Consider the following 576716-nt stretch of genomic DNA (forward strand, 5'->3'; position numbering starts at 1 on the left):
TACTACTCAGCCATAAAAAAGAATGAAATACTGTCTTTTGAAGCAACTTGGATGGAGCTGGAGGCCACTATTCTAAGTGAAGCAAATAAGGAATGGAAAACCAAATATTGTATGTTCTCACTTGTAAGTGGCAGCTAAGCTATGGGTACACAAAGGCACGCAGAGTAATATAATGGACTTTGGAGACACAGAAAGAGGATAGGTGGGGGGGTGAGGGATTAAAAAAACTACATATTGAGTACAGTGTACACTACTTGGGTGATAGTGCACTAAATTTTAGACTCTGACACTATATAATTTATCTATGTAACCAAAAACCACTTGTACCCCAAAAGCTATTTAAATTCAAAAATATGTTATAAAATAAAGGTTAGGGGAAAATTTAAAAAGGTATGAATTTAAAAGAATATGATAACAACTTATAAAAATGATAATATGGTATTTTCTTTCATATGCAAAACAAAAGTGTTGCTCTCTTTCTTTCTTTCTTTTCTTTCTTTCTTTCTTTTTTTTTTTTTTTTTTTTATAGAGGTGAAGTCTTGCTCTGTCGCCCAGGCTGGAGTGCAGCGGCGTGTTCTCAGCTCACTGCAACCTCCCCCTCCCGAGTTCAAGCAATTCTCCTGCCTCAGCCTCCCAAGTAGCTGGGACTACAGGCGCATGCCGCCACACCCAGCTAATTTATTTTGTATTTTAGAAGAGACGGGGTTTCACTATGTTGCTCAGGCTGGTCTCGAACTCCTGAGCTCAGGCAATCTGCCTGCCTTGGGCTCCCAAAGTGCTAGGATTACAGGCGTGAGGGTGGCTACTTTCAAGACACACTTGAACTCCTCTCACTCCCCAAAAACCAAAGTAACAAGTATATATCTAGGTGCAAACAAACTAGTCTAGGAACAGCCTAGACAAGATGCAGGCCAGTTACTGTGCTCTTTTCTAAGAGGCTTCAGCATGATGTCAGAGCCACAGCCCCCTGTTGGAGGCTTATTGTACATAAGTGACCATATATTGCAGCTTGTGGCCCTACTACCCTAGCCACAACTGACAAGGCCAGAGAAATAAGCCTGGTCTAAAAGTCTGCCAATGTCTCCTAGCCTATAGATGCTGGCTTAGTAGAGTTTTGTTGAGCCACCAGAACCGCTGTATGAAATAACTTCCTGTTTTCTATGATGTATGGCTCTACAGCTGCAATGATATCTGTCTGTTACTCCTCTGTGTATCCTTTTTAATAAACTCCATTACCCAGTGACCCAAATATAACTCTGTTCTTTGAAAACTCAAAGGGCCTAAGAAACCCACACTATCAGAAGTAGAAATAACACCCCAATCATATGCATGTACAATGTTTTAGATGTTTAGATTATATATTAAGTAGGTCCGTTCAGCTCCTTTTAATTTCGTTTTTATTATTAAAATTATAATGTGTTTTCTATGTTATAACTTCTAGCTAATGCAAATTCCATTCTTTATTGTGTCACTAATTTAATAACCAACAAAATCCCTTCTAATTCCTTAGTAAATGAATTTGTTCTGTGTAATTATTAAGTGGAATACATTTCTTCAGTATAAAATTTATTGTAACTAAATTTAAAATTAAACATTTGAGATATCAACAATTTACAACAATAACAAGTAGAGGGATTTTCTTAAATGTATAATTCTGAAGCTCAACATATTAAGTTCTCTTGTTAAGCCAGAGAGAGTCCCTATTTCAAATTTTCTGTTTTCTTGACACTTATAGGTTGAAATCTTTGTTTTATAGGCTTCTGCTTGGAACTTCACTGACTCATTTTATGGTCGACCACATAAGAACATAACTTAATAAATTCTCTTAAAAATAAAGTGCAGATACTGATTCTGTGATTGCTTGGATTAAATTTTTAAAAATACGAACACAAATCTATGGGCATAGGTGATGGTATTGCATCTGAAGCACCGTAATTGTAGTTAAACTGCATTGAAAGAAAACATTTGCTGAAGTAACCTATTTATTCATCTACTTCTATAAAGCTCTCAGGAAACAGCGGACTGTTTAGTTATACATCAGGAAGGCACACAAATTAACGACACTAAAACTAAATAAAACAATTCCCTTTCCATCAGGGGAGGTGTTTGCTAACAATTACTTTACCTAAAAAAAATTCTATCTGAATTTCTTAACACATCATAAAAAATCGCTTCATTGCTTCAAAGATACTTTCAGGAAGTACATGATCTAGAATAGATAATCTAGGGGATATGCTAAATTGAACAGTAGAAGAGTTTTTGTTTTTCAAGAACAGATTTGCATTAATTTAATGCAGACGACCTCATTTTCAGAGCAACTAGCAAATAAAACCATACATGTTAATGGTTTCCATAACATAGGAGCATACTATTCCAATAATTATGCTTAAGAATATACAATCAGTAATGGCAATTCTGCCTCATTGAGGATGTGAAAAGACTGTCTTAAATGTTAAATAAGTACCCTTAGCCTTACTCATGAAGGAAATGCAAATTAACACTACCAGTTTGTACCTTATTTGTTGGCAAAAAGCCAAGAGTTTGTTAACACACTCAGTTGGTAAGCCCTCAGAAATGGGCTTCTCACACATTGTGGGAATGCAATTGGTACAACCCCTTACTGAGAACAACTTATCTATTGAAATTACAAATGGACATACCTATACCAAATTTTCCTAATGGTAATTCCAATCAACACACTTGCACTTGGGCAAAATTCCTTCTGCATAAATTTATTCATTGCAGCCTTATTTGTAGTAGCACAAGACCAGTAAAAGCCTAAACATCCACTAGTAGGTGATTGGTTGAATTAATTATGGTGCATCCTCTGGGATACTATGCAGCCATAAAAAGGAACGAAAAGTGCTCTATGCGCTGATAGAGAAAGATCTTGAAGATAAATATTTAGAAAAAAATTCAAGATGGGGAAAAGTATGTATAGCATGGAAAAAATGAGAAAATAAGAAAATAGCTTCACATGTGTTTGCATTTCCACAGAGAATGTTGAAAGGATACAATATAAAATAATGAAAATGATTACCTATATGGATGAGGAGAGGGAAGGATTTGGCTGTCAGGAGACAGACCGTGAATGTATTACCTCTGTATAGAGTTAAATAAAAACTAATAAGAAATAATAAAATCAGTTCTCAAACACAGGCTGAAGAACCTTAGCTTCCAAGTTTGCATCACTTCAAGGATAAGGAATGCTCTAGTTCAGGGTTTGGCAAAGTACAATCTTTGGGCCGAATCTGGTTTGCTGCCTGTTCTGGGAAATAAAGTTTTATTGGAACACAACTATCGCATTTGTTTATGTATTGTCTATGGCTGCTTTTGCACTACAATGGCAAAGTTGAGTGGTTGAACCATATGACCCATAAAACCTAAAATATTTACTGTTTGGATCTTTATAGAAAAACTTTGGTAGCCTCTGCTCTATATTGATATCAGGTCTGAATCAAGTCACAAGTGAATAAGGAAAGGTGTCTACCCCCTTCCTCACTTAAAATACTTCTTCTATACATTCTTCAATTTTTATTTTATTTTTTTCTGTGTTCTAGAGTATGTGCCTTTTTTAAAATTACATATTGACAAATTATAGTTCCATATATATTCTTCAGATTTTATATTCTTTGGTGCTAATTCTATCTAGTATGCACACTAGATTGTAAATAACTATACTCAGGTTGCTTTCCTCTTGGTCGAAATTCTACATCCTAAATATAGTGGAGAATTATCTTTTCCTTTCTACATCCAGACTTGCTTCCTTTCTGTAACAGTGCCTCAGATTTCTTACAAGTTAGGTTTGACCCAACTTCATTCAACTCCAGGATGCTTAAGCCAATTAGGGTTTCTTATTCTCTTCTTAAAGGCACTTGGTCAGGAATCAGTATATAGGCTGGGTGTGGTGGCTCACGCCTGTAATCCCAGCACTTTGGGAGGCCAAGGTGGGCAGATCACCTGAGGTCAGGAGTTCGAGACCAGCCTGGCCAACATGGTAAAACCCTTCTCTACTAAAAATACAAAAATTAGCCCAGCGTGGTTGTGGGCGCCTGTAATCCCAGCTACTTGGGAGGCTGAGGCAGGAGAATTGCTTGACCCTAGGAAGTGGAGGTTGCAGTGAGCTGAAATCGTGCCATTGCACTCCAGCCTGGGCGACAGACTGAGACTCCGTCCCAAAGAAAAAAAAGGAATTGGCACATGATCTAAGACAGACTAATTAGAGCCACTGGAACCTAATTTCAGGACTTTTGTTTGTGCTCTCAGGAAAACCAGGCATGCCTAAAGAAATGAAGCTGCAAACTTACAGCAATATAAAGTCAATATGGTCATGGGAGGTGGTGGTGCCAATATGACCTAAGAGAAAGTCTGCTAAAATAATTTCTGGGAAAATGTTTTTCTTAAAAAAGGAAGACATATGTGATTGGCATCTTCCCGTCTCCTAACCTTCTGCCTCAAATGCTGATGTGATGTCTGGGGCTGCAGCAGCTGTCTTACAATAGTGAGGCAATAATCAAGAGAATGAAAACCAATATGCTAAGTGAATTGAAAGTGTATTACTTGGTTCAATCAGGAAAACAGAGATACTCTAGGTACTTCAGGAATAAAAGGTTTAATCAAGAATTATTATTTACACTAATGTTGAAAGACCATAGGGAATAAAGATAAGAAAGGTGTTGCCTGAAGGTCAAGGTCAAGGAAGGAGACTTTGAAAACTTTAGCCTGAAGGACTGAAGCAGGGAGCTCTCAGAAGTTCTCTAGGAAACTGCTCCAATTCTCAATAATCTCCAAAAAGCTCCCCAAAATTGTCTTAGTCAATGACAATTATGTAAGTGGTTCTCACACCAGCCAAAAAGATGTGTAAATCTTACATTTGCCCATTCTTCCTTTTCTATCTGAAATCCTCTCTGTCTTTTTTGTCGACTGAGCTCCCCTCACTGACAAAATATCATGGAGTCATACAAGAAAAGAATCTGGGAAAAGTACTTCTCAGCTTCTGCTATGCAATGCAAAGGACAGCATAAAAGGGGGTGAAAATGACATCCGAGAATCCAGCAAAGAGTATAAAGACAGAAAAAGTTGAAAGCTTTGTTGAGCAACTGACTTCATACCAGCAACCACCTTTCTCTGTTCACTTTATGAGAGAAAATAAACTTCTATTTGTTTAAGCCATTATCCTTTGGCCCTTTTTGAAATCAAATGTGTGCCTCACTGTTACAATGTCCTTCTATGAAAACCATGAGATAGTGGGCATAGAAATGTGAATTTTCAAAAGTACTAAAATAGAAAATTAATTTCCTATATATGATCTGGAATTTTAAGACTAGAGTGTTGTGTCGTTTCAATGGTAGCAAATAAAGATAAAATGTGACACTGCATCTCAGCTCTGGATTACTGGCTCATTCCTAAGTGTCCCCTGCTTGGCTTTGTTTTTCTTTTTCCTCTGCTTTTTTTTTTTTTTTTTTTTTTTTTTTTTTTTTTTTTTTTTTGAGACGGCGTCTCGCTCTGTCGCCCAGGCTGGAGTCCATTGGCGCGATCTCGGCTCACTCAAGCTCCGCCTCCCGGGTTCACGCCATTCTTCTGCCTCAGCCTCCCGAGCAGCTGGGACTACAGGCGCCGGCCACCGCGCCGGGCTAATTTTTTTGTATTTTTAGTAGAGACAGGGTTTCACCGTGGTCTCGATCTCCTGACCTCGTGATCCGCCCGCCTCGGCCTCCCAAAGTGCTGGGATTACAGGCGTGAGCTACCGCCCCCGGCCTTCCTCTGCTTCTAATGCATCCTTCCCACACTCCAAATCTCACTTGTCAACATCCTACCTATTCTTTTTTTTTTTTTTTTTCTTTCTGTCACCCAGGCTGGAGTGCAGTGGTGTGATCTCGGCTCACTGCAACCTCTGCCTCCCAGGTTCAAGCGATTCTCCTGCCTCAGCCTCCTGAGTAGCTGGGATTACAGGTGTGCACCACCATGCCCGGCTCATTTTTGTATTTTTAGTAGAGATGGGGGTTTCACCATATTGGCCAGGCTGGTCTCAAACTCCTGACCTTGTGATCTACCTGCCTTGGCCTCCCAAAGTGCTGGGATTACAGGCGTGAGCCACAGCTTCCGGCCAACATCCTACCTATTCTTTAAGGCCAATCACTTCATGAACATGTCCTTGATGACTGCCCAGACACAAGCTCTCACTCTTCACAGTGATCATGATAGAAAACATTCTCTGCCTCATACTGGATTTTGAGCTAGATTAGATCACAGCAATCCCCTTATCATCTACCGCAAGGGCCAACAAACTCTGGTCTGCAGGTGTGGTTGTGTTTACTGAAGAACAGCCATGCCTGTTCTCTTACATATTGTCCATTGCTACTTTCACACTACAACAACAGGGTTGAGTAGTAGCCTGAGACAGCATGGCCCACAAAGATGAAAATATTTACTGTGTTGCCTTTTACAAAAAAAGTTGCAGACCCCAGTTCTATTGGATTATAAATTGGAGGTTATTATTCATTATCAGCAGCTAGGTATTGCCTAACTTTGTAAGGTGTTTTATTTGAAGCAGGCATTTTCTGGCTTAGAGAAATAAAGAAGCATTCGTATGGGCTCGGGTCATGGAGAATTATTTTAAGGCTATCCACGGGAGTAAGTCTCATAGCCCATCTGTCATGGTTCTGAATATAGCAGTAGTACCAGTGATATTGTTAATAACCAACATATATTGAATGTTTCCTTTGCGCCAGGCACTGTCCTAAGTTATTTTCATGTATTGATTCATTTATTTCTTCTTATAACCCTAAGAGAAAGGTTCAGTGCTTATCTACGCTGTAAAGATGAGGATACCAAGGAGCAGAGATGGGAAGTAGCTTGCCAAAAGCCATGTGACTCAGAAGAACTAAAGTGAAGATTTGGTACCCAGCAGTGTCTGCAGAGCCTGTGCTCTAAACCACCACACAGTTACCACTTGGCAGCACACCTAGCTCAAATCTTTTTTCTCCCTCTCTGCTTCTCTCTCCTCTACTGGGGCTATGGGCTACCAGGGAGGTTCTTTGACAGGTGCTTGTCAGAAAGGGACAATATAAGCATTGGGAATTCCCTCAGTTACCAGATATTTGCAAATGTCAATTATATTGCAGAGCGTAGCAGCCCCCTAGTGTGGTGTGTCTAGTACAAGCGTACATGTCTTGTTGTTTGTGTTTCTCTAGGAAGAATGAAACCCACTCTCCGACCTGTGTCATTCCTGGGACACATCACAGGCACTTAAATCTTTTCTTGATCACTGTGGGAAATGCTAGGGACTGCGGATCGTAATTTAGTTTTTTCTTGGTCTGATTTGGTCCTGTCTGTGCTTTTGAACCCAGACTTTTAGAAAGGGTGGTATACATTCCCTGCCTCCACATCCCTTGCCACTGATCCCTTCTCACCTGCTGCCATCTGGTTTCTGCCCCTATGACTCCACTAAAATTGACCTTGCTAAAGTAATTGGTGAACTCCTGGTTGCCAAAAGAAAGGTACACTTTTCAGCTGTGTCACACTCCATTTCTCTGTACCTTGTGCTGCTTCTGACTTCACTTTATTTCCCTTTCTTCACTGCTGGGACATTGCTCTATCTTGGGCTCCCTGTAGGCACATCTAAATTTGGAAAGTCCTTAGGGCTCTATCCTCAACCCTTGTCTCCTTGTCTATAGCCTTGATTCCAGCAAAATTTCACCCGTAGCCATGGAGTCCCAAGCCTTTATCCCAGAAAACCCTTCCTCCTGAACATCACACCTCTTTAAGTGTCTGTTCTCCAGCTCCTCTTGGATGTCCTACAGGGACTTAAAACATCACATCTCCAAAGCTGATTGGATCATCTCCCCTCCAAATCTGCTGCTTGTCCTTTGCTCCCTATTTCTGAGACATCACTTTCCATCCAAATAACTAAACCAGAAACTCCAGATTTGTCCTAAACCCTACTTTTATTTTACCCCAATCACCAATTTCTGGACTCTACTCTCTTGATACCTCTCCTATCAGTCCTTTCCTCTCTGAGCCCTACTGTCCCAGTTTTGGTACCTAATTCTCTTGCCTACATTTCTGTAAATGCTTCCTTATTGGTTTCTCTGCTTCCACTCTCACCCTTTCCAGTACATCTTTCATACTACCTGTCAATTTTTTTTCTTCCATCAACCAAGTCTGATCATGTTATTGTTGTTCAAAATGTTTCAATGAATCCCAGCTGCTTACAGAATAATAAACTCCTTTACCAGGCAGACAAGTCCTTAATAATCTGGTTCTTATCTCTCTTTCAGTCTCATCTCCCAATGCACCTTCATTAATATTAAACTTTGTGTATTAATTTGAAGGACTTCCTTGTTCCTTCTTGGAATCCCCCATCCCTCTTCCTAGTGTGTCTTGTGAACTTCTGCTCACCCCTCAAGTTTCAACTCAAATACTCCCTTCCCCTGGAAGCTGGGCCTCTGATGTCACACCATTCTGCTCATGATGTTGTACCCATAGTGTTTGACTGACTCCTGAGAGATTTGAACTCAGGAGGATGTTACAAGCACCTAGCAGGATTAGAACCTCAAGTGCAAAGGGGCAAACACATTCAAGCTTCATCACAAACTGTAAACCATTTTTCCATGTTGATAGGCTAGAAATTGTGAATTCACAATGCTGCAATTTATTTTTATGGGTTCTCTAGTGGTTCCACAATAGCATATTCCTCACAAAAGTAATCTCTGAATTCTCAGGTAGAGCTTTTACTGGTCTCCTCTCCAAAATGCTTTTCACATTGCAGCCTTGGTAATCTTTTCAAAACACACATCTGATCAACTCTCTCCCTCTATCTCAAATACACCACATGCTGCTTAAAACCCTTTATGGCTTCTCAATATTCTGAAGTTAACATGAAGCAAAAAACACCTCTTAAAAGGACCTACACTACCCGGCCATTCCTTTGACTCCTACTGCACCTTGTCCCACTGTCTGCATTGCAGCCACTTTTCTGGGATACTCGTATGCCTCCCCTGCCCCACTGCAGTGCCTTTGCACGTGCTTCTCTGTCTATATAACGCGTTCCATTCTCCTTCTCCTCGTCCGTTCATCATCACTTTCAGTGCTGCTTCCTCAGGGTAATGTTTCTCATCCTTCTGGTGTAGATCAAATTCCCCATGTGCCTGTCCTCCACAGTGTTTGTCACCCTGCATTTTGGTCCTGAACCATCTGATGATGTGGTTAATACCTCCCTTCCTAGGGCTGGCTGGTGAACTCTGTGAGAGTAGGAGCTATGTCTTTCCTGTTCCTAGCTGAATCCCCATGCATCCCAGTTCACTCACAGTGGTCGGCATAAAGGAGTTCAATATATACTTGCTGAATGAATGAGTGAATAAATGAAGGTCAAAAATCAAGGGGTTTTCGTAGGGCTTTTCACCTTTACCACTACCCTGTATTTGCACGTTCCTTAACAATTTCCTAAAATGCTTTCAGATAAGCTTTTTTAATATTAACAACTGACTTTAAGAGCAGAAAGGGCAACCCATGCAGGTGACTTGTCCAATGCTACATGACTAGTGAGCAACAATTTGGGACTATTTCACTTTGTCACTTTTCAGACCAGGCCTATGGCCATTAAACAGCCAAAACAGGAAGCAAAAGAAGATAACGTAGAACTTACTAGGGAATAGATACACAAAGACAATAAAATAGAAATATCCAAACAAATTAAAATAAAAACACAAATTTTATTTTAGACTGATAAAACTTTGGTTCAGGGAACACAGACAAAAATCCTCTGCTGTCATTTCAGCATGTACCGTTTGGGCTACGAGGAAAAGCATTTCATCTTTCTCTGTATAACAGAGGCAGTTAATATTTTATCCTAATTCTCATTAAAATGTGTACGTTCAATAAATGTCGGCTATTAAACTGTTGGTGAGAAAGTCTATTTCTGGAAACCTTTTCATTATTTCCTTAATAAGACTATTTATGGTTTTTTTAAGGAAACAGGACAAAACGTAACCACTTAGCAGGTTAAAAGGGTAGCTGGAGTTGCCTTACTTTCAAAGAGCTACCTCAAAATAACTAGGGTTCATTTATCTAATATTTTAAGACTTCTATTAATATTGAAACACAATTTGTAGTTAAAGAGAAAAATTTAAATCACCTAAGAAAATAATTCAGGGCCTTTATAGTTTTACATTAATATGCCCTTTAATATCCAGATGTTACTTACCTAATAAAATGTACAATTAGCTGTGAATTGACATGAACAAGTATTTACTGAGCACCGATTACGCCGAAAGCTCCGTACTTTCTATGGGGTTTATATCAGAGCAATTCGAGACTCCCCACTACCTCACTTAGTTTAAGCTCATTTTGCCCTGAGTTTATCTGGTAGCACTTTATTTTAGCGGACAAGGAGGGAAGTGGGGAAAGGAAAGGAATTATAAAAATACAAGGTAGACGTGCACAAGAACCTTCGTTCTATTATTATTTAGTAAAGTGAGAACTGGAAACAGCTTAACGTCCAGGGTAAGTTAGTTTCACTCACTCGACGGAATGTATGCAGCCGTTAATGTATTTCTGCATTTTCCCATATTTCCAGTGAACAGACAGTACTTTCGCAATTCGGAGTACAAACGAAAAAGGGCGAGAGAAGGTCGCATTTTGCCTGCCGGAGCTAGGGGCGCGCTTGCCGGTTCCAACGAGTTTTCGGTGTCGGAAAACTTGTCTTTGCTCACATTCTCGGCGGGACGTGAAGCGCAATGAGCAAGGTAGGCTGTGTCACTGCCGCCACGGGCTCATTCGCAGCGCCAGTCGAGGAGCGCCACGGGCGGCTGAACCCCTCGGCCCGACCCACGCGCCGAGGGCTAGGATAATGCGCCTGCGCGGCCGTCACGTGGTGAGGGCTCCGCGCAAAGCGGGTTAAAAGTCACGACCGCGGAGAGCCCGCGAGCGTCCTGCTGGTCGGTGCGGCGCTTTCCGCGTCCTTTAAGACGAGTTTGACCGAGGCCGCTCCGCAGTTCCCGCCCCTCGGCCCAGCTCAGCTCCATGAACCTAGCGGAGCCGCCTAGTGCCCTTTCTCGCCGACCGCACAGGCGCGCGAAACCGCGTCTTTCAACTGACAATGAAGCCGTAGCCGCGCAGCTCGGCCACTCCGGGCGAATCGGCGCGAGGCCGGGATGGGGCGGGGGAGGGGGAGACGGTTGGGTCAAGCTCCGCCCCAGCTCGCGCCCCTATTGGTGGGCGCAGCGGTTCTGGGCCCGCCCCCTAACGGACCTGTCGCTTTGTGACAGGCGGAGGGGCCAGTTCCTGTCGGGCCGGGGGCGGAGTCAGAGGATGCTTGAGCTCCGCCCGGACTCCAGGGGGCTCCTCCCCCTGCTCCTCTCGGCTGGGCGGGCGGCGGGCTAGAGAGGGAATGTCATTGCTTCTCAGAGCCGTGGTGCCGCCTCCGTCTGCTGCTTCTTCTCTGGCGCCCTCGTCCCGTCGGCTTTCGCCGCCGCCGCCGCAGCTGCACTGGGGATACGGATGGCTAGTGGGGCGCCGGGGCCATCTGGGTTGAGAGAGCGGCGATCGCGGCCGCTGCTGAGGCGGAGACTCCCCGCCGCCGCTTCCTCCACCCCCAGTCCGCCGGCCTCGCGGCGCTGAGGGCGGGAGCGCGCAGAGCTCTTCCCTCCTCCTCCTTTTTCTTCCTCCTCCTCCTCCTCCTCCTCCTCCGGGTCCCCGCCCAGCACCCCTCGCACCAGGCGGCGGCGGCGGAGGAGGAGAGCTAGACCCGCCGCCGGGGCACAACATGGCGGAGCCCTCGGCCCCGGAGAGCAAGCACAAGTCGTCCCTCAACTCGTCCCCGTGGAGTGGCCTCATGGCCCTGGGAAACAGCCGGCACGGCCACCACGGGCCCGGGGCCCAGTGCGCGCACAAGGCGGCGGGCGGCGCGGCGCCGCCGAAGCCGGCCCCGGCGGGGCTGTCCGGGGGGCTGTCGCAGCCGGCTGGGTGGCAGTCGCTTCTCTCCTTCACCATCCTCTTCCTGGCCTGGCTTGCCGGCTTCAGCTCGCGCCTCTTCGCCGTCATCCGCTTCGAAAGCATCATCCACGAGTTCGACCCGTGGTAAGTGCCTCGCCGCCCCTCCCCCGCCCGTGGCCCGCGGGGAACCGGGACCCGCTCCTCTGCCCGCCGCAGCTCTCCTCGACTTGGCCCCGCGCCGCCGCGGAGCCCCGCTCGCGTCCTGGCTGAGGCCGGCGCGGATCCCGGAGCTCCGGGCGCGCCCCCTGCCCGTGGGCGAAGTTTGCCCCGTGCAGCCTGAGGCGGGGCGTCGGGGTCCGGGAGCGAAACCTTGACTCTCGGCCGGGCTAGTGTGAAGACTGCCAGGAGTGTGGGTGCAGCCGCCAGGAGTGTGGGTGCAGCCGCCGGGAGTGTGGGTGCAGTCCCTCGCAGCCCGCTTTGGTCGCTGAGTCCGGACCCGCCACGCCAGGAGCCGGCAGGTAGCTCCTCCGCGGACTGTCGGCCGATTCCCCGCCCTCCTCGCCCGCTGCTTTCGCGTTCTTTCATTTTTGCGGGCGCGTTTTTGCTAGTTCAGACGGAGTCGGCCAGGGGGGCTGCCCTGTTGTCGCTGGAGGTGGGTCCAGATGTGCCGGAACCCCGGCTGCTCACCCTTGCAGTTTTACGCTTTTACTGTTTCTTTTTATGCTCTCATGATACGAGAAGGGAAAAGGAGAGTCAGTGGGGTGTTGGAGGGAAGGAAATAATACCCCTGAAAGTGATCTGAAAGCTAGCTACTCTTATTTATTTATCATTTGGTATTTTAAAGAGTGGCTTTTTTTCAGAGCTCTTAAGTGCACTCAGCACCTTACTGTTTCACTATCGTCTTGGGTTGCTTTTTAGAACAAGATCCTTACCCTGTTAGCCACTGTCACCCTTAGTGTGTTATGCACAGTACCTGAAAGCATTGCATTAGTTCCTTTATTGGTCTGCAGGAAGGTTTGTGGATAAGAGCAAACAGTACCACGGTGATGGGAGTCCTAGATTGTAATACCGAAGTTGCACATGGTGTAAGGGACAGACCTGAATGTTTTAGGAAATTACCCCACTCTTAACAACACTAGCTAACTTAGACACTACATTGGTCTGTGAATTATCTAGATGGGAAGATTGCTTTAACTTTTTTTCGCAACTTGCCCAACCCGAGTTAGGATTTTTCCCCCTGAGTTAGGATTTTCCCCTCTGAGAGTATGCCTTTTAAACTAGTGTAATCTTATTGACCTGTCAACCTTGAGTTAATCTTACTTCCTCACAGTTAGACCTAACTAAATTTCAGGATATTTGTTTTATCATTTGAGAATGAAAGAGAGAGAGTCTTTTTTGAGAGTTACTAACTATATAGATAATAAGTGTTCGGGGGGAGGGGGGCAGTAACTTACCTGTATAGTAATATACCAGATTTAAGTTCTGCATTATGGAGAGAAAAATTGGTACTGCAACATCTATTGAACACCAGAGGGGCCCACTCATGGACAATTCAATTTAGATCAGTTAATTACTGTGACAGTCTTCCATGAAATGTTTTCATTCCATTTTAGAAGTTTTGATTTTGTTTTCTAACACTAGTTTTTTTAAAAAATAACCTTTTTGTTAACGTGCAATCACAGAAGAAAATATGTTAGTGTAGACTATTTATGAGCCTAAGAATACCTGTGAAGGCTTATTGACACAATATTATTAGGTGGTCTTGTTTTGAAACACTTAAGCAAGTTAGATAAAAATGAAATTGGAACCAGAAAATGAAAACTAGTATTTACTGGACAATATGAAAAGAGAAAGTTCTCTTTTCAGATTAAAATAGCAGAAATGCATGGTTGACCAAACATTTCAGGTAACAAAATTGTGAATATTTCCATAGTAACATTTTTACAAATGGAAGGCTAACTACTGTTTAATAGTAACTCTGGGGCTGAAATTAAAGATTGCAGAAAAATTCACTACTGAATGATGAGATTTTGGTCATTTTTCCTTAAGATTAGAAATCTGCATCAAGTCAGCCAAAGATCCCCACTAAAATTGAGTAATGCAATAATGAAAAGGCTCAACAGATAAAGTGGCTAATTTTTTTATTTTTTATTTTTATTATTATTATTTTTTAGTGTAGCTAAGTATTAAAAGTTTCCTTTTCCAGCTTCAGTAGTGTGGTTGGAGGGCATAATTCTTTTTCATGCACATGAAAATATGTTTTGGTCGGGCGCGGTGGCTCACGCCTGTAATCCCAGCATTTCGGGAAGCCGAGGCAGGTGGATCACCTGAGGTCAGGAGTTCGAGACCAGCCTGGCCAACATGGTGAAACCCCCTCTCTACTAAAAATACAAAAATTAGCCGGGAGTGGTGTCGGGCGCCTGTAATCCAGCTACTTGGGAGGCTGAGGCAGGAGAATCTCTCGAACCCGGGAGGCGGAGGTTGCAGTGAGCCGAGATCGCGCCACTGCACTCCAGCCTGGGCAACAAAGAGCGAAACTCCGACTCAAAAAAGAAAATATGTTTTGCTTCATTTTTTATATATATGAAAACGCATTTCTGACACATTATCATTTAGCTAAATTTGTACCATTTGAAAGTATACATCTCTGTTTTAAAGAGCTACTTAATTTAGGTATTCTGCGTATAGTTTTAATGTTGACATTTCTTAATTAAATGTTTATATTCATAATGTTAGATAATCTTGCTTAGTAGTAAGGAGATTTGTATAATAATGGACTGTCCCTGTGCCTTACCGTGAATGGAGATTTGTCAGTATGAATCTAATATAATGTCTAATTCAGGTGACTTAATGAGAGAATCAGGTTTCAGACAAAAAAAAAATACCTTGTTCTTGTTTTTTTTTTCATGTCTTTTGAAGATCTCACGTAGTTAGGCATCTCATTCATTCTTATCTGATTCTTACAGTCATTCTTTTTGAAAAGGTTAAAAGGAGGGGGATGTGTAGATTGCCTGCCATTATTACTTTGGGCTTTTAAAGCTTTTTGGGGCTTTTAAATCTAGTTTTCTTCTATAGCTACTAATAGTCCCAACACTTTAACCGGTCTGTAGCTGAACACTCTAGTGTTTCTAGTTTGGGAGTTGCTCAGATCACCGTCATATCATATAGCAATGGCACAGACCTTTAATAATATTTAAATGTTACTCTCAGGCTGTGCTTCCACAAACCGATTTATTCTGGCCTGCTCATACCTTCCCTGACCTCTTTTTCCATATCTCTATCAATGGTTTCATTTCTGCAAGTCGTTTTAGTGAAGAGTTTACTTTCTCTGTGAGCTATTTCTTTAAATTTTACAGTAGTTCTTAAATTGTGTAAAAGACTCAAGTTAGCTGCTGAAAGTGACTTCTTGTCACAGAGTTATACTTGTTTTTTAAATTTGTCACCCAAGTTATTTTATTTATCTTACCAGTTGTCATAAGGGGTGGTGTGTGATTTATTTATTGAAGTACACTGCACTTTTTTAGCATTTAGCAACATTTTTGGTAACAATTTGACTTCACTTTAGTAATTCCTCCCTTAACAGCTGAGTTGAACAGATAGGAGGAAACAGTTTGAAAATATATTGTCTGTACTTGCCAAACGTTTGGTTAATCAACCACTTTAACAGCACTTAACTATACCTTTTTATCTGGAGCAAAATGCGTTTTCTACGTATTTTTATTGTAAGTGATAATACTTTTACTTTATATTAGCCAGATACCTTTTCCATATCCATTATCTTATTCAATTGTGGTCGCCTTTCCCATAGAAGCAATGAAGTTCCCTATGTGAGAGCTCTTTTTTCCCTGCCTTAGCAGGTTATAAAGTGGGTTCTCCCTAGAGAGAATTCTCTGAGCCTTAGGTTTTGGCTGTAGTTAGCAAAAATGCAGCAGATGCCTTTTTGCTGGGCAGAAAGTTGCAATTTAGAGTTGGAACTTAGAATGCAATTTTTCCAAAGAAACTATGGTATAAATTGGTTAATTAGTACAGATGTGTTTTCAAAGGAATGATAAACCTTTGGAATATAAGCTGTTAGAAGTTGGGGACTACTTCCTGTACTTTGAGGTCTCCATGTTTTCCTTCACTTTGCAGATGACAAAAAGAGGCTGTTGACCTCAGTTCTGAAGAAGACAAATTGGTAGCCAAACCAGTTTTAGAACACAAACGTCCCCAAATCTTAAAAAGTCACTTTGTGGGATCATTAGCATCAGCAGTCCAGCTGCACTTCAGACCAGGTATCACTGTTACTGATTACTGATTTCATTGACAATTAAATTGTATGAATTTATGATAAGATTGGTGCTACTCCCATTTCGGTTGAGTGTGATGGCTTCCATAAGTAGTAATCATAGATTTCATGATGTATAGGCCCTAGGGTAGTTAGGGTCTGTCATGAATGCCCTTGGGACTTTTCCTTCCCCCTTTATGGTTTTCATATCGTAAAGGTTAACTTGGGTAGGACTGCATGCCCCTTACTGCCATGAGTAGTTTGCATAAAGACAACATTGGTTATAAACATTAGAAACTCAATATAAGGATTTACATCATAATCTCTGACCCAGTTAATGAATATGGGCTAACTTAACTAGCCCTTCTGTACCTAATCAATTTTTATACTCTCTATAAGTTTTGAGTGTTTGAGAAAATGTTAACATTTATCTTTATTGTTATATCTTAGTATTCGTCTGTGCACACGTGCTCTCCGAAATGAAGGATGGAAAGGTTAATATTATTCTCAAGTGACCAAATCATGTTTTTCCCCTCAATTTGTTTACTTTTAAAACTTAATGATCTTAGGGAGTGAAAATACTGCAGTTAACTTGAAGTATAAAGACCCCACAATTCAACAGACCTATTGCTAAACTATTATAAAAATTTTCAAATGCACAAGAAAGTTGAATTTTATAGTGAACACTCATATACTCTAACCACCTAGATTCTACAATTAATATTTTGCTTTAGCATATCTTCCTATCCATTACTACTTTTAAATCCTGCTTGTAGACAGACATTGTTACTATGATATGAAGAATGCCATCTTTGTTCCCCAACACCATGATAAACAGGATTTATTTCTACATAGTGTTTGTTTTCTATATTATTTGAACATATGTATATACGTGCTGTTTCAGTATCCTCAGAGTGAAGTTAGGATCAGATTCCATCATTCCAGGTTTTGGTTAGCAACTTACCTGAGTGCATTGTAAATCAGTGCATTAGCCCCACATCTGTTAAATGACTTGAGTTTGCTGAATCTGGTGTCTCAGAAGAAACTCTAAAGTGGTTAGATGGATATTGATGTTGATGTTGGTTTTATTAGGTGTAATTTATGTGAAACTCCTAAATTCCTTGAATTATTAGAAGGCTTTTATAGGTCAGCCTGTTGTCTCTGCCATCTTTCATCCAGAGGTAATGGTTTAGCTTTAGTGTGATTGCATAAGTGACTTCTGTAAATCCCTGCAATAAATAGGAAAAAAGAAAAACATTTCCAAATAGTATAGGACCCACTGATATACTATATGGGCCAAATTAATACTATTGAAAGGGGAAAACCTGTAAATGGTTAACCTGCTACTCTGTCTTCAACCGTCTGTCTACCTGATTCTGGTGGATGCTTTTTGTATTTAAACCAGTAACTCTTCTGAGAAGGCTTCTCTTGTCCTCTTCTTACCTACTTCTGACCATGAGTAATTTCTGGGAATTTAGAAATTGATAGAAAGTGGTAATACTGTAGGGTTTTTTGTTTGTTTTTAAAGTGGAATATATTAGGAGGTGAGGATTAGCGTTGGGGGAGATAGGATCAGTTGCCCAGAGGCTCCCATATTTAGGTAAATGTATGTTAATCTGCATTTGTAGGCTTGCCAGGAAATCTAACCATTATTTAGAATTTTGTGTCTTTGGAAAAATACTTCCATAGTTTCAGATGAAAAACATCTAAACATGTTTTGGAATATAATGTGTACATAAATTAGTGAATGCCTCTTTATGTTGTTCAAGGTTGTACTATTTGTAGACAAACAAATCTCTAAAAAATTGTGACTGTTGGCACTAATTGACCACTCTCAACTGTGTCTATTTCTTTTCTTTCTGTGGAATTTAATGTTGCAAGATAACTTTAATATATGTTCTAAATGATAGTAGTTGCTTAGTTTTTACAGTGTTTTACAATCCAGTGACATCTTAGAATTGAGGAGATGAGGTAACATCTTTTATTTCCATAGACAAAAGATAATTCAATTCAGTATTTCCCACAAGAATTGAAGGATACGGATCTGCCTGATTCCAAAGTCTGTTCCTCTTACCACACCCTCTGCCTCCAGGGCCAGCTTAAATAAAAGTGTCCTCTGTTTAATTTATGTTTTTTATTCAGGTGCCCCAACTTAAGTCTTAAAATACTGGTCTATCAGAATACCTCTTCACAATCCGGGCTGTAGCTAACTAAGCTTACTAGTTGGATAATAGCTGATTACTTTGATTGTTTTGATGGAGCCAAGAGATGAGTTGATGGTTAAGACTTTTAACCTTCAATTACTATGGGATTTTCAGAAACTCTGAAGAGAGTAGCTGAATGAGAGGAAAAGATGATCAAATCCAACTGAATATTGTTCTTATTTAGATTTATTTTGTCTATAAAAAGTTCATGATAATGAGATTGGAAGTCTTAAGCCATGCCAGTTAAGGGAATTGGGAGATGGAGAGCTGAACTTTCAGAGTAGACTCAGAATTCTATAACCCACAGGATTTTTAGTGTATGTGTTGGCCCCCTGTTTCTATTTTCTAAGAAGCTAAGGACCAGAAGGATAATACTTTTTCTAAGGTGATACAATTATAGCTTGGCTAGATTCTTTTCCATTTTCTTTGCACCTGTGTTTGCTGTAGAAGGGAATATTTTGAGAAGTCGTTTGAAATTGTTACTTCAGAAGATGAGGGGAAGTTACTTTCTACCACTTAGTTTAAATTTACAGTATCGTAAATGTTGACAATTCAGGCTTAGATATGGAAACAAATAGAGCTTTTGTGTGAAGCTTGACTCATTTGGAATTGATTATTTAAAAAATTGTGTGTACTGGTTGTCTGTAATCTCCATAAATTAGCAGTATAAGTTTTAAAACTTTATTCTTTTTTACCTTGTTTGCTCATTCCTATTAAAAAGGAAATGTTACTGCATAAAGACATTTAAAGGAGTTTTGTTTATATTAGTAAAGTGTTAAAGTATTAATGATTAGTTGATAACCAAGTTGATAATATTTTCTTTTGGGGTTTTCTTTTTTCGTTTCATGCCTTACAGATTTATTAGCTGTTCTCAAGTAAAGACTTTTCTCCCCAGTATGGTATTCTTTTCTTTGGTGATATCTAGCTATCCCTCCAACCTATAAAATCCTTCAAATGCATTGTTTTAAACTTTAAATATTGGTGCTTTGTTTCACTTTCTGTCCCCTGCCTCCCCGCCCCACAATAGATAGATGATGTTGTAGCGTATAAGATATACATATATATGCAAATACTAATGTTGAAGGTAAAATTTTATGTTGTTGCCCACACTGTTAAAAAAATTAAAATGTAGTGTGATTTTTTCAAAATTCTAGTATATCCACAGCTTAAATTATTGTTTGTTGCTGACCAAATTTATCTTAAGGAGAACACAGGCCATAAGGAGTTGGAGAAAAGGATCATAACTGGAAACTCACTTGTGACCACCATGCCTACCACACGTTTATTATTTGATGCCTATTCTTAAAATACCAGTAACACCTGTAGACTATACCCAGTTTAAGAAGGTTTATTATTAAAGTAAATTATTATACATCTTATTTATGTAACCCACATCAGAAATGGAGTACAGAACTATGGGAGGCAGCACTCTTGTACAGTTATATTCTTTGAAAATAAGTCTTAAATGTTTCTATAAACAAGAGCAAAGAAATGAGTTCTGCAAAGGATTTCATTAGAGGAGAAAAGATAATTCAGTTTCAGTTTTTAAAACAATTTTCTTTTATGATGAAGTATGACACGTCCTGAAAAATATAAATCTAAAGTATAGTGAACACCCATGTGACTATTACCCAGATCAAGATCATTGCCACTACCTTAGACGACCTGGTGTGTTTCTCAATCCCTTCCACCCCCTGACTTTATAGTAATGACATCCTTCCTTTTTCTCATAGGTGGTAAACTCTGTGTGCATTGCTAAACAATACAATTTAGTTTTGCCTATTTTTAAACTTCAGATAAATGGAATTGTGGCTTTTGTGTCTTTTATTTTCTTTTTTTTTTTTTATTTGGCTGAGCATTTTCTTTAAGATTCATCCTTGTTGGTCAAAGGATTGTTGACAATATGTACGTAAGTAATAAAGTTCAGCAATAATTTTTTTGTTTGTTTGTTTGTTTGTTTTAGATGGAGTTTCTCTCTGTTGCCCGGGCTGGATTGCAGTGGCGCGATCTCAGCTCACTGCAAGCTCCACCTCTTGGGTTCATGTCATTCTCCTGCCTCAGCCTTCCGAGTAGCTGGGACTACAGGCGCCCGCGACCATGCCCGGATAATTTTTTGTGTTTTTAGTAGAGACGGGGTTTCACCGTGTTAGCCAGGATGGTCTCGAACTCCTGACCTCGTGATGCACCCTCCTCGGCCTCCCAAAGTGCTGGGATTACAGGCGTGAGCCACCACGCCCGGCATTTCAGCAATAATTTGGCTAACCAGGTGTCTTATTCACCTGACGGGGTTGCCTGTTCTTTTATAGCAGGAGGTGCCTCTAGGAAAGAGAAGGGGAAGGTATTCTTTTCACTTGAGATTTAAAAAAATTATCTCAAGGCTGAACCCTTGAGGTGGAGTCATCCTTGACTAGAGTAACTTTGACAACTTTGTTTTAAGGTACTAATTGTCCAGAGATTTAATTTTTCTTCAGAAACCAAGAATACAAGAAAGTGGGTGGGAGAGAAGAGAGAGACATCATTGTCTTTAAGGAGACAAATGATAATCAGATAAATGCAAAATGACTGGTTTTTAAACTATGGCTTTTTGTCAACTATTATTTTAAAGTATTGTATATTAAAATTGGCATAAAGAAGGCATTGGTTGCTTGATACTTCTTGAAAGCAGGAAAGAGAATACTGGAAGTGGAGGTCTGAGCTGAGGAATTTAGGAAAACCCTGGGCATGGACTGTTTGCTGTATTGATATGTTTGTAGAGATTGTCAATCCTGGTTTTTAGGTATTTTGTTGTTTATTTGTGTAGATGTAGCCATTTTGCATATATTGCATTTCTGTCATAGTTAATTCTTTGTTGAAGAAAAATTTAAATCTAGGACTGTCTTTCTTCAAACTCTTGTTTAGTCAGCCAGTATTTCTACAGAATTCAAACTTAATATTTAAACCAAGTGTCTTAGGGTGGGTATACATACTGTATCCCATCTTCACAAAATCCCATGTGTACCTGCCAGAGAATAATATAAATGGCTCAAATTAGGCTCTATTTGGATGATGGTCCAACTGAGTGATTTAAGCTATTTTTAACGCCTCTAGTGTATTTCTTGTAGAATTCCTCAAATGGAGATTCTTTTCTGAGATATATTGACTGTTAAGAAAAATTCCAGGCTGGCTGGGTGTGGTGGCTCACGCCTGTAACCCCAGCACTTTGGGTTACACGAGGGTGGATCATGAGGTCAGGAGTTCAAGACTAGCCTGGCCAACATGGTGAAACCCTGTCTCTACTAAAACTACAAAAATTAGCTGGGCATGGTGGTAGGCACCAGCTGCTCGAGAGGCTGGGGCAGGAGAATTGTCTGAGCCCGGGTGGCAGAGGTTGCAGTGAGCCGAGATTGCGCCACTGCACTCCAGACTGGGCAACAGAGTGAGACTCCATCTCAAAAAAAAAAGAGAAATAAATTCCAGGCCTACTTCTCTCAGAAATCACAATTGATCATCTGTGTCTTACGTGAGAGGTCTAGGTACAGGTTTTATTAATACAAAACAAACTAAATTTTACTTAGGACTGTTTATTTGGCTAACTAGGCCAGAGCCATTTTGAAGGTTTTAACACCTGTGTATGTAAAAACACTCAAGGAGACTTAAGTTATTGGTTCTTTGCCAAAGTTGGTAAGGTAATGTTACGATGATTTAAATTTTGGTGCTCATTTTTCCTCTAATGAATATAATAATAACTTATTACTATTATTGTAGGGAGACAAAAGATTCTTTAAGGCAAGAACATTTTTCTAATCTTTCTAGAATATCCTACACAGTATTAGGAACATAGTGAGTGCGCAGTGAATATTAAGACAGATCCTTTATCTTTAATGGTAACCACATTTTATGTTTTGGTCATAATAGTAATAGTACAGTAAGTCTCTGTTGTGCAATACTTCGAAATTTTGGATTTGACTGTGATGTCAGTAAGATCACATGTGCAGTGAACATCATAATCCCAGTTTCAATACACATGTCATATTATTCTTTATAGAAGAAGGGAAGAGTTGATGATGAAGAAAGGAGATAATGCTTATGGAAGAAATGGTATATGTGAGCATCATGACAGCCATCAACAATTGGGAGATGAATGGCTGGATGGATAACTTAGGAAGAACTTTGAGGAAGATTTTAGTTTCTTGAGTATTTCTTCCAAGTACAAGTAACTCTTAGAGAGGTCTGTCTTCAGTGTTAACTCACTAGTTAGGGAACATTGAATAAGAGAAGACAGACTAGTTAATATACAAAAACCATATGAGTTATGAAAGTTTTATTATTTTTCAAATGAGAAATGAAAAAAGACAGATGTCAGCAATAGAAGTAAAATTCACAAGATGCCATTTTAATTGAACTTGAGAAATATGTTCTGATGTGAAGGAATAGTAAGAATTGAAATTATCATTGCATACATAGGCATTAGTTAGAATATACTAAATTCATGCACATGATGAATTTGGGTGGGGTTGGATTAATGATTCATTTGGTTTCATGGCTCTTGATTTAACTTTATGATTATAGTTAATTAATATGCAAATTAAGCAACACTTTAGGAAACCATCACAGCTCTGACTGATCTCATTTAAACTTTCCCATAAGAGGTTAAAGGATACTAAATAAAAATACTCATTAGGGATCAAATAAATTGCTTGTCTTCATTAAAATGTCTTTGCAATGGAAATAGCTTTGTTTTTGTCTAATTACTGGAGAAGATCATTGAATATTGTAGATATTGTGGGTTAAATAAACCAGATAAAGTCTTTATTTTCTTTTATTATGCATTGAATCCTGACAAAATGGTCAGCTCTTTAGTTACAGAATCATTCCATGTAATAATGGCAGTATTCCTGTGAATCCTAAAACAGTATGCTGTAATGATCTCACAAGATGTTTTTGCTTTTAAAAATGTGTGCTGTTTTAAAAACAAATCTTTGTCCATCAGTGTGCCTTTTAAAAAATCTATTACAGTGAGCAGGGTTTGTTGAAGACATTGACACTTAAAGCATTTCCACGGGGCGCGGTGGCTTATGCCTGTAATCCCAGCACTTTGGGAGGCCGAGATAGGCGGATCATGAGGTCAAGAGTTCCAGACTAGCCAGTTTGAGACCAGCCTGGCCAACATGATGAAACCCCATCTCTACTAAAAATACAAAAATTAGACGGGCTGAGGCAGGAGAATTGCTTAAACCCAGGAGGCAGAGGTTGCAGTGAGCCGAGATTGCACCACCACACTCCAGCCTGGGTGACAGGGCAAGACTCTGTCTCAGGGAGCGGGGGGGAGCATTGCATATGCTCTTAATTTTTAAAATTTAATAACCTTGTTCCATATAAGTTTAATTGCAATCCCAAGATTATTTTTACTCTAGACCGTCGCTAAAGAAGGCTTTTATTTTAATATACTAAGCAGCTTTATGGCATTTGAAGGAACAGGATAATGAAACTGTGAAGTAGATGAAATAAATCTAATCTTAAAACTGTAAAGGCCAGTCATAAGTCATGAGTTTGAGGAGCAACTAAAATCTTTTCAAATAAGGATTTTTTTCTAAAGTTGTTAAAATGAATCAGTCACTTCATTAGAAAGGAAGATCATTTCACCTGTTTAAATACTTTATTTTGGTTGTTAAAATAATTTACTGCATTTAAATGAAGTGTCAAATATAAACAGCTGTTATATGAAAGGTTTTCCTTTTGAAATAATCATTCTGGACATTTGAAAAGAGTATATAACATTAAGTGATGTTATAACTGTGTAAGAATCACAACATAATATACAGTTATAAATAAATTTTAAATAAATTGAAGTATATTTAACATACAACTTGCATATATAATGGGCTGTCATATTCTATATATAATTGTAAAACTTAATGATAAATACTTGTGAACCTCCTAGCCAACTACAAAACCAGAACATTACCAATTTTACGTCTGGCTGTGTTTCTTCTCTAGCCTGTCCCCTTAGTTTCCCCCTTAGCACTAGGCAACATTATGCTGAATTTTGTTTAACGTTTCCATTGCCATCTTTTAATAAAACTCTCATATGTATATATCTGTAAACCAAGCTTGTCCACCCTGCAGCCCAGAGCGGCTTTGAATGTGGCTCAACACAAATTTGTAAACTTTCTTAAAACATTATGAGTGGTTTTTTTTTTTTTTTTTAGCTCATCAGCTATCGTTAGTGTATTTTATGTGTGACCTAAGGCAATTCTTCTTCCACTGTGGCCCAGGGAAGCCAAAAGATTGGACACCCCTGCTGTGAAAACAATATATTGCTATTTTTTGCTTTGTTTGGAGCTTAAAAAATGGTATTAGCTTATTTATCCTCCTCTTTGACTTTCATTTATACATCTGTTAGTTGACAGACATTTGAATATCCAGTTTTTTTTTCTATTGTGAAACATGCTACTATGAACATTAAAACTGTTTTCTGATGCATATGTGTAGATGTTTGCTGGGGTATATACCTGGGAGTGGGATTTTGTCAAAATATGCTTCAGTTATTTATGAAAGTATACCACTCCAAAACTTAGTGACAAAACAGCATTTTATTATTTCACAATTTTGTGGGTTGGGTGGGGAAGTCCTTCAGCTTCATGTGTCAGCTGAGGTGCTGAGATGATTGTAGTCACCTGGAGGCTCAATAGGCTGTAGTCAGCTGGGACTAGAATGTTTGGGATGCCTGGACAGCTGAGAGTCATCTGGAATCTTGTTCCATTGGGACCTCAGCTGGGGCTTTTGGCTCCTCCATGTGACTGCTTAGTCTGCCTCAGCATTGCAGCGGGGTTCTGAGAAAGAACATTTCAAAGGGGGAGAAAGCTGCCAGGTCAACTAAGGGTTAAGCTTGGAATACACACAAGTAACTTCAACTATATTTTGTTGTTCTCAAAATACACACAGACCTAGCTCAATGTTGAGAGGAGATGCATATACAGGTAGGGGCAGAATTGTTTAAGGTCATCTTTGGAAACACTTACCACAATGTGTTTATCATTTTTATCTCCCGTAAAATATCTGTTCATGTCTCTCCCAAAGTTTTAAACTGGGTTGTTTAGACTCACTAATTTAGTAGGAGGTTATATGTATATGTATTTTGCATCCTAAGTCTGGGTTAAATTAGTTGCAGGTATCTTATTCCAGTTTGTGCCTAACTGGTCCTTAAAGCAATCCTATTAGATATTTTATTGCCCCAGTTTTACAGATGAGAGAGTACTGCTTAGTATGTTAAAAGGCCTTGAAGTCAGCCTCCAGGGTGACATTTTTGTTACAAAGAATAGCATTTGCAAAGGTGTACAATTATGAATCAGCATGATGCTTTGCTCAACCTACCTGTTGTACCCCTTCCCCTCCAAATAATTGAGGCTTGGAAGAATTTACAAGTATTTTTATTTACTTGTAAATTTTAATGTAACTGTGACTTTTGCTATGAGTGGACTGAGGACGTTTGATGTGAGAGGACTTGCCTGGAGTGACAGAGTAGGCAGTAAGTTCAGCCCCAAGTTCTTTCTAGTCTTATCTGCCCTCCTTATTCCTCAATTTTTTTTCCCTAAATTATTCATTTGGATCAACCAGGTTCTGCCAGCATATTCAAAATCCATCTTAAATGTAGTGGTGAAATATTTTTCAAAATTATAATAGAAGCCAGAGATTTATAATTAATATTCAAATGTTTGCATTATATACTTTAAAAAGAACATTGTAGGTTGGGTGCGGTGGCTCACACCTGTCATTTCCACACTTTGGGAGGATCACTTGAGGTTAGGAGTTCGAGACCAGTCTGGCCAATATGGTGAAACCCCGTCTCTACTAAAAATAAAAAAATTAGCCGGGCATGGTGGTGCTTGCCTGTAATCCCAGCTACTCGAGAGGCTGAGTCACAATAATTGCATGAACCCTGGAGGCAGAGGTTGCAGTGAGCTGAGATCGTGCCACTGCACTCCAACCTGCACGACAGAACGAGAGTCCATCTCAGAAGAACGCTGTAGGCACGCATCAAGTACAACTCAGTTGGTTTAAACTGAAATGCCACAGAACAATTCTGAATTCCAAAATGCAAAGCTTTGGATAAAACAGCCTGAACAAGTACAAAAAGACAATAAATTTGTAGACACTTCTTCCCAACCTTCAAATTAGGAAGATTTGTTCTGTGTAAAAGTATAGTTTCTGATCCTTAAAATTCTATGTGTTGAAGGCACCTCAGCATATCTCTGCAGTGTAAAAGCAGTGCTTCAGGCAGCATGACTTATTTTCATGTCACCTCAGATTTCTTGGATCTAATATTCAAAGACAGAGTGGAAATAATAATACTTAGTGGAAGGATTCTTGGACATGCAATGAAATGCAGAGCATCTTGAGACTTTTGACCAAGTAATGTTTGGTCATTTAACCTTCCTGTTTGGTTGGAACAGGAGTGGTGATTCCAGCCATTGCATGATTGAGCCTCATTCGTTTTTATTCTTTCCTGCCCCGAATTCTTCCATTTTAAGTGTCTTAAAGAGGTAGTTATCCTTGCCTAAGAAGTAAACTAAAGTATAACATGTTTGCTATAATAATGCTGATATAATGTTACTGTGATAAAGTATAAGTGTCAAGTAGTTTCGCAAAAAGATTTCACCAGGTTGAGCATAGTAACACAGGGAAAATGAGCCATTTTAAAACAGGGAAAAAAATGTTTCTGTGAAACCGGGGAGAAAAAAACAGCCATTTTTTTCCCTGTTTTACAAATGACTCATTTGTAAAATAGGGAACAAAATGAGCCCATTTAAAATTTAATAAATGTATTTTTAACATTTGTATTCTCAAAATAAATTTTAAAATAGAGTATACCAAACATGCTATTCTCTGAGGAGTTTAATGCATGTTATTATTTTACAGAAATTTAAGTTATTTTAAATATGTTAAGGATGGTAAAGCTTCCCTATAGTTCAGTATTGACCACCTCTCCTCAACCTGTCTCTAAAGGTAGGAGAAAACTGATTTATTCTCCTTGTATTCTCTTCTTTCTCTGCTCCCTCATTAGTTTGCTGATATTTTCTGTTCGGAAAGGGGGTGAAGAACCTTCCCCCCTTTGAGGGAGATAAGTTTTGGTTTCCCTGTAATATGGAACAAACTTCATACCTGGCGAGCACAAAGAAATTATTATTTTGCCAAAGTATGTTCTGCAGACCACGTATTCCAGAAATTACACTTCTAAGCAAAATAATCTTTGATACTTTGAATTTGGGAAAAAAACTGCTTACTACATTCTTTGATACTGATATGCAATACACATTACCATGTTACAGTCTTAAGAAGTTGTTCAGTTAACTGTTAATTGTATTTAATCTGGTATTTACCATATTTAATTTATGAATCACTGTAAGATTTTAATTTTTTTTAAATTAGTGTTCCATGCAATTCATGGAAAAGACTGATGTAGATGTTTTATTTGATAGATGAGGAGACTGAGGCCTAAGGCTAAGTAACTTTACCAAAGTCGTAGAGATAATAAAACTAGGACTGACTTTCTTCAATGTTTTAAATCTTTTTATTTGTTTATTTGAATTACTGCATTAGGAACAAGTATATCCACATTAGGAACATACTTTTTTTTTTTCAAATGGGACAGTTGAGTATCTGCTCATTGATAACATCCCCCCTGATTCTCCTGATTTGTCTTGGTGACGAAGTTGAGTATTATACCACTAACTTCTATGATAGTTAAGTTCTCAGGCCTGTATACATTGCTTATTTTGAGTGATTGTTTTATTTTAGTTTACCTTTTGCTGTTGCTTTCCACCGAGACTGTCCTCAGAAAGTTGGTCATTTTGCTTTTGAGTTTATTAGTTGTCCAACTACTTTGGCTCTTTCATCACACCAACTTGTGGGCCGTGGGATATTATTACTATGGATAATGCTTGTTAGTTATAAATTTTATATTTATAGTATATGACTATGGGTCTGACTTAAACGTGTATTATGTATTTCTATATCTAATAATTGTTAGAAATCCTCTCTATATAGTATAATGCATAATCATATGTCTAACTTAGATAATATCTAGTAACAATAAAGAAATGTAAATATAACATGTTTACATATAATATTTATTGGAGATTTGTTTCTATAATATATGAATAGTTATGCCGGACTTAAATATATGTTATACACGTTGTGCGTGCGTTATATAAAGAGAAAGAACACTTGTGCCCATCCCTTCTGCCTACGTTATTTAGATTTCCATCTCTATTGGGCTTAGCTGAGCAAAGTGTCACTAGATAGTTTTAATTGATCAAATATACTATTTTGTATGTGATCTTAGATTTTTTTTCAGATTTTTTTAGTGCCATTAAAATGCTCTAACAGCCTCTTATTTTGTTGTAATTTTTTTTGTTGTCAGTTGCTTTTTCTTTTTTCCAATTAGTTTAGTAAATGTCCTTTATAAATCAGAATACACCCTCCTTTTTCAAATGGATACTGATAAAAATTGACAGCTGTCACTGCCAGTTAAGGCAGAAATTAAGAGATGGTACTAAAATAGGAATCCTGTTTTCAGTTAATGTGTGTTCAAAAGTTTTGCTCTGTGTGTTCTTTTTTGATTTGCACATGCATCTGACTTTAAATTGGAAGATGCAGAGTAGCTCTAAGGAGTCTTCAAGACATTTTTGCAGCCTTTAAACAACCTTTGGTTTTCTCTGTGTTGCTCAAAGTAGAGAGACAGGTACTTTGTTATCTGAAGCTTATGACATGCTCTCTGCTTCAATCAAAATGACCACCCATCAGTTGCAAGAGCAGAGAGAGAGGTTTGTGAGAGTAGTCTGAGATCCAGTTGCAACTGTACAGTGTCACATTTATGGTGGTATGACATTTGTGAGTCTTTCCCTTCAGAGTTAACCTAGTAAAAGTAACCTAGTAAAAAAAGTTATTCTCATATATCATTAGTAATCCTTAAGAATTTCTATCATTGTTTTCCTGCTGTTACTTAAACACTGATAGGAATTTATGTAATCATATTAGGCTTGAGCATAACTCTCTCATGAGTTTCCATATTTTAAGTTATAAAACTGGCTATGTTTAATGTGATTATCTAGACAGTGCTCGTGTGTATCACTTGCTGAGATTGAATTTAGGCTGTTTTTTTCGTTCTATTGAAGGGGGATTTTTTTTTCCATGTGTTACTTTTAATAGAGTTCATCAGTCTGGCATCCTTTTGTTTTTGATCCTGCCACTAGATGGCAGGAGCAATAAAAGGTAGATTGAAATGCCAACTTTAGTTGGCCTTAGCTGCTTTGTACTTTACCTTGGTTGTTCTCTGTCCCTATTAGTGCTGAATTTTGGGTATATATGAAGTGTTGCAAATAGTGGTACTTAGTCCTGTAAGAAAGATCTGGTACCTTATATAGCCTGAGAGGGCCTACTAATAGGGTAAAGGAGAAAGAATAGAATAATCCTTGAGGTGTTCTAACACTTTGTCTTTTGCCTTTTACTTTTCTATTTTTCTTCTCCCTTTGTTGAATTGTACTCCTTTCCTTTATTTCCTGATTGTGGTTTTTGGGTGTTTTTTGTTTGTTTGTTTGTTTGTTTTTTGATAGGGTCTTGTTCTGTCGCCCATGGTGGAGTGCAGTGGTGTCATCTCAGCTCACTACAACCTCCGCCTCCCAGGCTCAAATGATCCTCCCACCTTAGCCTCCCAAGTAGCTGGCACTACATGCGCATGCCACCACGCCTGGCTAATTTTGAAAAATTTCTGGTAGAGACAGGTTTTGCCATGTTGCCCAGGCTGGTCTTGAACTCCTGGGCTCAAGTGATCCACCCACCTTGGCCTCTCAGAGTGCTGGGATTACCTGCATGAGCCACTGTGCCTGGCCTCTTTCCTGATTCTTTTATGCTTACGTTAGCATCCATAATTGGTCATTTCTGTTGGTGGTACTAGTTGCTTTCTCATTTACCGTTCCCACGAATACATGTTAACTTGGCCAGTTTTGGTAGTCGTATGTGTAACAACAAACTGTTATAGGTGGCTTTGTAAATCTTTACAGAAAGGGTTATTTTCAAGAGAGCCTGTTTATTGATAGTCTTTGAAGAACAGAGTGATAAACAGAGTCTAGGGTGATGGGATGTTGCTTCCGTGATTATGTGACGTTGTGTAAAACTTTGTCTTACCAGTAGACTTGCACCAGAGACTCCTTGCTGGCATTATAAGATAAGCAGCCCTGTTAGGGAAGCCTACGTGGCAAGGAACTACTAACAGCCTCTATGATGTTTCCACCAACAGCCAGGAAGAAACTAGAGCCCCTCAGTCCTATAACCTCAAGGAAATGAATTCTGCTGGAAGCCTGAGTGAGCTTGGAAGCAGATTATTTCCCTAATTTAGCCTCCACATAAGAACCCAACCCTGGTGACATCCTGATGGCAACCTTGTGCGACCCTAAACAGAAGATCCAGCTAAACTGTGCCTAGATTCCTGACCCATGAAGCTATGATATAATTAGTATATGTTGGTTTAAGCCACTGAGTTTGTTTAAAATTGCTGTATAAGCAATAGGAAACTAATACAAATACCCTTCGTAAACCTTTCTTTCCATCTCTGAATGTTACTACCGAACTTCTCTCTGATCTCATGTAATCAAAAAATATTGATTGAATACCTCTTACTTGCCAGGGACTGTGGTTACAGTAGTGTGAACCCAAATAGACATGATTCTAGTTTAGTGAGGGAGTTAGACTTGAACCAGTAAGAATGACCAATGCTGTCAAGGAACATGATCCAATGAGAGCTTATAATAGGGAGATAAACTAAACACATTGTCTTTTTAGGAATCCTTATTTGACTTTTAAAAACTTATACTTACTACATTGCTTTCTTGCCTTTTTTTTTAAAGCATATTTCTGCCATCACAAAACTTGTTCTATCTTTATTTTCTGTTAGCATTATGAAAACTACCTATGTGTATTTTTTAACCCTTACGAGTGTTCTTTCCTCTCTCAAGAACACTTCTCCTCTTTTCCTGCCTTTTTGCTCAATAATTCATCCAGGTTTAAGTTAGATGTCAGTTGTAGAAGCCATCCACGAGTCCTTTGGACAGTAAGCTTTGTGAGGACAGGTCCGTCCTGTTTGCTAGTATCTTTAGCACCCAGTGTGATACATAAGATAGGCTCTTAAAACCAAATAAAACTTGATATGGAGGAACTGGAACTCCTGTACATTGCTGATGGGAGTGTAAACAGTAACTATTTTGGAGAACTGTTTAGTATTTCTTAAATACATGTCTACTATATAACTTTGGAGTGGAATTGCTAAGTATTCACCCAAAGAAGTGAAAACCTGTGTCCTTAAAAAAGGCTTTTACAAGAATGCTTGTTCATATTTTATAAGAATGAATGTACAGCCTTATTATTTCCTCCCCCGGAAACAACCCAAATGCCCTTCAGAAGGGGAATGGATTGTAGTATGCATTGAATGGAATACTACTCAGCAGTAAAAAAGAATAAACTGTTGGTATATGAATATATCTCAAAAACATATTAAATGAAAGAAGCCTGACTCACCTTTTTAAAAAGTAGAATTACGATTATTCCATTTATCTGAAATCCGAGAACAAACATAATGAATGTATGGTGAAAGAAGTCAAAGTATGCTTGGAAAGAAGTGCCTAAAGGTGCATGTGGGAACTTTCATCATGAGGGTGATGTTATGCATACAGTTGTCAAACCTCATCTAATGAAACATGTCAGTTGGTGTATTTTAAAGCATCTAAATTATACTTTAGATTTTAAAAATGAAAAAAAATGAGCGAAGAAGGTATCCTTTAGTACCCCCTGGGTTCTCTGCTTAATTATATTTTCTCGTTGCCTCTTCCTCCTGTGAGATTATCAGCTCTGTGAGGTCAGGGACCAAGTTTGCCTGTGGTTCTTAGAATTGTGTACTTGTATGCAGAATGCCCAAGTTTATTGGCCCTGAAGTGAATAGTTATTTGAGATCTATAATCTATTCATAGATTATATCCATATTTTATGGCTGCATTTTTAAGAAAAATATTTGCATTACTACAGAATCTTACATTCAGTGTTTTTCTTTATGTAGCTTCTAGCTTTTTCTGTTCTAGGATTCACAAAAGACATCTGTTTAAGTGTTGGTAGAGTAATCTTGCTCCAACTACAATTTTGCCAACCACAGTTTGAGATAGCACAGTGCTATATTTGTAAACCAAAGTTTAAAAATCAGATTTTAAGAAACAAATTGTGGTTTATTTTATTTTCCTTAAAAAAAAGAAAACTCAATATTAATCTTGTTTTCTTCTGAATCCCTTCCTGCCACTTCTTTTTGAGCCAATGGAAAAAATGAGCCTTGGTCATTTAATCTTTTTGATCAAAAGCTCTTAAACACCAGAGTAATTTGAAAAAGAACCAGGTGGTTACATAGCTTTTTGTCTAACTAGTACTATGTCTCATTGTTGTTGTTTGTTTTTGTTTTGCTGTTTTGTTTTCCCTGATGAAAATAATACTAAATTTTAAATGGTTTAATGGCCGTGTCAAAAACTTGAAAGATAAGTGTAGATAGTCTGAATTTCCCAAAACCGCGTCAGCAGCTCCAAGGTGTAGTTTCTCTGAAACTATTTAAGAAGGTAACTCAGAGCAGATTTTTCAGTGCTGGTGAGTTTTAATTTATTCATCAAGTAGATGGCTTTTTATTGTGATTTATGTTGGAGGTCTTCTAAAAAATAATTTTGAAATTCTGCAAAACTTTTATGCACACTTTTCTGGTAAGAGAATCCGTATTTTCATCAGATTCTTACAGACCCTCACCCAGAAAGATTAAAAACCCTGCCTTTACCTCTATTTTCTCTAAGATTTTTATTTTGCCAGCTGCTGGTTTTGCCAACTTTAAGAAACATAACAACCCTAAAGTCAACAAGAATTTATTCCATAGTGATTGTTTACCTATATTGACTATCAGTATGTATTTGATATGTTTGTTGGGTCTGTTTTCTTCATGATTGTTTTTACTCTCTTTTTGACCTTCTTGGGTGCAGAACTGGATCATAATTACTGGATTCCACTGACTGGCCTCTCTGCTTCTGTGTTCCAAACCATTCCAGACATATAAGAATGATGAAAAAGAAATATTCCCATCAGCATACCTGGTTTTTGTTTTGCAATCTCTGGTTAGAATATACTTGTTCTCAATTATAGTACCAATTTTGTGGGGAATATATATCCTTCTTGGCAAGATGTTTAGGAATGCCAAAATCTAAAACTGTGTGGCTGCATGCATATCCTGTCACCTGCTCTCTTACTCTGTGCTGCCTCTATTTCAAATCCTCTTGTTATTCTTGAGGTGGTTCCTAGCTATAAAAACCTATGAAAAGATAAAAATAACATGATTCTTGCAAAAAATTGTTAGGATAAGCTTTATATTTAAAGAAAATTCATGAGTCTGCATTTTGATATCTGTATTCTATTTTAAGAACACTGTTAGATGTTGATACACTTAATCAAAACTTAATGTGATTAAGGAAATAGCGTTTCTTTCTTTTTCTCCTTGATAGTTCTGTTACTCCTGCTTCTCTGTTTTGGCCCTGATTGCTGGGAAACTAAGTCACATTACACAATTGAATCATAGGCCCTTATTACTTAAATATTTGTGTGTTTTATCCAATCTCAACTTATTTATACTTGTCTTGTTCTTTAGTCTTTTTACATTATCTTTGTTTTATTATGTATTTTTGTGGAACCAGAAAAGTGATAAATTAGGATACCCTTAAAGGTCTCAGAATCTTAAACATTAGTTAACATCACTTTATTTTATTGATATATAATATTTTACATATTTAATGGTGTACATATCATATTTTGTAGCATACATAGAATGTGTAATGACCCAGTCAAGTTATTTAGGGGTATCCATCTTGAGTATTTATTATTTCTACGTGTTGGGAACATTTCAAGTTCTCTCTTTTAGCTACTTTGAAATACATAGTAAATTGTTGCTGGCTATGGTCACCCTACTCTGCTATACAACATTAGAATTTATGCCTTGTATCTAACAGTATTTTTGTATCCATTGACCAACCTCTCTTCATCTCTGCTTCTCTCCTATCCACCATACTTTGCCTAGCCTCTGGTATCTGTCTACCTCACTGAGATCAACTTTTTTTTTTTTTTTTTTTCCCCGTTCCCACGAATGAGTGAGAACTGTGAAATTTGTCTTTCAGTGTCTGGCTTATTTTACTTAACATAATGACTCCAGTTCCATCCATGTTGCTGCAGATGACATACTTTTATTCTTTTTATGGCCAAATAATATTCCATTGTGCTTATATACCACACTTCCTTTATTCATTTGTCTGTTGATGGACTCCTAGGTTGATTCTGCATCTTCGCTGTTGTGAATAGTGCTGTAGTAAACGTGTGAACGCACATGTTCCTTTGATGTACTAATTTCTTCTCCTTTGGATAAATACCCAGTAGTGGGGTTGCTGGATTATATGGTAGTTCTATTTTTAGTTTTTGGAGAAACCTCCACACTCTTTTCCAAGTGGCTATATATGTTCCCAAAGCAATGTATAAGAGTTCTGTTTTCTCTGCACCCTTGTCAGCATTTGTTATTGTCTTTTTCAATAATAGCCATTCTAACTTGGGTAAGATGATACCTAATTGTGATTTTTATTTGCATTTCTCTGATGATTAGTGACGTTGAGCATTTTTTCATATGCTTCTTGGCCATTTGTATGTCTTCTTTTGAGAAATATCTGTTCATGTCCTTTGCTTATTAATGTGATGATGATGATGATTTACTGTTGTGTGAGTTCTTTCTAGGTTCTGCATATTAGTCCCTTGTTGAATGAATAGTTTACAGTATATTCTGTCTTTCAGTAGGTTGTGCCTTCACTCTGTTGATTATTTCCTTTGCTGTGCAGAGTTTTTTGGTTTAATACAGTGCCATTTGTCTCTTTTTGTTTTTGTTTTCTGTGCATTTAAGGTCTTAGCATAAAATCTTTGCCTTGACCATTATCCTAAAGTGGTTTTTTGTTGTTTTCTTCTACTTTTATAGTTTGGGATCTTATGTTTAAGCCTTTAATCCATCTTGAGTTAATTTTGCATAAAGGGAGAGATAGAGGTCCAGTTTCATTTTTCTACATATCGATATCCAATTTTCCCAGCACCATGTATTGAAGACTATGTCCTTTCCCCAGTGTTCGTTCTTGAAGCCTTCGTTGAAAATCAGTTGGCTGTAAATATGTGGATTTACTTTTGGATTCTCTGTTCTGTGCCATTGGTCTATGTGTCTTTTTATACTAAAACCATGCTGTTTGGGTTACTGTAGTCTTATAAAATCAGGCAGTTTGGCCTCCAGCTTTGTTCTTTTTGCTCATGGTTGCTTCGGCTATTCTCACTCTTCCTTGGTTCTTTATTAATTTCAGGACTGTTTTTTCTATTTCTGTAGCAAATGACATTGGTATTTTGATAGGGCTTGTGTTCAATCTGTATGTATACTGCTTTGGGCAGTATGCTCATTTTAACAATACTAATATTTCCGATCCATGGGCATGGGATGTCTTTCCATTTGTTTGTGTCCCTTTAATTCTTTTATCATTGTTGCGTAGTTTTCCTTATAGAGATCTTTCACTTCCTTTGTTAAATTTATTTCTAGGTATATATATTTTTTATTTTTATTTATTTATTTATTTTTTTGAGACGGAGTCTTGCTCTGTTGCCCAGGCTGGAGTGCAGTGGCGCAGTCTCGGCTCACTGCAAGCTCCGCCTCCCGGGTTCACACCATTGTCCTGCCTCGGCCTCCCGAGTAGCTGGGACCACAGGCGCCCGCCACCATGCCTGGCTAATTTTTCGCATTTTTAGTAGAGACAGGGTTTCACTGTTAGCTAGGATGGTCTTGATCTCCTGACCTCGTGATCCACCCGCCTCAGCCTCCCAAAGTGTTGGGATTACAGGCGTGAGCCACTATATTTTTTATATCTATTGTAAATGGGATTGCTTTCCTGATTTCTTTCTCAGCTAGTTGGTCATTGACATATAAAAATGAATCAATACATGATTTTTATGTCGATTTCGTATCCTGCAACTTTACTGAATTTGCTTATTAGCTCTAAGAGTTTTTTGGCAGAGTCTTTTGGTTTTTCCAAATATAAGATCAGGTGATATGCAAAGTGGGACAGTTTAGCTTTCTCTTTTTCAATTTGAATGCCTTTTACTTTTGTCCTCTTACCTGATTGCTCTGGGTAGGATATCCAGTACTATGTTGAATAGGAATGGTGAAAGTAGATATCCTTGTTTTCTAGTTCTTTGTGGAAAGGCTTTCAACTTTTCTTAATTCAGCATGATGTTAGCTCTGGGTTTGTCATATATGGCGTTTATTATTTTGAGGTGTGTTTTTTGCATAGTTGAGAGCTTTTATCATGAAGGGATCTTGCAAATTCAAGATTAAGTTCAAAATTAAAAAATCAAATGTTTTCTCCTTATTGAGATGATCATAGGGTTTTTGTCTTCATTTTCTTGAAGTGATGTATCATATTTATTGATTTGTGTCTGTCGAATCATCCTTGCTTCCCTGGTATAAACCCATTTCATCATGGTGTATTATCTTTTTGATGTACTGTTGGATTTTGTTGAGAAATTTTGCATCTGTGTTCATCAAGGATATTGGCTTTTAGCCAGTTGTAGTATCCTTGTCTAGTTTTGGTATCTGGGTAATGCCTCATAGAAAAAGTTAAGGAGAATTCCCTCTCCTTCAGTTGTTTGGAATAGTTTGAGGAGAATAGATGTGTGTTTTTCCTTGAAAGTTTGGTAAAATTTGACAGTGAAGCCATCAATTCCTGGACATTTTTTGTTGGGAGAACTTCTGTTACTAATTCTGTATCATTACTCATTTATTGGTCTGTTCAGGTTTTTTTTTTAATTTATTCTTGATTCAATCTTGATAGGTTATGCTTATCCAGAAATTTATCAGTTTCCTGTAGGTTCTCTAGTATAGTTGTTCATAGTAGTCTCTGATGATCTTTTGTATTTCTGTGGTACTAATTTGTAGTGTCTTTGTTTTCATTTCTGATTATAGTTGGGTCTTTCTCTTTTTTCTTGGTTAGTCTAGGAAGTGCCTTATTGGTTTTTTTTTTTTTTAATCTTTTCAAAAGAACCAACTTTTTGTTTTTGTTTCATTGATTCTTGGGGGGTGTGTGTGTGTGTGTGTTGTCTCTTTCATTTAGTTCTGCTCTGATTTTCATGATTTCTTTGCTTCTGATTTGGGGTTTGGTTTGTTCTTTTCTAGCTCCTTGAGGTGCATTATTAGATTGCTTATTTGGAGTCTTTGTATTTTTTTTTTTTGATGTAGGTGTTGTTTATTGCTATAAACTTATCTCTTAGCATGGTTTTTGCTGTTTTTTATAGGTTTGGGTATGTCATGTTTAGATTTTTGTTTGCTCCAAGAAATTGTTTTTATTTTCTCCTTTAAAATTTTTTCCTTCACCCAGTGGCTATTTGGGAGCATGTTGTTTAAGTTCCATGTATTTGTACAGTTTTCAAGGTTCCTCTTGTTATTGATTTCTCATTTTATTTTGTTGTGGTCTGAGAAGATACTTGATATTGTTTCTTTTTTAATTCGTTAAGACTTGTTTTGTGTTCTGTTGTATGGTCTATCCTGGAGAATGTTTCTTGTGCTAACCAGAATAATGTGTATTCTGTAGCTGTTGAATGAAATGTTCATGTCAAGTACATTTTGTCTAATGTGCAGTTTAAATCCAATGTTTCTTTGGTAACTTTGTCTACATGATCTATCTAATGGTGAGAGTGGATTGTTAAAAGTCCCCAACTATTATCGTATTGGAATATATCTCTTCCATTAAATCTAGTAATATTTGCTTTATATATCTGGGTGTTCCAGTGTTGGGTGCGTATATGTTTAGAATTGTTATTTCTTCTAGTTGAATCCACTTATCATTATATAATTACCTTCTTTGTCTCTTTTTACTGTTTTTTGACTTAAAGCCTGCTTTATCTAAGTGTAGGTACTCGTGCTCACTTTTGGTTTCCATTTGCATTGAATATCTGAATTTATTTCCCTTTACTTTCAGTCTATATGTGTCTTCACAGGTGAGATAAGTTTCTTGTAGGCAGCATATAGTTGGGTCTTTTATTTTTTAATTCATTCAGCCAGTGTATATCTTTTAAGTGGAAAGTTTAATCCATTTACATTCAGGATTATTATTAATATGTGGGGGGTTATTCCTGTCATTTTATTAATTGATTTCTGGTTATTTTGTTCTGTTCTTTCTCTCATAATTTATCTTTGTGGTTTGGTGGTTTTCTGTAGTAGTGGTAACATTTGAGTCTTTTCTTTGTGTGTTGCTTTGCCAGTGGTTTTTATATTTTTGTGTGTTTTCATGGTAGTAGATATTGTCCTTTCACTTCCAGATTAAGTACTCCCTTGAGCATTTCTTGTAGGCTAGTGTAGTGATTATGAATTTCCTTAGCTTTTGCTTGTCTGGAAAATATTTTATTTCTCCTTCATTTATGAAGGATAATTTGCTGGATATAGTATCATTAGCAATTTTTTTTTCTTTCAGCACTTTCAATACATTATCCCTTTCTTTCCTGGCCTATAAGTTTCTGCTAAGAAATCTTTTATTAGTCTTATGGGGGTTTCTTTATAAGTGACTAGACTCTTTTCTCTTGCTGTTTGTGGAATTCTCTCCTTATGTTTGACTTTTGACAGTTTGACTGTAATGTATTGTGGATAGAATATTTTGCATTGTATCTGTTTGCAGATTTCTGAGCCTTGTGTCTCTGGATGTCCAAATCTCTTGCTAGACTTGGGAAGTTTTCATCTGTTATTTTGTTACATAGGCTTTTAAAATCTTTTGTTTTCTCTTCACCTCCTAGGACACTGAAAATTTTAATATTTGTTCACTTTATGTTGTCTTTTATGAAGACTTTGTTCATGTTTTTAAAATTTATTTCTTTATTTTTGTCTGACTAGGTTATTTCAAGAGACTTGTCTAAGTTCTGAGAGTCGTCTTCTGCCCCATCTAGTCTGTCGTTGAAGGTTTCATATATATTTTTTATTTCATTCAATGAATTCTTATGTTCTAGAATTTCTGTTTGGTTCTTTTTTATGATATCTACCTCTTGAGTAAATTTCTCATTCATATCCTGAATTGTTTTTCTTATTTCTTTATATTGTTTTTCAGAATTCTCTTGTATCCTACTGAGTTTTTTTAGAATAAATAATTTGAGTTCTTTTTCTGGGATTTTGTGAATTTCTTTTTTTTTCAAAATTTTTTATTTTTTAAAAAAATTTTATGGGTACATGATAAGTATGTATATTTATGGGATACGTGAGATATTTTGATATAGACTTGCAATGTGAAATAAGCACATCATGGAGAATGGGGTATCTGTCCCCTCAAGCATTAATCATTTAAGTTACAAACAATCCAATTACATTCTTTAAGTTATTTTAAAATATACAATTAGGTTATTATTGACCATAGTCACCCTATTGTGCTATCAAATAGGTCTTATTCATTCGTGCTGGAATTTTTTTGTGTGTGCCCATTTAACCATCCCCACCTCCCCACCAAACCCCCGACTACTCTTCCCAGCCCCTGTTAACCATCTTTCTACTCCCTGTGTCCATGAGTTTGTTGTGAATTTATTTTTTTGATTGGGATCTGTTGCTGGATAATTATTGTGTTCTTTTGGAGGTGTATCATATTTTCTTTTTTATGTTTCCTGTGTTTTTACTTTGGTATCTGCACATCTGGTGTAATGGAATTTTTTGACATTGCTTTTGTTGGAGAGAATTTTTTCCTGAAGATATATGTATGGTGTTGGTTGGATATGGCACTTTGGTTTTGATTCTGTGTGTGTGTGGTAGTGTGTGGTCTCCGTATGATTTTCTTTTTTTCTGTAAACAGCATTAGTGTGTCTGTGATTTCCCCAGGGGCTTAAGATGTGGTTGTTAGTGGAGGCTGTGGTGAAGTTTTGATGGGATACCAGGTGTAACAGCCTTTTGGACCCAGTGGTGGCAGCAGTGAACTGAGCATCCCCTCAGTGTTTTGGCCCAAGGGCAGCTTATGCCAGTGACAGTGTTCGTGCATCCAGGCTGATTTTAGGCCTCCAGGTGGCCTGCTTAGGTGCTGGGATTCCAGTGGTGGGTCATGCAAGAGGGCAGCTTCTCGAGCCCCTGGGCAGCAGGTGTAGCATGGGTGATTGCAGTAGCAGCGGTGGACAACTCCCTGGAACCTAAGTGTCTTTGTTGGTATTGTGGTGGCTGCAATGAGTTGTGTGGGCTGGTCCCCAGACCTGCAGGTGATGCATGAGTATAGGTCCTAGCTCTGCTGGTAGTGGCAGGTTAAGTGGGCCTGACCTCAGACCCTGAGAGTAGTGTTCAGGTGTCACTGGTGGTGGACTTAGTGAGGTGATCTCCAGAGATCATCCACACCTTGGATTGTGTGTTTGGGTACTTGCTTTGGTGGGGGTATGGAGCTAGCTGGGTGGACCGGCTGGCAGTGGTAGGCAAGGGAGGGGTGATCCCCAGTTTGTGGGTGGAATGCTCAGGAGGGGCCAGCAGCAACTGCATTGCAACCCTGCTCTACTAGGGAAGGTGGGGTTGCTTTCCTTCAGAGTAGCTGTAGGGTGGCAACTTGGGGGCGGGGCATGGGTTTCCTGCCTTGGCTCTCCAGCAGCCTGCAGCCCTCAAGTGGCTGTAAGCAATGGAATTTGTCCTTAGCGCAGGTAAAAATTCACAGTCGCCCTCTGCTGGGGTGGGCAGTATCGCTGCCTTGTAGTGGCCCTGGCAGCAGGGCAGGATGCAGTTTAGTGGGGCCTGTGTTCTCAAAATGGCACCATGTTGTAGCTGCTTAGGTTCGAGTGATTCGTGGGATCCAGCATGAGCTGTCTCTCTGGAGCAGTGCCTTCGCGTGGACTTCAGGCAGCTCCCTGTAGTCTTGGGACCTGAGAAGGTCAAGGAGCTCTCCTGTGGCTAGGATTTTAGGAGTCCTAGTGGTTCCAGTGGGAATGTAGACCTCTGGGGGTCTCTCGCCCTTTGTCTGCATTATAAGCCACTCCAGCCTCCTACCTGATCCCAGCCGAACAGGCTCTTTTCCCTCTTTTTCCTTGCTTTTGATGCTTTCCCATCACTACTCTCTTGAATTTCATTGTTCTCTCTCAGGTGATCTTTTTTACTCGCTATTGTGGTTCCTCTCCATAGATGAGACAAGTACCAGATACATCTAGTCAGCCATCTTCAGCATTGATTTTTATTGGTTTTGATTGCTTATCTAAACTAGTAGAGCAAATTATTTTAGTATGCATGGTGAGTTCCTTTAACATTCAGTCATTTAACAAATATTTATTGTGTGATAACTATGTGCCAGACACAGTACTAAGCATTTGGGATATATACAAGGATCTTTGTTGTGATGGAGCTTATTTTTCAGATAGGCAAGCAAACAAGTAAATAAAAAGATCAAGATAATTTTAGTTAGTGATAAAGGCTATTAAAAAAGTAATATGCTAACTAGTGTTTGATGTGTTTGTAGACCATGGCTATGGGGCCACTACTGTAGACTGAGAAGTGAAAGAAGGCCTTTCTGAGATAATATTTGAACTAAAATCAGAATGACAAGGAATTAGGGCCCTGCAAAGATCTGGGTTAAGAGCATTCCTCTTAGCAGAAAAAAAGTTGATATGTTGAAGGAACAGATATAATGCCCCTGTGGCCAGGATAGAGTTAGAAAAGTGGTGTGAATAGTGTTAGAATAGAGCCAGAACAAGTGCTGAAATTGGTAATTGTGGAAATTTAGACCCTTATTCAGACGTTTTTTTTGAGATGGAGTCTTGCTCTGTCACCCAGGCTGGAGTGTAGTGGGCGCGATTTTGGCTCACTGCAACCTCCGCCTCCCGGGTTCAAGCAATTCTTCTGCCTCAGCCTCCCGAGTAGCTGACTGCAGCAGGTGTTTTCCGTTTCTGTATACAATACTAAATGGTTCTGTGAGTGATTGTTGATGAAAGACTTCAGAGGCCAGAACATGAACCGGGACCCAAACAGCATTGAATATCAAGTATACGGGAGTATTCCCTGAATGAAAATTTAATTAAACCAGTTACACTATTTTAGTGCCCTCTATCTGAATAGTATATTTCTATATAAAAAAATAGTTTACCTTAGTAAAGTGGGAATGTTTAAACATTTCACATCATTTATAACCTCACGCCAGCACTAAATCACTTTGCTCGGGCGACAGTTGTGTAAAAATGCTTTAAAATTGGGTCATATATAAAATAGTTCGGAGGAGCTTTAACACATATTTTATTAACTTTACTGTATATACCAGGCACCGTCCTTGGTGCTAGGAGTTGGAAGATTGATTCCTTCATATTTGCCCAGAGGCAAGATGATGTGAAATAGACCCCTGGCTTTGCTGCTTTGACTTGTCTAACCTTGAGTAAGAGCAGGTTACTTAACCTCTTTGTGCTTCCATCTTCTCATCTGTAAATAGGGAATGACAATAATATACATCTCAATAAGTTGTCATAAAGATCAAATTATTAATAACAAAGGTATTTAAGGCATAATAACCACTCATAAAATGTTAACGATTTATTGATTTTGTTGTTTTCATTATTCTCTTAGGCTGGGGGTTTCTTTTCTCAAGGACCTTCCAATCCAGTGGAGGAGACAAATCTGTAAATCAATGCTATTTCGTATATTAGATTGGAAAAGGTAGAATGCAAGGTGCAGAGTTCATCAGGGTTATGTATAAAGAAAGGAAGGATTGCCAATAAAAAGTAAAATGTGATTTTTTAATTTCAGTGAAAGAAGAGAAACAATCATACTTTAAATTCCTGGGGGATTAGAAAGTACCTGATGACAAGAAAGAGGAAGAGATTCCGAACCAATTGTTAAACTTTAAATCCCATAAATAATTTATTCAAATCAAAATACTAATATATAATAATTATGGTGATAATAATGGAAGTTCTGTATCTCTTGGAAGATGTTGCAAATAATGGACAATAGAAACAATAGGCTTAACCTTTTAACATGCCTGCCTGTCTTCTTTCCTTCCTTGCATTCTCTCATTCTTTCTTTTTCATGAGAAATTGGTACTTTGCTTTCTCTCAGATTAGTTGTTGATCCATGTAACGTGTATTACAAAGATGAACTCGCCTTTTTAGACCAAATAGAAATTCCTGTTTCTTGTTTTTATATCTCATAGAGTTGTAAAAGCAGGAAGGAAAAATTATGTGAGAACAAATGCTTTTCCATTTCTTCATTCTTTTTGTTACACTTAGTATTCAAATGATAGCAGGCAGACATTATATTTCTCATTGGACAATCTCCCAAATAGTTGTGTAACATTATGTGACAAACTTGGCTGTGATCAGAGGAGGGATTGAGATAAAATAAGCATTTGTTGGTTGAAAGAGGAAGGAGGTGTTGTACATTTTTTTGATAATGAAGTGTACACGTACTTACTCATAACCTTGTAAGAACTAAACTTCGGAGAAGTAAAGATGACAAATTATAGCTTACTGAGAAGAGTTCAGTTATCTGAAGATTGACAGTGGTTGAATTGGTTAATATAAGAAGTATGAGAAAGGTGCCAAAAAGGAGAGAAATGTGAGCTAGAGATAGGGACTACTTGGCTTTGTTTCTTTGTGATAGTCACACTTATTGGAGGATTTGTTTGGTAAAACCAACAATTATGTATGACCCTTGTAAGGTGGTGAGTGAGGATGGTTGTTACTGGTCAAGCAGTACTTAACAAAGGTTTCTGGCCATGATTTTTTAAGACATACCTATACCAAAGAATTGAAATCTGAAATGGTACAGTCAGACATATATTAGACTTCTCTGTCCTTTTATTTCCAAAGTAACTTTAGAAAGGGCATAAGCTTTAAGGTTCAAAGTTGCATCTTAACAGATCTTAAGAGAACTACACCAGTGGTTTTTGTTTTAGATATTTTAAACATATATAGATATAGATCTATAGATACGCATGCCATTGTTTTCAAATACTTGTTTAGCATTTGAATCCTTTCTTCAAATGAGTTTGTACAAAAGCCCCATATATAAATAGACAAATAGGTAAGGTTATATAAGATGGTACCATATGTCATTCAAAACTGTGTGTCCATTCTGGTACCCCACTCTTGTCTGGAATCCCTGAGATACTGGGAACAGTTTGAAATCTTTTAAGGTTCGCAGTGCCCAGAAGGTGATACAAATGATTTACCTGCATTAATTGCCCTGTTGCTGTTTGGAATCACCTTGTGATCATGCTTAAGAATGTGGGCACCAGAGTCAAAGCTACCTTGATCAAATCCCATCTTGACCACTTCATGGCTGTATGACTTTGGACAACTTATGTTACCTATTGTGCCTTAGTCTAATCATCTGTGTAGTGTCCTGCCGCAAAGGAGTGTGTATGTGTGTGATGATTAAATGAAAAATAGGATCATAGTGTCTGACATGTTTTTTTAAAACAATAATTGTGCAGAAGTAGTGTACACAACATAAATTACCACTCCCCCTCTTGAACATCTTTTTCTTCCTTCACACCATTTCTCCACCTCAAGGCCTTTGCACTTGATAGTTTCTTTGCCTGGGACAGCTCTTTAACTCTTTGAATTGCTGGTTACCCCCATCCTTAAAGACTTCACAGATGTTTTAAGATAGAACCTCATTTATACCCTGCTTACAGCAATCTCTACCCCTTCCTCCTTCCCTTCCTCCCATTTTACTCTTTTATTTATCTGAATCTTTTCTCCTGTACTCCACCCAGCTCTTGTTTCAATCTGTAATTACCTGGTTTGTGTTTATTGTATTTAAGTTCCAAAAGAGCAGAATTTGCCTGTCTTTCCAGTGCTCTATTTCCAGTGCCTAACAGAAACCTGGTACACTGTGGTTGCTCAAGGAGTTTTTTGAAAACATGATTATTACCTTGTAAAAATGAAAACAAATCAATGTCAGATATAGAATAACCACCTTTAGAGGCACATTTTTCTAATATCTTGTCATACAAGACTTCCTGGGATTCTCTTAAAGCTGTGCTGTCAAACTGTCATTATGCTCTCTCTATCCATGGGAGACAGCCCTGAGCCCTCACTTGGAGTCTATGTGTGGTTATTTTGATAGATAGAAACTTTAGTTAACCTGTTTCTCAACTCAGAGCAAATTAGGACCCTGGCTTTGCCTGGCCTTAAGGGGGCACTGTGTTGAAATGTAATACTTGGTACAGTGCTCCACCTCGCTGCCTTTTGCTGCACCTCTTTACCCTCCTTTACTACTAATATTTGCTGTTCTTTTATCACCATCATTGATCAAAGCTTCTTTCCTCCCTTTTCTTATTTTCTTTCTGTTCCTGACTGATTCTTTCCTGTTTGTTGGATTTAATTTGCAAAGGTTAAACTAAACCAGATTTGTGTTGTCTTGTTAAAATTACATTTGTGAACTGAACATTTTTGGAATGTGGGACATGTTTGTCGCTCATTGTGGCCACAGCATTATGGCTAACAATATATTGTTCTTCCACTTAATTTATTCTTAGGCATTTCCAATTATTAATATTTCTTTCTGATACGGTGTCACTTTTAATGAGGACTGAAAATGTTAATTAAACATACGAAACCCTTTGCCACCTCAAAATTTGTTTTGAAGATATAAAAGCCTTAGGTTAATTTTAAGGCTGAGATATAATTTTTAATTTTTTATAATTATGGGTACATAATAGATTTATCTATTTATGGGTTATATGTGATGTTTTGATACAGGCATACAATGTGTAGAAGTCAAATCCAGGTAATTGGCATAGTCATCACCTCACGCATTTATCATTTCTTTGTTTTAGAAACATTTCAATTCCAATCTTTTAGTTATTTTAAAATATGTGCTAAATTATTTGTTGTGCTATCAAATACTAGATCTTTTTTCTTAAATACTAGATCTTATTCATCCTAAGTATATTTTTGTATCCGTTACCCCTCCCCACATTTTGCCCCCCTCTCTACCACCCTTCCCAGCCTCTGGTAATCATCATTCTGCTCTCTATCTCCATGAGTTCAATTGTTTTAATTTTTAGCTCTCACATATGAGATATAACATGTAAAATTCGTCCTTCCATGCCTGGCTTATTTTACTTAACATAATGACCTCTCCAGTTCCATCCATGTTGTTGTAAATGACTGAGTCTCATTCTTTTCTTTATGGCTAAATAGTACTTTATTGAATACAAGTACCACATTTTCTTTATTCATTCACCTGATGATAGACACTTAGGTTGCTTCCAAATCTTGGCTATTATGAATAATGCTGCAATAAACATGAGTGCAGGTGTCTCCTTGGTACACTGATTTTCTTTCTTTGGATATGTACCAAGCAGTGGGATTGCTGGGTTATATGGTAGTTATATTTGTTTTCTTGAGGAACCTCCATACTGTTCTTCGTAGTGGCTGTGCTAATTTACATTTCCACCAACAGTATAGGACTGTTCCCCCTTCCCCACATCTTAACCAGCATTTGTTACTGCCTGTCTTTTGGATACAAACCATTTTAACTGAGGTGAGATGTTATCTGATTATAGTTTTGATTTGCATTTTTCTGATGACTAATGATGTTGAACATCTTTTCATATACCTGTTGGCCATTTATAGAGATATAATTTTTTTTAACCTAAGATTAAAAGTATATTGTGGTATTTTGCTTCAGGACATAATCATGAGATTTCTTTGTTGTTGTTTTGAGTGTAAATTAGTTGTTTCAATATAAGATGAAATAAATCTGAAACCAAAATGTATCAAATGATTGGATCTCTGACAAGATCTATGGAAGGAAAATGCAAAGGCAGCTCCTTGTGACTTCCCCTTTTTATTTGTAAAAGCCCTGGTTTACAAATAGGTTGATATTCCTAGTGTTTGTTTATGTAAGGAAATAATGCAGTATTTACTGGATACACCTACCAGCTCATAAAGTTCTATTTAAGCTGAGTTTTCTTTTCTTTTCTTTCTTTCTTTTTTTTTTTTTTTTTAAATGGGATCTTGCTCTGTAACCCAGGCTGGAGAACAGTGGTGCGATTATAGCTCACTGCAGCCTCAAACTCCTGGGCTCAAGTGATCCTCCTGCCTTAGCCTCCTGAGTTGTTGGACTACAGGCATGTGCCACCGTGCCTGGCTAATTAAAAAATTTTTTTTTCTTTCCCCAAGCTGTTCTCGAACTCCTGGGCTCAAGCAATCCTCCTGCCTCAGGCTCCCAAGTAGCTGAGTTTACAGACCTAAGCCACTACATCGGCCATATGCTTTAATGTTTTTGAATACTGTATTGTACTGACTGTGCTAGAACCCAAAAAACATAACCATTTTTTTCCATAAATTGAATTCCAAAATTTAATATCTTCTTGCTACCTTTTTCCCTAAATGCCCCTTGCAGAAAAAGTTCATTAGCTCTAAAAATCAGGTTAAGAGAAGTTGGAGGAGGCATGTTTTTGTTTTTGTAGTTAACTTTTATGAAAATTTCAAATAAAAGTAAAAGACCATAATGAATTAAACTACCACCAAATATACTTAGCAATTTTTTGTCACACTTGCTTCAAAACAGATTCTTTTATTATAGTTAAAATACTAAAACTTGCATTGACAGTATTAAAAGAAGGAGGATATATGTGAGATTGGACATCGTTTTTTACTCCTTGATTTCTCTTTTATTTTTATTTTGGTGACTGCTAATTTTTAAAACATTATTTCTAAGCCAGTTCACCTAGCTTTATTGGGGGAAAACTATAATTGTGTGTGAGAGTATGTGTGAGTGTGTGAAATTTTCCATAATAGAGTTTGCATATATATGTATTATATTACTCATATGTGTCATTATGTATGTAAATCATATAAATTTTATAAGTACATATTTATAAATATATGTATAGATAATAAGCTATATCTACGTATATATACCCTTCATTATGGAAAATTTCAAACATACAGCAAAGTAGAGCTAATACTGTAATGAACCTCCATGAATACATCACTCAGCTTCAACAGTTTTCAGTTTATGATTCATCTATAACACTCTCCTTTCAGCTATTTAAATATTTAAAAAAATATCTAAGTAGGGCATGCCAAAATTGAAGACTACCTTTGTACACACAGGTGTTTGAGTTTAATGAAGAAGGGAATAGAAGACAAAAATTAAAGTAAGTGTTGATACTAGTATGCTAAAAAGGAGTAATTAGCTAAGCAAGCATTAATTGAACCTCATGAGTGAACTGCCAGGAACTATGAGATAACTCCAAGATACAAAAATTACTAAGAAAAGGTAGTTCATTGTGAGGTGAACTTCAGTAGAGGTTTCAACATGTTTTAAGAGCAGAAATTAAGGTAGACTGGGAGGAGGAGGATGAAACATTAGAGAAGACTTATAAAATGATTAGGAACTTCAGGTCTGAGATGATCGTATGAAGAAGTGAGAATAAAGTACTTGGCTATGGCACGTTTCTATGTAGACAGAGCCAAGGGCTGAGGAAAAGACCATGCTGAAACATCTCAAAAAGCAGGTGTAATAAATACATTCAGTTTTTAGTTATTCTAAAAATGGAATGGAAAAGAGTAGTTATAGGATCAATATGATCAATCCAAGTACCTTTTTTTAAAAAATGATAAAAACAGATTTTATTCAGGAACTAATGCAATAGGGAAGAGACACCTAAGTATGGAACTGGGCTCAATTCTGAATACAACGAAAATGGAAGATTTGTAGTCAAGGAGCAGGGATAGGGTCAGTGGGTGGAAAACACGGATGTAAGGAAAGGAGTAGGGGGATTCTGGCTAAACTAGCTTTACAGGGATTCTTGCTGAAGGCAGACCAGGGTGACCAGATACTCTGGGGGATCCTGGGGATAAGGAATTTGATCATATTGAGGTGATCAGAAATGGAGGGTAGGGATTCTTTCTGAACTGACTTAACAGGATTCTTGCTGTAACTGGGCAGTCCAGGCCCAACAGGAACAGACACTGAAGCCCAAGGTCAAAGCCTAGTTGACAAGAGGGTTTAGAGAAACCTAATGTTTGGTCAAGAGGAGAGTATTTGTCAACTAGGAAGAAAAAAATTACATAGGTATTGCTATGTCTTCTGACATGAACAGGCAGCTCTAATCCTGTGTAGACTGCACTGTCCAGAGATAATCACACTATAGGTTTTATTAAGTGGATTTTAAGGGTAGTCTTAAGGGGGGAAAAGGGAGAAAAAGTGTAACTGGAAAGCCTCATGCATTTTTTTTTTTTTTTTTTGGAGGAGGAGGTGTAAAAAAGAGAAGCAAATAAGCCAGTTATGCCTTCAATACTTTGATGAAGCACTAAGTATCCAAGTATTTTCAGCATCACTAAGGGCTTTATTTTATTCTAGGAAAATGAATTATAGTGCCTACTACATTCACAACCCTTGCACAATTCTCATGCCCATCATCTTCTACTCACAGCACATGCAAAGAAGCCAAAACAGCCGTGTTTTATATCATATGACCCTGCTCTTTTGGCTACAGGTATTGGATTACAAGCATGGGATCTCATGGCAGCCAACACATAGATTGTCTGTTACCTGTGATGTGTGACTTTGTACGAAATGATTTGAGCCAATCATATTCTTACTCATATTTACATGAACAGAGGAAAAGAAAATCAGGCAGCTAAAGCTGGAGGAAACAGAGAAGTCCTTGAGATAGATTTGGAGCCATGTATTAGGCTCAGATGCCTTACATTTGCTTTGGATTGAACTGCTAATGTTCCAACTGAGGTATCCTGGGAATTTGCATGAATGAAAATAATCAGACTATGCTTTGTTTAGTAACAACTCAATCTGTAACATAAGTTGATGATATGTTATAAATTTAGGTTAGGTGCTTGCTTTTTGAGATTATATATCTCATATATATTAATTATATATAATATTAAATATATATTAAAATATTAAATATATCGATATTAAATATATTAATATATAATTATATTAAACATATTAATTTATATTATATATTAATATGTTTAATATATTAATTTACAATGTAAATTAATATATTAAACATATTAATATGTAAGTATTAAAATATTATATTATATTATATAACATATATAACTAATTATATATGAGATATATAATATATAATTAATTATATATATTATATTATATATATATAATGAGGAATGCAAGCAGTTATTATATGTAATTATTCAACCTTGAACCAGAATTTTCTCTTAGGCCCCAAACAAACTTCTGTATTATTTAATTGTAGAATTTAACAGTAAGGAAAACTTTTTTTTAAAAATTTGCTCTTTGACACTTATCTCTGTGAGTCAAAATTTTTGCAATTTTGTGAACCAAAACAAAATACAGAAGTAGATTCATGACATGGTTGGCATCATTGCAGCTATGATCTCTAACCTCAAGTTTAAGATTTTTGTGTTCATTGAAACAATGTAATTGTTCTTACTATTGACTAAGTGTTGTAAGTTTGAACTTACATTTATATTTTTAAAAATATTCTTGGCCTGGTGCAATGGCTCACGCCGGTAATCCCAACACTTTGAGAGGCTGAAGTGAGAGGATTGCTTGAGCCCAAGAGTTGGAGACCAGTCTGGGCAACAAAGCAAGACCTCATCTCTAGAAAGCATAAAACATTAGCTGAGTGTGATGGCACACACCTGTAATCCTAGCTACTTGGGAGGCTGTGGTCAGAGAATCACTTGAGACTTGGAGGCTGAAGCTGCAGCTGTGATCGCACCACTGCTGCAGAAGCATGGGCAACCGAAACAAAATTCTCATATGTCCTTTGAGTTTGTGAAGTACCAGATGCTGTGCTTGGTGTTGGAGACACAGTGATGTCTTCTGAGGAGTATTTATCTATTTGAATAGATATTAAGGAAACAGATGTGAAATTTTATCTATGTCAAGATGGAAAAATGACAGAATCTCTTAGAAATGTGTTGAAGTTTGCAGGATGAGTTAACTGGGATAGGGAGGGAGACATCAGTGATACAGGCAGAGGGGATTAGCAGTCTTAACGATCCTGTAACAGGAAGGAATGAGGTGAGCTTGGAGGACTGAAAGATGGAAAGAAGAGAGGTAATACGGTGTGAGATGAGACTAGAGTTATGTATGAGGTAGACTGTGTGGTTTTGACCATTATGTTAAGAAGTGGAGGTTTTTCTGCTTTAATTTTAAAGTGATGAAGTCTTTGAATAATTCAGAGAGTTGCAATATGATCACATTTACATTTTGAAAAGAACTTCCTTCTTGTGGCGGAGTGCACAGATTGGGGAACTAGAAGGTGGGCAGAATGGATGTAAAGAGACCAGTTAGAGGCTATTTCAGTAGTCTAGTTAAAAGATGATAGCTTGGATTACAGTGCTAGTAGCAGAATAAGAAAATAGTGTACAGATTTCAGAGATATTTAGGAAGTGACAACCTTGTTATGATTTTTGTATAGGATGTGAGAGAGAAGGAACTTTCAAAAATGACACCTAGATTTCTTCAACTTAGGTGGCGGTAAGAGAATACTGAAAGCAGATATAGTGCATATGTTTGTTTTGGGAGTGGATGGTAGGTGTCTGATCAGGAGTTTAGTTGAATGTGGAGTCTGAGATGCATTTGTGACATTCAAGAACAACATACCACATGGGTAGTCACATAACACTGGTTTGGACATGAGAAGAAAGATCTAGTTAGGGAGATGATATTAGTGAATTGTGGGCATACTGGTAATAATTGAAGACTTGGGTGAATGACATCCTTTCGGCAGAGATTTTAGAGTGAATTAATAAGAGTATCTTAGGTAGAGGAGGCTACCTATACAGAAAACAGAGAAGATTAGAGAGGTGGGGGTAAAAAAATCAAGAGACTGTTGTAGTCATTAAAGCCAAAGGAAGAATGATTTGATAAAGAGGGAGAGGCCAAGAATTATATAAAATGGAAAGTGAAAAAATACTTGTCAGGAAAACTTTATGAGGTTGGACTCTCATGGTTCCTGGTTTTTAAAACGTGTTATTAATAGTCCCTTGAAGTCAATTTTTTAAAATGAAAAATTAGGTTGAAAATTTAAAACCTTGGTATTCTTGCTAAAATACTAGGCCTCTTCCATTAAAATATTTTCAGAAGTTTCGGGGGGGTGTTACTCTTTCTGGTGTATACTCAACTTTGTGTGGTGAATCTCTTAGTTTAACTGTTGTTTATGAGCTTATCTGGGTAGAGCTATTTTTTAGTTTTTGCTTCTATTGCTAATCCAGGTGTTTGGGTCTTGTTTTCAATGTTAATTTCTTGTCTTGGGGATTCTTTGTAAATTTAGACCCTTAATGCTTAGCGCAGTGTTTAATTTAGCTTTTTTTATTGGAGCCTTTTAAGCCTTTAGATAGAGAAGAACTTTGTCACTTCCATGGTGGTGGTTAGATTGTTTTCCATCTTTTACTAGACAGCCTTTCCATAATCCTGGCTTTGTAAATACAATCACTACTTTGTTTCTGGCATTTGAAGATATCCCTTTTTAAATTCTGATCTGGTAAATACTTCTTGGAGGAGGAAGGGAGCAGGGTAGCATTTCTAGCATTAGCTTAGCTTTCCATGTTGTTGGCACACAAAATTATTACTTAAAATTCCCCTCAGAAATTTGGATATATTACTCCTTTGCCTTATTAGCAATCCAGTGGTTCCACTGAGAAGGTATTAATCTAATTTTGTCATTCCTTTGTAGAAAACCTTTCTCTCTGAATTAATGATTTTAAGTTGTACTTTAGTATTTTGAAATGTATTGGGATGTGTATGCTCTGTGGAAAAAAAATTTTTGTTTTATATCAGTGTAAGAACTAGACTGCTTAAATTTGTTTATACTTTTTATCTTGTTCTAATTTGCTCTTCATTTTTGTCCTTTACGCTATTTAGCCTATCTTTTATTTTATCTTGGCAATTATAATTTTGCCATTCAAAATCTTAAATGGATCCTTTATCATAAGTCTGTTTCATTACAGTAACTATAGACTTTAAGTGCTTCAGAGATGCTATATTGTTTGCTTATAGCTACACTAGTACTATCATAGGTACTGTTGTTAATCCCTGTTTTACAAATGAAGAAACTAGAATGCAGAGAACATAAGTAACTTGCCCAACCAAGGTCACATAGCTGGTCAGTGTGGAGCTAACATTCAAACCTATGCAGTATGATGCTAGAACCTGACCTCTCAACCTCTAGGTTATACTTCCTTTCAGGTCTGAAAGTTTAATATTAATAACTCTTTCAGAGTTAATATAACTCTGGGTTATATTAACCATCTGAATATATTCTCGCTTCTGTTTCTACAGTATTAATTTTTCTATTTGTTGATTTTGATATTTAGCTGTCATGGTGATTGCTTTTGTCAAATGTTTGATTTTTTTGGGGGGGGATATGTTGCTTATTTTAGTATTGGAAAATACTGTAAAAATGCTACAAAGCTTGCATCTAGTGATTGTTGGAGTTGAGATCATAACTTGCTGCTGGAAAGGATGTATCAAACTGATCTGGGGTATAAGGATTTCCTGTTCATCTTGTATCCAGCATCATTCTGCTTCTTGACTCACTTGTCTATGTGTAGTGCTTCTACCTCAGGCAGACACCTCTGATGCCCACTTCCCTGCTTCGAAATAGTAGGGGGAAGGGGATTGACCTGACTGAGTATACCTAATGGCATTACCCTGAGGATTGCTCCAGGCTTTTCCCCTGCCCATGACAGCTGCTTTATACTAAACATGGAATATCCCTGCAGTTGCCCTCTATGGTTTGTGGTTTTCTTCTGCCTTTCATTTTGGGCCCTGGTTTCTTCAATTTCATTTTTTCTCATTTGTCTCTTTCAGAAATTACAATTTCTTTTTCTATAAGGCCATATTCTTGTTTTATAGTGCTGCTATGGTTTATTCTTTTTATATTTTTAGTGCTATTATAGTTTAAAGCCAATGTTTTTAGGGTTGCAGGATTTTGGGCAATTCTGGTGAGTGTACCGTTTCTTCCATTTTGATGTTATCTTCTGTCAGCAGTTCTTAATCTTTTGAGATTTACGAACTTCTTTATAGCCCTCTACCACCTGGACCCCAAGCAATGGCTAAATGTTATTTTGAACATTACTAGTTTTGTAGGTGTGGGTTTGAAGTTGGGGGCGTTTTTATTTATATAGAGGTATAAGCATGTTCTTTTGATATCTTCAGATTATGTTATACAAGTTTGATGAAAACGCTCTGAAAGATACATTTATGTAGCCACAGAGTTTAATATAAAGAAGGAGCTATTTCTATTAAGCAGTTTTATAACATTTCTTTTTATCTCTTTTCTCTAGGTTTAACTATAGATCAACACATCATCTTGCATCTCATGGGTTCTATGAATTTTTAAATTGGTTTGATGAAAGAGCATGGTATCCACTAGGAAGAATAGTAGGTGGTACTGTAAGTATATTAGCAGTTCTTTATGTTAATTATAACATTTATTGTTACTTGAGTAAATCATTAATTGCCAAGGTGGTAGGGATTCTTGAAAGCTTTGTATAGTTAACAAATTTTTCTGTGGCTTATTATCCAGTATTCAGTTTACTTAGGCTCTTTTCTTGATACCTCCTCCCCTTAATCCCCAACCTGTTTTTGGGTTGTCTCACACTAGCCACTCTTTTTGACAAGTGGTGGAGGCTGGGTGGGGATCTGCTGTCACAGTGTATCTGAATGAAGTTCAGTTTATTTGTGTATTTGCTCTTATAGCAATTTGGTTGAAAAAGCAATTTGGAAGGAGATAGAAACGTAGAATAATCATGATAATTATATATCTAGAATAATCAGATAATTAGGATTTTTCAGGCCCTGAATGTGGAGACATTCCAAATTATTCCAGGTAATTGACTAAAGATTATAGTTCATGCAGACTTCTGATATCCAGAAAGATGACACAAAGGCAAATATTTTTAGGATTTGGGACATAAGGAGAAATGAAGGTGAAGGACAAAGCAACATTGTCTTGTATCGGAGAAATATATGTTTGATTTTTTTAAATCAATTTTGCCAGGCTTATTCATTTTATTAGGGTTTTTCTTAACCCAAAGAAACTTCTGACTCTGTTGATTACTTCTAGTATAGGTTTGTTTTGCATTTTTTAAATTTTAATTTATTTTCTTCTTCTTTTGTGAGTTTATTTTCATGTTCTTTTTCTGACTTCTTGAGATGGTTTCTCAGTAATTTTCAACTTTTCTTCATTATTAAGAGATGCATTTTAAGCCTAGAAACTACACACTAGCCACTGTACTAGCTGCATTTCATAAGTTCTGATGTGTAGTATTTTCATTATCATTTAAAACAAAATGTATCTTTATTTTCATTATAATTTCCCTGACTCATGGATTATTTAGAATTGTATTTAATTTCAAACATAAGGGGATTACCCAGTTATGTTTTTTTGCTTTGTACTTCAAATATATTGTGGTTAGAGAACACCTTCTATGTAATTTCAATCCTCTAAAATTTATTGAGACTTGATTTGTGGCTTAGGATATATCCAAATTTTTATAAATGTTCCCTTTGTGTTTAGAAAGAACATCTTCTCCATGATAGTAAGGTGTTGTGTTTCTAGTCTGGGGCATCTTCTTATCCTTGATGTAAATAGAGAGAAAGACATAAAGAGATGAAGGCACAATAGTCGTTATCATGTTCTGCATTGTGAATTGGAGAAGTATTAAATGGGTAGTACATAAGGCAGATAGCTATTACCTGCAGTTCTTGTGGTGCTAATCTTATCATATACCTAAATTTTATTACATTTGATAACTATAGTTTTTCTTGTGCAGTTTATAACTTTATCTTAAATTAATCCTCAGTGGAAGCCTGTTTTCTCTAAGAGTCCTGATGTCCTGAGATTTGGGATCATCCCTGTAATAATCTTTCTTATTTGCCTTCGCTGGAGAATTTTAGGGGTTTCACTGGTTTTAGGACAGTTTTACTTAGTTTGAGGTTTCTTATACTTAAGGTTATTATAAATGTAGAACCCACATTCACACATTTGAATGAGTTTCATATTCTCCTTTAGGACTTTGTTTCTGCTCTGAGCATTGGAAGGCTTGATGGATGAATAGAATTTGTCTAGTTTCATAAGCAGGTCCTGACTTTTTGCTGGTAATTAGGTCTTCACTCTGATCCCTGTGTTGGGTGAAACCCCCTCATTTTCATTCCTTAAGGCCTGTATCAGACCTGGTTATGTTTGGCTTTTTTCTTCTCTCCTGTGGGCTCCCATGACATTAGCACCTACTTTGAATTTCCTCTTCATTTTTGGCATCTGGAGAATACCCTATCTTGAGCTTGATTATGCTTTTTTTGTTGTTGGGGTTTTATTTGTTGGTTTATTTTTGGTTCTTTCATTTAGTACTTCTATGAATCTTGGCTGTTTTTGTGTGTGTCAGTTCAGTCTACCGTATTATATGGATATATTGACTTATCTTGAAAAATATTTTAAATTCACTTTCTTCCCCCCCCCCCAATATTGCTGACAAAATTACACACTGGTACCTAGTATTGAATCTGAAGTAGAACAAAATTTTTATGTGTTGAGAATGTGGATGAATTCTCATGCTTTTTTTTCCTCCCCCTCCCCCTTTCTCCTTCCATGCATGCAGTAGGTATTGAGCATCCACTTTGTGCCAGTTATTTTTCTGGATGCTGGGGAAAAATTTCCTGCTATTCTGGAGCTTATATTCTTGTGAGCGTAGGCAGTTAATAAATAGAAAGTAAATAAGTAAAATAAATAGTACGTCAAATGATGATAAGTGTTATGGAGAAAAAGCAAGAGAGTTAAAGACGGGAGTGTGGGGGAGAGAGGTTGCAGTTGCAAATTGTATAGCCAGGAAAGGAAATGTATAACCTTTGTAGTTTCTGTCATGGAGTAAAAAAAGAGTCTTTTAGGACTTACCTAAGGAAGCAGATGTAAATGCATGTTTTAGTCACTGAATAATAACTCAGGAAGAATGTCCTGTTCACTGTTCTTGAATCCTTTTAATATTTGATGTTCCTCTTTTAGAGTGAGGGTACGTATAACTGTTAACTGGCCTCTTCTAGTTTATTATTTCCCTTTTATCCCTAAGTACTTTATGTGGTATAAAAAAATTTAATTTTTCAGGTGTCCCAAAACATTATCTCTGGATTCACCAACTGACTGTTCCCTCTTTTCCTAGCTAGACTGTTCCCTCTTTTCCTTGCTTACTTTCCAAATCTAGGGCTTGAAAGGAGGGAAAAATTTTTTATAAATATGACTTAAATAATTTTGTGTGTAATTTTTCTTTATCTTCCTTTTCTCATTTTCTTATGTGCACACAAGTATGGGCAAAATTGGAGTATGTTAGAACTCCAAACTCAAGGATAAGCTAGACTAAGACCCTGTTTTGATTAAAAAAAAAAAAAAAGTTAGTGGGATCAGTAAGAAAGTTACCTACAGTTAACATTGTTAAACATTTTGAATTTTAATCATTCTTGTTTCATATTCTCTCTGATCTTTTTATGTATTCCTCCAGATATGAGCTAGTTCTTTGTATGCAACACAAAAAGGTGTGGGGTTTTTTTTGTAGTTTATAAAGAAGGCAAATTGTTTTGAGATGTTGCTTTCAAACTTATGTAAGGTAAACAAAATGTAATGATAAAGAAGAGTACATACATTAATATTTTTGTGTCTCATTTTATATGTAATTAAATTTTCCATTTTTTTCTTCCTAGGTTTACCCAGGGTTGATGATAACCGCTGGCCTTATTCATTGGATTTTAAATACATTGAACATAACAGTTCACATAAGAGACGTATGTGTGTTCCTTGCACCAACTTTTAGCGGCCTTACATCTATATCTACTTTCCTGCTTACAAGAGAACTTTGGAACCAAGGAGCAGGACTTTTAGCTGCTTGTTTTATTGCTATTGTACCAGGCTACATATCTCGGTCAGTAGCTGGATCCTTTGATAATGAAGGCATTGCTATTTTTGCACTTCAGTTCACATACTATTTATGGGTAAGTAACATTTAATGTTTTGCTGCCATTATTACTCGTGACCTTTCTCCTGAAACACTTTAGGCTGTACGCAAATTTGTCTTTTACAAATTATGTAGTTGCGTACAGAGATCTGTATTACTGTTCATAATCAATTTAATAATGGATAACATTTTAAAATATGTTAGGCATCTCTCAAGTTATGTGTAAATATCCTTTTTAAATAAGTCAGAACTCCAAAAGAAGAGCTATCATAAAACAATCTGTTGATATTTTTGTTTCTTTGTTTTGGGGAAATAGGTAAGAAATAGTTACCCAGGAAAGTTGAAGCATGGTTTGATGGCTTAGAATTTTAAATTGTTTCTGAAACTAGCATTATTTATTTTGCTGCTGCCAGGCTATTTAAACTTAATGATTTTTTCCCCTGTGTATGAAATATGATGCTACTTGGGTTCACTTTAGAGCTTGCATTTATTTATGTATTTATTATTTTAGCTTTAGCTTATAATTTTCCAGTGATAGAAATTACCAAAATTTGTGTGTGTCAATATGTTTTTGTATATTTTATTAAGTATATTTTTAGGTAGCTAGGTGAATGGCAGCATAAATTTTCTCTTTAATAATTATTTTATATTGTTCAAAACTACTTGGCTAATGAGTATTTTTGCTCTAGCATGGAATTCCGGAGGAGAATGTTGCAATGTGATCAGTATAGACAGTGTCTTAATCTTGAGTTTAAAAGAGAAGAAAGAAAAATACCCATACAAGTGAAGATGATACCAAGCAGTAGGATGTTGCCAGTGCTGCTGTACTTATCAAAAAGTGTTTTTAAAAACTCTTTGTTTATTGTGTGCAGCTGAGGAAAAAAAAAAAAAAAAAAACCTTAAAATCTAGAACCTCTGTTGAATGCCTTTTAATAAACTATATAATATTTTAAATCATAAAAATAATACATGCGTATGTGGCTAGATCCTGATAATATAATGCTTAGTGGAAAAATAAGTTGTGATAAAATATGTGCAGTATGAGAAATCCTTGATGTAAGTTTTTAAGCAGTACAAATCATACTATGTCTGTTAATAGCAGTTTATAAAGAAAGTATAAAAATGTGATAGATAAGCTGCATGTACGCCAGCTTTGTGATAATGGGTTTTCCTGAGGATGGGTGGGTGATACTGAGGTGGGCAATATTAAGGGAGCTTCACCTAGCTCAGCTAAAAAAATTTTAAATCAAATGTTCTGAAGCAAATGTATAATTTTTGAATTTGAAAGTCTGAATAGCTAGGTTCATAACTATTTTAATATTCTCTACACTTGTGTATGTTTCAAATACTTTATAATAAATTTAAAAAATAAAATATTCTATTTTGTGGACATTTAGACAACAGAAAAATATAAAGAAAAAAATCACCCACAGTGAACTACCATTTGCATTTTTTAATTTTGAGCACATTACATTCGTGAATAAGTCCCAGTTGGTCATGGTATATAATCTTTTTCATATGCTGCTGAATTTGGTTTGCTAGTATTTTCCTAAGGATTTATGCATCTGTGTTCATAAGGTGATATTGGTTTATAATATTCTTTAGTTGCAGTGTCTGTCTGTCTTAGGATTAGGGTAATGCTGGCATCATAGAATGAGTTAGAAGGTGTTCCCTTCTCTTCAGTTTTTGGAAAAGATTGAGGAGGATTAGTGTTGGTTCAGTTCTTTAAACGTTTTAGTAGAATTCACCAGTGAAGCCATCAGGACCAGGACTTCTCTTTTTTGGGAGATTTCTGATTGCTGATTCAGTCTCCTTGCAAGTTGTCTCTGCAGATTCTCTATTTCATCATGACTTAGTCTTGGTAGGTTTTTGTGTTTCTATTAATAGGAATTTGTTGATGTAAGCTATTCAATTTGTTGGCATACAAGACTTGATAATACTCTCTTAAAATTCTTCTTGTTCCCTATGGAATCAGTAGTAATGTCCCGCTTTCTGATTTTAGTGATTTGAGTCTTCTCTCTTTTTTACTTAATCTAGCCAAAGATTTGTCAATCGTGTTGCTCTTTTTAAAGAACCAACTTTTGGTTTCATTGATTTTTTTTCTTTGTTCTTTTTCTTTTCTCTCTTTTAGTGTATATGCTGCTGAAGCGAGCACTCTATTTTATCTCTGTTATAGTCTTTATTATTTATTCAATTTTGTCTTTCTGGAAGTTTTGGGTTTAGTTTATTCTTTTTCTTTCCTTCTTTTTTTTTTTTTTTTGGAGACGGAGTCTTGCTCTGTTGCCCAGGCTGGAGTGCAGTGGTGCAATCGGCTCGCTGCAACCTCTGCCCCCCAGGTTCAAGCGATTCTCTGCCTCAGCCTCCCGAGTAGCTGGGACTACAGGCGTCTGCCACTACGTGTGGCTAATTTTTGTATTTTTAGTAGAGATGGATTTTCACCATGTTGGTCAGGCTGGTCTTGAACTCCTGAACTCGTGATCCACCCCCCTCGGCCTCCCAAAGTGCTAGGTTTACAGGCATGAGCCACCGCGCCCAGCCCTAGTTTGTTCTTTTTCTAGTTCACTACGTAGTTTGTGAAGTCAGGTTTTTGACTTGAGATTTTTTTTTTGTTTTTGAATGTAGGCATTTATAGCTATAAAGTTTTCCCTTAGTACTACTTTGACGGTGTCTCATAAGTTCTGATACATTGTGGTTTTGTTTTCATTCATCTCTGAGTATTTTCTCATTTTTATTTTTTGATCTGTTGGTAAGTATCTTGTTTAATTTCCACAAATTTATTTCCCAGTTTTCCTTCTGTTATTGATTTCTGACTGCATCCTGTTGTAGTTGGAGAAGATACTTTGTATGGTGTCTGTCTTTTTAAATCTATTGAAATTAATATTTGGCTTTAATCTGCGGCCCAACATATTGTCTGTCCTGGAAAATGTCCCATGTGTACTTGAGAAGAATTGTGTATGCTGTCGTTGTTCAATAATGTGTTTTGTGCATGTCTTTTAGACCTAGTTGGTTTGTTGTGTTAAGTTCTATATCATCTCGTGTCTGGTTGTTCTATCCATTATTGAGAATAGAGTATTGATGTCACGAGCTATTATTGTAGAACTGTTTATTTCTTCAATTCTGTCAAGTTTTTTCTTCCTATATTTTGATGGTCTGTTATCAGGTACATAAATGTTTGCAATTGCTATACCTTCTTGCTGTATTGAACTGTTTTATTGCTGTGTATATTGGGTTCTTTCTCTTTTGTAACCTTTTTTTTTTTAAAAAAAATTCAAAGTCTGTTTTTTCTTTTTTAATTTTGTAGAGATGAGGTTTCACCATGTTGCCCAGGCTGGTCTCGAACTCCTGGGCTCAAGCAATCCTCCCTCCTCACTTCCCAAAGTGTTGGAGTTACAGGTTTGAACCACCACACCCTGCCTTTTTTTGTTTCATTCTGTGTTGTTTTGAATTTTATGGAGTTAAAGTCTGTCTTTTCTCATATTAGTATAGCCATCCCTGCTCTCTTTTGGTTACTATTTGCATGGAATAACTTTCTGTCCTTTCAGTCTCTTTGTCTTTGGATTTAAAATGCATCTCTTACATAACTGCATGTAGTTGGATCATGTGTTTATTCTTTCTGCCAATCTCTGTTTTTGGAGAGTTTAATACACATTGGAAGTAATTACTCGTAAAGAGGTACTGATTTCTGTGGTTGTGCTGTTTTCTACATGCCTTATAGCTTTTTTTTTGTCCCTCATTTCTCCATTAGTGTTCTTTTGTGTTTAGTGGATTCTTTTGGTAGTGAAACATTTGAATCCCTTTATTTTTGAGCATATTTGTGGATTGCCTTTTCACTCTGGATAGTGTCCTTTGCATGAATTTTAAATTTTTATGAAGTCTAATTAATTTTTGTTGTTGTTGTTGCTTGTGCTTTTAGTGTCATATTTAAGGAAACTGTTGGCCTAATTGAAGCTCATGAAGACTTACACCTCTGTTTCCTTCTAAAGATTTTATGTGTCAAGTTCCTCCACTTAGGTCTTTGAGCCATTTCGAGTTAATTTTTGTATATGGTGTGAGAGAGGAGTTCCAACTTCATTCTTTTGCATGTGGATATCCACTTATCTTAGCACTGTTAAAGAAAAATACTCTTTTTTGTTGAATGGTTTTAGCACTTTTGTCAAAAATCAATTGATTATAAATGTATGGGTTTATTTCTGGACTCTTAATTCTGTTCCATTCCCTTGCCATCTGTATGTTGTGTCTTTATGCCACTACCACACAGTTTTGGTTACTGTGGCTTTGTAATGAGTTTTGAAATCCAAAAGCAAAAGTCCTTCAACTTTGTTGTTCTTTTTCAAGATTGCTTTGGCTATATGGGGTCCCTTGCATTTTCATAAGTTTTAAGATTAGCTTGTTCATTACATCTTTTTTTTTTAAGTGGCATGATATTGTTTTGTTAATTCAACAGAAATTTTTGTAGAATACAATATGGAGCAGGTGCTGTTTTATGTGTTGATTACACAAGGTTATATGAAGTTGATAATCTAGTAGAAGAAATTATAGATATCATTGCTTTGAAGGATCATATTAACAGAAGGATGGAATGGTAAAACATTCTCACCCAGAAACTGGGAGGTTATCTAGTGAGTTTTTCCTTTGTTTTCTTTTTAAAAACAATATATTTAAATAAATTAGGTTTACGGTGGAAATAGCTTCAGTATTTGAAAATTGGAACACTTGTGTTTGAGTTCTGGCATAAAATACTCTCTGACTCTTGACAAATTGACACTTTTGAATCTCATTCAGTTTTCTCTTAAGATACAGAAAACGTTTTGCCTACAGAATTATAATAGATGATGACATTCATTTAAAATTTCATTATTACTAATTGAAAGTGGAAATAATTACAGTTCTAACTACTATGAAAAGTTGTTTGTAGCCCAAGTGAAGTTATAAAAAGGTGAAAACATTTTTTGTAATCTCTAATATATAAATGTTGTCTAATTCCTCACCCAGTGTTTTTATTTTTAAACCAACTCTTTTAAAAGGTACATGTTTTTAAAATTTAAAAGATAAGTACTTTGTCATAGCATTATTATTTGTTGATGCCCTATTACTGTTACAAGCTGGTGTTGATAGACATTTTTGGATACACTTTTGGATTTGTGTTCTACAGAGATTAAAACATTTTCATCATGATTGAGTGATTGAGAGTAAAGTCTATAGCATAATTGCCAGGGTTTGGTTTTCTCTTGGTTTGATTTCCAGCTCTGTCACTGGAGGTTGTTTAAATCCCCACCCTGTGCCTGTTCCATCAACTATAATATGAAAGTAATAATTGTACCTTCCTTATATAACTTAAAAATTAATACATGTAAAGGTATAGAATATTGTGAGAACATAGTAAGAAATGAGTACATGTTTGTTATTATTTACGAGCACCAGAGTATATGATTCAGAAAAGTAATTAACACAGATAAAGTAGTACAAGGAGCAGTGTTTATCATATTGCCTCTTACAGGTTTTGTTTTGTTTTGTTTTTTGTTTTGTTTTGTTTTGTTTTGTTTCTTTAAGGTTCCCTCCTGTACCTTTGTAATCAGTCTTCTCCCTACCCCATTTCTGGCAACCACTGGTCTGATTTCTGTTTCTCTGTCTATATAGCTTTGGGAGTTTCTTTTTTAGAATGCCATATAAATACAGACAGTAGGCGTGACCCTGTATATCCGTCTTCCTTCACTTAGCATAATATTTTTGAGAATGTCATCCATGTTGTTGATGTTTTAGTAGTTTGTTACTTTTTATTGCTGAATAGTACTCCATTATATGGATGTACTACAATTTCTTTTCCAGTTTTTGGCAATGATGAATTAAGTGGCTATAAAATGTTTGCTTGTGGGTCTTTGTTTGGACATATATTATTATTTCACTTAGGTAAATGCATAAGCACAGATTGGTGGTTTGTGTGATAAGTATAGGTTTAACTTTATAAAAAGCTGCCAAGCAGTTTGCCAAAGTTGCTGTATTCATTTTGCATTCCCTCCACAAATACATGACAGTAATATTTACTCTACTTCTCCATCAGATGGCATGGTCACATTTTTAAATTTTACCCATTCTTGTAGGTAGGTAGTAGTATCTTATGGCTTTTGTTTGCTTTTCCCCATTGACTGATGAGCATCTTTTCACGTGTTTATTTGCCATCCCTGTTCTTTGATGAAATGTCTGTTCATATCTTGCCCATGTTTTGATTGAGTTGTTTTCTTACTCTTGAGGTGTGAGAGTTCTTTATATATTTTGGAAATAAATACTTTATCAGATGTGTGCTCTACAAACATTTTCTCTAGTCTCTTCCTAAGAGCAGAAAATTTTGATTTTTATGGAATGTATCAGTTTTTTTTTCAATAGATCTTGCTCTTGGTATCTTATCTAAGAGATCTTTGCCTACCCTAAATCACAAAGATTGTCTCATGTATTTACTTCTAGAAATTAAATAGTTTTAGGTTTAACACTCAGGTCTGTCATCTATTTCAAGTTGATTATGGTCTGGTGCAATATAAGGGTTGTTGGATTTGAATGTTACGTTTTTCCAACATCATGTGTTGAAAAGATTGTTCTTTCTCCACTGAATTATCTGCTTTGGTAACCTTGTCAAAATCAGTTGAATATATACATATGGGTCTGTTTTGGGACTCTTCTGTTTATCTGTGTCTGTCTATATAACAATACCTTATGTTGTTTTCATTAGTTTCTAGAAACTCTTGAAATCAGGTAGCATGAGTAATCTAATGTTATTTCTCTTTTTCAGAGTTAATTTGGCTTTTCTTAGCTGTTTGCATCATGTAAATTTTAGAATCACATTATTAACTTCTTTAACGGAAAAGCCTTCTGGGATGTTGATTGGAAGTGCATTGAATGTTTAGGTCAGTTTGGAATAGAATTGTTATCTTAATATGTAGTCTTCTGATCTGTGAATATGGTATTTCTTTCCATTTATTTAGATCTTCTTCATTTTTGCTTTAATCAGGTTAGTGACTTGATCTATTTTAAGCACCAAAAGCTATAATTTTTCCTCTGAGTACTTTAGCTGTACCCCATAAATTTTTTTATTGAAAAATAATTTGCATATTATAAAATGTATCCTCTTAGGGAATGGAATTCAGTGGCTTTTAGTATATTAACCAAGTTGTACCATTACCACTATCCAGTTACAGAACATTTTAACACTCCAAAAAGAAAGCCCCACCCATGATCAGTGACTTTCCATTTTCACATCCCCCCAGCCCTTAGCAACCGGTATTGCTTTCTGCCTTTCTGATTTGCCTATTCTGGAATTCCATATAAAAGGAATTATATAATATGTTGCCTTTTGTATCTTTTTTTAAATTTTCAAATTAGATGGGTTCTCATTATATTGCTCAGGCTGGTCTTAAACTCCTGACTCCTCTTAAACTCTTAAACTCCTTAAACTCAAGCTACCCTCCCACCTCAGCCTCCCAAAGTGTGAGCGACCTTACCTGTTTTACATCTGGCTTCTTTCACTTACAATAGTATTTTCAAGGTTTGTCTATGTTGAAGTATTTATAAATACTTTATTTTTTTATTGCTGAATAATATTCCAGTGTATGGTTATCACATTGTATTTCTCCATTTTTTCAGTTGATTAAACATTTGGGTTCTTTCTAATTTCTGTCTATGATGGATAACGCTTCTGTGAACATCTGTGTGCATTTTTATTACATTTTAAACATTTATAAACATCTGTGTACAAATTACTATAAGAATTGCACAGAGTTTTTATGCTCTATTTTAATTTTCTAGCTCAGATATTTTCTAATTTCCCATGTGACTGACAGTGTCACCAAGGATGCTGAGCTTCTATCCTACTCCAAATCTTTTTCATGACTACTTGGTAGGGCTTATGAAAAGAGCTTGTGAATGTAAATTCCTCTTATGTCTGGTTTCCTTAGCTGTTTTAACACTTGCTTATTTGCCTTGTGACTTTAGCTCTCTGATAAGTCTAAGAAAACTTACTATTTTGTAGATCATCTAGAATTTTTCCCTTATTGTTGAGGTGAAAATAACATTCTCTTGCAGCTTTCCACATCCCAAGCACAAGTGGAATTCAGTGCATCTCCTAATACTGTGAACCAAAACACAAGATGGCCCATGTTTGTAGGCCTAGAACAATACTACTTTCCAATAGAACTTTCGACTCTGTTTAATAAGATAGTCACTGGCCGCATGTATATGGACTTTTTTTTTGTGCAGGTACTAGGTGCTTCACTATTGAGTTTTACCCTTAAAATATTTGTCTCAAATATTTATTTCTTTTAAATCAATTAGGAAATGTTAACTTATTCTAGAAACAGAGGACCTCATAATTTGTGAGAATTATGTAAAGTTAATTCCCTAAGCCTAATCCATTAAAAAAATCCTTTTACAAAAATGTCTCTTTAGTCATCTGGATGCACTAAATTTCTGCTAGATTTGCTCAGTATAGAGGAAGAAAGCCATTTGTAAATTCTATTGGAATACAGTTTTCATGCCATGTTTGGGCTACCACTAGGTTTTTGCCTTTTATTCCAATGTAGATTTTTCCAGTGTTGTTTTCTAGAAAGTGTTGCACTTTACATTCATGTCTGTGATTCATTTTGAGTTATTTTCATGAAAAGTATAAGATCTGTGTCTAGATTGATTTTTTTTGTATGTGGTTGTCCAGCTGTTACAGCATTATTTGTTAAAAAAATTATTCTTTTTCTATGTATTGCCTTTTGTCAAAGGTCAGTTTATATTTATGGGGCTCTATTTTTGTGCTCTGTTCTGTTCTGCTGATCTGTTTGTTCTTTTCCCACACTGTCTTGATTACTGTAGTTGTATGATAAGTCTTGAAGTCAGGTGTAGTATCAGTCTTGTTTCAATATCATGTTAGCTAGTCTCAGTCTTTTGCCTTTCCATATAAACATTCAAATTGATTTGTTGATGTCCACAAAGTCACTTGCTGAGATAAGGTTTGTTATCTTAACAACATTGTCTTCCTATCATAAACATGGAATATCTCTCTGTTTATTTACATCTTTGATTTCTTTCATCACAGTTTGGCAGTTTCCCATATAGGGATTCCACACATATTCTGTTGGTTTTATACTTAAGTAATTCATTTTGTGTGTGTGCTAATATGTACTGGGTGCTAAATGGTATTATGTTTTTAATTTTAAATTTCAGTTCATTACTGGTATATAGGAACAAGTTTAACTTTCATGTATTAACCTTGTATCCTCCAGTGTTGTCTGTAATCATTTATTGATTCCAGTAATTTTCTTTCGGATTCTTTGGGGTCTTTTACATGGACAATCATGTCATGCACGAAAAAAAGTCAGCTTCATTTCTTCCTTCTCAGTCTGTGTACTTCTTTGCTTGTCTTATTGCATTTGCTAGGACTTCCATTACAATGCAAATAGGAGTGATGAGAGAGGACAGCTGTATCTTGTCCTGATCTCAGGGGGAAAACATGATTATGAATTTATTTCTGGATTCTGTTCTGTTCCATTGATCTAGATGTCTATGCCTACCTCATAAACATAGATCTAGTTGTCTGTACTGACCCAATTACTATAACTTCATTGTACATTTTAAAATTGGGAAGTATTGTAGATTTTTATGTATTGATCATATATTCTGTGACCTTGCTAAACTTGCATGTTAAAATTTACTTTTTAGATTCCTTAGGATTTTCTACATATAAGATCATGTTATCTTCAGAGACAGAGGGTCTTTGCTACTTTTTTCCCGAACTGTATACCTTTAATTTTTTTTCCTTGCGTGGTTGTACTGACTGGAACCTCTAACATCACATTGGACAGGGTAGTTTTTCCTGCCCTATTTCCTGAAATAATTCTCGTAGGATTGGTATTACTTCTTCTTTAACTGTTTGTTTGGCAGTATTTACCATTGAAGCCATGTGGACCAGGGAAGATTTTTAATATGAATTCAGCTTTTTAATGACATCGTATTATTCAGATTTTCTATTTTTTCATGAGTAATTTGGTAATATGTATCTTTTTTAAAGTTTTTTTATTTTATCTAAATGACCTAATTTGTAGGCAGAAATTGTTCATAATATTTCTTTATAAGTCTTTGGATTTCTGTACAATCTGTAGTGATGTCACCTTCCTTATTCCTGGTACTGATAATTTGTATCTTCTCTCCTTTCTTCATTAGTCTAGATAAAGCTTATCCAACTTTGGGTTTCACTGATTTTTTTTCCTTTATATTTTCAATTGCATTGATTTCTTCGTCTTCATTATTTCCTTCTAATTCGCACTTGGTTTACTCTTTTCTAGCTTCTTAAAGTTGAAGCTTAAGTTATTTTCTCCATTTCTACTTTTCTAGTATAACTATTTATACTAGAATATACTGTATTTACTTCTTTAGCTGTAGTCTCTGTGTTTTAATATGTGGTGTTTTCATTGTCATGTGGTTGAATATTCTTCGAATTCATAGTTTCTTTGACTCATGGGTTTTTTCTAAGCATGGTGTTTAATTTCCAAATATTTGGGGTTTTCTTAGCATACTTTTTTTTGTTGATTTCTAATTCTGTTGTTGAAGACCATACTTTGTATAATTTGTCTTTTTAAGTATATGGAGACTTGTTTTATGGTCTAGCACAGAAGTCTGTGAAGTATGGCCCATATGTAGGTTACCTGCTTTAGTAAATAAAATTTTACTGGAACACAGCCCTGGCCATTCATAAACATATACTGTCTTTGGCTTCTTTTACAGCAGAATGACAGAGTTGCATAGTTTTGACAGATCTGGCTCCTAAGTGTAAATATTTACTATCTTGACTGTTCAAAACAAGATTGCTGGATCCTGGTCAAGCATGCTCTCCATCCTGGACAGTGATCCACATATGCTTGAAAAGAACATGTATTCTGCTGTTTGGAGGTTGCATATTGTAAATTAATGGTCAGGTCAAGTTGGTTGATATTGTCCAAATCTTCTATATGCTCATCGTTTTTCTTTTCAAGTTCTATCTTCAACAACATGGTTGGAGATTTCAATAACTGCCTCTCAGAAACTGTTTCTTCTTTTAGTTCTGTTAGTTCCTGCTTTATGTATTTTAAGGATTTGTTTTAGGTCCCTGTATACTTAAAATTTTTACATTTTCCTGGTATATTGACCCTTTTATTATAGTGAAGTAGTTCTCTTTATCTCTAGGAATGTTGTCTTAAAATCTGCTTTGTTTGATTGATTTCATATGATTCCTGTTTCCCTGGCTTATCTTTTTCTGTCCTTAAAATCAAACTATTTGTATCTCTGGATTTTAAAAGTTTCATTGACTGCGTATGGTTGGATCTTGCTTTTTTATCCAGACTGACCATCTCTGCCTTTTTATTGGAGTTTTAAGTATTGTTTGATTTGCACCTGCCATTTACTGTCCTCTTTTGTGTTGAAATGCATTTTTAAGTATACCATTTTAATTCCCCTGATTGTTTAGCCTGTTATTGCTATTTATTTATAGCGCTTGATGCAGAGAACGAATTATGCATCTTAATATTACAATCTACTTCTACTTAACATAATTCTGGTAAAATATAGCAGCTTTGCTCCAACACAGCCTTATTTTTTCTCTCCTCTCCTCTGTGCTGTTATTGTCGTATGTATTATATCTATGTATGTTATCTACCTAACAATACAGATTATATTTATATTCATATAACTTACACTTATTAAATTAAGAAAACAATCAAGAGAGTCTTCTATATACTCCATATTTACCATTTCCATATTCTGTCCCATGATCTGAGTTTCCATTTTTTATAATTTCCTTTTAGCCTGAAGGACTTTCTTTAATATTTTTTCTAGAGCAAATCTGCTGTAATGGAATTCTTCAATTTTGCCTTCATTTTCCCCCCAATTTTTTTAAACTAAGGTAAAATTGACATAACACAAAATTTATGTTTTAATCATTAAGTATATACTTTATTGGCATTAAGTACATTGATTATGCAACCACCATCACCACCATCCATCTCCAGAGCTCTTTATTTTGCAAAACTGAAACTATACCCATTAAACAATATCTCCCCTTTCCACCTTCCCCTCAGCCCCTGGCACCACCATTCAAATCTTTGTCTCTATGATTTTGACTAAATACTTCACATAGGTGGAATCATATAGTAGTTGTCTTTTTGTGACTGGCTTCTTTCACTTAGCATAATGTCTTCAAGGTTTATCCATGTTGTAGCATGTCAGGATTTTCTTCCTTTTTAAGGTGGAATAATATTCCATTGTATGTACATGCCATATTTTGCTTATTGATTCATCTGCAGCTGGACACTTTTATGGTTTAGCTACTTTGAAAGTGGTTATACAAATCTCTCTCCAAGACCTTGCTTTCAATTATTGTGAGTATATACCTTGAAGTGGAATTGTTGGGTCATATGTCAATTCTATTTTTAAATTTTGGGGAAATGCCAAACTGTTTTCCACAACAGCAGTATCATTTTACATTCCCACCAACACTGCACAAAGGTTTAAGTTTTTCCCTGTCCTTGCCAACACGTTATTTTCTGGTTCTTTTGATAGTAGTCATCCTAATGGGTGTGAGGTGGCATCTTGGAGTTTTATTTGTAGTTCCCTAATGAGTACTAATGTTGAGCATATTTTCATGTGCTTATTGCCCATTTGTAAAGGCCTACACCTTCTCCAGGATATTCACGGTGACTTTCTAATTTCCCGTCATATATTTCTTTGTATATGTGGTTGATTTTGAATGTCATAGTCTTTAGTATTTGGTTTCCAAAGTGGGGAAAAGCAGAAAAATGGAGGGGAAAAAAGTGCCAGCCCTTTAAATCCCCTGTCAGTCACTTCAGCCAGAGGAGGAGGGACTTGCAACATTGGGGCCAAAGTGCAAAGGTGATCACTTCTGTCTGCTCTTCTATGACAAAAAGCAGCAATCAGTGATCAGAGTGCAGAACCTCAATACTTGGAGGACAAGCTTCCTCACATCAGATTGATTCTGCCCGTGCAATTATTGTCTAGGTGGGGAGCTGATTTCTGTTGCTTCTTCTTTCAGTATCTTCCCAGAATCCTCACCTGCCTTCCTTTTTGAAGGATAGTTATGTAAGAATATATTAGGTTGGTGCAAAAGTAATTGCGGTTATTCCCATTACTTTTAATGATACTTTGCTCTTTCATTTAACACTTGATAATTTTCTCTTTCATTTAACGCTGTGAGTATGTCATTCCACTGCCTTCTGTCAAAATTTTTTTTTCTGATGCAAAGTCAATCATATCGTTACTTCCTTGTGGGTTTTTTTTTTCTTTCTCTTTTCAACTTTTCCTCTTTGTCTTTATCTGCCAGTACTTTGACTACAGTTTGTCTAGGTGTAGTTCTCTGTATTTATTATATTTGGTGGCTTCTTGGGTTTCATGGATCTGTAAATTAGTGCTTACCTTAGAATTTGGGAAGTTGTAATTGTTTCTTTAAATGTTTTTATCTGTCTGTCTTTGTAGCCTCTCCTTTTTTGAACTTTGTTTTTCTCTGTTCTTTGGGTTGGATACTTCCTGTTGACCTATCTTCATGCTCACTGATTCTTCTGCCATCTCAAATTTGCCGTTAAGCCTACTTAGTGAATTTTTTATTCCATTTATTATGCTTTTCAGCTCTAAAATTTCTAGTTCATTCTTATTTCTCACATGTATAGGAGAATATATATATTCTGTTTCTTTATGGAAATTTTGTGTTATATCATTATATTTTTCTTTAATTTTCTTAATATAGTATTCTTTAATTCCTTGAACATATAACAGCTGTTTTAGAGTCTTTGTCCTCTAACTCCAACATCTGGGCCCACTGAGAAGTAGTTTTTATCAACCATGTCCCCTTCCCCAGCCTATACCTGTCCAAATTTGGGTCACACTTTCTTGTTTCTTTGCATGTCTTGTAGTTTTGGATTGAAGCTTACCCTTGTTATTTTTAAAAATAGCTTATCCGAACATGCGATTTTCTTATTTCAAAGCCTCTGCTACTGGACTCCTTAATATGTGTAAATGAAGACCAAATGGTGAGCATGACTTATTGTCTGGGAAAAAACTCAATCCATATTTTTTCTCTGCTTTCACACCAAAACAATAATCATCAATACAGAAGACTTATGTGACCTCAAAATATTTGGCGATTTCTCCCCACTGCCAAGCAGTTAATTCTGCTGTGGACACCAGCTGGTGTCCTCCCTATCATTTCTGACACTGTCTGTCTGGAGATAGCATGAGATCCCACAGGTTGAGGGCCTGTCCCCAAGACACTGTCCCAGCTTATGCCCCCAGACACCAGTTGAAAGTCTGGGCCTCTAGAACTTCTGATAGCCCAGCTTAAATTAGGGATTCCCATCACCCCCTCAAGGTTTTTTTTTTTTTTTTTTTTTTTTTGGATAGAGTCTCGCTCTGTCCACAGGCTGGAATGCAGTGGCGTGACCTCAGGTCACTGCAACCTCCACCTCCCGGGTTCAAGTGATTCTCCTGCCTCAGCCTCCTGAGTAGCTGGGATTATAGTCGTGCGCCTCCACGCTCAGCTAATTTTTGTATTTTTAGTAGAGACGGGGTTTCATCATGTTGTCCAGGATGGTCTCGACCTCGTGATCCACCTGACTCGGCCTCCCAAAGTGCTGGAATTACAGGCATGAGCCACTGGGCCCAGCCCCTCTTCACAGGTTTGATTAATGTGCTAGATCGGCTAACAGAACTCAAGGAAACACTTAGTTCAATTCGTTGGCTTATTATGAAAGATACCCTAAATTATACAGATAAACAGCCAGATGAAGAGATACGTAGGACAAGATCTGGAAGAGTCCCAAGTGCAGGAGCTTCTGTTGCCATGGAGTTGGGGTGCACCACCATCCTGGTACATGGATGAGTTCTTGATCACCTTCCTGTCAGCCTCCTTGTATTCAACTGTCCAGAAGTTCACCAGACCCTGTCCTTGGGCCTTTTATGAGACTTTATTGGTTGTCCATGATTGAAGCATGGACAACCTTGTCAAAATGTGACTGAACAAAAAGAGTGTGACCTAAACCTAGCAAAGTCTATCTGTTCAGATTCTTCTTGGCCTCTCTGTGCAGCATTCCTTCCTCCAGGTATGGGGCAGAACCCTCTCTGAAATGAGGGTCTTATGACCCAAAATCAAATTAGAGCCCTGCCAAGTGGAGAAGTGAAAAGTGAGTAGGAGAAGTTCAGAGAGCGAGATTCTGTAACAAGGGGAGTTAAGAGCCACGAACTGTGGATGAAAGTCCATATATCATAATACCATACTTACAAAGTCCTAACTTTTCTCCTAAAGTCTTTTCGGTTCCTTCTGAGTAGCTCAGCTGTTTTCTGTTTTGGCAAGTGTTGTTGTTTTCCCCTTTTCGTTATTGATCCCTCTCTCTTTGTTTATAATTCTTCAGTGCCTGCTTTGACATTTTGACCATTCTTTTACATAGATTTTGTTACTCTCATTTCTGTTTTCATAGCAGTTAGTTTCTGATACCTACCTCTATTATAGCACTTTGTATATAGTACCTTTCATCAATCCTAAAATGTATACTTTCTCCCCAGATTTTGACATCTCTGAAGTTAGGATGTATGTTATGAGTGATGGTCATAGTTTCTATGAAATATGGTATATTGGTTACTTGCTTTTCCGTTTACTTCCTCCTCTAGATTGTGAGCTTTTTGTGGGCTTAAAAATTTTAAATTCCACACCTATACTTCTTCCATCTGTGCCTGCTACTGAATCCACTGTGGGTGATTGATTGGATGCCTTGCATCTTTCCTGCCTCATTGCCCTCAAAGTTCTGCCCAAAACCACCACCTCAGTAAAGCTTCTGGTAATTTTATCCCAGCCAGAACTGCTTTCCTGCCTTTGGCATTCAGGCTCTATAAGGACCTTTTGGTACTCAGTGTTTATACTCACCGTAGAGTCTCTTTTATATTGTGTTTGACTCAAGTTCTTGCCTTTGTATCTTATCTCCCCAGTACAGGACTGAGTTATAGTTTGTGTCCAACATAGCCTAGCAAAGTTTTCTGTGTATTAGTAAATACTGAAAAATATGTTTCATTTACTTTTCTCTTTCAGCCAATTGGATTGAGTCTGGGGAAGTTTCAAGATATGAACTGTATTTAGTGGTTGTAAAATATACCTTGGTTTTATTGTAATAGATTATAGCAGTCTGGGTTCAGTTAGGAGAGAGAAAGAAGTATTAATTATGATAAAAGAGTAACTAAAATAGAAGGAAACTCTATATGGTATCCTGAGGCTGAGGGAGAGTACCCAGGAAAGGGCAAACTTGGAAGGTTTTCACACCTCATTGCGTAGGGTGTGGTTCAGCCCATTGAACTGGTTTGGCACTGCTGAACAAGCAAAAGACCTCTCTGGAGTGTAGACACCTAAGGAGAACGGGTAGGAGGTGGCCATGGTGACCTGTGGCATGGTGTGTGGATATCAGTGAGGGCAAGAGACTTTGCAGAAAATGAGAAAAATGTAATTTGTTATTTAAAAGATGATTCTTTTTACTGAAAACTACATAACAGAGAATGAGAGCTATTCTTAAAATGTCTCAGTGTGCTGCTCAGTGTTATAAATGCATATATGAAGTATGTCTGCATATCTGAATAACCACAGTATTTTTTAAAATAACCTTGACTTTTTGTAGCCTGTGGTTACCATTTAACTTTTAAAAATTCCGCAAGAGCATTTGTAAACATTTTTATTATATCAGTTGCTTTTATTTTTTAGGTAAAATCTGTAAAAACTGGGTCAGTTTTTTGGACAATGTGCTGCTGCTTATCCTATTTCTATATGGTAAGATTTCATATTTGAGACTACATGAAGTCTAGTAGGTCTCTGGAGGTTAAAACAGTTCTTTTCTCCTGAAGTCTGTAGGAGTTTTATTTTGTTTAATGTAATCTTTCATTACTACCATCCTCTTTCCTTCTCCTACTCACAGGTCCTGTATACACCTGCTTTGGTGGAGAGGGCTAATATTTAACCCCTCAAATATTTGCAGCAAGTGAAACAAAATGTTTTCAAGTGTACCACTTCAAAATACTTAAATGTTTTATTAAGAATTTTTTTTAATTTTTTAAGATTATATTCATTATTTATTTATTTATTTTGAGACAGAGTTTTGTCCTGTTGCCCAGGTTGGAGTGCAGTGGCACGATCTCAGCTCACTGCAGCTTCTGCCTCCTGGGTTCAAGCAATTCTCCTGCCTCAGCCTTCTGAGTAGCTGGGATTGCAGGCGCCCGCCACCATGCCTGGCTAATTTTTGTATTTTTAGTAGAGACGGGGTTTCACCATGTTGGCCAGGCTGGTCTTGAACACCTGACCTCACGATCTGCTGGCCTCAGCCTCCCAAAGTGCTGGGATTACAGGCATGAGCCACCATGCCTGGCCTGTCATTTCTTTTTTCAGAGATAGTGTCTTTCTCTGTTAGCCAGTCTGGAGTGCAGTGGTGCAATCATAGCTCACTATAACCTTGAATTCCTGGGCTTAAGTGATTCTCCCACTTCAGCTTCCCGAGCAGCCAGGACTACAAGCATGTGCCACCACGCCTGGCTAATTTTAAAAAATATTTTGTAGAGACAGATCCTCACTCTGTTGCCCAGACTGGTCTTAAGCTCCTGGCCTCAAGCAGTCCTCCTACGTTAGCCTCCCAAAGCACTGGGATTATAGGCAAGAGCTGCCGTGCCTGTTTTTTAACTTTTTAATGACTTAAATTTAAATATTATTTTTCTATTCTTCCTAGCTTTATTCATTTTATTTCTTTTTTTTTTTTTTTTTTTTTTTTTTTTTTGAGACCGAGTCTGGCTCTGTTGCCTAGGCTGGAGTGCAGTGGTACGATCTCGGCTCACTGCAACCTCAGCCTCCTGGGTTCAAGCTATTCTCGCGCCTCAGCCTCCCAAGTGGCTGAGATTACAGATGTGTGCCACTATGCCCGGCTAATTTTTGTATTTTTAGTAGAGACAGGGTTTTACCATGTTGATCAGACTGGTCTCAAACTCCTGACCTCAAGTGATCTGCCTGTCTCAGCCTCCCAAAGTGCTGGGATTACAGGTGTGAGCCATGGCACCTGGCCCCTAGCTTTATTTTTTAAATAGCTCTGACAAGTAAAATATTTTCCAAGTTAGATTGCATACTCAAAAAGAACAGGAAATTTTGCCTGTCATATATCAAGCATGGAACCATGTTTAGATGAAATAAGTTTTTACTTAACACTCAATTTTAAATATGGTATTAAAAATTAGTTTTTCGTATTGGAGTTGACTAGATAACTGCTTAATGTTAAAATCTGAGTTTTTAAACGTCATTATCTAAACAGTTTAGTGAAGTGAACTTAGAACAGAGAAATAAGAGTACTTGGAAGTTTTGGTGAAAAAGATAACCCAAGTAAAGAGTTAACTAAAAAGAGAGACGGATTGAGAAAAAGTTGTAGAAAGACTGTTCTTCTGGCCCATTTGCTTTCATTTCACTCCTTAAAGTAAATGAAGGAAAACTCTTAAAATGAATTTATGTGGGTCCGAGAAGAAATAAATCCCTGTAGTTAAAGATCATGCATAAGATCAGCAAGTACTTTTCAGAACATCAGATTCACTTTCAGATTGGTTTCAGCTTTTCTTTGTTCTTAAGTGAAGAGAGTAGATAAGGTAGCATATTGATATTATGCTCAATTTTCAACCTTAATGTAGTAGATACCTAGAGTCATTACCGAAATAATGGTCATATCCTCTAGGTTAATCTGTAAATTTACTTACTTTTTTTTTTTTTTTGAGATGGAGTTTCGCTCTTGTTGCCCAGGCTGGAGTGCAATGGCATGATCTCAGCTCGCTGCAGTCTCTGCCTCCTGGGTTCAAGCGATTCTCCTGCCTCAGCCTCCCGAGTAGCTGGGATTACAGGCATGTGCCACCATGCCTGGCTGATTTTTGTATTTTTAGTAGAGACAGGATTTCTCCATGTGGTCAGACTGGTCTCGAACTCCTGATCTCAGGTGATCCGCCTGCCTCGACCTCCCAAAGTGCTGGGATTACAGGCGTGAGCCAATGTGCCCGGCCACCTACATATTTTTTTAAACAGGTTTCTTAGATTGGGGTTCAGTATTAACTTTTTATTCTTCTTTCTCTTTTTTTCTACACCATAGCCTGTATAGTAGTCTTGTTCTGAAAATTAATGACAATTTAAGCTAATCTTTTTTTTCTTTTTAAACAAATGTCATGGAATATGTGCATCCAAGTTATCCGAGTTAAAGTGGTTAGAGCCTGGGTCACATTCTGGGTAGTTGTACTTAGCAATATCAAACTTGTTCTCTTTCAAATTTAGACGTACATTTTTAAAGTAATCAGAAGTCTTTCAGATAGGACTGGCGCTCCATTAGAATAACATTGTTTTTTGTGAAAAATGGCATGTGACCAAGGCAGAAAACTGATGTATGTATTGAAAACTGATGGCAGTTCTCCACAAGGGGTTCTGAAATATTTTAGGTAAGAGAAGCATTATTGGAATAGATATGCTAGCATATAGTCTGCTAACATGACTGTTGATACAAATGAGCCTTTCAAGCTCTGATTATTAGAGGACATCTAAGAACTTTGATATTGACAGGAGCTTATTACCTATTATTTAGTGTACCAAAAAATTAATTAATTCTATTGGTTGAGAATGGAGATTCTCTTTAGAATATTCATTAATGTAGACCAAGAACATCCTCAGTTATTCTGGCTAAATAGTGTATATTGTATAAGCCAAAGATTAAAATGGGATCTTGCCTTGTAATCCATTTTTAAGAAAAAAATTCATGCCCAACTAGCACTTTTAGTTTTGAGAATCTCAAAGCGTATTCATGTCATCTGAATTTTTTTTAGTTGTCAATGAGTCCTTTCATTGCTCTTACTCTCAGTGACCTTTCTTACAACAAATTTGTCATAAAAAGTGGGTGAGGTAAAACCCGTTTTTTTTATTTTCAAAATTTATGATCTATATCCTAAAACTCCATGTCTCTATGACAGTCTGTTTACTGACAATTCACAAATTATAATACTCTCAGCTTTTCTATTAAATCTAATTTAATTTGAACATTTCTCCAGTGTGTTGGGAAAAGCATATTGGATTTGTGGGATCGTGTTATTTTAATGATCAATAAAAATGAGGAATATGTTCTTCATAGGTTAGTAAGTTCTTATTTAAGCATTTCTCAAAATTGCTAAAATCTTAATGTTTATATTTGCTCATTGTATGTTTAGATTCCTAAATATACTTATTTTAAAAAGTAAAAATATATATTTAACTTAGCACTTCTTTTCCTATAGGTCTCTGCTTGGGGTGGTTATGTATTTATCATCAATCTTATTCCACTGCATGTATTTGTGTTGTTACTGATGCAGAGATACAGCAAAAGAGTCTACATAGGTAAGTAATTTGATTTTTGACATCTGTCAACTAAGAGATGTTTTGTATTCATTTTATTGAAGAGATATTTCTATTTGGTCAATATTATGCATGAAAAGGTAAAAATAATTTTGTGTTCATTTTGCTGTTTATATTGATAAGAAGGTCAGGCATTTTTAGATAAGTGCTTTGTCATCAACTTTTCCTTGACAAGTTTTTTTTTCGTTTTTGTAGAAATTAGTCTGGGTTTAATATTTGTCTAGACTTTTTCCTCCTCTTAATTTTGGGGAATGGGAATTTTTATCATGAAAATCATTCACATTTTTTATATCGAATTCAACTTACTGTAAGAGATTGACATCCTCAAAGTAAGCAGCTTAATAAGCTTTCAAAAGCTCTTTTTTGGATAATGTACTAATAGATTGAGTCTCTGTTGTCTCTAGAAAAATGTTCATTTTTCTCTACAGGTTTTAAAACAATATTTTCACTGTGATGCTTAGCGGTAGATGATGTTTCACCTTAGATCTCATTTTCCATGATAGAGTTAGAACTTTTATGGGTTGAAGGAACTAGAGAGCAATTGTGAACTGAAACCAGTGTCTTAGTAAAATAATACAATTCTATTATAATAATGTTTTTGGAAAACAATAACACAAAGATAAATCTTAATTAAGTTCATTTTCAAAAGCATAGTAGCTTGGCAATTTCTCAGAAGTTAACCATAGATTCGTCATATGACCAAGCAGTTCCACTCCTAGGTATTTACCCAAGAGAACCGAAAACATATATTCATACAAAAGCTTCTATGTGAATGTTTATAGCAGCATTTATTGTGCATAATGGCCAAAAATGAAGGCAACCCAAATGTCTATCAGCTTTATGAAACCATAAAATATGGTATATTCATACAATGGTGTATTATTAAGCCATGAAAAGGAATAAAATACTGATACATGCTACAACATGAACCTTGAAAACTTTATGCCGTTATGTAAAAAAGCCAGACATAAAAGGCCACATAGTATATGATTCTTTTAGTGTGAAATGTCCAGAATAGGCAAATCCATAGAAACAGAAAGTAGAGTTTGTGGGAAATGTCCAGAATGGGTAAATCCATAGCAACAGAAAGTAGATTAGTGGTTGCCTGGGGATTTAGGAGGAGGAGAATAGTGGAGAGGAGAGGAGAGGTGTGACTGTTAAATGGATATGGGGTCTCTTTCAAGGATGAGGAAATATTTTAGAATTATATAGTAGTGATGGTCACACAACCTTGTGAATACACCAAAAACCATTACGTGATAGGTTATTAAAAGATAAATTTTATAGTATATTAATTGTATCTCAACAAAATAAAAAAGCATAGTATATTACATTTATAGCCATTTCAGCATACTTTTTCATTTGATACTGTGAGGGTAGGTACTATTCTCATTTTACAGGTGAGGAAACAAGAGGAGACATAATAATTTGCTAAAGATCATGTAGCTAATAACGGGGCCGAGGCTTGAACTCAGATTTTGGCTTTAAAGCCTGTAATGAGCCAGCTGTAGTAGCTCACACCTCTTATCCCAGCTACTCGAGAGGCTGAGGCTGGAGTTCCACTTGAGTCCAGGAGTTCAAGACTGCAGTGTGCTATGATCGTGCCACTGCATTCCAGCCTGGGTGACAGAAGGAGACCTGTCTCTGATTGCATGAATGACTGAATGAATGGCCCATGATGCTAAAAACCACCAAATCTGTGTGCCTCTCGTTTAAACAAATAATCGTACTGTTGAAATACATAAACCTATGTATTTCTCTACCCCAAAAACACTATAAACAGTAGTTGGGATCCAGAAAGGAGAATAATAAATAATAGATTAAACTTTTTTTTTTTTAAGTTAAATGGTTACAGTGAAGGAACTAAGAGGGTGTTTTGTTGTTGCTGTTGTTGTTGTTTTGTGTAAGTTTAAAAATTGGGGATCTTGGAAATTTAATGGTCAGAGGAATACAAGAGAGAGAAGATTGAGAAATACACTTTATGAAATGCCATGATTCAGGAAGAAGAGCCAAAGGAGATGTCAGAAGTAGTCAAATAAGTATATTGTTAAAATGGTCAGATGGAAGTATATTCTACATAAAAGTTGAAAATTCAAGCAGTGTCCAGCTCCCCTTTAACCTTAGCACCAAGATTTCAAAGGATTAGAATTTGAGAAAGGCCTTTGTATTTGGTAGCTGGGATTTTTTTTTTTTTTTTGGTCACTCTAGAAAAATGTGAAATTCATACTACTTTGGTTGATTCTTGAGAGTATTTTGAGAAGAAAGAAAAATAAAATGGGTTAGGGATGTATGTGTGTATAAAGCTAATGTTCATAATGTTCAAATTCTCCACTCTACCCAACTTGTTTCTTTTACTTATAATTATCCAGGAGTATTTTGATGATTTCTAGTCTGCTTTCATAGGGTTTACTTCTAAATGGATGGAAAGTAGTATGATAGAGCAAGTGTTGCTCTTCCTTCATCCAGAGTGTGTCAGGATTTAAGTTCAATTTCTCTTAACTTAATGGTCCTAAAAACTATGGAAGCATTGTAAAGTGTTTGTATATAAAGTTCTTTGATTTTGGCACGTAACATCCTTTGTCTTTTGTTCTCTCTCCCCTTGAGCAGAAATGTTTAGGTAAAAAAAAAATAAGGATTGATAAATGTCAGACTCATAATTATATTAACTAAAAGTTTAGTTGTGTTGTTCTAAGTGTTGAATTAAATGACTTGAATTATTTTAAATAATTATGAAAAAGTTGTGTCCTCTTTGAGTAGATTTTTTCATGTGTCCTTAAAATCAATTGTAGCACAACCACAGAAAACTGTCAAAGTTTATTCACATGTGGAAAAGGAGGCACATGGGAGGTAATGTGGATGTATAGTGGTAGAAGAGTGGCATGGGAATTGAGCAAGGGAGGTGTAAGAAAAGCTGAGATGGGAGGCCGTCTCTACTTGAAATTTTGGGAGGAAAAATTTAATTTTCTGTTAAGAGATATTTTTGACTTGGTGAATTTCACTATATTGGGAAGTAAATGTTTAAAAATTATGTTATGCATAGGATTCTACTGTTTTAAAAGGAACACCCAAACCTTATGTTGCATTTGTAGAAAGAATGGCTTGCAGGAAATCACAGTAAAACTGATGGGATGTGAAGTGATTTAAGCTTTCTAATTTGATTAAAGCTTATCATACTTTGTGTTCATGTCATAAGGAAATTATTAAAGATATGAAGTCAAATTTAGGGATATTTACTGTGGTATAACTTGTAATTGTGAAAATATGGAACTAACTTAAATGACCAATAGGGGAATGATCTTTTAATTGCAGTGTTGCCATATGGAATATTATGCAGCCTTTAAATTTAATCTTTTTGAGTATTTGATGACACAGGAAAATGTTAATTAAAAGCAGACAGTAAGGATTACCAGTGATTTTTTTTCATACTTATTTCTGCTTTCCAGATTTTCTGCTTTCCAAATACATAAAATGAGTATGTGTTAAGTTTATAATGAATAAGACTTGGTTTTTAGTTTATAGAAATAGGAATTGTACCTCAAGGGCTGCATTAACTAGATTAGGTTAGTAATTTAAGCACAGAAAAGAAATCAATTTCTAATATTGATGAATGCTTTTGAAATGTCACTAGAACAGCTTGTTTATGGCATTGTCTATGTTTTCTGCAGTGAGTTGAGTAAGGAGAGTAACAGTTGTTTTTCATATTATATCTAAAATGTATTTTTTTGGATGATATTTGCTGGGAACCATCATTAAAGTTTTATGAACATACTACCTACTTTAGTTCTGTACAGATTATTACGGGCATTATATATTTTGTGAATAAAGAAAAGATAATCCAATTATTGAGTACATTAAAAGTAAAGCCAAATTATTAGGAGTCACATTTATACTTGGCAGCTGTAAACAGAACACAGCTAATGCTAGTTTAACTTAGAAAAAACAAACTTAAAAAGATTGCATGTAAAAAATCCAGCATTAAAAAAAGAAAAATTCCCGGATACAAGGGCTGGAAGCTCTGGAGTTTATTTTGTCTAATTCTACCATACTACTGAGGAAATTAAAGCAAATTTCACTCACCATACATTTATTAAGTGTTGAAAAAATAAATACTGTTTTGTGCTAGCCATTATGATACAAAGATGAATAAAAACCTTCCTGTAAGGAGTGTATATTATACAGTGTAATCAATTTAATAGCATATGATCAAAATGGAAATAGGGAAAAATTTGTGAAAATCAGTTTGGACTTTAACCATGTTCTTTTAAAAGTTTTGGAGATAAGTCTTGATCTTGAGAAGAAAGAATAGTACAGAAGCAGACTTAGAATTTGTGGTAATGTAACCATAAATAAAAGGTGCCATGACATTGAGGGTAAGAGTACATACTCCAGAGCCAATCTACCAGGGTTCAATTCTTGCTCCCTTACTACCGTGTAACTTTGGACAAATTAATGTCCTTTGATGTCCTTAGGCCTTAATGTCCTCATGGGTCAAATAAAGATAATAATAGTTACCTTACAGATTGTTAAGGATTAATGAGTTACAGGTTAATATATGAAAGGTGCTTAATAATAGATGAACACAAAAAAATACTATTTAAGTGTTTGCTTTTGTTGTTGATGTTAAAGTTATGAAGGAATAGCCAGATAGACAAAAGAGTTCAAGAGGCTAAGAGAGGTGATTACTGTATTAAGACTGAAAGGATAAAACCCCAGTGTGAATCTAAGGAGTGTTCCTTCTTTTTTTTTTTTAAGTGAAAATAAACTTTCACTCAGCTATTTTTGGTTGTGAGAAACATAATGGAGAAATAACACTTGTGTGTTATAAAGTACAAAATAGCAATTAAAATATAACCTGTAATAGGTGTTTTTTTTATAATTTTAAAATTTGATAATAAATGTTGATATGGTTTGGCTGTGTCCCCACCCAAATTTCATCTTGAATTGTAGCTCCCATAATTCCCATGTGTTGTGGGAGGAACCCAGTGGGAGATAATTGAATCATGGGGGTGGTTTATCTCATACTGTTCTCATGGTGGTGAGTAAGTCTCACAAGATCTGATGGTTTTATAAGGGGAAATCCTTTTCTCTTGGTTTTCATTTCTCTCTTGCCTGCTGCCATGTAAGATGTGCCTTTCACCTTCTGCCAAGATTGTGAGGCCTCCCAGCCACGTGGAACTGTGAATCCATTAAACCTCTTTTTCTTTATAAATTACCCAGTTTCAGGTATGTCTTTATCAGCAGCATGAGAACAGACTAATACAGTAAATTGGTACTGGTAGAGTGGAAGGCTGCTGAAAAGATACCCGAAAATGTGGAAGCACCTTTGGAACTGGGTAACAGACAGATAGATATTGGAACAGTTAAAGGGCTCAGGAGAAGGCAGGAAAATGTGGGAAAGTTTGGAACTTCCTAGAGACTTTTTGAGTGGCTTTGACCAAAATGCTCATAATGATATGGACAATGAAATCTAGGCTGAGATGGTCTCAAATGGAGATGAGGAACTTTTTGGGAAATGGAGTAAAGGTGACTCTTGGTATGTTTTAACAAAGAGATGGGTGGCATTTTGCCCCTGCCCTAGAGATTTGTGGAACTTTGAAATCGAGGTAGATGATTTAGGCTATCTGGTGGAAGAAATTTTTAAGCAGCAAAGCATTCAAAAGGTGACTTGGGTACTGTTAAAAAGCATTCCGTTTTTAAAAGGGAAACAGAGCATAGAAGTTTGGGAAGTTTGCAGCCTGACAATGCAATAGAAAAGCAAAACCCATTCTCTGAGGAGAAATTGAAGCAGGCTGCAGACATATGTGTAAGTAACAAAGAGCCAACTGTTAATGCCAAGACAGTGGAGGAAATGTCTCCAGGGCATGTCAGAGACCTTTGCGGCAGCCCCTCCCATCATAGGTCCAGAGGCCTAAAGGAAAACATGGTTTCATGGGCCAGGTCCAGGACCCTCCCTGCTGAGTTTTGCCTAGGGACTTGGTGCCCTGTGTCCCACCTGCTCTAGCCATGGCTAAAAGGGGTTAAGGTACAGTTCAGACAATGGCTTCAGAGGTTGCAACCCCTAAGTCTCAGCAGCCTCCACATGGTGTTGAGCTTGCAGGTGCACAGAAGTCAAGAATTGAGGTTTGGGAGCCTCCACCTAGATTTCAAAGAACGTATGGAAATGCCTGGATGTCCAGGCAGAAGTTTGCTGGAGAGGTGGGGCCCTCAAAGAGAACCTTTGCTAGGGCAGTGTGGAAGGGAAATGTGGGCTTGAAGCCCCCAGACAAAGTCCCCACTGGGGCACTGCCAAGTGGAGCTGTGAGAAGAGAGCTACCGTCTTCCAGACCTCAGAATGGTAGATTCACTGACAGCTTGCACCATGCGCCTAGAAAAGCTGCAGACACTGAATGCTAGCCCATGAAAGCAACCAGGAGGGAGGCCGTACCCTGTAAAGCCACAGGGGCAGAGCTGCCCAAGACCATGGAAACCCACCTCTTGTATCAGCGTGACCTGGATGTGAGACATGGAGTCAAGGGAGATCATTTTGGAGCTTTAAGATTTGACTGCCCTGCTGGATTTTGGACTTGCCTGGGACCTTCAGCGCCTTTATTTTGGCCCATTTCTCCCATTTGGGCTGGGTGTATTTATCAAGTGCCTGTACCCCCATTGTATCTAGGAAGTAACTAACTTGCTTTTGATTTTACAGGCTCATAGGCAGAAGGGACTTGCCTTGTCTTGGATGAGACTTTGGACTGTGGGTTTTTGTGTTAATGCTGGAATGAGTTAAGACTTGGGACTATTGGGAGACTATTGGGAAGGCATGATTGGTTTTGAAATGTGAGGACATGAGATTTGGGAGGTGCCGGGGCAGAATGTATGGTTTGGCTGTGTCCCCACCCAAATCTCATCTTGAATTGTAGTTCTCATAATTTCCACATGTTGTGGGAGAGACCCGGTGGGAAATGATGCATGGGAGTGGTTTTCCCCATACTGTTCTCCTGGTGGTGCATAATAACTCTCACAAGATCTGATGGTTTTGTAAGGGGAAACTCCTTTCGCTTGGTTTTCATTTCTCTCTTGCATGCCACCTTGATTGTGAGGCCTCCTCAGCCACATGGAACTGTGAGCATTAAACCTCTTTTTCTTTATAAATTGCCTAGTCTCAGGTATGTCTTTATCAGCAGTGTGAGAACAGACTGATCCAAGTGTTATATAATTGAATAAATGTATATAGTTGAAAAAGTCAAATACTACAGGGTTTATAGCAAATAAAATGTTGATTTCCTGTTTTTTGTTGTTTTTTGGGGGTTGTTGTTGTTGTTTGTAGAAATGGTAGGGGGATCTCATTAAGTTGCCCAGGGTGGTCTTGAACTCCTGGGCTCAAGTGGTCCTCCCACCTCCGCCTTCCAAAGTGTTGGGATTACAGGCGTGAATCACTGTGCCCAGCAGCATTTTATTTAATATAGCTACATTTTGTTGCCACAAAATATTTGGGATTACACCCCAGTATTTACAGTGGTATTCAATATGTAATTAAACAAGTAGTTTTGATGGTTTTGATCCTAAGGTATTGAAAACAATAAGAGGCTGTACAGTTTTATGTTTGTGGCAGATAAAGTTTTATCAAGACAAGATTCCATCTTCTACAGATGGAATATTATTGTTTGCATTAATTGTTTTGCCTTTACTGTTTATTGTACCTTCAAGGTAAGTGAGCCAAGAGCAGACAGGCAAACAGGGGACTACAATAACTACACTCCTCCGCCCCCATTTTTTCCATAGGTTTTCATTTAAAATTAGAAGTTTCAGTGTTGATTACATAAAGTGAGTTTTCAAGATGAGTGTTGTAACAGGCACTGAAGCTAGTTATTGGGGGAAAGAGATGGGATTTTCCTTAGATCAGTTTACAATATTTATGGATCTTCTTTGCAGCTTTGCCAGTGGATATTTTAGAGGTTATTGGGGTTGGGGGAAACTGAAAGTTCAAACACAAAGGGAAGATGGTATTGCTTGCACCACCTATGCTGCTAATATGACTCATTGTGTAGTTCACAAGGATTAGTCCTCCAGTATCTCCTTATATTAAAACTCAGGATATTTAGAGCAAGGATCTCACCTGTGTTGTAGCAGTTATCATTGGCCTGATCAAAAAGGCTTTCAGTGAATAGCAACAGTCTTCATGTTCTACAGGCCAACCATTATCTAGAAGAATAGACCTGAGTGAGATTTCCTTTAAAGGTCTATTCTTCTCATTGAGAAATGTGTGTTTCATAGTCCAGAAGAATTAACTCCTGCATAGAAGTAGTTATGGATTCTTCATGGTATCAGTTAAATGAATTTAGGAGCCTACTACAGTAGTAGTCGATAATAAAGAAAAGGATGTGTTGGCCAGGTGCAGTGGCTCACGCCTGTAATCCCAGCACTTTGGGAGGCTGAGTTGGGTGGATCACGAGGTCAAGAGATCGAGACTATCCTGGCCAACATGGTGAAACCCCATCTCTACTAAAAATACAAAAATTAGCTGGGCTTGGTGGCACGCACCTGTAGTCCCAGCTACTCAGGAGGCCGAGGCAGGAGAGTTGCTTGAACCTGGGAGGCGGAGGTCGCAGTGAGCCGAGATCATGCCACTGCACTCCAGCCTGGCGACAGAAAAAGACTCTGTCTCAAGAAAAGAAAGAAAAGGATGTGTTAAGAAGAACCAAAACGTTTTTAGTGGTAACATGACTTGTGGTAACAGGATTTGTGATTTCCTGTAGTTTAAATCTTTTTTTATTTTGTGTTTGTTTTACTCTCTTCTTTATGAGTGAATTAAATTTGCTGGTATTCGTCTTTTACCGCTTCTTGATATGTTAGGTATAGTCACTACTTAGCTCTAGAAGCTACTGAGGATCATTACCTAACACCTCTTAAGTTACATAAAAATTATATATTCCATGAGTTTTTCATAGTCTCCAAACACACCACACATACAGTACCTTTGTAATTTCACTATATTTTAATATTATTTCATTAAACATTGCCAGAATTAAATGAATTGTTCCCACGGGGTAGAACTTAAACCAAGATGTACTTTGTTTAGATTTGTTTTTTCATTTTAGTTATCAGTACAAGATACACTTGCTGAGTTTGTTTTTTTGTTTTTTTGTTTTGTTTTGTTTTGAGACAGAATCTCACTCTGTCACTCAGGCTGGAGTGCAGTGGTGCCATCTCGGTTCACTGCAACCTCTGCCTCCTGGGTTCAAGCAATTCTCCTGCCTCAGCCTCCTGAGTGGCTGGGACTACAGGCATGTGCCACCACACCTGGCTAATTTTTGTATTTTTAGTGGAGATGGGGTTTCACCGTGTTGGGCAGGCTGGTCTTTAACTCCCAAAGTTCTGGGATTACAGGCGTGAACCACCACAGCCGGCCACACTTGCTGTTTTAAAAATGTCGTGATTAAGTATCTCTACTGAAGTGTTTTGAACAAGTAAGTAATTTCTTGCTGCTTTTACAAGTCTGGAGTTTGTAAAATATAAGTTTCAGTGATTCATTCTCAACATAGTTTATAATGAGCATTGTCCTTGGAAAAGAGAAATGATTTTTATCATTATGTATGCCTGTTAAGTTAATCATATATTTCTCTGCAGGTCAAGAAGAATCAGTGTTTTGTGTTTTTTTGTTGTTTTATTCTTTAATCCATGTTTCTTACTATTCTTTACCCTGCATATCTACCAGGGTTCACAGTAACCAAAAGTGATTACAAAGAAATAAAATATCTTTAGTATTCAAAGCCTTCATAAGCCTTTAATCATATTTGTTTATAATAAAGCAAAATTGGTTGGATTTTAAAGTATCTACCCATTGTGTGTGTTTTGGCTAATACTATTTTGGTTGAGAGAGAGCAAAGCAATTCAAAAATGCTAATGTGATTTAACATGGGTTAAAGTTAATGGGAATGTAGTATTTGCATAACCTTTTCTAACTTTATTTACATAAAAATAAGTATAATGATAACTTAAAAGTGTAAAGAGCACTGTCAATGTAAGCTGCAATGCCTTATCAGAGAGAAGGTACTTAAAGATTGCTTTGGGGAACAGCAAACTTCTTCAATACTTAAAATTTCATTTGAATTTGAGTCAGACTTTTCAGTGCCTTTTCTTTTCTGGAATAATTCACTTGAGCACATTAAGTCAAGGACTATGGTATATTTCTTCTCTATATCTGTCTCGTCCCACCCTTGGATATAAAATACTTCCAAGAATGTAGACATCTTTAGGTTCTGTTGAGATTATTACTTATCTGTCCCAGATGAGAGATTTTCTTTGGTTAAGAATAAACAGAATAATAATATATGTGTGTGTATATGTATATACATATCTTTCTAATGGTAATTTTTTGTGGAATTTTTCTCACACATTGGAATTATGATCTCCAGTAATGAATGCCAGTAACTGTGCATCCACAGGATGGCAGTGTGGTAACATTTTCATGATGTAATAAATGATTTACAACACTGTTGGTATCATGTATTTCCTTAGAGCTCACCACTTTGATGGAATGCTTTATTCTTCTAACTTAAAGGGTAAGAAAAGTAGGTTTACATGGATGGATAGAAAATTGTAATAGATGGGTATAGTAGTTTAGTCAGGGTTCTTAAAGAGTTCATTGGAAGGAGAATTGGTAGAGAATGATGGCTATGGGTTTGTCTTGTTGAGGTCTTCTGAAAACACTAGAGAGCAGTACCAGACATTAATTACCTCTTCGATGTCCATGTCAAGAAAAGAAGAGATCTTAAGTTTTATAGAGCCTTTCCCCCACCAAATGTCACATGACCTTTCTTCCTAATATTATGGTTATTTGTTTACATCTCTGATTTTTACCAATTTATCTGACTCTTAGAGGGTAGGATTGATCTTAATGGGATTTTCTGTTTTTAGAATATATTGACCATACTCAAGTTAATGTTTAAATGCATAAATTGAAGAGGTAATTTCTAAACATATATTAGATGCTGTAGTACAAAGTCTGGCAAAAAGCGTATGTTTTCATTTTGCAGTGGAGATTGTGTTTATTTATTTATTTTGAGATGGAGTTTCGCTTTTGTTGCTCAGGCTGGAGTGCAGTGCGATTTCAGCTCACTGCAACCTCCGCCTCCCCAGTTCAAACGATTCTCCTGCCTCAGCCTCCCAAGTAGCTGGGATTACAGGCACGCGCCACCACACCCAGCTAATTTTTGTATTTTCAGTAGAGACGGGGTTTCTCCATGTTGGTCAGGCTGGTCTCGAATTCCCAACCTCAAGTGATCCACCCGCTTCAGCCTCCTAAAGTGCTAGGATTACAGGTGTGAGCCATCATGCCTGGCCTAGATTGTGTTTATTTTTAAGAATTGAGTTACTTCACCATTTCTTTTACTCAGATGTATCTAGTTTCTTATTTTCTATGTCTTAAAATGTAGATTTGTAAATGAGATTTAAATTGAGGTATAGCAATATATGTGTAATTTTACAAATTCAAGCAGAGCAGTCAGTATTAAGCAAGGTATTTGTTGTATTTGACATATTATCTGGCAAGCAATCTTCAACTTTATTTAATGGAAGTACAAGTTGAGTACTCCTAATTTGAAAATCCAAAACTTTCTGAGCACCAATATGATTCTCAAAGGAAATATTCACTGGAGCGTTTCCGGTTTTGCGTTACCAGTTTGGGTATGCTCAACTGTTAAGTATAATGCAAATATTCCAAAAATCCAAAAAACTTCTAGTCCCAAGCATTTTAGATACGGGATATTCAAATTGTGTCTATCCGTGCACTGAAGAGTGTTATGATGTAAAACACATACCTCCAATATGTAAACATCTCAGGATCAGTGATCCAAAAAATGTGAAAAATAGGGACTTGGGTCCAGTTCTCTTAAAAGTAAATGCTTATGTTTGGATTGTTGTAGATACCACGTTTATCAGATTTGTACCATTGGTGCTGGTAAGTGGGTATGAATGAGACTAATTAGGATAGAGGAAGTTTCAAGGTAAAATACTGTTGAAAACTTGTCTGTTTCTATTAGTTTATCTTTAGCATTAACCTATGTTTACCAAATAATACAAATTAAAGTCCCACCTGGGCTTTTTCATTTCCTGCTATTTTCTTTTTCTTGAACTCTCCATCACTCTTATTATTAACTTAAACTCTAGTGCATCTGCTTCTGTATAAAATGTTTTCTACTTTACTAATGATAGTAAATATCTCTGAGAAGTTGCAGGGAAGTGCTGAATTGAGAGTATTATCAGGTCTCCTCTTTTCAAATACACCTGGAAATGAATTTGAGCAAATGTCTAAGAGGAAACTTCATCTATAGTTACCAAACATGATTGCTAAAATTTTTACATTGTCAAGCAAAGTGTGGCTCCATTTGAAGAGAAAGTATGAATATGACTATGAATATGTATTTGTGTACCCATATACCTGCTAGTGATTATTTCTGGAGAATGTGACTTAGAGGGAAATAAATAGGGTGGAAACTTTTTCACTTTTTACTTTAAGACAAAAACAACACCTATTACCTTTGCAATTGAACCAATTATCCATACAGACAGATGCAGATTTGTGGTTACCATGGGCTGGAAATAGGACAGAATGTGGAGTAGTAAGAGCTTAGTGAGTGTAGGGTTTTGTTTTGGGGTAATGAAAATTCTTTAGGACTATAGAGGGGTAGTGGTTGCACAACCTTATGCGTGTACTCAATATCCCTGAATTTGTTCTCTTTTAAATGGTTATGTCATGTGACTTTCACCTCAATTTTTTTAAGAAGGCTTTTTCATTCAGTTTGTATCATTTCTTATATTAAATCTAAATTCTGTGATAGTGTTACAGCATTCAGTGTTTATTTGTACTTAGAAGAAAGAAATCCAGCTTCAGAAGTGATTGTGGTGTTTCAACATAAGTGGACTTAGCTATAATAAAAACATAAATGACATAAGGTTTTCTCAGGCCTAGTCAGTTTCTAGTTGTGCCTTTGTGTGTTCAGTGTTTGTCTAGGATTTGACTTCTCAGCTCTGGATATCTGAAAGGCCTGTTGATCATAGAATCTTAGTTTATAATTGTTGGGAGGGATCTACAAATCTTGTCCAACCCACATTCTATAGTGAGGAAACTGAAGCTTTTGCTGTTAAGTAGTTGTAAGATTACATAGTGATCTTGTTCTCAGTTTTTAATTTTCTTTATACTTTAGTATGCATGGTTCTTTTTTTTTTTCTCTCTCTCTCTTTCCTGCCTCTGTGACTCTCCTTTATCAGGGCTTCAACAGGCTGATTTGTTTAAAAAAATAATTTGTAGACATTTCGGGTCATGTGACGGGGAAATTTTTGTTTAACTTTGATTACATTTGGGTTTGGGTACGTCATAGAGGGTGATTCCATTCCAACATTAATGTGTTTGGAAAGAATGTTATCTGATGGATTATGTCTGTTGTCTTCTAGACATCTGGTCCTCCATTAGCTTGAGGTCAATGGAAACTTTACTTACTTTGGTCCTTCCTATTAAATTTATGAGCTTCTTACTGTCTTCCTAACACTGTGGTCATCTGTTATCATATAGATTGTGAGGCAACTTAATATTTGAACCAGTAGCCCCTAACTTCCTTCTCTAGATGGGTTTCTTTTAAAAGCAAATCAATATTCTTTCTCATCTAAGTTGGGTGAGGAGGAAAGTGTGTAGTACACTATGCTACACAGTATATAGGATACACAAATACGTGTATTCCTAAATATACCCCAATCTTTGTTTTTGATAGAGTAGTTTATTTGCCAAAAACTATTAAATGATGTATAATCTGTATAAATGGGGTAGTTTTTACGTTAACTTATTTCAGATGGGCTTTATTTCTACTGAATTTTTAGTTTCAGTGACTTCAAATACTTTCTCTCTAATCAATTGCGTAACAGTGGTCTGTGAATATAAAGCAAGTATTTGACACAAATTGTAAATCCCTCCCCAGTTTCCTTGTCCATTTAGATTGACAAACTTAATTTAGATTGACGAGAACACTATAACATACTTAGTGTGAAAAGAAGTGAGTTTCTTTTATTAGATGCTAAATTCAGTAGCTGGTGTGTATAATGGCTTGACTTCTGTGTACTTAGTTCTTTAATTACAGAAAACTTGGTGGAAATATGAATTTATTTAACTCATAGTACTATACAAAGGTATTATGGGATAATAAAAAGGTATGAACTACTTCAGAGCTTTTGAGACAGTAGCAGGTATTCACACATGCTGGCAGTGGTGATGAGTATTAAGTCATGTGTATTTTGGATTAATGCCAATAGGACTGGTATTTACTTAATTTTATGTATATATTACTTAGCTTCTTGAGTCATATGAATGATTACTAATGGTAGATCAAAACAAACTTGATTCCATTTCTGGGAAAGGAATGCAACACAAGTCTCACAAACTGTTGTAATGATCTGCAAAATATAGTACTTAGTATTTTTTAAAAATGGATAGAATATTCAGAATCTGTAACATACGGTTAACAAATGTACATCTAATAAAAGTCATTTCAAGATTCTGTTCTTAAATTCAGTTAATACTTTGCTAAAAACAGGATTTACATATACATTTATGTTTTAGGTACTTAATGGTAGTAGTAAATTATCCTTGTTTCCTATTTTGTCTTTATAGCATATAGCACTTTCTACATTGTGGGTTTAATATTATCAATGCAGATACCTTTTGTGGGATTCCAGCCAATCAGAACAAGTGAACACATGGCAGCTGCAGGTATGAAAAATATATATTTTCCTTCTTCTAAAGAATATGTGGACGTGTGATTGGCAGTCTTCCAAGAGATGACAGTTTTTGATCATTTTGGTTGTTGCAATGACAACCAAAGTAATCTGACTCACAATTATGGGAAATCTGTGATTTTATCAGAGATTCTCATTGCAAGGTTCATGACCCATTGGAAGTCTGTGGGTAGTTATTTTATTTGTAACATCTGTACACTGATACTATATAGATAGCAATATATAACTTTCAGAGGTGGTGTTTCTATAGAGTTTATTATCAGATTCTCAGTGGAGTCTGAATTAATCTCCATCTTCCCAGAATAGTTAAGAATCACTATCTTACTGTTATATAGCACTTTAAAATTTATGAAATGCTTTTACTTAGATTTCTGAATGGATGTTGTCACTTTACCAAGTAGTAATTTGAGACGCAGAGAGATGTATATTTAGTGTTGTGTACACAATAATGAATAGAATGTCTATGTAGATACGCAGTCACCTGTCTTTACACGTATGCGTTACAACATTTCCTAAACTCTAAATCTTTGATAATACTTACTTAACCATTGTAAAATGGACTTTTAAAAACAACCCTTAAAATTGAATTTATTTTTAAAAATTAATGTTCTAGATGCTTGAGGATTCTTACATCCTCTTTGTTTAAAGTTTTATGTTTAATGTTTTTGTATCATGTTTTGTACTTTTTGAGAATCCGTTTTTGCAACTACTCCTTTAGTTTTGTATATCTTAGCACTCACCTTTATATTTACTAATGTAGGGGAGAAAAGATTGTTCTCTCTAACAAAAGACAGATTAACAAGAGAAAAGCATAAATTTTACATGACACAAGAGTCTTCAGAAGTGAAAATTTTAAAAAGGCAGGGAAACTGTATTTTTATGCTTAGGTTTGATGAAGAGTGGACAGTCATGTAGAAATAAGATTGGACAAAGAGAAGTACGATCTAATGGCAACAGACTGGGAAGAACTTAAGGCCTATTTGTTCATATTCTTCTTGGTGTCTCTGTGTCTTCATCTTTTCCTCTGGGTATTAGAAGGACCCCTCTGGAATGAGGATCTTATAACCTACTTACAGGAAGGTCAGAGAATTATTTTATGACCTGCCTCAGGGGAGAACAAACAGAAAAGATGAGAGAGACTTCCCAGTTTTTGCTGGTTTCTCAAATGCCAAGATGCCATAATTTGGCATGAGCCCTGATACAAATTTAGAATCTTGTCTAAATGTGTAATTAAGGTCACATCTTATTAGTTATAAATAGTAACTGTATATCAAGATTATCCTGATCCTAAGTCTTTGTATCCTTCAGCAAAACAAATCGGAGAATTGTTTTTCAGTGATTTTGAAAAATTACTTCCCTCCACCCCAGAAAACCCCCCTAAAATATAGAGGAAAGAGAGGAACTTAATGTGTTAAATAGGCTTGTTATTCAAATGGGATTTTTTTTCCCCTTTGGTCTGGTACATGTGTGAGGAGTCTGATCATTTAGGGAAAAAAAAAAAGTCACAGAATTTTTTGGATGTATTAATTAGGCAACTGTCATTTGACAAAGGAAATGTTGGCTAGATTAAATAACTAGTCTTTGATATGAATGGTGCAGGACATTCTAAGAAGCTCTTTCAAATGAAAGTTTTTAAATGACCTTGGAAAACTGCTTTGTTGATTATATGACCCTTTTCTTTAATTAGGTGTCTTTGCATTGCTGCAAGCTTATGCTTTCTTGCAGTATCTGAGAGACCGATTAACAAAACAAGAGTTCCAGACCCTTTTCTTTTTGGGTGTATCACTAGCTGCAGGTGCTGTGTTCCTTAGTGTCATCTATTTGACTTATACAGGTACGTGTTATCACCTGTAGGATGTGAATATTGTCTCTACAAACAATATAAGAAAAATAGCCAAAGTTTCTAAAATCTGAATAACAGCATGACTACAAAGTGATTTTTTCCTTTCTTTTTTTTTTGAATAGTATATTTTAATTTTGTGGCATCAAGCTGTGATAAATCTACTTTTAAGCATCCTTCTCTTGCTGGATGAATAGGCCCAAACTATAAAAAGAAAAAAAAAAATCAGAGCTTCTGTTATTTACCTGTTATATGCTCACCTTCTCTTGCATGCACACACACTCCCTCTTTCTCCCCTACTTTTCAGCAGTTTACTAACAGAATCAGTTTCAGTCTGCTTCTGGATTCTAAGTTACCCTCTAACCTTTATTTACCAGTCCTTAGAAACAAATTGAATTCTTTCTAAATTTATTCTGTCAAATTAATGTAAAAGCCGTGAGTGTTTAAAATCATCTTTGAATTTATCTGGTGGGATATGGCATACTGGACTAGATCATTTAGAAACTCCCTTTCCCCTGCCCCCCCTTTATTTTATTTTTTTTAAATGATCTGGTCTTGTTTAATGCCTTAGCCTTATTAGTCAACTAAAAGCTTAAGAGAATTGGAAAACTTTCTACAACTTTATCTCAAATGTGTTTCTCTGGAAGTGGGTTCTCCATGGATATTGTTTTTATTTGATCACTACCTTATTTTTTCTCACTGCCAACTGTCTGAAATAGGTTGACACCTATAAATGAAAACTGAAATTCTTTGAACATTAGTTTGTCTGTCTATAATTAGCAATAAACATAAAGGCAATAAAAGATTTACAGAATAATAAAAAGGCAGATTAATTTCATCCGTGTTTTTCCTTCCAAGGTTACATTGCACCATGGAGTGGCAGGTTTTACTCATTGTGGGATACTGGGTAAGTGCAGTTACATTATTTGGCATCATATTTATTGAAATACTGCTTTTCCTTTGTTTTTATCTGTTTTGTCAGTGTTTCACTCAGTTCTTGGGCAACACTTCTAAGTACCAAAGATGCTAGTTTAGTAAATGTTAAATTCCTTGTACTTTATCTTGTTATGATACCTGTTCTGAATGCATCTTTAGTATGAAATGTACGTTGTGTATTACTGTTCTGCATGGGCAACTCCTTGTTTCCGTTTTGTTTGTAAGAATATTTAGGTTACCTTTGTGCAATTTAAAGATTGATTTGTCTTTTACCTAACATATAACATTTTCATCTTCAGTAATAATTTTTTATTCTTAAGAATTCTTAAGGATACTATGTTATAATTTAATTGCCATAGATAGGAAGAAAATTTAATTTTTTCTAATACCATCTGATCTAAGTTTTTTTGTTTTTTTAAATCTGTGAAACACAAGAGAATATATATCTGTTGTGGTTTTTTTTTTAGAGTGCTGTTATAAAATGAGTTAATACATTTGGTTTTGAATTAGACTAGTTCAATAAAACTTTTTTTCTCTAAAATGTTTTCCTGGAGATTAGAAAATATCTATTGATTATAATTTATGCCCCTCCTCTGTTCCTGCTGTTCTGTCTTGTTACTCCCCAGGTGGCTCAATAAAAAACAATTTATTGAACAGACATGCTTTCTGATGTGATACCAGAAGGACTTGTGTCCAGGTCTAATTAAAGGACATGAGCAAATTATGCATGAATGACTGGAACTAACAATTAGACACATACTTCAAGAGTCAGCCTGTGGATCACTAACGAATTTGAAGGATAACCCAAGTTGTAGACTGTTATTCTGCTTAGGTTAAATTACTAGGTTAACTTGTGCAGTTATATTATAAAGTAATAATATAACTGTAAAATAAATTATACAGTTATATATAACTGTAAAATAAATTATGCAGTTATATATAACTGTAAAGTAAAATTGTAATATTATAATATAACTTGTGCAGTTATATTATAAAGTAGTCAATTAATTGACTACGTTAGAATCTCAGGGTGTTTCAGTAATAATTTTTTCAGTCCTTTACATTTCCTTCACCTGTCTCCATGCCAGCTTCATGTCAAGCAAGGCATTATCATTGTGTAAGGTGTAATTATTGGGTAAAGTATTTCTGCTACAGGTTGAGTATTCAAAATCTGAAACGCTCTAAAATCATGAACTTGTTGAGCACCAACATGATGCTAAAAGGAAATGCTTATTGAAGCATTTCAGAATTTCAGATTAGAGATGCTGAACTGGTAAGTATAATGCAAATATTCTAAAATCTGAAACACTGCTGGTTCTAAGCATTTCAGATAAAGGATATTCAGTCTGTAGTAATAATTCCAAAAGGTAATGAGACTCGTTGATGCAAACATGAAAAATGCTGACTTAAACTACGGAACAAATTGCCAGTTGAACAGAGATTTCTGTATTGGAATTCAGAGCCAACATTCTCATGTCTGGATCTAGATAATTCTCTGAATTTTACAGAGGGCATACTAGTTTTAGTTTTACCAGTGTAGACCAAACAGAAACTATCCAGTTTAACTGGTTACCTTGGAAGGTATATTTAAATAAGAAGGGGTAGGGAGTAGGTACCATTTCTACAAACAAACAAGATTTCTTCATCTAAAAGGAACTCCTGTTTTATCACTTAATTGTAAACAATATTAACTTTTTTAATACCAGGTATGCAAAAATACACATTCCAATTATTGCATCAGTGTCTGAGCATCAACCTACGACTTGGGTGTCTTTCTTCTTTGATCTACATATTCTTGTATGTACCTTCCCAGCAGGCCTTTGGTTCTGCATCAAAAATATCAACGATGAAAGAGTATTTGGTAAGAGAGGTTTTTAATGAATACTTTGATATGGAATAGTTATTTTTCTTTTTGAGATTATTTACTTTAAATTTTTGTTTTTCTATGTTTGACTCTATATATTCAAGATAAATTTTCTCCCTTATTTTGCATAGGTGCTTAACCAAGAAAAATTCACTGAGAGGCTGGGCATGGTGGCACACGCCTGTAATCCCAGCACTTTGGGAGGCCGAGGCGGGCGGATCACCTGAGGTCAGGAGTTCGAGACCAGCCTGGCCAACATGGTGAAACCTTGTCTCTACTAAAAATACAAAAATTAGCCGAACATGATGGTGCATGCCTGTAATCCCAGCTACTCAGGAGGCTGAGGCAGGAGAATTGCTTGAACCTGGGAGGCGGAGGTTGCAGTGAGTCAAGATCAAGCCACTGCACTCCACCCTGGGAATCAGAGTGAGACTCTGTCTCAAAAAAAAAAAAAGAAAGAAAAAAATTCATTGAATTTGTATTAAGTATTTTGATTGTTTTAATTTAGGACTAGTATATTGTGGTTTCTGAGAGGTTAATGTTATAGTTTGTGTTTGAGAATTGAAAATTTTAACTTTGTTGACAATAGCCTTGACTTTGTTTTCTGAGTAAAATTTTATTTAAGTAGGAAGAAGTTTTTAGGGACATTCATCTTCCAGATTTCAGAGCAAAGACCATTTTATAGTGGAATAAGGATCACCTTTCACTAAACATCCTCTTCGTTGATAGATTTGTATATTTCCAACTAATAAGACTTGAAATACAAAATATTTAAATGCCAAGTATTTAGGGTTCTATATTTCTAATATAAGTGGACAAAATAAGCAGATATCATAGGCTTCTACATGATTTAATCACACATGAAATATGCTGTGGTTGTTTTGTATGAGATAAAAACTGAAACTGAGAAAAACTTTATCACGTGCACAGGATCACACCAGTTGGTAAGTAATTTGTAGTGCTAGAAACTTGTACAATTATAGGATCTGGACCATGAGTGACACATGAATCAGGAAAGAAAGAACAGCACCTGTAGGGGTTCAGTTTAAAGGATTGCACACTCATTCTTCTCTAGGTTAGTGGATCCTGGATGAGGCCCTGTTAATACTGCATCATTCAAGAAGATTTAACTTAAACCTCATGACTCAGTAATCCCATTCCTATGTATATATCTAAGAGAAGTGAGTGCATATGTCTACCAGAAGACATGTTTAAGAATGCATTAGTAATTTTATCTACAGTAACCCGTAATAGTAAATATTCCAAAGTCATCAGCAGTAGCGTGAATAAATTTTTGTATATCTGTAGTGGAATACAACACAACAATCATTAAAGAACAGGATGGGGAAATAAGAGAAGCCAATACAAAAGAGAACATTTTTATGTGGTTACATTCCTGTAAAGTTCAACAATAAGGAATACTAATTCTTTAGAAGTCTAAATAGTGGTTACCTTTTTTGATAGGGGAGGGGGTTGTTATGGACTGAGAAGAGGCATGAGGACATATAAAAATGTTCTATATCATTATGGGTTGTAGTTACACAGGTGTGTATATATACAAATTCATTGAGATACACACTTAAGAATATGATGCGATGTATTTTTTAGTCAGGAAGAAAAATTTAATAAGGTAGGAGCTCACATGACTCACTGAATTTGTAAAGTTATACATAGCCTTCAGCCAGAAATAGTTAGAGTCTTTTCCTGTGGTTAGCACATTATCCAGAAAGCTCTGGCTATTGGAAATTTGTTTCAAAAATTTTTTCTAAGTTTCTTGGCAGTAACTTTGCAGGTTCCTCCTTTGATTAATAACTTACGTTCTTCTCATCCCGTTTTTGTTTTAAAGCAGGTTTTATGCCAGATATTGGCACTGGCTTTTTATAGATTTTAAATCTATAAATTTATTTTGCCTGGAGATGTCATGCACAAATATGTTTTTATCTGCCAGCTATGGGTTTTTTATGATGTTATTGACAAATAGTGAATTAAGTCTAATTCTTCATAACTAATTAAATTTGAATCATATACATTTTTCTAAACTATGGATGTGTAGGTTTTATTTAGTGAACACTAGTTATAATTTCTAAATGTGGCTAATTAATCAGTTGTTCAGTAGTATCAATTTAGAAACAATTAGATCGTTTGTGAGACATTTATATAATTCCAGGTTGGTTTTATAGTGTGGTTTTAAGTATCTAGTTCAGTTTCCTGGGAACTTTTTCCCTCCAACATATTGTAAGAGAATTTGTCTTTGCAGTTGCTCTATATGCAATCAGTGCTGTCTACTTTGCTGGAGTGATGGTGCGACTGATGTTGACTTTGACTCCAGTCGTGTGTATGCTGTCTGCAATTGCCTTTTCAAATGTTTTTGAGCACTATTTGGGGGATGACATGAAAAGGGAAAATCCACCTGTGGAGGACAGCAGTGATGAGGATGACAAAAGAAACCAAGGAAATTTGTATGATAAGGTGGGGAATCTAAAGTAAGGCCTTTAAATTGTCTATGTCCTTTCTTAATTTTTCCACCACAGTAAGAACTATACATATCAAGAAATGTTATTAAATGATGATTTGGACAAACTGTGACTTTTCTAGTTGGTCTCCACTGTTTGCCTCAAACTATGAATCCTGGTCAGTCCTTTAGCTCAGAGTTAGAAAATAGAATGTAATCAGAGAAGGAATTCTTCTTTTTGGTAATTTGTTATCTAAATACTTAAGATATATACTCTTGTTAATATACCCTTCCATTTTTGAGAGCAAAAACTTGATGCTGTACTAAATTACATAACATTTGGCACTGTAAACCCCTCTGAAACCATGTGGACAGACAGGTGCTTATCCTTGAGGTCCATACTCAGTGCATACTTTCAAAATATTTTGGAAGTGATATTTGGTTGGTTGAACAGTAAAATGAAGGGAGCAAGATGCCTTTTTTAAAACCCTCCAGTTCGTTAGCAATAGGTAACTGGCCAATACAAGGTAATTTATTTTTAATCTATAGTTTCTCAGTTGGTGCAAGTGTGAAAAGGACTTGTAAGAATTAGATCACTTGTCTTGGATGACTTATTAAACTTTGCTATTTGAATATTGCCTGGATTTTAAAACACTAATAAATTAAACTTCCCAGTATCGGTAATAACTTTGAAATTCTTTCCTTCTGTACGATGAATGTAATTCGTAAAGATGTGTGTTAATAAACCCACATTCCTGATTTTTTTGTTTGTTGTTATTGTTGGGGTTTTTTTGTTGCTTTGTGGTTTCTTAACCAGCCTTGAAATTTAGAAGTTGTGACTTTTTCTATTCTCTCTTCCCTTTTTTGTTGGGGAAGGTGATTTTTTAAGGTAATCGTAGTTTTAACAAGTCTGTTGGTTTTAGGGTTTCAAACTCGGAAGACTGATTCTGTTAATGCAGTTTTTTCCTATACTAAAGTGGTACATGGTCAAAATTATAGCTGAGCATTGCCATTTTCAGGATGTGGAATTCAGATTTTATAAGAATTTACATATTAAGATTTCACCAGAATGGGGTCATTTGGTTAATCTCCTTTGTATTTAATTAAAGTATAAGGACAACTGGGTTTGAAAGCAGCTTCTTACTGGAGATAATTATTTTGCTCTGTGACCAGTTTCTGGATTGGTGTATTCCCGGGAAACCTTATTCACATTTGACTTAGAAAACACTCCATCACCCACATAAGAATATCTGATGGTTATACATTTTCTGAGTCATAGAATTAAATTGATAGATAAACAGTCTCTCAGCTTTTTCCATTGAGTATCTTAATGAAGCAAGTCAAATAATGAATTTGTCTAACCAATTTTTTTAATATCTTTAGGCAGGTAAAGTGAGGAAACATGCAACTGAACAGGAAAAAACTGAAGAGGGATTAGGCCCTAATATAAAAAGCATTGTCACCATGTTGATGCTGATGCTATTGATGATGTTTGCTGTCCACTGTACCTGGGTCACAAGCAATGCCTACTCTAGTCCAAGTGTAGTCCTGGCCTCATACAATCATGATGGGTAAGAAAACTCGGATACAAAAACATTTTATACTTACACTTCTTTTTCATTGTCTCAAAGGATATAATTTAAAAATAGAATGTTGTTTGTGAGATTCTGCATTTGCTTGTTTTTAATTTTTAATTTTAATTTTTGTAGGTACACAGTAAATACATAATTTTATGGGGTACATTCTATTTATGTCTTTTGATACAGGCATGTGTAATAATCACGTGTAAAATGGGGTTTCCATCCCCTCAACTATTTATCCTTTCAGTTACAAACGATCAAGTTACACTCTTAGTTATTTTTAAATGTATAATTAAATTATTTTTGACTGTAATCACGCTGTCGTGTTCGTACCCGTTAACCATCCCCGTGCACTCTCCCCCGCCCCTGCCAGCCTCTGCCTTGTGCTCCCGTGAAGCTCTGTATTTGAATCTACCTTTCTTTGTCCTCTCCTCCACCTTGGTGCCATGGGTAGTAATCATTGTATTTCATGCTCTTTTCCAGAATATTTCTGCATGCATAATCATATACATTAGTTTTTCTCAAATGTGTGGTCTTTGTACACACAGCATCATCATTACCATGAAACTTGTTAGAAATGCAAATTCTTGACCTCACCCTAATGTTACAGAATTAGAAACCTGGGGCTGGGGCCTAGCAGTCTGTGGTTTAATAGACCCAGGTGATTCAGATGCAGCTAAAATGTAAGAACAGCTGATTTATGTATTGCCATGGCTTTCAACTACTCTTTCACTTGGGAGCTTATTAGGCTTGTACACTATTAGGCCCTACCCCAGAACTACTGAATCAGAATCGGCTTTTTTTTTTTTTTTTTAAATACAAGATATGCAGGTGGTTTGTGCGCACACACACTAGTTTGAATAACACCAGTCTAGCTCTTCATTGTTTCACTTTTTTTTTTCTCATCGGTAGAGGCTTTTACTTAATAACTACCATCCTTAAAATCTGAAAGTATACAGTGGTTTAATACCTCAAGATTTTAAGTTAGCCTCTTCACATTTGTGACATCTCATTTAAAAGAGTATTGTGATTCTTTTCAGCACCAGGAATATCTTAGATGATTTTAGAGAAGCTTACTTTTGGCTAAGGCAAAATACAGATGAACATGCACGAGTAATGTCTTGGTGGGATTATGGCTATCAGATAGCTGGAATGGCTAATAGAACTACGTTGGTGGATAATAACACCTGGAATAACAGCCACATAGCACTGGTAAGGATTTACTAAATACAAGGTTAAAAAATCTTTATTCACTCCTTAGCAATCAGGCTTCACTTGTGACTAAATAGGAAAAATGTGGGTGAAAAGTACTCTGCTGAATTCTCAAAATACTTTTTTACACATATATTCAATAAAGTGAGTTCAAGGTGTGCTTATTTTGTTTTTAAGAATGATACTAAGTATCATTCAGAATTGCAGGCTGATTTCTGGTAGATTTTATGATAAATTTAGCTTACTGAAGAATTAGACAAAATCTGAAACTTAAAATGTTTGGCTTGTATTTTTCGTGTTATAAACTAAAAATTATTTGCCAATATGTAAAGTAAATGCACTGTATTTTATGGATAGGCAAACTGTTCCTCTAGCTATTAAACAACTAATCTGCATAGATTAATGTAATCCCCTCTTTGTACTTCAAAGATTTTTAAATACAAAGAGTAGTCTTAACCAAATGAATTCTATTTGTATTACTGTTGTAGCTAATTATCAGATGCATGCTAGACTGGGGAGAAGAAATGTATGTGCTAGCAAGATCACTGGCCAGCCCTGGCCTGCGGTTGTGAGAAGTTGTTTTTTCTAAGCTTGCCTGCTTTCATCATAAAATGTTAATGTCATAGAACTTAATTATTAGCAAAATATTAGAACATGTATTCTGATTTTTGACTGTAAATTAGTTATAGTAGTTGAGAGGTTCGTAAATTCCAATGCATTTGTTGAATTCATAGGAAATCATTTCTGCAAAAAAATTCCATGTAAAACAAACTCTTGATGAATTCCATGTTGTAGTAAAAATATACATTGATTTTTATGAATGTGGGAATAATCAAAAACATTCTCATTTTTTTTTAAATTCTGCAGGTGGGAAAAGCTATGTCTTCTAATGAAACAGCAGCCTATAAAATCATGAGGACTCTAGATGTAGATTATGTTTTGGTTATTTTTGGAGGGGTTATTGGCTATTCTGGTGATGATATCAACAAATTTCTCTGGATGGTTAGGATAGCTGAAGGAGAACATCCCAAAGACATTCGGGTAAGAAACTAGATAATTCCAGGTATGTGAAAGATAGCTCACTGTGTCCACGTAATTCTCTGATCTTGCTAATTGCATTGTATTTGTTTCATCATCCTATCCCTCAGATTAGTTCCTTACCCTGGCTTTACTATTTATTAAAGATAGTAGAGGCATTTCCTATATTAAAACTTTTTGAAGTCGAAATGGAACTAATATACCATTCTTCCCTATGAAGCAGTCCCTTGCCAAGACTTCTTACTTTTACGTCTCTCACAGCCTCTCATGTCATCCCTTTCTTTCCATTTCCATTGCTTCCACTCTAGTACTTACCCTTATGCTTGTAAACCTGAAATAGGATAGTAACCTTGAAATTGCTATCTTTGCCTTGTTTCCTCCCTCCCAGTGTAAGATGAAATTGATCATGTTACTTTTAGGTTCAAAAGACTTCAATAGATTAAGGGAAAGGGTCTTAAAACCATATAGACATGAGTTAAAACTAAAACTGTCAACTTGGGCAAGTTATTTTAGCAAGTCAACATAATATGCTTTGAGCACTAGGTCTAGTTCTAGGATCTGGAATTAAAATGGTGACCAAGGCCGACTAGGTTATCTTTTGCCAAAAATAACTAATTTATAGTGCCGTTTAATGAGAATTTATAGTAAAGTAGTTGAAGCCCCAGTCTAGGGACTGGTACAAAATAGATAACCTCTGATAAAACATTAGTATAAAGTGTAAACTCTTTAGCTTGGAATGTAAGCCTCTTCATGTTTTGCCTTCCTTTGCTGGTGTCTTGTTCTTCTGCCACCTTTGTCTACTCTGCCAGTATGTTCTAGCCCCTGAAACTTGCTTGTGGTTTCTTTCCTTGACTCACCTGACACGTGTGTTTTTACTGTTCTCTTTCCTGGAATACCTTCCCTACCACAGACTTGTCCCCTCTCCAAAAGCCCTTTTCTGGTATACTCACATCTGTACTCATCACCAAATTACTTATACCTGTTTTGCAGGAGTCCCCAGACCCCAGGCAGCGGACCAGCACTGGTCCGTGGCCTGTTAGGAACCAGGCCACATAGCAGGAGGTAAGGGGCAGGTGAGCGAGCATTGCCGCCTGAGCTCCGCCTCCTATCAGACCAGCGGCAGCATTAGATTTTCATAGGCGCACAAACCCTATTGTGAACTGCGCATGCAGGGGATCTAGGTTGCATGTTCCTTATGAGAATCTAACTAATGCCTGTTGATCTGAGGGGGAACAGTTTCATCTAGAAACCACCAGCCCTCCGCCATCCGTGGAAAAATTGTCTTCCACGAAACTGGTCTCTGGTGCCAAAAAGGTTGGGAACCACTGCTTTTTTGTATTAGATTCTGTCTTACCTCTTTCACTAAGTTGTGAGCTTTTAGAAGATGGACATCCAGCATTGTGCTTTTACATGATGAAGGCACAAAAGATAAGAGTAATTGCCACTGATCCAGAATAAAGGAATCTTTTGGGAAAAATGTATGCAGGTGTCGTGTGATGGGGATGAAGTAAAGCCTCAGATTTCCTGGTCAAATGTCAATGCTGTAATGTTTCCCTTAACTGTGATTAGTAAACATTTTTTTTGTGTGTTAATCTTCTGAAATTTAATTCTCCCAGTATGGTTTTTATTTGCAGATTTGCTTTAGCAGTCAGTGTTAAAACTGTGACATGTGATAGATCACTGTTTCTAAATGTATGCTTTGAACATTAATATTACAGAAGTCCTAAATTTCTGTGCATCTTAAATTATTTTTAAACTTTGTGAATAGATAATACACTCATATGGTTCAAAAGTAAAGTATAAGAGGATATACAATAAATGTCTACCCCCTTCACGTGATTCAAAAATAAAGTATAAGAGGATATACAAAAAAGTCTACCCCCCAAAAAAAAAAACAAGTTCCTCTATAGTTAATAACAATGTATTGTGTACTTGTAAGTTGCTAAGAGAGTAGATATTTCAATGTTCTCACTACAACAAAATAAGTATGATTGATGCATATGTTAATTAGATCGATGTAGCCATTTCACAGTGCATATTTCAAAACATGGTGTACACCATAAATATACACAAATTTATGTGTCAGTTAAAAATGGGGGGGCGGGCGGGCGGTGGAGTCCCTGGTAATCACTGGTTATTTTCTTGTGATTCTTAAATTCTAGCAAGTTATATACCCTGTTCACTTCATAATATGTCTTGGTGATTTTTTCATGTTAGAATATGGAGAGCTTCTTTATTCCTTTGTTTACATTTGCACAGTATGTTGCATTTTTTTTGTGTGTGCATGATTTATTTAACCTGTCCCCATTGATGGAATTTAGATTGTTTCCAATATTTTAGTTTTATAAACAATGGCATAATAACTTTCTGCATTCATTATTTTGGCCATATACAAGTATCTCTGTAGCGTTAATTCCTGGAAAAGGAATTTCTGACTTAGAAATTACATTTTTTACCTAGAGTGCCAAAATTGTTCCTCATAGAGGTTAATTTATAAGTTAACCCCATAAAAATTACCACAGGAGTCTTTTTAACATTGTCCTCCCCAAATAAAGCCGATTTTAAAGTTCATGTGGAAAAATTTAGCTAGAACACTTAAGAAAACTCTGAAAAGGAGTAACGGAGATGAGGTTGGGTAATTGAGAGAGCCAGCCTTACCTGGTATTAAGCCATGGTGTTGGTACCAGTCTCTTTAAATTATGAAAGTGGCTATGTGCAGTGGCTCATGTCTGTAATCCTAGCATTTCGGGAGGCCAATCACTTCAGCCCAGTAGTTCAAGACCAGCCTGGACAACATGGTGAAACCCTGTCTCTACAAAAAAATGCAAAAATTATTTGGGCGTGGTGCCGTGGGCCTGTAGTCCCAGCTACTTGAGAGGCTGAAATGGGAGGATTGCTTGAGCCCAGGAGGTTGAGGCTGCAGTGAGCCACAGTCATGCCACTGCACTCCGGCCTCAAGGACAGAACGAGACATTGTCTCAAAAATAATAATTATTAAGGCCTTATAACACGGTTTGAAGTCTGGTGGGATTAATTTTTTTGAGGTGTAACTGAATATGGCTTTATAAAGATACCTCAAAAGCTTATTCTTACGGGGAAATGAAAAGAGGAAACTGTAGCTTTGAATATGTTAACTTGAACTAACATAGAACTTCTGGTTTCTTTCTTGTAGGAAAGTGACTATTTTACCCCACAGGGAGAATTCCGTGTAGACAAAGCAGGATCCCCTACTTTGTTGAATTGCCTTATGTATAAAATGTCATACTACAGATTTGGAGAAATGCAGGTTAGTTAAATCCATTTTTCTCTAATTTTCATTCAAAATAATGTTTAAAACAAGTCTTATTTGCCTCTAGAAAACAGGATAATGATATTTTGATTGTGCTGAAGAGAAATGTGCTTATCTAAATAGTCTTTTTTTCATTAAATTTAGATTTCTGAAACTAATATGTGAGAAATTAGAAAATAAAATTTTAGATCGAGGACTTCTTTCTAACATATTTATTAACAGTAGCCTCAAATCCAATCTTTGCTTGCCATCTCACCGTTAGACCTCATGCTTTTGGAAAGTATTGTTCTCCAAGAAGAGTTCTCCTAGCTAGGAAACAGTGTGGTGTCTTAGGTCACTTTGCTGCTTGGTGGAGAAAAGCTTAAAATTAAAGATTCGAAGTAAATAGTCACTTCAGATGTTCACTCTCTCCCCGTTCTCCGTTACCACAAATAGCTAGAGCTGTCCTGGGTCAGAGTTTTCTAGTAAATTAGAATGATGTGGTACAAAAGCTTAAGGGTCTACAAAATGAGTGAATGTGCAAAGAGGCATTGTGGCAGAAAGAAGAAACAGTGGACTTGATGTCATAACACCTGTGTTTTCCATCAGGTTCTGTCAAGTCATGTAACTCTCAGACAATTTGTATCTGCCTTGGATTCCACTTGGTTCTTTTCTTGTTTGTAAATAATGGGGCTTGGATTGATGACTTGATTTTTAAGGAAACCAGAATATGTCACCCCAAAATATGCCTCTTTGACATGAAAGTTAATTTTGAGCTGAAGGCAATTTAGAAGCAGCAAACAGAGAGAAAGTTCTATCTAACCTCTTTTCTGCCTAAAGGCAGAATATAAATTCTCCTTTACTGGAGACAACTCTAAGACTCTTATGAGCCCAGAGAAAGCACCAGAGGAATCTGCAAACAAAATTTACTCCATTAGTTTCTCCCATATATGTACCCTTCTACTAGTTTCTCCCATATATGTACTCTTCTACTTTCCCATCTTGAAGGCCTAAGACCACTTTCCTTTGTCCTTTCTCCACAAATGTATTGTTCTTTGTTAAGCATGCTATATAAGCCAGAGTTCTAAACCACTGCTTTGAGTTCCTTTTCATTGAGGTTTCTCCTGCATAATGTGCGCCGAACGTCTTAATAAATTTGTTTTGCTCTTGTTAATCTGTCCTTTGTTATAAGTGTCTGTCCCAAATTATTATCTTCATACTATTAGTTTCACTGAAAACTGCTTATTGTCAGTTACTAATCTCAAGAAAATATTTCCCTGAAGGGGGTGGTAAAGGAGCTAGCCATGCAAAAGAGCTGAATGAAGAACATGCCAGGCAGAGAGGATAGATAGTGCAAGGCCCTGAAACAGAAAAGAAGCCCCTTGAGTGTGTTCTGTCTGTATACCTATAAAAAGGGCTTTGATAGATTTCATTTCTATGTTTTGGTGGGTTGTTTTTTTTTTTAATACCTTTAGAATGCTCATCTACTCTAAGGATTTTGTGAAATTCTTACTCTGATGTACTTAGTTTCTCTCTTCCTGATTTTTTCCTATCTAGTTAGCAATACATGAGAACTATTAAGATAGATAGATTACTTCATTGTTTTCCTAGTTTAAAGGGAGAAGGTATTACTGTAATGATAACACTTACTGTCTTATAACACTGAATGTTTTCCAATATGGTTAACACCCAATAATAATGTCACTTTTGCAGCTGGATTTTCGTACACCCCCAGGTTTTGACCGAACACGTAATGCTGAGATTGGAAATAAGGACATTAAATTCAAACATTTGGAAGAAGCCTTTACATCAGAACACTGGCTTGTTAGGATATATAAAGTAAAAGCACCTGATAACAGGGAGACATTAGATCACAAACCTCGAGTCACCAACATTTTCCCAAAACAGAAGTATTTGTCAAAGAAGGTGGGTGCCAAGTGAAGGCATTAAAGGGTAACTTAAGGTGTGTTGGTTTGTATGAAAAAGAATTTCTGGAAATTGCAATAAATTTCCATCTGCCAGATTTATAAAGACTATGGCTTCTATATTAATACGAAGTAAATATCAGGCTAGCCTGCTAGGAGCATTCCTTTCCTTTCAAACTGAGCACTTCAGATATCCCAAGCTGAGATTTTTCCAGAGGCCTTCTGGCTTTGGTTTGTGCTATTCCCACTAGTAAGACTTACTTGTAAAGTAAGATGTAGCTGTGGCCATCGCTTTCCAAACCTGTATGAAAGTGAAAATGCTAAATTCTCATCTTTTGAGCAGAGCAAATTTATATTGCATCTTCATGTTCCATTCTTAGTGTGATGGTACTCTATTATTCATTGAATAAAGAATAGGTTTGAGTTGGGTGAGTCCTTCTGAAGCCCAAAAAAATCATTTATCTTAAGATAATTATTTTTTAATGTAATTGTGACAAAGCTTATAGGCAGGAATTATGAGACTACTGCAATTCTTTTCTAATAAATATATAAGATATGAAGTATTTCATTGGGGGTCATTATTGCTCACTTAAGCCAAATAGAGTATAATCTTTGCTATAAAAGATGACTAAAAATTAGTATTTATATAGGTTGTCCAGCAGTAGGAAATGGGAAGTAATGAACAGTCAGATAAAATGTTAAGGTTCATTATAAGGTACTATCCTTATAATACTGATTATTATTAGACTGACTTTGAATCTCATTTTTTAAGGATGCTTAGGTTTACATAGCTCAGATCAGCTATCTTATATCATTGAAACAACTGTCTTAACTCTTTGTTACTTAAAATATACATCAAATATATTCAAAATACAGATGATTTTAATTTGTACTATAAAAGTGCTGAATATTAACGGTGTGATATGTAAATGGAAGCTTTTTATATGAATATGTACCAGATGTAAATTACCATATCTAGACTAATGTATTTAAAAATGTCACATAGAGCTGACATTCATTGTGTTAGTCATATCAAACTCATTATCTTTAGGTAAAATAACATTAAAAAATCAGATGATTGTCACAGACATGAGGTAGGAGAAACTGGTGAGCAGCAAATGCTGCTATTCTCAAAGCAGTTACTCCTAAGATATCCAAGTATAACTAAGGTGTACTTTTTCTGCAAAAAGAGGGCTGTTGAACTTGTTGTCTGATGATATAGACCCCAAAGGCAGTGAATTTTCTTCATTTGACCCCTTTTCTCTTCCCATCATTTTCCCCAAATAAACGTGAATGGATAAATAAAACATAATCTGTCTTGTGTGCCCAAAACATATATTGTGGTGGCCAATAACATATTTTGACATTCTGGTTTCCATGGCTTTAGATGTTTTGCACTAACACTATGAAGGAATGCTTTTTATACTTCCCTTTCTCTATCCTGGTTTTGACTTTGGAGGAGGAGGGTATACATAACAGCATCCATTCTGAGAGTTTACCAGCCATCGCAAAGCCGGCATGACTAAGGCGCTAGAAATTGTAGTCCAGGCTGCAGAAAAGGCTTTTTGGCACATGGTTCACTGCCAGTAGGAGAAAAGCACCCTGAGGGCTATTACACACTTGGATATTCCTGGGGCATATTATAAGATCTCATAGAAAAAGTATCCTGTTAGAATCTGGATGTAATTATAATAAAGAAACTACTAGATCTGGTTTGAATTTTTAAAAATTGTACCCTCTGAAGTTTCTTACTTTGTGCCTTAATAACATCAGTTTAACAATAAGGTAACATAATGGGGTTAACAAGTTAGCAGTAGCTAATTTTTAGTACCTTAAGAAGGATTGCATTTTGCCTTGTGTTCTCATCCCTGTTAGAAACTACTATAAATTATCTTGAATTGAACATCATGAATAAAGGAACATGATGCAGGATTTACCCAGTTTCTGAAACCTCTGAGAGTTGTATTTAAATGTGAAAATTGAATTGAGTGGTCAGTCTCTTGAGTCTTCTAACTCTGTTAACCCAGAGCTTTGATGGTGCATTAAATTACTTACTTTCAAAAAATATTTGCTGTCTTCAGTATCTAGGGCTGTCTGTCAGATTGAAAGACATATGTGCCTATAATTTATCCTGTAGGGTTCTAACATAAATATTTTAGCAGTAATTTGTACCACTGCATTTCCGGTAATTTGTTTCTAATACTAGGAAACGTCTATTGAAAGTATTTTAGTGGGATACTGAATTGTTAAGAAAAATATTTTATTTTTAAAAGATGTATGAAACTGAAGGAATGTTGTTTTGCTTTACATTTTCAATTGCTTATTTTCCTACCTAAAGGATTATTTTTAGAGAATGTGCCAAGTGATTATATTTCTCATTTTTGTAGATGGTTACAGTCATCCTCATTTTACAGAAAACAGGGACTCTAAGAGTTACTAAGTTAATGTGTTTTTCTGGCACACACCTAATTTCCTGGAGGCTAAATCAGGAGCAGCATTACCATTTCTGATTCCTTAGTCTAGTGTTACATATTCTGTCTTGCCTGGAAATTTTAATAATTACAGCTCAGCACTTTGTGGTTGAGAAGAGGGCTGAAGATTCATTCACTTGATGGTGAGGATGTCTAGGAACCTAGTACTTTCACTTTGGATGTGTTAGTGTACTCAGGTAAGAAACACCACTAACAGTTTAGTGGTGTTCACTGAACTATTCAAGGAATCCAGTCACAAGAAGAGCAAAGAGCTTACTAAGTCATCATAGTGCAGTAAACCATGTGTGTGTTTATAGATTTTTTAATCAGTAAGAAACCTGCATTAATACTATGTGTTTTGTTTTTTTATAGACTACCAAAAGGAAGCGTGGCTACATTAAAAATAAGCTGGTTTTTAAGAAAGGCAAGAAAATATCTAAGAAGACTGTTTAAATGCACTGTTCTGGTTCCTAACTTGAAGCAGTTGTCCTTGTGAGAACCGGTCTTTGCCTTTAGCTCATGTCGTGTTTCACAGCAAAGAGGGTACAGAACCATCACTGGTCCAGGTTAATGTACAAAATTTTCTGGCAATGCCTGATTAAAAAAATAAAATTGGCTTGTTGAGAACAGCTGTTTTCGATTTCTAATGTGAAGCAAGACAGAGCACTGCTGTAAATGTCTAGCAGCAGATTTTTTTTTTATTGGTACATATTATCCTTCAAATCTGAGAATTTGGACTAACTGCACCAAAGAACCCTCTAATTTGGTCCCTGGCACATGCATACTTGTCAATGTTTTTATTCTTTTACAAGACCTGCATTTTATTTGAATTACCCGAATAGCAATATGTAAAATACAAGTGACAAAATGTGATGAGAGCTTCTTGAACCGGTAAACTAGTACAGGTCTGAGAAAGACATATTAGAAAAATCATTATACTTCCTTGAATTATATTTATTTTCATGTTTCTCTTATGCAAAGAATGTTTCATCAAATGTATATTTTCTATTGCTTACTGTTTGCTCTGAGAAGAAGCTGCTGTTTCAAAGATGGACCTCTGAGTAGCTAATTGATTCAAGTAGTTTTTTTATGTTGACACATTATTACTGCTGTTAGCAGTCGTTTTCACCAGGTACTTACAGAGCAGATTTCATACATCATTCATTCAAGGGCTAAATTTATATTTTTTGGAAATCATGGCAACTACACAGGATGTTGCTTACCAGGACGGAGTTTTGGTATCTTAGTACTGAAGTTAGCACTATGTTTACATGCAAAAGATTAAGGAAAAAACCCTTAAAGTGGACAGGTATCCAAAGTTCATTTGCTGTGACTCATCAAAGTGACAAAAGACTTCTAACAACTTTGCCTGGACTTTTTTCATTTTACAACAGTTCATCCATTCACAATGATTTTGTTCTCTGCTCCATATTTTTTAATCCCTTAAGCATTTGATGAAACACTCTTTAGTGCTATATGCATTTTCTTACTTTTGTTAAAAATGTGACAATTGTCAAAAAATGCACTAAAATGTAAATGGAGATTGAACAAGTTCACTTTCCAGCTTATAGGCAACTTTATACAGACTTGAACATTTTCTCCAGTTGTTTAGTAAAAGTGAAAGAGAAAGGGTTTTTCCTGCCACAGGATATAACTTTTTTTTATATAACAAGCATAACACACCACTGCTTTTGGTGGAAAAGTGCAGAATAGTATGTACCTTTTATGAAGAAAAATGTAATTTACAATGTTCAGTGAGAATGTTACTGCTGATTTTCTTTTCCAAGGTGTAGAATATTCTTTGATTTATAGAATTCATTTTTGACCCAGATGATGGTTCCTTTACAGAACAATAAAATGGCTGAACATTTTCACAAATAGAGTGTAACGAAGTCTGGATTTCTGATACCTTGTCATTCGGGGGATTTTATTTTACTTTGTTGCTTTAAAATTCAGTGCAGAGAAGTTGTTGACTGTAGGGGAAATAAAGTTAATTCAAATTTTGTGTTAAGTGTTGTTTTTTACAAATCTTCTGGTTTTGAAAGGAATTGGTACTGAACACATACCTCCTTCTTCCTTGTTGACTTTCACAAAGGTTTTAAAGAAAATGTGTGGAAAAAAATACGTTAGATTATTTCATCTTAGACCAAGCTATTTTATTTGGCCTTCTTTTACCCTGGAATGAAAATCTCGGTTTTTTGTTTTTGTTTTTGTTTTTTGTTTTTTGTTTTGTTTTTGGAAGGGATTTGGGGAGGGGGAACACCTACCCAACTAGGAATTTTATCTCTGTTTAAATAAGGATAGGAACCTAACAAAACCATCCATGAAGTTCTGGTAATGAAATGTCAAGTCTCAGTATAGAATTTTCTCATTAGAAAAATCCCAAAGGAAAGACCCCTCACCTTTCTCAGGAAACAACATTTCGGTTCAGTGTATCTTGTCAGTAAAATACCATATTGTAACTGCTTAAGCACTTGTAGCACAAAAGTGAAATAGTTTGAATACATTGGAATATAGGATAACTGACTTAAAATATTCTTTAGATCTCTTAATTCATTTCATATGTGATCACTAACATTGTACACCAAAGGAACTTAAAGATCGTGGCCTTGAAGTTTTAGACTATAAAACAGCTTTTAGGCTGTAGTGCTCTGTAGTATAAATAAGGCAGTGAGGCAGCAACTCCAAAGACAAAATTCCCTTTCAAGACTTACATTGTAACCTACTTGAGTTTATAGTTGTGGAGTTTTAATTCGTTTGCATTCTAGGCCATGACCAAGTGACCAGAGGACTAAAATAGTATAAAAGCATCCTGTAGTGAGTTTCCATAGCCAAGGGGGTGTAAGATCATGAAATTTGGAGCTGTTTCTCGTTTTTAAAAAATTAGTTGTAAAATACATATTAAATAAAATTTACCAACTTAACCATTTTGAAGTATACAGTTCAATAGTGAAGTACATTTACATTGTTGTGCTACCAGTCTCCAGAACTCTTTTCATCTTGCTGTAGCTGCTGCTGCTTAATGCTGGTTTTGCCATGTTGCCCATAGTCCTTAATCGAGATAGGTGGAGTAATGTTGAGCTCAACAGCTGTCTGCCATGGAAATAGTAGGAAATTGAGACAGACCAAAAACAGTAATGAAATGTCATGTCTTATTTTTATTGTGAAATGTAACACAGAGAACACAAAAATGTACCGTTGACCCTTGAACAACATGAGTTGCACACATGGATTTTTTTCAATAAATGTATTGAAAAATTTTGGCTGGGCATGGTGGCTCACGCCTGTAATCCCAGCACTTTGGGAGGCCGAGGTGGGCAGATCATTTGAGGTCAGGAGTTCGAGACCAGCCTGGCCAACATGGTATAACCCCATCTCTACTAAAATTAGAAAAATTAGCTGGGCGTGGTGGCAGGCTCCTGTAGTCCAGCTACTCTGGAGGCTGAGGCTGGAGAATAGCTTGAACCTGGGAGGCGGAGGTTGCAGTGAGCCGAGATCGTGCCACTGCACTGCAGCCTGGGCAACGGAGTGAGATGCTGTCTCAAAAAACCTATATAATTAATGTATTGAAACATTTTTGGAGATTTACAACAATTTGAAAAAAGCTTGCAAATGAACCGCATAGCCTAGAAATATTTTAAAAGTTAAGAAAAAGCTATGTGATTAATGCACAAAGTACATAGATAACTACTTTTTTGCTGTTGATTTGAGACAGTCTTGCTCCATCACTCAGGCTGGAGTGCAGTGACGTGATCTTGGCTCACTGCAACCTCCACCTCCTGGGTTCAAGCGATTCTCGTGCCTCAGCCTCCCAAGCAGCTGGGACTACAGGTGCCCACCACCATCCCTGGCTAATTTTTGTATATTTAGTAGAGATGGGGTTTCATCACGTTGTCCATGCTCATCTCGAACTCCTGGCTTCAAGTGATCCACTTGTCACGACCTCCCAAAGTGCTGGGATTACAGGTGAGCCACTGCACCTGGCCTAGGTACTACTCTTTTATTATTTACTACCATAAAATATATACAAGTCTATCATATGTTAAAATTTATGAAAACTTAAGCTCACTACATGGCGCCATTCACAGCTGAGAAATGTAAACCAATGTAAAGCCATATTAAATCATAACTGCATAAAATACTGTACTATAATATAGCCATCTGTTGCTACTATGAGCTCAAGTGTTGCTAGTATCCACTTAAAACACCATGTGTGACACTTATCACTGTTTTATAGCCTATTACTGGTTATGTTTTGGGGGACTCAAAAGTTTTATGTGAATTTTTGATTGGCAGTCATTGTTCAGGGGTCACCTTAGTGAATTAACTGCAAAGTGAGCAATTTTGTATCCGTGACACAGGTCAAGAGAACAGAACAGTGCCAGTACTCCAGAAGCTTCCTCATGACCCCTTGTGGTCACTATCCTGTCCCACTTCCCGCTCCAAAAGGTAATCATTATATTGGTATTGGTCTTTATTGGTGCTTTGATTTATGGTTTTACCAATTCAGTATTTCTCTCTAAACATGTTGAGGTGCATCTATTTGAACTATAGAAATGGAATAATAGAGTATGTATTATTTTTATCTGTCTTCTTTTGCCCAGTATTTGTGAAATGCATTGAGGTTGTTGCTTGCAGCTACACGTTTTTTTGTTGCATTGCTATATATAGTATTCCTTGTGTGTGTCTGTAGCTGGCTCTCACACATATCCATTCTGTTGCTAAAGGGTATTTACATTGTTTCCAGTTTGAGGATATTACCAACAATGTTAGAGGAATACTCTTTTACATCTCCCTTGGTGCTTATATGCATGTATTTCTGTAGGTATTTACCTAAAAGTGGAATTGATGGGTTACTTCCATATCCCAGTCAACCCTTGTCATTCTTTTTAATTTTGCCTCTCTGGTGGGTGAATAATGATTTGTCATCATGTTTAGTTTGATATTTCTAGGTTAATAAGCCTGGCCATTTAGAAATCTCCCTTTTATAAGGTGTTGGTTCTAATACATTTCTCCTGGTTTTTTTAGAATTTATTATGTTAATAGGAATTCTTTGTCTTGTATATAAGGCCTTCATTTGTGTTGCAAATTGCCTAGGAATTAATAATTTTAATATAGTCTATTTCCATCTCTTGTATACCTATACAAAATCTTTTCCTCACTTGAAGCCATGATGATAGTCTGCTGTGTTTTCCAGAAAATGTATTGTTCTACTTTTTATACTTAGCTTTGCAGTCCACCTATAATTCATTTGTTGAGCACAATGTGAATTGTTTTTGTTTTAAGGGGTTTTATTGGCATATGTATATCTAAGTGACCCAGCACCATTTATTGAAAAGACAGTTCATTTCCTACAGCTCTTCAGTATCCCTTTTGTAGTAAATCATATGTCCATATATGCATCTATTTCTAGGCCCTCTGTTATATTCCATAGAGCTCTGTGTGTGTTGACTTAATATATAGCTTTAAGATAATTCAGAAAATATGGTAGAGTAAGTCCATCTGTCCCTCCATTGTTCCTTAATTTGCCTTGCTTTTTCATACAAATTGTAGAATCAGGTTAAGTTTCACCAAAAAAAAAAAAAAAAAAAAAACCCTGTTGAGCTTTTGATTTGGCAGTGAATATATAGATCATTTGGGGAAAATGAACACCATTGAAATATTGAGTCTTGTGTCCATGAGTGTGGCATATCCTTCCATTTATGCAGGCCTTTAGTTTCTGTTTTATTGCTTTTGAAGACCTTGCGCATTTTCATAACTTTGATTCCAAGGTATATGTTATTTTTAATACTATCATAAAATTAGATTTTCTATTTCTCAGCATATAAACATAGTTGATTTTTATATGTTGAAATTACTAAACTTATTCTAACAATTCCAATTTTTTTGTTGTGAACATCATAACTTGGGAATAATGACAATTTTACTTCTCCCTTTCTAATCATTATATATTTATATTTCTTGCTTTGCTGCACTGGCTAGGACACACACCCAGTATAGTACTGCAAAGAAAAGGCAACATCTTGCTTTCTTCTCTCACAGCGGAAGCTTTTGACATTTCACCCTTTAAGTTTGCTGTATATTTTCTATAGATATCTCTGATCAGATTGAGGACATTACTGTTTGCTGTGAGTTTTTTAATCATGAATAGGTTTTGTTTCTCAAGTAGTTTTTTCCTTCATTCATTGAGATGATGCTGATTTTTCTCCTTTAATCTGGTACACGAATTACAGAAACTTTGTTCACAATGTTAAATTAAATGAAACTTGTATTCCTGGAATAGTGATTTATGCTTGGTGAAATTTACTGGTGAAACCATTTGGGCCTGGAGTTCTTTTGCAAATGCTTTTAATTACAGATTACGTTTTACAGATACAGGATTATTTCAGTTTTTTACTCCTTGTTTCCATTTTGGTGAGTTGTTTTCAAGGAATTCATCTAAATTTTCAATTCGGTTAAAGTAAAATTGTTGAAAATATCACTTAATTGTTTTAATGTCTGCAGTTTCTATTGGTGTTCCTTTTTAATTATGAATATTTCATTTTTCCCCCTTGAATTCATACTTCTTTCCCCCCACCTCTGCCATACACTTTTTTCCCCTGATTTTCCTTGGCAGGTTTTGTTTTTTGTTTTTTTTTCTTTACATCAATTTTGTTAGCTGTTTTTTTTTTTCTTTCAAAGACCAGCTCCTCACTTTAGTGCTTTCTACAGTGTTAGTTCATTATTTTGTGCCATTTCCTTGGGGTGGGCGGAGGGTAATATTCTTTTAAACTTGGTGTGGTGATTTTTTCTTTCCTAATATATTGTTACAGATTTACTCCGAGCATAATTTAGCCTCCATTCTCACAGGTTTTGAGGTGACTAAATGTCATTAAGTTAAATGTATATTTAATTTCCATTGTACTTCTTTTTTAAAACCATGAGTTATTTACATGTACTTTCTAAAAATTTCCAAATATGGTGGTTTTCTAATAACCTTTTATTATCAACTTCTACCTTTGTTGAATTGTAGTCAGATACTCTATAATTTTAATCCTTTGCAATTGGTTGAGGCTTGCTCTGTGACTCAACTTATGGCCAGTTTATAAACATATAGATTATTATTATATTTTGCCAATGAAACATAGTGTCAAATGAGCACACGGTGCTTTCAGAGACATAAGTAAATGTTTTTTGAATTTTTGGTTTTTGGTTTTTTTTTTTTTTTGAGATGACATTTTGCTCTTGTTGCCCAGGCTGGAGTGCAATGGTGTGATCTCAGCTCACTGCAACCTCTGCCTACTGGGTTCAAGCAATTCTCCTGCCTCAGCCTCCTGAGTAGCTGGGATTACAGGCACCCTCCACCATGCCTGGCTAATTTTTTGTATTTTTAGTAGAGATGGGGTTTCGCCATGTTGGCCAGGCTGGTCTCAAACTCCTGACCTTCAGATGATCCACCCGCCTCGGCCTCCTAAAGTGTTAGAATTACAAGTGTGAGCCACTGTGCCCGGCTGAATATAAATATTTTCCATACATATAATTTTTCTCCTTATGTCCCTGAAAACAATGTCTGTTCTTTTGGCAATTCTTGGGCATACTGTTTGAATCTTTTGTGGCTATTTTGTTATTTACTGAGAAGAATGTACTGAAATCACACACGATTATAATAGATTGTGTATTTCTCCTTGAATTATGAATTTATTTCTTTATATGTTTTGATTCCATATTAATAAGTTTATACACATTTGGAGCCTGTATCTTATTGGTAAATTGAGCCTTCAGCTTTTTAGAAATGTCAATCTTTAATAAGACTTTTTGTTAAAAGCCTATTTTTTTCTGATGAATAATAGCATTATGTCAACATTGTTATGGTGTTCACATAATATATGTTTTTTATTCTTCTAATACATCCCACTTTGGATTTGTTGAGCTTTTAACTTTGTGACTTGTTGGTTTTCATCAGGTTTTTTTGAAGTTCTCATTATCTCTTTAAATGTTCCTTCTTCCCCTATTCTTAGTACTTTCCTTCTGAGAGTCCAGTTAAACATAATTAGACCTTCTTACTCCTAATTTCTCTGTCCTCTCCCTTCTCTCTTCTTTTGCCTCTCCATTCACTCCTTAAGTCAGCCATGTCTTTTTATACTTTACACCTGATCCACTGAAATTCCCAATCTTATCACTGTTTAACATAGCATAGTTTTCAATGCTATGTTAAATGCTATGTATTGTATCTGATAAATCCATTATCTAGAGCTCTTGTGGGTCTTGTTTCTATGGCATAGTGGGTCTTTTTTTCTGCTGCTTGTTGTTCCTGTGGTCTTCTGATGGGCATGGGTTTGTGTTTTAGACATTATATTTAAGAAATTGTATGAGTCAGTTTAGGCCTAAGGTGGTGGTTTACTTCACAGGAATTTTTATTTATTTATTTATTTATTTATTTATTTATTTATTTATTTATTTATTTTGAGTCAGGGTCTGTCACTCAGGCTGGAATGCAGTGGTATGACACTGTAGCCTCAAACTCCTACATTTCAATGATCCTTCCATCTCAGCCTCCTGAGTAGCTTGGATTACAGGTATGAGCCACCATGTTCAGCCCATGCTTTACAGATTTTCTTTTGTTTTTGCCGGGTACCTAGGGGAACTAATAAACCAGAAACACCTTAATTCAATTTATGAAGGGATTAATATTATATAGAAGGCTAGCCTGCCATCCCCATAAGGGCTAGTTCATTATTTTCAGGCTGAAATTCTCTGAGGATTTCACCCAAGCAGATAGGAATATTTGTCCCCATAGTCCTACAAAGTCATTAAAAATGGTATTCAACTCTGTCAATTTCCCAAGGGAAAATGGCCCCAAATGCCAAGCTTACCTCAGAACTTGTCTTCTTGATTCTGGCCTGCTAATACTGTTTTGGTTCTGTTAAGTCTTGAAGCGGGTATTGTTCAGCTTTTCTAATTGTTGTTAGCTGGGTAGTTGGTTAAAACTCCCTATTATTAGAAATCCCTATTATTAAAAATGGAATTTAGCAATAAAATAATCTGTGATCCTTTGAATCACAGAACATATCTAATATTTAATGTTTCTTACATCTTCCCCACTATCTGTATAGTAACTAGACATTGCCAGTTCTAACTGCCACCCAGAGATAGTCACAATCTCAATTTTACTTAGAAAAAACTCTCCAATAAAATGCTATATTTTCAATTTCTAAATCTTTTTGGGTTTTTTTTTTTTTTTGACAGAGTGTCGCTGTTGCCAGGCTGGAGTGCTGTGGTGTGATCTCCGCTCACTCCAACCTCCGCCTCCCAGGTTCAAGCAATTCTCCTGCCTCAGTGTCCCAAGTAGCTGGAACTACATGTGCGTGCCACCACGCCCAGCTAATTTTTGTATTTTTAGTAGAGACGGGGTTTCACCATGTTGGCCAGGATGGTCTCGATCTGTTTTTTTTTTTTTGAGACAGAGTCTCGCTCTGTCGCCCAGGCTGGAGTGCAGTGGTGCGATCTCAGCTCACTGCAACCTCCGCCTCCTGGATTCAAGCTATTCTCCTGCCTGAGCCTCCCAAGTAGCTGGGATTACAGGCACGTGCCACCAGCCACCACGCCTGGCTAATTTGTTTTGTATTTTTAGTAGAGAGGGGGTTTCACCATGTTGGTCAGGCTGGTCTGGAACTCCTGACCTGGTGATCCACCCGCCTCGGCCTCCCAAAGTGCTGGGATTACAGTCACGAGCTACTGCGGCCAGCCTCTATTTCTAAATCTTAAAAATAGCCTTAGCCAGGCATGGTGGCATGTGCCTGTAATCCTAGCTACTCGGGAGGCTAAGCTGGCAAGATTGCTTGAGCCCAGGACTTCAAGGTTGCAGTGAGCTATGATCACGCTACTGCACTCCAGCTTGGGGACACTGATTAAAATATCAAGTGTCTCCTATGAAACTGGCTTCAGTGAAAAGTGGAGCTAGTAAGACGAAAACTAAAGAAAGATCAAATGGCAGCCAGAGTGACTAATAACAGTATATTCTCATAATCTCAGCATACTTACTTGTTGAAACAAGCTAGATAGATGATATATCATGTGTTCTTCCTTCCATAGACTAAGATTTACATGGACCAGAGCCCAGTCTGTATCCTGCTGAAGGAAATTTTTAAAAATGCTTTGATGGACTTAACTATTAATGAGAAAACTTCACTAACAAACATTGCAGAACGTGGGGACTAGTGTAGCTGTTACCTCCCTTTCCCCAAGGGAATATAAAAAGTAAAATAGAGACCTGTCAGTGGGCAAACCTAGTTCATATCTCCTTTTTATAATATCAAGTTATCTCACATTTAGATCTATACTGTATTGTGAGTTGTTTTTGTATATGACTTTGAGGTGTTAGGGTTTTTTAATTCATTTGATCCAATGCCATTTGTTGAAAAGAGTGTTTTCCTCATTTAATTGGCACCTTTTTAGAAATCTGTTTAAAATGTTGGTTTATTTCTGGATTCTCTATTCTGTTCTATTGATATGTACGTGTCTTCTTACACCAATAGTGTACCATCTTGATTACTGTAGGTTTACCATAAGTTTGAAGTCTGGTAATGCAAGTTCTGTGCCTTTGTTCAATGGCCCTTTAATTACCCTGGGACCACAGGCATGTACTGGATATCTTGGGCAAATGAAGATATATTGTCACCCAACCTGTAACTGACAAAGGACTAATATCCAGAATATATAAAGAACTCTTAGGAAAACAAAATATTTTTATTAGCCCTTGACAGAAGAAAAACCCAAATGGCAAATAAATACATGAAAATGAACATACTGTCCACCAGATTGGCTAATTGGGGGAGGTATGCATAAATGAGCTCCCATATATTGCTGGTAAAAATCACTATGGAAAACTTTGGCATTAGTTAGTGCAACTGACAATATGCATATTCCTATATCCAGCCATTCTAAATCTTAAAAATAGACAAGTTGACAGCAGTATATTCATAAAAAGAAATACAAGGAGAAAAGATACCTTTATATGGAAAAAACATTGGTAAAAACATTAAAGAATCAGACAAAAGGATATGTAACATATGTTTCTGTTTATAGTTCCAAAACAGGCAAGATTATTATATTTTGCTTAGGGATGTATACATACTGTTAAAGTATAAAGCAAAGCAAAGACATGATTGCCCACAAAGTTAAAATAATGGTCAGCTTTGGGAAGGGAGGGCGAGGGATATCAGTGATTTGGTAAGCAGGGAACTTACTAAGTTTCACAAATGTTCTATTTTTTGAGTTGCATTATGATTACATGTGTCTGTTTTAAAATAACTTGTTATGCTGTACATTTTATTTTTGCACTGTGCTTGGACTATACAGCAGCAAGAAGAATAGGCAGCTCCAGGTCTTCATTCGGTCTTCATTCCCCATGGAAAGATTACAAGTAGAGACTGACTAAAGAAAACTTTATGGGAACTCTGGAAGGCAAAGGTCTACAAGAACCAAACTAATGCCCAATCAAGGAAAAGTCACATTCAAAATGGTAAGAAATTTTGTGGTAGTTTTACTCAGGCTTGCCCCACCCTCTCCACAGTGTGGTAGTGTTGGGAGGAAGCAGCAGCCCAGGTACCAGTGACCTCCCTCAAATAGGAGGGAGCAGGGCAGATCTTATTTGCAACATTTTGGGGGCTGCTGAAGAACTGGTCTCTGTTTTGCCTAACTTGGAGCTTGGATGAGGAAAAGTGGTATACTTAGAGCGCAGCCTTGGAAAAGCCATAGAAAGTGGTGGGTAACTGTGAAAGCTGCAGGACTGCAGACCTGTGGACTAGAACAAGGTACAGGAAGACTCTTTGGAAAAGTAAAAAATTTAAAAGCGTGGTGTAACAGAATAAAAACAAATACACACAGGGCCTCAGGCAAGACCCTTACCAAGCAAAGTCCTGGAGGGTCTTTGGGGCTTCATCGTGGGATGATTCTAAAGGTCAGAACACATCTTACTAGTTAGTGGAGGTCCCTTCTGGCATGGAGCCAGTCTGCAAAGACTGGGAAACTTGGCTGTTTTTCACATGTCCAGTTTTCAACAAAAGATCACAAGGCATACAAAGAACAAAACATGGTCTATTCATAGGAAAAAATGTGCAGAAACTGTCCCTTAAACTAAAGCATCAGATGTACTAAAGACTTTAAAATACACTCAAAGAACTAAAGGAGAACACAGAAAAACCAAACAAAATTGGAAATCAACTAAGAAATTATTTTAAGCACCAAATTCCAACAGGCACTTCAGGACAGCTGACTAGAAGCATTTAGTAGTTGCCGCCTCCACCAAGAAGAACCACAGTGGTGAGTAGATAATCACACTTCAAATAGATCATCCAAGAGAGAATACTGGAAGTCAACAGCAAGGGGAGAGGAAATACTTAAGAAAGAAGGAAGTGGGAACGCCTGCCTGTCCAGGAATGTCTAGCAGTCAAAAGAGACTCCCCAGTACAGGGAAAAGGTAAGTGACAGACCATCAGCAGTCCACATTTCTACCATGGACTCCTGCAACCCTACCATGGGAGAGCCCCTTGATCGTCACAGGCCCTGAAATTAACATAGGGAGCTGCCAGGAGATTATACTATGGCACTGCTTCAGGGAGGAAGCTCACACTGGGTTTCACACACACCTTAAGACGTAAGCAGCTAAAGCAAGGCACTGTCTTAGAGCCTCCCAACAGTAGACCATGTATGTTCTGGAACCCAGCAATGCCAGGGCTTGAGGCACAAGAGAAGTATGGCTGCTGCTTCTGGGGTTTAGGCATGAGCAACCTTGGGCAATCATACCAGGTCTGAGGCATGGGTGAGGCACAGGCTACCCCAGCATAAGCTATTGCATGAGTGATACATGTGTTCCCCATCTGCTGGCCTAGGCTGCCCACCACTGAAGGCTGCTGCCACCTACCACCAAAGCATTCCACAGGTGGCTGGCAAGCATACTCCTGCCTACCATGGTTGGCACCTGAACTCACCACCAGGCAGCCTGAAGACAAGCCCACCTGGCCTGGCTTCACCTCCCCCTGACCGTGTGCCACAGCGTCACAGTACACAATCCAAGGACCAAAGGATTGCTTAGTACACTCCACCCCCATTGGCACCTGAACACTCCTGCAAGGGGCCTGAGGTTGGGCCTACCCACCAGGCCACTACCAGCACAGCTGGCAGCCACCTCCATATGTGGGCATGGAGACTGGCCCTCTCAGCCCATTACAGACGCCACCAGCACCGATGCACACCACTTGGACCCAGACTGTTGTCCTACCACTATTCCTGTCATTGCCCATGCCATGCCAGCCACCCAGGGGACCAAGAACCTGCCTGACTCATTGCTGCCACTATTGGCACTTGAGTAAGCCACCTGGAGGCCCAAGAATTAGCCTGCATGGACCCACTAACACCAGTGCCAGCTTCCCTTGCCCTGAGCCAAGTGCAGACACAGCCCACTGTTGCCAGTAATGGAGCCAAAAGACTAACCAACATGGCATACCAGGCCCCAGCAAAACATCACCAAAGCCTCCACTAATAACCTCACTCTAAGCCACCAAGGAAATCACAGATACCATTGACTCCATTTACTACTGAATAAATGATACAGTATGCTACTGCATACACCCAGAATCAAAGGGAAAGTGTCCTACCCAACCAGCGTCATAAACACACCTTCAGGAAAAAGTCCTCCTCTACAAAAGCAAAGTCAAAAATTTGGAAGAAGCAACTGTTATACCAATGTATAGATATCAACATAGGAACAAAGAAAACATGAAAAATCAAGGAAATTTGACAGCTCTAAAGGAACACTAATTCTGCAATAACAGATTCCAATCAAAAATTCATAAAATCCAGGGGAAAAACTGATTCTAAAGCAGCTCAGTGAGATACACAAAAACTCTTAAAAAAAAAAAAAAAAAGACCAAAAATGTAAAGATATGAATGAGAAATTTACCACACAGATCGATGATATCATAAAAAAGAAAAAAGCCAATTCTGGAATAGAAGAATTCATTGGATGAAATACAAAATACATCCAAAATCTTAAACAACCAATTAGGTCAAGCAGAAGAAATAATCTCAGAACTTGAAGACAAGTCTTTTGAAATAACTCAGGCAAAAATAGAAAATAAAAAGTAATGAGCAAAAACTTCATGACATATGGGACAACACAAAGCAATGAAATACTTGAATTATCAGGGTCCCAGAAGGCAAAGAGGGGAGAACTTTTCTAGTCTAGCAAGAGATTTAGATATCCAGATACAGGAGATTCAGAGATCCCTAAACAGATAGCAGTGCAAAAAGGTCTTCTCCATAGCACATTATAGTCAAACTCAGAAGTCAAAGACAAGGAGAGAATTCTGAAAACAAGGGAAAAGTGTCTAGTACCTATAAAGGAACTCCCATCAGAATAACAGCAGACTTCTCAGCAGAAATGTTACATGCCAAGAGAGAATAGGATGATGATATATTCAAAATGCTGACAGAAAAAAAAAAAAAGCCCTGACAGCCAAAGATACTATATCCAGAAAAATTATCCTTGCTAAATAAAGGAAAAATAAAATATTTCCTAGACAAGCAAAAGCTGAGAGAATCACCACTACACCAGCCTTACAGAAAGGCTCAAGAGAATCTTAAACCTGGAAGGGAACAGATGCCATTTACCATCATGAAAACAGGAAAGTAAAAAACTCACTGGAAAAGCAAATGCACAAGTGAAAAGAACAAACTCACATGGTACCACTACAGAAAACCACCAAACCACAATTACAATAAGAGAAAAAGAAAGAACAGGCCAGGCACAGTGGCTCATGCCTGTAATCCCAGTACTTTGGGAGGCTGAGGGGGGGATCACAAGGTCAGGAGATCGAGCCCATCCTGGCTAACATGGTGACACCCCGTTTCTACTAAAAATGCAATAAATTAGCCAGGCATGGTGGTGGGCACCCGTAGCCCCAGCTACTTGGAAGGCTGAGGCAGGAGTATGGCAAGAACCTGGGAGGCAGAGCTTGCAGTGAGCCAAGATCGCACCACTGCACTCCAGCCTGGGTGACAGAGCAAGACTGTCTCAAAAAACAAAAACAAACAAAAAACAAAAAAAGAATATACAAAACAACCTAAAAACAACAGTATGACAGAAACAAAACCTGACATACTAGTAATAACCTTAAATGTAAATCAGTTAAATATTGCATTTAAAAGATATAGACTGCCTGATGGGTAAAAAAACATAACCCAACTATATGCTAACTACAAGAAATGCACTTTACCTATAGAATTACAACAAAGAGAAGGGAAAACATATTCCATGCAAAGAGACAGACTCCAATACAATAATAGTGGGGTGCTTCAACACCCTACTCTTAAGCATTAGATCATCTAGACAAAAAGAACAGCCAACCAAGAAACATTGGATTTAAACTGACCTTTGGATCAAATGGGCCTAACATTAACACAGAACATTTTATCAAACATTTGCAGAATACACATTCTTCTTTTCAGCACACAGAACATTCTCCAAGATAGACCATATTTTAGGCCAGAAAAAGAAGCCTCAACAAATTTAAAGTATCTTCTCAGACCACAATGGGACAATACTAGAACATAATGCTAAGAGGAATTTTGAAAACTATACACACATATAGAAATTAAATAACATGGTCCTGAACAACCTAATTAGGTCAATGAAGAAGAAATAAAAACATTTATTGAAACAAATGAAAGTGGAAATACAACATCTTCAAACCTGTGGGATACAGGAAAAGCAGTACTAAAAGGGAAATTTATAGCAATAAATGCCTGCTGCAAAAAAGATTTCAACTAAAAACTCTAATGATGCACTTCAAGGAACTAGAAAAACAAAAACAAACCTAATTGAAAATTAGCAGAAATAGGCCGGGAATGATGGCTCACGCCTGTAATCCCAGCACTTTGGGAGGCCAAGGCAGGTGGATCACGAGGTCAGGAGTTTGAGACCAGCCTAGCCAAGATGGTGAAACCCAGTCTCTACTAAAAATACAAAATTTAGCCGGGTCTGGTGGCAGCTGCCTGTAATCCCAGCTACTCAGGAGGCTGAGGCAGGAGAACTGCTTGAACCCAGGAGGCAGAGGTTGCAGTGAGCTGAGATCGCACCACTGCACTCCAGCCTGGGTGACAGACCAAGAGTCAGTCTCAGAAAAAAAAAATTACCAGAAATAAAGATCAGAGCAGAAGTAAATGAAATAGAAAGTTAGAAAATAACAAAGAATCAATGAAATGAAGTTGGTTCTTCAAAAAAAAAACAAAACTGATAAACTTAGGTAGAGTAAGAGAGAAGACCCAAATAAAATTAGAAATGACAAAAGAGATATTACAACTAATACCACAGAAATACAAAACTTCCCAGAGACTTATATGAACAATATGCTAACAAACTGGAAAAATCTAGAGGAAATGGATAAATTCCTGGACACATACAACCTAACAAGATTGAAACAGGACGAAATCAAAAACCGGAAGAGACCAATAACAGGTAATGAGATGGAAGCAGTAATAAAGTCTTCTGACAAAGCCCAGCACTGGATGGATTCACTGCCGAATTCTACGAAACATAAAAAAGAACTAATACCATAGCTGCATGTGCTGGCATGCTTGTAATCACAGCTACTCTGGAGGCAATCCCAACTACTCAGGAGATTGAAGTAGGAGGACTGCTTGAGCCCATGAGTTTGAGACTAGCATGGGCAACACAGTGAAACCCCATCTCAAAAAACAAAAACAAAAGTAATACCAGTCTTTCTCAAACTATTCCAAAAGATTAAAGAATCAGGGATTCTTCCTAACTCATTCTATAAGGCCAGCATTACCCTGATTTCAAAAAGAGATAAGGACATAACAGCAACAACAACAACAAAAATTGACAGGCCAGTGTCCCTGATGACTCTAGATGCAAAACTGAACAAAATACTAGCAAAGTGAATTCAAGAACACATCAAAAAGATAACACACCATAATCAAGTGGGATTTACCTCAGGGATGCAAGGATGGTTCAACATACACAAATCAATAAAAGTGATACATCACATCAACAGAATGAAGGACCAAAAGCATAGGATCATCTCAATAGACACAGAAAAAGCATGTGATAAATTTCAAGATCTCTTCATGACTAAAGACTCAACAAACTAGGTATAGAAGGAACACGTCAAAATCAGAAAGGCCATATATGAAAAACCCATAGCTAACATCATACTAATGGAAAAGTGTTAAAGGCCTTTCCTCTAAGAAATGGAACAAGACAAAGATACCCATTTTCACTACTCCTATTCAACATAGTACTGGATGTACTAGCCAGAGCAATCAGGTAAGAGAAGAAAATAAAAGACATCCAAATTGGAAAAGAGGAAGCCAAACTGTCCCACTTTGCATATGACACAATCTTATATTTAGAAAATGAAAAGAATCAACCAGAAAACTATTACAGCTGATAAGCAAATTGAGTAAAGTTGCAGGATAAAAAAGCAACATACAAAAAGTCAGTGCCATTTGCCTACACTGATAATGAAATAGCCAAAAAGGAAATCAAGAAAGCAATTACAATAGCTACAAAAATAATAAAATACATAGGAATATATTTAACAAAGGAGGTGAAAAATCTCTACAAAACACTGATGAATGAAGTTGAGGAGGACAAAACAAATGGGAAGACATTTCATGCTCATGGATCAGAAGAAGAATGTTAAAGTGACCATGCTTCCCAAAGCAATATACAGATTAAATGCAATCCCTATCAAAATACCATTTTTTACAGAAATAGAAAAAAAAAATCCTAAGATTCATATAGAACCAATAAAGAGCTAGAATAGCCAAAGCAATCCTGACCAAAAAGAACAAAGGTGGAGACATCACACTACCTAACTTCAAATTATATTACAAGGGTATAGTATCCAAAACATCATGGTATTGGCATGAAAATAGACACATAAACCAACGGAATAGAACAGAAAACACAGAATAAATCCATGTATTTACAACCAGCTGAAATCCTAGCACACTGGGAGGCCAAGGTGGGCTGACTGCTTGAGTCCAGGAGTCTGAGACCAGCCTGGGAAACATGGCAAAACCATGTCTTTACAAAAAATAGAAATCAGCTGAGCATGGTGGTGCATGCCTGTCATCCCAGCTACTGAGGAGACTGAGAGGTAGGAGGAGCACTTGAGGCTGGGAGGTCAAGCCTGCAGTGAGCTGTCATCACACCACTGCACTCTAGCCTGGGTGAAAGTTTTTTTTGCCTTAGTCTAGGAAAGACTTTATGTCTAAAACCTCCAGTGCACAGACAACAAAAACAAATGGACATACCTGGTTATTCCTTCCAGTAACATAAAAAATAGACAAATGGGACTCTATTAAACTGAAATCTGCACTGTAAAAGAAACAGAGTGAAGACACAAACCTGTTGAATAGGAGAATATATTTGCAAACATCCTCTGACAAAGGACTAACAAACAGGCTACATAAGGAACACAACAATTTGTGAAAACACCATTAAAAAGTGGGCAAAGAACTGAATAGATAGTTCTCAAAAGAAGACATACAAATGGCCAATAAGTACATTAAAAAGGCTCAACATCATCAGTCATCAGGGAAATGCAAACCAAAATCACAGTGAGATATCTTATCACAGAATGGCTAATCATTAAAAGACAGATGCTGGCAAGAAGGCAGAGAAGAGGCAACTCTTACCCACTCTTGGTGGGAATGTAAATTAGTATAGTCACTATGGAAAACAGTATGGAGATCTCTCAAAAAACTAAAATTAGAACTACCACACTATCCAGCAAACCCATTACTGGATATCTATCCAAAAGGAAGGAAATCAGTCTACCAAAAGGATACCCTCATTTACATGTATATTGCAGCACTATTCACAATAGCAAAGATATGGAATCAACCCAAGTGTCCATTGATACATGAATGGATAAAGAAAATGTGGTATATATACACAATGGAATACTATTTGGCCATTAATAATGAAATCATGTCATTGGCAACAACATGGATGGAACTGGAGGTCATGTTAAGTAAAATAACAGGCACAGAAAGACAAATACAACATGTTCTCAGTTGTGTAGGACCTAAAAACTTGATATCATGGAGATAGAGAATAGAATACCAGAGGTGGGGAGTGTGTGAGTGGGAAATGAAGAGGCTGGTGAATGGGTACAGACTTAGATAGAATACATCCTAATGTTCACTATTAGAGTAGGATGATTATAGTTAGCAACAATATATTGTATATTTCAAAATAACTAGAAGTGAGGATTTGAAATATTCCCAACACATAGAAATGAAAAATAACCTGACAGATACTCATATTACACGTGTAATATGTGTAATACTCATGAGTATTACTCATATTACATATTCTATGTATGTGCTCCATAAATATGTAAAACATTCTGTGTCAATAAGAAAAATAAACCAGATTTCATCACTGAAAAAAATCACAATTGAAAAATTGACAAGAGACATTTAACAGACTCAGAATCATAAACCTAGTCACTGGAAATTGATTCTGAGAAGCAAAAAAGAGAAAAGGATAAAGAAATGTGAACAGAACCTAAGGGACACCATCAAGCAAACCAACATATGCATTAAAGGAGTTCCAGAAGGAACAAAGACAGGCAGCATGATGGAGGAGACAAGGGCAGAAAACATCAAATTTGAGGAAAGACAAGAATCTACAAATCCAAGAATTTCATTAAATTCCAAGTAGGATAAACTGAAAGGGACCTGCACTAACACATTATAATCAAACTGTTAAAGCCAAAGAGAATCTTGAAAGCAGCAAGAGATATGACTTGTCACATATAAGCAATCCTTAATAAAATTATCATCAGATTTCTCAGCAGATACCTGGGTAGCCAGGAGGCTGTGCCATGATATATTTAAAGTGCTGAAAGAAAAGTCTCAGCAAAGAGTTCCATATCTGACAAAACAGTCCTTCAAAAATGACCAAAATTAAGACATTCTCCCAAATGTCTTAATTATTTTGGGAGACATGTCTCCCGAAATTAAGACATTCTCAGAGAAAGCAGCAGCTGGGGGCGAGTTCATTACTACTAGACCTGCCCTTCAAGAAATTCTGAAGGGAATCCTAAAATTTAAAATGGGATGCTTCAGATAGTAACTGTAAGCCATACAAAAATATGGAGCTCTATAGTAAAAGTAAATACATGGACAAATGGGCCGGGCGCGGTGGCTCACGCCTGTAATCCCAGCACTTTGGGAGGCCGAGGCGGGCGGATCACGAGGTCAGGAGATCGAGACCATCCCGGCTAAAACGGTGAAACCCCGTCTCTACTAAAAATACAAAAAATTAGCCGGGCGTAGTGGCGGGCGCCTGTAGTCCCAGCTACTTGGGAGGCTGAGGCCGGAGAATGGCGTCAACCCGGGAGGCGGAGCTTGCAGTGAGCCGAGATCCCGCCACTGTACTCCAGCCTGGGAGACGAGCGAGACTCCGTCTCAAAAAAAAAAAAAAAAAAAAAAAAAAAAAAAAAAAAAAAAAAAATACATGGACAAATTGGTTGGTATAAATATAACAGACTATTGCAACTTTAGGCTGCTAATGTAATCTCTGTGTTAACCACAGAGAAAACAGTGCTAGAATACAGATCAAGGAAATGAGAATTAAATTTGTTACAAGAAAAAAAAATGGCTCAACACAAAAGGCAGTAATGGAGGAAATGAGGGGCATGACACATACAGAAAACAACGAAATTACAAAGTCGGTCCTTCCCTACCAGTAATTTCTTTTTTTATGTTTTTTTTATTTTTTGAGATAGAGTCTTGCTCTGTCACCCAGGCTGGAGTGCAGTGGTGCAATCTCAGCTCACTATACCCTTTCGCCTCCCAGGTTCAGGCGATTCTCTGCCTCAGCCTCCCAACTAGCTGGAATTACAGGCGTGCACCACCACACCCAGCTAATCTATGTATTTTAGTAGAGATGACATTTCGCCATGTTGGCCAGGCTGGTCTTGAACTCCTGGCCTCAAGTGATCTGCCTGCCTCAGCCTCCCAAAATGCTGGGATTACGAGTGTTAGCCATTGCACCCCGCCCAGTAATTTCTTGAAATGTAAATGAATGGAACTCCAATTGATAGACACATTTACAGAATGGATTTTTTAAAAAGATTACAACTATGTGCTGTCTACAAGAGACTCATATTTAGATGGAAGGAGATGCATACGTTCAATGTTAAAGGATGGAAAAAATAGTAATCACAGAGAAGTGGCTATGCTAGTATTAGATAAAATAAGTCAAGCACTGTTTCAAGAGAAAAGGACATTATATATTGATAAAAGGATTAACTTACCAAGAAGATAGAACAATTATAAGCATCATGCATCAAACATCAGGGCTTCAATATATATAAAGCAAGCATTGACAGACTTGAAGGGAGAAACACTGTTCTACAATAACAGTAAGAGAGTTTCATACGCCACTTGTAATGATGGTTAAAACAACCTGACAGGATCAATAAGGAAACAGAGGATTTGAACAATGTGATAGGCCAAATGGACCTAACGTACAGATCACCCAACAACCAGAGAATGTATACTTTTCTCAAGTGTACATGGATTATTCACCAGAATAGATCATATGTTAGGCCACAAAGCAACTCTTAATACATTTTAAAGGGCAGAAATGATAAAGTATCTTCTTTAATCACAATGCAATGCAATTAGAAGGAAAACTGGGAAATCCAAATGAACATACTTTTAAGCAACCAATGTGTCAAATAAGAAATCACAAGGCAAACTATAGAATATCTTGTGACAAATGATAGTAAAATCACAATATGACAAAACTTACAGGATGCCATGAAAGCACTGCTGAAAAAGAAATACATATTAATAGCTGTAAACACATTTAAGAAGATCTCACATCAACAACCTAATTTTACAACGTAAAGAACTAAAACTAAACCCAAGGCTAGCTGAAGGAAGGAAATAAAAATTAGAGCAGAAATAAAGAACAGAAACATACAGAAAAAAAATCAACAAAACCAAGAGTTAATTTTTCAAAAAGATCAACAAAATTGACAAACCTTTAGCTAGATTGACAAAGAAAAAAAATAACTAAAATTAGAGATGAAAGTGAAGACATTACTACCAATTCTACAAAAATAAAAAGGATCCTAAGAATACCATGAACAATTGTATGCCAACAAATTGAATAACCTAGATGAAAGGGACAAACTCCTAGAAACACACAACCTACCAGGATTGAATAATAGAGAAACAGAAAATCTAATTCATCTTATGAGGCCAGCATGCTCCGGTACCAAAGCCAGAAAAGACACAAGACAACTACAGATCAACAACCATTATGAATGAATATTGATTCAAACATCTTCAGTGTAATACTAGCAAAGCAAATTCAACAGCATATTTAAAGGATTATTCACCATGAGAACATGGAGTTTATTCTTAGAATGCAAGGTGGTTCAACATATGAAAGTCAGTGCAATGCACCACACGTTAACAGAATAGAGGGGGGGAACCACTTGATCAACTCATGCAGAAAAAGCATTCTGACAAGATACAACACCCTTTTATAACAAAAACACTCAGCAAAATAGAAGTAGAAGGAAAGTACCTCAACATAATGAAGTCCATATATGAAAAACCCACAACCAATCTCATAATGGTGAATGGCTGAAACCTTTTCCAGTAAGATCAAGAACGAACAAGGATTTTTTTTTTTTTTTTTTTTTTTTGCCTCCTTCATTCAACACAGTATTTGAAGTTCTAGGTACAGCAATTAGGCAAGAACAAGAAATAAAAGACATCCAAATTTGGAAGAAGTAAAATCTGTTAGCAAATGACATGATTGTATCTAGAAAATCCTAGATCCCACACCCCCCCCAAAAAACTGTTAGAATAAACAAATTCAGCAAAGGGTACAAAACCAATGCACAAAAATCAGTATTATGTGTTTTTTACGAAATGAGGTCTTGTTATGTTGCCCAGGCTGGAGTGCAGTGGCTATTCACAGGAGCAATCATAGCATGCTGAAATCTCAAACTCCTGGGCCCAAGCAATCCTCCTGTCTCAGCCTCCTGAGTAGCTGGAACTATAGGCATGTGACACTGTGCCTGGCACTTACACTTTTATATGCCAACAACATTGAACAATCCAAAAAGGAAACTGAGAAAGATCTACTTACAGTAGTACCAAAAAGAGTGAAATACTTAAGAATTAAACTTAACCGAGGAAGACTTGCCCAGTGAAAACTACAAAACATGCTGAAAGAAATTAAGACAGATAAATAAATGGAAAGATATTCTGGTTAACAGGTTGGAAGACTTACTGTTAAGACAATGCTACTCAAAGGGATCTACAGATTCAATGCAATCCCTATCAAAATCCCAGAGTTTTTTGCAAAAATAGAAAATTTCATCCTAAAATTCACATGGAATCTTAAATGACCCTGTACAGACGAAACAATATTGAAAAAAGAAGAAAAAAGTTGGAGGTCTCATACTTCCTAATCTTGTAACTTGCTACAAAGCTACAGTAACTAAAAGAGTGTGGTACTGGCATAAAGACTGACATCGACCATTGGAAAAGAATAGGCCATAAATAAACATTTGTGTATATAGCCAGTGATTTTCAACAAGGTACCAAGATCACTCAATGGGGAATGCAGAGTCTTTTCAACAAATGGTGTTGGGGAAACTGGATATCCACATGCAAAAGAATGAAGTTGGACCCTTATCTCACACCATATATAAAAACCAACTCAAAATGGATCGAAGTACCCCCTGCCCCCCAGTAAGACCTAAAACTATAAAACTCTTAGAAGAAATCATAGGACAAAAACTTCACAGCATTGTATTTGTCAATGATTTCTTGGATATGACATCAAAAGCACAAGTACAAAGAAAAATAAATTAGACATTATCAAAATTAAATACTTTTGTACATCAGAGGACACCATTAACAGTGAAGAGGCAACCAAAGAGTCAGAAGAAAATATTTGCACATCATATCTGATAAAGGATTAATATCCAGAAAGGATTAATACCCATAAAGGACTCCTAAAACTCAACAAAAAGAACCTAATTTTAAAATGGGCAAAAGGATTTGAATAAACATTTCTCCAAAGATTTACAAATGGCCAAAACCACAAAAACACATGCTCAACATCACTAATCATTAGGGAAATATAAATCAAAACCACATTGAGATGGCACTTCACAGCCATTAGGATGGGGTTAAAAAAACAACAAAAGTAAAAACAAAATAATAGGTATTGGTGAGGATGTGGAGAAATTGGATCCCTTGTGCATTGCTAGTGGGATTGCAAAATGTGGCAGCCAGCTCTTGTGAGAAACTGTGTGGCAATTCCTTAAAACTTAAACCAGAATTTTCATATGATATAGCAATTCCACTTCTGGGTATATTTTTAAAATGCAGGGCTGGGCACGGTGGCTCACACCTGTAATCCCAGCACTTTGGGAGGCTCAGGTGGGTGAATCACCTGAGGTCAGGAGTTTGAGACCAGCCTGGCCAACATGGTGAAACCCCATCTCTACTAAAAATACAAAAATTAGCTGGGCATGGTGGCACGCGCCTGTAATCCCAGCTACTCGGGAGGCTGAGGCAGGAGAATCGCTTGAACCCGGAAGGCAGAGGTTGCAGTGAGCAGAGACTGCGCGCCATTGCACTCCAGCCTGGGTGACAGAGTGAGACTCCATCTGGGAAAAAAAAAAAAAAATAGTTAAAATGGTAGATTTTGTTACATATATTTTACCACAATAAAACATAATATGAACTCAGCAAGAAAATGAACAAATAGAGCAACAAGGATTGAACTAGAAAGAAAATATTGGCTCAAATAGGCAAACTATGGTATGATTCAATTTTTACAAAAATGGGTAAAACCAATCACGCTGTTTAGAAATACACACATAGTGTGTATAGTCTAAAACAACAAAAAAAACCCATAAGGGGATGGTTATTCCAGGAAGGCATGGAGAGGGATACAATTGTATAGGGGCACAATAGTGGCTTTTAAGGTACTGGTAAACAGGTTTCTTTGCTTAAGCAGTGGCTACAAGGGTATTTATAATTATTCCTGGAGTACATATGTTTTATGTAAATCTCCTGACACATAACATTTCACAATTTTAAATGTACCCCTGGCCTCAAAAGAAAAGTGAGCCCTCTCCATGTTTTACTTCCCAGATGGTTTATGCTTTGTAGTCAGACTGGAAAATCCAACAACACAGTGATTGATTACTTTTCAGTCTCATTGAGTTTTCTTCTTTTTCTCAAAATAGCATTTGTTCCACTTTCTCTGTCAGAAATAAGATGGTTCCAGATACTTGATTCACCCAGATGCTTTAAAGACTGTGGACCTAAGTAGGCTTCCATTGTGACTTCTGGCAGTGACTCTTCTCGTGAAACAACATTCACTGGGTAGGAGTTAAATGTTCTTATGGACTTACCAGAAAATATTCATAAATGTTTATCTGGTACATTTTTAAATGTGTTAAATACTTTTTCCATATAGATATGATTGCTCTTCATATCATCAATAACTAGAAATATTTAACCAGGAAAAGTTGAGCTCACTTAGAGCCACCAATTTAATAGAACTGTTGAATCCCTGAAAATAAAACACAGACACAGATATGTATTCAATCGAAATATATTTGTCTAATATCTACAAAGTGTGAACAACTGGTCTTAAGAAAGCAGACAAAAGGCACAAAATTAGTATTACTACAGAGAAGCATTCATGCTATTTGGATTTTATAAATATTGGAGTGGCACAGTAAAAAATAAATTAAGCATTCAGCAAAAACCGGTTATTTCATTTTTTCCTTGCTTTGTATTTTCGTCACTCCTTTGACCTCATGTGTAAAGGCTAAAGACTGAAATTTAACTGAAACCATGGAATATTTATGCAGGCGTTATGTATGTTTTAGTCACAGTGCTTTCTTGCAGAGTTTGGGTTAACCAGAGAGGCGCACTTGAGGAAAAAATAATCCACAGGAAATTCTCTTCTCTTTCCCCAAACTAAATACAAGATTGAGGCTGTGGTTGTGCATTTTTTCATGTGCATGCATGTATTTAACTTCTAAAGCCCTTTTTCATCACAAAAGAAGTCTCCATATGATTGACTGGTTTTCTGATGTAAAAGAAGCAACTTCTCAATAATGAATGACTAGCGCTGTGACCATGAGAGACGGGTGGAAAACTCCTTGGTGGGCCTTGGCTCTTAGTTTTCCCAGAGGTGCTCCATCCTGCAAGGCTCTGGCATAAATCTTTAACAGCTTCCTGCCAACCCCCATCCAGCAGGAAATAGTTGCTTATCTTTCTTGGGCGCGGACAGACAAAACACTGAGGTGGGGAGGGAGGTGAGAATCACAATAATTTTGAAATGATAGCCACCCATACTTCTACCAGGAATGAGCCACTTTCTCCCTTATGGACAGTGATCGGGTCATGCCAGTTCACCTTCATTTTGACAGGAGTTGACTAAGTGAGAATATCTTTGTGAGTGTAAAACATTTTTGGCAAAGTGAAAAATAGAAAAACTTCAAACTTCATTGATAAAAAGGAGCTTATGATTACCCACTGTAACCTTGGTGAGTGCAGTATTTAAATGTGTAATCATACTCAGATGTTTACATAGTGCATGTGTGTGAACGTATACAGTGTGTACACACACGTGCCCCGAATGGCTCTTGAATAAATTCATTCCTCTAGCAGAGTGTGGGGGTGCACTTTTCATAGTATATAATTTCTCTCTCTCTTATCATTTCTTGGATGCTAATACAAGGTCTCAGTGAATGCCAACAAAACCCTGATACTCTACTACTTTAATATTCCTACAAAAACAGGGCTATACTGGAAAGCTCTGCACCTCCACCCCATCAGTGTGCTTTCCAGAGGGGATTGAAGTATACCCAGCCATCGCCCTGCAAGAGAAGAAAGGAGGCATTATTACGTGGAGACCTCTCAACAGGGAAAAGGGGAAGCAAGGATAACCGCAGCCACTCTATGTGTCTGCCGTGTCTTAATACCTCACGCGCAGGCCGGGCTGCTGGCCTCAGTACCCCTCCTCAGCCCAGCTGCTCTTTGGAGATCTAGATGACCTTGACCTTCCTACCCTGGCATGGCAGGAGGAAACCCCAAGAAATGAGCAAAATAAAAGGGGAGCTTGGTTGGCTTCCATCGAGACTGATTACTTGGCCAAAAAAGAAAGAAGCACTTTGACAGTGGGACAAGAGAAAAGGAGAGTAGCTAGATGAATGGCCAGGGGAAAGAAAAGGCAAGGGTGTGCATACCAGTGACTTCCAGCCCACAGGGGAACACCCAACAAAGGCTCTCTCCAGCAGGCAGTAGTCACAAACAAATCAGCACACACAAGAAACACCATCAATCAAATATCAAGTGAGAAAAAGGCAAGAATTAAAATGGTATTAATACCATCTAGTTATGACTAGAAGGCACTATACTGAATAACTGTGCTGGTGTTCAGATGACTCTTATTCCTTACATGTTCCCAGCCCTTCTGTTATGGGCATACTGGCTTTTCTTAAACTCAGGAAGAACTGTGAATGTTTTTTGTTGTTGTTGCTGTTTAATGCACAGCCTTCCACAGAAGCCAGACAAACTAGCTCTCTCAAGCTACTAGCTCTCTCAAGAGAAAAGGGATCCACCTCACAGAAGGATCTTTCAAGGTTTTACCTCACCTGGGCAGGGCTCCCACACAGGGTCCCCACTCAGTGACCCATAAAGGCAAAGTCTTCTCCATGCAGCTTTCCTGTCTGAACCAGAATCCAACCTTGAAATCTCCTTCAGTCCACAGCCTGACTCTGGGGAGAACAGTGGTGGCTTCCTGCTCTTCCTGCTCTTAACCATGAATCCACCCCAGTTACCTACTATGTTGCCCTAACTCACTTCTCAGCCTTGTATATAGACAGAATAATCCCTCTTTGTAGCAGAAGTCAGGGGTTACCAGCACCTGGGCTAAAGAAAGCCCACAGATGCATTTTGATTGGCTACTGGTATTTAAATTTTTTTAAATCTTTGACCATGCAAATATGAGATTTCTCATAAAAATTTAGATTTCTGGCTCCTCATGAACAACTAGACAATCTATTATCACTGGGAGATGAGTGGCATCTGCCCCAGCCCTCACCAGCCTGCTCTTCATTGATGTTGCTGGGTTCCTGTGGGCCTGCTTTAAGACGTGTGTCTCCTACATTTTCATAATTTCCAATTCTGTTCTCAGAGTGCTTCCCAATCCCTCCACAACTTCAAGAGCATAAGGGCTTCAGCTGGGCACACAGTGCCCTGCCCACTTGCCCAGATATTATTTCTAGCTTCTAGTGTCACATTTGCAGGTGACAGCAACAGCTTTTAGGCACAGGACTCAGGCTGGCCTTCCCCTGCATGACTAGCCCTTGTGGCCCACAGGAGGCAAAGCTCTGAAAGGCAATTCATCAGTGAGGGCTCCAGCCCACCCAGGTGTTGAGATGGCCTGTGAGGCACTCGTCAACTAATTTGTTACTAAAGATGATCTAACAGGGGCCATGATGATTTTCTTTTTAAAAATAGAACAGTATCCAGTCTGCAGTCCCATCACGATCCCTCACAGGCAGGCTGACATGCTTTTCTGACATAGGGATACTGGAGGGGAAGTGTCAGTTGCTCAGTTCTGCCCTCCAGAAGGTTTCATGAATATTGTGGCAGAAAACCTGTCCTGAAGCCTGGTCCAAAGCTGGAGTCAGAACCGAGCTGCCCTAGTCCATCCCTTCCCTTGCCTGGTATTTATCCAGTCTTGGGGGCTCAGCAAGAAAAACCCATCTACCCTCTCAAGACAAGTTCTCTCCCGGGCAAGGGACCAATGACAGGCAGCAGAGTTACCTCCTGGATAAAATATTTGGGCTTCCATGGTGTGCGGAGGTTCTCGCGCTTCCGTTCCTCCACCCGTTGCTTCTCCTCCAGGTGCCGCTTCTGCTCGGTGGCTGCGTCAATGTCCCCCAGCCGCAGGTATCGGGTCACCTCCCGCCAGAGGTTCCTGGGGATGCGTGGAGGAGAGGAAACAATCAGCCAGGCCAGCTGGCTGCAAGCTAACGGAACTCTGCCAGGAGCAGCCAGAGCAGCGAGGGGCAGCCAGGCAAGCCCCCTCTAGGGTAGCTCATCCCAGATACCTCAAAGACCCCGAGAGCCTGGATTTGAACCCAGGGCTACCCAGCTCCACCTCTGTGCTGTTTCTACTCTCCGCTTGTACCAGGCAGCATGCCTTTCTCAGGGCCCGGAGATTCTGGGAATCAAATCTAATAGTAGTAGTAGGCATTCTACTACTACAAACAACGGTAGCAGGCACATATGGCATTTGCCATATTTCTAAGCATTTTACATACATAAACCTCTTTAATCCTCACAGCAACCCAATGATATATTATAGATGGTAGATTCTTATCTCCATTTTACAGAGGAGAAAATTTAAGGTCCACATAAGGTTAGGTGACTTGCCCAAGGACACCACACTGGTAAATCAGAACAAGACCTGCTTTCCCACAAGGGAACCTGGAATTAGGGGTTAGAGGCTGATGCATGTGTGGTGTGTGGGTATTTGTGTGTGCATGCTTATAGTGCGGGATCTTTCATCTCCCCCCATGTCTACACAAAGCCATTTCTCTGCTTCATGCATTCATTGTAGAACGCAGCCTAAAGGTAGTGAGGCCAGGCTGCTCGGCTCACTACCCCTCTTCAGCCCAGCTGCTCTTTGGACACTCAGATGACCTTGACCTTCCTACCCTGGCATGGCAGGAGGAAACCCCATGAAATGAGCAAAATAAAAGGGGAGCTTGGTTGGTTTACGTCAATCAAGGCTGACTACTTGGAAAAAAAAGCACTTTGACAGTGGGACAAGAGAAAAGGAAAGAAGCTACTGTTTAACACTAGTTTGTATTTGGCTTATGTTTAACACACAGCTTTCCTCCTCAGGATGTCCTTGGGACCAGCCTGTATTCAGACACACTCTGTTCTAGAGAGAAAGGAAAGGACCCATGATAAATCAGGACACCACCACCCAAGTACTTCCTCACTTAAATGCATCAGAAGGTCGGATTTCACAGACAAGGAACTGTCAGAATGCCAGGTGGTGGAGATTCCCTCCCTGGCTTCTAGAAAATGAGGCCCCTTCACCCAGGGGCAAGTGAATGCCTATCTTTAGGTCCTGGGCCGGGGAGCATATCTACAGTGGGTGTCCTTAACCCTTTCCCCAGCAAGGGCTCAAAGCAGCAGGAAGCCTTGAGTGCTGGCATGGTCAGGCGGAGGACAGACGGATGGGGCTGCCAGTGAACTAGGGACAGCCAGCAGCACCTCCTGGGGGTACAGATGCCAACAGAAGAAACCCCAGCTGCACACACACAAGAAAACTGCTGGCACTGAGAGATAAGCCAGATCCGACTGGTCTCTCAGTCCCTGCTCTTTCCACTGTACCCTCATAACTGATTTAAGAGGAAAGACTTGCCCAAACAGTAAGGCTGGGTGAGGGAAGAAAATGAGGGGTGGGTGTTGGGTGAAATCACAGTAATTCTCATCACACAGCCTGAACACACACCTTACGCTGAGGGTGGGGCTGGGCACCAGGACAGCTGGGGTCAGGGGGTCCTCTGAAGGGCAGAACCTCCCATGGTAAGTCCCATCTTAAGACAGTGGCCCCAAGAGTAGAGGGCAGAGAGCCCAAAACCAGAGACAGGGTGATGGGACCAGAACCACAGACAAAGATCTCTGCCCAACATGAATAGGGACCCAACCAGGAGAGTCACTTGAGAGCAGGGAGGAGAATGGGGTGGAGGAGGCTCTGAACACCATGCTAAAAGAAAAAGGAGTCTCCAGGGTGGGGAGAGATGGCAGCAATTCAGTAAGAAAAGCCAAAGGAAGCTGAGGTGAGCTTGCTCTGAGGAGGGGAGGGCATCATGGCAGAGGTCGAGCAAGTGGCTGAGGCAGGGCAGGACTGGCGTCCCTGGGTGCTGGCTCTGCCTTAAGTCATTGGGCCCCTGAGGGCTCTGGCCAAGGCAGAGTTTCTGCTCAGACCAAGCTCTGGGCCTTGTGAGCAGACTTACAGGTATGGGAAGACCAAAGACCACAGAATTATCTTCATTCTACCACTAATGGGACTGGAGTTCCCTTCCAGGAATTCCAGTTGGGGACTGGAGGCCTCACCAAGGGCTGGCACCACTGTGAGAGCTAAGACAACTGTTCTAACTGCTGGTCCACCTAGCCATGCTGATGGTCCCTCCTTTGCCTCTGCAGGGAAGGCCTAGCACACCTGGCTGGGAGAGTGAACACAGGTGCTCTGAGCAGCCAAGGAGACTTGAACCAGCCACTCCACTCCTCAAGGCTGTTTCCTCTGCAGAGAACAAGGATGGGTGGGCTCAGTATCCCTATACAGCAGTCCCCCTTTACCTATGGAGGATACATTTGGAGACCCCCCAGCAGATGCCCAAAGCCACAGATAGTACCAAACCTATATATACTATGTTTCTTCCTATACATACATACCTATGATGTCATTTAATTTATAATTAGGCATAGTAAGAGATTAATAAAATAGAACAATTATAACAATATACCATAATAAAAGTTATGTGAATGTATTCTCTCTCTGAAAATACTGTAATATTTTCAGGTGGTGGCTGACTGCAGGTAACAGAAACTAAAGAAAGCAAAATCACAGATAAAGGGGGCTACTGTAGCTTGTTCCCTATTTCAGTAAAATCCACATAAACAGACAAAAAGAGGTAGCACCTTCTCTCTTACTCTGGCACCAGACTCCATCCCTGCTCTAAGCTGAATTCTGAGTTCCCATAGGCTAACAAGCAACAAAGAGTCTTAATAAGGAGTAGCTAAACTACTCTGATATCCTTGGAAGAAAAGTAGCAGGTGATCATAGTTTTGTTCTCAGTAGCTGGATCAGAAACAACAGTCTTGTCATGATATGAACCACAGGTTTCCCCATTCTGGGAATGCTTCATCGGAGGCAGTGTGAGCAAGGGGATGGGTTTCCTTCCTTATCGCAGTCTTTCCCTTGTCCTGCTACTGCTGCCCAACAGGATGGACTGAAAAAGACAACTGGTAAGAGTCCAAGCTCTCCAGTTAGACACAGAGAAAGGTTATGTTCACTGTCCTCAAATAAACTGATTAATAAGCAAGAGTGTACTAATTCTACACCAAAGCAAAGGTTCCAGGGATACTGAAGCTCTGTTTCCATTAAACCCAGTTATTAATATAATGTATTATTTATACATACTGTGGTATCCCTGCTTTGTTTCCACTTACAAGAACTGTTTCTATTTGGTTACAAACTCTTGTAGTAATAGTAAAGCTTTCATAAAATCATTTGTAATTTCATTTTAACCCTGCATCGTATTTCTAAAGAGTGTATGCTCTTAGAGTAGAGCAGCAGTTGGCAAAAATTTTCTGTAAAGGGCCAGAAAGTAAACATTTTAGGCTTTGCAGGCCATATGGTCTTGGTTGCAACTACCTAACTCAGCCATTGTAGCAGGAAGGCAGCCATAAGCCATATGTAAATGAATGATCATGGCTGTGTTCCAATAAAACTTTATTTACAAAATCAGCCTCAGGTTGGATTTGGCCCACAGGCCATAGTTTGCTGATGCCCTACATTAAAAAATAAAACTGGCATATTCCAAGGAGATTCTGCTTCTGTGCCTGCATAAACATCACATTAAGTGGCTGCATTATATTCATACCATAGTCACAGAATAGATATACAAACTGAATGGATACTTTGTAATTTACTTAACCATTTTCCAAATATTAGACAGGTGATTTCTTTCTTTTGTTGCTTAGTTTTCTTTAAAAAAAAGAATAAACCATTTTATGTTGTTTAAATTTTTTCTGAATTTAAAGAGTTTGCCCTGAGAACAGATTCTTAGAAGTAGAATGCAAGATTAAAATGGATTCATGAATTGAAAGCTACTGATCCATGCAGCTAAACTGCACGCACTCCTACTAGAAGGACAGGGTATAGAGTGTCAATTTTACTACACCTTTCCCAGCATTTAATTTTTTTAATAACATCGCTAATCTGGCAAGAAAAAAATAGTATCTTATTGACTCACTGTGCAGTTCTTTGATTACTATCAACTCTCTGTATTTACCTTTGCAATTAAGCAACAGATCAGATGAGTTGACAAACTTTTGCAAGACAAGCAGTGAAGTCTGTCCTCACACCCCACACCATGACTACAGAATGACGTAACTGAAAGCTGAAAGGTTCTGCTCCTAAGTGACACACAGTAGAAAATTAAAATATCTAAAGAAGCCAGTAGAACATGATTCCTGGCCTGTTTCCAGTCGCTAAGTTTCAAAGTCTTCTTTCTTCTCTGTCCCTTGAGTCAAGTGCCCAGCATGACTAAGCTGGAGAGGAAGACACAGCCCGGTTCTCACCTGGACTCCATGGGTCCCTGCTTCTCAAGAGGTCTGATCTTCTTGGGATACACTGGCAGTGTGGTTGTGTCGATGACTTTGGTTTCTCCATTGTTGTAGGTGAACTCTAAAGTACCATTCCATTCCCCATGGGCTTTACAAACAATGGTGTTGGTTGGGTTGTGCTTCACTTCTGCGGTAACCCTGAATTAATGAGTCAAATGAGCACACTTTGCAAAATGATAAAAACAAGAGACTTCAAAGGTACACCCATCTCTAGAGATTTTTTTTTTTAATCAGAAATGGGAAGGAGGGATTGTTTTTGCAGCTTTGCTCAAAGACTAGCTCTTAAAAGATGATCTAATATCCTTGAACAGCAAAAGAAAGCATCACTGGAAATAATAGTGAAATCTGAATAAAGTCTATAGATTAGTTCATAATAATACAGCAATGTTAATTTCTTAATTGTGATAAACACAGATATCACTGGGATGAAAATCAGGCAATTCAAGAAAAACAAAATAAGTGGGAAGGGGACGAGAAATAAAAGACTACAAATATGGTGCAGTATCTACAGCTCGGGTGATGGGTGCACCAAAATCTCACAAATCACCACTAAAGAACTTACTCATGTAACCAAATACCACCTGTACCCCAATAACTTATGCAAAAAATTAATTTAAAAAAATAGCATATTCTCTCTCTTCTCCAAAATAGCATCTAATAATGCTACATTTTAACCCTAAAAAGTGTGTAAGAGTGTAGGGTGAGCTTTTCAATCCTTAAATCAGGTCTATTTTGTATGGGGTCAAACATGGTTGCCCACAATCCCAACAGAGCTTATGTTGGAAAAGGAGGGAAACATCCACTCCAGCATCCACACATCCCCTGAATGAAGGCTGAGCAAAACCTAGAGTCTCAGTCTCAATCAATAGCTTCCTACTCACAGTAGTGGCTCTGAGGAATGACTTCAACCTCTCTTTTAAAGGGCCTTTGTGGAGATTTGCGACCTCTCTTTCACCTGCTTTGCCTGTGGGAATTCCAAGTGAAAGCAGACTCCCAGCTCCCTCTCCACCACTGAGCTTTCTGCACAGTTGAAGGAACACCACAGGAACGGGGATGCCTGCCCCAAAGCAGCCATGTGTAGGATCTAAACTCCCCTTTTCCTTAAGGCCCAGCTCAGGCTGAATTTAGAGTTTTCAAACAGACTGGGAGGCTTTCTCCTTGAGCCTAAAAACAGTCACAGTTCTTAGGTAGCAATGCAGAGGCTCACAGGCAGGTATGAGGCATCCTCTGGATTGCACACAGTGGAAAGATATTAGTGGCATTCTGGTAAATATTTAACAACTGGATCTCCAAAAGGGAAGACACCTGATCTGTACCATGTGCCAATTTCTGTGGTGCCCATCATGGCTGATTTCAACTACCAACATGATAGCACTGAACGTGAAGTACACACAAATCAGTTCTTAGGAGCTGGTGTGTGCTGGCTCCAGGTGCCCCCAAGGGTGTCCACGTGCCCCTGTGACACTCTGATACACTCACACTAATGCCATGCAGAATAATGCTTTCCAAGAAAAAGGACAAAGATGGAAGTTTGTTTGTACAGTATATCTTGCTTACACAGTAGAGCTGTGCTAAAAGAGGAATATTTTTTATAGCTGCAGCAATAAAAACAATTTTGTGCTTCCTCAAAGAGCAGACCTCTCCTTCAATTACTTAGGCTTGGGCTTCCCCAGTTTTTCAAAAGAAGGAAATGATCCTGACCTCATGGATGCATGACACAGAATTGAGGATAGTGTAGCCAGCTAATGTGAAATGGGGAACTGTCTGGCTATGTCTGGGTTCATAGATTCAATCACTTTAGAGCAAAGCAACAAACTGTGGCTTCAGAAGGGAGAGTTTATTCCAACAAACAGAAGTGCTTTTATTTTCTGGCGTGTGCTCTGCAAATGCATCACCGAAGATTTAACCTTAAGTTTAGAGTGGGGAGGACTCCAAAAAACTGCCATGTAAGGTAGGGAAAAGGCATCTCTTTTGGAAAAGACCTTAACAATTTTATCTTGATTTTCAACTCATCCCATTACTGAAACTCAGTCTTCTAATGGTGAAAGGAAACTCAGGGCATCTTGTTAAGACAAAGCCAGAGTCTCTCCGGCCAGCTCCTACCTGTGGACTTTCCCTCCATAGAAAGGCTTCGTGTGGAATATCACTGTCGCTGAGTACCCAGTCTTGGCACAGTTGATGCTGACTTTTCCTCCGAGCTCCACCCATGGGATGGTGAGAATGGACCGGGCGTAGGCACTAGGCAGGGTGAATACGTACTCCTCCCCGTGTTCCAGGAGCCTCAACACACCTCCAGGGAGAGAGGAGGGAGAGTTAGGCATGCAAACACGCGAAGGGGGCACTGGGGATCAGAAGAAATGAAGATGGGAAACCAAAGAGCCTCCTGCACAGATGTCACATCTCCCACCTCTGCAGAGGTGAGCTGCCCGTTCACTGTGGGCTCTACTGTGTGCAAGGCACTGAGAATACAGCAGTGAACAAGACAGACCCACTTTCTGCCCTCAGAGAGCAGAAAGGAAAGGTGGTCATTAGTCACCAAATGAACACAAAATTGTAACAGTGATAAAGGTAGGAGGGCAAGGTGGCCAGCACAATGGAGGCCTCCAACAGGAGAGACTGACCTGGTAAGGGAAGGTTTCCTTAAGAAAATGAAAAGGGGAAGGAAGAGTGTTCTGGGCAGGGGGAAGAGCATGTGCAAAGGCCCTGGGGTAGGAAGGAGCCTGGTAAGTGTGAAGAGGCTGGGAAGAGGGCCCACATGCAGAAGAGAGATGATATATATAGGTGTGGAGGATGACCAAGTCAGCAGGGTCAGACCTTGTCTTTTAAACTTCTAGGAAGAGTTCTGCCTTTATCCTGAGAGCTACAGAGACAACCTCAATGGTTCTCATGAAAATAGAGAAATCAGGCTGTACAGCTGCTGTCAGCAACCTTGGGAAAGACACCTGCCAAGAGTGGGACTCTATAACACTTACTGCCCACGCACTTCCAGAGAAAGGGTTCTCCAACCTACAACCCAAAGTGGGAAAGGCCTTATTCCTCTCAAAGCAATGCAGAATTTTGTTCATTTTTCTAGGGAACAGGGCCACAGTTTTCATCAAGTCCTCAAGACTACCCCCAAAATACAGAAGCTCCCAGGACTGCCGTAGAGTTGTATACAGAGGCCCTATACAGACTGGCAGAGGCCCTGAGACCCAGCACTACAGCTCTCTTAAGATCACATCTTCACAAGGCACCTCTCAGTCTCCCATCCAATACTTTGGCACTTGGCTCCCTAGAGATGCCTATTCTCGGCTCCACTCCAGCTCACCCCAGGCCTCGCTCTAGGGTTGCTCTGAGCTCATCAAGAATGCTCTGAGCCTTAGGAGGGTAGAAGACCAGAGGTGGTTAGCAACGGCACCTTCCTGGGCTTCCAGTCCTCCAATGGAAAGAGTGAAGAGTGGGGTCAACGGCTCCCACATGAGAGCACTTTCCAGCTGCCAGACATTCCTGGGAGCTCCACATGAACTATCTTCTTCAGCTCACAACAGCCCTATTTGGCAATGATTATCGTTTTAATAAGAATGAGGAAACAAACTTCTAAGAGAGGTTAAGTAATTCAGCTGTTTAATACTTCCCTCTTAGGCTACATAAGCATCTAAATCACTTAGAGCTAGAATTTGCCGGGGGGAGGGGGGAGGGGGGAGGGGGGGAGGGAGAGGGAGGGAGGGAGGGAGGGAAGGAGGGAGGGAGGGAGGGAAGGAGGGAGAGAGAGAGAGACAGAGAGAGAGAGAACACACCAGGAGGATAGGGAGAGAGAGAAGGAAGGGGGGGTGGGAGTGGGGAGGGAGGGGAAGTTTCTTTTAGTATAGATGAGCTTGCCAGGGGAGTCTGAGGAGAGATGGGGTTAATTTGTACAAAGGAGTCATGGTTGCTCTTAGTTTCTAAAGTCAATACTAAGATGTGTTCAACTATAGTTCAATTTACCGTGGAGAATTCCTCTAATTGCCCATGCACTATGGTATTTAGGACACACTAGGCTTGTCCGAACCAGCAACATCACTCTCAGCTCTCAGTTAAGTCCATTAAAGTCAGTTTTCCCAACCCATGAAATACTTGGCTGATTCTGAAAACCCAAGTTGACATGCTAGTATGTGTTTAGGGGCCTCAATCCCTCCCAGTGTGGAGGGATCCTCAGACACATGGACACATGGACACATGAAGGCACTGAGACACCCAGGAGAAGCAGATCATGTGGGCTGGACTGGAGGGCAGGTATCACAGCTGCATTTACATCCTATCTTTCTCTGGCTGGGAACATAATTGAGTACATTTAATGCAAATCCACAAATAGCATAAGTCCACTACACCAAATACACTGCGTATCAGAAGAGATGGGCCTTCTCCCCTCTTCTCCACTCCAACTTGCTGGAGCTTTCTTGACTAAACTCATCTTGCTAAAAGTAAAGCCCCAGGCCACCTCTTGCTCTCATTCTGTCATTCATTCTTCCTTCTGCATTTTAGAAAGAAGAGCATCCCAGATGACCCTGGCGGCCCTGTCCTATCCAAGCAGTTAAGGGAGGAATGTTGTGTTCTGAGGAGAATTAGACATTGGTGTTTCAATCCTGATAGTTTCTGATCAGGACCCTTGGAGAAGAATGGCCAAGTCTGACACTGTTTTTTGTACAAAGCCTACCTTTATATCTGACTTCTTTGAATTGGGTTGAGAAGACAGCCTAAAGCAGGTAGAAAATTGCAGCCAATGTCAAACACAGATCAATACTTGGTTCTTCTTGATCAACAGCCAGGGAAAGTGGAAGAGAGAGAGGTCACCTCAAATATCCCTCTCTACTCAAGTTTTATCTCCCAAGACCCCGGTTCCTTGGGTGCCAGCTGTATCCTCACAGACTTGGAGACTGTGGCAGCTGAGAGAGGCCCCTGGACCCTGTAGAGAAGGCTAGCATTTACCATGCCTTCAAGGCCCCAGAGGAGATGGTCCACTGCCACCCTCCCCACAGCACTAATGGGCTACAGATAGCCCCCGACTTACTGTGGTTCAACTTACAATGTTTTGACCTTACAATGGTGCCAAAGCAGTAAGTGTTCAATAGAAACTGTGCTTTGAATTTTGGTCTTTTCTGAATCTAGTGATATATGGGATGACACTCTCGTGTAATGCCAGGCAGCGAGGCTCTTTTTCTCTTTTGGAGACAGGGTCCCACTCAGTCACTCAGGCTGAAGTGCAGTGGCGCCATCATGGCTCACTGCAGCCTTTACCTCCTGGACTCAAGCAATCCTCCTGAGTAGCTGGGACTACAAGCATGCACCACCATACCCAACTAATTGAAAAAAAAATTATTTATAGAGACAAGGTCTCCCTCTGTTGCCCAAGCTGGTCTTAAACTCTTGGGCTCAAGTGATCCTCCTGCCTCTGCCTCCCAAAGTGACTGTAAACAAACTCCTATATAGGTTGGATATTTGACCCCCTCCAAAACTCATGTTGAAATTTGATCTCCAATGTTGGAGGTGGGGCATAGTGAGAGGCGTTTATGTCATGGGGAGGGATCTCTCATTAATGACTTATGGCCATCCTAGCAGTAATGAGTGAGTGCTCGCATTAGTAGTTCTTGCAAGAGCTCCCCTGAGAGCTAGTTGTCAAAAAGAGGCTAGGCCTGTGCAGTGGCTCACTCCTGTAATCCCAGCACTTTGGGAGGTGGAAGTGGGAGGATGGCTTGAGCCCAGGAGTTTGAGACCAGCCTGGGCAACATGACGAAGCCTCATTTCTATAAAAAAATTTAAAAAAAAAATTAGCTGTGCATGGTGGTGAGCACCTGTAGTCCCAGCTACTTGGGAGGTTAAGATAGGAGGATCACTTGAGCCTGGGAGGTCGAGGCTGCAGTGAGCCATGGTCACGTCACTGCACTCCAGCCTGGACAACAGAGTGAGACCCTGTCTCAAATAGATAGACAGATAGATAGATTAGATAGATAGATAGATAGATGATAGATAGATAGATAGATAGATAGATAGATAGATAGATAGATAGATGGAAAAGAGTCCGACACCACCCCCACCTTGCTTCTGCTCTTGCCATGTGACCCCCACACAGGGGTTCCCCTTCCTCTTCCACCACGAGTGGATGTAGCCTGAGGCCCTCGTCAGAAGCAGATGCTAGTGCCATGCTTTTTGTACAGCCTGCTGAACTGTGAGTCAAATAAACCTCTTTTCTCTCAGGTATTCCTTTATAGCAACGCAAATGGACTAGGACACAACCCATCCTCTCGAGTGTACTGTGCTACCGGATGACTCTGCCCAACGGCAGGCTCATGTAAGGGTTCTGAGCATGTTTCAGATAGGCTGGGCTAAGCGAGGATGTTGCTAGGCTAGGTATATTAAATGTAGTTTCGTCTTAGGATATTTTCACCTTTAGATGGGCTTATTGGGACATAACCCCATCATAAGCCAAGGAGCATCTCTACTTGGTAGTAAAATCCTTCCAGGCGAGCAATATGTCTCCCTGGCACCATAACCTTGCCCCTGATGTCTACTGCATTCCTATTTTGTGGTTCACCCTTCATGTCCTTAATTGGGATACCTTGGGAACTCCCACCGCTTGCATGTCTAGCAGGAAACCTCTACAGACTGGAAACACACAACAGCCACAAACTTGGCTGGCTGGTATTCCTAGTCTCGTTTATAAATATAAACTTTGTAGTAAGGTAGGATTGTACAGCTGAGATTTTCTTCACCATGTTTTTTCATGGAGAATATGCCACGACTTTTTTTAAGACCTGGATGAAATCTTAGAGGATCATTCCAAGTCCTCCGTCACTCACCAGCCTGGCAATCTTAACTTCTCTGTGCCTCAGTTTCCTCATCTGTGATGCAAAGATAATGGTATCTGTATCTCCCATGCTGTCATAAAGATGGAGAAAGCGATTCTAAACTCAGCTAACAGCACTGCAGCATGGCACAATGCCAAAATCCTGAAGGTTTTATGTCTTAATTACTCCTCATTCTTTAAAGCAGCCCTCTCGATGGGTATCACCACCTGGCAATAAAGAGGAAACTGCAGGGCCAGGCGCGGTGGCTCACGCCTGTAATCCCAGCACTTTGGGAGGCTGAGGTGGGTGGATCACGAGGTCAGGAGATCAAGACCATCCTGGCTAACATGGTAAAACCCCATCTCTAGTAAAAATACCAAAAATTAGCCGGGCATGGTGGCGGGCACCTGTAGTCCCAACTACTCGGGAGGCTGAGGCAGGAGAATGGCGTGAACCTGGGAGGCGGAGCTTGCAGTGAGCCGAGATTGCGCCACTGCACTCCAGCCTGGGCGACAGAGCGAGACTCCGTCTCAAAAAAAAAAAAAAAAAAAAAAGAGGAAACTACAACGTCTTCCAATAGGCTATACCTGTGAGGGATGGAAGAGACACAGGGCAGACTTTCTCTAATGTAATACTGCATAAGAGATAGCATCCTCCTCCCATTTTTCTTCAGAAAAATCTCTTCCAAATCAGGGTAAAATTTCCCCCAAGTCCTGGGGGAGGTCAGTGAGCCTCAGAGCTAAACTGATTTGAAGGCACTGGCAAGACCACATGCCTTTGGCTTGTTTCTGAAAATCCATAAATGTGTGTTCATTCATCAAATCACCTGCAATTATGCCTTCTTAGTACATACTCTTTTTTTTCAGGGTTGCATTTAAAAAAAAATCTCCTTAATATGAATAAAAGACATATTAAAATTAGACTTACAAATGGGATCACAAATATATAAGTTACTTCTTCATTTGGCCTAACAGCTAAGAGAAGCTAAAAAAAAAAAAACATCAAATAATCAATCCTTCCATGCACGGTTAGTCCTCAGGCTGGGAGATCTTCATTTGAAATTCCACAAATTGATTTGCCAGTAAAGGCAAAGCATTAAGATTTTCAAACTGATAAACTTAAAATAATTTTGTGTCCAATCTCAATCTGAGGAACCAAAATATTCAGCTGGGACATTCATCCTGGAAAGCAGAGTCACAGAAGGAACTCTGGGAAGTGTGTTTGCAGACCCGGCAGCATTGGCACTCACAAGCCCAGTGGCAATCATGTCGCTTCCTCTCATTAGAACTAACTGTTTTTCCCCACAGACTCAATTAAGACCCTGCACCATTTACCAGGCATTGATTCAGGCATTTTGAGGGAAGTGGGCTGCAAAGAGCAGCTGAACGCCCCTCAGCTCCACAGCGGTGAGAGGTTGGGAGGGGTGAGCAGCCCACACTTTCCCGTGGACAGAGGTCTTCGGTTGACTGAACAGTGTCGGCTCTCACTGTTAGAGCAATAGAAACGAGAGGGTGGGAGAAAGGGGTGCAGTCTCTGGGGTCAACGTGAGTGAATTCAGGGCATAATGAAGCACTTCATAATAGCATTTCATTACAGTCAAATATGCCACAGCCTAAAGGCCATGATTTAGGAGATGAACCCACGTATTTACGTTCACAATTCCAAGTGGACCCATGCAAGACCTCATTTTTATAATGAGGAGATGGAAAAGCATTATTTACACCCAATCAACAAATTCATAGAATATGCAGGAAATATGCGAGGGAAGGGAAATTATCCAACCTCCTGCCTTCCCCCAATCAAAGGAGCTCTGAGTGTGGGAGCCAGAACCTTCTGCTTCGAAGTTTGGAGATTCTTAGAAATAGTTTGTGTGAAAAATCAGATCCTGCGTTACAGCGGACACATTTTAATTAATACAAAAGATAAGGGGACGCAGCTACTGAAAGGACTTAGGCAAACTCAAGGCCTCACAAGAACGAGCCAAGGGTCCCCTGGCCATGCCCAGGCCCACCCACAGCAGGAAAACATCAGGTGAGTGGCCAGGAAGGGCCATGTCCAGGAGAGACCTTTCACAGTCTCTCTCCAGAATCTTCTTTCTGAACTCAGCATGCTATTGAGAAGTTCTGAGTGCAATTTTCAAGCAGTTAGAAAAAGTGAGAGCAACAAATTCTAATTCTGCTTCATCTGCAGGCTGCATCTGCGGGCCTCAGGAGAGGGTGTTCCACGGCTTCTCACCCACGACACCGTGGTCCTGGGCTGGGTAAAGTGAATCAAGGGCTCCAGCCTCTGCCTGCTGCCTACGAGAAACAGAGGAGCTATGATCCTGAGACCTCACAGGCCCACCCTGTGGAGACACGGACACTCAACAACGGCCAACATAAGACAGAGCAAAGATGTTGGTTCGTTCAGGGGACAGAGGGCTAAAAGGACCTCATCACTCTCTCAAGTTCAGCTGCAGAGGCAATGACAGGAGGCCATGTGCTGCGCTGGGCTGAGGGGTGCCCCGTTGACGGTGTGGCTTAAGTGAAACGGCTAGAGACACCAGAGGGAGACGGGAAGGACAAGGGTGCAGGGAAGCAGAGGGAAGAAGATGATGATGAACATGCTGTGTAGAGGGAAGAAGGGAAAGATGAACACATTGTGTGGGGAAGAGAGAATAACCAGCTTTAAAACACAATCACACACGTGACACCACTGCACACCCACCTCCTTGTCGGAGCCCACCGCTGGTGGTCGGGGACAGGGGAAAAGTGACTGCTATTTGGTAGAGAAGGAAGGATCCTGAAGGGAGAGATTGCGTTTCTGTGAAGAATTCCCTAAATCACCAAAAATGGATTTGCAAATCTACCTTTTCGAACATTTCCACATATTTGTCTAATGGCAAGAATTAGGGGCTCACAGACTGGGAGGTATTGACCCTCTACTCCAATTTAAGAATCTGGCTTTCTCAGGCCTTGACAAGCGGCAACAAGCACTTCTGCTGAGTGCAGGGAAATCCCCAGACAAAAGGCATTCTATTCACCAAGCACTTACTCTAATCACAGATTCAAACTCTGTGTGTGTGTGTGTGTGTGTGTGTGTGTGTGTGTGTGTGTGTGTGTGTGTGTGTGTGTATGTGTAGGAGGGAAGAAGAGAAATAAGAAACAACTTGCCTCTCTGCTTCTATCTTTGCACTGGGCCCTCTCCACTTCTGCCTTCAGTCTATTCTTCACTCAGCCAACACAGGGATGCTGCTAAAATCATGTCCACCCTCAGCGACTCCCATCTCAGAGCAAACGGCAAAGACGTTCCAGAGCCCCAAAATCAGATCCCAAAATGTGGCCTCTCCTCTCTGGCTTTATCTCCTCTCTTCCCAGCCACCCACTCACTCTGCTGCAGACACAGTGGCCCCTGGCTGTCCTCAAAACACCCCAGCCACTAGCTCCCAACTTGGGGCCTTACCACTTGCTGTTCTTTTTTGCATAGAAGACCCCTTCTTAAACCTGCTTCAGGCCTTTCCTCAGCTGCTCTATCTTGCTGAGGTCCACATTATTGAAAATTGCAACCTCCCTGCCCCAGCTTCACTCTCTTTCCTCCTTCCTACTTTGTCTCTTAGTGTCAGTCATCATCCATCACACTGAGGACTTCACGCACATGTCTTGTCTTCTCTCTGACCCTCCTGTTGGAGCATGAGCTCCCAGGGGCAGGGAATCTGTGTGCTGTGGCCTCTGCTGCATCTCTGGCATCAAGGATGGTGCCAATCACTTCACAAATAAATGGATGAATGGATAAGTGAATGGGTAAATGACAGATTTATTCGAGCCACCACTGTTACCGATAAGGAGGTAAACATGATTAAAATACTAACTGTAGAAAATGTGTAAGGAATTATCTCGCATATGGGGCATAAATACAAAGTGTGAACTGCCTTCTCTACCTTCTCTAGCAAACAAACATATTTCATCTTCAAAATATTTATTATGTGGGAAATTTAGAATAAGGAATAAAATTAAATAGAATGAGATGAGTCTCCTGAATACCAATTTTTGTTTTTAAGAAAAGGAAAAGATTTTTTACCAATATAAACCTCATAGCACGAGCCAAGCCCAAAGCAACCTATGAAAACACAGAGCCCCAGATAAGTCAAAATCAAGATTAATGTTGCTCCCATTTCTTATTACAAACTCAAGTATAAAAATCAATGTGAACATAAACCTCCCACAGGGGAGTCCTTGGCAATCTTCTCCCTGCTTTCAATAGGAAGAGCTACCCGAGTATTCTAACCGGAGCTCTTAGTTCATGCAACTTCAAGAGTCCCCAGTAGTCTGGGCTGAAACACCTTTTTGAAACCTGCCAGGGGGCTTTAACCCAAACAGTGCTGCACGGTGGTAGCTCCCTGTCGCTTCATCCAAGGAGAAGGCAGAGTTCAGGAGAACAAGCAGTCACTGGGGTCAGAAAAGAGGCCGGTGAGGAAATACCTCTCGTTCCTCTAGCCCTGCCCCCACAGAAGCACACTTGAATCAAGTTTGTTTTCTCAGTGTCAGAGAGAGGCCTCAACAGCCCTGGCTGTGTCCATATAAGGCTCTAATCCCCCTTGACCTGGTCCCCCTTCCCCGGCCCACCACCTGCTGCTCAACCCTGCTCCTCTGCTCTTCCTGGGCTTGTGAACTCAGGGGGCTGCCTGAACCTCCTCAGATTCTGGTATCTCATCCACAGGTCAGAGATGAGCTGAGAAATGGCCCCTGACTCAAGGAGACCCCAGCATCTGCCCTGCATCCCCCTTCAATGGCTTGTGCTGAGGGCAGGATGGATATTGTGAATTATGCATGGGTTCCTAGGCAAGCTGCCTCTCTCGGGCTCCTCATCTGTGAAATGAGGATAGCTGGACTCATCCGGGGTCTGCTGAGCATTCTGAAGAAACAGAACCCTTTTGGAAATAAACTTGTATAGGGAAGTCCCTCTGGTAAATAGGTAAGGATGGATGGAGATACTCGGGCTGGAGTGGACTTGGAAGAACACCAACCTTGCCACTCACTTCCTGTGCCCCTCTAAGGAGCCTGGGATTCTCTACAGCACAGCTGGAAACCCTGGAGCATATGGTGGACAAATGCCCTTTCAGCTACAAGATTTCATGGTCCAGTCATCACTGGTAACAACTCCTCTTTAAGAAGAGAGACCACTTCAGGCATCCATCTCCCCTTGTCAACAGCAGGAAAAGCCAGACAACCCAGTCATGAATTGGGATTTTTCTAATTGGAAAATAGTTGTAATACTGCACTCTCACAGAAGATAACCTAAGAGGAGGATAATACTCATTATTGATGAGGTTTATCTAAAGATAGATGTATTTTTACATCTTTCCCCCACAGATACAACCCACCTCCATCTGAATTGTGGAAAAGGCCTAAACTGGGTGGCCCAAGATCATCCTGGTGACAGGTGTGTCCCTAGCTTCCTACACAAATTAATGAATGTCTGATTGGTGAACCTCTTGATCCTAATTGATCCTTGAGAGGAAGGTGTGACAAGTGCAGCAGGAGCTGATTACTAGACCTGTATGCAAGGAAGACCCCAGTGAAGGCCCAACACGAATGCTGAGTACACCTGTGGGCACTCTGGAGTTGCCATCTTACCTATGCAAGAAGGGGAGCAGCACTTTGGGGTGTAAACCTAACAGAGAAGTGGAACCCAAGAGTGGCTATTTTCCTAAACAGTACCATTGCATGCAAACCCTAAATAAGGAAGAACTGTCCATATTTACAGTCCCCAATTCCTCTCCTTCCTTCTCTCTTGACTTTATTCTAGTCAGATTTTCACTAGTGCTACTCCACTGACAACTGCTGTCAAGGTCACGAATGACCTCCATGATCCAAAATCCATGATCCCTTCTCAGTTCTCATCTTACTGGAGTAACCAGCATCATGTGATGCAGTTGATCACTCTCGCACTTTGAAGCCCTTCTTCACTTGCCTCGCAAGGAGCACCTTCTCCCATTCCATTCAGTCTACTTCTCTGGCCACCCCTCATCAGTCTCCTCGGCTGGCTGTTCATCTTGCAGACCTCTTAATGCTGCTTAATGCTTCAGAAATCAGTGCTCACTCAGCAGTCTCATTAGTCTCAAGGCCTTAAATATTTTATCTCAGCCAGGACCCTCCCTATGAAACTCCAGCTTGCATACACAATTGCCTACTTTAGCACTCCTTTCAATGACTAAACCCTAACAACCGCCCTGAGCTCCCACACTCTTCCTTCAAAGTAGCCCAATACCCAGCCCTCAGTCTCCCCATCTCAGTTTTAACAGCTAGTCCATCCTTCTAGATGCTCAGGCCAAAACCTTGGCAACACTTTCTCTCACACTCCACATCCCATCCAGAGGCAAATCCTCTTGGCTCTAACTTTAGAACCTATCCAGATCCTTACTACTCCACTACTTTTACTTCCTCCACTATTTTCCACCTGGTCCAAGCCACCATCATCACCTGCTTAGTTCTTCTCACAAGCTCCTCCCTAGTCTCCTTGTTTCCACCATTACCCCCACCAGGGTCTGTTTTCAACAAATGGCTGGAGCAGTCTTGCTGAACTATGAGATTGAGCCTGGTACTCTCCAGCTCAAAAGCACCAGTGGCTTCAGGACTCCCTCACTGTAAGAGCCAGTGTCCCTAGCAATAGCCCATGAGGTCCTATGTGATCTGGCCACCATCACCTCCCTGACCTCCACCTGCCCCTGTTCACCCTGCTCCAGCCACATGGGCTTCCTGTCTCCTTCCCCGTGCCAGGGACATTTTACCTCTAGGCCTCTGCCTCATTCTTTCTGCACACAAACTCTTTCCCAGTGATCTATAAGGCTTGCCTTACCCCTCTTTGCCCACTTTGGGTCTTTGCTCAGATATCACCTTAGTGAGGCCTTCCCACTGGCCAGCTCATCTGAAAGCTCAACTGCCCTCTCCCTGGTCTTCCCCAGACCCCCACCTGCTTTGTTTCTCTACAACACTTATCATTCTTCAACTTACCACACAATCAATTTTATTTACTTATTTATTTCATTTCCCCGTGAGAAAGAAGGAGAACAGAATCAACATCAGAACAGATCTTCTTGGTCTGTTTTGTTTACTCAAGTAGCCACAGCTCCTAAGGCAATGCCAAGCATCTAGTAGGTGCTCAATAAAAATGTGCTAAGTGAATGAAAGGTGCTCTTATCTCATGGGGTTTTGGAAGGGTTTCTAAGGAGCCATGTACTCCCTGAAACTCAAAGACAAATTTGGAGTTAGATTCCTTTTTTCTAGGAAGAGAATCACAGCCTTAGAGCTTTGAAGAGATTTGTGACTCAAAAAAAAGTTGAAGAACCAGTAACACAGATGCTTGAATTTAACAAGGATTATTATAGGTTTCTTCAAACAATGAATAAACTTCATTCACAGCTATTTGCTAAAATAAGAATGTGTGATCCACCAGTGGCGTGATTATACTATGTTCTTGCTTCAGAATTTCTAGCATAGAGTCAAAAGATTTGTTTTGGGAATTTTTATGAGCAGATTTTGAATAGGCAGCATGATTATCCTCATTGTCTGTGAGCCAGAACACCGGTGAGAATGAATAAAAATGTGTTTTCACAGATTTGGAGGCCAACTCTTATATTCATGCAAAGCTGAAAGAAAAAAGTACCTGTAAGGTGCGCACACACGCACGTGCACAGCATGGGAAGGTCCAGGTGGGAAGGTCCAGGTGGGCGGCTGTCAGGCAGATAGTCCGTTACCTTGGCCCCACTGGGAAATTACCAGACCTTGTTCCCAAACAACAAAACCCATCCCTTTTACCACCCACACTCTAATTCCAAAACCAGTTAAAAACAACAACAAAAAAAACTCCACACACAAAATTATCAATCATCTACCAGGTATAGAAACGTCACTGTGTTAAGAGCCAAACTCCAACATATGACATAGCTTACCTTCCCCTATCATAGAGACCCCCACGGACATGCCCATGAACTTGCTTTTGGTCCATACATGAGTGTTGACGCACAGTCTCTTCTCCTTGCACTCACAGTAGAAGCAGGAGATGGGTGGGTGATGGGACACTTGCTCAGCCACAAACCTTAGTTTGTAGCTTTTGGAAGGGTCTTCGGCCATTGGGTGTTCGTGACAGCTGGCAGGAGAGCGGGAAGCAGTCCTCTTAGGCTTGACCCTGTCCTTGGGAACTTCCCAGGAGCAGTGAAATGTCTCGCCTATGATGGGGTTGTAGGGCTTCTTGGCTAAAGCGCCCTTGCGGCCCTCGTGAAAGGCTGTGAGATAATACTCAACGAAGCAAATGACTCTCTCCTCTGGTGTGGCCCCAGCGGTGATGGCCAGCAGTAGGTCTGGGTGCGCCATAAAATCTGCATACATCTCCAGCAAAGATCGCTTCTCCAGGATAAAGGTGGGAAGCACCACCTGCATTTGGAAGGACACAAAGTCAGACAATCCCTGGGATTACATGGAAAAGCTGAAAAGAAAAGTAAAGGCTGCAACCACTGTCAAGCAAATTCATAACATCTCCAGCCAGGTAGCAGTCTGTTTTGACTTGTGCACAAATGACAAACCAAGGGAAACAATATCAAAGAAATGAGAAGTGGCAGTGGAATCAACGGGAGCCCAGCTTTGTGGACAAGACTGTTCTGAGTGATTTTCTTCCTTGTTTACCTGGGCTAACACAATAGTCTCTGTCTCGGTCTCCACTGCCATTTCTCCCCTAACTCTCCATTATTTAGAGATGTGAAGAAAACAGCCTGGAAGGGCTTTTCTGTATTCCCCCTGCCATCAGGCAAGACCAAGTGGGCCGGGGCAGGGGAAGGGAGGGGTCGGCAATCAGTGTGTTCTCACAAACATGGATACTGGGGTTTGTTGGTGCCACTTCATAGGGGGTCCAGGCAGACCAGGACCCACCACCAATGACAGTGTGCACTGGGAGGCCTCGGTAGAAGAATGGTGTACAAGCCCCACCATGACTGAGGAAGGGTAGGACTGTGGAAAGGGCCCAGCTCCAGGACGGGGCAGGCCCATCAGCAGGCAAATATCCACAGAGCTGCCGCAGACAAGAGGGGCCATGGTGATTCCATCTGTGGAGGTCAGTCCTCAAGGCTGGTCCAGGAAAAACCAGTGGAAGTTACAAAGCAGGCTGGCTCTTAACGTACAGAACCTGCTGCTAAAGGACTGGCAGAGTGGCTACCCCTAGGTTTGTTATTGGCACATGATTGAAGACAGAGACCTTGTAGAGGCCCGGATAACTCTGGTAGAGATAAGACAAAGACTCCTCATTGATCCAAAGTGGATCCAGGTGGTCACTCAGGGGGCTCTACAACCCCAAATGCCTGTAACCCAATGATTACTTAATCATCTACTGTAAGTCACTTAAAGCAACTGAAGGGTACTCTGAAACTGGGAAGCCCATAACTCATTACTGTTACTGCTTTTTAAAGAAGAGAAAGTCCATTTTTCACTGTCCTAGAGTGATCTTAACTTAAAACAAATATCGGGTATTTTTTGTTTGTTTTGAGACAGAGTCACCTTCTGTCACCCAGGCTGGAGTGCAGTGGCACAATCTCAGCTCACTGCAACCTCCACCTCTTGGGTTCAAGTGATTCTCCTGCCTCAGTCTCCTGAGTAGCTGGGACTACAGGCACATGCCACCATACCCAGCTAATTTTTTTTATTTTAGTAAAGACAAGGTCTCACCATGTTGCCCAGGCTCATTACAAACTCCTGAGCTCAAGCAATCCACCCGTCTTGGCCTCCCAAACAGTTATCGGGTATTAATAATCCATCCACTTAGCTGCAACAGCCAGCCAGCCTTAACCCAGAGCATCTCATTCTGTTCCTCCTAACGTGGACTCACAGGATTTTGAAACTGGAAAGCTAGCCCAGACCTGCTGGGCCACGCAGGGAACACACCGGGTTCCAGCGAGTTGACCAATACCATGGGGCTGGTTTACAATCTCTCTTTACATAACTAATTCTGTCCTTCCTTTCTGCAGTCCCTCACTGCCATGAAAACATTTGGGAGGGTGTATGATCATGGACCACAAATATCACACAGGCTCACAGATCTGTAACCCCGACTCTACTTCAGGATTCCAACACCCTTCCCTGCAAATGACTTGGATGTGATGGAAGGGAGAAGAGATGCTGCTGTGGTCTGAGTTTGTCCTCTCCCAAATGTGTGTTGCAATTTGATCCCCGATGTGGCAGTGTTAGGAAGTGGGGACTAGTAGAAGGTGTGTAGGTAATGGGAGCAGATCCCTTATGAAGAGATTAATGCCTTCCTTCAGGAGTGAGTTCTCTCTCTCCCAGGACTGAATTAGGGACCGCAAGAGCATGCTGTTCTAGAAGCGACTTTGGCTTCCTAGACCCTTGTGCTTCCCACATGATCTCTGCACACACTCGCCCCTTTTCTGCCACGTTTTGACCCGGCACATGGCCCTCACCAGAAGCCAGCCAGATGTGACACTATGCTCTTAAACTTCCCAGCCTGCAGAATTGTGAGCTCAATAAATGTACTTTTCTGAAAAACGACTCAGTCTCATTCTGTCACAGCAACACTAAAGGGACTAATACAGATGTCCAGAGAGAGATAGGCAGACATGAGAACAGCAAAGGACAGAAATTTCAGAGGAAACTAGAAAAAGCCCCATCTGCTAGAGAGGTAAAGCTTGGTACATCTCCTTTAATGCTTTTCTATCTTTCATTTGAAAAGTATGTCAGGAGAAAATGTGCCTGTCCTAAATAAAAAAGCAGCCAGATGTAAAACTGAACATGTAATACAATCCAAGAATCATAAAAACACTCAAAATCTTAACATATCTGTCCAGGTGACAGAACTGAGTGATTTTAACACTTTTTTTTCTGAGTATCTTTCTGCTTTGTTTTTATAATACACACAAGGAAGAAACATTATTTAAAAACACAACTATGCAAATCAATGGAGGTTTCCTAATTTTCTTTAATCCACGACTTGAAAAAATTGAGAATCTGGCTGTCCTAGGATCTCATCTGGCCAAGAAAAGCATTTAGCTTGAAATAACCTTCAGATGCCACCTCTGTTACTTCCTATGCCTTTTTCGTGGGGACAGGTCATCATTCAGCAACCATCACTGTGCTCTCTGGGGGCTGCTCTTCCAATGAGGCTTCACTGGGGTCAGGCTGCTGTGTTCTCCCACCACTTAGCTGTCCAATAGCAGAGTAAATAACCCCCAAATACTCACCACACTTCCCTCTTCTGCCCCAGAATCACCCAAGGGCTCCCCTGTGAACTCCACCCAGACAGGGTGGACAAGCTGGGGAGTGTGAATTTAAGCAGCTTGGAAATCCCTTAATGAAGCCAAATCAATGACAAAGGACAGGCTGCCACAAATGTCTGCATCTGCATCCCTTCCCCAAGTGACTCCGTCTCCTGCTCTCTCCCTTCCCAGGTCCAAGGGGCCTTGTGATCAGAAGGCAAGCCAGGGGAGGGGAAGGACAGAAATATACACTGAGGCCATCAGCCCTGACGGGTATAACTTCAAACAAAGATAATTGCGTAACCTTGGCTCGTGTCTTTTTCCCCACTCTATGGCAATGGGGCTTCTGTGGCAATAATTCCACCTCTAGACAAGAATCCTCAAGTTTGTACCCAAGATTAAAGTTAACAAGGAAAATTGATACAATATTTACTCTCTAGTTATGTACTTTTGAAAAGGAGAAGAATTTAAGATATTTCCCCTAATTTAGTCAGCATTTCTGAATTCAAAAGCTGAAGGATTTAATAAAATAAATAAGTAAATAAACAAGAAAAAGAACTCCACTTGGAACCCTGAGTCACAGAATGTCAGAACTAAAAAGCAAGATGATTTAGTGCACTGCCCTGGTCCCACAGGTGAGGGCGCTATGCCTGGGCCACCCAGTGGCTGAGCCAGCAGGGAACCTCAGGTTCCCAGGTGCCACCTCCAAGTCTCTGCCATTACCCCATGACACATCAGGATTATCTGCTTCTGGTTAACAAGAACATCTTCTCTCAGTGGACAAGGGAGACAGCTAGGATGTCTGGGCCACCCCAGATGCTGTCACGGATTAAGAAGAGGGGGAAGGGCCAGGTATGGTGCCTCGTGCCTGTAATCCCAACAGTGGGAGGCTGAGGCAGGAAGAGTTTAAGACTAGCCTGGGCAACATAGTGAGAACCCATCACTACAAATAATAATAATAATAATTTTTTTAAAAGAAGTGGGCAAAGGAGATCAAATGGGCAAGAGAATGGGACATGAGCCCCACCTTCTAGGGCCATTTCACTCTTCCCAACATAGCAAGAAAATCCACCATTCCAAACAGTATCATTAATATCATAAATGGGAGGGAGATCGTTGCAATGAAGGAAGGGCGTAGGAGGTGTGGCTCCTGAACTGGAGGCCCAGCATCCTGACATACCTCCAACTCTCCTCCACACAACAGCCGGAGTCATCTTTCTAAAATCTCTGTAAGAGATAACGCCCCCACCTCCCTCTGGTCTCACACGATGTCCTGACTGACTGCCCCCATCCCTCCCTGCACAAATCTCCCCTCTCTCTCTCTCTCTCTCACACACACACACACACACACACACACACTCCCTTTTTCTGCCCTTTCTCCTGCCCTGTCTCTATGACAAAAAGCTCATCAGCTCAAGTAGCTCCCTGCTCTGTGAAGCTTTTTTTGACAGTTCCTGCTTTCAAGGCTAAAGCAACAACCCCTCTCTCCTATCCTCTGCACCTCACACATATCTCCACTTGTAAGGCTCTTTTGTTCTTATTAATGCACACGTTTCAAAACTGTAAGCTCTTAGTGGATAGACACCTGACTCCTTAATACCTAGCAAAAAACAAGACAAACAGATGAACTGCATGAGAGACACCTTTGTTTCCTTTGACGTGTTTAAGTTACCCATATTTTTAAATGCAGATTCTCATTCACTATGCTTTGAATTCTTCTGAGTATATCCAGCCAAGTTTTCAGTTGCTGCTTCTCTCGAGCAACATGAGAATATTCACATACATACCAACTTCTAGGCTGAAGCCAGCTTACACAGAATCTAGCTTATTTCAGGAACATGTTTTGGGTGGTAAGGAACCAGAGCCTGATGTATCAGAAGTGCACTCTAAATGTCTAATGAATGAGTAGACTCAAACCCGGTCTGCCCCACACTCTTCTGGATCTCCTAAGACACCTTTGGGGCCAAAAAGAATGTGGCTGGATGACCTCCAGGATGGGCCTTCAAAGGCTCCAAAGGAGCCAGAAGGAATGAAATTGCCTAGTCTGAAGGCATCTTCCTCTTCTCTTTACCAAAAGGAAAAACAAAGGCTCTGCTCAGCAACTTCTGCCAATTATTACTGCCCAAATTGTTTAGTCTGGCTCTTAACTATGAGGAAAAAAAAAAAAATCAAATCCAAACTGAGGAACAGTTTGGAAAACAAAAATGAAAGCAAAGAAAACCTGACTTGAACTCTTCAGTATCACTGCCATGAAAGGGAAAAAGGCGGGAAATTTTCCTGACTAAAGGAGACTAGAGACATCATAATGACCAAATGCAACATAATCTGGGTTGGATTCCGGAGTTTTAAAAAATGGCCATAAAGGACATGATTGGGACAAGTTGGGAAAATTTACCATGGGCTGAATATGAAATAATATTGCCTCAATGTTACATTTCCCAATGTGACACATGTATACTATAATGTCCTTATTCTTAGAAGACACTCACCAAAGGGGTAGGAAAGAACTGTCATGATGTCTGCAACATACTCTAAAATGGTTAATCAAAAAATAAACATACATGTATGATATGGTTTGGCTGTGTCCCCACCCAAATTTCGTCTTGAATTGTAACTCCCACAATTCCCACGTGTCGTGGGAGGGACCCAGTGGGAGGTAATTGAATCATGGGGGTGGGTCTTTCTTGTGCTGTTCTCATTAACAGTAAGTCTCATGAGAGCTGATGGTTTTATAAAGAGGATTTTCCCAAACAAGCTCTCTCTCTTTGCCTGCTGCCATCCATGTAAAACATGACTTGCTCCTCCTTGCCTTCTGCCATGATTGTGAGGCCTCCCCAGCCATTTGGAACTATAAGTCTGTTAAACCTCTTTTTCTTCCCACTCTCAGGTATGTCTTTTATTAGCAGCATGAAAATGGACTAACCCAATGTGTAACACACACATATACATGTATGTGTACGGAAAAAGTTCTGGAGGGAGACAGCTTGAGAACTAGAGAGAAAAATGGAAGGAGGAAGGAGGGAGGAGGGGAGGAGAGAGGTTGGCAGAGAGGGAAGAAGGGAGAAGAAATGCAAAGTACAAAATGTTAGTAATTGGCCAAAAAAGGTGAAGAATATATGGGAGTTGATATGGTTTGGATTTGTGTCCCCACCCAAGTCTCATGTCAAATTGTAATCCCCAGTGTTGGAGACGGGGCCTGATGGGAGGTGATTGGATCATGGGGGCACACTTCCCCTTGCTGTTCTCATGATAGTGAGTTCTCATGAGATCTTGTTGTTTAAAAGTATATAACACCTCCCCCTTTGCTCTCTTTCTCCTGCTCTGGCCATGTAAGATGTTGAGAGCTTCCCCTTCGCCTTCTGCCATGATTGTAAGTTTCCGGAGGCCTCCCCAGAACTTGTACAGCCTGCAAAACTGGTCAATTAAACCTCTTTTCTTTATAAATTACTCAGTTTCAGGTAGTTCTTGATAGCAATGCAAGAACTAATACAAGAGTCCGTTGTGCTATTCTTGCAACTTTACTGTAGATTGGAAAATGTTCAAAATAAAAAAGTTGGAGGAAAAAGAAAAAAGGTTCTACTGGGAATGCAATACCTGAGAATAATTTTCAAAGACAACCTTCCCAAAATTGTGGACTGAGGGAATATGGGCTCACAGCCAACATCAAGTCCAACCTACTAGGTATGTATTCTGTACTTTAAAATGATGTGGCTTTGTCAGAGCAGGAAAAAAATAGAATACCTGGAGAGATGGAGCAGAATGGGTTGGGAGCAGAATTACTATTTCCTCTTTCATCTTCTGTTGTGTGTTTCATTGGAGTTTGTGCAGAATGCCAGATCAACTTCAAAACCAGCAACTGAACATTCTGGACAAGATGTCATACTTTTCATTAAAACAGACTTCCTAGTCTGGTCTGATTTCTTCCTCTCCTACAATCTCCTGGGCACCCTCTCCTTTTTTTTTTTTTTTTTGGTGTGTTTGCAAATAAGTCATTTAATCATCCATTTCTTGGACAGTGGACACCAGGGATACAGAGCCAAGGAGTGGTGAGTACTAATTGGGTTGTCTGCCTCTGACAGAGGATGAGTGACGGCCCAGCTGTTCAGACTGATGGCATCCAAATGACCTGAAATCACTGCTGTGGATTTACCGAGCCATCAATAAAGACTGCCTTTTCTTCCATTAACATAATTAAGACAATGAACTATTTGGGGGGAAGGAAAAAAAGAGAGGATCTGCACTAGGGACTCAGAGAACAATTAATTACATTTAAAGTTGCATCAATCTAAAAGTAAATAACTAATCTTCAGGTTGGGATCTTAGGCTCTTAGAAATCCGAAATAAACAATCACCCATAGGGGAAGGCGAAGGACACTTGGAAGGAGGGATAGTCCCCTCCCCACAGCAGGGAGCACAGCTGGCCTCTGCAAATAGAAGGCCAAGAGTAAGTGCAATTTTCTTCAAAGAAACATCAGTTGACTGGGTGCAGTGGCTCAGACCCGTGATCCCAGCATTTTGAGAGGCTGAGGTGGGAGGATGGCTTCAGCCCTGGAGTTCAAGACCAACCTGGCTGCAAGACCTTGTTGTCTCTACACAAAAAATGTTTTTAAATTAGCCAGGTGTGGTGGTGCAAGCCTGTAGTCTTACTGTCGTCTTAGCTATTTGTAGGCTGAGACAGGAGGATCACTTGAGCCCAGGACTTTCCGGCTGCAGGGAGCTATGATTGCACCACTGTATGCCAGCCTGAGTTGTCTCTTTAAAGAAAGAGAAAAGAAAGAAAAAAGAAACATGACTTCATAACCTTGGGAGCCATCTTCGTATTTTATCCTTAGATTGGCAAACACACCCAGTGCAAACAAGCAAGCAGAGAGGCCTCCACCACCACAAAGGTTCATTTATGTCCTATTTTGAGAAAACCAGGAGAAATACACAAAAATCCAATTTTACAAAATAAAGCACAGACAATTCACACTGCAAAAGGTTTCTTGACTTAGCCAACCTTTTCCCTAGGTTTCCTTAACCTGCCAGGTTCCTTCACACCCATTTCATGGTGCCTGAAACACTATGAAAAGCATTCATTAAAATTTTTGTCAGACGGGAAGAGTTTGAAATAAAATTTTACTTTTTCCAAGAAGATATTTACTATATAGAAAGATATCTGTTGAAGTTAATCCCTGTGTTTTTCCAGAGTCCCAGACATCAGCTCACAGAAGGAATTCAGTTGGGAGCAGAACGTCATCCCTTAGCAGTGACTAGCCACGTGTACGTGGCAAATTCATCTCCCCAGGACTCAATTCCTCAGCTGTAAAAATAGAGAAAATAAAAATACCAACCTTCTAGGCTGATTGTGAGTATTAAATGGCAGTGTTAAATTAGTCCAGTGCCTACCTAGTATCCAGGAAACGCTCATTCTTTGCTGGCTCAGATTATAGACCCCTATAATCAGGAATCAGTAACCTCATTTGGAGACCAGGGAAGATACGAGCAACAGAGATTAGACACAAACTTGTCACATAATATTTCAGTGACAATGTTGAAAGCTAAAATGACTCACAATGCCCAGAGCAACCCCGAGACCACCTGTGACACTTCTGTAAACAATCAGTCACCTGCTCAGAGAAAAAGGAGAAACAATTGTATAAGACAAAAACATTGCTGTAAGAATATATTAAATATTTCAGATTTAAACTGTTTTTAGAGCTCAAGCCAGGGCACAGTGCTTGGGTTTCACACTCATTATCTTGTGTAATCTTCTTAGATGTCTGTAAGCAGGTACAACTATTCCATTTTACAGATGAGGAAACTGCCCAGAGAGCTTTTGCAATTTACAATGGCTACGTCAGTGGAGTGCTGGAATGAGAATCAACTCTGCTTGGCCAAGGCCCATGCTGGGTTGCTCAGCGCCCCCAAGGGGCCTGAAGACTACCATTGTGACTGTCACTCTTTCTAGAAGTGTGGATTGATGAACTGCTGCCAACAGGACAGAAAGGGAGAAAGAATGGAGATCGCATAACTGCGTCGCCTCATGAAACAGATTTACACAGACAAGCTTAGGGAAGCCAGGTCTCCACTCTCTCTTCTATTAAAAGGCAAACACTCGGGAGAGATAACAGGCTTTGCTTGACAGTATACTGAAAACCAGATTCAGGGAGAAGAACAGCTGGAGGGATCTGGCAAGAGAAGTGGAAGCAGGATCAGGGAGACCAGAGACCCCTGAGGTCCATATCTCTGCCTTGTGGGGTTCATTTCCAGGATAAACACTGGCCTTCTGACCCTTTTCATTAAAATTTCCCTTTTACAAAAAAAAGCTCAAGCACAGCAATGTTAATCTTTGCATATTGTGATTGATGCTAGAAATTGGGCCTAATGAAATAATTCAATCAAAGGAAAAAGGCTGTATGCCTAAGAAGATGTTCACTATATCATCACCTATAACATCAAGAAGCCAAAAAGAGACAACGTGGCCAACCACAGACTATTTGTTGGGAAAGTAAATAACACAGCAATGTGGTAGAATGTTATATATCCATTAAAGCGTACACAGGTAATGATGTCATTTTCCATAAACCTGTGGTGAGAACATGATGTCTGCTGTAGTGTGATTCTATATACCAGGGGTCAACAAACACAACCCATAGGCCAAATCTTCACTTGCTTTGACAAACAGTTTTATTGGAACAAACTATAACCATTCATTTCTGCATTTTCTACGGCTGCCTTTGTGGTCAAATGGCAGAGCTGAATGGTTGCAGTAGATACAATACGGTCTGCAAAGCCAAAAACACTTGTTATCTGGTCTTTTATTTAATTAAATAAAAATTTTTTAAGATAAGGTCTTGCTCTGTTGCCCAGACTGGAGTGCAGTGGTATGATCATAGCTCACTAGAGCCTCAAACTCCTAGGCTTAAGTGATCCTCCTGCCTCAGCCTCCCCAGTAGCTGGGAACATAGGTGTGTGTTACCACACCTGGCTAATTTTAAAATAGTTTTGGTAGAGACAAGGTCTTGCTATGTTGCTCAGGCTGGTCTCAAACTCCTGGCCTGAAGTGATTCTCCCGCTTCAGCCTCCAAAAGCACTGGGATTACGGATGTAAGCCACCTGTCTGACCTTTTACAGAAAATGTTTGCTGGCCGGGTGCAAAGGCTCTTGCCTGTAATCCCAGCACTTTGGGAGGCCAAGGCAGGCAGATCACCTGAGGTCAGGAGTTCAAGACCAGCCTGGCCAACATGGTGAAACCTCATCTCTACTAAAAATACAAAAATTAGCCAGGCGTGATGGTGGGCACCTGTAATCCCAGTTACTCAGGAGGCTGAGGCAGGAGAATCACTTGAACTCGGGAGGCAGAGGTTGAAGTTAGCCGAGATCATGCTACTGCACTCCAGCCTGGGTGACAGAGTAAGACTCTGTCTCAAAAAAAAAAAAAAAAAAGGTTTGCTGACCCCTGCCCTATATTATCCATATATCTTATATTCTTTTGTATCTATTCAACATTTAATTTTAAAATTATTTTAATTTTTTAAAAAAGTTTCAGTGAACATTGCTGATTTTTGACACATGTAGTCAATGCTTTCTAAAAATGCAATCAATTTATAATGCCATCAGCAAGGAGTTGGGGTATCATTTTTACCCTGTATACACTAAATATGTATCTACTATTTTGTTGCTGATTTAGAAGGTCTAAAATAAGGTCATTGATTTCTTTGATTAGTAACAACTTAAATAATTCTTTAAGACTCATAGAAAATTATCTCAGCAAGCTCTTTCAAAGCATAAATCTTTTTTTTGTTTGTTTGTTTTGTTTTTTTGAGACGGACTTTCACTCTTGTTGCCCAGACTGGAGTGCAATGGCACAATCTCGGCTCACTGCAACCTCCGCCTCCAAGGTTCAAGCGATTCTCCTGCCTCAGCCTCCCGAGTAGCTGGGATTACAGGCATGCGCCACCATGCCCGGCTAATTTTGTATTTTTAGTAGAGACAGGGTTTTTCCATGTTGGTCAGGCTGGTCTCAAACTCCCAACCTCAGGTGATCCGCCCACCTCAACCTCCCAAAGTGCTGGAATTAAAGGCACGAGCCACCGCACCCGGCCTCAAAGCATGAATCTTGTTTCATGTGTTCTTGATTGATGAGCTATGAACTGGGTATCTTTAGGTTAGGGACCTCACCACCGGAGCACAGCTCAATCCACTAGTTTTAGCCACAGTCTGCATCCCCCACCTTCTACCTACTCTCTGAAGCCAGCTGTGCTCTCTGAAAGGGTTCAAAATACACTGTTCGAGGTTTTTCTATATCTGTAACATTGGAGTTTAGACTAAATCCTCTGAGAAATCCATATAGGGTTACAAACAGGCACACTGTCATTATCTGTAACTGCCACCCATAATCTCAAGTTCAAGCATCCCTCTCTCTGCTATTGCCCCATATGTCCCATTCACCCCATCCAGTCCCTAGTCTCACCAGCACCTTTGACCCATTGACCTTTTACTGTCCACCACCCCCTTGTGGTCTCACTTCCCTCCACTCCCAGTATAGAGTCCCTGGCCCAACCCTATACTTAACTCCCTTTGATCTACGCCAAGCAACTCTGCCCCTCTCTCCCTCCATCCAGGCACTAACCAAGAAAACCTTAACTCTGTTTAATCCAGCCCCTCACATTCTGTATATCTCAATCTGGCAGCTCAACTTTCTTGGAGAAACAGAGACAACATGCAGACTCTTAGTTTAAATTCACAACCTCAAAACCTTAAGTGGCCCCCTGGCGGTGTGTGACAATCCTCCTACCTGCTTCCTCTCTCCACTTGTTCCCTGTCTTCTCCTCCCTTCTCAAACCTCTAATAACCCTTTGCTCTTTATCACTCTCAGCTGGTCACTTTCCTGCTTTTCTCACTGGGAAAATTGAAGCAGTCCAGAGAGAAGGTTCACTTGATAATCATAATAGCAAACACAGCACTCACTCTGTGCCAGGCACTGCTCTGAATCCTTCACACGTCAGTATGCATACATACAGAGCGGCCCTATGAGGAAGGTACAATTATCAACCCCCTTTTAAAGATGAGAAAACAGAGGCACTCAGATGCAAGGTAATATATAGATAGGAACTCAGTGGGGATGCCAGCCCAGGCAGTCTGGCTCAGAGCCATGTGGTTAACCATGAGGGTCTCCTGCCATCTTCTGGTGTCTGCACCCCTCTCTCTGCCTGCCCCCCTGCTGCAATGGATGCATTATCCTATCTCTGGATCCCATGCCCTCTCACCTCCTCAAATTCCTGCACTCATCTGCTTCCTCTCTCCTGCAGCATTTTTTCCTCTGTCTCCTAATCCCATCAGCATTCAAGCATCTTAAGAAACCAAATCTCCCTTAATTTTAGATACTCCTACAGTTTCCACCCAATTTTCTGTTCCCTTTTATATCAAAGTTCCTTTAAAGAGCTATCTTTACTCCCCGTCTTTATACCACATTTTTTCCCATTCTCCCTTGAATGCACTCCCATCAGACTTTGGCAAAGCCAAATACAATGGTCCATTTGCAGGCCCCAGCTTTCTTGACCCATCAGCAGCAATTCAACACAGTTGATCAATTCTGTCTTCTTGATAGTCTCTCTTCACGTGGCTTCCACATCACACTCCTCTGACTTCTATCCTACTTCACTGGCTGAACCTTCTTAATCTCCTTTGCTAGATTATTCCCATCTCCCTGACCCCTCCATGTTGGAATATCCCAGGACCCTGTAATTGGATATTTTCCCCCATGTCTCTACTCACTCTCTAGAGAAACTCATCCAGCCTCATGGCTTTGACCACCATCTATACATTGTTTCCTCTCAAACTTGTACCTGAGCCTCACTCACGAACTCCAGATTTGTATATATCCAAATGCCTACATGTCCTCTTGAATGCCTAGTGGATGGATATCTCAGACCTAATCAGATCCAAGACTGGATTTGTGATAGCCCCAACATCTCCAACCTGTTCTTCCCTAGTCTCCTCCTCCTCCATAAAATGGAGTGGTAATCTGTTACATTGATGACTTCCAATGAACCACACCTCCTGGAATTTACACTCTTGCATAGTCCTCCTTCAATCTGGCCTGAATCTGTGACTTACTTTAATCAATAAAATAGAAGTGATCTTGTGCCAGTTTGGGGCCTAAGTCTTAGGAAGGCTTACCGGCTTCCACTTTTGCCCCCTTAGAAGCCTTGAGCTGCCATTTAAGAAGTCGGGTGACCCAGTTGGAGAAACCATGTGGGAAGAACACACGGAGAGGGAAAGGTCCTAAGACTTCATGAAGAAAGAAGAGCCCAGCTGTTCCAGCCAAGTCCAACTCACCAGTGAACAACAGGCAAGACCAGCAGAAGAGCCGCCCCGCTAAGCCCATTCCAGATTGCATAACCATGAATAAAAAAAACTGGGGGGTGGTTTGTTACCAGCAATAGACAACTGAAACAAATGGCAACTAATAATAAATGGCAATTAATAATAAAACAATAAAACAAATGGCAATTAGTAATTATTATTCTAGCTGTTCAGGCCAGAAATAAAAGAATAAAACAAAATTTAAAAACACAATAAAACAAAAAATAAAAACAATAAAACAAATAGCAATTAATAATAATAATTATTCTAGCTGTTCAGGCCAAAACTTTACAGTCATCTTTTATTCCTCTCTCTCATACTGCACATCCTGTTGGCAGTATCTTCGATGCACATCCAGAATCAGCCACTAGCACTGTGCCACCAGCACCTCACCTAGGTTATTACAGTAGCTTCCTCCTCTCTTTTTTTTTTTTGAGATATAGTCTCGCACTGTCACCCAGGCTGGAGTGCAATGGCGTGATCTCAGCTCACTGCAACCTCCGCCTCCCGAGTTCAAGCGATTCTCCTGCCTCAGCCTCCCAAGTAGCTGGGATTACAGGCACCCACCACCACGCCCAGCTAATTTTTTGTATTTTTAATAGAGACAGGGTTTCACTACGTTGGCCAGGCTGGTCTCGAACTCCTAACCTTGTAATCCACCCACCTCGGCCTCCCAAAGTACTGGGATTACAGGCGTGAGCCACGGTGCCTCGCCAGCTTCCTTCTCTCTTCTACCCTGACCCCTGCTGTTCACACCCTAGTCACCCCACCTCAGTCTATTTTTCACAGCAGAGTCAAAATTACCCTTTAAAAATACAACTAAGCAGGTACGGTGGCTCACGTCTGTAATACCAGCACTTTGGGAGGCCAAGGCAGGTGGATCACTTGAGGTCAGGAGTTTGAGACCAGCCTGGGCAACATGGTGAAACCCCATCTCTACTTAAAATACAAAAAATTAGCTGGGCATGGTGACACGCACCTGTGATCGCAGCTATCTGGGAGGCTGAGGCAGGAGAATCACTTGAACCCAGGAGGTGGAGGTTGCAGTAAGCCAAGATGGCACCATTGTACTCCAGCCTGGGTGATAGAGCGAGACTCCATCTCAAAAATATAAAATAAAAATAAAACAAAAATACAAGTAAGGTCACATATTCCCTTGCTCAAAACCCTCCAGTGGCCACCATATCACTCAAAACAACATCCTGAGCCCTCACAGTATCCTAAACGGCCCTATAACCTGCTGTCTCACCAACTTACTCTCCTGCCAATCCCACTCAATTCACTCTGATCCAACCACATTGGCCTCATGCCCAAATGTCAAACAAGGTCCATCTTGGGCCTTTTTCACCCCCATCCCCTCCGGCCAGAACACTCTTCCGTAGATGCTCACATGGCTGGCTCCCTCATTTAAATCTGGTCTCCACTCGAATGTTACCTAGTAGAATCCTACCCTGACCAGTTTACCTAAGAGGGACCCCCATCCCACCACCAGCTACCCTCCCTGACATGCTCTATTTCTCTTCATTATACTTCATCTCCATCTCCTTTTCTTTCCCCTCCCTCCTTCCCTCTCTCTCACTTGTTTCTTGTCTGTTTCCTTCCATCATCACTCAGGCCCCATCAGGGCATGGATTCTGAATGTTCTGCTGCAATCCCAGTGTCTAAAACAGTATCTGGCATGTGCAGTGCTCAACAAATACATGTTACATGAGTGAACACATTACAAATTGTTGCTTTTCATATCCCTGAAAACTAGGTAAAAATGGTCCTACACCTCCAAGCTCAATATTGCATTTTGTGGGCCCTTCTCCTTGGAGCTTGGAACTTGCTTGGCACAACAGTCATGTCAGGATCTCCTGAATACCACATGATGTTACTCATTTGCTCAAACTTTCCAAGGCTTCCCATAGCCCTCAGGATCAAGTTTGTCCCCTTCACATGGCCCATAGGCTCTGCAGGACCTGATCCTAACGTCCACTCCAGGTTCAATGGAGCCACTCACCAGCATGCACAACACGCCAGACCTTCGGTGACCCTCCACCTCACTGTGGTTCCTCCATCCTCTCTTCTTTTCTAGGCTACCCACAATTTGTGGAAATACAGTGGGTTATCCAGTGGAGGTAGTCACCAGTAACTTGGGGTTATGGTGCCACCCTGAGGAAAGAGGGCAGACAAGGGTGCTTCTGGAGGCAGGACCAGCTACATGCTGTGTGGGGCACAGTGGAAAGTGAAAACACAAGTCCCCTTGTTTGAAAATTATTAAGAATCTCAAGACAGTGATAGCAGGGCATTAAACCAAGCATGGAGCCCTTCTGAGCATGGGGTGCTGAGCAACCTCACAGGTCAAACATCCACGAACCTGGCCCTGTCTGGTAACCACAGTGAACCATGGCAAGATACAGCACTATGTGCCCAGTTGGGCTGGTAATGACTCACAAATGTGTCAACACTGGCACATCCTCAGGGACACGGAAGTATACTTGTTTTTGGAGAGGGACTAGACCTTCATCCTTGAGGTGAAGAAGATTTTCTCTCCAGTGTGCCTGCTCATCAGATACTCCATTCTGGCTAAGTTCTTCCATTGCTTATTTAGTACAGGCTTAATTTAATGACATGGACAACTGCCAAGAAGAGAAAAGGGGACAGTACGGAAAGAGGAAATTTCATCAACCTTTTTATAATACAGGGCAACAGAAGCCAAGAAATCTCATGGGATAGTAACAGTTCTACCTCTTTCCCTCACAAGTATTTCAGCTTGTCAAGTCTTCCTTTGGTTTTTGAATGACAGATTCTTCCAAGTAAAGTAAGTTAATAAACTATAGATAGGAAACGTTATTCTTTCAGGTACTCAACTGAGTATTGGGAGAAATGAAATGTCTGCTCCTTCAAGAAGAGGCTGTGGCTCTGGAAATGCAAAACAATCATATTCTAATAAAACAATAATAAATATGAAATGCACAGTTGTGATATTTCTTTATTTTAGAGCAAGACAGGAATAACGTGAAGTCGCTCAGACACTCAGCTTGCCATAATATAGTCCCCTCAATATTTTCTTGCTTCTCCATATCTGACCTTGGCAATTTCAATTTCTCTTACAATCTCTTTCCTCCATCATTCATGATTCTAGGTCTGAGTTTTATAAACATTAAAAAAAATCCACAATGAGAATATATCCTACATCGTTACCCAGTACCCATGTATCAAAAGAACTAGGTTTCATGTGCAGAATGCTCTGATATTTTCTTCTGTATTTTATTTCATTCTTTAGAAATGGTGGCCTGACCTCCACTAAACTGGTTTCACAACTCACTAATGGTTCATGACCCAGTTTGGAAACACTGTGATTTTAGATTGTACTTGTACACGTTATCATCCACACTTCATCAAACTTCAACTCAAGCTCTGTCTGGGTGTCTACACAATCCACAAGAATAAAACATGGGCATCTTTTAAAAGCCAAGCACTTAAATGACTCCTGTAGCTGAAAAACAATGAGCATTATCCAGCTAGAGGACTGAAATGAAGGGAAGGCAGCAGCATGGAGAACAGGTCGTCATAGCTTGGTGTGCAAAACAGAAGCAGCCACACAGAGGGTGGAGGATGGCGAAGAAGGAACTTTCTATGTCTGGCGTCCTCAGTGTGTGCCCACTGTTTTGTTTAAAGTGGCGCAGTCTCCCAGAATATCAGACACGCTCACATTCAAACCCATGAAAACACTTCAAAGAAAAGATTTGTCTGTCATCTGAGAGGCTCCCATCTCCTCAGTCTCTCTCCTGTCTTCTATAAATGGTTAGTCACTCTGTTCTGTCATCTTCCTCCTCAAAGAATTCCTCACACTACTGCCGCTTCCCTCTCTCTTCTCTTGCCCCCTGCCCAGTCCGAGATGAGATTGTGGAATCCAGAGCCTCCACTGTGGCCAACCAAGCCAACTGCCCTTAGGGCTGTTCCCCAGGCTGTGCCTTCAGTGGCTCTGACATCCATATTTTTCTAGCTGGCCTTCAGAATCTAGAACTTCCTTCCCCAGCACACCCTCCCCGCAGATCATGTCTGTCTGTCTGTGTAACAGCTGCTTCTCTACCCTACCACAGTCGAACCACATAACATAGCATTTCGTAAGGATAAGATGGTGACGCACTTGCTAGGAGCTCAGCACTGGGTTAGGTCCTCCGCACGCCTCATGCGATTCTCACACCACCGTGCCAGGAAGGCTCCCAACTGGAGTAACTGGCTGGGAGTGGAACCCAGGAAGGCCGAACTCCAGGCTCTTTCTACCACCTGACAATGGCCCCAGTGACACCACACAAGCTTTCAGCTACGTACAAAATTGCCTTTCCTGCTTGCCTCTAGAATGAAGCTACTGACTAGAGGTGAGGGGTGACGTATGTGGGACCCTCTCCGTGACGTTAGTGGTCAGGACACTGATTCTGTTGGTGAGGTTCCTCAGGAAGCATCCTGCCTGCACTCAGCACCAAGAAGAGTTGGTTCCACTTCTACCTATGGCAATGAGATTTGGATCACCAACAAGGTTACCCTTGGGGACCAGCTGTTACAGCTAAGGACAGCCCTCAGAAGGTCGTGAGGTTGGGCGTGTAGAGTGGCGTCATTCCTGGTGCCACCATTTCCCTTCCCCATCTTTTCCCTCTATGGCCACTGTGCATAGCCATCTCTATAGGCCACCTACAGTTATCTCTAGAACATAGCAAGAAACAAAGAAATAGTACCTTGAATTTTCCATACCATCTCATATGCTTTTTCTGATGTTCTCCCTGCCCTTGTAGAGTAGCAACAACTCCTCCCAAGAATCAAATGCAGGGCTGTCCAGCCCTGAGGATAACCATTTATGTACAAATGTCCTTTCAAATTATACCTGGAATATCCATACTTGAAAGCAATGCTGGCCTTTTTCCCCACTCTTCTTCTCCAATCTCACCACAACGAAAAAAATGTGCATAGAGAAGGCTTGAGGATAGAGACAGAACCCCAACAACTGACCACAAATCCAGGGGACATGCCAACCTACCTTGGTCAAATCCATTCCAAGTTTGAGTTGTGAAATGAGATGAAGAATTATACTACGCTGATCCTCCATGACGCCCAATTCCGTCTCTTCCTTATCTTCATTGTCACTTTTTTCATCTTCAGACAAAACCAATTCAGAGCCTGAGTTTGGCTAAAATGAAATAATCAATAAAAATCACCAGCTGGCCCAATAGAAGTTAGAAATACAGTGTATGAATTCATATGCTTTGCAATGACAGAAGAAACCCAATCCTGTTCCGGGCAGAGCTCCTCTGTGACCCAGTCCTATTGGCCACGGGGCAGACGAGTCCCCTGGGGGTCGGACCTGTGCCTTGGACACTGCATATCCCCTTTCATCTCTCCCGTCATCCCTGATTAGTGAGTGTAACGACTTCCCCTGACAAAACAGCTCCCTGTTCTTTAAGAAACTAACTATAGTATATGGGTATGAGCCCCCTTCATTTTGCCTATTAGCAAGTAGGAGTTTACCAAAGTTAGACTCCTGTTAACTTGCACAATCCAGGCCACTTCATATCTAATATAAATTTTTCTGTTTATAAGTAAAAGTTGGATTATCCAGGGACTAAAATTATTTATGGAAAAACGTGCTCTAAGACTATTTCTACCCAAATCAATTAGGATCACTCTAGCAGGTATAAGAAAATGCTGAGAATTGGCATTAATTTAGGGAGGAAGACAGCAAATGAAAATTTAAGGCAAAACTGAAACTTTATGATACTACTGGGATTCACGTGGCCAACATACCCTGCTTTCCTCGATGCAAGTTTATTAATTCAATCAGTCAATTCCAATTTTTCACACTACATAGAAAACAGGCAACTTAATAAACTGGGCAAGGGGATTATTGCACATAAAATTTTCCAGTATCCAAGTATTAAGGACTCTGGTTACAAGGTTAACTTGCCCTCAGAATTCTATTGAAAGAAGTATCCACATTCCGCACTCCACATTTACCTATGTTCTTATGATACTTGCTTACATATAAGCAAAAGCACTCTGCACAGAACATTATACATTTCTTTCCAATTATCAATAACAGGTCAGACATAATATACAGAAATTCAGAAGCTCAAAGATGTTAAACATGAAAGGATACAGACTTGTCCAAATGTCCATGCAAAAAACGAACAATTTACTAACCTCATTAGACAGAATCATCTTATATCTACAGGCACTTCTAACATACAAAGGTTATTTTAGTGGTCAAGGTGTTTAAAATTGTCTGGCCTTACATACCCACACTGACCATTCCTTTCCAACATTCCAAAGAGAGGTAATAACGGTGTTCCTTCCCCCCTGGGGTAGGCATTTTTAAAACTTCAACGTAAATAGACGTTTTCCACAGACATACTCCTAAGGTGTTCTCAATCAGCTCTAAATAACCCCAATTCTAAAGAGATGGTTGGGAAGATCTCAGTGAAGCCCACAGGATATTCCCCCAGCCAAAAGCTGAGTTTTCTGTTATTATGTGCCCAGTTCTCTAGCCACCTCATAATGGGTATTATCTGACATCATTGGCAAGTTGCTTTGCTAGATTATGCTGAAATAATTGAGGAATCCTTACCTGTGCTAACCCTGAGAGGAGGAGCCAGAGAGGGAAGTCTCTGAGCTGTGAGCTACCCTGATTCTACACTGGGAAGTTAGGGGTAGAAGCACACAGGAGCCCAGCACTTACAGCCAGTGGCCCTGGGGGTCTCCTCCAGCTCCACCTCATGACACCCCGTGCTGCTGCGTGACTGCTCCTGGTGCCAAGGCCACCGCTGCCATGAGTCTGAATGGCTAATGTTGAGATTAGCAGGGCCTCCCTTCTACTGGCCTGTCCTCCTGGCTCTCCTCCCTTTTGCCTCTTCTGGATTTCAGGTCAGTTTGAAAGTGGGTGGCTGTCTCAGCTCCCTGTGAGCTTCCATTTCCAGTCTATGCTACGGAAGTCAGAGAGCTCAGACACAAATCCCTCCCAATGGCAAAGGTGTTATAGCTGCAACTTCCTCTGCAGTGACCCGGTGGGCAGTAATCTGTATTAGCAGAATTCCTCTCATCCCAGCACCAGCTGGGGGAGGAGAGGGTAGTGCCTGGGCATTCTGCTTTGGGAAGAAAAAGGACAATCAAAACCAAGTGAAATCCAACCACCATGGTGTACCCAACAGGTGGAGTGGGCTGCAAAGTCCTTAAACATCTCAACAGGAGAAGTAGCTCCATTTTGCGGGCAATTATTTTCTGCTTGAAATTAGCTGTTCTCACAAAGAATGGACTGCATACTAAATCAATTGCTCCACTGAGGCTGCCATAAGCTTCACGAAGCAAAGAATGATTCATTCTTCTAAAGCTGTGATTTCCTATTTGCTCACAAGCCAGTGCAGGGGAAATCCTCATCTTTCCCACTCACTGCTACACTCACTGTGATGTGTTTATAGACCTTCGGGGACCACACCTCCTCCAGCTGTCTGCCTTACTCGAAAATTAGACCCAGCTTGTCCCTGACTTCTAGTAGCCAGAAAGTCTTCCACAAGATCCAGCCGCATGATACTAAGTACACACATAAATGTGAAAACAAACCCCTCCAGCCTTTCCCACTGTAAATCAACAGCACATGCCCTCTGTGTCTGACAATTCCTCTCAAAGACAGTGGCTCCAGCAGAGGAAATTAAGGCTGGTGCAGGTGCCCCAGAAGCTGAGTCATCCAGGATGACTGGTGGCCCTGAAGTCCCGCCCACAGAAGGACGGCCATGGGAGCCTGGCGCACTGCCCCTTGGTGGCACAAATCCTGAGCAAGCCATGCCCTAACCTTCAACAAGGACCTAGGACTGTTTTCTCTCCCACAGCCTCTGAGAACTTGCCCTTTCTCTCCCAATGTGATTTGTAAACAATTCTCCTACCCAGCCTCAAGTAAATATCAGAGTTAAGCTGGTTTCATACACCTTGTTGACAGTAAACATCTTAGAGGACACTTTCAATCCACCCACACTGCAGCTCAGTCCATCTGCACAAAGAGAAGACCCCCCAACCCCCATCGCGGTCCAACTTGGGGGTACATAGATGGAAAGGTAGCAGTAGTCAACAGGTCAACTCTGTCTGAAAGAGGTCCATGGCAATGTAAATACCAATCTACTGGCAACCATAAAGCACCCACATAGACAGGCACTGCGAGGAATGGAGGGTTTGAAGAGGCAGGTCTTGATGGAGTTTTAAAGACACAAAACCTCCTTCCCTTTCAGGGTCAAGGGTTTGTTGATTCCGCTACTCTGATGTGGAATTCAAAGAGATGGATAATTATCATCCTTTCTAAGTGCTGTTTTCCATAATCAGGTCCCCGTGCTTATCCACATCCACACTCCCCTTCTCTCACAAAGTCCTACTTGTCTCCTGGGAGCCCCTGCACGCCTCCCCTCTCTGAATCTCTGCGAATTTTCACTTATAAAACAATAACAACTCTCTCAAGGTCATCAAAAATGGCAGAACAGTGTTGCCCCATCTCTGAAAAATATGAATGTGAGAAACGGTTTCATAATGCTGAGAGAATTTATAAGACTTCAGCAGAAGAATCTTCAGATCCCCCATCCCCCAGAGATTTTTGCAAATGAGCCAGCCCAGCCACAAAAATGTATGCAAACTTGAAGATAAAATGGAATTAAAATATGTTTTAAAGAGAAGCAGGCTTTGGAAAAATGAGGATTTTAATAAAAACAGAAATTATGACAATATTTCTACCACACAAGCACCTCAGGGCATATGGTGCTACAAAAATCAAGCAACTGTGCCTATTAGCAAATGGGGAGAATGATAAGCGAAAATTCAATGGGCAGGAAAAAGCTTCACAGGCAGGCTGGGGTTTAGGGACATTCCCTGGTGACCCACAGTGACCTGTGCCCAGAGCAAGGGTTCTTGGCCTGGGTCGCATGGACAGCCCTTAAAATATCCACTCCCATCCTTGAAATTTTATGCAAAAATTGTAAGTCTGGGCATTTTTCTGAAGAGGGGGTCCATAGCTCCCCTTGGATTCTTAGAAGGGTCTCTGCCCCTTCGGTGACCTCCAGCCTCTTGAGGACCAAAGGCTGAGACCATGTGAGAGATGGGCTCTTGGGCTGGGAATGGTCCAATCCAAGACAGTCACAGCATCTACAGATGTGACTCTGCCCTTAACCATGGGCCTCTGCTTCTTATCTAGTAAGGAGAAGCAGATATATGGGGCTATGCCACGGAGGCCAAAGCCAGGAGGCAAAACTGTGACGTGTGTTAGGTTTGTGTGGGTCCAACAGTCTTCTCAATGGGAACATCAATGTGGGAGAAACATTTAGCTTTGCTTTCATCTCTTAAACAAATATCTTAATTCTTCAATACAAATGCAGATTTCAAGCATGACTGAAATGCCAATCTTTTTATTCAATACATATATGTAATGTAACTACAGTTTGTGTCCCTGCCAGGAAAAAGCATGAAATAGACATTTGTCTGCAGAGTCCACTCATTTCCCTGTCACAGGCTTCGTTCACTCCACCCATGTCCCCAAAGGTACTCTCTTTCCTGACACTTCACTCCTGCTTTCCCCTCCTCAGACAGATGACTCCCACCCCACACCACCCTTCCTGCTTTAGTGAACTGCCTTCTCTCCTAACCTAGACCTGGCCTTCAGATAGCTGGGGTCATCACAAGCAGTTTGATCTACTAACGTCTCCTTTATTTGTACATGGCCTTATAACCTAATATCTTAATTCAGAGGACTGAATCCTCACTGGTTAGATTTGAGATATCATGGCAGAAGCCTGCGTGGTTCCATTACCTAACCATTAAAGGTGCATTTTGCCTTTGGACAGGGAGCTTTTCTGTGCCAAACCAGGAATCACAGACATGCAGGGGCAAGAGGGTCTACTCTAGCACGGATTAAGATGGCCTCCTAAAGCCATCTTATGCCCAAGTAAATAAGTATCCAATAAACAGACAATATCTACAACAGAAAAACAGCACCCACTGAACTCAAGTGACCTGCAACTTTCCTGAAAACCTATATGGCAAGGACAGACAATAAAGCCAGCTAGAGAATGAACATCAAATTCTCTTTTAGCAGCAAGCATATTGCAGTTCAATCATTTTTAAAGCCTGGCAACTTTCCCCACACACTGTTAACTTGGCAAGGAGGCACTGGGGTGAACTGAGCCATACCAAAAAACCATGGCACTGAGTGACAAGACCATACACATCTAGATATGATCTTTTTGGGGAAATCTAGCCATGTCAAAAAAAAAATGGGTAGTCTGAGGGTCATAGAAATGCAGGCAGTAGGTGAGAAGACCCAAAGCACCATGCTCCGATATCCTCAGAAAAGAGAACTGTCAGGTACACAGCAGCATGGCAAAGAAGTAACCAGGGAATGATGTCCCCTCATAGACAAATTATTTCTCAATTCCATAACTACACAGAACAGGAAATAACATGCACTAATGGCCACCAGGGCAAGTGTACTTATGTTTTCTAGGGGAAAAGAGTCAACAGAGGCTGGTTTCCCAACAAATGAGAGGTTCTAGAAAAATAAAGAGTGTGGAGTTGAGACATAGATAGAGGCTAGGGACTGGAGAGATTGGAAGAGTAGGCAAGTAGAAGACAAAGGGGATAAATCAAGAAACACAGTGAGTCACAGAAGAGAAACCAAGGGGTCTCAGTGTCTATGAGGAGCAAGTGCCCAACAACCAATTACTGAATCCATTTTTCAGGTCTTTAGTTAAAATTTTTAAATTTTTTATTAAATTAGAGACAGGGTCTCGCTATGTTGCCAAAGTTGGTCTCAAACTCCTGGCCCTCAAGTGATCCTCCCATCTTGGCCTCCCAAAGTGCTGGGATCACAGGCATGAACCACTGCACCTGACCTTCAGTTCTAACAATAATCGTGTTACTGTTTGCAGTACAGAATCCATAAAACCAAGGACTTAGTCCCTTTTATCTCTAGTCATTTTCTTATTCCAATATGTACAGCATATTTAACCAAATTATCACAATCATTACATAATCCTCACAGTGTATCTTCACAATCAGTGACATTTCATATCTTAAGAAGCCCCATCTAACAGGCAAAGGTCATGAAAACTGACATAGCCACATCTGAAGATCCAGTCCGACTCTGTATATATGTCAATAACATCAGCATAGCCCAGGGTATATAAAGATGGCCAGCAATCCAGGAAATTTCACTTGGCCTTCTTGTCCCCATTTCCAATAAGAAACTCATATCACATGACTACCAAGTGCAAGGCATTCACTACTACATGCTTGGAAAAAGTATCTCCCCTGAGGACACAGAGATAGAAAGTTTTGGCATATGAATGCCAAATGGTTGATCCTGATGAACCTACTGTCCTTCCCACACACTGCACAGGTGAGATTTCTCCTCCGGAAGAGTCTTTTTGGTGGCTGTGTCTAATTCTCCAAAAGTAGGCCATCTTTGTTGGGTAGAGGGTATCTCAGCTGAAAGGGTGGATGTTCCACTTTGGTCAGAAGTCATGCCGAAGACAGAAGCTGTGGACACATGCCTTCAGCTGCTGTCTGGTATAGCTGGTACCCCTTGGCCCTGCTGCAGGGCGGCTGTTGAAGGCTCCTGCACACGTACTATCCTCTACATGGAGCCACTTCCAAAGCCAGGCAACCAACTGTGCCTCAAAGGCCACCGGCGAATTTAGGGGACCTTATCTTGCCATTTGGAGGTAGATTCAACAACGAGGCCACTGCGAGGGGAACCCGATGGAGAAGCTGGATCTTATCCTTGACAGGTCCAAGTACACGCATGTCCACACAGCAAGCTAGTCCCAGCTGCCTTTTGGAGATGCTGAGTTTGTCGTCACTGACATCACAATCCTCCTGCCGCCTCCCAGGGGATGAGCTGGCTGGCTGGCTCTAACCACACATACACACACATTTACCACACTTGGCTCTTATAGACTGGAAGGACAGATGCTCTTCCTGAGCAAAGGGGCCGACCTGCAGAAAGGTTAGTTTTAAATAAAACACACCCTGGAAGGCAGAAGGAAGTCACTTCTGGGGAGGGGAGAGAGTGGGGGCATTTGTCATCAGCCAAGATAATTGGGAACAATTATATTGAGAGGATTCAACAGGCGTTCCTTTAAAAACATTCGAGGGAAGCATTCACAGGAAATAGCAGCATGTCTTTGTCTAATTTCCACATTTCTGATTAGAAACCAGAGTCCTGCTATTTTTAAATGAAAGGGAAAAAAAGAAATCAAGAAATAGCAAGGAAAACCTAAAGAAAGTACAAAAAAGAAAAGGGAAGAAGCAGCGGCAAATGAAGGGGTAGGCAACAATTTTGCAGCTGAGCTTTTGGAGCGTGCCAGTATGAATACCAACTGCCAGCGTGCAGAATCCCAGAGGCTGCAAATCAAGCTTAGCATCAGCCTGCTGCCTGGAAAAGCAGGGAAAGGGCAGGGCCCCAACAAGACAGAAAGGGCCTCCTAGGTGCCAAGCACTGTGTCAGGTGCTTTATAGCATCTCAATGAGCAAGACACTAGCACTTTAAAACCAAATCCAGCGCTGAATTAATAACACAGCCAAGAGCTCTGAAAGACACCCTGAAAGCAAAGCTGTTTATGATTGTGGGGCCAAGGTCTCCATGGCACAAGCAGTACAGATCACAGGAAGCTCATGAGTATTTGGGATAAAAGTCATAGTGAGGATAAGGAAGAGGCCATGAAATCAGAGACCACCACAGCTTTAGGAGACAGTGATGCACAAAAGGAAAGCTTGGAGATCTGGCTGCAGATAGTCCTGGAGATAAATCCTAAAGACGCTATGCCCCACCTGTAAGGCTCAGCCTTCCTGTCTCTAAAATGGAGATGGTACCACCTCTCACATCTGAGAGGCCTGCTCTAGGTCTCAACAAGGCAAAGCGTGTAAAGCACTGAACACAGTGGCTGGCACACAAGAAGTGCTTGGTAAACAGCCATGCTCTGACGAGGCCTGTGACGTTCGTACTGGGCACACAGTGGTATGTTGACTTGAGGTTGCTGCTAACGCTCTTGCATCTTCCTACTTGTGCTGCTCCCCTTCTCTCCCACAACTTCCCTCTGAAAGGGAACATTCCCCCTCAAGGGAACCACCCAAGCTCCTCTCCTAGGCCTTCCCCACTGAGGGCATTGGGGCTGCAGGGCCCTGACCACGAGGTAAGCATCACTTCCCTGGTCTGGAGCTACACTAGGAAAGGATTCAGAGAACTTTCAAATATGTCTCAATCAAGGTCACATGCAAATGTGTGAACTAAGCAAGACAAACACAAAGCAGCAAGTGCAGTGAATCAGAGATAGTATCCCAGCAACCAGCCCCAGAGGACCAGCTGTGGTTTGGAGGTGACAGGAGCAGCAGCCATCCACACCTGCCATCCAAACCTGCCATCCACAGCTACTTGAATTCTCTAGACCTAGGAAAGGTAGGGAAGAAACTCCTTCAAGACCCCATTCTAGCCTTCCTGGAGCTCTGATAAGAGGGAATGCAATGGGTTTAGACATAAAGGCATAAGGGTAGGTTTAATGGTAAGCAGACACCAGGCCTGAAAGGGTTACTCTCACCTCAGCCACCTCCAATGCCCACAGGTAACAAAGCACCACATTAGATACTGAAGATAGAAATTTGCTTAAGATACGGTCTCAGCATTCAACAGGCTGGTGTTCTGGTTGAGAAGGAGTACATGGATCTTTCTTTCTCCTAGCCCTGGAGACTAGTAAGTTTCAGACTGTAAGTTTCAACTCATGATTTGAGACTTAGTTCAACCATGTTTCACAGAGGTGGAGCCTCCATTCTAGCAAGGAGTCCCTAGGTGCTTCAGACATGCCCATTCTGGCACTTAGCAAAGTGGATTTATACAAGTGCACACCTACTTTCCAACTGGACCAGAAATGTCAGCCCTCTTTTGGCAAAGGAAAATTGATTATTTGGGGCTGGCTACTCAGGGCCACGGGTGGAGGTGGACGTAGAGGCCATATACAAATCTGGGGAGAAAGAATGCTGTGATCAATTAGTAATATCAGCCAGTGGCTCAGGAGGGGAACGCAGTGGCCATGTGGTTGTCAGCTTACCTTAATTGGAATTCTTTGATGGAGGAGTCCTAGCTAACTGAGGGTTTCATTTCTAGAATTCCAACACAAAGGGTGGTTTATAACAGATGTACAGTAAGTTCTTAAAAGGAATGAATTTATAAAACCAAAAAGAAAGCGTGGGAAACTTGAGTGTGCAAGGACAAAATCTAGATTTAACAGGACAGCCAGTCACAGAAGGCCAGGTGTTGTGATTCCACTTCTATGAGACATCCAAGACAGGCAACAAAGATTAGTGGTTGCCAGAGGCTGCGAGGATGGGTGGAATGGGGGTGACAGCTAAAGGGTCCAGGGCTTGTTTTTGAGGTGATGGAAATGTTCTAAAATTGACTGTGGTGACAGTGACATACACCTGTAAATATACTAAAATCCACCAAATGGTTGGTACAATTTAAATGGATAAATTGTATGGCATGCATATTATATCTCAATAATGTTGTCATCAAAAATAGAAAAATAAATGAAAGGATATATGATGCAAAATCAAATAGCAAAGGCCAGGAGGAAGGGCGTGCCCAGGGTGATCAGAGGGGCTCACACAGAGAAGGCAGACTCTGGGCTGGGTGTCACCAAAGAGGAGCACTTAAAGTAGCCAAGAGAAGGAGGGGACAGTCCAACAGAAGAAATGATGCCAGCCAGGGATGAAGAGAACCTTACTGCAGGGAAGTACAGCTGAGGCCAAGCACATGGTTTTGGCCTTATAATAGGACTCATTCCCTTGGAGAGCCCATCTGGTCCAACAGCTTTCAATAATTTCTAAATGTATGTTTCCTAAGTGTGTATCTCAAGTTCAGCCTTCTCCCCTGAACTCTAGCTTTGTGCACCCAGTGGCTTATTCAACATCTCCCCCTTAGCTATCCGAGGTGGGCCGGATAGCAGACCCCTGAGCTGCCCACGTCCTAATTCCCGGAACCTGTGTATACAGCACTTTAAGTGACAAGGGGGCTTTACACATGTGATTACGTTAAGGACCTTGAGATGAGAGATTAACCTGGATTGCTGAGGTGGCCTTGATGTAAAAACATGAATCCCTAAAGTTAGAGAATCTTTCCAGGCTGTGGACAGGAAGAGGAATATAGATGCAACGTTCCTGGCTCTGAAGATGGAGGAAGGGGCTGCAAGCCAAGGAATGTGGGCAGCCTCTAGAAACTGGAAAAGCCAAGGAAACAAATTCTTTCCTAGGGCCTCCAGAAGAAACGCAGCCCTGCCAACACCTTGATTTCAGCCCACTGAAACCTGTGTCTGACTTCTTACGCAGAACTACGAGATGATAAATTAGCATTGTTTTAAATCAATAAGTCGATGATCATTTGTTACAGCAGTGAAAACACATCACCTAATGGCCATCTCAGACTTACTGTGTCTAAAACAGACCTTTCAATTCATACCTCCAAAATATGATCCTCCTCATCTCAGTAAATAACAGCTTTGTTTTTCTAATCACTTGGCCAAAAGCCTTGGCACCATCCTTGACTTTAATTTCTTGCTTATGCACTGTTCCACATCACATCCATCCGCAACTTCTGCAAATTATATCTAGAATCTCATTGTTTCTCACAACCTCAGCCACCCTGGCAAAGCCACCGTCACCTCTCTCTCCTAATTACTGCAACAGCTTCCCAGTCAGTCTCCTCACAGTAGCTAGAAGGCATCTTAAATCATAAAGTTCATCACATAACTCCTAAGCTGAAAGCCCTCCCCTCTTGACTCAGACTAAATGTCAAAGTCCTGACTGTGGCCCGTGAGGCCCTACACGATGTTGCCCCACGACTTCTCTACTCTTCTCTTGATCACGCTCCCCTCCTTGTTCATTCTGCTCACCCCTCCCAGCCACCTTCTGTTCTTGGAACACGCGAAGGACAGGCTTACCTTAGGGCCTTTGCACCTGCTCTTATCGGTCTTCTGCATCCACATCCCCCTCACTTCACTCAGATCTTTTTTAAATTTTATTTATTTATATTTTATTTTGTGACAGAGTCTCACTCTGTTGACCAGGCTGGAGTGCAGCGGTGTGATCTCGGCTCACTGCAACCTTCCCCTCCCGGGCTTAAGCAATTCTCCTGCCTCAGCCTCCCAAGTAGCTGGAATTATAGGTACATACCACCATGCCAGGCTAATTTTTGTATTTTTAGTAGAGATGGGGTTTAGCCATGTTGCCCGAGCTGGTCTTGAACTCCTGACCTCAAGTGATCCGCCCACCTCATCCTCCCAAAGTGCTGGGATTACAGGCATGAGCCACCGCACCCAGCCTCACTCAGATCTTAACTCCAGTGTCCCCTTACCACAGCAACCTTTGACCGTCTAGGCCAGCACCACTCCCTCTCCTCCCTCTCCACCATTTGCTCCTTCCTCAGCTCTGCTTTTCCTTGCAGCACTGATCACTCTCAACTGTATTATATGTGTATTTATCATCTCTCTCCCTTGCAGAAAGTCAGCTCACAGGAAGCAGGACCAAAATGTTTTGCTCGCCGCTGTGGCTTTATCAACAAAAATACTATCTGACACTGACTTATTCGTTGCATAAGTAAAGGAAATAAACAGCTGGCTTTCCCCTATGGAAATGAGGAACTGCTGAAGATTCTGAGGAGGCCGGGTAACAGAACTCAGGCCCTAGGAGATGAATGGTTGGTTAAGTAAGCAACGCTATGATTGCACACAGAGGGGATGGGGCACTGAGAGCAGTTTTGGAAGACTCCTGCCACAGTCCAGCGTGAGGGAGACCAACACGCACTGGGGGGTGGTAGTGACATGTTTGACATCCTTCCTTCTCCTCTACTCGGTATACACGTAAGGCTCTGTGTTAGGCGCAGAGGAGGATTACAATCAGTGCAGGACATGGCCTGGGTCACCCTGGACACTGCAGCCTTGCTGGGCAGACAGTAGCTGGGTTTCGAGTTCCTGTATGTGGAAGATCAAACAGTGAGTTACTGCGGGGGCACAGTAATCAGAGGGGAGGCAGGGAGCTGGCAGCAGGCAGGTAAGGAAGAGAGAGAGAAAGCACGAGAGGCAGCGGGGTGGAGTGAGAGGCAAAATGGACTAGTCAAAACTGTCTGCAGATTCAATTATTCTACTAAACACGATGGGCAAATAGAAAACAGCTAAGATGACACACATGGGCAGGCAGCATTCAGTGGGGAAAAGGGCCGTTCTCATCTCAGCTCCCCTCCTTTCAGCCCTGCGTGTACTCGAGAAAGGAACCCAGCAGCCGCATCCTGCCTTTCCTGTTTTGCGCACCATCCTCCTAGTCACCCAGGCTTGAGACCTGCAAGTTCCCGGACACCTCCCATCTAGAGAGCCACCTGGCCCACCATCCCTTCCTTTCCTCATCTTTGCTGCTACCACACCCTAGGTTTTGACCACATAAATGTAGGGCCCTGCCAGCCTCCCAGCTCATCCTTCTGCTCCAGACTCCTCCTCTTACACTGTCTTGTACCACACCACCAGAGTGTTCTTCCCCAGACACCCACTGCTCTGTTCAAAAGTCTTCAATCAAGCACATATTCTCAGGATCTCCTGAGGGCTGTGTCAAAAAAAAAAAAAAAAAAAAAAAGTCTTCAGTTGCTTCCCACTGCCCAGAGGAAAATGTCTACTCAGTCAGTACTTCGGTTTTCCTCAATCTGACCCATACTTCCCCTCCCCTCCTAAACTTCCTCTAGCCTAGACTGAGGACAGTATACTCACTTCTCACCCTAGTCTCCAGACTTGTACTATCTAATCCAGAAGCTGTTAGTCACATTTAGCTATTTAAAATAATTAAAATTAAACACAATTTAAAATTCTGTTCCTTGATGGCACTAGCCACATTCAGACTAGTGGCTACCATATTGGACAGCATAGAAAGAAAATACTTTCATCATTGCAGCAAGTTTGATTGGAGAGTGGTGCTCTAACTTTTGATGGCCTCCCAATCAATTTCTACTCCTTCCACCCATTGTTATCTGCCTGTAAGAACAGCATTGGCGCCATGATGCTGGCTCTAACAATCTGGGCAGGAGCAATCCCTCCCTCCTCTAAATCCCATGTGGAAGTTTTACTGGGATCACTCGAACGTTACTGCCATGTCTATCTTTCCTTAATTTCTTGGTAATACAAAGTTCAATGGGAAGAGATTATTTTGAAAATCTAAAATTCCTGATGAAACACCACAGAACAATTTTACAAACACCTCCACTTCAAAAACAAACTGATGAAGGAATAATGTAGTTGGGGTGGCCAATAGTAATAAAATGATTCTGTGCCTAAAAACTTAAAGGAATTCTACTACCGATGATTTGCTTCTATCATAAGCACTGGTGCATGCCGAGACTAGAAGTCTGGCTTTCTATATCCACAGTTTAAATCATTATTGACTTATGCTTTGTGCTGGGTGATGGATTTCTTCTCATCTGCGGATGGTAAATGGCCTTATTCAAAAAGAGACACAAGACTAAAGTCGACGGTACCACGTCAGTGATTCTTTCAGAACTGTACACTTGATGCCACTAATTGCTAGACTGCCTGCTTTTCCCACAAATTACGCAGTTACGGGCCTGAACTCTACGGCAGGGACAGCAGAAAACATGTAAAGCACTGTGGGAATGCAGAGTGGCAGCGGCAAAGGCTCTAAATTAGGTCTACTGTGGTCCCTGGACCTGCAGCAGCAGAATCACTGTGAACTGGATAGAAATACAGGTCTAGGGCCCCCCTCCAGACCTACAGACACAGAAACTCTGGGGGCAGGGCAGAGACCAGTATTTGTTTGGTTTGGGGTTTGTTTATCCTTTTAATTGAAATATAGTTATAACTTATACTTGGTACAATATACAAATCTCATTGTACAGTTCCATGAATTTTGACAAATGTATCGCTTTATATCCAACTTCATACTTTTTGTTTAAGTGTATAGTTCAGGAGTATTAACTATAATGACATTATTGTACAACAGATCTCTAGGACTTTTTCATCCGGTATAGCAAACTCTATACCCACTGAACAGCAGCTCCCTTGCTCCTCCTCCCTGCTCCCCGAGGCCCTCCAGGAGATTTGGGTGCACTCTAACATTTGAGAAGGTCTGCTCTAATGATCCCCAGCCATGGGGGCTATGAGGAACAGCAGAGAAAAGTAGCAGGTGTGATAGGGGCCTGGCTCCCGGGGAGGAGCAGCACAGGTGGTGTGCTACCAGCCCCTCAGGTTCTCCAAACCCAATCCTAGGCGGCCAGTGAGGAGATGGCTCTGGGCTAGATGCTAGGGGGATCCAAACACAGACATATGGACAACTTTTCTCATAAACTTGTGTAGGCACAAGTTGAAGAAAATTATATTCTTCAACATTAGACAAGGTTCCAGAAATTTCATTTGATGACCCCAAAACAGATTCAGAAAGCTATCACCTTTGATTGGATAAGGGTGATTATATTTTCATCAGTGGCCACACCAGGCAGTCATTCAACTCCAACTTTGAATTTTATGTGTCCACTTTAATCATTTATGCTTCTCACCCAGAAATTCCCAACTAATACTCTCCAATGGAAATTTCTGAAGCGTACGATAACACAAAGGAAATAACCAGGAGCATCGCAAACCACAGAACGGTTTTGATTTACAAGTCATTAGAAGCAAGAGGCATTTACTGTTCTTTGCAGGCCAAAAGGGACTGCATCATGAATAATGGAAAAAGCAAAATGCATTAAGAACTCTTCGGCAGATAATGTTATAATGTTCTCTCCAGGCCACACAGAAGGTACATTTATTGAGGACTTTCCATGTGCCAGGCACATATCAATACATACAGGGTAGCAGCCCAGTCTTTAAGGGATAAAATCAAGCAAGTCCACCCCGTTTTGCTTCAAGAGGTAGTTTCTGGATCATTATCTTCTGACTCTCAAACCAGTGATTTGGTACCACAAGCAGATCAAGAGCTAGGAATATCAGAAACAACCCAAAGCTCAGGTCTTATTCTTTTTATTTTTCTTAAAGACAACTCTGGTATATGCCTATTCTGTCCTGATTTCTGTAAATATTAACAAACCAAGAAGAAAGCACCTGGCAGAAAACAGGCTCTAGCATTTTGTAGAAAAAAAGAAATAAAGCAAGAGCGAAACTACCACAGCCCTTAATTCCACAATGAGGAGGCACCAATAATGCCCCATTATAAAGCTACAATCTCTAAATCCCACTCAATACCTTTTGGTCCAAACAGCAGGCATTTTCTATTCTCTTTAATTTGCATTATGTGTGCCCATTTTTCTAGCCACAGTGACACAGGATATTAAAAGAAGGTTTCCCTGTACTTTTACTCAAATGTGAAATGATACTCAGGATGTAAGAGGGTAATTGCAGCAATTCATATTTTTTTTCACATTATTCTGCTGCCATAAACCCCAAATGAGGCTCACTATGTCCTCTGCTTTAAAAACTGTCACATTATCATGCTCTGCTTTGTCCTGCTCTCAAATGCTTCATTCAGTGAAAACTTCCAGGGGAAATTTGTGAGACAGCTGTAATCATCCTGGGGTAATGCAAACAGTATGTAGTAGCACTGTTAATAACCAGAACAGTGGGATTCTTATATTTAGCACAAAAAGAAGGTGAATTTTAAGATACAACTGTGCTCAGGTAGGACCTACAATCCTTTCAATACTAAATATTCTAGTTTTTGTTTGTATCACTCTGTTGCACAGAATTTCCATTTCTTCTTCTTCTTTTTTTTTTTTTTTTTCTTTTGAGACAAAGTCTCACTCTGTTGCCCAGGCTGGTGTGCAGTGGCGTGATCTCGGCTCACTGCAACCTCTGCCTCCCAGGTTCAAGCGATTCTCCTGCCTCAGCCTCTCAAGTAGCTGGGACTACAGGTACGTGACACCACACCCAGCTAATTTTTTGTATTTTTAGTAGAGACAGGGTTTCACTGTGTTAGCCAGGATGGTCTCGCTCTCCTGACCTCGTGATCTGTCTTCCTCAGCCTCCCAAAGTGCTGGGATTACAGGCATGAGTCACCATGCCCAGCCCCAGAATTTCCATTTCTGTAGCATAAAATAACTCCATGATGACTTTCCAAGCTAGGTTTTCTGTCACTTTAGAGAATTTGTCAATTTAGAGATTTTGACAGAATTCTCTACTCCTGAACACATCTTCATCCCGTTTTCATAAAACAGGATCATGAAACGCATCCTTCATATGAGTTTCAAAAATTTCAGAACAACTGAGAGTATGTAACACTTTATTGGAAATTGATATTTAACTGAATATTTTATCCTTTCACGCTATACTTAATCCAATGTCTTTGAATTTCTTTTAAAAACTTTTCTGTCATTAAGTGTTTCATTTTCAAGGAACAAACGAATTGTTTTTTTCAACTTGACAAGTATCCTGCATAAAACTGCATTAAAAACCAGTAACATCAGACCCGGGATGGGGACAGAAGGTCCAAATCAGAACCTCCATGGAATGCATCTCTACATATTTTCACATCTGTTTTCAAGCAAGGAACAAGACCAGCAAGAAAGTGAGGGTAGGAAAACTACCTCTTCACATGGTGCATTTCTCTTAATAAGAGGACTGCTAGAGTCTTGCTAGATGATGTTTCCAGGAAGGATAAATGTATATATCAGTTAGTGTACATTCCCATAGCTGCTGTTCATCCCTACAAAACAGCCCACATGCAGAATCACCTGCTGGCTCATTCCAGTGGGTGTTCCTGGACAGCAACACATAAAATCCGGGAGCTGAATTTTAAACTAATGCTAAATTATAAAAGGATGTAAGGGGAATCTGACTCTCAAAACGATTCAAGCTAAGGAATCTTCATGAGAAAAAATTTTACAGTGGGGACGTAATCATGATTGTTGTTACTGCTTCTTACCTCAAAAAATGCACCCAAAAGGTGGAAAAATACTTACTCCACATTATTAAAAATTCACTGGCTTTGTATATTAAAAGAATTCTTAGAAAACATTAATTAGGAAGTCCAGTAACCCAGTTGAAAAATATGCAAAGACTATGAACAAGATGTTAAAGACAAAAGAAATACAAATGGCTAACAAATATGTGAAAATATGCTTAACTTCATTCATAATTATAAAAAAGGAAATTAAAAACAAGATACCATTTATCTTAAAAATAAAGTGGAAATAAAATAAGAGCTTGACATTCATTTCTTAATGGTGACAGACAGGATAATAGCAACCCTCACACAATGCTGAGAAAGTATACATTTGGCTTAATCTTGGAGGGCAATGTAGTAATACTTATCAAAATTTAAATTCCCACATTTGTTAACTGAATTTCACTTAAATTCCACTGCTGGAAAGTTTCCCTATATAAGATATATTTCTGTAAGTGTACACAATATATGTAGAGGACAATTTATAATAATCAAAAACTGGACAACCTAAATGCCACTCCTAGGGTCCAGTTAAATAAATTACTAGTTAAATAAAATATAATACATAACTCCATAAATTATGATATATTCATAGACTGGAATGGCTTTGTAGCTGTTCAAAAGAATGCAAACAATCTCTACATACTGACAAGGGAAGATACCTAAGATATACTGTCTAATTGAAAATTGAAAAGCCATAGAACATTATTCATATTGTGATTCCACTGGTATAAAAAAAGTTAAAGAACATATATATATTATATATATTTTATATATTATATGTATATGTTTGCTGTACAAACAAATTTCCCATAAAAGACACACAGTAGCTCCTTCTAAGGAGGTGGCATCAAAAGGAAATACAGGGTTTTTACTTCTGACTTTCTACAGGTTTCTACTGTATTTTTTAATGCAATAATTATGCTGTTTTACAATAATTTTAAAAACCCTCCTCCTACTACTGCCAAAGCACGAACTGTAGAAACTGTAAAAAATGAGACATCATAGTTTCCTGTCCGGCTTAATTCTGAGGCTCTTGGGAGATACAGGGAGGAAGGGAGGGGCAATGGCAGGGGCAGCCTGGGAAAAGCAAGTTTGAAAAGGCTTCACTGTGTATAAAAAGCAAAGCCAGGCATTTCTTTTCCAATAATGAGTCCAGCTGAGCTGACTGCTTTCCTCAACGGGAGCAATAGAACAACTTGCTTAATTTCCACCAGCCAGAGGTTGAGCCTAGTTTTATCTCCATGCTCTATCTAATGTATTCTGTGAATGCCAGCCAACTCCCCTGCTGCTGTAGGTGGGAAAATGGCCCAGAGACGGCCAGGCGTGGTGGCTCATGCCTGTAATCTTAGCACTTTGGGAGGCCAAGGTGGGAGGACTGTCTGAGCTCAGGAGTTCGAGACCAGCCCGGGCAACATGGCAACACCCCATCTCTACTGAAAGTACAAAAAATCAGCAGGGCGTGGTGGTGGGTGCCTGTAATCCTAGCTATTGGGGAGGCTGAGGCATGATAATCACTTGAACCTGGAGCCAAGATCACGCTACTGCACTCCAGCCTGGGCAACAGAGCGAGACTCTGTCTCAAAAAAAATAAAAAAAAAAAAAGGCCCAAAGATGTCCAAGTCCTGATATGTTAGGTTACATGGCAATAGGGAAATTAAGGTTGCAAATGGAATTGAGTTTGCTAATCAGCTGATCTTAAAACAGGGAGATTTTCCTAGATTATCTGGGTAAGCTCTGTGTAATCACAAGGGCCCTTAAGAGTGGAAGAGGGAAGTCAGAGGGAGATGGGACTACGGAATCAGGGTCAATGAGATGCAATACTGTTGGCTCTGAAGATGGAGCAATGGGCCCAAGCCAAGGAATGCAGGCAGCCTCTAGAAGCTGGGAAAGCCAAGGAAACAGATTCTACCCTAGAGCGTTCAGAAAGCAACACAGCCCTGCTAACACTTTAAGTTCAGCCCACTGAGACCTGTGTCAGACTTCTAACCAACAGAACTGCAAGAGAATACATTTGTGGTAATTTGTTACAGCAGCAATAGGAAGCTAATGCGACCTACTTATATTTCCTTTATTTCTGTATACAAAGACTTCCTCTGACGCACAAACCTGGGATGTGCTGTGCAAATCAGCTACCTGGGCTTCCCACCTGTGGATGCTCACTGACCTGGGGCCGCACCAGGTGATTTCAGGACTTCCTCAGAGAAAACCCAGGCAAGACACCAGCAACAGAGCTACCCTGATAATTATTAAATTAGCTCTATGTGGAGAAGCCATATTTGAATAAGTTATTAGTGGAGGTCCTTTGTAAACCCTGCTCCATTATATAAATGGCAGATGTCATTATTTATACCCAGACTACTCCTTTGGAAGACAAAAGAGAAATGAATCTTACTTAGCCTAGAATAGCATGACAACACATGTTCTTAAGTGTTTCCCAACATACTTCATATCTACAAATAAAGATAAGCTAGGTCGGCCAAAGAACAATTTTAATAAGGACTTACTATTGAGTGCCAGGCATTGAGCTGGACATTGGCGATATATGATCTCACATAATGTTTATAACATTTTCATCAGGAAATACCATTATACAACCATTAATGATTCACATGTTTACATTCTTACATGCAATCATTGAAAGAGTTTGGGTTCAAAGTGCTTTGTCAGACTCCACAGCTGGGGCTCCAGAGAGACATCATGTTAATCCCCATCCCCCATATCATGAAACAGCTTAAAGAGACCCAAATGCTGAGGAGAAAAAAACTTATTCACCTCATTCTCACCAACCTAGAAATGCAACAATTTAACTGCACCCCCCCAAAATACTCTTGAGACTTAGAAATTTTTTTTAACTCATCTTAACAGCCAAATTATCAAAAACAGAATCTCTTATTTTCATTATGATTTTGTACCTTATGTCCAACCAATTGATTGCTTCGTCAAGGAACCTGTATTCTCAGATGATATAAACAAAAACCTGGCTTTTGTGAGGTGGAGACTGAAGTTTATAAAGGCTTCTCATAAGCCCTAGTCAGTGACCATCATGAGCACCTGCCCCTCATGTCTGCAGGGCACAAGAGTCCCCACTCATCTGCTTGAGAACCACTGATCTAGCACAGCAATACCTAAAATGGGCAAGGATTTTCCCATTATGGGAATTTCTATATAATATTACATTCTAAATAAAGGTTTTAGCACTAAAAATTCATCATAATGGAATTTTTAAAAGCCAGGTAAACATAAGTGTAAGTCCCTCTTGCTTCCATTTCTTTTCTCAATTCAATACATGAAATTAGCATCAATCTACTACAAGAAAAGTTCACATCCTTCAAAGGAGTAGTTTTCTCCTTGAATTACATTATATATATATATATTTAAAGTCAGAATTACAAGCTGGCTCTGCATTTTAGTACATAAGCTAGGAAAAAGAAGATATTTGGAATCTGAAACACATTTATCAAAAAATAACCATCATTCCTGGGGGCTTCCAGGGTAACCTACAATATTAAACTCATAATGTGGGCTAAATACATTTGCTGTAAATAAAGATTTGATACTCTTACAATATTAATTTTTAAATAACTATTAACAAAGTTATATACATTTCTTTTTTTTTTTTTTTAAAGAAAAGCAATTCTGATGAGATGATCAAGAAAAATGTGAATGGAGATTTGGAGCAATCTAAAGAGCACTCCCATGGTTTTAAGGATTGATACACTGCTCTCAACTGCATTTAATTTCATTTCCAAAAAAGTTAGAGTTTCCTTCTCCTTCACATGGCTGAATGTCCACCACTCTTCTTATACTTATTAGTAATGTGGTCATTTAATGGGACCACTACAGCCAATAGAGAGAACTTTATGTGACATGAGGACTGTCCAGCACAGGCTTAGCTGGCTGTGGATGGTGAATGACAGAGAAAAGGATGGAGATTGGGAGGGACAGGAGCACACTGTTATCTGAGAGAGAGAAAAGACAGTGGTGACAGAGCACCGCGTGACACCCAACTCCACTGGGCACCTCATGGAGTCCACGGCCTTGGCCAGGGCTGCTCCAGTATCTTTAGGGGTGAGGAAGGCTATGGTCCCGGGGTGGCTGGGGACAGGATGGATAGCCAAACAGCTGCTGGTACAGTACTTTCAAGTATTACAGAATGGCCATTTGAGTCCTACATCCATAAGATCTGAAAAACACTGCCAGAACTTAAAGACAATTCTATGGCTTACTCACTTGCTCTGTTTCATACACACACACACACACACACACACACACACACACTACTTTCCCTCTAGTTGCTCACATCCATCATCAGTACCAAAAAAAATTTTAAATTTACAATTATTTAGCACACAGTAAGCCCCTGCAATGCATAGAGCCATAAGCCATCTACAAAACTCAATTCAAATTACAAAAGGGATACAAGAACTCATCGATTAACTCAGGCAAAGCCCAAAGTAGATGTGAGAAATATTTTACTCTTTTCTTCCATAACATTCTTTCCCCAAGATCATAAATCTCTGAGCGTTGACTTTCCATCTTTAGAAGGCGAGCGTCATCAGGGCCAGAAAATAAATCACTTTTAGAATAGTCATTCATCGTGGGAAAATAAAAATATAAGCCAGGCAGATGGTGAAAAGCTCATTTATACTGGTATAATTTCATAGAACTAGGCAAGTGAGAAGGAAGCAAGGGAGCTGTGAAATTTAGGGCCATGTTTAGAGGGTGAGACTAAATACCCCAAACAACAGAATACTAAAACTTTTCATACCACATCGCTACAATCCCTTCAACTCTTCACCTCCGGTTCAGATCTGACTTTTTCCCTTTGTGGCAACAAAAATGAACAGAAAAGAGAAAAAGGGAAGGAGGAGGGAAAACTCAGACTAAACACTGCAGTGCTTTAAGCCCTTTTCATTCACCAGTTTCAAAGCGCTTAATTCTTTGAGTACTGCTGCAGGATAGGAGAGATTATACCACTCGGTGCTGAGCTTTTTCATACGGCTCCAGCTCACAGTTGGCAAATCCAAGGTGGCTACCTCCCCAGCACTCTGGTGGGTGTTTACGTCACAAAGCCACACAGGCCTGGTGGGAGGGGAGAGAAGGAAGGCAATACCGTGAACACTCCTAAGGCCACTCCCAAAGACTCTCTCAGTCCAGTGTCGAAACCCATTAAAAGCCCCAGCACATATCCTACTGGCCATAGCAAAGGCATGATTTCAGACCTTCCACTATATTCACCTCCTCTCTTATAAAAACAACACCCACCCAAGAAGCAAAACCTTATTATCACCCACAAAAAAGGAAGAGAGGAGGAGAAAAGCAATGGAGGAAAGAAAAAATCCTTGAAAAACGGGCATAAGCTGAAATTAATCCCCCAAAACTACACAGAAAAATATACTATCATGCCTTGTACTCAGACAGCTCATGAAAGCTGCCAGAAACCAAGTCCAACAAGTTCTTAAAAAATGTGTGCAGGGTTTAGGTTTGTGTGTGATGATTACGTTGTGAGTTGCTAAGATCGAGAAGGAAGGAGGGCAGAAAGATGCTATTTTGCAAGACAGACAGGAGGAGCTCTTAACCACAGGAGGCAGTATAGCCTATGAGATAACCATAGAAGCACATCTTCAAATTCCACGTCATCTCACAGATGGTCATCTCAATTGCTGCAGGCCATAGGTAAACCCACAGCCACACGGCACCAGGACCTACACAGTCTTAGGGTACTAACCTTGGAAACGTCACTTGGTTAAGAGACATTTCTCTTGCTTCTAATCTCACGAATACAGAATAATTATAACTATTATGAAACATGTACAGAGCTAATAAACTGGGTTATGAAAATCTGCTAAACTAAGGAAGGGCTCCATTCAATGCCCACTATATAATAAGAGCTCAATATCTGTTGAGTGAATAAAATAATTGCATAGATGAATCATCACTGTCTTACTATACTGGAACACAGAACGAACTAATGAGGGAGCAGTATATTTTTAAGCATAACAACAGTATGGCTCTTTCTGATTTTTAGTGAGTCCTAAGGGTCTGATAGCTAGAAGGCATATCTTCTACATTTGCCTAAAGGATGAACTACTTTCCCCCCAGACCAACAACAGCCAGAAGAGAAAAAGAAAAAACCCGGGTGATCAAATCATTGTTCATTCCTTTAGTGTGAGGATCTAAATGGAATGTCTTCAGCAGCTCTTCTAAAAGATTATAATAAGAATTCTATCCCGTGATGAGAGACCCTCACACAAAAATAATTCCATGTATAACTACAACCACTTAGCACCTGTTAGATAGCAGATCAAGGCCACTGACGAGGAATGAACCAATTCATAGAAGCATCTTCGGCCTGGAGAGCTCCAGGACGCTGATCATGGATGAATCTTTCATCACAGCAGCATATGTAAGTCATATGCCACTCAACAGGTTAAACTTACTTCTACTGGAACTCCCGGAAGCCACAGGGAAGAGCACAGAACAGAGATGAGAACGAGAAGGAAGCATGCCCTTTAGTCATGAATACTACCAATGAACCTCATCGTTCACATTCATTCATGACATACTTAGAGTATCTGCTATGTGCATCGTACTTTCCTAAATACTCTGGAGTTTCCAGAGAAGAATCACACATGGTGTCTTCCCTCAAAGAATTAAGTCTATGAGATGAAACTGCCAGGTCAGAAAAGTCTCGTGGGGCTGAAGATGACCACTACATCTACTTGGGGTAGATCAGGGTATAGCAGACACAATCTATTACGACCCAAAAGCCAATACCCTATTTTCTCTTGCTGACAAAAGCCCAATTCTGGTCTCTCTGGGATCTGAGATCCCTTTGATCTCAGGTAAGTTACACTCCACAGCCGGGGAGGGTGACTCATGAAAATCCAGTGACCCACCACCAGTTACAGGACTTGGAGTAGGTATGTGATCTAGTTCTGGCTGTGAGATAACAGGGGGAGTGTACTAAGGGGCTTCGCTTCCCAAACAAAAAGTGTCTTTTTTTTTTAATTTTTTTTTTATTTTGTGGAGACAGAGTCTCGCACTGTTGACAGGCTGGAGTGCAGTGGCACGATCTCTGCTCACTGCAACCTCCGCCTCCCAGGTTCAAGCGATTCCCCCTCCTCAGCCTCCCAAGTAGCTGGGATTATAGGCACCCACCACCATGCCCAGCTAATTTTTGTATTTTTAGTAGAAACAGGTTTCACCATGTTGGCCAGGATGGTCTCAATCTCCTGACCTCATGATCCGCCTGCCTTGGCCGCCCAAAGTGCTGGAATTACAGGCGTGAGCCACCGCGCCTGACCTCAAAAAGTATCTTGAGAAGAGCTCCCATCCTTTCTTTTAAAGGATAGGTCGTGAGGATGCAATATTTGGGACTACAGCTATGATGCTGCCACAATGAAGTGACAAGCATAAGGATAAACAGGAGGAGGAATGGAAGAAACTTGTATCTTTGAGGCCATCATGAGTTGCTGCACCACACCTGGAACCACCTACTCCCAGAATTCTTTTGTGCAAAAATTTATTACTATTATTATTTTCTGAGACTGGATCTCACTCTGTCACCAAGGTTCGAATGCAGTGCTGTGATCACAGCCCACTGCAGCTTCAACCTCCCAGGCTCAAGTAATCCTCTCACCTCAGCCTCCCGAGTAGCTGGGACCATCGGCACGTACCCAGCTAATTTTTATATTTTTTTGTAGAGACAGGGTCTATCTTGCCTATGTTGGTCTTGACCTCCTCGCCTCAAGTGATCCTCCTGCTTTGACCTCCTAAAATGCTGGGACTACAGGTATAATCCACCATGCCCAGGCTTACATTTATTACTATTTGAGCTATTAATTGTAGGGTTTCCTGTTATTTGCATCTGATAGAATCCTATCCAATATAGGAGATGGTGTAGCATGAAGGAAAGAGCGCTAGCTTGGGAGAAAGGAAGTCCACATATCAATTTTGTGTCAACCTAAGTTCTGTGATGCTTGGCAAGTTAAACAACCACTCGAGTTTGAGGAATGGCCATTTGACTCCTAAAGACTATTCTAAGATTTAGTGAATCAAAGGTCATGATTCAAAGGAAAAAAAAAAGGTCTATTCTACAGATTCTTGGAAGGAGATGTAGTCTGTTTGATGATGAGAGATGAGGAATGGAGTGGGGAAGGATAATCCTATCACCCACGAAATTTACTTATAACAAATTTCAAACTTGATCAGTGATATTTCCTATGCAGCAACCATTTGGAATTAAACTCTGTGAGGTTATCACAGGATTCAATAAAGTGATTTTCAATCATCGTAAGTCAGTGATAGCTATACCTCACTCTTCAAACTGTTGACCACAAATAAATATGTGCCACATGTTTCAAACAAACTTATAAGATTGAAACTTTAAAAGAATTATTTAAAGGATCAAAACAACATATTAACCTTGTTCATCTCTAAAAATCTATCACCATCCCACACCGGATACATCCCCAACCAACATCTACCTATACCTTTATGTATCATGGGGATGAAAAATTTAAAAAAATGATAAAAATGTGTTGAGGGGATTGTACTGGCCAGGCTTCAAGCTGAACATCAGAGGATTTCAAATGGACAGCTTTATGGCTTGTTAAGTAGTTCAAAAGTTCAGTGCTATAATGACCATTCAATCAAAAGCATGAAAATTCTTGACGCAGAACTCAGCTAAATCTTTTATATCAGTCTCCTTCCTTTATTCTTAAAACAATTTTTCTTCTTTTGGGAAAGGATGATTAGGACATGTTTACTTGAAAATTCAATTATGCAATTTTTTAACCAAAGTCCATTTAGCTAACTTATATGCTGATATAGTACTCAGTACATAAAGATATTATAAGTTTTTCTATGCCTGCTAGATTTGTGACGGTATAGGGTATGTGGTCTCTTGATAGCATTGTTGCCACTGTAATCCAGACGACTAACTAGGCAAAGCTGCTAACTGAGACAGTCAACACAGGGGTTGATAGGAGTTGACAGTATGCTATTGAGGAACAGGCTTAAAAACCCTCTGCTTAGTCTCCAGGGGCGGGACTGATAGTCCTGATTGTCCTAAGGCCAGGGGTAGGTATCTGGGCACCAGATATTTACCCTCAAATAATTAACACAACATTATTTTTCATTGCTCCCCCTTTCCATTTTACCCATAAAAAATGTGAGAAATTTAAAGTTATCAAATGCTCTTCAACTAGTAAATGGATAATCTGTAGACCCCACAGATACTATTCAATGCAAAAGGAATGCAAAAGGAATGCCTTAGAATGATTCACATAACATGGATGCATCTCAAATGCATTATGCTATGTGAAAGAAGCCCTCCTGCATGATTCCATATGTATATATGACATTCCAGGAAAGACAAAACTATAGGGACAAATAATAGATCAATGGTTGCCAAGGGCTGGGGGACAGATTTGACTATAAAGGGGCATGAGGGAATTTGGGGGCAATAGAACTGTTCTATACAGGTTGAGTATCCCTCACCTGAAATGCCTGGGAGAAAAAGTGTTTTGGATTTTGAATTTTTTTGGAAGTTGGAAGTTTTGCATTATACCAGTTGAGCATCCCAAATCCAAAACTCTGAAATCCAGAATACTCCAAGGAGCATTTCCTTTGAGCGTCATGTCGGCCTTAAAAAAGTTTTGGATTTGGGGGCATTTTAGATTTTGAATTAGGGATTCAGATTTAATTCAGATCTAATTCAGATTTTGAATTAGATTTGGATTAGGGATACTACTTTGATTTGTTAAAACTGAGAACCGTGCATTTTAAAATGGTGAATTATGCCTCAATAAACCTGACTTTTAAAAAAACAGTTAAGGTTTTGTTGCTCAGCTATGTCCTCTAGAAGGTGGGTGTACATGGTCACGTGTGAGCTCTGTCATTCAGGATGGGTTTATCTCATTGCCCTGGGCTCTCCTGTGCCCTCCTGTGCCAAGAGCCCAACCAGTCACCGTGGGTGCAGAAAACAGAAACCACTCCAGGTGTTGCAGTCAGAAAGGAATTTGATATGGGAATTAGGTGCCTGTAGAATTATTAAAAAGGCTGGAGGAGCAGACATCAGGGGCCCCTTAGACTTTTCTTTTTTGGAGGAGACAGAGTCTTTCTCTGTCACCCAGGCTGGAGTGGAGTGGCACAATCTCGGCTCACTGCAACCTCTGTCTCCCAGGTTCAAGCAATTCTCCTGCCTCAGCTTCTTTGTAACTGGGATTACAGGCGCACGCCACCACGCTCAGCTCATTTTTGTATTTTTAATAGAGATGGTGTTTTACCACGTTGGTCAGGCTGGTCTCAAACTCCTGACCTCGTGATCCACCCACCTCAACCACCCAAAGTGCTGGGATTACCGGCATGAGCCACCACGCCCAGCCGGCACCTTAGACTTTTAAGTTCAAGGTCACAACATTGTAGGTGGCCGTGATTCAGAGGTCAGGAAGCTGCTGCTGTTGCCACAACAGATTCCCACACCCAGGGAGGTGGGACTAAGGCCTGGAACTATAAGTGTGGCCACCACAACACCACAACTGCCTCTAAACACTCCAATCTCCATGCCACTGCCTGCCAGCAGCACGAGCAGGAGGAACTTGGTCTTCCAAATCTTACACAAATGCATCTCCCAGTAACGTGTTCAGAACTCCAACTGTAAGAAAGTCTGGGACATGTAGCTGTTAAGTTTCCAATCTCTCCAATCGAGAAAGTGGAAAGAAAGTTAAGAGAGTGGCTGGGCACGGTGGCTCACGCCTGTAATCCCAACACTTTGGGAGGTCAAGGCAGGCAGATCACGAGGTCAGGAGATCAAGATCATCCTGGCCAACATGGTGAAACCCCGTCTCTACTAAAGATATAAAAATTAGCTGAGTGTGATGGCGCCTGCCTGTAATCCCAGCTACTCAGGAGGCTGAGGCATGAGAATCGCTTGAACCCGGGAGGCGGAGGTTGCAGTGAGCTGAGATCGATCGCGCCACTGTACTCCAGCCTGGCGACAGAGCAAAAAAAAAATCTCCAAAAAAAAGGGGGGGAAAAAAAAAAAGAAAAAGTCAAGAGAGCTTGGTCCACAGTCTCTACTCCAATCACCATCCTTCTTGTCCTAAAGTAAGGCATACATGAAGAAGCGACACACGGAAAACCTTTTTCTATCTTGACTTACATTTCAGATGGTGTTTTTTGTTGAAAAAATTGTTTTACTAATAGGTAAAACCAAAATCCTAACTCATTTCATTATAGAAGAATATTTCACTTTCACATTTAGTTAGTTCTAGCCCCAGCAGAATAAAATTCTAAGATCACTACATTTTATAACGGAGCCGACCACAGCTCTCTTCTAACTCACATATTAAATATGTACGGCTCTTTGAGCTTTTATTCTGCAGGGAATTAAACACACTAAGCTTCAAAATGTGTTACTGTTTCAGATGTAGTTCATTTTATGGGAAGCCAGAACCAGCAGAGGGGAGCTACCTTTGGTACCCCACTTATCCCCCCAAAGACCTAACATGTTCTAAACGGTAAACCAGAAGACAATAGTTAATTTAGTTACACGACCATAATAACCACAATTCTGAAAGTTAGTTTCCCAATGATCACTCACATAAGTAACTATATTCTCTAGATCAAAAGCATTAAGGACCTGCTCATAAGGCATTCTTAACCTTTAGGAATTTCACTTCATTCTATATAGAAGTTATTCCTCCACAATGTACAGAAAGGAGGCAACAGCAACATTTTTTTTTCTGACAGAAAAACTATTGTGTGGATGTCGCTAGTTTTTTTAACTATTAAGACAAAAAACGTGGCAAAGCACAATGGCCTAAGAAGAAAAATAGTGTCCAAGCTCTACTAGCCGTTTGGGTTTTGAGAATCATCTGCCATAGCACTCACTGGAAAAAATGAGGGGAGTCTTTGCAAAAGAATTCTCACTCTCCCTTCTCAGAAAACCACCAAAACACCAAAACACCATTCTACTCCATAAGACTTTCCCTACTACATGGAATCAAACAAAATCTTAACTTGCTCTGACAAAACAATGAAGGGCAAAAATGACAACTAGAAATTAATGACAGTCTCTACTTTAATGAAAAAAGCTCTGGCTAGTTCTTCTTCTTCAGGATGTATTTTTTTAAAGTTGAACTTGGGAATTAGTTACTTCTTTTTTTCTTTTTTCTTTCTTTTTTTTTTTTTTTTTTTTGAGATGGTGTCTCATTCTGTTGCCCAGGCTGGAGTGCAATGGTGCGATCTTGGCTCACTGCAGCCTCTGCCTCCTGGGTTGAAGCGATTCTCCTGCCTCAGCCTCCCAAGTAGCTGGGATTACAGGTGTGTGCCACCACGCCCAGCTAATTTTTGTATTTTTAGTAGAGATGGGGTTTCACCGTGTTGGTCAGGCTGGTCTCGAACTCCTGACCTCATGATCCGTCTGCCTTAGCCTACCAATGTGCTGGGATTACAGGCGTGAGCCACTGCGCCTGGCCAGGAGTTAGTTATTTCTCACAGATAATCGTATGCTAATTTTTTTGCCAATGCTACTGACTGGTGAGGCAAAGTGGGCAACAACTTTGTGTAAAAAACAACAGACCTGGCCTCAAACCTTGGGGGTCAGAGGGAACACCTATCAGAAAAACACAGAAGAAACACTAAGGAGGATTTACAAAGTCAGAAATAGCACGAGCCATAATAAGTAAATTGATTATGTGATAGCCCCAGTTAGGTTTTGCCCAAGAATGCTGCTAGAAATAAGGATCTAAAAAATGATTACTAAAGATCTAATAACTCACTTCTCTACCACTCACACGGTTGCCAACTTACCTTCTGATTCACTTACACATCAGCTGCATGAGTTTCTTGACCCTGAAACTCCTTGTACATACAGAGCAAATGCCTTTCAAAAATCCACAGCCACTATTCACTTCATACCCTTCTAACACCCCTTAAAGATGCCGATGAAATATTTGTAGGCAGGGTAATCTGACTTTATAAGAGTTATGCTACTACATCACTGTCCGAGAATATAACCCTATGCTGCTTGGAGAAAAATTTCCATTGATAACCAAAACCATTTGATCAAAGACACTGCCTTGGGGCTTTCAGCCTTATCAAATAGATTTTGTAAGTGTTCTACAATTTTCAGGCTAAAATGATTTCAATGGAAATTAAGAACAACCTCTAATGCATGGTTAAAGGAGGCCTCCGCCAGTTCAAGAGACTATATCAAGACTATATCATGCGCATCAAAAGAACAAGAAAAACAAAAATGGACTCAGGACTCAAAATAAAATTGACAAAAGGAAACGCTGCATTTGGCTCCCCTCCAGCGGCCACTTAGAGGCAGAGATAGGAGAGCCAGGCTGCGGGCAGATGACAGAGAGTCCATGAAGCCTGTTGGAGCCTGGCTGATCACCAGGATCTGCAAGGACTGCTCTCCTGACGAGGCACGTGCATATCCTCGGCAGCCTGAACCTGGGCTGCAGCTCAATGCCCAAGAGGAGTGTTGGCCATGGCCCCACAGATCCCGGCCTGGCTCAGGAGCATGCAGGAGTCGAGCATGTGAGGCAAGAGCTTGTACTAGCAGGAACCACACGAAGAAGCCATTTTTCAGGGGAGCAACATAATATATTGTAACTGCTCCCATCATGTCAATAGGCATCATGTTAACGGGTCTGTTCGAATTTCTCCCACTTGAAGTTAAAGTGACTCCTATTTCAACGAAAATAGGAGATTCCTCATTTGTAGGATCACAATTCACCCACAGCAGCTGCCAGACACAAGAACATGAGAAGTGCCGGGCATGCACATAGCTGATTTTGTCTCTCCAGGCAATTCTTCCATTTTTTAATTTGTCTCCTCTTAAAACAAAGAGATGAGCAAGTTACAAATATAATTACTATATTTCTGAACAAGCAATAACACAAGCCGTGAATGCACTGAGAGGACTGCACGCTTACCTCTGGCTCTGGCTGTGAGGTTTGTTCATCTTCAGCGGAGTTTGGTAAAATTGCCCAGGTTATGTTGGCACTGGCTGATGGCAAAGAGCCCAGTGTCCCATTTTTCAGCTGCTCTGTGGAATGTGACTTGGACCCGTGCCATCCTAGGATGTTTTCTGAAATAAAGACCTAGAATGATGCCAAGTATTTTCCAAATTAAACATTTATAGCTCATGAAATATTCGTACTCACTGTATGAAGAGACCTACTTGAAAAGGGCATGATGTAAAACACAGAGGGCTTGTTTTGAATGAAGTACCAAGTGCAGATTCTGATCATCTGTTGATGAACTAGTTTCTGTATAATATCAAGATCAGAATCATCACAGGCTGTTTCACTTCCCAACAGTGGACAAAAACAATTGCGATTTACCAAAGCCAGATAAAGGTGTTTTTTTTCTTTTTTTTTGAACTTTTAAAAATATTTCTGGCCAGGTGCGGTGGCTCACGCCTGTAATCCCAGCACTTTGGGAGGCTGAGGCGGGTAGATCATGAGGTCAGATCGAGACCATCCTGGCTAACACGGTGAAACTCCGTCTCTACTAAAAATACAAAAAATTAGCTGGGCATGGTGGCAGGCGCCTGTAGTCCCAGCTACTCGGGAGGCTGAGGCAGGAGAATGGAGTGAACCTGGGAGGCGGAGCTTGCAGTGAGCTGAGATTGCGCCACTGCACTCCAGCCTGGGCGACAGAGCAAGACTCTGTCTCAAAAAAGAAAAAAAAAATTCTAAATATTCACAATAGAAAGTCAGATTCTATCAAAAATAGGCTGCTCAAAATGTGGTTTGAATTCTAAGTGACACAATGGCCATGGCTCAGAAAAGATGCCTGCAAAGTGAGCACAGGATGCCACCCCTGCCCTCAGACGTGGCTTGGCGTGGCAGATGTCAGGAAGCCCCATCACCAAGGACACAGGTACTCATTCCATTCTAGCAAGAAACACTTTTACAGATACCAATCCAGCAAACCAAAAAACATTTTTCGAATCCTCCACCAAGTCCCTTGGGGGGAGGGGAAAAGACTTTTACTCTAATTTTTTTTAAGGGTCATATATTATTGTAGAACATTTTATACACCTACTAATAGAAACAGGAGTAACCAGAGGTGGATTTCTTTACCCCGTAGCAATTCTGCCATTCGAATAAAGAGGTCTCACCTGGGTGCAGTGGCTCACGCCTGTAATCCCAGCACTTTGGGAGGCTGAGGCAGAAGGATCGCTTGAGCCCAGGAGTTGGAGATCAACCCAAGCAACAAGGCGAAACCCTATCCCTACAAAAAATATAAAAATAAGCCAGGTGTGGTGACACAAGCCTGTAGTCCCAGCTACTTGGGAAGCTGAGGTGGGAGGATCTGTTGAGCCAAGGAGGTCAAGGCTGCAGTAAACCCAAATCATGCCACTGCACTCCAGCCTTGGTGACAATGCAGGACCCTGTCTCCAAAAAGCTAATAAAAAATAGATAAGTCTCAAGCTCAGTTGACTGACACTCTATAGATTCTGTTCTAAGTCTAAAAGCAAAAAAAGAAAAATTAGGCTAAAGTACAGCATGACTCATGAACTAAAATTCAACATTTCAGGGTCTCAGATGTTCCATCCATAAAGCAATACTATCTGTCAGCCTTTTCATTAGAATTACTCAAAGAAAAGTCTACAGGTATCCCAAACATTCCTGACGTATCCCCAGGGGAATCTGGTTGTCAGAGGCAGATGAAGACACTGCGTATGTGTGGTGCTTATGCACCTGTGTGCTGCTGTATGCAGTATTAGCCAACTCAAGTGTATTTTTATGCAAAAATCCTTTTTTAATGTCAAGTGTTAGGTCACATAACTCTACTGTTAAAAGCCTCAAGTGGGCCAGACACGGTGGCTCCCACCTGTAATTCCAGCACTTTGGGATCCCGGCTGAGGCGGGTGAATCACTTGAACCCAGGAGTTTTGAGTCCAGCCTGGGGAACATGGCAAGACCCTGTCTCTACAGAAAATACAAAAATTAGCTGGGCATGGTGACATGCACCTATAGTCCCAGCTACTCGAGAGGCTGAAGTGGCAGGATTGATTGAGCCCAGGAGGTCGAGGCTACAGTAAGCCGTGATTGCACCACTACCCTCCAGCCTGGGTGACAATGAAAGACCCTGTTTCAAAATAAATATATTAATAAAGGTCCCAAGTGGCTTATCATTACAATTGGAACAAAATCTAAGCTGCCTGGCTTTGCTCTGTGACCTGCCCAGCCTCATTTTGTTCTCTTCTCCCCATTGCTTAGTATGCTCAAGTCACATCAGTATTTTTTTCCGTTTCTCAAATGTGCCACGTTCATGACAGTCTTAGAGTGTTTGTGCATTCTGTTCCTTCCTCCCAAAGGGCTGTTCCTCCAGTCCTTCTACATCGGGGAGGAAGTCTCCTGTGTAGATCCAGGAGTCAGCTAAAATATCACTTGCTCAGAGAGACCTTCTGGGACCTCCCTGGCCAAAATAGCACCCCAAAGGCACTCTCTGTCATATTGCCATTTGCTGTCTTCCTGGGACTTAGCACTGTCTGAACTCACTAGCACACTCATTTACTTGTTGATTGTCTCTCCTCCCTGGAATGTCAGCTCCTTGAGGACAAGAACAATACTGCCCTTGCTCACAGCAGTGTCCCCAGAACCATGAACGTGATTTAGCAGAGTGTACGCTCAGTATGAATGTGCTGAAGAAATCAGAGACAGAAAACTTTAAGAAGAGTGCACGTTATAGCCTCCTAAAAATAAAAAAATAAAAAACGGCCAAAAGAAAGACATAGAATAGAATGGTGGTTGCTGAGGGCTGGGGAGTGGATGGGAGGGAATGGGGAGTTAACGTTTAAAAGGTAAAGAGCTCCAGTTTTGCAAGATGGAAAGAGTTTTGGAGATTGGTTATACAACAATGTGAAGGCACACATAAAATGTGTACACATAGAATGTGTACTGAGATGTACACATAAAAATGGTCAGGATGATGCATTTTATGTTATGTGTATTTGACTACAATTTTTTTCTTAATGGCAAAAAAAGCATCCATATAGCAGCACTTCATGTTATTTTTTAAAAGGTAAAAACTCACAACACTAAAACCAAAGGCTAAAGATGCACTAATACCAGAACTTGAGAGAAATGTCCGCAAATAACAAGGTAGATGGAGCTGAACTAAGAAAACCAACCCAGGATTCAAGACACTAGAATCTGCCATAAGAGAGGTGGACAGATACCTCTTGCCTTTCCTACTGACCAATTCCCGCCTCAGAAACCTCAAACTGGATTCAGATCTAAAATGCCAAACAGTTGTTCCACAGATAGAGGGGTGCTATTTGAAAATTCTTTGCTTTATTACACAAGCAGTAAACATCCTGTAGAGCAGTTAGGAAATCTTTTAAAAGATAAAGAAGTTTGGGCAACACAGTGAGACCCTGTCTCTACAGAAAATTAACAAACTAGCCAGGCACTGTTGTACACGCCTGTAGTCCCAGCTACTTGGAAGGCCGAGGTGGGAAGATCACTTGAGCCCAGGAGTTTGAGGCAGTAAGCCATGATCATGCCACTGCACTCCAGCCCAGGCAACACAGTAAGACCCTGTCTTTAAACAAAACACTAGGGGGAAGAAAAGAGATCTGCTTGCCTAGGCAATCAGGACAATGTTCCCTCCATTCTTCCCACACCTCAACTCTGTGTCTCCCTCCCCTCTGTCCCATCATTATCCAGATATGGCAACTTAGGGCACCACAGGGCAAGAAGTGGAGTCTGAACTGGCAGTGGTAGGCTGTATCTTGGGATAGACAAAGACCAGGACAGGACAAGGAAAGGTGGCAATGCATGCTGGGGAACACAACTTTCTGTGGACCCTATGAATTCAGAATATCAAAGAGCCAGTGCATGAGAAAGACGCCCATCTCAGATCAGTTCACCTGCTTTTAAAAAGTGGTCATGGGTTTAGGAGGCTGGATAGAGCTGTCTCATTTGGAGACGAAGGCAAAAAACATTCTTACGTGGAGTGAATAAAAAGGACTGTACAGAGCTTGGGGAAAAAATATTCTCAAGAGGGCTAAGAGGAAGAATACATGTAAAATTTCTAACATAAGGTGTTAGAGAAAACACCAGGAAAGGTGTTTCCTCAGCACAGAAATATAGGACAAAGCACCCTCTATGAAACAAGAACAGAAAACCAGAAGAAGAAAACAGGCTGAGGTGAAAAGAGAGATGGATGCATCAAGGAATTATTATGAGGAAACTAAACCAACATTAGTAGAATTAAAATTAAAACTGAGAACAGGAAATAGTGGAATCAACACTACAGAAAGTCAAATAAATAACGTATTGAGATAAGGCAGCTCTACCAATCTGCAGTTGCAGAAGACACAGATGACAATCATGAGGCAGAAGACAATAGAGAAAAGCTGGGTGCAGTGGCTCATTCCTGTAATCCCAGCACTTTGGGAGGCCAAAGCAGGCAGATCACCTGAGGTCAGGAGTTCGAGACCAGCCTAGCTAACATGAGGAAACCCCGTCTCTACTAAAAATACAAAAAGTAGCCAGGCATGGTGGCACGCACCTGTAATCCCAGCTACTCGGGAGGCTGAGGCACGAGAATCACTTGAACCCGGGAGGCAGAGGTTGCAGTGAGCTGAGATCGTGCTACTGCACTCCAGCCCTCCAGCCTGGGTGACACAGCAAGACTCTGTCTCAAAAAAAAAAAAAAAAAAAAAAAAAAAGACAATACAGAAGATGCACAACAGAGATCCAAGAGATACAGGATCCATGTTCCTGAAGGAGAGAGACCAAATCAATGGATAGACAAAAACGTAAATATAAATACATGTCCTGGGCTGAACAGAGAGCTGTGGGGGCTGCTTAAAGGAGCCACCACACTCCAGCAAAATCAATGGGAAAAAAATGCACATCTAGATGCAGCTTGGCGATATTTTCTCAGGCTTTTTATTACTGAAATTCCAAACACACACAAAAGTAGACAGAATAGTATAATGAATCCCTAGTTTATGAAGTTTGGCAACATTTTTGAATAACAAAAATCAAGAGAAAAATTTTCCAATCACGGAAGCAGAAAAATTAGACCTGCCTTAAAGGAAAAAAAAAATCAGTATTGAATTTTGCGACAACACTAAATGCCAAAAGATGAACAGGCAAACAGAAGAATGTAAATAGAAACCGATAAATTTGGAGGGGGTTGGGGAGCTGGGGGATAACATTCATCCCCAGCCAAAATGTCTTTCCCCAGTAAGAATGGCCAACATTTATTGAGCTCTTGCTAGGTGCCAAGTACTGTGGTACATACTATCTGTGCATTGCCTCATCTAATCCTAATGGTGACCCACGAGGCACGTACATATTACCACCATGCCTACTTGACAGATGAAGAAACAAAGGCATTAAGAACTAGTAAGTGGTAGAATCCAGATTAAAACCCATGCAGCCGAGCTCCACAGCCCAGACTCCTACGCTCTGCACCATGTGCCCTCTCAGCAGCACTGCAGAGACTCAGAAATGATTCTTCTTGCAGGAAAAACAACTTGAAAACATTTACCAATGTATGAATAAAAGAAGCAGAATTAAGAACTCAAGAAATGGGGAAGTCATATACATATATATAAAAAAAAAACTGGTAGTAAGCAATGAACCCAGTTAAACACAGAGCTGAGCAGGGCTGGGACTACAGTCAGGCAAGTAAGACATTCACCTCAGATGTAAAATAAAAGGAAGCATCAAGAAAATCAGTAATCAAGATAAAGGGTAATTTTTTCTAAGAGACACGATGCCACTATGTTGCCCAGGCTGGAGTATAGTGCTATTCACAGGTGTGATCACTGCATACCACAATCTTGAACTCCTGGGCTCAAAAAATCCTCCTGCCTTGGCCTCTCAAATAACTGGGACTACAGGCATGCACCACTATACCTGGCTTAGGTAAATTATATTTTAACACAATATTTTAAAATTGAAATAAGAAAAGAAAGGAAGAGGAGGGAAAGGAAGGGACAAAGGGAGAAAGGAAGGAAGAAAAAAGGAAGAGAGAAAGTCTTATAGTACTCAGCCTCACTTCACCCTAATCTCCATCCTATCAGATCCTCTCTGCTATAGATTGAATGTCTATGTTCCCCCAAGATTCATATGTTGAAGTCCTAAACCCCAATGTGACCATATTTTGAAAAAGGGCCTTCACATTAATAAAGTTAAATGACATAAAAAATGTAGGGTCCTGATCCAATTGGATTAGTGTCTCTGATAAAAGAGGAAGAGAGACCACTGCTAAAAGAAGTGGAAGACAGACCAGAGCTCGGTTGCCCTCCAGGCTCACACACCAAAGAAATGCCATGTGTGGACACAGCAAGAAGACAGCTGTCAGCAAGCCATGAAGAGAGCCCTCACCAGAAACTTTTGGCCCCAGGCTGGACTCTTGATCTTAAACTTCCAGCCTCCAAAACTGAGAAATTTTTGTTCTTTAAGCCACCCAGTCTACAGTGTTTTATAATAGCAGCCCATGCTAAGACACTGTCTTTATGTAAACTTTTGACATTTTGTTCATTATCAATTGTTTTTGCATTAATTTTGGTTAAAAATATTGCATTAAAATATAAATACTTAACTACTGAACTTCATCTTTTTATCTTAACTACTGAAACTTTTGACATCCTTTTGAATTTTGCACTCAAGGCTAGTGCCTCTTTCATCTCACCCTGGTCCCAGCTCCAGAAGAGGCTATGAATAATACTTTTTTTTTTTTTTTGAGTCGGTCTTGCTTTGTTGCACAGGCTGGAGTGCAGTGGCACGATTGCAGCTCACTGTAACCTCTGCCTCCCGGGTTCAAGTGATTCTCCTGCCTCAGCCTCCCAAGTAGCTGGGACTACAGGTGCCCACCACCAGGCCCAGCTAATTTTGTATTCTTTTTGGAGAGATGGGTTTCACCATATTGGCCGAGATGGTCTCGAACTCCTGACCTTGTGATCCACCCGCCTCGGCCTCCCAAAGTGCTGGGATTACAGGCATAAGCCACTGTGCCTGGCCGCTATGAATAATATTTCTAAGCATGGTTACATAACTGAATATTAAAGTCACATATTATTTTTAGAAAGAATTAGTCATTATCATACATTATCTAAGTATTTTACTAATATTAAAATATTAATAACAATAGCCTACATAATAGCAAAAATTGGAAAGCAGAATAGAGAGGCAGAGGAAGTTAAAGTATGCCCTGTCTTCATCATTAAAGAAAAAATTTAAAAAGTATTGCATCATCCCTTTGAGGACTACCAAAAAAAATAGGTTAAAGAATGCTTATGAAGCTGGGTATGGTGGCATACACCTGCAGTCCCAGCTCTCAGGAGACTGAGGCAGGAGGATTGGTTGAGCCCAGAAGTTCAAGGCTAGACTGCACTATGATTGTGCCTGTAAAGAGCTACTGCACTCCAGCCTGGGCAACATAGTGAGACTCCGTATCTTAAAAAAAAGAAAAAAAGAAAGAAAGAAAAGAAAAGAAAAGAATGGTTATGATAAACTTAATATGACCACTACTAGAATTTATATATATATGTCATATTTCTTCCCAAAATACTAAAGAAGGGTAAAAGAAATACAACTTGTATAGCAAAATAGAAAACATGAAAAGCAGTATGGAAATAAAAACAAAAATCATAAAGAGACTAAGAGAAAAACACCAGTTTTAAGGGCAAAGGTTTGACTGTGGAATTGTCTTAATCTATCCTTGGCCTTATTTTAAGCCTTGCTTAGAGTGTGGAGACCTACAAGGCCCCTGCAAGGTCTTTCCTCTTCCTGTAACAGTGAATTCATGCTTCCCAGGTTCAGTAAACATAAAATGGTTTTCCAAAATAGAATAAGATTGAAATTCACAAAAAGATTGAATTTTCACTTGAAACCATAAGACATATTCCCAGTGGAAAGCCAGCGCCTTGGCATCTAACTGTTTTATTTTTATTTTTATTTTTTGAGACGGAGTCTCGCTCTGTCACTAGGCTGGAGTGCAGTGGCACAATCTCGGCTCACTGCAACCTCTGCCTCCCAGGTTCAAGTGATTCTCCTGCCTCAGCCTCCCAAGTAGCTGGGACTACAGGCGCATGCCACCACACCCAGCTAATTTTTGTATTTTTAGTAGAGACAGAGTTCCACCACGTTGGCCTGGATGGTCTTGAGCTCTTGACCTCGTGATCCATCCACCTTGGCCTCCCGAAGTGCTGGGATTACAGGCGTGAGCCACTGTGCCCAGCCTCTAACTGCTTTCTTTAGGGAGAAGTTGGCACTCAAAAACTCTGTTTAGACAGTTGTAAAAAAATAAAAAATAAACACTTATCTGAAATATTCTACAATGCTAGTTTTTCCTTTTCTCCTGATATCCTATTGATATGGTTTGGCTCTGTGTCCCCACCCAAATCTCATCTTGTACCTCCCATAATTCTCACATGTTGTGGGAGAGACCCGGTGGAGTATGACTGAATCATGCGGCAGGTCTATCCCACGCTGTTCTCATGATGGTGAATGTGTCTCACGAGATCTGATGGTTTTAAAAACGGGAGTTTCTCTGCACAAGCTCTCTCTTCGCCTGCTGCCATCCACATAAGATGTGACTTGCTTCTCCTGGCCTTCTGCCATAATTGTGAGCCCTCCTCAGCCATGTGGAACTGTAAGTCCAATAAACCCCTTTCTTTTGTAAATTGCCCAGTGTTATGAAAACGAACTAATACACCTATTTACTGAAATATCACATTTCTGTCTTAGCTTTTAATCATAAAATAAAGAAAGGTGACTATAAGTGGGGCAAAGCTTCACCAAAAGCAGCAGGTGTCAGGAAAGAAAGTATAAGAGACAAAGAAAGCAAAGGAAGTCCCTGAGTGGTAGAAAAGAGATGAAAAATGCAAGTCTGAAGAGGTCTCCGGAAAAACGCAAAGTACCGCAAAAGGAAGAAGGCAAACAGCCAGAAGAGCCAAGGGTCCTTACGACAGTCTCACTTATTTGGCCCTTTTGGCCAAACCCCAAAATGGGAAGACCAATGCAACTGGCTTATTAACTGACACTCCCCGCAAATCTTTTAAGTGGATGAAGAGTTATTGCAAGGATGAGTTAAGGAAAGTATATTAAATTCTGCTCTGGTTCTTCTCTCAAATCTATTCTCTTGATCTTTTGTCCCCATTTGTGTTCACGGGTACCTGTGTCATCTACTGCATTCTGCCAAGGCGCCATTGTCACTTGCTCTGGCAGCTATGACTCCAGTGTCCTTCCCCAAGCCTGTTTTACACCATCTTGCTGTTAATGTGCAGCTCTTACCTGGCACTAGAATGAGCTTGTCTAGTTACAGGCATCTGCCCGAACTCAAACCATGTTACCTAGACTAAGACTTGCAAGCAAATAGCAAATCAACCAGAAGCATGGAGGGCAGAGTACTCTGTACCCTCGAATCACTTTCTAGGCCCAGTTCCCCTCCCACACTTGAAACCTACCTAAAGCCCAGGCTCCCAAAGAGCACAACCTTTTCCAGTTCTGAGCGTGGTTCTGCCTGCCTCTTCCCCATAGCACGGGGAAGGCACACATCTAGGCTGAAGAAAACAGATACCCTGTCCCCAGTCCAGCAACTGTTTGCCTCCATCAAGCTGCTGAAGTAGATTTAGGAGCCACCAGGAATGGTAAAAGAGCTGCATAATTTAAGTCTTGACCGAAAAGCTAAATTAGTTTTGTTTTTTGTTTTTTTAGAGAGAGTCTTGCTCTGTCCCCCAGGCTGCAATGCAGTGGTGCGATCTCAGCTCACTGCAACCTCCGCCTCCAGGGTTCAAGCGAATCTCCTGCCTCAGCCTCCTGAGTAGCTGAGATTACAGGTGCCCGCCACCATGCCCAGATAATTTTTGTATTTTTAGTAGAGACGTGATTTCATCATGTTGGTAAGGCTGGTCAAACTCCTGTCCTCAAGTGATCCACCCGCCCCGGCCTCCCAAAGTGCTGAGATTACAGGTGTGAGCCACCATACCCGGCCAAATTACTTTCTTAATTTTAATTACATACCTCTCCATAAATGGAAGTTAAGTAAAGTACTTCAGACCCAGTATATCTTGGAGATAATAACATCAGAAACAGGTCTGGGAGCCCAAATGTATAGATGGGAGGCAGATGAATACTGAAGTATTCTCAGATTTCAGTCTGGCTGCCCAGTGTGTTTGAAACAAAAACAGCGTAATGAGCAACATTTGGAGACAAAGGCTCCAAAGCAAACATATATCCCAGAAGACACAATTAAATACTATACAAGATGAAATACGCAAAATCATAAATCATTTTTTATTCAGAAAAGGGACAGAAGGAAAAAAAAAACAGTGCAAGTATCAGAAGGCAAAGAGCCATCAGGCAGGAACAATCTGTATGGGTATTTGGTATGCTTCAGGTAAGACGGGCCTTCCTGCCCATCGAACACTGAAATGAAACCATGCCAGAGTTTCACTTTAATGAGATTTTGATTTCCATCAGCCCAACCTGGCACTTCTTAGACATAACCATTATATTTTTATCGATGTGTGTCAGGCAGCTGCTATAGCAACTATCAACCCTGAGAGCCCCAAGTGTCTAAACAAACACATTTTGTGGCAGCACTCCCAGGGCCAACGTATTCTCTATTCTCTTATCCCACTAGCTTGAGATTCTGGAATTCTATTTTAACTGCAGCCAACTATGATGCTTTTCCTGCAAGAAGTAACTCTGTTTTCCCCCAATGGGTAGCATAGATTTAAGACACACAGTAGGTTGTTTTAGAACTTCAGGGGCTGTGTTACATGGAATATGACATGTAAAAAGGGTAAGATGACAAGGAAACAAAGTAGTGATCGTGATGCTTCATGCTCTATTCTCCAACTTTCAGCTAAGTTTCTTGATGAAAACAGTCCAAAAGAAGGAGAGTGAGCTAGCCAGGCGCGGTGGCTCACGCCTATAATCCCAGCACTTTGGGAGGCCAAGGCGGATGGATCACCTGAGGTCAGGAGTTTGAGACCAGCCTGGGCAACATGGAGAAATCCGGTCCTTACTAAAAATACAAAAATTAGCCAGGCATGGTGGGCACCTGTAATCCCAGCTACTCGGGAGGCTGAGGCAGGTGAATTGCCTGAACCTGGGAAGCGGAGGTTGCAGTGAGCCGAGATCGCGTCACTGCACTCCACCCTGGGTGATAGAGCGAGACTCCGTCTCAAAAAAAAAAAAAAAGAAAAGAAAGAAAGAAAGAAAAGAAGGAGAGTGGGCAAGTGACAGTCAAAGGTGGGAGAGAGAGCACAGGGAGGACATGAAGGAGGTAGCACCTGATGTGACATAATTTCAGGGACACTTCTTGGTCTCCCCTTTTCCCAATAATTTCCATTTCAACCTGTCACCACCTCTGAAATGCATCCATTTGAGCTTTGTTCCCCTGGTCCCTTAAAAATGCCAGAGAGCCAATGAAAATTAGGAAGAAAAAAAAAAACAACGAATTTTCTAGGAAGCCCTGAAGAAATATTTTTTTCAAGAGGGATTAATTTTAGGAATAAGAAAATGATTCAAGCTTGTATTTACTAGTGAAAGATTCTCGGAACGAGGCTATTACATTGCAGAAGCTGCAAGTTACAATACAGGGCAAAAGAGACCACAGAAACTCTGAAAAGTCTCTAGTCTCACTCCGAATTTGTGCCCAGGCCTCAGTGAGGGTCACTGAGGCTCCTTCCAGATCAGAAAATGTCAAAAGCCTCATTGAGCTTCCGCATTTGAGATTCATTCTTAAAGCTGAGAAGCAAGAGAAAAGGTAGAAAAGCAGGTTTGGGCGCCCTTGCTCCAGCTTGAATACACGCAAATCTCCTAGACTGGATTCTGCACCCAAATTGTTTTATTTTGCTACAAAGGCTATCAATGGGATAACCAGCAAAGAGGACTATACTTGTTAATTTACTGATTTCGATCATTGTGCTGTCTTCAGAGAAGAGTGTCCTTTTTTTAAAAGAAATACACACTGAAGTATTTAATAGTGAAGGGACATCATGTCTGCAACTTACTCTTAAGTGGTTAGAAAATTATAATACGTAAATATAAGGAAAAGGTGAAGCAAACATCATAACATGTTACTGTTTGGGGAATTTGAAGAAGGATATGTGAGCATTTTTCATACTATTCTTGCAACTTAAGTCTGAAATTATTTTTTAAAAACATATATACATCTGCCTTGAGAGAATTATAATGCTCGCAAGACACTGTTCCCGGCCTCAGTTTGGGGGACTGAGCCCACTGAGTGGTTGTTCTAGATTGAACAAAGAACCCCAGGCCAGGAAGACGCCTGCCACAGCGGAAAGAGCCTGGTTCTGCCCTCGTTCTGCCACTTAGCTGGGTGGTCTTGGGCAAGTCGTTTAATCATTTTGTGTCCCAGCATATCATGTGAACGATGGGCATAATCATACCAACTTTGTAAAGATTTCAGAAAACATGTAGCAAAGGCCAAGTTCAGTAAATGATGGTGGGTTTTACCAAAAGAAAACCAAATTACCCACACACAATCTACTCTGAAAAACCAACTGTCCCTTTCATGCTTGAGCGAAACAAAGGGCAAAGGGCAGTTGGGGAAAGCATGAAATATAAAGACTATCACTCATAGTCTGGCTTTACTTCCTATCACCTAATTTGCCTCATTCCTTCATTTATTAAGTGACCCCTGGGCAACAAAGCACAATAAGGCTGCTGTTATTCTGTTAATTATAATACTTTATAATTATATGTGACATAACCAGTCTCAAGCTATTTTTACCTTTATCTTAATCTTCACAAATATCTTTATATCTGCTCATTGATTAAACCCTCCTCCAAAAGGACTGAGGCAACTCAAAGGAATGCATTACTATCTCTGGCTTCTTGATTAAGAACTAGAAATACTCCTGGTGTGTATTCTAGAGTTATCCTCATGAGGGGAAAGGCATGAGGGTGTTTACTGCAGCGAGGTGAGTGAGGCACAGAGCTGGAGGCAATGTGCGTTGTCTGTCATCCGAGAGTCGTTGGGTATAATGTGGTGGCCTCAACACCACAGAAATAATGGACCAGATGGTGCATGCCAATGGATCTTAAAAACAGAATGCTGAGGCCTGTAATCCCAGCACTTTGGGAGGCTGAGGCAGGAAGATCACCTGAGGTTGGGAGTTCAAGACCAGCCTGAACAACGTGGAGAAACCCCATCTCTACTAAAAATATAAAATTAGTCGGGTGTGGTGGTGCATGCCTGTAATTCCAGCTACTCGAGAGGCTGAGGCAGGAGAATTGCTTGAACCCGGGAGGCAGAGGATGCAGTGAGCCAAGATTGCACCATTGCACTCCAGCCTGGGCAACAAGAGCAAAAACTCTGTCTCAAAAAAAAAAAAAAAAAAAAAAAAAAAATCATCATTCTCAGCAAACTATCGCAAGGACAAAAAACCAAACACTGCCATGTTCTCACTCATAGGTGGGAATTGAACAATGAGAACACATGGACACAGGAAGGGGAACATCACACTCCGGGGACTGTTGTGGGGTGGGGGGAGGGGGGAGGGATAGCATTAGGAGATATACCTAATGCTAAATGACCAGTTCATGGGTGCAGCACACCAACATGGCACATGTATACATATGTAACAAACCTGCACGTTGTGCACATGTACCCTCAAACTTAAAGCATAATAATAATAAAAAAAAAGAAAAGATAGAATGGGGAGCTTTTGCCTTAAAATGTTCAAGCCAAAAATAAAAATAAGAAGTGGGGCCAGGCACAGTGGCTCACACCTGTAATCCCAGCATTCTGGGAGGCTGAGACAGGTGGATCACCTGAGGTCAGGAGTTCTGGACCAGCCTGACTAACATGGTGAAACCCCGTCTCTACTGAAAACATAAAATTTGGGCGTGGTGGAGGGCGCTATTTGGGAGGCTGAGGCGGGAGAATCTCTTGAACCCAGGAGGCAGAGGCTGTAGTGAGCCGAGATTGTGCCACTGCACTCCAGCCTGGGCAACAGAATGAGACTTTGACTCAAAAAAAAAAGTGGGAGAATTGGCAAAATGTTGAAAATTGCCAAAGCTCACTAATGGACGCATAGGGTTTCTTTACTATGTTCTCTGCTTTTATTTACATTTGAAAGGTTCCGTGTCCATTTTGTCATTTTAAGGTACCCACTGAATGGAATTAAATGAATCTTCAAATCAAAAAAAAAAAAAACACAGAATGCTGAGTGCAAACGTCGTAAGTGGAATGAGACTTATAATGTGATGCCAGCAAGTCTGAAAGGTGTTCCATAGTATTTATGTAAATATGTTAGTTACATTTTTCATAAAATGTTACATTTTTAACTTCTAAAATAAAAATATATCCCAAACAGTAGAGGAAGGGCAGGAGAGATTAATGCAGAATTACATTTTTCATAAAATGTTACATTCGTAACTTGTAACATAAAAATATATCCCAAACAGTAGAGACGAAGGGCAGTAGAAATACTTGGATATAAGGATAGATGGATGGATCGTAGAGAAATGGATGGAATTAAAGGAGGAAGACAGTGGGACACACACACATAGTATGTGTACTCATCCCAAACATGGACGAGCCCCCGGGGGTCTTACCCGAGGCTCCTGGCTTCTGGCTGGGCTGGCCCGCCTGGTGCACACTCTGCTGTAACAAGTTGAGGCACTCCCCAAGGCAGCTGAGGGTGGCAGCAGAGGTAGCTTTCAGGAGCAGCAGGTCCTGGTCCAAGGCAGTGAGGGGGCCGGACCCTGGCAGGGACTCAATGGCGTGCACAAGGTTCTTCTGCTGCCCTTCCACCTGGTTCATCATCTACAAAACAAGAAGACAGTAAGGAGGTGAGGGGCGGAAGTTTTTTCGCCAGGCTGGGGAGGCGGCAGATAAACCACAGAAGTGGGTAAAACTAGGTGAGGGTCAACTCAGCGGGTTCGGTGCACATTCGTCTTTTGATAAATACTCAATCCTGGGTGAAATCTGTCAAGGCAAATTTATCCAAAGGCACTCTAATCAAAAGAGAATTTGTGAACTTTCAAGCTAAAAGGGGCCATTAGGGCGATCTGGGTATATCATTTTACAGATCTTCTGGAGGTAAGTCAATAATAAATACATTGAAAGCAGTCCTTGCAACCACCTTTAGAGTCCTTCTTCTACGGAGGGTTATCTGAGACAGCAGGCACACTGTGGCTTTCCCTCCTTGCTTTTCCTCCAGCTCCAAACCTTAACTCTTTGCTAGTCCTGTTCAGAGTTCACGAAGTGGAAGGGAAATCTGGGGCTGGTGTTTGTACAAAGGAGATTACAAAGAAACCAGTGCTGAGCCCCCTTCGCTCACTTGCAAAAAAAAAAAAAAAAAAAAAAATGCTAAACAGGACATGACCTTCTTAACACCAGGAGAGATGTCAGGAAGAGAAAAACCAGAAATTCTAGACCCAGCCCTACTCCATGGCTTAAGCTATGACAAATAATCATATCTTGTGGCCTGGCTTCAATTCATAAGCTTATCATAACAACAAAGACAAACAGTAGTCTAATGATGTCTTTGAACTAACAAATCAAAAAGAAAAGAACACAAGATCTAGAAAAGGACTTTAATGGTTATCTTGTGAAGTTCATCCTCCTCATGTTTTATAACATCCCATTAAACAGGATGATGTACATAAAGTGCTTCGGCACCATGTCTAACAAATAATTAGCGAGTCTAAGAAGTGGAGGAGCTCAAGCAACCCGCCCAAGGTCACAAAGCCCATTGACATCAGAAGCCGGAGTAAATTCCTGTTCTCTGGTCCGCTGTTTTTTAATCTTCTCCACAAAATCTGTTTTTATTTGAAGCAACATCTCCTACTTTGTCACCGTCATCCCTGGAGGATCCTTGTCACCATGATGTCACCAGTGGGAAGAAGCAATAATTCTGTAAGGACTGCTGGACTTGGACACAAAGCTCGTTTCTTTTTTGCTCAGCCTTTTTTCTCTTTCCTTTTGAAACAAATACCTGCTATCGGCGATTACTTCAAAATGATGTTTTTAAAAAGATTATTTTTAATAGACATGTTCCACAGATGTGGTTTGAGCGTTCTCATCTTAGTGTACACATCCATAATCTGGCCATGCAAATTGTTTTTTGGCAGATTACAGAGGATCTACCTAGCCATTCTGGCTCCTAAAACAGTGCCTAGAAATAAGGAGAGCTCAATAAGTACTCATTTCTTCTTCAGGTCTTTGTTTAAAAGTCACCTTTTTAGCTGCGTGCAGTGGCTCATGCCTGTAATCCCAGCACTTAGGGAGGCCGGTGAAACACCTGAGGTCAGGAGCTCGAGACCAGCCTGGCCAACATGGTGAAACCCCATCTCTACTAAAAATACAAAACCTAGCCAGCTGTGGTGGTGGGCGCCTGTAGTCCCAGCTACTCAGGAGGCTGAGGGAGGAGAATCGCTTGAATCCAGGAGGCAGAGGTTGCAGTGAGCTGAGATGGCACCACTGTGCTCCAGCCTGGGTGACAGAGTGAGACGCCATCTCAAAAATAAATACATAAAATAAAATAATAAAAGTCACCTTCTTGAGAAATCTTCCCAAACCACTTCATTTAAAATTGCACCTCCAGGCCGGGCACGGTGGCTCACACCTGTAATCCCAACACTTTGAGAGGCTAAGGCAGGTGGATCACTTGAGGTCAGGAGTTTGAAACCAGCCTCGCCAATGTGGTGAAACCCCGTCTCTACTAAAAAACACAAAAATAAGCCAGGTGTGATGGCGGGCACCTGTAATCCCAGCTACTCAGGAGGCTGAGGTAGGAGAATCGCTTTAACCCAGGAGGCAAAAGTTGCAGTAAGCTGAGATCGCACCACTGCACTCCAGCCTGGGCGACAGAGCAAGACTCAGTCTCCAAAAAATAAAAAATAAAAATTTCACCTCCAGCCCAATCCCAGGCACACCTATCTTCCTTACCAACCTCATTATTCTCCACAGCATTTACCTCCTTCCAAACTAACTTGTAATTTCCTTATTATATTCATTTATGCTAGTGTGCAAGCAGGAATCATTATCTGTGTTGTCTGCTGATGTATCCCAAGTACTGTAAGTACCTACCTATTGAATGAATGAATCCAAGTCTCCCTCCTCTCACAGAAGTGCAAGAGAATCCATTTATGACACTCTACAGAATACTTGATGAACATAATATGGCTGAAGATTTAGTAACAGATAATACCTCCATTATCAGTTTGCCAAGAAGTACTGCCAACTAGTTAAATTTAACTTCAAACAAGATAAAACGTCTATGTATTCTCTGACATTTGTATGTATAAATGCTAACAGGGAGAAATGGATTTCGAGCTATTTGTAGTCAGCATTTCTGTAAATTCCTACCATAAAATCCTGTCTTAGAAAAATGCACTGAAAAGAAAGAAGAAATCATGATGAAACATGATGCATTATGTTTTTATTATTATGAATGATGCCATAATCTTAAGATTTTATTCACCTTAAGAGAAAAGGTGAATAAAATCAAGCCATAAACTATATGGTATATATTCATTTCTAATCAACAAAAAGAACTATATTCCAATTATACAGTATAGGATAATTATTATTTCATAAACAGAAGACATTATGAAAATCTTAGATAATAAAAACACAAAACTGGCTTAGAGAATATTCTTCTCTATTACAACAGATGCACGTGCTCAGAGATGAAATCCACATACTAGCTCTCTAAAAAAGCATTCAGGCCAGGCGTGGTGGTTCACGCCTGTAATCCCAGCACTTTGGGAGGCCAAGGAGGGCAGATCGCTTGAGGCCAGGAGTTTGAGACCAGCCTGGCCAACATAACAAAACCACATCCCTACCAAAAAAATAACAAAAACAAACAAACAACAACAACAAAAAAAACAAAGTTAGCCAGGCATGGTGGTGCACCTGTGGTCCTAGCTACTCAGGAGGCTGAGATGGGAGGATCTCTTGAGCCCAGGGGGTGGGGGTTGCAGTGAGCTGTGACCACACCGCTACACTCCAGTCTGGGCGACAGAGTGAGACCCTGTCTCAAAATAAATAAATAAATAAACAAACAAACAAAATAAAATAAAAATAAAAAGCATTCATCAGTATTTACTGAGAGCCTACTGCCAATAGCAACGGTAGGTAGCCTTTAAAGGCAGTGGGTGGGTTTGGCAGTTACGATGACTGGGGAAGAACTATGGCACTGAAAGCATAGGGCCCAGGAGTGCTAAATGTCTCTTGAATTGGGGCACAGTCCTGTACAACAAAGAACGCTGCCGTTTAAAATGCTAACGTTGCCCCTTGAGTAACCCTTTGCTAGAGACACATCAGTAACCAGGCATCTCATGGCTTTTGACTTCTTTCTTGAGAAACTGAATGCTAAAAATAATACAAGCTTTACAGTGATTGGCACACAGTAGACACCTCCTAAAGATTTGTTTTCTTCTCATTTTCCATGAGATGTGAAACAGAACTCTAGTCTTTAATGACACAATCAATGCCAATCTTCACTTTACATTAGCTTCATCAGAATCCAAAAGAAGTTGATTGAACCCTGAAAGAAATGTAGGATTTCTAGCCTTGGAGCTGTGCATCACAGTTATTACTGCTCTAACACTTGCTAAGACTGGGAGGCACTGATGAAGACTCTTCATCAGACTTCCGAAGAACAAGTTTTAGCTATGTCCATCTCTCTCTCATTTTAATTAAGGGCACATGTGAGATGATAAATGTGGTACCGAAAGGCTGAATGCACCAAAAATATCAACAGCAAATTCTTAAAGAGGGTTCCTTCTCCCCTTCACGGTGCCTACCAGCTTATCAACAAAGGAGCAAAGCCCAACCATCAACAAACAGACTCACCTAGATCTCCCAGCCTTTAAGAAAATGTTGAACCATTTACTTTAATTGCGAAGTTTCAAATTATAATCCCAAATACTTCCTCCAAGGCACACCAACATTAATCATCCATGATTGTTTAAAAACAAACAAACAAAAAGCACAAATTTCATTTCTTTCTGGAATTTAGCTTCCATGATCAAGGCATCGTGATGTTGTAACACGGGCACAAAAACAGAGCCCCAAATTAAATTTCAGAGATACAAACACCTGAAAATATCAACTCTGAGGTTGTAAAAGAGATGAAACGTAGGTCAAGTTGAACTTCACAGATAAAAAACTTTTCAGAGAGGGAATAAAAATTCTATGGCCTGTTTCTTACACTACAAACAATAACACATGCATTACAAAATCAAATCATAGGAGTTAATGTTAACAGCATCACTGGCTGCAGAAAAAGAAAAAAACAAGTCAAAAAAGCTGAAACAAAGATGCAAAGATCAAAACCCAATGATATCTAGCTCAACAAGTTTAAATCTGGGTAAAGCAAGGGCTGCGGGAGACAGAAAGAAGATAAGGGCCTCATTTGTCTTGACTGCTTCGGATTTTTCTGAGCTGTAAACCCTGTGCAGGTTTCAGAGGCACCTGCAAAGTCCAATCCTGATGGGTGAGGTGTCAACAAATTTGACAACTTCAGTCACTCCTCCATTACTCTCCAAAAGCTCAGCATGAAGCAGCTCCTAAACAAACATTCCTAATCCTAAAGAAACCAAAGCTGCTTGTCTTGTTGGCAGAGCCTCAACCGGTGCCCCAGTGCCTTCAATAACTCAATCTGTCTGGCTTGGAAGGAGACCATACAATTTGATGCCACATACAAGATGGCCTTGGTTTGGCATTTCTCTTCAGTCTGGTGGAATTCCTGAGTCCCTGCTAAGTTCCCCTCTGAGTCAGGGGATCAGTCCTTGGTTAACGTAGGCACTTTTTCACTTGGCCAATGTCCTCACCTAAGCTTTAAAGCTGTGCTTCAAGGATTTTTTTTTTTTTTTTAGACAGAGTTTCAATCTTTATTGACCAGGCTGGAGTGCAATAGCTTGACCTCAGCTCACCGCAACTTCCGCCTCGCCTCCTGGGTTTAAGTGATTCTCCTGACTCAGCCTCCCGAGTAGCTGGGATTACAGGTATGCACCACCACGCCCGGCTAATTTTGTATGTTTAGTAGAGACAGGGTTTCTCCATGCTGGTCAGGCTGGTCTCGAACTCCTGACCTCAGGTGATCTGCCTGCCGCAGCCTCACAAAGTGCTGGGATTACAAGTGTTACCCACCATGCCTGGCCACTTTATGGATCTTTAAACCAAAACCACACACACACACAAACAGCTTACTGTCTGCCTTAACATGGCTGCTTTATTATCCTATTCCACTACTCTCAGGAGCATTACTTTAATTTTCCAGGGGACTCCATCCCAGAAATGGTTTGATGATTCATTACAGGAACTTCCCCAAATGTTCATCAACGCTTTAATAAAAACCATCAACACTCTGCCCTCTAAAAGTCTTTGAATGCCTTGCCTCAAAATCCTTGCCTTGTTGTTTTCACTAATCCTGAACTGTTAAATCTTGATTCTTAATCTTAATCCTAATCAAGTCTCCACATTGTATACCAAACTTCCAGTTCTTGATAAATTCTGACCTTGCCTTCCCCGCTTGGAGACAGAGCCAGTGCCCTGTGGAGGTGGTGTTCTTCCTCACAGTGGCAAACAATAAAGTCAGCCTTGTTTTATTAACAAATTATAAGTTGATATGTGGAGAGCTGGCTTTCCAATCCACAACCCCCTCCTCCAAACATCTGAGTGTTGGGGCACAGTCAGTCCTGGTCTCACACCTGAACAATTTTGTCTTCTCTCAATGAGCTGCCGACTTTTTCTACCTGACATTCTACCTTCGCCCTATAACTCCCAGCCTATGTCTCTTGTTCTACACCTCCTGGCACAACATACACCTAAAATGATAGCCCTCCAAGCGTTCCCTTTAGGCAAGGTCCTGAGCCCCTGGGGACACTGCTCCTCATACCCACAAACACAATCCTGTGTACGCCAGTCCCAAACAGTTCGTGACTGCCAAGTATCTGTTAAGCCTGTTTGAGTGAGTGGAGAAAGAAAACCCCCATCTAGTGTACAGAACTTCCAAAAACACATTTCTCTCAGTAGGGCTAAGAGAGTGACGGTGGCAATAACGGACAAGATGAGCAGAAGGAAGAGGGATCCAGCTCCAGTGGAGAGAGGGTGCTGGCTAAACAGATGACAATGTTACAAAGAAAAAGAAGAAAGGAAAAGACATAGAAAGAGAAGGGAGAAACCAATATAAGAAATATCACCCTGTATACTATAAACCAAAGGAAACAAACAAACAAAAAAAAGGTAAACAGGTGGCAGGATCTCAAAAACAGTGACCACTAGGTCGTCAATGAGCTTACTGCAGGAGTCTGCAGACTTCTGTAAAGGGCCACATGGTAAGCACTTTAGGTTTTGCAGACCGTATGTTCTCTGTGGCAACTACTCAACTCTGTCACTGTAGCTTGAAAGCAGCCAGAGGCAATGAATAAACAAATGGGCATGGCTGTTTTCCAGTGAAACTAATATTTTTATTCACTCTCAGTTTCGGTGTCAGATGAGATCTTTTCTCACTCATGTTGTGATTGTCCTGGTTCTTGATATGACTGATGATTTTCAATTCTACCCTAGATATTTTGGTTATTATGTTAGGGGACTCTGGGTCCCATTTGCTTTTTTTCTTTTTTAGGCTGGAAGTCTCATGTTTAAGTTTAGAACATAGGTCCTGGCCTGCTTGTATTGGCTGTGGTTCCAATGACAATCTAACTTCAGAGCCATTGTGGTACTATTTTGATTTGCTTGCTTCATCTCCTGCCTCTGGAGCCTCTACTGGTCCCTGTTAGTGTTACCAAAGGGGACAGAAAGAGCTTCCCCAGACCTCTGACTGGTGCCTCTAGTCGAAAGAATGGAGTTTCCAGCCTTCCAGGATGGGAGCAGGATTACCCTTGCTCATGCCCATAGCTGCACCTTGCCCCCAACTCTGGGTAGGAGGGGAGTCTCAGGCCCGAAGTCATTTTTTTATGCCTAACGGTGTAATAGTCTGCTTTCCTTTCAAAAGTGTGTAAGTGTAGACACCCTATTTCCACTTCCAAGTTGAAGACTGCTTCATAAGCAGATCTAACTGGCCGGTTGGAAGTTGTACTAATCTTTTTGGTAATAGAACCTATTCTCCCTTTCAGGAAATTGGCAGAAGAGATGCATTCATTATTTCTAGATATTTACCTGCTTTCTGGATTCATACTTACTTTGCTTTGGACTTCATGGTGTCATTATTGAGGCTGACCGTCACTAAGTGACTTAAGCCATGATCCCAGGTTTTTCTGTCCACCCTTGCCCCTGGAAGGCAGGAAAGGCTAATGGCATTTTAAAGTTCAACAATTTGACACTTTATCACGTGAGATAAGAGGGATGGAACAAAAGAGTGGTTGAAAGGATAACCCAAAGACCTAGAACATCCAAAGCTTTTTCTGGTCCTTCCATGGTTTGAGTTGGTATCAAGAAATCTCCAGTGTTGTCTCTAAACCAGCCCATGCTGTTGAGGGCAAAAGGTAAATGCAAAATTCTGAATTGCACCTACACACTTAAAAGACACTTTCTGAAGATGGGGGGAGATAAGCCTTCTGCAGTTCCAAGAAACTGATTCCTTTCTGTCATTTCTTCACCTTTGGCTTTTCTACAATCATTGCCTTACCACTCCCAATAGTAACACCACACTGCACAAACATAAAATGCAAATTTTATCTTTACAGACTCCTTAGGAAGAAACCGTTACTGAGATCTTCAAGAAATGTGAGATCATAACACAACTTATCTTACGGGTCTGTCAAGTCTGCCTCTTGGCAGGCAGGAAACCTGAGTTCAGAGAAGCTGAATGACTGTGCCAAAGTCACAGCTTCACTTTCCTGGCAAGGCATAACTCACCATTAGTCCTCCGGCTCCACTTCAGCACCCTTTACACTCTGACACATGCTCCGGTGGACTTCCTCGTATTTCTTTCACATATTCTAGAAGCAAAAAACTATCTCCTGCCTCAGAAAACAACGAGAAGGTTTCTTCCTTTCCACTGTCCCTCAGCCCACCCATTCTCACCATCTGGAAACCAGCTTTTTTGGTTTTGCTTTCCGATTACAAAAGGCTGGCTCATTCCATCAACAACCATCCCAACAGAATCAGACAGTAAAAACAGTTATAAAGAAGGAAGTAAAGTTACCTGTCATCCCACTTCCTGGAGATAAGTGCTGTTAACATTCTGGTATTATTCTGACTCTTTTAATTTATATGTACACACACAGAGGTATATTATTTTATCTTAAAAACATCACCCCTTATATATAATTGTATAACCTTTGATCACTTTAGAATGTATCATCTCTAACACTTGGGACATACTTCAAAATAACCCAATGGGGGTAAAAGGGCAAGGATGAAACAATATTGGCTTTGGGGGTAGCTAAAGCTGTTGATGGGGACATGGAAATTCAACATGATCTTCTCTAGTGTATTTACATTTGAAATTTTTCATAACAACGATGTCTTTTAAAATAGGGGGAAACCTCCTCTTGGCTTTCACATTTTAAATCTTAAATGTTACTATTGCAGGCCGCAGGCATGACAGGCAATGAGCAGGTGAAGAACCAATGGAAAAGTGTTCAGAAACTCCTGCGTTAGCTAACAGGCTTCTGGATGTATCACTGTGGTCCACAGAGAAGGCTGGAGGAGGTAGCAAGGAGATGCTGTAACAGCTGCTACAGCCTTAAAACAAAGTTGGTGTCTCTTTGGACTTTAAAATTGTTCCTATGCAGCTTATTTTTGTTTAACCAAATAAACATGAGGGTTTTTCCGTGAAAATTAAATAAAATAGGGGGAAAATATACTGTTATGATTGAAATGTATCCTTCACCAAATTCATATGCTGAAGTCCTAATTCCCAGTATCTTAGAATAGAACCCTATTTGGAGATTGGTTCTCTATAAAGGGAATCAAGATAAATAAGATCTTGAGGGTGGTCCCTAATCCAGTATGACTGGTGTTCATATAAAAAGGGGAAATTTGGGCCAGGAATAGTGGCTCATACCTGTAAATTCCAGCACTTTGGGAGGCTGAGGCAGAAAGATCACTTGAGGCCAGGAGTTTAAGACCAGCAGTGAAGACATGGGGAGAAGATCATCATCTACAAGCCAACACATCCTTCTCTCATGGTGCTCAGAAAGCACCAACTCTACCAATGACTTGATTTTGGACTTCCAGCCTCCACAACTGTGAGACAATGAATTTCTGTTGTTTAACACACTTTGTCTATGGTACTTTGTTAATGCAGTACTAGTAAACTAACAAACACATCACAGACATCTTTCCACACCAATAAACATAGATCTCATTTTAATGATTGCATGTATAAGAGCTTTTACCTCCAAACAAAGTAGGTCTTGGCTTTAGAACAAAAGTTCCTTCAAAGCAATCTCTATCAGTTTTTCTCATGTAATTTTTGCTAAAGGAAATAGTGAAGTGGAAGAAAGATTTTCAGAATTGTGTAACAGAATATGCTGTAGAAGACCAAAAATATACCACCCCAAAATATAATTATAGAAGACCAGAATATGCCTCCCTAAAATATGCCTCTTTGGCATAAGGATTATTTTGAGAAACTACAGACACCAGAACAGCTCTGAAAACAAAGAAGTTATCCTTTTGTAAGGGAAATTTACATTTATAAAGCAAGTCTCCATTCTCTGAACCAGGAAGATAATAAGGATGACTAAACTATAGAGCCTCATCAATGGAGAAGGCACAAACTTAAAAATCTGCCTATCAAAACTTACTAATGTTTACAGTACTTTTCCTGGATACCTCCCCAAAATCTGCCTTCCCCTCACCCTTCTTAATCTCAGAGGAAGATGATATTTATGCCTGAAGCCTGTAACCTCTTTGAGAGTTACTCATTTCTCTGAGTACCTCTCATGTATACATGACATGTACATGTACATGTATTAAATTTCAGTTTTTCTGTCGTTAATCTGTCTTTTGTTACAGAGGTCCATCCCAACTAAGAACTGAGAAATAAAAATAAAATTCTAGAACCCCCAACCGAGTAAACAGATACCACTGTTAGCCAAGGGGACCTCAGAGAAACCCTGAAAACAGAGTTCCCAGCCATGACAGGATGGGAGGTCCAACTCCCTCTCTAACTGCTCTTAGGCTTTCTTCCCTAAGGGCTAAACAGAAACCAGCCCTTTCAAACAACTCCACCCCCATTTCAATCAAGCCCACTGACACTCCCCCATCCTTTTGTAGTTTCAACAAAGCAACTGACAGGTATTCCTGATAAGAGACCACTGACCACGAGAGTGGTTCTGGCCAGTCTATGGAGGATGTGCAGTGAGGGTCTTCATGTCCTCTGCTTCATCTTTTGATGTCAGAGGGCTGAAAACTCCACCCCTGGATCATGTTAATGCTGCATTTTTTTGAACATGGATCTCATGGAGCAGCATGAAGCTCAATTGCATGTGTACATATTTCTCCTTTCATAAATATTCATGATTCCTCCTATAGCTTCTTGAATATGTATATTTGGCCACCTTGTTCAGTATAAATCCTGTCTTATTCTTCCCACCCTTGAAGTGCCTGTTTCTGGCTTCTGGCCAGAGACTATGCTTCCCAGCCTGTCAAAATGGCCACCCTACAGGCTGCGGCCGTTTGTGAGAAATAAAGCTCTCCTTTCCAAATTATGAACCTCATCATTGTTTAGTTGACAGAACTATGAAGAGTAAAGAAAAAAATATTTTTCCTCCCCTATGATTTCTACACAATGGTTAAAAATTGTTAATTTAGAAATTCCATTTGTCAGAACTGAATAACATGTAAACATGTTGGTAACAAGGGGTGCAAGATACAAAAGGAATAATCTCTTAAATTGTTTTCAAAGAAAATGCCACTGTCCAACAGAAGGATTCCGAGTAGAAGGCAAAGGATCAGTGAGTAAGTGCCTCATTTGCTATAATTTATCTATACTCTCTGCCTCCCACACACACAGACACAGACCTGAACGGGATCCTGAATGCAGATCGAGTAGCACTTACCTCTCTGGACACAAGGTTGGCCTCCCTTGCACAACATCTGAAACTGGGGCTTCTAAGGGAGCTCCATTCTGCAGCAGGCTACTCTATGTTTTGTTTTAATTAAAAATCTCCTTTTAATACAAAAGAATACTCATCATAGAAAAAGAAATCAAATAGAAAGAAAAATACTCATAATATATCCAATACCAGAGAGAAGTTTTAAAATCCTGGCAAATGTACTTACAGAATTTTTATGTATATATATGGCCAACCCTTAAACAACTTGAGGGCAGAAGATCCCCATATAACTTTTGACTCCCTAAAAACTTATCTACTAATACACCACTGTTGACTGGAAGGCTTACCGATAACATTAGCAGTCGATTAGCACATATTAGCACTGTATTCATACAACAAAGCAAGAGAAAAGAGATGTTATTTTGTTTTTTATTTACTTTTTTTTTTTTCCGAGAAAGAGTCTCACTCTGTCACCCAGGCTGGAGTGCAGTGGCATGATCTCGGCTTACTGCAACCTCTGCCTCCTGGGTTCAAGTAATTCTCGTGCCTCAGCCTCCTGAGTAGCTGGAATTACAGGCGTACACCACCACACCTGGCTAATTTTTTTGTATTTTTAGTAGAGACAGGGTTTTGCCATGTTGGCCAGGCTGGTCTCGAACTCCTGACCTCAAGTGCTCTGCCCACCTTGACCTCGCAAAGTGCTGGGATTACAGGCGTGAGCCACCATGCCCGGCCAAGAGATATTTTAAAAATCGCAAGGAAGAGAAAATATATTTACTATTCATTAAGTGGAAGTGAATCACCATGAAGGTCTTCGTCCTTTTCTTCACATTGAGTAGGCTGAGGAGGAGGAGAATAGGAGGGGTTGGTCTTGCTGTCTCAGGGTGGCAGAGACAGAAGAGTTGGAGGAGGTGAAAGGAGAGGCAGTCACACCCAGTTTAATTTGTATTGACAAAATCCACATACCAGTGGGCCTGCACAGTTCAAACCTGCGCTGTTCAAGGGTCAATCATATAGTCATCCCTCAGTACCCATGGGGGACTGGTTCCAGGACCCCGCCTGGATACCAAAATCCATGTATGCTCAAGCTCCCTACATAAAAAGATAATAATGTCTGCATATCCTCCCATATACTTTAGATCATCTCTAAATTGCTTATGACACCTAATACAATGTAAATTCCATGTAAATAGTTGTTATACTTTATTCTTCATGGGAAAGTGACAAGGAAAAGTCTGTACATGTTCAATATAGATGCAATCATCCATATTTTTTCCTGAATATTTTCAATCCTCAGTTGGTTGAATCCAGGGATGCAGAACCCACAGATACGGAGGGCTGACTGTATGCCCTTTTTCAACTTTTTATGAAAATGGCTACAGGCCATAATCATGTTTACAACCTTTTTAATTCAACATACCATGTCAATAAATTTCTACAATACTGTTTAAAATACTGCAGAACATTTCATCACATAAATATGCCACAACTTATTGCCCAATTCCCTACGGCCGAACATTACGATGATGTTTAACTTTTTTCTCTATGATGGATTACGATTCAACAAACTCTCTGTATCTAAATCTTAGCATAACTTTAAAAAGATTTTGTGAAAATAAACTTCTAGAAGTGGAACTGCTGAGTTTAAGTTTTTTTTTTATATATAAATACTGCCAGCTCACAACTAAAAAAAATTGTAACAATTTGTATTCTCAGTCGTGTGTGAGCTGTCCTCTGCCCTATCACTCTCCAACATCTTTCTTTCTTAAATAATTTCAGAGGCAAAAAAAATCCAAACCAGTATTTTATTGTTTTAATTCATTGTTCATGTCCCTGCATAATGCAGGGTAAAGAAAAGTTAAGAAGTTTCCGCCAGGTGCGGTGGCTCACACCTGTAATCCCAGCACTTTGGGAGGCCAAGGTAGGCAGATCACGAGGTCAGGAGTTCAAGGCCAGCCAGGCCAACATAGTGAAACCCAATCTCTACTAAAAATACAAAAATTAGCCGGATGTGGTGGCACACACCCGTAATCCCAGCTACTTGGGAAGCTGAGGCAGGAGAATTGCTTGAACCTGGGAGGTGGAGGTTGCAGTGAGCCAAGACCACACCATTGCACTCCAACCTGGGCAACAGAGTGAGACTCCATTTCAAAAAAAAAAAAAAAAAAAGTTTCCATATCCAGTAAAGAAAATTTAAGGAAATAAGACTAAAGAGGCCTGGTATGGTGGCTCACGCCTGTAATCCCAGCACTTTGGGAGGCCGAGGTGGGCGGATCACTTGAGGTCAGGAGTTTGAGACCAGCCTGACCAACATAGTGAAATCCCATCTCTACTAAAAATACAAAAATTAGCTGGGCATGGTGGCACACAATTGACACCAGCTAATCCAGAGACTGAGGCAGGACAATCACTTGAACCCAGGAGGTGGAGGTTGCAGTGAGCCAAGATTGTGCCACCGCACTCCAGCCTGGGCAACAGAGCAAGACTCTGTCTCAAAAAAAAAAAAAAAAAAAAAAAAACCCTAAAGGGAGTCAGAGAGTATTTTCCTTCATAAGGATGGAGAAGCCTTGTAAATGTCTGGCCATGGGCACCAGCACATGGGGGTGTGATGGTACTCAGCAATGAAAGGGAAAGCAAAGTCCTAAGCAAAGGGAGGGCAGTGCTATTGGAAGAACCAGGTGGACCCAGAAAGCAATAGGAGAAGTCAAAGTTCTCTCCTAAAAGATCCCAGGGACACGGAGAACAAGGGGAAACACTTCCCTCATAGTGCCAGAGAAAACAGGTCTACCTCAACCTTGAGGTCCAACTGCCTAGTCCCCAGAACCCACCAGAAGCTTCTTCCCACCTTCAACAAGCTTATCTAAAGCTCAAGGTCTGGTTTTAGCCCAGCATTTAGCTCAAGGAAAAAAGCACAGAGTAGTCCTTTGCTGCTTCCCCCACATTTATCTTTCTCTTCTCACTCTTTTCAAAATACTTCCGTTATCAAAGCCATGTCAGTAACAGCCACTACACGAATGATAGAAACAGGGCCATTTCACAAGATGGGTGGCAGGGGCTGAGAAGCGCTGGGCTGCACTTTATAACGGTGCTTTCACAGTCACAGTCTCTAATCCTCCCAGCTCTGTCTTGGCCACAAGCAAGGCTGGTTACTGTTTTTTTTGTTTTGTTTCGAGACAGGGTCTTGCTCTATCACCCAGGCTGGAGTACAGTGGCATGATCACAGCTCACTGCAGCCTCACTCTCCCAGGCTGCCACCTCAGCCTCCTGAGTAGTTGGGACTACAGGCCTATGCACAACACCATACCCAGCATTTTTTTTTTTTTTTTTGTAGAGATGGGGTTTCACCAAGTTGCCCAGGCTGGTGTCAAACTCCTGAGCTCAAGGGACGCTCCTGCCTCAGCCTCCCAAAGTACTGGTATTACAGACATGAGCCACTGCACCCAGCTCCTGATTACCATTATTCTCATTTTACACAATCCTGGGGCTGAAAGAGTAAACCATTTGCCCAAATCATAATTTGCAGATGGGAGATGTCAGGACTGAAGGATCCACATTTCTGTGCTCCTCACCTCATGACCAGGAAGCATGCAGAACCATTCTGTTCCTACAGATCACAGCACAAAGGCTCACATACACACTCTGATGCTCACCTAGCATGGCCTTCCACCTAGAAGAAAGAAGACGCTTGGGAGCAAGCTGGCCTATCCACCCGCCAATTCATCCGGAACGGAATGAGAACACACACAGCAAACTCCTCTAGGGTAAAATTCACAGAAAAGAAAACACAATTTATAAGCAAAGACGTAATAAGAAAGGGTAAGGAATTGTTCTGCAAATGGTTTGAAAGTTTTATTCAAGTGTTTACATTTCTGTCAGTTCTCTAATCAGAAATCATTTAAAACACATCATATAAAACAAAAAGAAACAAAACCTAAAATGCTGCTTTACTGACTCACTTCAGAAGTCTTCTGATTAATCTACTGTCATTTCTCAGCAAATACTGGATAGTAGATCAGTTTTTTTCTCTTGCAGAACGTAACCTTACAAACTAAGGGTCAACAAGCATGAAATTAAACCATTTTCTTCAGACTGCTTCACCTTTGTTCACTCATACTCCACACACATGCTCAGCCTATCTCAAAGAACCTCTAAGTGTCCAGATATTTAATCTGGATTTTATGGAAATTCTTTTATTTTGCAAGGAGAATAGGATGTCTCTAAGAATTCCTGAAGAAAACATACCAACTAATATTCTAACTTGAGCTTGATAGCATATACAAACTGGGCCTTAGCTCTACCCAGTAAACACCTGCCATTCCCTTTTAAAACTTAATTGCTGTTTTTAGATCAAATAGCCACCCAAAGTAGCAGGCAAGAACATGACTACATACTTCTCTTTTCCACCTAGAATTAATTTCACTAGTGCCAATTATTTTCAGGAAAGAAATGCATCTCCAAAGGGCCCTTGAAAAAAGAAAAAAAACTGGGCAAAAATTTCACACCTCCAGGCAAATCCTTTACATCATTTGAGCTTTAGCAAATGAAACTCTGGAGAGACAAGTGCATTTATCAGGAATCTGCTTCATTAATCTGAAAGGGAAAATTATGTTAAGGAATAAGCCACCATTAATTAACATTTATTGTATCCCCACTGGGTAAATGACACTGCAGTCACCATTTTACAGAAGAGAGAACACAATTCCTGCACACGAACTGCTTACAATGTAATCCTCAAGGCACACAAATATGACACAGAATAATGATATATAATACACAGTGCTTTGCAAAAGAGCTAACCGCCCTTTGCAGACACCTGCATTTAGAACTGCTTTCTACTCCTTCTCCACACTTCCTCACTGCTCTGAGCATGCACTTTTAAAAAGAGTACATGTAAGAGTATATAGTCCATGATCACTGTTCATATAAACACACAGAATGAACTCACTATAACGAATATAGTTCCACATGTATCTCTCTCCACGGCCCAGCCTGCTGGTGGAATCAGTCAATTAATTCACTGCCAAACTCTTTCTGGGCAGGGCCCATAAGGTCTTATTCAAAGGAGATGCCTGATGTATGTTTGTTGGGTGGATGAATGGAGGAGAGGGGATGGGAGAGAAGAAATGGGAAGACAGGGCAAGTGAAAGGAAGGGCGATTAAAGGGAGGCAAAACAGGGGAAGAAGAGAAGGGAAGAAGAAAGAAAGAGGAACGAAGGAAGAAGGATCGAGTTCCAAAGCTTCTAGAAGTTTTAAGATGCCAGCACAGTTCTCTAGCAAATTTGAGAACTCCTTTTCATTGCCCCTAGTTTGTTGTTACTACTTTCACCCAAGGAATAAAAGATCTTGTCTCTTTTTACCCTGGGACCTTGAAGCTTCAGGCTTAACCATTATTTCTCTCCAGTACCAATCTCCCAGCAAGGGTGGAGCATTTTAACTGCACATTATATATCTCTGGACACACAATCCCAAATTTCTTAGAGCCTCTAACTTAATCTATATGATCGTGGGATAAAGAAGGCATTATCTGAATGAGTTCCAGGCTCAACTTCCAGTGAAGTCCATGACATGTTTTTCTCCTAGTCAATTTTTATTCCTTCTTCGACCCTGGCTTACAGGTTGTTTTCACCAGATAGCCTTCCATCATCCTCCCAAAAGGCCATGATCTCCATCATCCATAAAACACATCATGGTTGTAATTAACTAACTACTTTTTTTCTTTTTTTTCTGGAGACAGGGTCTTGCTCTGTCACCCAGGCTGGAGTGCAGTGGCGAGATCATGGCTCACTGCAACCTCTGCCTCCTGGCCTCAGATAGTCCTCCCACCTCAGTCTACCAAGTAGCTGGGATTACAGGCATGTGCCACCATGCCCAATTAATTTTTGTGTTTTGTTTTGTTTTTGTTTTTTTTTGTAGAGACATGATTTCACCACGTTATCCAGGCTGGTCTAGAACCCCTGAGCAAGTGATCTGCCCACCTCAGCCTCCCAAAGTGCTAGGATTACAGCCGCGAGTCACTGCGCCCAGCCTCTACTGATGTGTTATGTTACTAATTTGTTAATTTCTCTTGCCCTTACCAGGCTCTCGGTGCCACTTTGTCTCTTCTGTTCACTGTTGTTTCCCCAAACCTAGGACAAGATGCGGCAAACTGTGGGCAAAAAAATATCAGCTGAAAGAATGAGTGAGTGAGTGAATGAATGAATGAATATACAAAGGAGAGCACCCAGGCATCTCTTTGAGAGCTGGGAAGGGGCTGTTCTCCTCCCTTCGGACAGGTAAGAAGATTGGTCTCAATGCCACTATGAGATGGATCCATTTGAACAAAAATAATGTATACACCCAATCTAAGTGACAGCCAGTGGGACTTTAAAATCAGCAAGTGAAAAAGGAGGTACAATACCATTTCTGGGGATAAGTAGGACCAGGTTTGGGTTTTTTTTCTTGCTCTATCAAGACTGAGAAGTTCAGTAGTCAGGGGACAAGGTTTCATATTTTCCTTGTATACCTCCCAGGGTTTAGTTGATCATGGTCACAGAGAAAGTTTAGTAGCAAAGAAGTGAAACCACCCACACTCATGCAAGGAGAAGGGGATTTGTTGCATGGATACAGGAAAGAGTGCCCAGAAACTACTTGAAAGAGCTACTCTTTCTTTCCTTCAGAGATACGGCCATCTCTTATTTCTCTCTATCCCCTGGTCTCTATGATCTCTGGTTTTCACACCTTTCTCTCTCTTCTTGCTCAACTCAATTTCCTCCACTTGCAACAAAGCCCAGCAGAGCCGCTGGAGCCAAATCTACCCAATCCTCTGGTTTCTTCTCCTAATTCAGATGAGAGAAAGTGAGTTTACGTCATTGGCTCTGGGTCACATGCCTGCCTGAGCCCACTCAGCTGACACTGGAGATGTGGAAAATAGTGGCCATGTGACACACCATGTGGACACAGATCCCCCACTTCAACATAGGGTCTTCCCTCTGCCCACTGCTCTGTGATGTTTGGCCCAATATAGTTTTTTGTTTGTCTGTTTGTTTGTTTTTTGAGACATGGTCTCACTTCATCACCACCCAGGCTAAAGTGCAGTGGCACAATCATTGCTCATTGCAGACTCAACCTCCAGGACTCAGATGATCCTCTGAGCTCAGCTTCCCAAGTAGCTGGGAGTATAGGCTCACACCATGACACCCAGATAATTTTTATTTTGGTAGAGATGGGGGTCTCATTATGTTGCCCAGGCTGGTCTTGAACTCCTAACCTCAAGCAATCTTCCTCCTTCAGCCCCTCAAATTGCTGGGATTACAGGTATGAGCCACTGTGCTGGCCCCAGTGTAGAATTCTGACATTCATGAGCTATAAGGATACATACTATTTACAAATACTTTTAAAACTCACTTCACAAGATTTGTAGGTCAACGGGAACATCAGTTAAGGCTTTTATCCAAGACAATTAATCAAATAATGGATCATTTCTCTAAACTTAATGCTGGCATGACATGAATGCCAGGTTACAAAGCTTCCTGTCAGAGGGCCTGAAAGTGTACTAACTTCTTATAAATGCCTGTGATAAACACCCAGCTGTAACCAAGCCCAGAACACCCCACCTCCTCTTTCTTTCATTTGCAGTACAATCTCATAATGAAAAGCCAATAGAATCTGCCAGGTTATAGAGGAGATTAAAAAGAGATGAGGGCTCAATCCACAGTCCTCTCTAAGCTTAGCCTTTCCCTGGTGATTCCTAAGTCTAGAAAACAACCCAATTAGCTATGTTATACTACTTTTTCATATCAGGTCTGGAGGGCTATAGTTTCATTAACTTTGTGGAAATTAAAATTACCACTGAGGAGCTCTGGATTTTGCTACAATATTAGCCAATTCTCTCTTTCAAGAGCCCTCTTGTGTTTTGCTCATGCAGTTGTGATTAAAACAGTTCCCTTTGTTCATGGGAATAAGTTCTTCTCCCACGACCATCACTAAGCCAGTGAGAAAAAAACTCAACTGTGGTCCCTGCAATAACCACTTGGAAAGTACAGGATCTAAAAAATATAATTGTGTGTAATTCTCACAAACAGTGGCTTTGTATCTTGTCCCTGCCTCCTCATAAATACACTACCTACTTGGGCAACATGACACCTCTTGAATTCCTGTCAGGTTACATCTGCCTAGAAAGCTTTTCCTCCCCATCTCTCATGGTCAAAGTCCTACCAGGCTTCCAATGCCCTTCCTCAGTTCTTCTTCATGAAGCCTTCCTTATCTCCCACTTAGAAGTCCCCGTGTCCAAGTCTCTCAGAGCCCTCCCATGAGCACTTGCCCTTCTCTTCTGTAAGGCCTTGAGGTCTGGGGAGCAGGCCCATGTCCCCACTCCCATAGCACTTGGCTAGTGCAAGGTGACCCTAATTAAGTGTTTAATGAACCACTGAATGCACCCTTCAGGCTCTGGGTCTAGCCTCAGACTTGAGATTTGTTTCTTCCAGGTGAAAATGCTCTGCTTCAGTTATCACAATTGTGTCAGTAGTCGGGGCTGTCACAAGGCGAACCTCAAAATTTGGGTTCAGCCTGGGAGGTCACATGGGTCGTTGGCTTCATGTAGAAAGGAATTCAAAAGCCAGCCTACAGAGTAAAGTAAAAGCAAGTTTATTAAGAAAGTAAAGGAGTAAAGGATACTCGATAGAGCAGCCCTGAGGACTACTGGTTGGCTATTTTTATGGTTATTTCTTGATCGTGCACTAAAAAAGAGGCAGATTGTTCATGAGTTTTCCGGGAAAGGGGCGGGGAATTCCCAGAACTGAGGGTTCCTCCTCCTTTTAGGCCATATAGGGTAGTTTCCACACATTGCCATGGTATTTGTAAACTGTCATGGCGCTGGTGGGAGTGTCTCTTAGCATGTTAATGCATGATAATTAGCATATGACCAGTACTGAGGACCACGAGAGGTCACGTTCATGGCCACCTTGGTTTTGGTAGGCATCTCTTTTTATCAGCGGAGGTTTTTGCGACCCATACCTTGCAAAACCAGTCCTACCAAACTCCTATCTCAGGGCTGCCCAATTTTTGGCTAATCTGACCATTTATAGAAGGAAAATGCATTTTCTCCTCCAGTTCAGAAAATAATTAGAAGTTGTCTCCCTTTAGACTTATCTGTGTACTATTAATTCACCACCTTTAAACAAAGCTTTTAGAAAATGTGTAATATTAGTACTCTTGCAGATATTTTTTCAGATTTCCCAAATGTAAAATAAACACATGTTGTAATTCTTTCCACACTACAACATAAATACATATTTCACTCCAGGGATAAATTGGCCTATTTTCATGTAAATTTAGTAGCAATAAAAGGTAACCGGCAGCCTGAGGAAATGCTCACTGGCTCCCTTCCTAGGCTTCTGACTGTATACTTCACCCTCTATGCCACCCCAACGCATCAGGAACCCAAACCTACATACACCTCTAAACAAGGCAATTCCTCTAGTTGAAACAATAATATTGCTTCAAATTGAAATATATGCTAGATTTTAATCAAGCTCCATTTATTTCACAAACAATTTCCTCAGCATTCACATTGGGTAGGTATCACCCCTTAAAGGGTCTTAGAGCTCTGAAAAGTTAATCTGAAGAACAATGACCATTTTTGCCCATTCCATTGCTGCCCCCTGCTGACAAAAGAATGGACACCTTTGGCAGACACTGCACTTTCCTGAGAAGACGGCAGCCGCGGAAAAATAAGCCAGCTGAACTACTGAGTGCCAAGCCCCATGGAAAGTAAGAAAGGGGCCCTTAAGAAGTGGTACCCAAATGGTCTTAAGAATGAACAGAGGAGACAAAACATGCAAGCATGAAATAATCAAAGAACAGACGGCTGGGCACGGTGGCTCAAGCCTGTAATGCCAGCACTTTGGGAGGCCGAGGTGGGCAGATCACCTGAGGTTGAGTGTTTGAGACCAGCCTGACCAACATGGAGAAACCCCGTCTCTACTAAAAAACACAAAAAATTAGCCAGGTGTGGTGGTGCACACCTGTAATCCCAGCTACTCTGGATGCTGAATCAGTAGAATTGTTTGAACCCGGGAGGCAGAGGTTGCAGTGAGCCAAGATCATGCCACTGCACTCCAGCCTGGGCAACAAGAGCAAAACTCCATCTCAAAAAAAAAAAAAAAAAAAGAACAGAATAAAAATATATTTTATTAAAAATATATTTTTATATTATAACTCATTATAAAAATATATGAGTTAGTCAGACTGTAGCTGTGCAGACTACAGGATTTGGGAAAAGGAGAGGCAGATGAAGATGGAGACGCCATATAGGCTGTCAGTTCCCAACCTTTTCACCACTAAGGAACCCCACCTCACCCACTTCTTGCTTTCAGTTATTTGTCTACATAAGAAAACCAGATTTCCCAGCAAATGCTCACTTAATTCCAGCCAAGAGCAAAGAAACAGATAACTGCTTGATTGTAGGTATTTTTAAATGGTGAAAATAATTCATGGATCCCCTAAGAAAGAAGGTTCTGAAATCTATGAACCCTGCAATGCCATCTCAATGGGCTTTTCAAGGGGTTTGGGAATATCCACAAAATATATTTGATGACAAGGTTCTGTCTGTACCTAGAAGCATTTTCCTCCTAAGGAAAGAGTCCTTGACTTTCATTAGATTCTCAAAGAAACTTGTGGTCAAAGATAAAGCAATCAATAAAAAACCAAAACTTGTAGTCTCAGGGATGTCAGGCAAGGGACTACTGATACAGATAAAGAGAAAAGGTGCAGGGAGCATTTTCCCATTTCTGTCCCGAGAGGCTAATGTTCAGGTTTAAACTGAATTTTAAAATGCCTATTTTAAAATGCCTATTTTTAAATTTTAAATTTTAAAATGCCTATTTTTTCCTCTGGAAAAAAGTTGGGGGACGGAGGTTATACCAACTCTACAATGCTGTTAATGCCGTATCATTCCCCATCAACAATTTCAAAGATTAAAAAAAAAATCAACCCAAATAGCCCATTTCTTAAGCATTTATCCTGTGTGGTCTGTTCTCCTTGATGAACAGGTCATCTCTGTTTGCAAAGCTGGTTTGAGAAACAGGAGTTCATTGTCTGACACTTGCTATGTTTACTATCAGCTAAAATGCCTGTAGGAACTAATTTTGAGGCCTGGCACGGTGGCTCACGCCTATAATCTCAACACTTTGGGAGGCCGAGGTGGGTGGGTCATCTGAGCTCAGGAGTTCGAGACCAGCCTGACCAACATGGAGAAACCCCATCTCTACTAAAAATACAAAATTAGCCGGGCATGGAGGTGCATGCCTGTAATCCCAGCTACTTGGGAGGCTGAGGCAGGAGAATCGCTTGAACCCAGGAGGCGGAGGTTGCGGTGAACCAAGATCGCGTCACTGCACTCCAGCCTGGGCAACAAGAGCAAAACTCTGTCTCAAAAAAAAAAGAAGGGAACTAGTTTTGAGCTCAGCTTCACAGAAAACTAACAATACGTAATAAAATACGAGAAAATACAAGCTCCTACTCAGTGAATTTGTTTACTCGTCCAGGGAGCACCCCATTCTCCCCATTCTAGGAAGTGGCACAGTTTAGTGTCTAGGAGTGTAGGCTGAGGACACCACTTATTAACTGTAATCTTGGGCATGTTTAATCTTCCTTGGCCTCAGTTTCCTTACCTGTAAAATGGGGCTCACAATAGTTCTCATCACATAGGCTTATCGTGAGGAATGAATCAGTCCATAAATGTGAATCACTCAGAAATGCTGCTAATACACAGCAAGTGTTACGTAAGTGTTTGTGTCTGTTGCTGTCCCTGCTACTACCAGTTATTATCCTGAAGGTTAAATGAGATTACACTCAGAGTGCTTAAAACAGTGACAGGCATGTAGGAAACACTGAATAAATGTTATCACAGATACAGAATTTCTATGCTATTGTGGCAGGCCAGGTCTAACTAACAGCTGAACAGGCAGGCCTCCATGACAACTGTTTCAGCACTAACTGAGTGTGTAAGTTCAATATTAAAAGCTGATAGAGCCAGTGTCCTTATGCAAAGGCTGGAATGTCACAAACACCCACCAAGAGTTTTGCCCAGGCCTTTCCTTGGCTTTGAAGCATGACAAGATAAAGAAGGAATTATTAACAGGACCCATTTAGGATTAAATGAGTTTTATTGGGGGTCTGAAGGAACTCCCCAGACCTCCACAAACAAGTTTTATTGGGGTATAAATGAACTCCCCAAACCTCCATGATTTAGCAGGAGACAAGACAAAGGTAATCACCCCTGTCACCTGGACCCATCTAGATTAAGTAAATTTACTAAGGCTCCAGAGGAAGGTCTTCAGGACTCGGACCTTAATCACTCATGTCTTTAGATGAATGCACACTTACACGTCGACATATAGCTTAGAAGGTATACACGCTCTGGAAAACTTCGTAATTTTGAGTTGGTCTGACGATATTTTCCCGGCCTTCTCCCTATAACCCGTTACAGAAATAAACTCTCTTCTTTCTCAGTTCCTCTGCATCTTGTTATTGGGCCGCAAGAATAAGCAGCCCAACCCTCGGTTTGGTCCGGGAACACTATGTCATTTTAGCCAGACATCATGAAACATGTTCATTTAAGAAACAATAGATTCAGTGTAAAACATATTACACTTCTCTTGCAGAATCATTTGCCTAGCAGATTTTTTTTAAGTCACCAAATCAGTTACAGCTGATTCTCATTACGCACAGTAGTTATGTCCTATTAAAGTCTCCACAAACACTGAATTAGACAATACTAAACGTTTGCTCCTAGGGAAATACAGGGTTAGGTTACCCCAAACCTCTGGTCACAACATTTTTATCAACCAAAATGCCATTAGCTTTATATAGGTTCAATTGCCAAGGTCCTTGTAAAATAAGCCAGTTTTATTAGTATTGAAAACCAGCCGTTCCACATAACCCCTTTCCTTTTTAACATTTAGCAGGTACAGTCAATCCTCATTATTCACAGTTCTGCTTCAAAAAGTCACCACAAATGGTGAATGAGCAAATACTCAACCATTGGGGAAATTTATGTGTGGGTGTTTCTCACAAAGACTATAATCTTAAATGCAAAAACAACTCATCTTGGTGGATTTTATTTTCCATTTTACAAAAGAGAAAATGAGGCCCAAAAGTGGTAAGCCGTTTGCCTGAGGCCACATCAGTAACAGGTGCCAGCACTGGGATTCGAACCCCCTCCAAGGGGCCCCAGAGCTGAGCTTCTTCCACTGCACTGCACTGCCCCTGCTGTCTCTATCCTCTGGTCATCTCCGCATGAAGCTGAAACAAGAAGGCAAAGCCCTGCCTTGTTTGCCCTCTCTGGGAACATGTGCATCCAGAAACACAGTTTTCACCATTCTGTGGGTCTGCAAATGACCACAAAAGCACTGCAAGTATCAATGAAGTTATAAATACATTTTAGGAAGTAGGAGAATTTGCAAATACAGAATCTGTAATGAGGATAGACTGTATTTTTAAAATTCTTTCTCGGATTCTTGATTCTCAGAACCTTCCTCTTCTGTAAATGTAACACTTTTCATGTCATATCGCCTTTCAAAACGTGCAAGCCAGCACTAGCCAAGAAGGGTTTCACATTTCCTGATCCTGGGTAACGTGACCAAACTTTTTCTTTTTTTTTGGCTTTCAGTCCCATAATGCTGTCCACTATGCTTTAAACAAACAAACAAACAAATAAATAAATAAAAAGTCATCTCTTGAATCCACAAATGTAGCTGTTTTCTATTTTTCCCAGAGTTTCATATGCACTATAGATGTTACTTTAGCACTTTCCAGAGTGGCCTCACATACAGATTGGCAAATTTCCTCTTCCTTTTTTGGATGTACTACATTTTGATTCATTAACATAGAACTCACAGCCAGCTGCACTATAACTCACACGAGCATATCTGACATAAATATTTTCTCTGTAAGGCACATCACAACCTTCCTGCACTCGTCAGCACTACGCCTGGGGGACATTTAAAACAGCAAAATCACCAAGAAAATGCCCAAACATGCAAAAACTGTAAAATGGGGCTCACAATAGTTCTCATCACATAGGCTTATGAGGAATGAATTTGTTAATAAATGTGAATCACTTAGAAATGTTGCTAACACACAGCAAGTGTTACATGTTTGTGCCTATTGTTGTCCCTGCCACACTGACATTTGAAGAAATGAGGGTTGTGGTTGTACAAAAGGTCCCATATTATGGATCTGATTGTCCTTTATGGTGGCGGTTTACTTGCTTCTCTATCCCCTGTATTTTCTGCAAACCAGAAGGTAGGTCTAAAGGTCTGATTCGATTTGGAATGGGAATACTCATGAGTGTGGCTGAGAATGTCATGCTTCATCATGCAGCAGGCACATCAAGTTGTCCCACAGTAGTGACACTCAGTCAGAGACTCGAGTGCAGTGCACACTGCCTGGCATCTCTCTTGAAAGCTTTGTTTTCTCTCGTGTAATTAGCAGGTAATCTTTCATACATTACAAATATACATAAAGGCCAGGCGTGGTGGCTCACGCCTGTAATCCCAGCACTTTGGGAGGCCGAGGTGGGTGGATCACGAGGTCAGGAGTTCGAGACCAGCCTGACCAACATGGTGAAACCCCGTCTCTACTAAAAATACAAAGATTAGCCGGGTGTGGTGGCACGCGCCTGTAATCCCAGCTACTCAGGAGGTTGAGGCAGGAGAATCGCTTGAACCTGGGAGGCACAGGTTGCAGTGAGCCGAGACTGCGCCACTGCACTCCAGCCTGGGTGACAGAGCTAGACTCTGTCTCAAAAAAAAAAAAAAAAAAAAAAAAATATATATATATATATATATATATATATATATATATATATATATATATAAAACTCACAAATACACTTAGAAACAGGCTGCTCCCCAACAACTTTCACCTACTGGCTTTGGCATTCCCTAATGATCCTTGCCCAAATCAGTTATTTCTTTGGGGATTGTGGTGTGGTGACTTTCTAATTCTATCATTCTCTCTACATTTACTCGTTGACATTCTGCCCCCTCCCACCTGCCATCTTGGTTCTTGCTGTCATTAAAGATTCATGGATTACCTTTTTCTTTTACTCTGAATGTTATAAAATACTACTATGATCATCTTTTTGACAAACCCCCACAAGCCTTTCGGCACTTCCTTGTGCTCTGGTACTACAAAACATCCTAGGCTTATTTTGTCCTTTCCCTGTTCCTGACCTGGAATCAGCCATTTCAGCATTGGTAGGTTTTAAATAAAAAACAAAATTACTTCACTTTTAAAAAGGATCACCACAGCTGCGAGACTAAGAAGAGTGCTGAGTAAGGTAAGAAGCAAAGAGACCGGCAGCCAGGCTCTTGCAGGCATCCAGGTGATAGATGATAGCAGGAGAGATGGTCACAGGGGCCAGGCTCTGGATATATTTTGAAGGAAGAGGTGACAGAATATTCTTACAATTCTGATACAGAATATAAGAACAAATGGAATAAATGACAAATAATGACTTCAAGGTTTAGAGTTGGGACAACTGAAAGGATGGAGTTCCCATTTATTAATATAAGGAGACAGAGGAGCAAGTTATTGCTGCTGTTTGTTTTGGGGGATAGGGAGACGGTATATGAGAAAAAATGAATATAGTTACTTTGAGATACTGATGTAGTACCCAGGTGGAGATGTAACAAGGCGGCTGGATACATGGGAGTGGTATTCAGGGAAGAAGCCAGGACGGAAGATAGCCACTTGTGCATGGTCGGCATGTAGAGTGTAATTAAAGCCACAGCTCTGGAAGAGATCACCAAGAGGATGATTGAATTTGGAGGAGACACAAAGGCCAACATTTTAGAGATTGGAGTTATGAGAAGGAACCAGCAATGGAGGCTAAGAAGCATGAGTGACTTATGCAACAGGAGGAGAGAATCAGGGCAGCGTAGTGTCCTGCACTCTGAGAGAGGTGTTTCAGAGAGGAGGTGACCAGCTAGCTGGACCCAGTCCTGCTGACAGGCCAATGCAGTGAGAACTGGGAACCGAACACTGAATTTGTCCCAATGGAGATCACAGGTCACCTTGATGAGAACAGTTTTAGCGGAAATTGTAGAGGAAAATAACCTTACTAGGGTTGGCTTAAGAAAGACTGAAAACAGGGGCCGGGCACAGTGGCTCACGCTTGTAATCCCAGCACTCTGGGAGGCCGAGGCAGGCGGATCACCTGAGATCAGGAGTTTGAGACCAGCCTGACCAACATGGCAAAACCCCATCTCTACTAAAAATACAAAATTAGCTGGGTGTGGTGGCCCAGGCCTGTAATCCCAGCTACTTGGGAGACTGAAGCAGGAGAATTGCTTGAACCTGGGAGGCGGAGGTTGCAGTGAGCCGAGATTGCGCCACTTCACTCCAGCCTGGGCAACAAGAGCAAAACTCCATCTCAAAAAAAAAGAAAGACTGAAAACAGATGATGCTTTTCAGGAGATTCCTTTTAAAAGGGAGCAGAGAGATGACCTATTGTTAGAGGGAGAGTGTGTGGTCAGGTGAGGGGTTTTTCAGATGGAAGAAGTTACAGCTTTGTATGCTAATAGAAAGGATCCGATAAATTGACATTAGAGGAGTAAGATGGGAGAATTGCCACAACAACGCCCTGGAGCAGGCGAGCGGAGATGAGAGTGTGAACCTGAGTGTCGAGGCTGGCTGACACAGGTGAAGGTACAGTGTCTAGCAACAGAGGCAGATGGGTAAGTGGAGGGAAGAGATTGTTGGAAGTCCTCTTTTGTTTTCTGTTTTTGTTTTTGTTTTTTGTTTTTGAGACAGAGTCTTGCTCTGTAGCCCAGGCTGGAGTGCAATGGTGAGATCTTGGCTCACTGCGACCTCTGCCTCCCAGGTTCAAGCGATTCTCCTGCCTCAGCTTCTCGAGTAGCTGGGATTACAGGCACCCGCCACCACACCTGGCTAATTTTTGTATTTTTAGTAGAGACAGTGTTTCACCATGTTGGCCAGGCTGGTCTTGCACTCCTGACCTCATGATGGGACCGCCTCAGCCTCCCAAAGTGCTGGGATTACAGGCGTGAGCCACTGCTCCTGGCCAGAAGTCCTATTTTGATTGCTTTTGTTCTCAGTGACACAAGAAGCCAGGTCATTACTTAAGAATGGAGATTGAGAGCTGAGTGTGGTGGCTCATGCCTGTAATCCCAGCACTTTGGGAGGCCGAGGTGGGTGGATCACCTGAGGTCAGGAGTTCGAGACCAGCCTGGCCAACATGGTGAAACCCTGTTTCTACAAAAAGTACAAAAATTAGCCGGGAATGGTGGCATGTGCCTGTAATCCCAGCTACTCAGTGGGGGTGGCTGAGGCAGGAGAATTGTTTGAACTCAAGAGGCGGAGGTTGCAGTGAGCCAAGATCGCGCCACTGCACTCCAGCCTGGGTGACAGAGTGAGACTCTCTCTCTCCAAAAAAAGAATGGAGCTGTGGAAGGAAGTGCTAGAGGTTCAGGGATTTAAAAAAGAGTTTGCCCCGTGAGTACAGCCAAGTGAGAATGGGCAACAGATCTGAGGGAACATGCAAAGGACTGCTTCCACTGAGAACCATGGAACCCAAGCTGATTCAGGAGGAAAACAGAAACATGCAGAGAAGGGTTTCCAGGGGAGAGAGGACAGGACTCTAGAGGGGTAAAAAGCTGTTGGAGTCCAGGATCAAGGTGCCACCTGGAGAAACCTAGGAAAAGAAGGGATGGTTAAGGAAGTGGATGCCTTGAAACAGATCATGAAGGAGTTGAAATTTTTAGTAATGTTAAGGTCACAGGTCTGAGCGTGGGAGGGAGTGTGTGAGACGGCAGAGGTCAGGGAATTGAAAGCATCATCTATGTGGATGCTGAAATCACCAAAATTATGATAGGGCACTGCTGGAGGGAGTGATGGTGACTCACAAACTCAAACTGTCAAGGGATGAAGGAGGGACGGTGGGGAACACAGTGTGACGATGACAGGAGACTCAAAGGTAGATGCCTGTAGGGAAGGAGAGGTAAGAGTAATCTGGAATGACAGAGAAGAAAAAGAGGCCACTTACTCCATTTCCAGGCCTTGGAGGAGTGGGAGAGAGAATGCTGCCACCATGTAAGAGGGCTATGGGAGAGAACCAGGTTCCAGTTAGAGAACAAGGTGAAGAAATCATTTAGAGAACAGGTTGAGGATGTAGGGGATTATATCGCTGATGCAATATGAATTCCAAGGAGCACAATGAAAGGGTCTCAGGAGTTGAAGGATGGGGCAAAAACAACAATACAGAGGCACGTGGGGTTGCAAGTCAGGAGGGTGCAATGATCTGGGAACTCTGGGTTTCCTGTGATGGCTGCCACCTTCTGATTAAAGAGCATAATGAGATTAGACTCAATGGTCTCAAGCAGAGAGTAGTGGCAAAACTGTGTGTCAGGTCTTAAAATTGAGATTAATTACATATAAAAGTCAAGCAATTATGCAACAAGCACACGAAAAAAATGCCCAACATCATTACTCATGAGGGATGTGCAAATCAAAACCAGGTACCATTTCACAACCACTAGAATGGCTGTCATTAAAAAAGGAGAAAAATTTTAAAAGCTGGCAAGAATGTGGAGGAATTGGAACCTTCTTATACCGTTGGTGAGAATGTAAAATGGCACAGCTTGCTACGAAAAACAGTTGGGCAATTCCTCAAAAAATTAAACATAAAATTACCACATGACCCAGAAATTTCTAACCCCAAATAAATGAACCCTGGTACCTAAACAAATATAAGCCCAGAAATGTTCACAGCAGCACTATTCACAATAGCCAAAGGTGGAAGCAGCCCAAATGTCCACCAACAGATGAATGGATAAATGTGGTATATCCACACAATGGAATCTTATCCACATACAAAAAGGAATGAAATACTAGTACATGCTACAAAATGGATAAACTTCAAAAACATTGTAAGTGAAAGGAGACATAAAAAGTCATAAATTCTATGATTCCATTTACATGAAATATTCAGAAGAGGCAAATCCACAGAACCATGATTGGTTGTTGCCCAGGGCTGGGGGGAGGAGGGAAGGGAGGGCTGACTGCTACACAGGTATGGAGTGTTTTCTTGGGGTGATGAAAATGCTTTGGAACTAGATAGAAGTGGCAGTTTCACAACACTGTGAATACACTAACAGCCACAGAATTGTTCACTTTAAAATGGTTAATATTTTAGGGAATTTCACCTCAATAAAACATTTTTTTAAAAATGTTTACAAAGAGAAAAAAAAATCAAGAAATTCTTTACCCATCTCAAGATCAGACAACCTTTAATCCTACACTAAAAGATTTAAATGTTATTTAGTATAAAAGTCATGCAATTATCACTGGAGTTTGCAACTAGGTTTTCTAAACACATAAAGCCTTCTGAAAACTTTCATTTAAAACTCACATTGTGAAGGGACTCCCACAGCACTGAACAGCACATCAGATGACATGCCCCTGGCTCATCTTTGCCCAGCTCTGGATCACAGGAAATAATTAACAGCAGTGACTAAGCTTAACCTTATTTTCTAATTTGTTGTTAAAACATAATACACTTTTCAAGGCCCAGTAATTTTTTTTTTCATCTTTAGAAAAGAGAGCCACTCTTTTTGAGGTGTGTGAGTGACTCGCTATTGTCCCCCTAGCCTGCTGGTTACTAAAGAGTATTTGACTCAGTAGACAATACAGGAAGTGCTAATGTCCCTTTCTCTGCAAGAGTGTACAGCACAGGACTGGGTTCAAGATGGCAGACAGGAGATAGGACTGACATGCAGCTCCCACTTAGATGATGGAACAGTGTGTGGAGACTCACAGTGTGGACTTTTGTTCCAGGAACCATTGTGAAAGTGTACCAGGAAAATCAAAAGAATTCACAGATCCTTTGAAAAACATGGCCACTCTCCTTGCAGGCCACTGCAAATTCCACAAGACAAGCTAAAAACTGAGTTCCCAAAGTGTGAGGGGAGAAACCTGCCTCCAAACACATGTCCCCACTGGGGAATCCAAAAATCCAGATTACAGGAAAAGGATTTAACCTTACCTAGAGCTGAAATGGATTTAGCATGAAATATAAAATTAGAAGCAGCAGTGAGAAGAGCCTTTTAGGCACTCCCATTCTCCAGCTCAAGCCCAGGGAAGCCATGCCTGACAATGTCTCACGGGGGCACTTGGGGAAGGCAGCCGGTGGAATCTGGGAAAGGTTGCAGGGTGAAAGAAGCTTCCAGCTGAACTTTGTAATGATTTTGACTGGACATAAACTCTCTTGAGCAGAATCTGGGGGCAAACAGTAAATGCTGGAGGAAGGACAGCAAGAGTCACAGCGGACAGTATGGGCAGATGGGGAAGGGTGGGGCCTGAAAGCCATGGTTGCTTTCTCAGTGGGGAAATTTATAGCCTGGGGCTAGGTCTGAGTCCTGCTGCCTGGAGATAAACTCAGTGCTATTAGCAAGACTGGCCTTGCCAACTGTGTGGGAACTGGGTGAAGCCTATTGCTACCAGCTTTCCCCCACATCCCTAGTGACAGAGGCAGCCATAATCCCCTCTGGAACATAACCCTATTGGCCTGAGAACTACCCCCATCCTCCACAGTGGCCGTGGCAAGCCCAGCCCAAGGAGAGTCTGAGCTCAGACCCGCCTAACCCTGCCTGCCTCCACCTGATGGTGTTTCTCTGCAATAGATAGTTTCAAAAATAGAATTGAAGAAGTAGAGGAACTTCAGAGCTCTAAGACAAGGCCTTTGAATTAACCTAATCAGGCAAAGACAAAAAAGAATTTTAAAAAATGAACAAAGACTCCAAGAAATTTGGGATTATGTTAAATAGCCACACCTAAGAATAACTGGTGTTCCTGAGAAAGAACAAAAATCTAAACATTTGGAAAACTTATTTGAGGCAATAATCGAGGAAAACTTGCCTAGCCTTGCAAGAGATCTAGACATCCAAATACAAGAAGCCCAAAGAACACCTGGGAAATTCATTGCAAAAAAAAAAATAATCATCATCACAGAGGCCCACAGTCATCAGGTTATCTAGAGTCAAGACAAAGGAAAGAATCTTAACAGCTGTGAGGCAAAAGCATCAGGTAACCTATAAAGGAAAACCTATCAGATTAACAGCAGATTTCTCAGCAGAAACCCTTATTAGCCAGAAGGGACTGGGATCCTATCTTTAGCCTCCTCAAACAAAATAATTCCCAGCCAAGAATTTTGTATCCAGCAAAACTAAGCTTCATAAATGAAGGAGAGAGAAAGTCTTTCTCAGACAAACAAATGCTGAGAGAATTCACCACCACCAAGCCAGCACTACAAAAAATGCTAAAAGGAGTTCTACCTCTTAAAACCTCAAAATACACCAAAATAGAACCTCCTTAAAGCATAAATCTCACAGGGCCTATAAAAACAAAACACAATTTTAAAAAAAGGTATTCAGACAACAACTAGCACTATGAATAAAACAATATCTCACATCTCAATTCGAATGCTGAATGTAAATGCCCTAATGCTCCACTTAAAAAATACAGAATGGCAGAATGGATAAAAATCCACCAACCAAGTATCTGCTGTCTTAAAGAGACTCACCTAATGCATAAGGGCTGACATAAACTCAAGGTAAAGGAGTAGAAAAAGATATTCCATGCAAATGGACACCAAAAGTGAGCAGGAATTGTTATTCTATCAGACAAAGGACTTTAAAGCAACAACAGTTAAAAAAGATAAAGAGGGACATTACATAATGATAAAATGATCAGTCCAACAGGAAAAAATCACAACCCTAAATATATATGCACCTGGAGCTCCCAAATTTATAAAACAATTATTACTAGGCATAAGAAATTAGATAGCAATACAATCATAGTGGGGGACTTCAATACTCCACTGACAGCACTAGACAGGTCATCAAGACAGAAAGTCAAAAAGAAACAATGGACTTAAACTACACCCTAGAACAAATGGACTTAGCAAATATTTACAGAATATTCTACCCAACAACTGCAGAATACACATTCTTTTCATCAGCACTTGGAATTCTCAAGATAGACCATATGATATACCACAAAACAAGTCTCAAGAAATTTAAGAAAATCTAAATTATATCAAGTACTCTCTCAGACCACAGTGGAATAAAATTGGAAATTAATTCCAAAAGGAACCCTCAAGAATATACAAATACATAGAAATTAATTAATCTGCTCCTGAATAATCTTTGAGTCAACAATAAAATCAAGATAGAAATTAAAAAATTCTTTGAACTGAACAATAATAGGCCAGGTGTGGTGGCTCACGCCTGTAATCCCAGCACTTTGGGAGGCCAAGGCAGGTGGATCACGAGGTCAGGCAATCGAGACCATCCTGGCTAACACAGTGAAACCCCTTCTCTACTAAAAATACAAAAAGATTAGCCGGGCGTGGTGGCAGGCGCCTGTAGTCCCAGCTACTCAGGAGGCTGAGGCAGGAGAATGGCATGAAACTGGGAGGCAGAGCTTGCAGTGAGCCGAGATCACACCACTGCACTCTAGCCTGGGTGACAGAGCAAGACTCCGTCAAAAAAAAAAGAAAAAAAGAAAAATAAGAAAAATAATAGTAACACAATTTATCAAAACTTCTGGGACACAGCATTAAATGCCTACATTGGAAAATTTGAAAGAGCACAAATAGATAATCTAAGGTCACAAACCTCAAGGAACCAGAGAAACAAAAACAAATGAAACCCAAACCCAGCAGAAGAAATAACAAAGATCAGAGTAGAACTAAATGAAATTGAAAAAAAAAAATACAAAAAATAAACAGAAAGCTAGTTCTTTGAAAAGATAAACAAAATTGATAGACCATTAGCAAGATTAACCAAGAAAATAAGAGAGAAGAGCTAAATAAGCTCAGTTAGAAAGAAAATGAGAGATATTATAAACAATATCACAGAAATGCAAAAGATCATTCTAGGCAACTATGAACACCTTTATGTGCACAAACTAGAAAATCTGGAGGAGATAGATAAATTCCTGGAAATACACAGCTCTCCTGGATTAAATTAGGGAGAAATAGAAACTCTGAACAGACCAATAACAAGTAGTGAGATTGAAACAGTAACTTAAAAATTGCTCCCCTCTACCCCCCCAAAAAAAGTCTAGGACTAGGTGGATTCACAACTGAATTCTGTCTGGCATTCAAAGAACAACTGGTACCAATCTTACTGAAAGTATTGCAGAAGATAAAGAGGGAATCCTCCATAAATCATTTATAAAGCCAGAATCATCCTAATACTAAAATCAGGAAAGGATATAACACAAAAAGAAAACTATAGACCAATATCTTTGATGAACATAGATGCTAAAATCCTCAACAAAATATTAGCTAACTGAATATGACAGCATATTAAAAAGATAATACATAATGATCAACTGGGTTTCATACCAGGGATTCAGAGATGGTTTAACATATTTAAGTCAAAAAATGTGATACATCACATAAACAGAATTAAAAACAAAAATCACAAAATCATCTCAATAGCTGTGGAAAAAGCATTTGACAAAATCCAGCATCACTTTATGATTAAAACCCTAAACAAAACTGGCATAGAAGGGACATCTCAAGGTAATAAAAGCCATCTACAACAAACCCACAGTCAACATTACACTAAAATGGGGGAAAGTTGAAAGCATTCCCCCTGAGAACTGGAACAAGACAAGGATGCCCACTTTCACCACTTCTATTCAACACAGTACTGGAAGTCCTAGCCAGAGCAATCAGACAAGGGAAAGAAATCAAGGGTATCCAAATTGGTAAAGAGGAAGTCAAATTATCACTGTTTGCTGATGTATATACCTAGGAAACACTAAAGACTCATCCAAAAAGCTCCTAGATCTCATAAATGAATTCAGTGAAGTTTCAGGATACAAAATCAATGTACACAAATTAGTAGCACTGCCATACACCAACAGCAACCAAGTTTAGAATCAAATCAAGAACTCAACCCCTTTTACAACAACTATAAAAGTAAGATAAAATACTTTGGAATATACCTAACTAAGGAGGTGAAAGATATCTACAAGGAAAACTAGAGAACACTGCTGAAAGAAATCATAGATGACAAAAACAAATGGAAATATATCCCATGTTCATAGATGGATGGCATCAATATTGTGAAAATGACCATACTGCCAAAAGCAATCTACAAATTCAAGTGATTCCCATCAAAATACCATCATAATTCTTCACACAACTAGAAAAAAATCCTAAAATTCCTATGGAACCAAAAAAGACCCTGCATAGCCAAAGCAAGACTAGGCAACAAGAACAAAGCCAGAGGCATCACATTACCTGACTTGAAACTACTACAAGGCGACAGGTACCAAAACAGCATGGTACTGGTATAAAAATATGCACATAGACCAATGGAACAAAATAGAGAATCCAGAAATAAAGCCAAATACAGCCAACTCATCTTTGACAAAACAAAATCAAAATGGGATATCCTATTCAACAAATGGTGATGGGATAATTGGCAAACCACATGTACAAGAATGAAGCTGGATCCCCATCTTTCACCTTACACAAAAATCAACTCAAGATGAATCAAAGACTTAAATATAAGACCTAAAACCATACAAATTCTAGAAGATAACATGGGAAAAACTCTTCTAGACATTAGCTTAGGCAAAGAGTTCATTACCAAGAATCCACACAAGCAAGTGCAACAACAACAAAAAGATAAATAGATGGAACCTAATTAAACCCAGAAGTTTCTGCACAGCAAAAGAAATAATCAGCAGAGTAAACAGACAACCCACAAAGTAGGAGAAAATATTTGAAAACTGTGCCTCTGACAAAGGACTAATATGCAGAATGTATAAGGAACTCAAATGAATCAGCAAGAAAAAACAAATAATCCCATCAAAAACTGGGCTAAGGACATGAATAGACAGTTCTCAAAAGAAGATATACAAATGGCCAAACACAGGAAAAAATGCTCAGCATCACTAATTATCAGGAAAATGTTAATCAAAATAACAATGAGATACCACCTTATTCTGCAAGAATGGCCATAATTTAAAAATCAAAAAATAACAGATGTTGGCATGGATGTGGTGAAAAGGAAACACTTTTACACTGCTGGTGAGAATGTCAACTAGCATAACCATTATGGAAAACAGTATGGACATTCCTTGAAGTACTAAAAGTAGATCTACCATTTGATCCAGCAATGCCACCACTAGGTATCTACTCAAAGGAAAAGAAGTCATTACATGAAAAACACACTTGCACATGTATGTTTATAGCAGCACAATTTGCAATTGCAAAAATATGGAACTAGCCTAAATGCCCATCAATTAAGGAGTGGATGAAGAAAATGTGATATCTATATGGATATATCTATATCAATATATTATATATATATATACATATACACACATACACACACCATAGAATACTACTCAGCCATAAAAAGGAATGAAATAATGGCATTCACAGCAACCTGGATGGAGTTGGAGACCATTATTCTAAGTGAAGCAACTCAGGAATGGAAAACCAAACATCATATGTTCTGATTTATCAATGAGAGCTAAGCTATGAGGATGCAAAGGCATAAGAATGATACAATGGACTTTGGGAACTCATAGGGAAGGGTTGGGACAGTGAGGAAATAAAAGACTACACATTGGGTACAGTGTGCACTGCTCAGGTGATGGGTGTACCAGAATCTCAGAAATCACCACTAAAGAACTTTTCCACGCAACCTAACACCACCTGTTCCCCAAAAACTATTAAAATAAGGCCAGGCATGGTGGCTCACACCTGTAATCCCAGCACTTTGGAAGGCTGAGGCGGGCAGATCACTTGAGGTCAGGAGATTGAGACCAGCCTGGCCAACATGGTGAAATCCCGTCTCTACTAAAAATACAAAAATTAGCCAGGCATGGTGACAGGCAACTGTAATCCCAGCTACTCAGGAGGCAGAGGGAGGAGAATCATTTGAACCTGAGAGGCGGAGGTCGCAGTGAGCTGAGATCACACCACTGCACTCCAGACTGGGTGACAGAGCAAGACTCCGATTTAAAAAAAAATAAAATAAAATAAAATAAAAAAATATATATATATATAAATGAATAAATAAAAATTAAAAAAATAAATTTGAGTTTCTAAAAACATTATAAACAAGATAGAAATTTACTGCAGAAAAAGTACATTGTAAAATCCATTTTTAAAAACATTCTTCTCTATAAACCAAATGATAACAAGTTTGTGATTCACCACAGAAACTTGTGATTTGTTGCTTAGGGTATTAAAACACAATAAAAACTGGCTGGGTGCAGTGGCTCACGCATGTAATCCCAGCACTTTGGGAGGCAGAGACAGGCAGATCACTTGAGGTCAGGAGTTCAAGACCAGCCTGGCCAACATGGTCAAACCCTGTCTCTACTAAAAATACAAAAACAAAACAAAACAAAACAAAAAACCTAGCCAGGTGTGGTGGTATGCGCCTTTAGTCCCAGCTACTCAGGGGGCTGAGGCATGAGAATTGTTTGAACTCAGGAGGCGGAGGTTGCAGAGAGCCAAGATTATGGCCACTGCACTCCAGCCTGGGTGACAGGGACGGGAAAGGAAAGGAAAAGGAAAAGGAAAGGGAAAAGGAAAAGGAAAGGAAAAAGGAAAAGGAAGGAAAGAAAGAAAAAAACTCAGCTCACTGGAACCTTTGACCCCAACTTCTACTTGTATTTATTATAAAGAAATAGTCACAATCATAAATATGCATGTACAAGTTATGACACAACAGTGTTATTTACAATTGCAAAACCACTTAAATGACAATAGCAAAAATGGGTTTGTTTTTTGTTTTTTGAGACAAGGTCTCGCTTTGTCGCCCAGGCTGGAGTGCAGTGGTGCGATCTTAGCTCACTGCAACCTCCACCTCCCGGGTTCAAGTGATTCTCTCACCTCAGCCTCCCCAGTAACTGGGATTACAGGCATGCACCACCATGCCCGGCTGATTTTTATATTTTTAGCAGAGGTGGGGTTTCACCACGTTGGCCAGGCTGGTCCTGAACTCCTAGCCCCAAGTGATCCGCCCACCTTGGCCTCCCAAAGTGTTAATCTGTATGACTTAATATAACTTTTTTGGGGGTGGGGGATGGGGATACAGGATCTCGCTCTGTCACCCAGGCTGGAGTGAAGTGCAGTAGTACAATAGCAGCTCACTGGAACCTCTGTCTCCCAGGTTCAAGCAATTCTCCTGCCTCAGCCTCCTGAGTAGCTGGAATTACAGGCACCTGCCAACACACTTGGTTAATTTTTGTATTTTTAGTAGAGATGGGGTTTCCCCCTATTAGCCAGGCTGGTCTTGAACTTCCGGCCTCAAGTGATCCGCCTGCCTCGGCCTCCCAAAGTGCCGGGATTACAGGCATGAACCACCGCAGTCTTGAACCATATTTTCATTTGATGATATCAGAAAATAGCTAAAATGTAATAAATGGAAAAACAGAATATAAAACTGTATATATGACCTCAATTTTGTCCAAAATAAAAAAGTGTATACATATACATAAAATAACTGTAACTGAATAAAACATGCTAACTTGAAAGAAAAGAGTATACAGCACATGGTAGGCGTTTGATTGGTATTTGTGGGAGGGAGACAGGGAAACAGGAAAAACCAAGATAAAATCCAGATCTGGCCAGGCAATTTTTAAAGAAATAGCTTCACGAGGAAGAATTCCCAGACTGGAATCCATCTGTCTTAAAGCTGTTTCAGTAAGCCCCAAGGCCTACTTACAAGCACAACGCAATGGAAGGGGTTTTGGACTGGCAGTCAGGAGATCCAACTCCACCATTAACATCGTGGGTGACTCTGAACAAACCACCGACCTCTCTGAGCCGTTTTTTTCTTTTCATTCTATAAAATGAAGAGACTGAACTAGATTGCCTCGGCATGTTTCTCAGTCCTAAACATTTTCTGTTCTGGGATTCTTGTAAGGCTTATCCTCAGGTACTGCAAGTTACTAGATAATTCCTGGTCATTGACAGACAATAATCCCAAACTAAAGTCCTAGCCTTCCCTTAATAATTTTCTGAAATTCAGAGAACTTTACTCTGAAATGAGCATGGCTTTAGGATTCTGGGAGACTCAAGCTTCTGGGCACAAAATGGCCACAGTTATGATTCACTGTGATCCAGAAAGACTCCACCTAAATTGCTCATCACTGTAGGTAAAGGCAACTTGCGTAGAAGTTGGAGAGCCCAAACTACACTTTGGAATCACTCCCATGATTCTCACATGTGCCAAAGCCTGGGCAGAACCAGACAAGGATAGAGGCAAAGACCCAGGGATGCCATTATTCCCTCCTTTTCAGTGAGCCATCTTCTCATATTCTTTTTCCTTTTTTCCACTGGGTTCTTGGGTTTTCCTTTACCAATTTTAGGAGACCCTAATAGAACAGGGAAATTGGTCTCTCATCTATGTGATGAGTTGTAACTTTGCCCACAGGTTGACTTTGCTTATGGCATATTTTTGGCCATGAAGCTTTCATTTTTATGAAGTCAAATTTATACTTCTCTTTTTTATTGTTTTTGGCTTAAGATTTTTTGAGTCACGATTTAAAAAGCCTTCTCCATCCTGAGATATCTCAGTCCACTTGGGCTGCTATAACAAAATACCTATGACTGGGTAATTTATAGACAGTAGAAATTTACTTTCTCAGTCTGGAGGCTGGGAAGTCCAAGATCAAGGTGCCTGTAGGTTCTGTGTCTGGTGAGGGCCCATTTCTCATATGGCACCTTCTTGCTGTGTCCTCACATGACAGACGGAAGGGGAAGAGTTCCCTGCAGCCCTTTTACAAGGCATTGCTGATGGTAGAGACCTCATGGCCTAATCACCTCCAAAGAGCCCTACCTCTTAATGCTGTTGCCCTGGAGATTAAAGTTTCACCATGAATTGTGGTGGGGACACAAACACTCAAACCATAGCACAGGTGAAAATATATATATATTGTATGATTTAAGCACTTTAAAAGTTTTGGTTTTGGTTTTCTTAAGTCTTTGTTCCATTTAGAATACATCATGGCACACTTCTCAGGTAACTCTCAGTTACTACGAGCTAGAGTTTTGTAGATATGAGCAGCATGGGCCAGACCAGCAGCAGCAGCTTTTTAATCTGGCAGACACAGATCTGAACCAGCGCACCTCCTTATTAGATGCAATTTCAGGCAAATGATTTAAAAACTCCTTAGTCCTCAATTTCCAAAAGTAGAGAGAACATTATCTGTTTGCCAGGTTGTTCTGGAATTAAATAAGACAACTATGAAAAAGTATTCTGCACAATGCCTGGCATAGAATAAGCGGTCACGATATGGTTGTTGCCTCCTTACTTCTTCATGTCCCTTAGTTTGTTTGCATTTTGAATGATTTACTACTTCTCAAAGGATATACAAATATCACAAGGAATTCGGTTTGCCAATATTCATTCTTTTAAAGTCCTAAAATTTAGGCTTCAGGGGTATTTGTGGATTGATTTAACTACAAAAGGTCTGGTCCTTTTAGTCATATATAATGGATTTGAAAGACATGATAGGCTGGGCACGGTGGCTCATGCCTGTAATCCCAGCAGGGAGGCCAAGGCGGGCAGATCACCTGAGGTCAGGAGTTCCAGACCAGCCTGGCCAATATGGTGAAACCTTATCTCTACTAAAACTACTAAAATTAGCCAGGCATGGAAGCGGGTCCCTGTAGTCCCAGCTACTTGGGAGGCTGAGGCAGGAGAATCGCTTGAACCCGGGAGCTGGAGGTTGCAGTGAGCCGAGATTGCGCCATTGCACTCCAGCCTGGACGACAGAGCAAGACTCCGCCTCAAAAAAAAAAAAAAAAGACATGATAATAACCTAATCAATATGTCCTTTGGGAAAGATTAGCCAGCCGGTTCAGCCACACCAACCCTGTTGATCAGCAAGACAGCAGATCAAAGACAGACCACTCAGTCCTAAATTGGTTCACAGTCTACACGCTTCACATCATGTTTTGCTAAGAAATTTGAAATCTACATGCCTTCTAGGTGCAGTTTAGAATAATTTCCAAAATAAGGATTTTAAATGGCAAATGGCATAAATACCCGACAACAGAATGAGTATTTAAATAAATTATAAGGAATTTGGTACTTTTAATATATAAATGGAATATAGTTACTTTAAAATACACAAACAGAATACAAATGGAAACATATATTAAGTAAAAAAGAAATTATTCTGCCCATCACAAATATAATAAATGAATAATATTTACACAAATTGACAAAGATGAGAAAATGTTGCTAATACTTCCCAAAGGACATATTGATTAGGTTATTATTTTTTTCTCCCAGAAAAGGTGACTCTGGAATAAATTTTAAAGCTGTCTAGAGATAAGCCTGTATCTAGATTTCAGAGATGTCAGCAATCTGACCCTGGCAGGGTTACAAGAAATTAGTTTTCTAGAACTATCAACATGAACAGGAATACTGAAAGGAGTTACTGTGCCAAATTTTATCCTATAAAATCCTATGACATTTTGCCATCATGTCATTTAATAGAAGATAACTATTATCAGTGTGGAATAAATGTCAAAACAAGTATCAAAGAAATGATAGAAGCCTCATTTTCCTAAATTCTTAATTCCACTTAGTCCTTTTCCTGATTCTACCTGCTGGTGACAGGAAAGCATATAATTCTTGATCTTGTTTTACAAATTTGGTGGTGGGTGGGATAGGAAAGTTGGAAGAAAGAAGCCTGGAAGACTAAAAATCACAGGTAATCCAAAATGCATACTATATTTAATCACTAACTTTGCCCCTTTTCTCTAACATTCAAGGAAGCCAAAAGAAAAAACTCCCATTTAAAAATGGCTTTATGGTAGGTGTGGTGGTGTATACCTGTAGTTCCAGCCACTTAGGAGGCTGATGCAGGAGGATCACTTGAGCCCAGGAGTTCAAGGTTGCATTGAGCTATGATGCCACCTGTGCACTCCAGCCTGGGCAACAAAGTGAGACCTTGCCTCTAAAAAAAATAATAATAAAAATAAGTTGGCTTTATGGAATTATTAAAACATTATATAGACATTGTAGGAAATTTGGAAAATACAGAAAGCATGAAGAAGAAAAAATAAAACTCACCTACAATTTCATTAATCCAGAGAAAATCATGAACATTTTAGTATACTTCCTTCCTGGATGTTTCTTTCTTTCTTTTTTTTTTTTGGTTTTGTTTTGTTTTTTGTTTTTGAGACGGAGTCTCACTCTGTCACCCAGGTTGGAGTGCGGTGGCGCGATCTTGGCTCACTGCAACCTCCGCCTCCCAGGTTCAAGCGATTCTCCTGCCTCAACCTCCCAAGTCACTGGGATTACAGGCGCGTGCCACCACGCCCAGCTAATTATTGTATGTTTAGTAGAGAGGGGTTTCACCATGTTGGTCATGCTGGGATTACAGGTGTGAGCCACCATGTCCGGCTAGGATGTTTATTTCATACATATATTTAATGAAATATTTTCTTCCATATCCTATAGATTCTGTGGTCTGAAAACTCTTCACGCACAGATTCAATGAAAGGCACTCTAGGGTGGCAGGGGTAGGTGACACCACCAAGGGGTCTTTCTTCAGGTCCTTCAGTCCATCATGAAAGAGTAGTCTAGTCAGCCTTTGTTGGAAAAGAAAACAGATGCTGAAGTTCTCCAGAACAAAGCTTAGAAGTCTAAATTGTAAACTCTTCCTATAGGGTACAGGGCAGAGCAAACAAGTCCCTGAAGGTCCAGGAAAGGACTCAGAACTCAGCATGTGCCTGTGAAAGAAGTGGTGGGGGACCAAGTGCAGAGCCGGGAGCACTGCCAGGCAGGGGCACTGCCTCGAGAAAGATACTGTGAGGGCAAGAGCCCAGGCAGGGGGAGCAGATCAGGATGGAGCTGCAAGTCAGCAGGTACACAGCACCATAGGAAACGGAGGCCAGGCCACATCGTAGGAGGACCATCAGGCTAGAAGAGACTAAGACTCTCCCTCTGCAAGGTTCTTTCCTCTCTACTTGGGGTTAGGGATCATGAGGATGACTGGACTATGCACCAAAAATAAAGAGGATACTTCTTCCTTGTAACCTGAGTTGTATGGTGTATACATTTGCAACTCTTTTAATAAACCTGCCACATTTATATACTACTTTGATGTCCACTACAATCATGACACACATTTTTATTCTTTTTTTTGCTTAATATATTACAAATACTTTACCATAACATTAATTTTTAAGAACATGATTTTAAAGATGATCTGGTATCCCACCATATGAATATTCCTTACTTTAGCTAACTGGAAGTCAGTGAGATAAAACTGTAAGCAAAACAATTACCAAAATAAAACTTAGACATGACCGATAAACACATGACATGCTTCAATCTCACAAGTAATTACAGAAATGTACATTATAAGAATAATTAGATGCTTTCTTGTCTGCTTAGCAAGTTGGCAAAAATGTTTAAATATGGTAATATTCTGTTGGCAGGAGTTCAGGAAAACAAGCGTCAAATACACTGCCAGCCAAGGGTGTAAATTAGGATGACTTTTCTCCAGGCCATTTGGCAATATGTTCCCCAAACCTTTAAAAGACCATTTGTGTGTGGCAGAACCCATGAACCCCTGAGTATGTGCTTAAGAAGAAATGTGTCCTCAATCATCCTCTGAATAATTAAGACCTGATTTACATTTCACATATATAAAATTCTTCTGTCTCTGAATCACAGCTGTTAGCATACACCGTCTGCTAATTAAAAAATACTGACGGGGGGGAAAAAGATGAAGGGCAAAAGATTAAGAGGCCATCTGATAGATCTTGGGGGCATTCTTGCCAACTGCAGGTGGGGCTGCCACTGAGATGCTTATGGTGCCTTGAAGTTTCTCGGAACTGGAGCCAATCCTTGAGGTCTGACCGCAAAGCTTGAATTATAAAATTTGAGAGCTTCAACCACCCACTGACACCTGGTGACCCTGATAATAAACACCACACTCTGATCCACTGGCAGCAATCTACACAACACTCTTGCCTGGATAAGAGGTTAACATCATTGGAATCAGATCACCTGGGCTGCACATAAAGATCTACTGCATATGTGTCGGAAAGCCAGATGGTACAGAAGACACAGCTATGCTTGTTGGAACTCATTTTAATGTTCTCCCCCAAATGTAAGCCATATGCTAGAGGATTCCCTGGCTGGCTGGCATGAAGAACTGGGCACTTGAGACTCATAAACAACTTAACAAATGCAAAAGAAGGGAAGGATGGAGAAGGTTTGATTCTGGTCCACTTGAATCATGAACATAAATGTCATGGAAAAAAAATACCTGTGTGACCTTTTTACAAAACAAAACATTTTTTGTTTTAAAATAGAAGTGTCATTTTAAACACTGGAACAGCCTGTTTTTCTCAAGATTTGGCTCTTATGCTAGGTGAAAAATCTTGTCGTTTAAAAACCATAATGCATCTTTCAAATCTCAGAAAATGGGAGTATATGCACAGTGGCTTTTAGAGGAAGAATTAATGTGAAGGGCACATTCCCAGGCTAAAAACTCCCATTTTGTAAAAGCAAATTGGCCACAGTATTTAGAACGTAAATGAAAGGAGTTGAAGTCTGTGGACAGAGTTATAAAGAAAGACTAGCATGAAATGGAAATCAGCGTGCATTTCCCCTGAGATTCTGACATTTTCTGATAGCCTTGCATCATTTTTATAAGCATTCACAGCAGGATCAATTCAGTCTTATGCCCCAGAGGTAGTTCACTATAACTATATTCTAATATGTGTTTATCCTAAAACCATAGCCCCAGTGAAAACTTGAGTTCTTACTGGCTCATGTGAGAGCGCACACTAGTGACTTAAAGAGGTTTTTGTTTTTGTTTTTTTCTCCACAAAGCTTTACTAAGCTGTGTACGGCCAAAGTAAGTTAAAATCCATGAAAATCATATCTTTATGCCCTAAAAATCTAGTAACCACCGAGTGAGAAAAATAGACCACTAGGTAAGTAACTAATTATGATCTTAAAAACATACAGTGCTTAAAATGAAAAATTGGGTTTCAAAGACTACATTATAAAGAGCAAAAAATAAATAAAAAACAGATTACTCCAATTCAATCAATTTTCTGAGCCAAACAATCTGCAAAACAGTGGATATAGGTGCTGTGAGGGATTTTGAAACAAGCAAGACAAAGCTGGATACGGTGGTTCACACCTGTAGTCCCAACACTTTGGGAGGCCGAGGTGGGAGGATCACTTGAGCCCAGGAGTTTGAGGCTAGCCTGGGCAACATAGCAAGACAAAAAAAATTAGCCAGGTGTGGTGGCGCACATCTGCGGTCCCAGCTACTCGTGACACTGAGCTTAGTAAATCACTCGAGCTCAGGCAATTGAGGCTGCGGTGAGCTGTAATCACACCACTGCACTCCAGCCTGGGCAAGAGACCCTGTCTCCAAAAAAAAAAAAATGATAAAAATGAGCAAGTCGTAATAATCTAGAAAGTCAAAGAACATTCCTTGAGCTTTCAAGCAATCAGACATTACGTGTAACTTTCAAAAGCATTCAGGAAGAGAAAAATAATTATCGAGTTGTAAAAAAGCTTTTCCAAGTTTTCAAAGTTGAGGGCAGCTCTCAAACACCCCATTTTAAACAGGTTACAAAATGGTTCCCCCTCTCCCACTCTCAACACTGGCGACAATCAAAAGGCTCCTAGTTACCTAAAAATGACAAACCACAGCATCGTTTCTGTTTTGTTGCAGCGGGGCAGTGGCAGGGGGGTGGTGGTTAAAATTCTCAGTTATCCAGACACACTGGGTGGGTGACTGGTGTATGAGGGTGTGTGCCGGGGTGTGTATGTTTTACGCTGTCAGCTATCCAGACACACTGTGTGTGTGTGGTGTGTGTGTGTGTGTGACAGTTGGTGTGGGGGCGTGCAGGGGTGTGTGTGTTTTATACTCTCAGCTATCCAGACACAGAGTGTGTGTGTGTAAAAATTCTCAGTTATCCAGACACACTAGGTGGGTGAGTTGGTGTGTGGGGGTGCGTGCGGGGGTGTGTGTTTTGCACTCTCAGCTATCTAGGCACTGTGTGTGTGTGTGTGTGTGTGTGTGTGTGTGTGTGTTGTAGATGCTCAGCTATCCAGACATACTGGATGTTTCTGGAAGTACCGGGGTCTGACTTCGCCCTGAGGATGCACATCATTTGGATATCCTGGAAGCTAAGCATGAAACAAGTTTTCATCTCCCTTTATTGTAGTCTCAAAGGTAACAGAAAAAATATCTATTAATTTAGCCCATTTCCCCAGTTCCACTATTTCCCACAGCCTTTTATATTCACGAACCAACCAAAGAGGGCAGAAATATTTTTCTAATTCTTTCTGTCTCTTTCATATCCTGCCTCCTTCTCCTGATGGCATTGACACCTCCTGTGAACTCCCAGCCAGACTGGGAAAGCGCCTGTCATTTTCTTTCTGCCTAAAATAGCTGCAAGAGCAAAAGCAGTCAGCCACTGCAGCTTCCCTCAACTCTGCTGAAGTTTTCAGGACCACAATCAAGCACCCGTTTGTATGACCTCCTAGCATAAATAATTTATGCTGAAAATTAAAACATATGGAGGGCTTTTAAAAATCTAAATTTAGATATAATTTAATTAGCAGTAAGTGTCTGATAATGTAACCACTCACTGCTTATTTACCAGGCTGATGGCCTTCAATGCTGTGTAGGTTTAAGGAGGATGGAAATTATGCTAAGAAATCCAAAACTAAGCACAAAATACACATTCACCTTCTTGAAACAAGATGAGCTCAACAAATGTGACTGTTCTCTCTCAAGGTCTTAAAAAGCACCTCTGGTTTACAAAATAACATGGAATTAGGAAGACTCTCTTAAGTTTTCCAAGTGAAAAAGCAACTGTAATTAAATTTGGACTCATGAGAAACAATAGTGTGAATTTTTTAAAAACTAGAATTTAAAAAGTGGCTTTTTGACTACAGAGAGTTTAGATACACAGTTGGCCCTTCTTATCTGTGAACTCCACATCTATAGGTTCAAACAACCTCAGATGAAAAATATTTGAAGAAAAACAGTAAAAAACAACAAATGACAATTAAAATACAGAATAACAACTCTTCACATGTCATTGACATTGTATTAGGCTTTAGAAGTAATCTACAGATGAGAGTAGCGGCCATGTTGGTTGGTGTTGAGTGTCTTTGTGGGTTGAGAGGCCCCAGGGCGCTGGGTTGGCACAGTGGTGGCTGAACTCAGAAGGTGGAGGGGACTTGCCCCTGCTGCACAAAGGCAGGTCTTCAGCCTCGTGATGGCACCTGCAGCTCCCGACCCCACTTTCCCCCACATAGTTTTTCTGTTTGTTTTGAGACAGAGTCTTGCTCTTGTTGTCCAGGTTGGAGTGCAATGGCACAATCTCAGCTCACTGTAACCTCTACCTCCTGGGTTCAAGCAATTCTCCTGCCTCAGCTTCCCGAGCAGCTGGGATTACAGGCACACGCCACCACACCCAGGTAATTTTTGTATTTTTAGTAGAGATGGGGTTTCACCCTGCTGGCCGGGCTCAGGCAATCCACCTCACCTCTGACACCGCAGGCGATCCACCTGCCTCTGCCTCCTGAAGTGCTGGGATTACAGGCGTGAGCCACCGCACCCGGCCTTCCTCACATAGTTGAATGGCCATGGTTGTGCTGAGGCTCCTAGCTCAGCAGGGCACTGTGACCCTTGCAGACATGGCTGTGAACTTTTCCCAGAAGAAATGGAGTCTCCTTAGTGAGGTTCAGAGATGCCTGTACTGTGATGTGATGCTGAAGAACCTGGCACTTTTATCTTCCCTGGGTTGTTGGTGTGGAGTGAAAGATGAAGAGGCACCATATAAGCAGAGCATTTCTATACAAAGAGAGTCTCAGGTCAGGACTCTGAGGGCAGGGGGGTCTCCCAAGAAGGCTCACCCCTGTGAAATGTGTAGCCCCATCTTGGGAGACATTTTTCACTTGGCACAGCAGCAGGAAACTCATCACAAGCAGAAACTGAACAGAAGTGGGGCATGTGGGAAAAAACTGGATGACACTGAAAACCTTCATCAGCACCAGAAGCAGCACACTGGAGAGAAACTCGACAGAAGGGGTGCCAGAGAAGTGTCGTTTGTAAACAGCTGTAAAGTCCATGTGTCACAGAAGCCATTTATCTCTTATGAGGTTGGGAAGAACTTCTTGCCCAGCTTGGGATTACACCAGCAAGAGGCTACTCACAATGTAGAGAAGACAAACACTGAAACTAAGCATGGCCCACCCTTTCATGAGGGAAAGACTCATTACAGCTGTGAAGAATTCATAAAACTTTTTTTTTTTTTTTTTTTTTTTTGGAGACAGAGTCTCACTCTGTTGCCCAGGCTGGAGTGCAGTGGCACCATCTCAGCTCACTGCAAACTCCGCCTCCCAGGTTGAAGCGATTCTCCTGCCTCAGCCTCCTGAGTGGCTGGGATCACAGGCGCCTGCCACCAGGCCTGGCTAATTTTTGCATTTTTAGTAGAGATGGGGTTTCACCACGTTGGCCATGCTGCTCTTGAAATCCTGACCTCAGGTGATCCGCCCGCCTCAGCCTCCCAAAGGTGCTGGGATTACAGGCATGAGCCACCGTGTCCGGCCCACAAAACCTTTCGGCACTACTCACTCACTTGTTCCACCAGAAGCTTTTCACTAGAGAAGGATGTTACGTGTGCAGTGAATGTGGGAAATCCTTTAGCAAATGTAATACCTTCAGTAATCATCAGTGAATTCACACTGGAAAAAGATCTTATGAGTGTGGACAATGTGGGAAATGTTTTAGACAAAAGGGCAACCTCATTCAACACCAACGAGGTCACATTGGAGAAAGGCCTTATGAGTGCAGGAAATGAGGGAAATCTTTTAGGTACAGGTCTCACCTCCTCACTGATCACCAGAAACTTCATACTGGAGAAAGACCTTATAGTTGTGGGGAATGTGGGAAATTATTTTACAAGAAGTCTCACTTCCTTCTACCTGAGAGAGTTCACACTGGAGAAAGGCCATATGAGTGTGAGGTATGTGGGAAATTACTTAGCCAGAAGGAGCATGTTACTATGCATCAGAGGGTTCACACTGGAGAAGGGCCATATGAATGCAATGAACATGGGAAATCATTTTCTTACAGCTCTGCACTTCGTGTTCATACAAGAGTTCACACTGGGTAAAAGCCTTATGAGCGCACTGAATGTGGGAAATCCTTTGCTGAAAGCTCCAGTCTCAAGAAACACATGAGTTCATCCTGGAGATTAGTGCAAGGAATGTGGTAAAAATTAGCTGAAGCCATTCTCTCCTTCAGCATCGAGGAACTCACAGTAGAAAGGCCTTATGAGTGCAATGAATGTGGGAAGTCCTTTGCTGTAACTCCAGTCTCATTTGACACAGGAGAGTTCACACTGGAGAAAGGCTTTAAGAGTACAGCAAATGTGGAAAGATATTTACCTGAAATACTGCTGTTAGAAAATCAGACGGTTCTCCTACAGAAAATCCCTATTAGTGAAATAAATTTTAGAAATTCCTTGCCCCGCCCCCCCAAAAAAGGTAATCTAGAGATGATTTAGAGCATACGGGAGGATGTACACAGGTTATGTGCCAGTACTATGCCATTTTATGTAAGGGACTTGAGCATCCATGGATTTTGGTATCTGAAGTGGGTCCTAGAACCAATCCCCTGTGGATACCAAGGGACAACTGAATATATATTTTGCCCCTTTCCTCTATAAGTCAGGATTCTCAACATCAACTCTACTGACATTTTAGGTCAGATAACTTGGTGGTTGTGGGGGTGGAGGGTCCTGTGTGTTTCAGGCTATTTTAGTAGCATCCACGGCCTCTACCACTAGAAGTCAATTAGCAGATGTCTTCAGACATTATCAAATGCCCTGGGTTTGACAACCACTGCTCTAAGTGATTTCTTACAGTAGATTACTCTCCTGGTATAGGTACACATCCAATGAGGGCTTTTACCTTAGGCTTCCCCACACAGGAAGTGTCAACTTCATTCAGGATCTTTCAAGCAGTAATAGACACCTTTCCTCCCCTCTCCTCACTTTTCTCTACCCCAAACATTTTCTCCCATTCTCATACAGGTTCCTTCAAGAGAGACTGATGAACCTTACAAATGATTTTTATTTTATTAATTTTTATTAATTTTTTTTTTTTTTTGAGACAGACGCTTGCTCTATTGCCAGGCTGGAGTGCAATGGCGCCGTCTTGGCTCACTGCAAACTCTGCCTCCCGGGTTCAAGTGATTCTCCTGCCTCAGCCTCTGGAGTAGCTGGGATTACAGGCATGCGCCACCACGCCCAGCTAATTTTTGTATTTTTAGTAGAGACGGGTTTTACCATGTTGGTCAGGATGGTCTTGATCTCCTGACCTTGTGATCCGGCCGCTTCGGCCTCCCAAAGTGCTGGGATTACAGGCATGAGCCGCTGCGCCTGGCCACAAATGATTTAAGGGCCAGGAGGAAACTCAAGTTCAGTATTCAAAAAGAAAGATAAGAAAAAAGAAAAGAAAGGTAAGATACTCAACTAATTCTTGGCTCTTAGATGGAATCTCCCACCTTTGCTCTGTGATGTTTTACAGCCACTGATTCCAATGATCATCTTCCTAGTATCATGGTGAAGCGATGGCGGCAAGCCAGGAGACCCAATGCAATCGCCTCATGCAAACCATTTAACCTCCCTGAGCCTAAGGGCCCAGGAGAGAAAAATGAAGCTGAATCAGGCGATCTCAGAGGATATTTCCATCTCTCCAAACTATAATTTCTGTGAACCCTGCAAAAGGTCACAGCTATTTTTCCACATAAAAGAGGGTACATTAAAATACACAGTTTTTTTATATGTACCATGCTATAAGTCACACTTTTTGCCATGTCCACAATACAATGTACCAGAAAGATCAACTGGGTTTGAGTCTTGACGATGCCAATGACTCTCTGTGTGACCTCACACATGTTCTTGAGCATACATGCCTTCACCTATAAAAATGGGGATGGGGGGGTGAATGTTGGATAAAATAGCTATGGTTCTTTCTAGCACTCCCAACCTGGAACCCACTATATTTACAGTCCATGTTGTTAACTGAAACAATAATAATTATTTTTATATATATCGTTCCAAACTCTGGGTCCGGGCACAAGGAGCTATCTGCAAGGCTGTCTTAATACATTTTTCTACTAATAGACTATCCAATATGATAGGCTCCAGCCATACATAGCTACTGGGCACATTTAACATAGCTAGTCCCACTGGAAATGCATGCAGTATGCATCAAATGCACATGGAGGCCAGGCGCAGTGGCTCACACCTGTAATCCCAGCACTTTGGGAGGCCGAGGCAGGTGGATCACCTGAGGGCAGGAGTTTGAGACCAGCTAGCCAACATGATGAAACTCAGTCTCTACTAAAAACATAAAAATTAGCTGGGCGTGGTGGCAGGTGCCTGTAATCCCAGCTACTCAGGAAGCTGAGGCAGGAGAATCATTTGAACCTGGGAGGCAGAGGTTGTGGTGAGCCAAGATCACACCATTGCACTTCAGCCTGGGTGACAAGAGCAAAACTCCATCTCAAAAAAAAAAAAAAAAAAGAAAACCAAAATGCATGTGGAGTTTCAAAGACTTAATATGAAAAAATACATAAAATATTACATTATTTTTAATATTAATCATATGATGAAACTATAATATTTTGGATATGAGTTAAATAAAATATATTATTAAAATTAATTTTACCTGTTTCTTACTTTTAACATGACTAGTAGGAAATTTTTAATTATATATGTGGCTTACATTATATTTCTGTTGGACCATGCCGACATAATCTACCTTCCCCTGCCTTTTGCCTAATGCCATACTTAGTGCCAACTAAGTAAACTTTTAAAGAAACCCCACCTAGGTCCTGTTTTATTTCATGGTGGAAAACAGGCTTCTTCAAGTCCTGTATACAAAGAGCTTGTATCTGAATTGCAGAAAACTGTCACCCTAAAGCAGCAATCCCCAATCTTTTTGGCACCAGTGACCAGTTTTGTGGAAGACAATTAAGGAGCATGCAACCTAGATCCCTCGCAGGCGCAGTTCATAATAGGGTTTGAACTCCTATGAGAATCTAATGCTGCTGATCTGACAGGAGGCGGAGCTCAGGCAGTACTGCTGATTCACCGCTCACCTCCTGCTATGCCGCCCAGTTCCTAACAGCCCATGGGTTAGTACAGGTCCACCACCTGGGGACTGGGAATCCCTACCCTAAGGTATACATATGTCAGCAGGTCTTTTACACACAAGACCCTTCCAGAACTATAACTCAGGTGATTCTTCTTGTGGGGTATGTCTGCCAAGCATTTTCCCTCTCCGGGTCTTATTTTCAGATATGCCAAGACCAAACAGAGTAATCAAGCATAGTCACAGTTAAGAGTAGCGTGATGGTACAGGCTTGTCACCCCAGCTACTTGAGAAGCCAGGGCGAGAGGATCACATGAGGCCAGGAGTTCAAGACCAGACTGAGCAACATAGCGAGACCCCTATCTCTTTAAAAAAAAAAAAAAAAAAAAAAAGGAAGAAAGAAAGAACAAGAATATCAGCTTAGAAGTCAATCAGCTGGTTTGAATATCAGCTCCACATTATCTACCTGACTTTGGGCAAGTTATTTAACCTCTCTTAGCCTCTAGTGCCTCGTTTGTAAAATAATTATTGTAATAGGGCATAGCTCATGGAGGTGTTGGTGAAGATGAATTAGTCACAGTGCCTGGTACATTATAAGCACTCAAGAAATGATAGCTGAAAACATTTATTAACCTCCTTTAACAAATAAGAAAATAAAGGCTCAAGGAACTTAACCTATTTGCTTCAAATCACACAAATCATAAGCAGCAGTACCAGAAACTTACAAGCAAACAGTGCTTTTTAAGTAATTATGGTAAGTAATTACTAACATGAGATCAACCCTCTTAACAAATTTTCCAATTCTTCTGCCTCAGCCTCCTGAGCTGGGACTACAGGCGCCCACCACCATACCCGGCTAATTTTTGTATTTTTAGTAGAGATGGTATTTCACCAATATTGGCCAGGCTGGTCTCAAACTCCTGACCTCATGATCCGCCCACCTTGGCCTCCCAGAGTGCTGGGATTACAGGCATGAGCCACCACGCCCGGCCCCAAAGTGCATTTTTAAATAACCTCTGCCTGGGTTGTATTTGGGTCAAAGGTTCTGTTTAGTGAAAGGTTAAAAGGCAGGAAGTTTTGGGCAGAAAATGGTCTTAGTGATGGTCCAACTTCTCACATTAACTTGAATCACATTGATGAAGTGGCCTAGTTGTTGTGCATTCTCTTGTATAAGCCACAGATGTTTCTAAAATGGAATGTCTTCCCACCTCCTCCGCTGTCCTTTCCATATTGAGATCTCAATATTATTTCAAGTCAGTAAATGAGCATGATGGTGGTTCATGACAAGGAAGCCGCATTTCACTTCATTATCTGTGATCACACCCAAACAGAACTGAAAACCATCTCTGGGAGAACAGAGAAAAAGTACTAATGATAATTCTCGGCAAGCAGTTGGGCCCAGCACAAACACCAGCCTGGCCCTGGCATGATGGGCCATCAAACATGGCAGGCGTTCCCACCCCTCCTGGGCATGCTAATAAGAATGTAAACCTTTGGGTCGCCAACTAAGGCTAAACACTCAACCTAAGGAGCATTCCCTTTCCCATTATCAAAACCACACTCTCTCACTGAAAGCAAATGAGTAGGCAAAATGCTTATACAAATAAACAATCACCATGAAACTACCCAAGGCTACAGCAAGGAAAGACTTTTAATGAACCACATGGGTGGGTCAAGTTAAAATAGCCAAACCATGAAATTCAATATGCTATAAAAACTTACGGTACATATTTAAATTTTATTTTGAAAAGAAAACCATGCTGACAACAGTTAAGGAGACACAGAAATTACATAAGTCTATCAGAAGAAAAATGTCATCAGAATAATGCAGTTTTTCATGCCTTTTGGCTTGCTCTAGGAGGTTTTTCTGAAGTAACCCTAAAATAGGGACTATGTTTCAGGTTTTATTAATCTTCCTAGATTTTAATTCAGCTACAAAATAATCCTTTACGATCCCCTTGACCAAAAAAAGTTAACCTTTTAAGTGGTCTTTTGTTTTTAATACATAAAGATAAGGCTACTGACATCACCATAGGTTCTCCAACAGAGGGACGGGGAGACTTAGGATCCAGCCACCTGGACTAGGATTCAGCCACCTGGGCTTGCTCACAAGTCCCTGAATACCGAATGTCAGGTACAAGAACCAACAACTTTTCAGGAGCACGGGATAAAGACTCTTTCTTTAGGCAGAAATAAACTGGGCCACACAGAACTGCATGGACATCTCCACGATATGGTGACATACTATTGAGGTCCCCAAGTCTTTGGAGTTGGGGAAGTTCCCTACAGAGACAGATAGCTACTGCCAACACCACACATGCAGAGGAAGGATTGACTAGACGGGAAAAGTCTCCCTTGGCTCAATCTGACAGAGTGGGTTATAACCTCCTGTAACCCTTGCCCCAACAGCCCTAAGACTCTGGCTTCTCACCTGCCTGTTTACCAGGCACAAAACTAACTGCAGTGGCTTCTGAGCATTTACTGTGAGTGTGGGTGAAACAGAGGCCAATTTCTGAGCAGAGGCCTCCCACAGCAGGCCCAGGCCCCTGAGGTCTATCCCTGCAGGAATCAAATCTCTAGCTGTGACCTTGTTCACACTGCAGACAAAAGATGTAGGTCCGTGTCCTGAAAGGTTACACTCCAGGAGCAAGCAGGACCTGTGTCCACTGCAAGGAAAGAAAGAAGCCACGAATGCCTTCAACAGTATGCTGTGCTAGGAGGTCTATATCAACTTCTTATGCCATGAGGTTATGGTCAGACTATCACCTCTCTGCTTATAAGAACTAAGACCTGATTTCTTTCTTTTTTTGTTGTTTTTTTTTTAAGATGGAGTTTTGCTCTTGTTGCCCAGGCTGGAGTGCAATGGCACGATCTCAGCTCACCACGTCTGCCTCCAGGATTCAAGCAAATTCTCCTGCCTCAGTCTCCTGAGTAGCTGGGATTATAGGCATGTGCCACCATGCCCGGCTAATTTTGTATTTTTAGTAGAGATGGGGTTTCTCCATATTGGTCAGGCTGGTCTCGAACTCCCGACCTCAGGTGATCCGTCCGCCTCGGCCTCCCAAAGTGCTGGGATTACAGGTACGAGCCACTGCACCCAGTCCGCCCGCCTCGGCCTCCCAAAATCCTGGGATTACAGTCATGAGCCACTGCACCCGGCCATAAGAACTAAGCCCTTATTTCTTAACAGGTAACAAGGAGCAGGGTTGAAGGTATGGAAAACATTTCTCAAGGTGCTCTGTAAAGAATTCTCTGGGGCTGGGCATGGTGACTCACACCTGTAATCCCAGCACTTTGGGAGGCCAAGGCGGATAGATCATCTGAGGTCAGGAGTTCAAGACCAGCCTGGGCAACATGGTGAAACCCCATCTCTACTAAAAAAAAAAAAATCACAACAATTAGCCAGGCATGGTGGCGGGCACCTGTAATCCCAGGAACTTAGGAGGCTGAGGCAGGAGAATCACTTGAACCCAGGAGGTGGAGGTTGCAGTGAGCCAAGATCATGCCACTGCACTCAAGCCTGGGTATCAAAAAAAAAAAAAAAAAGAATTCTCTGGATTGTACCAAGACAGTGGAAGACTCCTCTCTCTCTCCTGGTATTAATTCCCCTTCTTTTCAACAATTCCGGCCTGCCTCCAGCTCTTAGTAGGGCATTTTGTTGCCTAGCCTCACTAGAGGCGTGACCAAGTGGCCAAGTTCCTGCAAACGGTTCCCGAATAAAAGTGAAATCCATTAAAAACAAGAGTACGTTGCTCTTTCTTCCTCTTTTCCCACTACTTGGAAAAAGGTGACAACTGGATAGCCAGGGTTGACCCAGGATGGAAGCTTGTGCCAGTGATCAAAGAGCCACCCAGTCAGCTCTAGTTGGTCGCGTCTGGTCCATCTACAAGGGAATAACAAACTTGTACCTTATTTAGACAATGGTATTGGGTCCCTTTTTTTTTTTTTTTTACAGCATCTAAGTCTGAGCTGAACTAATATATTCTTCTAGCCTACAAAGTGGGTTTTCTAAAATCACACACGATTCAGTGAGAATCCCCTGAATAATTTTTTGTGAATCAATGAGAACAGTGTGTAACATCAGCTCCACCCAGACGTGACCTTTTCAAAAGAAGAAGGCAACAAGAAAGTGGCTTCTGATGGTTCCACTTCCACATGCCAAGCAAAGCTCTACCAGGCCAATGACTAGTTACAGCCCCCCTTCTCCCCAGAGAGGCGCTGGCCTGAGGTCAGCTGAAGAGGCTAAGGTCTTCTAGGGAGGAACAGTGATATCCAGCCTTCAGGGGCCAAGACTGCCAAGTCTATAGCACCGTGACAGAACAAAAGAGCACCTTCTCACATGCTTCAAAGCCCCTCTAAGTCCCTGGCAGAACCAGGGACATTTATAACCACCTTCCTTCAAACCAAAAGTACCTCACATGTATGATGGATATTTCAAAACATTTTACTTTAAAATAATTTTGGACTTAAAGAGATGTTGCAAAAATCATATGGCATTTTTGTATACCCTTTGCACAACTTCCCCTAAGGTTAACATCTTACATAAAAGTAATTATTCAAATGAAGAAATTTATATGGACAAAATACAACTACCTCAATCTACAGACCTTGTTTTCAGTTTTCCCACTAATAGCATTTTTTTCTGGTCCAAGATCCAAACCGGGATCCCATGTTGCATTTGACTATTATATCCCCTTTAATCTATCATACTTTTTAAAAGTCCAAGCCAGTTATTTTCGAAATGTCCCTAGTATTTCCTAGATTGGGGTCATGTGCACTTTTGGTAAGAATAACACAGAGGTGATGTTGTACCTTCTCAATGCATCATATTTGGTGGTACATGTTTTTATGTCTTTATTACTGGTGGTATTAACCATGATCACTTGGTTGTGGTGGTGTCCACTAGTTTTCTCCACTGTAAAATAACTGTTTTCTCTTTGTAAAAAATAAGTATTCTACAGGGAGATACTTTGAGACTATTCACATATCCTGTTTTTCATCATAGTTTCACCTAACATTAGTATACATCAATGGTTCTGACCTGCAACAATCATTACTATGATGTTTGCTCAATGGTGGTCTTTCATTTCCCTCATTATTCTACATTTATTAGTTAGAAGTCTATTTTAAGGAAGAGCTTTTACTCACCCCACCCCATGTATTTGTTCATCCTATTATTTACATCAACACGAATCATGTATATTTATGTTATTCTAAGGGTTGAAATCCAATACTATCAACATCACAGATTTTTAATCCTGATAATAATTCTGATATTATCTCCATTTTACAGATTAGAAAAATGAGGCAAGGAGAGGTTAAAAAACCCTGCTTGAGGGCACTCAGCTAGTCAGTAGCAAAGATGCAAAAGCCAGTTCCACTGACTTACAAGTAAGCAAATGACCCAGCCTCTAGGGTAAACAAACTGATGTCATCATCAATTAGCAAAAAAGCAGAATGTGATCTAACAATGAAGGAGACCCATATTAGGACAGAAGGGGAGAGAAAAATATCTGAAGCCCTTCATTTTAACAACCAAATTTACTTAGTCCAAAATTACTGGCCATCTTCCCAGACAAGCACCATTAAAGGTAGAGCTCCCCATCCCACAGTGGCCATAACGTAACAGCACCTACCAAACGCGCTTCATGAGGACAAGATGTAATTTTACCAAAACACGAAGTGCTGACTGCCAACAGCAATAAACAGCAGCATTCGTGATCTAAATGAACCTTTTAAAATTAAGCTTTTTCAGAGGTTACTCAACTTTAATAAGACTTCATTCACTTTCCCAACTACTAAATCTGCTTTGGTTTGCAATTTTTTTTAGCTGTTTAAATGGTCAAGGTCCTTACTTTGTGTGTCTGTTTGGTGGGAATGATTTTAATTCAAACAAACAACACTGTCTCCAAGGGAGCATGTTTTATATTCTCACTATTACACCTGGCTTTCCCTCTGGTTTTCAAAATCATTGACAAAATTCGTAATTATTATTTTAATTTAAAAGGTGCTCAGGGTCTGATGTATCTGAGCATGCTCAGCTTCAAGACTTTGTCTTGATTACACTTTAAATGAACTGGTATGAGTTTGCAGTTTCTTTAAAAATGAACCATGCAAGCTTTTTCACGGAAGGTATTTCTGACTCCTCCTTTGAGACGAACCTTTAAAACAAAATTCACAACCTGTCAACACATTACATATGTTAACCCTTTCTGAGAATTTGCAATGCTCTCTCCTCACACCAGGTCCTTGCACCTATTACCAGAAATGCTGGTCTTAAAGAATGACTAAATATAGTCGTATCTCTCTCTACTGCATTCCCATGCTCTTATCCACAGTGCCCTTCCAGAAGCTCATGGGGCTTCAAACAGAAGATGGCTTTTATTATGAGCTGAAAGAAAACTAGTCAATGCAACTACGAATTGCCTGGTATTCCACATTCTCCCTTCATGCAAATGTTTGGCTATACGTGGTTTTAGCAAAATAATTTGAAATGACTAGTAAGTGGGTTTTCTCTTCCATGCACGCACAACTAACAAATCGAGCATTCTTGCTCTCATAGGTAAGACATAAAGAGAAATGATCCACACAAAATACAAAGCACCTTAAAATAGCAAATAAAGAGCAAACTTCCACAATCTGATGGTAGGCACTGAATGCTCAGCCATCACAACCTGCCTCATTTAGTAGACAAAAAGTATCTTCCTTTCACAAAAGTATCTTTGAGGTCCACAGGCTCAGGCAGGCCTCCCAAGATAACCCAACAAGAAGGGAAGAACAGCTCTTCCCCAAGAAGACTTGCAAGCTTACAATAACGATGACGATGGTAGCAGGGTTTAATAGTTGCTGACAACTTATTAAGTGCCTGGCACTGTTCTAAGCTCTACACATGTCTTTCTCTACTAATTTTAGAAATGAACTTAAGAAGCAACACTGTCACTATCTGCATGTACATTTGCAGAGTCTAAAGCACTCTTCATAGGTATCTTGTGAGGTAACTTGCCCGGTGTCACTCAGCTAATCAAGGGCAGGCCAGGAATTGAACTCTGGCAGTCTGGTTACAGGCCCTGGATGCTTAGCCTCCACCTATCGTGCCGTCACACCACTTACCTCCCCTCCAAGAATGATGGATGCAGGGAAGGAGGACCCGAGAGCCTACGCCCTTGTTCCCTCAGCCCTCCCAGCAGCCTCTGGCAGAAGTCCCAGCCCCATACCTCCTGGCTTTGCCAGAAGTTGAAGTCAGGGACTTGTGTCCAAATCACCATTTTCCTACTTGACCAACAGATGTTCACGGACAAGCCTTCCTCGCTACTGCACTCCCCAAAAAGATTCTCTTCCTGGAAGACTGAAAAGAACTCAAATGCATCAATGAAAAAAGTCTAGATGGCCGTTCTTCATGGTCTTGCACTTACTTACCTTCTTTTAGCTGAGAGCCAAACAGAAAGTGCATGGGTCATTCCTTCTTTTGATACATATCTATTGAGCTTCCGCTTTGTACCCACAGTTAGAAAAGCAGAGCAAGTCCCTGCTCCCTGTGAAGCTTTACGTCCTAGTGTGGGACACAGGCAATGAGCAAATAAAGACATAATACAATGTCAGGCAGTCAGGCAGTAACAAGCGCTGTTGAAAAAATAAAGCAAGGCAAGGGCATAGAGAGTGATGGGGCAGGGGGTGCTGCTTTACAAAGAGTAGTTTGGAAAGACCTGTGTGAGGAGGAGGCATTTGGACAGAGGTCTAGAGGAAGTTGGGGGGCAGGGGGAGCCATGTGGGTGGATATGCAGGGAACGGTGAGTGCAATGGCCTTAAAGTGGGAGTGTCTTGGCATGTTCTAGGAACAGCAGACCTCCTATCCAGCCTGGGGGACTAGAACCCAGGAAACAGAGGTCTGGGAGGGAGGGTTCTGAGAAATGAGGTTAGAAACACAGCCAGGGACCTGGTCATGGACAGCCCAGGCCACAGACAGGATTTAGGATTTTACTATAGGTACAATGGGAATCCACTGGAGCTTTTTAACAGCTACATGATCTGACATGTCCATTAAAAGATTCACTCCTGGCCAGCCACGGTGGCTCACGCCTATAATCCCAGCACTTTGGGAGGCCAAGGCGGGTGGCTCACTTGAGGTCAGGAGTTTTAGACCAGCCTGGTCAACATGGTGAAACCCTGTCTCTACTGAAAATACAAAAATTAGCCAGGCGTCGTGTTGCACACCTGTAATCCCAGCTACTCGGGAGGCTGGGAATTGCTTGAACCCAGGAGGTGTAGGCTGCAGTGAGCAGAGATCGTGCCACTACACTCCAGCCTGGGCGACAGAGCAAGACTGTCTCAGAAAAATAAATAAATAAATAAATAAATAAATAAATAAGATTCACTCTGCATGCTGTGTTGGAGGATATATGGTGGGTGTCAAGGGCACAAGTAGAGACTGCTAAAATGCAAGATGAGGGCAGGGCATGGTGGCTCATGCCTGTAATCCTAGCACTTTGGGAGGCCAAGGCTGGTTTATCATTTGAGTTCAAGACCACATCTCTACAAAAAAAAAAAAAAAAATTAGCGAGGCATGGTGGCACGTGCCTGTGGTCCCAACTACTTAGGAGGCTGAGGTGGGAGGATCACTTGAGTCCAGAAGTTCGAGGCTGCAGTGAGCTATGATTGGGCCATGGCACTCCAGTCTGGATGAATGAGCAAGACCCCATCTCTAAAAAGAATTTTTGTTTTAAACAAAGGCAAGATCATGTTGTTATGGAGCAGAGCAATGAAGGTAGAGGTAACAAGACATGATGTGGCCAAATTTAGAACCAAACTTCTCTAGGAAAGGAAGAGGCACTGAAGACTACACATAAGAAATAAGAAATTACTTACAAATAGGAAAGTGTTTTAAGAATTGGACAGATGCTGGGCCATGATATAATGACTTATTAATAACTTCAACTTATGTATAAAAAATAACAGAGAATTCAGGGGAAAACAGTGATATAACATGAAGAACGTGCCACAGACACTACTTCTATCCTGATTTTGTAACTGAGCAGCTAGCTACAACGACCCTGAGTTTCACCCAGAATCAGTCACCTGGAATCAGGTACCTTGGAGAACAAAGAGCCACAATTCTGTACTCACCCAGCATATCATCAAGACTGAGATCATCCCCATTTGACTCCTGTCATCCCAGCAGGTTTGACAGGAGGTTGGAGGGAAACGGGGAGAAAGGACGAGGCAAGGGCAGGCATTTCACAGTGACCATCCAGGCCTGGGGCAAGGCAAGGAGAGGTGATGGCCAGGAAAGGCTCACACAGACACTGAGGTCTTGTCAGGTGTCACGTTGGGAGACTGAGGTCCCCGAATGTAGCCAGTTGCTTTGGCAACAGTATATCTATCCAAGGTGATAAATTACCCTGCCGTCTAACAAATTCAGTTCATTTCTTAAACAATCAGTGTCCTGGAAATAATATGAGAACAAGCAAATACCAACCAGTGGACTGAGAGGGCAAATCAATCACTAGGCTTGCTCTGAAGTCCCCAGGCTGGGGGAAATGCAGGAGCCTGGGGCTGGGAGAGAGGGTTCTGAAAAAAGCTACTGTATTCCAAATTTCAAATTAAATAAAAAGAAAATAGAATAATTAAAAGACACTTGAAAACAATTCTACATTCCTTTCCGATATTCCTAACTAAATTCATCACATTATTCTGTATCCCTCTCTTCGCTTTACTTCATAAAACCTGACATTTATTAATCATTTGATTTCTGTTCCTGTCTCTTCCACTAGAATTTAAACTTTTCAACAGCAAAGGCTTTGTCTCTGTTTCATTTCCCACTGTACTCCCAGAACTGGAATCTTGCCCAGAATATCATACACATGCAATAATATTTATCAAAGGAATGAATTAATACCTCTTCTGGACTTCTTAAAACTCTTAATCAAGTAATATACCTGTAATATATAAACACATACATCCATATGTATCCCATGCTTAAGGTAAACAAAGCATTTTCAGCAAAAATAAGACTAAGCCAAGAATAATCACAACCACCACTACTATTTAGAATTATTTTAGACATACTAGCCAACAAATTAAGATAAATTTGATAAACTAAAAAGAGGAGGCAAAATGATCAATATTCGCAACAGATGAGTTTATTCCTGGAAAGCCCAAGAAAATCATCAGCAAAACTACAACAAACAATAAAAGAATATATTTAGATTTGGGGGAATACATTCAACCCACAGGAAATAATAGCCTCCCTATTTACAAGTCACCCAATCAAGTAGAACATGTAATGGAAAAAGTCTCATTTGCAACAGCAACAAAAGGGGATAAAATACTTGGCAATTAAAAGGAACATGTAGGATCCATAAACTTTAAAATGCTCCTGAGGAACACAAACAAACACTTTAGCTGGATAACTATGCCCCTATTCTTAGAAAGTATATCATTCAGATGTCAGTCTTTAAATAATGTGTAAATTTAATGCACTCCTAATAAAAGTGCCAATAGGGTGGTGGTGGACACGGAGGTTTTAAAAACTAGACATGCTGATTCTAAAGTTCTTATGGAATAGTTGAAACGAAGTGTGACTAAGGACAATAAGGCTGTGCTGGCCTTACCAGACACTAAAGTATATTCTAATGTGACAACATGTAAAGTATTATAGTTCTGGAATATGAATGTGCCAACAAACCAGAGAAAACCAAAGATAGACCCAAGTACTTAATTTAGTATGCAACTTAGGTAGCACTGCCGTATCAGTGGAGAAAAGATGGACTATTCAAAAAATGGGATTGGAAAACTAGACCGGCCCAAGAAAATGTCAATGGGTGCCCCCTGACTCTTTTTTTTTTTTTTTTTTTTTTTTGAGATGGAGTTTCGCTTTTGTTGCCCAGGCTGGAACGCAATGGAGTGATCTCCGTTCACCACAACCTCTGCCTCCTGGATTCAAGCGATTCTCCTGCCTCAGTCTCCCGAGTAGCTGGGATTACAGGCATATGCCACCACGCCTGGCTAATTTTGTATTTTTGATAGAGACGGGGTCTCTCCATGTTGGTCAGGCTGGTCTCGAACTCCTGACCTTAGGTGATCCACCCACCTCAGCCTCCCAAAGTGCTGGGATCACAGGCATGAGCCACCGCACCTGGCCCCCTCTGACTCTTTATACCAAATTTCTTATTTAAAAAAAGTCGAATAAAACAGTAAAGCCATAATGATTGAAGTAGTCTAGAACTGGTTTGTGGTAATATTGCACAACTATGTAAACTGACTAAAAGTCATTGAGCTGTAAACTTAAAAATGAGTGATTTTTATTATATGTAATATGTCTCAATAAAGCTTCTTTTAAAAGGAGACCATACCATTACTTGAAAACATAATTTTAAAACAGTAATCTTAGAGTGAAAAAAATGTTTATAATAATGACACAGAACTCCAAATCTCTAAAGAAAAGATTGACAGTTTAGCTATGAAAAAACAAAAAAATTTTAACACAGCTAAAAACATCCCAAATAAATCAAAAAACAACGGACAAATTATGAAGGTGAATTATCTTAATATATATAAAACTCCTGGAAACCAATAAGGAACACATACTAAATAAAAATGGGCAAAAAACATGAACAGTTTTCAGGAAAGGAGATGCCAATAGCTTCTATAAATACGAAGCAATGCTCAATCTCACTTAAGAGAAATTTAAGTTAAAATTATGAGATACAAGTTTTCCCCTAGCCAATTGGCAAATGCAAAAGATTTGATGGCACAGTGAGTCCACAGGGTGTAAGGAAACTGGCACTCCCCAACATCAATGGCTCCATCAAGCAATTACACATCCATGAACTGATCCTAAGGATCCCCCGCTTACTTTCATTAAATGACACATGGCTGCAGGTACTCCCTATAGCATTGTTTGTAAGAGCAGAAAATTAGAAACACCCTAAATTGTTCAGCGAGAGTGTCGAGTGCTAAGTTTCCAGGTGTCAAGGAGGTCAATGAGGACAAAAACCCAAACCGAAACTAACCACTGAGCCCTCATGTACTCACTGTGAGCCTATAAGCAAGAGTCAAAACAGGAAAAAGGCGCCTTCTCCTGCAGTATTCCGCTACTCCCCAGAAAGAGGCTCTGATGTAGCCTGTGGATGGCAGTGCAGGATCACTGCAGAGGGGTTGGGGTGTGGGGGATGCTGGGGGTGGGCAAGGACTGAGGACTGGGTCAGAGTAAAATGTTTTCAAGCCCCCTCCCCTCACAAGAAGACCTCAGCAGAGGTGCCTGGGAAGGGCGGGGCCCTTTGATGAGGAAGCCTCCACCCGGAGAGGCCTGGGCTCAGAACTCGCAGGACTCCTTGATTCTAACACCCTCTGACTGTGCCCCATGTGCGGCACAGGAAGGACGGCTTTCCCCATGAGGCCTGCAGGTAAAGCCTTTGTAATTGCCTGGGGTGGGACCTAAAGATCACAGGGAGGGTTCTGGCCTGGAGCCTGTGCCTCAGAGAAAGGAGTGTTGAAGTATGTGATGGTGCATCCATAGAAAATAACACTTTACAGACAGGAAAAAGAAACAGTTCCTAAATGTCTTGCTACAGAGCTATTTCCATGTGAAAGCAGCACAGTTCATAACAGGATATATCAAGTCCAGAACAATGTAATATACCACAGCTGGTGTTTTTAAAAACAAGACCATTAAAAAAAAGAATATGCACATATAGACAGGTACCCATTAACAAATATGTGCCCATTCACGTATAGGACACACAAGAAGGTGGTAACAGTAGTTGCCCATCAGAGTAGGATGCTGGGAGAGAGTAGTCAGAGAAGTCTTTGTGGACAAATGGCCCATAGGTATCTCTACAGATTTACATGTGTCTTCTAAATCTGGCCTAGATTATACTTATTAATAATTCAAAGTCTAATTTGTTTAAAGAAATAGAGTTATCACAGAAGTTACATCTGAACAAATAAATAACTCCAAATCTCACCTGGCCAAGTTATTTTTTTTTAATTTGTTTATTTATTTATTTATTTTGAGACAGAGTCTTGCTCTTGTTGCCCAGGCTGGAGTGCAGTGTCACGATCTCAGCTCACTGCAACCTCCGCCTGCCTCCCAGGTTCAAGCAATTCTCCTGCCTCGGCCTCCTGAATAGCTGGGATTACAGGCGCCTGCCACCATGCCCAGCTAATTTTTGTACTTTTAGTAGAGACGGGATTTTGCAATGTTGACCAGGCTGGTCTCAAACTCCTGACCTCAGGTGATCCGCCTGCCTCGGCCTCCTGAAGTGCTGGGATCACAGGCGTAAGCCACCGCGCCTGGCCCTGGCCAGGTTATTATAACAGATAATTTAATACCTGGTTAACGTCCCCTAGGCAGGGTTAAAGCGCACCTTTCCCCACATCCAAATTTTGGTTCTGAAATTATCTCCATCAATATATTCAAACAAAGAATTTAAGACAACTGTGATATCTCACAAGTTGATCTATGAATTCTTTTTAGAATCTCAGATGAAAGGCACTATGTAATTATGAAGTATTATCGCTGTGATTTATGCACCCAAATGTTGGGAAATTCTAAATAACATGCTTTACTGTGATGATTTTTCTGTCGGTGAGAAATCTTCACCTCACCTTCTCATCTCCTGAATGTTAAGTTGATAGATGTTTATTCCAGAGGTATGCTGGAATCTCTACACAGTAGGCAAAAAAAAAAAAAAAAGAAAGAAAGAAAGAAATAACTTCTCCCAATAACATGTGAGAAGGACAGTTATTTTTGTGTTGAAGATAAAATATGTACTAAAATGATGTATGTTCTATTTTTTGCTCAAAATATAGAGCAGAAGTTTTTGTTTACTCCTATAATTCTTATTTTATCCCTTCTAGACAACCAGCATAAGTCACATATTATGTGTTTTGCATCGAAATCTCTCCAATATAAGAAATATAAGGAATCTCTCTGAAAATAAAAATACAGGAATGGTTCTTTGCAGACCTATTTTAAGACTGTTATCCTTGGACTGCGGAGAATAATCATCAAAGAATGAAAGTAGCTGGAGGGAAGAAAAACCTTCAGAAAGAAATCTTACAGTGTCTTTTCCATGGTGACATCAAGTTCTGATTTAGGGATGACCAAAGCATCTTTGAGTTGACAACCCAGCCTACTGCCTTCATTTCGCAGGTGGTAGCAAAGGTCAAATGGCTTGCCCAAGGGTCCCACAGGGAACAGCTCATGGCCTGAGACACAGCCCTAATCCCTCAGATGGCTCTCCACCCAGAATTGAAGCCTACACCAGTTACTCACTTATTAGCTCACGCAGAGGCAGTTTTTGTTTTTTTGTTTGTTTTGTCTATAAAATGACACATAGGAGAAAGTGTTCATGTAAGTTAAGGCTACAAAAATTAAAACTTCCTATTGTTGCCTTTAACACCAACTATCATCCAGAAATTACATGTAAAGTAAAATATCTGTGGCTAATGCTGTGAGCACTACTCCTGCCCTGTCACTATCTAGAAATGGAGGCAAAATGGGGTGGGGGAGGGCACGAGGTGCATGTACCCATGCTTTGTGTGTGCCTTGTTGAGAGAGGGCTCCAGGGTGAGACTTCCCTTGCTCAAATTCCAGCCCGGCTGCTCCCACCTGCCATGAGCCTGAGCGTGTGCCTTGGCCCTCTCTAAGCCCCGGTGTCCTCATCTGTACAGTGGGGATGAAATTTACTTCACGGGGCAGATTCAGGGCAACATGTTGGCATTCCGTAAGTATGAGCTTTCTTAGGCACGCATGTACATGCTGAGCTCTGCTGTCCACGTGAAGAACCACACAAAGCAGGAATACACCGAGTGGACACACTGGGCCTCATCCCTGTCCACGGCTTAAACAAACCTGAGCCAGAATCTCTGGGAAAGAGCCTGGCCCTGTCCACCAACCTATCCTTACAGCCTCTCTCCTCCTAGGGCAAACATTAGTGGGGACAAGAGAGAACCCAGGGGCAGGGTGGAGTCTACTCCTGTGCCTGACAAGCTCCAACAGGACTACTGCTACTTTCTTCAGCCACAGAGGGCCAGGCATCCCAACAGTGACAGCTGACCAGTTGCCTTCCATGCTGAAAGACAAACCCAAGAGCTTGGAGCACATACGACAGCTCATTGTACTAAATCATAAACACAAAGTCGAAAATGGAAGACTAATCTCATGCTGTGACCTAAACAAATGTCAAAGAAGTCTGTACTGAGTTGACTCTGCAGTCCCTCAAAATTCAAGTCCACTGGAACCTGATGACGTGAACTTCCTTGGAAATAGGACCTGTGGAGATGTAATTAGTTAAGATTTGGTCAGAGAGAACTGAGGTGGGCTCTAAATCCAGTAACTGGTGGCCTTTTAAGAGAAAAAAAGACAGAGACACCGATACGCAGGGAGAACGCCATGGGACACAGGTGCCCGAAGCTGGAGTGACGCATCTATGAACCACAGAACAGCAAGGACTGCTGGTAATCACTAGAGGCTAGAACAGGCATGGAACACATTCTCCTTCAAGGTTTCTGGAAGGAACCAACTTTGCCAACACCTTGATTTCAGATTCTAGTCTCAATAACTGTGAGGAAATACATTTCTGTGGTTTAAGCCACCCAGCTGTAGTACTTGGTTGTACAGCGTATTAATAGAGGATCCAAACCGTGAAAGCAAAGGATTCAGAAAGGGATATGGGGCTATTTAGGCTACATTCATATACCTAAGGCACAAAAGTGGCTTATTCCATAGATTAAAGTTGGCCACGAATTCTTTGCTCTCTTGCCCCTGAGGATATGATATGCCCTTCTCATGGATCTGTTAAGTTCTCTGTTCCGTAAGCCATAAAATATGGCAGAAGTGAAAGTGTGACAGTTTCTAGGCCCAGGTTTTAAGAAACTAGCAACTTCTGCTCTCTATCCCCGGAGCGCTTCTTAAAGTCCTGCATGACTCTGTAAGAATCTGAAGTGGCCACACTGGAATGTCTATGCAGAGAGGCCCTGAGACCACATGAACACAGAGAGATGCCCTGCCAGCCCCTGGCTCGCTCTTCCCGCCCCCCAGTAATTCCACAGGAAACCCCAGACACCCAGGAGCAGAGACAAGTGGTCCTGCCACACCCAGACCAAATTGCTGATTCGTAAGCAAAATAAATGACTCTTGTAGTTTTCAGCTGTTGAGTTTGGAGATGTTTTGTTTTACAGCAATAGATAATCAGGGCAGCTTATGACTCTCAGCCTTTAATATAAAAGTAGAAGCAAAATATGTTACACCTTTAAAAGGAAACATTAGAAAAAATTCAGATCAAAGCAATAAGAAATGTTAATGGTCCTGGCAGGGGGGCAGAGAGGTGGCCAGTTATGGAAACTATGGTACTTAACCTGAAACTTTAAAATGCCCAAGCATCTAATGGGGGTGGAAAGATGGGAATGACCAAAGTGCCCTGCCTCTGCTGGAAGCCAAACAAGATGACTGGGTTCTAAATGAGGAAGAATCTCTGTTGTAGCTTGAAATACTAGAATGAGCCCCTGGCGGTGGCAGGACCCTAACACCCTCTGGAGACAAAACCAAGAATAAGATCACAAAACACAGGTGCCAAGGGGGGTTTGAGTGTCACAGACATGAACTCAGCCAATGTCTCTCTGCAGCCACTCACTCAATATCCAAAATACAATATGTTATTGTCTCGAGCCTTAGGGCACTTGTCGGAAGGCTCCTTGTATTAAATTGCCACATGAGATAAAAACAGGCAGAACAGCCTTTCATGTCACTGAACTGTGATAAAAAATAACTTGCCACTTAGCTTCCTTCTGACTGCAAAGCATTGAAGGCATCTAAGACATGAATTTTCTGTGAGCCAGAGAGGGGCAAGATACACAGATGTTCAGCAATACTCTAATCGTCAGGAGGAAAGGTTTGAAAGATATAAAGTCAGTCTGCCCCAGTTGCTGAATCCAGGAGTGACTCTTCCAGGGGTCCCAGTGACTTGTGGAGCCCAGAGGGGGTAGGTCTACGTGGAGGGATGGTCAGCCCACTGTGGCCTTGCCCTCTGGTGAATTCCTATGACAACTGTAACACCATGTAACTTTCATGTCAGTTTAACCAACCGCCTAGATCATCAAGGCCCTGGACAAGAGCTAGGCTGCAAACATCACTCCATCCACTACGTCAGAGACAAGCTCTGGCCCCACAGTGTGTGTGCAAGAACCAAGCCTGCTTGACAGGTGATAGTCAGGCTCCCTTCACTTTCCAGAAACAAGCTCAGGGACCTCAGGGGACAGATACGTGCATTAAAATTACACAGGGGAACAAGACAGTCCAGGATGCTTGTGATGGGTAATTTTATGTGTCAACTTAGCTGGGCACAGTGTCCAGATATTTGGTCAAACATTAATCTGGGCCAGGCACAGTAGCTCATGCTGTTAGTGGCTCCTTAAGGTGTCCCTTTTCTTCCTGGAAACATCTATGGCTGCAGCACCTTGGCCTGAGTTCTCGCCTGCATCCAGGAAGAATGAGGTACGCAGACAAGTGAAGGGTGAACAAGACGAAGATGAGCTTTATTGAGTGTTACAACAGCTCAGAGGAGACCCGTAGTGAGTGACTCCTCTCTGTAGGCAGGCCGTCTGTCAAGAGTTCAGTTCTCTGCAGAGAGAAGGCCCTGGAGAGGGTGGCTCCTCTCTGCCAGTAGGATGTTTCCGCAACTCTCAGCAGAGAAAATAGCTCCTCTCTGCAACTAGTTGTTCCATCATCTCCAGCTATCAGCAGAGACGGTACTCCACTCTGCAGCTAATCATCCCATCTCTCTGCCCTCCTCGTCCCCTGGCCATCTCGTTTCTGCCCACTTTGTCCTCTGGCCATCCTCTCCCTGCTCTGGCTGAGCCCAGGGCTTTTATGGACCTCAGAGGGGAGAAAGTACATGCCAACTGGTCCATGGATGGCCATGGGCAGCCATGGGCGGGCCTGGAAGAGGCGCCACGAGTCCCCACTCTGGTCAGTGGGACTGGCAGCCCGGCCCTCAGCCTTCAGGCCCTCCCTGGCCTAAAGATGGGGCCTTACTGGGGCCTGCCCCCCTTCTAGCAGGACTCTCTCTCCTGCTGCCATTCAGGGCCCCAAGGCTTGGCCCCAAACCCTGCTCCAGGAATGGAGAGGGCACTGGGAGAGGAGAAAGGCCAGACAGCAGGAACAGACATCCTCAAGCCAGTAGGGGTACAGGGGAGGCCCTTCCTGGGCCCCCAAGGATGCAGGCTACACCAGGGAGTTCCCACCCCATCAACTCAGAAAGGGCAGGGTTCCTGCTTGTCCCCAGCTCCTGCTTGCTCCATGGAGCAGGAGGCCCAGGGTCTGCAGCTGTGGGTCAGGCGGCTGCAGCTGCACCCGCACCCACACCCAGCAGGGCAAATCCTGCCTGCTCCCAGCCCCGTCTAAGAGCACAGGGAGGCTTGGATCCACAGCCGCAGTTTGGGCAGCTGTGGCCCCGCCAAGGAGGGCAGGCTCCTGCCTGCTTGATAGAGCAGGAGGCCTGGGTCTGGACTGCGGTTTGGGCGACTGCAGCAGCACCTGGGGAGCTCCCACTCCACCTCAGAAGGGGCGGGGTTCCCATCAGCTCCATGGAGTGTGCAGCCCCAGTCAAGCCTCCCTGCTGCAGCCACTGCCATCAATGCCTGTAATCTCAACACTTTGGGAGGCCAAGGCAGGCAGACTGCTTGAGCTTAGGAGATTGAGACCAGCCCAGTCAACCTTGCAAAACCATGTCTCTACAAAAAATACAAAAATTAGCTGGGCATGGTGGTCACACGCCTGTGGTCCCAGATACTTGAGAGGCTGAGGTAGGAGGATGGCTTGAGCCTGGGAGGTGGAAGTAGCAGTGAGCCAGGATCGTGCCACTGCACTCCAGCCTGAGCGACACAGGGAGACCTTGCCTCAAAAAACAAACAAACAAAAAAACACCCTCACATGTTTCTGTGAGGGTGCTTTTTAGATGAGCTTAGTATTTACATTGGTGGCCTCTGAATAAAGCAGATTGCCCTCTGTAATGTGTGTGGGCCGCTCCAGCCCATTGAAGGCCTCAATGGAACAAAAGACTGACCTCCTCTTGAGCAAGAAGCAATTATGATGGCAGTCATCTTCACACTTGAACTGCAATATCGGCTCTTCCCTCATCCCCGGCCTGATGGCCCACCCTGCAGATTTTGAAGTTGCCAGCCTCCCAAATTCCGCAAACCAATTCCTTAAAATAAACTTCTCTCTGTGTGCACGCATGCGTATGTATATGTATACACGCACACGCACATACACATCCTACTGGTTCCATCTCTCCGAAGAACCCTGACTAGCACAGCACCATAGCAGTTCTCATGGCCTCCTCTCACCCAGGAGCCCAACAGTCTGCGACTTAGCTGCTTACCCTCTAACTGCTAGCAGCAATCAACTTCTCCACTAACCGCTTCTCCAGCTCTTGGCCTCTGCTCGCTGTTTTGTTCAGTCTCTACATGCTCCCCACTCCTACTCCAAAAGGGGCCAATGACCTCATTCTAACCCAGTGGCCCTCCTGAGTGGACTTCCCACTGGAGACCACCTCAAAGTCCAAAGGGCTTCAAGGACAAGGCAGTGACAGCTGGTCTCATCACCTTTGGTCAGGTTAGAGGAATCACAAGGTACAAAACTCACTGAACTGGTAATCACTGGCCTCCCCCCAACTCCACCACCACCCCTACTGCTTTCTTTAAAAATCACTAGTGAGTAGGGTAGGAGGTGTTCAGACTTCTGAGACACTGCCGTGCTACTGGCAGGCACTTTCAGGCAAAATACAGACTCCCACATTCTACCAAGAGCACGGTTGCTAAGATTGCGACTTTCAGGGAAGGACAGATAGGACACATCTACTTAGGGTGTGGGACAAGGAGAATGGCTCCTCACCTTCACACAAACCTTTGTTAGAGCTAAGGATGCAGCTCCCACATTAAGGGGTAGGATGGACAGGAGAACTTCTTCAGAGGCTCCCCCGCTGATACCCACCTCTCCCATTCTGGCCTACCCAGGCTGACAAACTAGAAGGGTGACGATGGCAGCTTTGAAGTTCCCCCCTCTCTGAGACCTCAGTTTGACACGTCTGGGAATCTCTGATCATTTGCCTGAGCACCTACTTTGTGCTACACTCTGCCGGGCACTTTTACTTCTATCATTCATCAAGGTAAGAAGTTGTGATATTTCCACTTTACATACGAGAGATGTAATGTGACTTGCCCAAGGACTGGAACTGAGGTCGCTGCTCTTTCTACTGAAAAGTGCTGTGTTCTGGTGACTCATCCAAGTGAATAAATTCATCGAGTCCTCCTTGGGATACTGCACAGGCCAGGGGCCACGTAGGAGTGAGGCATACAGAGATCAAGAGTCTCAGCCATACTTCTAGGAGGGCGAGACAGCCATGGCCTTGGCAGCCACTGCCGCCCCAGCTCCCTGCACAAGAATTGGCACCTGGTATGATAGTTGGCGGTCAAATTCCCTGGGCCAGAATCAACCACTTCACACACATGTGACTTCTCATGATGGTCTTTTTTGCTGTATCAACTTGGTGAAGCTACAGTTCCCAGTTTCTGAGAGGTATTTTGTAGATGTGGATAAAGTTCATTATTAGTTGTCTTTAAGTAAGAGAGATTACAGAGATCATCTGGATGGGATAGATTGAACAGAAAGGTCTAAAGAGCAGAGCCAAGGCTTCCTTAAGAAAGAAATTCCATCTGTAGATGGCCACTTCTGTGTCTGCTCCATGGATCCTGGACCTGCCTGAACAGCCCCCACAATCATATAAGCCAACTCCCCCTAATAAATCTCTTAATGTAGATCTCCTATGGTTCTGTTTCTCTGGTTGAACCCTAGCTAGTACACCTCTCTTTGCCTTAACCTCTTTATGCCTCAGTTTCTTGTCTTAATATAGGGAAAATAATAGTATCTACTTCACAGAGTTGACTTGAGGATAGCACAAGGAAAGTATTGAGCCCAGGTACTTGGTAAGATCCTCACAAGTATGAAATATTATTATTCATGTAGTAATAGCTATTATTATTAATAAAGTCATGCCCTTAAGAAAGAAGGTTATGGACTAATGGGGACATTAAAAAAAAATAATTACAGCTGGGCACGGTGGCTCACGCCTATAATCCCAGTGCTTCGGGAGGCTGAGGCGGGTGGCTCATGAGGTCAGGAGTTCAAGATCAGCCTGGCCAATATGGTGAAACCCCGTTTCTACTAAAAATAGAAAAATTAGCTGGGTGCGGTGACGCGTGCCTGTAGTCCCAGCTACTTGGGAGGCCGAAGCAGAAGAATCGCTTAAACCTGGGAGGCGGAGGTTGCAGTGAGCCGAGATCACGCCACTGCACTCCAGCCTGGGAGGCAGAGCGAGACTCCATCTCGGGAGAAAAAAAAAAAATTTCAACATAAAGAAATATTTGCTAAAAATATAGATAGGTATAAAGTATACCAGGCACTAGGAAAAGAAGTACCTAAGTGTGCCCAGGACACAGTGAGAAGCCGCTGTAAGTGTACAATGCAGTTGGCCCAAGTTCCCCCTTGCTTCTGCTTTGGGACTTTAACTCCTAAGGAGATGGTGCAAGGTGAGAAACTCCTTCCTCTCAAAGGCTTTTTAAACCTAATCTATAGAGAAGTATTTCCCAGTGGTTATAATCCTTTCAATGGGAAATCACTCATTTACTCAAATTCTTACTGAGCATCTTTCAAGTGCTAGGTGCTGTGCTAAGGGCTTGGGAATAAACAGGTTAAACCAAAAACACCTTTAGATGGAGGAAGACAAGGGGTCAGACAATAAACACATCAACAAATACCTAATTTCCAGGTGTAACATGTAAATGAACAAAAAGAGCCTGGTGAGAGAATAAACTGAGAGTTTATTCTCCTACCTCCCCCACCCCACCCAGCCATGCCGTGCTCCCAGCAGGTTGAGACCACAACAGAGCATTCTCCTGCCAGGGCAGCAGTTGGACAATGAGTTGAGGATTGGTGGGGGACATATCTCGGTGTTGGGCTTTTGTTGTTGTTCACCTGAGATGCCGTTAGTGGACAACCAAATCCAATGACTCTCAAACTGTGTTCTCAAAGGATCCCATGGTGTTCCACAGACCACACAAATGTTTGTTTCAAAGTTCACAGATGCAGAGGCTGATAAGGGATTGTAGGGGTGCTCATAAATTCTCATTCTCACTATTCCAGCCAACCTGCTTCACTATCAACAAATGCCCCTTTTACCTTCTAAAGTAAATCTGCTCTCATAAAACACCAACTTCACCTGCTCTTACACAGTAAGTATCTAATATTTTTACTCACAAACAACCCACTCTATTGCTTTAAAAACATTTGGAAATGACTGCTATTAACTAATTCCACATTAACATTTTTTGAAAACCGATGTTTGAAACTGACTTATTTTCAGAGATGGCAAATGGCTACTAAAAATACATTTTATGGTTACTTGTCATCATCTATCCAAAAAGTACACAGGAAAATTAATTAAGGACCTTTTAAAAACTAATCACTCTGTTCACACAAAGGGTAAATTCACTTTATACCCTAAATGTGGTTTCCCTGGTGATGGGATTGTCTATATTCAATTCTGCCCGTACAGATCACTACCTTAAAATTGATCAGCTAATAAAATTTGTTAGGGTGACAGTTTACAGTTACTGCTTCCATAACAAAGGCTGTACATGAATTTCTAACCAGGTATTTACTCCATCCACATGAACCAAGATCACACCAAATCATCCTGAAAGGAGAGAATACTGAGTTAATATCCATTTATAAAGATGGGAACTTCATTAAAGGGTCTTCCGTATGTGTATGTAGTAAGTAAATATAACATTGCAATTACATGAAGAAACATATAAATTCACATAGGTGAGATGACATAAACACACATCTCCCTCCACATATCAGACTCTGTAAAATGTTTATTTAAAATCATATTAAATTACACAGCCTCAACCCAGTTAATCTATCCAGTAAACCAGTGCAGCAAACAGCTTTCCTCTGTCAGGAGACTGTGTGCCTGGAAGCAAAAGTCAACAATGAAAAATGTTTCAAAGAAGGATAATTCCTATTTGTTTATAAATTTTCACTGGATGCTTAACTAAATCTCTATTTGTGCTTCACACACACCCAATATTCAACAGCACCACCTTTTCCCTCATCATGCTACGAATCCAAAGCCTCCCTACTGAATTAAGTGTTGTTTTTAAAGTCTCAAATGTCACAACTGAAAAAAAGTATTCAGTATAAACATGTATTAGGGTTGTATTTCTTCAGAAAACATCTAGCAAGGAAGAATTTTATTAAAATCACATTGTACTTGTACCAATTGAACTTGTGTCTATTTAAGTAAGTGTGAGCCACATTAAAAACTATTGTAATAACTAGACATAGAAAAGTTAAAGGCCAGGTGCAGTGGCTCACCCCATAATCCCAGCACTTCGGGAGGCCAAAGCAGGAGAATCACTTGAGGCCAGGAGTTCGACACCAGCCTGCACAACATAGCAAGACCCCATATTTACAAAAAACTTTAAAAAAAATTAGCCAGGTATAGTGGCATATGCCTATACTCCTAGCTACTCAGGAGGCTAAGGCAGGAGGATTGCTTAAGCCCAGGAGTTGGAGGTTGCAATGAGTCATGATTGATCTGCTATACTCCAGCCTCCAACAGAGTGAGACCCCCAACTCTAAAAAAAAAAAAAAAAAAAAAAGTTAAAATAGAAAAAAAATACAATACAATAAATACCATACATTTCAATCATCATATGCTTAAATAACTGAGAGGATCAAATTAATTTTTAAAAATATACTAGATTTCATTTATAAAACAATTCAAGTGGCACATTAATAGGCTTACACTATCATCACCTTTCCCCATGGTCACATAGTCATCTAGATGTACACTCACCAAATGCTATCAGTCAGAGAACATTAAGTGAGTACCTGACAACCCTCAACCAATTGCCAGGTCTCCTCTCTGACATACAATCCACATAGTTACCTAAGCAACCCCTGAATACCTCCATATGCCATTTTAAAAGAGCCCTAACAGCTAGAGAATGAGTCCTTAATTCAATTGGTTCATCAGTATGCCTAGTGATTGTGCAAGGGCTGAAAGATGCAAAGATGAATAAGATGTGATCTTTCACATAGATATCTGTGGTCTGGCACATAGAACGTGCTCAATTAATACCTGCAGAATGAAGGTAGGAGTGGGTGAGTAAGCAAGCTCACAGTCTAGGGCAGTGCTATCCAAGAGAAATATAAGCCAAGCCACAAATGTGAGACACATACATAACTTTACATTTTCTAGTAGGCGAATTTAAAAGGTAGAAAGACCTCCTCCCAACCTGTCCACAGCCCAGGCAGGGAGCAATAAATAATGAATAGGTAAAAAGAAATAGGTAGAATAAATTCTAAAATATTTTATTTAACTGAATGGATATAAAATATTATGATTTCCTTAGTATATGAGTATTAAAAATTATGACATATTTTACCTTGTTTTGTACAAAGTCTTTGGAATCTAGAGTGCGTGTTATATTACAGCACATCTCCATTCATACTGTGCACATTTCAAAGCTCATTTTGACTAGGCCCTTAATTTAATTTGTGTGTGTGTGTGTGTGTGTGTGTGTGTGTGTGTGAAATGGGGTTTGGCTCTGTCACCTAGGCTGCAGTGCAGTGGCATGATCTTGGCTCAGTGCAGCCTCCACTGCCCAGGCTCAAAGGATTCTCCCACCTCAGCCTCCCAAGTAGCTGGGACCACAGGTGCATGCCACCACACCCAGCTACTTTTTTGCATTTTTGGTAGAGATGGGGTTTCATTAAGACAATGATTGCCCAGGCTTGTCTTAAACTCCTGAGCTCAGGCGATCCTCTCATCTCAGCCTCCCAAAGTGATGGAATTATAGGCATGAGCCATCATGCCCTGCCCCTTTTTTTAATTCTATAAAGACACCATGGTCAATGAAAGCAGTTGGGCCTGAAGAAACAGGAAGTGATGACAGCTTGAACATATGGAAGGGATAAATGGATGCAGGAAGAGCTCATGGGATCACCTTGACAGTTGCTGTAGTTGCAGGTTGGCCAATGTGAGATCTAGTACTGCCATCAATTGTCTTTGCAATTTAACCTAAATTGTGCTTAAGCGCCTTGACGTGAGTCTCTATTGTTACAGTGTTCTGTTGAGTCGTGGTTAGGGCATCATAAAGTCTCTGATCCAAAAAATGGTCCAAATCGCTCTTCAACGCACTGAAGGGTCACTTCCTGCTGACCGATGGTTGCTACAAGAGCACTGGAAACGATCGCAAGGTTTGATATGTACAGTTTGATATCATCAAGGGCAAGATCAGATCTCAAGTTGATGCCTTGGACTAGGTTCTCCATCGAAAGACCCACCATCTCTGTTGGTTTGGACGCAGACTGAGTGATCATACGTCTGTGCTCTGGCCATTGTCCACCAAAGCCTTCACATCATTCATCAATCAGTGCTTTCTCTTGCTTTGGAAGTGCCATCTGTCTGCGCTTCTCCTCCTTGGCTGTTTCTGGGTTCTTCCTTGTTTGCCAGCGGATATCTTGCAGTTGCGGGTATATCATCCCATCTCACTCGATAAAACCTCCTGCATCACCATCGTAGATCTTAAGCCTTCTTGTACGCTCAACTGTTTCCTAGTGGAGCCAAGATATGAATGTTTCCATATCAAGTAAAGTATGGAACATTTCTGTTTTGGCAGAAAGTTCTGCTGAGCAATGGGCCTCCCAACAGAGGAGGTCCTAAGTCTCCAGTGAGGACAAGAAGGGGCACTGAGGGTTGGGGGATGGAGGAGCGCACACTGCAGGAAGCTGGGCTTGTGGGCCACCCAGGAGAGTTTGACCTTTATCCTATGGACAGTGGGGAATCAAAAAGGTTTGGGGATTTTTTTGTTTGCTTTAAGAGCAGAAAGGTGACATGATAAAATGTTCCTATTTAGGAAGGTGGTTTTCTGGAGATAGAGCAAGGCATGAACTCAAAGAGTGATTGACAATGGCAATGGAGGAGACAGATTGGAAACACAGATGCACAGGCCAGAATCAATCCACAAGGAAGTATCTTCCAGTCCAAGAATTTTTTTTTAAGAAAAAGTCTTGCACAGTCGTCTAGGGTGGAGTGCAGTGCGGCAATCATTGCTCATTGCAACTTCAAACACCTGGGCTCAAGCAATCCTCCCACTTCAGCCTCCTGAGTGGTTGGGACTACAGGCGTGAGCCACCACACTTAGCAAATCTGTAAATTTTTTGTTGAAATGGAGTCTGTGTTGCCAGGGCTGGTCTTGAACTCCTGGACTCAAGCAATCCTCCCATCTCGCCTCCCAAAGTGCTGGGATTACAGGCGTGATTCACTGCACCCAGCCCCATAAGACTTCTTATTCAATGCAATAAATGACTCTTTATTCTGAGATTATATTCCTTTTGGGGGCATTAAGATGTTTTTATGAGATAGTGGAAACCACAGATTATGACTACTTTCAAAATGTCCTTTCTGGGTAAATTTTAAAATAGAAATACTATGTTACTCCCAAAATTCTATTTCTAAAACTTCGTTTGCAAGTAAAATCCACAATTCTGGGAACCACTGTTTTAAACAACTTCTGGAGCTTATTAAGATGACTATAGGGTCCAATGTACATATATTATTCTGTATAGTTATTTTCCTACTCATTTTATGCATACATGTCCATGTAGTAATAATACCGACATGACTCTTATCTTAAATTACTATATAGTGATTTAGAATCTAAAATGTATTATTGTTTAGTCATTCCCTTAATGTCTTGTATTGAATCTATGCCTTTATTAGTATGAATAGCTTTATCCAAATTAATTTTCTTCCTCCTAGCCCCAGTTCCATAAATTGTTTCCTCAGGTATGATTCCCAGCAGGAAATTTATGGGTCACTGGCAATGCAGTTTGGTTTATGTTTCATTCTTACTATACATCACCAGACTGTAGCAAAAAGACAATCTGCAGCACAGTCACACAACATTTCTTAATACCCCACCAATAATGGGCTAGAATTAATTCTGATAATTTCACAAACAGTTGCCTTAATTTTCATTTCTTGAATTGCTAGAGAGAATATGTCTGTTCCTCATGATGATATTGTCTCTGAAATTCCCTGTACTCATCTCTCCTAACCACTTCCTGAGAGGATGCTGGGTTCTGACCTTTGGTATCTCAATTCCTTATATTTTGGATAACCATTTAATCTTTCAAACTGTCCCATTATTTTCACCAATGCTGTAGCATTCCATTTACTGTTTATTCTATTGCCTTTGGCTGGGCTATTTCTCTTTTATTCTCCTGATATTCAGGCACATCTGTCTTGTGTATGATGATTTTCTCCATTGCTTCTGTGGTCATAAGTTTATCTTCCCTGAACAGCTGGGTTAAAAATCCTATTCCATTTTCTTCTAGTTATTTTATAGATAAATACAGTGGAACCTTAAAGCAGTGGCCTTTATGCTCTGAAATTAATAACTGCGGAACTTTCTACTATGAGTGCAATTTGCTCGGATAGCTCCCAAGGTGGACCTGGCCACATCACAAAATGACAAATTCCAAAGAACAGCTATTCATCTCCCATCAGGAGTGAAGGTGGACATGGTGTCTGAGGACTGAAACTTTAAGCTCTTCCTAAAGGGGCTCGGCACCCTAAAATTCTCTCCATTACCAGTGTTGGCACTTACATGTCAACAATCTTACTTAAATTTTGAGTAATAAAGGTTATCAATATACAAAAAGCAAGAAGCAGAAGAAATATACTGTCACCCAAGAGTACAAAAGCCAAACCAAATGGCTATAGAGGCATTTCATCTACTTTTTCTTTCTTCTTTTTGAGATGGGGTCTTGCTATGTTGCCCAGGCTGGTTTTGAACTCCTGGCCTCAAGCAATCCTCTCACCTCAGCTTCCCAAGTAGCTGGAATTACAGGTGCATGCCACCGGACCTGGCTTCACCTAATTATTTTTCATATTATGAAACTCTATGGAAAATTTCAATAGCTTTCCCCAACAGATAGACAACAGAGAAAAAACAATACGATAAAGGAAAAAAAAAAAGCATACGTGTATTCATTTACAAAATTTAGATCGCTCTGGCCAGCCGCAGTGGCTCATGCCTGTAATCCCAGCACTTTGGGAGGCTGAGGTGGGCAGATCACGAGGTCAGGAGATCAAGACCAGCCTGGCTAACACGGTGAAACCCCGTCTCTACCAAAAATACAAAAAATTAGCCAGGCGTGGTGGTGGGTGCCTGTAGTCCCAGCTACTCAGGAGGCTGAGGCAGAAGAATGGCATGAATCCGGGAGGCAGAGCTTGCACTGAGCCGAGATCAAGCCACTGCACTCCAGCCTGGGCAACAGAGTGAGACTCTGTCTCAAAAAAAAAAAAAATTTTTTTTAGATTGCTCTGTATAGATTTTTACGTATCTACATCTGTAATACACAGGGAAAAAAACCCAAAAGTAAATTCACTGAAAGGTTAACAGTGGTTATCTGTAGGGAGGTACAATTGTAGGTAATTTTAATTTTCTTTATACACTTTTTGCAATATAAACTTGCATTATAGAATTTATATAAATAAATTAAACTTCTTTGTACACCCATACACAAAAACCATACTTATTTTAAAAATTTGAATTCTTTTTAAATGAAGGTAGAAAACATTCTGTTGAATCAAACACTACTAATTAATCATTCTAAAGTACCTCAACTTTTATTTAGGTCACTGCTCACTACACACAAGTCCTACATTTTTTTTTTCATACATACAGGCTTCCTATCATTTATAACAGTAAGTCCACAGAGATTCATTATAATACAATAAAGAATATTATCAAAATACCATAAACTTTAAACTGCCTTTGTTCAAGGTTACGGTCTCAAATTACTTATAAACTAATCTGCAATGAGGTCTACATAAAAGTGAAATGATGGTATCATAGTTAAGTGTTGTGTCATTTTGTCACTGCCAGTTAATGTAATGGTATTTATCTAACAGGAACTTTTTATAAAACTTAACTATTCTTTAAAATACTCTAGCAGGAACAATAAAGTGGTGGGGGAAATAAAAACAGATAAAACAAGAACAATGGAAAGTTGGAATTGTTAAAGTAAGGTGATGGATATAGGGTTGCATTACTATTCTATTTTGCATATATTTGAAAATTTTCCATTATACGATGTTTTGAAAAGGTGCTAAGAAAAATGAAAAGAAATATAAACCTGTGCACAATCATTCATCATATCAACTAACGTAACACAATTAAGCTAATAGCCACTTTTTCTTTTTCTTTTTTCTGAGACACAGTCTCGCTCTGCTGCCCAGGCTGGAGTGCAGTGGGGCTATCTTGGCTCACTGCAGCCTCCCGCTCCTAGGATCAAGCGATTATCCTGCCTTAGCCTCCTAAGTAGCTGGGACTACAGTCACGCGCCACCATGCCCACCTAATTTTTGTGTTATTAGTAGAGATGGAGTTTCACCATGTTGGCCAGGCTGCTCTCGAACTCCTGACCTCAAGTGATCCACCCACCTTGGCCTCCCAAAGTGCTGGGATTACAGGCATGGGCCACCAGGCCCGGCCCAGTTTTTCCTTTTTAACACATCAGGGTGACTATTTCAAAGTAAGCATTCTACCTGAAAATTCCAATAGAATTCTGACTCTCTACTTCTTCTTTATTAGGCAAGACAGAGTACATACATGTAAAATCTTTCAAGAAAAAAAATTGTCTTTCATATACATCTACAGATTTGATTCGGATTTCAGACTATCCTTCCTGGGCCAGATTCAGAACCAAGATAGTCAGCTAACAGAGCACTACCTGGCTTGTGACATTTAAAAACTAAAGCCAGACGCATGCTAACTCAAGCAGCGGCAAGACCCTAGTCGAGGAGTCTCATTCTGTGTGACACGGAGGAAGAGCCCTGCCACTTTCTCTAAGAGGAAAGCAAACTGGTCTGTACCCAAGTAAGCTGCAGAGCAAAAAACCTCAGCACTCAAAGGAAGTAGGCAACCAAAACCACCATCATTTATTTGAGAGTCTGTTCTCTATAACAGCTGCAGAGGATGACAGGGATACTAAGGATCTGGGATCCCCAAACTGATGACTTCTCAGTGCACCAAAAGTGAAATTTAAACGTAACCTCGCCTCACTTTTATAAGGCACAATTAAAGAGTTTTCATTGTCACAAATGATCCTCCTATTTTCCCCAGAGAAGGTTGGCAAAGCCTGTTTTATTTCCATTTTACAGGTGTAGAAACTGAGGTTTGGGGCTGTCAGAAGACTTGCTCTTAAACAAGTCTTCTGACTTCAAGGACAGTATTCTTTTCACTACCCAACACTCCCCTTGGAGTGTGTCTATGAGGGGAAGGAGGAGAGGAGAGAAAGAAAGTGAAGCAGGGCAGAAAACAGGGGGAATCTGCGTTATGTCTAGCACTTCCTGAGTTTCAAAACACCCAAAGTTATTTTCTTATTATCCATGAGGTTTGGCCTAGTCTTTGCTACGAGCGTGGATTTAACTGTACTTGATTTACATCCATATTGTTGTAGGCTTGCTTTCTCTGCTTTCTGAGTTCTCAGAGAAGTCTCCTAACAATTCACTTAACCTAAGAAATAGGAGCAATTAACTTTTTTTAAACCAGGAGGGACCGTCACAGCCGTGTGGCTGGGAGGTTTGCTGCTGGTCCTCTCTCCGTAAATCAAGACGGCGCAAAGGAAGAGGAGTCGGCAGAGCGACTGTCACAGCCCCCAACTCCCCGGGGCTGCTTAACCTAGTAGGAGAGCAAAGCCTACCTCTCTGACTTCGTGAAGCTGGCCGGAATACTGACTCTTGGCTCTTCGGGCGGCTGCAGGCGACTTGTGATGCGTGATTGTGACAACACCGGGGGCCCCCACACTGAGGTGTCTCTGGCTACAGGGAGACGCAGAATTGGGTGTTCCATGTGGGAGCAAAGTGAGACTTCGGCTTCGGGAGCTTGGAGCACTCTAGAATAAGCAACAGGTGTCAAAACTCAACAACTGACCTGCAGAACACAACTAAGTGTTGGCTTCTATTCATTTTGGACCTCTTCATCTTTCCCCTTCCTCTCTTTAGGGAGCTGAAGGTATGAAGGAGGTATAACAACACTGCATGCCCAAATCCCACAGATACTCACTGAACTGCCGCCCTTCCTTAGCTGCCCTGCTGGTTTCATCTCCAATTGTGCTTCCTGTCCTATGCTATGGCCATGAACAGCTATTCAAAATCCTGCCCCCCACCGTCCCCGACCCACACACCATGGACGCTCATGGAGCTCTACCTCTCTACCTATTATTTCCTGTTCCTAGAATGCCCTTCCTCTGTGGCTGGTCAGCCTCTGCTGAACCTTCAAACTCAGCATGGTGTTCTCTGCTCTGTAAAGCATCTCCCTGGCTCTCTCGGCCTCTCTGCTGCTCTTATTCCACTGCATCAAGATTATATTGATTATCCAGTTACTTTCTTAAAAGATGCTTTCATGCTCATCTTTATATCCCCAAGGCCTGGCATATCACAATTGTTTAATTTATTAAGTGCTTAATAATGTCATCTATATGCACGAACTAAGCTGTCCACCAAGTATTCCTCATTCGTTAGTCCAATGTTTACATTTCATCCTGTGGTAATATATAATCCAAATTACAATCTAGTTTATGATAAAGATGGCATCTCAACTTAGTGGAGATGAATTTTTCAGTAAATGTTGGGATAACTGGGAAGCCATCTGAATAACAAAGCTGGATTCATCTCTCAGATCACAGACCTCGAATGGATCAAAGATTTAAGAAAAACAAACAGTACTAGAAGAAAACACGTAACCATGGGGTAGGAAAGGCCTAACACTTTGAAATCCAAAAGCTATACCACAAAAGCTTAGCCGGGTGTGGTGGCTCACACCTGTAATCCCAGCACTTTGGGAGGCCAAGGTGGGCAGATCACCTGAGGTCAGGAGTTCAAGACCAGCCTGACCAACATGGAGAAACCCCATCTCTACTAAAAGTACAAAATTAGCCAGGCATGGTGGCACATGCCTGTAATCGCAGCTACTCAGGAGGCTGAGGCAGGAGAATCACTTGAACCCAGGAGGCGGAGGTTGCAGTGAGCCGAGATCGTGCCATTGCACTCCAGCCTGGGCAACAAGAGCGAAACTCCATCTCAAAAAAAAAGAAAAGAAAAAAGAAAAGCTTGATAAATTTGATCAACTAAAAACTGGAAATTTCTGCAAAGGAAACAAACAGACCAACAAAATACCCCACTACGACCAACAGCAAAGCCAAACTATAAACTAGGAAAAATGTAGAGCTGGAAATAATTATTAAAATGGGCCAAGGTATGAAGACAGCTTACAAAAAAAGAAATATAAATGGCTTTTAACACATAGGAAAATATGTTCAAGTGTACTCAGAAGATAAATGTAAATTCAAACTACTTTAGATAACCATCTTTCACTCATCAGATTGGCAAAAATTCAAAAGTCTGAGTACACAATCTGTCAACAGGGCCACAGAGAAACGAGTTTGAGGAGGTAAAAAAGGTGGCAAAACCCTGAGAACAGCAATCAGCAGACCCATCACAGATACAAACACATCTCCCCCTGGCTCCAGCAATCCCGTGTCTGGGAATGTATCCTCCAGACATACCTGCAGCTGGGTGAAATGCTATATGTCCCTGTTAGTCACCGCAGCACTATGCCTGATGGCAAAGGACAGAAAACAACCCAAATGTCCGTCAGCATGGGACAGGTTAAATAAATTATGGTACATCTATGTAATGGAATACTACCAAGCTGTAAGAGAATAATGAGAGAGGTCTCTATGAATTGATCTGGAAATATCTCTCAGCTATACAGTTAAGTGAAGGAAGGCACATAATTGATCTATAGTATGCAAAATATAGCTTTTCCAACATGAGGTAAATAAGTATTTTTGTTATTTAGCTTGTTGAAAATTATTTGTTTAAAACAAACATACTGTGGAAGGATACATATAAAACTATAAAGTGGCTGCTTATTTGTGGAGAAGCAGGGAATGAGAGGATAGAAACGAGAAGAGGGGAGATTTTTTCACTGTATACTTTTTATATTCTTTCACTTTGAACTATATGTATGTATTCCCTATTGAAAACATTTTAATTTTGCATAAAATTTACATTCTAATTGTTCCTATACTTCATCTCAGCTTGAGAAAAGCCAAGTTAGATAATGTGGAAATCATCTAGTTCCTACAGTTCAAACATTTACTGAATACCTACTATGTGCCTAGGAAAATATCTACTGTGTAGTGTCAGGAAGAAAACAAAATGTATGAGACAGTTTTTCACCATAGATACCTATAATATTGCTGGGGATGTAAGATGCACATATACAGAGACAGACGGAGGGAAACATACACAGATGCACACTTACAAGATGGTGCACAACAGGGGCTAATTTGGCAATACAGCCAGAAAATGTCAAAGAAGTAAGCTCATCTCATCACGGCAGGATGTTCCAAGGGTGATGGGCCTGAAGCCTGAGTAGGCTTTGGGAAGCTAGACAGGCAAGGCAGCACACTACATAGCAACCCAACAGTCTGGATACCCTAGGTAGTCTTAGCCTCAGGCCTCAGCTAACAGGCACAGCTCTAAAAACTGTTAAATGTTAATGATCCATCATTTTACTGATCACCAGGGGATGGAGGAGTGGGGCGAGAGCCAGGGTAGAAATCAGAGTTTGGGTTTACCTTGAAATACCGCAGATTGTAAAGATTCTCTGGATTTGACTTGGACATAACGAATTGGAATGCAGATAAAGATAGGAAATAACCATACAATAATCACCTACTTTCAGCTTCAATCTTTTCACTTGGAGAGTAGAGGGAGAAAGAAGATATTTCTTTAATAACAGTAAATTTGCCTAAGTATTAAGAGTCCACTGAAATATATTTTGACTGTCAGCAAGGCTTATTCCAGTCCAGGAAAAGGCAGATTTTTCCCTGGACTTTGAAGCCAGACAGATAAGTTTCATTCTTCATACACACACCTCTATCCCCCCATTCCTCCCCTACCAAACCCCTGCTCTTGCCATGTGATCTGGGGTGAGTTATTTAACCTTTCTCATTAAACATCAATTTCCTAATCTTTAAAAAGAGAAATAATAATATTGACCCCTAAAAGTCACCATGAAGTTTAAATTAGATTATGCATATAAAATACTTAGCACAGTGCCTGACATGCAGAAGCTGCATGGACAAAGTTTGTTTCTTAATATCACTGAAAACTTGAACAATGAAAACCTTATGGATTTTTAAAATGTTAAGAAGTTGCTTAGCACAAAATCATAAGCAGTCGCTGAGTCACTGACCTTATTTTCTACAAGGTCAGACTGGTCAGAAGCCCAAAACATAATTAAATACTTACAGGGTCAGCCATTAAATATCAAGATTGTAGGGAAAACACGCACGCGCGCGCGCGCGCACACACACACACACACTCTTCTAATTCTGAGTAGAAATGAGGACTCTTCAGAAATCAGAGAGGAAGACAGCTCTGGCAATAGACACCTTTGCCTGTAGCAGTATCACCATGAATGGCAATAAATCAAGAAATTCACCCAAGAGCAAAATTATTCCACGGTGGATGTCTAAAACCATGATCGTAATTACTTAATGGCTGTCATTTGAATTTACAAGCAGTAACTTTGAGTCAAAAAACCTTTAATTTTCCATTAACTGGGGATTTTCACAGTGTAATTCACATCCATGCCTTCTTTCAGGATAAACATGAGCAAAAAAGTCTTACCCTTCGTAAATCCCACAGGTAATCAGTCATTACAAGAACAAGTGAGAAAAGGCAGCAAATTGCAAGTACTATAAACAAGCAGGCTGTTTCCAAAAGGCAACCTGTCTGCAGTCTCCAGGTTTTGTTTCAAAATTATGCTTCCATGTCATAAAAGCCTATCTTCGCTATTAATTTAAAATATTAACAGAGTCTGAGAAACAACATGGCAGGTTTTTGTTCCAAATATTTACTTCAATGGGGGCAACTAGAAACACCAAGTGTGCCATCTGTGGAAAATTCGGAGTCGAGAGCAAGTTTCTTCATCCTTTGCTTAGGAGAATCGTCCCTCACACAGCCATCAGTGTTCATCTGGCTACTCCTTATGTCCCCTTGCTTCGTAAGCACCTGGCTGATGATGCGGGACAGCAAAAAAGAGTGTGGGAGCAGGTGAGACCAAGTGCTGATGCTCACAGCCTGTCCAGGCATCTGCACACAATCACACAGGCCTCTTGGTCTTTCCCTACATTCTCATTGAATGATTCCTAAATTTCCCAAGGTTGCAAAGAGAAGACAAAACACACATATGCTTTGAATCTACTGGCCAAAACTGCCATTTGGGAAAGGCGTGCTTGGAAAAGGAGAGGAATCACTAGAAAGAATCTGTCCAATCAAGGTAATCGGGCAACAAGCCTGGGAGATAGAAGCCTAGTGTGAGAAAGCTTAGGGCAACAAGCACTGGACCATCCACAGGCCCTGTACCCATCCAGTACTATGGACAGTGTGGGGAGTGATTAAGAGCACACCTTCTCAAGTCAACTGCCTGAGTTCAAATCTGGGCTCCAACACTTGCAAGCTTTGTAACCTAGAAAATGTAGGTATCTTCCATTCTAAAGCTTAATATTACCTACTTCATTGGGTTGTTGGAGAATGATATGAGAAAAGACATATAAAGCATGTGTCATAAAGTATGCAATAAATACTATCATTAATAAATTAATAAAATGAGGTCTTCAAGCCTCATTATAGGGGAATGGTTGTTAAGTGGTCCCTGAATGAACTATATGGCCACTTTGGTCCTTGGTATCTTAAGTAGTCACAGTCTTAAGGCTTCCTTAACTTTAAAAGATAGTCATCCTAATTTCTAAAAAACCACTTGCTTCAGAGAAAAAAAATGCTCTTAAAATATGATTTCACATTTTCAGAAACCCACCTGTTACAGAAAGCAAAGTTCCCTATAAATTAATCCAATCTACATGGGTTACCCAAAAAAATAATTAGTATTTAAACTAATGGAAAGTTTCCCTTAATACTTGCAATAAACAAAGTTCCAAATAGAAAAGATCAGCTGGTCCTAAAAACCTCTTAAGACATGTATCAAAAGTTTGTAATTGCTGAGCTAGAATTAAAAGGAGGCAAGGGAGGGAAGGGGGTTTAAGATTTCAAATAGATATTTGACACAACCACTTCTACTGTAGAAAATTTTTCTGATGTGAAAAATTTCTGAGCGTCAACTAATTGTAACAACATTCAAATGACATTTACTTTGGAACATATTTTCCTCACTTTCTTGAATTCCTTCACGGCAAGGAGGAAAAAAAGATACTATATTTCAGAAAAAAATAGCCCAAGGCAAACAGAAAAAAAATCAAACAAGTCTGGTAATGTATTTTGAAAAACAAATTTAACCAACTAAAATCATTTGATTATATTTCTTCTCTTATTCTAAAAAAATTGTGCCATATCTAAATATGTGAAAGCTAAGGATAAAAATCCTTTTCCTCTAAAAGTAAATATACTTCAAAATCAACAAAAAGAAAAAGCGTAACAATTTTTAAAATAGTATATTGAGGGCCTTAAAATTAGCTGGAATTTCACTTTCCTGATAGTCAACCTCCGAATAAAATGTGAACTGCTTTTTAAATGAATCTATTCCAGTATTTTGCTTAATCGCTTCATATTGACCTCCTCATTTGCATTGCTTTTTGTTTTTTAGTTGTCTATTCTTTCAAGCTTAAACAGACCTAAAGTAGAAGTAAGATTCTTAAAACTGGGAAATTTTCTAAGTTCATTTCCATGATTAGCTTTTCAAATTTGTTCCAGCTCTCTCTACTTTTCCAAATTCCTGTTTTCATCCAGAAATACGAGTTTCAACATTAAGTAACCAGGCATAGAAAATTTCTTCCATTGCCATCTTCAAATCTTTAATATATCTTAAACATTTTTCACTAACTTTATACCAATACCCTCTCAAATGGCAATATGAATGCATGCAAATGTGTGTGCAAATGAAAAATCGTGGTTCTTCCAGAGACGAAGTCTCTAGCCTGCTTCTAAACACACTGTCCTGAATCTATGAGTATGCACGCAAATGCCAGATTTCTGAAAAATTGTCACAAGCAAATGCATATATTTCATTTCCTGCAAATAGTGGGAAACAAAACTTGACATTTTCTGCGCTTTTTTCCCCCATCATTTTCAACTCCTCCCATCCACCAATCATCTAACCCCCCTCCTCCACCCCCCTGCCAATAAATCCTGCTGACTCTTCCTTAACAGCTAATTCAACTGCTCTAGAATCCCTAGCCAGTCTCCAGGGCAAACTTGAAGGTCCCAAGTCAACTGAAAGCACCGTCCTTGGGCATCTGACCCCCTTATCGCACACCACCCTTTTTTCTCCACTTTCCACAGATCCACCCAGAAGTGTCAAGTGTGACTTCAAAACCTTCCACCTTCTCCACTTTGCATCCTCCATCCACACCATTTGCTTGGGGCCTTGCAATTCCAAGTACCAAGACTCCTTTTGGATGCTTTATTTTGAAAACATGAAAAATTGTCTTTCTGCTGACAAAGCTCAATTCACTGCATTTCTCATGCTTTGGAACTATGCAATTTTAGAGCTAGATGGAATCTCAAGACATAATTCTAGGCTAGTCCTTTCCTTTTATAGATCTAAAGTCTACAGCTCCCAAAAGGTAAATGAATCATTCAAAACTCAAGCCCAAATTATAAATCTCATTCAAGACTCAACTCAGAAAACACCTGATTAGAGATTCAGCCCCTTCAGCTGGGCCTTCACAATTAAATAAAGACCTCGTCATCCAAAATAGTATTAACACAGGGCACACTTTAAAATAGTTGATAGAAAGGAGGAAAGCTGATAACTGTTACACATTTTTATCTTTCTTCTTACCCAAAACTTCAATTTAACCACCTATCATCATAAGCACACAACACACCTCTGAAAGTAGGGCAACTGTGTGCTATATTCCTGGAATTACAGATCCCCAAAGAAAATAAATTATATATATATATATGTATAGTAAGTAACATAACACAGAGACCTTTAAATGCTGAATTGCCATTTTAATAGAGAAAAAATCTGAAAACAAGGAATAAAAAGAAATTTTCTTAATTAGGTTACAAAGCAAAAAATTACAGTAACCATCATATTTAAGTCATATTTAAGTTTTAACAAATTAGCTTCATTCCTTTTAATATTAGAAACAAGAATTCCACTACCACTGTTTACTGGAAGCACTAGCCAACAAAATAGGACTAGAAAACAATCACTGTAGATGTGACTGTTTTATTTCAAAAAAAAAAAAAATCAATGGGTCTCACAATGTTGCCAGATATATGATGAATTTAGAAAAACCAATAGCATTCCTTCATATCAACGATAACCAATCAGAAAATAGAAAATAAGATATCATTCACAATAGCAATAAAAACTATGATGTACAAGTATTAACCCAATAGGGAGTATATGAGACCTTTATAGAGAAAAAAAAAAATTTAATCCATGAAAAGAAATCAATGCAGAATTGAGAAAATGGAAATACACATATCAGGTAAATGGATGAGACAACTTAATGTTGTAAAGATGTCAGTTCTCTCTAATTAGCTTTATAATAATTGTAATAAAAATTCCAGCAGGATTTTTTGAGCAACTCAACAAATTTATTCTAATATGTAAATAGAAGAATAAAGCTTCATGAAAGATCAAGTTAATTTTGAAAATGTGAGCAAAAGGGAAGAACTCATCCAACCAGATACAAATATTAACAAAACCACAATGGAAATACGCACACATACATATATGTGCATATTACGGTCTAAATATTTGTGTCCCCTCCCCGCTAAAAAAGCTCATATATTGTGGCCGGGCACTGTGGCTCAAGCCTGTAATCCCAGCACTTTGGGAGGCTGAGGTGGGCGGATCATGAGGTCAGGAGATCGAGACCATCCTGGCTAACACGGTGAAACCCCGTCTCTACTAAAAATACAAAAAAATTAGCCGGGCGTGGTGGCGGCAGCCTGTAGTCCCAGCTACTTGGGAGACTGAAACAGGAGAATGGCGTAAACCCGGGAGGCGGAGCCTGCAGTGAGCCGAGATCACGAGACGGCACTCCAGCCTGGGCGACAGAGCAAGACTCCGTCAAAAAAAAAAAAAAAAAAAAAAACTCATATATTGAAATTCTAACCCCAAAGTGATGCTATTAGGTGGTAGGGCCTTGGAAGGTGATGAGGACATGAGGATTCACAGCCTCACTTGAGGTAAGTCACTCAGCTCTCTTCAACTGAGGTCCAAAAAAGTCACCACAACTCTCTATGGAACACCATAACTGGGAGCTGAGTTAGCATCTTGGAAAAAAATTACTTTTTAATATCAAAGGCCAATATAGCATACTAATTCTCAGATACTTAAACAATAAGCTCATTAGGGCTAAACCACATGGAGCTAATACTTTAAATTGTTTATATGGTTTTTAATTAACTACTCCTAATAACAGAAGTAATGTCTGACGGGCAGTATGTATACAGATGTCAAAAACAAAATGTAGACTACACCCCGCATAGCATTTAATGTGCATTACTCAGGAATCATCTGTCTCCACAGCTTACTGCTTCCCCTCAAGGATGGACTTTCTCAGGCCAGAGATGGTATCTAACCAGCCACGGTGTATTCTGTTGAATTTGATACATGGCCTCACCTTGCAAAAGCTATGAATGCAGTAAATAAAGAGCAATAAATCCCCCCAACCTCAATTTTTATCACCGGTTAAACCACTGCCTCTTCCCTGAAAACCTAATTTTAAAAATATCAACACTGATTCATTATTATCTCTTCTCCTTTTCCAAACAGGCAGAAGAGTCTGGAAAAGACATACATACCACCACACTTCTCATAAACATGAAATGTCCAAAAAGCAACCTGGCACAACATCAACCGACTCACATTATTCAGAGATTCAGCAAGTATTTAATAAACGTTTACTATGTGCCAGGCACTGCTCTCAGGAACAAAGTACAACAATAAGCAAAACAAATATTCCTGTCCTCACAGAAATGGCATCCTGGTGAGAGAAAGAGTTCCTCCCCACCCACCACCCCCTAAAAAGATAAATAGGTAAAATATGAAGCAGGGATAGAAAAAAAGGAAAAAAACTTGAGGAGGCTTTCCAATTTTAGGTAGGTGGCCAGAGAACGCTTCGTGAGAAGGTAACATTTGATTAAAGATGTCAACGAAGTAAAGGAGTGAGCCAGGCTATCTGGGTAAGAGCATTCTACATAGAATCTCAACAGAGCACAAAGGCCCTGGGGTGAGAGTTCACTTGGTGTGTTTGAGCAAGATGGACAGTGTGGCAGAGGTGGAAGTGAGCAAAGCATAGAGCAATATGGAGTTGAGGTCAACAGGTAAGGGATGGGAGAGACTAGTTCCTGAATTAGAAATTACAGACAACAGCCAGGCAAGCCAGATGCCTGGTACCACCTAATGCTCATGCAGACACAGAGAATGACAAGCAAATTAGAAGAATGGGTTTCAATAAGCTTTCTCCTCAGGGTCATATTCAGGTATTAAATTGTTATTTGCATACAATTTACTTATGTCTACATGGAATGGATCATTTCGACTGGATAATTTTCATCATAAAATTATATTACTACTGCCCTGAAGATGGGCTTTTCATGATTTATTCTATGCTCTATTTCTTCTCACGTCTCATTGTAATCGACCCAGAAGATACTTTATGCCAGTAATGAATCATAGAACAAAAGGCGAGTGCGTGCTGAGGAATTCTATAAATGATCACTCTGGAACATGGGGACAAGGGCTCCTATTTTATATTTAAACATCTGTCTCCTACCAGTGGGTCAAACCAGCCATGGAATGGGAAGTCCAATGTCATTCTGAGAACATTTCAAGAAGCAAATTTGATTTTTCTTAAAATCAATAACTAATCTCTGACAGAGCACTCCTGTCTACTAAGAGATCATTATCTCCTTCCCAAATGCTCAGGCACAAAAATGCCAAGCTCAAAAGGGCACGCCTACTTGTGTTTCCAAATGTTTCATGCTAAAAAAATTAAATCACGACATCATCAACATGCCCAAGCGGCGTGCAGACTCCTACAGGAGCTGTGGAATAAATCCCACTAATTACTATTCCAAGCTTGGTATTGCTGATGAAGTTAAGATAAAAATGCAAGATTTGCTAATAACACAGGAAGTCTGGCTAGATAGCACCTTACTAACCCACCTACAGTGATAGCCACAGGAGGCTACAGAAACCTTATAAGTCGTGCGTCCATGAGGCAATTCTCCTAAAAACACTGTATTTGGCCAGGACCTTAGAAGCTCTTGATATTTGCCTTCTTTTCTCCTGTGCTTTTTATAAGTATGGAACACATACACAGGTGTCTTATATACCTAGATTTAACCCCTCCCTAATTCTCAGTAAGGCACTTTTGCCAAAGCAGAAATAAACTGTAGGCTCACAGGCTTATGCTAACACTAAGTTAGGCTTTTTGTTGTTGTTGTTGTTGTTGTTTGTTTTTGTTTTTGAGACGGAGTTTCGCTCTTGTAGCCCAGGCTGGAGTGCAATGGCGTGATCTCGGCTCACCACAACCTCCGCCTCCTAGGTTCAAGCGATTTTCTTGCCTCAGCCACCCGTGTAGCTGGGATTACAGGCATGTGACACCACGCCCGGCTAATTTTGTATTTTTAGTAGAGACGGGGTTTCTCCATGTTGGTCAGGCTGATCTCAAATTCCCGACCTCAGGTGATCCACCCGCCTCGGCCTCCCAAAGTGTTGGGATTATAGGCGTGAGCCACCGCACCTGGCCTAGGCTTATTTTTAAAACACAAATATATTTAGATCCTGTCTTGGACTTTTAAGAATCCTGAATCCAGACATAGGACTTGAGTAAACAGAGCCAACAAGATTCATTTACTTATTTTTATTTACTTATTTTTCTACTAATTTCTGAAGCACAAAGGAAAGCGCCTGACTCACTGTCAGATCTCTCCATTTTTACCAATGAATTCAAGACAGGGAATCTTTAGCAGTATTTGTGGTTTAGGCACTAGGCTGCTGTCATTCCAGTCACTGAAATCTGCAGAAAGTGTGTGGATGGAGCCATTAGAAACAACCCAGGCGAGGCTTAGGCTACTTTAAATGAGAAGATATTTGTGTTGCCCCATCTCAGGATTTCAGGTAGCAGAGTTAGAAAAGCTGTAGTAGATGCTTTCAATGTCCTCGATTTAACCAACTAATTGGATGTCCCACCACATTTCTTCCAAAACCTACTGACTGACGCATTCTAGTGCTGACTCAAAGCCTTTCTCTAGTTATGCCTGCACACTCTGCCCCCACCAGCTGAGCTGGGTATTTACAAACAGCCAACGGTATTTAGTCCCTACTGTATTTGTGCTGCTGTACTTATTATTTTAATTACTCAATTGAAATAACAAAGAAACCAATAAAAGTATGAAAATAATTGTCTTTATGAAACTAAGCTGTATAATTTGAAAAATATCAATAAAAGTGAGCTGCTACAAACAGCCATTGAATTAGGTACAGGCATGACAACTAAAAAAGAGTAAAAACTATCTCTAAAAACCTAGAAGCATTCTGTAATCAGGCTGCCCTACTCTTTAAACAAATCAAAACAGGAAATTATAGGTAATACATAATAGATACGCTTTACATCAGGGAGATGATGCAGAAACTCGAGCAGCAAGCCCACGCTTGATGAATGGGCCTTGGAACTTTAGATCTAAAGACTGGTGGGTAAAGATTCAAAGTTAAAATGACACACACACTTAAGGTCTATATATATAATGGTTGATGATTTCGCTGTTTTGATTAAGGAATGATGTCTCCATATCACCTTAGCTAAGACTTAGGACTTCTCTTGAAGTATCTCAGCCCTATGATCATAGAACCCTGGAGTATCCCTAATGTGTGAGCTCTAAGAATGCAGTTTCCATAAATTCACCAGTGCAAATATTGGCTCAGCAAAGAGCTTCTGGGCTTATTACAGAAGTGGCATTGGCTAACAGGTGTCAATACCTGAGCAAGTTGGCTCTGTGTTAATACAGGGAGGAAGACAGGGTGATCCTTATAGGAAATGCAAAAGAAAAGTTGTTGGGCTTTACATAAAACACAAAAGCTCCTACTATGGCTTCTGACCCAGCATGTCACAGTCATAACAGACGTTAGAGCACATGAAGAAGAAAATTAAACTCTTATCACTCCTTGCATGGTAGTACATGAGAGTTTTTTTCTCATTTCTTCCTGTCCCCAGAGACTCTGCTACCTGCTGAAGAGTCCAAATTATTCATTTTTTAAGAGTTTCATCTTGTGTTAAAATCTAATTGGATTCCTACAGCTTTAACAGACTTAGTGGCTTTAAGTCTAACGGATCAACTGGCCTAATTCCATCAAAACTGATACAGGAAGAGCAAAAGAGAAGTTATGGAGTTGGGGACAAAAACATGACCTTCATCCAGAGCCAGGCTGAGAATACGTTCCATAATAGAACGCTATCATTTTGGGATATTCCTAAAACTTTGATTTAGGTTTAGATACAGGAGGTGGCTATAAGCAGCGACAAACAGAGAGATGAAAAAATGTGGAAATTACACGTGCTGGACACATTGTGTGTCCTGCCTTATACCTCTCAATCCACATTTTAACTCCTGGCTGCTGAGCCAACTATTGGTACACAGACAGCATGAGGCCTTGGCTGTGCTATTTACCTCCTACCTTCTGACCTGGGACTCTTCTACAGAAGCCTGTTTGGAAAGTCCACAGCAACTGTTCAGCCAAGTACAAGTGCAAATCTAGGCATGCAAGAGAGAGTTAACCCCACCTACCTCCCACCTTGGGGCAGCCCTTGATCAATGGGAGATGGGTGCCAGGAGATGATAATCCCATTACCTGTGTCTGGGGTAGAGAATTCTGAAGCAAATTCTGTGTGGTTCCTACAAGGGTAGCCAGTGGGATTTGGCTTAAATTGCCCACAGCTGTAATCAGCACAAAAGCACACCTCCTGGGGTTCCTCCTCTCTTTCCATATTTTGTTCCTCTTGCTCTCCTTATTCTACTCTTCTGGGATGACATTCCTGCACCCAAACCTTCATCCCTGAGGCTCTGCCTTCTGGGAGAACCCATCTAAAACAATAAATACCCATTGTTTCAGAGTGCTAGACAGTGGCAAAATGGTATGCTTGCTTTAATCTGACATCTCTGATCATTGTTGGCCCTCCTTCCTTTGCTGCCCCAATTTATTCTCTCTATAGGTTAAAGTTCCAGTTGGCATAACAGCAAAGTTCCTTTCCTCCTCAAGTCTATCAAGAGCTACATTGAGGAATACAGAGATGCATTTCCAGACAAAGGACCAATCTAGACACTGTAAATAGAGCATATCTAATAATAAGTTCACAATTGGGTATCTCCAAGACATACACCCCGTGCTCAGGGAGTCACATGTTAACAGCTCCACAGTCACTGGTGGCCCTGGACCATTAGTTCTAAATCAAACACAGGCAGCAGCCATGAGGGCAGATGCTCTGAGCAGAGAGAGGGCAGATAAGGCAAGGGACAGGGATGCTAGGGTCTGGGGCTACTTAACTAAGATCTGCTGATGAGCAGAGTAGTACAAAGATTGTTTTTCCCCATGAGCAATTATGATAAGATGGCTGAGATTCTAACATTTTACACCATAGGTACAAGATGCTGAACTAGGATTCCTGTAACAAAGCACCAGTCAGGCAAAAGGGGACCCATGTATTATCTTTGGGATTGTGACTTAAATCATTATAATGCAGAGAATTGCTTAGCAGCAAGCAAAATGTGTTGGTTCCAACCGTGAACTGCCATGATTCAAGTAAGCTGGCTCAGCCTGTATATTTTATGACCCAAAGACTGAGGAATAAGATTAATGCCTTATACAAAAGAATTAAAAACAGACTCAAATACATATACACAAATGTTTATAGCAGCCCTATATTCACAATAGTCAAAAGGCAGAAATAACTCAAATTTTCATCAACTGATAAATTGATAAATGTGACAAATCCATACAATGGAATATTCATCCATAAAAAGGAATGAAGTATTGATACATGCAACATTGTTGTTGAAACTCAAAAACATTATGATAAAGAATAAGATGTCAGACACAAAAAGTCACATATGATTTCATTCATAGGAAATAATCAGAATAGTAAATCCATAGAAACAGAAAGCAGACTGGTTGTTGTCAAGGGCTCAGGGAAGAGAAATGGGGAGTAACTGCAAATGGGCACAGGGTTTTATTTTGTGGTAGCAAAAATTGTTTTGCAACTACATAGAAGTGGTGGCTATACAACATAACGAATGTACTAAACATCATTTAATTGTCCTCTTTAAAAATGGCTAATTTGGACCAGGCACAGTGGCTCACGCCTATAATCCCAGCGCTTTGGGAGGCCAAGGCAGGAGGATCACTAGTGGCTATGAGTTCAAGACCAGCCTGGGCAACATAGCAAGACCCCATCTCTACAAAACAATGTTTTTTAAAAAAACTAGCTAGTCAAGGTTGTGCACACCTGCAACCCCAGTTATTTGGGAGGCTGAGGCAGGAGGATCACTTGAGCCCAGGAGGTCGAAGCTGCAGTAAGCCGTGTTTGTGCCACTGCACTCCAGCCTGGGTGACAGAGCAAGACCCTGTCTCAATAAAATACATACAATGGTTAATTTTATGTCAATGACTTTCATATCAATTTTTTTTTAATGAAAATAAAAATGAACACCCTAAGGATCCAGCAACCCTCCACCGGCAATTCTAACACTGTCTGTCTGCCTGCCTCCATCTTCTCCTGCTCATGCTGAAAGGGTTTCTCTTTATTCCACAAGGTATGTGGAACATACAGAATATTTTATAATAAGGCTGCTCTTATTTCTTCTTCGTGTAGGCAGAACTGTATACCCAGGGCAACCGGATAAAAACTGAGAGATACTGGAAGCAATGACTCAAAATTACTTATTAAAGTAGGAAGCGAGTCCACCAACAGAAGAGATTCCAAATTGTTAAAGTGGTTGTTGTAGAGAGATGAGACCAGGATCTTCTTTCCTCTATTTTCCACATTTTATTACGTGCAATTATAGTGCTTTTATAGTAAGAAAAAAGTTAAACTAATGAATTCTATTATTCCTCAACTTCCTTATAACATTGACTGTTTATTACACACAGAGCAGAATCCAGTAAGAAGCAGTTCTGTGTCAGACTTCACCAAGAGGAAATGCTAAGCATGAGCCCCAGACAGCACACATTATAAAGAGAAAAAAGGCAAAAAGCACTCACTCCACCAAGTCCAGATTTGAAATTCTCCACTGCTCTGCATGACCCAGAGACAGGGCAACATGGGCAAACGGATGCTTTTCAGAGACTCCCAAAACCTGTCATTTACAGCAGGGCAGGCTCTTTTCCATGCATGGATTGCTACCATTTCAGGTTTCTTTGGCTTACCTGTGCTTTACTTATTTGACTTCAAGAGGAATCCCGCACAACTGTGGTCAAGACATGGAGAAGATGAGACATGTGCTTTGCAAAAGGCAAATTTGAAATAACTGAACCATGACAAAATTTTAAAATAGCTATTTTTAAAGTTTATGTTTCTTTTGAGACAGGGTCTCACTCTGTCACCCAGGATGAAGTGCAGCGGCACCATCTCTGCTCACTGCAACCTCTGCCTCCCAGGCTCAAGCAATCCTCCTGCCTCAGCCTCCCGCATGGCGGGGACAACAGGCATGTCCCACCACACTACGCTAATTTTTTAATTTTTTGTAGAGACAAGGTCTCACTATATTGCCCAGGTTGGTCTCAAGCTCCTGGGCTCCAGCGATCCTCCACCTTGGCCTCCCCAAAGTGCTGAGATTATAGGCATCAGCCATTGCATCTGACCAGAAATGGCAATTTAAAAAATCCTATTGGGGCCGGGCAAGGTGGCTCATGCCTGTAATCCCAGCACTTTGGGAGGCCAAGGTGAGTGTATCACCTGAGGTCAGGAGTTCGAGATCAGTCTGGCCAACATGGTAAAACCCTGTCTCTACTAAAAATACAAAAAAATTAGCCGGGCCTGGTGGTGGGCGCCTATAATCCCAGCTACTTGGGAGGCTGAGGCTGAGGCTGAGGAATCGCTTGAACCTGGGAGGCGGAGGTTGCAGTGAGCCAAGATCACGCCATTGCACTCCAGCCTGGGCAACAAGAGCAAAACTCCATCTCAATAAATAAATAAATAAATAAATCCTATTGGGAACAATTAATCTAGTGCTAGTGGCCACATATAAACATACCACTCTCTTGACTACCCTTTGGGCAAATCCAAAGGTCTTATCCCAAATGCCCCTCTCTTTCTCTGCAGCTTCTGGTGCTCCTGAGCATGCCCACCTTTCAAAGCTGGGATGAAAAACCATGCGAATTTTCCTCCTGTATCTGAGCGTACATCCTTTAGCTCATCAATGTCCTCTATATTCCTCTATCCCCCAACTATGAGTGAACCCCAAGATCCAGCCTTCTGTTGTTTGTATGGACTTTTCTCTACAAAGAACTTTTTATGTGTCTTCAACTGTCACCTCTTCTCAGAAGAATCACAAATGTTCACTGTCAGTCCTCAAAATAACTCAGATTTTCAATTGTCCATAAAGGGCTGTCACTTCAAGGATCCCCCAACCCAATGTCTCATTCTCCCCTTTCTCATTACATCATTTATCCACCAGGTGGTCCCCCATCTCAGCCTCCACTCACAAGTCATCTGCAATTCTCCCCATTCCTTTTTTTAAAAAAAAAAAAGACAGAATCTCATTTGGTAGCCCAGGCTAGAGTACAGTGGCACAATCTCGGCTCACTGCAGCCTCGGTCTCCCAGGTTCAAGCAATTCTCATGCCTCAGCCTCCTAAGAAGCTGGGAGTACAGGCGTGCCCACCACACCTGGCTGATTTTTGTACTTTGACGGGGTTTCACCATGTTGGTCAGGCTGGTCTCAAACTCCTGACCTCAGGTGATCCACCCACCTTGGCCTCCCAAAGTGCTGGGATTACAGGTGTGAGCCACCACGCCCAGCCTATTATTTCTCTCACTGTGGTAGCAAACCTTCTCTTGCCCTCCTCAGAGCTGTCCTTTCCTTAAACTATTCACCGTCATTACCCCAATCCATATCTGTGTTGACTCCCAATAAGTCTTCCAAATGAGTGGTTAAGACATAGACCCCTTCTCACTCAACACTGAGAGAGAGAATACATTTTGAGTCAACAAGATTTTGTCCAGTCAGGAAGTCAGAAGCGTCTCAGTGAGGGAATTTAATATGGAAAATTGGTTGCACAGAGGATGGAACAGCAGAAAGAACAGCCAAGGAGAGGGAGGCAACCTAAAGATCAGCAACATGGGAGACTATTACACCCTCCAGGGCTGGAGGATCATGGGAAGAGGGGCTGGAAGCAGGGCCCAGAAGCTGCAGCCAACCTGCAAGACCAGACACACAGCGGGGCTGCCTGGGGCACGAGGAGCCAGGGGGATGCAGCCCACAGCTCTCCCAAGGCAAGCTGAAGGAGTGAAGCACGCCAGCCCCTCCTGCCTCCGAGGCTCCTGCCAGCACCTCCCTCAGGCTGAGCCTACCTGGAGCGGAGAGCAGGGACCCTGGGAAAGGCAAAGTCACAGGTGTCGCCAGTTTGTGCTATCCAAGATGATGCAGAATCAGGCTTGACTTCAGGGGACACCTGCCCTGAAGCTTTGTTGTTCCTTTGGTTCTGGGCATGGTGTGATAGAATTCTATATACTCTGGCACAACCCCTTGTGGTCTTTTCTTAAGTTTACCTCTTGGTGAACTGCCTTCCTTGACTCAGGCACACGTTTTACCTTCTCTTCTGCTGTTACTCTCTGCTTGTCCTGGAAGAATTTCACATCTCTCTTTCCCACTACAAGCCCCCCACAGTTTGTTCAAATACAGACATACAGCAAGTTCAAGGTCACGGTGGAAAATGTTTTGTGAGTCTCATCTCAAACATGAAGAACATGAATTCCATTATCTGGTTCCAGTTCCACCCAGTGACTTTTTTCGTCAGTTCTTTTTAAAACTCATGCTCTACTACTCTCAAATGCCCTATTGCATTTAAAACGAAAAGTAACCAGGTTAAAGAATAATATGTTCCTAGGCCAGAGCTGCTGCTTCAACCTTTTAATTGCATTTCTGCCCCAGAATAAATGGGAGCAATGACTGCCTCCCACATGCCTGTTCCCTGCTCTGACCTCCTGCTCAGGTTTAAGGATTAACACAGAACAGCTGAAAAAGCATTTCTGGTCAAAAGCTGAGAGTCCAAGGCCATCTAAAAGCATGGTCAATGGTCTAAAATATTGTCTGATACATTAAAATGAAACAGAAGGAAAGGTACACCTTGTTTCTCTTCTTTATTTAATCACATCCTTAATAGTGACATATGTCAGTTAGGAACCCGCTCTGTTGCAAGTAACAGAAAACTGACTGACAGTGGCCTAAACTTCAGGATCCCTTTCATTACTTAGCAAAAAGTTCAGAGTTGGGTGGTCTCAGGTCCACTTTGGTGGCTCTTTCCACCTGAATCTGGCTGGCTGTGTGATTTGCTCTGACCAAGAGACTGTGATCAAAGTGACACTGTGTCAGTTCCAAGCCTAGGCTTCAAGATGCCTTTCATCTTCTGCTCCTGCTACTTTTGAAATTCTGCCAAGTCACATGTGAACAGAACCAGCCATCACCAGACATGTGAATGAGGCCATCCAGGAATAAAAGGCCCCCCGACCCACTTGTCCACTGATCAAATGAGCCTGCCCAGATAAGAAGAAATGTCCAGCATAGCTATGAGCTAAATAAAGGATTATAGTTTTAAGGCATTAAGTTTTGGGAAGTTTGTTACAAAGCAATAGACAGTATGGGCAATTTGAGGATACATTTATAACATTTAAAGTTGAATAGGATCTGAGTATATCTTCTAGTCCAATCCTCCTTTTTAGCAAGAAAACTGAAGCCCAGAAAAACAGAGCAATTATCTCTAACGCACACAAAGACAGGACTAGAAGATTCCTTCTGGTCCTGCCTGTGTGTTTTAGAGATAATTCTAGGTCTAGAATCCTAGGTCTCACTAGCCTTACCACTTCGTACCATAACAAGGCCTTTCCTAGGCTCAAGGGTCTACTATATAACCAAACAAATACCCACCAAGAGATTGCTATAACATTGTTATACAAGAGATTGGATAAGACTTATGACATATGCATTCCACTAAATATCATGCAGCTATTTTAAATGACAGATCCATATACATACATATACACAAACACTGGCATGAAAAAATTTCCAAGACTGGGCTGGGTATGGTGGCTCACACCTGTAATCCCCGCACTTTGGGAGGCCAAGGCAGAAGGATTGCCTGAAGCCAAGAGTTCGAGACCAGCCTGGGCAACATAGTGAGCCTCCTTCTCTACAAAAATTTAGCCAGGCATGCCGGCTCACACCTGTAATCCCAGCACTTTGGGAGACCGAAGTAAGCGGATCACCTGAGGTTGGGAGTTGGACACCAGCCTGGCCAACACAGTGAAACCCCATCTCTACTAAAAATTAACAAATTAGCTGGGTGTGGTGGTGCATTCCTGTAATCCCAGCTACTCGGGAGGCTGAGGCAGGAGAGTAATTTGAACCCAGGAGGTGGAGGTTGCAGTGAGCCGAGATCATGCCACTGCACTCCAGCCTGGGTGACACAGTGAAACTCTGTCTCAAAAAGAAAAAAATTAAAAACTAGCTGGATATGGTCACACACACCTGTAGTCCTAGCTACTCAGGAGACTGAGGCAGAAGGATCTCTTAAGCCCAGGAGTTTGAGGCTGCAGTGAGCTACGATCATACCACTGCACTCCAGCCCAGGCTACAGAGCAAGACTCCATCTCAAAAAGAAAAAGAAAGAAAAAAATTCCAAGAGCTAGTAAGTGAAAAATACAAACAAAAAACAAAAACAATAAACCAGGAAAGAAAATATAAAATATGACCCCACTTCCCCCTTTGTTGAAAACAATATTCACATTTACATGCCCAGAATGGTCACTTTGGAGAAGAGCATGGAGGGGCAAAGAGCAAAGGGGCAGCAAAAAGCTTCCAACATGTAAAAAAGGAAACCAAAATTCTACTTCATTAAAACAAATGTGAGAAAAATTTCACTCTCCATAGAAATGAGCAGAGGTCAGTGGCAGAGCACTCCCAGGTAACTCTCACAACCCCCACTCTGCAAATAAAGCTGGCAATTATACTATTCGTCATCATGCCATCATTATAATCATGATATTAATAGCTACTGAACCTGTCTTTGATTAAGCCTCTCCAAAAGTATTGATTTACTTGCCTTGCAATGTCGCTATAAAACACAAGAAGGAAATGCTCCATCTACTTTACGGAATAAGAAACAAGTACAAAAAAGAAGGAAACAGCTCAAGGTCAAGGCCAATGATAGAACTATTGAGAAGAATACTCGAGTTTCTTCCATTCCTGAACTGCCCCCATTAATGTGGTGTGTCTGCATATAATTTGGTTATTAAGAAGTAATGAGGAAAGCATGAACAACATGACACTGGCTTCAAAACCAGAAAATCAAAGCAGTTATCCAAGGTCAGTATTTAAGTTGCAAAAAAAATTTCACAAGAGAAAAGATAGATGTCTTTTTCTCATTTCAAATGCCAAGGAACGCTCTAGTAACATTCTTTTGTATTTCAAAAATCAGATTCTAAAAAAACACTTCCTCAAGTTTAACCAGTCTGTACTATGCATCCCACTGGGGGAAGAAAATATTTAGAGTTTCATACTGTACAGAAATCCCTGATGCCCTGGAAGTCTGTGTCGAGAAGTCCTAAGAGATGTACTTCTTTTCTCAGTCAGAGACGTGAAGGAGAGCTGAAGAGTAAATGCTCCCCTCCAATCCCACTCCCCAGTTCAGCCCTGGCCCCTCCATCATCTACCTTTGATGAGCAATGGAGAGGAAACCGGCAAGAGCCTCTCCCCGCATCTGCCCACAGCGGGATGAGGGAGGAGGCGCCGCTGTCGGTCCACACCATGGCAGAGTGGCTGCAGCCCATGAGGAGGGCCAGAAGGCACCAGGGCCAAGGCTCTGCCAGTCCTACCCAGACCAGCACGACTCACACGAGCTGTCAAACTTCAGCCTCAAGAGAACATTCTCCTCAATCTCTTCTCCACTCTGTCAGTGCAACACAGAGCACAGGGGAATAAAATTTCCGAAAGATGTGATTTGCTTCTTCAGCAACATGTGCCAGAAGTATCATGCAGCTCTCCTCTGATTTGTGCAGTATCCTGGCAAAGGGGGTCTCAGACTGCAAAGTTCAGAACCCCCTCCATCCCGTGACTGAGTCCGGTGATCCCTGGAGCCAGGCAGAGCAAGACTCAGAGGGCATTCTAGCTTTGCTGCTAAAACATCTCTCACTCTGCATCCCTTTCTGGGGGAGACGCCCAGGAGTCTCAAAGACATGATGGATAGGCTGTCTTGCATCTGGCAAAGAGAACAAGGCCCTTCCCAAGAGTAAAAGCTCAACTGCAGAACCACCCCGCTGGCCTTGCTTCTCTCTTATACACTGAAACACCATTCCCAGCAGCTGCAGGGTGAAAAAGAACCTCAAGTGAAGAACTGAACATATGGGGATGACCTCAAGCCTCACTTCTGCCATGCCCTAGCCATATGGCCATTTAATCTCCCTGGGCCTCAGCTTCCTCATCTGCAGAAATGGAGATAAGACCTACCCGCAAGATTGTTGTGAGCATTTATCTGAGGCAGGGATTTCTCAATGAGGGTGACTGTGCTCCTTCCCCTCCCCCAAAGCATTCAGCAAAGTCTGTCAACCGGCAGTCGGGGGCAGGGGGTGGGGGGGAAGGAGGTACACTATCAGGAGGTAAAGAGTACAGGGATGTGCTGAACATCCTACAGTGCTCATGACAACCGCTTCACAACAACTATTATCCAGCCAAAAATGTCAATAGTACCAAGGTGGGAAAACCCTGGGATGAGGTGATGCACGTGAAAGAAACCTATGAACGACAGTGCACTATTTACTACAATTATTACTGGAGAAAAACACATTTTTGTGACATTTGAGCAAGCTACTCCTGTGGCACGGAAGTTTTTTCCTTTTTTTGTTTGTTTGTTTGTTTGTTTTGGGACAGGGTTTCGCTCCCGTCACCCAGGCTGGAGTGCAGTGGCATGCTCTCGACTCACTACAACCTCCAACTCCCAGGCTCAAGCAATCCTCCTGCCTCAGCCTCCCAAGTAAGTGAGACTACAGGCACACGCCACCATGCCTGGCTAATTTTTCTAATTTTAGTAGCGACGGGGTTTCACCATATTGGCCAGGCTGGTCTTGAACTCCTGACCTCAAGTGATCCACCTGCCTCAGCCTCCCTAAGGGCTGGGATTACAGGTGTGAGCCACCACGCCTGGCTATTCCTGTTTTGTTTGTTTTAACACATGAATACATGATGAGAATCTAGGAATTTAAAGGTTCTATGCTATAAGTTGTAAAGAAAGAGTACCAAGGGCAGTGTGCCCCACATAGTAGGCAGTTTATAAATGCCTACTGCCCAATGCAATGCACTGGAGTTCATAAGGTTTTTTTCACATGAAAAAGAGCTTTTTAGTCCAAAGAGGTATGCAGATCTGCCAAGCAACAAGGCTTAGGAGGGACAGAAGATGCCATTAAGATAAGCTGCCAAGTAGATGAATGAAAAATAAATATCCTAATATAGGTAGTCAGGCATCAGCAACCTTTTCTAGTTCCTGACCTGGCCTAAAGAGGATTCAGAGGGAAGAAAGATTGTGAAGGCAGGTGCCAACTAATTAACAAAACATGGAGTTCCACTTCAAATGTCCCTGTACCCTAACCCTCAGTGTAGTTCCTGATAACCTGTCTAGATTACTGAGGGTCAGCATCAAGGGGTCTGTGAAGGGCTGGAAAAGCAGCTAAGAATACAAGATGATGGAGGTAAAGTCTATGGTAGAGAAACAGGATCATCTAATTTGTACCGCAGGCAAGAGTGGTAGGGAAGGTCAATGCTGGGCAGAAAGAAAAATGCAAATCAAGGTTAGCCACCTTGGAATACAGACTGGATGAATGGAAGGAAGAAAGGATCGATGCTATAGTTTGCCCAGCCCAGAACTGACTCTACTTAAATATTAACCCCAAAATGCTCAGTTAACTCCCCAGGCATCTTCATTTTCCTACTTATTATTATTCACACAGTTTTTCTTCTCTTCTTGGGCTGAGACATGTCAGCTCACTTCTGCCACATTTCAGGAAGCACCTGCACGTTCTGTTCTAACTTGAGACAGAGCCTCTGCTCTCACCTGGCTGCACCACCCACACATCAGGGATCACACACATGAGGCAGCAGCCCAGTCCAGTGGTGCTGGAGCAGCAAGGCCTGGCTCCAAAATGCAGCCCCTTATCAGATATGCAACCTAAGGCAGTTATTTAGAAGGTTTCAGGGTTTTATCCTCATTGCCTATTTAAAAAGCAAGACATATCTTATAAGGATATTGTAAGGATTAAACTAAATAATATCTATTAAAGTACTTAACACTGCGCCTGGCATTTTGATCAAGTTTGATAGATGCTGGCATAACAATGTTCATCTATTTGTATAAAATATTGGTCAAGGTCACTCACAACCTTCTTTCATGATATATACATTATATCTCAGTAAAGTTTTTTTTTTTTTTAAGGATAACTTTATCCCAAAGATAGCATACAGAATGGTCTAGAGAGATTGCCTAACTGTAAAGGCCAAACTGACCCCAGTGGTGGTTTTATCAAAGGCCTGCTCTGATCTTCCTTTTAAACTTCATCTTCCACAATACACTGTGCGCCTCACTCTCCAAGCCCAAGTGTTCTAACCAGTTCTCTGCATCAGCCTGGCTGCCATTGGCCCATAATGCCTCCTTTCCCACATTTTCTTAGCCACTCAGTTCCTCTGTGGTTAGTCTCAGCTAAGACAATAGCAAATGAATAAATTACTTTTCTTAAAATTCATATTATTAACATGGAAATGACTAATAGGTAACTTCTCCCAAAGAATATCTACTTTTTAAAAAAGAATGTTTTTAAAAGTGTTAGACTATATATAATTTTACAGTTTTATATAACACATATACAATATATAATTTTTAAAAGTTTACAAAGAAATAATTTCAAACTTATAGAAAGTTGAAAAGAAAATCCACCACGTATCCTTCACTCGGTTTTACCAATTACTAACATTTTACCCCGTTTGTTTTATCATTTGTTCCCTCTGTTCTCTCCTTCCCCACTTTAAAATAAACACATACACACACATAATTATTATACGAATAAATTAATGAAACTTTTTCCTAATTTAAGGGTAAGGCCTTTTCCCCTTAAATACCTCTAACTGCTTCAGTGTATCTTTCTAAAAACAAGGATATTCTCTACATAACCACAGGACAGTTATCAAATGCCTTTATCCTATCTACTGTCTGTATTCCAATTAATTCCATGTCAGTGTAAAATCAGATCTAGTTTAGGGTCAGGTATCGCATTTGGTTGTCATCGTTTTTTTTGTTTTGTTTTGTTTTGTTTTTGTTTTTGTTTTTGTTTTGCCAGAGACAGGGATCTTGCTGTGTCCCCAGCCTGGGGTGCCTGCTGCATGATTAGCTCACTGTAACGTCCAACTCTCAGACTCAAGGTATCCTTCCACCTCAGCCTCCTAAGTAGCTGGGACTAAAGCATGTGCCACCCTGGCTAATTTTTAAGTTTTTTTGCGCACACAAGGTCTTGCTATGTTGCCTGAGCTGGTCTCAAACTCCTGGGCTAAAGCAATTCATACACCAGGTCTCCCAAAATGCTGAGATTACAGTTTGAGCCACCATGCTCGGTGAGTTGTCATGTATCTTTAGCCTCATTTAATCTGGAACACTTCCATACCCTTCTTGGTCTTTTATACTGACATTTTTGAAGAATACAGTCCATGTAGGATATATTTTTAAGTAGGAATACCTTAAAATACTTACTGTTGTTCTCTAGCCTCCAGCCTTGTTTTAATTTTCTTCATAGAACCTGTCACCACCTGGCACAGTACATATTTGTCTGTTGGATGTCTCCCTCACACAAGTACAAGCTACACGTAGTCACTTTCCAGAGTCCAGTACCATATCCCAGTGCCTAGAACATTATGGTACACAGACATGCAGTGTTTGTTGAATGCTACTCCCAAGCATTCATCTACTTGCAGTGTTTGTTGAATGCTACTCCAAGCATTCATTCGTTCTTCTAAGCCTTTCCTCCAATGTTAGCAAAACAGGGACCAGACACACCCACTCTGAACAACTGACCCCAACTTTATCACTCACAGTGGATGCAGTTCAGTGCAGGAAATGTCCTCAGACTAAGAGCTGTCTACCCTCAAGTCAGAACTTCTCACAGAGGCCTAGCTATAGAAAATCATCCCACAAGGTTCTAGGCAAAAAAGAGCAACTCAACTATTGTAGAAAAAAGCCCTATTTAAGTACAGATGTATGGTGCAATAAACTAGTTCAACTGAATCAAAACTGTACCATTTTGTTTTTTCCTAAAAATATATATATTTATATATGTATAATATATATGTTATATACATTTATGTTTATATTATACACACACACACACACACACACACACACACACACACGTTTTAATCTAAAGGCCTTCTTGACCTAAAATGATCTTCCTGGGTAATGTTAGGACTTTCCTTTCAGGCAAGGCGGGCAGCCAAATGTTAAGATTATGCTGGAGAAGGTATGCAAAATTGTTGCACTTTATGAAGACAATAAAAAAATCCCCAAACTTTATTGTTTTAATAAAAGCTGTTCTTAAATTGTGTTTTATTTACTTAATTTGATGGTATGTTTAGGAGGGTGATGTTTTACACTTAGTTTTAAGTACCCAAAAGGTAATTATCTGTGAAAAACTCTAGAAGAAAAATGGCACTGAGCTTAATAAAACATGAAAGCAAAATTACCCAATAGCAGAAATAAGAAGACAGAGCCAAGGGAAGAGTCAGTCCTTAGATGAGCTTGTCCAACTTTACTAAGGGAGTTTATCCAGCCTAAACTCATCGGAATCTATTCCCCCAAAGACTTGCTACTTCGGAAAACATATTATCCTCATACTCTGCTTTTCAGTCTCAACAGGAGATGCAGCATATCTTACTTTTCACCCAATGATTTGGGAAAGAAAATAAAACAGCTTTAAAATATTTTATCAGGCTAGTGTATTGTTCAGTAAGATGTACGAGTTGAATGTAAGATACACCTGGGGCTTCTTGAAAATGTTTTCATGTAGGCCAGACACAGTGGCTCATGCCTGTAATCCCAGTGCTTTGGGAGGCCAAGGTGGGAGGATCACTTGAGGTCAGGAGATCAAGACCAGCCTGGCCAACATGGTGAAACCCCGTCTCTACTAAAAATACAAAAATTAGCCGGGCATGGTGGCGGGCGCCTGTAATCCCAGCTACTTGGGAGACTGAGGTGGGTGAATCGCCTGAACCTGGGCGGTGGAGGGTTCAAGGATCACACCACTGCACTCCAGCCTGGGCAACAGAGTGAAACCCTGCCTTGAAAAAAAAGTTTTCATGTGAGCAGTACTAACCCTCTTCAACCTCCAGTGGCATTCATACCCCCTGCCCTCTGCAGATGGAGAAGCTCTGCTTACAGAACCCAAGACAGGAGCTAGCTCTGCTAATCAGCCAACCACCCCAGCACCGGAGGGTTTTGTCAAGGAAGAGGCCACTCAACAGAGACTATTAATCACTATTTAATTCAAATAAAGGGGAGAGATGTAGCACCTCCCCGCAAAGAGCATTAAACTTTAAACACTTCAAATTATTTCAAGTGAAAGCAATTCAGAGTAGCAAGAAGAGGAGCCTAATCTGAACTGGCAGGAATTTGGAATTACTGAACATCTTCAAGGACATTAGATGTTAAGACTTTCAAGTGAAGAATATAATGAGAAGCAGGTTCATCAGTGACTGCCTGATGGAGAGCATCTCCCTGAAGATAAAACGACCAACTCAATAGTGACCCACGAGAACACAGCACTCAGCAAAAGAGCCTCGGCTCCAGGTTTTAAAATACATTTTTAATAATTCAAATTTTAACCACTTGAGTAACTACATTTTTAATATACAACTGACCAATGCAAAAGATGAAAATTTTGAATAATATCAAAAGGTACACCTAAATCCCTATATACTTTCAACCATAAATCTCTTGTTCCCCTAACAGCACCCCTGGCAACCACTACTACTAGCCTCTCGTGTGTCCTTCCAAAGATTGGCAGGGGGGTGGGGGGAGAGACAAGGAGGTGGGGGAGAGGGGAGGAGAGATGAGGAGGTGGGGGAGGGGGGAGGGGGAGAGGGAGGAAGGGGTTAGGGGAAGAGGGAGAGGAGAGAGAGGGAGTAAAGGGGAGGGGGGGAGAGAGAGGGGGAGAGAGAGACGGGGGGAGAGAGAGGGAGAAAAGGAGGGGGGGAGAGAGAGAGACAGAAAGGGAGAGAGAGAGAAAGGGAGAGGGAAAGAGGGAGGGAAAGAAGGAGGGAGAGGGAAAGGGGGGGAGAGAGAGAGAAAGAGAGAGAGAGATACAGAAAAAGTAAGTATGTGTGTGTCTCTCCCGTTTTTGTTTGACTGGTTGGTTGTTCCTATCATTGTATATCTTCCCCACCGCCTGTGTTTTTTTTTTGAGACAAGGTCTTGTTCTATTGCCCAGACTGGAGTGCAGGGGCGTAATCATGGCTCACTGCAGCCTTGACCTCCCTGGGCTTAAGCAATCCTGCCATCTCAGCCTCCCGAGTATCTAGCTGGAACTACAGGAGCACGCCACCACACCAGGCTAATTTTTTTATATTTCTGTAAGACAGGGTTTCCCTATGTTGCCCAGGCTGATCTCAAACTCCTGGGCTCAAGCAATCCTCCCATGTCAGCCTTCCAAAGTGCTGGGATTACAGGTGTGAGCCATTGTGCCCAGCCCCCTATGCTTTTTAACCTTTTCATCAACTTTAATAAATTAAATTTCTCTTTTATTGCAGAAGCTCAGTTTTTTATCAGAAATACCCCATTTCATTTCACAAGCTGTGCCTTTCCAGTCTTGGGCAGTCAGGTACTGCTTGTTTCGCAGGGCCCAACTTAGCTGGGTCCTGAAAGCACAGTACCCCTTCACGGAAACTCATTCAGTGTCTGGCTCTGTACTAAGAGCACAACAGACATGATCTCATTAATCCTCACCACAGCATACAATTCAATCCTCACATCAAAAATTACTGTCCCCATTTCAAGGAATAACTTGCCCCAAGTGGCACTATAGGGCTAGTTCTGAACCGGGTACTGCCCCTAGAGAGCCTACAGCACTTGCCTTTAATCCTGCAGCATCACAGAAAGTGAGATGGGAGCCACTCAAAACCAGATGCACAATGTGAACAAGGCCAGCCTGGCTGAGTCTGGATTATACTGGAGCTTTCTGATGCGTGGGGAATATAAACATTTGGGCAGTCTATTAAAACTTTTAGGGGGAAAGTCATAACAATCAGGTTTTAGAGATGCTTCTTAGCCACTCCTTCATGATCATCTTCAGGTAGAACTTGGCTTAACAACCAAGTTATCCGTCAACAGAAATGTTGTAGCAGAATTGGGTGAATCTGTGTTATAAAAAGAATATTGTGACATGCTTAATATTACTTAATCCTAACAACTGCCCTGTAGGGTTGATGCCATTATTTTGCCCAATTTACAGAAGTGAAAACTGAGGCTAAGAGACATTACTCGTTTACTGAGTTACTTGAGATTACAAAGCTAGGTAGTAGCCTGTGAGTGGCCCAGGCACAGCCAGAAACCAGGTTTTTTTTGTTTGTTTGTTTGTTTTTTACCTAATTCCCTACATTGTCTATCACACCAGATCCTCCATTTGTTCTAAAAAAATTTTGTCTATGTCAAAAAAAATGGGAAAAGTAAAGAGACAAACCATGAAATGGGAGCTGGAGCTTCCGGATAGCTGAATACAGGAGGCTCTAGGAGGGTGACCGCCCAGGGAGGGCCTAGAAGCTCCATGCCCCTTCCCTTATACCTTACCCTACATATCTCTTCATCTGTATCCTTTGCAACATCCTTTATAATAAACTGGTAAACATAAGTTTCAAAGGGCAGATTTACAATGTGTACATGGCCTCCAGCCATGCAGGTTGTTCTCATCAGTGCCATGCTGCCTCATGAAATCCTGGAGATGATCAACAAGTTCATGATGGACCCAATCTCCATCTTGGTGAAATGGTTTTCTTTTGCCCTTTCACTTTCTGCCATGGGATGCCACAGCAAGAAGGTCCTCACCAGATGCTGGTCCCTCAATCTTGGACTTCCATCAAGGGAACATCACTAACGTCATCCTCATCCCAAAATGAACCTCCCCCAGGCTCCTTAAGTTTATTTTTCTGTGCAGCAACTGCTTGTGCTGAGACATTGGAAAGGGCTTTGGTTCCAGAATCCTTGAGGAATACACAATTCATTACAGCACCCTTACCTTGTAGTATAATCACATTTCTGCTTAGGAAGGCCAAGAGCCCAGCAAAGTAGGTGGCACTTCCACATGTAATCAGACTGGCCCTTGAGGCCTAAGAGTGAGTGAAATTTTCCAATGGACTTGGAGATTGCCGTGTAGGACTTACTCCAATAACAGTTCCATTTGGCCATGGAGAGTATCTTAAGAATGGTGTGGTGGACATTGCTCACATATACCTGGTAATCCTCTCCCTCCTGCGCACATTGGAACCAGCCCTTCCTGCCCCCTTACATGAAGTCTGAGTCAATGAAAAGCCTTTTCTTTCCCTGTGCCCTAAAAGGCCTTGTATTTGAAAATGAAAGCGTAAGATTTTGAAGAAGCCTGCACCCTGGCAACCTCTGCATCATTCACTGCACGAAGCACAGTCACCAGTCACCAGACCTATGATGGGCCAACTCTCTACATGAAGAAGCACATCCAGAGTTGTATTTTACTTGCCCCCAGGTCTATGGAGATGTAAAAAAGGAAAGAATTAAGCATTTTGTTATTGGATGGTCCAAAGGAACATGTCACTGAGTGAGTGACCTTAACCAAGTCATGAAACTGCATTAGAAGGATTTACTATGGGAGAAGAATGAGGGGCTCCAGGCAGAAAGCCCCAAGGCAATAAAGAGACAAGGAAGTGATAAAAGGGGACTGAACGACCAAGGAGGCTAGGGTTATGAGCCACATTCTCCACCGTTGCCACCACATCTTATCTGATGACCTAACCTACCACATTAAAAAAGTTCATGTATGTTCTTTTTAGTTTCTTCTACTCAAAACACTGTTAAAAATACCTTAGTTCTCTTTCTGTTTTTTGTTGTTGTTGTTGTTTTTAGATGGAGTTTCACTCTGTCACCCAGGCAGGAGTGCAGTGGCACAATATCGGCTCACTGCAGCCTCCGTCTCCTGGGTTCAAGCAATTCTCCTGCCTGAGCCTCCTGAGTAGCTACAGGTGCCCACCACCATGCCTGGCTAATTTTAGTGGGTTTTTTGGGGGCTTTTTTGGGGGTTTTTTTTTTGTATTTTTAGTAGACACGGGGTTTCATCATGTTGGCCAGGCTGGTCTTAAAATCCTGACCTCAAGTGATCCGCCCACCTCAGCCTCCCAAAGTGCTGGGATTACAGTTGTGAACCACACATGGGCAAAAATACCTTAGTTCTTAAGTCTACAGGTTATTAGACATACATTGCTCTAACCTATACTATGGATAAAAATTATTAGTTTAGAAATCACAGATTTAGAATAAGTCATGTTTTTAATCAATGTGTTTATTTTTGATTTTCATTGGGTCAGTTTGGGGGTCATTAGGAAATTTTGAAGGCATATATAGTCATCCCCTTGGTGTCCATGGGGGATTAGTTCCATGACCCTTCTAAGACACCAAAATTCACAGATGCCCAAGTCCCTGATATCAAATGGCATTTTATTTGCATATAACCTATGCATATATATTCCCCTGTAAATCACCTCTAAATTACTTATAATGTCTAATGCAATGTAAATGCTATGTAAACAGTTATTTGTATTGTTTAGAAAATAATGACAAGATTAAAAGTCGATCCATGTTCAAAACAGATGCAATTTTTTTTAGAATATTTTTGATCCAGAGTTGGTTGAATCCACATAGGCAGAACCCACAGATACAGATGACTGACTGTATATAGAACTAGAAACTCAGAATTTAAATTTTAGTTTCTATCATTGTTCAAAAATTGATTAATACTATTAATATTATTGGCCTCTTTGGTGACACTAACCATTCCCTTGGCAAGTTTGCACTGGTTATCTATTACTGCCTAACTACCCCAAAACAAGAGGTTAAAAGTGACTACTATTTTATTTTATCTCAACATGTGTCAGGAACTCAGGTTGGTCTTCCTGGGGTGATTCTTTCTATTCTGGGTGGCATCACCTTGGGTCACTCAGTGGTAGTTGGCCAGTAGCTAGACTTGTCTGGAGGGGTCACAAAAGCCTCGTGCACATCCTGGTGCCTTGAGAGGGGCAGCTGGAAGCCTGGATTTTGCTGTGTCCCTTCATGTATTCTTACAGCCTCGCAATGGGGTCTCTCCAGTAGGGTAGTAAATATTTACAGAGTGGCTCAGGGCTCTGAGCCAAGTGGAAGGGGCCAGTTTTCTTACAGCCCATGCCTGGAACTGTCAGCGGTACTTTGACTTTTGGTCAAAGCTGCCACATGCCAGGCTCAGAAATAGCCCCTTCATGCATTGCATGCCTCTATCAAAATATCTCACGTACCTCATAAATACATACACTATGTACCCACAAAAAATTTTTTTTTAATTTTTTTAAAGAAAAAAATAGCACCTGCCTTTTGATGGGAATGCTGACAGGAAAGCTTCAAAGAATCTGTGGCTATCTTTAATCTGCCCCAGCCTGAGACCAAAGGACCACACATAGACATGCAAAGTATAAGCTCAAATCAAACTTGGAAAGACCGAAGCCTGGTTTAATTCTAACAATAATAAATTACCAAAATAAACATATCCTGCATTAAGACAGTGTTGAAATAAAAGATGTCTGCGTTCTACCCTAGAACTTTAACTATCATGAACAAATGCAACAGTAAAATGTAATGCTTTGTTTTTAGAAAATAAAAAAAAAAAAGAATGGGAGCTAATACTTGCAAATTATGTATCTGATAAAGGTCTATCAAGACTATATAAATAACTCATATGACTCAATAAAATATAAATGAATAAAAAAAGACAAAGGATTTTTATACGTATTTCTCCAACGAGTATATATGAATGGCCAATAAGCATATAAAAAGATACTTAACATCATTCATTAGGGAAATGCAAATCAAAATTACAAGGAGGTATCACTTCACACCCACTAGTATGGCTGCTATACTAACAAATGTTGGCAAGGATATGGAAAAATTGGAACCCTACACATTGCTGATAGGGATGTAAAATGGTGCAGCTGCTTTGGAAACCAGTCTGGTTGTTCCTTAAAAAGTTAAACATAGAATCACCATATGGCCCAGTCATTCCACTTTTAAATATACACCCAAAAGAATTTGAAACAAACTCACACAAAAACTGGCATACAAATGTTCACAGCAGCATTATTCATAATAGCCAAAAAGCAAAAGCAACCCAAATATGCATCAAGCGATGAAGGGATTAAAAATTATGCCATGTCCATACAATGGAATATTAGTCATAAAAAAGGAATGAAGTACTGATTTATGCTACAACATGGATGAACCTTGAAAACACTATGCTAAGTGAAAAAAGCCAGCCACAAAGAGCCACAATATTGCATACAATCCATTTAAATGAAATATCCAAAATAGGCAAATCCATAGAGACAGTGGTTAGTGGTTGCCAGGGGCTGGGAAGAGAGGGTGGATAGAAATGGGGAGTGACTGACAGCTCATGGAAACAGGGAAACAGGGGATTTTTTTTAGGAATGATAAAATATTCTGGAATGAGATAGTGGTAGTGGTTGTACAATTTTGAAAACATACTAAAAACCACTGAATTACATACTTTAAAAAAATAAACTTTATGGTATGTGAATTATATCTTAAATTTTAAGAAAAGATAAGAGCCACTTGTTAGCTATGCCACCTTGGGCTTATCACAAATCTACTCTGTGCCTCAGTGTCCTCACCTAGAAAATGTGGTCATAGCAGTGCCTGCCTCACAGGGTTGTTGTGAGAAATACACAAGATAATCCAAGAAAAGTACTTAGCATAGTACCTGCCACAAAGCAATGTGTTCAAAGATGCCATTTACTATTATTTCCTTTTCCCAAAAATGTGTTCCTTATGACTATTAGTTTCCTCTCTCTTTAAAAAACTAAAAATTCAGAAACATTTTGCTTGTTACTCATGACTGATTTTCAGCTACTGGTTAATAGTTCTCTCTATATAAAAAAAATTGTTATACTTGATCAAATACAAAACAATAATATTTAGAAAAATAAAATGTGGTATCTTGGATCTAGTTTCTTGAGGGACCCAAATCCAACACCACTACTACTAATACTACTACTGTTACTAATACTGATACTAATACTACTACTAACAGGTAAAGGAGAAGAAGAAGGAAGAAGCAGCGTTGATATTTGCTGAGTATTGAACATGCACTAACTGGTTTATGTCCACCCCCATGTGTCATGACAGTGCCAGATGCAGAGGATGCAGTATGATTTCCCCACAGTCCCAGGCCTCCGAGGACACACGGTGGGCCATGAGGGCACAATAAGATGTGCTATAATGTCAGTGAGTACTGGTATATATGGGAGCACAGAGAGAAGACCATGCTGCCTGGGGAGGTCAGGAAGGCATCACAGAAGTATAAGGGGCTTTCTCTTTCTGTTTCTTGTTTTTTGAGATGGAGTCTCACTCTGTTGCCCAGGCTGGAGTTGGAATGCAGTGGTGCAATCTGGCTCACTGCAACCTCCGCCTCCTGGGTTCAAGCAATTCTCCTGCATCAGCCTCCTAAGTAGCTGGTATGACAGGCACACGCCACCACACCCGGCACATTTTTGTATTTTTGGTAGACAGGGTTTCGCCACGTTGCCCAGGCTGGTCTCGAATTCCTGACCTCACATGATCCACCTGCCTCAGCCTCCCAAAGTGCTAGGATTACAGGAGTGAGCCACCGCACCCGACCATATACTTAACCATATAAAGTATATGAGCTTTAAAAACCACAAGAGGGAGGGGGAGGGAAAGGCATTCCTAGCAAAGGAAACAGCAGTGACAAAGGCAAGGAAGCATGGAGGTGTGCAGGGTGCTTGGGGAGCTGTTTGTCTAGAACACTGACTGAATGATGGGTAGAGATAGAGGGGAAGAAACTGGACCCGAAATGAGTGGGCATTTAATGCCAAGATAAAGTTTTGGACTTGCCTTAGGAAGTGTGGTACCACTAACGATTGTTCGAGCTAGGGACAGGCATAACTAGCAGTCTCCTTTGCTCTTTTGTCCTTCACTAAAGCCGCGTCTGAGATGTCTGCTCCATAAATGGCTCCAGTGGCGTGAACAAGTAGCTGACCCGGACCACAGAGAACATTAGCTCCTGCCTTCAGATCAGTAAGGCCTATGTTCCTGTTGCACAGGTGAGGCAAGTGGACAAGTGAAACTGATCAAGCATTTAATGCCGAGGTCCTAAAGAAGACCAGGACTCCCAATAGAAAGGGAGAAGAAAGGAAGGGAGGGAGGGACAGAAGGGGTGAGGGAGCCCCATTAAACCTCTGTAGATTAAAAGAACTGTTCATTGTGCAAGAGACAAAACTAGATATTGGTAAATTCCTTTCTTAGAAACCATTAAGTAATAGTGGAAGCTTTACCAGCTCTATCCAACAGAACTTTCTGTGATAATGGAAATGCTCTATATCTGTGCTGTCCAATACGCAGCCATCAGCCAGATGTGGCTACTGAGCACTTGAAATGTGTGCCACTGAAGAACTGATTTTTAAATCTTATTTCAATTAAATTTAAGTAGTCTCATGTGGCTAGAGGTCTCCATATTGCACAGCATAGTTTTAGAACCTGTATTTTCTTATCCCTTTTCATCTACTGTTTCTTAGACAAATGCAACAAAGGGAGTTTGGAATCCCTTTCGATCTGCTATGGTCTGAAGGCTTGTGTCTTCCCTAAAATTCATTTGTTGAAATCCTAACCCCCAAGGTGATAGCATTAGGAAGTGGGCCTTTGGGAGGTGATTAGGTCATGAAAGAAGAGCTCATGTTGTTTAAAAGTATCCAGTCTGTGGTAGCTTGTTACAGAAGCCCAAACAGACTAAGACACAACATTTTAATCATTCTGTTACTTCTGAATTATTTCAAATTGTTCTGAGAGACCCTAAAATTGCTTAATCATATAAAAGAGGTATTCAGTGTCATTTGTCAGATTGCCACCAAAATTCTGAGAATTCAGCCAATGAGTTACCAGCAGTACCCTCTCTAAAAGAATAAAATTGGATGTTGTTTTGAGTAGAATCAATCTTTATTTAGTATAAGCGTAAACACTTTGGTGTGCATTTTTCTTTCCAAGTAGTTGGATAGACCAGGATGTTGGGCTGGATGACTTCTGAAATCCCTTGTGACCACATGGTTTCAGAGTCTACAGATGTCACTGGGTTAATCTTGCTTCCCGTTGTGTTGCATCCTAACCAAAATATCAAAGCACCTCTCCAAAGCCCTCTGGCTCACACCCCAGGGCGGGAAAAAGTCAAGAAAGTTGTAGTCTTTCACCATCAGAAACCTAGATTGGCAGGAGGAACAATTAAACAGCTTCAAATCACCTCACCCTTCACATTTTGCTATGGATAGAATTCCCCACTCCTGTCTCCTCCTTCCCACCCCAACAAACAAACCCTTTAATTCCCCGGAAGGAGTCCACACATCCCCTAGGCCTCCCCAAGTAAAGTTTCTCAATGTCCCCAAACAGGGGTGGTGTCTGCACCTGGCAAGCAGGGGCGAGGTCTATCATTTGGTCTTTCAACCTATCCACACACTCCTGCGCACTCAACCACACAAGTGGGAACAGCGACTTCAGGACACACAGCCTTCAGGAACAGAAGACACGCACAGAGCATGCTCTCCTTAGTCAGAGTGGATGTGGAACCAACCAGTGTCAGCCAGGGTGCCAAGCCAGCCCATTTCTCTACGGCCTCCTTTCTCACTGTCCAATGCTCTAACATGCCCTGACTAAAGCCCCTACATGCTTGGGGAGTATAGATGCCATGACAAAGGCGGGGGAGGAGAGTTAGGGTATATCACTGGTGTCAGCTATCATTGGAAGTTTTGTAAACACAGGCAGGTCCCTCACAGCTAGAAGGGGTGAGGAAGAGCTGCCTCACCTACTCTTGGGGCTGTCCAGACCCCAGTGGACGGGGGTAAGACAGGGCTCTTACTACCACAAGGCCACAAGTGAATTAATGTGCAATTATCATTCTAAGGGGATGGGCAAAAAGAAAAAATCCAAAAGACCTGTAATTTGGGCAGCTTCCAGCATGAATATTAATATATACACTCCTCAAAACTCAGTAGCTTTTGCTGTTCATTCAAGACCCCCTATGACTTATAATGAATTTAAAGTCCTGTATTAGCCAATCATATTCCTCCATGACCAAATTTGCATAAGACTTTATCCTAAAATTTGTATTTTAATTTAGAATTACCTAGCAAGGACAATAAGCCCTAACCATATGCCAATCTAACCACAGTGTCTTCAAACTCTTTACACAGATGAAGATTCACAGGGACCTACTGCCATCCTCAGTGTAGCCACCACTGTTTGCTCTCAGTGAGCACAGGGTCAAGTGGAGGAGACGGGAAACCAGGTCATTAGTAAGCGCCAGGAGAGAGTTAGGCCTGGGGTCCTAGAAGCCCAGAGAAAGGATTTCTAATGCAATGAGTATCATTAACTATTTCAAATACATCTACATATATCTACATTTTCTTGCTTTTTTATCCATAGATGGAAAAAAAAAAAGTTGCTGTGCTTTCCATACTGTTAGATGTATAAAATACCAGGAAACACTTCCCTTTATTTTCTCAACTTCCCACTTGGAGCTAATCAAGAACAGGACACAGGCGGGACACGGTGGCTCTCGCCTGTAATCCCAGCACTTTGGGAGCCCGAGGAGGGTGGATCACTTGAGGTCGGAAGTTTGAGACTAGCCTGGCCAACATGGTAAAACCCTGTCTCTACTAAAAATACAAAACATTAGCCAGGCATGGTGGTGTGCACCTGTAATCCCAGCTACTCAGGAGGCTGAGGCAAGAGAATTGCTTGAACCTGGGAGGCGGAGGTTGCAGTGAGCCAAGATCAGGGCACTGCACTCCAGCCTGGGCACAGAGTAAGACAAGAAGAAAGAGAAAGGAAGGGAGGAAGGGAGGGAGAGAGGGAGGGAGGGAAGGAGGGAGGGAAACAGACAGACAGAACAAGGGGTCAGAAATGACCCAGACAGAAGGGCAAGTAGCTGACTGGAAGGAAGATAAAACACAAGAGAGATCCCAGAAATGTTCTAAGAAACAGGTCCCCAATTGAACACTCTCACAGTCACTTTAAAAATAAAACAGCCCAAACATAGACTAGGTCTATGGCCAAAGCCTGGTCTTCCTAGTCCCTCCTCACAGAGATGTAAACTGCCCATGAAAACAAAACGTGTACAAGTTCCGTGCATATGAACGTACAAGAAAAAAAAAAAGACAGGCAGGACGGACCTCCAAATGGAGTCATGTGTCTCTCTGCATTTTTCCACATTAAAAAGTGCCTGGAGGGATGCATACCCAAATGGTAGCATCAGATTATGTCTGGGGGTGGGGTCTGGGGTGACCTTTTGAAATACTTTTCTATCTTCTGAATGTTTTATATGGCATATAGGTAATATTCATAATCTTGAAAAATAATGCTACTTCCGTTACAGAAAAAAAGGCCTTTGCAAGCTGTTAGAGATGAATTGGCACTAAGAATACATTTGCAGTGAGGATGGGGAATGCCAGTCAGAAAACAGCCACCTGAACCAAAAAGGCAATCCCCGAGCTCCATCGGGTTTTGAAGCACCACATTCCACCTCCCCCGCCATTGTCTAGGTGGCTGCCAAGCGCTACTTGAGGAAGTGATAAGCATCACTGTCTGTCACACATTTATCCTTTAGGGATGAAACGTCAAGGGAGAAGATACTAAAGCCCAACTAGCATCACAGCAGACTCATAAGCTATTATTACACTTCGTGTACAAGTCATCTCCACAAACGAATCCACTTTCCATGTCCAGGAAAAAAAAAAATCCAAAAACTATTGAAAATATTATAAGTTTCCATCAAGTTTGACCTTTAAAAATTTTCTCAGTCAGAATTAAAGCCAATGAAACTAAAATTTTCTTGTATGAATGTCTTTTAAATGTTCCCTAATCACTTGACTTTTGTTCTTTTTACGCTACTTTTCACAAAGGTCAAAAGTAACTTGAAAACAGCACTATTCAGAAATTTCTCCAACTCCCGAACCCACTCCCAAATATTGACTTTTGTTGATTTTGAATGACCCTACATTCTTTGATGTGGTCACTTGAAAATAATAAGGCCTATCTAAAAACAGACTGATAAACAGACACATAGCCACGAATGGATTAAAAAGCAAAGTTGTTTTCCTTGAGGGATTTGTCAAAGCACCAAGGGTGGTCAGGAGTCTGAACTTCCAAGCAGCAGCCTTACTGAAAATCAGCACCTGCTACTAAGCCCCCAACTCCGAGGAGTGCTTCACTTCAGCAAATGGCTTTCACTTCACTCTCTTGCTTGAGCTATATGACAACCTTATGAGACAGATATCATCATTTCAAAGATGAGGAGACAGAGGTTCAGAAAGTACAAAAAAATGGCCTAAGCAGGTATGCTCAATACATCATTGGCAGAGCAGGGATTTAAACAGGTCTTCTCACTCTGAACCCCACAATATCATTTCTAAACCAGAATGTCATGAATTGAAAGATGGATATATTCAATTAATCAGAAGACACTTTTCATTCAAAGTTTAGGGGAACCCCCCACCCCGCCAAAATGCTCACCTTGTATAATAAGCTTACATCCCCAAAAAATGAGTGCAAAAGGCTGATGTAATTTTAAGCAATATCACTTAAAAAAACTGTAGAATCAGAATCAATTTAGAAGATTGAGGAAGGATTCCTTTGATTACATAAAGATTGCAGACATCCTATTCCAGAGCTGTTTCCTCTGCAATATATGAAAATATGGGGCTCAAGGGGATGGGGGTGAACCTTTCTATTCAAATTATGCCAATAAACTAGGATGGGAGATGGAAAGAAGAGGGAGCATGCTAAGCAATTTGGGCTTTTGTTCCAGCTTAGTCACTTAACAGTTGTGTAACTTTCAGCCTGTCATTTAGGTTCAGTTGGCCTCCATTTTCTAATTTATAAAAATGGAAATAATACCAACTACCTCACAGGACTTCTGTGAAGAGTAACACAATCATGGATGAAGCTCACACTAGTATAAAGTATTAATTATCATTACTTCTGCCAACAGGCCAGTTCCTGATTCATCCTCAGTGCTTACTGAATTCCTATTGAGAGGTGACAGCGTGCTGGCAGTCCTCAGAGCCCTCGCCTGCTCTCGGCACCTCCTCTGCCTGGGCTCCCACTTTGGTGGCACTTGAGGAGCCCTTCAGCCCACCGCTGCACCATGGGAGCCCCTTTCTGGGCTGGCCAAGGCCAGAGCCGGCTCCCCCAGCTTGCAGGGAGGTGTGGAGGGATAGGCGCAAGGGAGAACCGGGGCTTCGCACTGCGCTTACGGGCCAGCTGGAGTTCCAGGTGGGCGTGGGCTTGGCGGCCCCGCACTCCGAGCAGCCGGCGGGCCTCCCGGTCCCGGGCAGTGAGGGGTTTAGCACCTGGGCCAGCGGCTGCGGAGGGTGTACTGGGTCCCCCAGCAGTCCCCGCCCACTGACGCTGTGCTCGATTTCTCACTGGGCCTTAGCTTTCCCGCGGGGCAGGGCTCCGGACCTGCAGCCCGCCATGCCTGAGCCTCCCACCCCCTCCATGGGCTCCTGTGCAGCCCGAGCCTCCCCGACGAGCGCCGCCCCCTGCTCCATAGCACCCAGTCCTATCGACCGCCCAAGGGCTGAGGAGTGCGAGTGCATGGCACAGGACTGGCAGGCAGCTCCACCTGCAGCCCCCGTGCGGGATCCACTGGGTGAAGCCAGCTGGGCTCCTGAGTCTGGTGGGGCCTTGGAGAACCTTTATGTCTAGCTCAGGGATTGTAAATACACCAATCAGCACTCTGTATCTAGCTCAAGGTTTGTAAACACACCAATCAGCACCCTGTGTCTACCTCAGGGTTTGTGAGTGCACCAATAGACACTCTGTATCTAGCTGCTCTGGTGGGGCCTTGGAGAACCTTTATGTCTAGCTCAGGGTTTGTGAGTACACCAATCGACACTGTATCTAGCTGCTCTGGTGAGGCCTTGGAGAACCTGTGTGTCTATACTCTGTATCTAACTAATCTGATGGGGAGGTGGAGAACCTTTGTGTCTAGCTCAGGGATTGTAAACGCACCAATCAGCGCCCTGTCAAAACAGACCACTCAGCTCTACCAATCAGCAGGACGTGGGTGGGGCCAGATAAGAGAATAAAAGCAGGCTGCCCAAACCAGCAGTGGCAACCCGTTCCGGTCCCCTTCTGCACTGTAGAAGGTTTGTTCTTTCGCTCTTTGCAATAAATCTTGCTACTGCTCACTCTTTGGGTCCACACTGCTTTTATGAGCTGTAACACTCACCGCTAAGATCTGCAGCTTCACTCCTGAAGCCAGCAAGACCACGAGCCCACCGGGAGGAACGAACAAGTCCAGATGCGCCGCCGTAAGACCTGTAACACTCACTACGAAGGACTGCAGCTTCCCTCCTGAGCCAGCGAGACTATGAACCCACCAGAAGGAAGAAACTCCGAACACATCCAAACATCAGAAGGAAAAAACTCCAGACAGGCCACCTTAAAAGCTGTAACACTCACCGCAAGGGTCCGCGGCTTCATTCTTGAAGTCAGTGAGACCAAGAACCCACCAATGCCGGACACACTCTAACACCACTTTTCCTATCCTAGAAGTTTCCTAAGACCACCCACTTGATAAAAACTACAAGAAGCCAGGCTCAGTGGCTCGTGCCTATAATCCCAGCACTTTGGGAGGGCAAGGCAGGAGGATCGCTTGAGCCCATGAGTTGGAGAACAGCCTGGGCTATGTGGAGAAACCCTGTTTCTACAAAAAATTAGCCGGGGATGATGGTGTGTGCCTGTGGCCCCAGCTGCTCAGGAGGCTAAGGTGGGAGGATGGATTGAGAGCCTGGGAGGTCAAGGCTGTACCACTGATTGCACCACTGTATGCCAGCTTGAGCAACAGAATGAGACCCTGTCTCAAAACACACACGCACACACACACATACATGCACACGCACACACATGGAAGAAATTCACTCTTGCATTTCTCGCATTTAAGACCTTCAAAGTCATACACAAGTAGATTCTCATAAGAATGGCTTTATGACTCTCTCTCAACACTTTCTCCATCAATGCTGCTTTAATTTTTATCATGCACTAAAGGCTGAATGTTTTCTTTTGTTGTTTGTGTTTTCAGGGGAAGTCTGCGTTCTATTCTTCCTGGCAGACCAATCCCATACCCCGGTGACTCCACCTCAAGTAACACCGGAAACCACAGGATGAACCTATGTGACATGGAGAAAAGGGAGATTTTGTCTGTTTGTCAGTTTCTGTCCATGCAGAATCAGAAACTTTCCTAGAAGGGACCCCACCACCCACAGAGGGAAGCACATGGTGGCCCTAGCTGACATCTGTGAGGCTAGATGTCAGAGCAAGGACAAGAAAGTAGGAGACCCAGGTTCCAGTCTTAGCACCACAGCCTCCTGGTTGGGGCTTCTTTGTGTACAAACCAATGGAGGCTGGGCGAGATAGCCAGACCTCTGGATTTCAAAGGTGTTTTGTTTTTGTTGTTGTTTTTTTTTTAAGTCTGGGAATTGACTTAGGGTTATTCACACTTTCGATTTTTCCAAGTAAGAATATTAAGAACAAAAAGTACCATAATTCCACTAAAATAACTAAAATGTAAAGACAGAATCAACTACTGATACACACAACAGCATGGATGAAATTCAAAAGCTTTTTTTTTTTTTTTGAGACATGATCTCACTCTGTCACCCAGGCTGGAGTACAGTGGTGCAATCTCAGTTTGATGTAACCTCTGTCTCCTGGGCTCAAGCAATCCTCCCACCTCAGTCTCCTGAGAAGCTGAGACTACAGGTGTGCACCACCATGCCCAGCTAATTTTTTTGGTATTTTTTTGGAGACAGGGTTTCGCCATGTTGCCCAGGCTGGTCTCGAACTCCCAGACTCGAGCAATCTGCCTGCCTCAGCCTCCCAAAGTGCTGGGATTATAGGTGTGAGCCACCACATCCAGCCTCAAAAACTTTTTTGTAAGTAACAGAAGTCTGTTGTGAAAGGCCATATAATTCTACCTATAGAACATTCTAGAAAAAGCAGAACTATAAATAGGAAACCAATCAGCAGTTGCCAGTTGCAGAGGGGTCAGCGAGGAGATTGATCATAAAGGGGGTAATGAGGGAACCTGCTGGCAGGGCGGAATTGTGAGTACAGTGGTGGTTACTAGACTCCATATATTTGTCAAAACTCATTGAACTTTACACTTAAAAGGAGTTAAATTTTATTGTATGCAAATTATACTCCAATAAACCTCAATTTTAAAAAAAATGCAATCAATATTCTACCATATTCTACGATAAAAAGGAAGAATATTTTAACCATCCAAAAGCAAAGCAACATAATTTTTGAAAAGAAGAGTAGTCATTTATTTTAAATAAAGTTGTCTTTGGGAATAATTCCCTCCTTGTTTTTCTCATTTCACTCTGGACTGGGGAAAAACTTCATCAGGTAGTGACTAAGGCAGGTCTGGGTATTGAAACCACTGGCTGGGTCATCCTTAAAGCCTTTTTCAGCTCTACAGTTCTATGCATCTGGCTATCCTGCAGTTCTTACTAAAATGAGTTTGAATTATAGCACCATTTTACCTAATATTTGTTCCAGGGAACACAATTTTATTTTTTTCCCACCTGAACACGATTTTACATAAGAGTTTTTAAAAGGCAAAATTCCAAGCAGCTGTAGGGAAAGTATTCTCTATAGTCTACTATAGAGGGATCTGATCTGCTGAGAATAAAGAAGAAACACGGTGAAGAGGAGGCTTGGCATATATTCCTAATAACCATGATGCAAATTAAGCAGCAATACTATAGTTAACTAGATATCAAGTTTATATTCACTTTGAGCACATCCTTGTTTTCACTATTTAACTTCTGCTTAAGCAGCCTTGAATTTGGTAATGCTGTCACTGAATAATAAGGTCTGTTCACAGTTTTAAAATTATTATTCCCTAGTTGATCATGCTAGCTAGGATATAAATGAGTGGTAATAGCACTTTCATCTCCATTTCTCAAATAAGAAATCCTCCAGGCCTAAACTTCTAAATTATTATTTATTTTGATTCTAATATTAATAGATTAGTCAGTATTCCTGAAGCTAACCAGAGAATACATCAGGAAATCAAACTCTGCTTCCAAGAATCTTCAAATCCTTTTTTTTTTTAACTACCATTAGGAAGCCTTTAATTTTTCTTCTCTACAATGATTCATCAAAATATTAATGTACTTAAAGTTGGTTCCCCTACCTCAATTCCCACTCCCAAAATAAATTCCAGATGAATCAGTGATTTAAATATAATAATTAACCTATAAACTCCTTGAAAACAGTGAAGAATATTTTCATAATTTTGGACCAGAGATGCCCTTTCTAAATATGATACAAAACCAAAAGCCAAAAATAAAAATACTCATAAACTTGACTGCAAAAACTTAAATATTCTACAAAGCAAAAATTTTATTCAAACTCAAAATACAAATTGTCTACTAGGAGAAAATATCAACAGTACAAATGACAGGCCAAAAAAAATCCTTTGTACACAAAGAGCTACTGCAAATCAAGAGGAAAAAATGAGCTTAATAGAAAAACAAGTGAAGGATATAAATTGGCAGAATGGCCAATAAATATTTGAAGACATACTTGGCCCCAGTCACGATTTTAGACATGAAAATAAAAATAATGAGGTATCCAATTTTGATCTGTGAGAATGAAAAAACCTGAATGTTAGTAACACCCGTTAATGAGAGGGGGAAACAAACCCTTACAGAACAGGTGGGAGTACAAATAAGGGCAACTGTTGTAAAAGACAATTTAGCAACATCTATGAAAATTTCAAAGACATATTCTAAGATCTAGCAATTCTACTGATATAAATTCATCCTACAGATAGACACCTAGAGGTATAAGAATATATATGCACAAAGACGTCACACATTACAGCATTATATGTGACAACAACAATAAGGAAACAACTCTAAATTTCCATTAGTAGAAGACTTAAATAAAGCACTGACATCCATTCCCAAAAACACCATCTGGCCAACCAAAAAGGAGTGCAAGTAAATCCATGTGCCTAATACAAAAAGATCTCCAAAATATATTAAGTAAAAAAAAAAAAAAAAAGGAGAAAACAGTATGCATGTGATCCCCATTTGTATAAAAACATGTATTTACGTAGATACAGTTATATACACATACACATACCAAGATATACTAAATTTACTAGAAAGATATTCAAGAACAGTTAAGAACAACTATCTCTAATGAGCACATAGGGCAATAGGTGGGGATAAGTCCTTCTACTCTTATCCTCTTCTGTTCTGGTTTATAAAAAGTAAAGACACATATAAAAAGACAAAAACAAACTGCACTTCCTAGATATATATAAAGTACCAATTAAATGTTGAGAACTCCTACTATAATTCTTGGAAAATAAAGAAGGCCAATTGGGGGAAAATGCTTTAGAATGAGGGCTGTACCTACAGTTCCTGAAGATTCGGCTTAGGGCAAGTTAAGCGAGGCATTACAGGTAAGTGCCACTATCCTAAGCAAGTTAAGGAAAAGGGGATGTCTTTTAAAAAAAAAAAAAAAAAAGCATTATGAAGAAATTATTTTAGTTTGTATTTGGAGGCAGAACAGCCAGGTGTATCTAAGTAAGACATTTCACATGGCCCTGACCCAGAAAGCAGGCAGGTTTTAGCAGATGGAATCATCAGAAGTTTGAAGAATGGATCTTTCTACAGGATGCATGGAATACAGAAAAAGATAGCAGTTGGATACACTAACTATATTTGAACTAATGATAGAAAGGAGTAGCCCTTGGAACATTAATTTAACAAATATTTATTGCCCTAGATAAATGCATTTTGAAATTGTTTCCTGTATTTTAATGAATGTAAATCCTCCACAATAATCCATGAAAATGCCCACCTCCTACCTCCTGCACACCTAACACAAGATCTCACAAGGTCCCCAGGAGAGAATAAATCATACTTGGATGCCAAATTACCTGAGAACATTTTGATACACTAGGAATGCAGAAGCTCCTTGCAAAGCACATAAGCAATTCAGGGCCTAGGTTTTATTTAAGGATCGGTGATGGCTACTAGATTTACGAACTGTAAATCTGACAACTTCATCTCCACAATGAAATCATCCACTAGAACTTCTCAATAGACCAATTAACAGCTGCCTAAATTGACAACAGAATGCAAAAGTGTCTTTCCAGATTCGGTTCCCATAGTGTCTGCGTGCCTGCGTATTCTACCTACAAGAAAATCTGACTACATTTCTCCTGGCTTTAAATTTATGTGCAGCAGGACAAGTAGGAATTCCACTGCAGTGGGCAACTTAAAAAATAACATGAAAAACACCTTCCCCGAAGAAACAAATAATGGGGCTGAAAGCCAGGCTGGTTATTCGAATGCCTCCTTCCTTTCTCACGGTGACTTACCTTAGAATTCATTTCCATGTGGTATTTGGCACAAGCTCGAAGCTGAGTCACCCAGAATTGTTTCTCTTTTGCATCAGCAGCTAAAATAGAGAAAACAGAGAAAGAAATGATTGCAGAGATTGTTCTAAAACACATCCAACTTATTTCTACACCCACCTAAGGGGGTGGGGAGCCTGGGGAGTGAGAGGTAGCAAGAAGGTGGGGAAGCAAGCACAGATCACAACGTTCTCAAGCAGCCTGTACTTACACCAAAACAGAGACTGCACTGAATCCCACGGAAAATCCTCTCTTGAGCCATATGAAAAATGGATTCTGAAATACCCGTTATAAGAATAATTTTGCCATTTTTTAGCCTCCTCTGAAAAAAGTCATTTCTATAATACTTATTTAAGGAACCACATGCTTATTTTCAAATGCCTCTAACCTTGTGTAGCTAATATGAGTATCAAATGGCACTTTTTTTTTTTTTTTTTGAGACGGAGTCTCACTCTGTCGCCCAGGCTGGGGTGCAGTGGCGCCAACTCAGCTCACTGCACACTCTGCCTCCTGGGTTCATACCATTCTTCTGCCTCAGCCTCCTCAGTAGCTGGGACTACAGGCACCCGCCACCATGCCCGGCTATTTTTTTTGTATTTTTTAGTAGAGATGGGGTTTCACTGTGTTAGCCAGGATGGTCTCAATCTCCTGACCTCATGATCCACCCGCCTTGGTCTACCAAAGTGATGGTATTACAGGCTGAGCCACTGCGCCCGGCCTCAAAGGGCAGTTTTTCAGGACCTTTTGCTATCTACCAGGGCTGTATTGTGGTGTTATTAACATTTACAAAATAAGCATTCAGTTGAATTACCATTTTAGTATGCTCTCAAAGATTCATACGATTGCAAAGAGCAAGATACCAAATGCTGCCTTAGAGAGCCTCAAATTTCCCCCAAAGAGATATTAAAGTGCAAGTAGTCATGTTGTATAGTTATGTCCTTCCATCTATAACCTATCTCTCAAATAATATATATAAAGTTATTCTCAAATATCATGGGCACACAACAGGTTCTAATGAAATCTAAATCATCAATTTAATCACATAAATAACTGCATAAATATAATAATACTAGCTGCATAAATGTTGACTATGAAAAAAAAAAAAACAACGATTCCCTGGAAATTATATCTGTTTACAAAACTGGGCCTAAGTGTCATTTGTCCATAAAACCTGACTTCAGCTTGAACTTTCAGGAGAAGAAATCTAGAGTTACCAAATGGGAAATTCTTTGCTTAGTCCTATTTAAGGCATGAAGATGGCCCCTACAAATCCCAAATGATTTGTCTGTCAAAAGGCCTGTTACACAAGTCTGATTTACAGTGTGTACCAGGTGTAATGAACTTCCAAAGACAAAGGACTTTGCAGAAATTAGGGCCTTTTTCCTTAGTAAACTTGAAGAATTGCCAGTTTGTGGCAATACTATCCAAAGGCTTTGCATCAAAAATAGTCCCAAAAGCTGTGCGTCTCATGATACCATGATCCAACTCCTACTATGTGCAGGTAAGATGTGAAATGAGACACCAACAGCCAGTTCCTTGTGGGACGGGCTAAGGACAAGCCATAAACATGCAGAAATTTATCCTGACTTTTTTTTATAGTTAAGCTTTAGCTAAATTTAGCAATTGTGATTATTCCATGCAGATCATAAAACCTCTATATTTGCTATTAAAATTGCCCTCTAAAAAAAACCTAGGGCTTAATAATCCAAAGGATATTAATGATTCAATGGCAAAACAAGATGGCTCAATTGTCAAATTAGTTGGATATTTCTTTTGTATGGGTTTGTATCATTTTATAAACCACAGGCAGGGTGGAAAGTGCCATTACGTTTTTCGTCTGCTATTGTTTCTGCACTGACAATTTATTAAGCAATAAATGGCAAAGCGAAGCCAAGGACCATATAAATCTAGCCAGCTGGAATGCACGCTGCATGAATCTCAAGAGAACATGAATCTTATCACATTCCTGAAAATTTTTTATCAACTATAGACATTTTTACTTCCGAGGTTTTTGGATTGTTTTATAGATTCTGAAATATGACTTGTATATAGATAATAAACATTAGCTTATTCCATCTCTTGGGTAGTGAAGCTTGGCAGAAGAATGGTGAAAATTGGGCTGAGAGGTGAGGAATGTAGTCCCTCAGTCTGACTTTGCAGAGGCAACTGATCATGGTCACGAACAGATAGCAAGCAGCCGTTTCTTCATACTTAGCTCTTAGTCAAAAGAAAATGTTACATTAAAAAAGGCAGAATTTTCAACCACCTCTCAATACTTAATACATACTACTTTTCCTCAGGACTTGATAAATAATATAGACTCTGCGTGTCCGTGTGTGTGTGTGTGTGTGCATGCACTTGTGGGCATTTAGATTTGTTGTTTCGTTTTATTATTTTATTAGAAGAAAAGTGGCAGAAGAACCACAGCAATGCAACCATGACAGATCCTGGTAGAATGATCTAGCAATCAAATTACACTGCAATTTTATTACAAGTCTGACATTTCTGTGTGATGGATGTGTCTTGAGGGTGAATACTGGACTCCCTGGAAAGTCATCCTCATTTCCGGGATGCTGGGCAGGTATCCATTTTCTTTTTTTTCTTTATTAAAGCAAAGATATCCATTTTCAAGAAGCAAAGAGAAGGGAAGAAAGCATACAAAGGGACATTAACTCCATTCCAGTTGGCTTCTCACCAGGCTCTACAACAGTGGATTGAACAAAACTCAAAGGGGCACTTTACTAAGAAATGGTTCTAGAGAAACTTTGGGGGGAAAACACTAGGACCCTTAAAGGTCTTTTTTTGCCCTTATAGCACAGCCCTCACAGGGCACTGTAGTGAAGATTCACACTATTAGGTCAAAGAGAATATACTGAGCTAACACTTAAGATCTTCGAAGTCCTAAGGCGCGCTGCTTTGGGAATCACCCACCTTTCCTTTGTCCTTAATTCCTCAGTTAATTAGGACAAGTAATTCCTAATGTCAGCTCCATCTCCCCACCCCAGGGATAAGAGAGGCAATGTGTGTCACCACAGAGTCCTCCAAACACAGCAAACTGTCAAAGGCAATTTAAAAAAACAAAAAATCAAAAAACAAGAGAGCCATCACCATAGCAACTAGAGGCCTGTCTGAAAAGTTACTGGGAGAAGAACGCACCTCTCAGTTTAAACATCTCTCCATTAGCAGAGTACACCACCAGCATGTGGGGAGCTTCATCGCTCAGGGACACTATGGCTCCAGATAAAGACAGGACTCCTCGAGGCTTCTGGTGTTTGCTTTGCTCATTCACAAAATACTGCAGGATGCCAGCCTCGAAATCCAGTACGAAGTACCTGCACAGAGAAACCACAGTACATCATTTTTCTCTCCTACCCTATTCTGCACAGCAAAGCAGAAAAAAGCAAAGTGATCCAGAAGTCAACATCAAGACTCCACATCCATGAAGCTGGAAACCAAAAGTCCCTCCCAGATGCCCGTAGAAGTTAGCCTGAGTAGGGAGAGAGCACTGGATTCTTAAATCAGAGTGGCGCTCATAATGGGGCACTTGTGGGCAAGGGCCAGGACCACTCAGGATTTGGTGCCATGCCCACACTTCACCCAGTACCCATGGATACCACATTAAACCTCAGAATGGCAGAGACTGGCAGAAGCATTGCAACACAGCCTCTTGCAACATGCTCCATATGAATTCACAGGAACAGTTGAAATTCACAAGGCCTCCAGGAGAGGTAGTTTCACACCCAGACAGCAGCAGCAAGCTTGGTCTCCAACTTCCTGCCAGTGGCATGGGTACCATAAGGAGCCTGAGCACCTGGCAGCATCTGTCAGGGAACTGGAGGTGCTTCTGCAACCATCTGGACACGCTGTAGCAGGCCCATTCACACGAAGGCAAGGATTCCCCCTGCTCTGGGATGCTGAAATGCCACTGAACTCTACATCCATGGTAAAAGAAGAACTGCAATTTGCTTAAATCACACAATGAATATTTGTAGCCAAATATCTGGCCTGTTAATTTTCTCAAGCTATTACCTAGGAAGTAGTCAAGACAATTTCCCCTTCTCCACCAGGATGGAAATGTCTTCACCTGAGCCTCAGATTCTTACTGTGGCCTTGAGGCCCGCCCCTGCTGACTTTTCTACCTTCTCACTTCATCTTCCACTGACACTAGTCTTTTCTCTCTTCCTTCATAGTCACAAAGTTGCCTCCTGCCACAGGACCTTTGCACATGCTGTTCTTGCTGTCTGGAGCAGTTACTCAAAGTGTGGTCTGCAAATTTTGATGGTCTACAAACTGTTACCAGTCCACCACACCCTTTTGAAACATTTCCTGCATTTGGCTTTGTTTCAATATCCAAATGCGTAGATCAGTTGGACAAGTCTCAACAGTTCAGAAGTTGTCAAACACACGTGGTCCACACAAGCTACATACTAGTCATGAACCAATAACAGTGCAATTGGCAGATGGAGTGAAGCAGGTCCTTCACCATAGATAGTTTGAAAAACACTTGCCCAGAATGCTACTCCCCCTGCCTGGAATATGGTTCCTACCCCTTCTTGCCATGTTAAGTTCTCCTGACCGGGTCAAATATTCTTTCTTGCAGCACACTTTGAAATGCTCCCTCATGGTACTGGCCCCATTTGAAGTCTACATTTGTGTGATTATCTGATTCAATGACTGGTTTCCCCACTAGACTACACTCTGCGGAAGTGGAAAGTGTTTTCCTCCCCACAGCGCCCAGCAGTGTGCCTGATAGTTCATTGCTACTCAGTTAGCACTTGTGCAAGGAATGAATAAAGAAAAAAAACCTACTAAATCCCACGTTTCTCCATCCATGCATCAAAGCACCCGGGTCATACAGTGAACTGATAGAGGCAATGCAACATATTTTACATTTTTTGAGGGATACATGGCGAGACTCAACATACCATCTGTACTACCAACTCAGGGACTTTTCACAGTTTTAATATTATATTGCACTACATTCCTTTTGATGCAATCATATTTTTGCAAAGAGTTTCAGCAGGTGCTATGATTTAAAAAAAACATCAACGTAGAACAGGAAAAGAGAACAGCAATGTCCAGTATGATTCCAAGGTTTGAGAAGCTGTGCAGTACCCACAGGTACACACATCCCATTAATAAGTAATTGTGGTTATTTAAGAAACTAAAATATTTTTCTTTCAATTGATATTATTTTTTCAAATAGCTACTGAGTTGTTTAGACATAAATATGTATGAGGTTGTTTGGAACTAACCACTTAAAAAATGAATCTGTTAGATACTTATTTTAACCTAGAAGCACCAAAAACCAGCAAAGTTCACAAACCTCTAAACTATTCTCACAATAACCCAACAGAATAGATGTTATCCCCACGTTATACGTATCCTGAGACTTGAAGGAATTTAAAATCCAAGTTCAACTCTTCTGTGTCCAAAGCTCAGGCTTGGGTCCACTCCAGCAAACTGAAACTCCTTGATTCTCACTCAAGTCCTTCCTTGTAACTTCTCCATATCACTTCTCCAGGACCTATTTACATACTTCATTCTCCAAATCTCCCTGTTCCAACAGAGATAATGAAGCTGAAAGCTCCTTTGCCTGGCAGTAGAGGTCCCTACTTATGGCCCCTGCCAGGGAGCAAGTCGCAGCCATCTCATTAGCACATGACTGCCCGGGTGGCAGTCCTCCAAAGCTCCAATTCCTCTAAGAAATCGTCCACTTCGAATTATTTTTAATATTTCAGATGGTCTGGCCAAGACTACTATCTATTTTACTCTTCTTCCCTCTCATCTCTCAAGTCATTCTAATAAAGGTATTTCTGGTTCTCATGAACAGCGTGGATAAACGAAGACGCAAAAATGTGTCAGAACCAGGGCTATTCAAAGTGTGATCCCCAAGCCGGCAGTAACAACATTGCCTGGGATCTTGTTAGAAATGGAAAATCTGGGGCCCCACCCAAGCCCTGCCGAATCAGAAACTCTGTTTTAAAAAGGTTCCAGGTAATCTGCTGCAGGTGAAGTGTGAAAATCACTGGCGTAAACTACCATCAACAAATCCCTTTCCTCCTCTTCCAGAGACGTCACATCCAGAACATATTTCTCAGCTTTCCCTGCACTTAGGGTGTGGCTTTTTGAGCTTTAGCCAATAGAATGTGAGCAGAAGTGTGCACGCACGCACACACACACACGCACTGGAATGGAGACAACCTACAGCACAACTTGGGAGAGCCTGGGTCCCTGAAACACCACCTGGAAGAGCATCACCTGCTGAGCAACACCCACATCAGACCACTATATTAATAAGAAAGAAACTTTAATTAGGCCACAGGGATCAATATCTGTTATAGCAGCTGCTAGCCTTACATTAACAAAGACATAAAAAACCCTTTTTATTTGTATTTTCAGATCCTTCTACTTGAAATTTGCCCCTATTCTTTAATGTGGGGCAAAAACCAAACTCCCTCAATGAGAGAAGAACCAGGGTAACTTCTGAGCAGCAAATGGTCAAATTATTTAAGTGCTGACTGCCTTGAGGAGTGTCTTCCACTTGACCTATATTTAATGTCATTCTGACTGCGGCTGGGCAGACAATGCTCATGGCAAGTCAGAACATGAACAATCATCCTTTCAAGCTGAGGAAGGAGACTAGGTAGGCTCACACTACAGCACATTGTGCCATGTGTGCCCCCCTACACACACCTGCAGACACAGCACTGCAGCATCCCCTTTGACAAGCATGCCACTTTTTTTTTTTTTGAGATGGAGTCTCGCTTCTTTGCCCAGGCTAGAGTGCAATGGCACGATCTCAGCTCACTGCAACCTCCACCTCCCAGGTTCAAGTGATTTTCCTGCCTCAGCCTCCCCAAGTAGCTGGGATTACAGACACCACCACGCCCAGCTAATTTTTTTTGTATTTTTAGTAGAGATGGGGTTTCCCCATGTTGGCCAGTCTAGTCTCAAACTCCTGACCTCAGGTGATCTGCCCACCTCAGCCTCCCATAGTGCTGGGATTACAGGCATGAGCCTGTTTTTTTGTTGTTGTTTTTTTTTTTTTTTGAGATGAGTCTTGCTCTGTTAGGCAGGACTGCAATGGTGTGATCTTGGCTTACTGCAACCTCCACCTCCCGGGTTCAAGTGATTCTCCTGCCTCAGCCTCCCAAGTAGCTGAGATTACAGGCGCTTGCCACTATGCCCAGCTAATTTTTGCATTTTCAGTAGAGACGGGGTTTCGCCATGTTGGCCAGGCAGGTCCTGACTTCAGGTGATCCACCCGCCTCGGCCTCCCCAAGTGCTGGAATTACAGGCATGAGCCACCGTGCCTGGCCACATGCCACTCTTACACAAAGGTAAGTAGAAAAGGAAGGGGATAAACTTTCAATGAAAAGGCAAAGTAACATGTCCTCAGTTTCCCCATCTACTCTATGCCATTGACTGGAATGAAGCAAAGGCTTAACTTTTCTCTCCTTACCGCTCCTACCAACTTATCCACAGAGAACCTGCCAGCTTGCCAGCTTTTCTCTCTCCTAGAGGCAGCTTCCCAAATGCATCCTGTTCAAACAAATAACTATATAATTGAAGAGGACATTATTTAGGAGCTGGTATAAAGAAATGAATTGAATGCTGTTTTATTTTTTCAGTAAGTATGACAGAATAACCAACTGATGTCACATTATATAGGATATAGGGACACATTAATGATTTTTCACATTAACTATTTCAAACTGACATCTTTAACTTTCTGCCTCAGATGGAAAAAAAGAACATGTTTCCACTGCTTTCTAAAATAGTTTCAATGCAAATGCACAGGTTTGAATCATGTGTACTAAGGAGAGTTATCAATAATTTACTCCTCTTCTAAAGACAGTTAAAATTTTTATATTTGGAAGGGACTGATGGGACACTATCTGATTAAAAATTCCAACAGACTAGAAAAAAATTGCAACAGACTCAACAAGTGTTCTTTCAGCATGGCCTTTAACAGTTAAGTCAGCTTGTGTCATATATGGGTAAGGACTGTCCATATAGCATTAAGAATTCCTGTGGGTCACATTCCCTGGTAGGAAAGAAATTAAATTTGGTTTCTCACAGGTCATGGCTTTGTCAGGTACTGCTGTTAGGAGCACGCAGCTATATCTCAAAGTCCCAGCTTTCATTCTAAATGGAAAAGTAAACCGTATTTCTGGATCGGGTTCATTAAACCAAGTGAAATTGTCAGATAAAATCCTGAAACATTCTTAAAGATCTTCCCTTCTAGAGAACAGAATAAGGCAAATCTAGTTCCTAGGTTCTGGGGTTTATTAATTAACTTCTTGAAGCTACAGTGTGCAACTTGACTGCTGTGTTGGTGAACTTAATTGTACACAGAGAGAACATACTTTCTTTGCTATGTTAAAAATAACATCAATAAAAGAGGGAAAAAATCAAAGCATGTGCTGCAGGGAGAAAGGGAAAATGAGGGAAGAAAGCGAACAAACCCATGAGGAAAGCCATCTTAATTCTCACCAGGCTAGCTTCTCGGTGAAACCCTTGCTCAATCCCAAAGCTGAGAGATAGGGCAAGTGTAGGCCCCTTCCTGGGAAGGGCTGAGGACAAGCCATTGCCTACTAACATCCTTCAGATATATCCATTGTTTCCAAAAGAAGCACAAATGCACACATATATACCCTCATATACACTTATATATGTGACACACTCACACTGATGCCCACAAACATACATGCATCTCACACACACTAGACATATAAACACACTCACACAGGTACTTGCATTCATGCTTACACATGTTCACACTCACATACTCACAAACTAACTCATGCACACTTGCACAATTGGAGGCACCAGGAGTGTGACACACTCACACATTCATAACCACCCATGCACTCACCCTTGAAGGTGCATTTGCATATTCACACTCACCTGCACATGTTCTCACTCATTCACATCCACACACTGCACTGCCCTTACCCACTCACTGTGCCTTGCCAGTCTTGCATCTCTGAGACATCATCTGTCTGCACAGGTACCCATTTCATTGCTGCCTCTACACCCCCATCTACCCGACATAGTTTCATTAAGGTTCAACTTTAGGATCTAAAAGCTGACAAAAGCATACATGTTTCCTTTGTCGGGGAAGGAACTGGGCCTAAGATTTCACCAACAACCCTTAGCCAAACCCCAGGCAAGAAGAGAAATAGAAAGGAGAGGCCGGGTGCAGTGGCTCATGCCTATAATCCCAGCACTTTGGGAGTCTGAGATGGGTGGATCACCTGAGGTCAGGAGTTCAAGATCAGCGTGGCCAACATGGTGAAACCCCGTCTCTACTAAAAATACAAAAAAAAAAAAAAAAAATTAGCCTGGCATGGTGGCAGTTGCCTGTAATCCTAGCTACTTGAGAGGCTGAGGCAGGAGAATCGCTTGAACCCAGGATGCGGAGGTTGCAGTAAGCCAAGATCACACCATTGCACTCCAGCCTGGAAAACAAGAGCGAAACTTCGTCTCAAAAAAAAAAAAAAAGAAACAAACAAACAAAGGAGAAGGAGGTGGGGGGTGGGGGGCTGCAGTGGGAAACAGCTCACTCATGCTGACAGCCAGAAGTTAGAGCCAAACTACAAGAGAATTACAAACATGCAAGAAAAAAATCTTTCTTTGAAGCACTCTGCTAGACAGGCTGGTTCTAACAAAAAGCAAAATCATTTCATCTAAATTTAAAAGTGAAAATTAAAACAACAAGCATAAAGGGCCCAAGAAGGGGAGGTTATGGCCCTCTCTTTAATGACTGAGCAGCACACCTTACATAGCCACATTACTGCTATTACCAAGAGGGGCTCAGACTCCTCTTAGTCCTGGTGAGGATCAGTCCCTCACTGCTACACAAGATGGTCAAGTCCAGGGCCACGAAGGCCCCTTACCTACCCAGGCCCACCTTCTGCCATGTGAAAGAGGAATGAGCACCAAGCTCCTAGCTGACCGCAGCCTCATGGAGAGGGTGGACCTCCCTGCTGAGATCTGCCTCGCCTTCCTCAGGCCTCTATCTTCTGAGACGCATCTGCTCCAAACTGCTGGACTGCATGAACAGGGCCTGTGAACAGACTTCTGCACCCTGTCTTGTCCTGACCAATGGCAACTATGCCATGTTCTTCAGCTTAAGACCCTTCTCCTGGCCAGATGCAGTGGATCATGCCTGTAATCCCAGCACTTTGGGAGGCTGAGGCGGGCGGATCACGAGGTCAGGAGTTCGAGACCAGCCTGGCCAATATAGTGAAACCTTGTCTCTACTAAAAATACAAAAATTAGCTGGGCATGGTGGCATGCACCTGTACTCCCAGCTACTCGGGAGGCTGAGGCAGAAGAATCGCTGGAACCCAGGAGGCAGGGCTGCAGTGAGCCGAGATCATGCCACTGCACTCCAGCCTGGGCGACAGAGTGAGACTCCGTCTCAAAAAAAGAAGAAAACCTTTCTCCACGTGGGATAGTTACTACCTGACTCTTCCAGAGTTGCAGTCAACAGACACCCCCATGAACACACAAATGGCAGAGACTGAGACCCTCCCTACCCTCAGCATCTCCCCCACTCCAAATGGTTCCCACTAAAAGATTTGCCTGGTACAAGGTCCAAGCTGGAAGGAGCAGTTCTTTCCAGCAATGTACACACTGATTCTTGAGGTTTCAGTAGCCTTCCAGGTCCCTCCTGTGCACAAACATCTAAAACTTCACCATCTCTGAGATCAAAAAGTACCTTGTTTATAAAACTTCCAATCTACTACTTACAGAAAAACTCAGGAAAAGTCAGCAAAATAAAGCACACTCAGTATGTGAAGTGGGGGGCCAAACTACGGATGCATTTTCCCAAGTGTCCCATATGTCTTTAAAATTAATATCATCTGGTAATCATTTGTTGAACCCTTCTCATCTCCAGAGATCAACAGACTAAAGTCAGCAAAAAGTTTCCTCCTTGGAGCTACCAGTGTCACATAGGAGGTATCTACACATCTCCAGGTGGGGCTGTAATGCCTTAATCATTGTGGTGAAGGAAAGAAAGCACAATATATAACCCCAAAATATGCTCAACCTAGAGGGTAGAAAGAAAAGAAACTTTCTTCCTTCCCTATAGTAGTCTTGTCATCTTAGAAGAGTTTATACTCAAAAACCTTAAGAGGTTTAGAAGAAAATAATAAGTTTTCTAGAATTTCTCTCATGATAACCAAACTTCCTGGAAGTAAGACACTGGATCCTACAGCCAAAACCTTACAACAGGTTCCAAGGCACAGCACCTGCAGGCAAACTCAATCCCAACCAAATTTTAAAATCTGGAATCTTCTTAACTCTTGGAATTTGTGGCAATGACTAGAGAAATGCAGTGGTCTTCTTACATCTCTCAGCTACTTGTCTGTGACCAGAGTCCCACCACTGCCACCATCACCATCCTCCCAAACCACCAAGATGTAGAGATTCCAACACACCCCAGATGGTACTAAATTGTCAGAGGGTCCTCAGGCTCATCACCAAGCCAGGAACAAATATAGTCTATTACATAAGAATTATATTAGAACACACTACCAGACTTCAAAAGATACTACAAAGCTGTAGTATCCAAAACAGCATGGTACTGGCACAAAAAAGAGACACATAAACCAATGGAACAGAATAGAGAACTCAGAAATTAATTCCTGTATCTACAGCCAACTGATTTTTGACAAAGGCACCAAAAACATACATCGAGGAAAGCTCAGTCTCTTCAATAAATGGTGCGGGGACAACTGGATATCCATATGCAGAAGAAAGAGACATCTCTTATCCTATACAAAAATCAACTCAAAATGAATGAAAGACCTAAATGTAAGACCTGAAACTATAAAACTACTAGAAGAAAACAAAAGGGAAATGCTGCAGGACCTTGGTCTGGGAAAAGATTTTATAAATTAGTGAGACCTCAAAAGCACAGGCAGCCAAAGCAAAAATAAACAAATGTGATCACATCAAGCTATAAAAGCTTCTGTGCAACAAAGGAAACAACAGAGTGAAAAGACAATCTGCAGAATGGGGGAAAATATTTGCAAACTATTCATCTAACAAGAGATTAATATCCAGTATATACAAGAAACTCAAACAACAGCGAAAAAAACCCACAAATAATGGGCTGGGCGCCGTGGCTCATGCCTGTAATCCCAGCACTTTGGGAGGCTGAGGTGGGCAGATCACCTGAGGTCAGGAGTTCAAGACCAGCCTGGCCAACATGGTGAAACCCCATCTCTACTAAAAACATTTTAAAAATTAGCCAGGCCTGGTGGTGCATGCCTATAATCCCAGCTACTCGGGAAGCTGAGGCAGGAGAATCACTTGAACCTGAGAGGTGGAGGTTGCAGTGAGCCGAGATCACGCCACTGCACTCCAGCCTGGGTGACAGAGTGAGACTCCATCTCAGGAAATAATAATAATAATAATAATAATCTGCTTTAAAAATAATCTGATTTTAAATTGATCATTTAAAAATGATCTGAAGATATTTCTCAAAGGATATACAAATGTCCAACAAATAATATGAAAAAATGCTCAACATCACTAATCGTTAGGAAAATGCAAATCAAAATCACAATGAGGAATCATCTAACCCCAGTTAGGATGGCTATTATCAAAAAGACAAAAAATAACAAATGCTGGTGAAGACACGAAGAAAAGGGAACTCTTATACACTATTGGTGGGAATGTGAACCAGTATAGCAATTATGGAAAACAGTATGAATACTCTTCAAAGAACTACAGGTACAGCTACCATATGATCCAGCAATCCACTACTGGGATTTATGCAAAGGAAAGGAAATCAGTATACTGAAGAGACATCTGCACCCCCACATTTAGTGCAGCACTATTCACAATAGCCAAGATGTGGAATCAAGCTGGGTGTCCAACAACAGACGAACGGATAAAGAAAATGTGGTCTATATACACAATGAAACATTATTCAGCCTTAAAAAAGAATGAAACCCTGTCATTCTCAGCAACACAGATGGAACTGAAGGACACTACGTTAAGTGAAATAAGCAAGGAACAGAAATTTAACCACCACATATTCTCTCACTCATGTATGGAAACTTAAAAAAAATTGACCTCCTAGAAATAAAAAGTAGAATAGAGGATACTAGGGGCTGGGAAGGGTTGGGGGAAGGGAGGGACAGAAGGAGATTTGTTAAAGGATACAAACTTATAGCTAGACGGGAGGATTTCTAGCATTCTATAGCACAATACAATGATGCTAATGAATAATATATAGCTTCAAATAGCTCGGAGGAGGATATTGCATGTTCCCAGCACAAATAAATGATAAATGTTTGAGATGATGGATATGCTAATTACCCTGATATGATCATGGTATGTTGTATGTCTCAAAACATCACTATGTAGCCCATAAATATGTACAATTATGTGTCAATTTAAAACAATAAAAATAATGTTTCTTAAAGTTTGGTCCAGTTGCTCTCTGCTTCTCAATCAGTTGAAAAGCTTGTTGAAAATGTGGATTCTGACTCTCAACCTACACCTAGAGGATCTTTGTGAAGGTCAGGAAGTCGGAAATGTGAATTTCAAGAAGTTTCCCAAGTGATTCAGAAGCACCCTCAAGTACAAAAAACAGTGCAAAATCAGAGTCAAAATAAAACCTTCTGTTATTCATCACCCTGTTTTCCATCTGGTATGCCAAGCATTTCTCTCAATCATTCATTCAAACACCTGAGCACCCACACACCCATATAACCAAGATGAATGTTATTTAAGCATTAGCCAACCTCATTTTGTCTTAGTCAAAAACAGCCAAACCCCAGCTTTCCTAAATCACAGCAGCCCAGACAGTGGATTCTTGGTTTTGTCACTCTGGAAGGGTTTTTGAGAAAGATTTAAAGACATTGTTTGAAATCACCTGGCATCGAGTTCCTGCATAATGGGATCATCACCTGGCATTATGAAGGTGCTCACTTGAGCAGAGGGGCTCCAGGGGCCAGGCTGAGTGAAGCACCTCAAGATTAAGAGCCACCAGCCTGAGAGGCTGCTGCTTTGGAGACCTGATAAAGCACCAGAATAAGTCAAAGTGAACTTTTAACTCAAGATTTGATGCACTGAGCTTGGATTTGATCTATGATGAGATTCGATCTGCTTTTAAAGACTAGTTGATTTAAGCTCGAAAGAAATGAGACCTGTCTTATGAGAATTAATATAGGCTTTCATAATATTGCCTCGTTTCCCTCTGAACTATTAACTCTTGAGTTTCTGGTGTCTTTAGGTGAAAATTTCGATACCAACCTGCGTCTTAATGCTCACAAATTATATCTTATTCTTGATACTGATGATGTTGGAACTTACCTGGAAATGAGCTAAGTCCTGATTCAAGTCTCTGCTTTGTACTATAACACACACATCCTGAAAGTCACACTGAAAAAATTCTGATACTAGCTAAAGCCCTGGGGTAAAAGTGGGTGAGCAACCCCAGTTTAGTACCCACCAAGAGCAAGAGAGATGGGAGCTGTCCTGTGGAGGCCAGGAGAAGCAAACCCAATCATCAACAGGCCCCATGGCTCAGCTTTTTCCCCAAACATCAACTAAGTCTCTAAATTCCACTGTCCCTGAATTCAAAGTGTCCTTTACTTTTTCTCTAGGGGCAACAAAGCATAGAGGAAGGTGGTGTGATTCGGCAGTCAGAGACCTAATTATGCCCTAGGCCAGGGGTTTTCAGACTTTGCCCACATCAGAATCACCTGGAAGTTGGTTAAAACACAGCTTCCTGGGCCCCTCCCCCAGAGCTTATGATTCAGGAGGTCTGGGTGGAGCAGGAGAATTTGATTTCTAACAAGTTCCCAGGTGATGCTGATGCTGCTGGTAGGACCACACTTTGGGAACCACTTGTTTTCATTTTTGTGACCTTGAGCAAGTTCTTTATCCACTCTAAGACTTGATTTCCACATTTGCAAAAACAAAAAGCTGGCTAATTCGCTCTTGCAGTCCATTCCACCGTCTCTGTGCCCAAAGGTCTGCCTGCTTATAAAACAAGAATTTCCAAATGTTCATATCACATTCCTAAATGCAGACAGTAAATCAGATCTGATGCTGATGCTCATATTGCATTGTATCAGCAGTTTAATTTACTACAATGCCAACAAGACAGAACTTGAGAGCTTGTGTTTGCCATTTTTGGGGGGTGCCAGTGCCACGGAAATATTATTTGGCAGGGGCTCACACTCAGCTGTCAGTGTGGTCAACTGTACATAGGTTCTGTGATATGAATAAAGCACTCTGGATAAGTTTATTCAGGTTATGGTTAAAGAGAAGAGAATCCATATAAAAGCTCAACAATGTTTTGAAGAGGGTAGCTCCAGTCCCCAAACTAAGTTTTATTTGTAAGAATTCACTCATTTGTTTTCGGAAAAATTTTACTATCTGCTATGAGCTAGGTATTATGCTAAGGATACATGTGGTATGGGTGACAAAGCCCCTATTCTAATGGGGGAGGGAAGCAGAGAATAAAATATTCACTAAAATGAGTGCCAAACTCTGGCTGTGATTGTGTGTTGCAATAGAAGTGAGTCAATTAGTAGAATTTGACTTACTAGGGCCTGTCTGGAGACAGAGGAACTGAGATCTGAGGTGTGAAGAAATGGACTCGGGGAAGGAGAGGAGAGAGTTCCAAGCAGAGGAAGGAGCACGTGTATGGCCCTGAGGACGGAGTGGGTAGAGGGAATGGAGAAAAACCAGTGTGTTTGGAGCAGAGGGAAGGAAAGAATGTGTGTTGTCAGATGGGGCTAAAGACGTAGGCAATGCAAACCATGCTGCGCCTACAAGGCATGGCGGGACTTTCTTTATCCTAACATCAACCAGCGGCAGGGACAGAACCCGAGCTACTTTGTAGAAAGAGAAATCTAGCTCCAAAGTAGGGAAAGGCCAAGAGAGAAGCCAGGTGGGAGCAGAGGGAGCAGAAAGGCTGCTGCAGAGACTCGCTTTCTCTCAACGTGACGACTGGGGAGACTAACACATTCTCTCCCCAAAAAAGCCAACTATAAAACTGGACAAAACCGTCAAAAGCAACCATTTCAGAACAGTAGAAACTGACCAAACTTTGATAAGAACAAGCAGAGCTTGGGGATCATGCCCGGGCTGTCCCCAGCCTCCTCCTAGCAATGCTGACCGGTAGTTCAACTGGGGCAGCAGGGTTCTGCTGCCTGAGGGAGAGGGCGAGGGCAAGGGTGAGGGCAATTGCTCACATGATTCGGATCATCATCAGGTAAAGTGGCAATTGCAGGCAGATGCAGTGGGAAGACCAGGGGCTCCACCGGCCTGAGGTTGCTGCCCAGTTTGGAGCAAGCCACGGACCAGCAGACTAGCCAGGGATTTAATTGGGAATTTCAGGAGGTGAGAAAATCATGGGGCTAAACTTTTCATGTATCTGTTAACCAGTGGTTGAGCACAACTGCAGCAGAGACCAGAGCAGGCCCACAGCACCCATACATCCTTGGTCAACAGAGCCTATGCTCAGGCACAGGGAAGAGCGATAAAAAGTAAGAGCCAGGAAGGACACGGAAACAGCCTGAAATGTTAATGTGCTCCCTCCTAACAAGCAGATAGAGGGGCAGAGTCAAAGCCTTTCTGGCTAAAGCACAATCTCTGGCCAATCTTTGGCTAAATACCAAGTATATACTGCAAAATATACAAAGAACCCTTACACCTCAAAACTAAGAGAAGCAACCCATTCAAGAAATGCAAAATATTTCATTTCACCAAAGAAGACATTTCACCAAAGAAGATACATGAATGGTTAATAAATACATGAAAAGATGCACATGATTAGTCTTTAGAAAAATGCAAATTAAAACCACAATGAGATTCCAGTTCACACCCACTAGAACAGCTATAATTAAAAAGACAATAACAAATGGTAAGGATATGGAGAAACTGGAACCTTTCCACACTGTCGGTAGGAATGTGAAATAGAACATCTGCTTGTGAAAATAAACTTAACCTACAACACATCAGTTTCACTCCTAAGAATCTACTAAACAGAAATTAAAACAAATGTCTACACCAAAGACTTACATGCGAATGTTAAAGCAGTATTATTCATAGTAGCCAGAAACTGGAAATAATTTAAATGTTAACTGGTGAATGGATAAAGAAAATGTGGCATGTCCATCCCATGGCATACTATTCAGCAATAAAAGTACAACACGGATGAACCTCAAAAACATTATGCTAAAGGAGCCAGATGAAAAACACTACAAATTGTATCATTCTATTTATATAAAATGTCCAGCAAAGGGAAACAGAGAGACAAAAAGATAAGTGGTTGTCTGGGGCTAAGGGTGGGAGCAGGATTAGCTGCAAACTGCTTACAGGGACTATTTTATTTAAAAAAAAAAATGTTGGTGTTAGAAATATTCTCAAACTGAATTGTGGTGATAGTTACAAAACTATATAAATTTACTAAAAGTAATTGTATACTTACAATGAGTGAATTTTATAATGTTTAAATTATACCTTAATACAAGTGATATCTACAGTGATCCTGGCAATAGCCCAGACCAAGGTGGTGATGGCAGAGTTTCAGTTGACAAGATTTGATGAGGCAGGAATTCAGTTTTGGGAATGCTGCATTTGAAATACCTTACTCCAAGAAATGTCACTTAGCAGTTGGATGGATGGATCTGGAGCCCCGGAGTGGTCTGAGTTGGAGATGTGAATTTGCAAATCATCTGCAAATAAGTAGAAATTGAGGCCACAGGCATAGATGAGATTGCCCAGAAACAGGAACAAGGAGGACAAGGGGAGGCAGGAAGGAATGGGCCTGGGACCAAGACTTGAGGAATTCTAACATTAAACAGGGAAAAGAACAGAGAAAACAAGGCAGAGAGGAAAACCAGAAGCACAGAAAGGACAGAGTGACCATGTCAAATGCTGACAAAATGTCAGTAAGAACTGAAACATCCTATTTGTGACCATACACTCATCTGTTTATTTCTAGATTCATGGATTCCCATGGCCCTAATTTATTGTCAAGCAAATCCATTTTTGTTTTGTTGTTGTTGATGGAGCAAGCCCAAGAGAAAGGAAAAGAACTTCTCTTCCAAACATGTATTGCCTAAATCCACCAGCTATTTTCCAATATCCTCATTCCATTTTTACTGGGAGGAGTGGAAACATTATTGGGTTGAAGCCAGGATCTGAATTTCAGCTCTGCCACTGATTAACTAGCGGTCTGAAACCAGGTGTGGCAGAGACAGACTACTACCCACTAAATACCTATTTCTCTTCTCTCTCAAGAGAACACTAGTTTTTAGTCGGACACAACATGCTATGCCGGAATCTTTCCCAGCCTTCCTTTCACTTAGATGTGATCAATTGACTAAGTTCTAACTAATGAGGAAAAATGCTGTCGTATTACATTCCCTCCCTCCTCCACTTGCTTTTTAGAAGATGAATGCAATGGCTGAAATTCCATGCCACACTCTAGGGATGGTGAAGCAGAAAGCTGGAAGGAGCATGGGTCTCTGATTTCTGTGGAATCCCCAAACCAACCCGGAAAAGCTACCTCTAAACTGCTTTTATGTGACAGAACATAAATGCTGCATATTAGAATTCTCTGCAGCCTTTTTTTTTTTTTTAGACGGAGTCTCACTCTGTCGCCCAGGCTGGAGTGCAGTGGTGTGATCTCAGTTCACTGCTAGCTGTCTCCCGGGTTGACGCCATTCTCCTACCTCAGCCTCCCGAGTAGCTGGGATTACAGGCACCCGTCACCACGCCCGGCTAATTTTTTTTTTTGTATTTTTAGTAGAGATGGGGGTTTCACCATGTTAGCCAGGATGGTCTTGATCTCCTGACCTCGTGATCTGCCCGCCTCAGCCTCCCAAAGTGCTGGGATTACAGACATGAGCCACCGCGCCCAGCCCAGACTTTTTTAAAACAATCCCAATCCCCGACATACACTTGGACCAATTAACTCAGAATCTCTGGGGATGAAACTCAGGCAGTGGTAGTTTTTTAAAGCTCCTCAGGTGGTTACAATTGCAGTCAACATGGAGAATCTGTGATGGACTCCAACTTTATGTAACTCCATTACTCACAGCTGAACACAATTCCTAACTGATAATCCAAGCTGTTTGACTCTTCCTGTGCCAATGTGAACATCTTTAAAACAGGGGATTATAATGCTTACTGCTCCCACAAATATTTAGTAACTGAGGATACACTGGTAAGTGACTCAGTGTTCCTGCCTTCAAGAAACGTACAGATATGTTGTCTAAAAATTTACATGAATGGGCAAGAGCAACAAACTATATAAATTCTACAGTTATTTGTGGGAAGCATAATCAAAACCCAGGAGAAATAGCAAGGATGAGAAATACATCACCATATTAAAGGAAGGTGAAATCTAATTCCCTGTTTCAGCAATGCACTCAGTAATTGCTGAGAATAGTTCAACACTGCCGCTATATCCTCAATGCACACACCTATACACACACACAGTACTAGAAATTATGCCTAGTATATTCTACATGTCTTAATTTATGATAATTAAAAACAATGCCACATTAATTCCAAGAAACTCAACTCCAAGAATTGTATGACAGTTGTATGAATGAAACATTCACCATTGATAATAAAGCTTTCAAAATACAGAATCCTTCAGAAATTCACGTGTTGCCATCACACTAAAACCATCACACTTTGTAGAGGAAAGAGTTATTGCATCATTTTTCAGACTTCACAGAAAAACAATAATTACTCCTCAAAAGACTGTGTAAGATTATATCCCTTAGGGGATCAAATGTTCCAGGTGCTTAGATCCATATTCCAGAGAATCTAATCAAATAAAAAATGACTTTTATTTTCTGCAAAGGATGGTACAGTTTCTTGACACATCTATGAATTTTGGATCACTGCTTCCAGCTCTGGACAATGTGGAGAACGTGCCCATCTCCAGCTCCCTCCTTGGAATCCAGTCGTGGAGACGCCACACAAGATAAAGGGAGCTGAAGAGCAGAGAGAGCAGTGCAGAGCAGAAGTGGTTCCCAATTGCAGGGACAGTCCAGGACAATCGGACATTAAGGGCCACAGAGCAGAGGCAGATTCAAGGAGGCTCCTCTAGCTGGGCCATCCACATCATTGTCATGGGCAGATAAGCAGAAGCACCAGCTGGAAGGGCTGCTGTGAAATCAGGGCAGTGCCTGCCTTAGAGGGGGTCATCTCTGAGAAGAAGTATGGTGGGCCAGCCAGCTCCTGCCTCTGCCTCTTCCCTACTCAGCACCTTTCCACAGGCCACAGGAGGCAGAGTTAGCAAAGCCTAGGGCCAGTCCTTGGAGGGAGGGGAGGAAAGGCAGGGAGTTAAGGGTCCCTGGTTACACTTCAGTCCAAAGGGCACCTTCTCTCGCCACGTCATCTCATCTAGGGAGGACAGGTAGTGCCTGAGCTACTGTCATTCACCCACTGGTAGAAAACTTAGGCAAGGCAGCTAAGCATCACAAAGCACTAAAAGGTCCATGCCAGAGGCAGAAAGAACCAGAAATCAGAGAAACATCCGCACTATAAAAGGAAGAAAAAAGAACGGAATGACTTAGACAGAAGAAGCAGACCTAATAGAAAACAAAAAACTAAAACTTAAAACAAATACCATAGATAGCCTCAGCAAACCAGCGGAGGCTACTGGAAATGCAAGTAGAAAGGAGCAGTTAGAAACCACTGATTGAAAATATGGGGTTTGAAAAAGAAGAGCTTTGCTAAGGGCACTCACAGGACTGGTAGAAGAGCAGAGTGTGGTGGAAAAACGAACTGGTGAGCTGGAAGATTAATCAAGGCACTCTCTCTGAAGGCATCAGGACTGGATTTTTAAAATGAAAAGAAAATGTGATAAAACAGAAGTGTTAACATCCTTCCACAGCGGTTCCACAGAACGAACAAAGAATGAAAAGAAGCGAAAATGTCTAAAGAAACAAGGACCAAGTATTCACCACAATTAAAGAAAGATACAACATTTCAGATTGAAAGATCTCACTTACTGCCAAACAGGTTAGATGAGAAAAAGCCACATGTAGATTCATTATAGTAAAATTTAAAATCAAAGAAAGAAAAATCTAAAAGCTACCAGAGAAAAAAGGCAGAAAACCTTTAGAGAAACAAACATCAGGTTGACATTAGAGTTTTTAATATCAGCACTGGATGTATAAGAAGAGAAACGAGGCCAGGCACGGTGGCTCACGCCTGTAATCCCAGCACTTTGGGAGGCTGAGGTGGGCAGATCACAAGGTCAGGAGTTTGAGACCAGCCTGGCCAATATGGTGAAACCCCATCTCTACTAAAAATACAAAAATCAGCTGGGCGTGGTGGCAGGCGCCTGTAGTCCCAGCTACTGGGGAGGCTGAGGCAGGAGAATTGCTTGAACCTGGTAGGAGGAGGTTGCAGTGAGCCGAGATCATGCCACTGCACTCCAGCTTAGGTGACACAGCGAGAACTCCGTCAAAAAAAAAAAAAAAAAAAGAAGAAGAAGAAGAAGAGAAACGAATGATATTTTCAAAATGTAAAGGAAAAAATCTTGGAATCTTTAGTCTGGGAAGATCTGTTGACATTTTAAGTGTGTAGGAAATATAGATACATTGGTCAACAGATAGAAAGTTTTAGTTAGACAACAGGAATAAGTTTTTGAGATCTATCGCATAGCAGGGTGACTATAGTTAGTAATAATCCATTATATATTTTTAAATAGCTAGGAGTAAATTTCAAATGCCTCACCACAAAAAAAGATAAGTGAGGTGAGAGATACGTTAATTAGCTTGATTTAACCACTCCACATTGTATACATGTATCAAAACATCACATTACACCCTATAAATGTATACAACTGTGATTTGTCCATTGACAATAATTTTCAAAAACACTCTCAGGATGGGTAAGCATTAGAAACTGCTGGCCACACATGGTGGCTCATGCCTGTAATCCCAGCACTTTGGGAGGCCAAGGCAGGAGGATCATTTGAGCCCAGGAGTTCGAGACCAGCCTGGGCAACATAGCAAGACCCTGTCTCTTAAAAAAAAAAAAATCTAAAAAAAAAGAATAAGAATGAAATAAATATCTTTACAAATACACAAAACAGATATACAGATATACGGAAACATAATTTACCACTAAGGGACCTGCATTTAAGGAGCTTTTAAGGTTCTTTGGGATAATAAAAATAATCCCACAAAGAAGTCTTGTTTGCAAAAAGAAATGATGAATAAAATGGTAAACAAAGGCAAATCTAAACAATATAAGTCTACATAAAATAATAAAGATGTTTAACTTATGGATTCTTTTTAAGGACAACTAAAGTTTGACATAGGAGGGTATCATTAAAATTAAAATATTCAACTGGGTTTGGGAGAAAGCTTAAGACAGTTAACTTTAAACCTGTTTTTTTTTTTTTTTTTTTTGAGACAGAGTCTCGCTCTGTCACCCAGGCTGCAGTGCAGTGGCATGATCTTGGCTCACTGCAACCTCTGCCTCCTTACAGGTTTAAGCGATTCTCCTGCCTCAGCCTATCAAGTAGCTGGGACTATAGGCACACCCACCATGCCCAGCTAATTTTTGTATTTTAGTAGAGACGGGGTTTCACCGTGTTGCCCAGGCTGGTCTCGAACTCCTGAGCTCAGGCAATCCGCCCATCTCGGCCTCCCAAAGTGCTAGGATTACAGGCATAAGCCACCAGATCAGCCAACTTCAAACCTTTTAAAGCTTAATATGTATGGTAAAGTTTCAAGGGAAACCAATAGAAAATATAGTGCATAAATTCCAAAAGAGTAAGAAGAAAAAAATAGAATATAAACAAAAGAATAAAAATTCAATATATCCTCCAAAAATAGAAGATGGGTTGGGGTGGAAAGAAGAAACATAGAAAAAGTTGGACAGATAAAAATCAGTGGTTACAATGGCACAAACATGTCCAAATGTATTAATCACAAATGATATAAATGAATTAAACTTGCCAGTTAAACAACAGGTATTGCAAATTAAACAGATGTTTTAAAAAATCTGAACACCATGCATGTAATCTCAGCACTTTGAGAGGCCGAGGTGAGAGAACCACTGGAGCCCAGGAGCTTGAGACCAGCCTGGGCAAATAGGAGAGCCTATCTCTTTAAAAAATAAAGAGAAGAGAAAGAAAGAAAAATTCAGCCAGGTGCAGTGGTTCATGCCAATAATCCCAGCACTTTGAAAGGCTGAGGCAGGAGAATTGCTTAAAGTCAGGAGTTTAAGACCAGCCTGGGCAACAGAGTGAGACCCCACCTCTACAAAAAAAAATTTAAAAATTAGCTGAGTATGATGGCACACACCTGTGGTCCCAGCATAGAAAATATTCTACAGAAAATAACTACAATTAAAAGCACCTTAGTAATATACTGGATTAAGCTGTTTTCACTTTTATGAAATCAACTTTGCAGAAGATTAAGCTGTTTTTAAAACTGCATATTTATTTACAAACATGGTTAGAAAATAAAACTTTTTTTTTTTTAAGACAGGGTCTGGCTCTGTCACCCAGGCTGGGGTGCAGTGGTGAGATCAAGGCCCACTGAAGCCTTGACTTCCCAGGATCAACTGATCCTCACCTCAACTTCCCCAGTAGCTGGGACTACAGGCACACGCCACCATGCCAGGCTAATTTTTGTGGGTTTTGTTTTTTTGTTTTTCATTTGTAGAGATGGCGTTTCAACATGTTGCCCAGGCTGGTCTCAAACTCCTCAGCTCAAGAGATCCACTCACCTTGGCCTCCCAAAGTGCTGCCACCGCACCCAGCCGAGAATGAAACTTTTAAAAAACAAACCATTTACCACATCATTGCCCCTTCTTGTTCTGCAGCCCTGTTCCTGATAAAAGCTCCAACCCTTGGTCCCTTGGCTGTGCCCACTATGACTAATTTCTCACTATTTGTCTCCTATTAAACCCCTGGCCTCTCCTCAGACAAGACCCATTGTTCCCCAAGACCTCTCTTCACATTTCCCCCCTTCTCAGGCTCGTCCTACAAGAGGAAAATTACATGATTTAGGGGCCAAAGGCACTGCAGTCAGTTGTTGTAACAGCAATTACTTTGTCTTTATTCTAGAAGAGAGTTTTAGATATTTATTTTGTACTTTTGCCATTCCACTGATTGCATCAATGTTAGATTTTCAATTCAATTAACTCTGGATGTTATAGGTATTGAGGAGGATCACTTTTTCTAACTGTTTCTGATTTCCTTTTCCTGCCTTACTGCAAAGCACAGAATGTTCTGAAATGAGTGAGCAGGAAACTTTGTATTACTCTTGTCTTACATGGAAACATTTCTAAGTATTTTTACCATTAAGTATGATGTTAGCTGTTGGTTTCAGATAGTCTTCATTATAATAATGAAAAATCCATTTCTAATTTATTAAAGTGTTAATCAAAAATAAATTTGATTAAGGGAAGCTGGGAAAATGCTGTGAGAACACTCTATCTCTGCAACTCCACTGTAAATCTAAAAATATTTCAAAATAAGACATTAAACGAAAATAGATGTTGACTTTTATGTAATGTCTTTTCAGCATCTATTGAAGAGACCATATGAATTTTGGATACACATTTTAAATCCTGTGGTCAAAGCATAAACTTTTCCTGCTGATCTCCCCACATCCATTCTCACTCACTTCTAATCATCTCCCTCTACTCGACATAAAGGTTTTTCAACAAATGTAAATGAGATCCCCTTGCACTCCTAATTAAAATCCTTCAATGGCTTCCATTGCATTCAAGACAAAATCCAAAATCCTTAAGTGTGCCTACAGGTCTTGCATGATGTAGCTCAGCTCACCTCTGCAGTCTGCTCATTGCACCTGCTCTGGCCACAGTGGCCATCTTCCCAATGCCCCCACTTTCCTGCCTCAGAGCACTCACCTATCCTGATCCCACTGTCTGGAAGTCTCTTCCCTACTCTTGGTCTAGCTACTTCTTACTTGTGCTTTCAGATCTCAGCTGAAAAAGGCCTGCCCTTGAGCAAAGTCTTCCCTTTCTCATACCAGATTCCCTGTCAATCTGCCCCATGGCACACTGCCTCCCTCGCATTTCTCACAAGTCATCACTATGTCCTTATTTGTGGGATTATTTGTTAACATCCACACATTCACTAGACTGCATGTCCTTGAGGGCGGAACCACAACAGGATTCTTCACTGCTGGCTGCTCGGTATCTAGCACAAATGCCTGGTACAAAAAGGGCATTTAGGCCAGTCACACCTGTAATCCCAGCACTTTGGGAAGCCAAGGCGGGCGGACTGCCTGAGCTCAGGGGTTCAAGATCAGCCTGGGCAATATGGCAAAACCCCATCTCTAGTAAAAATCAGCTAGGTATGGTGCCGCGCACCTGTGGTCCCAGCTACTTGGAAGGCTGAGACGGGAGAACTACTTTAACCTAGGAGGCAGAGGTTGTAGTGAGCCCAGATTGCACCACTGCACTCCAGCCTGGGCAACAGAGTGAGGCTCTGTCTCCAAAAAACAAAAGCACCAAACAAAAAAGGGCATTTAATAAGTATTTATAATACTGCATGATTTTGCACAGGTCACTTAACCTCTCAGTGCCTCTGTTTCCTGTCTGTAAAATGGGGCTAAGACCTCACTTCACAGAGCTGTGCTAAGGTTTAAACAAGCTAATGCACATATAGCACCTTAAAGATGGACCTGGCACATATACAGCACTAAGAGGCTGCTTCTTGTCAGTCTTTTTTTTCTTTTTTTTTTTTCTGGAGACGGAGTCCCACTCTGTCGCCCAGGCTGGAGCGCAGTGGCACCATCTCAGCTCACTGCAACCTCTGCCTCCCTGGTTCAAGCGATTCTCCTGCCTCAGCCTTCCGAATAGCTGGGATTACAGGTGGCTGCCACCACACCCAGCTAATTTTTATATTTTTAGTAGAGACGGGGTTTCACCATGTTGTCCAGGCTGGTCTTGAACTCCTGACCTCAGGCAATCCACCTGCCTCAGCCTCTCAAAGTGCTGGGATTACAGGCATGAGCCACTGCGCCTGGCCTTCCTGCCAGTGTTTTTTGAGACGGAGTCTTGCTCTGTCGCCCAGGCTGGAGTGCAGTGGTGCAATCTCGGCTCACTGCAAGCTCCACCTCCCAGGTTCACACCATTCTCCTGCCTCAGCCTCCTGAGTAGCTGGGACTACAGGCGCCCGCCACCACGCCTGGCTAATTTTTTTTGTATTTTTAGTAGAGACCAAGTTTCACCGTGTTAGTCAGGATGGTCTCGATCTCCTGACCTCGTGATCCGCCCGCCTTGGCCTCCCAAACCTGCCAGTCTTAATGTAGCCCCTAAGTCAGTGGCCAGCAGGCACCTGTTTCATCCTGCTCACCCTTCTATGGAGTCTGATTCCAAAGAGAGCAGTGAGGAAGAACAGCCAGCTCAACAATGCAGAAAGCTGAAAGCATGGAGAAAGACAGAGGATTTATTCATTCTTGCACTTTTCTGACATTGCCAGTCCCATGCCCTTCCTTCCTCCTTCATCCCTGCTATAGTCCAAAATACACAGGATAAACAAGAGGCCACAGCAAACAGCATTTGCACAGTCTTTCTTACATTTATTCATTCAAAAGATATACTAAGCACTAAGTACCAAGCACTATTCTAGGTGCCAGGAATACAACAGTGGGAAAACATAACAAAAATTCATGCCTTCACCTCAAGGTCCCTTTATAGAGAACAGAGAAGGCAGAGAAACTAATAATTGCTCATATTTCCCTAACCTTATGATGGAGGTATTATTATCATCCCTTGTTTTGTTTTGCTTTTTAGGTTTTTTTTATTTTTTTTAGACAAGGTCTCACTATGTTGCCCGGATTGGAGTACAGTGGCACAACCATGGCTTACTGCAGCCTTGACCCCCTAGGCTCAAGCAATCCTTCCACCTCAGACTTCTGAGTAGCTGGGACCACAGGCCATACCACACCACCCAGCTAATCTTTAAAAACTCTTTTGTAGAGACAGGGTTCCACTATGTTACCCAGGCTGGTCTCAAACTCCTGGACTCAAACAATCCTCCCACCTCAGCCTCCCAAAGTGCTGGGATTATAGGCATGAGCCAGCATGCTCAGCTATTAGCCCTTTTTAAAGATGAGGAAACCGAGACACAGAGATCTCTCATCAGAGTCAAACAGCCAATCAGCAGCAGAGGCAATAGGAGCCCAGGCAATCTGTCCCCAGAGCTGTGTTCCTAACTACTGCATTATTCTGCCCTTTTCTGAAAAATAAGAGTATATAAAATCTTCTACCTCAGAGCAAAGGGTCTCAACTTTGAAGCTTTTTGTTAAAGCAGGGTGTGGGGGTTGCGGGGATGGGAGGGAAACACTTGTCAGGACATGTCAAATATTCAACAGGAAGTCAAGGTGGATTTCTACTAAATCCAGTGAACACAGGTTTCCAGGAATCACCTCCTCAAAGGATTCTGTGGGCAGCTAAAACCTAGGAGAGGGGAAAGAGAGAAGATGAATGGGGAAAATCCAAACTATAATACTACCGCCCTAAAAGTTCTCACATGGGCTGACAGGTCCCAGCCAGGATGGAGCCCATATTCTGCCTCTTCCGGCCACTCTGGACAGCTGGCTCCCTCCCTCTCCCCTGCTTCTTCCTTGCCCACTTTAATCCACCTCTCACAACCAGGCTTAGTTTTATTGCTTGATTACCTTTCCCACGCATGAGATCCCACGCCTCCCAGACTGGCAGGAAACCGGAGCCCTCAGCAGAGGCATCAAAGCCACCCAGTTGGCGGATATCAGGGCTGAGGAGAAGAGACTGCAGCAGGCAGGCCAATTCATCCCAGGCACTAAGGCACCAAGAAGCCAAAATTATATCTGGGCAACCAGACCAGGCTGCCACAAAGGGCTCCTGGAAAACAGGCACATTTTCAAAACAAAATCCACTTGTGGGCTAGCTCTACCTGGCATTTAATTAACCTGAAACGGTTGGACGTACCAAAAAAGCCACCAAAAATAAGATTAAAATCTCAACTGTTCCTCCAACACATGCTCCCAAGCCTCCACACAACATGATCCAGCGTGACCACAACATCCACAGAGTAAAAACACAAAACCCAGGGTCACTCAGATCCTCCTAGGGTGACTCTGGGGCGCCACACAGTTTACTGTCTGGGAACACATAATCCCAAACTGAGGATAGAGCAGGCTGAAATTGCCGTAAACTCTGACTCTCCACAGACTCAAAGGCAACCTGAATCAAAATCATTTCCAATCTGGGTCTGAACCTGTCAAAATCTGTGTCTACAGAGATAGCTGGTGTTTGGCCAGCGAGTTCAAATCAAGGTGGAACTTTCCCAACTTTCTGGGAGAGGAGAGCATCAGTTATGAGGCAGAGCTGAGGTTTTCTCCAAGGAATTTTTCTTCAACTGGAGGCAGCTACAAGCATCTGCCTATAGGCTGCCACCGGAATATAAAACAAAAGTATAAACAACAAAGGAATCGAGTAATAGAAGTATCTACCTCACAGGACTTCAATGAGGGTGAAATAAGTTATTTGTAAAATGCTTAAAATAGTATCTGGCACATAGGAAGTATAATATGTCTGTCAAATATTAATAACATAAATAAAGGAAATACCAATTACTCTGAACAAAATCACTGTCTTGCCTACATAGAAAGCTTAATTTTTCAGGAGCATGAGTTTGTGATCACATTCTGCATACATACATATGAGCTGTGATTTCCTAGTCCTCAAGTCACACGATGATATCAAACTTGTCAATATGTCAAAGAGCACATAGCTTTCCACAAAGAGCTCTATGTCAAGGAACCTGGTGATTTTTTTTTTTTTTTTAGACGGACTCTCGTTCTGTCACCCAGGCTGGAGTGTAGTGGCACAATCTTGGCTCACTGCAACCTCCGTCTCCCGGGTTCAAGTGATTGGTATGCCTCAGCCTCCTGAGTAGCTGGGATTACAGGCATGCGCTACCACACCCAGCTAATTTTTGTATTTTTAGTAGAGACAGGGTTTCGCCATGTTGGCCAGGCTGCTCTCGAACTCCTGACCTCAAGTGATCCACCTGCCTCAGCCTCCCAAAGTGCTGGGATTACAGGAGTGAGCCACTGTGCCCAGCCAGAACCTAGTGAATTCTCATCACAATAGACAAGATTAAGGCCTAGTGAGAGAGGAGGGCAAAGATTAATAAACATCACTGAATTCTAAGCATTGACTATGATATTCTTCAAATCTGTCTTGAAATATCCATCATACCACTCTAGAAAAAAAAATCTAAGACTTCTTAGCAAGACAGTAAAACATTCCCTGACAAAAAAAAAAAACCTATCACTTGATTAATTATTCTATTCCCATCACCTCAAAGAAGGAAAAAAAAAAAAAGTGTGTTCTCCTCAGATGAACAAATATATATTCAGATCCAGCCTGAATTTTGAGCAACAGTCACCACATTCAACCTTATTAATCTACTCTCCTGTAGAAGGAATATGAGTTTGGGGAGTGTCTCCTGCTAATTTTCTTTGATTCCACAAACAACACCATAGTCAGTGTCCATCACTTCAGTTGGCTCTGCTGCCATTTCCATTTGCCAAGCAAGAACAAACAAAGCAATCTATTTCACGATCAGGGAACCAAAAAACTAACCCCTTTTCACTTTGTTCTTCACCAACCCCACAACTACCTCTTAAATTATTTTTCATAAAGTATATATAACCCACTTCAACTCTCCCACAAGCAGACTAGAGCCAAAAAAAAACTGGGAAATCCTTTGGCCTCCTACTGTTATTATCAATAATATTATGAGTATCTCTGCCAATTAAACTAGCAATTCCTTTGACATTATATCACTCAATTAAACCTAGCTCTGGGCTTGGCATAGTGTTGTGCGTATGGAGGAAGTTTGCCCTAACAGATCCAGGGCAAAAGATCATTAAATAGAAATATATCCTTTCATTATCATCCTCCCTATCTATTATCACTACCAGCACATAAAGCTCTTTAAAGCCAAAACTACTCTCCATAACCAGGGACATTTTGGGTACTTTATGAATATATACAGCTAGCAAAATGACCAATTCCCAATCAATCAGGATTTGATGAATTAGGTCCATGTTGATGAATTAATCTTGAGGCCATCCTGACCCTCTAATCCTCCTCCCACACTGGCTACTCCTCTCCTCTGAGCAGGAAGAAAAGGTGAGAACCAAATCTGCCAAGCATGGTGGACCACTAGTGGATTGGATTCAAATTCCAAGATAAAAGAGGTTGTACCTGGTGATAACAACTATGTTTTTAGATCATCCATGGCTAACAGAAAACTCACTGAAGTAAAACTTGATTTTGAAAAACTGTCACTGAAGTCACTGAAGACAGCCTGCCTGTGAAACCCATTTCTGTAGAAGGTTTTATGTTAAGAGAACTTTTATGGCTCTAGAAAGCAGATCATTTCTCCAGCCTTCGGGAGCAGTGAAATTACACAGCCTGCCTCTGAATTATTGATGTCATAATTTATTGAAAGGTCTCCCTTAGGTCATAGGTCACACCCCAGATGCAATGATGCACAGATACACAGATGCACAGACCCATCACACGGTCTGTGACCAGGGAGTAAAAGCAATAGCAAGCCAATGGCTTTTGAGGATCTGCTATATGCAAAGGCCCCATGGTATCAGACCAAAAAAGAACTCTAGGTCGGACCAACACACAGAGCTTCCAGCATACTCATCTGATTATCTCATTTTGTCGTCTTAAAAATAGGGCAGGTATTCTTTATTGCATTTTACTTGTAAGAAAAGTAAGACTGGTAAATTTAAGTGACCTCTAGCTGGGCACGGTGACTCACGCCTGTAATCCCAACACTGGGAGGCCGAGGTGGGCGGATCACTTGAGGTCAGCAGTTCAAGATCAGCCTGGCCAACATGGTGAAATCCCGTCTCCACTAAAAATACAAAAATTAGCCAGGCATGGTGGCGGGCATCTATAATCCCAGCTACTCGGGAAGCTAAGGCAGGAGAATCACTTGAACCCAGGAGGCAGAGGTTGCAGTGAGCCAAGATCACACCACTGCACTCCAGCCTGGGTGAGACCTCCATCTCAAAAAAAAAAAAAAAAAAAAAAATTTAAGTGATCTCTCCATTGTCTCATAACTAGTTCATATAAGGACCAGGACCAGATACTTGAATTTTTGGTCTATAGTTTATTTTATTAAATTATGAGGTTCCCTATTCAATACTTGTTGATATTCACTGCCAAAGACTCCTCTAGATGTTGGGAATAGAACAATGAGTGAAACAGATAAGCATTCCTGCCCTTGTGGAACTGATATTCTAGTGGTGGGAAATAAATTATAAACATATACACAAACATAGTAAGTGTCCATAAGTGGCTTAGAGAAAAATAAAACAGGCTACAGCGTTGGAGGCTGGGAAAAGGCTGCGGTGGAGAAGCAGTTCTAACTTCACTGGGTCAGGGAAGGCCTGTCTGTAAGGTGACTCTGAGCAAAGACTGGAAGGAAGAGGGTAAAGCATGGTGGCGGTAAAATAACTGTGTTTCAGGCAATAAATACAGACTCTGAGGTGGGAGCAGGCTTGGTGTGCTGGAGAACAGCCAGTGCGACACGGGTGGAGTGAACAAGGGGAAAGTGATAGGAGATGGAGGGAACCAGAGCCAGATCACACAGAACCTTGCAGGCATGATAGGGACTGGGGGCTTGATTCCAGATATAAAGGGAGACCCCAGGAGGGCTCTGAGCAAAGACATGACACTAGCAGCTCACTCTAGAATGATGCTTGGGTGGGTGGAGAAAGGGGGATCCACTAAGAGCTTAGTATAATTGTCTAGGCAGAGATTTATGTGAGCACAGAACCTGTGCAGATTGGTCACATGGAAAAGTTTACCTTTTAATTTTTTCCAACACAACTGGAAGAGCCACCCCCTTCTCTTGCACCTGCAGCCTGATAACTTGTTGCTCTACCAGCTGATCTAGAGGCAAGATGGCCAGCCCAGGACAATGGTGCCAGGTGTTTTTTGCCATGTAAATAGCCAAATTGTGTCGGATGTAGTTCACTAGTGCGGATGAGGTTAAGGAAACTACTGGACAGGAAAAAACATCATTGACTTTGGTTTCCTATTACTTCAGGATGTTTGCTTGCCTTTAAACATTCTGTGATTCCCTGGGTTGTGTCGACCAATTCCCTGATATAACAGTCCATTTCCATAGGCCAGGATATTTTTTAAGTACCTGGAGATATTGATCTCCTACAGATGATGGCAGCACTTTCAGGCAATGAGATGGAAAGAGGAGATGAGCGGCTCCCCCTGGGGAACTGCAAGTAGCATTGTTTTATTTGGCTTTCACTTAACTAGTGATTAGTAACCAATTGGAAACCTTGAAATCATTTCTACAGGAAGCAGAGCCAGGTCAAGGGCCTTCTGAAGACATTAACTTTAGGTCACTGGAGAGAAGTATCATTTAGCTAAGAAGTGTCTTAGAATAAAATGCTAAAACATAGCTAGCATTCGTCAGAATTCTTAATGACTGTGTTAAGTCTTTTTACTTTATCTATAGACTGAGCTAAGGGAAAACTACCTAGAGGTTAATGAGCAAAGTAAAGAACTTGAGAGCTGACATTACCTTTCAGATGGCTGGCCTTGGCCCTCCAGTGGTCTCTCAAAGCTATATTTCTGTAACACTCTCCTTTCTACTGGAACTGTTAAGGCCATCGGTAATTTTATCACCAAGACCTATAGTTTCTAAATAATGACCTCCACCAAAATATATTAGCATTCAACCAGAATACCAATATGATTTGGTTTCTGGTCTTCTGCCTTTCGTTCTCCGAGGCTGTCTCTTAAGGCACCTGAAGATTAGTTTTGGGAAAGGGAGCTGGCATAACGGAAAATGAAAGATTCCATTAACTCCATGACTCTTGTGGCTAATGAAAGCTATTGCTGATAGGGCTCAAGGTTTAAAAAAAAAAGAAAGAAACAAAGGGAGAGAGAAGGAACTTCTCACTAAATTGCCATCTCTCAGCAAATGATTTCATTAGCAAAAAAGTACAAATGAACATTTCCACAGTAACTCACCAAGTCAGTACGGCCACTTGGACACCCCAACGATTTCACTTCCCTCCGTCTCAGATCAAGCGAGTGCACTGTGACTGACATAACCCTCAGCGACCACATCAGCTTTTCTTTCCAGGGCCATTCTTCACATCCCATGGGAAACACATGCGACTTTGCCTTTAGGAACCCCCATGAATCTACTAGAATGGCCCCCACTCTGAGTAGCAGCTTTGAAACCAACCCCCTAACACCATTTTTTAAAAAATGTTAAACACATACACATTTAAGAAATTAAAGACATTAAGATGCCTAAATCCTGGAGCACCAAGAGGCTGGCTACACTGGCACTGTGTAAGACAATCATTTTGCATCCTTGTCTCCTGGCCTTTTTTTTTTTTTTTTAGATGGAACCTTGCTCTGTCACCAGGCTGGAGCGCAGTGGCACAATCTCGGCTCACTGCAATCTCCACCTCCTGGGTTCAAGCGATTCTTCTGCCTCAGCCTCCTGAGTATCTGGGACTGCAGGAACACGCCACCATGCCCAACTAATTTTGTATTTTTAGTGGAGACGGGGTTTCACCATGTTGGCCAGGATGGTCTCGATCTCTTTACCTTGTGATCTGCCCGCCTCAGCCTCCCAAAGTGCTGGGATTACAGGTGTGAGCCAGTGCACCTAGCCATCTCCTGGCCTTTAAACAGGAGGGACATGGGGTTCAGTAAAGGACAACCTATTGGCAGAATTCAGAGTCAGGGGGCCGGGCGCGGTGGCTCACGCCTGTAATCCCAGAACTTCAGGAAGCTGAGGCAGGCAGATTACCTGAGATCAGGAGTTCAAGACCAGCCTGGCCAACATGGTGAAACCCTGTCTCTACGAAAATACAAAATTACTAGCCAGGCTTGGTGGCACGCGCCTGTAATCCCAGCTACTTGGGAGCCTGAGGTGGAAGAATCGCTTGAACCCGGGAGGTGGAGGTTGCAGTGAGCAAAGATCATGCCACTGCACTCCAGTCTGGGGGACAGAGTGAGACTCTAGCTCAAAAAAAAAAATAAAAATAAAAATAAAAGAATTCAGAGTCTGGGAAGCCAGAGAGTCTCCTCAGTTGGACTTCTTGGCAAATGGAATGTATGACAAATCAAAGGCAGTACTGACATACCCTCAAGCTTCCAGAGTAAAATTTAACAAATGGCAGCCGCTTCCTTTAACCAAATCCATGAGTCTCCCAAACTTACAAATACTTATAGCATACTTAAATTAACTTCCTAATAAACTACTTCATGAATTAAAGGACCCCCTACTTCCTTTACTCAAATCATTATGTAACCCAGCAGGCTGTCTTCTCAAGCATGGTCCAGAATAAAAGAACATTGTCTTCTGCCACACCTGGGCTGTTGCTTTGATTCTTTTCATCTCCACAGCCCAGCCTTTCAGGACACCAGGGCAGGGTTCCATATTAAATGCGACACCCACAGAGTACTCAGATAAGTCCATCCTGCTTCAGACCCTGTTTGAGGGGGAACTTAAAGAAGACACAGGGCCAGGGGTGCTCAGGGCCTACAGAGTTGCCAAACTTTTTCTGGAAAAGGGGAAAAAGTCAATATTTTAGCTTCAGTAGGCCATTGCAGTCTCTGTTCCAACTACTCAACTTCAACTCTGCTGATACCACACAAAAGTAGCCACAGACCAGAGTAAACAAATGGGCATGACTGTGTCCCAACGAAACTTTATGTATAAAGAAAACAGTTGGATGGTTAATCTTAAAGCTACTCTCATGGGGGTGGAGGAGTGGAATGGGAAGTGGCCACTGGTGGTTCTGAGCATTTTGTCCCTTTCTCAGAAATCTCCAGATACCCTCAGGGGAATGGCGAAACACCACTAAGCTTGGGGTAATACCTTCAACATTCCCTCTACAACAGGGGTGTCCAATCTTTTGACTTCCCTGGACCACATTGGAAGAAGAAGAATTGTCTTGGGCCACACATAAAATACACTAACACTAACAATAGCTGATGGGCTTTAAAAAAAAATCTCAAAAACAAAAAACTCATGTTTTAAGAAAAGTTTACAAATTTGTTTTGGGCTGCATTCAAAGCTGTCCTGGGCCACAGGCAGAGCACAAGCTGAAGGCTGGACAAGCTCACACTACAACTTTCTTTCACCTCCTTTCGGAAGGAAAGTGGCCTCAAGCAGGGAATACGCAAAAGTTAGTCATTCTCCTTCCGTAAGTCTAGCTATATTATGAAAGAGGTCAACTTGGGTTGGCAAGTCTTGCTTATGAATAACAGTCTCAACTTACTAGTACAGGCGGGTGCTGGAAGGTCAGGCCCCAACAGGAAATTTGCCCTAATCCTCCATGCAGACAAGCATTGATTAAAAATGGTAATTTTGATGGTTGCAAAACAATGTGAATGTACTTAATGCCACAGTACAGTATGCCGAAAAACAGTTAAAATGATAAATTTTGTTATGTAAATTTTACCATAATAAAACAATGTTTAAATTAAAAAAAAAATTGGCTGGGCGCAGTGGCTCACGCCTGTAATCCCAGCACTTTGGGAGGCCGAGGCAGGCAGATCATGAGGTCAGGAGTTTGAGACCAGCCTGGCTAACACGGCGAAACTCCGTCTCTATTAAAAATACAAAAATTAGCTGGGCGTGGTGGTGGACGCCTGTAATCCCAGCTAATCGGGAGGCTGAGGCAGGAGAATCGTTTGAACACAGGAGGCAGAGGTTGCGAGCCGAGATTTGCGCCACTGCACTCCAGCCTGGGTGACAGGGCGAGACTCTGTCTTGAAAAAAAAAAAATTAAGGCAAAATAGTGATAGTCACGGGGTCGGGGGGTGGACATTAGTAAAGTTGAGGAAGTACTGGTTATTGAGAAGTTCCAAATGGCAGAAACAAGCAGTGTTTTCTAAACTCTTAGAATGAAATGGTAAGTTAAGGCACCCAAGAAGCTCTGGCCCTCTTATAAGGCCAAAAATCAACTTCATCATCAACATTTTCTCTTGAAGCCTTGAGGTATTTTGAGCATGTCTCTCCTTTGATGCTAGAGTTTCAGCTAGACTACAATGCACCTTCACTACAATGGAAACCCTCAATAAAGCTGTCGTAGAGTGATAGAATTTCAGCACTGAAAGGGACCTTGGAAGATACACTATCCAGCAGCTCTGAGCCTTTTCCTGCCACAGCAGGCATGATGGATGCCGCTCACAAGCATGATGGATGCCGCAGGATCCACTCCCATGGCCTGCTCAATCCATTTCCTTCTCTGCTGCTCAAGAAAGCACTGCAGAAGGTGAGCAAGGGTGGCATTATTATATGAATAACCTTGAGTCCAGCCTAGTTGTATTGTTAAGTAAGGCATTAGCAAACTTAGAGATCTTATTTGTGTTTGTACATATACACACACATATACCCACACACCCGCATATAACAGCGTAAGAACTGATTTATAATACAATCCAACTAGAATTTCTAAAATGCCATTTGGGGTTGATATATATTAGACTCTGTGCTTTTAATTTATACCAAGTAAATGAGGGGACTATAATACCATCCCTGGAGACCCTGTAGGCTTTTGTAAAGGGAGTCAGAAAGTGTAAATGGCCACAGAAGTACTAGGTTTTTTTTTTTATTTTGTTTTTTGTTTTTTTTTTTCTTTAAGATGGAGTCTCTCTCTGTCGCCCAGGCTGGAGTACACTGGCACAATCTCAGCTCACTGCAACCTCCGCCTCCCAGGTTCAAGCGATTCTCCTGCCTCAGCCTCCCGAGTAGCTGGGACTACAGGCGCACAACACCACGCCTGGCTAATTTTTTGTATTTTTAGTAGAGATGGGGTTCCACCATGTTAGCCAGGATGGTCTCGATCTCCTGAACTCATGACCCACCTGCCTCAGCCTCCCAAAGTGCTGGGATTACAGGCATGAGCCACCACGCCCGGCCCAAGTACTAGTTTTATAAACCTAAATAGGAGAAAAGCAAAATCAAACTATTCAACCTCTTTGTGCATGTATTAATTCAGGCTACCTTAGACTACTGTAGACCACAGGCTAACTCAGAAACAATTAGAAAACTGACTAACCAAGGTGAACACAACAAAATATATGTATATAAAACTCTGAAATAAAGATATTGTTACTGACAAGAAGCGTTTTTTCAGTGCCCAAATGTGCAATATGCAATTCTATGCCCCGATTCTGTCATATCTCTAACCCACCAAAATCTAGGAGAATGGGAGAACTCTCATATTCTCGGAGAACCAAGAACTAACCGGAGGCTATAACCACCATTTCTTCCTTCTTTATTTTTTGATTGTTTGTTTGCTTGTTTGTTTTTGAGACGGAGTCTTGATCTGTTGCCCAAGCTGGAGTGCAGTGGCACAATCTCAGCTCACTGAAACCTCTGCCTCCTGGGTTCAAGTGGTTCTCCTGCGTCAGCTCCCAAGTGTTGGGATTATAGGCACCCGCCACCACACCAGGCTAATTTTTGTATTTTTAGTAGAGACGGGGTTTCACCATGTTAGCCAGGCTGGTCTCGAACTCCTGACCTCAAGTGATCCACCCACCTCGGCCTCCCAAAGTGCTGGGATTACAGGCATGAGCCACTGCACCCAGCCTCTTCCTTTCATTTTTAAGACAGTCCTAACCAAGATCAGTTATCTCCCTAGAATAGCATTTCCCGAAAAGTGTTCAGAGGTATTGGTGAATAAAAGAGTGCTATCGCCAATTAAGTTTGGGAAACTGAGCCAAAATACATCTCTACCAAGTATCAATTTCTTTACTGTGTGACTTCTCAGAGTCTGTAAATATGCTTGTATTCATTATGCAGCTCCAGAAGGATATGGCAGCAGGCAGTGTTTCCCAACCTTACTAACCACAGCACTCTTTTTGTCAGTATATCTCATGTGACTAGCATTCCATGGAACCCACTTTGGGAAATGTCACAGCAAAAATATATCCAAGATGGGACTCTGATTTCCCAGTATATGGAATTATTTGAGCCCGAGACTCTGGATTTTAGTATCAAATTTTCCTAGTTACCGCAAATGAGGTGGTCTAAATATGAAGACTAGAACTAGAACTCACTTGACCCACTACAAATGCCCAACTAGTCATTAGCCATGTGCAACTATTTAACTAAAAATGATTATAAAATTAAGTAAAATAAAAAATTCAATCCCTCAGTCATGCTGATCACATTTCAAGCACTCAATAGCCACATGTGGCTACTGGCTACCATATTGGACAACATACCTATATATCATTGCCATCACTGCTGAAGGTTCCATTGAACAGCATTACACTACAGTATAAGCTCCCTGTGTTTACGGGGATGTGTCTATTGTGTTTTGTTTTGTTTGGTTTTGTTTTTTCCCTTTGAGACAGAGTCTCACTCTGTCGCCCAAGCTCCACGCTGGAGTGCAATGGCACAATCAGAGCTCACTGTAACCTCGAACTCCTGGCCTCAAAGCACAGGTATTACAGGTGTGAACCACTTCCATGCCTGTTGTTTTCTATTGTATCCTCATCTGCATCCAGTGCACTGCTTTGAACACATTTTTTTTTTTAATAAATAGCCATTGAATGGTAACAGGGAGGGAAAAAAAAACATTACCATGAATAAAATTTCCTCTTATTGGTGGTTTCCTGGAGTTGTTCCCTTCCACTTCGCCTCCCAACTCCTGTCCTCAAATTCTCTGGTGACCTTCAGGTGTTCATCACAGCACTATTCACAATAGCAAAGACATGGAATCAACTTAAGTGCCTGTCAATGGTGGACTGGATATATAAAATGCGGTACACATATATCATGGAATACTACACAGCCATAAAAAAAATCATTTCCTTTGTAGCAACATGGATACAGCTGGAGGCCATTATCCCAAGCGAATTAATGCAGGAACAGAAAACCAAATGCCGCATATTCTCACTTATATGTGTAAGCTAAACATTGGGTACTAATGGACATAATGGTGGCAACAATAAAAACTTGGGACTACTAAAGTAGGGAAGGAGAGGGAGCAAGGGTTGAAAAACTATTGCATACTATGCTCAGTACCTGGGTGACAGGATCATTCATACCTCAAACGTGAGCATCACTCAGTACACCCAGGTAACAAACCTGCCCATGTACCTCCAAATCTAAAATAAAAGTTGAAAAAAAATTATCTGTAACCAACCACGCAACACCCTTTAAGAGAAATCCAGGCCGGGAGTGGTAGCTCATGCCTGTAATCCCAGCACTTTGGGAGGACAAGGTGGGCAGATCACCTGAGGTCAGGAGTTCAAGACCAGCCTGACCAATATGGCGAAACCCTGTCTCTACTAAAAATATAAAAAATTAGCCAGGTGTGGTGGTGGGAGCCTGTAATCCCAGCTACTCGGGAGGCTGAGGCAAGAGAATCGCTTGAACCCGGGAGGTGGAGGTTGCAGTGAGCCAAGATCGCACCATTGCACTCCAGCCTGGGTGACAAGAGTGAAACTCCGTCTCAAAAAAAAAAAAAAAAAGAATCCAGCACTGACTCCAGGAGGGAAATAATGTACAATAAGTATGTATGTATTTATTTTGATACTGATCAAATTCTATCCAAAAGGCTATAGCACACAAACATGGATGCACTGATACTGGCTTCTACATTCTAGAACCCAAAATAAGTTAACATGCAGAAATCAATGTGCATATCTTGTACAGCTTCCTACTCACCTATTTCCCCAATTCTAAAGTCACGTAAAATGTTCCTTCTTGGTTTGTCTTCCTAATTGGGTGATTTGGCAAGTGTAGAGTGAGTGGCCACCCCACTGCCTCTAAAAACAGAGGAGTCAAGTGTAACAACAGGTTGGTTATAAGCATTATGATGCCTTTGTTCTCATGAGCAGTCAGAAGTAAAATATCTGACACCTTTTTTCATGCACCAAACCTCACTCTAAATTGACTCTTAGTCTTTTATCACCACCCCCCACAAATGATCATTTTCCACAGTCCATGGCTCACCAATGAGTATGCTAATCAATACAGTAAAAATGTAAATGTTTGTTCCACTCAGTACTCTTAAATATTGGAGTGGACACTTTCAAAATCACCTTTACCTGATAACATAAAAGTTCTCTAAATCCCTGATTAATTACTTCTCAGGCACCTGTTAAACTCCCTCGCTGTTTCCAATTAACAAAATCAAAGCCAACAGGTTTTAACATTCTTGCCAAAAAGAACAATTGTGTTGATTCATCCACCTGGCCCTCTCCTGAAAATGGTTGCTTATCTCTACTTTCCATCTTTAACGGTTTAATAAATGTTTTTATTGTAAGCCGGGACTCCTATTAAGATATGCAGACTAAATATATCTCTTTTGTTCTAATATTTAGATTTCAAAAAATCGATTTCAAGCCTCTCCAAAAGCATTTCTTCTAAATAATGTGAGGCTGTGTCTCCTTGCATTACTTTACTTCCCTTGTGTACATCAATAATGAGATTCCAGGAGGAGGTCAATAGGACACTGGAGAATAAGACAAGACAAAGTCGGTGTCACAGCCGGGGTTCAGCATCCCACCGGTGCCCACACTAGGCCCCACACAAGAAATTACACGACAGTTACAGCGTTCATGTGAGGTGGGGCCAAGGGCCTTGGCAAAGGAATTTCAGTGTCCAACTCCACCAGGAGTCCCAACCAAATGAGAAAGTAATTCAATCTTTACATTCTTTATAGTGAAAAGCTATTAACGAGGTGTCTTTTGCTATGTTGTGAAAAATGAAAAGAATAAATCCTTACTGCTTGACTACAGAGAAAAAAAGTACATTCAAGAGCCTCTGTTAATTTACATGATGGGTAGTTTAGCACACCTGGCTGCAGACCAGTGCAACCGATGCAAATAGGTAACCCCCAGCTGAAGGACTACAGACACCCAAACCTCCTACTCACAAGTATGCTTTGTTTTTATCAAGCAACCAGCTTTTGAGAGTCTCTCTGAACCTATTCTGATTCTGGAGGCTGCCTGACTTAAAACACAAAAAGAGAAAAGAAACTAGCTGTTGAGATAGGAAGGAGCACCTTGGAAGGTACAAACTGATCTAGTATGCTGACAATCAATCAATCAATACCTCAAAACATGTAACCTTGACTGGACTAATGCACTCTTTTTTCCTCTTGGCTTCCAGTAGGATTACTGCACTAATTCCCAAGAGCTGCTGAAGTATGAGGCTGACTTTGCTCCTCGGTTTTGTTATTAGCCTTAGTTAAGGCGTTTGAGAGAAACAGATACTTAAAATGTGTGATTACAGTTTAAAACATCAAAGGACTCTGATTAAATCTTTAAGTGGTGCTAACAGCCTTAATAACTTTAATTTGTTAAATTTAGAAACTAAGTGAGGCTAATCAATGAATAAGTGAAACCATTTTTGACATGAAAATTACTACTTTATAAATAAAAATTTATCTACAAGTTGAGCTTAAAGTTCAAGAAATACTAGGTTTTAAAATTTACTATTTTAATAAACTAATAATTGAAAAAGAACAACTTACTATAAATATCATTCCAAACAAAAGCCCTCCTCAGTTATTAAAAACACAATGACAATTCACTTAACCTTTATGCCAGTATTTTAAACTTTCTTTTTTGCTTTAAAAAATAGTAATAATGACAAAGTTAAAAGACAGCAAGACAAGTCCCTGAAAGTGAAACAAAAACATCTAGAAGACACACACTGGAGTTGTTTTTTCTTTTCTTTTTTTTTTTTTTAAAAGAGACAGGGTCTCATTCTGTTGCCCAGGCCAGAGTACAGTGGTATGATCATAGCTCACTGTAGCCTCCAACTCCTGGGCTCAAACGATCCTCCTGCCTCAGCCTCCTGAGGAGTGAGCTACCATGCCTGGCTCCAGAGCAGTTTTGTGTCTAAAGAGTTTGGAATGGAAAATCACCTCAGAAAGGAAAAGGGTTAATGAGATAGTAAGGCGGTCATCACTGGGACCACTGCTGACCAAACAGGAAACAAATGAAAGTAAGCAAGTCACTGGCCCCACTACCTCCAGCCCAAGCCTATAAGGATAGGAAAGCAAAGTCAGTGTATGGGGTAGACCAGGTGAGACCATGGCAACAGGGGCCCACATACCGCATTTCCTGTGCCATGTGGAATGCAGGCCCACTACTGCTAGACCATCTATTAATAAATCTTCCAAAAAATTTCAGACAGTGGTAATTTGTACATATTCAGATGTTTAAGGGAAAGCATTTGATTTTTAAATCATGGCAACTAGTGATGGAAAATACTTGCACAAGCAAAACAAAACACATATGCAGGCCACAAATAGCCCATCCAAAGCCCATTTGTGGTTTCGATCTACAAGGTAGAGTCAAACTTCACAGCATGAGGCACTCACAGCCTGGATCTCACCTGCCTACCAACTGCCCCCAGTCACACCCTATGTCAAACATCCTGCAACTCCTGAAGATCATTCCAAATGCTGGGCTTTTGCTCATACTGTACCTTCTACCCAGAATGCCCTGCCCAGACCACCTGGAAAGATCGCCTCTTTCATGGACTGTGTCCTCCTGCCCTCAGGTAGACTCAACCACTCCTTTCTTTGCCTCTTACACAGATTTCTATCATGACCTTTATAATGCTTTAGTATTAATGTAAATAAGTCTGACATATCAAATCCACTTAGAACAGCACTCCGCAGAGGAAATGACCAAATTTAAAACATAGATAAATTCCCTATGACTTATTTATTGCAAGTAACAGAAACTAATTTGGTTGCTTGAGGATACATAGGGGTGACTTACTGAATGAGGCTCAAGGCATCTCACAGGAGCCAAGGAAGGTGGCCAGGGCTTAGGAAGGGCTGGAGCAAAGACTGGAAATCCAACCAACAGAGAGGAAGTGTTTTCTCCCTCTGGTTCCAATCTCTGTTTTTCCAGAAACGAACATAGTGGTTTCAGTTCCCAAGATGACACCTTCTAGAATTCCAGGAATGTGCTCATCCCAACCGGCTATCTCATCAATTCAAATTTCTAAGTGAGGATCTGATTTGTCTCTTTCACCCAATCATATCACCAGAGTTAATAAACATCATTACCAAAGGTCCAGGGAGGCAGTTCACAGAGCAGGAGGAATGGTTTCCAGAATGTGCCTCCAAAACTGTTTGCTGAGTAAATAGCAATCACTATCCTGGGCTGAGGAAAACAGGAAGTACAACACAGGCACTGCAAATCTATCCACCAAATCAGGCTTTACAGGAAGACTAGAATGAAAGCACTTTTTTATTAGAGGATAATGGCACTAATAGTGCAGACTGTGAAACATGGAGGTGTTGTTAAGATAATGCATTTTAGCTTTCATAACTATCTTCTACTTTATTCCAAAGAGAAGTCCAACTTTCTGTGCCCTCCAGAGGAGCAGAATAATAGAATAATGTCTATGAGTTCTGACTGGCCAGCCATTGTCAGTGGGTGCTCAAGAGATTCAAGTGTAAAGAATTTAAAATGCAGAAGATGGAAAAGGTAAAACTATAAAGACATTATAAAGATCAGGGGTTGCTAGTGGTTTAGGGGAGGAAAGGAGGAATAAACAGGTGAAGCATTGGGAATTTTTAGGATGGTGAAAATATTCTGTATGATACTGTATTGGTGGATATGTGGCACGCATTTGTCAAAATTCATAGAACTGTCCAACACAAAGAGTAAACCTTGATATATGCAAATTTGAAAAGAAAAATCATTTAGGAAGTCAGGGGATCCTAGGAAAGAACCCAGCCTGTGACAAAAGAATCTAATTGTATTACAAATGTAGGAAACAACCTTACTGAAGGAGGTAGGAGAAAGAGTAACCTAAGTGACTTTGCAAATGAGTGGCATCTGTAAGAGTAAAGGCAAAAGGAACAGCACATAAGAATTGTACTCTAGCTGATAAAGTTGCTTCCCATGGGGATGCAGGTTACCAATGCTGCTACTGCTACACATGTGTACTGGAACTAAACAATTAAGTAGATGGATGGTAGATGGTAGAGGCCAAGTGATATGGTTTGGATATCTGTCCCCTCCAAATCTTATGTTGGAATGTGATCCAAAATGTTGGAAGTGGGGCCTGGTGGGAGGTGCCTGGGTCGTGGGAGGGAGGTAGATCCCTCATGAATGGCTTGGGACCATTTTCTTGGTGATGAGTGAGTTTTCACTCTATTCATTAGTTCACACCAAGAGTTGGTTGCTTAAAGAAGCCTGGCTTCTCTCTTGTTCCCTCTCTCACCATGTGATCCACTAGCTCCCCCTTCACCTTCCACCATGATTGGAAGCTTCCTGAAGCCAACACCAGAAGCAGATAACGGCACTATGTTTTATGTGTAGCCTGCAGAACCATGAGCCAAATAAAACTCTATTATTTAAAATAAATTACCCAGTCTCAGGTATTCCGTTATAGCAACACAAATGGACTAATACTCCAAGTTTCTCACTATTGAAGTGGGGGTGAATGATAAACTAGAGGAGGAATCTAGATTAATCCATGTGCTAATAGGCTAGGGTTCAGATATCAACATGTTAAACATAAGTCAAACTCATGATAAACTTAATATAGATACACATGGTTACACATAGAAATATTTAAAAATATGTGTATATATACACCTTAGTACACACATGTACTTTTTTCATGTCACCTAAGAGGACCTAAAAAAATGATACCCCCATGGCAACAAGTATACCTAGTGCCCACATCTTGGTTTGTAATACCATTCTCCAATAAAAGGAGTCAGGTTCCTTGGGAAAATGGCTGATTCTAAGACTGGGGCAGGAAACAACACAAGATGAGTCTAGAGCATCTTGTAGTACCAGGAAGTAAGGAAGTGCTCAAACCCACAATGATGGGGGTATGTCAAAGTGATGCAGGAGCCAAGTGAAAGAGCCTCCGATGGCCAACAAAAATGGAAACATTTGAGCAACAAAATAAAGTAACATGGGTCTATAACCCAGAGTAAAAAATAAATATGCATGATTCCATACTGATATGAATAATGATGAAGTTACTTAATAAATGGAGAAGAGACAAATCTCCCAGGCATCAGAACTGCAAATAAATCATGTAAAACCATTCCCTCAAGAAGGAGGAGTTTAACTCCCTACTCTTTAAACACTAGGTTGAGCATAGGGACTTTCCTTTGCAGAGCACAGTATGAAAAGGACAGGAGAGGAGAGAAACTTCACAGGGGAAAAACCTGAAATATACTACTTCTAGCCAGGTGATTAAGGTCAACAGCAACAATTACAAATCATGTTGATACTATGTACCCTTGATATGATGTGATAAAAATGCCACTTTCCCTCTGTGATCTTCCTCTCAAAACACATAACCCTCATCTCATCAAGAGAAAAACATCAGACAAATTCCAATAAGGACTATCCTACAATATACCTGACTAGTAGTCCTCAAAACTGTCAAGGTCATCAAAAACAAGGGAATTGTGAGAAACTGTCATCACAGTCAAGAGGAGCCTAAGGGGCAGAAATGACAACTAAATGTAATATGGTATGCTGGAAGGGATCCTGGAACAGAAAAGGAACATTGGATAAAAAGTAAAGAAATCTAGGTAAACTATACACTTCAGTTAATAATGAGGTGTAATATCAGTTATTAATGGTAATGTAACCACATAAACGTAAAATGTTAATAATAGAGAAACTGTGGGAGTTGGGGGGAGTATGTGAGAACTCTCTATTATCCAATCAGTTCTTCTATAAACCTGGCCGGGAGCAGTGGCTCACGCCTGTAATCCCAGCACTTTGGGAGGCCATGGCGGGCGATCCTGAGGTCAGGAGTTCGAGACCAGCCTAACCAACATGGTGAAACCCCATCTCTACTAAAAATACAAAGTTAGCTGGGTGTGGTGGAGCATGCTTGTAATCCCAGTTACTCGAGAGACTGAGGCAAGAGAATCACTTGAACCCGGGAGGCGGAGGTTGCAGTTAGCCTGGATTGCACCATTGCACTCCAGCCTGGGCAACAAGAGCAAAACTCCATCTAAAAAAAAAAAAAAAAACTTCTATAAATCTGAAATTGTTCTAAAAACAATAATAAAGTCTATTTTTAAAAAAAAAAAACTGGAAGGAAAGAGAAGAAAGGCAGGACAAGGATTTAGCGTTGTCACTTTTCAGAGATGGCTACAGTGATCTGTTCCCCCGGCTGGCTTCTTATGTGGCTCCGTCTTGCAGGGGTGGAATTCTTCATCTCCACACTGCACACCAATCTGGCCAAACCTGCCTTAATTCTAAAATGTAGCTGCTGGCACTCAGCAACAATAACCTTCCAGAGCACAAAACGGAAGCTATTTTTAAGTGATACCAGGAATTTCTAGAAACATTTTAAGCAATTGATTGTGAGGGCTTCACAGTGTTTAAAAAAATCACTTGGAGCTTTAAAGGAGCAACTAAAAGATGAAAGAGAACGCTCATCTGAACACTTCACAAAGAAAGAACAAGGGGCAAGGTCCAGGACCATAAATGACCAAACAGCATTCTTCATTTATGTGAACTGGTTTCCCAGGGTAACCACTCTCCTCTTATTGAAGAGTCTCTGAAGGCATGTAGCCAAATCCTACAAAAAGCTGAGCTATCCAGACTGGTGGAGGAAAGGGGTGGGGAGCTAAACCACCAATTTGGTTAATCAACATTGTCCCTGGTTAACCTATGGCTGTTGTCCCTGGTTCTCTCTCCAAAGGTCCAGTCCCCACCCAAATACCAGGTACAGCTTGATGCTAATCAGAGTGAAAGTTGTCAGTTTGAAAGGGAGTAAACAAACATGGTCATTAAATGAGAAGACACCAGAGGATCATAACGAGGAAATAAATGCATCAGACCAACCAAAAAACTGCCTCTTTTTCTTCCTGTACTTTTTGTTTGTTTTCTTAAAGACCAGTATGAGCCAGGAGCAGTGGCTCATCCCTGTAATCCCAGCACTTTGGGAAGCCAAGGTGGGAGGATCACTGGAGCCCAAAAGTTCGAGACCAGACTTGGAAATATAACAAGACCCCATCTCTACAAATAATTTTTAAAAATAGCTGATTTGGTGCATACCTGTAGTCCTACCTACTCAGGAGGCTGAGGCAGAAGGATCACTTGAGCCCAGGAGGTTGAGACTACAGTGAGTTATGATTGTGCCATTGCACTCCAGCCTCAATGACAGAGCGAGATCCTGTCTCTAAAAGACAGTGAGGAGTAAGTAAAAGATAAAGACCAGTATGATCTACTTGTATTTTTAAAAGCCAAAAATATTCTTAAGTACACAAATTCATGTTATTTATAATAGCTTACTTTTCTGAAAATGCTTGAAATTGGAATATATTTGTCAAGGCCATGTGTGGTGGTTCAAGCCTGTAATCCCAGCACTTTAGGAGGCTGAGGTGGGTGGATCAGAAGGTTGGGAGTTCAAGACCAGCCTGGCCAACATAGTGAAACCCTGTCTTTACTAAAAATACATGAAAATTAGTGGGCATAGTGGCAGGCGCCTGGAATCCCAGCTACTTGGGAGGCTGAGGCAAGGAGAATTGCTTCAACCTGGGAGGTGGAGGTTGCAGTGAGCTGAGATCATGCCACTGCACTCCAGCCCAGGTGACAGTGCAAGACTTCATCTAAAAAAAAAAACAAAGAAAGGACAGAAAAAAAGAAATATATTTGTCTCTTACGGCATTGACTCTGGAGTGGAAAAGGAAAGGGACTCTGGAGTGGAAAAGAGTATGTGGTCCATGGCCATCTAGAGGGGAGAGAGCCCCACCACAGAGCCCGGGTCCAGCCACCCAGCCTCTCCGGGCAGCACCTTCCTTGTGAGGTATCAAATCCAGAGAGTAGATTCAAGACTTCCTGGAAGACAGAAAAGCCAAGTTCTAGAGCTTTATCCCTCTCAGGTAAAATCCTGGATAACAAAATCTCTCCTGTAAAATTGAAAACACAAGCCCAATTTGGAACAAATAGATGCACTAAAATCAGCATAATTTGGTCCATTCCTGAAACTATCTTAATCAGAGTAAAGATATGAAAAATACTTGAGTGACTTGACTTGAATATTGAATTCAGTTGGATGAGGGATTGGCAAACTTTTTCTACAAAGGCCCAGACAGTCATTTTAGGCATCACAAGCCATATGGTATTTGTCAGAACTATCCAGCTCTGCTGTTGTACCACTAAGGCAGCTATACACAATACATAGATGAATAACTGTGGCTGTGTTCCAATAAAACTTTATTTACAAAAACAAGCAGCAGACTAGAGGCTAGATTTCGCCCACAGAATATCCTTTGCCAAGTCCTGAGATAATTTCATCTTTTCTTTTCAACTAAAATAGTAGCCATTCATTCAAATTTCAGTAACAGAGCAAAATCTCACTCATTCACAAGTCAAGAACAAAGTGAAAATGAATAGAAGTCTCCTTTATGCATTTCACAAAGAAACTCAGTTGAAAGTAACACAGTTGTGAACAGCACCTGGCTGTCACCAAACAAAACTCAGCCAAGGAGAAACTCCTGGGGACCTATTTCCTCTAAGTAGTAGTACTTGGGAGAAGCATGCAACATATGGAACAGACTGGAACTTCTCAAGGGCCAGAAAAGCTCATTTTCTCTGTCTGTCTCTTCCTAACAAACTCCCTTGCCCGGGAGGTTTTAGTTGGCTCCTAGGCTGTCCAGGACAAGTTCCACTTTCATCATATGGCATACAAGACCCTCCACGACCCTCCACAATAGGTCCTAACCTTATCTCCAGCCATCCTCCACATCCCTTCCCACTCCCTAAAGTACTCTGACAATATAAGACAACTCACTGCACCTTAAACACATCACTTGCCCACAAACTTTTGAGTCCCCAGGACTACCAGAGTGACTGTTAAATTCACCATGCAAAGCATTTTTTTTTGAGTGAAAGGAGTGCTATTAATAATTATGCTGGGGCCGGGTGCAGTGGCTCACGCCTGTAATCCCAGTACTTTGGGAGGCCAACGTGGGGAGATCACTTGAGGTCAGGAGTTCAAGACCAGCCTGGCCAATGTGGTGAACCCCCGTCTCTACTAAAGGTACAAAAATTAGCCAGGCATGGTTGTGGGCTCCTGTAATCCCAGCTACTTGGGAGGCTGAAGCAGGAGAAGCGCATGAACCTGGGAGACGGAGGTTGCAGTGAGCCGAGATTGTGCCACTGCACTCCAGCCTGGGCAATAGAGCAAGACTCTGTTTCAAAAAAAAAAGATAAAAATAAAAATAAATAATTATGCCGGGACAAGAAGAATATCCCAAAGCAAACCATAATGTAGAGTCCTTTAGCCTTAATTCACAATGACTTTTCTGTTATGAAGGCCACTGCAGTTCACGTTCACTCTGGTGAATTCCTACTCATCCGTCGAGACCCAGGTCAAGTATTCCTTCCTTTCCTGTTCTTTTGCTGATATCTTTATAGTAAAAGTAACCACTCTCTTATCTTTATATCTATTATAGGCTTTGTCACATAGTGTAAAGTATTGTATTTCTAGTTCTAGTACACAAGTACGTTTCCTTTGAGGACAGGGATGTTTCCTCTGTATACTTGGTTTTGCACTGGAGTTGGCTTATCAATTGTGCTCAACAAATGTTTATTCATTTTCTTATAATAACATAAACAGTCAATTCGCCCCCAAAATCACTCTTTATAAAGCATAAACCGGTGGTTCTCAACCATGGGTGATTCTGCCCCCCCAGAGGATAGCTGCAATGTCTGGAAAGATTTTTTATTGTTATAACCAGAGAAGATGCCATTAGCATCTACTGGGGAGAGGTCAGGGCTGCTGCTGAGCAGTCTACAATATACAGGCTAGTTCTCCCACAACAAAGAATTATCTAGCCCCAAATGCCAATAGTGCTGGGGTTGAGAAGCCCTGGAATAAACCAAAAACTTCACCTCGCTTCCTCATGAGATTACTATAAATTCTGGAATATGGAGACAGGAAGTCACAAAAATTTGCAGCACATATGCCATAAGCATATTCAGAAAGCCACCACACTTCAGGAGTTAGTGTAACATAAGACAAGTAAAAATGGCACAGGCTTGCTGTGGATGCCTGAACTGGTCTGAAAAGCTGTGTAGGTACACAGGGCTACACAGGGTGCTTTGAATGTTATTCTCATGCAGAGGTTATTACTTTGACATATGAATGACACAGCACCTATGCAGCAGAAGTAATAACACAGTTGCACTTCCTCAGCCACCTACAAAATCAAAGGGAAAGTAGGCCGGGCATGGTGGCTCATGCCTGTAATCCCAACCCTTTGAGAGGCTAAGGCAGGTGGATCACTTGAAGTCAGGAGTTCGAGACCAGCCTGACCAACATGGCAAAACCCTGTCTCTACTAAAAATACAAAAAATTAGCTGGGTATGGTGGCACATGCCTGTAATCCCAGCTACTCGGGAGACTGAGGCAGGAGAATAGCTTGAACCCGAGAGGCAGAGGTTGCAGTGAGCCAAGATCGTGTCACTGCACTCCAGCCTGGGTGACAGAGTGAGACTCCATCTCAACAACAACAACAACAACAAAAAGTCAAAGGTAAAGTAAAAGCTACACACTCTGGACCCTTCCCAAGTCACTGACATTTCAAATCTAAAATAAATTAAAACTATTCATTACAAAAGTTGAATCTGAAACATTTTCAATTACCATGAAAAACAAGCGTCACTATTATATGTAAAAGAAACTCTAGAATATTTGGAGGTTATTTTCAACCACATCATATCATAAAAGTAATTGCTAAAGAAAAACTGAGTCATCAACTATTTAACTGTTTCCATTAGAACACATCTTTTAAGCCAGCTTCCCTAGTACAAGAAATCTCCACTCTTCAACCCTTCCTTGGTAAATTTTCCAGATAACTGACTCAAAAACGGATCACACACTTCTCTATCTTCGTAAACCGAACAACCTATGTCAGATTTATCTTTTCTGGATGCCCAGAGTCATCTTAACTATTTTTTAAATTGTACTATACTGATATAAAAGGAACAGAGAGGCTTGTCCCTTCACTAAATGGCCCTAAGTGGCCTTGATTTTAAAGGTCCTGTTATAATTTTCAGGGTCACCCAATAAACGGCAGCTATTATTCCTTGTTGCAATCAGTGTATCTACCACTGGCTTTCATGCCAGCTCCCTCTCATTTGGCTTTTCCAGAAATCTAGTATAATAACCAGCAACACCTTATCTAAAACATGCGTAAAGAGGCTGAGTGAATAATTGTGGGGTTCTACCAGGCACAGAGTTTGTAGCCCATGAATTTTCACATCTTTGTATGTTAACACTATGGAGCTCTTCTTCTCCACCCCCACCTACTAGCCCTTGTAGTCGGGAACAGGGAGGCTGCCATACAGGTAAGGAGTAAGAAATAAAAAAGGCCCGAAAAGGATAGGTTGCATGGACAGAATGAGGAACAAGAAGTGAGAGAAAATTCAGTGTGAACCACGACCAGTAAAAATAAGGTCATTAAACTCCCAAGGGTGAAGTTCAGGTTAGTTACATTTACAACAATTACTTTCTACTCCTAAAGGACAAATACCTTTAAGAAAAATAATGGAGATTTGCGGATGGTATTTAAAACTCTACAGAAAATGAGCACTTAGGTCCCTATACAACTTTAATTCGGAGGTATTGATCTTTTTAAAAAATGGCAACACATAACCAAAACATCCTGTCCATTTGGCATCTACCTTAACCTGCCTGGAAAAAAACAACCCACTAATTGACAGTTTCAAGAATGACTCATACATCAAGGTGACTTTTAAAAGTTTATCTGCATGCTCCAAAACAGTAATTATTGTGTGTGCTACCCCCAAGTATCCTACTCTTGATTCGGAGGACACAGACCCTACCATCTACCTCAGACTTGCACAATTAACAATGCCAAGAATGGCCAGGCGCAGAGCGGCTCCTGCCTGTAATCCCAGCACTTTGGGAGGCCAAGGCAGGCGGGTTACTTGAGGTCAGGTGTTCAAGACCAGTCTGGCCAACATGCTGAAAACCCTGTCTCTACTAAAAATATAAAAATCAGCCGGGCATGGTGGTGCGTGCCTGTCTGTAGACCTAGCTACTCAGGAGGCTGATACGGGAGAATCATTTGAACCTGGAAGACAGAGGTTGCCGCCACTGCACTCCAGTCTGGGCAACAGTGAGACTTGTCTCCAAAAAAAAAAAAAAAAGAATGCCCAGAATGTACATTTATACCCTTTTAACCCCAACTGGACTAGAAGTTTAACTTGAAGCTACCAAAAGGTGTTGACAGGGAAAGACAGAAATATAAAAATCACAATCCAAAGTCAATCTATTATTAGGTCTAGGTTTATTAAATATTGATAGCATTTGATAAAAGAGCTGACTTGCACAATAGCATCGCAGAGACATCCAACTCTCAACTACCTCATTCCCAAGCCTGCATCTCCTTCACACCAGCTAGAATTAAAAAGGAAACATCCAGCTAGGATTAAAAATAAATCTTTTAGATGGTAGGTCATACATCATTGCCATAGGCACTCTAAAGGCACCTGGTAATACTCAACATCCATTCACATCTGATAATATTCGACATCCATTCTTAGAAGAAAAAAAAGATAGAGATGGATGCTTTTCCAACATCATAAAATATATCTCAGGATAAAAGTCAGCATGATGTTTAACAAGAAATTCTACTCAGGAACAAAATAAGAACCAGCATTTTTTAACATGGATCTGGAGATTCCCGTCAACGTAATTAGACAAGAAAAAAATTTACTAATACAAAATTAACATATAAAATATGTGGCTTTAATACAGACAAAAAATAACCAGTTATAAAGTATAATCAAAGAAAATACTTCATTCATGATGGTTACAAAAAGTAAAATATCGGCCGGGCGCGGTGGCTCACGCCTGTAATACCAGCACTTTGGGAGGCCAAGGCAGGCGGATCACAAGGTCAGGAGATCGAGACCATCCTGGCTAACACAGTGAAACCCCATCTCTACTAAAAATACAAAAAAATTAGCTGGGCGTGGTGGCGGCCGCCTGTAGTCCCAGCTACTTGGGAGGCTGAGGCAGGAGAATGGCGTGAACCCGGGAGGCGGAGCTTGCAGTGAGCCGAGATAGCGCCACTGGACTCCAGCCTGGGCGACAGGGCAAGACTCTGTCTCAAAAAAAAAAAAAAAAAGGAAATAAAAATAAAGCTCTTACTAAGTAAGAAAAGAAAGCCCAATAACCGAACAGATACATGGTCAACAGATACAGCCATAGTTCACAAGCTGGGCATGGCAACTCATGCCTGTAATCCCAGCTACACAGGACACTGAAGCAAGAAGATGGCTTAAACCCAGGAGTTCAAGGCTGCTGTCAGCAATGACTGCACCACTGCCCTCCAGCCTGGGTGATCAAGTGAGACCCTGTCACCAAACAAACAAACAAAAAAACAGGTGTGGTGGCCTACGCCTGTAATACCAGAACTTTGAGAAGCCAAGGCAGGGGATCACTTGAACACTTGAGACCAGGCGTCTGAGATTGAGACCAGCCTGGGTCAACACAGCAAGACCTCAGATCTCAAAAAAAAAAAAAAAATTTTTTTTAATTAAAAAACAGTTCACAGATAAGGATATATATACATATATATATATATGGCCCCTTGATGTATGAAAACATGTTCAACTTCATTCACAAAAGGGTAAATGCAAATTAAAACTGACCTGAGAAATCATTTTTACCTCTCAGATTTTCAACAGTTCAAAACCACATCCTATTGATAGGCACTTTCTATTTTGCTAATGGAAGTGTACAACCTTTATAAGGGGCAATTAGGCAACATATATCAAAATTTAAAAATGTACATACCTTTACACTTAGCTATTTCTATTCTCAACATTTACCCCACAGAAATAGGTGCACATGCGAGAAATTATGTATGTACAGGTATTGCAATGTAGATTGCTTGTAACAGCAAAAACTGGAACCTACCTACATGAGCATCAATAGCAGAATGATGAATGAATCACAGTAAATCCATACAAGGTACACTATGTAGTCATAAGAAAAGAGTTAGGAAGCCTTTTATCTCCTTCTATGGAATGATCTTTAAAAAACAGTGTAAGTGAAAAATAAATTGCTACTGGGTAGAATAAAAAGATAGTAGGCTGGGTGCGGTGGCTCACACCTATAATCCCAGCACTTTGGGAGGTCGAGGCGGGTAGATCACAAGGTCAGGAGGTCGAGACCATCCTGGCTAACATGGTGAAACCCCGCCTCTACTAAAAATACAAAAAATTAGGCGGGCGTGGTGGCACGCACCTGTAGTCCCAGCTACTCGGGAGGCTGAGGCAGGAGAATGGCGTGAACCCAGGAGGCGGAGCTTGCAGTGAGCTGAGATCCCCCCACTGCACTCCAGCCTGGGCGACAGAGCAAGACTCGGTCTCAAAAAAAAAAAAAAAAAAAGATAGTAAAAAAGAGTGCTCACACCTATCTGCTTACATAGGCATTCAATATCTCTGGGAGCATATAGAAGAAACCAATAACATTGGTGATTATCTTTGGAGAGGGAGACCGAGAGACAGAAGGAAGGGGGAAACAATTCATGGCATTCTCTTTTGGATTGAAAACCATGTGAACGTAATACCTACTAAAAAATGAATTCAAATTAAATTTTTAAAAAATCTTAGTAGCATTTGAAACACTCCCCACTCTCCACCCCCAGCCCCCAACCACTTATTAAATTCTGATGATTCTCTCTAAAACATCTCTTGCTTAACCTATTTCCTTTCCAATTCTGTGGACACACTCCAAGTCCTTAGACAATTATCAAGGGTCCCCTAGCTGGTCTCCGTACTCCCCTCTACCCATTAAGAATGCATCTATACTCCACCACCAGATTCAACTCCCTTTAAGGAGATGACCTTGGCCTAGACCTGATGAAGTCCTTCCTCTATACATCAGTGGAAGCTGACTGCTTACAGAATGCCACGCTCCTTGTCTTGGCATTCAAATCCAAGCCACCTTTACAGTTCTGTTGTCTGTGCTTATGTTTTTTAATTCCAATTACACTAGAAGCTTCTTACAGAACACTCATTATCAAATCCATATTTTTATTCTCAAAACTCTTAGAATGGTGTCTTGCACATAGTAAGTACTCAAGAAATGTTATTTGAATAAATGAATAAATAATAAATAGTGATGTAATTTACAGAATTTAGGCTGGGCATGGTGGCTCATGCCCATAATCCTATCACTTTGGGAGGCTGAGGTGGGTGGATCTCTTGAGTCCCAGAGTTCGAGACCAGCCTAGGCAACACAGCCAGACATGGTGGTGTGTGCCTATGGTCCCAGCTAATCCGGAGGCTGAAGTGAGAGGATCACTTGAACCCAGGAGGCAGAGGTTGCAGTGAGCCAAGATCATGCCACTGCACTCCAGCCTGGGCAATACAGCGAGACTCTGCCTCAAAAATAAACAAATAAATAATCTTTTTAAATGAAGAAAAAAAAATTTACAGAATTTATATATCTATTATACCGAAAAATAAAAATGAAAATGAAAAACATGGTCTCTCATTCAAGAAACTTGAAGAAAAAAAAGTTTAAGAAAACCAAATACTGTTATTTGCCAATGATAACTTTATGCTAAAATAATCCATTTCACTAGAGTTTCCAACTCCGAACACGGTCTCCTCACCTCCACCCGCATCTCCCAGTTTCTTTGCTTAGCTTAAAACTTTCCTCTCCTCCAAGACAACACTGCCTCAAATTCAATGCCCTAAGTGATTTCACTTCCTGCCTTTCAAATGGGATACAAATGGCTTAAGTACCTTGATGCTGTTTGTTCTAACAAGATAAGTAATAAATAAATAAATAACAATGTAAGAAGATATACAATTTATTTCATTGATAATGGTTTCCCTATGATTTAAATTTAACGAACACCTTGTCTCCACAAACCCACAGGAAAATCTGTAAAGTTTTACATTGCATATAATAAAAATAAGTCAGTCTACTATATCCTTACCTATCATTTTTTCTACCTGAATAATATTAAAGTCCATTACACACTCCCCATGTCACAAAGAGGCTATTTAACATCATTTTAATGATGTCTGCTCCTTCTCCTCCCCCTCCTTCTTCTTGGTGTCAGCAAGAGAATCAAAAATTTAACAGCTTTCATGAAAACAATGAAGTATGTCAATATTTTAATAGTTGTAACATATTTTATCCATATTCTTATTACAGAAAATGAAAGTATTCTCTCATTAATCAAAGCAAAACAAATCCTAACCTTTTAAGATGGTAGAATATTCTTATTTATGGTGGCAGTTTCTTAAGACATATACATTTGTCAAAACTCATTGAACTGTACACTTGAAAAGGTTCAATTTTATATACTGCAATAAACTCAAATTTATTTAAAAATAAACTTTTCTAAAATCAAATATTTCTCCTTTCCAACAAATACAGTATATGAGAATAAGGATTCAATTCCAAGCAACTCAGAAGAGTTTAAAGATTTTACTGCAGGTTGAGCAAATGAGAAGTTACTCCAGTTTTACGCATGGAGAAACTGATCACTGAAATGAGTTGTATAACTTCCCACACTGTTATTGTCAGGTCATCACCAGAGTGAGCAGACTCATGAATAGAGCACCAGTCCTGCCACCATTTTGGCTCAGTAATGAGGCCTTCGGTAAGTTCTCGATCCCTTCAGCTGCAGAACGAGGAGGTTAGACTCATTTGCTAAGGGCCACTTCAACTTTAACATTCTGATTTTATATTCTAGAGATTTGAAGTATACTTTAAATGTCCTTTAAGGGGGAAAAAATAATTTTTTTTTTTTTAGGAGACAGGGTCTCTTGCTGTTGCCCAGGCTGGAATGCAGTGGTGCTATCATAGCTCACTGCAGCCTCGATCTCCTGGGCTCAAGCAATCCTTCTACCTCACCCTCCCGAGCAGTAGTGACTACAGGTACGCACCACCACATTCCCGAGTTTTTACATTTTTTGGCAGAGACGGTGGGGTCTCACTATGTTGTCTAGGCTGGTCTTGAACTCCTGAGCTCAAGCAATCTTCCCACCTCAGCCTCCCAAAGTGCGGGATTACAGGATTGAGCCAGGGCACCCAGCCTCTAAAATTCTTTTATCAGCTAATTGATAAATACTATTAGAACACCCTAGGACAATCCAATGCACTGAAGGACAGCAATCAAGGGGTATTCAAATTACAAAAGATTTCCAACTTTACAACAAGCTTTTACATTAAGAGACTCTCTAGGCCACTTAGACATTAGTTCACAGACATTAATTTTGAGAGGAAAGAAGACAGAAAAAGTGTTAAGTGCTACAGTTAAGAATAAAATCATTCAAAGGAAACTAAATATCTCTGATAGTATGACGAAAATAAAGATCTGAGTCAATTCCCCTACGAATTTTCAGAACAATTGTACTGTGTAAAGAAGGCATGAATAGGCTAATGAAAACCACCTCTGTTAAAAAAAAAAAAACCTGGCATATATAAAGTGCTTTGGTAAGAGGCATAAAATAATTACAAAGGTTTTTTTGGTCTGTTTGTTGTTTTTACAAAAAAGGAAGCCAGGCATGGTGATGCCTGTCTGTGGTAACAGCTACTCAGGAGGCTGAGCGGGGGAGGATGGCTTGAGCCTAGGAATTCAAGACCAGCCTGGCCCATTTAAAAAACAACAACAACAACAAAAAAAAAAAAAAAAAAAAAAAGGAAGCAAAAACTTCATCTGTGTGGGGAAAAGGCAAAGAAAAAGCCCAAAATTTTAAACCCAAATTTCATAGTCAAAGACCATCAGAAAATTCATTCTTTTTTTTTTTTTTTTGGAGACAAAGTCTCGCTCTGGCGCCCAGGCTGGAGTGCAATGGCACAATCTCGGCTCACTGCAACCTCCGCCTCCCGGGTTCAAGCGATTCTCCTGCCTCAGCCTCCCGAAGCTGGGATTACAGGTGCCTGCCACCACACCCAGCTAATTTTTTGTATTTTAGTAAAGATGGGGTTTCACCATGTTTCCCAGGCTGGTCTCAAACTCCTGACCTCAGGTGATCCACCCGCCTCGGTCTCCCAAGAGAAAATTCATTTTTATAGAAAAAAAAAAGGCTGACTATATTACTACATTTCTATTCATAAAGAAAGCATTTCCCAAAGACTCTTCTAAATAGTTTAAAGGAAAAAAAATTGGGTATCCACGGTTAACATAAGCACAATTACTGCTTACTATATCACCCTGGTATGAGTTACAATTGCATTCAGCTGCATGTCATAGAAACTTACCCATAGTAGTTTAAACAATCGGGGCTCTATTTTTCTACTAAAACAACCAGTCCAAAGATAGAAACTCCAAGGCTGGTAGAGTAGTTGCAAGAAGCCATTAAGAACCCCTTCAGTCTTTCTGATTTGCAACTCTTAGCGCTTGGCCTTCCTGGGACAAGATAGCTACACCCCCTTCATACAGGAAGGTGGGAAGGGAAATGGGAAAGTTGTGTGCCAGCCTCACAGATCCTGTTTATCAAGAAACCGAAGCTCTCCTGGAAGCCTCTGCCCTGCAGCCACTTCTACTTATATTTCACTGGCTGCTACTGTGTCACCTCTGGCAACAGGGGAGTCTGGGGAGATGAGACTTTTTAACTATAATTTTTGCCACCCAGAGCAAAACCAGAATTCCATTAGATAAGAGAGACCATTTATCTTAGAAATTCAAAATACATATTTGATGTTAAGGGATCTGAGAACTGTGCAGTAAATAAACATGTTAAACTTTTTTTTTATACAGTATTTCTCAAAGTTATTTGAACATAAAATTCTTTATTTCCTTTGAACAGCCTGTTGAAACAGCATTTGGTGCAATTCATCATGGGAAATGCTGCTTTGGGAACTAAAAGAAGAAAAAAAAATCTACTCCTATGAAATAGATTTTTTTTTTTTTTTTTTTTTTTCTTGAGACAGAGTCTCACTCTTTTCGCCCAGGCTGGAGTGCAGTGGTATGATCTTGGCTCACTGCAACCTCTGTCTCCTGGGTTCAAGCGATTCTCCTGCCTCAGCCTCCCAAGTAGCTGGGATTACACGTGACCCCCACCACGCCCGGCTAATTTTTGTATTTTTAGTAGAGATGGGGTTTCACCATGTTGGTCAGGCTGGTCTGGAACTCCTGACCTTGTGATCCACCCACCTCAGCCTCGCAAAGTCCTGGGATTACAGGCATGAGCCACCGCACCCAGCCAAAATAATTGGTTTTCATATGTAGAAAGGGAAAGGAAATAGGTTGCGTTTAAGCAAGGGGTTCTGGAAATAAAATTGCTGAAGTGATAACAAAATTCTACAAGCAGGATCTGATATGTTTTTACTTTTTATGTAAAGTCACCATTCTAGTGAGAAAAATCTTTTATCTTTCCACTTTATGCTTTTACAGGTTGGGCCACACCCCCTCTCCTCTTCACCATCCCTTCTCAACTCCTGAACTGTCATTTCCTTATGTAACTCCCCTCTGTTCTAACATTCCCCACTGGTCTTTAAATGTCCATTCCTGAGCTTCTCCAAGGTTTCACTCATTCTTTGCTTCAGCCTCTCATGCTTTAATAATTTTTCTTTCTCCTATTTTCATTTTTGTTTTTTTTATTCTCTCTTACATTCTTTAAGGTACACCAGCATCTCTTATTTTCTTAAAATACTACCAAAACAACCTAGGGCTTAGCATTTATTTACTGAGGCAGTCCCTTCTGCATATTTTGTATTCAATCTGTACAAAATGACTGTCCTTTGAAACCTCATGTTAGCTAAATGCTGTAAAAAACAGACTCTAGTATTACTTCCAAGAATAAATGTGCATATTTATAGGGAAAAATCAAAACATAATTTTTCATTCTGATTCTAAAGCTTTCACAAGAAAGACATTCATCATATCCAGTTCCATTAAAATATTCACTTCTTTTAATCCACTTCAATGGTGAAAAGAAAAAGTAAATTACATTTTTCACATTTCCAAACACCATCCATTTCCATGACACACACAGGTATCTCCTTGCCAAGAAAAGTCAGTGGTTGTCTGTTTTGGAAGGGAAGTAAGAAAGTGGCATTTTTTATTTCCTGAAGAAAAAAAAATTAAATAGGTCAAATACATAAAACTTCCATGAAAAGAGCCACACTTCATTTCAGCCATTAAAGAAAAATGTATTTAAATTCCCCAAAGGAACCCTATGCTCTACACTGGGAAAGGCTTATTCACTGCTGACTTTCAAGAACCAGACATGACTTATCACACCGTGTAACCAAGGCACTGAATGGAACTGAAACCCCAAGGAGTCTTCTTATCTTTCTGCTTTCTAGATACCAGGAAAAAAAAAGGAGCAGTTGAGATTATTCACTCTTCCAGTAAACAGGCCTCTAGAAAGTCAGAGGAATGGCTGGGTGCAGTGGCTTATGCCTGTAATCCCAACACTTTGGGAGGTTGAGGCAGGCAGATCACAAGGTCAAGAGATCAAGACCATCCTGGGCAACATGGTGAAACCCTGTCTCTACTAAAAAGTACAAAAATTAGCTGGGCATGGTGGCATGTGCCTGTAGTCCCAGCTACTCAGGAGGCTGAGGCAGAAGAATCACTTGAACCTGGGAGGCAGAGGTTGCAGTGATCCGAGATTGCGCCACTGCACCCCAGCCTGGGCAAGAGAGACTCAGGCTCAAAAAAAAAAAAAAAGAAAGAAAGTCAGAGGAACATGAAACACTCAAATGCCATAAAGAGCCTTTTCTTGCCAACTCTTGGTTATATGGATTTGCTATACTCTTTAGGGGCTGAAATTACTCATCCAAGAAGGCATAGCCAACTTGCCCCAAGGCAGAAATTTGGACAGCATCAATTTAGGTCCAGCAGAGCACTTCTCAAATTGCTTCCAAAGAGAAGACTGGCTCCTCCTAGCCAGCAGGGGAGCTAGAAGAACCATACAGCCACCCACCCCCATCATGCCTTTCAGTCCTGTCCAAAGTTCAAGCCCCTTCCTGCCCCCGGACCCCCGACCCTTTCCCACGATATCACACCCACAGTCCAAAACTTCCCTTGGATCCCCACCCTCCTACACCTTTGTACTGAACCTCTTGGGACCACCCTTCACCCCAACCTCTCTTCTTATCTTGGTTGAAACCTGGAACTCTTGATGGAAGCACATTGTAGCTTCTCCTTATTGCCCAAAGCTGTTTCCAATATAAGACTCCTCTACTCTTGGGTAAAATCTACCTCCATGTCTCTCAATCATTCTATCTCATTCGCTGAAGACCTTTACCCCTGGGGTTCAGTCCTCCCCGAGTCACCAAGTCCAGCAGTCATTCCAAATGACCTTAGAATCCACCAAGCACACTGCCCAATTAGTTCCTTGACCTCATTCTGTAACCTCCTTCTTGGTGTTACTGTCTTCCTCCCAAAGACCTAGTGTGGCTTTCCCATCACTACTCAGAATGGCTCCAACTCTGACAGTACCTGCCAAACATCTCACTGCATTTCCTTTTGACCCTACAAACTCCTTCCCTGAGATCTCTCATGCCACCTCTCCCACCACACCAACTCTTCCATCTCTTCTGATGCTCCAATTTGCTAGCACCTCTATTTTCTTCTTCTCTGACAGGCCTCTTCTGTCTACATCTCCTTTCTCCTCCATCCTACATCAACTGCCCACTAACCAATGATCTCAACTCCCTCACACTCTCTTAAACACTCACTCAACCAAATCCCAACCCCAGATCCTTCTACCTATCACCTTCTCTGTTCCTCTCCTCAGGATACTCAACACCAAGGAGAAAACCACACAACCATTAACAGCAGATGGCATAACAGATTCAGGGGCTCCATTCTGGACACCCTCAGAGCTGTCCAGCAAACCTGTTGAGCTCTCTTTCCATTCCCCTCAGAAGTTTTTGTGGGGTTGTTTGTTTGTTTGTTTAGATAGAGCCCACTTTGTCGCCCAGGCTGGAGTGCAGTGGTGCGATCATGGCTCACTGCAGCCTTGACCTCCTGGACTCAAGTGATCCTCCCACCTCAGCCTACCACGTAGCTGGGACTACAGGCACACGCCAACTCACCCAGGTAAGTAGAGATGGGGTTTCACTATGCTGCCCAGGCTGGTCTCGAACTCCTAGGCTCAAGTGATCCTCCGCCTCAGCCTCCTAAAGTGCTGAGACTACAGGTGTGAGCCAACATGCCTGGCCAGAGGCTTTTTCAAACCTCCTCGACTTTGCCCAAGCCTCAGGGTCCACCATCAACCCTTCCTCTAACTCCACTCTCAGACGATAACCTCACCTACTTTACAGAGAGTAAAGCAAGAACGCCTTCAACTTCCTGCCCACCCTCAAACTCACCTTCATCTGTATCCATCAATGTCTTCCTTCCCATTCAGTGGATAAATGTCCTTCCTCCTGCTTCAGATCAACATGCATCCTAGCTCAGAACTCTATCCACACTAGACTTCCCAGGCATTTGCTCTACTACATTAATGCTCTCTTATGCTCTCACACTTCCCTCTCTTGTCAGTTTAACGTGCCAAGACTCTCTCATCCTTTTTTTTTTTTTTTTTTTGAGACAGAGTTTCACTCTGTCGCCCAGGCTGGAGTGCAGTGGCACAATCTTGGCTCACTGCAACCTCCACCTCCCAGGTTCAAACGACTCTCCTGCCTCAGCCTCCCGAGTAGCTGGGACTACAGGCGCATGCCACCACACCCAGCTAATTTTTGTATTTCAAGTAGAGACAGGGTTTCACTATATTGGCCAGGTTGGTCTCAAACTCCTGACCTTGTGACCTACCCGCCCTAGCTTCCCAAAGTGCTGGGATTACAGGCGTGAGTCACCACACCTGGCCAACTCTTTCATCTTAAAAAAAAAAACAAAAAAATTCCCCTCAGACCTAACGCCTGCTCCAACCATGACCTCTTCTTCACAGTCAAGCTTCTAGATTTATCTCTCCCAACTTCTCTCCCAGTGAATCTGGCTTCCTTCCCCACCCCTCCAGTGAAACTCCCCTAGCTACAGTCAGCAGCACACCAGCATGGCCATAGTGACCAAACTCCACAAACACATTCAGACCACACTTGACCTGGCTTCTCTGGAACATCTTCCCTGAGCCCTCAATTCATGCACACACTCCTGGGTTTCTTTCTATCTTGCTAGCCAATCTTTTCCCTCTGTCTGCCTTTTACTTCACTGTTTTTCAAACTGCCAGTCTTGAACCTAAGTCTCAAAATCCTGGGCTTAAGCGATCCTCCTGCCTCAGCCTCCTGTAGCTGGGACTACAGGTGCATGCTACCACACCTGGCTAATTAGAGGGACGAGGTCTCACCATGTTGTTCAGGCTGGTATCAAACTCCTGGCCTCAAGCAATCCTCCTACCTCGGCCTCCCAAAGCACTGGGACTATAGGCATAAGCCACTATACCCAGCCCACTCCATATATTCTTTAATAGACAGTCAGACCTAGCAATCCCATGATTAAGTATTTAACCAAGAGAAATAGAAATATATGTCCACAAAAAAGACTTACACAAGAAATGTTCACAACAACTTTATTCATCAAAGCCAAAAACTAGAAACAACCCAAATGTCCATCAGCAGAATGTATAAGCAAACTAGGTGAACCCATACAATGGAACACTACTCAGCAATGAAAAGGAGCTACGACTGATGCACTCAACAATGTGGCTGAGCTCCAAAGTATTATGTTGACTTAAGAGAGCCAGACATGGCAGAACACCTACTACATAACATCATTGTCATGAAATCTGAGAAAGACATAACTGGTGATAAAAGTCAGAAAGCAGCTGTAGAGAGGTGGGGTGGGTGACTGACTGGAAATGGGCACTAGGGAATTTTCTGGGCTGGTGGAGATGTCCTATATCTGGTTTGATGTGTTGATAATATGAATGTATAAAATTGCCACCTCATTTCCCTTTTTTAAGTATTTTCTGAGAGTGCCACAATCTCATGGCAAAGGCCTTTGGGATTTCATACCTGTATGATTCTCTGTACTCCTTCTTCGTCACCTTCCTTCACAGGCTACCCTGCTCTCATACTGAAGTTCTTATCTTTTCCCAAATAGATGATGTTCTCCTTCACCCCTGGCCTCTCTGCTTGAACAACCCCACAGCTTTGGCATGGCCACCTCCTACTGTCTTTTGAGACTCAGCGTAGATGTTACTACTGCCAGGAAGTCTTCCCAATCCCCAAACTAGATTTGTATTTTTAGTAGAGACGGGGTTTCACCATATTGGCCAGGTTGGTCTCAAACTCCTGACCTCGTGATCCACCCACCTTGGCTTCCCAAAGTGCTGGGATTACAGGCATGAGCCACCACACCTGGCCAACTCTCTCATCTTAAAAAAGGCTTGTGCTTAAGCATTTCCCTCCCCAGAATGTGAATTCCCTGAGCACAGGGTCTCCAAGTTATTTGCTGAGGGTGTGCCAGGTGTTGAGAATGGTAAATGTCCTCAACGTTTGTCCGACAGGTGAATGAAACATTCAAAAATTGCTTTCTCCTCAAGCTAAACACAGAAGGATGAACAGTTGCAATATCAATATTTAAGGAAATAACTTTGAAAGAATAAAAGGTCAGTATTTTATATTTAATACTTCAGTAACCATATATACACAGGAGACTGTATTATATCAAGATCCGGTGCAAACAAAAAAGAAAAGCAAGACAAACAGACTCTGCTAACTCTTACTCTAAAAGCCAAGATAAAAGGAAAATGAAAGTCTTCTTGGGTAAATAAATGAATCTCCGGGAGGGCATCCTGAGCAAAGGGAAGACTCTTTGATGGATACGAAAGTGGTCACTTTTTCAGTTGATTTAAGCAGAGGCAAGAGTTAGCCCAACAAACCTCTCTGAGCTGTGTAAATTCCAACAGAAGCAGCTAGGAGCCAAACAATGATTTGGAAGCGTACCAAGAGCTCAAAAGCATCAAGTCTAGACACCTCAAACTCCCCTGAGAGGGATCTGGCTGCCTGCCTACTGCCAAGATCCCTGCTGACCCCAATTTCTTGTATTCCATAATCATTTTTAGATGGATTGCTAAGAGGTAACTTTAAGAGAAGCAGCCTCAGCCACCTGCCATCTTTCACATCTCAGAGGGGCCCATCTTTCCTTTGAAAGGGAAAGAAAATGGACTAGTGTTAAATTGCAAGTGAAATAAATTCCTTAAATATCAGGAAGCAGAGAATATAAGTAAAGATCTTCCTCTAGCACTTCTAGCTGCCAAATCAATCTTCAAAGCAAAAAAGTGCTAGCTGTATTTCTTCAAGTGCTATCTGATTTGCCAGAATACTTTCCACCGTTCCAGAACTATTATCGGCTGGCTGCTGGTTACCAGCAGGGCTTCTCTTTCTTCCTTCTCCTCCCAGTCGAGAATGCAATGTATGGCAGGGCACGGAGGTTCACGCCTGTAATCCCAGCACTTTGGGAAGCCGAGGCGGGTGGATCACGAGGTCAGGAGATTGAGACCATCCTGGCTAACACGGTGAAACCCCGTCTCTACTAAAAATACAAAAAAATTAGCCGGGCGTGACGGCAGGCACCTGTAGTCCCAACTACTCGGGAGGCTGAGGCAGAACAATGGCGTGAACCTGGGAGGCGGAGCTTGCAGTGAGCCGAGATGGCGCCACAAGAATGCAATATATGGCTCAATATAAAAAGCGGGCTGAGCGCAGTGGCTCACGTCTGTAATCCCGGCACTTTGGGAGGCCAAGGCGGGAGGATCAGGAGTTTGAGACCAGCCTGGTCAACATGGTGAAACCCTGTCTCTACTAAAAATAAAAAAATTAGCTGGGTGTGGTGGTGGGCACCTGTAATCCCAGCTACAAGTAGGCACCTGTAATCCCAGCTACATGAAGCTGAGGGAGGAGAATCCTTTGAACCCAGGAGTTGGAAGTTGCAGTGAGCCAAGATCGCATCATTGCACTCCAGCCTGGGCGACAGGGTGAGACTCCATCTCAAAAAAAAAAAAAAAAAAAAAAGTGACACATTTCCTCTTATACATTTTTTTTTAATCCTCCCAGATGCCTCATTACCTGCCTGGCTCCATTGTCAGCATCTGAGCCTGGCATCTGAAACCTTCAAAACAACAAACCCATTTAAAGCACAGGCATGTCTGTAGGGGTAAAAGTGAAAAGCAAACATTGAGATAAATGAACCAAAAAGTGATAGCCACTGTCATTGAAAGTAAACACCATATGTAAAATAGCAAACACACAATTAGCTAACACAGCTTTGACAAAAAAAATTATGTCAAATTTTTTAAATCATAACATACACATAACAAAATTTGCCATTTAGTCATGTTTAGGTGTACAATTCAGTGACATTAGTTGTATTCACAATTGTTATGCAACCATCACTACTATCTATTTCCAAACCTTTTTCATCACCCCAGAGAGAAATTCTGTAACTATCAATCAATAACTCCCCATTCCAATCTTTCCTCAGCCCTTGGTATCTTCTAGTCTACTTTCTTTCTCTATGAATCTGGCTAGTCTTGATATTTCATACAATGGGAAGCATACAATATTTGTCCTTCTGTAACTGGCTTATTTGACTTCTTAGCATAATGTTTTCAAGGTTCCTCCATGTTGCCACATGTATCAGAGCAACATTCCTTTTCATGACTAAATAATATTCCATTGTGCATATAAACCACATTTTGTTTATCCATTCATCTACTGATGCACACTTGGGTTGTTTCCATTTTTGAATCTTGTGAATAATGCTACAATGAACCTTGCCATACAAGTATCTATTTGAGTCACTGCTTTCAATTATTTTGGGTATATACCTAGGAGTGGAATTGCTAGGTCATATAATACACAGTATTTTTTTTTAATCAAGTACATTCAATAGTTTTAAAAAAAACTTGGACTTTTTTCCTGATTAAAAAGCAACACATGTTCATTGTAGGAAATCTGGAAAATAATTACACCATCCAGAGAAAGTCACTGTTAATATTTCAGAATATTCCCTTAAAATCTTACTGTCTAGTTATACACATACACAGAGACAGACAAACATGGATATTTTAACTAAAACTGGGTTATTTCCACTTATCATTGTATCAAGAGCATTAACTCCACTGTCATTAAATGTTCTTCAGAGGCCGGGCACAGTGGCTCATGCTTGTAATCCTAGCACTTTGGGAGGCCAAGACAGGTGGATCACAAGGTCAGGAGTTCGAGACCAGCCTGGCCAATAGGGTGAAACCCCATCTCTACTAAAAATACAAAAAAACTAACCAGGCATGGTGGCACGCACCTGTAGTCCCAGCTAGTCAGGAGGCTGAAGCAGCAGAATCACTTGAACCCAGGAAGCGGAGGTTCAAGTGAGCTGAGATTGCACCACAGCACTCCATCCTGGGCAACAGAGGAAGACTCCGTCTCACACACACAAAAAAAAGTTCTTTAGAAACAACACTTAATATATGAATAATATTTCATCAGATAGATAAAGCATAACTTTATTAACTATTCCCCAATTTAGGCTGTTGCATATTTTCTATGGTCATAAATAACACAGCAATGAACATTTTCATGAATTATTTCTTCTGCACTTCTTTGATTACTATTTTAGCATATCTTACAACAAGTAGAATCACTGTGTCAAACAATATAACCATTGCTAAGGCTGTTGATAAAGATTACCTATTTGTCTTCCATAAAAGTCATACCAATCTATATTTCTACCAGCAACAACAAGCAGCTTTTTAAAATGTAAAAATAAATTAATTATATAATCATAAAATATAAAAGAACAGCTTCCAAACTGGTAAACCATGTGTTAGCAATTATCTTTTCTATTAAATGATGTGGCCAGGCTAGATGAACTAAGGTTTTAGACATCTAGGAAAATGTCAAGTTTTCAAATGGCAATCCATATTTTAAACTAACAGGCCTGCTAAAGCACGGATATATTTACATATGGACATGTGGAGAGAAAGATTTATGTAAAACCACCACCTTCCTGATAGCTGTCCCCATCCCTAAATTTTCCCTTTGTCCTTTTTATACAAGCCTGAATAGACTAAGGACAACTCTAATGCCTATAATGCCTATAATACAATGCTGTGGCACTGACTCATCTCCTTGGAGACACCTTCTTCCCAGCACATCCATCAGCCAATCTGGTTGCTTCACATGAAAAGAGTGGGTACAGGAGTTAAGGTTGCAGTGAGCTATGATTGCACCACTACATTCCAAACTGGGCAACAGAGCAAGACCCCATCTCTTAAAAAAAAAAAAAAAAAAAAAAAAAAAAAAAAGGCCAGGCACAGTAGCTTATGCCTGTAATCCCAACATTTTGGGAGGCTGAGGTGGGCAGATCCTGAGGTCAAGAGATTGAGACCATCCTGGCCAACATAGTGAAACCCCGTCTCTACTAAAAATACAAAAATTAGCTGGGCATGGTGGCACACACCTGTAGTCCCAGCTACTCGGGAGCCCACGGCAGGAGAATCACTTGAACCTGGGAGGCAGAGGTTGCACTGAACCAAGATTGCACCACTACACTCGAGCCTGGCGACAGAGCAAGACTCCATCTCAAAAAAAAAAAAAAAAACAGGAAGGAACAAGCCATGCTAACAAAAGGGGTGCCAGGGTCATTTTGGGAGGAGAAAATTACCTAAAATTCCCTCCCTCATCAGCAAACAAGGTGTCAAATTCCTGCCACTAGGACTCTGGTCCAAAGTTACAGTCCCCAAAGTCAACACCAGTGACATGGGGCTCCCAAAGTCACCACAAATATGCTCTAGGGACACTATCTGGACCGGAAGCCTCAAAACAAAAGTCAGTCAGTGACATACGATCCAGCCCTCAAGCCCACTTGCTTTGACCAGAATCAGGCTTTGGTTTGTTCATTGTTTTTATTTTTGGCTTTAAAAATTGTTTTGAATCAGTTGACAATCTTTAAAAATTAAGACAGCTTCTCATACAAATCTACATCTCTAGTTTCTCTTGCAATATCCAAGGATCTCAACATGGGGTCCATTCACTACACGGCAACCATAGGCCACAGCTGAGAAGCAGCTGCCCTGTCAGACGTGATGCACTCTCAGGTCTCCATGCTCCCACCTTCTCCAGACGCTCAGGATGCCAAAGCAGAGGTCAGCAGCCCTTGATCAGAGGGGTTTATGCTGCTTTTCTGACACCCTTGTTTCTGTGACACAGCCTGAGACCTGGAGAATATTTGAGCCTGTGACCCCTGGTCTGGTACGAATAACGTATCATGCATACAAATAGGGTTACTGGCCAAACATCTGCAGATCCTATTATGACTAAAAGAATCCAAACTACTTAAGGCATTACTCAATTCAGAGAATCTCTTGCCATTAGGGATTGCCTGAATCAACAGACACTACTAAGTTTTGGTTTATGCTTTTTTTTTTTTCTGAGATGGGGTTTCACTCTTGTTGCCCAGGCTGGAGTGCAATGGCATGATCTCGGCTTACTGCAACCTCCGCCTCCCAGGTTCAAGTGATTCTCCTGCCTCAGCCTCCTGAGTAGCTGGGATTACAGGCACGTGCCACCATGCCCGGCTAATTTTTGTATTTTTAGTAGAGACAGGGTTTCGCCACGTTGGCCAGCTGGTCTCGAACTCCTGATCTCAGGTGATCCACCCCCCTCAGCCTCCCCAAGTGCTAAGATTATAGGCGTGAGCCACTGCACCCAGCCACTACTAAGTTTTTTAATGAAAAGGGGGAACTCAAGTTTTTTACTTTTTCAATAATAACAAAAAAGATTAGAAATCAATTAAGAATTTAAGAAAAATTAAGAATTTTATTAAGTTGTTTTCTATCAAAAAAAAAACCCTTGTATTAAGAAAAATTAAGAATTTTTTAAGTCGTTTCCTTCCTGACTACTATGTACAAAATATTAGGCTTCTATTGAAGCAATGACATAATGATGAGTAAGACCCTGCCTGGGCCCTTGCAGGCAGATGGCGGACAGCGTGTGAACAGAGCAATTGCGGGAGGCACAGCGGTAAAGGTAATGGCATCTGCCTGCGAAAAGCACAAGAGCCCTCAGGAGGTGACAGGAAGCCTTTATCAAAGGACAAGGCATCTGCCCGGCTAAGGAGAGGGAACAAGAAGCAAGGCTATGACACAAGTTCAAGGTGGAGCTGGGCTTTGGTCCCATTCTAGCAGAGCTGAGACTTCCTTTGGAGGTCACAGGAAGTCACCCAAGAGTTTTTAGTGTTGCATGCTTTAGAAAAGTTACCACGGAGATGGTGTTGAGGTGCCTAGAAGAAGAGGAGCTTGGGCTCAGGGAGGCCTTAAGAAGATGATCGTGGGAGTCCAGACCAGATGCAAGGAGCATCGAAACAAAGACAAGGGCAGGAGGAGCAGACCAGAGAGGCAGCTACGGCTCAGTGGCTGTTAGATACTGACAAATGAGACGAGCAGTTATCAGAAAAGACAAAGGCAGGAGGAGCAGACCAGAAAGGCAGCTATGCCTCAGTGGCTGGTTAGATACTAGAGAATGAGACACAGCAGTAATCAGAATGATTCATAAAATTTCAGGCTCTGACAACTCAGTGGACATCAGAAACACTGGGCCAACACAAAAAATAAAGGATGGGGAGCAGTTACTGGAAGGTAAGGGTGAGTAGGGGAGACATAGAGACCAGGATCCCATCTGCAGAAGTGTAGCAGCTCTGGATCTAGGCACGAACAAGGTCAACCCTCGGCCCAGGCTGTCCCTAAGCACACAGCACATCACCAAAGCTGGAGGTGCCAATTTTTCCACCCAACTCAGCTGAACAGCAGTTCCCACAGCATCACTAAGGCTGAAAAATCGGAATGCTATCTTCCTCACAAAGGCGGAAGCATGCTTTGTCCTCTGCCTGCCTATAGCGAGTGTCCAAATTACCAATGGCAGATCTTACACCAACATCAGAAGTCCCCTACCAGCTCCTCTTGGCCTCTGCATATGCCACCTTCCCCTACTCCACGATTCCTGCGACAGCACTGAGAAGGTACTCAGGCAGGGCATGGGGTTGGGAGGTTTGGTGGAAGTCTAAAGATGACCAACACATGAAACCAGCCCTCAAAAGAACCTAACAGATCATGGAAGACTCGTGTGGAAACACTCCACACACTGAGCACAGTATGACAGGCTGGAGGAGAAAAATAGAGAAAGAATCTGTGTTAGGTCATATTCCCTGGAGGCAGAGCCTGATGTGGGGACTCCTATGCAAATGAGTGCTTGAGGAAGTGCTCTCAGGATCCGGAGAAACTGGAAGAAGGTGAGGGAAACTGCATAGGAGTTGAGATAAGCCCAGCCTCCGTCTGATCCCACAAAAAGCTCTGAAGTAAACTGTACAAAGTTTGTGCTGCCAGGAAGCAGGGGATTGGGTTTGATACTCCCAATCGTTGACTTCACTCAGTGATGTCAGTCACTGGGTACAAGGTCACACCAGAGTGGAGGATGCAGGTTACCTCCCAGTCACCTCCAGGCTAGAGGGTTCCTCCCCTGCAGGGCAGAATCTTCCAGTGAAAGGTACAGGCATGAGGTATTAGCAGCTAACTCCCTCAATTAGTCAAGGGCTGGGTGCCCTGACCCAGTAAAGGGGATCTGTGCAGGGCACCAGCAACATCCACAATGGACAGAGTCCATTCTAGAAGTCCAGCAGAACAATATACATGCAGGGAAACAGGGAAGGGCCATTCATCATTATGAGTCTTTTCATCTTTCCACCTCTCTGGAAACTATCCAGGAAGTTAAAAAACTCATCTGTACAAGGTGGTTGAGCACCTCTGAAAAGCCTTGAGCATGGAGTATAATTTTACAACCCAGACTGAAGACTTACCTCCCAAGTAACTGGGTTTATTGTTCCCTATTGCAAGCAGCAGCCTGCAGTTCCACCTACCTTCTGCCTAAGAGCACTTTAGCCTCAGAGTGAATCTCCACGACCACACTCGAGCAATAAACGGGCAGTCATCCTCAGTCATATAACTAACAACTTTCCTCCAAATTTTATGGTGCTTTTTATGCTGACTTTATAAAGTTTCACGTTTTACTTTCCAGATTTCATCGTGTGCACTCAATGCACCCCAGGACTGCTGCTAAGCAGTTTTAATTTTCCAAGAAGTATTTCTCTGCCTTTCCTTTCCACTAAAGCATAGCTAAGAAATTGGAAAAGGCCCCCAAATCAAGTTTTCTGTACAGTGTGTACAATCTGGACCAAGACATTCAAGAAGGAATTGACTTAAGGAGAACTTCAGAATCATGGCTGGAGCCCCCACCATCCATGATGGAGTTAGAGAGTACCTCTATGGTAATACAGGGCCAAATAAGTAAATTCCAGAGTAGCGAAATTAACTGTGTAATAAAAGACTATTTGATTATTCAGAGAAAAGGGAGCAGGTGTTTGGTAAGGTGCCAGAGAAATTCCTTAATTACCAGCCAAGTCCAAAGGAAATAAATGGTCAAATCAATTAACTCATTATTTATTATTTACTCTGTGATTAAACTTACAGATCAAGCTTCTAACAATACTAAGGGGAAGTTGGGGAAAGAGGAGTTTTAGGTTGGTTTCTTAGCCCAATGCAAATCTGCCTCAATTGTCATTCCTAAAATGCACACACATATTATTTCAGGAAGGATTGAACCAATCAACTGAAAAAACAGGAGACAATAAGTTAAAATAGCAACAGCTAACCTTTTCAGAGTACCTTCCATGTGCCTAGAACTGTGCAAGGAGTTGGATGCATACATCCTTCTCCATTCTCATGGAACCATTGTGCAGTACAAGAAATATAAAAGGATACTGGGTTCCGGCCGGGCACAGTGGCTCACGCCTGTAATCCCAGCACTTTGGGAGGCTGAGGTGGGCGGATCACGAGGTCAGGAGATCAAGACCATCCTGGCTAACACGGTGAAACTCGGTCTCTACTAAAAATACAAAAAATTAGCTGGGCTTGGTGGCAGGCACCTGTAGTCCCAGCTACTTGGGAGGCTGAGGCAGGAGAATCACGTGAACCCAGGAGGCGGAGCTTGCAGTGAGCTGAGATCACCTCACTGCACTCCAGCCTGGGCGACAGAGCAAGACTCCGTCTCAAAAAAAAAAAAAAAAAAAAAGAATACTGGGTTCCTACCTCACAGAACAGACACAAGTCCAGACAGATTAAAGCCTTAATTGAGAAAGGTAACTTCTGAAACTTTCAGCAGAAAATATAAGAGAATATCTCTTTAGTTAACTAGAAAAGAAAATACTCATATTCTACCACATTAAGAACCTCCTGACCTGAGGTCCCACCTATGGACTGACTTGGTTTGGATCAGAGCTAGAAGCTGCTCTCAATGAAAAATTTTAGTTGTCAGTTATGCAGTGGGTTGAAGTAGCAATCTGAGAGTTGGCAAAAATTTTTTAAAGTAGGTCTCTGTGGAAATCCTACTTATGTAGGCTTGTATTAGCTTCCAGGGTATCTGAAAAGGGCCTGTCAGGAGGGATGACTGTTTCTGCCAGTAAACTGAGCAGTGGGCCGCATAATTAAGAGAATATGGAAAAGAAGTAAGAACTTGTTTTTCAAAAGCATCACAAATAAAGTAAAAAGCCAAGCTATGAACTAAAAGGAGATATTTGCAACATAGATCCAACAAAGGATAAGTATGCAGAATATATAAAGAACTCCTACAAACCAATGCAAAAAAGACAACCTAATAAATAACTGAGCAAAAGACCCAAGCTGGAATTTCATAAAAGAGGAAGAAAGAATGACCCTTAAGCACATGAAGAGCTGCTGTCTTTCTGATAATCAGAGATACACAAATTAAGATACCAATGAGATATCATGTATACCCACTGGCTTGGCAAAATTAAGAATTCTTACTATATCAAAAACTAGAAAAGGTGCAGAACAATGCAAATGCTTATACCCTACTGGATGGCATTAAACTGGCACATCCACTTTAGAAAACAACTTAACATCATCTTATAAAATGGAACATCCAAATACCCTGAAGCCCAGTGGATATAGTTTGGATATCTGACCTCTCCAAATCTCAGGCTGAAATGTGATCCCCAATGTTGGAGGTGGAGCCTAAGGGGAGGCACTTGGGTCATGGGGGCAGATCCCTCACAAATGGCTTGGTGCCCTCCCTATGGTAATAAGTGAGTTCTCACTCTGTTAATTCTGTTAGTTTACCAGTTAGCTCTGTTAGAGCTGGTTGTTTAAAGGAGCCTAGCGTCTCCTCCTCTCTCTCTTGCTCCCTCTCGCCATGTGATATGCCTGCTCCCTCCACTTTCCATCTTGAGTAAAAGTTCCCTGAAGCCTCACCAGAAGCCAAGATGCTGGTGCCATGCCTGTACAGTCTTCAGAACCATGAGCCAAATAAACCTCTTTTCTTTATAAATTACCCAGTCTCAGATATTCCTTTATAGCAATGCAAAATGGACTAACATACCAACAATTCAACTTCTACATCAACATCACAAGGAAATTCTTGCATGTGTGTACTGGGAGACACATACTAACTTACACACAGCAGTAACACTGTTCACAGAGGAAGAAATGGTGAACAACCTAAATACCCATCACCAGGATAAAAAATTTGTGACATAGTCACACAAAGAATGTTATACAGCATTGAAAAGAAATGCACTGAAGTTAGACACAATAACGGGAATCAATTTTGGAAACACAACGGGAAAAAAAAAGACTTGCAGAAAACTATATACAACATCCTTTTAAAAATATAAAACTGAGAAACAAAACTAAATAATACAGAGAGATAACACACATTATTTTTGTAAAATATCTATTATAAAAATATATTATACAAAGGTGAAGGAATGATGAACTTGAAACTCAAGAGTTAGTGGTTACCTAAAAGAGGGGAGGAAAGGATTGAGTTGAAGAAGAATACTTGGGCAGATGAGCTACTAGTGGTTATATTATCCTTCCTAGAGTGAATGGTGAGCTCATGCCTGTTCATTTTCTTATGCTCTGTAACATATATGATTGCATATATTCTTTAATATAAATCAATTATATTTTTCAAATATTAGAAAAAAGCTATTTAGATCATTTATTCTATGATTGTATACAATTATAAAAATAGAAACTAATATATAAATGTTAATTTAAACTATATAATTATATACTTAAATTATATGGAGTATTTATTATTATTCCCATTTTACTGATGAAGAAACTGAGGGTTAAAAAGGTAGGATAACTTTACACATCCAGTTAAGTGAAAGTGACAAACTAAGCTTTTCATTAACTTTAAAACCCATGCTTTAACACCGTGCTATACTCTTAAGATTTCCACCAGGGAAGAAAAAAATTAGATATAATTCACAAGATTCAAGAATCCCTGCCTAAAACCCCATTAGTGTGCAACTCTTACAGAACTCCTACTATAATCTGTGCCTTCCATGAGTGGTGGGAAATGAGTATTGTTTATTAGGATTTGTTAGCTCTAAAGACATAAACTTATTTACATGTTAACATATAGTCATATTAAACAAAAGACTCTTAAATTCAATGAAATTTGCAATTTATAGAAAACCTACGATAAAGCATTTTGTTTTATTTTACAAATGCAAATAAAGAATCCTGGTGCAAAGTGGAAAGCCATGCCTTAGTACACATTAGGTGGATTAAGAAATACGTTTTCTTCAGTGAGGCAAAACTATTCAAGTGATAAATTCATCTGTTTGTCCAGGTTCTTTCCTTGTTTTCACCTTCTGAGCTTCTTTCACTTCCCTTCAAGAGTCATGTTTCCTCTCTCACCCTAGATCTTAACCAGGTGGCACTTCCTCCAAAAGAGTTCCCCACCCTACATCCAGGCGTACCCCTCGTCATGCTCCGTGAGAGCACTTTGCATGCTGCAGTTCAACCACTGCTGTGCATCTTCTTCCTAGCCCACCAGCAACTTGGGGCAGGAACCCATCTACAATAGTCCCCACTGTACCTTCAGGCACAGCATGGGGAGCAATGAGAAGGAATCAACAACTGAATGAAGGGATGATCATACTACTATGTAAAATCCATTCACACGAAAGGATCAGAGGGAACACAGAATAGTAGGAAGATGTGGCACTTGGAATCAGACTGATCTGTGTTAGAATGTCCCCCCAACATCAGTTGGCTCTGATATTACTAAATATTAAATATTACTAAAACCTGCCTGCCTTGTGTGGTTATTAGAATTAGTGGTGATAATATGTGTGAAAATGATTCTCTCAGGTACTAATTAGTGACTTTAAACTGTGGCTGTTGGGGAAGGGTCCTATATTCTGGTTCAACTGGTCCAGGATGGGATCTGGTGATGAAATTTTTGTAAAATCTTCCTACTTTTTTTTTTTTTTTTTTTTTTGAGACGGATTCTCATTCTGTAGCCCAGGCTGGAGTGCAATGGTGCAATCTCGGCTCACTGCAACCTCTGCCTCCAGGGTTCAAGCAATGCTCCGCCTCAGCCTCCTGAGTAGCTGGGATTACAGGCGCCCACCACCATGCCTGGCTAATTTTTTTGTATTTTTAGTAGAGACGGGGGTTTCACCATCTTGGCCAGGCTGGTCTTGAACTCCTGACCTCGTGATCCATCCACCTCAACCTCCCAAAGTGCTGAGATTACAGGCGTGAGCCAGCGCGCCCAGCCCTCAGATACTTTTAATACACAGAAAGGTTTCAGAACCTCTCCACGGGACAGAAGCAAGGCAGGAAATAACATCTGCAGAGCCTTGCTGTGTCCAACACTCAGTTGCCACACATTATATTATTTAATACCCCCACACACACAAAGAGTGGGCACTGCTTCCCTCTTACCAAGCAGAAGTGATTCTGTTGTTGTTGTTGTTGCTGTTGAGGACAGGGTCTAGACTGGAGTGCAGTGGCTCGATCACAGCTCACTGCAGCCTCAGCCTCCTGGGCTCAAGCAATCCTCCCACCTCAGCCTCCTAAGTAACTGGGACTACAGATGCATGCCACCACACCTGGCTAATTTTTGTATTTTTTGTAAAGATGGTTTTACCATGTTTCCCAGGCTGATCTCAAGCTCCTGGGCTCAAGCAATCTGCCAGCCTCAGTCTCCCAAAGTGCTGGAATGACAAGTGTGAGCCACCACACCTGGCCACAATGGCCATTCTTCATTAACCCTTTTCCTTCTCCCTCTCAATCATGTCAATTTTCTTCAAAAAAGAGACAGCTAAACTTTCAGACAAGTCACCATACGTGAAGATGTTCAAAAGCTCTATGTGTATGTGAGGAGTGTGTGTGACAGAGACACAGAGACAGAGAAATGAAAGAGGAGGAGAGAAGGAACTGGGGCAAGAGGCAACAGAATGACTCCTTTTTCCATCAGAGAGTTCAGCAGCTTCAGTGCTGTGGTTGATTCCTTAACATCAAAGCTAAATAGGAACTTGTTTCCAGCTCCAGTTGTTGCAGCCGACTGGTCCTATAATTTCTAGCATGCACAAAGCATGTCAAAATCCTCAACAACAAAAATCATTAAGAGAAGTCTGGGTTCATCCTTTAACCCTAGAACAATTAAATGTGTGAGGTGCCCGTGCATTGGCCCATTTGCTCCTTCTGCACATGAATTCCCATTAACACCAGTCCCAAGAGGGAAGAAAAAGGGGTCAGAAAGATGGCTGCCTGGCCAAGATGCCACAGGCCTGGAGGAGGTACTGAATTCAATGGCCTCTAAGCCCCTCAACTCTAATCCTCTACAAAGAGCCTTTGTGCATTGCTAACACTAGGCTGGAAAGGAAAAAGAAGAAACAATCCCAAGTTCCATGAGGAGGGCTTCTGGTTCTTTCTACTTGCAGCAATCAGGCATAATTTTAAAGCTAGCCGTCTCAGCAATAAAAAGGAATCCACGACTGATAAGACACAACCACATAAATGAATCTCAAAATGTTATGCTGACTAGAGGAAGCCAGACACAGTAAGTATATATTGTGTGATTCCATTTATATGAAATGCTAGAGTAGGCAAAAACCAATCTATATTGGGGGCAGGGGGAAGGATGGTGGTTGCCTGGAGTGGGGAGGAGCAAGAGACACAACAGAAGCTTCTGGGGAGATGGTAATGTTCTATGCCTTGACAGAGGTTGGGGTAAAAATGCATGCAGTTGTCAAAACTTAGCAATGTACACTTAGGATTTGTGCATCTCATTGTGAAATTTTACATCAAGAGAAATAATTGAAAACAAATATTGTTAATGATATGTGTTAATGACATGCATGCTAAAATATTTATGACTATACTAATGTCAGCAATTTGCTCTGAAATGTATAAAGAAATAAAATGGGTCGATGGATGAGACAGATGGACAGACATGTAAAAAACTAGGTATAATAAAATGTCAGTTGTAGAATCCAGGTGGTAGATACTTGTGTGTTTACTGTACAATTCTTTCAACATTTCAGTATATTTGAAATTTTTCATAATAAAATGAGGGAGGGGGCAGTTAGCCACATAGAAGGTAGATGGGTGGATAAGGTAAGCTAATTGCTAAGAAAAAATCATAGAAGCTACTGGCATCCAGGCATCCACTGGGGTTTAATGCAGCGTGAGCTGCTCAGACAAAAGAAAAAAGGAAAGATGACAAAATTGAGGATAACAGTAACACAGTAATAATTTGTTGAACCACTACTATACACCAGAGGTGTATGCTAGACACTCATATGCCATCTGGTCTTACCATCACAACTTCCCTGCAAGGTAGGCATATCATCATTTTATAGATAAGCAAACTGAAACTCAGAATGGTGCAGGAACTTATCTGAGGCTAGAATTTGAAACCAGCTCAACCAACCTCAATAGAAAAAGAACCATATGAGCCCGACACTGCTTCCCTCTTGCAAAGGTCAGGACTGTGCCAAAGGCTCAGGCATGGCACTGCAGCCACAGCTACCCAGCAATGCCACCTATCATGCAGTAGGAAGCCACCCTCTTGGTAACAGCATTGGCACTTGCACTGACTCCCTGTCGCTTCATTCTCCCAAAAGCCCTGTGGGGTCTCCTACACTCAATCCTCTTTCCTCTTTTCTTTTTGCCACAAGGAGAATTTACCCACCAGGGATTTAGCCATCATCTCCATGCACATGCTCTTAATAACAAATAATGCAAAGCAGCTCATTCAGTGCCATCTAGCAGCTTTCCAGCCCAGCTTCTAGTCTACAGAAGCTAGAAAACTAGAAGCTACATTTCACTGACTCCCTTGCAGCTAGATTCTTCTAAGCAGACACACTCATGCAAGATCTGAGAGTGAGAGGGGAACAACAGGAGGCAGTAGCCACAAACCAGAAGGTCAGAACTTCTGGTCAGATGGTGACAAGTGTATTTGATTCCTTGGAGCAGTTATAGCAGATGTTATGAAGTTTGGCCTCTAGTGTCACCAGCCCTAAGGCAGAAGTGGGTTATATCCATGCTATAGATGGGAATTGGTTAGAGACAGGCTGTGTTGTTCCTAAACATGTAGCATTGATCTTGGTTCTCCCAGAAACACTGCAAAACCCTCTAATAAATCCCTGGCTATTAGACTGCTTAGAAGGAATCTACCGTTTGTAACTAATATCCTAAACAGCAACCCTTCTAAATGGCTCTGATCCTGCCTCCCACATTTTGAGCCTATATAAATGCCTGCTAGAGAGTAAAACTCTTTGGTACAGGAGAGTCCCACTTTCCACATTAGAGGGAGGGCAGAGGAGGACAAGGAGAGTTGAGGGGACATCCTACAGTCCATCAGGTTCTATTAATATCAGTATGTGCAGGGTCTCCCAGAAAAGCAAACTGAGCAAAGCTTTCCAAATGTCCCAGGTAAGAGGGACAACAGAGCACATAAAAATGATGCCTTTTGGCTGGGCATGGTGGCTCACCCCTGTAATCCCAGCACTTTGGGAGGCCGAGGCAGCTGGATCACCTGAGGTCAGGAATTCAAGACCAGCCTGGCCAACATGGCGAAACCCTGTCTCTACTAAAAATACAAAACAAAAAAAAATTAGCTGGGCTTGGTGGCGGGCACCTGTATTCCCAGCCACTCAGGAGGCTGAGGCAGGAGAATCACCTGAACCTGGGAGGCGGAGGTTGCACTGAGCCAAGATTGCGCCATTGCACTCCAACCTGGGCAACAAGAGCGAAACTCCGTCTCAAAAAAAAAAAGGGGCCTTTCATGGACCCTGGCCTTGCTCCCTAGAGTAGGATTTGGGATACAGCATGTCAATCTTGGACGCTGCTTGGTGAAGGAATGATCTCACTCAAAAGCCACATTGGGCCGGGTGTGGTGGCTCAAGCCTGTAATCTCAGTACTTTGGGAGCCTGAGGTGGGCAGATTGCTTGAGTCCAGAAGTTCAAGACCAGCCTGGGCATCATGGTGAAACCCCATCTCTATAAAAAAAATACAAAAAAGTTATCTGGATGTGGTGGTACACACCTGTGGTCCCAGCTATTCAGGAAACTGAAGTGGGAGGATCACCTGAGCCTGGGAGGCAGAGGGTGCAGTGGGCCGAGACTGTGCCACTGCACTCCAGCCTGGGCGACAGACTGAGGCCCTGTCTCAAAAAAATAAAAAATAAATAAAAATAAATAAAATCATGTTGGCATGGTGATCCAGGGATGTACAAAGGCAGAACTTTTTGTTTTTTTAACTATCACAACTGATACATAAAATAAATATTTTTGTTCTTTCCAAAGAAATAACCACAGAGACTCCTGACTTATTGTCATTACCCACAACCTTTAACTCAGTTATGATAAATCCATCTCCCCTGAGCACAGTTATGAGATCTGGAAACAGCTGAAAGCAACCCAGAGCCACAGTGGCAGCTGAGGCAAGGGAACTGCACTGGCGAACACCATTTTTAGTCAAAAATGAGAAAAGACTATGAAGCAGGCAGACCTCTACTCTACTGTGGCTTATAACTTATTCTGAAGGCAATTCCAGAAAAGGAGCCTTGAAATATTTTGAGCAATGGCAGCACTGTTGTGAAAAAGAACCTTGCCATTCGTGGAGATATGTACTTGGAGATTCCTGGGGTTTTTTGTTGTTATTGGTTTGTTTTTGTTTGTTTGTTTTGGTTTGTTTGTTTTTTGAGGAGTCTTGCTCTGTCGCCCTGGCTGGAGTGCAGTGGTGCAATCTCGGCTCACTGCAACCTCCGTCTCCGGGGTTCAAGCAATTCTCCTGCCTCAGCCTCCTAAATAGCTGGGATTACAGGCACATGCCACCACGCCTGACTAATTTTTGTATTTTTAGTAGAGGGGGGGTTTCACCATGTTGGCCAGGCTGATCTTAAACCCCTGACCTCGTGATCTGCCCACCTCAGCCTCCCAAAGTGCTAGGATTACAGGCGTGAGCCACCACACCCGGCCAGATTCCTGTTTTTAAAAATGCATCTTTAAAGTCACATTGTATAGAGTGACACTGAAGTATGGTCATTTGTTTCTTGGTTTATTGTGTGTGCACCAGCTAAGAAGGAAGAAAAAAATTAAACGTGTGCTATGTCTTAGCCTTTGTAGCCATTTGCAAGGAGGGGTGCAGTAACTCTCGGGCCACTAGAATACCCTTATGACCACAATGTTAACTTAGAGCTAAAGCGTGACTTTGCCACTAAACATCCTTCAGCCCCTGAATAGCCAACTACCTGATTTACTTTAGCTCTGGCCTGATTTCTACTAATATTTAGGGCTGAAGTAAATAATGAGTGAAGTATTACTCTTGCAACTGAAAAAAGTTAAAAATGCACAAAATGACAGTACACCTCACAAATTAGTCCTTAAAAATATCTTCTCTGACAAATCTAGTTTGTATGTTTTAGGCCTCACTAGATCCAATGTAGTAACAACTGTCAGATATATGGTGTGTTATGCTTTTTAATAATATCAACTGGTATTGCGCACATCAGGACTTCACAGAGGTACATATGCAGGAGGACAAGACTCAAAAGAAATGCACAAAAATCAGTAACAGTTGTATTAGGATGGGAGGACAAGGGCCCATTTTTTTCCCAAAAGAAGTCTTTATATTTGTTATGTCAACTTTTCAATAACACAAAGCATCTTTCTCACCATGGATGCTACATTTCAACTGAGATGTTTATGTTCTGAATACTGGATTCTTCTCTCTCTCACACAAGAGCCAAGGGTGTTTCGGCTTTGTGTTCCAAAAGCCTCTAAACTAGAGATCAGGCCTTTGAGCCAAATCCAGCCCACCACTTATTTTAGCAAATAAGGTTTTATTGGAACAGAGCCATGTCTATTTGTTTACATATTGCCTAGGGCTGCTTTTATGCTGCCATGGCAGAGTTGAATTATTTACTATCTGACTCTTTACAAAAAAACCTTTCTAACCCCTGTACTAAACCAAAGAGTAAGCACTCCAGCACATGGAAAACTCATTAATGCACCATGGAAGAGACTCCCAAAGGTCAAATGTCATCTCTAAAGGGTCAGGGCCCTAGAAGACACTTCCAGTAATTGTGATCCAAAGTAGCAGTTCAAGAGTGGAGACGCACGCAATGGAATCACACATGCTGCATTTGCCAACAAGCCAAGGTCCAGGCAAGAACAATTCTCAATTAAAGAGTGCTCTGTCCTAAAGAAATGCTACGAGATATCGGCTCACAGAGAAAAGTCTCAAATTTTTAATGCAGTCTAGTCAAATTTAGCCAGGTCCCTTCCTGAATTTACAAGTCCACCTTCTCTTTTTGCAGCACTATAAACAGTGTACTATCTACTGATAGATCAGAAGCAGTCCTAAAGGCCAGTTCTGTATTCATAACCTGGAAAATAAAATAAAAGCAACTTTGTCTACTGAAAACTACTATTAAACCCAGTCTTTTTGCTATATATCAGAGGAAATTAGCATGAGACTCAGAGATAAGATATCCCAAACACAATCTTTTAATACCCCAGGATCACTGGGTTCAAGGAAAAGCTCTCTGCACATTTTGAAGTTTTCGCCATCACTCAAAGCAGCTAATAAATAAGCCAGAACATCAGATGAGTCTCAGGGCATCAGCTAGATAATGAGAAGCCAGCGGGTATTCTTTGCTATATAACAAAACACAAGGCAAAAAGACCATTTTTAGCATCACCTTTCTGGAGTTTTTCCAAAACTGACTGAGAAGCATATTCTGTTTCTTGTTCTAACTCAGCGACAAACTCCATGTGTAACTTTGAATTAAATGTCATCTATTTGAGGCAGTTTCCTCACCTGTAAAACAGAACTTGGGCAAGTTCACCTGAGCACCTTCAAGGCCTCAGAATAATGCTCCATGAAAGAAAATGTTAGCCTCCCTCTCCCCTTGACTAGGTTATTTTGGTTTATTGTGAAAAACACTTGCAGAAAAAGGATACAGGAAAAATGCCAAAATTATTCCTGGATTGTGACATGTGGCCACTGTGCTACTTAAAATCAGGTTCTCTCAAATGCAGAAAATGAAAGTTGCCTATCAGTGAAGAAAAATAAAACTCTCCCTCTTAGGTCTGATGTACTCCATGGAAAAATGTCCTTCCAAACTCCCTGAGGCAGGGAAGACTATCTTAGCACTTTGCTGAGTGCTTAAGAAATTACGTACCGAAAAGCTTCCCTGATCTTGAAGCAGCTCACAGTCTGGGAATCTGGCAGATAGGGAGTCTCAGAGATCCCTTCTGAACTTTTACCGGCCTCCCAAAACAGCACCTCATCCCTGGGCCCCTGGGTGCCAAAGGAATCCTTCAAAATAAGGCTGGATCCAGCCATACTCCGCTTGTCACTCAGACCCTCAGCTTCCCTCACCACGTTCAGTAATACAATGTGAAATGAAACAAACCAGAACCCTGCATTCAGGGTATTCACATTCACAATAACAAGGGCATTTGCATCAATTAGGATTATAAACAGACTGTGGAAATGAGATGCAATAGGGGAACCAGTTTAAATATTTTGTTGTCTGGCCAAATTCCTTATTCAGATCCAATTGACCTAAATGAGAAAGCAAGGCTAAAATGGACACCATAAGGTTGCAAGCTAGTTTACATAACACAGGCCCTCCCCAGCTTAAACTATCCATTTCCAAGTAAAAATGGAAGTTAACCCTTTCTCCTCTACGTCTCTCTCTTCACAAGCTCAGAAACCAGAAGAGCATCTCTGAACCTTCCCCACTCTGGAAACTGTTGCAAGAGACTGTGCAACCCACTTCTCCCTCAAGGCCATCAGCCATGTGCCATCTGTGCCCCTACCCCACCCTACGAATGCTCACCACCAGGAGAGAATTACCAGCACTCTCTCTTACAGAAAAACCATCCTCTTTATCCTCTTTAATCCTTATTCCTCCTTTAAAAGGGAAAATAGATTACAAGGTCTAAAAACCTGACCTACAAAGGGTTAAAACCAAACTGCTTGAACCTCAAAGCTGCCCGAAAAATGGTGTAAACCACCTAGCAGCTCACAAATTCCCTAAGGGACCTCCTTCTGTCAATGTTTAACCAAGAAGCTACAGCCTTTTTTTTTTTTTTTTTTAACTTGCCAGAGCCATTCTACATCAAATATTCTTCATGTGCAACCCACTCCATAAAGAATGAAGCTATTCTATAACAAATCAAGTTCTGAAGCTCTCCAAACCCACTCTTTGGCTCAACAATCAAATATGGAGCACCACCTAAGCAAACACGAGCCCTGTACTGTCCTTGTGGGTGAGGCTAGATCACGAGTCACCAAACAAGAATGTGGTGGTAGAACCTAAATTTGAGGGATCTGCAGTGCCCAGGAAGCCAGGGAAGGCTTCAGGAGAAAAGTGAGCTCCCAAGGCTCGGAAAGCTAGCGTCTCTGATTTTATTTTAGTAGACAGATACTATTTTTAAAATGTAAAGTATCATTAAAAAGGCTGTGCATGTGTTGGAGTAGGGGAGACATGGGAACTCTATATTTCCAACTTTGCTGGGAGCCTAAAACTGCTCTATTTAGAGAGTGTGTGTGTTAATAATGTTAATAATGCTAATAATGCTGGGAGGGGGCTGGGCTAATTATTGGTGTCTTTTGACATTTGTATTTTATTTATTTATTTTTTAGAGACAGGGTCTCACTCTATTTCCTAGGCTGGAGTGCAGTGGTGCAATCATAGCTCACTGCAGCCTTGAACTCCTGGGCTCAAGCCATCCTCCCATCTCAGCCTCCTGAGTATTAAATTTCATTTTAAATGGCATATATTCTAGTGTATAATTATAATCTTTACGGAAATTAATTAATGTACACCAGCAGATGTTCCTGTTATATTTCTAAAGGTTCCCTTTCAAGATAATTGCTATTAATTACATTTAAATAAGTTCTCTAATTTTGGCATCACCAGTTTTGTTTTGGTTTTTTTTTTAAGAGTTTTTTTTTGGCAGAGGGGAGGGTTGCTTTTTTTTTATTTTTATTTTTTGAGACGGAGTCTCGCTCTGTCGCCCAGGCTGGAGTGCAGTGGTGTGATCTCAGCTCACTGCAACCTCTGCCTCCTAGGCTCAAGCAATTCTCCTGCCTCAGCCTCCTGGGTAGCTGGGATTACAGATGCCCACCACCATGCCCAGCTAATTTTTTTGTAGTTTTAGTAGAGATGGGGTTTCATCATGTTGGCCAGGCTGGTCTTGAACTCCTGACCTCAGGTGATCTGCCCACCTTGGCCTCCCAAAATGCTGGGATTACAGGTGGGAGCCACCGCGCCTGGCCGGCATCACCAATTTTGGATTTGAGGTCCTGTAGCCTACTATTAACACAGATAACAACTATAATTCTGTTGAATAAATGATTTTCTAAGCAAATAACAACAATAAAGTTATTTCATGGGCATAGTTTCAATTTGGGATGATAAAAAAGTACCGGACATGAAGAGTGGTATTGGTTTCACAACAGTATGAATATACTTATGCCACCAAACTGTACACTTACAAATGGTTAAAATGGTAAACTTTATGTTCTACATAGTATAAAAGTAATGAAACACTATTTTTTTTTTGAGATTTCACCATCTTTAAATGGGAACCAGCACAGGAGAAGTGCCATAAATACTCTGCCTGATTCCAGGGGGCTTTTACCCACAAGAAATGTACAGTTAGGGTTTCAATCGCTCCCATTACACTAAGTTGTAACGCAAGCTCCCTGAGACAAAACTTTTCCATTTGGCTGTTTTCACAAAGACCACAGGAGCACATAAAGTCTTGTCTAGGGGAGCAAATCCAAATCTCTTGGGTGCAAGGTAAATGCACAAATGGGAAAAGCCAATGCCAAAATCACTGCTGCTTTGATAGCATTCACTAAACAAATATTGAGTACCTACTACGCGCCAGGCACTGTGCCAGAACTTAGGTCTAATGCCTGATCTCCTGGGTCTTGCAATACAATGACTTGCTTTCAATCAAAAGACTTCACTTTTGTGGCAATTTCAAATAATATTACAGGAAGTGGTGTGACTCCTGTTTCTCAAAGGAGCCATGTGTTTCCTTGTTTTCTGTTTTTTTAAATGTGTACTTCGAAATGACTCAAACTTACCAAAGAGTTGCAAGAATATGACAAATAACTCCTCTATCTCCCTTCACACAGATTCAAAAATTATTGATGTTTGCGTACATCTGCTTTATCATGCTCTCTAGCCATCTCTCCCCTCCCTTCTCTCCCTTCCCTGTCCTTCCTTCCTTTCCTCCCCTCCACCCACATCCATCCATCTCCCTCCCTTTCCCTCACTTTCCCATCCCCTTCTCCTTATATAAAGTGTTTCCTCAACCGTCTGAGAATGAGTTGTAGACATCTCCCTTTATTCTTAAATATTTCATATTTATGTATTTATGTATTTTCCAAGAACAAGGACATTTTCTTATGGAACCATATATGATGATCAAGTTCTCACAGTTTAACATTGATTAAATGCTATTACTTAGTACTTAAATGCTGCCAGTTCTTCAAATGATGACAGCAGGAGTGATGCACAGATTCTAAAACAATGATTTGAAGGCTCACTCTTCAAACACCAAATGGACTAAAGAGACAACCTGTAGAGACACACCCACCCAAAGAGGCGCCTGGCTCGCTCCCTTGCTATCCATAGGACATTTCCTAGAGGACTCCAGGCAGAAGAAAATTCTCATTAAAATTCCTTCCCTTATTACTTAATGAAGCTCCCTAACTGGAACAAATCACATTTAACCTGATTTCTCCAAGATATGACTTAGTCCTATCTAATTTTGTTCCATAGTCATGAAATCTCTGGATAAAAATGCTTTCTTGTAACAAAATTCAGCAGCATCACCTTCCACACCCTCCCAATTAGATTTTTTTTTTTTTTTTTAATCTCAAGGTCCTGGGCTCAAGCCATCCTCCCACCTCAGCCTCCCGAGTAGCTGGGACTAATGACATACATGACCACACCTGGCCCCAATTAGAAATTGTTCTAATCTCAGTAGCCCTCCTGCTCAGCATCTTCCATTCAAAGCAATATTTCCAAAGCACATCCAAACCAAGAGGGAATGTCTTGGGAGACACAGGTAAATCTCCCTATTGAGATGGAGGTGGATGAGCCTGGGTTGTCTAATGATTCCTTCAATATAGCTGTCAGATGTTTCTCCAATGATTCCGTCTACCCAGCACTCTTTTTTGTTGTTCATTGTTTGATACAGGGTCTCACACTGTCACCTAGGCTGGAGTACAGTGGCTTAATCTAGACTCACTGCAACCTCTGCCTCCTAAGTTCAAGCAATTCTCCTGCCTCAGGCTCCCGACTAACTGGGACTACAGGTGTGCACCACCACACCTGGCTAATTTTTGTACTTATGGTACAGACAGGGTTTAGCCAGGTTGCCCAGATTAGTCTCAAACTCCTGGCCTCAAGTGATCTGCCCGCCTCGGCCTCCCATAGTGATGGGATTACAGGCGTGAGCCATGGCACCTGCCCTACCCAGCACTCTTAATGGGTAAGCAGTGGTCTCAGAACCCCTTTCATCAGCATCCATCCACTCATTAGAACCAATATGTATTTCCTTAGATCAATCTTCACTTGACGAGGTAAATAACATCTTTACATTAAGTCTGAATTGGAGTCAATTAAATTGTCTGAAAAAGCATCTCCAAGTAGTCTTGAAGCTGATTTTTAGGTATTTACCTAAAATAATGATAGGTGTGCCTCATAAAATGAAATAAACAACACCCTGGCCTGAAATACTTGTGTGCTTTCAAACAATGAACAAACATCAAGTTCTCATGGCTCATCATTTAACTGACTTCATGTAGCAATACTCAGGAAAATTAAATGTAAAAGTAAGTTAGTCTGTAAAAGAACACACAAATTCAGGGGAAAATTTGAATATGAATGGCTTATGAGCAGAGGGTGTACTTTCTTTCCAGACCACAGCTCCAAAATTATCAAATAAAAATTTTTTAAGTCAGTCATGATATAGAACTGAACATTATCAACTGAATCAAACTGACATTTATAGCACAATTCATCCAATGACAACCAAATACATACTCTTTCAAGTATACATGGAACAATCATCAAGATAGAACATATTCAATGTCATAAAACAACCCTTTAAAAATGTAGGCCAGGCGGCCGGGCGCACTTTGGGAGGCCAAGGTGGGCGGATCACGAGGTCAGGAGATTGTGACCATCCTGGCTAACATGGTGAAATCCCGTCTCTACTAACAAAAAAATTAGCCAGGCATGGTGGCGGGCACCTGTAGTCCCAGCTACTCGGGAAGCTAAGGCAGGAGAATGGCGTGAACCCAGGAGGCAGAGCTTGCAGGGAGCTGAGATTGCACCACTGCACTCCAGCCTGGGTGACAGAGCAAGACTCCATCTCAAAAAATATATATATTATATATAATATACTATATTATATATAATATATTTTATATAATATAGTATATTATATACTATATTATATAAAATAGATAATATATATCATATATTATATAAAATAGATAATATATATCATATATTATATAAAATAGATAATATATCATGTATTATATAAAATAGATAATATATATCATATATTATATAAAATAGATAATATATATCATATATTATATAAAATAGATAATATATATTATATAAAATAGATAATATATATTATATAAAATAGATAATATATATTATATAAAATAGATAATATATATTATATAAAATATAATATATATACATATATATATATATATATATATATATGCCAGGCTCGGTGGCTCATGCCTGTAATCCCAGCACTTTGGGAGGCCAAGGTGGGAGGATTGCTTGAGGTCAGGAGTTTGAGACCAGCCTGAACAACATAGCAAGACCCCATCTCTACTACAACAACAACAACAAAATTATGTGTATGTGTGTGTGTGTGTGTGTGTGTGTGTGTGTATGCGTATTCACACTTCTAAATAATTCATGGGACAAAAATAAAGTCTCAAGATAAATTACAAAATGGTTAAGCTGAACTAAAATAGAAATACAACATATCAAAATGTGTGAGTGCAACTACAGCAGTGGTTAGAGGGAAATTTATAGCACTAAATGTTTACATTAGAAAAGAAATGATAATTTAATAATTTAAGCATCTGCCTTAGGAAACTAAAAAACTATATATAAAGTGAAAAAATAAAAAATATTAGAATAGAAATCAATTAAATTGAAAACAGAGAAAGAATAAAGATCATAAATGAAACAAAAAGTTGATTCTTAGAAAAGATCAATAAATTGACAGACCTCTAGCAAAAATGATAAAAACAAAAAGAAATACGAACAAGTTACCAATATCAGGGAGAAGAAAAAGGGGCCTCATGAACATTAAAAAGATAATAAGGGAATACTAGACAGCAACTCTACATACCTAAATTCAACAACTTATAAAAAATGGATCACTTCTTTAAAAAGCATGAACCACTCTCAGAAGAAAACTCTCACAACCATAAGAAAACAAACAACCTGATTGAAATCCAATTAAAAAATGGGCAAAAGACTTAGCTAAAGCTAACCTTACTAAACACGATATCTGGATGGCAAATAAGCACATGAAAAGCTGTTCAGTGTCATTAGCTATCAGCCAATTACAAATGAAAACCATGACACACATTTACTAAAATGCCTAAAATTAAAAATATCATAATACCAAGCACTGACAAGGATGTGGAACTGGAACTTTAATGTGAGTATGAGTAAGTTCATGGACAATCTCTGAGGGGATTTTTTTTTTTTAATAAATGGTTAAAACACATTTTACTACACAAATAACAAAGATTTAAGCTGTTACTTCTGAGCATAAATAACATGTTCCATGAGATAATGCAAGACAAACCAAATCAATCTTGCACATCAAAACCAAGGTCAGGAAAAAAAAAATCCCATTCCCTCACTGAGCCATCTTTCCAGCTCTGGACAGGAATGCAGAGAGCTCATGCCACTCCAGGTTTTTTGTTTGATTGTTTTCTGTTTGTAATTTTTTGTAGAGTCTCACTGTTGCAGGGAGCTTGCCATTGCCCGGGCTGGTCTCAAACTCTTGGCCTCAAGCGATCCTCCTGCCCTGGCCTGTAGTAGCCCCAGCTACTTGGGAGGCTGAGGCAGGAGGATCGCTTGAGCCCAGGAGGTTGAGGCTACAGTGAGCTGTGATTGCACCACTGCACTCCAGCGTGGACAACAGAGCAACACCCTGTCTCAAAAAAATGAAAAAAAAAAAGTTGCTTATAAATTGTAATTCATTATAATTTTCCTATGTTGGAGTAATGAGGAAACAAGCAATGTTTCCCACTTCATCTCATTTATAAATGAAAGAGACAGTTGACATTTATATTACGATGAAACAACTTAATAGGGAAAGGATAAAAACAGTGAAAGAATAAAAACAAATCTCCCAAACCTTTGGTTTAATGGTCCTTTCATAAGCTGCAAATATGCTGGCTTTACCTATTTGCTCACAGGCACTCACACATTCAGGCAATTTCATTGTAGTTAATCTCTGGAATTGCCTAACAATCATTTCTATCACACCTGGGCATCTTCTAAACCAGTCTGGATGAAGCTTCAAGAATGGATGCTTCAGTGGCCACATTAGAAGACTAGAATTAAGGCAAATTGGATAATGTTTATTAGATATATGCTCTATTCGGTGATTAAGTATATTGCACACCCCAAGGTTTTTGTTTTGAATATCAAGTGAATTTTTGTTAATCTTTCAATATAAGTTCAAATTTACAGAGAAGTTACACGAATAATACAAATAACTATTTACTACTAAAGAACTATTAACATTTTACCACAGCTGCTTTATTATTTTTTCTTTCTGTGTGTATTTCTTTCTGTAAATAGCCAACATAATGCCCCTTTACCCTTAAATACTTCAGTGCGTAAATGTTAAAATAAATACTTGACGTGGATACAGTACTATTATCAAATCTGTAGACTTTATACAAATGTTGTCAATCATGTCATTTATAGAAAAAAAATCGGATCACAAGTTACATGCAGTTGTTACACAAAAGAATTCGAAGTCTTAAACTAAGAAACGAAGCAAAAATAAAAAAGGAAACAAAACAAAAATATCAAAAATACCAATAACACTACAATGCTGGAAAGGAAAAGGAAGCAAGCCTTCAGATAAACAGAAATTCAGACCATTCCATGACATGAATCACTGCAATTTAGTTTCATCCAAGTTAGGTCATGCTTTGCTTCTATTTTGAAGGGGGAATTAAAAAAACCACTTTACCCAGACTTAAACTTGATTTCCCAGATACAAGTTTGGTCTTCTTTCTTTGATACAAAGATTTTCTGAAGCATACCTTTACGTTCAACCCATAAAAATGGCCTATCCTATTAATCAACATGAGAAAGAAAACATGCCATTTTGGCTTTTAAGACCATCTTCCTGAATTTTAGCTGACTTCGAAGGAATCATGTAAACTGATCTTTGACAGAAAAATTCCAGTTACAGGAAATTCCAAATTAACTAAACAACTATAATAGTGTTATGACGTACGTTGGGCCAAGGTATCAGCTGCAGACTTCTCATAAAAAGAAAAAGGCACTCATTAGCCAAGCTAATAAAAATTACCACAAAGAAATTTGCTGGAGCAAAGAGAGGAATCAATATGAAATGCTACATAATGAATGTACGACAAATGCTGTCTCAACGGCACGTACTAGCACAAATGGGTTTTTGTTCTGTTAAACTTTTTAGAGACCAGGCCACTAAATGAGTCTGCTGCAGTACACATACAGAAAAGTTCTGTGCTGTGTGGTTAGCCAAGGGGATCAAGAAGCCCATTGTTAAGGTATTAGTAATAGGGTGGAACTCAGACACACAAGAATCCCAAAAGCAAAGTACATTCCGCAAACGCATGATCCTATTTCAGCCAAAGTCCACACTCTGAGGTTAATGAATCGGGAGGCCTCTGCATAAATCAAGACATCTGTCAGCACTTACAAATAATCACAGGGCCAAGGAACCCCTCATCCATCCCCTAAACACTCAGGCAGAGAAAGGACAGGCCAGGCAAGGAAAGTCATTCCTAAGGACCAGCCCAGAGGTGGCAAGAGTTGGCAAGGTTGTCTAAAGAGAAAGCTCTACACTTACAGCTCTGGAACAGTTAGGGTTTTGGAAGAGGAAAAACCACCGAACACAACCCATGCACAGAAAGATATTCTGCCCAAAGGACGGCTACAACATCACTCATTAAAACACGGGGCCTCGCTGGGCACGGTGGCTCACGCCTGTAATCCTAGCACTATTTTGGGAGGCTGAGGTGGGTGGATTAGTTGAGGTCAGGTGTTCAAGTAATGAGGTCGGATTACTTGAGGCCAGATTACTTGATTACTTGAGGCCAGGTCAGCCTGGCCAACATGGTGAAACCTCGTCTCTACTAAAAATACAAAAAATTAGTCAGGCATGGTGGCAGGCACCTGTAACCCCAGCTACTCGGGAGGCTAAGGCAGGAGAACAGCTTGAACCTGGGAGGCGGAGGTTGCATTGAGCCGAGATCGCACCACTGCACTCCAGCCTGGGCGACAAAGCGAGACTCTGTCTCAAAAAAAACAAAAAAAGAAAAAAAAACACACGAGGCCTCTTCTTTGGAAAGGCCATGGAGAGAAAGAGTATGCGGGGGTGGGGGGCGCGGGGCAGGAAATGATTATCTTGCAGTGGAATTAGCTGGTCCTAGTTTACCCTAAGCCAAAGCCCTCAGTAATCTCATCTATAAAATGAGGGGGTAGGAGACCAAATTCTTTCCAGAGAAAAAGAAAACACACTTTGGAGTCCGAAAATTCCCTGCTCCACAATTTATTAACTGTGCAGTCTATGTCACTCTAGGCCTCAACATCTTCACCTGTAAAATTGCGATTCTACCTGCATCAATTAGGGTTAGATCTGACTGAGACTCAGGGCTTGCAAAAGAAGCATATTCCTCCCCCTCCCCACAAGGAAAATTCCAGAGGTTGCAGCTAGGATTTATGAGGTGGCTTTGATCCACAAAGTCCTCTGAGGCCAGATTTCTTCTGTCTCCATGGCCTTCATCCCAGTCACCTCGAGGTTCAAGACAGCTGCTGAAATTCCAGCCATCATTTCCATATTCTAGTTTTGGCCAGCATGTCTATATTCCAACAGGAAAGGAAAAGGTAAGAAGAGTACAAAGAAGGTTCCAGGAAATTACTATGTGACAACTCTGCGCTTACATCCAGATTATAATCTCATCACCATCCTAGTTGCAAGGAGGAGGAGGGATGAAAATACAGTTTTATTTTTGACAGCCATGTATCCAGCTAAAAACTGGGGTCTATAGCTATAGGAAAAGGGGAGAATGGATAGCTTTGCAACACCCACCTCCATCTCATTTTAAAGATTAAATTGGATAATATACGTAAAGTGTCTGATGCTTCGTGGACCCACAAATACACAGGGCCAGCGTTCCCCTTGTGGTAACACAGACATTTTGTGATCTGTGGTCTCAGCGGCTTAAGAGGTTCTTCAGAAAGTAGCCTTTTTTAGCCTAGTCTGTCTTTTACAGTCTCATCTCTGGCCACACTCCACATACAACCTGCATTCCAGCCATACTAAACCTATGTCCTTTCATGCCTCCAAACATTTGTACTCACAGAGCCTTCTACCAGGGACGTCCTGCTGAAGCCCTTGTCTGCATGATGAACTCTTCTCTTCATTCTAGAAGGTCTTCCTCCACCTGCGACTTCTGCCCTTTATTCCCAAGTGGAGCAGCTGCTCCCACTCCCAGGTGCTTCCTCTGCAGTAGCGCTCACCACCTGTACTGCTGCATCTAATGAGTTGGGTTTTTTTTTTCTGTTTTTTTTCTGGTTTTTTTGGGTTTTTTTTTTTTTTTTTTGAGCTGGAGTCTTGCTCTGTCGCCCAGGCTGGAGTGCAGTGGCACAATCTTGGCTCACTGCAACCTCTGCCTTCTGGGTTCAAGCGATTCTCCTGTCTCAGCCTCCCAAGTAGCTGGGATTACGGGCGCGTGCCACCACGCCTGCTAATTGTTGCATTTTTAGTAGAGATGGGGTTTCGCCATGTTGGCCAGGCTGGTCTCGAACTCCTGACCTCAGGTGATCCACCCACCTCGGCCTCCCAGTGTGCTGGGATTACAGGCATGAGCCACTGCACCTGGCCCTAATGAGTGCTTTCTATGTGCCACCCATTGTCCTAAACCCTTTACACACAGCTTCTCAGTTGATCCCCAAAACTCTGACACAGACACCATATTATCCCCATTTTACAGATAAAGAAACTGCGACATAAAGGTCAAATAGCTTGTCCAAGGCAAAGAGTAGAGCTGGGATTTAAAAACAGGCTACTGGACCTCAGAAACTACACTCTTAGCCACAACACTGGGCTGCCTCAACTACTTGCATAAGAAATCTAAGTGTAATTATAGGGAAAGGATGATCGAACTACATCTCACAGGCTATATCAGCCCACCGCCAGCTTTTATAAATAAAGTTTTATTAGAACACAGATACATCCACTTATTTACAAAGGAGCACTCGGTAGTTGCCATGAAGACTGTATAGCCCACAAAGTCTAACCTACTTACTATCTGGCCCTTTACAGAAAAGTCTACTCCCCTCTGTTATGGACTGTCAGCTCCTTAAGGTAAGGCCTGTGCTTCTTCCCTCCTGTCTCCTGCTTCTCACATGGCATTTGACATATACATAAAAAGCGCTCAAAAATATTTGGGGTATAAAAATTCCACCAGGCATAATTTCAAGCAAAGAGGAGTGTGTTTGGGGGATGGTGCTGCCACCTCACTCAGGGCTTAGAAAGTTTCCCAACTCTGGGCCGGGCACAGTGGCTCACGCCTGTAATCCCAGCACTGCGGGAGGCCGAGGCGGGCGGATCACCTGAGGTCAGGAGATCAAGACCAGCCTGGCCAACATGGTGAAACCCCGTCTCTACTAAAAATACAAAAATTAGCTGGGTGTGGTGGCGGACACCTGTAATTCCAGCTACTCAGGAAGCTAGGGCAGAAGAATCGCTTGAACCCAGGAGGTGGAAGTTGCAGTGAGTGGAGATCACGCCACTGCACTCCAGCCTGGGTGACACAGCGAGACTCTGTCTCAAAAAGAAAAAAGAAAGTTTCCCGACTCTGCCCAGACTCTACTTAACAACCAAAAAGCCCAGGTCAGCTGCAGCGGTGGTTTTCATTGCATTGTTAGCAGCCCACACAGCTCTGACGGAGTGAGCACTGCAGAGACAGCTGAGTGAGGATCATTTGCATCAGTCACCTAATCCACTCGATTGCCCTGAACACAAGGCCAGAACAGAGCCCCCAGTTCTACCCACACATAAGGAGAACCTGAACCCACCACTTTCCAAAAAACGTCCAATCCCACCCAACCACTCATGGCAGCCTGCACAGGCCACAAGGCTGGCCGTGCAGATAAATACTTAAAACATCCTGGAAAAGAGTGACTAAAAACTGATACTGGTTGCCTTTCAACTCTTTGTATTTTCATCAATATATTTATAGAAAGGGACTAAACCACACAAAAACATAAATAGTCCCCTAAAAACTACAACACAAAAAGAAAAGATTATTCATGGTGCAAATGCCTTCTCTGACCTTCAAGGAACAGACTTGCAACAAAAGACCATATATAATGTTTCCTAATTTTATCATTATTATTGATATCATTGCATGAGGCACAAATAAAGCATTTTCTGGGAGGTGACCATATTCAGTCCAGTCTAGGTTATCAAAATTCAAATTCTGGATGGTTTTCTTTTTAATTCTGTCTTGGCCTGGCCCCAAATCGCATCAGTGGGAGCCAGGCAGAACTGCAAAAAGCCTCCCACATTTCCGGCACAATCATTTCAACCCTTCTTTCAGGACACAAAGGCCCATCCATGTGGCTTCTTTCTTCCCAGAGTCCTCAGACAACTGTCCACGAGCAGCCTCTGAGGAAGCACACCAAACGCAGACAGCCACTGGGCAAATCAAATGGCTTAAGTCAACTGGGTCCTCATGTAATGAGAGGCAGGGCTAAGACACCTGCAGATTTGCCAAGGCTGGGGCTTAAGTGACCACCAATGCAACCCCTAGGTTCCAGAAAGCTAGTCACTAGTCTAACTAAAATACAAGACTCTCACTCACAAACTTCTGCTGAGGACCTACCGTGCGCCAAGCACAGGACTGGTGCCTGTGGTGGCCTCACAACACTGCGAGGTTCATATCATTTTACAGATGGAGAGACCAAGGCCCAAAGAGTTAAATAACTTGCCCAAGGTCATTTGGCCAAAAGGAGGCAAAGCTGGAAAGGTAAGAAGGACTACACAGCTTCTCCCTAGACTGCCCCTCTCAGAAGCAATGCCATGCGCATGAGGAAGTGGCAGTCCTGTTTTCCAAAAGCTCTCCAGGTAGCAACATGAAGATGGCCAGGATGGGGAGCCATCTATTCACTTATACACTGCTGGTGGCAGTGTGAAATGGTTCAGCCACTTTGGAAAACAGGTTAGCACTTTCTACATAGGATGGATACACCAGCAATTCTAATGCTAGGTATTTACCCAAAAGAAATAAAAGCATGTGACCACACAAAGACTTACACACAAATAGCAGCTTTATCTGTAATAGTCAAAAACTGGAAACAGCCCAAATGTTGTCCTACAGGTAATGGATAAACAAACTGTGGTATATCCACAGGACATAATACCTGCATAATACACAGTGTCTCTATATATGCAGTGCCCAGGCACCTGTGTACAGGCATCCAGCAAAGGGCGCATACCCAGAATATATAAACATCTGGTAAAAGTCAAGAAGAAAAAGGCAGACACCCAACAGATAAATGGGCAGAGGACTTAAAGAGCAACTTGCAAAACATGACATCCAAATGGCCGATTAATACGTGAAAACATGTTCAACCTCAGTAGTCATCAGGGAAAGGCAAATTAAAATTGGATGACATGAAAACAAGAGACAATATCAAGTGTGGATGAGAATGTGGTACACACAGAACTCTCTCTACACACTTTTGGTAGAAGTATTAATGCATACAACCACTATGGAAAACTCTCTGCTAGTATCTAATAAGCTGGACATGAGCAAACACTCCTAGGTGTATATCCACAGAAATGCACACATATGTTCTCCAAACACAGGTACTAGAATGTTCACAGCATTGTGACCCTATGAATAGGGTCAAAAACTGAAAAGAACTCAAATACCAACCTACAATAGACAAATGTGTTTAGTATATTCATACCATGGAATACCAAATAGCAATGAAAATAAACAGACCACAACTATACACAGAAACATGCGTAAGCCTCCCAAACATAATGTTAAGAGAAAGAAGCCAGACACACAGATCACATGTTACACAATACACAGTTCAAAAGGAGACCAAACAACTCAGTGGTGTTGAGGTCAGAATAGCAGTTACCTTATGCGGGGAGATACTATGAGGAAAGGGGCTGTGGGGGACAGGGAATGTTTTGGCAGCTGTTTCTTAATCTGGGTGTGTTCCATTTAAGAAAATTCATTGAACTGTGTATGTATATGATTTGTGTACTTTTCTGAATGTAGATTAGACTTGAAATTTACTCGCAAAACTCAGTTAGACAGATGACGTGAAAAGGCATGAGCAGCTTTTCTTTGCCTCAACAACTTTTTCAAACTGCAAAACAGACACACATTCACCTTGGGAAAACAGACAAGAGAAGATAATGGAAATCACCCATAATCCCACCAACCAAAGAAAACCATTTTGATGTGAATCTCCTCAAATATACACACACTTTCAAAGGAGGGGGAGGGCAGATTCTGCAGGGAGTAGTTAATACGAAGCAGGTGCTCAATAAGTATTTTGAACCATAAGTGAATAAACAATATTATACACTGTTTTGTAACCTAGGCAACCGTCCCTTTTATTATCACTATCAATGAAACTAGCTAGTGTCCCTAAAGGATTTTAGCACACGGCCTCAAAATACTCTGGCAGACTACACAGGAAGATATGCAGATATTTCCTATGTACACGCAGACAAGAATACAAAACCCAGAGCAGTGATTTTCAACCCTGGTATCACCAATTCCCTCTAAAATTATTGGGATACTCAAAAAAACACTTATTTTCCTTCAAGGTGGCTTTAAAAATTCATATATACCCCAGTGATGCTTTAATTTGGGATAAGTGGCCCCAAAATGCTGGGGGCTAAACACTAAACACTCAACATATGTTGTTAATCCAGATAGAGTCAAAAGCAAGCCCTGGATATTTGGTCACTAATGGCCCCCAATGGGTGAGTTGTGGTGGGCCCTAAATCAGGGTGGGCACGTCACAGGAAGAGTCATACTCCCTGATCCAGAACCAAAGACTGTTTGCAGAGAGCAGGACAGATGATAAACACAGCAACACAAGGACAAGGTTACAAGCAGGTACAGAACCAAGACTTCTGATACTAATAATAGCTAACACTGGCTCAAATAGAACTAAGCCCTGGTTTCCCTCTCTGACATTTATTCATTTTTTTATCCATTTGACAATACTTACTCTACCCTTACTGTATACCAGACCCTGTTCTCAACACTGGAGATACAGCAGCAACAAAGACAAACAAAATTATCTGTCCTCAGGGAGCTTATACTCTAGTGTGGAGAGACCAAAAAAGTAAAATATAAAGCATGTCAGATAATAGCAAGGTATATGGAGAGAAATAAAATAGGAAAGGAAGATAGGATTTAGAGGCTGGGAAGGGGAGCTGTAAATGTTTGGTGCCAAGTTTTAAAAGGATCCCTTCAAAATGAAGTAATCATCTTCTCCCCAAAGAACTCTATGATAATTATGTTAATGTGGTCCCAGGATAACCACAGCACTCAGAATAAAAACCAAGAATTTTATGGACCAGAAAGTGCCTACTTAAAAACAGACAAATTGAAGATCTAATAATAGCTACCACTTCTTGGTATCTTGCTATGTACTATTCTCAGTCCCTTATACACCAATAATCTCATTTAATCTTCACATTGAACTAATGAAAAGAGTAACATCATTTCCCACATTTAGCAGAAGAGAAAAACAGAAGCCCAGTGCAATTAAAGAGCTAGCCCACGGTCACATGTGTGCTAAGTGTTGGTGTCAATATTTGAATCCAAAGTTCACACTACTCTTCCTCCCCAAATAAATGTCTACTTTAGAGACAGAGTCTTGCTCTGTTGCTCAGGCTGGAGTCCAGTGGTGTGATCATAGCTCACTGCAGCCTTGACCTCTTGTGCTCAAGCAATCCTCCCACCTCAGACCCCTGAGCAGCAGTGACTACAGGCCTAAGCCACCACCACTGGCTAATTTTTATATTTTTATTTTGTGGAGACAGGGTTTCACCATGTTTCCCACGCTGGTCTGGAACTCCTGGGCTCAAGCAATCCTCCCACCTCGGCCTCCCAAAGTGCTGGGATTACAGATGTGAGCCAATGCACCCAGCTTTGTCTTCCTTAATCCTAGTCAAGATTTGTTGTCATTCAGCATTTTATTGAGTTCTTACAACCCTGCCAATCACCAAAAAAAGAATTGAAGGTTGGTTCCACGTTTGCAGTGTCTTCTTTTCTCCAAATAAGAAAAAGTGAATGGCAATGGCAACCGTTAGATATTTAAATAACAATTTCTAGATCCAATTAGAAATTATTTCCTCAAATACTTGATATTATGAGCAACTCCAAAATAGTTCCATTTTAGTTTGAGAGTAAAGTTTGACTTAGGGCAAATGAAAGTTCATACGGCCACTTTCTTACTAGGGGTAAGCACCTCAAACTGAACACAGTCCAAACAGAACTCTTGGCCAAGCCTCACCCTCCCCACAAACACATTCCCCTCCTGTGATCCTCATCTCCACAAAGGACGTCTCAACCTCCCAGCCTCTCAGGCCCACAAATCAAGAGTTATTCTTGCCCCTCTCTCACCTCCACATCAAATTCATCAGCAATTTCCATCCTCTCCACACCAGATCTATCCCTTCTCTCCAGCTCTCTGCCAACCCCCAGCCCAGGCCGCCAGCATCTCTTTCCTGGACCACTCAGATGGGCTCCTAACTGGTCTCCCTGCTTCATGCTTTGGCCCCTTGAAAATCTCATCTCTACACAGCAGCCAGAGTGACCTAATAAGTGTCACTTCCCTTCCTAAAATCCTTCTGGGCCACCAGAACCCAGTCTGAAATTCTAATCCTGGCCAACTAGGTGCTATGTCATCTGCCTCCCCAAGTTCTTGAGGTTTACTCTCCCCATGGTTCACTCTGTATGAGTGATAAGATGGGTAATAAGAGAGTACTCTAAGTGAAAATGTGAATAGCAGTAAAAACACTAGACTCACACTTAAAATTATTCCTGCAAATACTTGCCTTTATCTCATCACCTTTTTTTAACCTTCATAGCACTTGCCACTTTCTGGATTTTTTATTGTTGTTCATTTGTATCAATGCATTTACTCTTCAATGCCATCCTGTAAATCTATACAATGTTATTATGCCTGAAATATTTTCTTTAAATATCTATAATAATGAATGACAGAAAGCCCTTAATGCATGTTTTCCCCATACTCTAAGTATTTCACATTCTCATCCAGTGAGTGTGAGCCAAATGTCCTGAACTTACTCTCCTGAGTTGAGCACATTCCCATCATACAGTGTTCTTCTCTGTGACCTCTCTTTATGTCGTTTATTTTGTGTTCTGGCCCAAACTGCCTTCCTAAGGGCATGAGGATGAGGCTACAAATAAAGGCAGAATATGATGCCAAGTGTTAAAATATAAGTTTTACAGCAACTTGAGAACACGCAAGAGGACACCAGGGTACAAACTGTTAGTGGGTGATTGGTATTAAGTCCTGGGAGCTGGTGAAGAGCACTACAATTGCACAGCAGCCTGAGAGGATGAACCAAGAACTTGGTTGCTATAGATTTGTCATTAACTGTGGGCACTTTGAAAAGAACTGCCAAAGGAAGATGCTATGAGGCCCAGAAAGAAAGGCAGCATGAATCAGTTGGCTATTTGTACTAAGGCATTTCCCTGGACCAGGGAAGGGTGGTAGCTCCAGCTCCTAGAACAGTTCCTGCCACATAGTAGGTGCTCAATAAAACAGTCTCTGAATAGATAATTGAACAAATGAATACATTTTCAAAGTTTCTATTTTTATCCTCTTCTCTCTTCCTTTTCGCTAATCCATCTGTCCCTTCATGAGACCCCTAGAGAAGGGAGAATTTTGCAAGCACAGAGTCATCGTAAATCTTCTCCAAACCACTAATGGACCCTCAGCCATCGTTCAAAGAACAAAATGTGGGAAATAGAAACCCTGACACTGAGATGTTAACAATTACAGACGATGCTTATGGAGTCAGTGGTAGACTTGGAAAACGGTGAGTCTACTGTGGTAAGAACAAACATAGGCAGACAGCTATAAATTGCAGTAAACAAACTCAATAAAGATGAGACATCACTTAAGCATGCTCCGGAGTGTACTTAATACCACATTTCACCTAGGTAGCCTGCAATCACACAGGTATTATTATTGGCATTAAATATGCTTCTTCTCAACCTTGCCTCCAATCTAAACACCACAATAGGTTTAAAATAATGCAAAAGAATGTTACTCCAATGCCTCCTAAATCCACTCCAAATAACAAATCCTTTAATACAGACTGCAAGGTAAAATATTGTTCCCCAGCAAGTAAATAATAAAATAACTGTAATCCAGGGTAAAAGCTTTGCTGGCCTCATAAGCTACTTGAAGAAAAAGCATTAAAAGTGATTGCTCAACACACCAACAAAATGCTGTTACTGACAAGGCACCTTGAGTTGCCATTAACAAGACATAATTACCAAGAACTGAAATCAGATTTAGTCATCTCATATCTCCCTCTACCTACGCATTCTACCTATTCTTTTTCAGCTTTCACGAATTGAAAGGGGAAGGGAGAGGCAACAGCAGACACTAGGACTATTTTGAGAAATAAAAGGATTCAAAAGTTAAGTGCAACTTCCACTAACATAGTAACACATCTCCCAGGAAGCCCAGGTGACTCAGAAAGTCCTATATGTAGAATATCAATATAGAAACAACTCAGTTTCCATACTTCAAAAGTCCTCTTCCTCCAAGTTGAGTTTCGTGCAAATAACTGGCTGATATGTTTCAGATGGAAGCAAATCTGAACATTTCCAAACAATCTACAGGAAGAGATAACCAAGTAATATAGTCCATGCAGCAGAGATAAGCAACTTTCCAGGGTATAATTCAAATCTCACAAACATCCTTAAGAGCCCCAAGTCTATTAAGATCTGGAGACTGTTAAATAGGCAGGACAAAATATCCCACCAACCACCTCTCCAAAAAGCATTGTTCTCCTCGCACTGACCCTTGTATTTCCCTCTGGCTTGTTTTTGAAAAACAAATTGAAAAAAAAAACAAAAACAAGAAGTAAACAGTAGTGCCACATCTGTTCTTGTCTTCCTCACGATGGCAGATCACACACACTACCACCATTCCAAGTGCCTCCTGAGCCCCTTTCCTCGACAGCCCCATCCTTCCACTTGTCCATAACTAGGCTTCTCAACTGCAAGGGGGAAGTGAGCAGGAAACTTCAAATGGGACCTGAAGAGGAAATAATGATAATAATGTAAATTGCTACTAATATTAAAAGGGGGAGGGTATTTTTTCTTTCTTTCTTTTTATTTTTTTATTTTATTTTATTTTATTTTTTGAGTCGGAGTCTCGCACTGTCGCCCCGGCTAGATTGCAATGGCGCGATCTCGGCTCACTGCAACCTCTGCCTCCGGGGTTCAAGTGATTCTCCTGCCTCAGCCTCCAGAGTAGCTGTAATTACAGGCGCGCCGCCACGCCTGGCTAATTTTTTTTATTTTTAGTAGAGACGGGGTTTCACCATGTTGGCCAGGCTGGTCTCGAACTCCTGACTTCCTGATCTGCCCGCCTCGGCCTCCCAAAGTACTGGGATTACAGAGGTGAGCCACCGCGCCCGGCCTCTTTCTGTTTTTAAACAAAACTTCCATTACAGACATCGGAGGCTGCAAGGCACAAACTGGGGCAGGAGTATGCACAGTCGCCCAGGATGACAAGTGGCAGGTTTTTTGTTGATGTTGGTGGTGTTCTGAAACACCAAACTTTAAAATGAACTGTTATTTAGAGAATTACTGTAATCGGAGCGGACGTGCTAACGCTTTTTCACCCCGGCACAAAGCACGCCCCTTCTGCCTCCCTTTCCCAGTCATTCTTCAGGCGTGCGGGAAACCGCGGACAAGCAGAGCACGCGGACCAGCACGATCCTCCTGCCACCACTCCAGTCTCTGCAGGTGCCAGCATAGAAGAAAACCAGGGCTCTCGCCTCCCTCCCCGCCACTGCGGTGCGGCCCCGGGGTGGAGCCACGGCGCGCCCCATCCTGAGAACCCCACCTGGAGGGGAGCAGGGACGCAGGAAGGGCACCGTTGGGAGGCATCACCGGGTTCGCTGAAGGCACAATCGCGCGCGCGCACACACATACACAACACACATACACACACACACGCGCGCGCACACACACACACACACAGCGGCGCGCGGTGGCGCGGGCGGCTGGCGCGTTACCTGTTCTGCCAGCCCTGGAGGAGGTTGGTGTATTTGCTGAGCACGCCCTCGAGCGCCGGCTCCCTCCTGCGGCCGCCTCCCCCGGACGGGCTAGCGGCCACAGAGCCCGGGCTGCTGCGGCTTCCCCCGCCGCCGAGCCCGGCCGCCGCCGACCGGCTGGAGACCCCCCGGCCCGCCAGAGAGCAGGAGGGCGAGGAGCCCGCCGAGGTAGCACGGCTGCTGCTGCGGCTGCTGCTGTTGCTACCCCCGCCGCCGTCTGTGCCCTGGGCTGCCCTCTCCATGGTCCGTGCGCGCCCGGGACGCGGGTGCCCGCCGCGGTGGCGGCCCCGGCACGGCGGCTGCTGCTGCTGCTACAGCTCCGGGCGCCCGGGCCGCGCGTGGCTGCTCCAAATCCCCGGGAAATGCCTGACTCATACAGGAGGAAGAGGAGGAGGAGGCGAAGGAGAGCTGGGAAGGAAGCCAACGGGGCTGGATGCAGCTGCGGCCGCCCCTCCTCCCGTCGCGGCCAGGGCCCGGCCCCTCCCTCCGCACTAGTTTCCCGGGCAAGTTCGGAGCGGGTGGCCGGCTAGGCGAGCTCTCTTCGGGTTCCTCCTTCTCTTCCTTCGTGTCCCTGCGGCCTCTCAGGCCCTCGGGACACCCTAGGAGGCCGATCTGCAGGGTGGGCACGCCCTAAATCCACGCCAAGTCACCCACGCATTCCTTCTGCCACCCTCTCTTGGATCCGAAGGGGCGAAAGGGAATCTCTGCACGTCACTCCCCACCCCTTATCCACCTCGGGACCTGGAGGGAGGGGCAGCCCCACCCACCCGGTCCACCCGGATATGGACCCGCCCGGCCTGACAGGCTCACACGCACACTCCCTCTCTCTGTCTTCCGCACACGATCCTGCGCCAGACGCTCCTACACAGTAACCTGGAAATTATCACCGGCGGAGCAAAGTCACAGCTCAGGGAGGCCCTCCGCGTTGTCTGGCGGAGGAGGGGAGTGGCAGGTGATCCTCACAGGTAAGCTCGCCGGGCATTTTCATGCAGCAGGATTATGATAAATGCTTAACAGACACACTGCTGTGCTGGGGTGAGGTGCGCGAACTCTCAGGTTTGTGCGAGTGCTTCCTTAAATTGAATGTCCTAGGTCACTCACTGGCCTAACCCTAATCCCCTGCCCTGAATGGCACGCATAAACCTGGCAAGTCAAAACCTATCCATTGTTACCACACTGCACGTGCACCTAGGAGCAGAGGCTCTGAAACCCGGAAAACTGCTCCGGAGGCAAGGGAAATTAACAGATATTTACAAACATTGATGGATTCTCTGTGTTGGCTGTAACTTCTGCGCCCCTCTTCCTACCTAAAGATACTCTTTCTATCCCACTAATATTTTTTGTGAATATAGATATCCATTGTAATCTGAAGTATCAAAAATTACCTAGAAAAAAGCTTTGAGGAACTCAGACTCTCTCTCTCTCTCTCTCACACACACACACACACACACACACAGACAAAACAAAAGGTGATAGATGATAGGTGATCTCCGTCCAAAGGATCTACAAACCCATCAAGCAGATAAATACTTCAACAGTTAAAAAAAATTACTAAATGGAAGAGTCAGCTCTCAAAGGGACAGTTCTCCGAGCCCAACCCCTTTCTAGCTTCACATCCTTCCAGGAAGATTTCATGGGTGGTTTAGCTCTAGAGATGCACGGAGAAGCTTCTGGAGTTGAAGAGAAGTGGTTGTGCCCCTGAGTAAATTACAATTCCAGGTGCCTTCATAGTGTTAAAAAAAAAAAAATCTGAAAAGAGCTTGCCTGGACCAAATTTGAAGCCATTCAGAGCTGAATTCTAACCTATGACCTTGATCAAATTACCTCTTTTACCCTTAGTTTTCTCACTGCAAAATGGGACAAATGATACTGGCTGTAATAAACTATGCAAGAATGTTCATTTGTTCAAAATATTTACTGCCGCTTCCTATGGAAAGAGTATCCTTACTCCACATGGACCTCAGGCTTGGCCATGGAATTGCTTTGAGCAATGGAATGTGAACAGAAGTAATGAATGCCCCTTCCAAACATAAGCTTTAAGAGCAGTCATATGGTTCCACCATCTTTCTCTTTTCCTTATCCCAGGAGAACAGCATGTCCCGGATAAGGACTCTCCTTAAGCTTGTGTCCTGGAGTGAGAAGGCGTGGAATACAGCAGATCCTAAGCCAGTTAGTGTTGGCCATGTAATATGCACAAAATGTTTGTTTGAAGCCATTGAGATTTTAGCATTATTTTTTACCACAGCATAGCTTTGCCTAAGCTAACTTACTGATCATATATGAGTGTTCATTGAGTCCTGCATTGACATACAGACTGAAGGTGGGAAGGTAGGTGCATACTGGACTATAAATGTCAGCATTATGTACCAAAACAACATGCCTTTTATTGGAGACTGCCACCTTAAGCTCCTGCTAAAAGAGGAGAAGTGTCATCATTTTATTTCATATTACCTAACCTATGCCACCATTACTCCACCTTATGCAGCCAACCTAAGACTGGATGAGCTAGCACAACAAATTCTCACCTTGGACTAAAAAATTAGACCCTTGAGATAGACCCGTTCAAGTGGGGAAGGAACTAAGCTAAAAGGAATAGTCAAGGCCAGGATGGGGCAGGAGCAAGCCAGCCGTATGGGATCAAAAATGTCCAAGTCGGTAGCAAGAGGTGAGTGGAGCAGATGTGCTGAAAGTAGAGGCTATATCATGAAAGAGTGATGAAGCACATGCTGTTCCTCCTGCTGGTGACACTATTCCCTGCTCTCTTCACCCGGTTTGTGTTTCTCACCCGTGGAGTTATGGATTACAAGTCACTTCTTCCAGAAAGCTTTCCTTGACCTACCGTAGTATAGCAAATAGGGAAAAGGTACCTGCAGAATTATGTTTGGAGAGGAAAAAGTCTTTATGTTTGAAAAACAATTTGGAAAATACATAATAAGTTGGCAAAAAGTATTTGAAATACATACTGTAATGCCCAACAGGTTCATCTTGCTTGTTACCCAGAAAAGCCAATGCAGGTTTTTGCAATAGAGGAAGAGTTTAACAATTGTTGGGCCAGCCAAGCTGGAGGACAGGAGTGTATTATTACTCAAATCAATCTCCCTGAAAATTCAGAGCCTAAGGGGTTTTTTTGTTTTTGTTTTTGTTTTTGAGACTGGAGTCTCGCTCTGTCACCCAGGCTGGAGTGTAGTGGCACGATCTCAGCTCACTGCAAGCCCTGCCTCCCGGGTTCACGTCATTCTCCTGCCTCAGCCTCCCCAGTAGCTGGGACTACAGGCACCTGCCACCATGCCCAGCTAATTTTTTTGTATTTTTAGTAGAGATGGGATTTCACTGTGTTCACCAGGATGGTCTCGATCTCGTGACCTCGTGATCCGCCCACCTCGGCCTCCCAAAGTGCTGGGATTACAGGTGTGAGCCACCGTACCGGGCCCACCTAAGGTTTTTTTTTTTAAGGATAGTTTGGTGGGCAGAGGGCTAAGGATGGGGAATGCTGATAGATTGGGTTAGGGATGAAATTATAGAGAGTCAAAGTTTGTCTTCTTGCACTGAGTCAGTTCATGAGTAAGGGCCACAGGACCTGATGAGCCAGTTTACCAGACTGGGTGGTGGCAACTGGTCCGTCAGAATGCAGGGTATGAAAAACACCTCAAACACAAAACTTAAGTTTTACAATAGTGGTGTTATCTATTAGGAGTGATGGGGAGGTTAGAAATCTTGTGACCTCTGGAAAAATGGCAGATTATCATTTAACTATGCCTTTATCTTAGCAAAGTTCAGACCTCTCTTAATCCTGTGGCCTTTCATTAGTTTTACAAAGGTAGTTTGGTGTTCAAACAAGGAGGGAATAGTTTTGGAAAGGGATATTACAATCCTTGCTTTAGGGTTAGACTATGAACTAAATTCCTCCCAAAGTTAGCTGTGGCCTATGCCCGGGAATGAACGAGGACAGCTTACAGGTTAGAAGCAAGATGGAATCAGCTATGTCAAATTTTTTTTACTGTCATAATTTTGCAAAGGCACTTTCGGTATGATTAAAAATATTGGCTAGGCCAGGCGTGGTGGCTCAAGCCTGTAATCCCAGCACTTTGGGAGGCCAAGGTGGGCGGGTCACTTGAGGTCAGGCATTCAAGACCAGCCTGGCCAACATAGTACAACCCTGTCTCTACTAAAAATACAAAAATTAGCTGGACGTGGTCATACACGCCTGTAGTCCCAGCTACTCAGGAGGCTGAGGCAGGAGAATCGCTTGAACCCAGAAGGCAGAGGTTGCAGTGAGCCAAGATCATACCATTGCACTCCAGCCTGGGCAACAGAGCAAGACTCCATCTCAAAAAATTTTTTTAAAATAAAAAATATTGGCTAAACACAAATGCTCAATATAAGGACCATTTCCTTAATTTACCCAGATTGCATAAATCATTTAGAAAAAATTTTAAACGTAAATAGAATGACTGGAAATCTGACAGCCATCACAGACCATGTAAAGATTTTGGGAATGAAGCTATGCATGATTGGAGCAATAAGATAAACACATTATACTTCTTGAAATAATGGACAGAATCAGTAGTTCCTAGTAGGGAGCTGACTACCCCATCTTCTTCTCCATATGGACCTGGAGGGCTGGTCTGGAGTTTCTAGTGGTTGCTTCTGAGGCTCCCTCCTCTAGTTAGAAAGCCTTAGGAGGATGTTCATGGACCAGCAAGTAAGTGAGTGGACATTGACTTCATTGGCCAGATGACAGGAATGAAGCTTGGCCACGAATAGAGAGAAAATTATCACAACCAGATCACTCTCTGATATCAACTTGGTCATGTCTGTGTTAGAAACATGTGGTCTGATGTGTTGTACGTCCCAAATAATAATAACAATAACAGCTAATGTATATTGAGCACTATGTGCTAGACTCTGCTTTAAATGTTTTACACATAGTAACTCATTAAATCCTCACAACAACCACATGAGGAGATCTACAGTTCTTACTCCCATTTTACAGGCAGAGGAAACTGAATTGAAGAGAGAGAGGTTCAGCAACATCCCCCAAATTCTGGTGGAGCCAGGATTTGAACTTAGGCAATTTGGCTACTGAGCCTGAGTTCTTAGCCACTGTATTATACCACTTGCTTCGTAATGAATCCAGTTTCATTTCCTCTACTTAATGAAACTGCAGAAAGCACAGCTCAGTGCCTGGAATTCCATTTCCTGTTATATTTTTATGCATTTAGGAATTGATCCTCTCATTACCACTCTGAGAGAAGCAGTACAGGTGTTTGGGCCCCTAGCACCCAGCCACAGGGCCTGAACACAATCATACTCAATACATGTTTATTGCATGATAAATGAAGCCCAATTTTACTGAGGAAGAAACAGAAACTCAAAGAGGAGGAGCTGATTCTGAACCAAGGCCTTCTGACTCCAAGTCCAGTGTTCTTGCTGCCTGAACTTCAGCTGTGACATGTACATGCAACCTTACCATCCAGTGGGAAGAAGAAAATACCAGAATTAAGGTATGGACAGTCCACTATCCAGTGAATAAACAGCTCCATTAAGATTACCCTGAGAGGGCCAGGCGCGGTGGCTCACGCCTGTAATCCCAGCACTTTGGGAGGCTGAGGCGGGCAGATCACGAGATCAGGAGATCGAGACCATCCTGGCTAACACAGTGAAACCCTGTCTCTACTAAAAATACAAAAAAAAGTTTATATTTTTTATACGAAAAAATACAAATATACAAATAAAATAGGCGCCTGGCCTTTTATTATTATTTTATTAAATAGATGCTCACTTTCAAAGATTTGCACACAAAATTATAAAGTAAAAACTGAAGACCAGGTGCAGTAGCTCATGCATATAATCCCAGCACTGTGGGAGGCTGAGATGGGAGGATTGCGCAGGAGTTCCAGACCAGCCTGGGCAACCTGGAGAGACTCCATCTCCAAAAAAATTTTTAAAATAAGCCAGCCACAGTGGCACATGTACCTGTAGTCCCAGCTACTCAGGAGGCTGAGCCAGGAGGATTGCTTGCCCCCAGAAATTTGAGGCTGCAGTGAGCTATGATTGTGCCACTGTACTCCAGCCTGAGTGACAGAGCAAGACCCTGTCTCAAAAAAAAAAGAAACTAAAAAATTATTTCTAAACCACTGCTAATAATTTATAAATATATATGTGTATATATACTTTTATATATGTATGTCCATATATATGTATGTGTATACACACACACACACATATATATACATCTCCTTCCCTTCGTCCAGACACTCTTCTATCTACATAGTTGTATATCATTTTATTCAAAAACAGGTTCATACTATAAAACATATAATACTTTCTAATTTACCTTGTTCACTGAAGAATATAGTATAGACAATCTCCTTTAGAGCTATATTATCCTTTGTAACAGTTTCAGAGTATTCCACTGTCTATATGCACCCTAATTTAATCATTCCACTACTGATGAACACTCATATTTCAAGCTTTTGCTATTGTGAGAAATGTTCTTTAAATATCCTTTTACATTAGTTTAATTATTTCCTTAGAATAAGATCCAATGACTGGGCCAGGCTGCATACACTTATAAATGTGGCTCATGTACTACAGAATTAACCCCCAGAAAGTCTGAACCAATGTTTACTATGCTGGTTCTGGCTAGATCTAACATGTCAGACCATTGGCTGGATGGACTAGGCTGGCCATGTTTGAGCTGGGCTCTCTAATCCACAGGGTCTCTCATCCTCTAGCAGGCCAGCCCAGGCTTGTTTTCATGGCATGGGGAGAGTTCCAAAGAGAGGAAGCAGGAAGGACCTCCTGAAGCCTAGTCTGGGAACTGGTATAATGTCACTTTGCCACATTTCAACTAACAGTGCTAGAAGACTGGGACATTTATAAGCAAAAAATTGAAAGACCTATACTTCACACTTTATGCAAAAGTCACCTCCAAGTGGATCAGAAACCAAAATGTGAAATGTAAAACCATTAGATTTTCAGGGGAAAACATAGGAAAAAATATTTATGAACTTGGGTTAGGAAAATGGAGCAAACACATGTTGCCTTTTGTGATAAGGGAAGGATGATTAAGAGGGCAAAACCAAGGGTTCAGACAGGGAAGCCAAGAACCCCAGAGAAGTATTCCCAGGCCTTGAGACCTAATCACGGAAATTGCAACATTTGCCCAACTGGCTTTCAAAATTGCCTTGGACCACTGACCGCTTTGCACCTCCTGTTTCCGCCTCTTTGAACAAGAATATCTGGAGCAATTATCCTGTGTCTGCTTCACCATTGTGTTTTGAGTGTGAAGGGGCAGATAACCAGTCTCTTTAGTTTCACAGATCAGAGGAACGGCACTTACGGAGCTAAACTTACTAACCTGAGGAGCCTCTCCTACCTAGACCTGACTTAGATGGTGAGATTGTGGACTTGAAGCTAGTGCAGTAATGGGATGAGACACTGGGGGCCATTGAGGAGTAGGATGAGTGTGTTGTACATGTGGGAGGAATATAAAAAAATTTGTGGCCAGAGGGTAGACTGTAGTGATTTCAAAGCTATGCCTATAGATTCCTCTCCTTTAGAGGTGAAACTTAATTCCTCCCCTCTTGAGTGTGGGATGAATTTAGTGACTCACTTCTAATGAATACAATATGGCAGAAGTCATGGTATATCATGTCCAAGATCAGCTTATAAACAGGGGAGTGCTCACTCTCGCTCTCTCTCTCTCTTTCTCTCTCCCCCTGTCTTTCTCTCTCTCTATCATCAGTCACTCTAGGAAAGCCAGCTGCCATGACATAAGGATACTCAGGCCACCAATGGACAGCCCAGGCAGGAGGCATGAAGGTGTGCCAGCCACTGTGTCAGTCACCTTATAAGCAGATTTTCTGAGACCTGCTAACAGCCATGTGAGTGACCTTGGAAGTAGGTTGTCACCAGTCAAGCCTTGAGATGACTGCAGCCATGACCCACAGCTTGACTACAACCCAGAGAGACACTGAGCCAGGAACACCCAGCTGAAGTGCCTCCAAACCCCGACCCACAGCGACTGTGAGATAATCAGTGTTTGTTGCCTTAAGCCACGAAGTTTGTGATAATTTGTTTCTCGGAAACAGATAACTAATACAGAGCAGGAAGCAGATCGCCTCAGTGAAGGTCACACTGCAGCACTATTGATTTCTAAAGACTCATGTTACGTGAGGAAGCAGCTCAGAAGAGGAAAGAAAAGGAGCCAGGCATGGCTCTTCCTCAGGGACACTTGACTTTTAGGGATGTGGCTATAGAATTCTCTTTGGAGGAGTGGAAATGCCTGGACCCTATGCAGAGGGCTTTATACAGGGCCATGATGTTGGAGAACTACAGGAACCTGCATTCTGTGGATATCTCTTCCAAATGCATGATGAAGAAGTTCTCATCAACAGCGCAAGGCAATACAGAAGTGGACACAGGGACATTAGAAAGACATGAAAGTCATCACATTGGAGATTTTTGCTTCCAGAAAATTGGGAAAGATATTCATGACTTTGAGTTTCAATGGCAAGAAGACAAAAGAAATAGTCATGAAGCAACTATGACACAAATCAAAAAGTTGACTGGTAGCACCGACAGATATGATCGAAGGCATCCTGGAAACAAGCCTATTAAAGATCAGCTTGGATTAAGCTTTCATTCGCATCTTCCTGAACTCCACATATTTCAGACCAAAGGGAAAGTTGGTAATCAAGTTGAGAAGTCTATCAACGATGCTTCCTCGGTTCTAACGTCCCAAAGAATTTCTTCTAGGCCCAAAATCCATATTTCTAATAACTATGAAAATAATTTCTTCCATTCGTCATTACTCACACAAAAACAGGAAGTACACATGAGAGAAAAATCTTTCCAATGTAATGAGAGTGGCAAAGCCTTTAATTGTAGCTCACTCTTAAGGAAACATCAGTAATCTATTTAGGAGGGAAACAATATAAATGTGATGTATGTGGCAAGGTCTTTAATCAGAAGCGATACCTTGCATGCCATCATAGATGTCACACTGGTGAGAAACCTTACAAGTATAATGAATGTGGCAAGGTTTTTAATCAACAATCAAACCTTGCAAGTCATCATAGACTTCATACTGGAGAGAAACCTTACAAATGTGAAGAATGTGACAAAGTTTTTAGTCGCAAATCAAATCTTGAAAGACATAGGAGAATTCATACTGGAGAGAAACCATACAAATGTAAGGTTTGTGACAGGGCTTTCAGGCGTGATTCACACCTCGCACAACACACTAGAATTCACACTGGAGAGAAACCTTACAAGTGTAATGAGTGTGGCAAAGCCTTTAGTGGGCAGTCAACACTTATTCACCATCAAGCAATCCATGGTATAGGGAAACTTTATAAATGTAACGATTGTCACAAAGTCTTCAGTAATGCTACAACCATTGCAAATCATTGGAGAATCCATAATGAAGAGAGATCTTACAAGTGTAATGAATGTGGCAAATTTTTTAGACGTCGTTCATATCTCGTAGTTCATTGGCGAACTCATACTGGAGAGAAAGCTTACAAGTGTAATGAGTGTGGCAAGACCTTCCATCACAATTCAGCCCTTGTAATTCATAAGGCAATTCATACTGGAGAGAAACCTTACAAGTGTAATGAATGTGGCAAGGTTTTTAATCAACAGGCAACCCTTGCACATCATCATAGACTTCATACTGGAGAGAAACCTTATAAGTGTAATGAATGTGGCAATGTTTTTAATCAACAAGCAACCCTTGCACATCATCATAGACTTCATACTGGAGAGAAACCTTACAAATGTGAAGAATGTGACAAAGTTTTCAGTCGCAAATCACACCATGAAACACATAAGAGAATTCATACTGGAGAGAAACCTTACAAATGTGATGATTTTGACGAGGCCTTCAATCAAGCTTCATCTTATGCAAAACAAAGGAGAATTCATATGGGAGAGAAACATCACAAGTGTGATGATTGTGGCAAAGCCTTTACTTCACATTCACATCTCATTAGACATCAGAGAATCCATACCGGACAGAAATCTTACAAATGTCATAAGCGTGGCAAGGTCTTCAGTTAGAGGTCACTCCTCGCAAAACATCAGAAAATTCATTCCTGAGATAATTGTTCCAAATGCAATGAGTATAGCAAACCATCAAGCATTAATTGACATTAGAGTCAATTCAGCATTGACTTGAGTTTCAGTTGACTTGACATTGAGTTCAAGCATTAATTGACATTAAAGTGTTTACGTTAAGAGGATTGGGCTGGGCAGGGTGGCTTACACCTGTAATCCCAGCACTGTGGGAGGTCAAGACGGATAGATCACTTGAGGTCAGGAGTTTGAGACCAGCCTGGCCAAAAGACGTGAGCCACTTTTCCTAGCCTGTTTTTTGTTTCTGATAGGGATTTTTATGGGTATTGTGTTGAATCTAAATCACATTGGGTTATATAATCATTTAACAATATTAATCTTTCCAATCCATCAATATGGGCCATATCTCTATTTATATATGTTTTTAATCATTTTGATCAATGTTTGTAGATTTCAAGGTACAAACTTCTCACCTTTTTACGTTTATTCCTAAATATTTCTTACTGTAAGTTCTCTAGCAAATGGAAGTGTTTTCTTAATTTTCTTTTAAAATTGTTTATTGTTAATGTATAGAAATTTAACTAATTTTTGGTACTGATATTGTATTCTGCAAATACACTGTGTTTATTAGTTTCAGTAGTATTTTAGTTGACTCTGTGATTTTCTACACAGCAGATCATGTCATCTACAAACAAATACAATTTTACTTCTTTCTTTCTGAAAAACCAATGGATAACTAATACAGATGCCTACCCTGAAACCTGCCATTTTTTGATCCTTATGTTTTGGGATCTTTCTCACTACCACTGACCAACTTTTCATATCCTGAAGATATGAAGCAGTGAAAATAAGAGAATTCAAGACAGGCTAAAAAAAAAAATGCCAGGTGCAGTGGCTCATGCCTGTAATCCCAGCACTTTGGGTGGATCACTTGAGGTTAGGAGTTTGAGACCAGCCTGGTCAACATGGCAAAACCCCACCTCTACAAAAGATACAAAAATTAGCCAGGCGTAGTGGCACGCGCCAGTAGTCCCAGCTACTGGGGAGGCTGAGGCAGGAGAATCACTTGAACCTGGGAGGCAGAGGTCGCAGTGAGCCAGGATCGCGCCACTGCACTCCAACCTAGGCAACAGAGCGAGACTCCATCTCAAAAAAAAAAAAGATATGTCAGTGTGGTGTAGGCAAAAAGTATGGACACATAGAAATATGGAACAGAATAAATAATCTAGAAATAGTTTCATATGAATATAGTCAGTTGATTTTGACAGAAGTGCAAAGGCAATTCAATGCAGCTTTTTGTATTGGTTTCCTATTGCTACTATAAAATATTACCATAAACATAGTGGTTATTATAAAACAATACAACTTGATTATTTTACCGTTCTGGCAGTCAGAAGCCCAAAAATGGGTCTTAGATAGTAAAATCAAGGTATCAGTAGAGCCATGTTGATTCTGGAGGCTCTAGGGGAGAATCTATTACTTGCCTTTTCCAGCATCTAGAGGCTGCCCACATTCCTTGGTTCCTGGTTCTTGGCCCCTTTCAGCAAGGACATCACTCCAATCTCTGGTTCTGTCATTGCATCTCCTTCTCTGACTCTGACCCTCCTGCATTTTTCATAAGGACCCTTGTGATTACATTGAGCACACCTGGATGATCTTTTCAACAAGTGATGGAACTAGACATCTATATGCAAAAAACAAACAAACCAACCTTGGCCAGGCATGGTGACTCATGCCTGTAATCCCAGCACTTTGGGAGGCCAAGGCAGGAACATCACTTGAGGCTGGGATTTCAAGACCAGCTTGGGCTACATAGCAAGGTAACATCTGTCCAGAAAGTTTTTTAAATAAAATATTAGCTGGGTGTGGATGGCACATGCCTGTAGTCCTAGTTACTCAAGAGGCTGAGGCAGGAGTATCACTTGAACACAGAAGTTCAAAGCTGCAGTGAGCTGTGATCATGCCACTGCACTCCAGCCCAGGCAATAGAGCAAGACCCTGTCTCTAAAAAATAAACAAATACTGAAAATATTTACTCTACAAAAGATATGGGTAAGGAAATGAAAGGTGAGCCAAAGACGGGAAAATATTTGCAAATCATATGTTTGACCAAGGACTTGTTTCCTGCATATTCAAAGAACCCTCAAAATGCAGAAGTAAGAAAACCTTATTTTATTTTATTTTATTTTATTTTATTTTTTTGAGACAGAGTTCACTCTTGTTGCCCAGGCTGGAGTGCAATGGCACAATCTCAGCTCACCACAACTTCCGCCTCCCAGGTTCAAGCGCTTCTCCTGCCTCAGCCTCCCGGTAGCTGGGATTACAGGCATGCGCCACCATGCCCGGCTAATTTTGTATTTTTAGTAGAGACAGGGTTTCTCCATGTTGGTCAGGCTGGTTTCAAACTCCCGACCTCAGGTGATCCACCCGCCTCGGCCTCCCAAAGTGCTGGGATTAGAGGCGTGAGCCACCGCGCCTGGCCAAGAAAATCTTTTTTTAATCACAAAAAATGTGAGCATTCACTTCACCAAATAAGATATACAGATGTCCGAAAAAGCACATCAAGAGATGTTCAACATTACTAGTCATTAGGGAAATACAAGTAAAACTACAATGAAATACTACTACATACCTATTAACATGACTACATACACATACACACATACACACACACACACACACACACACACACACACAAAACTGAGGATACCAAGTGCTGGTGAGGATGTGGAGTAACTGGAACTCTTACACATTGCTGGTGAGAGTGCAAAATAATACAGTCACTTTGGAAAACAGTTTGACAGTTTCTTTTAAAGTTAAACATACACTTACAATATGATCTAGTTATTCCACTTCTAGATATTTATACAAATATAATGAAAACCTATGTTTGTACAAAAAAAACTTGTATGTGAATGTTTATTGATGCCTTAGTCATAATCATCAGAACCTGGAAACAACCCAAAGATCCCTCAACTGGGGAATGAATTAAAAATGTAAACAAACTATGGTACATGTATACAATAAATGAGTACTCAGCAATATATGAGAGTAAACTATTGTTACATGCAATATTGCAAGTGAATCTCACATGCATTATGTTCAGTGAAAGAAGCCAGACTCAACCACACACTATATGATTTTCTTGATAATGACATTCTGGAAAAGGCAAAACTATAGGAACAGAGATGAGATTAGTGATTGCCAAGAGTTAAGAGTGGAGCAAGTGTTTGACTAGAAAGAGGTAGCTAGACAGAAATGTATTTGAACGTGGGTGGAGTGATGGAACTGTCCTATAACTTACTTGTGGCAGTGGTTACAAGAGCTCCAGGCACTCATAGAAACTCATAGACTGTCCACCAAAAATAGTGAAATTTATTAAATGTGAACTTCTCAAACAAATTTTTAAAAAAGAAAAAGGTATATGAGGTCAAATGTCCTGTATGCCTTCATGTTAGAGGATGAGTTACCTACGTCAGGGAAAAAAAGGATGGATGGATGGATGGATGGATGGTCTGCCAGGCTACCTGCATGCCTGCTGAAAATTTTCAGTGATATTTCTAAGATCTTTTGGGTAGGTGTGCAGATGTCTTTTCTATACACCTTCTTCAAGTGACAGTAATGTGAGCATTTGATTAAATGAGACACCAAATCAGAAAATTCTTTATAAATTGAAAGTGTACTGCAAACACCAGATATGTCACTGCTGAAGGAAGAAACAGTCTAGATACTCATGTGTCTTAAGATTGAGGCTCCTGAAAGGCCATAAAACAAATACCCCAGTATCAGGGGAACTTGCCCCCAATATTTCAACGTAGGTTCTTTCTATTTTCCCTAAGTGTCGGCTGGTCTGAGAAATAAAGAGAAAGAGTACAAAGAGAGGAATTTTACAGCTGGCCTGCCAGGGGTGACATCACATATTGGTAGGACCATGATACCCACCTGAGCCGCAAAACCAGTAAGTTTTTATTAAGGATTTCAAAAGGGGAGGGGGTGTATGAATAGGGAGTAGGTCACATGCTTTAAGGGGCAAAAAGCAGAGTAAAGATCATATGCATCTGAGGAAATGGGGCAAGGACAAAATCAGAACTCCTGGTAAGGGTCTATGTTCAGCAGTGCATGTATTGTCGTGATAAACATCTTAACAGAAAACAGAGTTGAGAGCAGAGAACTGGTCTGACCTCAAATTTACCAGGCTGGGGTTTCCCAATCCTAGTAAGCCTGAGAGTACTGCAGGAGACCAGGGCGTATCTCAGTCCTTATCTCAACCGCATAGGACAGACATCCCCAGAGCGACCGTTTATAGAACTGCCCCCAGGAATGCAATTCTTTCCCTAGGGTCTTAATATTCCTTGCTAGGAAAAGAATTTAGCCATATCTTCCCTATTTGCATGTCCGTTTATAGGCTCTCTGCAAGAAGAAAACTATGGCTCTTTTTGCCCAACCCTGCAGGCAGTCAGACCTTATGGTTGTCTTCCCTTGTTCCCTAAAATCACTGTTATTCTGTTCTTTTTCAAGGTGCACTGATTTCATATTGTTCAAACACACGTTTTACAATCAATTTGTACAGTTAACGCAATCATCACAGTGGTCCTGAGGTGATGTACATCCTCAGCTTACAAAGATAACAGGATTAAGAGATTAAAATAAAGACAGGTGTAAGAAATTATGAAAGTATTATTAGGGAAGTGATAAATGTCCATGAAATCTTCACAATTTATGTTCCTCTGCTGAGGCTCCAGCTGGTCCCTCCATTCGGGGTCCCTGACTTCCCGCAACACCCCAGGTTTTTAAAGAGCCACAGGAAGTCCCTATCCAGAGATGAAGTGACATGCAGTTAGTGTGATCAATGCAGTGCAAAGCCGCTGTTAATAACCATCCATGACATCTCCCTTTCCTGATTTGCCACCTGACAAAATGCCCTGTGGAGGGCTGGAAATGGAGGATGAATCCAATCTCAGCATTTTTCTGAGAAGGAAAATGAAACTCAGAAAAAGGAGACTCCCAGGGTCACACTGTGAGCTGGAGGTAGAATTGGGGCTGCCAGTTTCAAGGCAGAATGTTCTTGACTGGATGCCATTTAAACGGCAGTTTTAAGTGGTTTGCAAAATACTAGTCCTTCTGACTTGCCCACAGGTAAACGCAAACAACCAGAATGGAAGATTACCAAAGTGGACAAAATATTCTAGAGACATAAAAGGGGGAAAAGACAATTCAATGTTCCTGTAAAGAGAAACTTCTGTCCAAAGAAATGTTTTAAATTTAACTGAGACTTGTAACATTCTTTTTGTTACAACCTGCTAGAGAGGACTTGATTTCTCTAAACTCTCCCCCCATGCAAGGGAACAATGATATGATTGTGGGTTGTTTCACTTTGAGTGTTTCTCAACCTCTAAATATGAGCCATTCTCTGCATCTAAATATGAGCCAACCTATGTGTGATCTGAAGTCTTTTTAAATATAAATTGCCAGGGGGAGAAGGGGGTTAGTGGACCTTAAGGCTTTTATCTTCAGATTTAAGAATTGACTTTCCCAAAGTTTAAAAAGAGAAAAGACCACTTACAGAAAATCTCTAATACATCTCTGTACTCCCAGTCCTGAAAAGAGAATTTCAGAAAGAAGCTGTTGCCAGGTGCTGACGTTTCTTTTTGGATCAAACCTAATATTCAAGTCAATTTTTATAGGTTGAAACTATAGAAGAAAGAAAGCAAAAGCCCAAAAAGCAGCAAAAAGATCCCGCTATCAACTCCAGAGAGTGCAGAACTTAAAAAAATAAAATTTAAAACAAAAAAAAACTTGACAAGTATCTTTGGACAGGTAGGAAGTTCAGTTTTGTGAGCACTCCATTCAATATGGTATGTGGTTGTGAATCTTGGAGAACTAAAGCCAAGCTTCTACCCTTCTTCCCAGAAGGCTCCCCACTCACAATGGGAGAGAAGCCAGAGGAAAGGAAATTATCATGGAGATTCATCTTGATGCAAAGGTGGGAGCCTTTATTTATAGTTACCACACGTTTCTTGCAGCTGAATGGCTTGCTTTCTGACAAGACACATTTGAGATCATCATATGCTTAAATTTACTAGCAGACATTATGCAGTAAATTATTTCTGACTCAAAGCTTTTATGTGCACAGCAGAGCCCTGTAAATATGACTATTACAATGTCAATAGGCAGTGTTTAAGTCCTAATAGTCTCCCTATGAGCATTTATGAACATCATTCTTTTCTTTTTCAAGATGGAGTCTCGCCCTCGCTCTGTCGCCAGGCTGGAGTGCAGTGGTGCGATTTCGGCTCACTGCAACCTCCGCCTCCTGGGTTCAAGGGATCCTCGCGCCTCAGCCTCCCGAGTCACTGGGATTACAAGCACGAGCCACCACACCCAGCTAATTTTTCTATTTTTAGTAGAGATGGGGTTTCACCATGTTGGCCAGGATGGTCTCTATCTCCTGACCTCATGATCTGCCCGCTTCAGCCTCCCAAAATGCTGGAATTACAGCCACCGTGCCAGGGCAAACATCATTCATTGTTAAAGAGATAAAGGAGAGTTAGTGAATTAGCAAATGACAGGCAGAAGAAGGATTTTTTTTGTTTTGTTTTTACTTTCCATATCAAATAGTCTGCTTACCTCAAATTTCATCAAGCGAACATCTGGAGATGGGAGATGGAACAGCTGTGAGTTAGTGCCTCTTCCTTGTCATGGGGCAACTTGCCTTGCTGAGCCTCAGTGTTTTTGTTTTGTTTTGTTTTTGTTTCTGAGACAGGGTCTCACTCTGTCGCCCAGGCAGGAGTGGGAGTGCATTGGCACAATCCCAACTCATGGCAGCCTCGACATCCTGGGCTCAAGCAATCCTCCCACCTTAGCCTCCCGAGTAGCTGGGACTATACAGGTATGCACCACCGTGCCCAGCTAATTTTGTTTTATTTTTTTGTAGAGACTGGGTCCCACTCTGTTGCCCAGACTGGTCTCAGACTCCTGAGCTCAAGCAGTCCTCCCGCCTCGGCCTCCTGAAGTGCCACAGGTGTGAGCAGCCATGCCCAGCTATAGCCTCAGTGTCTTCATCTGAAAAATAAGATGACAGCACCCACTTTGTGGTGCTGTTGTCAGGCTCTAATAAGCCATCTTGAGTTGTATTACTTAGTAAATGGTAAAGTACTATGATGTGTGAGAGAGTATTTGGGGTTTTGTTTTCCTTGTGGCATTTTTTTTTGCCCCCAGATGAAAGGGAAGAAATGAGGAATGGCTTCAGCATCAAAGTATACTCCCCATCAGCATATCTCACCACTGGCGACTCACCCTTTGAATGAAAACCCCTCAGAAAAAATTCCACGTGAGTGCTGAGTCTGTTGATTTCTTGCTAGTAAGGGAGAATTATTGGTCAGAATTTGAGCAGATGGTTGTCCCCCAGCATCAGGCTTATTTACAATTTAGAAAGGGAACTTCACAACTACTGTATATTAACTTGGGATTGCAATGATGGAGATATTTCATTCTGTCACTAGCAAAACCCATAATCAAATTCCAGTTTCCTTATCTGTCCCTTTCATTGGATGTTTTTCAAATAATTTGATGGTTACATACCAAATATGGTCCTCTAGTCATTTAAATTCCCCACTTTATAGCTGTTCTTGCCAATTGGCTATCCGTCAATTCTGCTCATACTGAGAACTCCGCCTTTTCCCTTTCTAGCTGTAGTCTCCTATTCCTGCATTTTCCTTATAGATCCACGTCTATTGGTTTTTCTGTCCCTACTGAGTTTTTCTGCCTTTGGCTATGGTAGATCTGCACCATTAATGGAGAGTTTCCAACTAAAACAGTTCTTTTTCAACTATCTTGGATAAATAAAATTTATCCATTCATTGGCTCAGAGCAATCATTCACACTTTAGTATAAGTGGATATTTAAAATCTATTTAGCTATTTTGCATTCATAAGAAAATACAAGGTCGAAGAAGATGTGTAAAAGAGAAAAAAGGAGGGACATAATTTACAAATTTGTATCAGCCAGACAGTAATAATCTCCTGAAGAGGGCCTAGCTTTTAGTTTTCACTTGGCCCCTCTCTGCTGTTAGCTTGATCAGCTGTCTCCCCTCTGCTGTCTGGAGGGCATCACTGTAACTCCAGACTGCACAAGGGCTGCAGTGGCGATCTGAGGTGTGGCCTGTAGCAAAGGTATCAGTCTTTCCTGTCTTGCCAGCTACTCCCCCAACCTGATTCCCCTATGTCAGTGATGATAACATGGCCCAGATTGTTTTCATTCTTTTCAATGAATGTGATTATTTATGCTTTGGGAGACTTTTCAGATAAAAATATCAAAATCTTCTTTTTTTTTTTTTGAGACAAGGTCTCACTCTGTTGCCCAGGCTGGAGTACAATGGCACAATCTCGGCTCACCACAACCTCTGCCTCCCAGGTTCAAGCGATTCTTCCGCCTCAGCCTCCTGAGTAGCTGGGATTACAGGCATGCACCACCACACCCACCTAATTTTGTATTTTTAGTAGAGACACGGTTTCTCCATGTTTTTTTAGGCTGGTCTCGAACTTCCTACCTCAGGTGATCTGCCTGCCTTGGCCTCCCAAAGTGCTGGGATTACAGGTGTGAGCCACCACGCCCGGCCTCAAAATCATTTTTAAAAATTCTTTGCCATTCATAAGTTTTGCTTTGGGGTTCAGAAAATATGGCTGCCTCTGCTATGCCCAGATGTCAGGGATCACCTTTTCCAAGGCATGCCCACAGCCTGGTGAAATGAGACCTAGAGAGCATTCTGTTTTGTACTGAAACTCCCTAAACTCTCAGTCAGAGTAATTTTACTGCTGTCACAAAACCGGGCCTGAAAACCGAATCTTAAAAAGGTCATTCGATTCCCTTGCCTTAGGTCAGGGCCAAAATGTTCATAAGAGCCTCTTCTAAAACTAATTCCCTTTGACTTTAAATATCTAGTGGTGCGGCCTCAGCTATAACAGGGAGATGATCTTTGCCACAAAGATAACCAAAAAGTCTGAGTCTTATGGTCCAATGGTTATCTTTGTTTGTTTCTAAGTCAGCCTTCGTTTCCTCTGTCTTAGTCATACCAGCTTATTCTATTTGAGGCTGTCTTCCTCTACCTGGTAAATTAACGTTCATTTTCCTGGGTTTTATACAAGTATAAAGCCCTGCTCTCGCCACATAATTTCACTGTGGCATGGTCATGCTGACATGACAGAATGACATGACAGAGTTAGCACTCTAGATAAAGGAGAAAAACTAAGATCAGAGTTATATTCGGCTTATAATACGGGCTCAAAGACCAAATGTCCATTCCAAATAGTGTTTAGGATCAGACTGCCTCCAACTGGTTTTGCTACTTCATAGCTATATGACCTCTCTGGGCCTCAGTCTCCTTAACGGTCATATGAAGATCACCCCACCACACCAGTGGGCTTCTGTGAGGGCGAAATGAAATTGTAAGGAGGCCAGCACGCTGACTCCCATATAAAGGATAATCAGTGCATCTATTTGAACCCATCATTTATCTAACACACTCTAAAAGCATTTCTATAACATCTGTGCGAAATTGCGGGGCTATTCTCAGCACGGTTTGTCAGTCCTTCCTCGTGACGGTTGTTCCTCCCTTTACCATTGTTGACTCCTGCACTGCAAGGTGATCTGGCCAGCTCTAGGTAGGTTACGCTTCAGTTTCCAAGCCAATTTTGAGAGGGAATAGAAAAATATTCTGCCTTCTCTGCTCAGCACTCTCCGCCTTCTTCCTGGAACTGCTCTTTGACTCCGGCCATGCGGTTCACATGGGAAATACCTTTCTCTTCCATGGCCACAACTGAATACTCTAAGACGTGCAGCTTTCCAAACCAGAATGCTTAGAGACATTCCTGGAAATCTTTGGAACTGGAATGAAGAAAAGACTGTTCTTAACCTGTGGTAACAGCCTTGGGGAAGGGGACTTGGAGCTGTTAGCAGCCACGTTCCTGGCTGTGTGGACAAGGTCAATGTGCTAGGACAGAGAATCAAACTAATAAACAGGCAGAGTTGAGAGATGAGTGAAGGTATCTAGGGGCGCTGTTGTCTGTCCACTCTTCCTGAAGCCTGGCTGATCAACCTGTGCTTTATGGCATAAGCTCCCTCATTGTTTCAGGTGGGGTTCTGTGCTTGCAACCAAGCAGCGATGCCTAAGAGGAGAGGTAAACATTCATTCAGCCTGGATGTATCCCAAGAGAACTTCCCGGTCTCCAACCCTTCCCTGGCCTACTCTATAAGGCTGGGCTCTATATTAACCCCTACAGTCTTGCTGATCTGTTGGTGTATTCTGTCTGGCATCTCAGTCTATCAATAAAATAATAATCATAGGTATTACTTGAGGGTCTCTGGTACAATAAGCATTTTACATCTATTATTGCTCTCATTGTGTTAAATTAAAATTTCAAAAGGTAAAATCCTGACTCTCGTGCAAATGTGAAATGAACCCATGCCAAGGGTTTTATTCAACTCATTAATTAATAGGGAAACCAATAAGATGTAAAAACTGGTGCAAATAAGAATTTAAATTACAGAGATTTATATTCTGTACCAGAGAAAATTAATTGGCATTGCTATGAGCAGGAACTGTTACCATCAGTTTTCTATAACTTAATTTCTACTGTTAGTTGAATTTTTAAAAAGGCTAGTCATTGCTTCTCAGCCTTTTGGCTAATATCAAGTGTAAAAAAAAAAGCCTAGCCAATGGCAAGTCAGTGAAATGTGCACACCCCTGTGGGATCAGATATCCCCAGAGGGTCCCCAGGACAATGGCCCCACTCAATTGAAATAACACCCAGTAATCTCTATTATCCAATCCCAACTCTTGGACAATTTTTTTCTGACAATTACAGCAATCCTGAAGAAGAGAGATTATTATGCTTAATAAAATATCATCTTCATTTTGAGATGAGGACACTGAGGCACACAGAAGTAAGACATTCATTTTGCTCACATGATTAATAAATGGCAGGTTAGGGTTCAAACCCAGCTCTGACTCCAGATTCCCAGTTTAAACTGCCCAGGTTGGCTAGGTCCTAGGTATACTTCCTGGCTCATACAAGTCCATCTAGGGGAAAACATTACTCACTCATTCATTTACTCACTCATTCATTTACTCGCCCATTCAACAGAAATTGCTTCTCTCTTTTATCCTGCATTTTAGGTGCTATGATGAATTGCTGTCCACTCAACCAACCCAAGACCACCAGGAACAAAGCCTACTCTGACAAAGCCTACAAAGTCGTGTTCATTGACACATTGCAAAGAGACCACACACCAGGAGAACCATAGGGTATCTCCCCAAACAAAGGAAAAGAAAAGAATTATAGTATGGGGCACGGGGAAGAATGGAATTTAAGTGAAATGTATTTTGACAGACTCAAAGCAAGATAGGTCTAAATGTAAAGGTATTATTTTAAGTCCTGGACTATGAAGCAGACCCAGGAACCTGTTTGCTGGGAAGCAATAAGATTATTATCCATAGCTGTGGAATACTGTGTCCAGAAACCCCTCCTCCAAAGCTCTGTACCTAGGGTTTGAATCAAGGCTTCTTCTCTCTTGGTGACTTAGATCCTCCAGGCAAGGGTGAGATGTTTCACTCTAACATCATTTCAAACAGCAATGTTTCTGGTAGTCTAAGATTTTAGAGAAAAAAGGTTTCTCAGTGAGTCAGAAGGCACTGCTCACTCCAAGAAGGGGGTTTTTGTGACCCTTTACCACTACAGTGTGCCCCTTGGGAGAAATACTATTTATTGTTAACTTTGAATCTGCTTTTACCTTTTATTCCAGCCTGATGAATGCCCAGGCAGATTTTAATAGTCCAAGCTAATTTTTACTTTCTCTTGTCTCAATGGGGGTGACAGACAATCAGGTCATTACAACACAGTGGGAGAAGCAACTATGATGAGGGTTTAATTTAGACTTCATTTAGGTCAGGGAAGACTGTCTGCAGGAGGCAGACCTCCCAGCTGGGAAAAGCAGAAGCTGGCCGAACGAAAGTGGGAAGGAGGAGTGTCACAGCACAGTGAGGACTTGGGCAGAGGCACCAGAGTGGGGCAGAGGGTGGTAAATTGGAGGAATCACAAGTGTCATTGAAGGCAAATCAACGGAATGTCTAGAATGCTTTGGAGGACTGCGTAACACTTACATCAGAGCTTACACCAAACTCTCCTCTGGCTAAGGTTAGAAAGCACAGGTCACTGGGAGTATGTGTTCTCTGTTCAGGGGAGAGTCATTAGCGTGGTCTTCCTATGCATATACACATGAAAGGCAAGTAGCCCCCAGAGGGGAAGTGCTAAGGGGGAGTTCCCCCGAGGTTTCCTAAGGCACCTGGTTTGCAAAGCTGATCCCTGTGTGGAAAGTGGAGCCATTTGTAGACTTGCCCTGAACCATCCCATCCTGTTTCCTGAGGACATTTAGGGAACCAGGCTGGCCTTTAACCAATGCTGAGTTTCAGGAAAGGACAAGGACAACCAAGAAATAAAACCACCATGAAGAAACAGGGTGTTTCTGAGAACTGGATATACCAGTGCGTGGTATCATTCAAGGTCCTGGGAGGGAACAGACTGCACAGTGAAACAGGATAATCCTCTTTCTTGTCTCTTCACTGGCCAAAACCAATCAGGAACAAAGGGCAAGGATTTAATTGGTCCAGGTGGACCTGGGCATCGGAGGTCATGTAGCCCTGCAGGGCACTGCAGTGTGTGGTCAGCACTGAGGGCACCTCTCTCTGAGAGCTGCCAAGGCTGTCCCTGGAGGTCATCCTCCAGGACAGAGAGCAAGGTGGAAAAGGGAGAACAGTGGATTTGAAGGGACAAAGTAGAAAGTTCTAGAACACTGGCTAATACTAAGAGCTCTTTTGGACTTGTTCACCCTGGCACAGAGGTTTTTCTCTGCAAAACAACAGCTGGATTTGGGAAAGTGAGATAAAAGGAGTTGTCACTTATAGCACAGCAGGGAACAGCAGACCCTAGCACTGTGGACCTGGTGTCTTCAACAAACTGCCACTTTGGAGACAAGCAGTAGAAAGAATTTTAAATTATTTAACTTACTAGTTTTAACTTATATTATTTTAAATGATTTCTTATTTAAAAAATTAACGAGTGTCCATGTTGGCACCCTTTGTTAGAGAAGCAGATCCTGTTAGAGTGGCGACAGCCAAGTCTGGAGCCCTAAGCAAGTCTGGAAGGACATGAGTGTCAGGTGGAGACTTTATCCTGAGGGCAGTGTGGACCTGGAGGGCCTCCAGCAGGGAGCAGCATGTGGTACTGGCTGCTTTTGCTGGATTATTGCTGTGATAGGCAAGCCCCTGCCCATCCCTTACATTACCAGGAAGGACTGCATATTAATTCTGTTGTCACCTGACTCCCTTGCCCAGATGGGGAAGACAACTGTTAAGCACTAGAGGAGAAGACAAGAAAGGGGAGTCAGAACACAGGGACAAAAAACAGTACTTGCTTTTCAATTTTGAGCCTTCAAGATATCGGCTGGAGAACTAGAAAATCTTGTTTCCAGGCATCACGTTCTTCAGTTCCTCTGCATTTTTCTAAGCTTTGGAGGAATGTATAAACTGGTTTCCAAAAATGTCCTGAGTTTTCTTTCAACAAAACTATTGAACACCTGCTATGTGTCAGGTACCAAGAGAACAACAGAGAAGAAAACATGGGCTGCCTGACAGCCTTGCAGAGCGACAGACACATGCGCAGTTATTTGCAGGTGTATGGCTTAGCCTCTAAAACAATGCAGGCCATGTTTTAGACCAAAGAAAAGGATAGCTAGAATTTTTACAGGTGCATAAAATTAAGTAAATTATAGTCCTTATTTCATGGTGCTTATTGTCATCAGTTTTATTTTTTGCAATTCAATTCCCACTTATGTTTCTCCCCATAGGCACCCACTTTGATGGACTTAATAAGTATCCTTGGATAGGATGGCATCTTTATAAAATCATACAGAAGTGGTATCATGCCGTAGATCTTAATCTGCCGCTTCTTTCACTCAACACTTTTTTTTTATTATTTTACTTTAAGTTCTGGTGTACATGTGCAGAACATGCAGGTTTGTTACGTGTGCCATGGTGGTTTGTTGCACCCATCAACCCGTCATCTAGGTTTTAAGTCCTGCATGCATTAGGTATTTGTCCTAATGCTCTCCCTCCCCTTGCCCCCTATCCCCAACACTAATTTTTAAGATCTACCCATGATGCACACGCACATCTAGTTCATAGGGCCTAACTGCTGGAAAGTATTCCACAGGTTGTATCTATTCCATAGTATTATCCATTCCCTGAACAGTAAATGCTCAGATGCCTCCAATTGTCCTACTACCACATTAATCTGGAGATTAACGTAGCATCTGTAGACCTGTCCCTTTATGGACTGTGAGCAAGTTTCTCTGGAGCATTTACCCAGGAGTAGGCTAAATAAGTCATGGGGCATATGTGACGTCCATAAGTATTGGCATACTGCTCTCCAGACACTCAAACTTGGTATTGTCTGCCTCTTTAATGTTTTGGGGTTTTTTTGTTGTTGCTTTTTTTCTGAGACGGAGTTTCACTCTGTTGCCAGGCTGGAGTGCAGTGTCGCTGTCTCAGCTCACTGCAACCTCTGTCTCCCAGGTTCAAGCAATTCTCCTGCCTCAGCCACCTGAGTAGCTGGGACTATAGGCACCTGCCGCCATGCCCAGCTAATTTTTTGTATTTTTAGTAGAGATGGGGTTTCACCGTGTTAGCCGCATGGTCTCAGTCTCCTGACCTCGTGATCCGCCCACCTCGGGACTCCCAAAGTGCTGGGATTACAGGGTGAGCCACCGTGCCCAGCCCAATGTTTTTGGCTTTTAAGTGGTGTCTTGTTTTACTTTATTTATTTATTTTATTTTTTATTTTATTTTGTTTTTTTGAGACAGAGTCTTGCTCTGTCACCCAGACTGGAGTGCAGTGGTACCATCTCGGCTCACTGCAGCCTCCGCCTCCCAGGTTCTAGCAATTCTCCCGCCTCAGCCTCCCAAGTAGCTGCGATTACAGATGAGCACCACCATGCCCAGCTAATTTTTGTATTTTTAATAGAGACGGGGTTTCACCATGTTGGCTAGGCTGGTCTCAAACTCCTGACCTCAGGTGATCCCTCTGCCTTGGCCTCTCAAAGTGCTGGGATTACAGGCGTGAGCCACCGCGCCCCTCCATCTTGTTTTATTTTGGTATCCAATGAAGTTGAGCAATCTTAGCCATTTTGATTTCCCCTTGAATACACTTTGTGTATTTTTCTGTTGGATTTACTTTAGATATTATTTCTATCACTTTTTGATGATGTAAAAATCTCCCTTTCTGTAAGCCAGTTGTCATCTTTGTCTACTGTATCACATTAAAAATGAATTCTTAATCGTGGTCTAATATAATCCATTGAACTTTTTTACCCAATTGTTGGTGATTTCTGGGTTTTGTAGAAATCCTTCAACCCCACCTCTCTTCTACCCCCAAAAAGATACTCTTCCTACATTTTCTTTTTTTAACTTTATAGTTTTATCTTTCCATTGGATCTTGGTTGATCTGAAATTCACCTTCACACAGAATGAAGTAAGGACCTAATTTTACTTTTCTCCAATAGTGAGGCACTGTTGCCTTTCTCCACTGACTTGTGGTGTCGACCTCATATATCAAGTTCTCATGTACACAGCTTTGCTTCTGAGCTCTCTGTTCTGCCCCATCGGGCTATTTACCCACACTTATGTACCATAATGCTTTTGTTGCTGTGGCTTTGCAGTATTTGTTAATATCTGAGAGTCTAGTCGTCCTTCTTGCCTTTCCTTTATGAAAATGAACCTATTCATGGATATTCCCTCTTCTATAGACATTTTATATTTTTTTATTTTTTCCTTTCTATTTTTGTAGAGATGTGGTCTCACTATGTGGCCCAGGCTGATCTCAAACTCCTAGCTTCAAGTAATCCTCCCACCTCATCCTCCTAAAGTGCTGGGATTACAGATGCGAACCACTGAGCCCAGCCAACAAACATATTTAAAGTTGTAAATTCAAAGGTATACATTTTGACATATAGTACTTGGAATCCATTTAGAATATATAAAATATTCTCTTTAGGCCTGATGAAATGTTTGTTTTTATGTCCATATGCTTTGCCTCAGATATTCTAGTTCTTGGAATTTGTCCTACAAATATAATTGTCCAAGTGGGTAAAGTTATATTTATTTTAAACATTTATTGTAAACATCCTAAATGTTCATCAGTAAAAGAATTATATGTTTCCTGTGGCTGCTATAACAAACTACCCCAAACTTGTTTTAAGCAAACTTATTTTGCTTAAAACGTAATAAATGTATTCTTTCACCATTCTGGAAGCCAGAAGTCTGAAATCAGTATCACTGGTCCAAAATCAAGGTGCCAGCAGGGCCACACTTCCTCTGGAGGCTCAAAAAGAGACTCCATCTCTTGTGTCTTCCAGCTCCTGGTGACTGCCCACATTTCTTAGCTTGTAACCTCCATGCTCCAATCTCTACCTCTATCTTCTCACTTTTTCTGTGTATGTCAAAGTTCCCTCTGCCTCTCTCTTATACGGACACTAATGATTGCATTTAGCACCTCCCCACACCCCCTCTCAATCATACAGGATGATCTCCCCTTCTCAAAATTCCTTCTTTTTTTTTTTTTGAGACACAGTTTTGCTCTTGTTGCCCAGGCCAGAGTGCAATGGCACCATCTCAGCTCACTGCAACCTCCACCTCCCGAGTTCAAGCGATTCTCCTGCCTCAGCCTCCCGAGTAGCTGGGATTACAGGTGCCCGCCACCATGCCTGGCTAATTTTGTATTTTTAGTAGAGACGGGGTTTCTCCATGTTGGCCAGGCTGATCTCAAACTCCTGACCTCAGGTGATCCGCCCACCTCAGCCTCCCAAAGTGCTGGGATTACAGGCATGAGCCACTGCGCCCAGCCTCAAAATTCTTAAACACATCCGTAAAGATCATTTCTTTAAATAGGGTAACATGTACAGGTTCCAGGGATTATGATGTAGACAATGTAGACATTTGGGGGGCCATTACTCAGCCTATTATGGGAATGATTTAATTTAAAATTATTGTATATCCCTACAATGAAATATTATTATCATTTTTTTTTTTGAGACAAGTCTCGCCGTGTTGCCCAGGCTGGAGTGCAGTGGTGCTCCACCTCCCAGTTTCAAGCAATTCTCCTACTTCAGCCTCCTGAGTAGTTGGGATTACAGGTGCCCGCCACAATGCTCAGCTAATTTTTGTTTTTGTAGTAGAGACAGGGTTTCACCATGTTGGCCAGGCTGGTCTCAAACTCCTGACATCAAGTGATGCACCCTCCTTGGCTTCCCACAGTGCTGGGATTACAGGTGTGAGCCACCGCGTCCAGCCTGAAATAGTTTTCCATCATTAAAAAGAATGAACTTTGAGAGGCCAAGGTGGGCAGATTACTTGAGCCCAGGAGTTCAAGACCAGCCTGGGCAACATGGCCAAACCCCATTTCTACAAAAAAAAAAAAAAAAGCAAACCACAAAAGCTAGCAGAGAGTGGTGTCGCATGCCTGCAGTCCTGGCTACTGGGGAGGCTGAAGTGAGAGGATCGCTTGAGCCCAGGCAGTCGAGGCTGCGGTAAGGCAAGATTGCACTACTACACTCCACCACACTCCAGCCTGGGAGACAGAGTGAGATCCTGACTGGAAAAAAAAAAAAAAAAAGAAGAACAAAAAAAAGAAGGATGAAATGGAAGTACATATATTTACATGAAAACATGTCAAAGACATACTGTTAAGAGATTTTTTAAAAGTAAATTTCAGAGCAATAGTTATAGTATTACCCTAAAGTATAATTTACATACATTATGCAAGTGCTTACATATATTTTTTAAAATGTGTCTGAATAGACACAGAACAACAGTTATCTCTGGAGAATGCAACTGGGGATGAGCCAGGAAGACGAGATAATTTACTCTTTGTACTTTTCTATACTGTTTATGTTTTTTAAAATCATGAACAGGTTTGTGTTTTTACAGTCACTGTAAAGTGTTTTTGTTATAAAATATTCTCTAGCCCTCCTGCCTAAAGTGCCCCTAGTCCTGCTAAGTAGGAACTCTTGGCTTTCCCCAGTGATCCTTTTTGCAGAACAATAAAGGAATCCTTTTCCAAGGCCCTGTGAAGGTCTGTAGTTGTCCTCTTTCACCACCTGTTGTTGAACTTGCAGTCGTAAGTCATAATGGGGATAGGGAAAGAAGCTAATGAATCAGCCTTCAAAGTGAGCAAACACATGAGCCATTCAACTAATCACACATGAGCCTTCAAATCCATGTCCACATCAGGCTTTGTCTCTCACTAGTTGGGGAAACTTGAGCAAGTCACTTAAACTCTCAGGTGTCCTTATCTATAAAATGATACAGTCTTCCACACAGGGCTACAAGGAGGAATAAATGAAACAATGCATTTCCAAGTTAAGTGCTTGGACTGAGCTGAATCTAATCTTCCCAAGTGTGAATGAATTCATTGGTGAAATTTAAGATGGGGAAAAAGCAAGGATGATATTATATATAAAATCAGATTTGAATTAGCAGCAGCACTGCAGTTGAATAAGCCCTGCACCACATGAGAAGTTCTGGGTTCCAATATGGACGGATGTGAGGTAGTCCTCACACAAGCTGCTTCCCCATCTTGGGCCCAAGTTTCAATAACTGAAAAATAATGGCACTGAAATAGACCTCTAGGGTCTCTTCTGGCTCTCACATTCTATAATTCTGGGGGCTTAGACATGATTTATGATCGTGCTTGTCAGTCATGTCTCTGCGAGTATTTCTAGAAAATGCTTTATGGCCTTGAGGCTAAACTATTGAAGCATTCGTTATAGGCTGAATTGTTTCCCCCCATGCCTCAGATTCATATGCTGAATCCCTAACTCCCAATGTGACTGTATTTGGAGACAGGATCTTTGCAAAGGCATTTAAGCTTAAATGAAGTTGTAAGGGTAGGGCCCTAATCTAACAGGATTTGTATTCTCATAAGAAGAGTCAAAGAGGAAGTCTCTCTGAGCCTACTCAACCTCAGGAGGCTGCCCATTTTTTTTTTAAGAGGAAGAGAGACAGAAATGCAGGTGCACAGAGGAAAGGGCATGAGAACGCATAGTGGGGCCAGAGCCATCTGTAAGCTAAGGAGAGAGGCTGCAGGAGAAACCAAGACTGCCAGTGCCTTGTTCTTGGATCTCCAGCCTCTAGAACTATGAGAAAATAAATTTCTGTTGTTTAAGCCTCTCAGTCTACAGTATTTTTTCATGGCAGCCCTAGCAGACTAATACAGGATTCAAAAGCCAGTTGTGGTAGGAGGTTCACTAGAGAATGTCCAAGAGATTTCAAGGAATAAAAGTTAAAGGGGGGGGCAGTTCCAAGATGGCCGAACAGGAACAGCTCCAGTCTACAGCTCCCAGCATGAGCGATGCAGAATATGAATGATTTCTGCATTTCCAACTGAGGTACCGGGTTCATCTCACTGGGGATTGTCGGACAGTGGGTGCAGAACAGTGGGTGCAGCGCACTGAGCGTGAGCCGAAGCAGGGCGAGGCATCACTTCACCCAGGAAGTGCAAGGGGTCAGGGAATTCCCTTTCCTAGCCAAGGAACGGGGTGACAGATGGCACCTGGAAAATCAGGTCACTCCCACCCTAATACTGCGATTTTCCGACAGTCTTAGCAAATAGCACACCAGGAGATTACATCCTGTGCCTGGCTCAGAGGGTCCTATGCCCACGGAGCCTCATTCATTGCTAGCACAGCAGTCTGAGACCAAACTGCAAGGCGGCAGCCAGGCTGGGGGAGGGGCACCCCCATTGGTGAGGCTTGAGTAGGTAAACAAAGCGGCCAAGAAGCTCAAACTGGGTGGAGCCCACCGCAGCTCAAGGAGGCCTGCCTGCCTCTGTAGACTCCACCTCTGGGGGCAAGGCATAGCCAAACAAAAGGCAGCAGAAACCTCTGCAGACTTAAATGTCCCTGTCTGACAGCTTTGAAGAGAGTAGTGGTTCTCCCAGCACGCAGCTTGAGATCTGAGAACGGGCAGACTGCCTCCTCAAGTGGGTCCCTGACCCCCGAGTAGCCTAACTGGGAGGCACCCCCCAGTAGGGGCAGACTGACACCTCACACAGCCGGGTACTCCTCTGAGACAAAACTTCCAGAGGAACGATCAGGCAGCAATATTTGCTGTTCAGCAATATTCACTGTTCTTCAGCCTCCGCTGCTGATACCCAGGCAAACAGGGTCTGGAGTGGACCTCCAGCAAACTCCAACAGACCTGCAGCTGAGGGTCCTGACTGTTAGAAGGAAAACTAACAAACAGAAAGGACATCCACACCAAAACCCCATCTGTACGTCACCATCATCAAAGACCAAAAGTAGATAAAACCACAAAGATGGGGAAAAAACAGAGCAGAGAAACTGAAAATTCTGAAAATCAGAGAGCCTCTCCTCCTCCAAAGGAATGCAGCTCCTCACCAGCAATGGAACAAAGCTGGACGGAGAATGACTTTGACAAGTTGAGAGAAGAAGGCTTCAGACGATCAAACTTCTCTGAGCTAAAGGAGGAAGTTCGAACCCATGGCAGAGAAGTTAAAAACCTTGAAAAAAGATTAGATGAATGGCTAACTAGAATAATAACCAATGCAGAGAAGTCCTTAAAGGACCTCATGGAGCTGAAAACCATGGCACGAGAACTACGTGATGAATGCACAAGCTTCAGTAGCCGATTCGATCAACTGGAAGAAAGGTTATCAGTGATGGAAGATCAAATGAATGAAATGAAGCGAGAAGAGAAGTTTAGAAAAAAAAGAATAAAAAGAAATGAACAAAGCCTCCAAGAAATATGGGACTATGTGAAAAGACCGAACCTACATCTGATTGGTGTACCTGAAAGTGACGGGGAGAATGCAACAAAGTTGGAAAACACTCTGCAGGATATTATTCAGGAAAACGTCCCCAATCTAGCAAGGCAGGCCAACATTCAAATTCAGGAAATACAGAGAATGCCACAAAGATACTCCTTGAGAAGAGCAACTCCAAGACACATAATTGTCAGATTCACCAAAGTTGAAACAAAGGAAAAAATGTTAAAGGCAGCCAGAGAGAAAGGTCGGGTTACCACAAAGGGAAGCCCATCAGACTAACAGCTGATCTCTCGGCAGAAACTCTACAAGCCAGAAGAGAGTGGGGGCCAATATTCAACATTCTTAAAGAAAAGAATTTTCAACCCAGAATTTCATATCCAGCCAAACTAAGCTTCATAAGTGAAGGAGAAATAAAATACTTTACAGACAAGCAAATGTTGAGACATTTTGTCACCACCAGGCCTGCCCTACAAGAGCTCCTGAAGGAAGCACTAAACATGGAAAGGAACAACCAGTACCAGCCACTGCAAAAACATGCCAAATTGTAAAGACCATCGATGCTAGGAAGAAACTGCATCAACTAACGAGCAAAATCACCAGCTAACATCATAATGACAGGATCAAATTCACACATAACAATGTTAACCTTAAATGTAAATGGGCTAAATGCTCCAATTAAAAGACACGGACTGGCAAATTGGATCAAGAGTCAAGACCCATCAGTGTGCTGTATTCAGGAAACCTATCTCACGTGCAGAGACACACTTAGGCTCAAAATAAAGGGATGGAGAAAGATCTACCAAGCAAATGGAAAACAAAAAAAGGCAGGGGTTGCAATCCTAGTCTCTGATAAAACAGACTTTAAACCAACAAAGATCAAAAGAGACAAAGAAGGCCATTACATAATGGTAAAGGGATCAATTCAACAAGAAGAGCTAACTATCCTAAATATATATGCACCCAATACAGGAGCACCCAGATTCATAAAGCAAGTCCTTAGAGACCTACAAAGAGACTTAGACTCCCACACAATAATAATGGGAGACTTTAACACCCCACTGTCAACATTAAACAGATCAACGAGGCAGAAAGTTAACAAGGATATCCAGGAATTGAACTCAGCTCTGCACCAAGCGGACCTAATAGACATCTACAGAACTCTCCACCCCAAATCAACAGAATATACATTCTTCTCAGCACCACACTGCACTTATTCCAAAATTGACCACATAGTTGGAAGTAAAGCACTCCTCAGCAAATGTAAAAGAACAGAAATTATAACAAACTGTCCCTCAGACCACAGTGCAAACAAACTAGAACTCAGGATTAAGAAACTCACTCAAAACCATTCAACTACATGGAAACTGAACAACCTGCTCCTGAATGGCTACTGCATACATAACGAAATGAAGGCAGAAATAAAGATGTTCTTTGAAACCAACGAGAACAAAGACACAACATACCAGAATCTCTGGGACACATTTAAAGCAGTGTGTAGAGGGAAAATTACAGCACTAAATGCCCACAAGAGAAAGCAGGAAAGATCTAAAATTGACACCCTAACATCACAATTAAAAGAACTAGAGAAGCAAGAGTAATCACATTCAAAAGCTAGCAGAAGGCAAGAAATAAGTAAGATCAGAGCAGAACTGAAGGAGATAGAGACACAAAAAACCCTTCAAAAAATCAATGAATCCAGGAGCTGGTTTTTTGAAAAGATCAACAAAATTGATAGACTGCTAGCAAGACTAATAAAGAAGAAAAGAGAGAAGAATGAAATAGATGCAATAAAAAATGATAAAGTGGATATCACCACTGATCCCACAGAAATACAAACTACCATCAGAGAATACTATAAACACCTCTACGCAAATAAACTTGAAAATCTAGAAGAAATGGATAAATTCCTCGACACATACACCCTCCCAAGACTAAACCAGGAAGAAGTAGAATCTCTGAATAGACCAATAACAGGCGCTGAAATTGAGGCAATAATTAATAGCTTAGCAACCAAAAAAAGTACAGGACCAGATGGATTCACAGCCGAATTCTACCAGAGGTACAAGGAGGAGCTGGTACCATTCCTTCTGAAACTATTCCAATCAATAGAAAAAGAGAGAATCCTCACTAACTCATTTTATGAGGCCAGCATCATCCTGATACCAAAGCCTGGCAGACACACAACAAAAAAAGAGAATTTTAGACCAATATCCCTGATGAACATCGATGCAAAAATCCTCAATAAAATACTGGCAAACTGAATCCAGCAGCACATCAAAAAGCTTATCCACCATGATCAAGTGGACTTCATCCCTGGGATGCAACGCTGGTTCAACATATGCACATCAATAAACGTAATCCAGCATATAAACAGAACCAACGACAAAAAGCACATGATTATCTCAATAGATGCAGAAAAGGCCTTTGACAAAATTCAACAGTCCTTCATGCTAAAAACTCTCAATAAATTAGGTATCGATGGGATGTATCTTAAAATAATAAGAGCTATCTATGACAAACCCACAGCCAATATCATACTGAATGGGCAAAAACTGGAAGCATTCCCTTTGAAAACTGGCACAAGACAGGGATGCCCTCTCTCACCACTCCTATTCAACATAGTGTTGGAAGTTCTGGCCAGGGCAATCAGGCAGGAAAAGGAAATAAAGGGTATTCAATTAGGAAAAGAGGAAGTCAAATTGTCCCTGTTTGCAGATGACATGATTGTATATCTAGAAAACCCCTTGGTCTCAGCCCAAAATCTCCATAAGCTGATAAGCAACTTCAGCAAAGTCTCATGATACAAAATCCATGTGCAAAAATCACAAGCATTCTTATACACCAATAACAGACAAACAGAGATCCAAATCATGAGTGAACTCCCATTCACAATTGCTTCAAAGAGAATAAAATACCTAGGAATCCAACTTACAAGAGATGTGAAGGACCTCTTCAAGGAGAACTACAAACCACTGCTCAAGGAAATAAAAGAGGATACAAACAAATGGAAGAACATTTCCTGCTCATGGATAGGAAGAATCAATATCGTGAAAATGGCCATACTGCCCAAGGTAATTTATAGATTCAATGCCATCCCCATCAAGCTACCAATGACTTCCTTCACACAATTGGAAAAAACCACTTTAAAGTTCATATGGAACCAAAACAGAGCCTGCATTGCTAAGTCAATCCTAAGCCAAAAGAACAAAGCTGGAGGCATCACGCTACCTGACTTCAAATTATACTACAAGGCTACAGTAACCAAAACAGCATGGTACTTGTACCAAAACAGAGATATAGACCAATGGAACAGAACAGAGCCCTCAGAAATAATGCCACATATCTACAACTATCTGATCTTTGACAAACCTGACAATAACAAGAAATGGGGAAATGATTCCCTATTTAGTAAATGGTGCAGGGAAAACTGGCTAGCCATACATAGAAAGCTGAAACTGGATCCCTTCCTTACACCTTATACAAAAATTAATTCCAGATGGATTAAAGACTTAAATGTTAGACCTAAAACCATAAAAACCCTAGAAGAAAACCTAGGCAATACCATTCAGGACATAGGCATGGGCAAGGACTTCATGTCTAAAACACCAAAAGCAATGGCAACAAAAGCCAAAATTGACAAATGGGATCTAATTAAACTAAAGAGCTTCTGCACAGCAAAAGAAACTACCATCAGAGTGAACAGGCAACCTACAGAATGGGAGAAAATGTTTGCAATCTACTCATCTTACAAAGGGCTAATATCCAGAACCTACAATGAACTCCAACAAATTTACAAGAAAAAAACAACCCCATCAACAAGTGGGCGAAGGATATGAACAGACACTTCTCAAAAGAAGATATTTATGCAGCCAAAAGACACTTGAAAAAATACTCATCATCACTGGCCATCAGAGAAATGCAAATCAAAACCACAATGAGATACCATCTCACATGGTTAGAATGGCGATCATTAAAAAGTCAGGGAACAACAGGTGCTGGAGAGGATGTGGAGAAATAGGAGCACTTTTACACTGTTGGTGGGACTGTAAACTAGTTCAACCATTGTGGAAGTCAGTGTGGTGATTCCTCAGGGATCTAGAACTAGAAATACCATTTGACCCAGCCATCCCATTACTGGGTATATACCCAAAGGATTATAAATCATGCTGCTATAGAGACACATGCACACGTATGTTTATTGCAGCACTATTCACAACAGCAAAGATTTGGAACCAAGCCAAATGTCCAACAATGATAGACTGGATTAAGAAAATGTGGCACATATACACCATGGAATACTATGCAGCCATAAAAAATGATGAGTTCATGTCCTTTGTAGGGACATGGATGAAAGTGGAAACCATCATTCTCAGCAAACTACCTCACGGACAAAAAACCAAACACCGCATGTTCTCACTCATAGGTGGGAATTGAACAATGAGAACACATGGACACAGGAAGGGGAACATCACACACTGGGGCCTGTTGTGGGGTTGGGGGAGGTGGGAGGGATAGCGTTAGGAGATATACCTAATGTAAACGACAAGTTAATGGGTGCAGCACACCAACATGGCACATGTATACATATGTAACAAACCTGCACGTTGTGCACATGTACCCTAAAACTTAAAGTATAATTTAAAAAAAAATTAAAAGGGTTTTTCCTGGCATCATAAAAGCTTTATATCGATGTTCTCTCTTGCTGCTTTTGGTAATTAGAATAGGTTGTCAAAAAGCTAGAGCAATTGTTGATAGTCTCAAGTTTAAATGCTCTCAATAAATAGTTCAGTTTGGGAGGCAGAATTAAAATGGGACAGTGGAATGCCAGAGAGTTTGGAGTGATCTGGACCAGGATTAAACATCGCATTAGCAGAGTGATCCTGGACCAGGCACTTAATCTGTCTGCATATGAGTATTCTGAAACCTAAATGAGAGACCGTGTGTAAAGACCTGGCACCCACATGGCACATTCTTGGTAGCTATTATCTTCATGTGATAATGAAAAGTCTTTACTCCTTATTTCCTTGAAAATATCATTACTTTGGAAAGAAGCTAATGTTTTATAATAAAGTGTTTTCTAGACTAAATTTTTTAGTTCAAAGTTTTGCCCATTAAGAGATCTGAACTTCCATTAGAACGTGGGAAGAGGGCTGATCACAGCATGCATTTATTGAACTCTGACTTGTATGCCAAACACATATTAATTTCTTATGAATGATTTCATTTGAGCTTCTGGAAATGCTACGAGGCAAATAGCATTGTTTTTCCCATTTTAAAGATGAGGAAATAACTTTCAAAGAAGTTAAAAAGCTTTCCAAAGTTCCAACAGCTAAAAACACCAGCTGTTTGATCCGAAGACGATCTTCTTAGCTATACTGGTCTCAGAATCTAGGTACCTTTTATCAAGCTACACATTTTTACTCTACCAAGTAGTTTTTATTTTTAATCTTCAAACAGAACTGTACCGGATTTTATCATTGGTTTACAGATAAGGAAGCTGATGCTTAAATAACTTACCTAATATGGTTTGGCAAGTGGCTGAGCTGAGATTCAAAAAAAAAAAAATTCATTTTCTCTTAATCTACTGTTTGATCTGTTTGGGTCCAGGGTTCTGTGTCTTCACAGCTCTACCCTACCACTTCCAAACTGTGCTTAGTAGACTGCACAAAGCCCCGGAAAGTACACTAAACTGGAATCCAAGAGACCTGGGTTTTATTGTTGGCTGTGTTACCAATGAACTATGTGACATCAGTTAAGCCATTTCACTTCTCTGAGCCTCAGTTTTGTCATTTGCTGAAATAATTTGAATTAGATCACTTTTAATTCTTTTGGCTTTAAGTTTCTATAATCCCAGGTGAATTGTGAACAATCACATTAATTGTGTCACTAAACTTAAAGAAATAAAATGTCAGCCAGGCGCAGTGGCTCATGCCTGTAATCCCAGCACTTTGAGAGGCCGAGGCAGGCAGATCACTTGAGGTCAGGAGTTCGAGACCAGCCTGGCCAACATGGTGAAACCCTGTCTCTACTAAAAATACAAAATTAGCTGGGCGTGGTGGCGGGCGCCTATAATCCCAGCTACTCAGGGGGCTGAGGCAGGAGAATCACCTGAACCTGGGAGGCGGAAGTTGCAGTGAGCCCAGATGGTGCCATTGCACTCCAACCTGGACAACAAGAGTAAAACTCCATCTCAATAAATAAATAAATAAATAAATAAAATGTCAAAAATTATGAAATAATTACAGGGACAAATGTGACTGTTAAACTATGATGGTAAAGAAGTTCGATCCCAACCCTTCAGAAAGCAGCTTTGTAGAAGGATTGGTGCAATGATAGACAAGATGTGGGAACAAAGCTCAAACTGAGTATCTGTGATCTCAGACAAGTGTTTATTCTTCCTCTGATTCAGTTTGCTTTATGGTTGAATGGAGATCATTCTAATGCCTGTATGTTTGCTTTAAGAAGACTTCTTGCCAGATATTAAAATAGATGAGAAACCAGGGCAGAGAAGGGAAAACCAGAGCATAGAAGGGAAACCACACTGGAAAGAAGTTTACAATAAAAATGCTGTAAAAATGCAAGACACGGGTGAGGTCATGTGTGCCTGTAGTTCCAGCTACTCGGGAGGCTGAGGTGGGAAGATCATTTGAGCCCAGAAGCTCAAGGCCACAGTGAGCTATGATCACACCACTGCCCTCCAGCCTGGGCAGCAACATAGCAAGACTCTGTCCTAAGGAAAAAAATGCAAGACATTATATTTGAAGACATCAGTGGCTGAATTTGGAGTCTGGCCAACTGTGTCCATTAAACACACCAAAAGAAAAAAAGGTAGTGTTTTTGTGTGATCCCACTGGAAATAATTGAATACAAACAGGCAAAAATCAAAAGGAAGCAAAAGAACTCAGCAGTGAAAAGATAAGAACAAGAAGTGAAAGAAGAGAAAAATTAAAATGAGTAGATAAGGTGGAGGAAAGATTCACAAGGGAGAAATGAGAAAAATGAAGAGGAACAGGAGTGGGAAGAAATGAAAAAAGAGGAAAAAAGGAAAAAAAGGTAATTTCTGAAATTGCAATCTCCACCAACGGCCTGAGCTACTCTTGATTTTGAAGGCTGTGCAATCATCACATTCCAGTTTTAGAACATCAACATCACCCACCCCCCCCCCCAAATTCCCTTGAATTAATTTCCACAATTGGAGCCCTCCAAAATCCACAGTAGTTTGAGGAACAAGGGAGTGGGGGTGATGTCGTTTAACAAAGTCCGAAGTTGTTCTCCTATTCAGCCACCAGGGGGTAATACATTCCATTCAATTCAAAAAGCATATTCAGGGACGTTTACCAAGTGCTCCATACTCTAGAGGCTACCCCATGAAAAAAAATAAGGCATCATTCCTTACATTCAAGTGCAATCAATAATATATTTATGCAAGTAATGATGATTCGAGAAGAAATGAACTATTAAATCACATTACAGCTAAGTCTTACGGCTGAATGGGAATTTATAATAAGCAGAGACGTGTGGTAGGAGGAAGATCCTGAAGAGAGGAGTATAATGGGAAGAAAGATCGGTGCCAATGTTTAAGTAAACTTGTATTACAGTTGGAAGAGAAAGCATCTTCTTAAGTCTGTTTTCATATGTTCAACATCCACAGACTAGTTAATGGGTATTGGCCTCATTTGTAAATATCTAACTAAAAATGAATTTCTTAAAAAAAGATTCAACACAATTTTTAATGATGCAATTATAAAAAATTATTAACTCTGTTTCTTCGCAATAAGAAGGGTAAAATTGTTTGCAGTCTTTCATTGTGTTATCTTTATTTGGCTCCATGATCAATAGCTTCAACTATAGTCTATTTCTTCATCGAGTTAGTTTCTTTGTTCTTTATTTCTACTACACTGGAACATATAAAGTATAACTATCAATCTTTGACTATTGTGGTGAGGGTGCTGCTCTGATGCGTGGTTCTAGATATGTGGATCAAACATGAACCCTGAATTTGCGGAGGGATTTCTCTCCCAGTTCCACTCACAGTGCTCTGTAGAAGCCGAGTCAATGAGTCTACAATGCAAAACACCAGAAGTCTGGATGCTTAATCCACTCTTTGGGTACAATTTGTTCTGATAGTGAATTTTCATAGTTTGTTGCAGCATTTGATTTTTATTTTTTGTTCCTGTTATTTTCTATAGCTTTGTTAAAATTTATATGCCATAAATTCATGAAATTTATATGCCATAAATTCATAAAAGTCATACAATTCATGACTTTTAGAATATGTATAGTTGTACAATCGTCACCACATTCCAATTTTAGAACCCTACCCAATTTCCTTTAGCCCATTTTCCTTTAGCCCATTTGCAGACATACTCCACTTCCATATCCAGCTCCAGGTTAGCCTGATCTGCTTTCTCTTTCTCTAAATTTGCCCTCTCTGGACATTTCATGTCATACTATATGTAGTCTTCTGCACTTAGCTTTTTTCATTTAGCATAATGTTTTCAAGGTTCATCTATGTTGTAGCATGTATCAGTACTATATCATTCCTTTTTATTTCTAAATAGAATTCCATTGTATGGGCATACTACATTTGTTTATCAATTCATTAATTAATTGACATTTGGATTCTTTCCAGTTTTCAAATAATGCTGCTATGAGTAATTGCGTACAAGTCTTTGTGATGGACATAAAAGACAAAATGTGCTGAGCAATTAAGGAGATGATTTCATTCAAGCTTTTATAATAGGCAAAATGTTCATTAATGAAAAACATCTCCAGGAAAAAAAAAAAAAGAAGACCTGGGATTTTATAGAAGCGGGTAAGCAAGAGAGCCACCAGTGAGTCTTATAGGAGTCCTAAGGAATGATGGCAGGAAATATGCAAGAGCAAGGTGGTTGTGTTAGTCCGCTAGGACTGCCATAATGAAATACCACAGACTGGGTGGCTTAAACAACAAAACTCGTATTTTCTCAGAGTTCTGGAGGCTAGATGTCTAAGATCAAGGTGTCAGTAGAGTTGGTTTCTGCCATGGACTCTCTTTTTGGCTTGCAGATGGCTGCCTCTTGCTGTGTCCTCACTTGGACTTTCCTGTGTGTACGTGCTTTCCTGATATTGCTTCCTCTTCTCATTAAAACACCAGTTCTGTTGGATTGGAGCCCCATCCTCATTACCTCATTTAACCTTAATTACCTCTTTAAAAGCCCTGTGTCCAAGTATAATCACATTCTGAGGTGTACTGTGGGTTAAGACCTCAATATATGAATTGGGGCGTGGGTGGGACATAATTAAGTCCATAACAGTGATTCTTTGTGGGTAGTCTTTCTTACAAATACAAAAGTGTGGGTATTTTCTCCGCGTTGCTGCTTTCCAGGAGCACAGGCTCAAATAAAGTTCAACGTCATGAGGACAGATGTTATCATTTCTCTTGTGTATATTCCTAGAACTGGAATTACTGGGTTACGTTTAACATTTTAAGAAGCCATTTGCCAACATATCTGCACCGTTTTAACTTCCCACCAATAATATTAAAGGATTCCAGTTTCTCCACTCCCTTACACTCATGAATGCTTTCTTTTTTATTTCAGCCATTCTGGTAAAAGTAAATGGATATTTCATTGTGGTTTTAATTTATATTTCTCTAGTGATTAATGATGTTGAACACCTTTTTCATGTACTTGTTAACCATTTGTATATCTTCTTTAGTGAAATATCTCTTCAAATCCATTGCCCATTTAGGAGTTTTAAAAATATATTCTAGGCTGGGTATGATGGCTCACACCTGTAATTCTAGCATTTTGGGAGGCTGAGGTGGGCAGATAGCTTGAGCCCAGGAGTTTGAGACCAGCATGGGCAACATGAGCAAAACTCCATCTCTACAAAAAAAAATACCAAAAAAATTAGCTGGGCATGGTGGTGCATGACTGTAGTCTCAGCTACTAGGGAGGCTGAGGTGGGAGGATCACCTGAGCCTGAAGAGGTTGAAGCTGCAGTGAGTCATGGTCGTGCCACTGCACTCCAGCCTGGGCAACAGGAGATAATCTGTCTCGAAAAAAAAAAAAGTAAAACAAAAGATGTATATTCTAGATATAAGTCGTTTGTCAGGTACATGATTTGCAAATCTTATTACTCAGTCTGTTTAACTTGTCTTTTCATTTTGTTAGTGGTGTTTTTTGAAGAGCTGAAGTTTTCAACTATAATGAAGTCCAGCTTATCTATTTTTTCTGAAGTGTTGCATATAGATATGCAGTTGTCCCAGCACCATTTTGTTATGGAACCGAACTGGGGTCTGCTCACTTGGCGCAGCAAAGCCAAACACTGACATTGGGATTTGCAGCAAGAGAAAGTGAGGCATGTATTGCAGGGCACCAAACAGGGAGAATTGGGCAGCTCATACTTAAGACCCAAACTCCCAGATGGTTTACAGGTAAGGGTTTTTTAGGATGGCGAGGCAGTTACAGGCAAAGTCATAAATCAATACATGGAGGCTACACATTGGTTTGACCTAAAAAGGTGGGACATCTTGAAGTAGAGGCCCATAGGTCATAGGTGGATTCAAAGATTTTCTGATTTGAGGCCTGGCATGGTGGCTCACGCCTGTAATCCCAGCACTTTGGAAGGCTGAGGCGGATGGATTGCTTGAGCTCAGGAGTTTGAGACTAGCTTAGGCAATGTGGTGAAACCCCATCTCTACAAAAATACACAAATTAGTTGGGCATGGTGGCTGGCACCTTGACTATTTGGGAGGCTGAGGTGGGAGGATCACTTGAGCCTGGGAGGCAGAGGTTGCAGTGAGCCAAGATTGCACACACTGCACTCCAGCCTGGGTGACAGAGCAAGATGCTGCGAAAAAAAAAAAAAAAAAATCTGATTTGCGATTAAAGGACACAAAGCTTTGTCTAAAAATTTGGGATCAGCAGAAAAGAACGTTAATTCTGGCCTGGGAGTGTGACTTCTGCCAGACTGCCTAGGAAGACATCTAAAACAAATAGCGGTGGTCAGAGTTCAGTCCTCAAGTCCCTCATATTTGACATCTGTGTGCCAGTGGATCTGTTTGGTGGAGGTCTGGGTTTCTGAAAAACAACTCAGGTACATATGTTAAGATATCTTTAGTTTCTATAGGGAATCAAACATCTCCTGACTTTAGCTTCTGTGGCTCCTGTTTTAAGCTACTATTAACTTCTTGCTTATCAAGTTGCTCATTTACTTTTCAAGGCTAGTGATATGGTTTGGCTGTGATCCATCCAAAACTCATCTTGAATTGTAGCTCCCATAATTCCCACGTGTCCTGGGAGGGACCCAACGGGAGGTAATTGAATCATAGGGGCGAGTCTCTCCCTTGCTGTATTTGTGATAGTGAATAAGTCTCACACGATCTCATGGTCTTATAAGGGGGAGTTTCCCAGAACATGCCCTCTTGCCTGCTGCCATGTAAGATGTCCGTGTGCTCTTCCTTTATCTTCCGCCACGATTGTGAGGCCTCCCCAGCCATGTGAAACTGTGAGTCCATTAAACCTCTTTCCTTTATAAATTACCCTGTCTCAGGTATGCCTTTATTAGCGGTGTGAAGACTGACTAATACAGCTAGATAGGTGCCCGGAATGTCCCTTGAAGGAACTCAAGACTTTTCTTTATTTCCATGCTTGGGCCACCCACAAGCCCCTAAAAGAACCCCCTGCTCCATCTCAATTTGTTGAAAAGACTATACTTCCCCTCCAAAATTGTCTTAGAACCGCTGGTGAAAATTAATTTAATATAGTTTATTGCTGCACTCTCAGTCCTGCTTCATTGCCTTACAATAGTTTCTTCTCATCGGCAAGGGATATATTCCAAGACCCCTCAGTGGATACCTGAAACTGCAGATAGTACAGAACCCTATACATTCTATGTTTTTTTCTATACTGGCATTTCCTATATATGTAAACTTTATGGTAAAGTTTAATTTATAAATTAGGCACAGTAAGAGACTAACAACAACAATAATAAGTGGGCCAATTACAAGAGCATACTATGATAAGAATCTTAAACCGATAAACTGTTTATTTCTGGGATTTTCCACTTAATATTTTTGGGCTATAGTAGACCATGGGTAACTGCAGAAATCGAAACCACAGAAAAGAGAGGCCTACTGTACATGCCTATGCTTATCCAATACCCTAATATCACACTGTCTTGATTACTGTTGTTTTAATGGTAAATTTTGACATTGAGTTGTATAAGTTCTCCAGTGTCATTCTTCCTTCTCAAAACAGTTTGGGCTCTGCAAGGTCCTTGGTATTTCCATATAAATTTTATGATCAGCTTATCAATTGCCACAAAAAAATAGCCTGCTTGGGATTTTGAGAAGAATTCTGTTGAATGTAAATCAATTTAGGGAAAATCACCCTTTAACAAAGTTGAGTCTTCCAACCCATCACATGATGTTTATTTATATCTTCTTTAATTTCTCTCAGCAATATTTTCAATATTTTGTTGTTTTCAGTGTATATATCTAGCACTACTTTTGATCATTTTTTCCTAAGTATTTTGTTCCTTTTGATTTTATTTACGTATTGTGAATGGAATTTTTTGTTGTTGTTTTTTTGAGACAAAGTCTCACTCTTGTCCCTCAGGCTGGAGTGCGATGGCATGATCTTGGCTCACTGCAACCTCCACCTCCCAGGTTCAAGTCCTGCCTCAGCCCCCCCAGTAGCTGGGATTACACGCACCTGCCACCATGCCAGGCGAATTTTTGTATTTTTAGTAGAGACAGGGTTTTACCATGTTGCCCAGGCTGGTCTAGAACTCCTGACCACCTGCCTCGGCCTCCCAAAGTGCTGGGATTACAGGCATGAGCTACCGTGCCCGGCCGGAATTATTTTCTTAATTTCATCTTTGAATAGTTTGTTGCTAGAACATGGAAATATAATTAGCTTTGTATATTGCTTTTGTCTCTTGCAACATTGCTAATTTATTAGTTCTAGATTTGTGTTTTTGTGGATTTCTTCCAATTTTCTACATAAAGGATTATATCATCTGTGAATTTAAAAAGTCCTACTTCTCTTTTGCAACATGGATGTCTTTTTCATTTTTGGCCTCATTATACTGGCTAGAACCTCCAGTATAGAGCTGAACAGAAGTGGTGGGAGTAGACAGTCTCACCTTGTTCATGATCTTAGGAGGAAAACATTCAGTCCTATACCATTAAATATGATATTAGCCCTAGGTTATTTGTAGATGCCTTTATCAGAATGAGGAAGGACCCCTCTATCTTGTTTGTTGAGGGTTTTTATCATGAATTGGTGCTGAATTTCTTCCAATGTTTTTTCTGCATCTGTGAAGATGATCATATCAGTTTTGACTTTTATTAATATGGTATATCACATTAATTGATTTTTGAATGTTAATTCAACCTTGCACTTCTGGGATACAGGAATATTGCATTTCTTGGGATATTATTGGTCATGGTATATGATCCTTTTTTTATGTTGCTGACTTTGGTTTGATAGGATTTTATTAAGAATTTTGGGGCCTATGTTCATGAGGAATATTGGTCTGTAGTTTTCTCTTCTCATGTCATCTTTGGCTTTTGTATCAGGTTAATGCTGCCCTCATTGAATGAGCTGGGAAGTGTTCCTTCCTCCTCTATTTTCTGAAAGAACTTGTAAGCTACTAGTATTTGTTATTTAAATATTTGATAGCATTCACTAGGGAAGTTATTTGGGCATGAGCATTTCTTTGTGGGAAGATTTTTAATTACCAGTTCAATTTCTTTACTTGTAGGTCTATCAAGCTTTTCTATTTTTTCCAAGCCAGTAATTTACATCTTCCTAGGAATTTGTCTAATTCATCTGTTGTCTAACAGTTATTCATAATATTCCCTTACAATTCATTTTACTTCTATAAGGTCAGTAGTAATGTCCTCTCTTTCATTCCTGATTTTGTGTCTCTTCTTTTCTTGGTCTAGCAGAGCCATCAGGCTTTCTTGAGTATCCGCTGCACACACACACAGACTCCATCAGCCAGGGTTGTGTGGATGGCTCAGACCTGCTCTGGTCTTTGCTATACATGCCAAAGTCTCTGGCTAAACATGATATATGGAGCCTTTATATATATAGACATAGATAGATAGATAGATAGATAGATAGATAGATAGATAGATAGATAGAGATAGAGATAGAGATATATAGATTTTTTTTGAGACAGGATCCCACTCTGTGCCCCAAGCTGGGGTGCAATGTCACAATCATAGTTCACTGTAACCTTAAACTGCTAGGCTCAAGTGGTCCTCCTGCCTCAACCTCCCAAGTAGCTAGGACTATAGACATGAGCCACCATGCCCAGCTAACTTTTTGAATTTTATATAGAGATAGGGTCTCACTGTGTTGCCCAGGCTAGTTTCAAACTCCTGGTGTCAAGCAATCCTTCTGCCTCCCAAAGCAGTGGAATTATAGGTGCATGCCACCATGCCCGGCTAAGCCATAATATTCTTTGAGGAATGTCTTTCTCCTTACTATAGCTGGAGGACTGTTAGCTTCAACTTACAATCCAGATTGATATGATTAAAGGAGCCCTTAAAGGAACTATATGGTTCTAAAAAAAACCCTAAATGTATATTGCAACAGGATGCCTCCTACCACACACAGCAATGGCCGTGAGAGAAAGACGCAGAAAACCCTACCGTTAATATCTGCATTACCTTTTGCCTAGTGAACCAAGAGAGATCTGGGGAAATGACCGCCATACTAACGCTCTCTTTGTTTCAAAATAGCCCACACAGCTGCATTTTGCAGGTGGTGAACAGCTTTTACTACTTTTAGTTGAGACAGCTCTAAGCTGAGGAAACGGGCATGAACTGCAGTTCCCCATAGAGCCCACTTCACTTCCTCAGAAACAGCCCTCCATCCTGGGCCAAAGATGCCTGCACTGGCATCCATACAGATTTGCACAGTCACCATCTCCTCACCCTCAGAAAGTCTGTTCTCACTCAGAGAGGACATAACTTTGAATGCTAGGACCCTAGCTTGCTAAATAACAGCCGTGGCCAGTGGAGGAGTCATTTATTACTTTTTTTTTCTTTTTTTTATTATTATACTTTAAGTTCTGGGATACACGTGCAGAACATGCAGGTTTGTTACATAGGTATACACATACCATGGTGGTTTGCTGCAGCCATCAACCCATCATCTACATTAGGTATTTGCCCTAATGCTCTCCCTCCCTTTGCCCCCGACCCCCTGACAGGCCCCAGTGTGTGATGTTCCCCTCCCTGTGTCCATGTGTTCTCACTGTTCAACTCCCACTTATGAGTGAGAACATGCGATGTTTGGTTTATTAATCTTAAAAATGCGAATACTATATCTTGGCTATAATTATGTACGAAAACAATGAAATATGGATCAGAAGATGCAGATCAAATTCATAAATGCTAACTGAAGTGATGGCACAGAGAAGGGGAGAGGAATGGGATTGAGGTGATGATTCAAGGGGACATTAGCTTTATCCATAATGTTTTGTATTCATCTAAGAAAAGACTAGGAGCAAATAAGACAAACGTTAACAATTAATAATTCTTGATGTTGGAAATAAGTGTTTGCTAAACTTTTCCAATTATTTTTCAGTAAGTTTAACTCAAAATCATTTTTAATTAATCAATAAAATTGAATGTGTTCAGATTTTATTTTTATTTTTTATTGTAACAGACAGGGTCTCACTATGTTGCCAGGCTATTTATGGCTATGAATAGCCACTACAGACTCAAATTCCTGGGCTCAAGTGATTCCCTTGCCCAAGTCCCCAGAGTAACTGGGACTACAGGTGCACATCACTGTGCCCAGGTTTGCATGTGTTAGGGGCAGTGGTGTTCAGACTTTAAGCAAGAAATGGAGGTCCCCCTTCAGACTCCACAATTTAGCTTTTCTCAAAGCAAGAGAAGACCTTGAGCTTCTTCCTTCTTGATCTTTCCTGATAGAGGAATGGAGAGACTGGAACAACTGTCTCCAATACATTCACTGCCTTGGTCTTTTCAAAATAACTAGCCATTGGGTTCTGGAAGTGAGTGCCACCTGGAAATGAGGAAAACATTGAGAACTTCTTTCTTGTTCATGATGGCCCTAACACTTCATTGAGTCCTCTCTTAAGATGGCATCTTTCAACCCCCATCTCAGGCCAGAGCTCTTGTTGCTCCTGCTAAAGGAGGAGGACATACACATGTGCATACTCATAGATATAAATGTATGTGTTACAGATATAAATGTGTGCCTGTCAACTTGGTCTTCATGTCAAATGTACTGAGGATCAGTCAAAATGTCTGAGAACCACTATACTAAGGAACTCAAACATAAAAGGCCAAATCAGAAATCATTATTTCATTCACTTTCTTCTCTCTAAACTTTCAAAACATTTCCTCTTGCATTTTCTCTATCTCAGTAAACAGTACTACCACCCAACCCAATTGCTTAAACCAAAGACCAGAAGTCATCTTGGCTCTTTACTTCAACCTTTAAATCCCAGCCATCAATCACAGAATAGATAATAGTACGCATCACAAGTATTGATTTGTAAAATCTGTGTTTTGGATACATACATACACATATACACACACAATATACACATCAAATTACAATATGAAACTGATTTCTCCTCTTTTCTTAAATAGGAAGAAATGTTACAAAGAGGTGGGTTTTACATTTTATGCTCTTTAAGGAGTTTGGAAACTTCTGGTATCCATAGACTCTCTTGCTCTCCTGTTTTATATTTTAACATGTTTGGTATCCTCTTCATTTTTGTCATCTTTCCTTTTCTATGGCTAAGAAATCTGCCCCTTTTGTGAGAAATAATTGATGGAAGGTAGAAGAAAAGAGAGAACATGGAAGGTTTGAATATTTGTCCCCTCCAAAACTCATGACTCTAATCTCTAAGATTATTTCAAACATCTACTTACAGATATTGTTACAGTAGGTAGCTAGTCAGGACACGGACACGGACACACACACACACACACACACACACACACCAGGAATGTTGGGTGGCCATCAGGTGATGGTCAGGCTGTTGTTAACTGCCCTGCTACGGTAATAATTGGTCACAGCCGGCACCAGTGAAAGGCAGCCTCATAATAGGTAACACCTGAAACTGGTGATCAGCAGTTTCCTGATAAGCTCTCAGGAGTTAGGTAAGTGGGATGAAAGAAGAAATTCAAGACCCCAGAAGTATGCCAACATATAAAACCCCAGGTCAAAAGGTCAAACCACACACTTGCCTTTCAGGTTGCCTGCCAGGCCCTCTTCCAAGTGTACTTTCCTTCCTTTCATTCCTGTTCTAAGGCTTTTTTATTTTATTTTATTATTATTATACTCTAAGTTTTAGGGTACATATGCACAATGTGCAGGTTTGTTACATATGTATACATGTGCCATGTTGGTGTTCTAAGGCTTTTTAATAAACTTTCACTCCTGCTCAGAAACTTGCCCCAGTCTCTCCTTCTGCATTATCCCCCTCAGTGAAATCCTTTCTTCTGAGGAGGCAAGAATTGAGGTTGCTGCAGACCTGTACAGATACAGATATGTTCTGCCGGTAACAATATGAGCAAGGCAAACCCTAATGCAAGTCTTGCAATCGTGAATCAACATCATGTTCTTATAAAGGCCATTGATATACTTCACTGACCTAGTGTTTCCTCTTAGGGAGTTCAGCTTGACTACCAACGAATCTAATACTCATGAAAAGAGAGCCAATAAAAATAAGATGAAAATGCATCATCTCACTGTAACCAACGTCCATTCCCTAGAGGGGAAAATATCTCAGGTAGAGCCAGAGAAACCACGTAAAGACACATAGTTTTTATTTGCCACATAATGGGGCACAGGACAGTGATTGCAGCTTCTTTATGTCTCTCATAGCTCCAAGCACAACCATCAGCAACCAACAAATAATTTTTAATAATAATGTTATATCTGAAAGCAATAAACACTCTAACAGTACCCATTAAAAGTAGCTTGTAAACCATTTCCTGAAATTGCTTTCCACCCAGTTTCAAACATGACTCTATTAAGCCATTAAATAAAACAGAAGAGACTGAGTCATAAAATGAGAATAGAGAATATGTCAAAGAAGGTTAGAGGCTAAATTTATGATATCTAATTTTCTTAAGAAAGCAAGTGATAAAAATTTTACTGCTTCCTTTCGGCCAGAACCGCCATCTTCCAGTAATTTGCCAAAATGACGAACGCCAAGGGAAAGAGGAGAGACATCTGATACATGTTCTCCAGGCCTTTTAGAAAACATGGAGTTGTTCCTTTGGCCACGTGTATGCGAATCTATAAGAAAGGTGATACTGTGGAAATCAAGGGAATGGGCGCCGTTCAAAAAGGAATGCCCCACAAGTGGCACCATGGCTAAACTGGAAGAGCCTACAATGTGACCCAGCATGCTGCTGGCATTGTGGTAAACAAACAAGTTAAGGGCAAGATTCTTGCCAAGAGAATTAATGTGCGTATTAAGCGTATTAAGCACTCTAAGGGCTGAGATCGCTTCCTAAAATGCGTGAAGGAAAATGATCAGAAAAAGAAAGAAGCCAAAGACAAACGTACCTGGGTTCAACTGAAGCGCCTGCCTGCTCCACCCAGAGAAGCACACTTTGTGAGAACCAATGGGAAGTAGCCTGAGCTGCTGGAACCTATTCCCTATGAGTTCATGGCATAATAGGTGTTAAAAAAAATAAAAGACCTCTGGACTGTAAAAAAAATAAATAAATAAAAAATTACTAAGCAAAACCCTTAAGTTACATAAAATATTCTCTGTTTGGAATCACGTTTTCTCCAACAGCAATTCCTTATCTCAAGGGAATGATAAGATTATATGAAATATTTTGACAAGGGAAATAGAAAGATTGAAAATAATTGAGGAGGCTGGGCATGGTGGCTCACACCTGTAATCCCAGCACTTTGGGAGGCCGAGGCGGGTGGATCACCTGAGGTCAGGAGTTCGAGACCAGCCTGCCTAACATGGTAAAACCTCGTCTCTACTAAAAATACAAAAAGATTAGCCTGGCGTTGTGGCAGGTGCCTGTAATCCCAGTTACTGGAGAGGCTGAGGCAGAATTGCTTGAACCTGGGAGGCAGAGGTTGGAGTGAGCTGAGTCGTGACACTGCACTCTAGCCTGGGCGACCAAGAGAGACTCCATCTCAAAAAAAAAGAAAAGAAAAAGAAAAAAGAAAACAATTGAGGAGAACTTAAGTGACAAACAAGAATGAAAAAGACTTCACTATTTTGCAATTTCAGGGAGAGTAACTGTGTTTATCATATTTGAATCTAAAATGTATCTTAAGCCCATAGATGAAATCAAGGTCATTGGTATTTAAAACTTTTTTATTTTCATATGTTGGATTTTTTTTAAAGATGTGATTTGAATCAGCAGCCTACTTCTTGCAACAATATTTTTAGATTCTCTTCAGTTATTTAACCTGAAAGGCTTCTTAAATAATTTTATTTATTTTTTTTTCGAGACAGAGTCTCACTCTGTCACCCAGGCTGGAGTGCAGTGGCGTGATCTTGGCTCACTGCAACCTCTGCCCCCCAGTTTCAAGTGATTCTCCTGCCTCAGCCTCCCAAGTAGCTGGGACTACAGGCATACGCCCGGCTAATTTTTGTATTTTTAGTAGAGATGGGATTTCACTAAGTTGGCCAGGCTGGTCTCGAACTCCTGACCTCATGTGATCCACCCACCTCGGCCTCCCAAAGTGCTGGGATTACAGGCGTAAGCCACCGTGCCCAGCCAAAAGGCTTTTAATATACTAAAAGAATCCATAAAATTCTGATGTTAGTAACTTTTTTCAACAAATATTCAGAAATAGACTCGAGGATAAAGCTAACATAGGAAATGCATTTCCTCTTAAAAGCAATGAGAAATAAGAAATATAAATGCAATAGAAAAATGAGTTTGAAATCTTAGAATATTTCGGAATTAAACCCAGATATATAGGAAAGATGAGTCATTTTAAGAATTGCTCCTTTGAAATCTTAAGGCTGACCAGGCGTGGTAGTTCATGCCTATAATTCCAGTACTTTGGGAGGCTGAGGCAGGAGGATTGCTGAAGCCCAGGAGTTTGAGACCAACCTGGGCAATATAATGAGACCCCATCTCTATTTTAAAAATAAATAGGCCGGGCATGAAAGCTCATGCCTGTAATCCCAACACTTTGGGAGACCAAGGCAGGTGGATCACTTGAGGTCAGGAGTTCAAGACCAGCCTGGCCAACATGGCAAAACCCCATCTCTACTAAAAATACAAAAATTAGTCAGGCACGATGGGGGGCACCTGTAATCCCAGCTACTCAGGAGGCTAAGGTGGGAGAATCTCTTGAACCCGGGAGGCAGAGGTTGCAGTGAGCCGAGATCATGCCACTCCAGCCTGGGCGACAGAGTGAGACTCTGTCTAAAAATAATTAATTAATTAATTAATTAATTAAAAATTAAATAAGTAAAAAGAAAAATGACAAAAAAACAATAAATAAAATGAAATAAAATCTATGGCAATCTATATATTTTGTTTTTAGGACTAAGTTCCTTCTTGCATGACCCCTCCTCCACCAAAAGAAAGCAAAGCAGGAAAAGAAGAAGAATTAAGTTTTAGCTTAAGTTGAAATGCCACTTAAATAGGACACTGGATTTTTTTTGTGAATATGAAAAGAAACAAGAATATGAGAATTACTACATCTCCAATTTTTAATTCTATTGAACAGTTGACTTAAGTTGAGGTGATAACACTATTAATCTCCAGCTCTTTAATGTTTCTAGGATAACGAATTGTGTTAGACTTCAATTCAATGGATGTATGTTTTGGATTCTTGTTTGAAAACCTTAGGAAAAATTACAGTTGGCTTACTCTCAAATGAACTCTCCATTAATATGGAATTTTATAAAATAAGATTTGTTGTTGTTGGAGGACCATTGAAAGAAAATTCACATCTTTACTCAAGACCCATTCGCTATCAGCAATAAAATGTAAAACAGTCATTCCAGTTATTAGTGCCTGTTTTCAGTAGTCATATTTAGGGGCTTGTCAAATTATAATGTGATGAATTTCCTTTAAAATGTTTTTAGATTTTACAAGTTGTGTGTTACTGAACAGTTCTCCTATTATTTCTGATATCATAAAACAATTTGAAACGTATATTAAAGCTCAGTGGTTTTTTGCTGTTGTTGAATCATTTTGGTTCAACTTGTCAAAATTTGAAGGTCTTAAGAGCTGTTTCAATTCCAAGAAGCCGTTCAAATATCTATATTAATCTTGTAAAATTAATTTTTGTCTTAACAGGAAGTCTTATTTTTTAGTACCTAGAATTAATTAACTTGAACTTACATGATCCTGTGGAATTTAAAATCTGACAAACCACGGATGCCAGTCCTAAGATTAGGAATTTAATTATAAAGTAGCTGGCACCTAGAAGGCACTCAAAAAATACTTGTTGAAGGAGTACATGGAATGCAGAGAAATATCTCCTTTCTAGTAAAAGGGTGATATAACTCTGTATTGCAGCCAATAAATGCTGTATTAGAAAATTTATAAGAATATCCAGATACAAATTTATTGTCAGCCACAAGTGATATTAACTTCCCTAGATTGTGTAAAAAAGAGACAGAGTTTCATTAACGGTATTCATACACTCTATGATAGGTTTTATGAGACATTTGGCCCCAAAGTGGGAAGACTTATCTGCCTTTAAGACAGTAAGCCAATAGCAGCCATTGTTATTGGCTTTTCTTATTCTTTAGTGTAAAGAAAGAGGAAAGGTGAGAAATTAAGAATTTCTATCAGGCCAGGTGCAGTGGCTCATGCCTGTGATCCCAGCATTTTGGGAGGCTGAGGCAGGAGGATTGCTTGAGCCCAGGAGTTTGAGATCAGCCTGGGCAACATAGCAAGGATATTAGTCCATTCTCACACTGTTATGAAGAAATATCCAAGACTGGGTAATTTATAAAGGAAGAGGTTTAATTGACTCACAGTTCTACATTGCTAGGGACACCTTAGGAAACTTACAATCATGGCGGCTGGCAAAGAAGTAGGCAATTCTTCACAGGGCAGAAGGATGGAGTGAGTGCAAGCAGGGGAAATGCCAGATGCTTATAAAACCATCAGATCTCATGAGCCTCACTCACTATCAGGAGAACAGCACAGGGGAAACTGCCCCCATGAGCCAATTACCTCCACCTGATCCCACCTTTGACGTGTAGGGATTACGGGGATTACAATTAGAGGTGAGATTTGGGTGGGGACACAGAGCCAAACCATATTAGCAAGACTCCATCTCTACAAAAAATAAAAAGATTAGCCAGGTATGGTGGCCCCAGCCTGTAGTCCCAGCTGAGAGGGAGGCTGAGATGGGAGGATCACTTGAGTCCGGGAGGCCGAGGCTGCAGTGAGCAGAGATGGCTCCACTGCACTCCAGCCTGGGTGACAGAGCGAGACCCTGTAGCGAAAAAAAAAAAAAAAAAAGATTTTCTACCAAATGTAAATACTCTCCCCTCTAAAAGCTCTGAGACTTCCTAGAAAAGTTGTCAATAATTAGAGTCCAATCAATCACAGGCTCCAGAACAGAAGAAGAATCAACACTAAGATTTCCAGCTGAAGAAAGTGATGCTCATCACAGTGCTTTCCAAGAAAATAAATAATTTTACTGCCCTGTACCTGCAAGGGAGATACTAATTTGTCTCCATTTCATCACCTAATATACTATAATCAGTGAGTCAATGTCAGTCAAGATATTGTATCAGCCAATATGTAACAATTTCATGGTCACTTTGCAAAGTCAGTATTGCTGAATTTAGACTTATCCACACTATATCAGACAGTGTCTATGAAAATCAGGCTTAATCAATACATGGTAAATCAATTTACAACTACATAAATTTGCAAAATATATCAAAATAAATATCAAGTATACAGCTATTATTCCAGAGCTGAGAAAAAGAAGTTATCATGTATATAAATTCACAGAGTGATAATTCTAGTAACAGGACTTTAATACATGAACATGGGGTTTTCCCATAACTGTTAACTGAAGTTGTTTCATGGAAGCAGCAGTGTCTACACTCAGACATTCACATCACACATACAGCTAGCCACACCAGAGAAAATGAGGAGATAGGAGAGTGGGGCGGTAGGATATACCATAAAAGTACTTCATAGAGGAGTCTGAGCCTACTCTGGTTTGGGAACCTGCCCGAAGAAAATTATTTTAAAAAGAAAAGAAAGAAAGAAAATGTACTTTATAGAAAAAATATAATAAAACAAAAACTTACAACTCTAAAGAATCAGGCTGGGCACAGTGGCTCATGCCTGTAATCCCAGCACTTTTGGAGGCAAAGGCAGGCGGATCACTGGAGCTCAAGAGTTCGAGACCAGCTTGGCCAACATGACCAAATCCTGTCTCTACTAAAAATACAAAAATTAGCTGGACATGGTGGTACACGCCTGTAATCCTAGCTACTCAGGAAGCTGAGGCAGGAGAATGGCTTGAACTTGGGAGGCAGAGGATGCAGGGGGCTGATACCACGCCACTGCACTCCAGCCTGGTCAATAAGAGTGAAACTCTGTCTCAAAAAAAAAAAAAAATCAGACATGTTAATTCATAAAATAGGATCAGACACTAATTCTTTAAATAAAAATAGAGAAAAATAATAGGTTTGGAAGGAATATCTCTTCCCTCTATCCTCCAACTTCCTGGTAGGAAAAGAACCTATGCTATCTTCACAGATTTAAAAAGCAAAAAATTAGACGCGAATTTATAGAGACAGATAATAGAAGTTAAAATATTATGATATAAAATGTATCATTGTAACCATTTTTAAGTGTACAATTGGGTGGCATTAAGTCACATTCACATGGTGCAACCATCACTACCATCTATCTCCAGAACTGTTTTCATCTTCCCAAATTGAAACTCTGTATCCATCAAACAGTAACTCCCCATTCCACGCTCCCCCCAGTCTTTGGTGACCACTGTTATACTTTCTGTCTTCATGAATCTAACTACTCTGCATACTTCATTATGTATATTTTATCACAATTTAAAAAAATTTTTTTAGACAGGGTCTTGCTTTGTCACCTAGGCTGGGGTGCAGTGGCACATTCCTAGATCACTGCAGCCTCCATCTCCTGGGCTCAAGCAATCCTCTTGCCTTCGCCTCCTGAGTAGCTGGGATGGCAGGCATGTGACACCACGCCCGGCTAATCTTTTTAATTTTTAGTAGAGATGGATCTCGCTATGTTGCCTGGGCTGGTCTCAAACCTCTGGCCTTAAGCCATCCTCCTGCGTTGGTTTCCAAAAGTGCTGGGATTACAGACATGAGCCATTGCACCCAGCCAAAAACAAATTTAAGAGAAAAAACAAGGAACTATTGATTCCTCTGCATTCCAATTGCCACTGCCCAGGTGGCACAATTCTGACCTATAATCCAGCTAACTCACCACTTCTGCCTGGAAAGCTCACGGGTTTTCCAATTCCTCCAGAACCAAATAAAAAATCCTTAGATTGCCTCAAGGTTACCATGGGGTAAACCACCAGTGCCTTCCCAACTTAGTAAGATGCTGCTCCCTGAAAGGAGTGATAGATAAGGAAGACCACATGCCAAAATCTGAGAGACATTTCCACTAAATGCAATGTGTTGGGACACTAACAGTAAACACATTCATAGGCCAGGGATGGTAGCTCATGCCTGTAGTCCCACCACTTTAGGAGTCTGAGGCAGGAGGATTGCTTGAGCCCAGGAGTTTGAGGCTGCAGTGAGCCATGATGGCACCACTGCACTCCAGCCTGGGCAACAGAGTGAGACTCGTGTCTCAAAAAAAAAAAGAAAAAGAAAAAAACCCACATTCCTGATGATACTCACTCGGCTCTTGAACCATGGACAGCCACGAGGAGCTTACTTATCCTCATTCTAACCAAGCAACTAGGCAGAAGTCCTACTAGTATAGACAGGCTGGCTTGATCTAAACTGATCTAAACCAAAGTTTTACCTTACTACCCCCAACCCCCACCTGCCTCTTTCTGTAACCATTCAGTGACAACTACTAGGACTTGATGTATCCACTGCCTAGCCCAGGGGCATCTTGGGAGATGAGTATCCTGTCAGACAGTACCCCTAGAACAGTACATGCTGGAAGAAAAGCTCCCCTATGTACCCCGTGTGACAGAGAGAACAGGAACTGCCGGCTCACTGGGAGAGCTGGTTACACAAGCAGGAGGCAGTCAGCCTTCTGTGACTGCACTGCCCTCTGCAGAAGCTTTCATTTGTTTAGGCATGTTCTTGAACTGGTATTGCAGTCAGAAAATCCTAGAATGAAAACAGGAAAAAAGTTTTGCTTCTTTCAGAAAGCCCACTAAGGGCCAGGTGTGGTGGCTCATGCCTGTAATCCCAGCACTTTGGGAGGGTTTGAGGCCAGGAGTACAAGACCAGACTGGGCAACATAGCAAGACCCCCATCTCTAAAAAAAATTTTTTTTTAATTTTTTTAACGAGAAAAGATAGGTCATTTCAAAGAGGGCTTGTGAGGCTGTGAAACCAAGAGCTCTACACTGTGACCAAAGATGGAAGTTCTCTATAGGATGCCATGGCATTTGATGGTGCTATGTTTTCTTGAGGAGATATAAGAAAAAAGAAAAAGAAAAAAAAATGATAAAAGAGAATCCACTAGGCACCAGAAATTGCTCTGGGGAGAGTGCAGATCAACCTCCACCCAGTTGTCTCTCAGCCTGAGGGGGGAAATCTGACACTTCCTCTGCAGCGGAGGGAGAGAAGAACAGCCCACATATCTGCCCAGTGACAATCCCAGGCCTTGAAAGAGCTCACTGCTTCATGGAGGAGTGAAAACAGACTTCATATATCCTAGGAAAGACTCTGCAACTTAAGGGAAAGGGAGCATTGTCCTGAGATCTTAGAGAGAAAATACTGCTGTGAAATGTTTTTATATCAGAACAGAGAAAAATTTTAGAAAATATCCACAATTTATGGAGCAATGTACCAGAGATAAGGAAGTTGTACCAAGAGAGAGTTCCAGAGATCTGCAGTGTTCCCTCGAGCCTTTGCAAAGTATTGCTTTCCACAGTCTTAGGAGGAAGCTACATGAGTCCAGGGAAAGAGCCCTTAGAAAGATGTGGATGAGCACAGTCTAAAAAGTCAGAATGTATTACCTGCTGCATACAATATATGCTACAACACAGGCGAGCCCCAAAAACATTATGGCCAGGAGAAAAAGCCAGATGCAAAAGACCGCATGATATAACAGGATTCCATTTATAATGAAATATCCAGAAAAACCAAGTATTTTTCCTTTTTTTTTCTTTTGAGCCAGCGTCTCACTCTGTCAGCCAGGCTGCAATGGTGCAATATTGGCTCAGCACAATCTCCGCCTCCCGGGTTCAAGTGATTCTTGTCGCTTCAGCCTCCGGAGTAGCTGGGATTACAGGCGTGTGCCACCACACCCAACTAATTTTTGTATTTTTTATAGAAACAGGGTTTCACCTTGTTGGTCAGGCTGGTCTCAAACTCCTGGCCTCAAGTGATCCATCCACCTTGGTCTCCCAAAGTGCTGGGATTACAGGCGTGAGTCATCACACCCAGCCAGAAAAAGCAAATTTATAGATACGGAAATCAAACCAGTGCTTGTCTGAGGCTGAAGATAGGAATGAAGATCAACTGTAAATGGGCATAAGGGATCTTTCAGAGTGCCAGAAATGTGCTAAAACTGGATTGTGGTGATGTTTGCACAATTCAGTATGTTTACTAAAAATCATTTAATTGTACACTCAGCATGGATGAATTTTAAGTAGGAAAATTATAACCTAATAAAGTAGTTCAGAAAAGCAAATCCTAGGCAAGAAAAGTAAAATAAACGGACAAAATACCTTATCTAGAAGTTAAGGTGGACTAAAAGACTATTACAAGTCAAGTACAGAGACAAAATTAAAAAAAATTAATTGAAAAACTAGACAACAATAAAAGGAATAATAAAAACTTATGAGCTATTAAAAAGTTTATAAAGAGGGTCAGGGCATGGTGGCTCATGCCTGTAATCCTAGCACTTTTGGGAGGTTGAGGCAGGTGGATCACGAGGTCAGGAGTTCAAGACCAGCCTAACCAATATGGTGAAACCCTGTCTCTACCAAAAATACAGAAAAATTAGCTGGGCATGGTGGGACGTGCCTGTAATCTCAGCTACTTAGGAGGCTGAGGCACAAGAATCGCTTGAACCTGGGAGGTGGAGGTTGCAGTGAGCCGGGACCGTGCCACTGCACTCCAGCCTGGGCAACAGAGCAAGACTCTGTTGCAAAAATAAATAAATAAATTAATTAATTAGTTAATTTAAAAAAAAAGAGGGCTGGGTATGGTGGCTTATGCCTATAATCCCAGCACTTTGGGAGGCCGAGGCGGGCAGATAACAAGGAGGTCAGGAGTTCGAGACCAGCCTGGCCAGCATGGTGAAACCCTGTCTCTACTAAAGATACAAAAAATTAGCTGGGTGTGTTGGTGGGCACCTGTAATCCCAGCTTCCCGGGAGGCTAAGGCAGGAGAATCACTTGAACCTGGGAGGCAGAGATTGCAGTGAGCTGAGATCACGTCATTGCACTCCAGCCTGGGTGACAGAGTGAGACTCTGTCTCAAAAAAAAGAAAATATAAATTACTTAGATTATTTTAAGGAGAAGCAAACAAAATCATTAAAAGTGATATTGAAAGTTTATAATTCAAAATACTCATGTTTGTGTTATGTATTCTATAACTGGAGAAATAGATCATTTCCATAATCTATAATATTATAATATACAATATATGTAGAAGATGGAAACTTATGAAGCTGACTAATCATAATCCTTTTACCAAAGCCTGACAAAGACAGTCTCACTCACGGATAGGTGTGAAAATCCTAAATAAAACCCTGGCAGATCAAATTCAACAGTACAGTAAAAGAACAATGAATCTTGACCAAGGAAGGACATGGGCCAGCTTTGTGTTTTAAGGGCCTGAGACAAAGTTTGGCAGTTCCTCAATAAGTAAAACCAAATTATAATATGACTCAACAACTCCACTCCTAGTTTAAGACAGTATACTCAGAGAATTGAAAACAGAGGCCAGGCACGGTGGCTCATGCCTGTAATCCCAGTACTTTGGGAGGCCCAGGAGGGCGGATCACCTGAGGTCAAGAGTTCGAGACCAGCCTGGCCAACATGGTGAACCCCTGTCTCTACTAAAAATACAAAAAATGGCTGGGTGTGGTGGCATGTGCCTGTAGTCCCTGCTACTTGGAAGGCTGAGACAGGAGAATGGCTTGAACCCGGGAGGCAGAGGTTGCAGTGAGCTAAGATTGCACCACTGCACTCCAGCCTAGGTGACAGAGCAAGACCCCATCTCAAAAAATATATATATAGAAATTAGCCAGATGTGGTGGCATGCACCTGTAGTCACAGCCACTCAGGAGGCTGAGACAGGAGAATGACTTGAACCCAGGAGGTGGGTTCTTTGCAGCTGGCCTGGCATAGGAGTAAAGTCCAGTAGATAGGCCAGACACAGTGGCTCACACCTGTAAGCAAAGCACTTTGGGAGGCCTAGGTGGGAGGATCAGTTGAGGCCAGGAGTTTGAGACCAGCCTGGGAAGCATAGAGAGACCCTGTCTCTACCGAAAAATTTAAACATTAGCTGGCTGTGGTGGCATGCACCTGTAGTCCTAGCTAAACAGGAGGCTGAGGTGGGAAGATTGCTTGAGCCCAGGAGTTCAAGGCTGCAGTGAGCTATAATGGTGCCACTGCACTCCAGCCCTGGTGACAGAGTGAGACTCCATCTCTAATAAAAGTTAAAAATTGTTTTTAAGTGCAGTAGGGAACAGAGAAGAACTGAGATGACCTTACATTGTTCCTTGCAGCTCCAGAGAGGTACAGGAGATTATCTCTGTGTCCCTATGAAGGGGACAGTTTTAGCTAAAATAGAACTAGACCTCAAGAAGCTCTGCAGTCAGGAATAACACAGATGCAACTTGCTTGAATCAATGGCCTAGAACCAAACAGGTTCAGGTATATCTGGGCAGGTGCCCGCTTGGACAGAAATTAGCCCGGAGCCAGCTTCCTCCGTGCCACATACACGCCATGCCACTCTAGAGACAGTGTCAAGAGAAAAAATGAGGGAGGACTGAACTCAGGCAACCCAGGATGGCAGAGATTACCCAGAACTGAGTGAGATTAAGTTCCCACGCCCTGATGGAATGTCTCAAAAGGAAAAGTAGATTGACTCATAGAAAAACAAAGTGTTATTTCTTCTGTGATTTGTGGCTTCAGATATGGTACTTGCTGCAAAGCAGTAAAGACTTTTTCACATGGTGGTTCCAGTCTACATTTCCAACCCCACTTTTGACACTCTACTTCACACCTACAATGCCAGCAGCATCAGACTACAGGCCAGCTGGAAACACCCTGTGAGGTCTCTGCTTTCCTTCTGCTGCAGCACACTTAGGACAGGCTTTAAAATGGTCACACGCCTCCTATCAAGAGGCTGAAGTCTGTAGTCCGTATCACTTCTTATTGAATCTGAGCTGGCCAACATTGATGCCTCTCTTGTGGAAGTGATACCACTGAGTTTCTTTCTTTCTTTCTCTTTCTTTCTTTTTCTTTCTTTCTTTCTTTTTTCTTTTTTTGACAGAGTCTTGCTGTCACTCAGGCTGGAGTGCAGTGGCATGATCTTGGCTCACTGCAGCCTCCACCTCCCAGGTTCCAGCAATTCTCCTGCCTCAATCTCCCAGGTAGCTGGGATTTCAGGCATGTGCCACCACACCCAGCTAATTTTTTGTATTTTTAGTAGAGATGGGTGTTTCACCATGTTGGCCAGGCTGGTCTCGAACTCCTGACCTCAGGTGATCTGCCTGCTTCAACCTCCCAAAGTGCTAAGATTACAGGTGTGAGCCACTGCACTTGGCTGAGTTTCTGAAACTAGTGTAGAAAATACCATGCAGCTTCCACCTGGTTCTCTTGGGACACTCACTCTGGGATCCCTGAGCTGCCAAATTAGAAATCTGGCCACCCAAAGGTTACCTGCTATGAGGAAGGCCCGTGGAGAGACCATAGGTAGGTTTTTCTACCCACAGCTCCACTAAGGCCTCATACAATAATAGCCAGTATTAGCCACCAGACATGTGAATGAAGATGCTCTCAGACAATTTCACCTCTCATCTGTGGGGTCACCCCCACCTTTAAGTCTTTCTAGTTAAGGACACAGACATGGCAGATCAAAGACAAGCTTTCCCTGTTGCACCCTTTCTGAATTCCTGACCCACAGAATCTGTGTGCATAATAACATGGTTTGTTTTTTTGACACTAAATTTGCTGTTTATTATGCAGCAGTGGTAGTGAAACAATGCCCTTCTCTATTTTGCTAGGTCAAAGTCTATTCATCCTTAAAGGCTCAGCAAAAGCATCATCCCCTTTTTGAAACCCACCTTCAGTTCCATGGTCAGAATGGATCCCTTAGTCTGACTTGTGTAAGATTTAGTTGTATGCTCTATCATATTGGGGGAACCTGCCCCCAATATTTCAATGTAGGTTCTTTCTATTTTCCATAAGTGTTGGCTGGCCGAGAAATAAAGAGAAAGAGTACAAAGAGAGGAATTTTACAGCTGGGTCACCGGGGGTGACATCACATATCGGTAGGACCGTGATGCCCACCTGAGCCTTAAAGCCAGCAAATTTTATTAAGGATTTCAAAAGGGGAGGGGGTGCAAGAACAGGGAGTAGGTCACAAGATCACATGCTTCAAAGGGCAAAAAGGAGAACAAAGATCACATGCTTCTGAGGAAACAGGACAAGGACAAAATCAGAAACTCCTGATAAGGGTCCAAAGATCACAAGGCAAAGGGCAAAAGCAAAGATCACAAGGCAAAGGGCAAAAGCAGAATTACTGATAAGGGTCTATGTTCAGCAGTGCAAGTATTGTCTTGATAAACATCTTAAACAACAGAAAACAGGGTTCGAGAGCAGAGAACTGGTCTGACCTCAAATTTACTGGGGCAGGTTTTTTCCCCACCGTAGTAAGTCTGAGGGTACTGCAGGAGACCAGGGCACATTTCAGCCCTTATCTCAACCGCATAAGACAGACACTCCCAGAGCAGCTGTTTATAGACCTCCCCCAAGGAATGCATTCCTTCCCCAGGGTATTAATTATTAATATTCCTTGCTAGGAAAAGAATTTAGCGATATCTTCCCTACTTGCACGTCCGTTTATAGGCTCTCTGCAAGAAGAAAAATATGGCTGTATTTTGCCCGATCCTGCAGGCAGTCAGACCTTATGGTTGTCTTCCCTTGTTCCCTGAAAATCGCTGATTTTCTGTTCTTTTTCGAGGTGCACTGATTTCGTATTGTTCAAACACACATGTTTTATAATCAATTTGTACAGTTAACACAATTATCACAGTGGTCCTGAGATGATGTACATCCTCAGCTTACGAAGATAACAGGATTAAGAGATTAAAGTAAGACAGGCGTAAGAAATTATGAAAGTATTATTTGGGAACTCGTAAATGTCCATGAAATCTTCATAATTTATGTTCCTCTGCCGTGGCTCCAGCCGGTCCCTCCGTTTGGGATCCCTGACTTCTCGCAACACTATCACTCCTTTCTCCTAAGGCCAGCACTATGTGTAGCAGGGAGCCCTACGCATAGTAGGAACTCAAAAATAATTTGCTAAAAGACACAGCCATAAAAAGAATGAAATCATGTTCTTTGCAGCAGCATGGATGCAGCTGGAGGCCATTATCCTAAGTGAATTAATGCAGGAACAGAAAACGAAATACCGCATGTTCTCTTATAAGTAAGAGCTAAACATTGGGTACTCACGGACATAAAGATGGCAACAATAGACACTGGGGACTATTAGAGGGGGAATGGAGGGAGGGGGCAAGGGCTGAAAAACTACCTATTGGGTACTATGCTCACTACCTATTGGGTACTATGCTCACTACCTATTGGGTACTGTGCTCACTACCTATTGGGTACTTTGGTGACAGCATCACACAATATACCAATGTAACAAGCCTGAACATGTATCCCTTAAATCTAAAATAAAAGTTGAAATTACTTTTTAACAAAAGAAAATTCCACATATTTATATTGAAACCAAGCCAAGCTGTGGTCTTCTGCAATGTTATAATCACCCTGTAAAGTCAATATACAAAATATATTGTATTAATTTTAACATTTCTAGGCTATTCAGGTTAAATTTTGTGTTCCAAATATATCTTTCGTAATATAAGATTCATATTATTCTGATCACTTCTGGCGAAACCTTAAAAAGAATTCCCCTATCAATACAAAGAATATTAGTTGGGAAATAATATATATATAATAAATAATAATAATAATATATAACATAATTTTAAAAAATTTTAATGGCAAACAGTTGTATCTAATAAAGATTCTGAATCCTGGTCGGGTGCCGTGGCTCACACCTGTAATCCCAGCATTTTGGGAGGCCAAGGTGGGCAGATCACTTGAGCTCGGGAGTTAGCGACCAAGCCTGACCAACAGGAGAAACCCAGTCTCTACTGAAAATACAAAATTAGCCAGGCGTGGTAGCACATGCCTATAATCCCAGCTACTCAGGAGGCTGAGGCAGGAGAATGGCTTGAACCTGGGAGGCAGAGGTTGCAGTGAGCCAAGATTGCATCATTGCACTCCAGCCTGGGCAACAAGAGTGAAACTCCATCTCAAAAAAAAAAAAAAAAAAAGATTCTGAATCCTAAATAACAGATGCCATATACTAAGTATAAATAGGAATAAACTTGTATAATGCTCAAAAAAATTATTTGCTGAAAGAATCTTATTTCTCAACCTTATTTGAAATAGTAATTCAATGCAGCCTCTACTTAAAATTTGCACAGAAGGGAACCTGATTTTTGAGGGCAAACTAGGCCTAACTCAAAATGAATGCTCTACTTTGAAAGATTCCAGAAAAAATCAATTGTGTCTTCCTATTAAAATTAATTTGCAGTGTGAGATAACTCACAGTATTTAATTTTGCTTAACCCACATTTTTTGTTGTTGGAAGTTTTCAAAATAAAAGAGGCCTTGCCTTTTAAGATGGCATAGTGGGTGGGGCCATGAGCTAGTGTGAATGAGAAACAGTCTGGATGGAGCATAGATTGCTTTTCCAAAGGCAATTCAGGGTATGACTCCCATCTGGTGCAGGCATTCTACCAGGAAGCATTCCAAGTCCCTTTGCTTGTAGCTTCTACTGGGTTTCTCACAAATGCAAGAAAACACTTTTGAGCCACTAGGAGCTAGATTACACTAATGTCTGTTGTGAAAGTAAATTTTAACAGCAGCTGTTACGGTGATTATGATAAGACTAAACTAATAATAGAGTATATGCTAACAGATCAGTTTACAAAAAGACAGCCAAGACTGTTGGGCAAGAGGCTGGGAGAGGGCATAAAAGGTGAAAGCTTTGTGTACAGGGTGAAAAGTCACCAGGAAATGAGACAGGGTCAATAATAGAATGACTGTAAGCTTGGCTTTCCACCTAAAGGGGTTCCAAACTGACAGCTCTAGCCTGTAGTCAGAATTAACAGACATTTTTAAAGGAGGCATCCAACTTGGAAACTATGCCAGCCTCTCAAGGCTTCCCACATCTGCCTAGAAGTAAGCTGTGGGGGAGGGGGTGGCTCACAAAGTGAAGCTAAGCTTCCTCCCTTCTCTCTCATCCAACGGGGCTGACTCAGCAGCATTAAACAAAAAGCTAGGAAGGGATTTGTATGGGTGTGTACCAGGTGTGAGCAGATGAAGCCTAAGAATCAGTGTGTGTGATTACTCAATGTTTTTAAAGAACAGAATCTCTGCCTGTTTGAAGATAGTGAGTTATCTCAAATGATTGCTCAGTTACAGGTTGAACTCCTTGTTCCACTCTTTCCTGACTTCTTAATACTGCACTTGACCAGTCAACAAACAACAAACAAACACCAGAATCTCGGTTCCGTTGTTTGTCCTGAATCTACTTTCCTGTGGGTTCTTATTTCTTACTTATTATACAGAATATTTTGGCATTGCAAAAATGGGGCCCTCAGCCCAGCACAGTTGCTCTCACCTGTAATCCTAGCACTTTGGGAGGCCAAGGAGGGAGGATCAGGAGTTCAAGGTTGCACTGAGCTATGGTGATACCACTGGACTCCAGCCTGTGTGACACAGTGAGATCCTATCTCTAAAAGAAAAATGGGGTCCTTCTTATATAAAAATACTGCTTACTTTTAAAAATTGACGCCCTCATCAAAATGTGTCAAAATGTGTCCTGGTTGTCTCCCATCTATTCCTTTTGCTTTTTCCTCAACCCCAGTGGCTTTAGCTCTTCCACCTTTAGACTCCAAGTTCACTGTACCTTTCTTTGTCAAATCAAAAAGAGATCAGAGATCACTGTCTGCACTTTAAACAAAATCCACTTATATAAATATAATAACTCACCCAGGCATCTGCAATTTAAAGACTCTTCTTGCAGAATGAGTAGTTCTATTTCCTATTAAATAAATGTTTCTGCTGCAGCAGCCAGATAGGAAAGTGATGAGGATGGGGGATAGCTGTGGAAGGAAAGCAAGAGACTTTCTTACTATAAATCGTAAATGTTAAAGACTGGCCCCAAAGCTAAGCCAACCAACCACCAATTCATCCATTCAGCGAACATTTGCCATACATTAACCAAGAGGTAGGGCATTCACTATCATTTACATGATTTCATGTACTTCTCACAAGAATCTAATGGAATAGCTACTATTATTATCCCCATTTTACAGAAAAGGAAATTAAGGCACAGAGAGTTAAATTAAAACAAACAGACAACTACTAAGTGGTGGAACAGGGACATGCAAGAAGTCAGACCCTGTTACCAGAAAAAGGGTCCCAATCTAGACTCCAAGAGAGGGTTCTTGGATCTCACTCAAGAAAGAATTCTGGGTAAGTCCATAGAGTCTAGTGAAAGCAAGTTTGTTTTGTTTTTCTTTGAGACAGGGTCTTACTGTCACCCAGGCTGGAGTGCAGTGGCACGATCTCGGCTCACTGCAACCTCTGCTAATCTCTGCCTCCCAGATAGCTGAGACTCTAGGTGTGTGCCACCAGCCCAGCTAATTTTCGTATTCTTTGTAGAGACAGGGTTTTGCCATGTTGCCCAGGCTGGTCTTGAATCCCTGAGCTCAAGCTATCCACTCTCCTCAGCCTCCCAAAATGCTAGGATTACAGGCTGAGCCACCATGCCTGGCCTTGAAAACAAGTTTATTAGAGAAGTAAAGAAACAAAATAATGGCTACTCCGTAGACAGAGTAGCACCGAGGGATGCTGGTTGGCTATTTTTATGGTTATTTCTTGATTATATGCTAAACAAGCGGTGGATTATTCACGAGTTTTCCCGGAAAGGGGCAGGGATTTCCTGGAACTGAGGGGTTCTCCCCTCTTTAGACCATATAGTGGAACTTCCTGATGTTGCCATGGCATTTATAAACTGTCATGGCACTGGTAGGGGTGTCTTTTAACATGCTATTACATTATAATTAGCGTATAATGAGAAGTGAGGACAGCCAGTGGTCACTTTTGTCGCCATCTTGGTTTTGGTGGGTTTTGGCCTGCATCTTTACTACAACCTGTTTTTTTTCTTTGTTTTTTTTTTTTTGAGACGGAGTCTTGCTCTGTCACCTAGGCTGGAGTGCAGTGGTGCGATCTCGGCTCACTGCAAGCTCCGCCTCCCGGGTTCACACCATTCTCCTGCCTCAGCCTCCCGAGTAGCTGGGACTACAGGCACCTGCCACTACGCCTGGCTAATTTTTTGTATTGTTTTTAGTAGAGATGGGGTTTCACCATGTTAGCCAGGATGGTCTCAATCTCCTGACCTTGTGATCCACCCGCCTCGGCCTCCCAAAGTGCTGGGATTACAGGCGTAAGCCACCACGCCCGGCCTACAACCTGTTTTATCAACAAAGTCTTGTGACCTGTATCTTGTGATACCAGTCCTGCCGACCTCCAATATCATCCTGTGACTAAGAATGCAGCCCAGCAAACCTGAGGCTTATTTTACCCAGCCCCTATTAAAGATGGAGTTGCTATGCTTCAAATGCCTCTGACAACCCCACATCTCTTCCTCTAACCACCGCACTTGGCAGTTCCTATTAATTTTGCTTTCTTTCCTTTCACTTCCCAACACTGATATCTCTCCCTCTCATCCCTCTGCTCAAAATATTCAAGACCCCTGTTCCTAAAATCCATTCTCATTATATACTGTCATCTCTCCTAGACACTACTACTATTTTTTTTTTTTTTTTTTTTTTTTTTTTTGAGACAGAGTTTCACTCATTGCCCAGGCTGGAGTGCAATGGCACGATCTCTGCTCACTACAACATCTGCCTTCCTGGTTCAAGTGATTCGCCTGCCTCAGCCTCCCAAATAGCTGCGATTACAGGCATACGCCACCATGCCCGGCTAATTTTGTATTTTCAGTAGAGGCGGGGTTTCACCATGTTGGTCAGGCTGGTCTCAAACTCCTGACCTCAGGTGATCCACCCGCCTTGGCCTCCTAAAGTGGTGGGATTACAGGCGTTAGCCACCATGCCCAGCCTCTCCTAGACACTATTACTATAGACTAGCTGTTTTTTTTCTCTATACCCCTTTAAATCCCCCCATCCAACTACCAGCTGGTCATGTCAGAGGTATTTGAACCAGAGCAACTCCATTTTGAATAGGGGCTGGGTAAAATAAGGCTGAGACCTATAATCCCAGGAGCTCAGACATTCTTAGTCACAGGATGAGATAGGAGGTCAGCACAAGATACAGGTCATAAAGACTTTGCTGATAAAACAGGATGCAGTAAAGAAGCTGGCATCCCAAAACCCACCAAAAACAAGATGGCAATGAAAGTGACCTCTGGTTGTTCTCACTGCTCATTATACACTAATTAGAAAACATTAGCATGCTAAAAGACACTCCTACCAGTGCTATGACAGTTTACAAATGCCATTGCAACATCCGGAAGTTACCCTATATGGTCTAAGGAGGGAAGGACCCCTCAGTTCCAGGAAATCCCTGCCCGTTTCCCAGAAAACTTATGAATAATCCACCCCTCACTTAACATATAGTCAAGAAATAACTATAAGTATACTCAGTTGAGCAGCCCATGCCACTGCTCTGCCTATGGAGCAGCCATTACTTTATTCCTTTACTTTCCTAATAAATTTGCTTTTACTGTATAGACTCACCCCAAATTCTTTCTTGTGCGAGGTCCAAAAACGCCCTCTTGGGGTCTGGATCAGGAGCCCTTTTTAGTAACATCTTGCTGGCAACCATGAAGGGACTATACTGGGGAGACTCCTGACCCCAAGGACATAGATTGCAGCACCAATTGGCCAACTTTGGGTAAGTGGTAGGGTACATTTTACCCAGGTAAAGGATAGGATTGGGTTAGAGGCCCAACTTAGGAGAGTCTCTCTAAAGACAGAGAGGGTTAAAGGCTCCTCTTAATAAAAGGCAAGGATGCTTGATTAAACTTGGGTTTGAGGCAAGGCCCAAATTAGGAAGGTTAGAATCCTTCCTAAGATTTAGGGGGTTAGAGGCCCCTCTCAGTAAAGTCCCCCTTGCTTAAAAATGGATTTGGCACTATGAGATCTTAACCACTATTCTCTTTGGATTAATCTGCCTTGTACTCTCTGCTGATGGCTATGAGTGACAGGATTAGGCATGTACAAGATTATGGGACATGGAGAACTTTTCTTTTCCCCAAATGGGAAAACTTCAGAGCTGATGGGACTACTGGAAAAGATCCCTTGGTGATCAGCAAGCAGCTGCCTGAAGTTTTGATTCAGTGTTGGTGCAATGGGTAGGTCTTTCTCTGGCCTCCCCGAGCTCCTTGCCTTCCCCACCTCGCCGCAGTCAACACTTTTCTCCCTTCCCTTTCCTCTCTTTCTGTGAAAACTGGTTATAGGAATGGTAAAAATCACTGTCTTCTCTGCAAAGTTTTGATTAATGGGAAAAAGGATTTGTGAGGCTAGTCTTAAGCTGTAGTGAATCTGGTGTAACAACAGCAAAAACTGGATGAAGTTTCCCTCTTGTCCCAAGGTCCTTAGGAGCTTGACCTTGTAACCATGGGCAGTACTTTCTCTTGATCTTCGCCATCTGGAGGACAGGAATTTTGGAGTTTATGTCATAGCTCTAAAACATATCTTGAGCAGTTAAAAGCCATTGCAAGCTCAAAATTGACTGCTCTAGGCTCCTTCTGAGAAGAGCAATAGAGACTGCCCAGTGCTGTAGCTTAGTAGCTAAGGCTTTCTTTTCACAATGGTGGCATGAATTCAGGGTTCAATTTCTGGCTTAGGGAATGAGTCCTTTCTGGTTTGATATCTGTGTGATCTTTGCCATTTGTTGATTCTCTTCTCCTCCGTGAACAACTTCTAACTTCCCTTCTTGAATCTTCCTTTCTCTGAGCTACCTTTGGTGTTTCTAAATCTTGAAAAAACTTCTAACCACATCTTTGAAAATACCTCATACACTCATGGTTAAGTCATAACCTTAGTTAAGGCTTATTGGTTTCACCTGGGAGATTACTTTTGGTAAAGTTCAAAGGCCAGAAATATTGGCTGTTTGGCCTGGCTAAAGTCAGGTAATAAGAGATACAAAAGGATTTTTTTTTTTTTTTTGAGATGAAGTTTCGCTCTTGTTGCCCAGGCTGGAGTACAATGGTGCAATCTCAGCTTACCGCAACCTCCGCCTCCCTAATTCAAGTGATTCTCCTGCCTCAGCCTCCCAAGTAGCTAGAATTACAGGCGCCTGCTACCATGCCCGGCTAATTTTGTATTTTTAGTAGAGATGGGGTTTCTCCGTGTTGGTCAGCTGGGCTCGAACTCCCAACCTCAGGTGATCCGCCCACCTCAGCCTCCCAAAGTGCTGGGATTACAAGTGTGAGCCACCATGCCCAGCCACAAAAGGATTTTTTTTAAGAGCTCACTGGCTAAAAGTCAGCTTAATTAAAAGTGGATAGCCAAGCTATACATATATTTAGAAGGCCTTTATGTTTTTTCTCTTCTTGGCTCTTGTTTTTCTGGAAAAGAGGCTTTATTTTCTTCTTAGTTGACTGAATGGTTTGTCTCTATTTTGCCTTCTTGCTACTCTTGATGCACACATGAGAGGACCTAAGATAATTTCTAACAGGCTGGGACTGCTGGGGAAAACAGAGGAGGCACCACAGACTCCATTTTGGGAAAAATCTGTTTTCCTCATGAAACCCCCGGAATTCAAAGTGGATAGATCCCTCTCAAAATCTAAGGATCTGTTCTGTTTTGCATTGTGTTATCTGACTTTTATTACTTTTGGAGCATTATCAGAAATTCTCATTATGAGAAAGCTTTGGTGTGGAATAACTAGGTAGGAAATACAATTTTGGGGATAGCTAATGGCAGTTATCAGGGGATACTCAGCTCTTTGATGTTTGGATTAGAGAAGCATGCTCTTGGCCACCTGGAAGTTATGGTAAAATGTCCTCACCCCCTACTGAGAGATAAGACTCCTATGGGAAATGGGCTAGTTCCCTCTCTTTGGGGATCCAGGATCTGGTATAAAAATGAGACCCTTAATTTTTGTGGCTCTATTTTCCCTTCCAGCCATGCCTGCTTACTAGGTCCTGGAAACTGCATGTTTTCTTAGACCTGTTTCTTGAAGGGTTCCACCCTGAAGCCAGTAATCCAATCAAGAAACTAAAAAACTGGCAAATGAAAAATCCTACAACTACTAGATCTTCTTGTCTGTCTGTGTATTTATATGTGGTGTGTGTGTGATGTCTGTATGAAAGAGATCTAATTAACTGGCTTAAAAATAATAAGCACTTAATTCAAATGTTTTGTCAGAAAAATAAAAACTGTAATGCTTTTTAGTTCACATGACTTTAGCAAGCTTTGGGAAATAAAGACAGTTTTCAAGATTATTGGTAGGCCGGGTGCAGTGGCTCATGCTTGTAATCTCAGCATTAGGAAGGCTGAGGTAGGTGATAACCTGAGCTCAGGAGTTCAAGACCAGCCTGGGAAACATGGCAAAACCCCACCTTTACCAAAAATACAAAAAATTAGCTGGATGTGGTGGCACGCACCTGTGGTCCCAGCTACTTGGGGGGCTGAGGTGGGAGGATCACTTGAGCCTGGGAGGTAGAGGTTGGAATGAGCAGAGATCGCACCACTCCACTCCAACCTGAGTGACAAAATAAGATCCTGTCACACAAAAAAAAAGCAAAATAAAGATTAATAAAATTTAGATATTTGGTTTAAATTAGGTCAGAGATTAGATTTGCTAAATGCTTTAATGTCATAAACTGCTTCTTTGACTTTTGAAAATTGGTTGACTTTATTGTGGAAGACAGTGTGGTGATTCATCAAGGATCTAGAACCAGAAATACTAGTCGACCCAGCAATCCCATTACTGGGTATATACCCAAAAGATTATAAATCATTCTACTATAAAGACATATGCACACATATGCTTATTGCAGCACTATTTACAATAGCAAAGACTTGGAACCAACCCAAATGCCCATCAATGATAGACTAGATTAAAAAAAATGTGCCACATATATACCATGGAATACCATGCAGCCATAAAAAAGGATGAGTTCATGCCCTTTGCAGGGACATGGATAAAGCTGGAAACCATCATTCTCAGCAAACTAACACAGGAACAGAAAACCAAACACTGCATGTTCTCACTTATAAGTGGGAGTTGAACAATGAGATCACATGGATGCAGGGAGGGGAACATCATACATTGGGCCCTGTCAGGAGTGGGGGGCAAGGGGAGGGAGAGCATTAGGACAAATACCTAAAGCATGCGGGGCTTAAAACCTAGATGATGGGTTGATAGGTGCAGCAAACCACCATGGCACATGTATACCTACGTAACAAACCTGCACGTTCTGCACATATATCCCAGAACTTACAGTACAATTAAAAAAAAATTGATTGACTTACCTGCTTTGGAGCCAGTAGATTCTAGGTAAGGCCTGGGGACATGTGGAGTTACCTATGCCCCCTGGCTATGCTGGAAAGAGTCAGACCTTATCTGCACTTCTGTCTGGTGTCCTAGGCTCCACACCTAGTACATAATTCTAATTGCTTGCTTACCAGGTTTTTCACCAAAAGTAAAAGTTGCTAAGAGTTAACAGTATAAAGTGTAAAGAAACAGTTTTACATGCAAGGCACGTGAGGAAAGTGAAATGTCCTTTTGGTAAAAGGTTATAAGAAGGCATGGGAATGTGGATTTTTCAACTAAAGGGTTAAAGGATTGTTTTAAGTTATATTAGGATAAAGCTGAAGGTTTGAGCAAGTTGTGGAAGGTTTGTGAAAAACTAACCTTATAAAAGAAATTCTGTGTGTGAACATACTGGCTAAAGTTAAAGGGGTATTACTCAGTTTTTCTGTAAATTGGACATTGGAATAAAAGCACAATGTGGTTTTCTTAGAGCACTAATCTGCTCTTTTACAAAAATTGTAAAGGGTTATCAAAGGTTTATGAGGCTCTTACCTTATGGTCAGACATTAAAATTGGATAGATGTGTCTATGAATTTTCATTAAGACCTGGGTTTGATATCAGTAGTACACTAATGCAAGGGTGAAACTTGGCTTTCTCTCTTGAACAAGATTTTCATGTAATATTAAAAAAAATAATGAGGATGGTGCTGTGGCTCACACCTGTAATCCCAGCACTTTGTGAGGCTGAGGCAGGTGGATCACGGGAGGTCAGGAGTTTGAGACCAGCCTGGCCAACATGGTGAAACCCTATCTCTACTAAAAATACAAAAATTAGCTGGGTGTAGTGGCATGTGCCTGTAATCTCAAGGCTGAGGCAAGAGAATCACTTGAACACGGGAGGCAGACAGAGGTTGCAGTGAGCCAAGATTGCACCACTGCACTCCAGCCTGGGCAACAGGGCAAGACTCCATCTCAAAAAAAAAAAGAAAGTAAGTAAGAAATTTTTGGGTTTTGTTTGACTTTTGAATAAGCTACAGGAAAAAGAAGGGAAAGACAAGAGACAGATTGTTTGGAAAGCTAAATCTTCCCTCTATCAATGAGCAAAGGTTTCTGCCTTTAACAAAATTTTTGAGTTATCATTTTGACCAAGTGAATGACTTATGGTAACCTGGGATTCTATTTTAAAACATCAAGTGCTTAAATCTTTGATATTTAATAAACTTTCCAAAATCATTTTCTAAATTATGTCTTTTTCTGATCTAATTAATCTTTTAGATATTAGGTCCCCTAAAGTCCAAAAGAGACATATTTGGCTTATTTGGTATAAAAATCACACAGGAAGCATTGTCAAATATGAAATGGTATTTGACTTTCTTTGGGTTGTATTTGTATATGTTATTGGTAAGTGTTCCAAAATTATTTGAAACTCCTATAATTCTTATATGACTTAGTGTATGTTACTAATAGTTATATTATTACATAAAATTGTTGTATGCCACAGAAGTAACCAACATTTCCTGGTCAATTGTGGCTTTTTGGGTTTTTTTTGTTTTTTTTTTTTGAGATGGAGTCTCACTCTGTCACCCAGGCTGGAGTGCAATGGCATAATCTTGGCTCACTGCAACCTCTGCCTCCCAGGTTCAAATGATTCTCCTGCCTCAGCCTCCCAAATAGCTGGGATTACGGGGGCAGGCCACTACGCCCAGCTAAGTTTTGTATTTTTAGTAGAGATGGGGTTTCACCACGTTGGTCAGGCTGGTCTCAAACTCCTGACCTCATGATCCACCTGCCTCAGCCTCCCAAAGTGCTGGGATTACAGGCATGAGCCACTGTGCCCAGCAATTGTGGCTTTAATAGTGGCTGTCCTAACTAAGACTTTTGGTCATTCACAGACAATTGTTCTCTTGTTTTGATCCTCTACATAAGGTGGTTTATAGGACTTTGAAGGGTATAGGACATTGACAGGTGCTCTTGAATGCAGGTTTCTGATAACTTTGGAGACTGCAACATTAGAATATAGGAAAAAACTTTCAGGACTCTCATGGAGAGCTGAAATGTTCATGAATATCAAGAACAGGAGTTAACTGCATGGACTGAGCTAATAGAAGACTGAAATAATCCTTTTATGACTTTTTGCTTAAAACATTGCTGATCCTTTGTTTTGTTTTTCAGAGCCAAGAAAACTTTTGAACTATTTATAGCTTTTTTTTTTTTTTTTTTGAGACGGAGTCCCGCTCTGCCGCTCAGGCTGGAGTACAATGGCATGATTTCAGCTCACAGCATCCTCTGCCTCCTGGGTTCAAGTGATTCTCCTGCATCAGCCTCCTGAGTATCTGGGATTACAGGTGCATGCCACCACACTGGGCTAATTTTTGTATTTTTAGTAGAGACGGGGTTTCACCATGTTGGCCAGGCTGGTCTCCTAACCTCATGACCCACCCACATCAGCCCCCCAAAGTGCTGGGATTACAGGCATGAGCCATATTTACAGCTTTTAACATTTTAGTAAAGTATACTCCTATAAACAAAACTTGGATTATATTTCTCTCCACTCAATTTCTCTAAAATTTGGAAACTAGTTATGAGTATTCTTATCAATATAGTTATTTGCATAAGTGCAATAAGAATCTGTTTTCTCTTGTAACAAGACACAATTGGAGACATTGATTATTTTACCTAGGCTTTGACTGGAATCGCCTGCTTTCCTTTAAGGAATCAAACCTGACTTATAGAACCAATAAAAGCCCTTTCGGAAAACTGGCCACATATCTCATCTACACAGTTCCTGTACAGGGTCCCTAATCTGTGGTAAGTAAAGAATGCCACTTCTGACAGGCCCAGGAGCCCCAAGTTATCTTGGGAGCTCAAGAGGAAAGGAATTTGACCAACTCATACAGGTATTTGATGGTTGTATGTGTAAACCCATGGCTGGCCTTGGCTTTAAAAAAGGTCTTATCTGAGATTCCTTATGAAACAAAGTTCCATCAAAACCAATTAAAAAGAGCCTATGTGACAAATAATAATTCTTGCTGCACTTTTTACAAATAATTAAGCCAGGTATAATAAGATCAAAGCTTATTTTGTAAACAAATCAGTCCTATCATGATTTGCTTTTAATAAAAATAAGAACTGGAGAGAGAAAAATTATGTCTCAAGAACCGTGATACACCTGTTTATTAGATTCTGGTCTTCTCAGTTGTTTTTGAGTTTTTTTCTGCAATTTAGACTCACCCTGCTTATTTCTGTGAACCAACTAGTGATTTCTGACTGCAGCTCAGAAGAAACAAGAGGGATAGGTAATGTAAAAATCTGAATCAATGTTATAATTCTGGGTACATGTTGGAATCAGCCAGAGACTTCATATCAGCTGGGTTCCAACAATTGCCCAGTTCATGGAAAGCCTTCTTTATTTAGTTTACTTGGGATAGTTTGCTTATTTTGCTTTACTCTTGTGGAGTATATTGCTGTTGAACTCTTTGTGTAGGAATGCAGGATAAGCTTACTGCATGTTTTCTTAAATTGAACATTTTAATCTTCCAGATGTCACCTTTGGTCAGATTCAAGAGATACGAATGGCCCTTGCCATACCTACACTTTCTGACTGAGCTCCTGTCTACCCTGAATACAAGAGACTCTGATACTTAGGCAGAAATACCATTACCCCTATTCAGCCCGAAGAAATTACAGAAGATGGACCTTCGTCCCTCTGCAACCCTTGTAAAAGGGAGGAGGGACATATGTCAGAGCCGTTTGAACCAGAGCAACTCCATCTTGAAAAGGGGCTGGGTAAAATAAGTCTGAGACCTACTGGGCTGCATTCCCAGAAGGTTAGGCGTTCTTAGTCATGGAATGAGATAAGAGGTCATAAAGATACACAAGACACAGGTCATAAAGACCATGCTGATAAAACAGGATGCAGTAAAGAAGCTGGCTAAAACCCATCCAAACCAAGATAGCAATGAAAGTGACCTCTGGTCATCCTCAGTGCTCATTATATGCTAATTATAATGCATTAGCATGCTAAAAGACACTCTCACCAGTGCCATGGCAACATCAGGAAGTTACTCTATATGGTCTAAAGTGGAAAGGAACCCTCAGTTCCAAGAAATCTTTGATCACTTCCTGCAAAATTCATGAATAATTCACCTCTTGTGTAGCATATAATCAAGAAATAACTATAAGTATACTCAGTAGAGCAGCCCATGCGGTTGCTGTGTCTATGGAGTAGCCATTCTTTTATTCATTTACCTTCCTAATAAACTTGATTTCACTTTATAGACTTGCCCCCAATTTTTTTTTGCGTGAGGTTTAAGAACCCTCTCCTGGGATCTAGATCAGAACCCCTTTCCATAACAGTCATGCCATTGACCCTGGGATTAGTAAAATCTACTTGTATTAGTCCATTTTCATACTGCTATAGAGAATTGCCTGAGACTGGGTAATTTATAAAGGAAAGAGGTTTAATTGACTCACGGTTCAGCGTGGTTGGAGAGGCATCAGAAAACTTATAATCATGGCAGAAGGCAAAGGGAAAGCAAGGCACCTTCTTAACAGGGCAGCAGGAAGAAGTGCCAAGCGAAGTGGGAAGAGCCCTTTATAAAACCATCAGATCTCATGAGAACTCAGTCACTATCATGAGAATAGCATGGGGGAAACTGCCCCCGTGATCCAATTACCTCCACCTGGTCTCTCCTTTGACTCGTGGGGGTTATGAGGATTATAATTCAAATGAGATGTGGGTGAGGACACAAGCCTAACCATATCACTACTCTGGATTGTTTGCTGCCTCAGATTATCTAGACCTACAATGGGAGTCAAGAGTAACATAGAGGCCCTCAGGTGGGGGACCAACCCAGGAGGTGGAAGTACACAGCTGAGACACATAAACTTTTAGCTCTGGCACTTGAGGAAGGGCAACCTATGCAAAGGAACTGGCCTGTGGCAAGAATGACATTGATTTTTAACTGCATGGACTTGTATGGGTATGACAATAAGAATAATTCAAAGAATTAATAATTCATGGTACTATCAGGAAATGAAGACCATTGACATTGAAAACTTATCTAATAGTTTTCATAAGATCTGTGCATATCACTGCATTTAGTTTTACCTCATGAAAGAGAATTATAAAGAAACCTTGAACTTTAGTTAATGATATGAATGCAGACATGTTTAGGGATGAGATGCCCTAATGTCTGCAACTTCAAAATGCATTTGAAAAATAGATAGATGGATAGATATGTGATAAACCAACTTTAGCAAAATGTTATCAATTATAGAATCTAGTTGGTAGGTATATGGGTTTCTCTGTACTATTCTTTGAACTATTCTGTTTTGTTTTGTTTTTTTGAGACAGAGTTTTGCTCTGTCACCCAGGCTGGAGTGAGACACGACCTCGGCTCACTGCAACCTCTGCCTCTTGGGTTCAAGCAATTCTCTTGCCTCAGTTTCCTGAGTAGTTGGGATTACAGGTGCCCACCACCACACCTGGCTAATTTTGTATTTTCAGTAGAGATGGGGTTTCACCATGTTGTCCAGGCTTGTCTCGAACTCCTGACCTCAAGTGATCCGCCCACCTCGGCCTCCCAAAGTGCTGACATTACAGGCATGAGCCACCCCACCCAGCCTGAACTATTCAAAATGTTTTAAATGATGCATGCTTATGAATTGTTGTTGTTTTTTAAAGACAGAGTCATGCTCTGTCGCCCAGGCTGGAATACAGTGGTGCCATCATAGCTTACTGCAGCCTTGACCTGGGCTCAAGTCATCTTCCTGCCTCAGCCTCCCAGTGGCTGCCTCTGTCTATGGAGTAGCCATAGGGACTACATGTATGCACCACAATGCCAAACTAATTATTTATTTTTTTGGTAGAGATAGCTTCTCGCTATGTTGCCCATGCTGGTCTTGAAATCCTGGGCTCAAGAGATCCTCCTGCCTCAGCCTCCAGAGTAGCTGGGACTACAAGCATGTGCCACCATGCCTGGTTTATGTTGATTTTAAAAACAGGCTAGGCTGGCCGGGTGTGGTGGCTCATACCTGTAATACCAGCACTTTGGGAGGCTGAGGCAGGTGGATCACGAGGTCAGGAGTTTAAGACCAGCCTGGCCAACATGATGAAACCCTGTCTCTACAAAAATACAAAAATTAGTGGGGCATGGTGGCATGTGCCTGTAATCCCAGCTACTTGGCAGGCTGAGGCAGAAGAATCGCTTGAACCTGGGAGGTGGAGGTTGCAGTGAGCCGAGATCGCGCCACTGCACTCCAGCCTGGGTGACAGAGCAAGACTCCATCTCAAAAAAACAAAACAAAACAAAACAAAACAAAAAACAACAACAACAGGCTAGGCCAGGCATGGTGGGTCAGATCTGTAATCCTAGCACTCTGGGAGGCTAAGGTAGGAGGATTTCTTGAGCCCAGGAGTTCGAGACCAGCCTGGGCAACACAGTGAGATCCCATCTCTATAAAAAAAAATTAGCCAGGCGTGGTGGCACATGCCTGTAGTCCCAGCTACTTGGGAGGCTGAGATGGGAGGACTGATTGAGCCCAGGAGGTGGAGGTTAAAGTGAGCCAAGACTGCACCAGCCTGGGAGACAGAGCCAGACCCTGTCTCAAAAGAAAGAAAAAAAAACAGGCTAAATTAATGTAGGGTTCGAGAAGCCAGGAGAGTGGAGGTAATGACTAAAAAGTGCATGAGGGGGCTTTTGGGAGCACTGGTAATGTTCTGTGATCTGGGTGGTGGTTACACAGGTATGAAATTATCTTCGTGAATAGTCAATGAGCTATATATATATATACTTACGGTATATATACATTTCTGTATGCACCTTTTCTGACAAAAAAACTACAAAAATAGAATGCAAGATCTGTATATGTATGGATAGAGAATGATACTGAAGTATGTATGTCTTCAAATAATTTTAAAACAAACTGAATGATGAATGAATGCTGGCTAAATTCCTCTGCAGGGAAGATCCGGCCTCCTTGGCACCAGTTTGCATCTTGTTGCCCTCAACTACTACACAAGTAGGTTAATTCAGTGTGCCTCCAATAAGCTCATTCATCTTTCTCTGTCTCGCTGTCCATCAAATGCCCAGGCCGAACGCCATCATTCTCAACTTCTTGTCCTTTCTTAACCCTGCTTAAATGCTCATATACCAAAAATGGTTGATTTTACTGTTTATCCAAACTTCACCCACTGCTTTCCACTTCTAACCTAGCCACAGGCACCTTTATTCTCCCAGAGCAATAATATCCCCACTCTTCATCTCCAATTGTCTCCAAGCATTCTCTTCCATTGCAGCCAGAATTAAGTTCAAACAGGCAAATCTGATTGTGTTGCTCCCCAGCTTTTAAAAAAACCCACTTCCGTGGTCAGGCACAGTGGCTCATGCCTGTAATCCCAGCACTTTGGGAGGCCGAGGCGGGCGGATCACCTGAGGTCGGGAGTTCGCAACCACCCTGACCAACGTGGAGAAACCCCATCTCTACTAAACCCCATCTCTACTCAAAATACAAAATTAGCCAGCCGTGGTGGCAATCTCAGCTGTAATCTCAGCTACTCGGGAGGCTGAGGCGGGAGAACCGCTTGAACCTGGGAGGCGGAGGTTTCGGTGAGCCGAGATCACACCATTGCACTCCAGCCTGGGCAACAAGAGCAAAACTCCGCCTCAAAAAAAAAAAAAAAAAACCCTCAGAGGACCCCCTGCTCCTGCTCTGTCCCTCGACACAATCACCCCTCTTCAGTTCCTCAAACAAGCCCCATTCTTTCCCCTCCCAGACCTCACACATCACTCTCTTCCTCTTATCTCACCAACTCATGCGCTTCCTCAGGCACTTCTTCAAGAAGTCCTCTATTGAAGCTAAACTGAGTTAGGCCCTTCTGCTCTGTCCCCTGAGCACCCCACAGCTCCCCTCTCACCTTATTGTAACTCTTTGTTTAATATCTGTCTTTCAGATAAACTATAAGCACTGTGGGTACAAGGAAGGCATCTTCCCTTGCACTGCTATATGTCTAGTACCCAGCCCAGGCCACCTGGTAGGAGCTCAATATATATTTATTATATAAGTGAGAGATGAGATGAATGACTGCTTCTTTAATGAAAGTTATTTATCGATTATGATAAAATACTTCATGGGCACTATTTAAGGTGAAGCCCTTGAGGAAAACCTTAAGGTCCTCTACATTCTAAAACTCGTTCAATGAATGCATTCTTCATACCAAAGGAGGGTGCAAGTCTTGCACACGGGTTGCTGGGTCTAGCAACTTCTTTTTATTTTATTTTTTATTTTTTTGAGAAAAAAGAAGAGAAGAGGAAGAGAAGCAAAGAGGATCAATCCTTTTTTGTTTTTTAAGACAGGGTCTCAGTCTGTGGCCCAGGCTGGAGTACAGTGGCACAATGATCACAGCTCACTGCAGCCTTGACCTCTCAGGCTGAAGCCATCCTCCCACCTCAGCCTCCTAAGTAGCTGGGACTACAGGCTTGTGCCACCATGCCTGACTTATTTTTTTATTTTTTATAGAGCCAGAGTCTTACTGTGTTGAGCAGGCTGGCCTCAAACTCTTGAGCTCGAGGGATCCTCCTGCCTCAGTCTCCCAAAATGCTGGGATCACAGACGTGAGCCACTATGTCGAGCTATATTGTTATTTTTCACTTTTTAATTTTTTTCAAATATTTTCCAACCATGGTTGGTTGAATATGCAGATGCAGTATCAACGGACATGGAGACCCAACTACAGTTCCTTTTTTATAAGGTTCTCTTTAATCTATGGTATGGTTTATTGGTTTTTTGTTGATGTTGTTTTTTGTTTTGTTTTGTTTTTGAGACAGAGTCTCGCTCTATCACCCAGGCTGGAATGCAGCGGCACAATCTCGGCTTACTGCAACCTCCACCTCCTAGGTTCAAGAGATTCTGCCTCAGCCTCCCAAGTAGCTGGGAATACAGGCGTGCACCATCACGCCCAGCTAATTTTTGTATTTTTAGTAGAGATGGGCTTTCACCATGTTGGCCAGGCTGGTGTTGAATTCCTGACCTCAGGTGACCCACCTGCCTTGGCCTCCCAAAGTGCTGGGATTATAGGCATGAGCCACCACTCCTGGTATGTTTATATGGCTATGTTTGTATGGCCCAGTATGTTTGTATGGCTATGGTATGTTTTTATCTGATGGTAATTTCACTATAGGATTTCAGTTGTATTTTCAATCACAATCTCTGATGTTTGTTTAATATAAGCTATCTTTACGATTTAGAAAGTCCTTTCATGCTGGTCCAGACAAAACTCTGAGCACAGATAGGGAAACTTGCCTAAGGATACAGAGCTCAAAAGGGGACAGCAAGGGCTGGGAGCATGGGCTTCTTGAATCAGACCTGGATTTGTGCTAATGTAGCCAACAGCCTAGCATTGCCAGGCTCCCAGCAAAGGACTTGTGGATGTATTATGGATTTCCAGACAAACAGGACAGTAGCATTTGTCAATGTTCAAATCCTTAATCTCCTATTTTTATCCCCCAACAGGTTTTGCAAATCTTTGAAATTTAAAAATAAAAGCCATTCCTGCTATTTTTAAAGCTGTTTCAGAGGTATGCAAGATAATCAATCCTTTAAAATAGAAAGTCTTCCTTTTTCCACTACTTCTTACTTTTAATGTACTGCCCGAGTACAAATCCTGATATTGTCATGTATCTTGGATAACGTCAATCCACAGCAGTTTAGGTACTGAAAATATTTATGTATTCCCTGGTCTTGATGAGCATAAGAGCAATCTTTCCAAGACCTTGCAGTGGGATGTAATAAAACTTGAATTGCAGTCCTGAATCATTTCTGGGTTCAACTTTGTCTCTTGGTAGCTGAATCGACTTGGACATGTTTCAAGAGTAGAATAACAGAATGTTACATTCCCCCTGGAGGAGGAATAATACTTATCCAGCTCTCAGGGGAGAGTGGTTTCTGACTATTTTCAGCCTCAGGAAGAATGAACCACTTTCCATTTAATCCTGCAGTGGGACAGGTCGGGGATGGGGAAGCAAGGGGTTTAGAGCCACATGTTGAAGACTAGGAAGGCTTCTAGGTAGAAGTTCAGAGTTCAGCTTCTTGGCTCCATAGCTCAGGAACTTTGAGCTTTCACATATCAAAGAGTGTTGATGCCCAGGGTGAACAGACCAACACTAGGGGTGGAGGGCAGAACCTTCCTAGTCAAATTTTTAAGGAAGATTCAGTGCAAATTTGGCCCTGTGCTATCAGGGAGATGTAGGCAAGTGACATGTAGGTGTTTGAGTCTGATATGGTTTGGTTCTGTGTCCCCACCCAAATCTCATCTTGAATTGTAATCCCTATATGTGAAGGGAGGGACCTGGTGGGAGGTGATTGGATCATGGGGGCAGTTTCCCCCATGCTGTTTTCATGATAGGGAGTGAGTTTTCACAAGATCTGATGGTTTAAAAGTGTTTGGCAGTTCCCCACTTTCTCGCTGTCTCTCCCCTGCTGCCACGTAAGACATGCCTTGCTTCCTGTTCATCCTCTGTCATGATTGTAAGTTTCCTAAGGCCTCCCTAGCTATGTGGAACCGTGAGTCAATTAAACCTCTTTTCTTTGTAAATTACCCAGTCTCAGGTAGTTCTTTATAGCAGTGTGAAAATGGACTAATACAGTCTCATGTTTTTTGTTTTGTTTTGTTTTCTGGGACAGGGGTCTCACTGTGTTGACCAGGCTGGAATGCAGTGGCATGCTCACAGCTTACTGCAGTGTCGACCTCCTAGGCTCAAGCAATCCTCCCACCTCAGCCTCCCTAGTAGCTGGACCACAGGCATGAGCCAGCACACACAGCTAATTTTTGTATTTTTTTCAGAGACAGAGTTTCGCCAATGTTGCCCAGACTGGTCTCGAACTCCTGGGCTCAAGCCATCCATCCACCTTGGCTTCCCAAAGTGCTAGGATTACAGGCATGAGCCACCACACCTGGCCAGTATTTCTTTTTTTATACCAGATATGTGCTATTTGAAAACTATTTCATTATCTTTATCATCATCATTCACCTATGTCACATCAGATTTCTGTCTCTGCAAACATGCTGATATACAAACTAATATGAAGCCCTGATATTTCACCATCTTTTCAGGAGTGTTAGATGTCAACCTGAAATAATCAAAAGGGTCAGAATGTAGCTTAAAGAGAATGTATTCAAGCACAAATGTTGAGGACTGCAGCTAGGGACATGCTTCCAAATGGCCTTGGTGAATGCTTGGAAAAACAAAAGAGAATCTCAAGTTTTTAAAGAAAAAAAAAGATGAATCAGGAGAGGAGACGATTATAAAAGTTGTTCATCAGGCATTCTCATTGGTTTACAGAAATAACATTGACTCGTGATTGGCTTGTGTTGAATTACAGGTTGCATGGCATTTTATGGCTACTTGATGTCAGTTAGTCTAGAGCCCAAATAGCAAGTGGCTTCAAGAAGTAATGATTTAGCTCAAGGGGAAGTGCTACATAACTGCTGTTACATTTTAAATGCCTTGCTGGGCCTCATAATTTAAAGGGCTCACATTTCCTAGATACATGTGTGTTTTTTTGTTTTTTTCCCCCTTTCTCTTAGGCATGCCTAAAATCTCCTTTTTCTTCTTCTTAGGTAAAACATGACTATTTGCAGATTTCTGAAAATCAGTGCTCGAAACATTTCTTTTTTCCTTTTTCTGTTAAATCAGTGAAAGAAAATTATAATCAATTTCTTTCTTGGCTAATCTCTTCCTGAGTAATTTTTCTTTCTTTTTAAATAGCTCCTTATCTGCAGCTTTTCTAAAAGTGTTCAATTCTGACTGTTTCATTTCACTGGATATGATGGCTTTTTACATGGAACACTCCACTCTCTGAAAAGTTCTTCATGTACTTTTTCAAGTGGTATAAAATGACACTTGAAGAGTCTTTTGCCAAAAAGGTGGTTCATTGTTTTGGCAACTATCTTAGCAATATCATTAGACTCAAACTCCACAAAAGCATAGTTTTGGCATTTTCAGGCTTTCCACTTCTGGAGAGCTTGAATCTTGTAATCATGTCATACTTTGAGAAATATGCTCAGATCTGGGTTTCATAAAGCGCTGGAGGTATGTGACCTACACAGATAACTCCAGAAGACAGTTTTTCTTGCTCCTGTCATTGGGCTGACAAAGACTCTATCCTTTGAGCAGAACTTTGGCCAGGCTCCTCTGAGGCCTCTGCTTGACTAGGCCTGCCCTTGGGCTTCTCTCTCTGTCCTTGTAGAATCCAGTTTGAGCAAGAATCCTGTGTAGTCAGTTTAATAAAAATCCCCAGGTCAGGCACAGTGGCTCACTCCTATAATCCCCCCACTTTGAGAGCCTGAGGCAGGTGGATCACTTGAGGCCCAGAGTTCAAGACCAGCCTTGCCAACATGGTGAAACTCCATCTCTACAAAAAATACAAAAATCAGCCAGGCATGGTGGCGTGTGTCTGTGGTCCCAGCTACTTGGGAGGCTGAAGCCAAAGGATCACTTGAGCCCAGGAGGCCTAGGTTGCAAGGTTGCAGTCAGCAGAGACTGCACCACTAGACTCCAGCCTGGGCAACGGAGCAAGAGAAGAGAGAAAGAGAGACAGAAAGAGAGAGAAAGAAGGAAGAAAGAAAGAAGGAAAGAAGAAAGAAAGAAAGAAAGAAAGAAAGAAAGAAAGAAAGAAAGAAAGAAAGAAAGAAAGAGAAAGAAAGAAAGAAAGAAAGAACGAACGAGAAAGAAAGAAAGAAAGAGAAAGAGAAGGTTGCAAGGTTGCAGTGAGCAGAGATTGCGCCACTAGACTCCAGCCTGGGCGACAGAGCAAGACCCTGAAGAAAGAGAGAGAGAAAGGGAAGAAAGGAAGAAAGGAAGGAAGGAAGGAAGGAAGGAAGGAAGAAAGGAAGGAAGGAAGGAAGGAAGGAAGGACATCCCGCACCCTTGCAATCTGACCACCCTCACTATATTATCACCCTAGCCTGCCTTCAGCAATAATCCTTTCAAGTCAGTTTAGCCAGAAACCTCTTATCCTTGATATTTCCCCTTAGTAATTTTCCATCCACTGCCCCTACCCTGCTCTTTGGTTATAAATCTCCACTTGTCCTTGTTGGAGTCTGAGTTGAGCCAATCTCACATTGTAATAGTCCCTATACTGATCACCATGGTCCCGTTGAATAAAGGCAGCCTTACTATCCTTAACAAGTGTCATGAATAATTGTTTCTTTAGCACAGCAAACCTGTACCACCTCCATTAGAAACTTGCCCTCCTCCTGCAGACTCAGTGACAGGAGCAGCTTGGCCATGCCAGAAAAGTCTGCCATGCCGAGAGTACCCAAGCCAACCAAGATCCATCACCTCCTCAGTGAAAATCATCAACAGACAGTTTGCAACCTAAGATTCTTTAAATCTCTTGCTTCAAATTCCTCACCAATTCTGGACAGTTGTATTGTTATCTTTATCCAATCCTAATAACGTCACCCACAATGAAAGGCCCATCTTAAACAAAACTCCTGAAAAATGAAATTTATGGGAGATCATTGATTTGGACTGAGCTCCTGTGATTGGCCCCAACAAACCACACCAAAATGGAGTCACTCATGTTAAAGTTCTGAAACTAAGTTGTTTATCTGATCTTCTAAAAGATCAGAAGAGATGATAGCCAAATTCCCAAATGGGCCAGTTTTAGACAGCATGATAACGAGGCTCCTTCTGCTTTAACTCTTATAAAGAAAGTAACTTGAAGTGACCTGATGTTAACCAAACTGTTTTTGGATTATGCTGTTACCTTTGTCCTGCTTAAGCAACCTTATAAAAACTGACTGTTCTTCTATAACCAATGGAACACCTTTAAAAAAAAAATCTTCAGATGAGATGTTGAATTGCCAATTCAATGACTAAAAGATCTAAAACCCATTTAGATCTTTAATTTAAATTTTTTTGTAATTTTGTCTTTTGACAGTCTCAATTCTAAGTCAATTTATATCTTGCCTTCCCAAGTGGGACCCTTGGGAAGGGACCCCTTCTGTGGAACCCAGAGCCACTGCCAAAGCTCTGTGGAGGGTCGTGTTCTCTCATCTTGAGGAGCAATAAATTCAGCTTTGTCTTTTCAGTTGGTTGAGTTAGTGATATTCAGGGATCTGCATTGACAAATAGAATCTAAGTATTACAAAAACAACCTGTCAGGCCTCTGAGCCCAAGCTAAGCCATCATATCCCCTGTGACCTGCACATATACATCCAGATGGCCTGAAGCAACTGAAGATCCACAAAAGAAGTAAAAATAGCCTTACTGATGACATTCCACCATTGTGATTTGTTTCTGCCCCACCCTAACTGATCAATGTACTTTGTAATCTCCCCCACCCTTAAGAAGGTCCTTTGTAATCTCCCCAACCCTTAAGAAGTTTCTTTGTAATTCTCCCCACCCTTGAGAATGTACCTTGTGAGATCCACCCACTACCCACAAAACATTGCTCCTAACTCCACCGCCTATCCCGAAACGTATGAGAACTAATGATAATCCCACCACCCTTTGCTGACTCTCTTTTCAGACTCAGCCTGCCTGCACCCACATGAAATAAACAGTCTTGTTGCTCACACAAAGCCTGTTTAGTGGTCTCTTCACACAGACGCGTATGACATTTGGTGCCGAAGACCAGGGTCAGGGGGACTGCTTCAAGAGACCAGTCCCCTGTCCTCACCCTCACTCTGTGAAGAGATCCACCTACAACCTCCAGTCCTCAGACCAACCAGCCCAAGGAACATCTCACCAATTTCAAATCAGGTAAGTGGTCTTTTCACTCTCTTCTCCAGCCTCTCTCACTCCCTTCAATCTCTCTTTCCTTCCAATTCCAGTTGTTTTCCTCTCTAGTAGAGACAAAGGAGACACATTTTATCTGTGGACCCAAAACTCCGGCGCCAGTCACGGACTCGGGAAGACAGTCTTCCCTTGGTGTTTAATCACTGCGGGGACCCCTGCCTGATTATTCACCCACATTCCATTGGTGTCTGATCACCGCAGGGATGCCTGCCTTGGTCATTCACCCACATTCCCTTGGTGGCAAGTCAATTGCAGGGATGCCTGCTTTGGCTGCTCACCCACATTGCAGCCCAGGGCTGCTCCCCACCCACCTTCTCCGTGTCTCTACCCTTCTCTTTAATCTTGCCTCCTTCACTATGGGCAACTTTCCACCCTCCATTCCTCCTTCTTCTCCCTTAGCCTGTGTTCTCAAGAACCTAAAACCTCTTCAACTCTCGCCTGACCTAAAATCTAAGCATCTTATTTTCTTTTGCAACACTGCTTGGCCCCAATACAAACTCGACAATGGTTCTAAATGGCCAGAAAATGGCACTTTTGATTTCTCCATCCTACGAGACCTAGATCATTTTTGTCGAAAAATGGGCAAATGGTCTGAGGTGCCTTACATCCAGGCATTTTTCACACTTCATTCTCTCCCTAGTCTCTGTTCCCAATGCAACTCATCCCAAAGCCTCCTTCTTTCCCTCCTGCCTGTCCCTTCAGTCCCAACCCCAGGTGTCGCTGCATCTTGTGAATCTTCCTTTTTTACTAACCCATCTGACCTCTCACCTCCTCCCCAGACTGCTCCTCCTCAGGTCACTCCCCGTCAGGCTGAATCAGGCTCCAACTCTTGTTCAGACCCTGCTCCCCTACCCTATAACCCTTCTATTACCTCCCCTCCCCATACCTGGTCTGGTTTATAGTTTCATTCTGCAACTAGCTCTCCCCCACCTGCCCAACAATTTCCTCTTAGAGAGGTGGCTGGAGTTGAAGGCATAGTCAGGGTACATGTGCCTTTTTCTCTATCAGACCTTTCACAAATCAGCCAGTGTTTAGGCTCTTTCTCATCAGACCCCACTAAATATATACAGGAATTCCGATATCTAACTCTGTCCTACAATTTAACTTAGAGTGACTTAAATGTCATCCTGACTTCTACCCTCTCCCCAGATGAACGGGAAAGAGTTTTTTTCTGTAGCCCAATCTCATGCTGATAACCACCAGCTTCATGAGCCAGACCTCCAGGAAGGCATTAGAGCAGTTCCCCGAGAAGATCCCCAATGGAACTACCAGGCAGATTCCCCAGGTAGAGCTAGGCGAGATTACATGGTTTCCTGCCTAGTTGAAGGGCTTTAAAAGGCAGCTTATAAGCTGTTAATTATAACAAACTTAAAGAAACTACTCAAGGTAAAGACGAAAACCCAGCCCAGTTCATGGCCCGCTTAGCAGCAACCCTTAGACGCTTTACCGCCCTAGACCCAGAGGGTCCAGAAGGCTGCCTTATTCTTAATATGCATTTTATCACCCAGTCAGCTCCTGACATTAGAAAAAAGCTTTAAAAATTGGAATCTGGCCCTCAAACCCCACAACAGGAATTAATCAACCTCACCTTCAACGTGTACAATAATAGAGAGGCAGTAGCCAGACAGCAATGCATTTCTGAGTTACAGCCACTTGCTTCCAATGTAAGATAACCCACAACCACGGCTCCAGCATATAAGAACTTCAGAACATCAAAGCCGCAGCTCCCAGGGGCTCCTTCAAAACATCCTCGTGGACCTTGCTTCAAATGCCAAAAGCCTGGCCACTGGGCCTCAGAATGCCCGCAGCCCAGGATTCCTCCTAAGCCATGCCCTCTCTGTGTGCATCCCCACTGGAGGTTGGACTCTCCGACTCACATCGCTGCTGCTTCTAAAGCCTCTGGAGCCCAAATCCAGTGTTCCCTGGCTGACTCCTTCCCAGATCTCCTCAGCTTAGCAGCTGAAGACTGACTCTGCCCGATCACATTGGAAGCCCCCTGGACCATCACGGACGCCGAGCTTTAGGTAACTCTTATGGTGGAGGGTAAGTCCGTCCCCTATTTAATTGATACGGGGGCTACCCACTCCACATTACCTTCTTTTCAAGGGCCTGTTTTCCTTGCCCCCATAACTGTTGTGGGTATTGACAGCCAAGCTTCAAAACCCCTTAAAACTACCCCACTCTGGTGCCAGCTTGGACAACATTCTTTTATGCACTCTTTTTCAGTTATCCCCACCTGCCCAGTTCCCTTATTAGGTCAAGACATTTTAACCAAATTATCTGCTTCCCTGATTATTCCTGGACTACAGTCACATCTCATCTCCACCCTTCTTCCCAACCCAAAGCCTCCTTCATGTCTTCCTCTCATATCCCCCAACCTTAACCCACAAGTATGGGACACCTCCACTCCCTCCCTGGCAACTGATCACATGCCCATTACTATCCCATTAAAACCTAATCACCCTTACCCCACAACAGGCTTTAAGGGGATTAAATCCTGTTATCACTTGCCTGCTACAGCATGGGCTTCTAAAACCTATAAATTATCCTTCCAATTCTCCCGTTTTACCTATTCAAAAACTAGACAAGTCTTACAGGTTAGTTCAGGATCTGCACCTTATCAACCAAATTGTTTTGCCTATCCACCCTGTGGTGCCCAACCCATACACTCTTTTGTCCTCAATACCTTCCTCCACAATTCACTATTCCGTTCTTGATCTTAAAGATGCTTTTTTCACTCTTCCCCTACACCCCTCATCCCAGCCTCTCTTTGCTTTTACCTGGACTGACCCTGACACCCATCAGTCCCAGCAGCTTACCTGGGCTGTACTGCTGCAAGCCTCCAGGGACAGCCCTCATTACTTCAGCCAAGCTTTTTCTCATGATTTACTTTCTTTCCACTCCTCTGCTTCTCACCTTATTCAATATATTGATGACCTTCTACTTTGTAGCCCCTCCTTTGAATCTTCTCAACAAGATACCCTCCTGCTCCTTCAACATTTATTCTCCAAGGGATATCAGGTATCCCCCTCCAAAGCTCAAATTTCTTCTCCATCTGTTACCTACCTAAGTATAGTTCTTCATAAAAACACATGTGCTCTCCCTGCCAATTGGGTCTGACTGATCTCTCAAACCCCAACTCCTTCTATGAAACAACAACTCCTTTCCTTCCTGGGCATGGTTGGATACTTTCGCCTTTGGATACCTGGTTTTGCATCCTAACAAAACCATTACATAAACTCACAAAAGGAAACCTAGCTGACCCCATAAATCCTAAATCCTTTCCCCACTCCTGTTTCCATTCCTTGAAAACAGCTTTACAGACTGCTCCCACACTAGCTCTCCCTGACTCATCCCAACCCTTTTCATTACACACAGCTGAAGTGCAGGGCTGTGCAGTCAGAATTCTTACAGAAGGACCAGGACCACGCCTTGTACCCTTTTTGTCCAAACAACTTGACCTTACTGTTTTAGGCTGGCCATCATGTCTCCGTGCGGCGGCTGCCACCACCCTAATACTTTTAGAGGCCCTCAAAATCACAAACTATGCTCAACTCACTCTCTACAGTTCTCATAACTTCCAAAATCTATTTTCTTCCTCACACCTGACACATATACTTTCTGCTCCCTGGCTCCTTCAGCTGTACTCACTCTTTGTTGTGTCTCCCACAGTTACCATTGTTCCTGGCCCAGACTTCAATCCAGCCTCCCACATTGTTCCTGATACCACACCTGACCCCCATAACTGTATCTCTCTGATACACCTGGCATTCACTCCATTTCCTCATATTTCCTTCTTTCCTGTTCCTCACCCTGATCACACCTGGTTTATTGATGGCAGTTCCACCAGGCCTAATTGCCACTCACCAGCAAAGGCAGACTATGCTATAGTATCTTCCACATCTGTCATTGAGGCTACCACTCTGCCCCCCTCTACTACCTCTCAGCAAGCCAAACTCATTGCCTTCACTCAAGCCCTCACTCTTGCAAAGGAATTACGCGTCAATATTTATACTGACTCTAAATATGCCTTCCATATCCTGCACCACCATGCTGTTATATGGGCTGAAAGAGGTTTCCTTACTACACAAAGGTCCTCCATCGTCAATGCCTCTTTAATAAAAATGCTTCTCAAGGCCGCTTTACTTCCCAAGGAAGCTGGAGTCATACACTGCAAGGGCCACCAAAAGGCATCAGATCCCATTGCTCAGGGCAACGCTTATGCTGATAAGGTAGCTAAAGAAGCAGCTAGCATTCCAACTTCTGTCCCTCACGGCCAGTTTTTCTCCTTCTCATCAGTCACTCCCACCTACTCTCCCACTGAAACTTCCATCTATCAATCTCTTCCCACACAAGGCAAATTGTTCTTGGACCAAGGAAAATATCTCCTTCCAGCCTCACAGGCCCATTCTATTCTATTGTCATTTCATAACCTCTTCCATGTAGGTTACAAGCTGCTAGCCCGCCTCTTAGAACCTCTCATTTCCTTTCCATCGTGAAAATCTATCCTTAAGGAAATCACTTCTCAGTGTTCCATCTGCTATTCCTCAGGGATTGTTCAGGCCCCCTCCCTTCCCTACACATCAAGCTCGGGGATTCACCCCCGCCCAGGAGTGGCAAATTGACTTTACTCACATGCCCTGAGTCAGGAAACTAAAATACCTCTTGGTCTGGTAGACACTTTCACTGGATAGGTAGAGGCCTTTCCCACGGGGTCTGAGAAGGCCACCACGGTCATATCTTCCCTTTTGTCAGACATAATTCCTCAGTTTGGCCTTCCCACCTCTATACAGTCTGATAATGGATCGGCCTTTACAAGTCAAATCACCCAAGAAGTTTCTCAGGCTCTTGGTATTCAGTGGAACCTTCATACCCCTCACCATCCTCAGTCTTCAGGAAAGGTAGAACAGACTAATGGTCTTTTAAAGACACACCTCACCAAGCTCAGCCTCCAACTTAAAAAGGACTGGACAGTACTTTGACCTTCTGCCCTTCTCAGAATTCAAGCCTGTCCTCGAGATGCTACAGGGTGCAGTCCATTTGAACTTTTATATGGATGCACTTTCTTACTCGGCCCAAACCTCGTCCCAGACACCAGCCCTCTAGGCGACTATCTTCCAGTCCTCCAGCAGGCTAGACAGGAAATTCACCAGGCTGCTAATCTTCTCTTGCCTACTCCAGATTCCCAGCCATATGAAGACACTCTAGCTGGACGATCAGTTCTTGTTAAGAATCTGACCCCTCAAACTCTACAGCCTTGATGGACAGGACCCCACTTAGTCATCTATAGTACTCCAACTGCCATCCACCTGCAGGACCCTCCCCATTGGGTTCACTGTTCCAGAATAAAGCTGTATCCATCAGACAGACAGCCTGATATCTTCTCTTCCTCCTGGAAGTCGCAAGTACTCTCCCCTACTTCCCTAAACTCACTCACATTTCTGAAGGACAATAATGACCCTTATGAGCCTAACACATCCCTTCATTTATTAGGTCTACCCATCCTTACCCTACTCTTTGCAACAGGGCTTTATGCACCCCCACTACTTGGACTGCACCCCAAAAAACTTGTCATCCCTTCTATATTCTGTCTAGCCATACCCCTATTCACCATTCTCAACTACTCATAAATGACCTGCTCTTGTTTACACTGCCGGTTTACATTGTTTCTCCAAGCCATCACAGCTGATATCTCCTGGTGCTATCCCCAAACCGCCACTCTTGACTCCCTCTTGGAGTGGATAGATGATCTTTTCTGACAGGGCACCCTCCAATACTTCCGCCCTGATGAAGTTCTATTCTTTACTTTTATACTCACTCTTATTCTCATTCCCATTCTTATGCCACTCTCTACCTCTCCCTAGTTACCTCCAGCATACTAGCAATCTCATCCACTTTGTCCTCACTGCCGCCAATCCTTCTCTAGCAAAGAATTGTTGGCTATGCATTTCCCTTTCTTCCTGCTTTTACACAGCCATCCCCGCTCTACAGGCCGACTGGGCTACCTCTCCCACCTCCCTGCACCTCAGAACCTCCTTTAATAGCCCTCACTTTACCCGCCTGAGGAACTTCTTTACTTTCTAGACAGATTTGGTGAGAACTCCCCAGACATTTCACATCAATAAGCTGTCACACTTCTCCGCATCTACTTACGGCACCTTTCTCCTTATGTCAATTCCACGCCCCCATATTTGGACCGCTAACCACGCAAACAACTATCCCTGTTGCCACTCCTTTATGCATCTCTCGACAACAGCCTACTGGAATCCCTCTAGGCAACCTTCCACTGTCCAAATGTTCCTTTACTCTTTATCTCCAGAACCCAGCCACACACATTACCAAACAGATGGGAGCATTCCAACTTCACGTTACTGATAAGCCCTCTATCATTACTGACAAACTGAAAAACATTGGCAGTGACTATTGTTTAGGAAGACACCTACCCTGCATCTCACTGCATCCTTCGCTACCCTCCCCCTGCTCATCTGAATCTCCTCCTAGACCCTCCTCTTGCTTGCTTATACCCAGCCCCACGAATAGCAGTGAAAGGTTACTTGTAGACACTATGCACTTTCTCATATACCATGAAAACCAAACCCCTCCCTCTACGCAGTTGCACCATCAATCCCCATTACAATCTCTAACAGCTGCTGCCCTTGCTGGATCTCTAGGATTTGGGGTGCAGGATTCCTCTTTCAGTACACCCTCTAACCTTTTCACTTTACATTTCCAGTTCTGCCTGACACAAGGTCTCTTCTTTTTATGCAGCTCTTCCACCTACATGTGCCTACCTGCCAACTGGACAGGCACATGTACTCTAGTCTTTCTTACCCCCAAAATCCAGTTTGCAGATGGGAATGAACAACTGCCTGTCCCCCTCATGACGCCAACACGACCAAAAAGAGTCATCCGACTAATCCCTTTACTTGTGGGTCTACGACTTTCTGCCTTCACTATTGTACTTGGAACTTGAATAGCAGGCATCTCAACCTCTGTCACAACATTCTGCAGCCTCTCTAACGACTTCTCCGCTAGCATTACAGATGTATCACAAACTTTATCTGTTCCTCAAGCCCAGGTTGACCCTTTAGCTGCAGTTGTCCTCCAGAACCGCCAAAGCCTCGATTTACTCACTGCTGAAAAAGGAGGACTCTGTATATTTTTAAATGAAGAGTGTTGTTTTTACCTAAATCAATCTGGTCTGGTATATGACAACATAAAAAAACTCAAGGATAGAGCCCAAAAACTCACCAACCAAGCAAACAATAACATTGAACCCCCTTGGACACTCTTTAATTGGACGTCCTGGGTACTCCCAACTCTTAGTCCTTTAATACCTATTTTTCTCCTTTTATTCAGACCTTGTGTCTTTCATTTAGTTTCTCAATTCATAGAAAACAGCATCCAGGCCATCACCAATAATTCTATATGACAAGTGCTCCTTCTAAGAACCCCACAATATTACCCCTCACCCCAAAATCTTTCTTCAGTTGAATCTCTCCCACTGTAGGTTTCCACACAGCCCCTAATCCTGCTTGAAGCAGCCCTGAGAGACATTGCCCATTATCTCTCCATACCACCTCCAAAATTTTTTGCCGATCCAACACCTCACCACTATTTTGTTTTGCTTTTCTTATTAATATAAGAAGACAGGAATGTCAGGCCTCTGAGCCCAAGCTAAGCCATCATATCCCCTGTGACCTGCACATATACATCCAGATGGCCTGAAGCAACTGAAGATCCACAAAAGAAATGAAAATAGCCTTAATTGATGACATTCCACCATTGAGATTTGTTTCTGCCCCAGCCTAACTGATCAATGTACTTTGTAATCTCCCCCACCCTTAAGAAGTTTCTTTGTAATCTCCCCCACCCTTAAGAAGTTTCTTTGTAATTCTCCCCACCCTTGAGAATGTACTTTGTGAGATCCACCCCCTGCCTGCAAAACATTGCTCCTAACTCCACCGCCTATCCCAAAACCTTTAAGAACTAATGATATGGCCGGGCGCGGTGGCTCACGCCTGTAATCCCAGCACTTTGGGAGACCGAGGTGGGTGGATCACGAGGTCAGGAGATCGAGACCATCCTGGCTAACATGGTGAAACCCCGTCTCTACTAAAAATTCAAAAATTAGCCAGGCATGGTGGCGAGCACCTGTAGTCCCAGCTACTCAGGAGGCTGAGGCAAGAGAATGGCGTGAACCCAGGAGGCAGAGCTTGCAGTGAGCAGAGATTGCGCCACTGCACTCCAACCTGGGCAACAGAGTGAGACTCCATCTCAAAAAAAAAAAAAGAACTAATGATAATCCCACCACCCTTTGCTGACTCTCTTTTCAGACTCAGCCTGCCTGCACCCAGGTGAAATAAACAGCCTCATTGCTCACACAAAGCCTGTTTGGTGGTCTCTTCACACGGATGCGCGTGACACAACCTTAAGGCATCTGGACAGAGAAAGGGGATCCTTTCCCTGTTCGCCTGACAAACTTTTTTAATGTCCAATGGGTTCATCTTGCCTACCACCTAGACAGCCGATTTATCAAGACAGGGGAATTGCAATAAAGAAAGAGTATTTCACACAAAGCCGGCTGTGCGGGAGACCAGAGTTTTGTAACTCAAATTAGTCACCCTGAGCATTCAGGGATCAGAGTTTTTAAGGATAGTTTGGTAGGTGGGGGGCCAGTGAGTCAGAAGTGCTGATTAGTAAGGTCAGAGACAAAATCACGGGGAGCCAAGCTGTCCTTTTGTGGCTGAGTCAATTCCTAGGTTGGGGCCACAAGGTCAGATGAGCCAGTTTATTGATCTGGGTGGTGCAAGCTGATCCATCAAGTGCAGGGTCTGCAAAATATCCACTGATATTTTGCAAAATAAAGCACTGATATTATCCCCAAGAACAATTTGGAGAGAGTCAGAATCTTGTAGCCCCCAGCTGTATGACTCCTAAACCATAATATCTGATCTTTTGGCCAATTTGTTAGCCCTACAAAGTCAGCCTAGTCCCCAGGCAAGAAAGGGGTTTGTTTTGGGAAAGGGCTATTATCGTCTTTGTTTTAAACTATAAACTAAGTTCTTCCCAAAGTTAGTTCAGCCTAAGCCCAGGAATGAACAAGGATAGCTTAGAAGTTAGAAGCAAGATGGAATTGGTTAGGTCAAATCTCTTTCACGGTCTCAGTTATAATTTTGCAATGGAGGTTTCACTGTCATCTAAACTCTGCTCTGAGAGCGCCTGTGCTAATGTTACAGGTAGTTAACCAGGCATCAACAGGGCAGGAGAGCACTCTCCCCCACCCACTAGGAATGTTCGGTAATTATCACATTACCTCTCTAAAAGTGGTGAATTAGGAGCCAGGCGCCAGGGGAGAGGCCGTTTCCTGATGGTCCACACCTGTTGCAGTAAAGTGTGATTTGAATACTGATTCCAGGGAGAAGCAGCTTCCTGGGCATGCACATTAAAAGAGTCAAAATGGTGGTGCACAACGTTCCAGGGGCACGCCACTGGAAAAGGAAGAAAGCCTCAGGTGGGCATGTGGACAACTTCCTAAACACACTGCACATGCTCACCTCCCAAGGGTAAGGAGGGCGCTGCATTTGCGGGCAGCCCACCCTAACGGAAGAATCATGGGAAAGAGGTGAGCCTATAAAGTCCTAGGATGCAGTTAAACGTCACACTTGACCTTTGTGCCTGTTTGGGTCTCTTCCCAGCATACTTTCTTTTCCTTTCTTTCCTGTTCTGAAGCCTTTTAAATAAACTTCCACTCCTTCTCAGAAAGGAGTCGCCCTTCCTGCCTTAGTCTTTTTTTCTGCTTTATGCCCCTCAGTCGAATTCTTTCTTCTGAGGAGGCAAGAATTGAAGTTGCTGCAGACCTGTATGGATTTGCCGCCGGTAACTCGGATACTTTCCACCAGTAACACTAAGACCCCTCCATTCTTCCTGCAGAATCTGTTCTGTGGTCAGCTAGCCTTATGGCTTCTCACCAGTCATGGTCCTGCCTCTGGAAATCCACAGAAAGACTGGCCTCTTTTGCAGAAATCAGCTGTGTCCTTAGTCAGCTCTCTCTGCAGGCAGCTGCCCCAAAGCATGATCTAAAATGTCAGAGGCACCTGCTCAGAGATCTCTGTATCTCCCCTCCTTCTTCAAATAGGGTCAGAAATTCCCACCATTACTACCACCTTTAGAAATTGTGAGTCTACATCTTCTGCCCTTTGGAAATAGACATTTTGTATCTTATGAAATACAAAAAGATTATAAATTTGTTTGCTCTTTTGGTAAGGTGATCTGTATCTTCTGTCCTTTGAGAACAGTGCTACTGTATCTTATGAAACAAGAAAAAAAAAATTTTGTTCCTTTATGTTAAGGTCTGGGGACCTCGCTTCAAATGCAAATAAGTTTTGAATGGTGAATGTATAATTTCTGTTCCACTTTTCACAAATAATTCAAGTCCCGCTTGGTTCACCTTCAAAGTGTGCCTCAACTCTCCACTCAAGGTGAACCCAGCAGGATGTGAATCCCAGTTGGTTTGAAAATATCTCACTGTTGTTCTTTCGTTATAGAAACAATGCATATTTATTATAGAAAATTTAGAAGAGATAGATATCAAAAGACAGAATTACAACAAGTTTAAGCATCTCAGTTGGCTTTATTTGCAATTCTAGAATAGGCAAGACTTTTTTCCATAAAACAGAATAAGTGTTCCAATGAGCTGAGCAAGAGAGTTTGGCTTTATAGACAGAGGAGTGCTGAAGAAAGCAGAAGCAAAGAACAAAGAGTTCATCAGTTACTTTTAGACAGAACAATAGAAAAAGAACTGATTAATTAACATCTACTTCTTTGGTGTAAGGATTAAAGAAGAGGGAACTGCATTATTACGCCCATTGAAGATTTAATCTGGTCCGTTTGGGAAATTGGCTGTCTCTTTCTCCTGGCTTCTCAGAAGGTCAGATAGCAACTTAGTTTGTGTTTGGTGATGTGGAACTTTAGCATGGGTGACTCCCTTTTGATTTTTAGTCCAGTGTGTTGGGGCCTAGTGCAGAAACTCAGTCTAAAACAATGGCCTCCTAAAATTTTTATTTAACATACATAAGTTTTTAAAAAGTTTTCTGTACCTCCACATTTAAAATATTTTGATGTTTGATATTTCAGTTGTTTTATCATTAACATGCAAGTAGGTGTGTGTGTTTACACATTATTTTATGTGTGTGTATATATATACATATCGTTTTGTGAACTTTTAAAATTTAATGTATCTTTATTATTTTAATATCACTAATTATTCTCTGCAACATCATTTAATAACTATATAATATACAACAATATAATTTACCTATCGTTGGACATTTAGGTTATTCTGAATTTTAAAATATTATATATTTATATATCATTTACACACATTATGTAAATTAAATATATGTATAACAGACTATTATTCCTCTTGGTATACACTTAAGATATTTCTTTTTTTTGTTTTTTGAGATGGATTCTCGCTCTGTTGCCCAGGCTGGAGTCCAGTGGTGCCATCTGCAAGCTCCGCCTCCTGGGTTCACGCCATTCTCCTGCCTCAGCCTCCCCAGCAGCTGGGACTACAGGCGCCCGCCACCACGCCCGGCTAATTTTTGGTATTTTTAGTACAGACAGGGTTTCACCCTGTTAGCCAGGATGGTCTCGATCTCCTGACCTCGTGATCCACCCGCCTCGGCCTCCCAAAGTGCTGGGATTACAGGCGTGAGCCACTGCGCCCAGCCTAGGTATTTCAATAGAAGTGGAATAAAGCCAATTTATTGTCTTTGAAAATCATGGCACTGTATGTTTCCATCCACAGAGTACAACAGAGCCCCTTTCCCCCTGTCTTCATGAATGTTGGATGTTAGCAGACCCCTCTAACTTTTATGTCAGCTACTAGAAAGAAATCAAACCTGGGTGTTGCTTCCTCCTGCAGTGTTTGAACTACCTCTGATCCGGAAAATTTTCATGTGTTCATTGGTCATTTCTGCTCATGCAAATTGTCTTTTCATGCCCTGTGCTTTTTTTCTACTAAGATACTCAGTTTTCTCTTGTCAACCTAATATAATCGAAAGGGTCAGAATCTAATTTAAAGAGCGTTTATTCAAGTGCACGAGGATGGACCGCCCAGAAACACCAACTCCAAAGGGATGGAGTCGGTGTTGCAATGTAGGGAAGTTAAGATTTCATGTATATGGGTGGAGACAGAGGAGTTTTTGGTGGGATTATATTATTCATACAAGGTTGGCACATAGTTACAGAAATTAGGTTTTAGGCAATGTTTCTTTTGAGAAGGGTATATTTTAACATCTTTTTGCAGAGGGTATGATAGTCACAGATTTTCTGTCATCTGGTTTAAGCAAAGCAGGACAACAAAAGGGAAGTTAATCTTTAGCAAGTGCTATTCGTTAAAAAGGCGGGAAGTTTTTGTCTCTGATTTTGTTTAATTCTCTCTAGTCATTGTACAGAACAAGAAAAATAAGAAAGCAAGTTAATCCATAGTCTGAGAACCATAAATTGTAACCATATGTGGCTCAGATCACAGTCATCTCTATCTAGGCTTAATTTTTTTTGGGGGGGCTGGGAAGCAGGTCCCAACAGCTTTAAAACTGTATTTATTTTCACACTTTCTCTGCACAGCTTCTCACACTGTCAGAGGCTTCCTTCCCTTTTTTTTTTTTTTTTTTTTTTTTAAGAGAGAGTGTCTCACTCTGTTACCCAGGCTGGAGTGCAGTGGCACAACCATGACTCACTGCAGCCTCAACCTCCTGGGCTGAAGCGATCCTCCTACCTCAGCCTCCAGAGTAGCTGGGACTACAGACATATGCCACCACACTCAGCTAATTTTTGTATTTTTTGTAGATACGAGGTTTCACCATGTGGCCCAAACTCCTGAGCTCAAACAATCCTCCTGTCTTAGCTTCTGGAAGTTCTGGGATTACAGACGTGAGCCACTGTACCTGGCTGACTCCTTCCCTTGTTACTCAACCTAACTTAGGAGTGCCCCACCTGGAAGACCTCCAAGCTGCTGTAACATTACCTGGCCCACTCCACACTTCTGATATGGGAACCCTTGGTTCCTGTTTCCCTCTACACCACCCCCATCCCCATCACAGCAGTCATTACCCGGAAATACATTGTGATCCTGCCTGCTACAAGACAGAGCCAAAATGTGGATTTTCTCAATTTTGTCCTCCTAGTATCTCACACACAAACATACACACACACAGAGGGACTCAGCCTAAATATTTGTTAAGTGAATGTATTCGTCCATTCTCATGTTGGTAATAAAGACATACCTGAGACTGGGTAATTTATAAAGAAAAAGAGCTTTAATAGACTCGCAATTCCACATGGCTGGGGAGGCCTCACAATCATGGTGGAAGGCGAAAGGCACATCTTATATGGTAGCAGGCAAGAGAGAATGAGAGCCAAGTGAAAGGAGAAACCCAGTATAAAACCATCAGATCCTGTGAGACTTATTCACTACCACAAGAACAGTATAGGGGAACCGCTTCCATGATTCAAATTATCTCCCACCCTGTCCCTCCCACAACCCATGGGAATTATGGGAGCTACAATTCAAGATGAGATTTGGGTGGGGACACGGACAAACCATATTAGTATATAAACACACATACATATGCCATAACTGCTAGGGGAAAATATTCAAAACCATTGGCTTGCTAAAGTGAATCAATATCTTTATATGTGAAAGCTAGTTTGGAGTATACATGTGATATCTCCTTCTCCTGGGAAACTATAGAACTCTCCTCTTGAGGAATTACTCTGCTCTGGAGAAGAGTTTTCAGGATGCTGACATGTGGGTGTGCCCCCACTGAAAAAGACTTGCTTGTAGATCAGTAAGGTATCTATGGGTTACAGTAATCTATTGCACATTTCAAAATAGCTAGGAGAGAAGAATAGGAATGGTTTTAGCAGAAAGAAAATATAAATATTTATGGTGATGCATATCCCAATTACACTGGTTTAATCTTTGCAAATTATATGAATATATTAAATTATCACAAATGGCCTGAAACTATATACATTTGTTATGCATCAATTTTAAAATAATTAAGGCTTACTTGCAACCCAGTCACCCTCTGTTGACAAGTCATGCCAGTCCACTTAGAGCCATTTCACTCTTATACCAACAGCCACACATCACCAAACATTTGACAGTCTCCAACATAAAAAAGACAACACAAACAGGATCACATAAACATGAAAGAAAATCAAAACCTATAATAAACATCTTCACAGAAATAAAAAGAATAATGAGAAAGAGCTCTTGGAAATGGAAAATAATATGGCTTTAATTTTTTAGAGAAATTCACCAAAAGGGTTAAAAGATGAAATCCAGAAAGTGAAGATGAGTACAAGCAAACAATTGGAAATAAGAAAAGAAAAGACTTCAGGAAAGGTGACAATGCTAAATGATAAAATTTCAAATAGAAACTACAGAGAAAATGAAAAGGAGTTACTCCTTGAATAAATAACACAAAACATTCTATGAAACTGAAAAACACAATCATTCAGATTTAAAAGACACAGAGTACCCAGCACCCTGAATTTTAAAAGCTTGTGACAGGACTCTAAGCATGAAAGCTGGGGATAAAAAGAGGATCCTAAAACTTTCAGAGACAGAGGAAATGAAAAAAAAAAAATCCAAGGTATCTGTTCAAAGAAAAACCTTAGACAAAGCAACTTTGCAGAGTTTAACTGGGCAAAAGAATTATTTGTGAATTGGGCAGCCTCCAGAGCCAGAGTAGACTCAGAGGCTCCAGCACAGCCACATGGTGGAAAAAGATTTATGGACAGAAAAAGGAAAGTGACAGACAGAAAACCGAAAAGAGATACACAAAAAGCTGGATTGGTTACAGCCCAGCCTTATTTGAACACTGTTTAACAGCTTGATTAGCCAAAACTCGGTGATTGGTGCAAGAGTAGGTTACAGTGTTTATCTCTCCATTTAGGTTATAGTTCACTATGTACAGAGAAACCTTTAGTTCAAACTTAAAATATGTAAGGAGGAAACTTTAGGTTAAACTTGGTTTAACAGGTCATATACAAAGAAACTATAATAATGAAGAATCTAAGCAGTGTTAATATAGAAATATGTATAAAAGTGGAGTGGCATAATCAAGGCAGAAATTTATTCCGAACTCATATCACAGTTCAGAGGTAAAGTCCAGAGCAAGAATGGCAGCTCTGGGAACCTCATCACACAGCTTCCAACCCAGAATTCAAGGTGGCAGCCAGGTCCCCCGATCATGTCTGCACCTGTCCATGGGGAAGAAGGGAATGGGAAAGGCCATTGGCTGCTGATTCCTTCCAGGCATAATCTGAAAGTGGAAAATATCATTTCAACTCAACACTCCACTGGCCAAACTTAGTTACATGTCCACAAAGTGCTGCAAGGAAGGCTAGGAAATGTCATCTCCAGCCAGGCTAAAAGTTAGGCATTATTTTACTAAGGAAAAAAATGGATACTGAAAGCGAAATAGAAGCCTCTGCCACAAATAGGAATCAAAACAGAATCATATTTCTTCACAGCATCACTGTGATACTAGTAGTCAATGAAATAATGTCTTCATTGTTTGGTGGGTAAAAGACACTTACCCTAGAATGCCATTTTAGTCTGTTATCAAAAGTGAGTTTCAGTAAGGCAATAAGACATAAACACAGAGTTTTCTGAAAATTACTGAATGGTGTGCTCTAATTAAACACAGAGTAAGCCAAGAAAGAGGAGTACAGGGGGTCCAAGAAGGAGGCCTGGAGAGCAAATAGTGCAGGCTGACGGATGGATGGCTCTGGGAAGGAAGTCTCCAGGAAAAAATGAAATCCATAAATTACCTAATCAATTTGTATTTGATCATTTGTGAACAACTACTAGCAGACATATACTAGATCCAGTGAAAACAAGTAGGGAAAAATAACCTGTAAGGATAAAAAGACGAATAGTATATAGGTAAAAAATGCAAAGGCAATCATCAAGTCGGCGGGGGTGTGGGGAGAGCACACTAGAGAAAATTTAATTATAGAACATGATCTGGCACTATAGCTAAATATATTTTCTTTCTTTTTTTCCTTTTTTTTTTTTTTTTTTTTAGCTGGAGTCTTGCTCTGTCACCCAGGCTGGAGTGTAATGTTACAATCTTGGCTCACTGCAACCTCTGCCTCCTGGGTTCAAGTGATTCTCCTGCCTCAGCCTCCCAAGTAGCTGGAACTACAGTCATGCGCCACCACTCCTGGCTAATTTTTGTATTTTTAGTGGAGACCTGGTTTCACCATGTTGGCCAGGATGGTCTTGATCTCTTGACTTCGTGATCCACCTGCCTTGGCCTCCCAAAGTGCTAGGATTACAGGCGTGAGCCACCGCGCCTGGCCACTAAATATATTTTCATGACACAATGATGTAGACTGATTGCTGAATTAACCCAGAGCTGTGGCATAACTGGAAATGGAGAAGACAGGGAGAGGGAATGTGTGCATGGGAAGGGTGAGTGTTGGAGAAGTAAAGTGTCACTTACTATTCTAGGAAGCCTAAAAATCAAGAGGTAGCAGAACACTCCACTTTATTTATAATAAGCAAAATATAATGTACACTAAATAGAGAATATTTTTGCCTATTCTGTTGAAAACCCAAAAGTTCAAAGTATACTCCCTCAGCAAGGCCGTGGGAAAGCAGTCATGCCCACACATTGCTGGTAAGAATGCACACTGGCCTAGCCCCTGGGGAGGTCCATGCAGCCATACCTCTCAAAATGACAAACGTGTACACCCCATGACCCAACAGTTCCATTCTGGACATTTATCTTAGTGTATTAGTGTGTTCTCATGCTGCTGATAAAGACATACCCAAGACTGCGTAATTTATAAAGAAAAAGAGTTTTAACAGACTCACAGTTCCACGTGACTGGGGAGGTCTCACAATCAAGATGGAAGGCAGGTGGCATGTCTTACATGGTGGCAGACAAGAGAGAAAACTTGTGCAGGGAAACTCCCCTTTGTAAAACCATCAGATCTCATGAGTCTCATTCACTATCCCGAGAACAGCACAGGAAAGATCTGCCCCCATGATTCCCACTGGGTCCCTCCCATGACATGTGGGAGCTACAATTCAAGGTGAGATTTGGGTGGGGACACAGCCAAACCATATCACTTAGCAACACACTTGAAACAGGAAAAGTTCCCTTGTCCCCCTCACAGGGCATGTGATGGGGGTGTGGCTCACTTCTTCGGTATCCTGCTGTTCAAACCTCTAGGGGAGCATACAGTCAGTGAGGCTGTGGGGCTCCAACCCCACAGCAGTGTCTAGGGGTATTTACAGCTGAAGCCCCAGTGGGCGTGTGTTAACAGGCTGCTCTTTTAGTTTAGCCGTCCATAGGCAGCTTGTGTTAGTCAGCTCAATTAGACCCCTGCCTTATGGCAAGGACAGAGGCTATCAGTATCCCAGGCCTCTTGCCTTGGTGTACCAGAAGAATCAGATCACACATGGGCTTGGAGAATGAGTGCAAGGTTTTATTGAGTGGAAGTAGCCCTCAGCAGATGGGGCAGCCAAAAGGGAGATGGTTTTCCCCTGGAATCAGGCTGCTTGGCCTCTTGGGCTCTCCTCCAGCTACCCTGGACAAACTCTGCCTCGTTCCACCAGTCGATGGCATGCAAGTGTGCTGGCGTCTGTCGTGTGCTTTTCCGCTGGCATGCTCCTCTCAATGTCCTCTTGACGTCCAGCCACTTGTGTCTTCTTCCACCGATGTGTTCCTCACAACATCCAGTGGCTTGTGTGTGTGCCTGCTAGGGTCTCAGGGTTTTTATCGGCACAGGATGGGAGCATGGCAGGCCAGGGTGGTCTTGGGAAATGCAATATTTGCATGCAAAGGCAGGAATGCCTGTCCTCACCTAGCTCCTTGGGCACAGGCCTGGAGGTGGAGCCCTAGCCAGGGGCCATGCCCTCCTCTACCTAACACTTCCCTGCCCCCCTTCCATATCAGTGTCATACATGGGCAAAATAACATCTGTATGTGTTTATTCACTGCAGCATTTTTTATAAAGAAAATATTGGAAATTATGCAAATGTCCATCAGCTTTTAAAAAAGAATAAGGGTGTTTTTGAATATGTTTGCTATAACAAACGACCTTAGACTGGATGGCTTAAACAACAAACATTTATTTCTCATGGTTCAGTGACTGGAAGTCTGAGATCAGGGTGCTAGTATGAGCAGATTCTTGGTGAGAGCCCAAGAGGTCATGTCCTCACGTGGCCTTTCTTTGGTGGTGCACACAGACAGGAAGGAAGCTCTCTCATGTCTCTTCATACAAGGGCACTAATCCCATCATGAGTGCTCCATCCTCATGATCTACTTACCTCCCAAAAGCCCCATCTCTAAATACCATCACACTGCGGATTGGGTTTTCAACATATAATTTGGGAAGACACAAACATTCAATCCACAGTAGATGCTCTCTGTATTTATTGAAATGGCATGATTATCTTCTTAGCTGAAAAAAGTAAGCTGCAGAACAGTGTGTATATGACATCATCATCTGCGCTGTTCACCAGCTTCCCTGGACTCCTGGGCACAAGATAAGTTCCCACTTCCCTGCCCCTTTGTGTGATGGTTACTATGGGACTGAATGAAGGGGGATGAATGCAGAAATGAAAACTTAAGACAAAAGAGTCTGTTTTAAAGAAGGTGTCAGGGGGCTCCTTGTTTCTAGTGAGCAAGGGCCTTGAGCTTCCACAGCCCTTCCACAGTATAGGTAATACTACTATTACTATAAATTTATTGGGTAGAAAGAGCAGGGAGGAGGAGGTAACGATTAGTCAGCTGCTTGATTGATCACAGGTTCACATTATTGATAACAGGCTTCAGATGTGCCTAATCACAAGAAACCCTGCGCCTGGGGCCTGACTGCCCTCAGTATTTCTTCTGGGCAGCAGATGCAGTTTATCAGTTTGCCAACATCCTGCTTTCATGAGAACAGTTTGCTGTTTACTCATATAGCCTCCAGTGGTAAACTGAGTTTATCATGACCCTCATTCTTTTGGCCTCCAACATCTCCCTCTTTTTGTTTTTGCATTAACTGAATAAGATCTGTCCCTATGTTATGGGGGTTGATGTCAGCGTGACTCCGGTCAGTCCTTGCTCTGTCTTCGCATTCAGATTCAACTGGCTCATGGCTCATACTGGGGGAACCAGGCCCGTGCTTGGGATCCATAGGTCCCTCCAGTCTACCGTTCCATGGTCGCACACACCTTGAGGGTACCCACAAGGTTTGTCCATCTCCTATAAAAACTCAAGCATACCCTTGTCCCCATGTTAGTAAATCCACTGAAAACTTTCCACTGATAATGAGAGACAGGCTCTTTCTGATTAACAGAAGGCGCAGAGAAAGCAAATCGAGGCCTATCCTTCTTGTGCAATAGTATAACAACAACAACAACAAATCCTTAAAATCTATCACTATGAGAAGCCTGTCCCTCGGAATGGCCACAGGGGATGGCAGACCCTGCTGCAATGCACCCACTGGTTTAATCTGTGCATTAGTAGCTCTCAAATCATGTAGCAATCGCCACCTTCCTGACTTTTTTGGAATCGCAAATACTGGTATCAGTTTATCCTGTGATAAAGGCCATTGCTCCACCCATACAGGTTTGTTAGTCAGCCACTCTAATGGCAAAGCGGTGGGTGGAGGAGAAGTATCAATGACCCTTGTCAGAAATCCTGACGACCTAGCCCTTTTCTATCTGTCTGTTCAGTTATTGATAATGATTCAGGGTTTCCTTGGAGGGGCTTTCCTAAGACGTTTCTGCTCTGAGATCCCATTTTCTTTAACATTGTAAATCCTAGATTATCAATAGTTTCATTTGTAAGTCTCATATCTCATGCTGTAAGTAAATCTTGACCCCATAGATTAACAGCTATATTTGCAACATAACGTTGAAAAGTACATGACTGTCCATCCACTCCAAGACAGGGCAAAATCGCAGCTCTCTGTTAAACACTTTGAGCTGTTCCTACTCCCACTAGGGATGTAGAAGTTAATTGCAGAGGCCAGGACGGGGGCCAATTGCTTTTAGATATTACTGACACATCAGCTCCCATATCCATAAGCCCATAAAACTTCTTTCCTTTAATTTGCACTGTACAGTGGGTCTATTAGATGCTATGGGTTGTGATAGATAAATTTCCCTCCTAGTTGTACTCCCAAATCCTTTATTCTCTCATTTCTCCTTAAGTGGAGAAGGGTGTAATTTACAGGGAATAAGCAACAGTCAAGCAATACATTCTCCCGGTTCAAAAACCCAAAGATCTTGTGACATCACCATCACCTGAATTTCTCCTTCATAATTCAAATCAACAACTCCTGGGACTACAGTAATGCCCTGTAGGTTAAGATGACTTTTGCCTAAAATTAATTCCATACATCCTGTTGGCAAGGGTCCCCAAATACCAGTGGGAATATTGGCGGGTTTGTCTCCTCCAACTAATGCAACCCATTCTCTGACTGGGAGATCTAATCCTGTACTTCCAGGTGTTCTTAAGCCTTTTGTACATCTCACAGATGCCAGTGCACATTTACAATCCATGTTTGCATCCCCAAAAGCCAAAGCCAATGCTAGCATTTCTGCAGCCACAGAAGAAGACAGTACAGGCCAATTTTCATCCTCCCTCTCCTGTTCACCATTTTCAATAGGTGCTATGGGTGGGGCAAAAGACTCTCTCAAATTTTCAGAACATAACTCCTGCTGTCCCGCTAAATAAGAAGGAAACAATGGCAAAGAACAGCATGGGCCAAACTCCAAACAAAAACAGAAAGAATAGATAAATTCTGCCCCATGTTACCTTGATTCAGAAACTTCCCATTCCCAGTACCTCTTTAGGACACTGACCTTATATCAGCTGCCGGCAGACTCGTCCCGGGGTTTCTCGTTCATCTGGTCAGTTTTACTTTCTCTGCTCCAGCAGACCTTCTTCATTCATGTCCCTGTATGTCCCTGTCGGTTCCTGTTAGTCCCTGCAAGTCTCTTCTAGTTCCTATTTTTCCCTATTGTCTCTATTTTTCTCTATTTATCTCTATTTGTCCCTGCAGGTCCCTGTTTAGGCACCACTTGTGATGGTTACTATGGGACTGAACAAAGGGGGATGAGCACAGAAATGAAAAACAAAAACAAAATAATCTGTTTTAAAGAAGGCGTCTGGGGGCTCCTTGCTTCTAGTGAGCAAGGGCCTTGAGCTTCCACAGCCCTTCGTATTTATTGGGTAGAAAGAGCAGGGAGGAGGAGGTAACAATTGGTCAGCTGCTTGACTGATCACAGGTTCACATGTGCCTAATCACAAGAAACACTGCTCCTCGGGCATGACCACCCTCAGCATTCCTTCTGGGTGGCAGATGCAGTTTGTCAGTTTGCCAACATCCTGCTTTCACGAGAACAGTTTGCTGTTTATTCATATAGCCTCTAGAGGTATACTGAGTTTATCATGACCCTTACTCTTTCGGTCTCCAACACCTTTAATCTGTCAGGTCCGTGTAACATGCTTTGGTCAATGAACCGGAGCAGAGGAGATATGGGTCAACTCTGGGAGAAAGGCTTTCAGGGCCAGTGAGTGATTAGTCATGTTCCCTGCCCACTCCCATCACAAACATGACCCTCCAGATGGTAGACACTCAGTTGGTTTGCAGTCCTGGGTGAGGAAAATGTGAATCCCCAGCCAGCCCAGGATGGACACACAGCATGTGGGAGAAAGAAGCCATGAAGATGCATGAATTGTTTGTTACTGCAACATATTCTCCTTTATCGTGACTGGTACAGGATAGTAAAGCACCTTTTGTGTAAAAAAAGAAAAGGGCAGAAAAATTAACCCTTTTCTTGTTTAGAAAAACAAAGTGGGCCAGGCATGGTGGCTTATGCCTCTAATCCGAGCATTTTGGGAGGCAACAGTGGACAGATCACCTGAGGTCAGGAGTTCGAGACCAGCCTGGGCCAACAAGTCGAAACCCCATCCCTACTGAAAATACAAAACTTAGTCAGGCGTGGTGATGCCCACCTGTAATCCCAGCTACTAGAGAGGCTGAGGCAGGAGAAATACTTGAACCTGGGAGGTGGAGGTTGCAGTGAGCCAAGATTGAGCCACTGCACTCCAGCCTAGGTGATAAAGCAAGACTCCTTCTCAAAAAAAAAAGAAAAGAAAAGAAAAAGAAAGTGCAGCTCGCTGCCAGTGCTCATTTAATTTTACATAAACATGCTCTTAGAGACTGAAGCAAATCTGACTGATTTTCAATGTGAATATAAAATATGAAAACTGTTCTTGGAGTTATTTCTAAACAGAGCTAACATCAGAGTTGTCTGAATCACCAGAATCATCTATTTCAGAAAAATTGAATTCATCAAATGAATCTTCAGCCAACAACTCTTTGAGAACAATGTTAACATCACGTATAGGAATGCTACATTTTTTAGGATTTGCCACCTTCAGTGATTGAGAAATATTATATTTTGTAAATGGAAATACCACTACTAAAAACATAATGCTATAAATATTAGAATTATGTCTTTTGTTTCCAAAGTTGATATACTAGAGCAATGCAAAAATAATAATACAAGCAAGATATTTTGTGGCATAGTTATCTTAGGGCAAATGCTGCAGTGGCAAGCACTACTAGCAAGTATTCTTGGGGCAAACAGGAAAAGGACTAAATGTATAATGGTATTTTCTCATATGCAGGCATACACAAAAAACAAATAATAGTGGTTACCTGAGAAATGGAGTTGGGTAGGAATTGGATAGAGGACAAGAGGAAGAGAACTGCTCTTTACTTTACATCTTTTTATATGTTCCATTTTAGAACAATGTGATTTCATTACTTATTCAGACACTTTAATTTAAAAAAATAAATAGAAGCATAAGGACATTATGTAGAAATATGGAAGTAAATACCAGAAGAAATATTGAAAGTGGTTGTTTCTAAGGAGTAGAATCTGGAGAGAGGGTTGCTGCTTTCCATTTAGTATTTACTATTTCCACTTAGATTTAGTAGTTGGTACTAGATCATTTTTAAAACCACGTGCATGTACTAGATTTTTGATTTTTTAAAATTAAGAGAAAAAACCCCAGAGAGTGACCAACCAAACGTCATGTGAAGCGATATTGCAAGGGCTAAATTTTATCCACGTCTCATATGTTGAGAAGTGACATAAGAATATAAATTTTTGAACTGCTCCAAAATGCCAATCTTTTACAAATTAAATCACATCTCTTATACTTGCAGGTCATTCATGGAAAACTGCAATCAGTCTTGAATGCTGTTTGGCATAAAATATAAAGCAAGGATTGGTATCTGATTTCATAGTTTAGAAAAGAGGAAAACCAGAAAAGCCACAGATACTTTTGCTTTTGCCAAGAAGGCAACTTCTGCCTCAAAACATCCTCTGTCCTATCCCCCTCCCACCACCACCTACCTAGCTGTCCAAGTAAAAAATCTGAAAGTCATCGTTAACTCTCCCCAACATTGCCAGATCTTGTGGGTTCTACCTATAGTCCTGGATCACTTAGGTTCAAATGCTAGATCCTATAGGTTCTTCCTTTAACTGGTCCACTTTTTTCCATCCCTTTTGTATGCAACAGCCTCTTACTTAACTGTTCTTGTTACTTCCAACTTTGCCCCTTCTAGGACATCTGCTTTGCTGCAACACGAGTAATCTTTTTTTGTTTTGTTTTGTTTTGAGACTGAGTCTCGCTCTGTCGCCCAGGCTAGAGTGCAATGGCGTGATCTTGGCTCACTGCAAGCTCCGCCTCCCGGGTTCACGCCATTCTCCTGCCTCAGCCTCCCGAGTAGCTGGGACTACAGGCGCCAGCCACACGCCTGGCTAATTTTTTGTATTTTTTTAGTAGAGACGGGGTTTCACCGTGTTAGCCAGGATGGTCTTGATCTCCTGACTTTGTGATCCTCTCGCCTCAGCCCCCCAAAGTGCTGGGATTACAGGGGTGAGCCACTGCGCCCGGCCAAGAGTAATCTTTTAAAAACAAATATGGTACCTCACTCACCAACCTAAACACTTCAATATTCCCTCAGCGTCTCCAAAAGAAAATCAAAAGCTCTATGACAAAAGCCTGCATTATCTGGCCTCCACCAAACTGTCTGCCTTATCTGTCTTTATTCTGTTTTTCTTAATCCTTTTTTCTTTCCTTTCTTTCTTTTTTTTTTTTTTTTTTTGAGATGAAGTTTCACTCTTGTTGCCCAGGCTGGAGTGCAATGGCGCCATCTCAGCTCACTGCAAGCTCCACTTCCTGGGTTCAAGCGATTCTCCAGCCTCAGCCTCCCGAGTAGCTGGGATTACAGGCATGTGCCACCACTTCCGGCTAATTTTGTATTTTTAGTAGAGACGGGGTTTCTCCATGGAGGTCAGGCTGGTCTTGAACTCTCAACCTCAGGTGATCCACCCACCTCAGCCTCCCAAAGTGCTGGGATTACAGGCGTGACCCACCATGCCCGGCCTCCTTTTTTCTTTTTTTAGTGACTTTGTTTCTGATTTTTAAAAACACCTTATCTATCTATCTATCTATCTATCTATCTATCTATTTTGAGGCAAGGTCTGTCACCCAGGCTGGAGTGCAGTGGTATGATCTCTGCTCACTGCAGCCTCAACCCCGGGGGCTCAAGCAATCCTGCCACCTCAGCCCCCTGAGTAGGTGGGACTACAGGTGCGTGCCACCATGCCTGGCTAATTCTTGTAATTTTTGTAGAGACAGTTACACCATATTTCTCAGGCTGGTCTCGAACTCCTGAGCTCAAGGGATCCTCCCACCTCAGCCCCTAAAGTGCTGGGATTACAGGTGTGCACCACGGCACATGGCCGTTCATCTGTCTTTATGGCTTGAATTATCCTCCAACTTATTGAATTTTCATTTTCTCAAAAGAACCGATGACTATTTTCATTTTGCCTCCTAACCTTCACCCATGCTGTTCTCTCTGCTTCAAACACTCTTCCCCGACTTAATTCCTTCCTACTCATCCTTCAATTCAGACATCCAGAAGGTCTTACCTGACACCTTGGGTCCAGGTTGCTGCCCCTCCCATTTGTTCTGGTGTCCCTCATCTCTCATCAGGGGAACATAAGGGTGGATAGTTTTGTAGATACCTGCTTTGTTCTTTATCTAGTCTCCCTTCTGGACTGTAAGTTCCATGAGGGCAGGGACTTTGTTTTCTTCAACATTGTGTCCTTAGCTCCTGGCACATAGTGAGTTCAGTAACTATGTGTTGAATAAACAAATGAAAAAGACAAACTAAAAACCAAGTTCAGGCTGGACACAGTGGCTCACGCCTGTAATATGAGCACTTTGGAAGACCAAGGCGGGCAGATCACTTGAGGTCAGGAGTTTGAGACCAGCCTGGCCAACATGGTGAAACCCCATCTCTACTAAAAATACAAAAATTAGCCAGGCATGGTGGCGGGCACCTGTAATCCCAGGTACTCGGGAGGCTGAGGCAGGAGAATCGCTTGAACCCAGGAGTCAGAGGTTGCAGTGAGCTGAGATCGTGCCACTGCACTCCAGCCTGGGTGACAGAGGGAGACTCCCTCTCAAAAACAAAACACAGAAAACCAAGTTCAGGTGGATATTTGACTTTTAATCAAGCAAAAATTCTGAATAGATATGCCTTTCTCTGGTCAGTTACAGTGCTAAGTCTGGTAAATTCATCTTTAAAACTCCCAAGTTCTCCAAATGATCCAAGCTGGCTCACACCCCAGACATAATCTATAATAATACACAGTGCTGGGCTAAGAGCTGGCTTCTAAACCAAAAGTAGATTATGGTAGTGTGGTTTGTAAAAGAAGCAACAAATTTTCACACTGTCCCAATTTAAGGAACTGGTGAAAACGTGCAGTTGCTGGATAAAACCTGGTACACAGACCTCTTGGATAATGTAATAAAGTTTGATGTGAACAGATTACAATTGACACCTGCTACTGCTAAGTGCCTGGGTCTCTATTTGGGTCTTTCAAGCAGCCAAATCTGCCTTTTATCCATTATGTCTGTATTCCCCAAGGAAGTGAGATAAAAGCCAATATAAGTTTCCAGAAGGAGGCATTGTTTTCTTCTGCCAAAAATCTGTAATTTATCACTGGACTGTCAATAACAATATTGAAGATGGGTAATTGCATTTGAAACCGCTATACCAAGAACAAATGTCACCACCAGAGATTGTATGGTGTGTAATGAGGAAGCAAAGTTGTGATATATGTGGGGTAAGGCAGAATAGATAAAATGTTTCTCTACGGTGGTCCAAGTGTATGTTTTACTTGGAATTAGAGAAATAAATCTAACCAATATCAGCCTGTGAAAAAGTTTTCAGTGTCACAGAGAAATAAGAAAAATAAAGACTTTGGGGGAGTGTTTTCCAAAAAGCTAAGTTGTTTTCTTTTAAGTTTTCATTATATGCATCATTTTCTTATGTTGACTGACATTTTTAATGCGAAATGACATCTAGTGAAAAAGCAAGTAACAGAACAATGTGCATAGCATACTAATTAAAAACAAGAGGAGCCAGGCGCAGTGGTTCACGCCTGTAATCCCAGCACTTTGAAAGGCTGAGGCGAGAGGATCTCTTGAGCCCAGGAGTTCAAGACCAGCCTGGGCAGCACAGTGAAACTTCATCTCTACCAAAAACTTTTAAAAATTGGCCAGGTATGGTGGCTCGCACCTGTAGTCTCAGCTAGTTGGAAGGATGAAGTGAGAGGATCAATTGCTTGAGGTTAGGAGGTCAAGGCTGCTGTGAGCCATGTTTGTGCCTCTGCACTCCAGCCAGGCAACAGAGCGAAACTCTGTCTCAAAAACAAAAAAAGAGAGAGGAAAAAAATGTATTTGTATATGCATGGAATATTCTTGGAAGGATATACAAAGAAATTGGGATTGAGAACAAGGGTTTCTTCAAAGGAGGGAATTGGGCATCTGCTGTAAAAGAAAGGGATTTCACTGTATACCTCTTTAAGACTTTTGGGTTTTGAGCCAAATGGATGCATTAATTATTCAAAATATAAGTTAATTAAAGTAAGATTAATAAGATGAATTAAAATTAAATAAGATGAAATAAAATGGTAATCGGATATGGTAATAGCTTATGTCCTTACTTGGAGAAAATGGACAAGTCTCTGTCAGACATCAAAAGAATTAAAAATATTTTAATCTGTAAAATCCTGAAGTCCTATTTTTAAAAATAAATATCTAACACACTGATATTAAGTAAATATCTTCTCATTTTAGTTAAAGAAGATGCATGTGTCAGTTTGTCCCATCACTGGCGATGACTTTGACCATGTGGTTAAGGTGGTGTCAGCCAGTTTACTCTACAGTAAAGTTACTGTTTTATCCTTTGTAAACAATTTGTGTGGACACTTTAATGCTAAATAAATATCCTGTCCCACATCAAACTTTCGTCACTATTGTTAGCATCCATTGATGATTGTCTAGAGCCATCATTCTTTCCATATTTATGGGTTGACATTTGACTTGTTTGTCTGCCTTGTTTGTTTACTTATTTCCCTTCTGCCTTGTTTGTTTACTTGTTTCTTTGAATCGGTATAGGCTCATGAACTTTTATTCAAAGAGTTTAAATTCATAACTATTATTATTAATTTTAATGCATGCATTGACTCAGATTTGCCTAGTGGGAAATCCTTTTTTTTTTTTTTTTTTAATACTATGGACCACAAGACCCTGCTATTTAATCTGGGCTGACTGTGTCTCTGACTGAAATGCTCCTCTCTCTCATACTTACTTATTAATTGTAGTTTTCTGTTCCTCAAACATGCAGGCTCTGCACTGCCTCGGGGCCTTTACACTAGCGGTCCCCCTCCCTGGAGTTCTCTTCTTCCCACCTTCCCATGGCAGGCTCCTTCCATGCGTTCAGATGTCTCCTTCTCAGAGAATTTTTCTGGGACCATCTTGTCTAATATAAGACTAATCCCTTGGCTGGGCGCATGGCTCACGCCTGTAATCCCAACACTTTGGGAGGCCGAGGTAGGTGGATCACAAGGTCAGGAGTTCGAGACCAGCCTGGCCAACATGGTGAAACGCCATCTCTACTAAAAATACAAAAATTAGCCTGGCATGGTGGCGGGTGCCTGTAATCCCAGCTACTCGGGAGGCTGAAGCAGGAGAATCACTTGAAACCAGAAGGCAGAGGTTGCAGTGAGCCAAGATCACGCCACTGCACTCCAGCCTGGACAACAAGAGCAAAACTCTGTCTCAATTAAAAAAAAAAAAAAGACTAATTTCTCTCTCACTCTTACTCCCACTCTCATTCTCAGTCTCTCTTTTGTATTTCATTTTATTTACCTTTTGAGACAGGGTCTTGCTCTGTCTGGAGTGTAGTGGCACAATCATAGCTCACTGCAACCTCAAACTGTTGGGTTCAAGGGATCCCCCTGCCTCAGCCTCCTGAGTAGCTGGAATCACAACTACTCAAGAGATCCTCCTACTGGGATTACAGGTATGAACCACTGCACCTGGCCTCTCCTGTATTTTAGATATCTCCCTCTCTGTTGGCTCCTCCCCAGGACTAGTCCAACATATTCTAGCCTCCTCCACATGATGTAAAACAAACAAGCACAAAAAAACTAAAATTATTTTGCTACTCTTTAGTTTTGCCTCTCCTTTTCCTCATGTCCCTAGCTCTCATCTTCTCACAGCCAAACTTCTAGAAAACACTGTCTACTGCTGCAGTTTGAATGTTTGTGTCTTCTCCAAAATTCATGTTGAAACTTAATCCCCAATTTGATAGTATTAAGGGGTGGGGCCTTTAGGAGGTGATTAAGTCATGAGGGCTCTAATTGGGAATTATGACTTTATTTGTTTATTTGAGACAGTCTTGCTCTATTGCCCGGGCTGGAGTGCAGTGACACAATCACTGAAGCCTTAACCTCTTGGCCTCAAGGGAGCCTCCCACCTCAGCCTCCCAAGTAGCTGGGGATATAGGTGTGCACCGCCATGCCCAGCTATTTTAAAAATTTTTTTGTAGAGACAAGGTCTTGCCAAGTGGTCCAGGCTGGTTTCAAACTCCTGGGCTCAAGCAATCCTCCCATGATAGCCTCCCAAAGTGCTGGGATTATAGTCATGAACCACAGCACCTGGCCAGATTATGACTTCATAAAAGTGATACAGGGAATTAGGCCCTTTTTTTTTCCCCTCTACTCTTCCATCATGTGAGGACAAGCAAGAAGGCCTTTACCAGACACTGAATGCCAGCACCCTGACCTGGGACTTTCCAGGTTCCAGAACTAAGACATAAATTTCTGGGCTGAGCTCGGTGGCTCATGCCTGTAATCCCAGCAGTTTGGGAGGCCAAGGCAGGCAGATCACTTAAGGCCAAGAGTTTGAGACCAGCCTGGCCAACATGGTGAAACCCTCTCTCTACTAAAAATACAAAAATAGCCAGGCATAATGGTACAAGCCTGCAATCCCAGCTACTCAGGAGGCTGAAACACGAGAACCACTTGAACCTGAGAGGTGGAGGTTGCAGTGAGCCAAGATCCTGCCATTGCACTCCAGCCTGGGCGACAAAGGGAGACCCTGTCTCAAAAAAAAGCAAACAAACCAAAAAGTTCTGTTCTTTATAAATTGCCTGGTTTCAGGTATTTTGTTACAGCAGCACAAACAGACTAAGATATCTGCACTTTCTCAAGCCTCCCTTCCCTACCTTCCATTTATTTATACCTCCACCCACCACACAATGAGTTTATGCTCTGCCCCAAAACTGAAAGTGACTTACTCTGACCAGAGACAGAAAAAAACAGGCCTGTGGCTAGCCCATATATTGCTTTCATATGGACTGGAAAAACATTTCCCTTTTTCAAGACACTTGCTTCCATCTATCAGAAAATAGTCATCTTGGGTATACCAATCTGCAATGTCTGCAATGTGCATGGTGCCTGCTGGTGTTGTGCAGTGTGTTACCTGCACAACCATATGAGGACCCTACCAACATCCTCCAAGCCCGAAAGATACATTACACGGCCGGGCTCGGTGGCTCACGCTTGTAATCCCAGCACTTTGGGAGGCCGAGGCGGGCGGATCACGAGGTCAGGAGATCCAGACCATAGTGAAACCCCATCTCTACTGAAAATACAAAAAATTAGCTGGACGTGGTGGCGGGTGCCTGTAGTCCCAGCTACTCGGGAGGCTGAGGCAGGAGAATGGCGTGAACCCGGGAGGCGGAGCTTGCAGTGAGCAGAGATCGCGCCAATGCACTCCAGCCTGGGTGACAGAGCGAGACTCCGTCTCAAAAAAAAAAAAAAAAAAAAAAAGAAAGATGCATTATACTTTAGTCCTATCCATTTTTTTTTTTTTATGACAGTCTTACTGTGTTGCCCAGGCTGGTCTCAAACTCCTGGGATCAAGCAATCTGCCCATCTCAGCCTCCCCAAGTGCTGGGGTTACAAGCATAGCCACTGCACCCAGCCCTAGTTTTTATTTGACCACTTTCAACTCCCCTGTGACCATCCTTCCTTCGTGAAATGTTGCCTTCCTTTGGCAACTGTGATACCACACAATGTTCTCATTGTTTCTTTCTCATCCTCTCACGCTTCTCTTCTTTAATATTAAGTCCATTCCAGAGTCTATCCTGGTTTGTCTTCCCATCTCTCTGAGTGATCCCAATCACTTTCATTCAACATTTATTGAGTGCCCACTCTGTGCTAGGCATTGTTCTAGGCACTGACCACTTGCAACTTCTAAGTACATGCTGGTAAATGACAAATGTGTCTATCTCAGGCTCACATATCCAACTGCCTCCCTGAAATCTGAACTTGGATATCAAATGACCTTCCCCAAACTTAACTTGTCTAGAACTGAGTTCATCATCCTTCTCTCTAGATCGGTTTCTCTTCCTGGGTTCCCCATTTTAGCAAATGATATTCATTCAGTTGCCCAAGACTGATAGCTGGAGTCATCCTAGACCCTTTTCTGTCTCCAAGAAAAAAGTCTCTTTTTTCTGCTTCCTAGATATGTCTGACTTTCAATCACCTGTCTCCATCACTGTTACCACCACACTGGTCTCCATCTCACTCTAAGCCATTATTATGGCTCTTATAGAATACAGCAGCAGGCTCCTTCCTGGCCTCAGCCTTCGGGCCTTCTCCCTGTGAATTCATCCAGAGCATGCTTCCTATGACACAAGACTGATGATGTTAAGCTCCTGGTGAAACCCTATAATGGTTTTTTTGGCCTTCAGGATTTCAGTTCTAATTCTTCAATATGCTTTATAAGGCCAACCATAATCAGGTACCTCCTCTACCTCTCTGCTTTTATTTATTTCCATT

General features: G+C 41.1%; 3 protein-coding genes and 1 non-coding gene across 8 annotated transcripts; 3 read left to right on the plus strand and 1 right to left on the minus strand.

Annotated features, from left to right (window-relative positions):
- The first annotated feature begins 5314 nt into the window (after nucleotides 1-5314).
- STT3B (STT3 oligosaccharyltransferase complex catalytic subunit B) lies at nucleotides 5315-114210 on the plus strand. 2 transcript variants are annotated; one of them, XM_063602228.1, is made up of 16 exons: nucleotides 5315-12078; nucleotides 54766-54874; nucleotides 58169-58456; nucleotides 75173-75238; nucleotides 78739-78838; nucleotides 93495-93593; nucleotides 95307-95453; nucleotides 96318-96366; nucleotides 98102-98256; nucleotides 100517-100728; nucleotides 102095-102282; nucleotides 103332-103503; nucleotides 104371-104544; nucleotides 107714-107827; nucleotides 109523-109772; nucleotides 112578-114210. In XM_063602228.1, exons 1-15 carry the CDS (start codon nucleotides 11765-11767, stop codon nucleotides 109748-109750), a joined length of 2415 nt encoding a protein of 804 aa, XP_063458298.1. In that variant the 5' UTR covers nucleotides 5315-11764; the 3' UTR covers nucleotides 109751-109772; nucleotides 112578-114210. The 2 variants fall into 2 exon arrangements, with proteins under 2 accessions (XP_063458298.1, XP_014199670.2); XM_014344184.6 differs by having other exon boundaries at nucleotides 5323-12078; nucleotides 109523-109735.
- Nucleotides 114211-137873: 23663 nt separating this feature from the next.
- Nucleotides 137874-458883, minus strand: OSBPL10 (oxysterol binding protein like 10). 4 transcript variants are annotated; one of them, XM_003826138.5, is made up of 12 exons: nucleotides 458601-458883; nucleotides 357699-357874; nucleotides 354507-354586; nucleotides 308158-308349; nucleotides 224684-224894; nucleotides 210044-210198; nucleotides 179125-179274; nucleotides 160452-160932; nucleotides 147828-148014; nucleotides 145680-145862; nucleotides 141120-141273; nucleotides 137874-139165 (listed from the first exon to the last, which is right to left on the minus strand). In XM_003826138.5, exons 1-12 carry the CDS (start codon nucleotides 458879-458881, stop codon nucleotides 139121-139123), a joined length of 2295 nt encoding a protein of 764 aa, XP_003826186.3. In that variant the 5' UTR covers nucleotides 458882-458883; the 3' UTR covers nucleotides 137874-139120. The 4 variants fall into 4 exon arrangements, with proteins under 4 accessions (XP_003826186.3, XP_034811909.1, XP_034811907.1 ...); XM_034956018.2 differs by lacking the exon at nucleotides 308158-308349; XM_034956016.3 differs by lacking the exon at nucleotides 137874-139165 and having other exon boundaries at nucleotides 139175-141273.
- Nucleotides 458884-459464: 581 nt separating this feature from the next.
- ZNF860 (zinc finger protein 860) lies at nucleotides 459465-469361 on the plus strand. The gene is given in 3 exon segments (XM_003826140.5): nucleotides 459465-459604; nucleotides 466390-467554; nucleotides 467557-469361. Coding segments are annotated over 2 exon segments (1896 nt in total). The 5' UTR covers nucleotides 459465-459604; nucleotides 466390-466809; the 3' UTR covers nucleotides 468708-469361.
- Nucleotides 469362-515112: 45751 nt separating this feature from the next.
- On the plus strand, nucleotides 515113-515238 carry LOC112439458 (small nucleolar RNA SNORA25). The gene has a single exon (XR_003027735.1). It is a non-coding gene; the product is annotated as a small nucleolar RNA SNORA25 (small nucleolar RNA).
- Nucleotides 515239-576716: the final 61478 nt, after the last annotated feature.

This window comes from Pan paniscus, chromosome 2 (genome assembly GCF_029289425.2).
Source record: "Pan paniscus chromosome 2, NHGRI_mPanPan1-v2.0_pri, whole genome shotgun sequence".
NCBI classification, from domain to species: domain Eukaryota; kingdom Metazoa; phylum Chordata; class Mammalia; order Primates; family Hominidae; genus Pan; species Pan paniscus.

Coding starts and splice junctions, on each gene's coding strand:
- OSBPL10 (XM_034956016.3), bottom strand. CDS start 458,881: ATGGAGAGGGCAGCCCAGGGCACAGACGGCGGCGGGGGTAGCAACAGC. Junction 179,275..210,043: donor CCTCACAGCCAGAGCCAGAG/GTAAGCGTGCAG, acceptor ATTTCATTTTAG/CCAAACTCAGGCTCTGAATT. Junction 148,015..160,451: donor GGTCTCTATGATAGGGGAAG/GTAAGCTATGTC, acceptor CTCTCCCTGGAG/GTGTGTTGAGGCTCCTGGAA.
- STT3B (XM_014344184.6), top strand. CDS start 11,765: ATGGCGGAGCCCTCGGCCCCGGAGAGCAAGCACAAGTCGTCCCTCAAC. Junction 95,454..96,317: donor CATCTATTTGACTTATACAG/GTACGTGTTATC, acceptor TTTCCTTCCAAG/GTTACATTGCACCATGGAGT. Junction 102,283..103,331: donor GCCTCATACAATCATGATGG/GTAAGAAAACTC, acceptor GATTCTTTTCAG/CACCAGGAATATCTTAGATG.